General features: G+C 38.9%; 9 protein-coding genes and 3 long non-coding RNA genes across 46 annotated transcripts; 4 read left to right on the top strand and 8 right to left on the bottom strand.

Annotated features, from left to right (window-relative positions):
- The first annotated feature begins 1,623 nt into the window (after positions 1–1,623).
- Positions 1,624–23,839, top strand: Lsd-1 (lipid storage droplet-1). 9 transcript variants are annotated; one of them, XM_022057729.2, is made up of 10 exons: positions 1,624–1,642; positions 12,780–12,902; positions 15,683–15,832; positions 16,956–17,141; positions 17,732–17,921; positions 18,107–18,285; positions 19,605–19,862; positions 20,199–20,309; positions 21,192–21,438; positions 22,002–23,839. In XM_022057729.2, exons 3-9 carry the CDS (start codon positions 15,683–15,685, stop codon positions 21,405–21,407), a joined length of 1,290 nt encoding a protein of 429 aa, XP_021913421.1. In that variant the 5' UTR covers positions 1,624–1,642; positions 12,780–12,902; the 3' UTR covers positions 21,408–21,438; positions 22,002–23,839. The 9 variants fall into 9 exon arrangements, 8 of the variants coding, with proteins under 8 accessions (XP_021913421.1, XP_021913412.1, XP_021913430.1 ...); XM_022057720.2 differs by lacking the exon at positions 1,624–1,642 and adding an exon at positions 11,892–12,008; XM_022057738.2 differs by lacking the exon at positions 1,624–1,642 and adding an exon at positions 11,892–12,008 and having other exon boundaries at positions 12,780–12,906.
- A 1,931-nt stretch (positions 23,840–25,770) lies between these two features.
- LOC110827024 (lipid storage droplets surface-binding protein 2) lies at positions 25,771–31,335 on the top strand. 4 transcript variants are annotated; one of them, XM_087347786.1, is made up of 4 exons: positions 25,771–25,793; positions 28,277–28,583; positions 29,232–29,481; positions 30,639–31,335. In XM_087347786.1, the coding sequence occupies exons 2-4, from the start codon at positions 28,281–28,283 to the stop codon at positions 30,962–30,964; spliced, it is 879 nt and encodes a 292-aa protein (XP_087203912.1). In that variant the 5' UTR covers positions 25,771–25,793; positions 28,277–28,280; the 3' UTR covers positions 30,965–31,335. The 4 variants fall into 4 exon arrangements, with proteins under 4 accessions (XP_087203912.1, XP_021913949.2, XP_021913959.2 ...); XM_022058257.2 differs by lacking the exon at positions 25,771–25,793 and adding an exon at positions 27,902–28,060; XM_022058267.2 differs by lacking the exon at positions 25,771–25,793 and adding an exon at positions 27,948–28,043.
- Positions 31,336–114,069: 82,734 nt separating this feature from the next.
- Positions 114,070–116,395, top strand: LOC147873953 (uncharacterized). The gene is made up of 2 exons (XR_015534910.1): positions 114,070–114,366; positions 116,209–116,395. It is a non-coding gene; the product is annotated as an uncharacterized LOC147873953 (long non-coding RNA).
- On the bottom strand, positions 114,407–410,605 carry Cad87A (cadherin 87A). 2 transcript variants are annotated; one of them, XM_022069888.2, is made up of 37 exons: positions 410,474–410,605; positions 410,188–410,313; positions 244,252–244,319; positions 155,102–155,310; positions 142,062–142,193; positions 140,713–140,838; positions 140,215–140,349; positions 139,309–139,501; positions 138,408–138,520; positions 137,909–138,106; positions 137,310–137,465; positions 136,481–136,719; positions 135,489–135,600; positions 134,683–134,838; positions 134,178–134,342; positions 133,464–133,587; positions 132,764–132,955; positions 132,015–132,112; positions 131,430–131,585; positions 131,142–131,274; positions 130,806–131,021; positions 130,439–130,596; positions 129,611–129,883; positions 128,193–128,379; positions 127,581–127,801; positions 126,709–126,906; positions 126,023–126,194; positions 125,654–125,856; positions 124,728–124,836; positions 124,084–124,373; positions 123,228–123,403; positions 122,662–122,797; positions 121,092–121,216; positions 119,837–119,938; positions 119,265–119,391; positions 118,725–118,889; positions 114,407–117,659 (listed from the first exon to the last, which is right to left on the bottom strand). In XM_022069888.2, exons 2-37 carry the CDS (start codon positions 410,208–410,210, stop codon positions 117,492–117,494), a joined length of 5,754 nt encoding a protein of 1,917 aa, XP_021925580.1. In that variant the 5' UTR covers positions 410,211–410,313; positions 410,474–410,605; the 3' UTR covers positions 114,407–117,491. The 2 variants fall into 2 exon arrangements, with proteins under 2 accessions (XP_021925580.1, XP_021925582.1); XM_022069890.2 differs by lacking the exons at positions 142,062–142,193; positions 155,102–155,310; positions 244,252–244,319; positions 410,188–410,313; positions 410,474–410,605 and adding an exon at positions 141,500–141,595.
- Positions 194,771–205,671, bottom strand: LOC110832671 (uncharacterized). Its single transcript, XR_002544006.2, has 3 exons — positions 205,490–205,671; positions 195,378–195,606; positions 194,771–194,808 (listed from the first exon to the last, which is right to left on the bottom strand). It is a non-coding gene; the product is annotated as an uncharacterized LOC110832671 (long non-coding RNA).
- A 2,208-nt stretch (positions 410,606–412,813) lies between the features above and the next one.
- His2Av (Histone H2A variant) lies at positions 412,814–416,465 on the bottom strand. Its single transcript, XM_087348149.1, has 5 exons — positions 416,334–416,465; positions 415,429–415,506; positions 415,112–415,225; positions 414,660–414,789; positions 412,814–413,587 (listed from the first exon to the last, which is right to left on the bottom strand). The coding sequence occupies exons 1-5, from the start codon at positions 416,463–416,465 to the stop codon at positions 413,526–413,528; spliced, it is 516 nt and encodes a 171-aa protein (XP_087204275.1). The 3' UTR covers positions 412,814–413,525.
- A 1,608-nt stretch (positions 416,466–418,073) lies between these two features.
- Positions 418,074–435,592, bottom strand: SPARC (secreted protein, acidic, cysteine-rich). 2 transcript variants are annotated; one of them, XM_022069842.2, is made up of 8 exons: positions 435,430–435,592; positions 427,523–427,609; positions 426,340–426,577; positions 425,489–425,604; positions 423,666–423,812; positions 421,078–421,280; positions 420,473–420,620; positions 418,074–419,743 (listed from the first exon to the last, which is right to left on the bottom strand). In XM_022069842.2, the coding sequence occupies exons 2-8, from the start codon at positions 427,592–427,594 to the stop codon at positions 419,702–419,704; spliced, it is 966 nt and encodes a 321-aa protein (XP_021925534.1). In that variant the 5' UTR covers positions 427,595–427,609; positions 435,430–435,592; the 3' UTR covers positions 418,074–419,701. The 2 variants fall into 2 exon arrangements, with proteins under 2 accessions (XP_021925534.1, XP_021925535.1); XM_022069843.2 differs by lacking the exon at positions 435,430–435,592 and adding an exon at positions 429,150–429,169.
- Positions 435,593–439,889: 4,297 nt separating this feature from the next.
- Positions 439,890–454,203, bottom strand: rin (ras GTPase-activating protein-binding protein 2). 4 transcript variants are annotated; one of them, XM_022069836.2, is made up of 11 exons: positions 454,040–454,203; positions 453,281–453,489; positions 448,389–448,572; positions 448,190–448,306; positions 447,499–447,603; positions 445,788–446,391; positions 444,783–444,907; positions 443,798–443,978; positions 443,511–443,632; positions 442,891–443,037; positions 439,890–441,754 (listed from the first exon to the last, which is right to left on the bottom strand). In XM_022069836.2, the coding sequence occupies exons 2-11, from the start codon at positions 453,376–453,378 to the stop codon at positions 441,482–441,484; spliced, it is 1,956 nt and encodes a 651-aa protein (XP_021925528.1). In that variant the 5' UTR covers positions 453,379–453,489; positions 454,040–454,203; the 3' UTR covers positions 439,890–441,481. The 4 variants fall into 4 exon arrangements, with proteins under 4 accessions (XP_021925528.1, XP_021925531.1, XP_021925529.1 ...); XM_022069839.2 differs by having other exon boundaries at positions 443,511–443,617; XM_022069837.2 differs by lacking the exon at positions 454,040–454,203 and adding an exon at positions 453,835–454,000.
- A 1,285-nt stretch (positions 454,204–455,488) lies between these two features.
- sqd (RNA-binding protein squid) lies at positions 455,489–469,769 on the bottom strand. Of its 18 annotated transcripts, none has more exons than XM_087347776.1 (11): positions 469,477–469,769; positions 467,521–467,561; positions 466,661–466,788; positions 465,852–465,998; positions 464,902–465,033; positions 462,919–463,033; positions 462,451–462,525; positions 461,618–461,713; positions 458,601–458,669; positions 457,499–457,612; positions 455,489–457,211 (listed from the first exon to the last, which is right to left on the bottom strand). In XM_087347776.1, exons 1-10 carry the CDS (start codon positions 469,653–469,655, stop codon positions 457,539–457,541), a joined length of 1,056 nt encoding a protein of 351 aa, XP_087203902.1. In that variant the 5' UTR covers positions 469,656–469,769; the 3' UTR covers positions 455,489–457,211; positions 457,499–457,538. The 18 variants fall into 18 exon arrangements, with proteins under 18 accessions (XP_087203902.1, XP_021925567.2, XP_087203903.1 ...); XM_022069875.2 differs by having other exon boundaries at positions 455,489–457,208; XM_087347777.1 differs by having other exon boundaries at positions 462,940–463,033; positions 469,477–469,767.
- A 1,587-nt stretch (positions 469,770–471,356) lies between these two features.
- On the bottom strand, positions 471,357–477,180 carry LOC110832667 (uncharacterized). Its single transcript, XR_002544004.2, has 3 exons — positions 474,454–477,180; positions 473,783–473,931; positions 471,357–472,957 (listed from the first exon to the last, which is right to left on the bottom strand). It is a non-coding gene; the product is annotated as an uncharacterized LOC110832667 (long non-coding RNA).
- A 4,562-nt stretch (positions 477,181–481,742) lies between these two features.
- Positions 481,743–505,607, top strand: ChT (choline transporter). Of its 2 annotated transcripts, none has more exons than XR_015534909.1 (13): positions 481,743–482,432; positions 488,053–488,992; positions 489,650–489,828; positions 493,175–493,282; positions 493,653–493,808; positions 494,440–494,588; positions 495,206–495,355; positions 496,130–496,259; positions 496,366–496,583; positions 497,883–497,986; positions 498,325–498,591; positions 499,356–499,795; positions 500,941–505,607. XR_015534909.1 is itself a non-coding variant. In XM_087347775.1 (13 exons), exons 3-13 carry the CDS (start codon positions 489,663–489,665, stop codon positions 501,004–501,006), a joined length of 1,746 nt encoding a protein of 581 aa, XP_087203901.1. In that variant the 5' UTR covers positions 481,748–482,432; positions 488,053–488,992; positions 489,650–489,662; the 3' UTR covers positions 501,007–505,607. The 2 variants fall into 2 exon arrangements, 1 of the variants encoding a protein (XP_087203901.1); XM_087347775.1 differs by having other exon boundaries at positions 481,748–482,432; positions 499,356–499,587.
- LOC110832665 (uncharacterized) lies at positions 505,353–515,722 on the bottom strand. The gene is made up of 3 exons (XM_022069872.2): positions 515,481–515,722; positions 511,923–511,995; positions 505,353–508,694 (listed from the first exon to the last, which is right to left on the bottom strand). Exons 1-3 carry the CDS (start codon positions 515,499–515,501, stop codon positions 507,205–507,207), a joined length of 1,584 nt encoding a protein of 527 aa, XP_021925564.2. The 5' UTR covers positions 515,502–515,722; the 3' UTR covers positions 505,353–507,204.
- Positions 515,723–524,341: the final 8,619 nt, after the last annotated feature.

The raw sequence follows: 524,341 nt of genomic DNA, 5'->3' as shown, positions 1-524,341 counted from the left end.
TTCAGTGAAATCCGTTCATATACCGGTACGCACGTGAAGAAACGTTTAAACTGCGTAAGGTAGTTGCAACTGCAGAAATCATTCACATTTCACAGAAATTTTGGGCATTTCAAAACATGGGAGAGACTGATGAAAGACCCTCGTGTTACAAGCCGCGCCAGGTGGCTGAATGGTGAGTAAATCATATCTCCTGCCAATGTTCCGAGAGCAGAGATTGCTCTTGAAACGTCGTGATATCTGTCTCTGAGCTGTGTTACAAATACGCATGTTGGTGGCTAGCCAGCCTTGGTATGGGGTGAGGGGAAGCGGTAGCGCGTGAGGCATCTTAACCCCTGCTCCCCTTTCTATCTTCCCTTTCCCTTTTACTGTAACGCTGCACAGGCTCAAAGTTTTTTTTTGTGTCTAGTGTACTGTAACAAAAGGAAATATTCACTTCCTTGCAATTATAATTATCATAATTAATTCCTCATTTTACACTGTATAACTTATGCAGTTAAGAATTCATAATTAAACCAAGAATATTAATATGATTATGCTTTTCCATATAATTTAGGGATGTTTGGATTCTTGAGGATGATAATATGATTTGTAATAAATGTTTTTCTCTTATCATTACGAAACGGGTCATTTGTATAGGTCTTGTTGCTTCTAGACTTTTGTTATTCATGGCTGTACGTGGTTAAGTATTCCATGCCTACTTACATACACAATTTGCCCTTCACATGCAATCTGTAAGGTCGCCGAGTTACACGGTAAGCCAATTTAATATTTGTAGGACAGACTCGTTGTTTGTATTGATATTTTAATAGCACATAAACAAGTGGTTTGATATAATTTGATAATTGTCCTATGTGGTCAAATGTAGCATGGAGCCTGCCTAGAATACAGTGGTTCATCAATTACTGAGATCAAACCAAATAAATTATGCAGTTTACTTATTATTTTACACAACTAGTTTATTCACAGCAAAATATCGCCGCTGAAAATTGAAATCGAACACATGTCTGTGGTGTTCTGGGTTTCAGTATCAACAAAACCTATTCATGAATTTATTCTTGTTCAGCATAATATTTCCTGGTGAGATTTCAGGTTCTCATGGCGACGTGTTTGAAGATGACTTGTCTTTTGGGATGTTGAAACCATGTAGTCAGGTAGAAGGTAACAGACGTTTCAGAGGTGCCCTGTTGATGGAAATAGCGAGCACCACTGAAACGTCGATACACGTCTACCACACTATATGACGCAACAACCGATAATGCTGACATCTTGATTCATTTCTGTTTGTAAGCCCACCACGTTTAATAAAAACCTGTTATTTAGTTATATATTGTATCCAGTTATTTATAATCATATAGGCTACAGACGCACATCATTAAGCCGTCGTAAACCATTCTTTCGGAACGAAAAAGTAAAATTGAATTATTAGCATAGTAAAATTACGTTAATATCGAGTTATGGTAATATCTTTGTTATCACTTGTGCATTCTTTCGTATAAATGCATAACTCCCTCTCTGCAAGCGGTTAATTGTGCAACCACTTAACTAAGTTGGAGCGCCTCTAAACCCACGATTATAGCGTCAAAGTTGGTACCACTGCTAATAAGAGTGGCAAGAATTTGTGATGGAGTGAAGTCGACTTTAGGTTAGTTTCTAGAAATAACCTTTCTTTTCTCATCCGTCTTTCGTTGTTTCTATCTTCCAAATATGACGTCTCGAGGTCAGTATAAAATTATAGATAATATCAAATCAATAATATATGGAGGCTTGAAGTGCTTATAAGCATTCTCTGAGATTAAATAGACCCATTGTTTACCCAGTACAGCTGACAACATTTCGCAACAAGTGTGTTTTGAATGTGTATTTATAATAATAATTGAGAGTTATTGTTTAAAGTAAATTATTCTACTGTGTATAAATAAGATAAGAGATACTCGTTTAGTGCTGGCTTAAATACTTTTATGTCATGATTTAAACTATTTATGGTGCGAGGATGATTATTGAAAATTTAATTCGGGTGAAGTAACTCCTTTTGATGAGGTTAGCGTTTGGCACATGAATGCATGGAAATTCTATCAGACACAGTCAAAGCTTTCGGATTCTGAGGATGGTGTATCACACTGTTTTCATTATTCTGTAATACTTTGTTTGTCGAAGTAGTTTCAAACCACATCATGTCTAGAATTAGTTTTACATCTGCCTCCAGGCGGCTGGTGGGAGAACAATGGCCTACTCCCTTCTCGATTCCTCCCTGCTTTCGCCTAGAAATGGAAGCAGTACCAACTTTAGAAACGTAATTTAAAACGTGATTAAGTAATTCCAGCAGAATCATTATTACACAAGTTACCTGACACGTTTCCACGTCAGATAACTTATTCAAACCAAGTGACATGTTTTTAATTGCCACAATGTTTTGAGAATATCATTTTATACTTCCTTGTTTTATGTGTACAGTAAAACCTCTCTAAGTTGGACACTTGGTGTTCCACGAAAATGTATCCAACTTACAGAGGTGTCCAAGATAGAGGGAAAGAGAAAAATCATATTGTGGTCTAATGACAATATAATCTATTTACTTACATACACTAACTACTGTAGGCTTACTTGAATTAAGAATTAATGACAATAGTATTAATAATAATCTTTTGAAGCCCACTCCCATGCATTGCACATTACTCCCCAGCCTCAATAACATTTTCTAAAGTTAATTACACCAATTTTCGCTTCCCCATCGCAAAAAGAAAAATTTCATTTCTGTTAACACAGTCTGAACTCAAATGCAAGCACAGTACTGACGGAGTTAAAACTGTGTCTTCTGCAATACTGTAGTCCAGTTAAGGATTCAGCAAAAGAATAGTTAACCTTTAAAGACGGGGATTTAAATGGCAATGTGGTAGCAGCCCTTCGGAGTTTTTGTTTTGCAGATTTTTAAACTTTAATATTATCTAAAGTAAACATGATAAATTGACGAAATAAAAGCCATATTTATTCGAATAGAACAGAGAATACATAGAGTTTTTAAAAATTGCAGTTAATATCTTAATTGCCTATATAGGCCTTAGTAACATTACTTTCTTCTTTGGAAGCTCATTCGACTTGGTAGAAGCCATGGTTGTGAACTAATGACCACACAGAAGAATTTGTCTCCCCTACTTCAGTGGATACACATTCTTTTCACAGATCATGCCCAGGAATGTGAGAAGCTTTGAATAGGGGGTCTGAAAACGTAGCCGAAACCCACTTGACAATAACAATGTTTATTGCTGTTTATGGTTGTAGTTCCCGGGTTGACAGCTCATGTTGAACATGTCAGAACCCTAGAGAAAGTGATTAAATATTTGCAGCCCCTAAAAGAGGTCAAAAGACGTAGCCAAGTCAACTTACAATGTTGCAAGTTTTGAGTTCCGCACCGGGAACGTTCGTAGGGCTGAGTACACAACTTACGTTCCAGACAGGGAACGCTAGTAAGATAAAGGTTAAACACTTGCAATGCATTCCAATGATGGGTTCAATGTCCATAAGATAATCCTCCAGAGAGGAGGCATTCATCAGTCAGAAATTCAAAATAACAAAATATGTAACTGAAAAAGTTTCCCTGAAAAGCATCGAAGTTAAGTGCATGAACCTGTCCAACTTACAACAAAAGGGGTGTCCAAGATATAGGGTATTGTGGACATGTAAAATTATAGGATATTCGCCGGTTCCAATTAAAAGTGTCCAATATAAAGGGGTGTCCAGGATATAGGGATGTCCAACTTGAGGGGTTTTACTGTATCTGTAAATATTGCCAGTAACGTAACCTTTTGTGGAGAAAAGGATACTGCCAGGGATTTACACAGGTGTCATTTAACCAGAGTTACCGTTACGAACGATGGTTCCTTTCTGCCGCCATCATCAGGGCGATAATCATGGCCACCCTTGACCTGTAAAACGTTGTGAAACTTCTACCAGACTACACGGCGTTACATCCCAGAATCTTCGTAATTTATAACAGGCCGGTATCACTTTATAATGGACAGACATAGCCGTAACGCTCCAGATGTGGACGTACCAGTTTCGAATATCCATGGGATTACCTGATAATTTGACTGTCCATGTCCTAGAAATGTGCTACATATGGTCATTTTCAAAATCTTGCTCATCATTCGTGATTAAATGTATTTTCATATTATCCAGTGCTATATAATCTCTGCAGCTGAAACGAAGTCCTTAAATATGTAAAGTATTCATCGATTACAACGGTAAATACTATTTTAACGATAATAAAATTTTGCGATTATCTTGGCATTTATTCGGTCGCCATTGACCTTGAAGCTTATAACAAAATGTAGCGCTGACGTTAGAGTTTGAAACAAGAGACGATTGCTGAAAGGACATTTTGACCTCTGTCGGATGTTGTCACGAAGAAAGTCGGTTTATTGACACAATCTTCAGTTAAAAATTACAAGATTTCGAAAGCATTGCTGTTAGTTCACTCAGACTGAAGCTCTGTTACGAACAAAAGTCATCTACATTTCTTGCTACTTCTATCATGCCACGTAAACAGAAAACAGACCACCAGTGGACACTGTTATATGCAGACTAAAGAACTTTTACGTTCTGATGTTGTTTGCGTCGTCCATAGTAAGTTATTTCGTCTGTTTTTCAGACAGCTTCACATTATGCCATGTCATGCCCTGTCTCTGAAGTCTGAAAAACAAATGAAACAAATAAAATACGAATTGAGTTGTATTTGACGGTGACGTGTGTGTTAATCATAGCGTTGTGTAATTATTAATTTATAATTCCTACTATTCTGTTACATGGATAGGGAATTTTGAAACAAGTAGCGTTATGAATTCTTCATGCAGATACCATTTTTGATTCAGGGTTCCGACAAAATTGTTCCTCGGATGTAAAAATCTAGCAAAAATTTAAGTCTCTTGTGGTGGTGTGATCTTCTTTCGAAGGATCATGTCCCCTCTATCTGCAGTGTAAACAATTGAGACTGTACTTTCCTTCAAAATGTTGTTCACCTCCAGTACATGATTACACGGCATCGGGAGTGTTACGTAGGAAGTTCGCTCGAACGTAGTAGGACCGGATGACCCAGTCCCTTTTCACGCTAATAGCACGTGACTATTGCATGACACATCAGACGTTCATATTCACCGCCATAGTTACATCAGTATGACCCAGGGTGACCATACACGATACGACTCATCGGAAGGTAAGCCTCAACGTCTGAGAGTAGAATTCTTCGCCGTTTTATGCTCAATTTTTATTCTTCCGCTGACGCTTTGACATGTTCGGGAAAGAGGGTGTGATTTTAGTTGGTATTACTGTTAATTTAATGCCGAAAAAAGGCGTTCTAAGTGGGTAAAAAGTCCGTTGTGTAAACAGAAAACGTTCTTATGCTAACCTGATGAATGACATGTTTGAATGGACGCATTGTCATAGCAACTTGCAAATACGGTGCGAATACACACTTTTTCGATTGTTTGTGCACTGCTTGGTCCTTGCGTCGTACAAACAAGGCCTTTGCAATTCGGAGATGAATCCATGAGGTCAGGATCTCATGTGGGCCATCACGCTGGTAATCTAATAAGTAAACCGACTAAACAAACAGCGATTTGCTCAAGGACTGAGATGATTAAATGCTGCAAGCCTCGTCTCTACCCTTACCGGTGTTCATACACTACTATTATTTATTATTATTTAGTTTTCTGTCTGACGACAGGTCCATATGAACAGGATCCTTCCATCCTTTTCTCGGACTGGGACCTATTCATATACGTTCTTGGCAGATGATCCAGAAGTGGTTTGCCATTGCCTTCTTCTGTGTGTGTGTGAATGGAGTAATTGTTGGGATGCCACGGAGAAACCGGGGAAGCCCCCGGAGGAAAACTCCGTGTTGCCTAGACCACGGCCTTGCATGACTTGTTAATTTCAGTGTAAACCTAGAGGCAATACATCAAGTGATTGCAGATTTATCGAAGGCTCGATTTATGACCGAATTCGTCACACACTCTCCAGTTTGTCGGAAAGTTTGCCTTCGCAGACGTTTTAGCCTTCTGGTAGCTCGAAACGGGTATGGTTACCCTGACTGGTTAATCGACTGGTTCATGCTAATTGTTTATGGTTTCATTTAATCTGTTGTTTGAATGACAGTTATGGTTCTACGCTGTTATTTTTAAAATTATTAGCTCTTTATCTTGTATAGGCCTACATTTCTAGATCTCATTTTATAAACCGATATACAGGCTGTACCAAAAGTCACGTGATCAAAAGTTAAATGACATGTTTATTACAAACATTAGATCTGATTACATTTTAAGGTTATAATTAAAATATTACGATATGTTTTTGAAAGTACAGTAAAACCTCTCTAACTTGGACACTTGCGGTTCCACGAAAATGTGTCCAACTTACAGAGGTGTCCAGGATAGAGGGAAAGGGGAAAATCATCCTTTCAAATTGTTGTGTAATGACGATGTGGTAATTATAAAGTATTATGAAGCCCTTCCCAAAAAGGAAATTACTGATAAGAAAAATCAAAAGGTAAATTAAATTTTTACAAATTTTGTTTTCAGTAAATTAAACTTGCATGGATAAACTCAAAGAGAAGGGCGCCAATACCTTACGTTTTCCGACAATGTAATCTATTTACTTACATAATCTAACTACTGTAGGCTTGCTCAAATTAAGAATTAATGACAATAATAATAATCTTTTGAAACCCACTCTCATGGTTGCATTACACCCCAGCCTCAATGAAATTTTAATGTTCACAATGTATTTTATGTATTATTGTACTTACGGCATTAGATCAACATATGATGTCACTTAATTCTTGTAAAAAAGTTCGTCACAAGACACAGCTTTTTTGCTTTTTTCTTTGAATTTGCCCATCCTCTTTCTAATTTTCGCCGCAATCCGAATAAAGTTTCAACCATTGCTGGTTGATTATGAGCGTTCTAATTCTTCCATGCATTGCAAAGACCTCTGATGTGTAGGTGGTTCTTCGTACATAGATAACTCTTCTTCCTCTGAAGATTCTTTGCACACATCGTCACTTGAAGTCATCACTTTGTCTAGCACATTATCGATTGTTCCAGCAACATCGTCTTGAACCGCTAGAATGTTGTCGAACGTTGAAAGAGCTTGGACTCAGGAATTTGGTTGAGATACTCCTCAGGAAGACAGTTTATTTCTTCATGAAAACTGTCTTCTTCCATCCCTTCCCCTTCATCCTCAATGGAATCTGCCATAAATCCTGCATGTCGGAAACACTTTGCAATGGTTTGAGGAGAAACTTCTGCCCAGGCACCGTGAATCCACCGAATGGCATCTAAGACTATAACGCTTCGTGAAAATTCGGTCACGTCTTTGCACTTATCTGCAGCATTGATTAGTGAATGCATTAGTTACTTCCTGTAGAGCAGTTTCACAGATTGAATAATGCCCTTATCTAGTGGCTGCACTTCGCTGGTCAGATTTGGCGGCAGAAATTGTATACTGACATTTGAAAGATTGTAGCGTTGTCGACAAACAATAATATCTTCCGATTAGCCCGCTTCATTTTAAGGTTGATTTCGTTCAACCACTCAGAACATTTTTTAGATGTCATCCAAGCCTTCTTGTTGTAACACCAAATTACGGAAAGGTCGTCCAATTTCACATTGTTCGTTTTGAAAGCTCTAGGACGTGCAGCGTTTCCAATAACTAATGGCTTTAATTTCTCTCCTAGCGAATTGTACCAAATAGCAAAACAGTAATCCGTTTCTTAGATTTCTTCCCTCCTTTACATGTCTCTCTCATTTCTATTAAGGATCGCGTTGGAAGTTGACGGTAGAATAATCCACTTTCATCCGCGTTGAAAATGTCCTCTTCTGCGTATCCCAACAAAAGGCTTGGAAGTTTGCGTTTTCAATCTTCAGCAGCTTGAAGATCAGCAGAAGCTGATTCGCCAGAAAGGACGTGCAGACTTATGTTATTTCGTTTACGGAAACGATCCAACCAGCCATTTCTCGCCGAGAAATCTTCGATGTGGAGTCTAGTTGCAATTTCTCTAGCCTTCTCCTGTAAAAGTGCTGCCACTAATGGGAATGTTCTTTGCACGACAACAACTTTGTCATTTGTTCATCATGAGGTGTTTTTCGTAGTCTTTTTCTGTCTGCATTACAATTCTTTTCCCACGCATCGGTAATTGCGGCTCTGTTGCTGTTGATGTTGGAAACAGTAGATTTTGAGATGCCGTATTTCTCTGCCAGCTTCCTGCAACTTTCTCCTATCTTCAGAAGATCCAAAACTTCTTTCTTCTTTTCCAGAGTTAATTCCACCAATTTTCGTTTCCCCATCGCAAAAAGAAAAATCCAATTTCTGTTAACTCAGCTGCAAGCACAGTACTGACAAAGTTAAAACTGTGTCTTCTACAATACCGTAGTCCAGTGAAGGGTTCAACAAAAGAATAAATTCAGTATATATTTATTAATTCAGTCAATACACAAACTTAATTTTTAAAATGTTGTTGTTAAAATTAAAATTAAAAATTTAGCGCTTTTCATCGTTATTACGATGTTACATTTCAGCGCTTATTTACGACATGTTTCGATGCTATTGCATCATCCTCAGGTTTTTATTGTTATTTTCATCTTTAAAACTAATATATATTTATTAATGCAACCATTTATTGATTTATTTGTTTTGTAGATTTCTTTTTGTAGGTATTCCTTTTGATCTTCGTAGTGTTTTGCATATTTTTGGTCAGTTGTTCATTATTCTGTGAAACAATTAATTAACATTCGAATTATTAATTATTAATATGAAAATGAGTTTGGAGATTGTCGTAGAAAATATATTTGTAAAATTTATAGGAATATAAGAAACATACCAACTACAAAAAAAAAAAAGAATAAATATACACTTTCACTGCATTCCAATGATGGGTTCAAAGTCTCACACCCTCAACCATAAGCTAATCCTCAGGTAGAAGGCATTCATCAGTCAGAAATTCAAAATAACAAAATACTAACTGTAAATGTTTCCCATAAAAGCATTGATGCTAAGTGCATGAACCTGTTCAACTTACAACAAAAGGGGTGTTCAAGTTCCAGGATATAGGGGTGTCCACTAGAGGGGTTTTACAGTATCTTCCACACTGCTGCTATCGTTCGTGGACCCAGTTTTGCGAAAACTTTAACTTATCTGGTACAACAGCATCAGTAAACTTAACCTGATATGCTTTTTTAACTTCTCCATACGACTGGGTTCGGAAATGATGTCCAGCAATAAACACACATTGCCCTGTTGAAAATGTCATGATGCTCGTTACACAAAAAACTGTCTGTAGAACAACGAATGCTAATAATATGCGACAAACCACAGACTTGTCGGGGTTGTGGAAATCCATAATTGCGACTGGGCACGTTGAATTTAAATTTCCCTATAACACTAACAAAACATTTACCTTTTCTGGTTGCATTACTTTTGGGACACCCCATATACGTATACCTTTTTTGTGTGTGTGGTAATTTCTTTTACAGCTGTCATGAGCTATTTCCCCTTTCAGCCCGTATCCCAAATAATTATTCTCAAAATTCTATACGGGTTGCCCATCTTGTCCTTGGCTTGTCACGTTTCTTCTATCTGTTGTTGAAACGTGGGACTTCGGTGATGGTGTGAAGTTGACCACCCAGTACAGTCTAATGCAAAAGTTTAGTTTGCGTGAAGTAATACCTTTTATCTGCTTTCACGTAATGTTAGCAAAACCACGTAGACAACTTCATGCAACGGAATATAAATGGTGTTGGAATGTTTTAACTTTAAAATAGTGTGAAGGAATGAAAATTAAAGTATGAACGAAGAAGTAATAGGAGAAAAAAAACGAAGTGGGGATAAATGAATGGATACATAGAAAGAGCTGAGATGAGCAGAGACAGAGGTCTGGATATGACCGTTTTTCGTCTGTTACATCCGCCACGTACATGTCTACTGCCTTATCGGCTGGACTTTCATCTTTTCGTTCCGATGGAATGGAGTCCCGCTCGTACATGACCTTGCAAGTCACAAGGAACACCGTGACCCTGGACCTTTGCAGGATCAAAGTGTCGAGACGCTCGGTGCAAGCAAGCGTATGATCTTTCAAGACGCCTGCTGTCAAGAGCTCACAATAGCCTTTTCTCTTCAATCCTTCTACTTACGTTAATGGAAACTGTTATTATTGTATTTTCATACCGCGTTCCAATGTATCTTCATGAGCTAGGCACAAACCTGGTCCTTGTGGCTTATCAGAGTAGTAATTTCTGGAAAATGCATTTCCAATTGGTGAAAAACTACGTTAAACTGTTCCTCTAGACGTGAACTGTTCACAGAATAGCCATCTTCACATTCTACGATATTTACCAAGTGTCAGATGAGTACTTTTGAAATTAACGTGATAAGCTTACAGTTGCCACTATAATTTTATTCGTCATTTTTGTCTTTACATTCGACTTGCGTCATATTTCTGTTAAAAGGTCTTTGTTTTTTTTTGCTTAATTAGTACGTTTCTGTAAGTTGATAACAGAAATATCAGTTAATATACGTGTTAATTTTCTATGTCGAAATTCGGTAGGGTTGTTGCGTCGTATGGTTCTACCTGTTGTTATCTGTTGCTGTTGTAACTACTTGTCTCAGCTGGCTTTGGTATATGTTCGTACATTTTTCCACTTGCTTGCAGACATGTGTATATTCTGTTGTATTCTGTTCCATAGCTGGACCTCGACATCTCGCTACTAAGTGTTGATGGTACATTTTGCAGTTTTCATGATCTCCGTAGGGTAATATTTGGTATTCATTGCCTGACCTCACATAATAATGACCTCACTTAACCACCTGACTGCAATCAGCTTTTAAACGAAGGTTTTGTTTCCATTGAGTTAGTCGCCATGTTAAGTGGGTGCCTTGTCACTACGACATGGCCCCCAGAAATAGAGGGTATCTGTCATTATTTGAATATTTAGGAGTATTGAGGGCAAATGAAATTCGGGGAATGATTGATATTCGTTTCCGAATTTGTTTTTCTCCTTCTGTGATCTGTAAAACACATGAACCTATAATTTCACCGGTTGTTCTGGATTTTCTGAAGGGAACGTGGACGTAAAATGAGAACAAAGTTCTAAGGAAGGTTTTTGGACCTTGGAAAGATGATAATAAAAGAGTGGGGAAAATTATATGACGAGGAAGTTCATAATTTGTACTCTTCACCCAATATTTGTAGCCAAATTAAATTAAGGGTTTACGAGATGGAGGGAGTTGTAACGCGCATGGGGGGTATTAAGAAACGCGTACTAAATATTTGATAAAAACCTCAACGGAAGATTCTGCTTGGTATAAATGGGAAGATGATGAATTGTGTCTTGGAAAAATACAATGTGTGAAGATGTGGACTGTTTCATACAAGGAAAGGATTTTTTTCAGTAGCTGGGGGACTGCCAGCTTCTCAAACAAGGTCTATGTTCAGTAGAGATAGAATGAGGTTCGAACATTTTTCATTCTAACTATCACCCAGATCATCGATAAACTTAAAGGTTTCTGTGGATAGTCACATGATATCTTTAATTAACGATCGGCCTAATTTTTTTCAAAGTTCACGTGTCCTCTTAACCCAGGAAGAATAACTTTGAGTACCAACCAGTACAATAAGTGGAATACAGCATATACATTAGTGCTACTAATTTTTATTCTTGTACCATTGACACGTACTTTGGACGTCTAACACCAAATACTTTGACATGAATACGTAACACTTTTTTCCATTCGGACTGTGGAATTTGAGCCTGATCAATTTCCCTATGGAAATAATAATATTTCTCATTTAGTAATTTGGATATATATTTTCAAGCACATTAATGACATTAATAACTAATCAACTAGAAATTATGATCTGTAAAAATTAATTGCTGAATTGAAACAATCTGTAGACATTTTCGAGTGTATGCTGCATTTCGTGTTTCGCCGGAGACCAGCCAGGGTGAGACCGGTTTAACGTTGTAAGTAGAGCTTCAAGCGTCTCTGAATTAACAATGGAGAACAATCTTTTGGAACCACTCAGCAGCCTAATCAAAGCGGCATAATCAATTCAGTTACTATGGCTGGTACAGCCTTCCAAAAATTTTGTTAACTTCAAATTTTCGTTGTTTATAGAACAGAATCCTACAGGAATTTAATCAAAATACATTTAACAACAAAGACACTATCTAAATTATGAAAGGTGACTTTACTCTGACAGAATGAAATTATAATCTTGAAACACGTTATTAACTCTATGAAACATATTTCTTCTGAATAAGCTCCAAGTCTCTCAGCTGTTCAAATTCCCCGCACTTTATACAATTTTAGTGTTTATTACTGTGTCCATAACAGCCCGACATAAGACAGTGTCCTGAACCGGATTAGTGATGTCACAAATCCCAACATGTTTCCTTAAGATCCGTGTGGTTTGCAAAGTTTATATACAGTTTCGATATTATTCTTCCATCTACGCCTTGATCTTTCGACTGGTCTCTTGCCATCAGCTTCGGAACCAAAATTCTGTATCTACAGTTCATTTTTCTGTTGGAAGAACATGGTAGGGACTGGTGGTTTCAACATATTAGGTCGACGGCCAACACTGTGGAATGAACTGAGCTGAATAGTTGATATTCCGTCATTAAACACTCCACCTATCAGTTCATAGAAAATGTTTAGAAATGAAGGGTCCCTTCCGCTCGAACTGTTATGACGTAACGTCCCGTTTGCTGTGGTCGACTATTTTATTTCAGTCGGTGTGGGCGCAGGGCGGTAGACTCTCGTGTCTTGTGCGGAATCTGCATTCACAACACAGCGCCAGACGATCCACGTATAATTTTATTCAGCATTCAGCACCAGGTGGACCGTAATATTGAGTACGTGAGTAAAATAACTTGATCATTTTTTTTCGATGTTTCTTATTTCGTCCCCCGCCTTCTGACAAAATACCACCCCTCCCTTCCAATTAAATGTTATCTTGTGTTCTTTCGGAGTTTTATCCAAGTCAAGGTTCCAGCTCTAGCCAAAGGTGAACCTCAGATTCAGTTATATAAATGCAGTAATATACATAAGGAGTCCGTAAAATGGGACGAATTTTTGACTAGCTGAGGGAATATCAGCTTCTCAAGAAGGTCTGTGCACCATGGAGTCAGTTATGTTTCAAATTTTGCGCATTTTATTCGAGATGTAAAGCTGTCATGGCATTGAAGATGTCGATGTTGGTTTTCTGGCTTGTAACGCCATGTGAATTTAGGTAGATAACAGCCCTCAGCCCTGAAGATGGAATCGACAAAGCTTCACGACCCAGAAGACCAACATTGACACCATTTTTATTTGGTTATACGAGTTAATCGTCCAATGTCTGAGGCTTTGCTACCATCGCCGCCACCATCCCTCCTTCTACCATTTATACTGGTAATGTAGTGCGCATGAGCACATATGTAACTTAACCGGTTACCAAGAAAACGTGCATCAACGTTATAACATTTACGTAGTGTTGTATTCAGTGTCACAGTCAAATGATCGGACATCCTGTGGTTGTGTAAGGTTTGTAGCCATAGTTGTTTCCTTCCAATTCTGTTGTCCCTTGGCTGAAGTGTACGAGGTGCTAGTAGTAGATATACACTGTTTCGTAAGCTGTTTCTTCTGCCGTCTTCATGTACGTAATTAGTTATTATACTGACAGATTTGCTATTTCTTTTACTTTAAGATTTGTCGCAGCTGTTGAGATGGAACCTCGAAATGTTGTAATTCTGTACTCATCTGATGCAGTTGTTATTTGAATGGTCCCAAGTTTGATCCCAATCGCCGCCACTGACCATAAAATAAGTAATAAAAGAAACTGTTGGTGTAATGACATCCAGCGAACTGTAGATGAGTGTAGAACCAACTTCTGAAATGTCATATATCAAATACACATCTACTATTTTTACTATAAAAATTTGTGATTAGTCGTTGTCATCAAAAAATTACGTCATCAACAATGCCACCTTATATTTGTTTACTCGGCATTGTTGTGGAACACAACAATGCCGTGTAAACAAATAAGGCTTCACAACAAAGAAATTAAAAAATATCAAGCCAGTCGTATTATCACTGCTCTAGAAGGAGCACTTAGCATTCTTGAATATTGACTGACAGTTGGCCTAAAACATCAGAAAAGTGAAAGAAGACGTTATCAAGTATTTGAAGTACCAACTCCAACAAGGTAAACTGATACTCATTCGATATATTACGATTACGAAAACTATTATGAAAACTGACTTTATGATCGATTTTAAGACGAAGATTTGCAGGGGTGGGGCTGGACGTAAAAAGTTGACTGACCAAGAACATTTGGCCTCTGAACAGCGACGTAAAGAACTAATCCATCAGACCTATTTAACAAATAAAGAAAAACGAAGGGAGAGTTACATTGATAAACATAGAAAAACGTATACAACAAGAACAGAAGAGAGAGAAAAAGAAAAAGAAAAAACAGACGAAGATTAGCAATGGTGTTGCTGGACGTAGAAAGTTGACTGATCAAGAACAGATGGCCTCTGAACAGCGACGTAAAGAACTAAAACATCAGACCTATTTAACAAATAAAGAAAAACGAAGGGAGAGTTACATTGATAAACATAGAAAAACGTATACAACAAGAACAGAAGAGAGAGAAAAAGAAAAAGAAAAAACAGACGAAGATTAGCAATGGTGTTGCTGGACGTAGAAAGTTGACTGATCAAGAACAGATGGCCTCTGAACAGCGACGTAAAGAACTAAAACATCAGACCTATTTAACAAATAAAGAAAAACGAAGGGAGAGTTACATTGATAAACATAGAAAAACGTATACAACAAGAACAGAAGAGAGAGAAAAAGAAAAAGAAAAAGAAAAAACAGACGAAGATTAGCAATGGTGTTGCTGGACGTAGAAAGTTGACTGATCAAGAACAGATGGCCTCTGAACAGCGACGTAAAGAACTAATCCATCAGACCTATTTAACAAATAAAGAAAAACGAAGGGAGAGTTACATTGATAAACATAGAAAAACGTATACAACAAGAACAGAAGAGAGAGAAAAAGAAAAAGAAAAAACAGACGAAGATTAGCAATGGTGTTGCTGGACGTAGAAAGTTGACTGATCAAGAACAGATGGCCACTGAACCGCGACGTAAAGAACTAAAACATCAGAACTATTCAACAAAAAACAGAATAGAAAAAAAGAAGACTTGCAAGGGTGGGTTTGGACGTAGAAAGTTGACTAACCAAGAACTGTTGGCCTCTGATCAGCGACGTAAAGAAGTAAAATATCAGATTACAATAAGCGCTCCGAAAGGATTAGCCATCGTTGTCAAAAAATGACGTCATCAACAATATCACCTTATATTTGTTTATACACGGGGGTTAGTTTAGTGTCTTACTCAAGATTTTAAAACGCAACCAACCCCCTTCGGTGTTTTGGTCAAGTGTTTAAACCCCCCATTCCGGGGGGGGGGGGTTAGTTTAGTTTCTTACTCAAGGGTAAAAACACTTGAATGAGACACTAAACTAACTCCCCTTCGGGACTAACCAAGGTTGGTTGCGTTTTACAAACTTGACCAACCCCCCCTAGGAGCTCCGAAAGGAGCGCCCCGCTCTAGTTAGAAAATAATAGCTGACTTGTCTCGATAGATGTTTCGGAGTGCCCGAAGGAAAAGAGGAGAAGCTGACATGGCAGACCGACAGCAATTTCCCCATCTGGTATCTGTGACTCGAATTGTGAAGTTACCGATAGTTGAGACCAGCTGGCACCTGGCTACTGACGTCTATGCCAGGATCAAGGCAAGGCATCTTGTGTAAAATTTACTTCTAATAATCATGCACGTGGAATTAAGATTCTTGTTAACTCTGTAAATAATGAGATTTCAGGTTCTCGCAGCAGTAAGTCTGTATTCTCATAGAAAGTGACCAGCATTTCTGCCTCCTGAATATCGAGGCAGTAAGCACTTGAATAATATCGATAATTTTCAGTGAGACTATGTGATGCAACATTCTGGAACACAGTCATTTTCAGCGAAGAACCTTAGAATTTATGCTCCTTGAAATTATATAAGTTCAAATCAAAAATTTACAAGTTCTGGGAGTAACTCATAATTCTTCCTTTCCTTCCCATGTACAGTCAGGATAGCGTAAATTATAAAGATTCTGCCTTCTAGGATGTTGCATCATTCCGTTCTTTTAGATACTCATATCTTGATATGGGAGTTTGTTTAAATTGATTTTTTGTATTTAGCTTTGTTTTGTTTAATATATGTGTCAGGTATTTGTCTGTCATAGGCCCTATGCTTTTGGCAAATATTATAATAAAGGAAATCAATTAAATTGAATTATCATCAGTTTTTCTATAACTGAAAGCATTTGAAGTAGGAAAGAAATATTTCTAAGTTCTGGGTTTATTTATTTTATATAAAGATAGTCCATTATACCAAGTTCACTATTGAACTTTGCCACTTGTGTGTCAACCAAAGATGAGAGTTCACCCAATTCCTGAAAGATCGTGGGTATCAGATATACTTAAGCCAATGCTTAGGGCAATGTAAACTAGTGGCATGATCATATTTTAAATTTTTTTTATAAATCCTGTCATATTAATTATATAGTTTCTCCTTTAACAAATTAATAAAATTAGTCATTTAGTTCCTAATGGTATGGCCAACATATTTATTTACACAACAAGCCGGAATTCATTGCTTTCATTTAAAAACTATGGTTATGTAGCAAACAGCAGCTGAAATACACTGACATTAATTTTACATGAGAAAGATCGCACTTAGTAATGGTCATAATAGCGGTAGTCTATAATGAAACAACCATTGACACAAACATTCAGAGAAGCGGTGCAGTCTTAATTATGCTACCTTAATCAGTCACTTGTCATCTGAAACGTGTGTCCGATGATATGCAGAAGTCCAACTCGCTGGTGAGCTGGGGCCTCAATACGGCCGAGTCCTCTGTGCAGGTGGCTCTTGAAACCACCCTACCCGCAATGATTGTGCTGGAGCGGCCTTTCGCGCTTATCGACTCTCTGCTCTGCAAGAGTCTCGATATAGTTGAAGAACGTGTGCCATTGGTCACTCTGCCACCTATTCAGGTTTGTGTCAATTCAGAATTGGCCTGTGTGTCAGTTACACATTTTAAACTGCATCCTTCTGTATTTCCTCAAGTAATAAATCAGACTTTTTCTTAGCTGCAAATTGAAATCCTTGACTTTCTTTTAGAAATCCAAAATTGTACCTTTTATTTGACCACATTTCAAAACTTCCATTGTACATTTTTCCGCAGATTCAGAAATTAATATTTTCTTCCTTACAAGTCCAAATCTCTGGCAGTCTCTTAGTCACAAATTAAAGAATTTGTCTTGGTCACAGAAGAAAATATCTATGTTTTAGTAACAAATCCAAACTTTTATCTGTATCTTCATCACAATTTGAAATCTCAGCCTTTCTCTTAGTCAGAATTTAAAATGGCCATATTTACCTTATCTATAATTTTGATTCTTCATTTTTATTTTAATCAAAGATACAAATCCCCACTTTTCTTTTAGCAACAAACCCAAATCACTGTCTTTATAATAATCTCATGTCCAAACCTCCATCTTTATGTTAGACACAAATCCAAATCTTTCTCACTCATATAGTCACAAATTCAAACATACAGTGAACTTGATCTTGATCCTTGCAGATCTATGAAACCACGAAGAGATATGTGAGCAAAGCTGTTGTGCTCCCTGTCCTGCACAGGGCAGACTCGGTGAAGCAGTTTGGGCTGAGCCAGGCTAACTCAGCTGTGCTCAGGCTTGATGGTGTTATCAACGTGGCCGACAAGTACGTGGACGAGTATCTTCCAGGCGCAACATCTGAAGAAAACCATGGTGAGGCACTACTTAACATTGTGTCCTGTTGGAAGTAGTAGCATCAGTATAATGTAAAGCTGAAATTATGCTGTGATTTAGTTTTAGTTTAAAACTTCATTAAACTTTATCATTTTTTAGAAAATGTTTTGGTATGTCTCGAGATTAGAAGTAAAGCATTAAAGCACTTTCCCTTATCATTGCAGAGGCAAACAACTTTGTTAGCTCCAGCAGAAATAACAAGGCTCTGCAGACGTTTCATCGGGTGGATCGCCTTTCACGAAAGCTGCAACGTCGTCTCACCCAGCGCACAGTGGCCGAGGTCAAGGCTTTCAGACAATACAGTGAGGATGCTCTGCGCTTTTTACTCTTCACTGCAGAACTGGTAAGTAGCACCTCAAAGTACAGGTGAGAATTTGTGATGGGGATGGACACCGTGTCATTTCAATATATTTTCGAGACAGTGCCAGATATCACGCAGTCATGTCATTGTATTTACAATGCAACATAAAAATGGTTTCCAAGATATATATTTGCACAAATATAGGCTCCAGTTATTCCAGAAGCTCGTACCATACCATAATTCATCTGGTATGGTTATTCACCATTTATCATAGTCAACAAGTAGAAAGTTTTGTGTGTTGTTGCTGTGAAGTTACATTTATTTTTAGACAGAACTAACTTTATTCAATCAGTGTAAGATTTGAGATTTTCACAGCAGTGAGTATGAAGAGTTCTGTCTTCTGGGTTGTTGTGCTTTGTAGTCTGGTCGATGTTAACCAACGTTTCAGAGGTCATACTGCCTCCGTCATCAGGGCGATGAATATGAAGATTTCTGTCTTCTGGGTTGTTGCGCTGTGTAGTCTGGTCGATGTTAACCAACGTTTCAGAGGTCATACTGCCTCCGTCATCAGGGTGATGAGTATGAAGATTTCTGTCTTCTGGGTTGTTGCGCTGTGTAGTCTGGTCGATGTTTACCAACGTTTCAAAGGTCATACTGCCTCCGTCATCAGGGCGATGAGTATGAAGATTTCTGTCTTCTGGGTTGTTGCGCTGTGTAGTCTGGTCGATGTTAACCAACGTTTCAGAGGTCATACTGCCTCTGTCATCAGAGTATGAAGATTTCTGTCTTCTGGGTTGTTGCGCTGTGTAGTCTGGTCGATGTTTACCAACGTTTCAGAGGTCATACTGCCTCCGTCATCAGGGCGATGAGTATGAAAATTTCTGTCTTCTGGGTTGTTGCGCTGTGTAGTCTGGTCGATGTTAACCAACGTTGCAGAGGTCATACTGCCTCCGTCATCAGAGTATGAAGATTTCTGTCTTCTGGGTTGTTGCGCTGTGTAGTCTGGTCGATGTTTACCAACGTTTCAGCGGTCATACTGCCTCCGTCATCAGGGCGATGAGTATGAAGATTTCTGTCTTCTGGGTCGTTGCACTGTGTAGTCTGGTCGATGTTAACCAACGTTTCAGAGGTCATACTGCCTCCTTCATCAGGGCAATGAATTTCTTTGATATCTGCATCAAATTCCTTTAATGATTCTGTCACCTCAGTATGAAACAGCTCAGAGGAGAGTATTAAATCCTTTGTGCCAATCCACATTTAAAATTCGTGTCCTTTTCGGATATGAAGTAAAGTTTTAACTTATACTTTGAGCAAAATCATCTTGATATATTTTATCCATGTCTGATTGTCCCTTAATGCAGCTGGTCAAGGACCCCAAAGCACTGAAGGAGAAGGTGGTAGCCCTCTGGGCAGAGCTGAGCAAGGATGAGCCGGAGAACCAGCAGCGGCCAGCAAACCTGGAGCAGCTGACAGTGATGGTGACACGGGAATTAGCCAGACGCGTCGTGCACCTCATTAACTACTCGCAGGAAGGCATTTCCACATTACCGCAGACCATCTCACAGTCACTGCACATCGCTGCTGACTACTGCACCCAGCTCACTGATATTGTTGTCAAGGTAACAACACAGTTTATACCATGCTAAATTCAGTGGCCATTTCTCACCCAAGTCTCTCCTGATTCACTACTAGATGGCTCTGGCAGTCAAATCAGGATTGAGTAGAAATTGTGCAGAGTCTGGGCTGGTCACTCACTACTCACAGATGCACACTTCAAAGACTAAGAAACCTCCGAAAGGAGGCGGCAAAAACCCTCATTGGATTGTAGAGCCAAGGAACAATAACAACAACTTGGCTCTCCTGAGGTTTTTTTATGGATTTTCTCAGTCGTTCCAGGAAATTTTTTATAACTTTGAAATAAGCAAACGGATGACCATTTCTGTTCCTGCTTGCAGGTTGCCCATCTTGGTGAAATGAAAGAGGTTGCTTTTGCGAGAGCCAGAATCCAGATTAACAAGATCCAGGCTCTCCTGAAGGAGATCAATGAATATGCGTCACAGCTGCTGGTAAGCGCATCTCTGCTTCTTTCTGATCTCAGGAGCAGTCAGTGATTCTGGCGTAGGATGTTCTCATTCGGTCTCACATGTGGGCGTAATGTGCACGCTAAAAATCGAGAATGAGAAGGCAAATTATTCTGTAGCGCAGATATGTTCCAAATGCATTTATTGTTTTGCATAGCTCATTAGGTTTTATATTGATTCGTTACAGATGTAAAATTAGTCACACAACAGTTATCAAACTTTATAAAATTTATTTTTCCTTATAATTAACAAATTATAAATAGCAGAGTCCTTTGTTCTTTGGAAGCTGACAGTTGCTCAGATAATGAGAAGGCTCCCATGGTTGTATCGAACCCAAAGGTTCATTACTATGTTTACATCAACTTATCTGATGGCCTGTATGCTGAGCCAGTTGAGTCCAGTCCATATCCCCACATTCTCTTTCCATAAGATTCATTTTAACACAATCCTTTCTCCTAAATAAGGTACGCGAACTGACAGGCAGACATACCTCTGCATTATGCATTCATTTTATGCACCTTGTCTGAATAACGCATATACTCTTTAATTTTTCTCGCTTATGAATTTCAGAAGTGGATTTCTTTAACATCGTCTTAATAACTGCATGAAAAAACTCGGAGATAAATTCTCTAGAAACGAAGGATTAAATTTTTGCTGTCTAAAAGTGAATGAATCAATTTTATAGGGAGAATAAGTCAGAAAATATATTTGTTTATAGTAATTGAAAGAATGTTTTTATTTCAAAAAGATAAGTTTTCCGGGAAATATGAAATCACACTAAATGCAGTGCGTATTGTACATTGAGCATATGTCGATTTACACCGCTTCGGTCTGCGTGTTTCGCATATACGCTGTTTTCGTTCTTAGGAGCATCCCTTATTTACACGCCACGTCCAGCGCCTCCCTCTGACTCATTTCAGAAAGAGAGACGAGATGCTGCTAAATTTCAAGAAGACAGTTCAACTCCTACAACCTCAGATATTTCAGTTGTTGACCAAGAATCAGAGGAAGGCTCTGTCGATGATCCAACTCCCTCCACATCCTCCAATTAACTTCCGGAAATCTTCAGTCTACTTAATTTAAGTCCATTAAGAGATCTTCAGAGGCATTTTTGGTGAGTTTCAATTATGTAGTGAATAAATATATTAATGCAACTGATTGTTTAACTACATTTTTGAATATTTGTATTTTTCTTTACTACCCTATTACAGTGTTATTTTGATGTAAATAACCAGAGGATGAAGATACAAATCCTCGGTCTAAACTGAACATTTTTCACTCAGGAATGTATCGCTCAATTTTAACATTGAATTTATTAAAAATTTGAGTTCTGCATCCTCCCATTTTCCTGGAATGCTGCTGCTGTCTAAAACTGGACTTACCTGTGCTTGTGTCGTAGAAAATATTACCTGAAAGAACACGTTTTTTCATAAAATTTTTTAGCATCATCATTAAATTACTGACTTTAAAACATCCACTAATTTAGACAACGAGAGTATAAATTTCTGAACCAATTTTTCATTACGGTCACCAGTAATCATAATTTTTTGCAGGGGGGGGGGGGGGGGTAAAACCAAAACAGCTGTTCTTGTTGGCGTACGAAAGTAATCAAAATACGATATATGACCGAATAACCCATTATTATTAACTCTTTTATAATATATTTTTTTATTGCAGGAGAGTGTTGCACACCAAATTGCAGGCAAGTGCAGTATGCCGAAACCAGTTTCGTCAGACACCCACAACAACGGCCATCCATCCGGACCAAACAATCTAAATGCTGTCGATTAGATATATCTGTCACAACTTTCATTTTAAATGTAAATTAAACAATCTATATCAGTGGTCCCTACCCATTGAGCTATTTTCCAAATAATATTCATCTAGTCACGATGTCGTAGCGTGTCACCTATCAAAATTGCCGGTTTCTTGAAGTTGAATTGTGATGGATAAATGGTAATGAATATGGTGCGTTTATCATATTTTGTGAATGTGGTTATTTTGAGAAGGGAGTCACATAGCAAAGCCATTGTTAATGTCGCCATCGCCACCAAAATTACAATTATTGCAATTACCACCAAATGTTGCGACTCCATGCAGGGCTGGATTAAGGTCTTGCAGGCGGATCGGCAATCAAAATTGTCTTGGATATACATATATCTTTTCGTATATCAAATTATATATTTGTTCAAGAAAAGAAATTTGTTGCAAGTTTTATCATAAAAAATGGTAATAAAATTTTTTATAGGCACTTTAATTTTCGTAGGCCCTAGGCTATTGGATAATATGGTCCTGACTCCGTGTAGTATGTAGTGGTTAGCAAGTTTTGCAGTAATATGGTGTCACCATATTTTTCCCTGAGATTGCTGCGCGGAAGGTAAAGCTTGGATGATACGTCTTTTATCGCGAAGTTTTGAATTTTTGTCCGAAACTCCGGTAACCACTTACATGAGTAAAATGGCGTAACCCAGCAAGTCACAATTTAAATGTTCATGTTATATAACCTAAAATTAGATTATCATAAGCGACATACCGACGAACTGCGAGTGGGGATTATTGCTATATTTTGTTTAATAATTAATTACAAATACAAATATATATACTTCGGCTTCTGTATGTAGCTGGGGAACATGTGTTCAGCCCTGGATTCTAATTTAATTACAAATTACATTTTATATATTATATGCACTATATATATATATATATACATATGATTTATTATTCGTGGGTTTGTTTCTGATGCCTGTTGACTTATCAGTAAAGTTCTATAGGCATTTTATTCAGAACATTTTAATAGTTAAGTAAATTTATTCTAAATTTTTCAGAATAAATTGTATCGAACACGATGCATTTTATTTCGGTGGGATAATGTTCTACATATTCTGTTTTTGATATAATAGCTTGTTTCAGTTTATCATTATTTATAACTGGAGTAAATTTTTCAGATAAAAACGATATGCATATTTTTCTATTAACTTACATTTAACAGTTGTACCACGTTAATAAAATTACGTACAATTTACATCGAGAAACAAAAAATATAATGGACACAGTCAACATAAAATATCATATTTAATTGTGAAATGTAATTAGCATTTCGACTTTAACGTTAAATATCTGTGGGTCCTGGTTTTTTTAATTTTTTGTGGTCGCTATGTTTAATGTCCATCTTAAAGTTCAGCAAAAAGTAAATTTTAGTGTTTCATTTGTTTATCAGAATTTCTAACCGTTGGTAACAGCCGGGTTTCTGAAGAATAAATAAATCTCTTAGCGTTACAAACTGAATTTGATATTTTACTAGTTGCGTACTTAATTAATTTCTAATTAAATATATGAAATTTATTTACAGTAAAATATGCCCGTGATAAACCACGTTGCATAAGAAAATTAATGGAAGAAAATATATTTTCTTACATGTCAGTGTGTCGTATATGATTACATTTTAATAGTCACATATCAAAATGTAGTCATGTATATTTCGTAATGTTGTTAAATAAATATTTCATTTAATTTTATGTATTCCTTCTTTTATAAAAATGAGACGTAAATGCATTTTTCCCATGTCAGATGTTTTTAGCCTGTCGTGGTGGCGAGTAGAACATTTGGAGTGTCTGCAGTATCGTAACGTTGTAAAAGCCACGCAAGTCGATGCCTCGTTATCATAAGTAATGACTGAATACGCGTGTCCTTTTCGTACGAATAACATAAAATTAACAGAAAATATGTACACTACAAGTTACTCAAGAGGAAATTCTTGCATTAAATAAAATTTTGAAAATTCCACAACGGCTAACATTAATCGACATCACCGTCAGATATTCATCTTCTGAATCAAGTACCTCGGCGTGAACCAGTATTTAAATTCAGTAAATTATATTTACTGTGATTGAATATTGATTAATATTTGTACTTAAAATTATTCATTGTCGGAAATTTTCCATCGTCTGTTCTTTAAAATCACGACGTTTTGGAGGCTGGTTCTGTCTCCGTCTTCAGGTGAGAAGTACGTACCTAAGTGTAAACTACCATCGTCAAAACCCTTTAGAATTAAATTAATATTTGTGGTGAGGATGGGTGGCTTGAAAAAAATGTGTAAATTCGTGTCATTGGGATTTAAGTTTACTCGGCGCCACAATAAGTTGTTCGTTCCCAAAAGAGCTTTGCATTTGTTTCGTCCTTTCCATTAACCATCCACGACTTGTGATATTATGTTACGAAGTCTGTGACTTGATTTTCGTGTCGCCTAGTATTGTTGGGTATGAAGAATGAATGAGGTTATGGATGGGACACAAGAAATACATATGGAAATATTGAGCGTTATCTTCCTGGGAAATGGCCACTTGGAATACGAAGAAAGACGGGGAAGATAGCAATAAGATAGATTTTATTAAAGTAGGATTTGAGTACGTGAGGTGGATGGCACTACCTCGGGATTTTATCTAACTGTTCTGTTACCACAGTTTTTGTTAGTTAAATAGTTCCGTGATATTCCAACTGCTATCTTTAAGATTGGATTTAGAATGTAAAAATAATGTACTGATAGAAAATGTCGCTTGAAATTCAGGGATTTCTGTTGTACGCTAGATATACGTCAGACAGATATGTAATATCCAGTGAATGTTCCATGTCTGTGTCTGTAGATTAGTGAATTGTGACCCTTGGACAATAGATTCAAACTTGCTTGACATGTTATTCAAGCAAGAATGGAGTCCAGGAATTTGTTATTGAGTTTGTCATTTATTATCATTAGACGTACTGACTGGTGAGCGAGGTAGTTAACCTTGATACATTTCTGTGCCACATGTTCACAGATAAGGTTTGTTTTCCAGGGGAGAGAGTGAGGGCAGATAATCGATTAAGTATGAGAACAAGGTTCAGCTGAATTTTGTGAAAATACTTTTCTGATAACAGGACTGGCAAAGTGCACAACGAACACAAACTAACTAACCAGTTAACTAATCTACTATAAATCTGTCGCAAAGTTTCCATTGCTTGCATTGGTAGGGCCTACATAGCGATTATTATTTGTAGAGGACCGTTTCATCTGCTAAAGTTATACGTCTGTGACTTTATCTTCGTCTTTAAGAGTTTATTTCTCATTATACTTTATAGTTTTATGTGTGTTATTTTTATTTTTGTACAAGCGTCAGAGATTTGAGTTAATTTGAATTTTGGAATTCTAAGCCTTTAACTTTGACCCACGAAGTCACATCCGGTTGAGATTCCTAAAAAGATGGTGACCCCAGTTTATGAGCAATTTGCTCTGTGACATTGACAGAAAATGCCGAAAGTGAATTGTATTCGCATTTGGTTACGCCTTACAAACACCAAACGAAATCAGCCTGTAGATGTTACAAACCGGGTTAATATTTCTATTTCTGGACAGGTAGAAACTGTTTACTGCCTAGGTGTGCTGAACCCATGGATGACAGGAAGGTGAAATAACGTACAGCCGAACTGACTTTAGACGTAAGTAAATATAGAGAGATTCAAAAGTCACGTTATGTTTATAGAGAGATATCTTAACATTATTTATGATCAGAGTAATTTATTTCAAGTGAGCTCACGTAAGTCTGCACAATTAGTTTGTGGTTAAGGTTTCTGTTTAATTTTCTTCGCCTGTTTTCATTTTTTAAATGATTACACCAAGAATGTAGCCCTTGTCATAATTGCTTATTTGTAATTAAGTAACATATTTTTATAACATCCATCTATACAGTGTGTTGAACAATTCCAGATATTATCACGAGTTTAGCAAGTTGTTATTTGTTCGTGGTTTAATGCGCTGTTAGTAGCTCAGAATATTTACCGTCAGACGATGAAATGATAAAGCAGTGATTCTATTTTTTTTTTTCGAATCGCATTTCTATTCGTAAATCTACACGCCTCGTGTCTCCCGAATGTCTGCAAGGCCTACGATCGAAAGGGATTTTGTTACAAAATTACCAATAATTAATATGAATATTTGGTTCAAAATACTACGTTCCCCCGGACTCTTCCCGTCCATCATGCCACAGAAAATATAACCAAAAAGGCAGGGATTCAAACCGGGGACCTTCGAACACGAAGCAGGCACTGTGACCCCACACAGCAATGTTCGGTTCCAACAGCTTTCTCTGCCGGCTAATGTAATCGTATTCGAGAGGTCCCGGGATCAAATCTCGGCTCGGAGACTGATTATACTGACTTTCGTAGTTTTCATCAGTTGCCTTAAATTAGGCCACGACTGCTTCCTTCCACATCTTTTCCAATTCATTAATCATGCTGTCATTCGTGCTACTGACAGTGTCGTCAGATGTGTTCAAAGTGCAACTGAGGTTTGGACTATGAACTGTGTGCAAAGAAAGTCATGATTACACTGCAAATTTTCAATGTAAATTTAAGATCCTTTAATGTACTGCAACCAGACGTAGTATGGTGCAATGTTATTAGAATTCAATGTGTCTCTGTAGCAGACGTGTGATATTGAATTCTAATAATTCTGCCTTATTGTATTTCTGGTTTCATTAAAGAAAAGGATCTTCATTTTACTTTGTAACATTATAAAATTATGACCAACTTCCTACCCAATTCCTTGTCCCATACTTCAGGTGTACTTTGAACACATGAATAACAAACACGTGAAGGCTCGCTCGCCAGACCTCTCAAGAGGCTATGCGACGTAGCTAGTTACCACTTCCGGTTAACTACAGGGGGGGGGGGCTGTCCAATGCAGTTATGCAACCATAAAGTACATATTATGCTTACTACTTAAGTCTAATAACGCTTTGTCAAGTACAGAGGTTCTAATAAGGTTGTTCTAGAAATACTTTGATTTCCTTTGTATTTATTACGAAACAATATTTGGCCAAAATACTGAGACATATTTGATGTCTTAAGTAGTTCTCAGGGAATAATATTTTTCAAGCAGGAACACTGATTGCAAGGGAGAGAATATCCAGGAATAATTAATATGTTCAAAGCTTTGGATGTTTTAATTAAAGTTCTTTTCTGTATTTGTTTACCATCAAAGACGATGGAAAGTTTAAAATGGGGGAGGAAGAGAATATGGACGGAGTTTATTTATATATTTATAACTTTCGATTCAATTATGTTGTGTGAAGCAGTTAGTTTACAACTATCGCTTGTGGTAATCAATGTGGAAAAATAAAACCAGAGAAATTAAGAATAAGAATGCAGTTTTTCTATATCCTAGTTCTGTTTACAAACAGAATGCAAATCACAAGGCAGGCGTTTCTGGGTTAGGCAATTCTAATTTTAATTATGCGTTGGTTATCTTTGTTTTAAAAATATAACTTTGGACACACTGAACGTTGCCTCTGAATTGTTTACATGGTTATGATATCGGCTGCTTTCTTTTTGTGGTTTTTCTAAGACTCTCCAGTAAAATGGCGGCATAGTAAATTCATTAGGCAAAACGACTTCCATATCCTTTTAAATTCAATGTTAATTAATTGTCGGTTTGAATTTAGTATTTGTTTAAAAAAAAAATTGGATTTAGAATGTTTGGCCACCCCTGAAAATTTACAAACATTTCCTCAATTGCTATCAGTGTGAGGTATGACGTTGCGTGGTCTGATTGGGTGCTAGTTCAGTCAGTGCGAGTTTCCAACTCCAAGTAGGAACGAAAGTAAAGGCGGAACTATATAGGCAGTGTAGTCTGGCTGCAGCAGTTGAAGTAGTAGTGTGCTGGTGTTGTGTACCTTTACAAATTCTCTAGTACGTAATATTTGTAGGTAAGACCTTCAAGATTAAAAATACTAGAAATCTGATAAGTGTGTCTGTTAGTTATGTTTGTCCTTTCAACACTTTACACTCGTCAGGAAAAGTTAAAGTTTTAAATATTCTGGTGCCCACTTACTGTATTTAATTAAGAGTCAATATAATTATTTTCTATTTATTATAATTGAGAGTGAATGTCGCATTTAAAGTTGTGTTATGTAAATGTACAGGAAAATGGCGGAACCTCAAACAACAGCCGTGCCGCGTTTGGAATGTGTGGACAAAGTGTGTAATATTCCTGTGGTTGAGATGGCATATAACCAGACCGCAGACTTGTACAAGAAAGTGAAGGAAGCCAATGGAGTACTCACGTGGACGCTGTCGGCAGCAGAAGCAACTATTTTGAAGGCTGCAGAACACGTTGCTCCTGTTGCTAGGAAATTAGAACGCCCCATTCATGCAGTAGACCAAACCTTGTGCAAAGCCATTGAAATTGTTGAAGAAAAATTTCCACTTGTGAAGGAGCCTCCATCAAATGTAAGTTTATTACAATAAACATTACAGTTCAGCGTTTTTGCGGATATGCTTAAGTCAAATGGAACAAGTTGTAAAAGTGTACGTGAATTGCCCCGATGGAATTATTTAATAATAATGAAGCATTTATTTTTAATGCCATTTTAAAAGTTGTTCCTCTTCCAAACTAATTATAACGGGCTATAATTTTATTCCCCTGAAACATTGGTAACCATCTAAAGCATCTTGTAGTGGTTATCAACCCTACCAAAGATTGAGGCAAGGTTTTCCTCCAAAGCATTTGTAGCCTGAGCAACAGATCAGTGTCAGTCTGTTCTAAAGGGCTGTGTTGATGGTGTATTGCAGTGTGGATTACCGAGTAGTTTGGGAGCCATGATTGAAGGGGTACAAAGGAGAACTGAAATCTATCCGTAAATAAACTAAAAACATACAAATTTAGTAATTCTACATAGGACGGCAGAATATGCTTGCACCTGGGCGTCTGCTGACGTGCGTGAAACTATACTCCGCTTTTCCATTCATCTTAATGGTGTGACGCATGTGGCTGAAAAAAACTGTAGATGATGATTTAATTGTTTTTGATGCATTTTTAATTGTGTGGGCCACCAGGAGTTGTGAATTTTTACCAGAACGTATATTTTTTTTGTTTAGGTACGTTCCACTGCCATGTTCTTTGTTCAAGAAATTTTTTCCCCAATGGAAAGATTTACTGCCATGAAGGATTATGGAACGAGGAAAGCACACTCGTTTTCAGAAATGAGTGTGACAAAGGCGAACGAAATGTTGGCTACTCGTTATGGCGCAATAGCACTGAGTGGGTTTGAGACGACCGCTGCACTTGCAGAAAAGTATCTGGACTACTACTTCCCTGCTACAGAACAGGAGTTGCAAGAAGAAAATGGTAATTATATATACCATATGAATTATGTAGTGTATGTGGCCTGAACAAATTTCTGAGCCAAATATTTTGAGAAATGGAAATAACATTTATGTAAATTTATTGCCTATATGATGGAATCAGAACTACGTGAGATGAATTTGAAAAATGTTAATATCCAAGAATATTATGCAGAACATTTTATGCGACATGGCAACTTCGCAACCTCAGGATTTGTACAGGCCTGTTTGTCACGATATTCGTAAGCATGAAGCAACTTTTCGTCCCGCCATTTTAGTGTAAATCCAACATTTACATGGTTGTATGTAAATTATCCGTTTATCCGTAAAAGGGAAATGGTCTTGACAGTAATAATCCAACTCGGTGGCCCTGACGAAGCTGATAGTATACTCAGTAAAGAAAGTTCCTGCCTTTAATGTGATCTGAAGGTTCATTACCGTGTTCACAAAATCCTGCTACCACTCCCTATCCTATGCCAGGTGAATCCATTACATGCCCTTCAACTCCCTTTTCCTAAGATCAATTTTGGAAACCTCCCATCTGCACCAAGATCTTGTGGTTTCCCTTGATAATTTCCAAAAAAAAAATTTTTTTTTGTTTGCTTTTTCTGTCTACCCATGCATGCTACGTTTTCTGTCCATCTCGTCCTTGAATCGTTTATCTTAATAATATTTTGTGAATAATACAAATTATGGAGCTCTAAGTTCTGTAGTTTTCCAACCCTTCTGCCATTTCAGCCCTTTTGGGTTCAAATATTCTCTAAGCACCCTCAAACACCAACAGCCTTTGTTCTTCCTTAAGGCGAGAGACCGTGTCTGAAGGTGTTTGTTTATGAAATCGAAGAGACTCCATAATTAGCTGAAATTTTTAACTTGCAACATTGTCGGCAATTTCTGGTTGGTCTGCAGTTGAGGCACAAAAATGTAATTGACTCGGTTAGTAAGAAATTTAATATTCAGCCGCTAAAAGAAAACAGAAAAGTGTAAAAAGTTACTATTCGTAAAGTAGTAATTTCTAAGGCTGTGGTGAAATATGACACTAGCGAGTGATAGAGCTATCTATATAAGGCGCTGATCCTCGGGTGGGAATTGGGTGACTTAATGGGGTAATCTGGTACTGAGGAAAATGGTATCTCACCTTGCCATGGATTGAATTTTCAGAACCACCTGCAGCTGAAGGTGATGATGATGATGATGATGATGATGATAATGATAAGGTTATGAATACATTTCATACGATGGGGCGGCTGTCTAACAAGTTTGCTCGCAGAGTGTACAACATCCTCTCATCCCACGTTAAGCAACTTGATTATGATGAAATGCAACAGTACATTAAGTCTGTGTCTACCATCATGCATCTTACAAATTATCTGCAAAGTCTAAATGAACATCTCAGGGCTGTGACCTCCAGCAATAAAACCGAAAGTGCTGAAGGATCGAGCGGTAGCGCGCAGAAAACTGAAGAAAAGAAATCGACTATCGCATGATGTATGGCTTAATTACCCGAATGTTTCATTTTGTATGAAGTTTTATAATGTTATATTTGTTCTAAATTTAATACACGGGTTTCAAATGTGCATGTATATTATTTATTTGAAGTAAAATGTGTACAAAAAATATGTGATGTAGTTGTTTCTATCAATTGTCTGCACACATGAAGTAAGTTTCTTGGCCGTAAAGATTGTTCAGGATAGTTATTATCATTTGTGACAACTATTTATGAAATACTTTTAAACAATTTAGAGTACGTTTACATAAAATCACAAATGTGGGAACTTTTGATAAACATTTACTGTTGAATTTAGATATGCATATGAGATTTAAGATGGGCTTCCAAATAAAGCTGTACCACAAAGTGCAGGGTCTAGAATGCTTAATATCTTATCTTTCCATAGTTCCGTGACTTCCATAACACTCCCAGTCTTTCTTTTAAATTGCTTGGTGATGTCAACGCGCCAGCAATCTCTCCTCGGTGTCAGGGGCCGACTATACTCGCAACGTCATGTTATATACTGCAGGATGACTACTTTTAGCATACGTTCAATTTGTTACCTATAGAGAAGTTTTTAAAATGTTTTATGGCCCTTTATATAATTGGAAGTGGGACTGTGCGACCAATGCTGGGTCCAATGTGCACAAATATTTAAGGTACGACTCTTATGGCTAAAAGGAATGAGAATTCTTGGTGACAGTTTATAAATGCCCAGAATGGTTAACAGGGATGCAAACTAAATCTGAGCTTGGGCTGTCTTGTCTCTTAACGGAAGGGAAGATTGCATATATATATATATATATATATATATATATATATATATATATAGTGTTTTTTGAACACTTTTTTTCCCTTTGCCTGCACTACTGCAGTCTTCATGTAAAAATTTTGCATTTAATATAAAAGGGAGGATTGAGTTATTTTTGTGCTGTCACTTGTCTTACCTTCCCCTCCCACCCACGTCTGTATTTGTAATGGTTGTCTAAGCTTGGAGACGTTTTGCATCCACTGTACTTTGTACTTCCATCTGATGAATTTGTCATGTTTTGAAATGCACTTGTACAGTTGGTATACAATGTTAATTTCATACATGTTGTCAGTACCAATATTACTAAATGGCAAAGTACATACAGATGGATTTTGATGAGTCTAGTACAGGATTTGGGTGGTTACCGGCTATGACGCCAGACCGTTAAATCAAGCCCAGACCATTTTAATGTGCAGCGGCCAGATAGGGGACTTGATCTTTTGTCACTAATAGCTAGCAAGGGGCCTTGAATTTGTATGTTAAATTGCCAGATAGGGTCTCAAATCTTGTCCATTATAATGGCTAGACAGTGGCTTCAAATTATAATTGCTAGTCGCTGGTCTCGATGCTAGATAGTTATAATAGCTAAATAATGGTCTTGATCCTAGACAATTTTAATGGCTAATTAGGACCTGGATTTTTCACCATTGTAATGGATAGATGGGGGCCCTCAATCCTAGTCCAATATAATGGCTGGCTACCTTTATACTGGACAGTTCAGGTCCTCAATCATAAAACAGTATATTGGCCAGATGTGGCCATCTATTCCAGATCATTACAGTCAATAGATAGGGACCCTGATCCCACACTACTCTAACACATAGAGGCCTCAACCTTTATCCATTATAATGGTCTGGGGGTCCTAGAACTCAATTAATGGATTGATAGGAGCTTTATACACCATTATAACTGTCTGATAGACTAATACAGTGGGCATTCAGGGGCCTTGATCCTAGACCATTTTAATGCATGCAAATGGGCCTCAAACACATGTTACTGTAAAGGTCAATTAGAGGTCTTGTCAGCTTACCTTTGTAATGCCCAGATAATGGCTAGATAGGAGCTCTCTTCTTAAACCATTATAATGGCTACAAAGTGGCTTCCATCATAGACCATCACAGTGGGTAGATTAGGGTCTCTGTCAGACAACTAAAAGGCCGTTGTAACCGTTCCCCTTTTACCTTTAAATATTTTTTTTTTTGTTATTTGGTTGGGCGCCAGTGGACCTCTTGTCCACGACGGATGGTTGTCCAGGGTAGCTCCAGCCAGCAGAACACGCTGTCTGTACACTCAGGTTAGTGTAACGGCCGGACTAACAATGACACAGCGGACGCTTGATTGATGTCACAATTGTATGTAAAAGGGTCCAGTTTATTGACGTAACATGAATTTACAACAGTCACACATATTTATTCCTTTTAATAATAACTAAATTTTCTTTCTTTACTTTTCTGGTGCATACGGCTTGTTCTAAATTCTGTGGTGGTATAATTTAGTAAAATTTCCAATATCAAAACCAAATTGTGGCGGAGCAGTTGCCACCGATTTCCTTGGTGAGAACGAGTGCCTCTTGAAGTCGGCCCACACCAAAAACCCCCGGCTCCCAAAAACCCCGGGTACCCGCGGCACCTCGTTGTTAAGCCAAAAGGTTTACACAAAGAGACTTTCGTAGCTTAAACCGTAATACACCCAAACAAGTGAACAAAAGAGACCTTCATAAAACAGTTTCACAAAATACAGTTTGGTTGGACCGAAGGGTCGGTCGACTACACCGTAGAGCAGTCTCCATCGGAAGTGCATATACCAGAGCTTTGTTCTTTGTCCATTGCAATGGTGAATTACAAACCATGGTGCCAGACAACTACATTGCCAGATAGGGTCTTGATCAAAGAGGTTTACAGTGCCTAATTCTGAGCCTCCATTCAAGACCATTGTATTGGCTACATAGGTCTCTTCGTAGACCATTATAATGGCTAGACAGTAGGCCCAGTCACAGGCTATTATAATGGGTAGATAGGCTCCTACTGATCAAGTCAAGGAGGAGGAGATGGGTAGGGCATGTAGCCTGCATGGGATAGAGGAGGAATGCATAAATGTTTTTGGTAGGCAAGCCAGAAGGGAAGAGCCCTATAGATAGACATAGATGGGAGGATTATATTGAAATGGATGTTGAAAAAATAGGGTAGGCTAGTATGGACTCAGTCATCTGGCTCGGGATAGGGACCAGTGGCGGGCAGGTGTGAATAAGGAAATAAACTTTCAGATTCCATCAAATGTTGGGAATAACAACTAGACTTCATGGAGCATGTAAGAAAGATAAGGTCATGCTCTAGACTAATGGCCATTCAATGGCCTCGATCATGTAAAAATGTAATAATACATAGCCTGGATCGCAGGCAGTTGTAAAGGCCAATAACAGCCCATGATGGCTAACATTTATAGTGCCTAGATAACGCCTTATTCCTAGACTGTTGCAACAGTTATACATGGACATCCATCCAAATACACTTGGATGAAATGTAAAGTCTTTGGTCCAAGACACTATGAACAAAAGGAGATTTAGGAGCTTAGATCGGACACAGTCATAATGGCAATATAGCGGCGTGAATCCTACACCATTATAACCGCAATACAGCAGCGTCCACCACCATGTCTCTACAGCCACCATCACGTGTCTACGACCACGCCTTCACCAACACCACAACGTTACCAGTCTCCACAACCTCGCCTTTACTACCACTTCTCTACTACCACCCTCCATAAACACCATGTCTCAACCACATTCACATCTCCGACAAAACGCCCCAACCTCCAAAAGAACCACAACTCCACAAACTGCCCACCACTACCACCAGGTATTCACCACCACCATTATGTCTTCACTCCCAACCGTCCACTACTACCACCACGGCTCTACCATCACCACAAACACAACGCCACCACGCCTCTACCACCACCATCACCACCACCACCTCACCTCCACACCACGGTCCCCAATACCACGTAATCATCACCACCACATCGCATCCACCATGTCTCTACCACTACGCTCCCAACCACCACAACTACGTCTCTAACAACGCACCTCCACGTCACCACAACCACCACCAACACGCCTAATTCACCATCATCAGGTCCCCAACACCACTATCACCAAGTCTCCACCAGCACCACAACGACGACGATTCCAACACCACCAGCACCACAACGACGACGATTCCAACACCACCAGCACCACAACGACGACGATTCCAACACCACCAACCGTCCACCACTACCACCCCAGTTCAAACCCACCACGCCTGCACCACCACCAGAAACAGCACCACGTCTCTACCACAACCTCGTATCTTCCACCATGCCTTCACCAACACCTCGCATCCACCACCACCACGTCTCAACCACATCACTACAACCATCGCCTTCGCCACCACCACCACATCCACAAGCACGCATCTACCACCACGTCTTCACCACAGCATCACCACGCCACCATCACCCCAACCTCCACCATCACGCCTCTACCACATCACCTCCACTCCTGCATTATCATCGCCACCTACACTACGTCTGCATCAACACCACCACAACCAATACTCCACGTCCAAGCTTCCACTAGCACAAGCACGTCATCACCAGCAGCTCCACTTTCGCACCATTATGCATGCACCATCACTACCACTGCCACCAGGTCTTCATCACCACATCGACCACCACGCCACCAGTACCACGACGTATCCAATAACATATCCACCACCGCGTCTCTACCACTACGCCTCTACCGCCACAACGACGACTCCACGCCCACGCCTCCACAACCGCGTCACCACAACCACCACCAACAGGCTTTCTTCATCACCACAACCTCGTCTCCACGAACACAACTACCGCCACCACGTCCCCACCAGCACCAAAACCACCACAGACAATTTCCAGCATTTTTTGATTTTTCAAATTTTTTTGAAAAATGTCAACATTTCTTTCCAAACACTCCCCAAGAGATGCCTGCCAAACTCGGTGAATGACTAACCCTGTCTCTGCCAGACTCGGCCATTATCTGGCCCGGTTGCTACATGCCTCGGTGTCTGCACCAACCCGCCTCTCCAGGACTCGGTCTCTGCCGTACGTGTTGTCTGCCCCAACAGTCTTAAGAGGAGGCACATCAGAGCCTGTCATGCAGAGACTGGTCCGTGCAGAGACCGAGTCAGGCACACACCGCATTCGTCAGAGACACTGTACATGAGAAACTGTCCGACAGAGACCGGTCCTGCAAGGCATCAGGTGGTGGAAATTTTTGAAAATTTCAAAAAATCAAAAAACGCTGGAAATTGTCCAAAAAGCGCACAAAACCAAAAAAAATTGAAAAATTTCACATTCAAATTTTTTTTCAAAATTTTCAAAAATTATCAGTTTTGTGCGCTTTTCAGACAATTTCCAGCATTTTTTAATTTTTCAAAAAATTTTGAAAAATTTCAACATTTCTTTCCAAACACTCCCGAAGACATGCCTGCCAAACTCGGTGAATGACTAACCCTGTCTCTGCCGGACTCGAGCACTATCGCGCCCGGTTGCTACATGCCTCGGTGCCTGCACCAACCGGCCTCTGCAGGACTCGGTCTCTGCCTTACGTGTGTTGTCTGCATCAACAGTCTTAAGTGGGGGCACGTCACAGCCTGTCATACAGAGACCGGTCCGTGCAGAGACCGAGTCAGGCACACACCGCATTCGTCAGAGACACTGTACATGAGAAACTGTCAGACAGAGACCTTTCCTGCAAGGCATCAGGTGGTGGAAATTTTTGAAAATTTCAAGATTTTCAAAAAATCAAAAAACGCTGGAAATTGTCCAAAAAGCGCACAAAACCAAATAAATTTGAAAAATTTCACATTCAAAATTTTCAAAAAAATTTTCAAAAATTTTCGGTTTTGTGCGCCTTTCAGACAATTTCCAGCATTTTTGATTTTTCAAAAAAATTTGAAAAATGTCAACATTTCTTTCAAAACACTCCCCAAGAGATGCTTGCCAAACTCGGTGAATGACTAACCCTGTCTCTGCCGGACTCGGCCACTATCGCGCCCGGTTGCTACATGCCTCGATGCCTGCATCAACCGGCCTCTGCAGGACTCGGTCTCTGCCTGACGTGTTGTCTGCCTCAACAGTCTTAAGTGGAGGCACGTCACAGCCTGTCATACAGAGACCGGTCCGTGCAGAGACCGAGTCAGGCACACACCGCATTCGTCAGAGACACTGTACATGAGAAACTGTCAGACAGAGACCTTTCCTGCAAGGCATCAGGTGGTGGAAATTTTTGAAAATTTCAAGATTTTCAAAAAATCAAAAAACGCTGGAAATTGTCCAAAAAGCGCACAAAACCAAATAAATTTGAAAAATTTCACATTCAAAATTTTCAAAAAAATTTTCAAAAATTTTCGGTTTTGTGCGCCTTTCAGACAATTTCCAGCATTTTTGATTTTTCAAAAAAATTTGAAAAATGTCAACATTTCTTTCAAAACACTCCCCAAGAGATGCTTGCCAAACTCGGTGAATGACTAACCCTGTCTCTGCCGGACTCGGCCACTATCGCGCCCGGTTGCTACATGCCTCGATGCCTGCATCAACCGGCCTCTGCAGGACTCGGTCTCTGCCTGACGTGTTGTCTGCCTCAACAGTCTTAAGTGGAGGCACGTCACAGCCTGTCATACAGAGACCGGTCCGTGCAGAGACCGAGTCAGGCACACACCGCATTCGTCAGAGACACTGTACATGAGAAACTGTCAGACAGAGACCTTTCCTGCAAGGCATCAGGTGGTGGAAATTTTTGAAAATTTCAAAATTTTCAAATAATCAAAAAACGCTGGAAATTGTCCAAAAAGCGCACAAAACCAAATAAATTTGAAAAATTTCACATTCAAAATTTTTTCAAAATTTTCAAAAATTTTCGGTTTTGTGCGCCTTTCAGACAATTTACAGCATTTTTTGGTTTTTCAAAAATTTTTGAAAAATGTCAACATTTCTTTCCAAACACTCCCCAAGAGATGCCTGCCAAACTCTGTGAATGACTAACCCTGTCTCTCCCGGACTCGGCCACTATCGCGCCCGGTTGCTACATGCCTCGGTGCCTGCACCAACCGGCCTCTGCAGGACTCGGTCTCTGCCTTACGTGTTGTCTGCATCAACAGTCTTAAGTGGGGGCACGTCACAGCCTGTCATACAGAGACCGGTCCGTGCAGAGACCGAGTCAGGCACACACCGCATTCGTCAGAGACACTGTACATGAGAAACTGTCAGACAGAGACCTTTCCTGCAAGGCATCAGGTGGTGGAAATTTTTGAAAATTTCAAGATTTTCAAAAAATCAAAAAACGCTGGAAATTGTCCAAAAAGCGCACAAAACCAAATAAATTTGAAAAATTTCACATTCAAAATTTTCAAAAAAATTTTCAAAAATTCTCGGTTTTGTGAGCCTTTCAGACAATTTCCAGCATTTTTTGATTTTTCAAAAAATTTTGAAAAATTTCAACATTTCTTTCCAAACACTCCCGAAGACATGCCTGCCAAACTCGGTGAATGACTAACCCTGTCTCTGCCGGACTCGAGCACTATCGCGCCCGGTTGCTACATGCCTCGGTGCCTGCACCAACCGGCCTCTGCAGGACTCGGTCTCTGCCTTACGTGTGTTGTCTGCATCAACAGTCTTAAGTGGGGGCACGTCACAGCCTGTCATACAGAGACCGGTCCGTGCAGAGACCGAGTCAGGCACACACCGCATTCGTCAGAGACACTGTACATGAGAAACTGTCAGACAGAGACCTTTCCTGCAAGGCATCAGGTGGTGGAAATTTTTGAAAATTTCAAGATTTTCAAAAAATCAAAAAACGCTGGAAATTGTCCAAAAAGCGCACAAAACCAAATAAATTTGAAAAATTTCACATTCAAAATTTTCAAAAAAATTTTCAAAAATTTTCGGTTTTGTGCGCCTTTCAGACAATTTCCAGCATTTTTGATTTTTCAAAAAAATTTGAAAAATGTCAACATTTCTTTCAAAACACTCCCCAAGAGATGCTTGCCAAACTCGGTGAATGACTAACCCTGTCTCTGCCGGACTCGGCCACTATCGCGCCCGGTTGCTACATGCCTCGATGCCTGCATCAACCGGCCTCTGCAGGACTCGGTCTCTGCCTGACGTGTTGTCTGCCTCAACAGTCTTAAGTGGAGGCACGTCACAGCCTGTCATACAGAGACCGGTCCGTGCAGAGACCGAGTCAGGCACACACCGCATTCGTCAGAGACACTGTACATGAGAAACTGTCAGACAGAGACCTTTCCTGCAAGGCATCAGGTGGTGGAAATTTTTGAAAATTTCAAAATTTTCAAATAATCAAAAAACGCTGGAAATTGTCCAAAAAGCGCACAAAACCAAATAAATTTGAAAAATTTCACATTCAAAATTTTTTCAAAATTTTCAAAAATTTTCGGTTTTGTGCGCCTTTCAGACAATTTACAGCATTTTTTGGTTTTTCAAAATTTTTTGAAAAATGTCAACATTTCTTTCCAAACACTCCCCAAGAGATGCCTGCCAAACTCTGTGAATGACTAACCCTGTCTCTCCCGGACTCGGCCACTATCGCGCCCGGTTGCTACATGCCTCGGTGCCTGCACCAACCGGCCTCTGCAGGACTCGGTCTCTGCCTTACGTGTGTTGTCTGCATCAACAGTCTTAAGTGGGGGCACGTCACAGCCTGTCATACAGAGACCGGTCCGTGCAGAGACCGAGTCAGGCACACACCGCATTCGTCAGAGACACTGTACATGAGAAACTGTCAGACAGAGACCTTTCCTGCAAGGCATCAGGTGGTGGAAATTTTTGAAAATTTCAAGATTTTCAAAAAATCAAAAAACGCTGGAAATTGTCCAAAAAGCGCACAAAACCAAATAAATTTGAAAAATTTCACATTCAAAATTTTCAAAAAAATTTTCAAAAATTTTCGGTTTTGTGCGCCTTTCAGACAATTTCCAGCATTTTTTGATTTTTCAAAAAATTTTGAAAAATTTCAACATTTCTTTCCAAACACTCCCGAAGACATGCCTGCCAAACTCGGTGAATGACTAACCCTGTCTCTGCCGGACTCGAGCACTATCGCGCCCGGTTGCTACATGCCTCGGTGCCTGCACCAACCGGCCTCTGCAGGACTCGGTCTCTGCCTTACGTGTTGTCTGCATCAACAGTCTTAAGTGGGGGCACGTCACAGCCTGTCATACAGAGACCGGTCCGTGCAGAGACCGAGTCAGGCACACACCGCATTCGTCAGAGACACTGTACATGAGAAACTGTCAGACAGAGACCTTTCCTGCAAGGCATCAGGTGGTGGAAATTTTTGAAAATTTCAAGATTTTCAAAAAATCAAAAAACGCTGGAAATTGTCCAAAAAGCGCACAAAACCAAATAAATTTGAAAAATTTCACATTCAAAATTTTCAAAAAAATTTTCAAAATTTTCGGTTTTGTGCGCTTTTCAGACAATTTCCAGCATTTTTTGATTTTTCAAAAAAATTTGAAAAATGTCAACATTTCTTTCAAAACACCCCAAGAGATGCCTGCCAAACTCGGTGAATGACTAACCCTGTCTCTGCCGGACTCGGCCACTATCGCGCCCGGTTGCTACATGCCTCGGTGCCTGCATCAACCGGCCTCTGCAGGACTCGGTCTCTGCTTTACGTGTTGTGTGCCTCAACAGTCTTAAGTGGAGGCACGTCACAGCCTGTCATACAGAGACCGGTCCGTGCAGAGACCGAGTCAGGCACACACCGCATTCGTCAGAGACACTGTACATGAGAAACTGTCAGACAGAGACCTTTCCTGCAAGGCATCAGGTGGTGGAAATTTTTGAAAATTTCAAAATTTTCAAATAATCAAAAAACGCTGGAAATTGTCCAAAAAGCGCACAAAACCAAATAAATTTGAAAAATTTCACATTCAAAATTTTTTCAAAATTTTCAAAAATTTTCGGTTTTGTGCGCCTTTCAGACAATTTACAGCATTTTTTGGTTTTTCAAAAATTTTTGAAAAATGTCAACATTTCTTTCCAAACACTCCCCAAGAGATGCCTGCCAAACTCGGTGAATGACTAACCCTGTCTCTGCCGGACTCGGCCACTATCGCGCCCGGTTGCTACATGCCTCGGTGCCTGCACCAACCGGCCTCTGCAGGACTCGGTCTCTGCCTGACGTGTTGTCTGCCTCAACAGTCTTAAGTGGAGGCACGTCACAGCCTGTCATACAGAGACCGGTCCGTGCAGAGACCGAGTCAGGCACACACCGCATTCGTCAGAGACACTGTACATGAGAAACTGTCAGACAGAGACCTTTCCTGCAAGGCATCAGGTGGTGGAAATTTTTGAAAATTTCAAAATTTTCAAATAATCAAAAAACGCTGGAAATTGTCCAAAAAGCGCACAAAACCAAATAAATTTGAAAAATTTCACATTCAAAATTTTTTCAAAATTTTCAAAAATTTTCGGTTTTGTGCGCCTTTCAGACAATTTACAGCATTTTTTGGTTTTTCAAAAATTTTTGAAAAATGTCAACATTTCTTTCCAAACACTCCCCAAGAGATGCCTGCCAAACTCGGTGAATGACTAACCCTGTCTCTGCCAGACTCGGCCATTATCTGGCCCGGTTGCTACATGCCTCGGTGTCTGCACCAACCCGCCTCTCCAGGACTCGGTCTCTGCCGTACGTGTTGTCTGCCCCAACAGTCTTAAGAGGAGGCACATCAGAGCCTGTCATGCAGAGACTGGTCCGTGCAGAGACCGAGTCAGGCACACACCGCATTCGTCAGAGACACTGTACATGAGAAACTGTCCGACAGAGACCGGTCCTGCAAGGCATCAGGTGGTGGAAATTTTTGAAAATTTCAAAAAATCAAAAAACGCTGGAAATTGTCCAAAAAGCGCACAAAACCAAAAAAAATTGAAAAATTTCACATTCAAATTTTTTTTCAAAATTTTCAAAAATTATCAGTTTTGTGCGCTTTTCAGACAATTTCCAGCATTTTTTAATTTTTCAAAAAATTTTGAAAAATTTCAACATTTCTTTCCAAACACTCCCGAAGACATGCCTGCCAAACTCGGTGAATGACTAACCCTGTCTCTGCCGGACTCGAGCACTATCGCGCCCGGTTGCTACATGCCTCGGTGCCTGCACCAACCGGCCTCTGCAGGACTCGGTCTCTGCCTTACGTGTGTTGTCTGCATCAACAGTCTTAAGTGGGGGCACGTCACAGCCTGTCATACAGAGACCGGTCCGTGCAGAGACCGAGTCAGGCACACACCGCATTCGTCAGAGACACTGTACATGAGAAACTGTCAGACAGAGACCTTTCCTGCAAGGCATCAGGTGGTGGAAATTTTTGAAAATTTCAAGATTTTCAAAAAATCAAAAAACGCTGGAAATTGTCCAAAAAGCGCACAAAACCAAATAAATTTGAAAAATTTCACATTCAAAATTTTCAAAAAATTTTCAAAAATTTTCGGTTTTGTGCGCCTTTCAGACAATTTCCAGCATTTTTGATTTTTCAAAAAAATTTGAAAAATGTCAACATTTCTTTCAAAACACTCCCCAAGAGATGCTTGCCAAACTCGGTGAATGACTAACCCTGTCTCTGCCGGACTCGGCCACTATCGCGCCCGGTTGCTACATGCCTCGATGCCTGCATCAACCGGCCTCTGCAGGACTCGGTCTCTGCCTGACGTGTTGTCTGCCTCAACAGTCTTAAGTGGAGGCACGTCACAGCCTGTCATACAGAGACCGGTCCGTGCAGAGACCGAGTCAGGCACACACCGCATTCGTCAGAGACACTGTACATGAGAAACTGTCAGACAGAGACCTTTCCTGCAAGGCATCAGGTGGTGGAAATTTTTGAAAATTTCAAAATTTTCAAATAATCAAAAAACGCTGGAAATTGTCCAAAAAGCGCACAAAACCAAATAAATTTGAAAAATTTCACATTCAAAATTTTTTCAAAATTTTCAAAAATTTTCGGTTTTGTGCGCCTTTCAGACAATTTACAGCATTTTTTGGTTTTTCAAAAATTTTTGAAAAATGTCAACATTTCTTTCCAAACACTCCCCAAGAGATGCCTGCCAAACTCTGTGAATGACTAACCCTGTCTCTCCCGGACTCGGCCACTATCGCGCCCGGTTGCTACATGCCTCGGTGCCTGCACCAACCGGCCTCTGCAGGACTCGGTCTCTGCCTTACGTGTTGTCTGCATCAACAGTCTTAAGTGGGGGCACGTCACAGCCTGTCATACAGAGACCGGTCCGTGCAGAGACCGAGTCAGGCACACACCGCATTCGTCAGAGACACTGTACATGAGAAACTGTCAGACAGAGACCTTTCCTGCAAGGCATCAGGTGGTGGAAATTTTTGAAAATTTCAAGATTTTCAAAAAATCAAAAAACGCTGGAAATTGTCCAAAAAGCGCACAAAACCAAATAAATTTGAAAAATTTCACATTCAAAATTTTCAAAAAAATTTTCAAAAATTTTCGGTTTTGTGCGCCTTTCAGACAATTTCCAGCATTTTTGATTTTTCAAAAAAATTTGAAAAATGTCAACATTTCTTTCAAAACACTCCCCAAGAGATGCTTGCCAAACTCGGTGAATGACTAACCCTGTCTCTGCCGGACTCGGCCACTATCGCGCCCGGTTGCTACATGCCTCGATGCCTGCATCAACCGGCCTCTGCAGGACTCGGTCTCTGCCTGACGTGTTGTCTGCCTCAACAGTCTTAAGTGGAGGCACGTCACAGCCTGTCATACAGAGACCGGTCCGTGCAGAGACCGAGTCAGGCACACACCGCATTCGTCAGAGACACTGTACATGAGAAACTGTCAGACAGAGACCTTTCCTGCAAGGCATCAGGTGGTGGAAATTTTTGAAAATTTCAAAATTTTCAAATAATCAAAAAACGCTGGAAATTGTCCAAAAAGCGCACAAAACCAAATAAATTTGAAAAATTTCACATTCAAAATTTTTTCAAAATTTTCAAAAATTTTCGGTTTTGTGCGCCTTTCAGACAATTTACAGCATTTTTTGGTTTTTCAAAATTTTTTGAAAAATGTCAACATTTCTTTCCAAACACTCCCCAAGAGATGCCTGCCAAACTCTGTGAATGACTAACCCTGTCTCTCCCGGACTCGGCCACTATCGCGCCCGGTTGCTACATGCCTCGGTGCCTGCACCAACCGGCCTCTGCAGGACTCGGTCTCTGCCTTACGTGTGTTGTCTGCATCAACAGTCTTAAGTGGGGGCACGTCACAGCCTGTCATACAGAGACCGGTCCGTGCAGAGACCGAGTCAGGCACACACCGCATTCGTCAGAGACACTGTACATGAGAAACTGTCAGACAGAGACCTTTCCTGCAAGGCATCAGGTGGTGGAAATTTTTGAAAATTTCAAGATTTTCAAAAAATCAAAAAACGCTGGAAATTGTCCAAAAAGCGCACAAAACCAAATAAATTTGAAAAATTTCACATTCAAAATTTTCAAAAAAATTTTCAAAAATTTTCGGTTTTGTGCGCCTTTCAGACAATTTCCAGCATTTTTTGATTTTTCAAAAAATTTTGAAAAATTTCAACATTTCTTTCCAAACACTCCCGAAGACATGCCTGCCAAACTCGGTGAATGACTAACCCTGTCTCTGCCGGACTCGAGCACTATCGCGCCCGGTTGCTACATGCCTCGGTGCCTGCACCAACCGGCCTCTGCAGGACTCGGTCTCTGCCTTACGTGTTGTCTGCATCAACAGTCTTAAGTGGGGGCACGTCACAGCCTGTCATACAGAGACCGGTCCGTGCAGAGACCGAGTCAGGCACACACCGCATTCGTCAGAGACACTGTACATGAGAAACTGTCAGACAGAGACCTTTCCTGCAAGGCATCAGGTGGTGGAAATTTTTGAAAATTTCAAGATTTTCAAAAAATCAAAAAACGCTGGAAATTGTCCAAAAAGCGCACAAAACCAAATAAATTTGAAAAATTTCACATTCAAAATTTTCAAAAATTTTTTCAAAATTTTCGGTTTTGTGCGCTTTTCAGACAATTTCCAGCATTTTTTGATTTTTCAAAAAAATTTGAAAAATGTCAACATTTCTTTCAAAACACCCCGAGATGCCTGCCAAACTCGGTGAATGACTAACCCTGTCTCTGCCGGACTCGGCCACTATCGCGCCCGGTTGCTACATGCCTCGGTGCCTGCATCAACCGGCCTCTGCAGGACTCGGTCTCTGCTTTACGTGTTGTGTGCCTCAACAGTCTTAAGTGGAGGCACGTCACAGCCTGTCATACAGAGACCGGTCCGTGCAGAGACCGAGTCAGGCACACACCGCATTCGTCAGAGACACTGTACATGAGAAACTGTCAGACAGAGACCTTTCCTGCAAGGCATCAGGTGGTGGAAATTTTTGAAAATTTCAAAATTTTCAAATAATCAAAAAACGCTGGAAATTGTCCAAAAAGCGCACAAAACCAAATAAATTTGAAAAATTTCACATTCAAAATTTTTTCAAAATTTTCAAAAATTTTCGGTTTTGTGCGCCTTTCAGACAATTTACAGCATTTTTTGGTTTTTCAAAAATTTTTGAAAAATGTCAACATTTCTTTCCAAACACTCCCCAAGAGATGCCTGCCAAACTCGGTGAATGACTAACCCTGTCTCTGCCGGACTCGGCCACTATCGCGCCCGGTTGCTACATGCCTCGGTGCCTGCACCAACCGGCCTCTGCAGGACTCGGTCTCTGCCTGACGTGTTGTCTGCCTCAACAGTCTTAAGTGGAGGCACGTCACAGCCTGTCATACAGAGACCGGTCCGTGCAGAGACCGAGTCAGGCACACACCGCATTCGTCAGAGACACTGTACATGAGAAACTGTCAGACAGAGACTTTCCTGCAAGGCATCAGGTGGTGGAAATTTTTGAAAATTTCAAAATTTTCAAATAATCAAAAAACTCTGGAAATTGTCCAAAAAGCGCACAAAACCAAATAAATTTGAAAAATTTCACATTCAAAATTTTTTCAAAATTTTCAAAAATTTTCGGTTTTGTGCGCCTTTCAGACAATTTCCAGCATTTTTTGATTTTTCAAAAAAATTTGAAAAATGTCAACATTTCTTTCAAAACACTCCCCAAGAGATGCTTGCCAAACTCGGTGAATGACTAATCCTGTCTCTGCCGGACTCGGCCACTATCGCGCCCGGTTGCTACATGCCTCGATGCCTGCACCAACCGGCCTCTGCAGGACTCGGTCTCTGCCTTACGTGTTGTCTGCCTCAACAGTCTTAAGTGGAGGCACGTCACAGCCTGTCATATAGAGACCGGTCCGTGCAGAGACCGAGTCAGGCACACACCGCATTCGTCAGGGACACTTTACATGAGAAACTGTCAGACAGAGACCTTTCCTTCAAGGCATCAGGTGGTGGAAATTTTTGAAAATTTCAAAATTTTCAAAAAATCAAAAAACGCTGGAAATTGTTCAAAAAGCGAACAAAACCAAAAAAATTTGAAAAATTTCACATTCAAAATTTTTTCAAAATTTTCGGTTTTGTGCGCTTTTCAGACAATTTCCAGCATCTTTTGATTTTTCAAAAAAATTTGAAAAATGTCAACATTTCTTTCAAAACACTCCCCAAGAGATGCCTGCCAAACTCGGTGAATGACTAACCCTGTCTCTGCCGGACTCGGCCACTATCGCGCCAGGTTGCTACATGCCTCGGTGCCTGCACCAACCGGCCTCTGCAGGACTCGGTCTCTGCCTTACGTGTTGTGTGCCTCAACAGTCTTAAGTGGAGGCACGTCACAGCCTGTCATACAGAGACAGGTCCGTGCAGAGACCGAGTCAGGCACACACTGCATTCGTCAGGGACACTGTACATGAGAAAGTGTCAGACAGAGACCTTTCCTGCAAGGCATCAGGTGGTGGAAATTTTTGAAAATTTCAAAAAAAAAAAATCAAAAAACGCTGGAAATTGTCCAAAAAGCGCACAAAACCAAAAAAATTGAAAAATTTCACATTCAAAATTTTTTCAAAATTTTCAAAAATTTTCGGTTTTCTGCGCTTTTCAGACAATTTCTAGCATTTTTTGATTTTTCAAAAATTTTTGAAAAATGTCAACATTTCTTTCCAAACACTCCCCAAGAGATGCCTGCCAAACTCGGTGAATGATTAACCCTGTCTCTGCCGGACTCGGCCACTATCGCGCCCGGTTGCTACATGCCTCGTTGCCTGCACCAACCGGCCTCTGCAGGACTCGGTCTCTGCCTTACGTGTTGTCTGCCTCAACAATCTTAAGTGGAGGCACGTCACAGCCTGTCATACAGAGACCGAGTCAGGCACACACCGCATTCGTCAGAGACACTGTACATGAGAAACTGTCAGACAGAGACCTTTCCTGCAAGGCATCAGGTGGTGGAAATTTTTGAGAATTTCAAAATTTTCAAAAAATCAAAAGACGCTGGAAATTGTCCAAAAAGCGCACAAAACCAAAAAAATTTGAAAATTTCACATTCAAAATTTTTTCAAAATTTTCAAAAATTTTCTTTTTTGTGCGCCTTTCAGACAATTTCCAGCATTTTTTGATTTTTCAAAAAAATTTAAAAATGTCAACATTTCTTTAAAACACTCCCCAAGAGATGCCTGCCAAACTCGGTGAATGACTAACCCTGTCTCTGCCGGACTCGGCCACTATCGCGCCCGGTTGCTACATGCCTCGGTGCCTGCACCAACCGGCCTCTGCAGGACTCGGTCTCTGCCTGACGTGTTGTCTGCCTCAACAGTCTTAAGTGGAGGCACGTCACAGCCTGTCATACAGAGACCGGTCCGTGCAGAGACCGAGTCAGGCACACACCGCATTCGTCAGAGACACTGTACATGAGAAACTGTCAGAGACCTTTCCTGCAAGGCATCAGGTGGTGGAAATTTTTGAAAATTTCAAAATTTTCAAATAATCAAAAAACTCTGGAAATTGTCCAAAAAGCGCACAAAACCAAATAAATTTGAAAAATTTCACATTCAAAATTTTTTCAAAATTTTCAAAAATTTTCGGTTTTGTGCGCCTTTCAGACAATTTCCAGCATTTTTTGATTTTTCAAAAAAATTTGAAAAATGTCAACATTTCTTTCAAAACACTCCCCAAGAGATGCTTGCCAAACTCGGTGAATGACTAATCCTGTCTCTGCCGGACTCGGCCACTATCGCGCCCGGTTGCTACATGCCTCGATGTCTGCACCAACCGGCCTCTGCAGGACTCGTCTCTGCCTTACGTGTTGTCTGCCTCAACAGTCTTAAGTGGAGGCACGTCACAGCCTGTCATATAGAGACCGGTCCGTGCAGAGACCGAGTCAGGCACACACCGCATTCGTCAGGGACACTGTACATGAGAAACTGTCAGACAGAGACCTTTCCTGCAAGGCATCAGGTGATGGAAATTTTTGAAAATTTCAAAATTTTCAAAAAATCAAAAAACGCTGGAAATTGTCCAAAAAGCGCACAAAACCAAATAAATTTGAAAAATTTCACATTCAAAATTTTTTCAAAATTTTCAAAAATTTTCGGTTTTGTGCGCCTTTCAGACAATTTACAGCATTTTTTGGTTTTTCAAAAATTTTTGAAAAATGTCAACATTTCTTTCCAAACACTCCCCAAGAGATGCCTGCCAAACTCGGTGAATGACTAACCCTGTCTCTGCCGGACTCGGCCACTATCGCGCCCGGTTGCTACATGCCTCGGTGCCTGCACCAACCGGCCTCTGCAGGACTCGGTCTCTGCCTGACGTGTTGTCTGCCTCAACAGTCTTAAGTGGAGGCACGTCACAGCCTGTCATACAGAGACCGGTCCGTGCAGAGACCGAGTCAGGCACACACCGCATTCGTCAGAGACACTGTACATGAGAAACTGTCAGACAGAGACCTTTCCTGCAAGGCATCAGGTGGTGGAAATTTTTGAAAATTTCAAAATTTTCAAATAATCAAAAAACGCTGGAAATTGTCCAAAAAGCGCACAAAACCAAATAAATTTGAAAAATTTCACATTCAAAATTTTTTCAAAATTTTCAAAAATTTTCGGTTTTGTGCGCCTTTCAGACAATTTACAGCATTTTTTGGTTTTTCAAAAATTTTTGAAAAATGTCAACATTTCTTTCCAAACACTCCCCAAGAGATGCCTGCCAAACTCGGTGAATGACTAACCCTGTCTCTGCCAGACTCGGCCATTATCTGGCCCGGTTGCTACATGCCTCGGTGTCTGCACCAACCCGCCTCTCCAGGACTCGGTCTCTGCCGTACGTGTTGTCTGCCCCAACAGTCTTAAGAGGAGGCACATCAGAGCCTGTCATGCAGAGACTGGTCCGTGCAGAGACCGAGTCAGGCACACACCGCATTCGTCAGAGACACTGTACATGAGAAACTGTCCGACAGAGACCGGTCCTGCAAGGCATCAGGTGGTGGAAATTTTTGAAAATTTCAAAAAATCAAAAAACGCTGGAAATTGTCCAAAAAGCGCACAAAACCAAAAAAAATTGAAAAATTTCACATTCAAATTTTTTTTCAAAATTTTCAAAAATTATCAGTTTTGTGCGCTTTTCAGACAATTTCCAGCATTTTTTAATTTTTCAAAAAATTTTGAAAAATTTCAACATTTCTTTCCAAACACTCCCGAAGACATGCCTGCCAAACTCGGTGAATGACTAACCCTGTCTCTGCCGGACTCGAGCACTATCGCGCCCGGTTGCTACATGCCTCGGTGCCTGCACCAACCGGCCTCTGCAGGACTCGGTCTCTGCCTTACGTGTGTTGTCTGCATCAACAGTCTTAAGTGGGGGCACGTCACAGCCTGTCATACAGAGACCGGTCCGTGCAGAGACCGAGTCAGGCACACACCGCATTCGTCAGAGACACTGTACATGAGAAACTGTCAGACAGAGACCTTTCCTGCAAGGCATCAGGTGGTGGAAATTTTTGAAAATTTCAAGATTTTCAAAAAATCAAAAAACGCTGGAAATTGTCCAAAAAGCGCACAAAACCAAATAAATTTGAAAAATTTCACATTCAAAATTTTCAAAAAATTTTCAAAAATTTTCGGTTTTGTGCGCCTTTCAGACAATTTCCAGCATTTTTGATTTTTCAAAAAAATTTGAAAAATGTCAACATTTCTTTCAAAACACTCCCCAAGAGATGCTTGCCAAACTCGGTGAATGACTAACCCTGTCTCTGCCGGACTCGGCCACTATCGCGCCCGGTTGCTACATGCCTCGATGCCTGCATCAACCGGCCTCTGCAGGACTCGGTCTCTGCCTGACGTGTTGTCTGCCTCAACAGTCTTAAGTGGAGGCACGTCACAGCCTGTCATACAGAGACCGGTCCGTGCAGAGACCGAGTCAGGCACACACCGCATTCGTCAGAGACACTGTACATGAGAAACTGTCAGACAGAGACCTTTCCTGCAAGGCATCAGGTGGTGGAAATTTTTGAAAATTTCAAAATTTTCAAATAATCAAAAAACGCTGGAAATTGTCCAAAAAGCGCACAAAACCAAATAAATTTGAAAAATTTCACATTCAAAATTTTTTCAAAATTTTCAAAAATTTTCGGTTTTGTGCGCCTTTCAGACAATTTACAGCATTTTTTGGTTTTTCAAAAATTTTTGAAAAATGTCAACATTTCTTTCCAAACACTCCCCAAGAGATGCCTGCCAAACTCTGTGAATGACTAACCCTGTCTCTCCCGGACTCGGCCACTATCGCGCCCGGTTGCTACATGCCTCGGTGCCTGCACCAACCGGCCTCTGCAGGACTCGGTCTCTGCCTTACGTGTTGTCTGCATCAACAGTCTTAAGTGGGGGCACGTCACAGCCTGTCATACAGAGACCGGTCCGTGCAGAGACCGAGTCAGGCACACACCGCATTCGTCAGAGACACTGTACATGAGAAACTGTCAGACAGAGACCTTTCCTGCAAGGCATCAGGTGGTGGAAATTTTTGAAAATTTCAAGATTTTCAAAAAATCAAAAAACGCTGGAAATTGTCCAAAAAGCGCACAAAACCAAATAAATTTGAAAAATTTCACATTCAAAATTTTCAAAAAAATTTTCAAAAATTTTCGGTTTTGTGCGCCTTTCAGACAATTTCCAGCATTTTTGATTTTTCAAAAAAATTTGAAAAATGTCAACATTTCTTTCAAAACACTCCCCAAGAGATGCTTGCCAAACTCGGTGAATGACTAACCCTGTCTCTGCCGGACTCGGCCACTATCGCGCCCGGTTGCTACATGCCTCGATGCCTGCATCAACCGGCCTCTGCAGGACTCGGTCTCTGCCTGACGTGTTGTCTGCCTCAACAGTCTTAAGTGGAGGCACGTCACAGCCTGTCATACAGAGACCGGTCCGTGCAGAGACCGAGTCAGGCACACACCGCATTCGTCAGAGACACTGTACATGAGAAACTGTCAGACAGAGACCTTTCCTGCAAGGCATCAGGTGGTGGAAATTTTTGAAAATTTCAAAATTTTCAAATAATCAAAAAACGCTGGAAATTGTCCAAAAAGCGCACAAAACCAAATAAATTTGAAAAATTTCACATTCAAAATTTTTTCAAAATTTTCAAAAATTTTCGGTTTTGTGCGCCTTTCAGACAATTTACAGCATTTTTTGGTTTTTCAAAATTTTTTGAAAAATGTCAACATTTCTTTCCAAACACTCCCCAAGAGATGCCTGCCAAACTCTGTGAATGACTAACCCTGTCTCTCCCGGACTCGGCCACTATCGCGCCCGGTTGCTACATGCCTCGGTGCCTGCACCAACCGGCCTCTGCAGGACTCGGTCTCTGCCTTACGTGTGTTGTCTGCATCAACAGTCTTAAGTGGGGGCACGTCACAGCCTGTCATACAGAGACCGGTCCGTGCAGAGACCGAGTCAGGCACACACCGCATTCGTCAGAGACACTGTACATGAGAAACTGTCAGACAGAGACCTTTCCTGCAAGGCATCAGGTGGTGGAAATTTTTGAAAATTTCAAGATTTTCAAAAAATCAAAAAACGCTGGAAATTGTCCAAAAAGCGCACAAAACCAAATAAATTTGAAAAATTTCACATTCAAAATTTTCAAAAAAATTTTCAAAAATTTTCGGTTTTGTGCGCCTTTCAGACAATTTCCAGCATTTTTTGATTTTTCAAAAAATTTTGAAAAATTTCAACATTTCTTTCCAAACACTCCCGAAGACATGCCTGCCAAACTCGGTGAATGACTAACCCTGTCTCTGCCGGACTCGAGCACTATCGCGCCCGGTTGCTACATGCCTCGGTGCCTGCACCAACCGGCCTCTGCAGGACTCGGTCTCTGCCTTACGTGTTGTCTGCATCAACAGTCTTAAGTGGGGGCACGTCACAGCCTGTCATACAGAGACCGGTCCGTGCAGAGACCGAGTCAGGCACACACCGCATTCGTCAGAGACACTGTACATGAGAAACTGTCAGACAGAGACCTTTCCTGCAAGGCATCAGGTGGTGGAAATTTTTGAAAATTTCAAGATTTTCAAAAAATCAAAAAACGCTGGAAATTGTCCAAAAAGCGCACAAAACCAAATAAATTTGAAAAATTTCACATTCAAAATTTTCAAAAATTTTTTCAAAATTTTCGGTTTTGTGCGCTTTTCAGACAATTTCCAGCATTTTTTGATTTTTCAAAAAAATTTGAAAAATGTCAACATTTCTTTCAAAACACCCCAAGAGATGCCTGCCAAACTCGGTGAATGACTAACCCTGTCTCTGCCGGACTCGGCCACTATCGCGCCCGGTTGCTACATGCCTCGGTGCCTGCATCAACCGGCCTCTGCAGGACTCGGTCTCTGCTTTACGTGTTGTGTGCCTCAACAGTCTTAAGTGGAGGCACGTCACAGCCTGTCATACAGAGACCGGTCCGTGCAGAGACCGAGTCAGGCACACACCGCATTCGTCAGAGACACTGTACATGAGAAACTGTCAGACAGAGACCTTTCCTGCAAGGCATCAGGTGGTGGAAATTTTTGAAAATTTCAAAATTTTCAAATAATCAAAAAACGCTGGAAATTGTCCAAAAAGCGCACAAAACCAAATAAATTTGAAAAATTTCACATTCAAAATTTTTTCAAAATTTTCAAAAATTTTCGGTTTTGTGCGCCTTTCAGACAATTTACAGCATTTTTTGGTTTTTCAAAAATTTTTGAAAAATGTCAACATTTCTTTCCAAACACTCCCCAAGAGATGCCTGCCAAACTCGGTGAATGACTAACCCTGTCTCTGCCGGACTCGGCCACTATCGCGCCCGGTTGCTACATGCCTCGGTGCCTGCACCAACCGGCCTCTGCAGGACTCGGTCTCTGCCTGACGTGTTGTCTGCCTCAACAGTCTTAAGTGGAGGCACGTCACAGCCTGTCATACAGAGACCGGTCCGTGCAGAGACCGAGTCAGGCACACACCGCATTCGTCAGAGACACTGTACATGAGAAACTGTCAGACAGAGACTTTCCTGCAAGGCATCAGGTGGTGGAAATTTTTGAAAATTTCAAAATTTTCAAATAATCAAAAAACTCTGGAAATTGTCCAAAAAGCGCACAAAACCAAATAAATTTGAAAAATTTCACATTCAAAATTTTTTCAAAATTTTCAAAAATTTTCGGTTTTGTGCGCCTTTCAGACAATTTCCAGCATTTTTTGATTTTTCAAAAAAATTTGAAAAATGTCAACATTTCTTTCAAAACACTCCCCAAGAGATGCTTGCCAAACTCGGTGAATGACTAATCCTGTCTCTGCCGGACTCGGCCACTATCGCGCCCGGTTGCTACATGCCTCGATGCCTGCACCAACCGGCCTCTGCAGGACTCGGTCTCTGCCTTACGTGTTGTCTGCCTCAACAGTCTTAAGTGGAGGCACGTCACAGCCTGTCATATAGAGACCGGTCCGTGCAGAGACCGAGTCAGGCACACACCGCATTCGTCAGGGACACTTTACATGAGAAACTGTCAGACAGAGACCTTTCCTTCAAGGCATCAGGTGGTGGAAATTTTTGAAAATTTCAAAATTTTCAAAAAATCAAAAAACGCTGGAAATTGTTCAAAAAGCGAACAAAACCAAAAAAATTTGAAAAATTTCACATTCAAAATTTTTTCAAAATTTTCGGTTTTGTGCGCTTTTCAGACAATTTCCAGCATCTTTTGATTTTTCAAAAAAATTTGAAAAATGTCAACATTTCTTTCAAAACACTCCCCAAGAGATGCCTGCCAAACTCGGTGAATGACTAACCCTGTCTCTGCCGGACTCGGCCACTATCGCGCCAGGTTGCTACATGCCTCGGTGCCTGCACCAACCGGCCTCTGCAGGACTCGGTCTCTGCCTTACGTGTTGTGTGCCTCAACAGTCTTAAGTGGAGGCACGTCACAGCCTGTCATACAGAGACAGGTCCGTGCAGAGACCGAGTCAGGCACACACTGCATTCGTCAGGGACACTGTACATGAGAAAGTGTCAGACAGAGACCTTTCCTGCAAGGCATCAGGTGGTGGAAATTTTTGAAAATTTCAAAAAAAAAAAATCAAAAAACGCTGGAAATTGTCCAAAAAGCGCACAAAACCAAAAAAATTGAAAAATTTCACATTCAAAATTTTTTCAAAATTTTCAAAAATTTTCGGTTTTCTGCGCTTTTCAGACAATTTCTAGCATTTTTTGATTTTTCAAAAATTTTTGAAAAATGTCAACATTTCTTTCCAAACACTCCCCAAGAGATGCCTGCCAAACTCGGTGAATGATTAACCCTGTCTCTGCCGGACTCGGCCACTATCGCGCCCGGTTGCTACATGCCTCGTTGCCTGCACCAACCGGCCTCTGCAGGACTCGGTCTCTGCCTTACGTGTTGTCTGCCTCAACAATCTTAAGTGGAGGCACGTCACAGCCTGTCATACAGAGACCGAGTCAGGCACACACCGCATTCGTCAGAGACACTGTACATGAGAAACTGTCAGACAGAGACCTTTCCTGCAAGGCATCAGGTGGTGGAAATTTTTGAGAATTTCAAAATTTTCAAAAAATCAAAAGACGCTGGAAATTGTCCAAAAAGCGCACAAAACCAAAAAAATTTGAAAATTTCACATTCAAAATTTTTTCAAAATTTTCAAAAATTTTCTTTTTTGTGCGCCTTTCAGACAATTTCCAGCATTTTTTGATTTTTCAAAAAAATTTAAAAATGTCAACATTTCTTTAAAACACTCCCCAAGAGATGCCTGCCAAACTCGGTGAATGACTAACCCTGTCTCTGCCGGACTCGGCCACTATCGCGCCCGGTTGCTACATGCCTCGGTGCCTGCACCAACCGGCCTCTGCAGGACTCGGTCTCTGCCTGACGTGTTGTCTGCCTCAACAGTCTTAAGTGGAGGCACGTCACAGCCTGTCATACAGAGACCGGTCCGTGCAGAGACCGAGTCAGGCACACACCGCATTCGTCAGAGACACTGTACATGAGAAACTGTCAGAGACCTTTCCTGCAAGGCATCAGGTGGTGGAAATTTTTGAAAATTTCAAAATTTTCAAATAATCAAAAAACTCTGGAAATTGTCCAAAAAGCGCACAAAACCAAATAAATTTGAAAAATTTCACATTCAAAATTTTTTCAAAATTTTCAAAAATTTTCGGTTTTGTGCGCCTTTCAGACAATTTCCAGCATTTTTTGATTTTTCAAAAAAATTTGAAAAATGTCAACATTTCTTTCAAAACACTCCCCAAGAGATGCTTGCCAAACTCGGTGAATGACTAATCCTGTCTCTGCCGGACTCGGCCACTATCGCGCCCGGTTGCTACATGCCTCGATGTCTGCACCAACCGGCCTCTGCAGGACTCGTCTCTGCCTTACGTGTTGTCTGCCTCAACAGTCTTAAGTGGAGGCACGTCACAGCCTGTCATATAGAGACCGGTCCGTGCAGAGACCGAGTCAGGCACACACCGCATTCGTCAGGGACACTGTACATGAGAAACTGTCAGACAGAGACCTTTCCTGCAAGGCATCAGGTGATGGAAATTTTTGAAAATTTCAAAATTTTCAAAAAATCAAAAAACGCTGGAAATTGTCCAAAAAGCGCACAAAACCAAAAAAATTTGAAAAATTTCACATTCAAAATTTTTTCAAAATTTTCAAAAATTTTCTTTTTTGTGCGCCTTTCAGACAATTTCCAGCATTTTTTGATTTTTCAAAAAAATTTAAAAAATGTCAACATTTCTTTAAAACACTCCCCAAGAGATGCTTGCCAAACTCGGTGAATGACTATCCCTGTCTCTGCCGGACTCGGCCACTATCGCGCCCGGTTGCTACATGCCTCGATGCCTGCACCAACCGGCCTCTGCAGGACTCGGTCTCTGCCTCAACAGTCTTAAATGGAGGCACGTCACAGCCTGTCATATAGACACCGGTCCGTGCAGAGACCGAGTCAGGCACACACCGCATTCGTCAGGGAGACTTTACATGAGAAACTGTCAGACAGAGACCTTTCCTGCAAGGCATCAGGTGGTGGAAATTTTTGAAAATTTCAAAATTTTCAAAAAATCAAAAAACGCTGGAAATTGTTCAAAAAGCGAACAAAACCAAAAAAAATTTAAAAATTTCACATTCAAAATTTTTTCAAAATTTTCGGTTTTGTGCGCTTTTCAGACAATTTCCAGCATTTTTTGATTTTTCAAAAAAATTTGAAAAATGTCAACATTTCTTTCAAAACACTCCCCAAGAGATGCCTGCCAAACTCGGTGAATGACTAACCCTGTCTCTGCCGGACTCGGCCACTATCGCGCCCGGTTGCTACATGCCTCGGTGCCTGCACCAACCGGCCTCTGCAGGACTCGGTCTCTGCCTTACGTGTTGTGTGCCTCAACAGTCTTAAGTGGAGGCACGTCACAGCCTGTCATACAGAGACCGAGTCAGGCACACACCGCATTCGTCAGAGACACTGTACATGAGAAACTGTCAGACAGAGACCTTTCCTGCAAGGCATCAGGTGGTGGAAATTTTTGAAAATTTCAAAATTTTCAAAAAATCAAAAGACGCTGGAAATTGTCCAAAAAGCGCACAAAACCAAATAAATTTGAAAAATTTCACATTCAAAATTTTTTCAAAATTTTCAAAAATTTTCGGTTTTGTGCGCTTTTCAGACAATTTCTAGCATTTTTTGATTTTTCAAAAAAATTTGAAAAATGTCAACATTTCTTTCAAAACACTCCCTAAGAGATGCCTGCCAAACTCGGTGAATGACTAACCCTGTCTCTGCCGGACTCGGCCACTATCGCGCCCGGTTGCTACATGCCTCGGTGCCTGCACCAACCGGCCTCTGCAGGACTCGGTCTCTGCCTTACGTGTTGTCTGCCTCAACAGTCTTAAGTGGAGGCACGTCACAGCCTGTCATATAGAGACCGGTCCGTGCAGAGACCGAGTCAGGCACACACCGCATTCGTCAGGGACACTGTACATGAGAAACTGTCAGAGACCTTTCCTGCAAGGCATCAGGTGGTGGAAATTTTTGAAAATTTAAAAATTTTCGAAAAATCAAAAAACGCTGGAAATTGTCCAAAAAATCACACAAAACCAAAAAAATTTGAAAAATTTCACATTCAAAATTTTTTCAAAATTTTCAAAAATTTTCGGTTTTGTGCGCCTTTCAGACAATTTCCAGCATTTTTTGATTTTTCAAAAAAATTTGAAAAATGTCAACATTTCTTTCAAAACACTCCCCAAGAGATGCCTGCCAAACTCGGTGAATGACTAACCCTGTCTCTGCCGGACTCGGCCACTATCGCTCCCGGTTGCTACATGCCTCGGTGCCTGCACCAACCGGCCTCTGCAGGACTCGGTCTCTGCCTTACGTGTTGTGTGCCTCAACAGTCTTAAGTGAGGCACGTCACAGCCTGTCATACAGAGACCGAGTCAGGGACACACCGCATTCGTCAGAGACACTGTACATGAGAAATGTCAGACAGAGACCTTTCCTGCAAGGCATCAGGTGGTGGAAATTTTTGAAAATTTCAAAAATTTTCAAAACATCAAAAAACGCTGGAAATTGTCCAAAAAGCGCACAAAACCAAAAAAATTTGAAAAATTTCACATTCAAAATTTTTTTCAAAATTTTCAAAAATTTTCGGTTTTGTGCGCCTTTCATACAATTTCCAGCATTTTTTGATTATTCAAAAAATTTTGAAAAATGTCAACATTTCTTTCCAAACACTCCCCAAGAGATGCCTGCCAAACTCGGTGAATGATTAACCCTGTCTCTGCCGGACTCGGCCACTATCGCGCCCGGTTGCTACATGCCTCGGTGCCTGCACCAACCGGCCTCTGCAGGACTCGGTCTCTGCCTTACGTGTTGTCTGCCTCAACAATCTTAAGTGGAGGCACGTCACAGCCTGTCATATAGAGACCGTTCCGTGCAGAGACCGAGTCAGGCACTCACCGCATTAGTCAGAGACACTGTACATGAGAAACTGTCAGACAGAGACCTTTCCTTCAAGGCATCAGGTGGTGGAAATTTTTGAAAATTTCAAAATTTTCAAAAAATCAAAAAACGCTGGAAATTGTCCAAAAAGCGCACAAAACCAAATAAATTTGAAAAATTTCACATTCAAAATTTTTTCAAAATTTTCAAAAATTTTCGGTTTTGTGTGCCTTTCAGACAATTTCCAGCATTTTTTGATTTTTCAAAATTTTTTAAAAAATGTCAACATTTCTTTAAAACACTCCCCAAGAGATGCTTGCCACACTCGGTGAATGACTAACCCTGTCTCTGCCGGACTCGGCCACTATCGCGCCCGGTTGCTACATGCCTCGATGCCTGCACCAACCGGCCTCTGCAGGACTCGGTCTCTGCCTTACGTGTTGTCTACCTCAACAGTCTTAAGTGGAGGCACGTCACAGCCTGTCATATAGAGACCGGTCCGTGCAGAGACCGAGTCAGGCACACACCGCATTCGTCAGGGACACTGTACATGAGAAACTGTCAGACAGAGACCTTTCCTGCAAGGCATCAGGTGGTGGAAATTTTAGAAAATTTCAAAATTTTCAAAAAATCAAAAAACGCTGGAAATTGTCCAAAAAGCGCACAAAACCAAAAAAATTTGAAAAATTCCACATTCAAATTTTTTTTCATAATTTTCAAAAATTTTCGGTTTTGTGCGGCTTTCAGACAATTTCTAGCATTTTTTGATTTTTCAAAAAAATTTGAAAAATGTCAACATTTCTTTCAAAACACTCTCCAAGAGATGCCTGCCAAACTCGGTGAATGACTAACCCTGTCTCTGCCGGACTCGGCCACTATCGCTCCCGGTTGCTACATGCCTCGGTGCCTGCACCAACCGGCCTCTGCAGGACTCGGTCTCTGCCTTACGTGTTGTCTGCCTCAACAGTCTTAAGTGGAGGCACGTCACAGCCTGTCATACAGAGACCGGTCCGTGCAGAGACCGAGTCAGGCACACACCGCATTCGTCAGAGACACTGTACATGAGAAACTGTCAGACAGAGACCTTTCCTTCAAGGCATCAGGTGGTGGAAATTTTTGAAAATTTCAAAATTTTCAAAAAATCAAAAAACGCTGGAAATTGTCCAAAAAGCGCACAAAACCAAAAAAAATTGAAAAATTTCACATTCAAAATTTTTTCAAAATTTTCAAAAAATTTCGGTTTTGTGCGCCTTTCAGACAATTTCCAGCATTTTTTGATTTTTCAAAAAAATTTGAAAAATGTCAACATTTCTTTGAAACACTCCCCAAGAGATGCTTGCCAAACTCGGTGAATGACTAATCCTGTCTCTGCCGGACTCGGCCACTATCGCGCCCGGTTGCTACATGCCTCGATGCCTGCACCAACCGGCCTCTGCAGGACTCGGTCTCTGCCTTACATGTTGTCTGCCTCAACAGTCTTAAGTGGAGGCACGTCACAGCCTGTCATATAGAGACCGGTCCGTGCAGAGACCGAGTCAGGCACACACCGCATTCGTCAGGGACACTTTACATGAGAAACTGTCAGACAGAGACCTTTCCTTCAAGGCATCAGGTGGTGGAAATTTTTGAAAATTTCAAAATTTTCAAAAAATCAAAAAACGCTGGAAATTGTTCAAAAAGCGAACAAAACCAAAAAAATTTGAAAAATTTCACATTCAAAATTTTTTCAAAATTTTCGGTTTTGTGCGCTTTTCAGACAATTTCCAGCATCTTTTGATTTTTCAAAAAAAATTGAAAAATGTCAACATTTCTTTCAAAACACTCCCCAAGAGATGAATGCCAAACTCGGTGAATGACTAACCCTGTCTCTGCCGGACTCGGCCACTATCGCGCCAGGTTGCTACATGCCTCGGTGCCTGCACCAACCGGCCTCTGCAGGACTCGGTCTCTGCCTTACGTGTTGTGTGCCTCAACAGTCTTAAGTGGAGGCACGTCACAGCCTGTCATACAGAGACAGGTCCGTGCAGAGACCGAGTCAGGCACACACTGCATTCGTCAGGGACACTGTACATGAGAAACTGTCAGACAGAGACCTTTCCTGCAAGGCATCAGGTGGTGGAAATTTTTGAAAATTTCAAAATTTTCAAAAAATCAAAAAACGCTGGAAATTGTCCAAAAAGCGCACAAAACCAAAAAAAATTGAAAAATTTCACATTCAAAATTTTTTTCAAAATTTTCAAAAATTTTCGGTTTTCTGCGCTTTTCAGACAATTTCTAGCATTTTTTGATTTTTCAAAAATTTTTGAAAAATGTCAACATTTCTTTCCAAACACTCCCCAAGAGATGCCTGCCAAACTCGGTGAATGATTAACCCTGTCTCTGCCGGACTCGGCCACTATCGCGCCCGGTTGCTACATGCCTCGTTGCCTGCACCAACCGGCCTCTGCAGGACTCGGTCTCTGCCTTACGTGTTGTCTGCCTCAACAATCTTAAGTGGAGGCACGTCACAGCCTGTCATACAGAGACCGTTCCGTGCAGAGACCGAGTCAGGCACTCACCGCATTAGTCGGAGACACTGTACATGAGAAACTGTCAGACAGAGACCTTTCCTTCAAGGCATCAGGTGGTGGCAATTTTTGAAAATTTAAAAATTTTCAAAAAATCAAAAAACGCTGGAAATTGTCCAAAAAGCGCACAAAACCAAAAAAAATTGAAAAATTTCACATTCAAAATTTTTTCAAAATTTTCGGTTTTGTGCGCTTTTCAGACAATTTCCAGCATTTTTTGATTTTTCAAAAAAATTTGAAAAATGTCAACATTTCTTTCAAAACACTCCCCAAGAGATGCCTGCCAAACTCGGTGAATGACTAACCCTGTCTCTGCCGGACTCGGCCACTATCGCGCCCGGTTGCTACATGCCTCGGTGACTGCACCAACCGGCCTCTGCAGGACTCGGTCTCTGCCTTACGTGTTGTGTGCCTCAACAGTCTTAAGTGGAGGCACGTCACAGCCTGTCATACAGAGACCGAGTCAGGCACACACCGCATTCGTCAGAGACACTGTACATGAGAAACTGTCAGACAGAGACCTTTCCTGCAAGGCATCAGGTGGTGGAAATTTTTGAGAATTTCAAAATTTTCAAAAAATCAAAAGACGCTGGAAATTGTCCAAAAAGCGCACAAAACCAAAAAAATTTGAAAAATTTCACATTCAAAATTTTTTCAAAATTTTCAAAAATTTTCTTTTTTGTGCGCCTTTCAGACAATTTCCAGCATTTTTTGATTTTTCAAAAAAATTTAAAAAATGTCAACATTTCTTTAAAACACTCCCCAAGAGATGCCTGCCAAACTCGGTGAATGACTAACCCTGTCTCTGCCGGACTCGGCCACTATCGCGCCCGGTTGCTACATGCCTCGGTGCCTGCACCAACCGGCCTCTGCAGGACTCGGTCTCTGCCTTACGTGTTGTCTGCCTCAACAGTCTTAAGTGGAGGCACGTCACAGCCTGTCATACAGAGACCGGTCCGTGCAGAGACCGAGTCAGGCACACACCGCATTCGTCAGAGACACTGTACATGAGAAACTGTCAGACAGAGACCTTTCCTTCAAGGCATCAGGTGGTGGAAATTTTTGAAAATTTCAAAATTTTCAAAAAATCAAAAAACGCTGGAAATTGTCCAAAAAGCGCACAAAACCAAAAAAAATTGAAAAATTTCACATTCAAAATTTTTTCAAAATTTTCAAAAAATTTCGGTTTTGTGCGCCTTTCAGACAATTTCCAGCATTTTTTGATTTTTCAAAAAAATTTAAAAAATGTCAACATTTCTTTGAAACACTCCCCAAGAGATGCTTGCCAAACTCGGTGAATGACTAACCCTGTCTCTGCCGGACTCGGCCACTATCGCTCCCGGTTGCTACATGCCTCGGTGCCTGCACCAACCGGCCTCTGCAGGACTCGGTCTCTGCCTTACGTGTTGTGTGCCTCAACAGTCTTAAGTGAGGCACGTCACAGCCTGTCATACAGAGACCGAGTCAGGGACACACCGCATTCGTCAGAGACACTGTACATGAGAAATGTCAGACAGAGACCTTTCCTGCAAGGCATCAGGTGGTGGAAATTTTTGAAAATTTCAAAAATTTTCAAAACATCAAAAAACGCTGGAAATTGTCCAAAAAGCGCACAAAACCAAAAAAATTTGAAAAATTTCACATTCAAAATTTTTTTCAAAATTTTCAAAAATTTTCGGTTTTGTGCGCCTTTCATACAATTTCCAGCATTTTTTGATTATTCAAAAAATTTTGAAAAATGTCAACATTTCTTTCCAAACACTCCCCAAGAGATGCCTGCCAAACTCGGTGAATGATTAACCCTGTCTCTGCCGGACTCGGCCACTATCGCGCCCGGTTGCTACATGCCTCGGTGCCTGCACCAACCGGCCTCTGCAGGACTCGGTCTCTGCCTTACGTGTTGTCTGCCTCAACAATCTTAAGTGGAGGCACGTCACAGCCTGTCATATAGAGACCGTTCCGTGCAGAGACCGAGTCAGGCACTCACCGCATTAGTCAGAGACACTGTACATGAGAAACTGTCAGACAGAGACCTTTCCTTCAAGGCATCAGGTGGTGGAAATTTTTGAAAATTTCAAAATTTTCAAAAAATCAAAAAACGCTGGAAATTGTCCAAAAAGCGCACAAAACCAAATAAATTTGAAAAATTTCACATTCAAAATTTTTTCAAAATTTTCAAAAATTTTCGGTTTTGTGTGCCTTTCAGACAATTTCCAGCATTTTTTGATTTTTCAAAATTTTTTAAAAAATGTCAACATTTCTTTAAAACACTCCCCAAGAGATGCTTGCCACACTCGGTGAATGACTAACCCTGTCTCTGCCGGACTCGGCCACTATCGCGCCCGGTTGCTACATGCCTCGATGCCTGCACCAACCGGCCTCTGCAGGACTCGGTCTCTGCCTTACGTGTTGTCTACCTCAACAGTCTTAAGTGGAGGCACGTCACAGCCTGTCATATAGAGACCGGTCCGTGCAGAGACCGAGTCAGGCACACACCGCATTCGTCAGGGACACTGTACATGAGAAACTGTCAGACAGAGACCTTTCCTGCAAGGCATCAGGTGGTGGAAATTTTAGAAAATTTCAAAATTTTCAAAAAATCAAAAAACGCTGGAAATTGTCCAAAAAGCGCACAAAACCAAAAAAATTTGAAAAATTCCACATTCAAATTTTTTTTCATAATTTTCAAAAATTTTCGGTTTTGTGCGGCTTTCAGACAATTTCTAGCATTTTTTGATTTTTCAAAAAAATTTGAAAAATGTCAACATTTCTTTCAAAACACTCCCCAAGAGATGCCTGCCAAACTCGGTGAATGACTAACCCTGTCTCTGCCGGACTCGGCCACTATCGCTCCCGGTTGCTACATGCCTCGGTGCCTGCACCAACCGGCCTCTGCAGGACTCGGTCTCTGCCTTACGTGTTGTCTGCCTCAACAGTCTTAAGTGGAGGCACGTCACAGCCTGTCATACAGAGACCGGTCCGTGCAGAGACCGAGTCAGGCACACACCGCATTCGTCAGAGACACTGTACATGAGAAACTGTCAGACAGAGACCTTTCCTTCAAGGCATCAGGTGGTGGAAATTTTTGAAAATTTCAAAATTTTCAAAAAATCAAAAAACGCTGGAAATTGTCCAAAAAGCGCACAAAACCAAAAAAAATTGAAAAATTTCACATTCAAAATTTTTTCAAAATTTTCAAAAAATTTCGGTTTTGTGCGCCTTTCAGACAATTTCCAGCATTTTTTGATTTTTCAAAAAAATTTGAAAAATGTCAACATTTCTTTGAAACACTCCCCAAGAGATGCTTGCCAAACTCGGTGAATGACTAATCCTGTCTCTGCCGGACTCGGCCACTATCGCGCCCGGTTGCTACATGCCTCGATGCCTGCACCAACCGGCCTCTGCAGGACTCGGTCTCTGCCTTACATGTTGTCTGCCTCAACAGTCTTAAGTGGAGGCACGTCACAGCCTGTCATATAGAGACCGGTCCGTGCAGAGACCGAGTCAGGCACACACCGCATTCGTCAGGGACACTTTACATGAGAAACTGTCAGACAGAGACCTTTCCTTCAAGGCATCAGGTGGTGGAAATTTTTGAAAATTTCAAAATTTTCAAAAAATCAAAAAACGCTGGAAATTGTTCAAAAAGCGAACAAAACCAAAAAAATTTGAAAAATTTCACATTCAAAATTTTTTCAAAATTTTCGGTTTTGTGCGCTTTTCAGACAATTTCCAGCATCTTTTGATTTTTCAAAAAAAATTGAAAAATGTCAACATTTCTTTCAAAACACTCCCCAAGAGATGCCTGCCAAACTCGGTGAATGACTAACCCTGTCTCTGCCGGACTCGGCCACTATCGCGCCAGGTTGCTACATGCCTCGGTGCCTGCACCAACCGGCCTCTGCAGGACTCGGTCTCTGCCTTACGTGTTGTGTGCCTCAACAGTCTTAAGTGGAGGCACGTCACAGCCTGTCATACAGAGACAGGTCCGTGCAGAGACCGAGTCAGGCACACACTGCATTCGTCAGGGACACTGTACATGAGAAACTGTCAGACAGAGACCTTTCCTGCAAGGCATCAGGTGGTGGAAATTTTTGAAAATTTCAAAATTTTCAAAAAATCAAAAAACGCTGGAAATTGTCCAAAAAGCGCACAAAACCAAAAAAAATTGAAAAATTTCACATTCAAAATTTTTTTCAAAATTTTCAAAAATTTTCGGTTTTCTGCGCTTTTCAGACAATTTCTAGCATTTTTTGATTTTTCAAAAATTTTTGAAAAATGTCAACATTTCTTTCCAAACACTCCCCAAGAGATGCCTGCCAAACTCGGTGAATGATTAACCCTGTCTCTGCCGGACTCGGCCACTATCGCGCCCGGTTGCTACATGCCTCGTTGCCTGCACCAACCGGCCTCTGCAGGACTCGGTCTCTGCCTTACGTGTTGTCTGCCTCAACAATCTTAAGTGGAGGCACGTCACAGCCTGTCATACAGAGACCGTTCCGTGCAGAGACCGAGTCAGGCACTCACCGCATTAGTCGGAGACACTGTACATGAGAAACTGTCAGACAGAGACCTTTCCTTCAAGGCATCAGGTGGTGGCAATTTTTGAAAATTTAAAAATTTTCAAAAAATCAAAAAACGCTGGAAATTGTCCAAAAAGCGCACAAAACCAAAAAAAATTGAAAAATTTCACATTCAAAATTTTTTCAAAATTTTCGGTTTTGTGCGCTTTTCAGACAATTTCCAGCATTTTTTGATTTTTCAAAAAAATTTGAAAAATGTCAACATTTCTTTCAAAACACTCCCCAAGAGATGCCTGCCAAACTCGGTGAATGACTAACCCTGTCTCTGCCGGACTCGGCCACTATCGCGCCCGGTTGCTACATGCCTCGGTGCCTGCACCAACCGGCCTCTGCAGGACTCGGTCTCTGCCTTACGTGTTGTGTGCCTCAACAGTCTTAAGTGGAGGCACGTCACAGCCTGTCATACAGAGACCGAGTCAGGCACACACCGCATTCGTCAGAGACACTGTACATGAGAAACTGTCAGACAGAGACCTTTCCTGCAAGGCATCAGGTGGTGGAAATTTTTGAGAATTTCAAAATTTTCAAAAAATCAAAAGACGCTGGAAATTGTCCAAAAAGCGCACAAAACCAAAAAAATTTGAAAAATTTCACATTCAAAATTTTTTCAAAATTTTCAAAAATTTTCTTTTTTGTGCGCCTTTCAGACAATTTCCAGCATTTTTTGATTTTTCAAAAAAATTTAAAAAATGTCAACATTTCTTTAAAACACTCCCCAAGAGATGCCTGCCAAACTCGGTGAATGACTAACCCTGTCTCTGCCGGACTCGGCCACTATCGCGCCCGGTTGCTACATGCCTCGGTGCCTGCACCAACCGGCCTCTGCAGGACTCGGTCTCTGCCTTACGTGTTGTCTGCCTCAACAGTCTTAAGTGGAGGCACGTCACAGCCTGTCATACAGAGACCGGTCCGTGCAGAGACCGAGTCAGGCACACACCGCATTCGTCAGAGACACTGTACATGAGAAACTGTCAGACAGAGACCTTTCCTTCAAGGCATCAGGTGGTGGAAATTTTTGAAAATTTCAAAATTTTCAAAAAATCAAAAAACGCTGGAAATTGTCCAAAAAGCGCACAAAACCAAAAAAAATTGAAAAATTTCACATTCAAAATTTTTTCAAAATTTTCAAAAAATTTCGGTTTTGTGCGCCTTTCAGACAAATTCCAGCATTTTTTGATTTTTCAAAAAAATTTAAAAAATGTCAACATTTCTTTGAAACACTCCCCAAGAGATGCTTGCCAAACTCGGTGAATGACTAACCCTGTCTCTGCCGGACTCGGCCACTATCGCGCCCGGTTGCTACATGCCTCGATGCCTGCACCAACCGGCCTCTGCAGGACTCGGTCTCTGCCTTACGTGTTGTCTGCCTCAACAGTCTTAAGTGGAGGCACGTCACAGCCTGTCATACAGAGACCGGTCCGTGCAGAGACCGAGTCAGGCACACACCGCATTCGTCAGAGACACTGTACATGAGAAACTGTCAGACAGAGACCTTTCCTGCAAGGCATCAGGTGGTGGAAATTTTTGAAAATTTCAAGATTTTCAAAAAATCAAAAAACGCTGGAAATTGTCCAAAAAGCGCACAAAACCAAATAAATTTGAAAAATTTCACATTCAAAATTTTTTCAAAATTTTCAAAAATTTTCGGTTTTGTGCGCCTTTCAGACAATTTCCAGCATTTTTTGATTATTCAAAAAATTTTGAAAAATGTCAACATTTCTTTCCAAACACTCCCCAAGAGATGCCTGCCAAACTCGGTGAATGATTAACCCTGTCTCTGCCGGACTCGGCCACTATCGCGCCCGGTTGCTACATGCCTCGGTGCCTGCACCAACCGGCCTCTGCAGGACTCGGTCTCTGCCTTACGTGTTGTGTGCCTCAACAGTCTTAAGTGAGGCACGTCACAGCCTGTCATACAGAGACCGAGTCAGGGACACACCGCATTCGTCAGAGACACTGTACATGAGAAATGTCAGACAGAGACCTTTCCTGCAAGGCATCAGGTGGTGGAAATTTTTGAAAATTTCAAAAATTTTCAAAACATCAAAAAACGCTGGAAATTGTCCAAAAAGCGCACAAAACAAAAAAAATTTGAAAAATTTCACATTCAAAATTTTTTTCAAAATTTTCAAAAATTTTCGGTTTTGTGCGCTTTTCAGATAATTTCTAGCATATTTTGATTTTTCAAAATTTTTTGAAAAATGTCAACATTTCTTTCCAAACACTCCCCAAGAGATGCCTGCCAAACTCGGTGAATGATTAACCCTGTCCCTGCCGGACTCGGCCACTGTCGCGCCCGGTTGCTACACGCCTCGGTGCCTGCACCAACCGGCCTCTGCAGGACTCGGTCTCTGCCTTACGTGTTGTCTGCCTCAACAATCTTAAGTGGAGGCACGTCACAGCCTGTCATACAGAGACCGTTCCGTGCAGAGACCGAGTCAGGCACTCACCGCATTAGTCAGAGACACTGTACATGAGAAACTGTCAGACAGAGACCTTTCCTTCAAGGCATCAGGTGGTGGAAATTTTTGAAAATTTCAAAATTTTCAAAAAATCAAAAAGCGCTGGAAATTGTCCAAAAAGCGCACAAAACCAAATAAATTTGAAAAATTTCACATTCAAAATTTTTTCAAAATTTTCAAAAATTTTCGGTTTTGTGCGCCTTTCAGACAATTTCCAGCATTTTTTGATTTTTCAAAAATTTTTAAAAAATGTCAACATTTCTTTAAAACACTCCCCAAGAGATGCTTGCCAAACTCGGTGAATGACTAACCCTGTCTCTGCCGGACTCGGCCACTATCGCGCCCGGTTGCTACATGCCTCGGTGCCTGCACCAACCGGCCTCTGCAGGACTCGGTCTCTGCCTTACGTGTTGTCTGCCTCAACAGTCTTAAGTGGAGGCACGTCACAGCCTGTCATATAGAGACCGGTCTGTGCAGAGACCGAGTCAGGCACACACCGCATTCGTCAGGGACACTGTACATGAGAAACTGTCAGACAGAGACCTTTCCTGCAAGGCATCAGGTGGTGGAAATTTTTGAAAATTTCAAAATTTTCAAAAAATCAAAAAACGCTGGAAATTGTCCAAAAAGCGCACAAAACCAAAAAAATTTGAAAAATTCCACATTCAAATTTCTTTTCAAAATTTTCAAAAAATTTCGGTTTTGTGCGCCTTTCAGACAATTTCCAGCATTTTTTGATTTTTCAAAAAAATTTAAAAAATGTCAACATTTCTTTGAAACACTCCCCAAGAGATGCTTGCCAAACTCGGTGAATGACTAACCCTGTCTCTGCCGGACTCGGCCACTATCGCGCCCGGTTGCTACATGCCTCGATGCCTGCACCAACCGGCCTCTGCAGGACTCGGTCTCTGCCTTACGTGTTGTCTGCCTCAACAGTCTTAAGTGGAGGCACGTCACAGCCTGTCCTATAGAGACCGGTCCGTGCAGAGACCGAGTCAGGCACACACCGCATTCGTCAGGGACACTGTACATGAGAAACTGTCAGACAGAGACCTTTCCTGCAAGGCATCAGGTGGTGGAAATTTTTGAAAATTTCAAGATTTTCAAAAAATCAAAAAACGCTGGAAATTGTCCAAAAAGCGCACAAAACCAAATAAATTTGAAAAATTTCACATTCAAAATTTTTTCAAAATTTTCAAAAATTTTCGGTTTTGTGCGCCTTTCATACAATTTCCAGCATTTTTTGATTATTCAAAAAATTTTGAAAAATGTCAACATTTCTTTCCAAACACTCCCCAAGAGGTGCCTGCCAAACTCGGTGAATGATTAACCCTGTCTCTGCCGGACTCGGCCACTATCGCGCCCGGTTGCTACATGCCTCGGTGCCTGCACCAACCGGCCTCTGCAGTACTCGGTCTCTGCCTTACGTGTTGTCTGCCTCAACAATCTTAAGTGGAGGCACGTCACAGCCTGTCATATAGAGACCGTTCCGTGCAGAGACCGAGTCAGGCACTCACCGCATTAGTCAGAGACACTGTACATGAGAAACTGTCAGACAGAGACCTTTCCTTCAAGGCATCAGGTGGTGGAAATTTTTGAAAATTTCAAAATTTTCAAAAAATCAAAAAACGCTGGAAATTGTCCAAAAAGCGCACAAAACCAAATAAATTTGAAAAATTTCACATTCAAAATTTTTTCAAAATTTTCAAAAATTTTCGGTTTTGTGTGCCTTTCAGACAATTTCCAGCATTTTTTGATTTTTCAAAATTTTTTAAAAAATGTCAACATTTCTTTAAAACACTCCCCAAGAGATGCTTGCCACACTCGGTGAATGACTAACCCTGTCTCTGCCGGACTCGGCCACTATCGCGCCCGGTTGCTACATGCCTCGATGCCTGCACCAACCGGCCTCTGCAGGACTCGGTCTCTGCCTTACGTGTTGTCTGCCACAACAGTCTTAAGTGGAGGCACGTCACAGCCTGTCATATAGAGACCGGTCCGTGCAGAGACCGAGTCAGGCACACACCGCATTCGTCAGGGACACTGTACATGAGAAACTGTCAGACAGAGACCTTTCCTGCAAGGCATCAGGTGGTGGAAATTTTTGAAAATTTCAAAATTTTCAAAAAATCAAAAAACGCTGGAAATTGTTCAAAAAGCGAACAAAACCAAAAAAATTTGAAAAATTTCACATTCAAAATTTTTTCAAAATTTTCGGTTTTGTGCGCTTTTCAGACAATTTCCAGCATCTTTTGATTTTTCAAAAAAATTTGAAAAATGTCAACATTTCTTTCAAAACACTCCCCAAGAGATGCCTGCCAAACTCGGTGAATGACTAACCCTGTCTCTGCCGGACTCGGCCACTATCGCGCCAGGTTGCTACATGCCTCGGTGCCTGCACCAACCGGCCTTTGCAGGACTCGGTCTCTGCCTTACGTGTTGTGTGCCTCAACAGTCTTAAGTGGAGGCACGTCACAGCCTGTCATACAGAGACAGGTCCGTGCAGAGACCGAGTCAGGCACACACTGCATTCGTCAGGGACACTGTACATGAGAAACTGTCAGACAGAGACCTTTCCTGCAAGGCATCAGGTGGTGGAAATTTTTGAAAATTTCAAAATTTTCAAAAAATCAAAAAACGCTGGAAATTGTCCAAAAAGCGCACAAAACCAAAAAAAATTGAAAAATTTCACATTCAAATTTTTTTTCAAAATTTTCAAAAATTTTCGGTTTTGTGCGCTTTTCAGACAATTTCTAGCATTTTTTGATTTTTCAAAGAAATTTGAAAAATGTCAACATTTCTTTCAAAACACTCCCCAAGAGATGCCTGCCAAACTCGGTGAATGACTAACCCTGTCTCTGCCGGACTCGGCCACTATCGCGCCCGGTTGCTACATGCCTCGGTGCCTGCACCAACCGGCCTCTGCAGGACTCGGTCTCTGCCTTACGTGTTGTCTGCCTCAACAATCTTAAGTGGAGGCACGTCACAGCCTGTCATACAGAGACCGTTCCGTGCAGAGACCGAGTCAGGCACTCACCGCATTAGTCGGAGACACTGTACATGAGAAACTGTCAGACAGAGACCTTTCCTTCAAGGCATCAGGTGGTGGAAATTTTTGAAAATTTAAAAATTTTCAAAAAATCAAAAAACGCTGGAAATTGTCCAAAAAGCGCACAAAACCAAAAAAATTTGAAAAATTTCACATTCAAAATTTTTTCAAAATTTTCAAAAATTTTCTTTTTTGTGCGCCTTTCAGACAATTTCCAGCATTTTTTGATTTTTCAAAAAAATTTAAAAAATGTCAACATTTCTTTAAAACACTCCCCAAGAGATGCTTGCCAAACTCGGTGAATGACTATCCCTGTCTCTGCCGGACTCGGCCACTATCGCGCCCGGTTGCTACATGCCTCGATGCCTGTACCAACCGGCCTCTGCAGGACTCGGTCTCTGCCTTACGTGTTGTCTGCCTCAACAGTCTTAAATGGAGGCACGTCACAGCCTGTCATATAGACACCGGTCCGTGCAGAGACCGAGTCAGGCACACACCGCATTCGTCAGGGAGACTTTACATGAGAAACTGTCAGACAGAGACCTTTCCTGCAAGGCATCAGGTGGTGGAAATTTTTGAAAATTTCAAAATTTTCAAAAAATCAAAAAACGCTGGAAATTGTTCAAAAAGCAAACAAAACCAAAAAAAATTGAAAAATTTCACATTCAAAATTTTTTCAAAATTTTCGGTTTTGTGCGCTTTTCAGACAATTTCCAGCATTTTTTGATTTTTCAAAAAAATTTGAAAAATGTCAACATTTCTTTCAAAACACTCCCCAAGAGATGCCTGCCAAACTCGGTGAATGACTAACCCTGTCTCTGCCGGACTCGGCCACTATCGCGCCCGGTTGCTACATGCCTCGGTGCCTGCACCAACCGGCCTCTGCAGGACTCGGTCTCTGCCTTACGTGTTGTGTGCCTCAACAGTCTTAAGTGGAGGCACGTCACAGCCTGTCATACAGAGACCGAGTCAGGCACACACCGCATTCGTCAGAGACACTGTACATGAGAAACTGTCAGACAGAGACCTTTCCTGCAAGGCATCAGGTGGTGGAAATTTTTGAAAATTTCAAAATTTTCAAAAAATCAAAAGACGCTGGAAATTGTCCAAAAAGCGCACAAAACCAAATAAATTTGAAAAATTTCACATTCAAAATTTTTTCAAAATTTTCAAAAATTTTCGGTTTTGTGCGCTTTTCAGACAATTTCTAGCATTTTTTGATTTTTCAAAAAAATTTGAAAAATGTCAACATTTCTTTCAAAACACTCCCCAAGAGATGCCTGCCAAACTCGGTGAATGACTAACCCTGTCTCTGCCGGTCTCGGCCACTATCGCGCCCGGTTGCTACATGCCTCGGTGCCTGCACCAACCGGCCTCTGCAGGACTCGGTCTCTGCTTTACGTGTTGTGTGCCTCAACAGTCTTAAGTGGAGGCACGTCACAGCCTGTCATACAGAGACCGGTCCGTGCAGAGACCGAGTCAGGCACACACCGCATTTGTCAGGGACACTGTACATGAGAAACTGTCAGAGACCTTTCCTGCAAGGCATCAGGTGGTGGAAATTTTTGAAAATTTCAAAATTTTCAAAAAATCAAAAAACGCTGGAAATTGTTCAAAAAGCGAACAAAACCAAAAAAATTTGAAAAATTTCACATTCAAAATTTTTTCAAAATTTTCAAAAAATTTCGGTTTTGTGCGCCTTTCAGACAATTTCCAGCATTTTTTGATTTTTCAAAAAAATTTAAAAAATGTCAACATTTCTTTGAAACACTCTTCAAGAGATGCTTGCCAAACTCGGTGAATGACTAACCCTGTCTCTGCCGGACTCGGCCACTATCGCGCCCGGTTGCTACATGCCTCGATGCCTGCACCAACCGGCCTCTGCAGGACTCGGTCTCTGCCTTACGTGTTGTCTGCCTCAACAGTCTTAAGTGGAGGCACGTCACAGCCTGTCATATAGAGACCGGTCCGTGCAGAGACCGAGTCAGGCACACACCGCATTCGTCAGGGACACTGTACATGAGAAACTGTCAGACAGAGACATTTCCTGCAAGGCATCAGGTGGTGGAAATTTTTGAAAATTTCAAGATTTTCAAAAAATCAAAAAACGCTGGAAATTGTCCAAAAAGCGCACAAAACCAAATAAATTTGAAAAATTTCACATTCAAAATTTTTTCAAAATTTTCAAAAATTTTCGGTTTTGTGCGCCTTTCAGACAATTTCCAGCATTTTTTGATTATTCAAAAAATTTTGAAAAATGTCAACATTTCTTTCCAAACACTCCCCAAGAGATGCCTGCCAAACTCGGTGAATGATTAACCCTGTCTCTGCCGGACTCGGCCACTATCGCGCCCGGTTGCTACATGCCTCGGTGCCTGCACCAACCGGCCTCTGCAGGACTCGGTCTCTGCCTTACGTGTTGTGTGCCTCAACAGTCTTAAGTGAGGCACGTCACAGCCTGTCATACAGAGACCGAGTCAGGGACACACCGCATTCGTCAGAGACACTGTACATGAGAAATGTCAGACAGAGACCTTTCCTGCAAGGCATCAGGTGGTGGAAATTTTTGAAAATTTCAAAAATTTTCAAAACATCAAAAAACGCTGGAAATTGTCCAAAGAGCGCACAAAACCAAAAAAATTTGAAAAATTTCACATTCAAAATTTTTTCAAAATTTTCAAAAATTTTCTTTTTTGTGCGCCTTTCAGACAATTTCCAGCATTTTTTGATTTTTCAAAAAAATTTAAAAAATGTCAACATTTCTTTAAAACACTCCCCAAGAGATGCTTGCCAAACTCGGTGAATGACTATCCCTGTCTCTGCCGGACTCGGCCACTATCGCGCCCGGTTGCTACATGCCTCGATGCCTGCACCAACCGGCCTCTGCAGGACTCGGTCTCTGCCTTACGTGTTGTCTGCCTCAACAGTCTTAAATGGAGGCACGTCACAGCCTGTCATATAGACACCGGTCCGTGCAGAGACCGAGTCAGGCACACACCGCATTCGTCAGGGAGACTTTACATGAGAAACTGTCAGACAGAGACCTTTCCTGCAAGGCATCAGGTGGTGGAAATTTTTGAAAATTTCAAAATTTTCAAAAAATCAAAAAACGCTGGAAATTGTTCAAAAAGCGAACAAAACCAAAAAAAATTGAAAAATTTCACATTCAAAATTTTTTCAAAATTTTCGGTTTTGTGCGCTTTTCAGACAATTTCCAGCATTTTTTGATTTTTCAAAAAAATTTGAAAAATGTCAACATTTCTTTCAAAACACTCCCCAAGAGATGCCTGCCAAACTCGGTGAATGACTAACCCTGTCTCTGCCGGACTCGGCCACTATCGCGCCCGGTTGCTACATGCCTCGGTGCCTGCACCAACCGGCCTCTGCAGGACTCGGTCTCTGCCTTACGTGTTGTGTGCCTCAACAGTCTTAAGTGGAGGCACGTCACAGCCTGTCATACAGAGACAGAGTCAGGCACACACCGCATTCGTCAGAGACACTGTACATGAGAAACTGTCAGACAGAGACCTTTCCTGCAAGGCATCAGGTGGTGGAAATTTTTGAAAATTTCAAAATTTTCAAAAAATCAAAAGACGCTGGAAATTGTCCAAAAAGCGCACAAAACCAAATAAATTTGAAAAATTTCACATTCAAAATTTTTTCAAAATTTTCAAAAATTTTCGGTTTTGTGCGCTTTTCAGACAATTTCTAGCATTTTTTGATTTTTCAAAAAAATTTGAAAAATATCAACATTTCTTTCAAAACACTCCCCAAGAGATGCCTGCCAAACTCGGTGAATGACTAACCCTGTCTCTGCCGGACTCGACCACTATCGCGCCCGCTTGCTACATGCCTCGGTGCCTGCACCAACCGGCCTCTGCAGGACTCGGTCTCTGCTTTACGTGTTGTGTGCCTCAACAGTCTTAAGTGGAGGCACGTCACAGCCTGTCATACAGAGACCGGTCCGTGCAGAGACCGAGTCAGGCACACACCGCATTTGTCAGGGACACTGTACATGAGAAACTGTCAGAGACCTTTCCTGCAAGGCATCAGGTGGTGGAAATTTTTGAAAATTTAAAAATTTTCGAAAAATCAAAAAACGCTGGAAATTGTCCAAAAAATCACACAAAACCAAAAAAATTTGAAAAATTTCACATTCAAAATTTTTTCAAAATTTTCAAAAATTTTCGGTTCTGTGCGCCTTTCAGACAATTTCCAGCATTTTTTGATTTTTCAAAAAAATTTGAAAAATGTCAACATTTCTTTCAAAACACTCCCCAAGAGATGCCTGCCAAACTCGGTGAATGACTAACCCTGTCTCTGCCGGACTCGGCCACTATCGCTCCCGGTTGCTACATGCCTCGGTGCCTGCACCAACCGGCCTCTGCAGGAATCGGTCTCTGCCTTACGTGTTGTCTGCCTCAACAGTCTTAAGTGGAGGCACGTCACAGCCTGTCATACAGAGACCGGTCCGTGCAGAGACCGAGTCAGGCACACACCGCATTCGTCAGGGACACTGTACATGAGAAACTGTCAGACAGAGACATTTCCTGCAAGGCATCAGGTGGTGGAAATTTTTGAAAATTTCAAGATTTTCAAAAAATCAAAAAACGCTGGAAATTGTCCAAAAAGCGCACAAAACCAAATAAATTTGAAAAATTTCACATTCAAAATTTTTTCAAAATTTTCAAAAATTTTCGGTTTTGTGCGCCTTTCAGACAATTTCCAGCATTTTTTGATTATTCAAAAAATTTTGAAAAATGTCAACATTTCTTTCCAAACACTCCCCAAGAGATGCCTGCCAAACTCGGTGAATGATTAACCCTGTCTCTGCCGGACTCGGCCACTATCGCGCCCGGTTGCTACATGCCTCGGTGCCTGCACCAACCGGCCTCTGCAGGACTCGGTCTCTGCCTTACGTGTTGTGTGCCTCAACAGTCTTAAGTGAGGCACGTCACAGCCTGTCATACAGAGACCGAGTCAGGGACACACCGCATTCGTCAGAGACACTGTACATGAGAAATGTCAGACAGAGACCTTTCCTGCAAGGCATCAGGTGGTGGAAATTTTTGAAAATTTCAAAAATTTTCAAAACATCAAAAAACGCTGGAAATTGTCCAAAAAGCGCACAAAACCAAAAAAATTTGAAAAATTTCACATTCAAAATTTTTTTCAAAATTTTCAAAAATTTTCGGTTTTGTGCGCCTTTCAGATAATTTCTAGCATATTTTGATTTTTCAAAAATTTTTGAAAAATGTCAACATTTCTTTCCAAACACTCCCCAAGAGATGCCTGCCAAACTCGGTGAATGATTAACCCTGTCTCTGCCGGACTCGGCCACTGTCGCGCCCGGTTGCTACACGCCTCGGTGCCTGCACCAACCGGCCTCTGCAGGACTCGGTCTCTGCCTTACGTGTTGTCTGCCTCAACAATCTTAGGTGGAGGCACGTCACAGCCTGTCATACAGAGACCGTTCCGTGCAGAGACCGAGTCAGGCACTCACCGCATTAGTCAGAGACACTGTACATGAGAAACTGTCAGACAGAGACCTTTCCTTCAAGGCATCAGGTGGTGGAAATTTTTGAAAATTTCCAAATTTTCAAAAAATCAAAAAACGCTGGAAATTGTCCAAAAAGCGCACAAAACCAAATAAATTTGAAAAATTTCACATTCAAATTTTTTTCAAAATTTTCAAAAATTTTCGGTTTTGTGCGCCTTTCAGACAATTTCCAGCATTTTTTGATTTTTCAAAATTTTTTAAAAAATGTCAACATTTCTTTAAAACACTCCCCAAGAGATGCTTGCCAAACTCGGTGAATGACTAACCCTGTCTCTGCCGGACTCGGCCACTATCGCGCCCGGTTGCTACATGCCTCGGTGCCTGCACCAACCGGCCTCTGCAGGACTCGGTCTCTGCCTTACGTGTTGTCTGCCTCAACAGTCTTAAGTGGAGGCACGTCACAGCCTGTCATATAGAGACCGGTCCGTGCAGAGACCGAGTCAGGCACACACCGCATTCGTCAGGGACACTGTACATGAGAAACTGTCAGACAGAGACCTTTCCTGCAAGGCATCAGGTGGTGGAAATTTTTGAAAATTTCAAAATTTTCAAAAAATCAAAAAACGCTGGAAATTGTCCAAAAAGCGCACAAAACCAAATAAATTTGAAAAATTTCACATTCAAAATTTTCAAAAAAATTTTCAAAAATTTTCGGTTTTGTGTGCCTTTCAGACAATTTCCAGCATTTTTTGATTTTTCAAAATTTTTTAAAAAATGTCAACATTTCTTTAAAACACTCCCCAAGCGATGCTTGCCACACTCGGTGAATGACTAACCCTGTCTCTGCCGGACTCGGCCACTATCGCGCCCGGTTGCTACATGCCTCGATGCCTGCACCAACCGGCCTCTGCAGGACTCGGTCTCTGCCTTACGTGTTGTCTGCCTCAACAGTCTTAAGTGGAGGCACGTCACAGCCTGTCATATAGAGACCGGTCCGTGCAGAGACCGAGTCAGGCACACACCGCATTCGTCAGGGACACTGTACATGAGAAACTGTCAGACAGAGACCTTTCCTGCAAGGCATCAGGTGGTGGAAATTTTAGAAAATTTCAAAATTTTCAAAAAATCAAAAAACGCTGGAAATTGTAAAAAAGCGCACAAAACCAAAAAAATTTGAAAAATTCCACATTCAAATTTTTTTTCATAATTTTCAAAAATTTTCGGTTTTGTGCGGCTTTCAGACAATTTCTAGCATTTTTTATTTTTCAAAAAAATTTGAAAAATGTCAACATTTCTTTCAAAACACTCCCCAAGAGATGCCTGCCAAACTCGGCGAATGACTAACCCTGTCTCTGCCGGACTCGGCCACTATCGCTCCCGGTTGCTACATGCCTCGGTGCCTGCACCAACCGGCCTCTGCAGGACTCGGTCTCTGCCTTACGTGTTGTCTGCCTCAACAATCTTAAGTGGAGGCACGTCACAGCCTGTCATACAGAGACCGTTCCGTGCAGAGACCGAGTCAGGCACTCACCGCATTAGTCAGAGACACTGTACATGAGAAACTGTCAGACAGAGACCTTTCCTTCAAGGCATCAGGTGGTGGAAATTTTTGAAAATTTCAAAATTTTCAAAAAATGAAAAAACGCTGGAAATTGTCCAAAAAGCGTACAAAACCAAATAAATTTGAAAAATTTCACATTCAAAATTTTTTCAAAATTTTCAAAAATTTTCGGTTTTGTGCGCCTTTCAGACAATTTCCAGCATTTTTTGATTTTTCAAAATTTTTTAAAAAATGTCAACATTTCTTTAAAACACTCCCCAAGAGATGCTTGCCAAACTCGGTGAATGACTAACCCTGTCTCTGCCGGACTCGGCCACTATCGCGCCCGGTTGCTACATGCCTCGATGCCTGCACCAACCGGCCTCTGCAGGACTCGGTCTCTGCCTTACGTGTTGTCTGCCTCAACAGTCTTAAGTGGAGGCACGTCACAGCCTGTCATATAGAGACCGGTCCGTGCAGAGACCGAGTCAGGCACACACCGCATTCGTCAGGGACACTGTACATGAGAAACTGTCAGACAGAGACCTTTCCTGCAAGGCATCAGGTGGTGGAAATTTTTGAAAATTTCAAAATTTTCAAAAAATCAAAAAACGCTGGAAATTGTCCAAAAAGCGCACAAAACCAAAAAAATTTGAAAAATTCCACATTCAAATTTTTTTTCATAATTTTCAAAAATTTTCTGTTTTGTGCGCCTTTCAGACAATTTCTAGCATTTTTTGATTTTTCAAAAAAATTTGAAAAATGTCAACATTTCTTTCAAAACACTCCCCAAGAGATGCCTGCCAAACTCGGTGAATGACTAACCCTGTCTCTGCCGGACTCTGTCACTATCGCTCCCGGTTGCTACATGCCTCGGTGCCTGCACCAACCGGCCTCTGCAGGACTCGGTCTCTGCCTTACGTGTTGTCTGCCTCAACAGTCTTAAGTGGAGGCACGTCACAGCCTGTCATACAGAGACCGGTCCGTGCAGAGACCGAGTCAGGCACACACCGCATTCGTCAGAGACACTGTACATGAGAAACTGTCAGACAGAGACCTTTCCTTCAAGGCATCAGTTGGTGGAAATTTTTGAAAATTTCAAAATTTTCAAAAAATCAAAAAACGCTGGAAATTGTCCAAAAAGCGCACAAAACCAAAAAAAATTGAAAAATTTCATATTCAAAATTTTTTCAAAATTTTCAAAAAATTTCGGTTTTGTGCGCTTTTCAGACAATTTCCAGCATTTTTTGATTTTTCAAAAAAATTTAAAAAATGTCAACATTTCTTTGAAACACTCCCCAAGAGATGCCTGCCAAACTCGGTGAATGACTAACCCTGTCTCTGCCGGACTCGGCCACTATCGCGCCCGGTTGCTACATGCCTCGATGCCTGCACCAACCGGCCTCTGCAGGACTCGGTCTCTGCCTTACGTGTTGTCTGCCTCAACAGTCTTAAGTGGAGGCACGTCACAGCCTGTCATATAGAGACCGGTCCGTGCAGAGACCGAGTCAGGCACACACCGCATTTGTCAGGGACACTGTACATGAGAAACTGTCAGAGACCTTTCCTGCAAGGCATCAGGTGGTGGAAATTTTTGAAAATTTAAAAATTTTCGAAAAATCAAAAAACGCTGGAAATTGTCCAAAAAATCACACAAAACCAAAAAAATTTGAAAAATTTCACATTCAAAATTTTTTCAAAATTTTCAAAAATTTTCGGTTTTGTGCGCCTTTCAGACAATTTCCAGCATTTTTTGATTTTTCAAAAAAATTTGAAAAATGTCAACATTTCTTTCAAAACACTCCCCAAGAGATGCTTGCCAAACTCGGTGAATGACTAACCCTGTCTCTGCAGGACTCGGCCACTATCGCGCCCGCTTGCTACATGCCTCGGTGCCTGCACCAACCGGCCTCTGCAGGACTCGGTCTCTGCCTTACGTGTTGTGCGCCCCAACAGTCTTAAGTGGAGGCACGTCACAGCCTGTCATACAGAGACCGAGTCAGGCACACACCGCATTCGTCAGAGACACTGTACATGAGAAATGTCAGACAGAGACCTTTCCTGCAAGGCATCAGGTGATGGAAATTTTTGAAAATTTAAAAATTTTCAAAAAATCAAAAAACGCTGGAAATTGTCCAAAAAGCGCACAAAACCAAAAAAAAATTGAAGAATTTCACATTCAAAATTTTTTCAACATTTTCAAAAATTTTCGGTTTTGTGCGCTTTTCAGACAATTTCTAGCATTTTTTGATTTTTCAAAAAATTTTGAAAAATGTCAACATTTCTTTCCAAACACTCCCCAAGAGATGCCTGCCAAACTCGGTGAATGATTAACCCTGTCTCTGCCGGACTCGGCCACTATCGCGCCCGGTTGCTACATGCCTCGTTGCCTGCACTAACCGGCCTCTGCAGGACTCGGTCTCTGCCTTACGTGTTGTGTGCCTCAACAGTCTTAAGTGAGGCACGTCACAGCCTGTCATACAGAGACCGAGTCAGGGACACACCGCATTCGTCAGAGACACTGTACATGAGAAATGTCAGACAGAGACCTTTCCTGCAAGGCATCATTTGGTGGAAATTTTTGAAAATTTCAAAAATTTTCAAAACATCAAAAAACGCTGGAAATTGTCCAAAAAGCGCACAAAACCAAAAAAATTTGAAAAATTCAACATTCAAATTTCTTTTCAAAATTTTCAAAAAATTTCGGTTTTGTGCGCCTTTCAGACAATTTCCAGCATTTTTTGATTTTTCAAAAAAATTTAAAAAATGTCAACATTTCTTTGAAACACTCCCCAAGAGATGCTTGCCAAACTCGGTGAATGACTAACCCTGTCTCTGCCGGACTCGGCCACTATCGCGCCCGGTTGCTACATGCCTCGATGCCTGCACCAACCGGCCTCTGCAGGACTCGGTCTCTGCCTTACGTGTTGTCTGCCTCAACAGTCTTAAGTGGAGGCACGTCACAGCCTGTCATATAGAGACCGGTCCGTGCAGAGACCGAGTCAGGCACACACCGCATTCGTCAGGGACACTGTACATGAGAAACTGTCAGACAGAGACCTTTCCTGCAAGGCATCAGGTGGTGGAAATTTTTGAAAATTTCAAGATTTTCAAAAAATCAAAAAACGCTGGAAATTGTCCAAAAAGCGCACAAAACCAAATAAATTTGAAAAATTTCACATTGAAAATTTTTTCAAAATTTTCAAAAATTTTCGGTTTTGTGCGCCTTTCAGACAATTTCCAGCATTTTTTGATTATTCAAAAAATTTTGAAAAATGTCAACATTTCTTTCCAAACACTCCCCAAGAGATGCCTGCCAAACTCGGTGAATGATTAACCCTGTCTCTGCCGGACTCGGCCACTATCGCGCCCGGTTGCTACATGCCTCGGTGCCTGCACCAACCGGCCTCTGCAGGACTCGGTCTCTGCCTTACGTGTTGTCTGCCTCAACAATCTTAAGTGGAGGCACGTCACAGCCTGTCATATAGAGACCGTTCCGTGCAGAGACCGAGTCAGGCACTCACCGCATTAGTCAGAGACACTGTACATGAGAAACTGTCAGACAGAGACCTTTCCTTCAAGGCATCAGGTGGTGGAAATTTTTGAAAATTTCAAAATTTTCAAAAAATCAAAAAACGCTGGAAATTGTCCAAAAAGCGCACAAAACCAAAAAAATTTGAAAAATTTCACATTCAAAATTTTTTCAAAATTTTCGGTTTTGTGCGCCTTTCAGACAATTTCCAGCATTTTTTGATTTTTCAAAAAAATTTGAAAAATGTCAACATTTCTTTCAAAACACTCCCCAAGAGATGCCTGCCAAACTCGGTGAATGACTAACCCTGTCTCTGCCGGACTCGGCCACTATCGCGCCCGGTTGCTACATGCCTCGGTGCCTGCACCAACCGGCCTCTGCAGGACTCGGTCTCTGCCTTACGTGTTGTGTGCCTAAACAGTCTTAAGTGGAGGCACGTCACAGCCTGTCATACAGAGACCGGTCCGTGCAGAGACCGAGTCAGGCACACACCGCATTCGTCAGAGACACTGTACATGAGAAACTGTCAGACAGAGACCTTTCCTGCAAGGCATCAGGTGGTGGAAATTTTTGAAAATTTCAAAATTTTCAAAAAATCAAAAAACGCTGGAAATTGTCCAAAAAGCGCACAAAACCAAAAAAATTTGAAAAATTCCACATTCAAATTTTTTTTCATAATTTTCAAAAATTTTCGGTTTTGTGCGCCTTTCAGACAATTTCTAGCATTTTTTGATTTTTCAAAAAAATTTGAAAAATGTCAACATTTCTTTCAAAACACTCCCCAAGAGATGCCTGCCAAACTCGATGAATGACTAACCCTGTCTCTGCCGGACTCGGCCACTATCGCTCCCGGTTGCTACATGCCTCGGTGCCTGCACCAACCGGCCTCTGCAGGACTCGGTCTCTGCCTTACGTGTTGTCTGCCTCAACAGTCTTAAGTGGAGGCACGTCACAGCCTGTCATACAGAGACCGGTCCGTGCAGGGACCGAGTCAGGCACACACCGCATTCGTCAGAGACACTGTACATGAGAAACTGTCAGACAGAGACCTTTCCTTCAAGGCATCAGGTGGTGGAAATTTTTGAAAATTTCAAAATTTTCAAAAAATCAAAAAACGCTGGAAATTGTCCAAAAAGCGCACAAAACCAAAAAAATTGAAAAATTTCACATTCAAAATTTTTTCAAAATTTTCAAAAAATTTCGGTTTTGTGCGCCTTTCAGACAATTTCCAGCATTTTTTGATTTTTCAAAAAAATTTAAAAAATGTCAACATTTCTTTGAAACACTCCCCAAGAGATGCTTGCCAAACTCGGTGAATGACTAACCCTGTCTCTGCCGGACTCGGCCACTATCGCGCCCGGTTGCTACATGCCTCGATGCCTGCACCAACCGGCCTCTGCAGGACTCGGTCTCTGCCTTACGTGTTGTCTGCCTCAACAGTCTTAAGTGGAGGCACGTCACAGCCTGTCATATAGAGACCGGTCCGTGCAGAGACCGAGTCAGGCACACACCGCATTCGTCAGGGACACTGTACATGAGAAACTGTCAGACAGAGACCTTTCCTGCAAGGCATCAGGTGGTGGAAATTTTTGAAAATTTCAAGATTTTCAAAAAATCAAAAAACGCTGGAAATTGTCCAAAAAGCGCACAAAACCAAATAAATTTGAAAAATTTCACATTCAAAATTTTTTCAAAATTTTAAAAAATTTTCGGTTTTGTGCGCCTTTCAGACAATTTCCAGCATTTTTTGATTATTCAAAAAATTTTGAAAAATGTCAACATTTCTTTCCAAACACTCCCCAAGAGATGCCTGCCAAACTCGGTGAATGATTAACCCTGTCTCTGCCGGACTCGGCCACTGTCGCGCCCGGTTGCTACACGCCTCGGTGCCTGCACCAACCGGCCTCTGCAGGACTCGGTCTCTGCCTTACGTGTTGTCTGCCTCAACAATCTTAAGTGGAGGCACGTCACAGCCTGTCATACAGAGACCGTTCCGTGCAGAGACCGAGTCAGGCACTCACCGCATTAGTCAGAGACACTGTACATGAGAAAATTTTGAAAATTTCCAAATTTTCAAAAAATCAAAAAACGTTGGAAATTGTCCAAAAAGCGCACAAAACCAAAAAAATTTGAAAAATTTCACATTAAAATTTTTTTCAAAATTTTCAAAAATTTTCGGTTTTGTGCGCCTTTCAGACATTTTCCAGCATTTTTTGATTTTTCAAAAAAATTTGAAAAATGTCAACATTTCTTTAAAACACTCCCCAAGAGATGCTTGCCAAACTCGGTGAATGACTAACCCTGTCTCTGCCGGACTCGGCCACTATCGCGCCCGGTTGCTACATGCCTCGGTGCCTGCACCAACCGGCCTCTGCAGGACTCGGTCTCTGCCTTACGTGTTGTGTGCCTCAACAGTCTTAAGTGAGGCACGTCACAGCCTGTCATACAGAGACCGAGTCAGGGACACACCGCATTCGTCAGAGACACTGTACATGAGAAATGTCAGACAGAGACCTTTCCTGCAAGGCATCAGGTGGTGGAAATTTTTGAAAATTTCAAAAATTTTCAAAACATCAAAAAAGGCTGGAAATTGTCCAAAAAGCGCACAAAACCAAAAAAATTTGAAAAATTTCACATTCAAAATTTTTTTCAAAATTTTCAAAAATTTTCGGTTTTGTGCGCTTTTCAGATAATTTCTAGCATTTTTTGATTTTTCAAAAATTTTTGAAAAATGTCAACATTTCTTTCCAAACACTCCCCAAGAGATGCCTGCCAAACTCGGTGAATGATTAACCCTGTCTCTGCCGGACTCGGCCACTGTCGCGCCCGGTTGCTACACGCCTCGGTGCCTGCACCAACCGGCCTCTGCAGGACTCGGTCTCTGCCTTACGTGTTGTCTGCCTCAACAATCTTAAGTGGAGGCACGTCACAGCCTGTCATACAGAGACCGTTCCGTGCAGAGACCGAGTCAGGCACTCACCGCATTAGTCAGAGACACTGTACATGAGAAAATTTTGAAAATTTCCAAATTTTCAAAAAATCAAAAAACGTTGGAAATTGTCCAAAAAGCGCACAAAACCAAAAAAATTTGAAAAATTTCACATTAAAATTTTTTTCAAAATTTTCAAAAATTTTCGGTTTTGTGCGCCTTTCAGACATTTTCCAGCATTTTTTGATTTTTCAAAAAAATTTGAAAAATGTCAACATTTCTTTAAAACACTCCCCAAGAGATGCTTGCCAAACTCGGTGAATGACTAACCCTGTCTCTGCCGGACTCGGCCACTATCGCGCCCGGTTGCTACATGCCTCTTTGCCTGCACCAACCGGTCTCTGCCTTACGTGTTGTGTGCCTCAACAGTCTTAAGTGGAGGCACGTCACAGCCTGTCATACAGAGACCGGTCCGTGCAGAGACCGAGTCAGGCACACACCGCATTCGTCAGAGACACTGTACATGAGAAACTGTCAGACAGAGACCTTTCCTGCAAGGCATCGGGTGGTTGAAATTTTTGAAAATTTAAAAATTTTCAAAAAATCAAAAAACGCTGGAAATTGTTCAAAAAGCGAACAAAACCAAAAAAATTTGAAAAATTTCACATTCAAAATTTTTTCAAAATTTTCAAAAATTTTCGGTTTTGTGCGCTTTTCAGACAATTTCCAGCATTTTTTGATTTTTCAAAAAAATTTAAAAAATGTCAACATTTCTTTGAAACACTCCCCAAGAGATGCTTGCCAAACTCGGTGAATGACTAACCCTGTCTCTGCCGGACTCGGCCACTATCGCGCCCGGTTGCTACATGCCTCGATGCCTGCACCAACCGGCCTCTGCAGGACTCGGTCTCTTCCTTACGTGTTGTCTGCCTCAACAGTCTTAAGTGGAGGCACGTCACAGCCTGTCATATAGAGACCGGTCCGTGCAGAGACCGAGTCAGGCGCACACCGCATTCGTCAGGGACACTGTACATGAGAAACTGTCAGACAGAGACCTTTCCTGCAAGGCATCAGGTGGTGGAAATTTTTGAAAATTTCAAGATTTTCAAAAAATCAAAAAACGCTGGAAATTGTCCAAAAAGCGCACAAAACCAAATAAATTTGAAAAATTTCACATTCAAAATTTTTTCAAAATTTTCAAAAATTTTCGGTTTTGTGCGCCTTTCAGACAATTTCCAGCATTTTTTGATTATTCAAAAAATTTTGAAAAATGTCAACATTTCTTTCGAAACACTCCCCAAGAGATGCCTGCCAAACTCGGTGAATGATTAACCCTGTCTCTGCCGGACTCGGCCACTATCGCGCCCGGTTGCTACATGCCTCGTTGCCTGCACTAACCGGCCTCTGCAGGACTCGGTCTCTGCCTTACGTGTTGTGTGCCTCAACAGTCTTAAGTGAGGCACGTCACAGCCTGTCATACAGAGACCGAGTCAGGGACACACCGCATTCGTCAGAGACACTGTACATGAGAAATGTCAGACAGAGACCTTTCCTGCAAGGCATCATTTGGTGGAAATTTTTGAAAATTTCAAAAATTTTCAAAACATCAAAAAACGCTGGAAATTGTCCAAAAAGCGCACAAAACCAAAAAAATTTGAAAAATTCAACATTCAAATTTCTTTTCAAAATTTTCAAAAAATTTCGGTTTTGTGCGCCTTTCAGACAATTTCCAGCATTTTTTGATTTTTCAAAAAAATTTAAAAAATGTCAACATTTCTTTGAAACACTCCCCAAGAGATGCTTGCCAAACTCGGTGAATGACTAACCCTGTCTCTGCCGGACTCGGCCACTATCGCGCCCGGTTGCTACATGCCTCGATGCCTGCACCAACCGGCCTCTGCAGGACTCGGTCTCTGCCTTACGTGTTGTCTGCCTCAACAGTCTTAAGTGGAGGCACGTCACAGCCTGTCATATAGAGACCGGTCCGTGCAGAGACCGAGTCAGGCACACACCGCATTCGTCAGGGACACTGTACATGAGAAACTGTCAGACAGAGACCTTTCCTGCAAGGCATCAGGTGGTGGAAATTTTTGAAAATTTCAAGATTTTCAAAAAATCAAAAAACGCTGGAAATTGTCCAAAAAGCGCACAAAACCAAATAAATTTGAAAAATTTCACATTGAAAATTTTTTCAAAATTTTCAAAAATTTTCGGTTTTGTGCGCCTTTCAGACAATTTCCAGCATTTTTTGATTATTCAAAAAATTTTGAAAAATGTCAACATTTCTTTCCAAACACTCCCCAAGAGATGCCTGCCAAACTCGGTGAATGATTAACCCTGTCTCTGCCGGACTCGGCCACTATCGCGCCCGGTTGCTACATGCCTCGGTGCCTGCACCAACCGGCCTCTGCAGGACTCGGTCTCTGCCTTACGTGTTGTCTGCCTCAACAATCTTAAGTGGAGGCACGTCACAGCCTGTCATATAGAGACCGTTCCGTGCAGAGACCGAGTCAGGCACTCACCGCATTAGTCAGAGACACTGTACATGAGAAACTGTCAGACAGAGACCTTTCCTTCAAGGCATCAGGTGGTGGAAATTTTTGAAAATTTCAAAATTTTCAAAAAATCAAAAAACGCTGGAAATTGTCCAAAAAGCGCACAAAACCAAAAAAATTTGAAAAATTTCACATTCAAAATTTTTTCAAAATTTTCGGTTTTGTGCGCCTTTCAGACAATTTCCAGCATTTTTTGATTTTTCAAAAAAATTTGAAAAATGTCAACATTTCTTTCAAAACACTCCCCAAGAGATGCCTGCCAAACTCGGTGAATGACTAACCCTGTCTCTGCCGGACTCGGCCACTATCGCGCCCGGTTGCTACATGCCTCGGTGCCTGCACCAACCGGCCTCTGCAGGACTCGGTCTCTGCCTTACGTGTTGTGTGCCTAAACAGTCTTAAGTGGAGGCACGTCACAGCCTGTCATACAGAGACCGGTCCGTGCAGAGACCGAGTCAGGCACACACCGCATTCGTCAGAGACACTGTACATGAGAAACTGTCAGACAGAGACCTTTCCTGCAAGGCATCAGGTGGTGGAAATTTTTGAAAATTTCAAAATTTTCAAAAAATCAAAAAACGCTGGAAATTGTCCAAAAAGCGCACAAAACCAAAAAAATTTGAAAAATTCCACATTCAAATTTTTTTTCATAATTTTCAAAAATTTTCGGTTTTGTGCGCCTTTCAGACAATTTCTAGCATTTTTTGATTTTTCAAAAAAATTTGAAAAATGTCAACATTTCTTTCAAAACACTCCCCAAGAGATGCCTGCCAAACTCGATGAATGACTAACCCTGTCTCTGCCGGACTCGGCCACTATCGCTCCCGGTTGCTACATGCCTCGGTGCCTGCACCAACCGGCCTCTGCAGGACTCGGTCTCTGCCTTACGTGTTGTCTGCCTCAACAGTCTTAAGTGGAGGCACGTCACAGCCTGTCATACAGAGACCGGTCCGTGCAGGGACCGAGTCAGGCACACACCGCATTCGTCAGAGACACTGTACATGAGAAACTGTCAGACAGAGACCTTTCCTTCAAGGCATCAGGTGGTGGAAATTTTTGAAAATTTCAAAATTTTCAAAAAATCAAAAAACGCTGGAAATTGTCCAAAAAGCGCACAAAACCAAAAAAATTGAAAAATTTCACATTCAAAATTTTTTCAAAATTTTCAAAAAATTTCGGTTTTGTGCGCCTTTCAGACAATTTCCAGCATTTTTTGATTTTTCAAAAAAATTTAAAAAATGTCAACATTTCTTTGAAACACTCCCCAAGAGATGCTTGCCAAACTCGGTGAATGACTAACCCTGTCTCTGCCGGACTCGGCCACTATCGCGCCCGGTTGCTACATGCCTCGATGCCTGCACCAACCGGCCTCTGCAGGACTCGGTCTCTGCCTTACGTGTTGTCTGCCTCAACAGTCTTAAGTGGAGGCACGTCACAGCCTGTCATATAGAGACCGGTCCGTGCAGAGACCGAGTCAGGCACACACCGCATTCGTCAGGGACACTGTACATGAGAAACTGTCAGACAGAGACCTTTCCTGCAAGGCATCAGGTGGTGGAAATTTTTGAAAATTTCAAGATTTTCAAAAAATCAAAAAACGCTGGAAATTGTCCAAAAAGCGCACAAAACAAAATAAATTTGAAAAATTTCACATTCAAAATTTTTTCAAAATTTTAAAAAATTTTCGGTTTTGTGCGCCTTTCAGACAATTTCCAGCATTTTTTGATTATTCAAAAAATTTTGAAAAATGTCAACATTTCTTTCCAAACACTCCCCAAGAGATGCCTGCCAAACTCGGTGAATGATTAACCCTGTCTCTGCCGGACTCGGCCACTGTCGCGCCCGGTTGCTACACGCCTCGGTGCCTGCACCAACCGGCCTCTGCAGGACTCGGTCTCTGCCTTACGTGTTGTCTGCCTCAACAATCTTAAGTGGAGGCACGTCACAGCCTGTCATACAGAGACCGTTCCGTGCAGAGACCGAGTCAGGCACTCACCGCATTAGTCAGAGACACTGTACATGAGAAAATTTTGAAAATTTCCAAATTTTCAAAAAATCAAAAAACGTTGGAAATTGTCCAAAAAGCGCACAAAACCAAAAAAATTTGAAAAATTTCACATTAAAATTTTTTTCAAAATTTTCAAAAATTTTCGGTTTTGTGCGCCTTTCAGACATTTTCCAGCATTTTTTGATTTTTCAAAAAAATTTGAAAAATGTCAACATTTCTTTAAAACACTCCCCAAGAGATGCTTGCCAAACTCGGTGAATGACTAACCCTGTCTCTGCCGGACTCGGCCACTATCGCGCCCGGTTGCTACATGCCTCGGTGCCTGCACCAACCGGCCTCTGCAGGACTCGGTCTCTGCCTTACGTGTTGTGTGCCTCAACAGTCTTAAGTGAGGCACGTCACAGCCTGTCATACAGAGACCGAGTCAGGGACACACCGCATTCGTCAGAGACACTGTACATGAGAAATGTCAGACAGAGACCTTTCCTGCAAGGCATCAGGTGGTGGAAATTTTTGAAAATTTCAAAAATTTTCAAAACATCAAAAAAGGCTGGAAATTGTCCAAAAAGCGCACAAAACCAAAAAAATTTGAAAAATTTCACATTCAAAATTTTTTTCAAAATTTTCAAAAATTTTCGGTTTTGTGCGCTTTTCAGATAATTTCTAGCATTTTTTGATTTTTCAAAAATTTTTGAAAAATGTCAACATTTCTTTCCAAACACTCCCCAAGAGATGCCTGCCAAACTCGGTGAATGATTAACCCTGTCTCTGCCGGACTCGGCCACTGTCGCGCCCGGTTGCTACACGCCTCGGTGCCTGCACCAACCGGCCTCTGCAGGACTCGGTCTCTGCCTTACGTGTTGTCTGCCTCAACAATCTTAAGTGGAGGCACGTCACAGCCTGTCATACAGAGACCGTTCCGTGCAGAGACCGAGTCAGGCACTCACCGCATTAGTCAGAGACACTGTACATGAGAAAATTTTGAAAATTTCCAAATTTTCAAAAAATCAAAAAACGTTGGAAATTGTCCAAAAAGCGCACAAAACCAAAAAAATTTGAAAAATTTCACATTAAAATTTTTTTCAAAATTTTCAAAAATTTTCGGTTTTGTGCGCCTTTCAGACATTTTCCAGCATTTTTTGATTTTTCAAAAAAATTTGAAAAATGTCAACATTTCTTTAAAACACTCCCCAAGAGATGCTTGCCAAACTCGGTGAATGACTAACCCTGTCTCTGCCGGACTCGGCCACTATCGCGCCCGGTTGCTACATGCCTCTTTGCCTGCACCAACCGGTCTCTGCCTTACGTGTTGTGTGCCTCAACAGTCTTAAGTGGAGGCACGTCACAGCCTGTCATACAGAGACCGGTCCGTGCAGAGACCGAGTCAGGCACACACCGCATTCGTCAGAGACACTGTACATGAGAAACTGTCAGACAGAGACCTTTCCTGCAAGGCATCGGGTGGTTGAAATTTTTGAAAATTTAAAAATTTTCAAAAAATCAAAAAACGCTGGAAATTGTTCAAAAAGCGAACAAAACCAAAAAAATTTGAAAAATTTCACATTCAAAATTTTTTCAAAATTTTCAAAAATTTTCGGTTTTGTGCGCTTTTCAGACAATTTCCAGCATTTTTTGATTTTTCAAAAAAATTTAAAAAATGTCAACATTTCTTTGAAACACTCCCCAAGAGATGCTTGCCAAACTCGGTGAATGACTAACCCTGTCTCTGCCGGACTCGGCCACTATCGCGCCCGGTTGCTACATGCCTCGATGCCTGCACCAACCGGCCTCTGCAGGACTCGGTCTCTTCCTTACGTGTTGTCTGCCTCAACAGTCTTAAGTGGAGGCACGTCACAGCCTGTCATATAGAGACCGGTCCGTGCAGAGACCGAGTCAGGCGCACACCGCATTCGTCAGGGACACTGTACATGAGAAACTGTCAGACAGAGACCTTTCCTGCAAGGCATCAGGTGGTGGAAATTTTTGAAAATTTCAAGATTTTCAAAAAATCAAAAAACGCTGGAAATTGTCCAAAAAGCGCACAAAACCAAATAAATTTGAAAAATTTCACATTCAAAATTTTTTCAAAATTTTCAAAAATTTTCGGTTTTGTGCGCCTTTCAGACAATTTCCAGCATTTTTTGATTATTCAAAAAATTTTGAAAAATGTCAACATTTCTTTCGAAACACTCCCCAAGAGATGCCTGCCAAACTCGGTGAATGATTAACCCTGTCTCTGCTGGACTCGGCCACTATCGCGCCCGGTTGCTACATGCCTCGGTGCCTGCACCAACCGGCCTCTGCAGGACTCGGTCTCTGCCTTACGTGTTGTCTGCCTCAACAATCTTAAGTGGAGGCACGTCACAGCCTGTCATATAGAGACCGTTCCGTGCAGAGACCGAGTCAGGCACTCACCGCATTAGTCAGAGACACTGTACATGAGAAACTGTCAGACAGAGACCTTTCCTTCAAGGCATCAGGTGGTGGAAATTTTTGAAAATTTCAAAATTTTCAAAAAATCAAAAAACGCTGGAAATTGTCCAAAAAGCGCACAAAACCAAAAAAATTTGAAAAATTTCACATTCAAAATTTTTTCAAAATTTTCGGTTTTGTGCGCCTTTCAGACAATTTCCAGCATTTTTTGATTTTTCAAAAAAATTTGAAAAATGTCAACATTTCTTTCAAAACACTCCCCAAGAGATGCTTGCCAAACTCGGTGAATGACTAACCCTGTCTCTGCAAGACTCGGCTACTATCGCGCCCGCTTGCTACATGCCTCGGTGCCTGCACCAACCGGCCTCTGCAGGACTCGGTCTCTGTCTTACGTGTTGTGCGCCTCAACAGTCTTAAGTGGAGGCACGTCACAGCCTGTCATACAGAGACCGGTCCGTGCAGAGACCGAGTCAGGCACACACCGCATTCGTCAGAGACACTGTACATGAGAAACTGTCAGACAGAGACCTTTCCTGCAAGGCATCAGGTGGTGGAAATTTTTGAAAATTTCAAAATTTTCAAAAAATCAAAAAACGCTGGAAATTGTCCAAAAAGCGCACAAAACCAAAAAAATTTGAAAAATTTCACATTCAATTTTTTTTTCAAAATTTTCAAAAATTTTCGATTTTGTGCGCCTTTCAGACAATTTCTAGCATTTTTGATTTTTCAAAAAAATTTGAAAAATGTCAACATTTCTTTCAAAACACTCCCCAAGAGATGCCTGCCAAACTCGGTGAATGACTAACCCTGTCTCTGCTGGACTCGGCCACTATCGCTCCCGGTTGCTACATGCCTCGGTGCCTGCACCAACCGGCCTCTGCAGGACTCGGTCTCTGCCTTACGTGTTGTCTGCCTCAACAATCTTAAGTGGAGGCACGTCACAGCCTGTCATATAGAGACCGTTCCGTGCAGAGACCGAGTCAGGCACTCACCGCATTAGTCAGAGACACTGTACATGAGAAACTGTCAGACAGAGACCTTTCCTTCAAGGCATCAGGTGGTGGAAATTTTTGAAAATTTCAAAATTTTCAAAAAATCAAAAAACGCTGGAAATTGTCCAAAAAGCGCACAAAACCAAAAAAATTTGAAAAATTTCACATTCAAAATTTTTTCAAAATTTTCGGTTTTGTGCGCCTTTCAGTCAATTTCCAGCATTTTTTGATTTTTCAAAAAAATTTGAAAAATGTCAACATTTCTTTCAAAACACTCCCCAAGAGATGCCTGCCAAACTCGGTGAATGACTAACCCTGTCTCTGCTGGACTCGGCCACTATCGCTCCCGGTTGCTACATGCCTCGGTGCCTGCACCATCCGGCCTCTGCAGGACTCGGTCTCTGCCTTACGTGTTGTCTGCCTCAACAGTCTTAAGTGGAGGCACGTCACAGCCTGTCATACAGAGACCGGTCCGTGCAGAGACCGAGTCAGGAAAACACCGCATTCGTCAGAGACACTGTACATGAGAAACTGTCAGACAGAGACCTTTCCTTCAAGGCATCAGGTGGTGGAAATTTTTGAAAATTTCAAAATTTTCAAAAAATGAAAAAACGCTGGAAATTGTCCAAAAAGCGCACAAAACCAAAAAAAAATTGAAAAATTTCACATTCAAAATTTTTTCAAAATTTTCAAAAAATTTCGGTTTTGTGCGCCTTTCAGACAATTTCCAGCATTTTTTGATTTTTCAAAAAAATTTAAAAAATGTCAACATTTCTTTAAAACACTCCCCAAGAGATGCTTGCCAAACTCGGTGAATGACTAACCCTGTCTCTGCCGGACTCGGCCACTATCGCGCGCGGTTGCTACATGCCTCGATGCCTGCACCAACCGGCCTCTGCAGGACTCGGTCTCTGCCTTACGTGTTGTCTGCCTCAACAATCTTAAGTGGAGGCACGTCACAGCCTGTCATACAGAGACCGTTCCGTGCAGAGACCGAGTCAGGCACTCACCGCATTAGTCAGAGACACTGTACATGAGAAACTGTCAGACAGAGACCTTTCCTTCAAGGCATCAGGTGGTGGAAATTTTTGAAAATTTAAAAATTTTCAAAAAATCAAAAAACGCTGGAAATTGTCCAAAAAGCGCACAAAACCAAAAGAATTTGAAAAAATTCACATTCAAAATTTTTTCAAAATTTTCAAAAAATTTCGGTTTTGTGCGCCTTTCAGACAATTTCCAGCATTTTTTGATTTTTCAAAAAAATTTAAAAAATGTTAACATTTCTTTAAAACACTCCCCAAGAGATGCTTGCCAAACTCGGTGAATGACTAACCCTGTCTCTGCCGGACTCGGCCACTATCGCGCGCGGTTGCTACATGCCTCGATGCCTGCATCAACCGGCCTCTGCAGGACTCGGTCTCTGCCTTACGTGTTGTCTGCCTCAACAATCTTAAGTGGAGGCACGTCACAGCCTGTCATACAGAGACCGTTCCGTGCAGAGACCGAGTCAGGCACTCACCGCATTAGTCAGAGACACTGTACATGAGAAACTGTCAGACAGAGACCTTTCCTTCAAGGCATCAGGTGGTGGAAATTTTTGAAAATTTAAAAATTTTCAAAAAATCAAAAAACGCTGGAAATTGTCCAAAAAGCGCACAAAACCAAAAAAATTTGAAAAATTTCACATTCAAATTTTTTTTCAAAATTTTCAAAAATTTTCGGTTTTGTGCGCCTTTCAGACAATTTCTAGCATTTTTGATTTTTCAAAAAAATTTGAAAAATGTCAACATTTCTTTCAAAACACTCCCCAAGAGATGCCTGCCAAACTCGGTGAATGACTAACCCTGTCTCTGCTGGACTCGGCCACTATCGCTCCCGGTTGCTACATGCCTCGGTGCCTGCACCATCCGGCCTCTGCAGGACTCGGTCTCTGCCTTACGTGTTGTCTGCCTCAACAGTCTTAAGTGGAGGCACGTCACAGCCTGTCATACAGAGACCGGTCCGTGCAGAGACCGAGTCAGGCACACACCGCATTCGTCAGAGACACTGTACATGAGAAACTGTCAGACAGAGACCTTTCCTTCAAGGCATCAGGTGGTGGAAATTTTTGAAAATTTCAAAATTTTCAAAAAATGAAAAAACGCTGGAAATTGTCCAAAAAGCGCACAAAACCAAAAAAAAAATTGAAAAATTTCACATTCAAAATTTTTTCAAAATTTTCAAAAAATTTCGGTTTTGTGCGCCTTTCAGACAATTTCCAGCATTTTTTGATTTTTCAAAAAAAATTAAAAAATGTCAACATTTCTTTAAAACACTCCCCAAGAGATGCTTGCCAAACTCGGTGAATGACTAACCCTGTCTCTGCCGGACTCGGCCACTATCGCGCGCGGTTGCTACATGCCTCGATGCCTGCACCAACCGGCCTCTGCAGGACTCGGTCTCTGCCTTACGTGTTGTCTGCCTCAACAATCTTAAGTGGAGGCACGTCACAGCCTGTCATACAGAGACCGTTCCGTGCAGAGACCGAGTCAGGCACTCACCGCATTAGTCAGAGACACTGTACATGAGAAACTGTCAGACAGAGACCTTTCCTTCAAGGCATCAGGTGGTGGAAATTTTTGAAAATTTAAAAATTTTCAAAAAATCAAAAAACGCTGGAAATTGTCCAAAAAGCGCACAAAACCAAAAGAATTTGAAAAAATTCACATTCAAAATTTTTTCAAAATTTTCAAAAATTTTCGGTTTTGTGCGCCTTTCAGACAATTTCCAGCATTTTTTGATTTTTCAAAAAAATTTGAAAAATGTCAACATTTCTTTCAAAACACTCCCCAAGAGATGCCTGCCAAACTCGGTGAATGACTAACCCTGTCTCTGCCGGACTCGGCCACTATCGCGCCCGGTTGCTACATGCCTCGGTGCCTGCACCAACCGGCCTCTGCAGGACTCGGTCTCTGCCTTACGTGTAACCAAGCAACCAACCAAAAAGCTAACTGAGGGCGGAGGCCTGCGCAAGCGCAAGCATCGTCCCTACCTAGGTGACACCATTCCTGCGCTCGAGGCGCATTGCTGGAAATGGTAAACGGTCTTAATATAAAAAACGGAAATTTTGCTGACGCTAACTGGGTTACGCCGTGGCTGGAGCCTCGACCATTCAAACTGGGATCTATTGTTGCTGATGGGAGGTTATCCCGTCAGGCAAGTTGTCCAAAGGAATTTGGTTGGTTGGATCTCTGGGGTTTGAACCCAGAGAGGGAGGGGCCGTTTCGGCTGAAGGCCTCTGCGGCATGGGGGGTAGATCACTTCAGCTGATGGCCTCCATGATCGGGGGGGGGGGTGGCGGGCCGTGCCCCTATTAAGTTATACCCTGGCATTCGCCTTACAACTGAGGAAAAGCACGTAAAACCTCAGTCAGGGTAGCCGAGTAGTCTAACCACTCGTTGTGCTGACTTGGCCGTCTTTTGGGGACGGCCTCGGCTGGCCTGTGAACATCGGTCGCCCTCGGTTGCCCTTGGGCGACCTCCGGCAGCCCTCGTTCGGCACGAGTGCCTCCCGAGTTGCCGGACTAAGGGGTTCCCCACACCAGCTAACCTCGAGTCAAATCTCTCGGTCAGTGCTCTGGTGTGGTCGGCAAAGAACGGGACCCCCAGATCCTCATGTATTTGCCTGTTACCAACGTACCAGGGCGCGTTAGTAACAATGCGAAGACACTTGGATTGCAGAACTTGCAGTTTCCGGACGTGGGTGCGGGCAGCTGACCTCCAGATCGGGCATGCGTAATCCATCATGGGACGGATGAGCTGCTTATAGAGCAGCACACCGTTCCTGATGGACAGGCCACTTCTCCTATTGATGAGTGGGCCTAGCACACCTAATCGTTGCGCCGCCTTCTTTCCCACCTGGTTGACGTGCGCCGACCAGGTAAGCCCGGCGTCAAGGGTGACCCCCAGATACCGAGCTGTTTTGACCCATTCGATCGGCTGTCCGAGAAACTGCACCGCTCTGGGCTGTTGGATGCGTCTTCTCGCCGATACGAAGAGAACCGCGGTGCTCTTCGAGACGTTGATAGCAATCCTCCAGGCCCTGAGCCAGAGCTCAAGTCTACTGAGGTAGGTCTCCAGATACCCGACGAGACGCGTTGGGCTACGGGACGTGGCTACTAGAACCGTGTCGTCCGCGTACTGTGCTAACTCGACGTGGCGGGACGGAGTGGGTATGTCGTTGACATACAGACTGAAGAGCACAGGGGAGAGAAGTCCGCCCTGCACAACTCCAGCCCGCATGGCTCGACGTGTGGACGTGGCCGACTGGAAGGATGTCTGGAATGTCCGGTCAGCGAGGTAGGAAGAGATGGTTTTCACCAAGTACGACGGGAAGTTGAGGACGGTCAGTTTGTATAGGAGGCCTTGGACCCAGACTGTGTCGAAGGCTTTGGCCACGTCCAGGAAAACCGCGCCGGTTAGCCGCTTCTCATCGAGGTTTCTGTTGACCCTTTCGACGAGGCGAGCCAGCTGCAACGACGTGCTGTGTCTGGGTCGAAACCCAAACTGCTCGTCGCGCAGCAGCCCGCGTTCGCCGACCTCGTGTAGGACCCTCGTTAGGAGGATCTTCTCGCAGAGCTTGCCGACCGTGTCGAGAAGACTGATGGGTCTATAGGAAGAAGGTAGCGTGGGGTCCTTCCCCGGTTTCAGTATGGACACCACGCGAGCGTGTTTCCATGCCGAGGGGAAGTGCTGCCTGCGGAGGACCGCGTTGAACACTTTCGTGAGAAAGGTTACCGCGCGTCGTGGGAGATGTCTCAGGACCCTGTTCGGTATACCGTTGGGGCCCGGAGCCTTGCCAACCTTGAGTCCCTTGATGGCCTGGGCGACCTCCAAGGGACTGGTTAATTTCGGTTCACTTGCGGGGGCATACTCGTATGCTCGCATCGCCTCGTTAACCATGTCAATTGCAGCCGGGTCCGACGGGTTGTCTACCGGCTGGAATTGGACCTCAAGGCTGTCGGCCAGGGCTTCTGCCTTCTCGGGGTTCGAGAGAGCCAGTCCTCCCGGCACTATTAAGGGGGGCGACGGAGTGGGGACTCGCATCACCCGCTTGGTCATCTTCCAAAGCGACTGGTCCTCGCAGTCCAAGGATTCGAGCGTGTCGCTCCACTGTTCGTTCCGCCACTCGTTGAGACGGTAGGTCACCGACCTCTGGAGTCGATTGACCTGGGTCTTAAGAGCGGGGTCCCTCGTGACCTGCCACCGCCTCCTCAGCCGGTTCTTCAGGCGTATTTCATCCCGAATACTAGCGGGCAGAAGCGGCCGCCTGTCAACGCGGGGTCGAAGCTTGGGAGCGGACGCTGCTGTGGCTTCCAGGATAGCACTGGTCAGCTCCTCGACGCACTTGTCGATTGCCTCCTCGTTGTTTACCACGGGGTTCCCCGGGAGTCTGCTTTCGAGGCAAGCCTGGAATGCAGCCCAGTCCATTCTCGCGAAGTCCGGGCGATCAGGCAGGTGTTGAAAGGACGATCGGCACGTGGTGTCGATGAGGACGGGCAGGTGATCTGAGCTGAGTGCGGGGCATACAGTCAGGTGCACCGGTAGGACGAAGTCCTTGATGAGGACAATATCAAGGACGTCGGGTGTGGCGTTGTGTGTGTAGGGAGCCGTGGTTGGGGAATCCGGCCCGTAGATCAAGCAGGAATATCTGTTGGCGTAATCACGCAGGAGCGAGCCCCTGGCAGAGATCAGCCTAGAGTTCCAGTCCGTGTGCTTCGCGTTGAGGTCACCAGCCAAGAGGACCGGGAAACCCCCGCTCAAGCACTCGGTCAAGTCCGACTCAATCCAGGGCCGGGTGGGTGCGAGGTATGCCGCCACGAGCTTGACTTTCCTGGTTGCCAGCACCAGGTGAATGGCGGTTGCTTCCAGTTGCTGCAGACCCGAGACCGGCACAGGGTAATGATCAATGCCCCTGCGGACAAGGATCGCTGTGCCGCCCCCCATCGTCGGGCGGTCCGTACGGTGGCAAACGTAGTTTGCGAACCTCAAGGCCCGACCCGACGTGAGGTGCGTCTCGTTCAGAAGGCAAACATCGACTCCGTAGTCACCGAGGAACTGCTCCAGCTCCAGCTTCCTGCCGCGAACACCGTCGGCGTTCCAGTAAGCCAGCCGCAAGGCTTTACCACCGTGTCCTCTAGGCCGTGCAGTCATTGTCGGCCATGAAGAGGAGAACGGTTTTGAGGAGGGCTCGCGGACGAGACCCCCCGGATGGGAGGGAATGGATCGCGGCGAGGAGACGGCGTGTCAACTCGACGCAGACCCGTGGTGAGAGGGTCTCCAGGATATCTGAGATGTCCTGGAGCGGCGACTGGCCCTTGGGTGGGGTGGGGTCAGTCTTCTTGGGGGCAGGTGCGGGCTTGTTGGGAACAGGTGCAGCGGGATTTGCCACCGGCACCACAGGACGAGCGGGCTTGGCACGGCCGGCCTTAGAGACAGCCTGCCGCTCAGTCCGTGCAATGGCGCCAGATGGCGTTGGGGCGGAGTTCCTCATGGCCGCAGCCTTGACGACGCGGCCACCACGGACCACGTGGTTCCACCCAGGGCCCAAGTTCTCCTGGTCCAGAGAAGGCTTAGCTGGCGCCGATTTGGGCGCTGGCAGGCGCGTGGAGACGCCGTCCTTTCTGCCGCGATCCCCTTTCGCACGCTGTGCAGCGGCCGCCTTGGCTTCCTTCCACTTGCTGCAACCTCTATAGTTCGCAGTGTGGTTGCCCCCGCAGCTGCAGCACTTAAGCTGCTGCTTGGGGGTGGCACACGACCCGGATGGGTGTGCGTCCCCGCAGGCCACGCACCTAGGTGCATAGCCGCAGTTCCGCTGCGTGTGCCCGAAGCGTTGGCACCGCTTGCACTGCATGGGCCCCTTCGGTGCGACGTACGTCTGCACCTTGACCCGCAGACCGCAGATCTCGGTAAGGGAACGCACTTTCGCCACGTCGGGGCCCCGTGCTACCGACACGATGAAGTGCGGCGTAAGGGGACGGTCACCGTCCTGGTCCATGGCCCGGCGCGTCGATCGGAGTTGCAGGACACCCTGCACAACAATGTGCATGGCGGCCAGCTCCTCGCGTATCTCGGCCTCGGGCATGCGCACGCCCAGGTTTTTAATCACCAGGCGCACGCACCGATCCTCGGGGAGGGAGAATGTGTGAAAACTCACACCCTCGCCCTCACCGAGGGAACGCAGGACCCTGACGGTGGCCCGGAACCCGTCGGCGGTCTCAGGCACAAGAGTCAGGTTTTCTCCCTTCATCTGCGCCACGATCCCGCAGGCCGACTCCGCGCGAATCCTATGCAGGAAACCGCGTACGTCCTTCACCCCAGAGACGTACACCGGGGTTTTGTTACGGCGCTCCCCCGGAGCCGTTTTGTCCACTTGAGCGTGGAAGGAAGAAGCGGCGTCAAGTGACATGCCAGTGAGCGGCCCGGACAGGTCCCCGGAAGCCCGGGGAGACCTGCGCCCAGGTGCCTCCTCCATCGAGGAAGCGGGTCCCGGCCGGGAGCCGGGACCCTTGGCTGCGGGCTTCACTGTCCCGCTTGGCGGTTTCAGCGCGGCGGGGTGAGCGGGGGGAGGTCCGCGGGACGACTTCACGTCCCTCACTCCTTTAACCTCTTGCGAGGCCCCGGCTTTAGTGGGGAGCGGTGCCGAGGAATCCACCCCAGCAGTCGCCCCTTTAACCGGTCGCCCGGCCACTACCCCGGTGTACGCCGCGCTGACCTCAGCATAACTGCCGAGTTGCCGGCCACACGAGGTGGCTTGTTCGCCCGTGGATACGTTGGTGGAGGTTGCTGTTGCTGCCGCCGCCGAGCCATCGGGCCGATGAACTTTTGCCGGTGCCGGCAGAGTGGACCCGGCTCCGGACAGTGGCCCGGGCGCCGGGCGCCTAGATGCGGGTTCCATCGAACCGCCCGAGTTGGACAAGTCCAACTCGTTGGCCTTCCTCTTGCCAGCGTTGGCTCGAGTAGGCCCTCCGACCACGGCTGTTGCTGCTGCTGCTGCTGCTGTCGCCCGTTGTCTCTGCTTTTCAGCATGGATGGCGTCCAGAAGCTGCTTCCGCACCTGCTGAAGCAGCTCAGGGAGGTAGGCCTTCAGAAAGGCCAGGTCACCTCCGTCCATACCTCGCCGAGCGCTGAGAGTGTTGAACCAGACAATTCTCTCGACCAGTGCCGAAAAGTGAGATCCAATCCTTCCTCTCTCCGCAATCCTATCTATCTCCATGCCTGCCTTACGTGTTGTGTGCCTAAACAGTCTTAAGTGGAGGCACGTCACAGCCTGTCATACAGAGACCGGTCCGTGCAGAGACCGAGTCAGGCACACACCGAATTCGTCAGAGACACTGTACATGAGAAACTGTCAGACAGAGACCTTTCCTGCAAGGCATCAGGTGGTGGAAATTTTTGAAAATTTCAAAATTTTCAAAAAATCAAAAAACGCTGGAAATTGTCCAAAAAGCGCAGAAAACCAAAAAAATTTGAAAAATTTCACATTCAAAATTTTTTCAAAATTTTCAAAAATTTTCGGTTTTGTGCGCCTTTCAGACAATTTCCAGCATTTTTTGATTTTTCAAAAAAATTTGAAAAATGTCAACATTTCTTTCAAAACACTCCCCAAGAGATGACTGCCAAACTCGGTGAATGACTAACCCTGTCTCTGCCGGACTCGGCCACTATCGCGCCCGGTTGCTACATGCCTCGGTGCCTGCACCAACCGGTCTCTGCCTTACGTGTTGTCTGCCTCAACAGTCTTAAGTGGAGGCACGTCACAGCCAGTCATACAGAGACCGGTCCGTGCAGAGACCGAGACAGGCACACACCGCATTAGTCAGAGACACTGTACATGAGAAACTGTCAGACAGAGACCTTTCCTGCAAGGCATCAGGTGGTGGAAATTTTTTAAAAATTCAAAATTTTCAAAAAATCAAAAAACGCTGGAAATTGTCCAAAGAGCGCACAAAACCAAAAAAATTTGAAAAATTTCACATTCAAAATTTTTTTCAAACTTTTCAAAAATTTTCGGTTTTGTGCGCTTTTCAGACAATTTCTAGCATTTTTTGATTTTTCAAAAAATTTTGAAAAAAGTCAACATTTCTTTCCAAACACTCCCCAAGAGATGCCTGCCAAACTCGGTGAATGATTAACCCTGTCTCTGCCGGACTCGGCCAATATCGCGCCCGGTTGCTACATGCCTCGGTGCCTGCACCAACCGGCCTCTGCAGGACTCGGTCTCTGCCTTACGTGTTGTCTGCCTCAACAATCTTAAGTGGAGGCACGTCACAGCCTGTCATACAGAGACCGTTCCGTGCAGAGACCGAGTCAGGCACTCACCGCATTAGTCAGAGACACTGTACATGAGAAACTGTCAGACAGAGACCTTTCCTTCAAGGCATCAGGTGGTGGAAATTTTTGAAAATTTCAAAATTTTCAAAAAATCAAAAAACGCTGGAAATTGTCCAAAAAGCGCACAAAACCAAAAAAATTTGAAAAATTTCACATTCAAAATTTTTTCAAAATTTTCAAAAATTTTCGGTTTTGTGCGCCTTTCAGACAATTTCCAGCATTTTTTGATTATTCAAAAAATTTTGAAAAATGTCAACATTTCTTTCCAAACACTCCCCAAGAGATGCCTGCCAAACTCGGTGAATGATTAACCCTGTCTCTGCCGGACTCGGCCACTATCGCGCCCGGTTGCTACATGCCTCGGTGCCTGCACCAACCGGCCTCTGCAGGACTCGGTCTCTGCCTTACGTGTTGTGTGCCTCAACAGTCTTAAGTGAGGCACGTCACAGCCTGTCATACAGAGACCGAGTCAGGGACACACCGCATTCGTCAGAGACACTGTACATGAGAAATGTCAGACAGAGACCTTTCCTGCAAGGCATCAGGTGGTGGAAATTTTTGAAAATTTCAAAAATTTTCAAAACATCAAAAAACGCTGGAAATTGTCCAAAAAGCGCACAAAACCAAAAAAATTTGAAAAATTTCACATTCAAAATTTTTTTCAAAATTTTCAAAAATTTTCGGTTTTGTGCGCCTTTCAGATAATTTCTAGCATTTTTTGATTTTTCAAAAATTTTTGAAAAATGTCAACATTTCTTTCCAAACACTCCCCAAGAGATGCCTGCCAAACTCGGTGAATGATTAACCCTGTCTCTGCCGGACTCGGCCACTGTCGCGCCCGGTTGCTACACGCCTCGGTGCCTGCACCAACCGGCCTCTGCAGGACTCGGTCTCTACCTTACGTGTTGTCTGCCTCAACAATCTTAGGTGGAGGCACGTCACAGCCTGTCATACAGAGACCGTTCCGTGCAGAGACCGAGTCAGGCACTCACCGCATTAGTCAGAGACACTGTACATGAGAAACTGTCAGACAGAGACCTTTCCTTCAAGGCATCAGGTGGTGGAAATTTTTGAAAATTTCCAAATTTTCAAAAAATCAAAAAACGCTGGAAATTGTCCAAAAAGCGCACAAAACCAAATAAATTTGAAAAATTTCACATTCAAAATTTTTTCAAAATTTTCAAAAATTTTCGGTTTTGTGCGCCTTTCAGACAATTTCCAGCATTTTTTGATTTTTCAAAAATTTTTAAAAAATGTCAACATTTCTTTAAAACACTCCCCAAGAGATGCTTGCCAAACTCGGTGAATGACTAACCCTGTCTCTGCCGGACTCGGCCACTATCGCGCCCGGTTGCTACATGCCTCGGTGCCTGCACCAACCGGCCTCTGCAGGACTCGGTCTCTGCCTTACGTGTTGTCTGCCTCAACAGTCTTAAGTGGAGGCACGTCACAGCCTGTCATATAGAGACCGGTCCGTGCAGAGACCGAGTCAGGCACACACCGCATTCGTCAGGGACACTGTACATGAGAAACTGTCAGACAGAGACCTTTCCAGCAAGGCATCAGGTGGTGGAAATTTTTGAAAATTTCAAAAAATCAAAAAACGCTGGAAATTGTCCAAAAAGCGCACAAAACCAAATAAATTTGAAAAATTTCACATTCAAAATTTTCAAAAAAATTTTCAAAAATTTTCGGTTTTGTGTGCCTTTCAGACAATTTCCAGCATTTTTTGATTTTTCAAAATTTTTTAAAAAATGTCAACATTTCTTTAAAACACTCCCCAAGCGATGCTTGCCACACTCGGTGAATGACTAACCCTGTCTCTGCCGGACTCGGCCACTATCGCGCCCGGTTGCTACATGCCTCGATGCCTGCACCAACCGGCCTCTGCAGGACTCGGTCTCTGCCTTACGTGTTGTCTGCCTCAACAGTCTTAAGTGGAGGCACGTCACAGCCTGTCATATAGAGACCGGTCCGTGCAGAGACCGAGTCAGGCACACACCGCATTCGTCAGGGACACTGTACATGAGAAACTGTCAGACAGAGACCTTTCCTGCAAGGCATCAGGTGGTGGAAATTTTAGAAAATTTCAAAATTTTCAAAAAATCAAAAAACGCTGGAAATTGTCCAAAAAGCGCACAAAATCAAAAAAATTTGAAAAATTCCACATTCAAATTTTTTTTCATAATTTTCAAAAATTTTCGGTTTTGTGCGGCTTTCAGACAATTTCTAGCATTTTTGATTTTTCAAAAAAATTTGAAAAATGTCAACATTTCTTTCAAAACACTCCCCAAGAGATGCCTGCCAAACTCGGCGAATGACTAACCCTGTCTCTGCCGGACTCGGCCACTATCGCTCCCGGTTGCTACATGCCTCGGTGCCTGCACCAACCGGCCTCTGCAGGCCTCGGTCTCTGCCTTACGTGTTGTCTGCCTCAACAATCTTAAGTGGAGGCACGTCACAGCCTGTCATACAGAGACCGTTCCGTGCAGAGACCGAGTCAGGCACTCACCGCATTAGTCAGAGACACTGTACATGAGAAACTGTCAGACAGAGACCTTTCCTTCAAGGCATCAGGTGGTGGAAATTTTTGAAAATTTCAAAATTTTCAAAAAATGAAAAAACGCTGGAAATTGTCCAAAAAGCGTACAAAACCAAATAAATTTGAAAAATTTCACATTAAAAATTTTTTCAAAATTTTCAAAAAATTTCGGTTTTGTGCGCCTTTCAGACAATTTCCAGCATTTTTTGATTTTTCAAAATTTTTTAAAAAATGTCAACATTTCTTTAAAACACTCCCCAAGAGATGCTTGCCAAACTCGGTGAATGACTAACCCTGTCTCTGCCGGACTCGGCCACTATCGCGCCCGGTTGCTACATGCCTCGATGCCTGCACCAACCGGCCTCTGCAGGACTCGGTCTCTGCCTTACGTGTTGTCTGCCTCAACAGTCTTAAGTGGAGGCACGTCACAGCCTGTCATATAGAGACCGGTCCGTGCAGAGACCGAGTCAGGCACACACCGCATTCGTCAGGGACACTGTACATGAGAAACTGTCAGACAGAGACCTTTCCTGCAAGGCATCAGGTGGTGGAAATTTTTGAAAATTTCAAAATTTTCAAAAAATCAAAAAACGCTGGAAATTGTCCAAAAAGCGCACAAAACCAAAAAAATTTGAAAAATTCCACATTCAAATTTTTTTTCATAATTTTCAAAAATTTTCGGTTTTGTGCGCCTTTCAGACAATTTCTAGCATTTTTTGATTTTTCAAAAAAATTTGAAAAATGTCAAAATTTCTTTCAAAACACTCCCCAAGAGATGCCTGCCAAACTCGGTGAATGACTAACCCTGTCTCTGCCGGACTCTGTCACTATCGCTCCCGGTTGCTACATGCCTCGGTGCCTGCACCAACCGGCCTCTGCAGGACTCGGTCTCTGCCTTACGTGTTGTCTGCCTCAACAGTCTTAAGTGGAGGCACGTCACAGCCTGTCATACAGAGACCGGTCTGTGCAGAGACCGAGTCAGGCACACACCGCATTCGTCAGAGACACTGTACATGAGAAACTGTCAGACAGAGACCTTTCCTTCAAGGCATCAGGTGGTGGAAATTTTTGAAAATTTCAAAATTTTCAAAAAATCAAAAAACGCTGGAAATTGTCCAAAAAGCGCACAAAACCAAAAAAAATTGAAAAATTTCACATTCAAAATTTTTTCAAAATTTTCAAAAAATTTCGGTTTTGTGCGCTTTTCAGACAATTTCCAGCATTTTTTGATTTTTCAAAAAAATTTAAAAAATGTCAACATTTCTTTGAAACACTCCCCAAGAGATGCCTGCCAAACTCGGTGAATGACTAACCCTGTCTCTGCCGGACTCGGCCACTATCGCGCCCGGTTGCTACATGCCTCGATGCCTGCACCAACCGGCCTCTGCAGGACTCGGTCTCTGCCTTACGTGTTGTCTGCCTCAACAGTCTTAAGTGGAGGCACGTCACAGCCTGTCATATAGAGACCGGTCCGTGCAGAGACCGAGTCAGGAACACACCGCATTTGTCAGGGACACTGTACATGAGAAACTGTCAGAGACCTTTCCTGCAAGGCATCAGGTGGTGGAAATTTTTGAAAATTTAAAAATTTTCGAAAAATCAAAAAACGCTGGAAATTGTCCAAAAAATCACACAAAACCAAAAAAATTTGAAAAATTTCACATTCAAAATTTTTTCAAAATTTTCAAAAATTTTCGGTTTTGTGCGCCTTTCAGACAATTTCCAGCATTTTTTGATTTTTCAAAAAAATTTGAAAAATGTCAACATTTCTTTCAAAACACTCCCCAAGAGATGCTTGCCAAACTCGGTGAATGACTAACCCTGTCTCTGCAGGACTCGGCCACTATCGCGCCCGCTTGCTACATGCCTCGGTGCCTGCACCAACCGGCCTCTGCAGGACTCGGTCTCTGCCTTACGTGTTGTGCGCCTCAACAGTCTTAAGTGGAGGCACGTCACAGCCTGTCATACAGAGACCGAGTCAGGCACACACCGCATTCGTCAGAGACACTGTACATGAGAAATGTCAGACAGAGACCTTTCCTGCAAGGCATCAGGTGATGGAAATTTTTGAAAATTTCAAAATTTTCAAAAAATCAAAAAACGCTGGAAATTGTCCAAAAAGCGCACAAAACCAAAAAAATTTGAAGAATTTCACATTCAAAATTTTTTCAACATTTTCAAAAATTTTCGGTTTTGTGCGCTTTTCAGACAATTTCTAGCATTTTTTGATTTTTCAAAAAATTTTGAAAAATGTCAACATTTCTTTCCAAACACTCCCCAAGAGATGCCTGCCAAACTCGGTGAATGATTAACCCTGTCTCTGCCGGACTCGGCCACTATCGCGCCCGGTTGCTACATGCCTCGGTGCCTGCACTAACAGGCCTCTGCAGGACTCGGTCTCTGCCTTACGTGTTGTGTGCCTCAACAGTCTTAAGTGAGGCACGTCACAGCCTGTCATACAGAGACCGAGTCAGGGACACACCGCATTCGTCAGAGACACTGTACATGAGAAATGTCAGACAGAGACCTTTCCTGCAAGGCATCATTTGGTGGAAATTTTTGAAAATTTCAAAAATTTTCAAAACATCAAAAAACGCTGGAAATTGTCCAAAAAGCGCACAAAACCAAAAAAATTTGAAAAATTCAACATTCAAATTTCTTTTCAAAATTTTCAAAAAATTTCGGTTTTGTGCGCCTTTCAGACAATTTCCAGCATTTTTTGATTTTTCAAAAAAATTTAAAAAATGTCAACATTTCTTTGAAACACTCCCCAAGAGATGCTTGCCAAACTCGGTGAATGACTAACCCTGTCTCTGCCGGACTCGGCCACTATCGCGCCCGGTTGCTACATGCCTCGATGCCTGCACCAACCGGCCTCTGCAGGACTCGGTCTCTGCCTTACGTGTTGTCTGCCTCAACAGTCTTAAGTGGAGGCACGTCACAGCCTGTCATATAGAGACCGGTCCGTGCAGAGACCGAGTCAGGCACACACCGCATTCGTCAGGGACACTGTACATGAGAAACTGTCAGACAGAGACCTTTCCTGCAAGGCATCAGGTGGTGGAAATTTTTGAAAATTTCAAGATTTTCAAAAAATCAAAAAACGCTGGAAATTGTCCAAAAAGCGCACAAAACCAAATAAATTTGAAAAATTTCACATTGAAAATTTTTTCAAAATTTTCAAAAATTTTCGGTTTTGTGCGCCTTTCAGACAATTTCCAGCATTTTTTGATTATTCAAAAAATTTTGAAAAATGTCAACATTTCTTTCCAAACACTCCCCAAGAGATGCCTGCCAAACTCGGTGAATGATTAACCCTGTCTCTGCCGGACTCGGCCACTATCGCGCCCGGTTGCTACATGCCTCGGTGCCTGCACCAACCGGCCTCTGCAGGACTCGGTCTCTGCCTTACGTGTTGTCTGCCTCAACAATCTTAAGTGGAGGCACGTCACAGCCTGTCATATAGAGACCGTTCCGTGCAGAGACCGAGTCAGGCACTCACCGCATTAGTCAGAGACACTGTACATGAGAAACTGTCAGACAGAGACCTTTCCTTCAAGGCATCAGGTGGTGGAAATTTTTGAAAATTTCAAAATTTTCAAAAAATCAAAAAACGCTGGAAATTGTCCAAAAAGCGCACAAAACCAAAAAAATTTGAAAAATTTCACATTCAAAATTTTTTCAAAATTTTCGGTTTTGTGCGCCTTTCAGACAATTTCCAGCATTTTTTGATTTTTCAAAAAAATTTGAAAAATGTCAACATTTCTTTCAAAACACTCCCCAAGAGATGCCTGCCAAACTCGGTGAATGACTAACCCTGTCTCTGCCGGACTCGGCCACTATCGCGCCCGGTTGCTACATGCCTCGGTGCCTGCACCAACCGGCCTCTGCAGGACTCGGTCTCTGCCTTACGTGTTGTGTGCCTAAACAGTCTTAAGTGGAGGCACGTCACAGCCTGTCATACAGAGACCGGTCCGTGCAGAGACCGAGTCAGGCACACACCGCATTCGTCAGAGACACTGTACATGAGAAACTGTCAGACAGAGACCTTTCCTGCAAGGCATCAGGTGGTGGAAATTTTTGAAAATTTCAAAATTTTCAAAAAATCAAAAAACGCTGGAAATTGTCCAAAAAGCGCACAAAACCAAAAAAATTTGAAAAATTCCACATTCAAATTTTTTTTCATAATTTTCAAAAATTTTCGGTTTTGTGCGCCTTTCAGACAATTTCCAGCATTTTTTGATTTTTCAAAAAAATTTGAAAAATGTCAACATTTCTTTCAAAACACTCCCCAAGAGATGCCTGCCAAACTCGGTGAATGACTAACCCTGTCTCTGCCGGACTCGGCCACTATCGCTCCCGGTTGCTACATGCCTCGGTGCCTGCACCAACCGGCCTCTGCAGGACTCGGTCTCTGCCTTACGTGTTGTCTGCCTCAACAGTCTTAAGTGGAGGCACGTCACAGCCTGTCATACAGAGACCGGTCCGTGCAGGGACCGAGTCAGGCACACACCGCATTCGTCAGAGACACTGTACATGAGAAACTGTCAGACAGAGACCTTTCATTCAAGGCATCAGGTGGTGGAAATTTTTGAAAATTTCAAAATTTTCAAAAAATCAAAAAACGCTGGAAATTGTCCAAAAAGCGCACAAAACCAAAAAAATTGAAAAATTTCACATTCAAAATTTTTTCAAAATTTTCAAAAAATTTCGGTTTTGTGCGCCTTTCAGACAATTTCCAGCATTTTTTGATTTTTCAAAAAAATTTAAAAAATGTCAACATTTCTTTGAAACACTCCCCAAGAGATGCTTGCCAAACTCGGTGAATGACTAACCCTGTCTCTGCCGGACTCGGCCACTATCGCGCCCGGTTGCTACATGCCTCGATGCCTGCACCAACCGGCCTCTGCAGGACTCGGTCTCTGCCTTACGTGTTGTCTGCCTCAACAGTCTTAAGTGGAGGCACGTCACAGCCTGTCATATAGAGACCGGTCCGTGCAGAGACCGAGTCAGGCACACACCGCATTCGTCAGGGACACTGTACATGAGAAACTGTCAGACAGAGACCTTTCCTGCAAGGCATCAGGTGGTGGAAATTTTTGAAAATTTCAAGATTTTCAAAAAATCAAAAAACGCTGGAAATTGTCCAAAAAGCGCACAAAACCAAATAAATTTGAAAAATTTCACATTCAAAATTTTTTCAAAATTTTCAAAAATTTTCGGTTTTGTGCGCCTTTCAGACAATTTCCAGCATTTTTTGATTATTCAAAAAATTTTGAAAAATGTCAACATTTCTTTCCAAACACTCCCCAAGAGATGCCTGCCAAACTCGGTGAATGATTAACCATGTCTCTGCCGGACTCGGCCACTATCGCTCCCGGTTGCTACATGCCTCGGTGCCTGCACCAACCGGCCTCTGCAGGACTCGGTCTCTGCCTTACGTGTTGTGTGCCTCAACAGTCTTAAGTGAGGCACGTCACAGCCTGTCATACAGAGACCGAGTCAGGGACACACCGCATTCGTCAGAGACACTGTACATGAGAAATGTCAGACAGAGACCTTTCCTGCAAGGCATCAGGTGGTGGAAATTTTTGAAAATTTCAAAAATTTTCAAAACATCAAAAAAGGCTGGAAATTGTCCAAAAAGCGCACAAAACCAAAAAAATTTGAAAAATTTCACATTCAAAATTTTTTTCAAAATTTTCAAAAATTTTCGGTTTTGTGCGCTTTTCAGATAATTTCTACCATTTTTTGATTTTTCAATAATTTTTGAAAAATGTCAACATTTCTTTCCAAACACTCCCCAAGAGATGCCTGCCAAACTCGGTGAATGATTAACCCTGTCTCTGCCGGACTCGGCCACTGTCGCGCCCGGTTGCTACACGCCTCGGTGCCTGCACCAACCGGCCTCTGCAGGACTCGGTCTCTGCCTTACGTGTTGTCTGCCTCAACAATCTTAAGTGGAGGCACGTCACAGCCTGTCATACAGAGACCGTTCCGTGCAGAGACCGAGTCAGGCACTCACCGCATTAATCAGAGACACTGTACATGAGAAAATTTTGAAAATTTCCAAATTTTCAAAAAATCAAAAAACGTTGGAAATTGTCCAAAAAGCGCACAAAACCAAAAAAATTTGAAAAATTTCACATTAAAATTTTTTTCAAAATTTTCAAAAATTTTCGGTTTTGTGCGCCTTTCAGACATTTTCCAGCATTTTTTGATTTTTCAAAAAAATTTGAAAAATGTCAACATTTCTTTAAAACACTCCCCAAGAGATGCTTGCCAAACTCGGTGAATGACTAACCCTGTCTCTGCCGGACTCGGCCACTATCGCGCCCGGTTGCTACATGCCTCGGTGCCTGCACCAACCGGTCTCTGCCTTACGTGTTGTGTGCCTCAACAGTCTTAAGTGGAGGCACGTCACAGCCTGTCATACAGAGACCGGTCCGTGCAGAGACCGAGTCAGGCACACACCGCATTCGTCAGAGACACTGTACATGAGAAACTGTCAGACAGAGACCTTTCCTGCAAGGCATCGGGTGGTTGAAATTTTTGAAAATTTAAAAATTTTCAAAAAATCAAAAAACGCTGGAAATTGTTCAAAAAGCGAACAAAACCAAAAAAATTTGAAAAATTTCACATTCAAAATTTTTTCAAAATTTTCAAAAATTTTCGGTTTTGTGCGCTTTTCAGACAATTTCCAGCATTTTTTGATTTTTCAAAAAAATTTAAAAAATGTCAACATTTCTTTGAAACACTCCCCAAGAGATGCTTGCCAAACTCGGTGAATGACTAACCCTGTCTCTGCCGGACTCGGCCACTATCGCGCCCGGTTGCTACATGCCTCGGTGCCTGCACCAACCGGCCTCTGCAGGACTCGGTCTCTGCCTTACGTGTTGTGTGCCTCAACAGTCTTAAGTGGAGGCACGTCACAGCCTGTCATATAGAGACCGGTCCGTGCAGAGACCGAGTCAGGCGCACACCGCATTCGTCAGGGACACTGTACATGAGAAACTGTCAGACAGAGACCTTTCCTGCAAGGCATCAGGTGGTGGAAATTTTTGAAAATTTCAAGATTTTCAAAAAATCAAAAAACGCTGGAAATTGTCCAAAAAGCGCACAAAACCAAATAAATTTGAAAAATTTCACATTGAAAATTTTTTCAAAATTTTCAAAAATTTTCGGTTTTGTGCGCCTTTCAGACAATTTCCAGCATTTTTTGATTATTCAAAAAATTTTGAAAAATGTCAACATTTCTTTCCAAACACTCCCCAAGAGATGCCTGCCAAACTCGGTGAATGATTAACCCTGTCTCTGCCGGACTCGGCCACTATCGCGCCCGGTTGCTACATGCCTCGGTGCCTGCACCAACCGGTCTCTGCCTTACGTGTTGTCTGCCTCAACAGTCTTAAGTGGAGGCACGTCACAGCCTGTCATACAGAGACCGGTCCGTGCAGAGACCGAGTCAGGCACACACCGCATTCGTCAGAGACACTGTACATGAGAAACTGTCAGACAGAGACCTTTCCTGCAAGGCATCGGGTGGTTGAAATTTTTGAAAATTTAAAAATTTTCAAAAAATCAAAAAACGCTGGAAATTGTTCAAAAAGCGAACAAAACCAAAAAAATTTGAAAAATTTCACATTCAAATTTTTTTCAAAAATTTTCGGTTTTGTGCGCTTTTCAGACAATTTCCAGCATTTTTTGATTTTTCAAAAAAATTTGAAAAATGTCAACATTTCTTTCAAACACTCCCCAAGAGATGCCTGCCAAACTCGGTGAATGACTAACCCTGTCTCTGCCGGACTCGGCCACTATCGCGCCCGGTTGCTACATGCCTCGGTGCCTGCACCAACCGGCCTCTGCAGGACTCGGTCTCTGCCTTACGTGTTGTCTGCCTCAACAGTCTTAAGTGGAGGCACGTCACAGCCTGTCATATAGAGACCGTTCCGTGCAGAGACCGAGTCAGGCACTCACCGCATTAGTCAGAGACACTGTACATGAGAAACTGTCAGACAGAGACCTTTCCTTCAAGGCATCAGGTGGTGGAAATTTTTGAAAATTTCAAAATTTTCAAAAAATCAAAAAACGCTGGAAATTGTCCAAAAAGCGCACAAAACCAAAAAAATTTGAAGAATTTCACATTCAAAATGTTTTCAAAAATTTCAAAAATTTTCGGTTTTGTGCGCTTTTCAGACAATTTCCAGCATTTTTTGATTTTTCAAAATTTCTTGAAAAATGTCAACATTTCTTTCCAAACACTCCCCAAGAGATGCCTGCCAAACTCTGTGAATGACTAACCTGGTCTCTGCCGAACTCGGCCACTATATCGACCGGTTGCTGCATTCCTCGGTGTCTGCACCAACCGGCCTCTGCAGGACTCGGTCTCTGCCTTACGTGTTGTCTGCACCAACATTTTTAAGAGGAGGCACGTCAGAGCCTGTCATACAGAGACCGGTCTGTGCAGAGACCGAGTCAGGCACACACCGCATTCGTCAGAGACACTGTACATCAGAAACAGTCCGAGACAGACTGGTTCTGCAAGGCATCAGGTGGTGGGATTTTGACAATTTTGAAAAAAAATTGAAAATTTTTCGAAAAATGATGAAAAAATTTTGAATGTGAAATTTTTCAATTGTGTTTTGGTTTTGTGCGCTTTTTGGACAATTTCTAGCATATTTCGATTTTTTGAAAATTTTTCAAAATTCCACCACTTGATGCCTTGCAGAAACGGTCTTTCTCGGACTGTTTCTGATGTACAGTGTCTCTGACAAATGAGGTCTGTGCCTGACTCGGGCACTGCACGGACCGGTCTCTGCATGACACAGCACTGAGAAGCCCAGGTGCAGCAGACTGCACTTGAGGCTGACATGGACTTGCAGAGGTCGGTTGGTGCAGACACCGATGCAGGCAGCACTTGGTGAGACTGATTCGGAGTCCGTCAGAGACAGTATGTGGCGTTCACCGAGACTGGCATGCATCTCTTGAGGAGACCTTTGAAAAAAAATTGAAAATTTTCGAAATACTTGAAAAACATTTTGAAGCTCTGATATTTCAAATTTTTTAGTTTTGTGCTGTTTTTAGACAATTTGCTGCATTTTTCGATCTTAGATAATTTTCAAAAATTTGAATATTTCTTCATATTTCACCCCAATCGTTTCCTGCCGCACCTGGTCTCAATCGTAGCCTGTCACAAAGGGACGCTGTCTCTGCCGCACTCAGTCTATACAAGATCCGGTTTGTGACGAGCCGTCGCTGTAAATTTCGGCTCCTGAAGAGACCGAGTGAGGCAGTGACAATGTGCGGCAGAAACGGTCTTGCAGAGACCGTGTGGCAGAGATTGAGTTAGGCAGAGATTGGTTGAAGCACAGACCATGTCAAACAGACACACATTGAAGCACTTACCGTGTGAAGCAGAGACTGTGTGCTGCAGATACCGAATCAGGCAGAGACCGGCAGAAGTAGAGGCCTTTTCAGGGTGAGACATGGAGAAGCACAGTGCGTTTAAAGCAGAGATAGTGTGAGGCACAGTCCGAGTACATGGTGTGTGCCGGATCTTAGTCTCAGCCTCGCCAAGGCCCAATCTCTGCCGGACCCAGTACCTGTTGAACTCGGTCTCTTCCTGACGTGGTCTGGGCCTCGCCAAGACACAGCTTCCCCGAGACACGGCCTCGCCGATACCTGGCCCCACGGAGACCCAGCCTCGCCGAGACCTGGTCCGTGACGGATCATAAAATAGGTTATTATATAAGCCACATATAAGACCATCATTCCTGTCATAATACAGTCTGCTATGTACGCCATATAGGATTCTCATTCTGCTCATTATATAGATGACTATATGAACACAATCTACATAAAACTTGATCTGAGTGCCACTGTAGTGATCAGAAACTGAAATGCACTGTGAACGATTCAGACACGAAAGATCGTTTTGATTACAGCAACACATGTGTGGATGGAGCAGCAGGGAACATGTTAAGAACAACCAACATCTTCACTAAAACGACGTTTTGAACAAAATATTCCACATGGCAACAAAAGGTACTTATAGGCAATCCATATTCATGAGACTGAAAGGGCATAAACAAAATTCTGTTTAATATAAATAAAGTATGTTACACTCAGTTGCATCTGAAACAGAACTCTGCCACATTTGTACACATTTTAATTACAACAAAGGAAATGTTAATCCTTAACACTGAACACATATGTACAGTCATATGAGTAAATTATTGAGCCACCTATTTTCATATTATGAAATAAAAAATATAGTTTCAGCTCAACATAATCAAAGCTTAATTATAGTCATGTATGTGCAGGTTGATGACCTAATAACATATTTTTTACCTAATTACCCACACCTTTATATTTTATATTACAATTACCAGTCACATTTTATCAACAACCTGAAAATCCTATGTTATAAATTAAGCTTTACTTATGTTTACTGATATTTGATTTATATAACCGCTAAAACCATCACTGTTCACCATTGTGAAAATGAGCGAGAAAATAATGGCCTACTATTTTCTTCACGATTATGTATAAAATACCACAAACACTTCTGTGCATTTGGCACTCGGATTTTACAGTGAGACTTTAGACTTTGCATTCTTTTTTTTACCTCTTCCCATACAAGAGCCATTCTTTACCAGAATTATTTTTCTACAAATACCAAAGTGTTCTTTTCATTAGAAACTTTCAACATTAATAAACTCCATGGTAAAAATATGTATAACTTCTAACAGTGTATACTAAGTTATTTTAAGAAACCTTATGGTGTCTGTATGGGGAAATGCCCAAGGTGAGATGAAAATGTAATTGGTCATTAAATTGTTAGTTTTGGAATGGGGATATTAGGAGGCATTTTGGTGATAGTAGAACCCCATCACATCTAAAGACAAGAGCATACATAATTTTAAATGCATTTCCCTGGATGTCCACTCAAGAAGCACACAATTACAAAAGTAAGAGGGATGAATCCACAATGTCCACTGTAACAGTCTTGTGCAAAAGTTCCTCAAAACCTCATTTGCAAATTCCTATTTCAATATATTCACAAATTATCATTTAACAAACTTCAACACACACTAGAACAATCCTTCTAGAGATCTCTTTCTATAGTATTGTCACCTTGATTTTTCTTAAATACCCGATTTATCCAAACACCACACACTGAAATGTCAGGATTCTGTATGGTCCTGACGACTGTGCGATATAATTGGGGTTATTGAGTTTTTGGACTTTGTCCATCGTCCAAGGTTAAAATGCGCACGATGTTTCGAAAACAGGATCTGTTTTTGTCTTCAGGTGCATGGGGCAGGGACACCTACTCTGTTGGGTCTGATAGAAACAGCTGATCTCAATCCAAAAACCCAATATCCCTGACTGAAATGTCATAATGAAATCAAATTTAGATGCTCATCAAATTGGATGATTTGACTTGTGTAGCACAAAATTCTATACATGAAATTGTATAAAATGCAGCAGTAAAAAAAGTAAAGCTGTCAAACTATACGCCATGTATTCGCTTGGGGGGAGAGGAGATATAGCTCCTACTCATTCTTGACCTCGGCACTAGATGGGGGTGAGTGGTCAGCATCACACCCCAACCATGCTTTACTTCCGGGAAAGGACCCCGGTACCCATTGGATAGGAGGCTGGGTGGGCCCCAGAGCCCGTCTGGACGCAGAGGCTAGAGGGAAAATCTTCTGCCCCCGTCAGGGATCGAACCCTGGTCGCCCAGTCCATAGCCAGTCACTATACTGACTGAGCTATGCCAGCTCCTAAAATGTAGCAGTAGGCAGTTGGTAATATTGTTTGCAGGATAACCAATACGTGAAATGAAAAGCATAAGCTACAAGACTTTACCTTTTCTTGCAGCAGGATCTAAGGAGAGGTGTGGAGGCGTATTGTCAATTCTTGCCAGTCACTTCAAGGAATTCCACGGTAATTATATCATCTTAGTGACATTTTACTACATCCACAATTGGCTTTCGGCACTGTTTGGGTCTATGGTAATCACAGCTGTTGGAAATTAATAAAGCATAGCAACCACAATCATTTACCATCTCTGAGAAACTAATGAGAATCAGAAAAAATAGATAAATGTGCCAAACAGTACACCTTTCCTATCTTCATACTTGCCACCATAAGAATATGAAATCCCACCTTTCTAATCTTGTTCTACGGAGCAGCACTCACTAGTAGCATTCTCAAGGGCAAAAAGCAAAGAAAAGCTTTCTTCATGTATAAATGAAAGGTAGGAGTTTGGTTATTTCTTCTTCTTTATTACACCGTCTCCTTTACAGGAGGTTGGTGACATATTATGAACAGGGTCCTTCCATCCTTTTCTCGGACTGGGACCTGTTCATATATGTTTTTAGGCAGGTGATACAGAAGTGGTTTGCCATTGCCTTCTTCTGTGTGTGAATGGAGTAATTGTTGGGATGTACAGAGAAAATGGGGAAACCCTGGAGGAAAACTCTGTGTTGCCTAGACCACTGCCTTGACCAACAAAGTTATAAATTCAGGCACCGCCGGGAATCGAACCTGGGACCCCAGGATTACAAGGCTAGCGTTCTAACTGCTAGACCAACGTGGCAGTACTTTGGTTATTTAGTGTCGAGTAAAATGCTCCAATTGAAGGCACAAAACCTGGAATACAAAACTAAAACAGCAACTGACTTCTGTGTATGACAGAGAACAAATGTTGCAAAAAAGGCTTCCCTGTCATCTGGGACAGTGATGATAAGTTTAATTTTGATTGTAGTGACAGAAGCAGTGAAGAAGCATTTGTATGTACGATACCCTAGCCATTATTAGGTATTCGTGTTATTGCAGTTTTATCAACCATAATGTTTGCTTGTGCAGATTTCCAAAGTGGGACTAGTCATATCAAAATAATTAATCACTTTCTGGTCTTCAGTATCAGATTCATTCATTAAAACGATAACTTTTTCTTAACGCTACAAACTGGGATGTCCATCTTATTTGGGGGTGTGTGGTATGTGGATAAACGTGGTATTTCAGTGCTATATCCAATATAACAGTTCATGTTTCAATATCACAATACTGACTTTGCTTCATAGATACATTATTGATATGAGTTACGTCATTAAAAATGGCAATTCTCTGACCAGAATGCATCCGTCCGCATATACATATTAGATAAGCTCTGCTACAAACTCAGGTTGCCCGTCCTTGTTAATGGTGAGGGCAGTCCGTGGTCTAAATGGGTCATTACTGCCACTCACCACATTATTACTTCCACCTAGTGGCTGATCTGGAACTTGAAATGTTGATCCTTGGAACCCTAATGACGCCTCATACATCTGTACATACAGAGATGCAATCAAGAGTCATTAATGATGTTGCTCGTTTGGATATTGGTGCAGTGCAGACTGGTCAGTGTTTCAGAAAAAACCATACTGTGTCCATCTTCGGGGATAAAGATGGAGACAGAGAGTTTCTCCAAAACTTTAGCACCTACAATCCAGTCCAGTGGTATTCAACCTTTTTGTTTGCGTACCGCCAGATATAATTTCTCTTCAACTCTGTACCCCCAAAGTTGTTGGTGTATAATTCAAGTTATACATAGTATATAATCCCCCAAATTGAATGTCCTTACGTCTGGTCCTCCTGTGGCTAACCCTAAATCTGGCCCTGATTATTCAGTGTTTATCATAAAATAATATATACATATTTTTCTTTTAAATTTCACGTACCCCCTAAGATGTCTTCGCATATCCCCGGGGGTATGTGTACCCCAGGTCGAATACCACTGATCCAGTCTACACAGAGCCACAACCCAGATCATCATCATACTTCTCTCTGCCATGAAAGCCTCAAATCTAAAAAAAAGTCATTAAATTTAAGTTTGTGATTTTATGATATATGAAAGTGTGACTATTTCCAAGCTGTAACTATACGAGCAATTATGTGGAGGTGAGAAAGTAGAAGTTGCTAGGTCTGTCAAGAAATTTCTGACATATCATGGAACCCAAATTCATTATGGTATTCAGAACAGTCTACCTATTTACATAATTAAATTCCATTTCTCATGATATAACATGACTCTTCACATATCCACATAAGCAAACTGAGTATAACTGAATAAATAAAAAATATTAAATATGTGTGAATATATAAAATGTTTTCCTGCATTCATATGCATATATTTTCAGCCTTATTTAAATATAAGATAATTTCACAGGTGTGAAACTAATACCAGATGTCCTTAAAATACTGGAAGACAATGCAATTTTTAAATTTGTCTAAATGTTCCAAATTTGAGTCCTGATGCTTGAAAATTTTAACTAATTTCTTCGAAAGATGCTTAGGTTTATAATAAAAGTTTCATATATGTTATGAAGAATTTCCAAATTAAAAGTACTTACATCTCTGGGAGTGCTTCGAACAGAACCATGAGCACTTTCATTATTGTGTAGAGTCATGCCTCCCGACAATGTTGCGTAGTCTCCCACGTCCTCTCGCAGTGACATCACTGCACTGAGAGACCCACGGCGTGTAGGATGCTGGATTGTAGCATAGGTATTGTCTACCTAAAACGGATGCAACATGAACTGGCGGTCAGAAAACAGTAGTGCCCTTTCTTAGTGTGTGAAAAACATAGTACATGTTGAAGATTCCCGTCTTCTGGGTTGTTGCGCTGCATAGTCTGGTCGATGTTTACCAACGTTTCAGAGGTAATACTGCCTCCATCATCAGGGCAATCATGTCTGATATGATCCAAAATTAAATATGCCTTTAATGCAGTAGAAATAAAATAATAAATTTAATATAAATTCAATTAGAATTCTTGAGGCTGAAACATGTGAATGGATTGATGATATTCCAATTATATGTTGATCTTACATAATTTGAATAAAGAACACGACAAAAAAGAAAAGATAATAAAGAACTTGAATGTGCATTACCTGAGAGAAGTCTTCACTCTCTGGCCTTTCCATCGGTGGCTGTGGTGATGTGGTTGCAATACCCAAGTTTTCTGGCTCACAGAACACCTGCATCGTCAGCTCCTGTTCCTCATACAGCTTCAGCTTTCTGCAACAGTAAACAGCACTCATACGTTATTTACTCTTAACTAAATACACCTAACATTTTCTAAAAATATAAATGTATTTAAGTGGTCATTCCATGAAACAGATTCCTTCATAAGAAGATAGCAGCGCACTAACCTAGTCAAGAAATTCAACACCATTTATGGAATCAAAAGATTTATTACCATGTTTACAAGAGCTATGTTAGGTCATTACAAAGAATAAAGGGTACATCCACCTGCAAAATGTCAATGGACCATCTATAAAACAGACTGTATGGATTGAATTGGCTTGGGGTCACAGAGATGAAATTTTGGGTTCTAACTAGTGCTGAACGCTCACATGAGAACTTGCACTGTAAATGAGTTAGTTCATTCATTTCATGGAGGTAATTAATGAAGCTCAAATACTAAGGTGCTGTATTTAGGTAACAAGTGTCCATAACTTACTGTTCAATCCATAATGGATTCTCTGTTGTATTTAAATCATCAATTATTTCCTTTTTTATTAATGCTTCTTTCTTCTTGAGATCTGATGGTGCTGTAATCACCCTGAAATTAACAACAGATATCTAATGCTTTATTTTGCAAACCTGCAGTAGTAATCAAAATGCTATTCAAGATATTGAATTCATCATCAACTTAGTTTTAATTCTTTACAATGTACAATTGTTTATTTAATGGTAACACGAATCAATAAAGTAGTATTCTGGTTGTAAACTAACATTTTGGAGGAATATGCTGCTTCTGTCTTCAGGGTTGTTTTAAAATTAGATGAAACCACATAACCCAGAAGACAGTCATCTTTGCACTCATCGCCGTGAGCACCTCAAAGCCTAACATCTGAAGAACTTTCTTTCTTTCTTTTCTTTTTTCTTTTAAAAAAAAGGATTTTTAATGAAGTATAGATCTGCTTAGACATGTGAACATGAGGCCAGCGGTCAAGCTAGTAGGCTTTGGCTCTCTGGAGCTGTTACGCCACGGATTTAATTTTAATTTTTAATATATGTGCTAACATAACTTAAGTATTTAGTAACAGCTTAATACTTAAACATGTAGTCAAATACTTAGCAGTGACAAACTATTTATAAACAGAGAAATTAAATCTGAAAACCATAAGGTGCTGGCTTGATTTTAATCCTTGAGTTAATGCTTCAGCCAGCTAAATCCTAAGCTGTGACACACAGCCAAAAAACATTACTTTATGCAGAAATGCACATACAGAGGTGGTTATTGTTTAAGATTTGAGGTTTTCTCAGTGGTGAGTATGAAGATTTCTGTCTTCTGGGTTGTTGCGCTGTGTAGTCTGGTCGATGCTAACCAACGTTTCAGAGGTCATACTGCCTCCGTCATCGCCCTGATGACAGAGGCAGTATGACCTCTGAAACGTTGGTTAACATCGACCAGACTAAACAGCGCAACAACCCAGAAGACAGAAATCTTCGTGGTTACTGTTGGTCCGATTTTAACCAAAATTAGAATGCACTAATAAATTTTAGTGAAATTCCCCAATATCACTATTCATGAATATCTATTCAGCCATATCACACTGTTTCAATCATATGGACAGAAAGATGGACACAGTTTTTTCAACAAGGGGTCCTCTGGGGGTATACACACACCTAAAATGTTTTGGTGCAAAATAAGAAGCATAGGAATTGTGAGACAGTGCTACATAATTCATTGACAAATCATGTTTTCTTACCAATGCCTGAGGCAGCAGCAGACAACTACGAATGTGATACAACCAACAAAGAGCACTATAAGTAGAGCAATTAAAGCAGCCAGAGCTGGATCAAACGGCTCTTCATGTACACCAACAAACGCAGGCTATAAGGAAGCAAAAAACAATTAAGTTATTCAATATTCACATAGAACTAAAGTTTTATTAAAATTACAATTAAGTAATTATTTATACAGTAGGGCCCCGCTTTTCGGCGATTCGCTAATATGGCGCTCAACAGCTGAGTCAGAGAAGTGCGTCCGGCACCATTTTCTCGTCGCTGATTCAATCTGTTTACAGCTTTTATGCGCTCCGCCTCTCTATGTATTTCTGGCAATTTTTCAGTTATGACAAACTGTATATTTATATAATATTTTTGTGTTAATACAGTGTAATTACAATGGCGTCAAAGGGTAGTAGCGATAAAAAGAGGAGTCGTAAGCCTCTTACTTTAAATACAAAGTTAGAGATGATTAAACTTCGTGAACAAGGCATGTCTGGCCGAGATAGGATGTAAGCTAGGCCTAGCTCGCCAAACTGTTATTGCCATCGTGAATGCTAAGGAGAAAGTGTTAAATGAAATTAAAAGTGCCACACCAATGAACTCTAAAGTCATAAGAAAAAGAGATAGCCTTATTGCTGACATGGAAAAACTTTTAGTTGTGTGGATTGAAGATCAAACGAGCCACAATGTGTGTACTACTGATATTCATTTTACTTTCATATTGTTTTCTTAGGCCTAGCGCTATTGTGCACTTACTATATGATAGTGTAAACATCTTAGTAGGCTTTGATATGTATTTGCAATTGAAAAAAGGCAAAGATCCACTTTACGGCGATTTTCGCTTTATGGCGGGGGTCTGGTCCCTAACCCGCCATATAAGCGGTGCCCTACTGTAATGCTCATCTCCTTTCAAAAAAGGTTGGAAATTTATAAATAACTTGTTGTTTATTCCCATGACATATAAAAGCCAACTGTCCATCTGTCTCTTGTCAGAGAGACAACCGAGGGAAAAATATTAACTTTCATGTATTCAACATAATGAAATTAATATGGGATTTTAATTTTTTCCCCCAAATGCTCATAATATGGTGGCCTAACCAATGAAACAGTTTTTTGAGGACCATACACCAAATATAACCGACTATAATACAATTTATTTGCATTTCACAGATCCTTCATAGGCTGTAGCCAAGGTTGTTGTGTCACGGCACAAATGCAATACTTGTTTATAATATAAATAAAAAATTAGATAGTTATGACAGTAATTTACAGTCAACTACATTTGTGACACAAAAATAATTACACAAGAAATCGTCACCATTGCTGCTTGTATGTATTTATAATAATAACTTCAGGATGTTTTGTTCGATGCCTATCAATGCTTTTCCCTGTTCCTTCAACGTGAGCGTGGCTGGTTTCCATGACTCATTAATGGACTGATGGAGAGTCCTCCTGCATTCCATATCCTAGAGGTGGAACTTGGTATTTATTGAATTTTGTCTCTATTACCACTAACATCTAATGTTTACTGAGCAGTGTGATACATACCAGAACATTTTCAATTGCAAATCCAGCGTAGTAATCCTTGAGGAAGTCATATTTTGCATCTATAACCTTCAGTACTTCAGGTATTGAAGCAATGGTCTGACTTGGCCCATCCACAACATGGAGGTACATGTCACACCTTGAAAATTAAAATTACAGATTCATGTAGTTATACAGCAGTAAACTAAGATGCATTCTTATAGAAGTATTTTTCTTTAACAGAATTATTTTTTTGATTTGACATTCTCACGACAGTAAAGATGTTTACCCTCGTCTCCTGGAATGTGATGCTGCGTAGTCTTGTTGAGTGGTTACCGGTGTCTTGGAGGAAGGTTGGTAACGACCTACAAGACTACACAGTGTCACAAACCTGAAGATGGAGGTAGTATGCTCCTCTAAAATGTTGGTAACCATTGTAAGACTACATTATGTCACAACCCAGAAGACCATAATTCAACGTCAGATTCAAACTATGCTTATATATGAAAAATTTAAAAAATTAAGAAGGTCTAAGAGCTGTTTGCAAGAAATGTAAGTTCTTTACAGAATGTATCAAGGTCATAACTTACCAATCATGATGTATGTGACCAGAAGAGTCCACATGATATCTGATGTCGTCTACAACCACAAGACTTCCGGTTACATTGGACAATTCTGCAATAATCTCATCTCTCTCATGGTGTACTTCCTTAGGCGGTCGTGAAAGTATTACACGGATAAGTTGGTTTGGTTCAAAGATCCATACCTATCACATAACAAATCAATTAAACCACCATAGTTTTTCGTGAATCAGAAAACTTAACACTGCTATTATTCAATTTAAAGAATTGTACAGCATGATACTGTAATAAAAATTAGAATGACTGGAAAGGTGTACTCTTCTGAGTACACTGATATTCCAAAGGTGTTCTTCATGCCACAATCATATGAAAGGCAACATTATTGCATAAAGCAACTGCATTAATGTAATCTGAAGTCATTGTTGTGCAGCAATGTGTTATGACAGGGCAACTTATAGTCCCACTGTTGTTGAAAAATGCAGATGAGCATTTCGGGTGTTTTTCTTCATGCTAGAGTGCGAAGAATACCCAACAATGGAACATAAAAGATAAAAACACATTACGTACTACACATCATTCACATTCATTTAACATATTGAAGCCCAAAGCCAAATGTTATACTAAACATTGCATCATCCCACTAAATAGAATGGTAAAAATACATTTTAATTGATGGCTATTTGCTGCACCAAGTTACAAACATCATGTGGGGATGCTTTTGTTGCCATACAGGCATAAATAACCTCATTACTCTTAAATACACTTGTAATATGTGGCCTATAAGAAAATATACGTAACTAAAGAAGAGGCACTGTTAAAATCAAAATAAGTTCTGGACAAGCACAATAGTAAGGCATTCTCTTACATGAACTTTGGTTGTGGCTTCTCGTTCTGGTAAAGCCTTTTCTTTGGCAACGATGTCCAGCACAAATCTGTCCTGATTGTATTCAGCCATATAATTAGCAGTCACAAGTTTACCATCCTCTGTCACATTGAATGGGGATGGGATAATGGATCCCCTTGAAAGGTTTGAGCCAAACTTGAACAAGTTGGATGCTTTGATGTAATAAGACAATGTTCCATTATCTCCTGCATCAGGATCCAATGCTGACAACTTTGCCACAAATTCGTTGATATTTGCCATTGCATTTACACCTAGAAACAAAGGATAAATTTTAAAAACTTCCTTAAATAAAACAAAATGTAAGTATCATATGCAATTTGAATGCACTGTAATAAGTAGTATAATCTTTGTGTGAGTTATTTACCAATTTTATTTCAATTATCTCCATCTGAATGTTGTATATGGAAAGATTATCCATCCCTGCACACTTCTATTATCACAACTCTTATAACACAAGACATTTTTATGAACCCTGTAAACTATTTCCAAAAGTTACAAATTAAAAAGTGTTAGCAAAAAGATACAGAACCACAACAAATTTAAAAATCTAAAATGACTCAACCAAAGAAAAAGTGGGTACCAACGAGTTTATACTGATTTCTTACCAGAATAATAATTGGAGTGCTCAAATTTGGGTGGATTATCATTCTCATCAAGTATTGTTATTCGTACATGGGCAATACTTGTGTCCCTCTCTGAATTATTTTTTTCTGCCTGAAATCACAACATACAAGGATTTACTATAAAGCAATGTTTCAACAAGAGCATGTGGACATAGTACACACTTCAGGAAATGTACACATAGCATAACAATTGTGGCACATTCGCCAAGATTTGGAGGCCGACGACTTATGGTTGCAAACACACTTAAAAATGTGGACCTACAGTTTCTACTTATATGTACATCCTTAAACATTAGTGGAATTGGAAATGAAGGAACAACACTGCCAGAGTCATGAATATGTTAAGGAGTGGCTCAATTAAGACATGAAGTGACATGTACAAAGGAGAATGCAGTAGGTTGGGGTTTGAAAAAGTGAGAAGTTAGACTTCATTAAAGTTCATATGTAAATGCTGACCCATGTAACATGAACACAATGGCTGAAAAAAGAAAACAAATGCAGAAGATAATTAAAACACCACTAGACTGAAAATAATATGATATAAACTAAAAATTAGAGTAAGGTAAAGGTAAAGTTATCCACCATGCCAGGTAGATGTATTGGGGAACAGAGGTACAGCTCAAGACACTGGCTGCTTTACCCCCGAGGAAATATCCCTGGTACCCATTAGATACGAAGGGGGATAGGCCCCCAGTGTCATTAACCGTCAAAACAACTGAAAACAAGCCTCTGAAATATAACTTACATCTATTATCCACTCATACAGAGTGTTGCAGTGTGTTTAATACTATCCTGATGCATAATCTACGGGCTAGGTATGTGGACCAAATAGGAAAAGAGGAATAACAGAAGATTTTTTAAAAAAGTTTATACATCTGGCCCATGGTGAGTGCCCTATCTCTTTTTACCTCAGATGCATAATACTGCGGATAATTGGTAGCTTTGATTAACAGGTTATATTCATCTGTCTCCTCACGATCAAATGAGGTATTAGTGTAGATGCTGCCAGTTGTCCTATCCAAGCTGAAGCTTCCATTCTCATTACCAGACATGATGTAATAATAGATCTTTGCATGTTTACCTACATCCCGATCTGCTGCTGTTACTTTCCCTGTAAAAAAGAAAGAAAGAAAAAAGAGGTCACTTCAAACTGCAGCACTCTCCACTTCTCAAATGCTATAGTTCAGCGTTTCTCAATCTATGGTATGCGTACCACTGGTGGATATACAATTATACAAAACTCCATTTCAATCCAAATGCTATATTTTTATACATACCTACAAGGACATTTATTTGTGAATTTTCTGTGACATGGAAGGAGTAAGGACTTGTACTTTCAGTTACTGGAAATTCTGGTCTGTTGTCATCTGTATCTACAAGTAGCACCGTGAGGAAACGAAGTGTCTCATGTGAGATAGGAGTACCATGATCCTTAGCAACTAGAACCAACTACAAAAAACACAAACAAATTAGGACAACATACAGAAAATGTAACAGTGGTTTTAATTTCCGAAAGAATGGAGCTTCTAGCAACAGGATCACCTTGTATTTTATTAATATCTTACAAACATTATACGCAATGTCCAGTACACAATATAATGGGACCTCATTTTTTTAAAGAATTATGGGGGGGAAAAAAGTTCTTTGCCAGGAACCTCAACAGTGACAGCTTCCAGTTAATTCAAAATAAGTTCTCTTAAATTACTCTTGACTCATACTGATATCATTATTCAGAAGTAAAACTATAAATGGTACTTTTTGATAAAAAATATTCAATCCGCCTGTGACAAAAATCAATTGAATTCAAAATACAGTAATATTTGAGTAAATCTTTGGAACACCTAACTCAGAAACATGTAATAGTACATGGCCCTGTAACACACTAACATACAGCAAATATAAATGTTAGAATACACTGAATTTAAATGACATTGTGGAAAAGAACCGACATCCTTTCACATACCTCATACTTTGCTCGCACTTCCCGGTCGAGAATGATCTTTGCTCTGAGTTCTCCTGTATCAGCATTGATGGCAAACTCCTCTGTTTCTTGTACATTCTCATTCCCAACTTTGAAGTGATAACTAATCTGTCCATTCTCCCCTTGGTCTTTATCAGTTGCTTTCACAGTAATTACCAAGAAATTTGGAAGCCCTGCATTCTGTAACAGAAATATTAGAATGCGTGAGACAATAACCAGAATATTTAGAGGAAGATTTTACACAGTTTTAAGATCTGAGGGCAAAAATGAGCTCCCCATAGTAAACCATTTCAAATACATGTTATACAAGTAATTACTGCACTGATCAATCATTTACTCTTTGTCCTACTTGAAAATTCACTATATATTAGTTTCATAACAATAAATTAATAAAATAAGTGTCTCTTGGAGTATCCATTCCCAAATGATGTATTATGGAAAATTTATTTTGTTTCTATTTCAATTAAAACAAACTATATCTTTACACGACCCAAAAGGAGAGTTTTGAATCTGGAAAAAATGCAATTTATCAGGAGACACAAAAACAGTTCTTTTACTATGAACCAAATTGTCATACATAACTGAACTTAGCCTTAACATTATATTCTCTAACCAGTCATATTACTGAGTGGCTGGGGCCACACGACTGTACAAAGTATGTCCGTTGTAACACACATCGCGACGTCCGTCATAGAATTATGAAGGTGCAAGACCACAGATCGCAACGGCTTCTTCCGGCTCCATTGGGGCAACTGACGCATCACACTGCGGTCGTGTGGCCAGGGTCAGTGTGGCTTGTAGGATTCAGTGATAAGATAATCTTTTAACAACTGTACAGAAGAAACAGCACGTACTTCAGGGACCTCTATAGTTGCATTGGGTAGTGAAGGCATGATGAAGACTGGTTTATTCTGGTTCACATCCCGAATTTCAATATCAATGATCGTTTTATCAGCGTGTGGACCATTCCCTTCCTCATCTCGCCCTTCCACCACCAGATGGAACTCGCGTGCTTTTCCTTCTAATGACTCAGCTGGATATAAAATTCCAGTTTCAGGGTCCATTTTAAAGACTCCTGCAATAGAGACAACATTTGGGCAATAAAGCTGTTGAAGATTAATCATTTGTTATTTAAAACAAGTGGCACACCACATCTTAACCATAAGTGTTACACAATAACCACTCATAAAAAGTGGGTTACCGTGGAAGAACAGACTTGGCAGTCAATCTGTAATTTCTTTAGTAACATAATAGCAATGGTTTACACCATCACCACATCTGAACTCTCCATCTCATGCACTAGTATTTACACTCAAGCATTCGCAGAAGTCTGATTTTGACTGAATACAGCTAAAAGAGAATTCTGATCAAAATACAAGAGAGTGTAAAAAGAGGAGAAATGGGGCAATTCCATCAAAAACTTAACAATTAAAAAAAAAAGTTTGTAATGTGACATGTACACTCACCACCTTCATTACCAGATGTAATGGTGTAACTTACTGCACCATTGTTTCCCTCATCAAGATCTTCAGCGTGAACTTGCAATATTGGTGCTGGAGGATCTAGACGCAGGTTCTCCATAACAGAAGCCTGATATCTTTTCTGGATAAATACTGGAGTGTTGTCGTTGGCATCTATCAGACGAATGTGTATCTGTACAGTGATAACATTTTGATCTTTGAAACTTTAAGAAGGAACATTAAATTAAACTAAAGTAAGGTAGATTTCTGTCTTCTGGGTTGTTGCACCATGTAGTCTGGTCGATGCTAACCAACGTTTCAGAGGTCATACTGCCTCTGTCATCAGGGCCTGAAATGTTGGTTAGCATCGACCAGACTACATGGTGCAACAACCCAGAAGACAGAAATCTTCATACTCACCGCTGTGAAAACCTAAAATCTTACTAAAGTAAGGTACACTAAGTCCTGCGCCGTAGCCGCGCGGTCTGAGGCAACATGCTTCAGACCGGTGATATGGAATGCACGCTGGTTCGAGTCTCGGGGACAGAAATTTCTCATGAGATTTTCGACCGGTGTATAGGACTGGTGCTAACCCAGCATCGTGAGGAAATTGGGGAGCTACAATGGGTAGCGTAATCCGGTCATGAAAACTAGCAATGGCTGGGGGTTCATTGTGCTGACCACACGTCACCCTATATTTGGTTGGATGATCGTTCACCTCTGCTTAGGCATGTGAACGTGAGGCCAGCAGCCAGCTAGTCGGCTTCGGCTCTCAGAGGGCTGTTACGCCACGGATTATTATTATTAAGGTACACTAAACTAAACTAAAGTATCTTACTCTGAGATGAGACAAATGTCAGGACAAAGAACAAGCCCTTAAATTAGGACTGAGGATATGATAAATGTGCTGCTTGATCTGGGCTATTGCACACATCATGTGGTGGTGCTAGATAAATATGGAGAGATGTTAAAATAATGATTAGCAGGGAAGAATGAAGAACTCAGAGAAAAACCTGTCCCAGTAGCACTAAGTCCATTAAGAATCTCATTTGAAGTCAGCCAAATTGATTTAAAACTTTAGGCAAATCTTATTGCACCTCTTTTATAGAATAACCTTTAAAAGATACAGTGACACCAAATTAAATATCTTCCTCTTTGCCGACAAGGTAATTTTAGCAAACAGTAAGGACAATACACAGACAATGAAGTGTCCAAAAAATGTCATGGCTACTTAAATCCGTATCTTTGCTCACTCATCATTCATGACTGTCTTTTTTTACCATTTGACAGTTGAAACAGCACTGTTAAATAACTTACAAACACTGTCTACCCACACATTGCATTAAATTAATTTTCTGAATCAATATCTGTATGATTAGCAGATAAGCAGGCATATAGTTATTGTGATGTGAATGTTAACTCACTGGAACAGCTACAGTTCTTCTCATTTCTGGTGGAGCGTCATCGCTAGCCATGACCTGGATTGTGATGTCAGGAGTGGTTTCCCTGTCAAGAACATCAGGGTTTGCAACTGTCACCTCTCCTGTCTTGTAGTTCACACTGAAATCAGAGCTGTGTTCCCCAACAAGGCTGTACGTCACAGATCCAAACACACCCTCATCTCCATCTTTTGCAGTCACTGTTATTACTGGCGTTTTCTGCAGAGCATTCTCCATTACAGTTGCTTCATACAATGGCTGAAACATATTAATTTTAATGATAAATTAGCTATTTATGAAAAATAAAGTCTTATCTTCCTTAATGAACTGTAATTTACAAATTTAAAAATCAAGTGTTTTTAATGTAATCTTTGAGTAACATAAATCCATAATGATACAACAGAATGAGTGTTAGATCTGTGGTAGTATACTGGACTAATGCACAGATGGTTGTGGGACTGAGTCCTGGTTAAAGCAATTTATTTTATTGTTTCACGTAGATACTGCATAGTTATTTTGTATTTTACATAAAATTACAGTGATGAAGTTGTGTATTTTTACCATACATCATTGTATGACTATATTTAATTTCAATAATGTCACTCCCACCTCACAAGTTCGTGCAACCACCATATTAATATTACCGACTGTAGGAAACTGTAAAGTACGTAGGGTATCACCCAATGGCATAATGTCCATAACAAATTTAATAAAAAATCCGTCCAGCAGTTCTCAAGTTAAATCTACAAACAGACAGACAGATGGTCAGCTCTATATGAATTCATTCCATGTCTATCAAAATAAGCAACATACCTCTGAAAAGACAGGGTCCATGTCATTGATGTTTATGACATTCACACTGACATATGCAGTGGCTGATTTCTGGGGTATTCCTGAATCATATGCAACAACTGTGAAGTTAATTATTTTCACAGTTTCATAGTCAATCCTCTTCCTTGTTCGAACCACGCCTGTAAAATGAATATAAAAATGGTGAGCCATATGATTTTACATGGCTAGGGACAGGGATCAGACACAGAACCTTTGGGTTAAAAAAAAGGATAACTTTCTTATTGGCCAAGTGCCTGTTATAATCTCGTGACCGATTTTTCTCCATGGAGTTACTCAATTAGTCAGAGATCACAGGCACTGTGCTTTCTACAGCAAAATAAATATTTACCTGTTGCATTGTTGATCTCAAAATATTCACTGACTGGATCTATGGCATAGGCTGCAATATTGGAATCAACATCTGAAGCAACAAATGTATCGACTATGGATCCAATTGGCTGCTCTTCGGGGATATTCAACATGTAATAAGGATTTTCTTTGGTCCACGGTCTTGAAAACGTTGGAGCGAAGTCATTCACATCAATAATTGTAATAACCAGAGTGCCTGTAATAAAGAATAATGCATAGTCTATAATACGATGATAAATCCAAACAGTAACTCATATAAAAAAAATTGTAAATCTGTGAGCCACATAAAAAAAAAAGGTAATGTAAACATAAATACCTTTTCCTTGCTGAGTTGTAGGAGCTGTCGTATCAGTGACGAGAACAGTGATGCGGACGACAGCTGCAATGTCTCTGTCCAAATCTCTCATTACAGTCACTTCACCTGAGGTCAGATCCACAGCAAAGAAACTCTGTGCAGGAAGAAATACAGTACAGTGAGACGCTATCCAGACATAATGTTCCTCTGAAAGTTAGTGAAAATATTGGCGTTTTCATATCGTCATGTTGGTTATTCTTCTTCCATCAACACCTAGTTCTTTCAAATGGATGTAAGTCACCAGTATACCTTAAATTCCTCAGTATCAGTAATCTGCTTGCCATTCTTGTCAACAGCTGTTATTGGCTCTGCAGCAGCAAAATTAAGACCTTCTGTACCATTCATATCAGGATCCCTAGCCATCAGAGTATAGAAGACAGTTCCAGGAGATGTATCTTCTTGCACCTAAAAATGGGGAACATCTTCAAATTAATATAATTAAAGTCACTTTTAAAAAATATAACTAAGTAACTAACTCACTTCATAAACTTGGCCATTTATGGAGTCTGATATACATTACCACGTTCACAAAATCCTGCCACTGGCTTGTACCTTGTGCCAGAAGAATCCAATACACATCCTCATATCCTATTTCATAACAGCCATTTTAAAATTATTTTTCCTACCTATTCTTTTTTCGTGGATTTGGAAACCAGAGTTATTATTATTTCAGGAAATTTTAACAAATATCGTGTAATGTATGCTTTCCATAATTTCTGTGCAACTTATGGTAAATGGACAATAGGATATATATAAAACTATAACTCTATGTTATCTAATGAGACTGAAATCTTGAGAACAATATGAGGTTTACTGTAATCAGTCAATGCTTACCTCTGCCCTCTGTGTTGAAGGGTCAAAGTATGGGTCCTTATCATTGCTGTTTAGAACCATGATGGTAAGGGTGGCCGTGCCAGTCAAAACAGGTGAACCTGCAAAAAGAACAAGTTCTTTTCAGTTTAAAAAAATTTAATTCACTTTTAACAAAATAATTGGAGAAGTATAAATTCTGAAATATTAGAAAAGAAATAAATTAGATCACTTTTATCGACATTCCCTCCACAAAACAAAAAGACAGTCGTACATTTCGCTACAGGATTTTGAAGTTCTCAAAAACAACATTTAACATTCATCAGAAGTGGATAATCACACCAAAAATGTGTATAAGATACAATATGCCTCACTGAATTGTACAATTTTTTCTAAAACATATTTTAATTTAAAGAATATTAAAAGACATATTCTTATAACTTACTTCTGCTCCTGACTAATATATGTAGTCTGAACACATCTTCTGTTTTCTCTTCCTGTCTGCTAGCGAGAGCAGTGTTCCTTCCTCATATTGGCTCCAGTTCTCAAGTTACATTTCTTACTTAAAATAATATAAAATAACTACATTTCTGTGAAATAATAAAGTCAAACCTGGAATTACAGTCTATCTGATTGGGTCAAGGTTGGGTAACTTCTATTTAAGAAATTGTCACGGATGTAAGAAAAATATTTTTATCTATATTATCTCATACCAACAAATAAATATGTGCTACTGAGAAATCATAATATAAATTAAGTCAGAAGTCCCATACCTCCATCAACAGCAATGATCTCTATGTTATATGTGCTTCTGTGGTCAAAGTCTAACTTGTTGGCTATTGCAACTACCCCAGTTTCCTCATCTATTTTGAAGTCTTCAAATCCTCCTTTCTGAATTCGATATTTGATTTCTGCATTCACACCAGAGTCTGCATCCGTTGCTGTTACTTGCTCTACGCTTGTGCCTGAAAAAACAATACCAACAAAACACAATCAAACAAGCATAAGAATAAATAACAGACAATAAGTTTTTCTCAGTTTGACATATAAATTACTCCAGGAATATTAGTATAACTGCCAAGAACTACGTAAGACATGTTCTGTTGTATACATGGAAATATTTAAAAAAAATTATGCCAAATTAGTAACAAAATCAATTTTACAGAATATATGTATGATTATTATAGCCTCTGTATGATGAACATACACACATTCACTATTATTATAACGAAATTTAATTAATGGGAATACTGTACAGAAATCGTATTTATTAGGCACATACGCATGATCACTTTAACAAACAAAACATTTTCATTATGACATCAGAAATTATACACACCATAAATACAAATCAATCTGTCAAAATTTACCTTCACTTTTCGTAACATTGCCCTTTATTACTTCACATACAATAGAATAGAGCAAGGTACAAAATAAGGACATGTTAATGACGTTAAAGCTAAGAATCCTTACCAACAGCAGCATCTTCTTGTACTGAAGCCACATAGCTTTCTCTTCCAAACACAGGATGGTTGTTATTCACATCGTGAACTGCGACGGTCACTGTTGCTACACTACTGAACATCCCATCACTTGCCTGCACATTACAATACAATGTCATAACAATCTCTTCGAAAGTTTACTTAAAGATCCTGTACTCTCCATCCTCTACCAACTCCCTTTAGTTAATTACAAAGCAAAATGACTATGTAGAAGAGGAGGTTTTTCGTTTGATTCAAACTAAGTCTAGAACTGAGGATTCGAATGCTTAGATGTTATGTGTTTTCTACATTTCTCTATGGATGCGAGAGCTGGACTCTTGATTCTCCCATGGAGAAAAGAATCAAAGCAACATCGAAGTTCTCAATCTCATGAATTAGCAAAAGGAACTACTGCTTGCCGTTAAGGAAAGAAAGGTCCGGTATTTGGGCCACATCATGAGAGGAGTACGCTATCCAAAATCCAAGGAAAAAGATCCATCGGTAGACCCCAAAACTCCTGGATGAAAGACCTAAGAAGATGGTTCGGATGCACCTCAATAGATATCTTTCGAGCGGCAGTCTCGAGGACAATGTTCGCCATGTGGATCGCCAACCTTCGTTCGGAGATGGCGCAATAAGAATAATAATAATTCAGGAGACCTAACTCTACATTTTTATCTACACTAAATATTTTCAAACAACTGACCTGGACAGTTAAGACTATGACATCATTAGAGACATTTGTCATGTCAAGACCACGATGATCCGACACTGTGATTTCTCCAGACAGTGGATTTATTGAAAATAAATTGTTGACATTTCCTTCGATAATTGAGTAGGTAACGTGTGAAGTTTTATCTGCATCGCGTGCCTGGAAGAAACACAGAACAATACCCAGGTTAATTTTTCCTACTTGCGAAAGGCATGTTCCTTCGGACATAAATTACAGCACCATATGGAACAAAATAATATGAACAGAAAACAATAAATATTCAGGTAGACCCTCTTCTGTTAAACGCTTGTTTCAGACATCATCTTCTTTCCATTTCAATTTCCATTAACATTTTCTTTTATTAGAGGTAATATTACATTAGATTTCAATCTGCATTTCTTGTGTCAGAAAGATTTACTTATTAAGACGAGTTTACAATTAATCCATGTTCCACTTTTGACAGGTTCCACTGTTTACACATTTTCCACAGCAATCATACCTGGACCTGAAGAGGAGGTTCAAATTTAGTGGCACCCTCGTCAATTGTAATTTGATAGTTCTGATTGGTGAACTGTGGGGTGTTATCATTGCTGTCTAATACAGATATCATGAGGGAAGCAACTGTGCTATGTCCGTTCCCATCATCATCTATCGCCTGCAAGCACAAAAAAAAAAAAAAAAAAAAAAAAAATCAGAAAGATGCACACAAGTTTGTAACATCAATACATATTTCATATCCCAAATTAGTAAAACACATTCACATACATTATCTAAAGGAAAGCTATCTGAGGAATTCAGTGAATTAACCAATGGGCCATCATAGCTTATGACTACTTTTATGTACATTACCTTACACAGATAGTTAGAAGGGAATCCAATCAGAGTGCCTTAGAGAAGACATTTCAATGTGTTGCTACAGAGCGCTGCATAAAGACTTTGAATTAAATATTGCTGATTTAGATAAATATGTGGTTATAGAAATAACGCAGCAGATGCGGGGGGGGGGGGGGGGGGGGCGCTTGAAAAAGATAAAATATAATACTCTTGAAATAAAAAAATTATAAACCTTTAGGAAGTAAAATGCAGTGAAACCAAAATTTAAGGTTAACCTATGGAACAAGCGTATTGTACATTAAACTGAGAAAAACCTACAATTGGGTTTATATCAAAATGAAACAGAAAATGGTTCCTTAGGTTACAGTAACACTTGAAAAATGTAGGCTCTGCATGGTATAACTGTATTACAACAAATTAAGTACTACAACATAGCTGGTAGTTCCTGCTCTATATAAGAATGACACTAACCTTGTACGTGAGGTAATAGTGTTGTTTGGTTTCAAAGTCAAGGCAGCTCCCAGAGCCTGGAGTTGAACACTCAGCAACAGTTATTACACCTGTCTTATTGTTCACAGAAAACCTGCAAATAATGTAACATTATTATTTTGGATCTTAGAGAAATGGGCTGTAACAGTTCAGAATAAGGTTCTTGGTTCCATACCAAGATTGTAAATGTGCACTCCTTGGAGCACAACATTTCAAATGTGTTCTTCATGCCACATTATATGTCACTGTTGACTAACATAATCCAAGGTACCTGCCATATCTCGGGCTTCCCAAGTCTGATACAGGGCATAAAGGGACCATTAGAACAATGAGTTCTAAAATTGATAAATGCAGCTGAGCAGATGAGAACAATTATGGTTCATCTGACTTGCATTCAGGATGTATCAAATCCCTGACTAGAGATGGGAATTATGACTCAGATTCCTCCAGGTCTTCAAGGTCTTTAACAATTGGTCCAGAGAGATACTGGGATAACACCAAACAAACAGGCAACAACCTCTTTCTCTCACATCATTTCAAAATTGAATTGTTCAAACCAACTGTAACTCAAAGATTTCCGTCTTCTGGGTTGTTGCGCTGTGTAGTCTGGTCGATGTTAACTAACGTTTCAGAGGTCATACTGCCTCCTTCATCAGGGCGATGAATATTCGCCCTGAATATTTGAATATATGAATGATATTCATCGCCCTGATGATGGAGGCAGTATGACCTCTGAAACGTTGGTAAACATCGACCAGACTACACAGTGCAACAACCCAGAAGACGGAAATCTTCATACTCACTGCTGTGTAAACCTCAAATCTTACAACTGTAACTCCTTTATGGCTATATAACTTCAACAGTTGATAGACGCATAAAATAACGAAATATACAATAGTAATAAATACCAAACTTCTAAACGTTATTTAAAACATAATGGAAACATTAATAAGAAAAACAGAAATGACACTAACTTATCTGCGTCAGTTCCAGAAAGTTGGTAGACAATGCCGTTCTCGCCAAACTGACCACTGTCCCTGTCTGTGGCCATAATTGTTGTCACCAGAGTTCCAGGTGATGCCATTTCTGAAACAGAAGCTGTGTACTGCTGTTGCTGAAATACGGGGACATTGTCGTTAGCATCTGCTATGCTAACAATTACCGTGGCTGTAGAAGACAGACGGGGATTCGTGTTCTTCTCCTCTGCAATGACCTGCACATGAATATCACAACACATTACATAATGACTTCAGTTCCCCTCATGCACTTGCTGAATAATACAAGTTACCAAGTGTTGAAAATCCCTTCTTCCATGAGAGACCACACTGTCCTCGGAAATAAAAAAATATGGCATTAAGCAAGCCCATATTTATGTGCTATTTGCATATAATGAAAATTATGAACGAACCAGGTGAACATCTGTCCATCTGTTCACATGTTTTACCTCCATAACTACTTAACACCATTAAGACATAAAAAGTTATTTGAATGAAGAAGAAGGGAATTCTTTTATGACCGTATGATAAGATGCAAAACAGTAGATATTTGTTTGTAATAAACTTTAATATAAGTAAGTGCCTTATTATTTCTAGTGGAAACACTTTAAATGCTGGGTAATGCCATGTCAAATCTAACAGATAAATTCACTAGTCATAACCTATATAATTTGAAATAAAGGATTTTGGATTTCTACTGCACCCCAAATATCTAAGCACAATCATTTTTTGGCTACTGTCAAACTTAAACAAATGTGAAGCACAGATTTAAGTGTCTTCACCATTTCCATTGCATAAGTGTACTCACAAGTATTATGAATTTCCTCTGATTTGGATTTTCATAATCCAGCGAACCATTGGCCACACGTATACTGACTGAGGTAGATCCTGTCGCACTGGTTGGCTCCACTTCAAACGCTCCTGTCACATCATCAAGCCGCAATGTGAATTCCGAGTTGGTTCCCTATGACAAATGTAGAACTTAACAAGAAATTCTTATATCTACGCACATCCTTTTAATTGTATGGTTAATCTGCATTTACCAATGTTTCAATATTCTAGTGTTTATGATACGACAAGTGAATAAATGATAAACTTGAAATATGTGGGCCATCTTATTTACTGGATCTGTTTCAATGATACACACGCAGTCACGTGCATGCACGCGCACACACACACACACAAATACATAAATATATACACATATCAATTCAGATTATTTGTATGAATGTACAAATAAATAATAGACAAGCTTCGGTGTAAATTAAATATGCAAATTACCCTTCTGATATAATGTGAAAGGAATGTGACTTTGTCTTACTTCAGCGTGGTCCTCTGACAGACAAACACAGATCCTCTAAATGTGGGCTGGTGGTATAAACGTAGAACTACGTATTCTCAACTTACAATGTCGGGATCACGAACCACCATATCGAGGTGAGGCAATGGTGTGCCATCTGGAACATTTTCAGGAATCACAATGCTATACTCGCGATTATTGAAGGTTGGCGCTTCATCATTGACGTCCTTGATCGTGACAGTTCCTTTCTTTGTTGTAACGGTAAGAGGGTCGTTGCCAGGTACTCCATCAACAACTTCATGTGCCTTCAACAAAAAGATTAACTAGTAAGTAAAGGTACGTAATTAAATAAAATATTTCATCTATAACTACGACTGATTCAGTATGCCCTTACAGGCCATAACACAAAGTCAGTACTGAAAAAAACATTCCTACGTTTATCCTAGAAAACAAATAAAAAAATTTGACACAGTATCAACTTCTGCCATCTTTTGACTGCATTTTATACTGTAAAGATTTTGATTTTCAGCAGAAAGCACCAAGTCAGATTAAAACTGATTTTGAAAGTGTTAACATAACAAACAGGACAGTACATATAATACTTACCCTAACAGTAATATTTATGACTCCTGTTGAATCATCTAAGGCTTCTTTATCGAGTGGTTTGGCTGTCCTGAGTTCTCCCGTTTTGGGATCAAGTAAAAAATAGTCCATATAATCTGTAAAAGAAAACAAAGTTTACATGTATTAACAAAATGAATGATAATGAAAGTGGCAATTTAGAATCCATCAATCTATTTACCATCTTACTAAGCAACGTTAAACTTGATTGGGTACTTGTGGGTTACCGGGACACAAAACGGGGGAGTCAAATACCTGGAGTTGAATTGGCACGGAAAACTGTGCAAGCATATCAGTATACCTGTATACTCAGTTGTTGTTATCTCTTAGTTCATTCAGTTATTTATTTCTGTTTGGTACATGTTAAAAATTTGGGATTTACCTAACACTGAGGAAGATTCTGTCTCTTAACTGCAAGATGAAGGAATACTACCGAAAGCGAGGTACTGGCAAATAATGCGTACAAATGATAACCGAGATATTTTTAAAACAATTCGAAAATCTATAAGCGAATTTTGGCCTCCGGAGACAGACAGTAACAACAATTAATATCGCATGCATATCAAAATAAAATATAATAATTTGTCATTTATTGAAATAAAATATAATAACTTTCAAGTATATATTATTTATTCACACACATTAACCTAACCTAACCTATTTTTAAAACTATGTGTCCCGATAACCCACAAGTACCCTTGATTTTATTAATACAAGTATTTAAAAATTGAAATTAGATAAAAAAATTGTATACAACCCCCTATCCCCAGCATCAATTCCCATCAAAATAGTTGGTATGAAATGTACGGATGAAGAACATAGATCAATGTCATTTAATGCACTGCGTGCAAAGAACAAAGTGTACACATAATTACAGATCACTCACTTTCAACAAGTTCATACACAATCTTCCTGGGATGTTCCTTGTCGCCATCATGAGCTTTAATGGTCATTACTGGAGTACCAATGTCAGCATCTTCCCTGACAACGCCCGTCAGCGAACCCTCAAACACCGGCGGGGAATTCTGAACATCCTGAACCTTGATCTGAACCCCAGTGCTACTGTTATGTTCGCCATCCTGCAACCATAACCGATGATGAAGGGATCGTAGATGGCAACCTCACTTTATCAACTGTTGAAGTTATTTAGATTTCAAAGACACAAAAGGATAATTACACTCAGGGAACTTGAGAAAAAACATGTAATATTCAGTCATGATAGCTGACAACCTGGCAAAGACTCAAACCAGGTACTTCATAATACAGTGTTAACCATTACACCAACCTGTCTAAAAAGTTAATATTAGCATCTATCTAAGAAAATAGGTTGTAAAGTTGTATTTTTATTTATTTATTTAATTATGCTGTCAGTAGTTCATACAGTGTGGCATCAAATTATTAATGAATTGGAAAGGATACAAAAAGAATAGCTGGTCACTGGGCCAAGATTTGAGACTAGGCCCTCCTGAACATGAAGCAAGAGTGCCAAATACTAGTCTGTAACATTCTGTATGAAGATGTGAACTAGACTAAACAGACTCTAGTAACGATAAAATTTTAGGTTCCGCAATAGAGTTTTTATTGATTCACTAAATTACTATCAATCCTTCGAGGATTGTTTTGTTGTTAATATTATGGGTGTCGCTGTTAACATCTGAAAAGAAAAATAAAGGGGGGTTGAACAAATATTTATTTGGTGAGTGGCTTGAGGTGTGGCTTTGTATATTCTTAATATCACTTAAGATAATACTAATAAAATATTTCTGCTATGCATATTAATATAAATACTAACAGTGGCACTGAGCAGCAGTTGGTAGAAAGGTTTGACTGAATAGTCCAGTGGCTGCTGCAGAATCAAGGCCCCCAAAAATTTATACTCATTGGAACTAAGTTTCTTGACCTTAAATTTACTGCAAGCATCTGGAAACTGAAACATAACAACACAGCACATAAACATTTTACTATCATGTCTGGTGGTATAGACTATGAAAGAAATGACAAGAGTATTTCATACAAATTTAATAAGACAAAACAGATCTCTGCCCCCAGATAATACATAGGAAAGGAGGTGCTGCCCATTGGATACTATCCTTCATCTCTGCGCCCAATCAAGTGAATCAACTCTCACGCAATTCCCACTGTCAGATCATTTATAAGGGCTTCCTTAACCTCCTCGCAGAGATTTGCCTTGAAGACGGCAACTGCAAAGTTTGCTAAAATGCTGTATGATCTTCAATAATCAATGCAGCTTATTCATAAAACCCAAGGTAATTAACACCCATTCTCTGACCTGTGGGCGATCTATACAGGTGACCTCCAAGATATCTCCTATGATGTCTGGGTCGACAACTTTGATTCCCTGAAAAACAGTGGTGCCAACATGTGTATCTTCAGGAACTTCAATCTCATATGGAACCTACAAAACAAAAATTAGCATAATTAAATTGTGACTTAAAACAAAATTGTAACAAATACACTTTCATGGATACCGCGGTGACTCATCCTGTATTTGGAGGGGACAAAAGGTAATACAGAAATACTCCTGCTATTCTTTGAGAAAAATCTTGGAATGAATAAACCATTGGCGGAAATGTTGTATGAATAACCAGGATTGGAACAAGTCAAAGTAAGGGCCGCCCCAGGCCATGAGAAAGTTAGCCTCCCCTGCCATTTTAGTGAAACGTGCGACACAGTCTAGGGAATCCAGCAGATACTTAGGGAGAAACGCCGAAAGAAACTGCACTTTCAATGATTCCTGTTCTTCGTGTATCTTACAGCATTAACTCCGCTGACTCCACGGTGGGAAAAGTGAGGTTAGTTCATAAGCAGCAGATATGACACAAGCATTATCACTTTCCACTGCAAGCACTAATCAACTCGAGAGCGTATAACCAGGTTTTAATTTTTTTGACAGTTTCCAGAAACAACTGTTGGACCATTTTAATTTTAGTTTAAATCAGAGAATTTTAACCACAACTTTTGAGCTTATCTCAAATACTTATGAAATAATTGAGCAAAAGTATATTCGCTTATTACACAAACATGAAAATTAAGGTGTAGAAATGGATTTAACTCACTGTCATCAACATTCACTTCAGTATTAATTAATTAATCGAATAAAATTGAAAATCATAACAAAAAATGGCGCCATGTGCAGCATAATTCAATTTTCGTCCACCAGTTAGTGAAAGCTTACTTTTTCCACCACGCGATGGCTCTGCCAGCTTTATTTTATAGAAAAGGGAATGCCAATTCTGCCGTTTCATTTACACCGTCGTATACCATGTTTACACGTCCGTGACTGCCAATTAATGGTAACGAGAGGCACAAAAGAGCGGCAGAAATTAATTTTAATTTAAAAAAACAATGAAACGGTGAAACATGCTGCCTCAGGCTACCGCTTGTGTCGACTGTGCTGTCGCAACGGTCATGCCAATAGTTTTAAGTTATTATGATTCTAAATTTCCAGTAGAGTCCACGACTGTAATCTTGAGACTTGCGGGGTGAGGAAGTGGGATGAAGGAGGAAAGGTAGCGTCTGCCTTTAACGCTACGGACTTACTGCATTCCTTGCAAGTCTCAATATTACAGTCGTGGACTGTACACTCAAATATTTTGAATTAAAGATAAAAATACTCACGTCTTTAAATACTGGAGCATTATCATTTTCATCCAGAATGATTGCAGTGACAGGAATTTGCACTAGGTTGTTTGAAAGGCCTTCGCCCACTTCATCTTCTAAGGTTACAACGAACTTCAGCGTGTCATTAACCTGGAAGTAACATAAGTAAATAATTACATTAATTAAAGACTGTAGCAGTAAACAATTAGAAAAGAGCTCGTTTGTACAGAAACTCTTTGGACAGGCAATAAATAATAGCAGGCCCCGCCAGCTGTTAAGAAATTCAATTCGAGAAGATCCTTTATTGTCTTCACAAGTGACAGTCAATTCAATTCACTTAATTTGAAATTAACCTTTCCTCTACACCGTGTTTTCTGACAATATGAAACTGTGGTAAATACATTTTAAAATGAGCTTCGTTGCTTATCTAGTAACGCCGTATTGACATAAAGAGACTGCAATGAACTTAACAGTTCTGGGCCTTCCTTGAAACATTTACGTGATGGAGTCTGCATTATAACAACAGGTTATTTTAACATACTGTGCGGTTTTTCATTTCCATACTTTAAAAACCCACTACTCTCTACCTGCAAAATTCTATATCTCCAAGATTAAGACAAAGAATGTTATGAAATAAACAAAAGATTTCAGTCTTGTCGAAAAGAAGTGACGAAAGATTCACATACTAACAGGAAAGAATAAAATGGAAGGTTCTGGGAACAGACTGGCCTCGGACACTCCTAGAACACAAGGAGAAAGGGTCTCGGACTAGTGTCATCTCCCAAGTCGGCGATAAAAACGAGATAACACGAACAGTGGCGGACGATGGAATTCACAATTTATTCTGCAAACAAACACGGGATTAAAATGCCTTAGCAAATAGAAGGATAAAAGTTAAACTTTTCGTCTTACAGAACATAACAGAGTATTCTATAATTGATACAAATGCTTTATTTTAAAAATGAATAATAACAAATTCTAATAACTTCAATTTCAAGTGAAAGAAGTTGGAAACTGTCCATTGATTCAATGAATAAAACATTATTAATGTTATTTCTCCTCCATTAAAAATGTGTTCCATTGTAGATGATAAACGCCACTTTAGAGGCGAAAATTTTTAAGATAATATTACAAATTATTTTAGGAAGACATGTTGTAATAGTATGAACTGGTAAGAATCGATTCTGTAGAGGACCCAATCGAGATATTTGTGGTCACGTAATGGGCCTTCTGATCCCATAACAATACTAGATTTATTGAAGAATTGAAGATACCGAGTAGGTTATTACAGGAAGCCCCTCCTATATCCCAACGAAGGCGAATGGTTAAATGGTGAGAAATTGAATTATTCATTTAACAGAATGTGTTGCTATGCGACTTTACCATTCCTTTCGTTAGCCATATACACCAGCAACCTCACAGGCTAACCAACCACTGGACTTTGTCGGAATATAATAGGGATACTGATCGATATGATATTTCATATCGATATCGGAGGTGGTTATATCAACATCGAATCGTCATATCAGATTAGAAAAATGTAATTGCCCAAGCACCTAGAATCTTAAATACCATATTTTGTCACTGTTTATATTAAAAATTGAAGGTCCACAAATTTACATTCCAGTGTAACGTTCCACTACTAATTAAAATGTTTTCTTCCGTTACTGGTGATACGATTAGGTGATATTTCACGACCGGGTTCAGGTTCAAATTTTTAGTGTAGCGAGTGATATATCGATACGCTAAATTAATATCGATATAAAATATCTTTGTGCGATATCATATTGATTTACAGATATTAAATGACGTCCCTACAATATACATACAATTTCTGATATCCCACTGATTGAAACATGATATGGCTTGCTGGCGAATTGCTGTAACCACCTTAACAAAAGCAATTTTCATATCGTCCAGAGTATAAAAATCTGCTGCTAATTATCAATACATTTCACACAAAATAAAACGAACTGTCCCCCCCTGCTACGAATATAATGATGGAAAACTGTCAGTTTCTTCTGTATTTATTTATGTTTTAGTCGACAAATCCAAGCGCTGGCTGCTGTTTATAAAGAACAACACGAACGCTTCCTTAGAAAACCAAGTATCAAGTTCTGGAATACTGAAGCATACCCTGGAGGGATGAAGGTAGAATGACCAGCATTGTAGTTCAGCTTCGCCATCACCTGCGACTAACTGCGACTCAAGAAAATGGCTGATTTAAAGCAGAAAATTGGCATACGACAAACAGGTTTATTGCTTTGACTGTGACATCCCGTTTTGAGATCGCGAGCACTTTTATGTGGGAAAATTCGGCAAGTGTAGTAGCAGTTCACAAAGCATCGTCAAATAAAATAAGAAACATGCAAGAATACAGTTTCTATCTATTGTGACACATAAGAAATCCCTTTCTTAAGGTTACATAGTACTAGTACAACTAGCTATGGTCTGGGCTGGCGGCAAGGGACCTGTATTGACAAGTGCTCCACGGTTCGCAGAGCAAATATTAGTCAACGTGACAGCAAGCGCAGGTCTGATTCTCACGAACATGCTGACACAGCTCTGGCTGCTGGCAAGTGTTTGATATGCCGAGTCCATACATCACTGTTACGAGCAAGGCAAACAGCGTGATATAAGGTCTTCTAAAACACACCGCCAGCACCAAAGATAACAAGATATTCTGGTAAGAACTCAAATTTTCTTCTCTTTAAATCTATCGTTCCAGAACTGTGGTTCGTGAACCTACTACGTTTGTACACAGCGAAAGAAACTGTCTCTTCCCTGTTCATTACGTCCCTCTGTCCGCTATGCCGTATAGGTCACTAGTTAGTCGTCGGCCCCTTTCAGATCCCTCCTTAGGAGGTGGCCCTTTTCAGAGCCTGCTATATAAATCCCCCTTCCAGTCGTCTTCCCTTTTGCTTTGCCCTTTACATCTTCTCCAATTTCCATTAGTCGTCCTCCACTAATATATATATATATATATATATATATATATATCTCCCCATCTTGACTCATCCTAAAGATGGACGCCATACGTCCTCCTGGAACACTGCACGGCGCCACAACGCAGAAGACAACAGACTTTTTCACCTACGTGAAAATCTCGTACCAACCCAGGAACTGCGAAGGTGAAGTGACGTAAGGTTTATGACAAAGAAACTGCTGGAATATGGAGATGGCACGACGAAAACACGTCAATTTCTTTAAGACTGGGGTGGGCAGAAGCGCCCGGACGTTTTCATACCTAATACCATGTCATCGAATATAAAACAAGGTTTGCGCAGATCTGATGGAGGAGGAATAGTCAGCCTTCCGAAACGTCCAGTATATTTATGCAGACAATAAACAATGCCTAAAATAAATCCGCCCATAAAATTGTACATTTGATAAATTAAAAACTGTTTTTTTTTCGGATTCAAAATATAAACATAATTTGGATTCCTTTGAGGAGAGACAACACAATACGCCTACTTGCACAGAACAGCACACCAACAAAAACGCAGATACTTGCCCTCAATGGGATATGAACCCACAGTCCTACTAACCGAGGGATCCCAGAAGCGTCTCAAAACGCAGTCACTAGGACTGGCATTAGGCCCATCACTGTAATATAGTTTCGCACTCTTCAGACAGCGATAAATCGCACAGAGTACTTACAAATGCAAGTGCCTACTTGATAGCACTTCGCTGATTTGAAGTCAGCCCTACATAGAATATGAACTATGCCTAGTTATAGGCCGTTCACCAATGAAGGTAGACTACCAATTTGTCACCTCGAAATAATAATAATAAGTGTATTACCATAATCTCTAAAAATATTAAAATTAAGATATTTCATTTACTTATATCCGGACGTCTGTGACAATTTCCCACAAAGCAAACACTGAAAAAAGTGTATAATCTTAAACAGCATATTCTCAAAAAGGTTGGTTTTGATCTCTTTACCTCCAAGTACGCATTTAATAATTTTTACTTTCACTCGTCACGAACCCAAACCGAAAAACAAAATTGAAAATAAATGACTTGAGAATTTCGGCTCGCAAAATCAACACGCGTGTGGCGAATGAATGAGCGATCGATTCAGCATTACTGAACCACCCATTAGTCTGTACACTGAACTGAGAGGAAGTTCAGATATCTGATGGTACCTACGCACGCTTTGTGTATCTTCGTGTGTTGCTGGGTCGTCCCTGAAGTTCCAAGAAACGCAACAATACCAATCAAGTAGAAAGCCGATGTTCACCGTACGGTCCAGTTCACAAGTGCCAGAGCGCCGCCAAGCTTCTCCTCTGTTCAACCCATGTCAAAATGCAAGAGTAACATTTTTGTACAGAACGGGTATAAACGTGTTCAACACATCTGCTGCGACATAAGACATAAAGAAGTTCTCAATGAGCTGACATTTGTAACAACGGACGAGTCATCTTATCAACGCCATGAAGAAAACCAACCTCCAATAGCATCTGCTGGGAATGGATCCCCACGCATTCTACATTACAGTGACCGACGGAAGGCGGGTGGTGTGCAGACAGACAGAGAGAGATAAATACAAATTTCGACATTGTCCTCCCTAACAATTCTTTGCACACTTTCAGTGTCCACATCGCACGTCTGTTTCACGTTTGAAGTAACAGAATACTTTATACACCAACTACCCGAGCGAGCGTAAAGAAAGTGACTGAAGCTGATTGGCTTATGAGGGCACGTGCGCAGAAGTGTTCAAAACTCAGCCGATCGGGTCGCTTTATTGACGGTGCCCATTAAATAGGAGGATAAAAGGGTCGTAGAACAGGTACGAGGAGAAAAAAGTCCTTCCGGAAAATCGAATACTGTTCTCACAACCATCTCTGCTAATACGAAGAAGGTACTGTTAAAAAAGGGAAGAAATAGACGTAATAATGTTGGCGACACTGTTATGCGCATTTAATAGTCTCGTAACGAGAAAGCATCAGGTTCCCTTAGTAATTTGTCCGTATCTCAAAAGACCATGCTATCTCTCAGGAGGTTGGTTAATCACCAACTGCTCACAGTCCATGTGGTTTCGTGGCGGTAAACGGTTCTCTTCCCTTGTCTGTATAGTTTCACCTTAGCTTAAAATTCACTCATACATCTGCGGGGTGGACAAAGAACTCGTTAGAAGCTCAGATCCACAGAGGCAGTCTCATCTCATCGAACAATAAAAATAACCCGTGCGTAAACACAAGGTTAGCGAATTATTGTTCGCTGTAGTGTTGTTGTGGTTTCAGTGTCCTGTAGATTGTTCTAATCATGGGGGAATTTCGCAAAACGTTTGCTACTCTTGGGCATTATGATGTGAACGACGTTTTTAGCCACGCAGTCTAATTAACTCTTTACCTTCTCCTGTCGTTTAGGCTATGACTCTTTCTTTACGTAGACAGGAATACGACGTTTTTACGCCACTGAATCGGATGCGAGAAACAGGAATCGCAAACCTTAATAAACACGAGGAAAACTATAAACGTCCTGACTTGTTATCTAGAAAAAAAAAAGAGAGTTGTCGGTAATTTTACGGCACGCCATAAAACACAGCGATCTTCTGAGTAAGATCAACAAAGGAGAAGCAATCCTGAAATGGCCTCCACCCTCTCCTGTGATCTATGCAGACTTTCTTGTGCGTAAAACGTATTTCTGAAAGATATAATCTTTGCTTAATGGCACATAGAAAACAGTTTAATAATGTTTATACGATCTGAATTGTGTGAGATCTGCCATAAAACTACTAGTTATAGAGAAACAATGGGATAACATGACAAATTATCATCCACGGCAAAGTTATTGTGTTTCAAAGCCGTGTTACGGAGAAAAAAGGACCTTGTATGTGAGGTCTGCGATACTGTTCACAGGCTGAGAGATAGCGAGGCTGTTTTACTCGAATGTCTGCCACTACCACACACACACACTACCTCCTTTATTTGCTAACATAAATACATGTCGTCAATACTTTAAAGCTCCATTAAAGGCTTACTTATTAATACCCTAATTTAGGTACTCACCCTTTCACTTTTAGCTCAATTTTCCTGAAAACCTTTTTCAAAAACTTGTTTGTAAAATACCTCAGGCCATTTAAAAATTTGTGGGGTTTGAGGTTTTCGCGGTGGTGAGTACCTACGTGTCTGTCTTCTGGGTTGTAGCGCCGTGTAGTCTGGTAGAAGTTTACCAACGTTTCAGAGGTCCTTGCTACTTCCATCATCAGGGCAATGACGATGGACGACTGCCCTGATCATGGTAGCAGCAAGGACCTCTGAAACGTCGGTAAACTTCTACCAGATTATACGGCGCTACAACCCAGAAGACAGACATCTTCATTTAAAACTTTGTTTCTACATTGCAACACATTTAACTTCTTGTAAGTTACTTTCGATAAATTTTCACTGTTTTCTGTGTAGAAGGAATTTTAAACCATAGATCTATAAAAAATGAAAATTATATTAGAAGAAGAAGGAGAACTTTTGGAACATATGACGTTGAATTTGTATACTTTTCCGACTAAAGTTCAAAAACTTGGTGTTTCTTTCTTTCGACCCATAAACTTTTATAGCTAATGCTATATTTCGCTGCTTACATTTTTACAAAAATGAAGGCTGTTATCGCAAATAATCACTTAATCTTTCACTTTTAATTTTTTTTCAGCATTCTTTATGACGAGAAGTTCTGACTGACGAAATATTTTACATTTATGAAAACGTCAAAGGCGTTATCATATCAGCTGACAATTTGGAGTTTGTCTTTGAAGTCTGACATCACGCTTGAAACAATGACAGCATATCAAAAAGAAGAGAATCGGCTGTCATGTTTCCTAACAGAAGTTTGTTTCGATCCACAACTTGTTTGAAAAGTAGATGTACACTAATATCCCAAAGGTGAATTCCAGTACTCTGTCCAGAAAGTGAAGTAAAGCCTTCCCTGTATTAATTAGGCAACAGACCACGAAAAGGTATGGCGAAGTAGTGGTAAGACATTCATAACATCGAAAGTAGTTGGAAGGGAGTGCTTAAATTCACAATGCGGCCGCTGTACATCGCGGTAGAAGATCCTTAGGCACCAACAGGATAGAAGACTGGGTGGACATAAGGGTCTGTCTGCACGCGGTGGCGAACATAAGAATCCCCACAGCAACACGGAGTTTCCCACATCAATTTCTAAGCTTTATTAAAATTTCTAAAGAAGTCTGGAAACACTTCACTTAAGAGGTACGTCAAAGATAAAAGTGTAACAATATATATTATTCTATCACAATAATCCTGTAATTGGAAGATTACAGCTTGGAATCCCGACGGTGTGAGGGTACATCCTGAGGTTTTATGTGTTTTTTTCCTCGGCCAAACCAGGCGAATGTCGAGATATAACACTTAAATAGAACACGATCTCATCCCTTCCTAGATTTAATGAATTCTTCTCGGGCTACCAGCCGTATCATGTGGTTGAATGGAGAAAACACCAACGTTCCGAGAACCATCTTCGTCCTCATCCTCAGGGTACTCAAGTAAAGAAAAGGTGTTTTATCCATTAAACCACCTTACACGGCTGGTAGCCCGAGAAGGATTCATTGTACTTAGTCGCCGTGAAACGTTCAGCAGTATCTAAATAACCAAACTAAGTATTTCTCAACCTCTTCACCTGATGACAAAAGCAGAGCCAGTTTCTGAAACGTTTATTTTAACTTTAAAAAATGGTAAGATACAAAACGTCTAAAACATGTTTGAATTTAATAATATATGAAATAAATATTGTATTTCACGCGCCATATTTTGCCTGGTCTTGGACCAAATCTTCGACGGATAATTAGGAGAATCTCAATGTCTCTCCACCAATATCCTCGTATTGTGGGCAGCTTAATGTCCAGTTTATTGCTGCGTGACATGGCAGGACCAGTGGTTGAGTCAAGACATTTATTACAGATTGTGGATTGGTTGATTAATAGTATATTTCACAAAAGAGACAGGGAAAATGTGTTAAAAATTACTGAAGGTTCAATCTCAAAACACAAATACTACAAAACCATTTTAATGTACGGTATTCTAAAGTTTGCTAACAGCGCTATTGAAGGTAGCGTTAAAATGCCCTCTGCAAGTACGAGCCCTTTGACAATAGTACATAAGTACACTTGTCCAACGGGATTCTGGGAAACTTTTTTTTTTTTTTTTTTTCCAACAACGACTAGTGTTCGATAATGAGCTAGAAAATTTTACACATGCGCGCGGAAGCCGCGAGTGGCCTCGAATCGGCTAAGTAGCAGCATGAAGAGTCTTTCCGTAAAGTCCACTTAAACTTTCACAACAAACTTCATCCTCTCCAGCATCATCCAGTATTCCTGAATTTTACCGCAGTTAATTAAATTTCCAGTGTATATCATTATTAGTGCAATGACCGTTGAAAAGTCAAGTCTCTTCATCGCTATATAAAACATCAGCCCTGAATACGGAGGTGCAGCGCGTTCACTGATAAAGTTAAACGCAACTTCACTTCCCGGTTCCCGGCTTGAACTGCGTGATTCAACGTCAAGCGCTGCAAAGTTTATTAGTAACTACTTTTTTGGGGTTGTTAAATCACATTTTGCGGAAGAGAATTTTTGTTATGGGCCCCCATTTTTATTCGCATCAAACCAGCTTTAGAATAAAAGAGTTTGGAATACACTGATATAGACATATAGAACATGCAAGTTACCTTCCTTGTCTGGCAGGGCCAAGAACACGCGAGCAGACTTTCTACTGACTGTTAAGAAAACATCAGTACAGTACACCGTTATTATTAACGATGTCCCTCTACTTTCTGACTGTGAATTACTTTGTTAAACCTACTTAAGCTGGTGTCAGCCATTGCTGACGTGTGTCACCTCACGCAGTACAAAGAGCAACTTGCCGACGGATCGGAGCGGAGTATAAATGTTTTTTACAAGACTCGTACCGAAACATTTTTCCGATCCACAACTCCTCCCCGATAGTCCCTTATTTGGCTACCAAGATAACCTGCCTGTGTAGTACATGGCCACTTTTATGCAGTCGTAACATTTACCCAAAATTTCGTATAAAGTTTTCGGACTGAAAGTAGTTTGCATTTTATATTCAGATGAAAGCAAAATGGAAAGCATTCTGTATTAATTTATACAACAGCTCTTTATTGCTTCTTTGTGCAGTGATGAGCAAATCTATTGCACGACGTTCAATTTAACTTGAGCTACAGTACAAACGAAATACACCGTTTGGCACTATTGAACTCATCTGCTCTGAATCGACGTGTAAGTGTTAGTAGGGAAATAAAAAACTAACTTTTCTGACTTATCGTCCTCGCGTGTTCAGTAAACTGAACACAGTTTATAATTAACAAGGATTTAATTAAAGTACGTCTATATTTAAACCTATATTAATGTAGCTTGAACTGACAAGGCAAACATTATACAGATACCTTCCTAGAAAATTTCACAATAAAATGTTTCTAGCTGTGTGCTCGATGATCGGTGTTCGATTTCTGCCTCGAGCATTTTGATTTTTTCAGCCACCAATTCAGCAAAAGTTGGCTACCTCCTGTGTGAATTACATTAATGTAGCTCAGGATAGGGGTGGGTGAGGCTTTTGTGAACACAGTAAACTTTCGGTTTAAAGAAATAAGCAGGTATATTTTTGACTAGCTGAGCATAATATTAACATTTTCCCCCATGGAGTTAACTAGTCAAATATTAGGTTCTGGGGGTTGGTTGCGTCTGGTATCTGAGTCATGTGACTGAATACTACCTGGGCGAGCAGGATCTGAGTCCTTCGGGGAGTAATCACATGCAGATGAGCCACGGGATCCGCCCAGCCTCCAATCATGTGGCTCCTTCCGGAGCGCTTGATCAAAAGACGGCGCTTGTACGTGGACTTTGATATCCACGCTATATATCCACTATTCTTGTGCAGAGTTTAGACACGGGGAAAAATTTAACTGTTCACCTTTGTACAAATTGTTTATAATTTCTACCAGACAGCTGGTAACGGTCAGAAAACTTACATTTTTTGACGACTCATTCTTAACAGCACAGCTACGTAAAGTAGGGTGTGGAGAAAGCTAATGGCATTAAGTGACAGTGAGATTTAAAGGATTAGAATGTAAGTAACCAGTCATAGCGTATTTTAATATAGTATCACAGAATTTGCTTAGAAGGGTGGACGAAAATCTAGAAGCATCAAAATACCTGTTACCCTTCTGTTACCTTACGTCCAGTAGATCCTGGTAGTGTTAAGAATCATTATATTAAATTATTGACCAATTATATATTACTAATATATCATATTATATTATTATTATTTACATTTTTAATTTCTTACTAGAATCAGATAGCAAATAACAGAAAAGGTAATACAGCTCCCCTCTTTAGCGACTGTCAAACGTGTAACGTCCTGAATATAATCTAGAGCTAAAACATGTGATTTTTCTGTAGTACAAAGTTGGTATTTTCATAATACAACTATTTTCTCTCTATGTTCTTAAACTTTCGGATTAGGCCATACGAACTGTTCAAATTCGGAATTAACTCTGAAATTAAGGACACGTTTGAACATTTGTAAGACTTGGATTTATGTCACAGATTTTATAAACGCATCCCTTAAGTTTAACCACCACCTTACATTATTTATTGATCTATAACATCACGACGACTATTTTCGGTAGTGTAGACACGTCTCCGAAACGTCGATATTTTTATTTCGCATCGATGCGACTAAACGGTCGACTTCATTGCGACTGATTTTTATGTGGTTTTTTGAAGAAGAAAAAATGTTCTCGCCCCTTCTCCGCACATCTTCGTACGCTGTCTTCCGATATTCTTCTGAGCTGACTTCTGCGACATCTCTTTCAGACAAAACCACGTTTGGAAGATTCATACTATCCAGAAACAAACTCAAGTTTTAATTGAGCTGTCATAAGAGAACACTTTTTGATTATATATTAAGAAGATAATTTCAAATTATTTGCCTCTCTGTCTCTCTTCTCCTTCAGACAACAAACAAATTAAATTCTACTTAATCCCACATTCAGACTTCCTTCGTCTTCTCATTGAAGTGTTATTGTTCAGCGTCGATCACAGCCGAGCGTGTGCCTTACAGTCACGTGTTTCTGATTATCAGCTCTTTCCGCCTGCTGATGGGAACATAATGACACGAGCCATAGAGCAAAGAACCACTTTTCACTTTTATATCACTCAAGAACTTTCAGGAAGGCGAACTCTAATTTCGGACAGACTTACCGAATGCAATTGAATAATTCGAAGACTGTCTTAGTCACTAGCGAGTAATGGCTGCCTCAGTCTGACACTGACTGAACTAGTAACTAGCTTACGAAGTGACTGACAAACTGATTACTCGAGGGTCGGTTTACGTGGGGCCTACACAAAAGGGAGCTCATGATAATTGTATCTATTAGGAAAATAAGTGGGATTTCACAAGTCATATCAGTTACAACGTTAGGCACTTCCTTATAGGGGACACAATGCGATAAGCAGATAAACAAAACCAAAGGAAAGAAGAAAACAGGGAGGCATAAAAAGGAAGCCAGAGAAGGAAAGAAAGCGAAAAATAAGAAAAGTGAGTGAGAGAGAGAGAGGAGAAACGAAGGAATAAATACTCAAGAAAAAAGAAAATAATCCTGCTTTAAGTTATTAAAATTCTGAACCACTCACAAAACAATTGTTTTATTAGAAAAAGAAGAAACATATTAGAGAGACATCTTGAAAAACGTTATCTCTTTTACAAACTTGAAATTAAACTAATTCCATCTGAGTACTCTATACCAGTGGTATTCAACCTGGGGTACGCGTATCCCCGGGGGTACGCGAATACATCTTAGAAGGTAAGTGAAATTTAAAAAAAAATATATTATTTTATGATAAACACTGAATAATCAGTAATGTAATTTATTTAATTTATTTTAGATGTAGATTATATACTATGTATAACTTGAATTATAAATCAACAACTTTGGGGGTACAAAGTTGAAGAGAAATTATATCTGGGGGTACGCGAACAAAATAGGTTGAATACCACTGCTCTAGACTGTCTCCCGCCCCTTGCTAACATCTGCCCTCTGAGGACACCCGGCACGCCGACAAACACTAAAGCAACCCCCAAGAAAGACAGAGAAGTAGAGGCTAACGGCCGTCAGTGGTTAAGAAAAAGAGTTGTCTCCAAAGGGCACAAGTGCATCCTCATTACGCAAAACATAATTTGCTGTTTGCTTGCGTTGACACGTGTTTGGGTTCACTCGAGATGGGACGCCTCAACCAGTTCAGGCTAGTCCTGAACGACAGCGGTTCGATTCCTGGCATGGCTACGTCGCTTCGCTCTGCTGCTCACGCAACTTCCTATAGAAATGGTACAGGAATCTTCCTTCGGGAGTAAAGCGACCGGAATGTGAAGCTAAAACCACTCACCTCCATCCACTCCCCACACGCTTTCATGCCATAGCGTTTTGTTAGCACCGGGGACAAATGTACTATCGCCTTTACTTCGGTTGCATCTATTATTTTTTTTATTATTATTATTATTAGTGTTCTGTCTGACGACAGGTCCATATGAACAGGATCCTTCCATCCTTTTCTCGGACTGGGACCTGTTCATATACGTTCTTGGCAGATGATCCAGAAGTGGTTTGCCATTGCCTTCTTCTGTGTGTGAATGGAGTAATTGTTGAGATGCCACGGAGGAAAACTCCGTGTTGCCTAGACCACGGCCTTGCCCAACACAAGTTATAAATTCGGGCACCGCCGGGAATCGAACCCGAGACCCCAGGATTACAAGGCCAGCGTTCTGACCGCTAGACCACCGTGGCGCGGTTGCATCTACAGAGTCCTAAATGTTCTTAGCAATGGCGCTAGTTCGCCGGTACCATAAGGCAGCTTTTAGAAGTATTTGTAAAAAGGAAACTGTTGAACAACGTAGTACGTAGCACAGCTATTTTCACTGCTGTTCTCAGATGAAAGGAATAAAGATAAAAGAAAATCATTCCCTGTTTCATTTTCACTAGTATCGGACAGTTAAGGCCCTGCTTTAATACAAAAGACTCACCTCTCTGTCTAAAGGGCTGATGACTCGAACTTCACCCGTGTCCTTATCCACACCGAGTCGGTCCGTACCCACAATGCCGTAGTGTACTGGAGATCCTTCCGGGTCAGTTGCGTGCACTGTGAACAAGACCTTCCCCACTGGAGTGCTCTCACTGATGGCCAAATTGTTGATGTCATCCAGTAGCTGTGGCGGACGGTTGGCATTCACTCCTGAAACGTAAACAAAAGCCGAGTTTCAACGTATAAACAATGTCTGTGGAGTGGACAAACACTGACAAAGCACAGGGTCTGACAATTTCAAAGCCTAGTTCACAATGAGATGACAGCAAAACGCCCAAAAAAATTATCAACGCCAATTATCACAATCACTAATAACTGTTCTTGTGTCACTAATGCACTTAAACAGCACCTATGTACGATTTGATTTCCTGAATGTCTACTGTTTATTCTATACGGGAAAACCATGACGTCACTCGGATGCTGACCCATAGGGAAACCACCATTTTGTTTCTATATGAAATATGAGTACGTTCTTGCCACAAACACATAATAAAATTTCTGTTAACAGTACTTGAAGGTATAAGACTTCATTAAAGTCTGCGTTACACGATGTCACCAGACTGCATACTTCATTATTACACCAAAACCGTTCAACGTTACAACCCGAACACACGAACCGAGGCGAGTGAAGACAGCTCAGAACACGCAGCGCAGTAAAGCAAGCAATGAAGTGTTGTCGACGATCGGCGGGGGGGGGGGGGGGGGCGGCGGCGGCAAATTCCCTCCCTGGACTTGAATCATGCAATTTCATGATGACTGCCGTAAACTTTAGTTTTGGCCTCGAAATGCGTCTTCTCTGACACGAACAGGCAAGCTTATTGCAGAATACAGGGGTAGGTCACTGCGTGTTTGGTCTTTTGTTTTCTTAAGAATGATTGTCACATATTTCTTTGTCAGCTATTAAGGGCGATAGCTTAATGAACAAGCTTAAGTCATCCAAGACAGATGCAGATCAGTATTAAGTAGTAGGATGCACAGCGGACTCACATTAATGCGACTTAATTAAAAACAGAGAAAAATGAATGTAAATTTCAAAGTCTTACGTTAAGCTAAAAGAAAGGAATTTAATACTACTTTTTGTTCTCCCCCCCCCCCCCCCCCAAACGAGACTGTAAGAGTCGTATTCTTCGTTGGGTACAAACAGAGTAAAAGAAAGTACACTAACGATTCTTACTGCAAAACCAGAAGAAAGGAGAAAATCAACAGAAGAAAAATGAGTTATAAAAAGTACTGAAGCAGAAAACAGAGGATAATCGAAAGGGGGAAAGAATAAAGATGGAAGAAGAACAATCGGAAAGAATCAGTTCAAATCAACGAACACGCAGAAATAAATTGAGGTTCATTAAAGTCATATTTTAAATATACTCTCAGTCCACGAAACATCATCCCGTCATTCCACCTAGCTATGTTATACGTGAAATCAGATGGCATTTATAGTAACTGCCGAAGTTTGCCTCAAGAGACTTGGCAATATCGGATGATTCATGACAACGCATATTTTGTGGAATCTTTAAAGCAGTATTCCAAATTTGACCTAGAGCAGTGGTTTCAACCTGGGGTACGCGTACCCCCGGGGATACGCGAAGACATCTTAGGGGGTACGTAAGATTTAAAAAAATATATATTATTTTATGATAAACACTGAATACTCAGTAATGTAATTTATTTTAGATGTAGATTATATACTATGTATAACTTGAATTATACACCAACAACTTTGGGGGTACAAAGTTGAAGAGAAATTATATCTGGGGGTACGCGAACAAAAAAGGTTGAATACCACTGACCTAGAGGACCCACGTAAACCGCGAAAATAAATATCAGCCAATGACACATGGTAGAAAAGTCGCCATGCCTACATATAATTCCAGCAATAATCTTGGGAGATAGAACATGAAAATTACCTCAGTCGAGACTCAAATGAAGTACAATCCGTTCTGATACAGACGTATGAGCTACTCTGATCATATGAGTTATGTTACGGACAGAAAGGGCAAATTACGTTAGAAGTGAAGCTGAAACCTAGACAGTGTGTGTATGTATATCGTTATGTTGTATATCGTAGTAAATAAAATAAACACTGCACTCTCAACAGCTTCCAAGAAACAAACTTCAACATAATTGTAAAATTAACTACATACTAAAGCACTTGTAAGGATGTCTACAAGCTGCCATTATATTAACCATAAAACACTATGTAATTAGTATTCCTTAAATCAAAAGCAGCTACATGTAATTAAACTAACGCTGTGGTAACCTATATTATGAGGGTCTGGATGACTGCAGTCGACTTTCTGCCACAGGCCATGGATAAGTAAGTTGTGGGCTTTCAGGACGACTACATCTGTCCACGTATCATATGCCAGTGGCATCATTAAATTCTTCATCTTCTTTAACGAAGCTTTCTCTCTTTATGGGTTCCTGTCCGTTTCCTACTTCTTCCTCAGACAGGCCTAGCTTCCTCGTTAATTACGTTACAGCCTCACCCCAGCACCCTAGTGGACCCCCAGCCCAACGCCTGACTTGTAGTCTGGGTTCGTCCATTAGACGAAAATGGTTATATCACATCATGCAATTCATGTTCTGATATGAAAGGATATGCCACGAAACATAATTTATACTATTTATCACCGTGCCTCTACACGGTAAAAAAGTCTTGTACATATTAACTAGATCGCTTTATGCATTAAATCTATATGGTCGAATAGTGACATAACAACAGGAGACAGACAGCTTTATGCAATATTATTATCTTAGTACGGCCTTTTAGGAACCACCAGGAAGATATGGAGACAGAAAGATTCTATAAAGTAGTGGAAAGTATTGATTATCATCAAAACCAAAGAAAAAAGTTGTAGGAAGAAAGCAATGAAATAGATTTGTTATTTATTTAGTGTTCTGTTTGACGACAGGTCCATATGAACAGGATCCTTCCATCCTTTTCTCGGACTGGGACCTGTTCATAAACGTTCTTGGCAGATGATCCAGAAGTGGTTTGCCATTGCCTTCTTCTGTGTGTGAATGGAGTAATTGTTGGCATGCCACGGAGAAACCGGGGAAGCCCCCGGAGGAAAACTCCGTGTTGCCTATACCACGGCCTTGCCCAACACAAGTTACAAATTCGGGCACCGCCGGGAATCGATCCCGAGACCATTAACAAATGCAATACAAGTCGTCGCAGAAAGGAACTGGAAGACGCATTCATTGACGACAGATGATGAAACTAGATTTGTGAGTCTAAAATCCTACTTCAAAAACAATAAGAATGACACAAGGATACAAAGTAGGATGATAAGCTTAATAAAAACAAATACATATTACCGAAAGTTACAAAACTGCCATCTACTGACAGAGACTGCATATATAATACAGCGCAAGTACAAGACAGACAAAGTATGTTCTCGAAACTACACACCAATAAAACGCGATCTACGGTACGTGTGTTTCACGGGTGTTAGGAAATTTCTGTTAACTTTGTTTTAAACTTTCTGTCCATAATAATGGAGGCACGATGTATAATCACTACAATGCAGATTACAAGTATGTATTGTATTTACAGTCTGCTTCCTTTCAGGGAACCAGACCAAAACACCTATTCCATTTAAATGGCTCTAAACAATGCGAGACTGTTGGAAATTATATTTCACAAACTGAAAATCCTCAGGCAACCGTACGCCGGGGTATTAACGGCTCATGACAATTGAAAATACCTTCTTTTTTTCGAAAAGTTTGCTACATTCGGTATCTTTCAGGGGTAGATTTATTGCGAAAATAATAGGCCTGAACAGAACTTCCTTGCACTTTATTTCTGCTTTTAAACACACATTTTTCCGAAGTCTGTATCACATTTTGTTCGAGAACAGAGTAGTTTAAAAATCCCTATGAACCTGTAAGACTACATATTTCTCGTGGAAAACTTATGGTCGTGGGACTGAGAGATGGTTTCTGTAATTTGAATGCCCACAATACATCACACTTATAGTAACTATGCATTAAAGTAATTATGTGATATCGCAACGCAGATAAAGCTTCATTGTAACTGGCAAAATCTATAGTGTTGGCAGAGCAACTCCGGCAATTACCATTAAAAGCCTTCCAGTCATAGCCATGAGAAACTCGTCTGAGGGTCCATAGATCAGATCACAAACTAAACAGATCTATTCAGTGAATTGTTTAATGGAGCAACCAACCCAAGGGGAAACAGATCATGATATAGTGGACCAACGAAGCCTGAATTAAAGAAAATATAAGTGTGATGATATTTGAAATGTTCAAGGCGGTGAGGATGATTTTCTGGCTTTTGGCGCCGTGTACTCTCATAGATAAAAGATCCTACTTGCCTACAGCCTTGAAAACGGTGACGGTATATTTATCCGAAACGTCGGAATCTACCTACAGGTCTACAAGGCGCCAACAACATCAACATATACGTAGTTAGTTTTAAGAAATTATAATAATAGTGACGGTGTTCAAGGAATTTCTACAAAACAGCAAGAGAGATTTATAATAATCTTATATCCTTCTATTTCGTATAGCTTCATACAATATTATCTTAATTCAAATTAAATAATCTAAATTTGAATTATAACTGCATGACATCTGAGGTTCTCAAGGCGATAAAATGTCGATATTAATATTTTGTGTTGTAGTGCTGTGTAAACTTATACGTAGATACCAACGTTTCGGAACATAATGCCTCTATCCTCAACCCTGAAACGTATAAAGTAAATGTGTCCCACTACAAGACATGGAGACGTTTTGGGGGCAGTAGACAGGGGTGAGTGGTCAGCGTCACGCCCCGGCCACGCGTTACCCAATGGGAAAAGACCCCCGGTACCCATTAGATAGAAGGCTGCGTGGGCCCCAGAACCGATCTGGACGCAGAAACCAGAAGAAAAATCGGTTGGCCCTGTTGGGGATCGAACCCAGTCGCTCAGAACGTAGTCAGACACTACAGTGAATTACCATCCCACACTCCCCTAAAATTTATATTTACTTTAAAATATAAATTTGTATGTTTTGTATTTATTATTTATAATTACACTTTCTGTAGTACGTATGATACATTGAAAAGACTGTAACAACATCGCTGTGGTGGGACAGAATAAATATCTTTTGGAGAACCATATTTTATCCACTCTTGAAATATACGAATCAGCAACAAAAGCTTTGTATTGCATTCGTGTCGTTTGCTTGTGGTCAGAATTACAGGAGAGCACTAGCTTCTGTTACAAGAAATCACCCAAAATGCGACCGCGTGAACAGACATTTTATCAGGAAATTTTATCTTATCTTCGCGGAACGATTCCATTCAATCGAATGAAACGGAGAAAGTACGTGACCAACTCAGGTCTACGAAGCAATCACGACGAAATAAATTATATTACAAATTCGACGACGTAATCAATGGATCACATAGAAAAGACCTAAAAGCCGAAATCATGCAGGCAAAGTTTCAAATGAGCATTGTTACGTTATTGTTCGGGCTGAATCCAACATGATTGTATTAACGTTGTTCTGAGTTCTGATGTCGTGTAGACTTGCAAATAGATACCAATGTTTCGGAGTAACATAATGCTTCCATCTTCAGCCCTCAAGTCCACACGGCGTCACAACGCAGAACAATAACACAGACATCTTCACAGCAGAGAGAGGACCTCAAATCTCACATGATTATACTCCATACCTAAATCATCTGTAGATTTAAAGCTTTCTTTACCTTCGGAGGGCAAAATACATTAAAAATGATATGGAAACAAGAAACATGGCGTCGGGGCAGTGTTGCCATCTTTTCATATCGAGTTTTACAAAAGAAATCGGTCATTTGTTGAGAAGATATTGCCTTTTTTTTCCCGCCCTTTACTTAAGTCAGTCTAGCACCCCCCTCTTGCTAACAGATGCAATTTTCTTGAGTCGCGACGTACATAAATCCCAACTATCCCGCCTCGAAACTGGCTAAGATACTTTTAGACTTGTTAATGCAATTCTGTTAAAAGCCTCCCTTCCTTATTAGTGCCCTGTTTCTCTTTTTATACATAGCAGAAGAACTAAAGAACTTGATGAAAATGAAAGGCGAACAGCCATATGACTTATATTACTTGGGGGAACAGATTTACAAAACCAGATTTTGTAAAGTTTCTGAGCCACGATTAACTACTTTTTAATTAATGAATGAGGATGGCGATGCGTTAATTAGCTCCAACTGTCATGGCGCTACAAAACGAATCCTTAATATTTAAACACCGCAACTTCATCGTCTCAGTGTTGAGAATTAAACATCCCAAACTCGGATGTTCAGAAGCAGTTAATGATACGATCAAATTCACAGACTCTGTATTATTCCTAACTTCATGTATTCGCTTCTCATTTATAAACCAGACTGATGAAGACGAGATTAACGCAAGTCAGGCAGATACGCACAATTAAAATGAAAACAGCTGCATTAAACATCACAGCATCTTGGACCGCCCATAACCTCCAATTCACACTTAACTTAAGAAATTATAACCTGACCTACTTTCAGACATTTGTCATGGTTCCTTGGGCAATATGATTGTCATATTGCGAGTTAACCCAGTGCAGTCCCCTAGAACACTAACGGGGTAGACACTTCGTATCTGGCACATACGTAAGTGTCCCGTATTAAACAGGCCTACGATAGGTCTCGACGTAATAGTTATTCAACAATGATAGTGATATACTTTCAATTTACTTTAATTAAACTTTATCCTCTATTACCCGCAGGTGTCGAGGTTTTTATTTATTCATTTGAACTATTTGGACATTGGTAGGACTCCTTTGGATGAGTGATCAGCCCATTTCAAGGCCTCTACCTGTACAAACACAGAAAGACGCGGACAAACATCCAAGCCTTGAGTGGGACTCGAACCCACGGTACCAGCGGTCAGTTGTAACAGCATGTTACAATTAAGCATAATAAATCCCGTAGGCGTAAATGAACTAACTAACAGTTGAAAAACACAAAGCTAGAGAACATAGAGACGTGCTCAATAGTCGAAAAAGGTCTATCAAAATTTTAGGTGCGTTTTAAACTAAACGTTGCACAAATTCGACTATTAGCTTCGCTGCCTATAACTCGAAAAAAATATCTGAATATATTTGTATAACATATGGAGCTAGGGAGTTTCAACAAAATTTGCTGACATATACCAATTTTAGTTGAGATCGGTCAAAAATAAAACACGCGCAACAGAATAATACCTTAAATTAGGTTAAGAGTGATTCCTATTACATTATTTCCAATCCATTACTGATTAACCATGAGCCGGGATAGCTCAGTCAGTATAGTGACTAGCTAGGCGCTGGACGACCAGGGTTCGATCCCCGACTGGGACAGAGGATTTTTCCTCTAGCCTCTGTGTCCAGACCGGCTCTGGGGCCCACCCAGCCTCCTCTACAATGGGTACCGGGGTCCTCTCCCGGGGGTAAAGCCGGCTGGGGCGTGATGCTGACCACTCACCCCCATCTAGTGCCGAGGTCAAGGAAGAGAGGAGCTATACCTCCACTCCCCCCAAACGCCTACATGGCGTATAGTTTGACAGCTTTACTTTTTTTACTGATTAACCCTGCAATCAATCGGAACAATATAGTACAAGCTACTGACATCGTCGTTGAATAAACAATAAATTTATAAATTAACACGTGTCACTGTTTTATGGGGCATCGTGTGAATGTCGGAACGAAGAGTCCCGCTATGGAAATGCGAAACTTTGTGGCCGAGCGCATCGTTAAATAGCTGCTTCGACTGGGCACACACAGTTCAAATATCTGCGGTTATGCATGTTTCCCGGTTATGGAGTGAGAATATAAATGCTTTATCACTAAAAATACAATCTGACCCCTTGCGATATTAACTACAATGAATGGACACTGCGGTTAGAACTCTGCATGCCGCTAAACCCCGTTAGACAGAATAATAATCTGGCAGTGCACAAATTTACGAAGAGGAAACGTATTACATCTCACTCGAATATGATATTAGACATTACAAAAAGTGTCTTAATGTTTTTTTTACAGAGACGAATCGGGGAAAATAAATAGTGAAATTTTAAACAAGAATGTATTCACTGTTTTAGGTATATCAACCCCATAATATTAAATGGCTTTATTTTCTGTAAGAACAATTAGCAACTCATACTGAAGAATACTGAAAACTTTTGTAATTTCTGTGTAAGCATTATATGAAATAATACTACTACTATTATTAATAATAATAATATAACCATTTATTTATTAATCTGTACTTTAAGTGAAAAAACAACTGATATTAACGTTGGCTAAACTATCGTTGCCGGCAAAAGGCTGAGTTCGTTGCTATGACAACTGTCGAGTGTCTGCAGTATGAAGTTACTAAGTATTATCTGCACAGAGGAAATCATTCGCAAAATAGTTCTGTAACTGAAACCATGACTCTCTGCCTCTAGCACGGATAACGATTTCCAGTTAGTTTTGAGGCTTTTGTAGTTATGAAACTGAGACTCAGAGGGCACTTCAGTCGCTTTGTTTAACTTTGCGGTAAACACGTGTAACAGACAGAAAAACTGAGGGGTAATGTTTCCGGGAGAATGCGAATAAATGACCTCAGTTTCTCAACTCGGATTCCAATTTCAGCACGTGCGCAACCCTGCTGAAAGCGTATTAAAACAGTTCCGTCGGTCTGTCCGTAGCATAAACAACTCAAGAATGGATTAACCTATTTTGACTAAATTTAGTGTTGGAGAATTTTATGCGAAAAAATCATACAGCCTTTTCAAGTTTCACTTAAATCAGACTGTTTTAAAGGCCACTTTACACAACAGCGCAAGATTTTCTTCTTGTTATGATATCACAATAACTAATTCTACACAAAAATAAATAACTCGATTGTTTCATCAGAAGATAACTACAAACTGGTTTCTTTTATTCTGCTAATTTACTGGTCTATTACAACACGAATTTGAAATAGTAATTAGACATGTTATTGTCAGGGTGATTAAGTCGAGAAGAATGAGATGGGCGGGGCATGTAGCGCGCATGGATGGGACAAGAGATGTGCACTGGGTATTGGTTGGGAAGCCTGAGGGGAAGAGACCGCTGGGGAGACCTAGACGTAGATGGTAGGATAATGTCAGGTGGGATATATGGGAGATAGGAGTTGAAGGAAACTGGATTTTGTTGGCCCAAGACATGGTCCGGTGGAGGGCTTTGGTTAATTCGGTGATGAACCTTCGGGTTCGGTAAGCCATCTAGTTAGTTAGTTATAAGGTCTATGTAATTAGTTTTGTCTTATTGTGTCTAAAAAGAGTGAAGCCTTAGTATAGACCACGCATTCGCGAACCCCTGGCATTTACAAACACATATCTAGGAATATTTCGTGATCAGAGGCTAGTACCAACACAGATTCCAATTTACTAGGTAATACTATCGACTAATGAACATGAAACTCGACGAGTTTTGTCATGTACATAGAATATAGAAACTGTAATTCTATGAATCAATTACTGTTGTTGTTAGATACAGCTCAATGGCTCTACACACAAATTCCGATCTTGACCTGAACTCTAACTTTCATGACAGAAGTTGGGGCAGTATTATGATATTCAGTGTACTCAGTTGATTTGTGCATACACAAATGGCGTCTCATACCGTAAACCACGGATGATTACGTCAGGATAATCAGCTACATCTTGTACAGGGTGATTCAAAACTCTAGTATACAATAATTCAGGGGGTTGAGGGGGAAATCCGACAACTGACGCAGTGATCGCACAGAGTGAAAAGACGGCACAGTGGCTAAACATCTTCACTATACTTTTCAATGGAGTGATATTTAGGTTTTGAGCAAACTTTACGTTTAAACCTTTCTAATAATATTAAAGAAGCCCAAGTGCATCGACTTATGTGCTGGAGTGTACTTACTTTTAGTGAAAACACGTATCCTACATGTAAGTAGTTGAGAACTAGGTATTTCTTTCGATTATCGATGAACAAATTGAGTCACAACAGGTGTTTGCGTTGTCTTTCTCTCCTTTCACAGCATTCCATCATTCGGCTGTCGATTTCCTCCAATTTTCTATTAACGAAATGGATTACTTTGCTAAGGCAATCCATCAATTTCTAACTGGCTACAGCAACCATTTTCGCTACACCAAGCACTGCTCTGAAACAACAATAATGGACCAAACAGCTGCTAAAGTAGATTACTAATCGGATTGCTACCAAATGGACTATCTCTAAGCCACACTGCTCACATTAAACCCCCACAACGGGGACACTTCTGCCCGTTTTAATAGTCATCAGTGTTCCAACGCAGCTGTACTGTACCTCTGAGTATTTATGACACGCAGATTTGTAACACGTCGAAATCAATTCTAAACCTAACAGGAGCATGAAAATACACGTGTTTAAAAGGTGCGTTTGATCTACGCGTGCCGGTTTTCTTCTGTCTACGTAGATTTTTGATTATGGATGATTTATATCTTCGAAATGGCAGGGTGGCTGACAAAGGATGGACGACATAGTTGATGACCCATGCGTAAGGATTAGTAGGTGCCGTTATTACATTAGCAGTACTCACGAAATTATTACAAGTATTGTGTAAGACACGTCATGTGTCAAGTTGATTCGTACTACTTGACATTTCTAGAAAAAAAATCAGTACCGAACTCCTTTTTAATATGAACGAAACGCTAAAAATAGACGCCGCCACGCCTCGGAACCAACACAAATACGAATGAATTTATTTATTTTATGGTTTATCTAACGACGCCATCAGTAACTCAGACAGCGTCGGATAATATCATGATTAATGAATAATAAACTGGAAATGATGCGGAAAAGGCGCTAGCATAATTTATAGCACTATACCCAGTATTTGCCTAGAGATAACGAAGAAAATCATGAACAACCTCAGTTAAGATAGCCTATCCCCGTGTCTGAGAGTAACCTTATCGCTGGGAATAAATGTTTCTATAACGAGCATCAGGCCTGTCTCCATTAAAGGCTTTTTTCGTCATATACCAACTGAACCGAATGGGAAGATGTAAATCAATGCTGTCCATTTGTATCTCGTGTTCCCAATCAGACGGAATAATATGTGGTAGCAACAGGACAGACCTGTTGCTGGAGAAACCATCCAGCGCGAAATGCAGAGTCCTTTATTGGTTTTTGATTATTAAAAAAACGCTTTCGATACTAAAAATACGTAGCGTGTTATTGGGAAAATCAATTCCAAAGATTCATCCAGCAAAATGAATGCAATTTCACTTTGTTTCTGCCTGTAATAATTTCATGCATATTGCAAATGACTTTTTAAATTTGTTACAAATAAGCTACAGGTGGTTAAGGATTCATCAACTCACGACATTACCACCCATTTGTAAAGTGAGAGGAATTTCAACATTCGTGTATTAAACTTCTATCAAAACAAACCGCAATTGTGGGGTGTTTCTGTAAGAGAATTGAAGTCGGTACCTTAGGTGGCAAAGTGCATGACGACTGAAGGATGTTTCCAAAGTCGAATAGACGCATGAGGACAAGCTTAACGGAGCGAAAGAATATTTAACTCGGCAATAATATGGAAGCCGTGACTCTAAATTTAAAACCACCAAGAAGAGTGTCGTTTGTAAGCTGTTTCTCACTAAGACACTCGACAAAAATCTTCAGAAGGAATGCAGCGATGCTGAGGAGATTTCTCTCGAGGTTGTCCCTGCAAATTACTACAAGTTAATAGAAACTTCCAGCTAATTTAATGAGTGACAGATTGATTTACTGACAATCTAACAAACACATTAACTGGCAAAGTATGCAAGAAACAAAAGTATTAACTAGCTAACCAAGTACAGGTAAATCGCTATAAGTTCGGATATGACCTTGAACTTCGCGCATGCAGCCGTAGCGTTAGATGTATGAGCACAACGCGATTTCAACTTCTGCGAACACAAGTTAATTTGTTTCCTGACGGCGACACATCTATTAACAAAAAAATTATACTGCAGAAGCCGCTTACTAAGTGGATAGATAACTGAATAGTCTATTGACCGACTAAATAACTAATGAAACTTGCTTACAAATTCACTAATTGACTGGCTGACTGATAGATTAAGTAGTGTACTCGTTGGTTAACGGGTATTTGTTTAAATTATTGGGCTCAAAAACTATTGTTCGCGTTATTTATGTAAGTTTCTTAAAGAATGAAACCAGAAGGTGAACAGGTTAACAAACGTTGCTCTGCTGATGCTCTACTCAGTGTTGCAGACAAAATTATATTTCTCGTTGAACGCAATGTATGGAAATTTTTCATTTCAAAAATTATTTTCGATAAATATGGTAATAGGGATCCATACTTAGAGTTGTAATATGAATTTAATGCCCAAACTCCGTGCCTTATTGTGAATTACTTTCGATTTTGTCAATATTCTTGATAGAAAAATTTTAGTTCATACATAAAAATTATACGTTTAAGGGGGGGGAGTCAACATTCGATACAGAAGCACAAAACATTGACATAGAGAGTCAAAATGTTTGCAAGCATCACAGCATTTAAATTCTTAGTGTGAATCACGCAAACAGGAAATTAAGCGAAATAAAGTAAAGCCCTGAAAGGGGACGGAAGTAAGAGTTTTGCCCGAAACCCACCCTCTTATTTCGCCTTCAATTCTTATCTTTCATGTTATGCCGTTCCACGCTCATTCTTTCAACGACAGAAACTTTATAGAATACACAGCAGAGACGAGAGACTGGAACAAGTTATATTCTTTATTATGTTAAAGGAACGGAGGCCTAGAAGTTTAGTTTTAACTTCTTTGATACAAAATATTCTTACATCTTTGATAAAGAATTACACAACTTCACGAGCTGTTCTCCTTTATTTCTTTTAGTACGCTTTGTATTAAATTTCAGTAGAAAGTGAGTTGGAAAAACAATTGTTTCTTACACAGTAAGGGCAGACATGTAAATAGAAATGCCTGTAACGAGTTGTTCAGAACATCCAGAGAATAGAACAATCTCCGTATATAACAAATTCAAAAACGCAACAACTTCTCCGTATTTTGTAACTCGCTTTTGTCTATCGTGATATACTTTCATTATTACTAACTTCATGGAGTAGAGACCCACTCTGAAAAACAGCTATTCGCTCAACAAGCCTTGAAATTTCCTGTCTTTTGTGGAACAGGAAAGTGTTCATTATCGTGTCCACAAAAGCCAGTCACTAGCACCTTTTAATTTAGTCGTCATTCTCACGGTATGTTTATTTAAGATCCATTTTAATAATATTATATTTGTGTAATTCTTCCTAATGGCCTCTTCAGAAATCCGTCAGAAATTTTGTATGCACACCAGTATTCATCTCTATGCGTGCTACATGACCCAGCTACCGAATCCTAGTATTATCATCTTTTATTTATAATATTTTATGTAACAGACGTGTTTGGTCTTAGTGGTAGAGCATTTTCCAAATGTAATCAGTTCTTAATGTTTTTAAAAATATAATTTTAATATGTTACTGTCTTCCTCACGTATGTAAACTTTGTGAAATTTTCGAAAAATATATTAACTGTCTTTATATTGGGCTTTCAATGAATCATAAAATAAGACGACAATCACGAATTTACATGTTCGTTACTTTTTATAGCGCGCATTATAAACATTGCAATACAAAAAATTGAAAACACTAAGATAGCACAGAATATAATCATCAGGAGTACGGATCTGGTGACTGAAGAAGATATCTAAACCATCTGAACACGCAGCAGTAAGAAGGCTGTGTTTGTACATGCGGGGGCTCAGTCAGTCAGGTATAATTCATGGCTACAGCGCAGCGACACCATAACAATAAAGTTGGCATAACTAAATCAGAGAGTCTACTCGTATACGTTCAGTCCTGTGGCAAACGTGTACACTGTGCGTCACACACTAGCTTTATTGTTACTGCAACTTTTCTCTCGTCACCCCTAAAAAAAAAACTACGACGAGGTGTTATAGGTATTATTATTATTTATTGTAACAGTCTTCTGGTATGTTGCGCCATGTAGGCTGGCAGAAGTTTACGAATGTTTGAGAGGACCTTGCTGTCTCCATCATGAGTGTACACTCAATGTCTTGATGATGGAAGAAGCAAAGACCTCCGAAACGTAGGTTAATACTACAACCAAGAAGAAGCCATCTTCGTAATCACCGCCGTGAGAACCTCAAATCCAAAATTGTATTTTTACTGTCCGAAAAAACCCTGTTCATTCCCGTCAACTTTAACGGGTCATACTACGCTAGAGAATAACATAATTAACAATAACAATAATAATGATGATGATTATAATAAAAAGAAATATGGCGTCGTAAGACTTGAGGTTCTCACAGCGGTGAGTATGAAGATATCCGTCTTCTGGGTTGTTGCGCTGTGTAGTCTGGTCGATGTTAACCAACGTTCCAGAGGTCATACTGCCTCCATCATCAGGACGATGAGTATGAAGATTTCTGTCTGCTGGGTTGTTGCGCTGTGTAGTCTGGTTGATGTTAACCAACGTTTCAGAGGTCATACTGCCTCCATCATCAGGGCGATGAGTATGAAGATTTCCGTCTTCTGGTTTGTTGCGCTGTGTAGTCTGGTTGATGTTAACCAACGTTTCAGAGGTCATACTGCCTCTGTCATCAGAGTATGAAGATATCCGTCTTCTGGGTTGTTGCGCTGTGTAGTCTGGTCGATGTTAACCAACGTTCCAGAGGTCATACTGCCTCCATCATCAGGACGATGAGTATGAAGATTTCTGTCTGCTGGGTTGTTGCGCTGTGTAGTCTGGTTGATGTTAACCAACGTTTCAGAGGTCATACTGCCTCCATCATCAGGGCGATGAGTATGAAGATTTCCGTCTTCTGGTTTGTTGCGCTGTGTAGTCTGGTTGATGTTAACCAACGTTTCAGAGGTCATACTGCCTCTGTCATCAGAGTATGAAGATATCTGTCTTCTGGGTTGTTGCGCTGTGCAGTCTGGTAGATGTTAACCAACGTTTCAGAGGTCATACTGCCTCCGTCATCAGGGCGGTGAGTATGAAGATTTCTGTCTTCTGGGTTGTTGCGCTGTGTAGTCTGGTTGATGTTAACCAACGTTCCAGAGGTCATACTGCCTCCATCATCAGGACGATGAGTATGAAGATTTCTGTCTTCTGGGTCGTTGCGCTGTGTAGTCTGGTAGATGTTAACCAACGTTTCAGAGGTCATACTGCCTCCGTCATCAGGGCGGTGAGTATGAAGATTTCTGTCTTCTGGGTTGTTGCGCTGTGTAGTCTGGTCGATGTTAACCAACGTTTCAGAGGTCATACTGCCTCCGTCATCAGGGCGGTGAGTATGAAGATTTCTGTCTTCTGGGTTGTTGCGCTGTGTAGTCTGGTCGATGTTAACCAACGTTTCAGAGGTCATACTGCCTCCGTCATCAGGGCGGTGAGTATGAAGATTTCTGTCTTCTGGGTTGTTGCGCTGTGTAGTCTGGTCGATGTTAACCAACGTTTCAGAGGTCATACTGCCTCCGTCATCAGGGCGATGAGTATAAAGATTTCTGTCTTCTGGGTTGTTGCGCTGTGTAGTCTGGTCGATGTTAACCAACGTTTCAGAGGTCATACTGCCTCCGTCATCAGGGCGACGTTCTTGTTTCTTAATAACTGTACTCACATTTTCCATTGCGATGTTCGCCATCTGTTTCTCTCACGCTGTACAAAGTCGAGTTTCACCCTCCGCAGTGTGTTAATAACTTCCCCCAAGACCTTGTACACTTCTGCTCCTGACACGTAACAATAATATGCACGAGCAACCCCGGAGAAAAGTTCCCCATCAGAAATGTCACCTCATCCCTTCTTCTTTGTCCAATTTTATGCGCAATAATACTCCGTGAATTTTAGTTTACAACACTACAACCCGACAGATTACAGCATTTATCACCATGCGTTTTACACTGAATGTTATGGGTTCAGACTCCGAACAAGAACACGAATTACTTCACCTACTATGTTCGTTAATGTAGTTTGGTAGTCAAGAGTTCAAACTACGATTCCTGAATAACCGCTTCAGTTGAGTGGACGTTAAAACAGACAACCAACTATCGAAAATTCACGGTGAAGCTAACAGTCGCTCAACCAGCCCAAAATTCTCCACCTTTTATGAAACCCGAATGTTCATTTCTGTGATCACAAGAGCCTGCCAATTATTTCTATCCTGAGCCAGATAAATCCACTCCTTGCCTTCAGACCATATTAATTTATGATCGATTTAATACTGTCCGTGCACCTATGTCCATGCCTCCCGAGTGGTGACGTAACCGTAGATAAATTTAAGTACAATAGCTAAGATAGTGTCTTAAGAAGGCCAAAACCGCTTCCTTCCTACTTAAATTTTCTTTTCGATCGTCCTGTTAATGCTATGAGACATGTCGCTGAGAAAGGTCCTTAGGTAAATTAAGGAATAAGATAAATCTAAAATGTCTACTTCTACCTAAAATCTAACTTAAAAAAGGAAAATTCCGTGTGATAGTATTCCATATAGTATTAATTGTTCACAGATCGGGAACATATGGAATTAAAAAGAAATGTTATATAGAGTCTGAAAAGTAATTTTCTTTCTTGAATCTCGTATTTTAAAGTGAAAGCAGAGACCATGTAAGTATAGTGATGCGAATAATGCCACTACCAGTGGTTCCAGCTGCTGGGCATTAAAATGCCCACTGAGAGGGCGAACTCTGCAAGAGAATTTGGGCACAGAAATACAGTGAGTCGGACGGGTCGGGGAAGGGGGTGTCTGGCTATATTCCCAAATCAGTGAGTATGACCACACGCCATTACAAAGGCACAAAAAACTACGCACATGGAGCGAATTAGTTCCGAGGTGACGCGTCCGACTGGCAGATGCCCAGATGCATGACTCAGTTATCTTCCATTTGTCGAAATTTTCATGGAATTTTTTTTAAATTATCAGCGAAGAAAAGATAAGAGAAAGTGTTCAGATCGATTATATAAATTTAACCTTTTTTTGTTTGATTTGGTTTGCCTCTCATAGGCGCTTTACTTTTGGAAAAACAGTAATGAATGAAATGAGTTGAATTGAACAGTACTGAATTATTATTATCATTATTATAATTTTATTTTTTTGTAATTAAAGTTTCATTTTGTATGTATTGTTTATATTTAACTGTTTTAATTTAATTATTATATACTTAGGCATATTATTCAGCTCATTTGCTTGTTGATTATTAGCAATAAATGAGTTGGATTATTTGTACATTTATATAATTAGTTTATTTGTTTGTTTGTTTTTTGTATTTTAATGTTTCACTTTTAGGCATATTATTTAGCTCATTTACTGTTAATTATTTTGTAACAAATTAATGAATTGATATATTATCATTATTATTTTGTACATTTATACATTTAATTTATTGTTTTTGTTTTTGTATTGTTATTTTTAGTACTTGGCTGTTATTGGCCTCTTTTGGCTGTTGCCAAGCACTCTAATAAATGAATTGAATTGAATTGAATTGAATTGAATTATTGACTTTATACTTTCTGAATAACTGAGTGGACAATTATATATTGTGAGACAGCCTATCACTGAAGCAGTTTCGAAACCGCTGTTGCAGGGCATCCAAAATGACACCGTTCACCTACAAAAGAGTCTGGATACCCCTGGAGGTAGAGGCACATATGTGAAGTTCTCACAGCGACGGGAAGGGTCCAACTGCAGAGAGCTGCTGACAGCACTTCCATAGAGCCATCAGGTCTTCTTACTGTAAGCTGATGTGAGACTTCCACGTCTTAGCGGGCCTTTGCTTTCTTCTCTTCTCCGAAGGTGTTATTCATACCATCATGAGCCCCGCGTCTAAAAACTTGGATCCTCTGTTCGTCACAGAAAGTTCCGTTAGCGTTTTGGCCAAAGTTAGAATTTGACCCTAGTGCATTATTTTGTATCTCGTACCTCAGGGTCAGAAGAACTGAGACCAACATTCTTTAGAAATCAGTTAATCTACCTCTAACATCATGATAACTACTCGTCTGCCTGAGCACTATAGATATGGTATTCAACCCCAGAACTTCTCGCCTGCATGATCTAAGAGTTCCAATAACATCAAAATCCACATGCACAAGTCTTATAAATTATAATCTTTAAACGAAAAGCAATCAATCTTGTCATGTTACTACTTTACATGTCAGACTCCGACGATCTTAGTAAACGTTTTAGAACATAATATTTAATACTTATTTTAGGTACATTGCATAAAATACTTCCAAATAACCCGCTAATTCCGTCACGTCCGTCCGGCTATCTGCAATAAACATCAGATAAACTGTTTGATTGATTTTGATCAGTACAGAAAGTAAAATTAGTAATAACAAAATTTTTGCGCGTGCCGTCCTATGATACACGTGTCACAGGTTGCTGATCCCTTCCTTAGTCGACTAAATTCCGCCTTGAGTCTCTTGAAAATCATATCTTATTTAGAAAGTTACTACAGAAACAAAAACACACTTGAGACATCAGACTACGCATTCATTTCGCAAGACTATTCTCTTTTGAAAACAAGAACTGTAAAGAACAGATTTATATGAATACACCAATATAATTCTATTTTGTCTTAACATAACTTTCAGTGAAAGTTAAGATTTTATGATAACGGAAAGGAATACCACGTAAAACAGACAGTAGCAAAAGAGATTCACGTGATATTCACGGTCAATTTGACCACTTGATTTCATAGCAAAATGCACTAGATATAAGCACGGATGAATTTCTTCTCGCATCTCAAACGAACATACGAAGACAGTAACTATTCAGAACACTTGCTAGCGAGTTCTCTTCGTGTATTATAATACGACGTAATTCATGGTCTGACTGAACCTGACAGCAAATGCAGTATCTGTACAATATACCTCACATGTCTATTATAGATGGTGGTTCTGTGTAGCCTAGTATTTTCTATATTCTGGTAAAAGGGAACTGCCATTTCAAGTAGAAAATTACAGACCGGAAAAGTTATTCAAACACGGAGAGTAATAGCTAAAAGCCTCATTACCACTGTTGAACAAGCTTCCTCTAGTACGAGTGTCTGCCGACGGCTCTCAAATAGTTGCAAAATGTAGCAGCCATCAGATACGGTCTTCTGGATCTCATTCTGCCACTATTCTATTTGTAAAAGAGGGATGACGGGGGATTTCCGCTCTTGTGCACTGAATCGATCTCAGTGATGTCACCGCGCGCTTCGAGTTAAGTCGGGGGAGTCCTAGGGTATTTACATGTTCTGTACTCACAATATAAACTAACAACATGGTAAGGCAGTATCTACTTTTTTTTTCCCTTTGAAATGCTGGTAACTACTCAGTTGATCAAGGAGCTACAGGTTTTAACCAGGTTTTCGATTACGTTCGAACAAAAATGCAGAAAAATTCTCACCTTCAGAAGTCTGAACCAAACTTGTTGTCATCATCTTACGAAGGCGATGAATTATATTACTACTCTTCTGTGGGGATTATTTCTAGGAAAGATATCAAATTTCTGATGTGGCAAGGAAAATGATTGGATAACAGCTGCAGGAAATGCATTACTGAGGACGCTCCAAAGCGAGGAACTTCGAAATTCATCAAATTAATATGAAACCGTCAAATGGGTGGGTCGTGTAGCACGCATTTTGGATAAGAAAATTCGTACAAAATTCTGATTGGAAACCCTAAGGGGAATACACTGCCCGACATATATAGACATAGGATAATATTAAAACAAATCTTGAATAAAAAGTGTCAGAGGTTTTAAACTGGATTAAGTTTTTAAGGCTTTTACGAAGTTAAAAATTCGGATTCTGCTGTTCTGGATTATGACACCGTGCCGGAGGAAATTAAAAACTCATCTTCAGGGTAGCGATACTAGCAATATTATGCCTAAGTGGATCTGAGGGAGAATTTCATGAGGAAGTGAGCTACTTTCAGTGGATAAGGAAAGTGTAAAATGTCAGACTTTGGTATTAGCGGCTTTGAACCTTCGGGCTCCTTGTATATAAAGTTTGTTAATTAGAGGCAATTAGTTTTGCTTCATGGCGATCAAAGAAGACGAGTACCACGATCTTAAGCTTAGGTCAAGGGATTATTTACTTTCTGTTCACCAGAGGGAAGTGGCCAGTTCATGGCTATTTAAGTACACAAAACAAACTTTCCAGATGGTAAGTCATGGAGAGTCGCTGGAGCGGGAAATTCAGAGTTGATTGAAGTCTACTAAATCCGGTCTCTCTTAAAATTATTAAATATTCGAGGGGACATATCAAACAAGAAAATATTTCAGATCTTATACTATCCTCTAGCCGCTACGTGCACCAACAGAAAAGAAGCAAGGCAATGGATGACATATATAATATCAGTGATTTGTGGTCTTTACCCACATCGACGCTGCTGATGAAAAAAGCAGGTCTCCGGTACATTGATTTCTAACTCAACTTTAAAACCGCTGGTGACCCAGAGGTTTTTAAAATTGCAGGGGACGTATCCAAAAGAATAGTTTCAGAGATGTCGATCCAAGTACCTGTTAGATTCAAGATCTCCCGCGCACTAAGATAATTGATTAGGCCAACAACCTATTCTCTCATAAATGGAGTTCTATAGGATAACCTCCTACTTTATTTCTGCCTTCCTTTATTGTCTTTGAAACTGTAACATAAAGGGGATCCTGATACTGTGGACATTGTTCGCCGCGCTCTATCGGCAACTTCTGCGACACTTCTGTCGTGCGAGTTATCGGAATGGAAGGCGCTACACGACCGTGACACTGTTCCAGCATCTTTCGTACGACAGAAATAAGCCAGATGATTCAACATTAATTGCCTTTTCAGCATTTTAACATTCAATCCAAGACCATACACTACTTAGAAAAGCGAAAAATACATCGAGAATATAATTATCATCCATTTGTTGCACTTAAACTGATAAATGTATGAATGTATTAATTTCTTCAAAGAAATATTTGTTTTAAATGGACTATTACATGAAAATAAAAATTTCGGCACAATTTTAAGGAGCGAAATCGACGAAAGGATTAGGAACCCGAAAAATGTAAAATCCAAAAATGGGAGAGAACACGGAGACACGGGTTTCCTGTCCGCTCTGTAATATATTTCCACACAAGTTAGAAACAACGGTTTTCTCCAAATCAATCATTGTAGAGTAGGCGATGAGAGGTATCAAGTTTCCAAATACGTACCCGATTGACGGCAGAAAACTGCCTCAGGGGTAACGGTTCTCGTTTCTCGTTTAACAGAAGAAAAAGATGATATAACAGTTTAAATTGGGTACAGCAAGGAAATCCACAAAACTTACTTTACAGTAGAACAGATACTTATGTAACATAACGTGTTTCAGACATGGGCGAATTGAGAACCAAAATATTTAATTAACGAACTACACCATATTTTACGGAAAGAACTGTTTGTAATTCCAATTGATAACCCGGTAAATGAATTTGAATTAACGTGCCTTTTCATGCAAATCCATCAATTACTATTCATAAATTTATATAACAATAACCTAATCGCATTAATTTAATATGTGCATATAAACATAAAATTCAATGGACGCATGAATTGCTTGTGACGATAAAGCATTTAATTAGTTTCAGAAGCCATCAATATGACTGCCATATCAAACACGCACGTTTGAATGAATCCCGTAAATCCGTAGTACTTTTCAGATTTTTAAGAAAAACATAATGTAATTGGCCGTGATACTATTGTAATAAATACGATTTAATTTCCTAATTTTATTTTAATATTAATTAAATTTATGTTTCGCTCGCTCAGACCGTGGGATCCCAAAGCGTGTTCAATTCTGTACACCCAAACACTGGGATCACATGTTCAAATTTCGCTAAAAACATCTACGACACGTCCCGAAACTTAAGTCTAAACTTTCTATGTCTCTTTTACTCAGTTATATAAGAATATCCAATCTGGGGGCATGACATATCTACCAGTTTATTTTATGATGCTGGTTCCCCCCTCCCCCCGAACATTTTTTTAATCCCGCTATTGGTAAAAAATATTTAATTTCTTTACCAACTAATTTCCTTCCCTTTTTATGCCACAAGACCCATCTTTCACATTCAAATATAAAGTACTTTCCCGAAATTTTATAAAATCTAAGTTGTATTTTTGGACATATTCTTTCTAAAAGTCTTATTATAATTTAATTTGTTGTGGCTGTTCCTAATTTTATCTATTATCCTTCTCCAATTCTCTCACATTGGGTACTAAATTACCAAGAATGTCTGCGCCTGTTCAATACTGTACGCTGTACTGTACTCAATAACCAAATAACATTCGGGGCGACAGTGTTCGCTCCAATGTTAAACACATACACCGCTCACACAGTGCGCTGAGCGAGTCACACTAACCTCTTTCCCTGACAACATCTTTTCTTTGAGATTTAAACATAAATAAAGCAAACAATAACACGAATAGTAACATTTCTCAGTTACACTACCACACCTCGTCTTTCATCTCCAAAACTAACAAGTGATGCAGAATCGTAAAATAATGGAATAAGCGCTTAGGATAAGCTCACATCAGCTACCTTTAGTCCTCTCTGGATACTCTCATGTGTCACCAACATCCTGATAAACGAAACAAGGAAACAACATCAAGCGAGTCTGAATAGAAGATGGGGTCATTTAGTATCAGGGTCATCATCAGCGGGCATTGATCGTGTCGGTTCCAGTTCTGTACAAAAGGACGGAATCCATAGCACACGTTATGGAGTACATGGCAAGAGATAAAGCGTCTATATTTATGACAGTGTAAGTAAAATGCCTCATTTTGTTTAAGGTTCGTCGTTATGGATTCAAGCGATGGGACAAACCAGCTCATGGTATGTGCTTCTGCCAGAGAATCAAGAGACGCTGTTCGTTTTGAAATACGTACATAGACGAGAAGTCTGAACTACAGGAAATATACCTAAGCACTACAAAACTCAGGAATATGGTATACGGTAATACGAAACTGTGCAAACTTTAAATGTCTTTATATAAAGACGCGATATGTCAGTGTTAAGGGGGATCACTTATCATCACTGCATGACACGTATCGTCCATAGATCGCGGATTTAAGAGACAAGATACGAAGTCTTCAGCTGGGAATATGTTGAACAAGAAGTGAGAATTCCATTCCCCCCCTGCTCTTGGAATAAATCCCCTTCCCCCTCTGTTAAAACACTTTGTCTTCCGCTTTCCGTCATTTTTCAGTTACACTGTTGTAAAAATTAACACGCCGAAAATTCGTTTTCATATTGAGGAAACAATCCAACCTGTGAGTCAGTACATTCTGATAGCTCAGTTTATCTTAGCACTAGTGGCACATCCTTACTGAAGAAGGGTGGGAGGAGGATTCCCCAAACTATGAAAACGAAAGCAGTGCCTTACCCGTACCGCCGATTTCAGATTCTGTGGTCCCACAGTAGTTTTCAATTCTCAATGCGGTGCGGGGTCATTTTGTGGATTTTTATTTCTTAAAATGTGTACCTCATCCTTCAAGAAACTATATCATTACGTACATTATGTCTTGCTTTCCCGTGGCAACCGAATGCGTTGGATCGGGCCGAGTTCTATTGAAAGTAGACATGGTCTGAATGTGTTCTGAGGATGGAATACTTGAACACTGGAATCATTGGCAAACCTTTGCCAACATTGAGGTTAGATTCCGTTCGTTTGACACACTTGGGTGTTGGAGAAAAGAGAGGCGAAGCGAGTAAGAATATAAATGGAGACAATAAGTATGAGAAGGAAAGAGATCACTTGGAGAGACAGCGAATGAAGCAATGAAAGAGAAACGAGCATAAACAGAGAGAGAGAGCATTCTGTAATTTAGTATATGTGGTGCCTGCACTATCTATCTGGCTTTGGATCACTGCCCAAGAGATCGCAGTTTCTGCCTGCTCGGCTACAAGCTTGGTCAGGTACGCCAGTAAAACACAGGATGAATCGAGGCAAGAGACAGAGAGAAACATAGAAAAGGATGAAGAGGGAAGAAGATAGGGTAACTATAATTCTTTTTTCAAAGTGATTTATTCCTTTTTGTTATAATACGAGGTCGCGGGCCCGTTTAATATAAAGGCTTGCAAATCGCCATTCCGTGTAATTTACCTGTCTCGCACACAATTAATATTATCAGAGATGAACACACTTACTATGCTTTTGGTGGACGTATGTGTATTAAAAGTTTAGTTACAACTATGCTAACTAAGTAACTCACAAGAGGGGAAATACTGAAGCATTAAACATAGTCAAGTCTGGCACAGAATGATATTTCTGCTGACAGAAATGATTTATGAATCTTGTCTGCATTATCATCTGCAACCACCGGATAATTCAATGATTCACAACTCATTTTATTTTTGTAGTCTTTTTATCTCAACTTTGAAAACTAACAAACCAGATATTTAAGTATGTGACTGTGGCCACGCCTAATCTCGACGTACATCCGATAACAAAACGCACTGTTGCGTCTTGAACCTGACACACGTTTCTCAGTTTTAACACAGCCAGACAAGTTTCACACAAGTTTTGGTAAAATATGAACATGAAGACAAAAGAAGGCGCTTCTAGAGACAATGCATACGAGTAAATGAAACAAAGTAATTTTCATGAAGATTTCCCCACTCAGACCACTACTGAGAACCATATATACATTTCAGAATGAATGGAATAAGAGTGGGAAGGAAGACGTAACCAGCATTTTTAAACATAAAATTCCCAACAACAGTTGGAAAAGTTTTATTGGATCCCGCAGTCATGACATAATAAAGAAACGTTTTGCAGCATTACACATTTATAAGTAAGCACAAATTAACGTTTGAAAATAACAATAATTAGAGAGACATAAAATTGGACTGAGAGACAGATTAATTGGCACATGGACAGAAGACAGATAAATACACTAAAAATACTTATATATCTATATATATAAACAGGTTAAATTGATGGATGGAAAAAAGTCAACTGTATGGATGTAGTCTGGTAGAAACTAACATAATTTCAGACGTGTCCACTGCCTCCATTATCGCCCTGATGCAGAAAAAACCCTCCAAAATTGACTTCAGGTCGGGTGATCGCAGAATATCAGGACTAGGCATAGTGCACGTGTATACACGCAGAGTACTTGGTTTCTGAAAGGATATTCGATAGATCGATCGATCTATCTGAATATGGCTGTCCTCTGTAATGTTGCGCCATGAACGTGTGGGCGGATGGGCGGACAGACAGACAGGTGGATAGAAGTGTGAATGCGGACACAGACAAATGAATGAATAGACACGTGGGTCGATGGACAGCTGGAGAGTTGGGCAGACAGATACATACATAGATGAGATTTCAGGTTCTCAAGGCGACAAGTATGAAGATTGCTGTCTTCTGAGATGTTGCGCCGTGTAGTTCGGTAGAAGTTTACTGACAACTTGTATAATTTGTTTAAATATTAAGTACATTTTCAATATAAATTGCGTAAAAATATAACTACACACATTCATTGACCATTAACAGCTGAAGACGCCAGGAAGTAGCTTAAAAACCCATGTCTCTTGAAGGATGAGAGTAACTTGTTCATTGGATTTAAAGGTGGAAGAGAAAATCGTCTTGAGAGTTAATTTCTTAGAACGCTCATTGGCTGTCGTTCAGTTGTACGTTTAGGACGCCGTGATTGCTTCTACCAATCGTTTTCTCTCAAAGCCCAATGCACTAACACGCCGTAGTACCGCAAGAGCGAAGTCTATTCACGTAAGGAACTTCTCCGTTTCAAGTGATTCACAGCGAGTACTTTTTACTTTAATTAATCAAATTATAAAATTTCTTTCAATGGAATTCTCATTCCCCACACCTTGGAAATGTCAGTTACTTACAGTTACTCAATCTGTTCAAGAAATATTTCGGTGTTATAAAAATCAGAGTTTCAACTCAGTCACTGGATTTGTCAGTGACTTCAATGAAGTTCATAACCTTTATACACATTTTCCGAAGACCAACCTTAATATAACTGCAGCAGAAATTCTCAACCGTTCCGACAATTTATTTATTACTTCTGACGGCAAAGTATATTTCAAAATGTAATAATCATGAAGACAATTAACAGACACTAGTATAGATAAATACATAATGTGGAAGTAACTTTTTTGAAAAACTTTGTATTGTTTTATCGCCGTAACATAACAGAAATACACAACGGGGCTAATTCACATAATCGTTATGACCTTCTTCGCCATTTCTAATAATGTATAAGAAAACTAACATTTTAATACAAACTTTAAGCTTAATGAACCACACCTTTCCACATATAAAACTAATTAAGGGCAAGTAGAAACACAGAATAATTTACATTTTAATGGTGTACTGATAATTATTAATACGCCTATTATTATTATTATTATTATTATTATTATATACAGGACTACGTATTATAAGTATGACGATAAAAGAACCACCCTTTTAATAGTATTTTTCAAAATGCCAGTGATATATAGAATATGTACCTTGTGTACAGGAGAATCGCATTTATTATTCAGGAGTCAGCTGATATCCTCATCCAACACGATATTTCCTGCCCTCTGGGACTGAAAACTGTCGACAGCGGAACGAGTTAACAACTGAAAAACGTATAATCAATCATTCATATGTCCGCATACACGGCTTGTTTCCAGATTAAATGACATCAATTCCAAATTTCAGTGCTTTGAAATCTTTATGGATCCCCCCCCCCCACCCCCGTTTCTTTTCAATAAGCTCACTTCCCGTTTGCTCGCCAAATTAGTTACTGGTATGGTTTGTGATAACCAGTATGGAATCATAATCGAATCTTGCTCGTTGAATTAATACAACGTAATCGATTATTTACATTTTTGCAAAGAGACGTAGACCAACTTAATTCAAATTTTGCTACATGCAGTAGCGACTACTTCAGCCCTGCATCCTAAACGAAAGGGAATAAATTAAAGTCTTCGAACAAATATCGGTTATCTGCCACGCGAAACCTCTTCATTAACCTGACCAATAATGCTGTCCCTGCATAAAGCATCCATTTCAAAACATGGCTTATTTTATATAGAAATTGACAATATAAAACCAATCGATAATAAATTTCCACCATATTTTACACAGCACTTTATCGTTTTCATATAACAATACTTGGATACCGGACACTGGGAACGACCCGTTCTTCAAGTGCCTGAGCACTGCGGGTCCCAACTTTTCGTTGGCTTGATCTGTAGACATTTTGTTAGGACTCCTTGGACGAGGGATCGGCCCGTCGCAAGGCCTCTACCTGTACACAGGACAGCACAACACAGAAAAACGCGGACAAACATCCATGGCTTGAGTGGGATTCGAACCCACGGTCCCAGCGACCAAACGCCACAAGGCCCACGCCTCAGACCGCGCGGCCACTGATATGGCTCCAATTAGGTAACTACGGACAATTCTTTTTTCTCAGCTATCGTTACATTGAATATCCATAATAAATAGAACAGAACTTATACTGCATTGGAAATCTTGTTTCATTTTATAATTACTCTACACTGTTTAAGTACAGAGAATATTATTGGTAAAGGCATTATATCTAATACCTACATAAAGTCAGGAAACACGTCATGTTTTGCCGCAATATATCCATAGACCTGCAGGCAACAAAAATTACAAACGCGTAGAATTATGGAAAGCGATGCATGCCAATAATTCCAGAACACACGACTTACATTTGCTTCCATTGTACGCGAAGCATCGATTTTTCCTTACCGTTTCAACGAGCGAGACAAAAACAATCAGCACTGATTACGTTCGTGAAACAAATTCTGCAAAACGTGTTATGAACTCACTGCAGAATTAGGTGATCCAATTTAAGGAACTGGGAATGGAATTTAACTAGGTAGGATAGTAGGTTATTTAATACTTTGTTATAAATTACTGTTGGGGGTTGAGAATGAAATAAATTACTACAAACCGAGGGTAAGAAGGGGCAGAAAAACAATTCAGAGACAGTAATATTAACAGCGGTTGTGTTACAGTGCAGTCTACTGCCTTGTGCTGATAACGTTTTTTTTATCGCTAGAGATAAAGTTCGTCAGATGCTGGTTAGTTGATCAGCATTTATTTGCTTTATTCTAGCCTATTCGATGAGGCCATTTACCTGAACCAGGCTAGAAACCATCCACAGCTTGATACCGTAATGTTTATATTACACGCCTAATTGTTATCAGACTAATGAAGCAGCCTATTAAATAAATACACAAATAATAAACGAATTAACTTAATATCCACTTAACATAAGAAACATTTAATCAAATATTTAACGAACTAATTAAAGTAACTATAAAATAGTTACCAACAACCAAACAGGTAAATAACTAACACTGCACCAACAGATCACGTAACTACCAAATTAACCTGGTTACAATTGCATAAATTTCTTCAGGAATTTAAACTTTCCCGGAAACCTCTGTTATAATTTTGCCTGTGTAGGTCAGGTCTGACCTACACAGGACAGCGCAACACAGAAACGAAAGCATCATCAATACCTCCAATGGGATACGAACTCAAGACAAACTGCACCCAGTTTACTAACCATTAAAGAACGTAATAAACCTAACCACATTAAGTAATTCCAAAAATTCCAGGCAAAAGTGTCTTAATGATCAGCTAACAATTATTCAGTTTATTGTCAGAATTATCCTATCTCATGAGGAGCTTAAACATTAAGACAGTTGACGATTTATCTGTGTTAGTCTTTCGGGTTGTAACGCCGTGTGGAATTGCAGGTTGATACCATCGTTTCTGAAGAATATATCATTCCTATCTTCGGTACTTCAGTCATGAACTTGAAGGCAGCATGTTCCTCTAAAACGCTGGTACCTGCCTACAAGTTCACATGGCCTCACAACCTAGAAGAACAATAACATATTCATCGCAGTGAGAAAATACGATCTTGTAAGCTTCAGATTTATATCACAATAACTGCTCTCATCAACATCCTTTTACTGAAGATTCGCTGGTAGCAGTTCACGCAAAAGACGAGGCAAAAGTATGGGTTATGTCCAATTATGTGTCTACTTTGCATTGCCGACAGATAGGGTTCGTGGAACAACTGATCGGGAGGAGAATCATCACGCACAGTCGGTGACCAACTATGTCGTCGCTACGTTTTAGGGGCAATAAATATTCGTTGATTACATTTGTATGTCCCTAGGGATCCAATAATTTCAACTTTCCTGCAACAGTTGTTTCAGACAAAAATTCAAACCATGAAACACTGATCAATAAATGTCTGCGTCCCAAGTTAATTAAGGGAGGAGGTTTAACTTGCATTTTCACACAACATATGTATTTGTATTTATTTATCGGACGCTGTTTAAAACAAGTTTGGAAGAGCATGTTGCACAATATTTCCGGTACGTTTGCCAGAATTTGACCATAAACTTTTGCAGATGGCAACAGTGACATATGGAGGCTATCCATAAGCGATATACTGGCGTCTGTTTGTCTGTCTGTCTACCCAACCACTTCCGCGGCGTTGACATGTGTCAGGAGATTCAGAGTCTACACTCGTGGCGGCGTTGACATGTACCACGTGACAGAGTCTACACTCGTCGCGGCGTTGACATGTATCACGTGACAGAGTCTACACTCGTCGCGGCGTTGACATGTAACACGTGACAGAGTCTACACTCGTCGCGGCGTTAACGTGTCAGGTGACTCAGAGTCTATATGTACACTCGTCACGATGCTGCAGTGGGCGTCACTAAACGATCAGCCTAGTTCTCAGGACAAATCTCGATAGCTCGCTTCGCGCAAAGTACCGCATAAATAATCGAAGCGGCTGATATCGGAAATCGACTAACTGCCCTCCGCGAGATGCAGTACTTCATGTGTTAGGGTAACGAATACTTGAGCCCTATCAGTCTCTGAAATCTATCATTCGGGTGACAGTAATTCCAACGAAGTGTGCCACTTCGGGGAATCTGTGGGCTGTCAACTCCGTACAGTAAAAGCTTTTCTTTTGGAACCCAGTTGAGTTTCTTTCAATCTCCGGTTTCCGAGTAAAATTATGAATTTCAGATAAATTCACAACAAATAGCTTCATTTTTTGAATTCTACACCAAATATTATTGTGATCATAAAATTAAGGAGGAGGAGATAGTCAGGCATGTAGCACACATGGTGGAGATAAGAAACGCGTACAAGATTTGGTTAGGTCAATATGAATAGGAGATATCAGTCGAAAGGCGTTGATGGGGGATAATATTATATGGAACTTAAATATATGCAGACGAAGGATGTGAAACGTGTTCGCATGCCTCAGGATGGAGATCAAAGACCAGAAATTTCTTGAATAGCTGAGAGAATACCATCTTCTAGAGAAGGGCTCTTCTCTATGGAATGGATCATTCACAGGTAAACCAATTATGATTCGTAAGTTCAATTTAGTATGAACGTAAATAAAATTCTTCTCTATACATGGGCATTGTAGCCGGGATAGCTCAGTCAGTATAGTGACTAGCTACGGGCTGGACGACCGGGGTTCGATCCCCGACGGGGGCAGAGGATTTTTCCTCTAGCTTCTGCGTCCAGACCGGCTCTGGGGCCCACCCAGCCTCCTCTACAATGGGTACCGGGGTCCTTTCCCGGGGGTAAAGCCGGCCGGGGCGTGATGTTGACCACTCACCCCCATCTAGTGCCGGGGTCAAGGAAGAGAGGAGCTATACCTCCACTCACCCCAAACGCCTACATGGCGTATAGTGGGACAAACTTTACTTTACATGGGCATTGTGTTCTTGCCCCTTTAAAAGACATACGCTTTCTGTGTTGCATTCTTCCGCCTCTTGAACTTTTTGTTCCGTAAATTTTTCTTTCTCCGCACAATTGTATGAGAAGGTGACTAAGCTCTCCGTCTATCCTCCATTCAAAAGTCGGAACCGTGTGTAAAAAAAAGCGTTCAACTATAAAATCCCACACAACGTACACAAAGCAAAAAAACACCACCATATACAAAGTGACACATTCTGACAAATATAAATTATATAAAATGCATTTTATCTCACGGCGAAGAAGAAGTATAAGTATGAAAATTTTCATGTTTCAAACCATTAAATGAACCAGTCCCATTGTAAGGTACGTCAACCCCAAGACCGGTAATTCCCACTGAACCCTTCCGTCGTTTTTCCTAAGTACCTCACGCAAACGCTTAGACAGCACCATAAATTACGCCACTACCGTTTCCTTCAATATCCTTTCCCGGTCACTATTCATTAGTCATTCTATCATTCAACACTATATATTCTGAACTATAGGCAGCGTCGTTAAAAGATACCACAAATAAATAAACCACTGCGAATTTCTAATGAATTTAATAAACTCAAATTTAAATTGAGAGAAAACTAATAACATTCTATATATACATTTATACGGAAAATGTATTCGTGTCCGTGTACTTTACAGACACACATAATAAATTATATATCAAAATCTGTAAACACCAACATAATTAAGACTTAATGATCTCACGACGGAACGAATTCTCTGCACAGAGATTTCTAGCCATCGTACAGTGTCGATGTATTAAAAATTTACTGCTTGCTTCTAGAGAGGCGACTGTAAAGAATACAACATATCTTCCTCAAGAACATCGGACATTTTTACAACACCGACACAGTACTATGATTAGAAAGGGGACAATAAACTTCAATTTCCTATCACTCTCAAATTTTAGATCTTTTTCCCTTTCCCGATCCCTTCAACTTAGATAAACAGTGAAACATGTGAGCCATGCGTGTTACTGCTGTTTGTGTTCAGGAGAAAGGCTTTAAACTTGATAGTGTATACCGAAGCGGAAATCCGAAGAATGTAAATCTGTCGCTAGAAATTTGTTTCTTTAAATGTATTTGTTAAAACGCTACATCATGCAGTCTCAAATCCTAATATTTTTGACATGGTCCATTCGCCCCCACCTCTCATACCCATAATGTTTTTCTTACTGCAAAGGTAGAAACTTTTATCCTGGGTGCATTACTTCAATATTTTCTTTACCCATGTTAACAGTACTTGTAAAAGTTGCCTTATGGTAGCAGCAGAAGTAATCGATCACCTAGACAAGAAGTTCGTCGCCTTTTCTACAACCAGAAGGTTTATTTCGGTGGTCACAAGAGCTAGCCAATGGTCCTCATTCTGAGCCAGATTAATCCAATCCGCATCGTCTATCCTATTAATTTAAGAACTATTTTAATATTCTCACATCTAACCTAGGTTTATCATACTGTCCCTTTCTTTCATATTTTCTTGTTAATATTATGTATGCATTTCTTATCGTTCCCAAGCGCACTACATACACCACCCATCTTATCCATTTTTGAGTTGATAACACCAAAATAACTGGTGAAAAGAACAAATTATGAAAATGATGATTGTTTCAGTATTTTAATGTTATATTCTTGATTCTTAAACAGAAACATAAGTAATTAAGATATTCGCAAAATCCATTAACATTGCACACATAACCAACACGTCACAGAGCTTTCCTTTGTCTACCTCGTCCGTATTAATCTTCTAAAGCTGAGGGTTTACACGTACAGGGCAAAGCGATCAGATATCAGAAATCCAGGGCCCGAGGTGTTCGTAGGGAATCAAGTTTTGTAATTCTAACGGCTGAAATCCTATTGGATTAGCGACCAGCAGTGGTCCTGTTGAACCGCAGAGACAGAAATGAAGCTATTACTCCGTACAGTCGTAGTGGCACCACAATCCTTCACCAGATGACGTCTGCGTGAACTATAAATTTAGTGGACAAGTCCAACTCATCCGTTGCAAGTGAACTCTCAATATTAACACAAGTCTTACCAAAGCCAAGCAAAGTAAACAAGGTGTATCGGAATTATGAATTTTAATATCCACTCGTAAATGATTTTTAAACATTCAGTCCCCACCTCAAAGAAAACACAAAGGTCAAGTGATGATTTTCTTTAACCCTTTGCCGCGGAACGTTTAAATACCCCGCATATACCGCTGTTGTGCTGTGATGGCGGTAGTTTCTTTTAAATGTCCATTTAAATTTTGCTGTAAAATACTTTTTTCCCATATCTTTTGAACTATATGAGATATAATTATGAATTTTTCACTGAAATCCTCTTAAAAGATGGTTTTGTAATCTTACCTTATAAGATGAGCACCCTGTGTGTGACCAATGGGAGCAAGTGGATCAGAATTTCAGTTTTGTGTGGTAGTCCTTGAAACAGCCATACATACACACCCCTGCCCCACACTCACTACACCAATAAGTCGAATCCCATCAAAATAAATAGAGCCAAAACCACGTAAATTTCGTCTACTGTGACATCTTGCCACTTCCTAATCCTAGAGCAAAATGAAAATTTACTGAATGTTAAAGCATCTGGTAACTTATGCTGTGCTTTAAGAGGGCAAAACGACGGGATATACTTTTTATGGTTTCGTCGGAACTATTTTCACGCGCATGAAGACAAATAGTAAACCAGAAGAGATTTCCTTTGAAACCAACGTGAACGTGTTCAGTGGCCGAATACAAATATGCGCCTGGGTATACCGGCAACACGCGTTGCTATTGATCAGTCGGGTGGTATTTGGTTTAACAATCGTTACATATTTATGTTTTATCCCACACATATTCATATATACATACATATTTATTTGTATATGTATAAACCAACATTCGACGTTGAATTCTTAGGCAAACAACAACGTAGCCAGGGGATACATTTGGAAAGTGTACCGTTGGAAGAATGAATAAATGGACAAATTTTATTTCAGGATACACAGAAAATAATTAAATTAGAATTGATATGTAGATATATAATGAAACAAGTGATGTGCTTTTACCGAAACTGTGGGCGCAAAAATATGCTTGTTGTAGAAAGCATCAATGAAATATTAGATAAATGGATGTTTAGCATTGAAATGCGATTGAGCTAGAAATTAACATTTACAGCGTTGGAATTATAGTAAGGAGTGTGGACTACAGATTCACGTGCATCGTGGATTTACTCTAGTGAACAGAGTATTGCAATGTTTCTTTGTAATGTACCATCGTCTTCATAACCAAAGCAAACAATTAGATCCCACAGCAAAAAAATCATCAAGGAAGGAAAGGGAAGAGAGAAAATGAAAGACGAAGAGATAAAAATAAAACAAGAAAATAAGTGCACAAAAATAAAGGGAAACAGGAAAGATAAATTATTGACTGGCAAAGATTTGATATATAGATTCATTTATATATAAACATACAGGCAGGCAGACAGACAAACAAATGAACATAAATTACAGAAGATTACAGAAAAGAAAGCCCACAAAGAAAAGTAAAACAGACATGTGATCCATAACTTATAAAGAAGGTTATATTTACCAGAAGTAGATACTAAGAGATTAATAAAGCACGTAATGCATGCAGGTTTAAATAATTTCAGAGCCGAACCTTTGTAAGTTCAGCGTATAAACAGTGAAACCAAAACCAGTTTCAAAACGCCCCAAACAAGCAACAAAATCGGCAGCCAAATGCGAAGGAACGATGTAAGGGCGGCAGCACAGTCGCGGTGGCCGATGTGGCGTCGAGTTGGCGACCCGACGCCCGTTACTGAGTATGTCGGTCACGCCAGTTCCCATTGAGGCTTGCAATAAATATGCACAGTGCAGCAACTACCTACAAAGTAGGAAGGGTCCTTCCTCACACGCCAACAGTAACATTTGGTGAAAATCACAAACAACAGAAGTCGTCATCACAGTATTCTGCGCCAATCACCCTCCCTTCCTCACTTAGAAACGTTTAATATATTAAAACTAAAAATAATTAATTAAAATCCGTCAAACAATCAAACTCTCGAAACATTTAATATATCATACACCTCATAAAATATACGACGCTTAGTATAACATTGGTAAAGGCTTAAAATTCGTCTGAAAAGACTGAGGAACACCACGATAAACCCGCCTTAAAGCGCTTTCAATTGTTAGTTCATACTTTCCGGCGGTAGGCGAATGAAATGAAAGCAAAACGGACATCAAGCTCTCGGCTTAAAAAAAAATTCGTTAAAAGCAGCGATCTGGTATTTATGTGAAAGGTTTGGCACGCTTTAGATATTGCATCGGATCATCCCTTCTCACGTACAGAGATTACAGAATAAAAGAGGGAAACGTGTGTGAGCTTTAAAAGGGGTGTGTGTGTGTGGGGGGGAGGTGATTGTTGATGAATTTGGTTGGGTTGGGAGTGGTAACGTGATTAATGACCAGGTTTAAATGTTTTACTTTTATTTCAGACTGGGCAGTGGTTGATACAGGAGCGTGACTGTCCGAAAATCCACTACGCTCTGCGATTAACGAATAAACCGCATCATGGTTTAACGATGGTTATACAACAATGTTGCAGATCTATCATTAGGTGGTGGGAGTCTACAATGCGTGCCATTTTGTTTTATATCGATTAAAAATGCATATTTTAATGATTATACAAAAATCCAATAGATATTCCTCTAGTTTCGTCATACAAACTCCTGGTATATGATATAAAATAAATAACTTAAAACCAATCATAGCATGACGGATGAATCGGTAAGGATAACTGTATTTACAGTAGCCTACGGTCGACTAAATATTACACATTCAGTTAATACCGGCCAAGTCTAAGTAAAAGAAAAGTACTTTAAAATTAGACAACCATCTCTGTTTCGCTTCTAAACAGAGATGATTTCCGCGTATCTTCCATTTAATACAGCAACAAAATCAAAATAAATTTTCGGGCCCTTACATTAGACTTTATACCACATAAAGTTACCTCAACGGCAACTGTTTAAAAGGAAAACTTTACACTTGTTAGATGTAAATTCGTAATTTACTTCTTAAGGATTCTATATCAGTTACTATGTAGTATGAGGGAAGGCTGGCTGGGAAGGGAACAGTCATTAAATAAAACGGGCCTGTTAAAATCATTTATTTGCCTAATAAAACTTGCAAGAAACATCAAAGTTCTCTGCCACATAATGATTGCTGTGTAATCGTATCTCTAAACTCCTCTCGAGAGGCGTCTCAGACGTCTGGTAACTGAGAAACATTTCTTTCTGTCACAAACATCGAAGCCTCTGGCTTCTGCTTTCGACAAAAGTATCTGCACTACTGGAAACCGTACACAGAATCGAATAGATGGTAAACCCGGTCTTCCTCGCTATCCATCGTCGCCAATGTCCGCTTGATGGCGAACTTCGTGCCGGCGTCCAGTACAAAGCTTTCATATTATTCTTCGAAAATTACGAAACACTGAAAGATCGTACAAAGAGTACAGTCTTTTATTTATAAATCCGCTATATTAAGAAGGAATTACACAAAACTACATATAAGTCACGTGTGAACCATCTTTAATAATTTAAAGACAAAAGGACCTCCACAGAAATTTGTTCTGTGGTTGTGAAGTTCAAGTATTAAATTTTCCACAAAACGGTTAAAGATTTTTAATGGGTTTCCTTACACAAAATTCTTAATTACGCAACAAAGCTCAATTTTTTCACTTGACAAGAGACGGTTCATCCTTGAGAAATAGATACAAAGAAATTGGGGTGAGATTTTAAAAATCAATTTACCCAACGAAAGCCAAAGTACAAAAAAATAATTTTCTATTCCCTTGCAAAAGAATTTATCAGAAAACATGGACTAGAAAATGACATAAAATGGAATGTTAAAAACAGTTTGTGAAGCTTTGCAGGAGTTTCTGCGAACATGTTCAGCTCTAACGACTGTTGTTCTGTGTCTTGTTGTCTGTGGTAATATGGCACGCCTTTAGGTGACACTACACAATAAAGTGCAAAATAATACCACGCACATCGTGTGTATTATTTCATGGCTACCATCCCACTCTCGAGAAATCGTAACTTCACACAGGCGTAACGACTTAAAAAAATCCAACAAGTATAATAAATAGTAAAATTGATCAGATAATCATTGTTTGAAATTAAGTTAATGAAGTAAGAATATTAACTGGCTAACAGGCTTCGCAAATACAAAACACCAACTAGGATTTCGAAAAGCTGTTCTTTATCGGAGAAAATAAAGAACTTAAACTTTATCTGTTACCTTCCTTGCAGTTATCCAAGTACCAGACTTCTATTAGAATTTAACGTCTTCTGCAAAATGTGTAAATAAATTACTGCCATTATCCACTTGAGGTATGACCTCTGCCTATCGTACCGTTACACCTTCTAGGTAAGTACTAATTTATTTGCTAAAGTGCAGAGGGCAGGCGGGATAAACCACCCCCCACTATGCTTATCTTACTGACTGCACCAAAACTCCTTCATCCCAGTATAAACTTTGCTACCAATCCTGCAACGTACAGTATGGGAACACCGTTATGACTATAATACCCCACAGACGACCTGGTGAACGCATATCATAGAGAAACTTTCCAGTATTTATCACTAAATTACATGCTTCAAGACCACGGAGGGACTTCACACCTCCCTTAACACGCGACTTCAACAATACATCGTTGCTACGCTGTGAGTTCTCAGCTGTAGTCACTCGCCTGGGCTCCACTGCGCATGATTCAGCTGTGACCTTGAAGAACGCAATTTCGCGACGGTTGCGAAAAAGGATGTCACACAAGACCACGAGATAGCGCAGAGTCAGCGCTACAGCGTGACGATATTGCTAGATTCTTACACTACAGCTGATCAACAACGCATAAAATACAGTGCGTACATAAAATACGAGTTTACAACACTGTCAACTAGTATAACGTTGTCCATTTAATGTTCCAGATACCTCAACACCTTAAAACGTAAGCTGCTAGCTTATGTGTGCAGGATCTAAGAATTGGTGTTTACGAACATAGTACATCCTTACTAATACGAAAGACTCCAAAATGTATAGAAGGAAGAGTAAATAAAGACAAAACGGAGACGAGGGATACTGAGAGAAGGACGTGGACAGACAAGGAAGAACAGCCTAGATTTCAGATTCACAAGCCGGTGAGTATGAAGACGACTGTATTCTCGGATGGTGCTCTGTGTTGGCTAGTAAAACTTTACCGAGGTGCTTTCTCCCGCCATGATCAGGGGCAACGAGTAAACTTCAACCAGACTATACGGCGCTACATCCCGTAAGACAGCCATCTTAAAGGGAACCGTTTTAAATATTAAATATGTGAAATACTTGCATATAGCAATGTCCGGCTTAACTCTCGCGTACTGTAGCTACACCACACCACGTGCTCTCATGGAAGACCGATAGGTCCATCTTACACTGGCAATGGTGAAAGTAAAAGCCTCTACAGAGCCCAGTATTGAAACTGGAACTTTATCGCAGCCTTACCGGGGCTTCAAAGCGACGGTGCAACGCTGTAGTAACAGCTTTCCCATGACCGTAGCAAGCTTTAGACGAGCCTGCTGAAAATTTTATAGAAACACAGGAAGCCAAGAACAGCAGACCCTGATTTATTGATTAGGACTTTGCTTTCAAGACGTTCTTTGGCATCCTGGAAGAGTTACTTAAGAAGTAAATACCGCAAAGACAATTTTTGTCCCTTGAAGCCGAAAAATAAATCTGCATTTGATACTTTTGGGATTCGTATTTCTCTTCCTATAAACAGGGATTATTTCCTTAAACTTCATCAGGAAACTGATCTTTGTAATGGTAAAGAGCTGTGAAGATTTCCGTCTTCTGGGTTGTTGCGCTGTGTAGTCTGGTCGATGTTTACCAACGTTTCAGAGGTCATACTGCCTCCGTCATCAGAGTATGAAGATTTCTGTCTTCTGGGTTGTTGCGCTGTGTAGTCTGGTCGATGTTAACCAACGTTTCAGACGTCATACTGCCTCTGTCATCAGGGCGATGAATATTCATATATGACCTCCGAAACGTCGGTAAACATCTACCAGACTACACAGCGCAACAACCCAGAAGACAGAAATCTTCATACTCTGATGACGGAGGCAGTATGACCTCTGAAACGTTGGACCAGACTACACAGCGCAACAACCCAGAAGACAGAAATCTTCATACTCTGATGACGGAGGCAGTATGACCTCTGAAACGTTGGTAAACATCGACCAGACTACACAGCGCAACAACCCAGAAGACAGAAATCTTCATACTCTGATGACGGAGGCAGTATGACCTCTGAAACGTTGGTAAACATCGACCAGACTACACAGCGCAACAACACAGAAGACAGAAATCTTCATACTCACCGCTGTGAAAACCTCAAATCTTACAACGTAAAGAGCTGTGTTTTCTTCGCGGTACGAACTGAATTCTTATATATCATTTAAATGAACTCCGGCTTCTAAGGGTTAATAAGCTGTTATGAACGAAAAATTAACCAGAATCGCAAAGAAAGCAGAGTGCGTCTCCATTAGAAAGGTCAATTGGTTAATTATGTGTAGGGGAATAACGTTGTATCCTAAGGATTACACGAAATCCATACAAAAATTTATACGCAAAATGTGAAGCTGCCGGTTGTTAAAGTGGGCGGTGCATATAATTAAGCAATGAGCTTTAAAGGGTTAGTCTGAAAGACACATTAAAATAGATACAACGAATAATTCGTATGAATTGCATCTTACAGGCTTACCACTACGAAGACTGCAGACGTGAACTTACCTGCAAAGAAAAGAAATAATAAAATATTATTTACATTTTTAAAATTAATTGTCGTTACTTAAGCGTATTTTAATACGTGATTTATGAAATGACAGAACGAATGTGGTTAAGACCCGTAGGCTAAGCTTAAGGAAAAACACGTTAAAAATATTAATATTTATTAACGCTGAAATATTTTAATATAGTTCAAGCTTCTCATTAAGGTTCCGCCATCAATAAAATAATCATGACTTAATAATATTTATTACCACGGTATAGATGAGATATTTTCTAAACATGTCGAAATGCCAGCTCGCATTCAGTTGTGCTCTCATAATTTGAACTGAACGTTACTGAGCACGTAAAAGTGTCCGCAAGCTATTACGGACAACACCAAGAGAGTTATAACACAAATACCAGGCGCTCCACATGACAGAAACCACAGTAAACATTATTATTAAAACAATTATTCTCGCTAGAAGTGTGGTGACAAGAGGACAGCTTTTGATGTCGGTTCCACAACCACATTCTCTCATTACAATCAAATTTGAATTCAAACATATTAGTTCTGTCACATGAAAAATACTGACTGGCTGTTAAATACAGTGTATTCTTTTTCGAGACGGCACTCAGGCGGACGAGCGGACGCCCCACTAGTCAAGACGGGCCGGGCCGACTCGTATGGTAGAAGTTTGGTTCTCGGTTGCGTTGGCTAGAAAACTCTCTGTTGCGCAGGACAGAAATGAGTGACGAGATCCTGTGTATCCTTCCACAAAAAGCGGGGAATTTTCTCAGCATGCTGAGTGATTAATGTCTCTGCTAAACGATAAAAAATATATCCAGTAAAGCAGGGGTTCTAAACCTTTTTCGGTGGCGTACCACTAATTTTAATTTAACACATTAAATGTACCAATAACGAAATGCGTTCAGGGAAAACTGTTATTTACGTTCATATTAACTCTTGATTTTCTTACTTATTTCGAATACCACTCAACATTGGCTCGCGTACCATAGGTTGAGAAACGCTGCTGTAAAACGTTTGGCTCTCAGTACCAGTAAAAAGTAAAAGCACGATAAACTGGAAAAAATTAATTAATGAGGAACTTCACAGTCTGTACAGAGTATTATGAGACGACCAGACATGTAACCTACACCAAGAAATACATTAACAATTTTGATTCTACAACCTGAAATGGAACGACTATTATAGTATTTAAGTACATTTTTGAGAGTCTTGGACTGAAAGCGTGAAATTAAATATTGTATAATGATGTACTTTTGTGGAAAGTTCGGAGCAGCTAGGGTATTTCTTGTTTTGATGAAGCAAGACTTAATTCATTCGTAGAATTACAGATATTACAGATATCAGGGTAGAAGTTGATGATGCCTGCGTCATTAACGGTTCTCTCTACAAGTGCAAGGCAGGAGGTACGATGCTACTGTCGCCATATTAAGATAAGGTCTGAACATTTGTTGTTCTTATTACGGCGGAACGAACAGGCAGACGCTGAGTGTTTCTGTGTCTAATCAAGGAACGGAAATGTAGGGGTCCGGAACATATGAAACCACAGTTTAAGCGGCAGCCAGCCAGCCACCCTGGGAACTAATAGAACGTACGTCATTGTCCACATCCGCCAGTAAATCTTTGAAAAAAGAACAGATGGAGCTGCCACAATTTCCATGTCCATTAAAGTCACAAGGTCGGAGGTTAATTTCAGAAAAGCTCCCTCGTGGCCAAACCTTGAGGGGAAAAAAACGACGTGTGATAAAACCGACATCCTACTCCCGTCGTTTGAGCCGTCTGAATTGTGACATGAGGAAAAATATCATCAGTATTATTCACTAGATCAAGACCTGTCTCTTTTCCTTAGTCTTTCTTTATATTTTTGTCATCACTCTACTTTTTCCTTTCTATTTTTTTTTCCTTTTTTCTTCCTCCTTTCCTCATCTTGTCTGTCTTCTTTCCTTATTCAGCTATTGTTTTATCTGGTTCCTGTCTTATCGAATAAAATAATTTCCCAGACGTTATAAAGGATTTGTCACTAGACGAAGAGGTTAAAATATGAAAATAATTATTATCCCTTGTTTCTCGAGACATAGTATCCAAAACAAAAGTGTAATAACGAATTTAAATCACTTATAAATAATTATTTTTTATCCTATACGTTAAACATTGCTTCTTTTTCTTTCAAGTGCCAGTTTCCACAAAAAAATTATTATTCTGAACACTCTTGTATATGTCAAAACATACGCAGAGATACATAAAAATGTATGTGGCAAATTTTTTTTTTCTTCTAAATACCTAAACCGATTTCATACCGCGGCGTGCCCCATAGCAAAAACAGAATCTGTTGATTCACTGATATTTCACGTCATTAATACTCAACTAGTTCTGACATCCAGCTGCAAACAAAACGCTGTGAAACGAGAAGTACAGGTAACGGTGATGTGCTGTAATTGGCAGAAACTGAAGCTCAGAATTAACTTCCAACAACCGCACGTCACGAATGAAGGTAACTTCAACTGTGCCAGCCACACTCACGATGAACAAATATTAATGAAGGTAGCAAATGACGAGGCATGAACAATGCATTGGACATTTGATTTCAATCCGTTATATAATAAGGCGAATGGAAACAGAGTGGAGAGAGTATGAAAATTATAGCACAAACAGATCAAGACTGAATTTAAGAATTAATAACGAGAAAGAAGAGTGTGCTTGATTGACGCTTCACAGCCAAAGCCTGTCTAAATAACATTAATTAATACGAGTAATTTAGTCCGTACCTCAAAGAAAACAAAGCTCTTGACCATTACAAAGATTAACTGGTTAATGCTGTTTACAGACAGAATAATACGAATCCTATCAATACAAAAGGGACTGATTGTTAAAGCAGGTGAGGATATATGGCTGCCATCGGGGTTTGAAGGGTCAACTAACATATTTCACATCTCATCATGTTACAAAATATAACAGGGTTATCAATGCGGGATTCTGTGAACACTCACGTGCCGTAAGAGGCAGTAAAGGTCTCGAGTAGATAAGACTATAAGCTTCCCAAGAAAGACAACTTAATTAAGTCATTTATCGCTAAATTCACGATACAATTAAAGCATCTGAAAGAAAGCTAAGATAATAATTTTATAAACAGACGCGTCTGCAGACTGTTCAACGTATGGTAAACATCCAATTAAAAATACATACTTCAAATCCGTCCTTTGCCACGACTTTATAAAAGCTTATACGTCATTATCAGACACACAGAACACTCACTGCGACCGTAGACTATTCATTAAGTTTATTATTCTGAAGGGACAGAAATGCGTTTGATGTTTTTCAAGCGAAGTCTATCAGTAATACAACTCACTTGTCGATGCAACGGGGTGGAGATCGAGAATATATTTAATTCCTGTGACTGAACAGAACCGCGGCCCACAGTAAATACCAGCAGCGTCTTATAAGTTGGAAGCATTCGAAGGAAAATGCCATTTATACTTCATACATAATAAAAATAGATTTCAAACGAAGTGAAAGGAGACAGAAAATCCATTCAGTGTCTAAATGCAGTCATTAAGAGAGAGGTAGAAGAAAAGGGAATATATAGCTAAATTACGAAACATTAATATTGTTTTAAATCTACACAACACATAATTATGAGCTGCATTATTATGTGGCTACACTTTTTGACATGTATGTGTCATCTTCATTGAACTCTTCGAAAGGTCTTATTATGCCAAATTTCTTCCAGTTACTTTGATTTATATGGTGAAGAAATCATGAAACACAAAGAACGTTAATGACTACACATTCTAATAGCCCATTCTGTACTATTGACTCTGAAAGAAGCGCTGGATATGGAGTAAATTCCGTGACCTTGAAGCACGCAATTTTATGACGGCTAAAAAGGTGAGACGTTATTCACACCAAGTTACAATAAATCTCGAAAAATTTTCAAAATGTATTGGGGGACAGACACACATACATAGTAATACCACAAGACTGCCTTTTCTAATAAGAAAAGTTCATAAAACTAACTCACATTCAGTTAATGTATTCGTATTAAGCGACTCTTAATACCTCGCAAAATATATGGGATATATGTTATCTGGCACGCATGACGTTCATTACCAGTTTAAATACCCATCATAACAATACGATGAAACACAGAATGATGAAGAAAAACGAGGGGGAACTGCAGGCAACTGAATTTACAAATATTATTTTAATATTATTTATTTAAATGGCACAGCTCTCCACTACTGAAATTTTGTCTAGATGTTAAACCGTGACATACCAAATGTGTCCACGAGAAAAAATATAAAAAAATTCCAGTTCCCTTAAGCACGATTACATTTTTTGGACCACCTATATAATAACCAGATGTGTACTATGTGGAACAATGTTCAGTCTGCTTCTGCATACATTTCCATATAAAGTAATCTATTTCGAAATTAAAATAATAATTTCAGGACAAATCTGGCAAAGAAGAGTTCTTTCATTTATATATGCATCGAAAACATGACAAATACACGCTAGTAAATTACAGAATTATAACCAAAATACATATTTAATACTACTAATATGCGTCTTGTTATTATTCATTTCAAAATCTATTTATCATCTCGTCACTCTTTAAATATATTTTAAAAGACAGGATTGTATCCAGGGTGTAAACAAATTCATCCCATTTATCTCCCTTTGTTTATTAGTTAAATAATGGATAAAAAATTATCGAAAAACGGAGGCTATATTAATAATTGTTATAAGAAAAAGTAGAGAAAATTTTTATTCGGTTGTCTGTCATTAGAAGTATATTACCTGGTTATAATACAAAAATTACCGAAACGTTGGAATTCTCCGATGCGGCTGATCGTCAGCGAAGATCTTACCACTAAACAGTCACTGTAAAATCCTCAAGTCATATAAAATTTCTAATGTTTGTCATATCAATTTGTAAGCTGAATCAGTAAAATCGGAGACAAGATAAATTCAATGTAGTCTATCAATAAAAGGCCTTTATATGCAATAAGAATGACATGCGCAAAAGGACATTTGTATTCTAAACGAAATTAAACCAACGATTCTGCATGCTAGTACTGCTTCACATTCGAAATATCCCAGGTTTATAACACGGACAAAATCGAGCGTCAACAACCTCCAGCACAATTATTTTAACATTTAAATTTAACAATTAACAAATTAACATTTCCGCCTATAATGCCATCATTAGTACAATATAATGTAGCCTGTTTTGCGTAAATAATTTCGTATCGAGAAAAATCCTCGATTACACCCACACAATCAAATCCATTAACATTCCATCGATTTCACAGTTCATAATCATATTATCGGTTGACTCAATACAATCTTTAAATAAAATAAGGAGTAAATATACAAATTACTGTGGTTCTTAAAATCATTTTAACTTATTAATGAGCGAAATTTCAGGTAATTACAGAATTAAGAATGTGGTTCATAATGTTACCAGATGGTCTGACACCCATGACGCTTGTGCCATTCATCTTTTCCCTCCCACCCCCTCCGCCAACCCACTACAACCCGTCAGTATGCTAATCCCGAGTCACTCGTCACAGATATCACGTTCTTGCCATTTGTCTTCAAAATGCAAAATTTTCCTTAAGAAATACATGGAGGAAAAGAAACATTTCGAACTCAGCTTTCTCCATCACTTCTAGAACGTTCTGCACCCAGTCTCTTCTTTATTTAACCAACGGACACGTTCGTTTACCACATTTAAATTCTAATAAGCCGATTATGATAACAGATGCGTGTGGCCCATATTTTAAACTTCATTTCCTTCCAATTTCCAGCCGAAATATTAAAAAACCTTTATCTGAATACGTTAATGACATGAATATAAAATGCAAGTAACTTGGTGAATGTAGCCTGTAGTCCATTTATTTCAGTGGTAGAAATGATATATTAGTAAAAAATACAAAGAAATTGTATATCCACGAAGAACACGTTTTCTTCATTTATTTTTTTCCCTGGTGTAATGCAAGGATAGATAAAGGAACCGGGGGGGGGGGGGGGGGGGAAGAAAAAGGGTCACTATTTGAGCTGCCATACTAAAAAATAAACCTCACTTATTTCGAAGAATATATGTAATAAATGTACATTACATCTGTTCTTTATGGCCACATGGTTCTGGCTGCAACCCATACATTATTACTTCCGCCTCACGTTCTAAATATATGCAACAATGTAACAAGTCGACCTTACGATTCACTGCCGCTATATTTCTCTTTCTTTGTACTGTCTGTCTGAGAGGTGAATTGACTCGACCTTGAGGCTGTGACGTGCTGAATGCTGTCCTAAAAACATTAGCCCTTACTAAAAATGTTCCCATTGGAACACACTGCATGCTATATGATACTATATACAGGTGTGTTACCAATGATCCGACTAATGTACTAAACTCAATTTTTTATTTATTTAGTGTTCTGTCTGACGAACAGGATCCTTCCATCCTTTTCTCGGACTGGGACCTGTTCATATACGTTCTTGGCAGATGATCCAGAAGTGGTTTGCTATTGCCTTCTTCTGTGTGTGAATGGAGTAATTGTTGGGATGCCACGGAGAAACCGTGGAAGCCCCCGGAGGAAAACTCCGTGTTGCCTAGACCACGGCCTTGCCCAACACAAGTTATAAATTCGGGCACCGTATACTGTATATTAGATCTGTAGTTTACCTTCTGGATTGGTATCTATTTGAATGTGGAGTAAATTCTCAGCTCAGACGGACATTACCTTCTTGCGTTAATGAGAATCTCAATCCGATATTTTTTAATCAGAAGATATTATTTTTTATGCCATGGAACCTCAAAAGAAACAGTCTCTAAGCTTAGTAGCTTGCTGTTGATGTAAAACTTCAGCTTTATTAATGCGTTGTTTGATTAAAATCAGTTCTGAACGCATTTAATACCTTACGACAATATCACAACGCTAATTAAAATCTGTAATATCGTGCTTTCAGATTCCCAGATTCTCCCCAAGTCGGATATACACAAAGCTTAATGAATATAAACCAGGGGTGGAGAAACTAAGGCCCAGAAAGTAATGGGATGCTACTGGAGACTTCATATGTATTTCTTACTTTATTTAATAATTCTTCTTAAGTAAACATGGTGCCTTTGCAGGTTATATAATTTAAAATGCAACCGAAAAACAGTAACGTACTACGGTACGAATATTAAATCAAAAGCAGGCTCAACGAAACTCATTGCCCTGATCATGAGGGCATCAAATACCACTGAAACGTAGGTAAAATTGTATCAGACTACACGGCGCTACAACCCAGAAGACAACGTCGTGAGAACCTCAAATCCGACACACGTCTCCATGTTTGCGATCATTAAAACACGAACAGCGGAAACAAAATTGTACATACCTATTTATGATACAATTGTACACAAAATAACACGCATTATTCCTTCCACGACATATAAATCTTTATAAAGTGAAATAGCAAAATAACAGTCAGTAGTTGGAATTTACATGAATAAAACAGAAAATAATAAAAAATACTAGAACGGAATGCAATTTTTTTTACAAAGGGTGATGGAAAAAATTTTCACCATTTACGTGAAAGGGCAGAGGAACTAACACGTTCTACGGCAAAGCATAATTTAGTTACATATGTGTAATCATCGAGGTTTTGCCTTTTATGAAAATCATCTAAAAGGGAAATTATACATTAAAAATTTCTCCCCAGTAGCAGCAGGCCATGTTTCTTAGCTGACGTTGACTTAGGATGCTGGAGGAAGTACACTGCAGAAGCTAGATCGGTAGGGTTTCCCGGTAGGTTGCCCCGAGGGGTAGTATCATTAAGGAGGAGTAATACACAAGTCTTCCACATCTGTTCCACGTACATTTTCTCTCTCATCTGCTAAATCTGCCCTATGTCAGTCTCAACCTCCGTGGACGGTCTGGATCATTAAGGGAACATTCAACTTATGATAACCTGCTGGCGGAAAATGTATACTTCAGCTTTAGGAAGCTTAGCCTTAAACCGAAAGTAATTGTATGTACTTTGAAGTATTAAGGGCTCTGACTTAAACAGCAGTTTACTCATATAGATCTTTTATAGACCAAGACACGTACAAGATTCTCTGTTACTCATTATAAAAAGGTAAAGTTAATTAAGTACCCCACTAATAAGATTTAGTTCTACACATTCTTAAACTCGGCATAAGAACAGAGGTTAATGGTTGGTTTAACGTTCCGACTGCTTCATCTCAAGTACAAACTTGACATAAAATTTTATTAACACCAGCAATTATTTGGATGTTGTGGCAAACAGAATATCACTCTTCCTGCCGGTAATCGAAACCTTATACACTTTTTCCAATGACCTGTTCACTTACGACATACAGACACATTACTGTGATGTAAAAATATATAATACATTTCAAACAAAAGGAAGTAATTAGCAAAAACATGTAAATACAATAGACAGAATTTGCATTATAGGGAGTGAAGCATACGGTTCCAACATCACAAAGCCTGTCAGATAATTAATTAGACCGATTTGTTGGTTGGTTAGTTACATGATCCCGATAGTAGAATAATCTGGCGGTTATAGCTGGCAAGTGCTAGCTGTAAGTTCCTGGCGACATTACCTGGACATACTAACTACAAACACTTCTTACAACTAAAAAAATAAACACACAATTATTTGTCTTTATATTTGGTGAAACTTGTCAATATTGCATCTCAGAATATGGAAAGTTACAATTTTGATACCCCAGAGAACAAAGAGAGATATATTTTAATAATTTCAACAACAAAAAAACAACATAAAAATGCTTCTCCGTCTTTCATACACAATGATTTCTATTTTAGTCTTTATCCACTTTTGCCCGCAGGTGTCGAGGTACACATTCATTCATTTAATCCTATTAGACTTTTGGTAGGACTCCTTAAACGAGTGATCAGCCAGTCGCAAGGCCTCTACCTACACAGGACAACACAACACAGAAAGACGCGGACAAACATCAATGCCCTGAGTGAGAATCGAACCTACGGTCCCAGTGCCCAAGCGCACGAGGTCCACACCTCAGACCGCGTGGCCACTGCGACCGGCCATTTAAAATACTTTAATCCACATCACAAATATATGATACGTACCAAGTGCGCAAATCCGCTAAAAACAGACATTTGACGCAGCGGATTATCGTGTCAGCACGTCCGGGCGAGTTCCTTAATTACTAAATCAGGTGCATCTCATAAATGCAAGCAGATGCTACGTCACTGGTATATAAGCCGTGGCAGGTAGATCCAGTCCGCTGGATGTTATGCATATGAAATGACGGATCGGAGGGCAGACAATACTACGTGACACGCAACGCAGTAATTACAACAGAGAACAAGGCTGATGGAGACTTATTTGAAATTCAAAGTACCGGTTGCAAATCTGTTTGTAGCGGCAAAGCAGTAGCGAGAGGAGTGTGTGGAAGACTTTATATTGCAAAGGTGATGAAGACCAGAGAACCTGCAGACACGTGCATAAGCGTGCCGGAAGGCATTCAATTTTGTAATCACAGATTTACGAAGGAAGTCTTCACTTTTAACTTCGTCGTTATTATAAATCATGTTACCAGTAAGAAATATTATAAGACGCCTGAAAAAGTTATTTATTTTGGTTCGGTTCTGTCTGCAAGCAACTGCTAGCTGGATCACTCCAAAGCATCTCTTTGAACATGTTTCTTATAGATAAGTTGCCAGAAATAACTCTATCTGAAACGTCGGTAAGCTTCTACCAGACTCATCGCTCTGATGATGGAGACAGCAAGAACCTCTGAAACGTCGGTAAACTTCTAACATACTACACTGCACAACAACCCAGAAGACAGCCATGTTCATATTGAAAGAAGTTTGTACACTCCTGTCTAATAAAACAATGTTGTTTAAACTCGACTTCACCCTCTTGCACCCTCTTTCCACAATCTTTTTTAACCCTCCTTCAGCGCCCCCGAAAGCGGAACGCGGCAAAATTAAGCTCTTTCAGCACCACACCCATTCACAGATAATGAACCAAAGGAATGTACAATCAACTGCACTGTGCGTGCGTGCGTGTGTATAATGTTGGCATACAAACCCGCGGAAATACAAGGACTCCAGGTAAATGAGATGATCTCAGTAGAATGGCTCACAGTAGTTTATCAACTCACACAGCCGGAACACCAAGTCCAATTAAATTTCATATTTAAGCTCCTTCACGATGAGAATAAGAATATTAAAATCAACAAATATTTTTCACCATTTAGTTAAGGATAATTTATTTTCTAATCTGCGCAGAATTTTAACAAAGAATTGTAGTTTACGTATAGCTTTGTTAAATACGTGGAGAAGGTTCTTTATTAAGAAGCTAATAGTAGCTCAACTCTCCTTTATGGAGCCCTGAAGTTTACGTGTGATTTGAATCTTCCGCGGCGACCAGCCATGTAAGATGGTTTAATGGATAAAACACCAGCAGTTCGAGAACCATCTTCGTCCTCGTCCTCAGGGTGCTGAAGTACTTTTGTACCCAAGAGAAAATCAACATTTGAACATTTTACACTTTGAGAGAGACACGGTTAAGGGTGACGCAGAAAATCTGTAGTGGACCCAATCGGTATCGAACAAAAGTCTTCCTGTATAAAAGGCGATTACCTTACCATTTTAAAAGTTTTGCCCTTACTATTATGGTTACTTGTCATGACGCCAACAGAAAACCACGTTGATCCCCACAGAGAGACAACTTGCACAGCCATTTCTACAGGAAACTGCTTTTAGTCAGAGTATATTTATGAAGTTTAAATTTTAATATACGACACACGTACAACTTCAATGAAACAACCTAATTATTTCGAACACAACAGGTAGCTAGGGAACGGTTAAGTAAAGTTTGAACTTTCCATAACAATGACTAAAGTTACCTAGCAACCAATAAGCATACATCTGACAAGACTGCTTTCTATGCATATGTATGTTTTGTACGGCAGATTCAACAAAGGAATGAGGAACCTCTTCCATAAGAGCAAATAGATTCGAACAGCAGAGAAAAAGATGAAGTTAGGAATAAAGGCGAACGTTAATGAGCAAAGGAAAGCAATTTTCTATCTCCAGTTTTGTCTTGTTTTATCTTTGTCTTCTTAATAAACACGTTGATGTGTTCACAGTTCTTCCTTAACTTTAATTTTCCAGAAGCATTCTTTAGGCAGACGTTCCTGGAATGCTGAAGTTCGCACTATCAGATATCCCTTTGATCATGTGAGAAGGTAAAATGACAATACATAATAGCCAAGTCAAACAGAGTTAATAGGGGTTTATAAACAAGACATCATCTTTCAGTGTAGGGCGTTGAATATAAAATACACTACAGATGCTGGATTTGTAAGGTTTCAGTTCTTGAAGATAGAGATTGTATGCTTCTCCAAAACGTTGGTATCGACCTAGGAGTCGACACGGCGTTAATACCCAGGAGAAAAACATCGATATCTTCACCGCCGTAACAATTTCAAACCTCATTCTCTCGGGCCCAAGATACTAATATCTCCACTTCGTTTTGAGCATTTTCTACGAGCTATCAAAATATGACAATAAAAACTGAGAAACTGTAGGAAAAAACCCCACGAAACTTGCATTATATGATTCAGAATTTTGATTTTTAAAATCAAACTAACAAAAATTATTATCATTACAAATGGATTTTTGGAGACCATAGGAAAAACACCAAAGACAGAAAATTCCATATCACGTAATTAGAAAAAAATTGGTTTACAAAATTCTAATCTTGACTGTACAAAAACGAAGCTTCCGAGGCGTCCAAAGAAATACAGACAACAGACGGCCCCCATACAAGTGTTGGAGTGGATGGCAATGGAGTCCCAGATGGATAAGAGGAGTCGAGGATGCGACGACAAAGAGACGAGTGGAAGGAGGACATTGACGTTAACAGACCGATATATAGGTCCCTCAATTTGTATTAGCACAGCGTCAGAGCACAGATATTGAAGAACGTAAAGGAAATGTTTGTCATATAACCCAACAGTGACATATGTTATATTATTATTACGATTATTATATTCAAACGTCTTTCTATCGTGATGCGAATGATGGGAGATTTACAAAAGGAGAAGAGGGTAGGAACGGAAGAAGGTTACAGTTCGGGTCGTGTATGAAACATTTGCTTGGCTCCGATATTTCGACCGCTTGCCCAAAGCACTGCGTGCTGTGACAAAAGTCAACGATGGCTGTCACCAGCATAAGTAGGTTTAACGAAGTAACTCACGGTTACAAATGAGAAGGAGATAATTGACAATAACCGTATAATCTGCCGATGTTTTCTGAACAGTCAGTAGAACGCCTGCTCGCGTGACCTTGACGCGACCGGATAGACCTAGTGGCGAGCAGGCAGGCATCTCTCAAGATAACTTGCGCGTATAGTAACTTCTACTTGGTCAAATGACTTCCAGTGGGGCGACCCATGTCCGAACTTGTCACTCCGGCCCCTAAAGTGCTGACCGTAGTGACAAAACTTTAGGTTCCCAGTCCACTTACAAACGCCCGATCTTCTTTTTTGCCCTCTCCTAGGTTTCAAATTGGTTTATAAGTCTGCGTACTGAAAGAGGACCTGCTGAAGCAAAGTTTTTCTTTCTCCAGAAAACTTCGCTCCTAAAAATTCACTTATATGTTCTCTTTTTATTATCCCACCTACTGTGTCCATATTGAATTTGTTTTAACTTTATCAAAGTCCTTGGAAAGCTAATAGTCGCTAAGCTAGTCCAGAAATGTCTTGTCATGTACGGTAGACGAAGGTTGATTATCCTGTTCAAAAACACCGGACATTCGTCCTTATGCAGATTTCAGTACTTATCTTAGATGTTTAATTTCTGCTATAAATAAGCGCCTTGTAATGTAACGAGGCAGGAAAAACATATCGAAATTGTTCCTCTGGTTTGTGACGGCGTGTGGTCTTGTGGGTAGACACCAGCGTTTTGTAGAAATATGCTGTCTCCATTTTCATGGTTCAAGTTAGGGTGTTATGAAAGGGGGGGGGAAGATCCCCCCCCCCCCCCCAAGAGCAGGGATTGAAGAGAAGTCTCCACTTATATATACCTCGCATATTTTCCGAGGGTTTGGATCCACTGGCCGAGCTGTATATGGTTCGTTCTACAAGAGATTTATAAAGGCAAATGGATGGATAATAATTCTACTGAGAGAAACTGTGAAGTGGATAGTTGATACGAAATATGTTCTTTTGTTCTGGTAACTAACTAGAGCAGATTTTTCATGCTTTTCTAAACACAGTATGGACTCGGAATGTCGCATACCGGAAGAGTATTGGTTCCTGTTTGTCAGCACCGAATAATCAATAAAACTAATACCAAACATTGTTTTAAATTGCTTCGGAATGTTTGATTTTAATTGGTTATAGGTACACGGATTTTGGAATCTGTATTATCATTCCAATGCCAATAACTCGGTTTCTCTGCAATGTACAGGAAATCAGAATGTTGGATTTTGACATAACCGTGCTTTTTAGTGTCGTACCGAACTACAATATCAATCATTCAACATCCGTGGTGTTGAATTATTTAATATTTACATCTATTTAACTACCGAACTGGAGAGCAATGGTTTCCGAAATGCCAATTTACGTGACATTCACAAACAGTCCGTTTGGCAAAACAATTAGTTTACTTTGTCGACGACAGAAATGAATAGACTGGAGTTTGTTGGTATGGCAATAGACATTACTGACAGGGACTTGGAGTGAGGTTTTACGTATGCGCAGAAAATACTCTCCTAAAGAAGACATGAGACCCTTCTTGTTTCCTTGTACGTACTCTTATATCCATTATTAGAGCTTCAATGTTCCTTGTAGTGTCGCGATTTAATGTTCTGTGGGTTGTTCCAGAACAATCGAAAGTTCGGCAGACAGGTGCTAACATTTACCTGTATGGCTTGAGGGACTTCTTCTCCCACAGGATCATTAATTATGTGTCCCTGCAATTCAGGACATGCCCATTTCTTCCCCCTGCACACAATAGTATCACAACCCCTTTGAACGTGAACAGGATCACGTCACTTAGATGACCGAAATATTACAAACTTTGAGCACCTTTTCCTTTTCTGTTGCGATGGGGCGAGACTCTTTCTGTGAATCTGCAGCCGCTAACGCGTCCATTGTCCATCCTGCAGACGGTGAATAAATTAATGAATATGGAGCAGCGGTGGAATGATAATGACAGGGGGAAACCGAAGAACTCACAAATCCAACATGGACTGACCTGGGTGCGAAAACAAGCCTCCGAGATGAAAATCCGACCTAAGCTATGGCATGACCTCCTTAGAGTACCTCAGTTTACGAGGTTAGAATCTCAGTTGTGGTTAAGATTATATAAAACATCTATTTCGTGGTTTTCTACAGTCCTGCCCGGACCTATAACGATCACTGATCAATTCTCTAACCATTCGAGAAGAATGATATGGGTGATGAAAGTAGCACGCAGTGGGGCAGATGAGAAATGCATCTGAAAGAAGATACAAACTGTCAGACCTAGGCGTGGATAATATTAAAATTGATCTCAAAGTGTATAAGAGGGAGTATACGGAATTGATGTGTCTCAGGAGGGAATTTGCAATCAGTTATCGGGTTTAATAAGAAGCGGCGAATTTCTTGGTTCGTTAAGTTACTAATAACTTCTTAAGAGAAACTGCTACATGTAATTCTGCAGCTCGAGAAGACTTTCTCTTACTCCTACAGGCGCATAACGGAGCATCACTTACTCCAGCATCTGAATAAGCGAGGTCGCTGTACAGATTACGAAGTTATCTCGTCTGCAAAGCAATTTCATCCGTCCTGCAAAACACAGTTAGCAGGAGAAAGAGCCTTATCATAAATATTGCAAAACAGACACCGACTTCAAAGAGTGTTATCTCCTTCAGTCATTAGGGCAATTTGAGCGTCTGCTTCGAACCATCTGTTCATGATAATCCACAGCTAATTCTTTGTTCTTCCACCAGAATGTTTTCACTGAAGCTTATTTGTCGCTAGAATCCAGTTCTAGAATTAATGGGCGTGTTTTTACCAAAGTTTCTCCTCTTATCTCAGTTTTCTTCCTTGATTTTTATTACAGAATACCCTACAGTGTGAACCAGCTTTAGCCACAAACAACTTTACATTCCAACTGGACAGGATGTTTGCTAGGGTTCGCTATTGTTATACTGAGCTGAAAAGGGCAAAGGGTTACAATAGAGGGATGTTTGACAAGGGAAGCGAAGAACTGAAGGGAAAAAGTGAGGAAGTTTTACTGTTGTTTTTTGAATGAAAAAAAAATCCCCTTTTTCGTTAAGTGCAATTTTCTGTAGTTCTGTATTATACATATAAAAAGAGATAATAGCAGGTCGCATTGAGTGGATACATACATACATACATATATAATGATTGATTTATGGGTTGTAAGCGTGCTTCAACGGAGGAATAGGGGAACCTTTTTAAACGATAATGTGACTGCCAATTTCTCGATATCGAATTTTCAAGTAGCCTTCTCTTGATCGGTTGCAAACAGCGGGAAAATTCAACCCCTCCTCCCATTCGTGAAGAAAAAAAAGAACGAAACGGTTGAGATTTTAATTTGAATACCAACAACAAATTCCCATGCAATGCTAGGACACGCGATCCTTTGTAGAACACTAACAAACCATAGGAGTTAAACGGTTATGCCTATTATTTGTGTGATAAAAAATTAATTTGGGCGTATTCGCAAAATATTTTTTTAAAAAGACGTCTGTTTGCTTCGCCGTGTGTCTCTCAGCATGTAACTAGAGAAGCATTGAACCGATTTTCACAAAATTTGATTATGTGAAGTTTAAAAAAAACTTCATCTGCATATTCCAATTTTGGTTAAAATCAGAAAAAAAGTGACTGTATAGGGAAACACCACACGGGGAATCACCGGTCAACTGCGCAGCCGCGTTGAAGAAATTCCCAGTAATCCTTCGTCATGACTGTCGTCAGCCAATCAGACACACCTCAAGACAACACTCGCGCAAGAAGTCATTTATTCACAACGTTCAAACGCCAAATTTCAGCCCAACCGTCAGAATTGTCACGCTCAAATTTTTATGTGATATGCCGAGTTCAGGGGACATTTCAAGTTCAATATAAATTACAGATTATGGGCTTACTTGTCTAATACAAATTAAAATTTTATTCGCCTGACAACAGAGGCACTCAATATCAAATATCATCAAAATTCGTTCCTTACTTCCAGAGATAAAACATCCAAATAAACATATATCCCCATTATGAGTTCACTTTATGGACTTCGTCCAAAGACGTATCATAAGCTATGATTTACACACTTTAGAGAAACAGAGTTTTGGTTTTGGCAGCGTTAATTAACAGTAGAGATACTACACTGAAACTTAAAATTCTACTTCAGTGCACAGAAGTGCTTAAATTTATTGTTGTTCTGGGTTCTAACGCCGTGTAGACTCGTATGTAGACTCCAACCCAGAGGAGCACCGTCGTTTGCTTGGAATGTTTTACGAATTCAAGATTTACGTATTATGATTGGGATTAGAACGTCTGTGTGATTCATTTGTCATGAATGAGTGAACTGGGCTGAAGTTAAAGCTGACTTGAACCTCAGACGGAATACACAGTGCGCCATAAATCATTCGGCAAGAGACAGGAAGAAGGGCGGAAAACAGTTCTTGTAAATCCCACTGCAAAGGTTTGTCTCTGGCTACAGAATTTTCTGCAGAACACCTCGAGGGAGGGGGTGGGAATTCCTCCTTCATCAATAACTATATTTTATTTTGTGAGCGATTCCTTTCAATTGAAGTATTAATAAAATTACAGAACTCCGGACTACATGCACAATACAAATATGGATTTTTATATCACCTTGAAGCTCCTATACGGAATGACATCAATAAAACCGGATTCCCCATAAGACATTGCAACTTTTTTCTGTAGCTAGAAGACAAAGTGGTATTAAGAAGCACAAAAACACACATTGACCATAAATTTCCTGTTATCATGCGGAAATGAACACAGTCCATGTAAGCAGAACTCTTAGAATGCATTCCTTCAAACCTGGATAAATTTAATCATCTCTTTGCAATAACATTTCTTGCATCTTGATGATGTTCTTCTAGACTTTGTCACCGTGTAGACTCTTCGAGTCTACACAATTGCAACAACAAGAAAATAATCATTATCCTCACCGTCGTGAAATCCTTAAATTTCCCCTTTTGGCATCTGCAAAGAAATGTAATATATTTCGTAACCTTGTCAGCCTATTCCCACCCGTGATTTGAGTAATGTGGAAGAAAACATTAAGACATTCTTAGTGATACACTTTCTTTACCACTTCTATGTCACCTTAAATATCCGCCCTGCGTTTACAACGAAAGAAAATAATTATGTTATAATGTCTTAATTGTAACCGGATTAAATGGATGAATACTACAATGTAGAATTTAGAATTTGGTAATCATAAGACAGCTAACTGTTTTTCCACACTTCTGTCCCACAAATTCGCGGGAGAAATTCGAACTCTAATAAACTCTATAACCATCCAACTAAAGAAACGCTTGAAAAAATATATTAATGTTTCCAGAAAGAAGTGTTCGGAGATTCATTTTAATTTGCTCACCTTATTGTGTTTCTCTCCAGGGCCATATTGTGTGTTTAACACTACCTCCACACAAAACAACATACGCCCTTACCTTGAACCTCCAAAGTTCGCGACTCAACTTTGCCACCCTACAAGCTCCCTTCATTTTCCTCCTCCCTCTTTATCCCTTGGTTTCTTTTACACCCATTCACACCTCCACCCTCCAACAGACCTAGTACACATCCGCGCAACATTGCTAGGCGCTGCGTGGACGGGTCCGATATTTCTCCGTTCTAGCATTTCTACAACGCACATAAAACTGGATAAACTTTTTCCTACTTTTATAATTTGCAAAGCGGGACAGAAAAAATAAGAGGCGTGATACTAAATTTCCTTTTTAAGCAGAAAAAAGTATAAAAATGCGGAGACAGTTTACGATTTCACATATCCAACTGGTTTAACAAGTTACTAACTACTTGAGAGTGATGTAAGAAACCTCGTAGCAAAATTCGAAATGGTTTCTTCTTCTTCTTATCCTTATATATCACGTGTCACTATTTAAAAAAATGCAGGTAAAATGTCTGAAGTGACGTCGAAAGCCTTCAACAGTATTATCTGCAATTATGATTTAGCCTTATCACCATTAAAACGAGACAGTATTCAAATGATGTACAATATGGTCTTCTGGGTTGTAACACAATACAACCATGCAGTTACCAATTCAACGGACGTTAGTGACAAATGATGGTAACCAGCTACAAGAATACAAGGCTCCATAACCCACAAAACCACAGTCAAAAGTCTTCACCGCTGCGAGAACCTTAAATCCCCTTAAATGATATGCAGGTCGCGTGCCTGAGTTTAGTTGAAAGACTTTGCTTAGGAGATACTTATGTAACTTCTGTGCGTAACTTCTCCTGGCAATGTGCTTAAGAAATTATATTTAAATCTGAACAAATTGTCACTTTAAACTCAATAAGAAGTCCGTCAAACTATTACATTTGCATATGTATTTTGTGTATCTGCGCACGTCTTTAAATACGTGGAATGAGAACACTGTAGGGTTCCGAAAATATTCATAAATTAATCTCTTAAAAGGCATGCGATGTTTGTCCAGCTAACTTATAACTTGTACAATATAATCTCAATTGAAGGTGGTGAATGATTAAAAAGATAGCAAAAACCAAAAACTGAAAAAGAAACACATTTTTAATGCACGTATTTTTATCACGAATCCTTTGTATCATACAATCTATCTACAAGGGGCTTATTAGTTTTGTTTCGTTCACCTAAAAGATTCACTTTGAGAAATAGCACAGTTAATTACAGCTCATTAAATTTTTAATACCAGTTTCAAGTTCATCAAAACTTTCTGCTGTATGACCTGAGCTTCAATCAGTGTGAATTCATCAACCCAGTATGTTCCTAATGAATGACCCCAAAGGTTATCCTTCCTCTCGTCAACTTAAAATCATATTCTGTGTCGTAACAGCTTATTAAAAGTACAACTTTAATAAAATCTTCTTGGGCGATCAGCCATGTCAAATGGTTAAACAATGAAACCGACGTTTTACGGACCGTCTTTATCCCTGAAACGTCGGTTTTATTATTTAACCATAAGACGCGGCTGATCGCCCGAGAAGATTTTATTGAATATAGATTTAGTAGGCCATTTTACGCTTTATTTAATTTTCATTAGTTTTGTCTCACAGATGTTTCTTTCTTGGTACTGCTAAAATTCTGACGATACAATTAAGTCTGAGAATTGATAAAATTATGAATATTTAGTTAACTCCGGTTATGAAATTGCTGTAATTTTGCTGATTTTCTTGGTTTACTAATTTAGAGCACCATCCATTAGTCAAACAATATATGACTTTCTTCATTTGATAAGAAATTTCGTATATCAATCCTTAATTCTCCTATCTCATTTTCTGTTATATTCCCTAACACATTTTCTGTGCAGTACCTACAAATTATGCTCAAACATCTTCTTCATATTAAGAGTACTTTAGAAAATATTATTTACATAGAGCGTGCATATATAATATGAAATTCTACTTTTTTAATGACTGACATTATTGTACTAGTTACGAAAGACTTCACAGACGCCACACAGAAACGTTAGTTGACTATTCACCGTGAGACTACTTAATTTCCTGTAATCCTACTTACACACACTATCTTCCTATTACTCAACACTCCAAGTACGAAGTCAACCAGGCTTGAAATATCTCTTGGGCCCTGAATATAATTCTGTCCAATTTCCAGTTACTGCTTCTTCTGTATACATTATTATTTTGTGTGAAGGACGTTAAATCAGCGTCCCATGCCTAAATTTTGAGGGGGGGGTGTCCCGTATTCAACATGTCGTGAACACGATAATGAACCTTAGGGTTTCATAAAAGGTTGGAAATTTCTTGTCCAGCTGTTGGCTTTATTAGCCTCCCAAGAAGAATTTATTTATCGAACTGTTTTCAAGGGTGTACAAAGTCTACTAACATGGTAAGTTGAATAGGAACGACTAGTACTTTAAAGGAAGATGTGATAATGGGCTACTTGTAGAATTATCTTAATATTCTAATGGACTGAGGAAAACCATGTAACGTGTTATGATGAGATTTTAGGTCCATATGGCGGTGAGCATGAAGCTGGCTGTCTTCTTGGAGGCAGTACCGTGTAGTCTGATAGAAAATGACACACGTTTCAGAGGTGCGTACTGCCCCCATCATCAGGACGATAATGGAGGTAGTACGAACGTCTGAAACTTCAGTCAATTTCTACAAGAAAGTACAACGGTCACATTTATGTGTTCGGAGAGCCGGAAATTCGGGGCAATATTGCAACAGGACACTTCTACAATATGGGAGCTTTACTGTTATGTCATGAGGCGATAATGCGTTGCTACCTGACATAAAAACAACCATCATGGAACGAAGCAGACCTACTTAAGCTACTTGTGTCGACAAAGGGAACGGAAAGTATATAGTAGCGATGCCAAACTCATACAAAAATCGGGAAATAATTTCTCAAAGAGGCGGAAAACTATTTCAGAATGCGTTCTCCGTGTATCGAAAATTTTTCCATTATTTCAAACTACTGTAGTTACGATCTGAAAATAATTTTCCGGCCCGTTTCAAAGTAATGAAACGTAAATCCAATGTATAAGGGGCGAAAAACCTACCACGCCCCAATAGTGTCTTACCGACAATATATATATATATATACATACATATATATATTACCAGTCCTTTGACTTTAATAGATTTTAATACTGACTTCACCCAGAATTTGTCTTCATTCAATCAGCTGATTAGGTACTTGGTTTGTTTCACTTGCATTAATCTAGAGTCGACATAGATAGGAAAGTGGTTATGAATGGTAAACACGTACAGATATAGGACGAAGATACCGTGGAGTATGTAAAATTACAATCGCGATAGAAAGTCACAGAAGTTTTAGTGCAGCCACTAAAGACTTCATTCGGTCAGAATTTCCGGTAACCGGATTAGAACCTTTAACTTAAGAATGCAATCCTAAACGCTTATCGTTAATCAAAACAGACTGTTTGCCAGCTACTGTACACTGTCCATTCTCAAAACAACCTCTTCCAGTCCGTATCTATTTTAATATTTTACTCGTTAAACGGTCTGCATTTATTAATTTACATTTGTCCTTGTGTATTTTGATTGGCAGTATACTATGAGTATTTGTAGATATTAATAAAATTATACCAAATCCTACTGTAGAAGGAACAAATTAGGAAACGTGCGCATGACGTACCTACTCTGGCTTCTCCATCAGAATGTGACCTTTGAATTTTGTAAATGGTTGGGGATTCCCCGCTGGTCATTCCACACGGGACCCACCCAGTCACTTCGAAGAAATTATTCTTATTTTTGTCTGATTTCAACCAAAACTGGAGAGTTTCAACGAATTTCTGATAAACTACGAACCTTAATATGTAACATTCATTCAACACTTCTAGATTTATTGTGAGCATTCAGACAGACAAACGGGCGTACATAACGAAGGTAAGAGACGAATTTTTGTAACTTGTGATGAGAACGCAGAGTAAAAAAGATGCAAAGTTGTACACGGAAATCTAAAAAATTATTCACCGCCCTAAAACATCTTGAAATAATGTTAAGAGCGTTAAAAATACACACTTTTTAACAGGTGTCTTTAATCAAGTCAATCAGTCGTACGATGCTCGCTAGACTGTAGCCTATTATAGATTCAGGCCCAGGCAGTCTAGAATCAGACTTGCATCCTGAAAGCAAAACTTGTCTGTCTGTACGTAGCATCCTCCCTTATCTTGAAGCCGCAGCTGTCAGGCACTGGCCGTACTTGAACCCACATTGAGACCAATGAAAGTGTACGTACGCTCTGATCCGCAGACCAGCTTTGGGGGCCACGGAGTTTGTACGAGGCTTAACAAGAACACAGTAAAACTGCGGATACAGTGTGCCAGAAAATAAGGCTCTGGCTTCCTGTATCATGTATTCAAAAAATACGTTGCGAACAAGCAGGTACTTTATAAATGTCTAAGTAACAAATATATCCTTCTAAATTCATTAATATGCGCACACCAGTTTTATCTATAAGCGTTTTAATAGCCCTCTTACGACATCAAACTACGAAACGCATAGAAACGGCATCGTAAGATAAAATATTCAGTTTAAAATACAGAGAGAGATTTTTGCTCTCGAAAAGTCCACATTTCCCGGTATCTAACAAATTACTTAAGTGAGTTGGTAACCTTTCTGGGTACACTTTCCACATCGATTAGTTACGGTCGTTTCGTGCGTGTGTGTGTGTATGTCCCGCAGCTAATGAGAGTGTGGAATAAATTTACTTTCATCCACATACACACAAAAACTAGACTAGCTCTTTAAACCCTGTAAGCATTTACGTGAAGCTACCTAGAGAACATACCTCGTGCCTCACACTAGGTCTCCCTCCTCTCATTTCACTTTCTCGGGGTTTTATTCTCTGTCTCTGTCTTTCTCTATCTCCCAGGGCAACATTATATATCACGTGTTATCTTCATACGTTGTCTCTTCCTTAATTCGCCTACTCTGTCTACTACCTTCCATTTTAGTCTGCCTTTACTATGCAAATAACGTAGCAGCAAACAATTGAGTAACTGAAGATCTAGCATTATTCCTCCCATGTGAAACTAAGAGTATGTTACAGAAATTCATCTGTGACAATCACAGTCCCTTTCTGACAACTTCTTCAAGGCGGTATCTGCTCATGATCCACGTCCTATTGGAAGTATTTCATATCAAAATCGAAGTCTTCTGAGACACTGCGACGTGCAGTCTGATAGATATCAACTGTTTCAAAGAAACTTCCTCCATCATGAAGGTGACTTTCGAATTCTATAAAGACATTTGATAGGTCTGTTCGAACGGGGATTGACCAATAGGAAGACCTCTCTGCCAACACAGGACAGTGCAACAACGTAGACGCCGGCACACATCGAGTGAAATTCCCGATGTTCGAGAGAGATTTATATCGCGCGGTGAATGTAATCGATCCAGCGTATGGAAATATGTCCGATCCGTGTGTTCAAACTGTGTATGACGCCCATGTCTTAGGTTGTTACAACACGAATTTAGGGTTCAAATCCAGCTACAGGCATGGAACATCTGTACGAAATTTTCTGTGTACTCGTTTGAATGTAGAGGTCTCACAATGGGAGGTTCCACTCCCTACCACTTTACACCCAGTATAGTGGCTTCTCTGAACTTCAATATCCGAAAAGCGAAGTCACGACGTTTCGGGAGCTGACTCTGCCTTAGTCTTGAGGTGAAAACGCATATTCTGGCGGGCCCGATGGAAGGGTCTAATCCAGGGATTGGGATAAGGAGTAAAAATCCGACGTTTCGAAGATTCTCGGCCTAACACTGTTCAGACCATATCCTAGTAAGGATAAGAGTTGCAGAGTCTAATTCAAGAATGAACGCCATCTATAAAGAAAATTATAATCTAAGGTTTCAAATATAGCGCATACGTGCCATTACAGCACCGACGTTTTCAACGAGTATACTTCAGGCCTACCATAGTTGCGCCTTAAAAAACAATTTCACTAACTGCTGAAACGCTAAAAATATATGAACACTTCATTTATTCTTTTCTTCGCCTGCCTTTAGTTTATCATTTCTAGCCCTGCCTTCCTCCCACCCCAATTTTTTGCCCATGCGAGAGAATCGATACATGTACCGGGTGAAGTGTACTTCAGCAGAACAGGGAAGTAGCCTCCAGCTTAAGCGAATCGCACGCCACAATCGATAGCTATCTTATGTTATAGTCGATACTATCGCAAGCTATAAAACTTCCTTCCACTTATTCCCTACAGGATTTCGAGTTTTTTTTTGTGTATTTGTGTAGAAATGTGCTCACGTGGAGGGCCGGGGACCAAAGGAAGATTATAAAGAGGGTGGATGCAATCGTACGTGGCAAAGACTTGCAAAATAGGTGCTTACTGAATATGGGTTTTCCTGAGCGTGGTCCCCACTATGCTCATGGTGAAGGACTGGTAGGAAATGAAGTCTTGCACGTCAGATACAGAAGAAATGAGTATTAAAATAAGAGCGGCATAAAGCGCACTGAGATATTTTGGTTCTAATTAATTAAAATGTTTAATGTAACCACTAATCAGATAACATCTTGCAAAGGTCTGTCTGAAATAAAACAAACGTCATCCTTAAACACGTTCATTTCCTCATTAATTTATTTACGAAATTACTCGTATATCCCCTCCATTTAGACGATGTAATATAATTAGTTGATAGAAAGCGTTATACTATCCACACGGTAACTTTTAAAAAGTATGTGAAAAATGAAGAAAGGAGAACGAACCTATCTTGCGTCCACATAAGCAAATGGCCGAACACACAAACATTTCTAAGGATTATATTTTATCCCAGTTCACATCTCAAAGTCATTGTCATTAATAAACTTTAATAACGCTAACGAAAGTGAAATATAGGAACAATGAAACATTTCTAATTTTACTCTTCAATTGTATAGAAGACCTAACGCGAATTTTTTTTTTACATCATACAGCATTCTTTGAATAAACAAACATGAGATATTTATTACTACCGCCATAAGTTAAACTATTCTACTGGATAGAAGTAAGGCAAAATCTGCAGCTAGAACTTACGTTCGTGAGAGGAATATCCCATACAGAGGCATCTGCAAATTCAGCCGTTTTCTCGCTTAAGTGGAGTGTCATCCATTTTAGGCGCAGTATAAAACCCACAAAATACAAAGAAGAGTGGACACCACAAATAGTATACTAAACTGCATCTAATGGAGAAAAAAAGAAGGCCTTATAATGGCACCCATATAAGTAAATTTCGTATAAACATTAAAGCAAATTGTTGGAAAAATATATAAAAGAGAGTTTCAAAATAAAATAAAATTTGTATGGCGTTTTATTCTGAACCCTAAGAAGTCAAGGAACATGTTAATATACTGTGTCCAACCGACATTTTCTTTCGATAGAAATAAGGTACATATACTTTTAACCAACGCAGAGGGAAATTGAGCGGGTTACCAGGTTCTATCCGCAATCTAGGCACGCTGCATATTGGATTAGCAGTGCAAGTCAGGGTCTACTATTACTGCGTGTGCTTCAGGTATTGGTACAGCTTCTCTAACTCAGAGAACTCCAGACTCCATTTGCTTCCTCCTCTGTGAAGCCAGAAACTGAAATTTAATTATTAACCATCAAAGACTTCGACATTTGCTGACGATATCACAGAGGAGTGTCAATGGCATTACATCAGAGCATAACGAAATTTCTTCGGGGTTCAACACAAATTTCACATACATACATATACACATATACATACGTACACTTGTTATATCTGGTGGTGAGAGAATGCTGTATCAACTAAATAACTCCATACAGCAGTCTTTTTGAGATGGAAATAGCCCAACATTTTATGAAAACCGATTGAATATTGTCATATTCTCTAGAACGCGACAATTAACCACATCCTGAGCCAGCTGCATCCAGAACACATCTACGCACATAACTGATTGTTACTGATGATACGTATCACCGTCCTAGCTAATTTCATGCCATATACCCTCATAGTTAAAAAGCATCATTAAAGAACCTAAGAATGAGAAAATCAATTAAATTCATTGCTAGTGTTAAAATGTAATATAAAACCTTCAAAATTCAATATTTGTCCGGATTTATGGATGTGACACAAATTTTTAAGAGTTACAAAATAGCAGGAAATGGGTGGGGGAGGTTAGAACACCACCACCACGTATGTGACCAGGACAGCAAGCACTTATACCATTTTTGTCTGCAGACAACTCGAGGCCTAAAGGTAACCCGTTGCGAGCCTGCGCAAGAAGTTCCTTTCACATGGTAATTTCTCTTGCTAATCGAGATCTACCTAAACCCACTTCAGCCACTACTTCACTCGTTAACACGTACAAGACACACCAGACAAGAAATCTGAACATTATACTTAATATTATTAATTTCAATCAGTACAGCTTGTGTCCGGGCCACTCGGTGTTTTGTGGTTGAATGTAATAAATTATGCAATGTTCTCAACTCCCCTGCTACAAACATCAGCTCATTGTGAACAAGGCTTTCCATCTGCAGCATTATACTCCTTGACCGTGTCCAAACCCACTCCACAGATACATTTAAAATATATGTTCAACCTTTCAATTTTTAACGAGTTTCATATTCTAATTCAATCTGTAGTCCATAAAACGACAGATATGAAGCAGAACTGAATAAATAATAACGTGCCACTCTACTAAAAGGGAATATATTATATATTCCCGAAGTTAAATCCCCTTTTCGCATGGTGAATTAAAAACCTGTAGAGTAATATTGTTCGATCCCTCGTTCAAATTTCTCTCTGCTTACATGCGAGAATTCGCTGGTGTGGAAAACAGGTTAGCACGCGCCATAATTTCCGTCCTTGTCTTTCTTATTCGTGTGTTCGCATACGTACCGTAACGTATATTAAAACCATGTTCTGAACCTAAAGCCTGTACTAACACAATCTTCAGCAGACATACACTTTTATACAAAATACCTTCACTCATGTAGACTAAGAGCGACTGAAGGAACCTGTGCTTTCATTACAAGCAAAAATACTTCACACGTGTAACAAAATGGCTATAGAAGACGACGAATCGAAAAACGAGGAACAAGTCTTATAAAATTTAAAGTGGCAACCACAATAAATTGTAAGGTAAAGAGTCCTTTCTGAAAAGCTTATAGTAATTTAGCTAATTAAGAAATTTCCTGTCATTTATCGAATCCACGAAAACCAAAAATTCATAACCGTGTTCACAAGATATCACTACCAAAGTCTATCATTAAACTAATTCGATCCTGTCTTACAGATTCAGGTTTAAATAATGCTATAGCTGTCAAATTTAAAATTAAGTACAGGTTAAAATTAACCGATAAGAACAAAAAGTAAATTAATCTTACAGCTTTACTGTGTGACTAATTTAGGATTTCTAAATTTTCATGGCATCAAACTGTTATTTTCTCTGTGAGGGTGATAAGAAGGTCCTAAGGCCTTTTTCGAGACCCACACAGGTAACACATAAAACACTGACATTCAGACACCAATTCTAATCGAAAACACAAACCAACACCGCCAAAAAGGATTTTACTTCTTGAAGTTTGAGGTTACAATGTCCTAGTCTCCGTGATGAAAAACATAATTACACAATTTCTTTGGTATTCCATAACTTCTTGTTACTAATTAACATTTCATTTCATTTAATATTCAAAACCAAAGATTTGTAAAAACTCCTCTTATTTAATCTAAAGTCATTACTTAAGGTTTATATATTACGAAAAAATTTTAACATAATTTCATCCGTTTTAATTTTTAAAACCTGTCTTAGTCCAAATATTACCTTCACAAACTTGCCTTTAAATTTATTTTCGTTTCTATCTCTTCAACTCAGAACCCAAGTCTCACACAACAAATGAAATATAATTTTATGTATCTTACCTTTTCAACCCTATAGAAAGAAGACAAACGATAGAGAGCTGAGAAGTGCATGATAAAATTCATTTGCTGACTTTATCTGCCCATATGCCACTCATGAAATACACACGATGTATTATACCACGCAGACAGATTAACATTCTTCTTTCCTACATAATTTATAACCTCGATGTTATTACGTACACGTTATGGAAACTTTTTGCTACTCTTATTTATGATTAATATGCATTGAAGAATAAAAACTATGCACACACAATAGCAGTAAGCCCACGCACGCTGGCACACGAGTATATGACAAGGAAAGCTGACAAGATGCATGTTTAAAACACGTATATTAAAGCAAACAACACTTAATATTTAGGAACACAAGCAAACTGTACTCTTTTAACAATTTTTCTTCACTGCGTTTTCGCTTGCATAATTTTGTTAAGCGTAATGAACGTAGACAGGTCTAGGTCACGATACATTAAAGCCTGGCATTACAACTAAAACGCGCAGAATTACACAGACTGGACAGAAAAAGTCAGGAAAAGTGAAAAAAAACCCTAATAAAACTGATTACGTTATTTCACTGTGTAATGCACACAAGGATTACAAACGTAAATGAATTTATGAAGAAGAAAGTAGTTTAAATTAGAAATTAAATTTCAGTTGCAGGTATCTGTCACAAATTTACTGCTTTCTTCTAGAACACCTTATCCACTCATGCCAACATAAGTAATCAGAAAAATCAGCAGCGACTATTTTTCAACTTCTCAGTACTTCTAAAGGCTGCCTATGGTAAAGCACTTATATAATAGAACATTCTGCCATCTGACGTCATTACCGAACATGATCACTCGTGCGTTACGCATAAATAGAGTCTCGGAAGTTGGCAATACTGTAATTTACAGGTGACTGGTTGTCACTATACTGTTATACTGACAGTTTAATCCATTATTTATTTTACGTTATATAGCGAACGCTGGGATCTACGTCAATAAACCCTATAAATACGTACAGGATAGCATAACTGAAGGACATATGGTCACCGTATATAAAAAATTTTATCACCGCCTCCGAAATGAAATGAACTCGGCCTCAAAGTTTTCGCATTTGATACAAACTGTCAAGTCGTTATACGCGTGCAAAAATAAATAAAGTTCTCTCTACTTTACACTACCGACAAATAAACCAGGCAGTCAGTCATCCAGTGACAGGCAGAGATATATACATTCAAATTGATTAAAAACGAAAAACTTTGTTACCGCGAAGTGTCAAAATGAATGCAACTTTTCACCAAAAAAAAGTTACAGAATAAGAAGAAAAGAAAAATAAAGCTGACAGGAAGAAGAGAAAAGATGACGATGGAAAGAAAGAAAGAAATATATAAAATATATTATTTGTCAAGAGCTTTCTTCCCTTGTTACCATTTGTTGCCGAATGCTTCGAGTAGCCGCCATCCAGGCAGCGGTGCGTATGTACGAGGTGCGATCGGAAAGTTTCAAGACTGCGCGTATAAAAACCCGTACACTTATCTCAGGTATTAAATTCATCCATCACCCTCGAAGTAGTTCCCCTGGGAGTGAACACAACGATGCCAGCGCCGCTGCCAAGCCTAGAAAGATTTCCAGGGATGCTTCCAGGCTTGGCAGCGGCGCTGGGATCGTTGTGTTCACTCCCAGGGGAACTACTTCGAGGGTGATGGATGAATTTAATACCTGAGATAAGTGTACGGGTTTTTATACGCGCAGTCTGGAAACCTTCCGATCGCACCTCGTATGTCTGTCTGTCAGAGCAGAGTGACAACGTGGGGATGAAGTTTTGCGCTGTGCCCACGCGTTCAGCCTCAATGCGATGGATTTCCGCCGACTTGAAAAATCTCTGCCACGTCTTCCTCCTTTTCACAATCTTGTTTGCCATCGTCCGTCCCCTTATATATTCAGATTTCGTCTTCGTCGGCTTCCTCGTTTTTGTGCCCTCATTCAGCTCTCGTCTTACGAAGCTGTACTCCTTTGTCCATAATTATAAGTGTTAATCCTTTAATGCTACGGTGAGAGATCTCATTAAAAAACAAGATTCACTTTTCCTATGAACTGTGGGTAACTGTTGGTATGGACGAAGGATTCTTATGTACCTCCGCCCACTTTCACCGCATCTTTTATCTTCAAACCTAACCTAACATTTCGTCAGTATTATAAAGCTCCTTAATATGCCTACGTAGTTTTATCCGGCCTCCTGCTACTTCATCCCTGTTTGGTCGAAATATTATCCTAGGAAACGTGTTCCCAAACATCCTTGAAACAACAGGCATAAAGTTACAGCTTTGTATATCCTAATCTTTAGGTTTTGCATTAGCAAACTGGAAGACAGAATATTCTGAACTGAATATTAGCAAGGATTCCCCGAATTTAATCTGCTATTAAATTATTCATAATTGCAATTTTGACTTCTTACTGTCATTTTCATCTCACAAACCTTGTCATATTTTAGAAGGATTTATTCGCTTGATACATAAAAGATCCAGTTAGTAAACCTCGTTATTTCAGAGTTAGGCCATGAATAGGTAAAGTCTAGGTAGCAAGTGAGACTTATTTGAAGGAGCAGCGGATTATCTAACGACGTTGGAAGACTTTTATCCATACGCAATCTGTGTTTCATGCAAAACAGAAAGGTAGAATGTAAGTAGAGTAAGTACCAATCTGCACACGGTAAAAGATGGAAGCTTCTTCATCAATAACGCCGTGAGGAGCATCAACACTGCCAAGTCCCTTTAAAATACAGTGTCCCACGTAACTCGGAACCCACTTACTAGCACGCGACAGCTGTCTTCTGCCTTGTGACTAACTCACTTCCCGGTAATTCGCTCGCTGCTGCCGCCGAGTATTTTCGTTATATACAATTTCGCCCCTTTTCCTAAAGTAAAATAATCGAAGTGCTGGTGTCTTACTATTAACCAAAGGATGCTTAAAATTTGTCCAGAAGAAAGGGATCCAAAATTCGTGTTTCTCACTACAATAGCTAAGAAATTACTAAGTCTAATCGAAAGAGTACCTGGATTTCACCATGATCTTCCTCGTCTTCATATCATACTCTCATTTTCTTTTGTTTTATGCTTCCCCAGTCCTCAGGCTATACCATAACAACAACAACACAGTTTCATATCAACGTTTATACAGACCCAATCAAAAACATTGATTGAAAACATTACTTGCATTATTGCAACGCAGCTACTGCACATGAAAGTCTTCGTTGTTAGAAGTTCGAGCTAAGGTGACATAGAATGGAAACACGGCAACTTCACATTCACATTGGAAATTGGATTCTGAAAAGGTTTGGGGTTGGGAAGTGGGGGGGGGGGGTGATTGGATGGAGTCGCGAAGAAGAATTTGCTCCTGGGCACGTTCTCTACATGATAGCTGTACTACTACTACTACCATTGCCAGTTGAATCCTGCCCCGTGATAGACATACGACTATATAACGTCAGTGAATCTTTCAAACTAAACGACTATAGTTTACTGCAATGTCGCCTACATTTTAAGTCGATGTCCGAAAGGAAATAATGAGGCCTGGGAAGAACTTGGGACTCTGCATTTCAGTGTAGACTGCAGTCTTCATGACACGGCTATCAGGAAATATAAATTAATGGAAACACATTTTACTTTTCGGTTTATCTGTAAACTATTTCATAATCTAAACATATTAAATGATTCGGACATAAATGTAAGGTTTCTACTGAGACACGTTTGTGATTTCTCAACATATAAAACAATGATTCATATTTCTTTTTAACTTTGTTCATACAAAGTTTTATACCCACGCATTCATTAGTCTAACAGTTATCGTCATTAATCGAAAATCTTTACATATAAACAGCGTAGACGTCATACTGATGTTTTATATATTTAACCCATGTTCTTCACAGAATTTCAGGTTCAGCTTCACACCGACACAAACTAACAAACAAAATAACATTTTCATAAAATATATCGTTCTTAAATATGAGAAGGGGAGACAAGAGTTTCTGAATTTCAAGGTGCAAGAATTCCCAAAATATAGTTTTCATTTATTTTTTATGAATGAAATTTTCATTTATTGCTTTCATTCCAAAATATTTAAATGTAATATTTTCTTGGGGTCCATAGTGGCTGCGCGGTCTGAGGCGTGGGCCTTGTGCCGCTTGGTCGATGGGACCGTGGGTTCGAATCCCACTCAAGTCATGGATGTTTGTCCGCGTTTTTCTGTGTTGTGCTGTCCTGTGTACAGGTAGAGGCCTTGCGACGGGCCGATCCCTCGTCCAAGGAGTCCTACCGAATGTCTAATAGATCAAAGCCAACGAAAAGCTGGGACCCGCAGTGCTCAGGCACTTGAAGAGCGGGTCGTCCAAGTATCCCAGTAATATTTTCTAAGGTTTCATTATGTACCTTAATACAATGATTTGTCCTTGCAGTCAGCTGTCGAGGCACAAATAGCTTCTGTTCGTTCATTTCCAACCCCATCTTCCTTAGGCTCGATGCACACGAGCGAGAAAATGTCGCGCGAGCTCGCAGCGAACTCGCAGCGAGGAAACCCGTGACAGTGCACACGTAGCGTCATCGCTGCGAGTTCGCCGAAAAACTCCCACCCGTACTAGATTGGATGGCAACCTAAATGGATGTGTACAGAAGAAAACGTGTAGTTTTGCCTATTTCGTTTATGAATACATCCTTAAAAAACGGAATAGGAAGTTTAAGGTTTACATGCGTCATGTTTGTGTTTTTGATTAAAATATATAATAAAATTCAGGTCAATACACAAAACTTTATTTGGATGTTAAAATTTAAATGTTAAAATTTAAAATTTTAAATTTTAAATTTGCGCCATTCATCACTATAAGGATGTTACATTAGAGCACTTTCATTCATTTCACAACATGTTTCGATGTAATACATCATCTTCAGGTGTTGTTTTTTAAAACTATTTTATATTATAATGCATGCCTTTCAATATACGAGGGTCGCTCATTAAGTAATGCCCCACATTTTTTTTTCTCAGCCAATAATGAAGATAGAAAAGTGTACTTTTACATGCTTGAGATTTGATGTTTCCCGCGTTCGTGTACGGAGTTTCAAATGATTCCAACCGATAGCGGAGCTGTAGTGAACTGTTAAAATGGCGTCTGTGAACGACTCTCGTTACAAGCAACGAGCTGTAATTGAATTCCTTGTTGCTGAAAAAGAAACGGTGGTGAACATTCATAAACGTTTGTGTGCTGTGTATGGAAGCTGTGCAGTCGATAGGAGCACCGTTGGTCGCTGGGCTAAGAGAGTTAAAGCTTCAGGAAGTGAAGAAACCGAGCTCCGTGATCTGCCGCGCTCTGGGCGTCCTGCCACAGCCACCACTCCAGACATGTTGAACCGCGCGGATGCCATTATTCGTGAGGATCGGCGCATCACAACTCGACAATTGGCCCAACAGCTTTCAGTCAGCAATGGAAGTGTGATTGCAATTATCCAGGCTCTCGCATATTCGAAGGTGTGCGCAAGATGGGTTCCACGAAGTCTCACAGCAGACCACAGGATTCAAAGGAAAACGATTTCTTCTGAATTGTTGGAGCGTTTTGATGCTGAGGGAGAGGTCTTTCTGTCCCGGATCATTACAGGTGACGAAACCTGGATACACCACTTTGAGCCAGAGACAAAAAGGCAGTCAATGGAGTGGCATCATCCTCAATCACCGAGAAAGAAGAAATTCAAGACAACTCCCTCCGCCGGAAAAGTCATGATGACTGTCTTTTGGGACAGTGATGGGGTCATTCTTGTGGATGTGATGCCAAGAGGTGCGACCATCAATTCAGACGCGTACATCAGGACCCTGAAAACCCTCAAGAAGCGTTTTCGACGAGTTCGGCCTCACAGGCATCCAGCAGAAATTTTGCTCCTGCACGACAATGCACGCCCTCACACAAGTCTGAGAACCCGGGAAGAAATCACCAAATTTGGTTGAACGGTGCTGCCCCATCCACCCTCCGACTCCATCTCTTTGGGCCACTTAAAGATGCTATCCGCGGAACAAGATTTGAAGATGACGAGAGCGTTATTCAAGCAGTGAGGACATGGCTACGTGCACAGGACAAGAGCTGGTACCGGCAAGGCATGCATGCACTTGTTCCACGCTGGCGTAAAACCGTACAAGTTGATGGGGACTATGTGGAAAAATAGTATGTGTAAAGGAAACATTGATTTATATTGTCACTAAATTTGAGCCATCTTGAATAAATATGTTCTGAGGGAAAAAATGTGGGGCATTACTTAATGAGCGACCCTCGTATATATTGAATTGAATATATTGAAAGGCATGCATTATAATATAAAATATTTTTAAAAAACAACACCTGAAGATGATGTATTACATCGAAACATGTTGTGAAATGAATGAAAGTGCTCTAATGTAACATCCTTATAGTGATGAATGGCGCAAATTTAAAATTTAAAATTTTAACATTTAAATTTTAACATCCAAATAAAGTTTTGTGTATTGACCTGAATTTTATTATATATTTTAAGGAATAGGAAGTATTGGACACACCCGTTGGTTAGTTCACGGCTGTTAAAAGGGGCGTTCGTGACAATGTTTATAGATTTAAGAGAAGATGAAAGTAAATTTCATAATTATTGTCGTATGAGTATAAAGTCAAAGCAGCAAAACTGGATGCATCCAACAAAAGTAAAGATTCTGCGATGAGGCTTGCAATACCTCTAGAAATGCTGGTTGTGACTCTGAGCAGTTGCGAGGGTTGCGAAGCACGTGTGCACTGCCCAATGCTTTCACACAGTCTGCTGCTTCGCGGCGATCGGCGAACTCGCTGCGAAGCAGCAGTGGTCGGCGAGCGCAAATTACTCGCCGCGTCCTCGCGGCGAACTCGCGGCGTCACTGCCATAGTGTGCATTGCTCCATTGCTTCACATGTACTGCTAAAACGCGCGAGAAAATGACGCGGCGAGCTCGCGAAAATAACTCGCTCGTGTGCATCGAGCCTTACTGACAAAAGAGTATTACATAGTAAAGAATAGTGTTTAACTCTTACTACTAAGGATTCATAAGAAGACATCACACACTTTCAGCTGCCTGAAATAAAATAAGAATCTGTCTAACGTTTCTATTAGGTTGCATGAAGACAAACTTGACCTTCTTCTATATTTAAACCTATCAAATAATTAGTAATGCCTAGGTGTGAATAAAATAATAAAACTAGTAAGATATACGTAGGAATATGAGAGAGAAGGAGATGTTTCTACTTACAAGAATAAAGTATGCGTAGCAAAGTAATAGCAAGATGGGGAAACGAATTATAATAGACTGTGGTCCGCCAAAACAAAGTGTTAGATGGACAGAGTCGTCTGTATAGAGGACTCAACTACAGAAGTAAATACCAGTATGTAGAAGCTACAAAAAACTGTAAAGATTCCGGCGAAACGTTCAGAGTGGACAGATCACGTTTCGAATGCAGAGCGGATACCGATGACAAACAACCGTGTGTTCTGCCCCCCACAATCTTCTTCCTGCTGTAAGTCAACATTTTGGAGGACATTTTTCATTACCAGGATAAACTACGGAGGAATACAGCGGAAACTACTCGTCTGGCACACGGTTGTGTAAGGTCATCTGGCGCAATAAATTCTTTTTATAAATTGTCTCCAGTTGTTCATAACAGTTTGCACTGTCCAGAGGAAGACGTCTTGGTTAAAGAGAGACGTTCTATATGACGAGAGCCACAGTTGAAGGAAAAGTTGTCTTATAAGCTTGTTAGAAAAAATACTTCCTTTTTTAAGTTTTAGCGGGAGAAAAATCGCTATCCTAAGATGTCTCCAAGTTTTCTGGACACGTTCCATGTCTGTCCTTTGTTCTTATTTATTCTGTCTGTGATAGCCCATTTCAAATAAACACTAACTTTCACCAACGAAATTTTAACGCACAGTTAAGAATACGAATGAACTTATCGGAAATACGGACTAATAAATACCATGCAGAGGAATATGGAATACATATTAAGCAGAATAAACTTTCGTGTAAAGTGTTAAAATATGAAATGCGTATAATATAAATATACAATGGAATTCTATCAATATTTCTATTTAATCCCACTGGATTGCCTAAACCGCCAATCTCAATGTCCTAATAACCATTTCAATGCCGAAATTCACGTCATTTTAAGAAATAAAGTAGATTTCGAAAGGGGATAAAGCTCCACGCATTCTAGATTTCGACACTATGCTTTAGCCACATTATTTCTGGGCATAAAGCAGCCTTATGCTATTGGACAGGATACCGGGTGAATGTCAAACTAGTAGTCCAAACATAGCCTGTCACTTTATTAAGACTTACTGTGGCTTGAAGGTAAAACCTTCATGAATTTCAGGTGTCACTAGTAGATAGACAGACGTCCTCTGCTTCAGGATCCGGTCGATTTACTCTTAGAGAAAATAACCCGAGAGGTAGAAAGGTGACGGGAAGGATTGTATTTGTATGTGATGACGAAGAGAAATTCTTTAGTAAAATTTCAGGTTCTTCTGGGATGTTGCGTCGTTTAGTCTAGTATATTATCGACGTTTCAGAGACGCTTACTGCCTCCATAATCAAGGGGATAACCTCTGATGATGAAAGCAGCAAATAACTCTGAAACGTCGGTAAGCTTCTACGGCGCAACATCCCACAAGACAGCGATTTTCATAAATGTTTCTTATCTACCGAGAATCGAATATAACTGAAATACAGTCACAGAGAAAATAGTTAAACAGGTATCGAAATCTTAGTTCCATAAACCAATTTTTCCAGCGTCAAAGTTATAATTATTTATGCTTCACGCTTTTAAAGGAGAAGTTAGTCAATCAACATACGTAAACAAGGAGTTGACTAACTGTTATTAAATACTGCAAACATATTTTCTGGCTTCGCCTTATAGAAAGACTTCGCATAAGACCGTAAAGGGTGACGTTGAGAGGGGGGTAATTCTGTGAAACATAAACACTAGCGTAATGGAAGTTTGTTTATGCCCTCAAAGAAGATTTATACCGCGCCACACACAAATAGATGGGGTAATAAAATATAGCTCCTACTTTCAATAACGGAGACAGATCTGTAAAACGGTATGATGCCTGGGGACAGAATACATCACAGAGAATATGACATTTGCGTATCAGCGACAGGGCTTGAGGTTCAGCCATTACTCTTCAAATCGCATCCACTGCTTTATCTGCACGATAAACCAGACATCTGAGGGATGTTAATTTTACATTCTTTATTATCTGCAAAGATTCAATGTTTAACTGTTGATAATGATTAGCGAAGTCTCTGGTATTCCAAAATACTTTTATTAATGTTCAGGTACCCCATAACATTAATCTGAGCGACGAACAGTTTCTCAAGGACTCCATTCCATGGAGTCAGTTAATTTAAGTTGGGGCTGTGCCGTGGGGGCACATAAGGGTCACATTCTAACCTCAGTATTAGACGGAAGCGATTACTCAGCTTGTAGCAGCGGGACATTTTAACTCTAGAAAAGAACCCACGTAATCCACTAGATGGAAAACTGTGTGGTCCCCGAGACAGTCTGGACGTGGTGACCAAAATTCTGTCTCTGTCGGAAATCGACCGCCCGACGTCGAACCAGATACTGAAATGGATATTCTTGATTACTTTACGAATTGAACTCAAATCATAAGAATCTTCTTTTTTATTCTACAATAACTTCATTGTTCCGAAAATACGTATATTTTTGGCTATGTGATAAGGAACGTATTGGGAAAATTTGTGTTTGAAAGAAATGCAGAAACAAGAAAGGAAATACTAAGAATAAGGGAATAAAAATGTATAAAAGAAACAAACAAAGAAAAACATTCTTCTTTTATTTTTTCTCTCTCGTTATAAAGACAGTAATACGTAAATAAAAAGAAAGCAAAATAAATAAACAAAAGAAGACAGGAAAATGAAAGATAGAGAAATAGAAAGAATGGCGAGGGAAAGAAATAAGAGAAATTCCTCTTCCCTCTCTTCTCCACCTTTCGTATTTCTGTTAACACAAAGGATTATAATCGCTTGTGAACCGTCATGTTCTAGAGAATTACGACGTGCAATGTCGCCTCTATTTGCACAACCTCACACATTTCTGACTGCTTCTTACGTTGTCTGGTCGCAAATCCCTTCCCATTCTGATCTGTCGTTTTCATTCAGAGAAACAACAGCCAACTGTCAGAGTGCAACCAGCCTAAAAACAAACTCAGACATCAAATACGTACCGTACTTACAAAATTTCACTCCCTATTCCTTGCTTTCAACTCTCAAAGATTCCGACAGTGGAAAAGCCGTGGATTCCACTTGGCCAAGCGTCTCTTTTTATTCCATGTGAAACTGCGAGAACCAAATGCTAGATGACGCGCAAGCAACAGGCAGTCACCCACGATGGAAATAAACGCACTTGACAAGTTATTAGAACGCTGGCCTTGTAATCCTGGGATCCCGAGGTTCGATTCCCGGCGGTGCCCGAATTTATAACTTGTGTTGGGCAAGGCCGTGGTCTAGGCAACACGGAGTTTTCCTCCGGGGGCTTCCCCGGTTTCTCCGTGGCATCCCAACAATTACTCCATTCACACACAGAAGAAGGCAATGGCAAACCACTTCTGGATCATCTGCCAAGAACGTATATGAACAGGTCCCAGTCCGAGAAAAGGATGGAAGGATCCTGTTCATACTATGTCGCCAACCTCCTATAAAGGAGACGGCGTAATAAAGAAGAAGAAATATAAGTTATTAGGATCCTTCAATGCTGGGTTTATTTACAAAAACAGTCTTCTCTTAGTGTATTTCTACAGACAATTATGATTTCCACTGTTGAACAGCCACGGGCAATTAATTTTTCAACTGTACTGGATTTTCACAAACACAAAACGAAGATATTCTATATGAAAAGTCAGTGATTCCAAGAAAGACTTTCGGACGTAGCGTGGAAGCTGTTAAAACTTGCTGATTACATAGACAGAAAATATCAATGACAGGATATCACTCCTGTTTTTATTAAGGAGAACTTGGATTCGATTATTTGGCCTTTCTGTTCTTCAAAAACCCATAGAGGCAATGCTAGGATACTGCATTAAAACAGGCCACAGACGTTTGTATATGTAAAGTTCCTTCTAAGGGCTGAAGAAGGCTATGACTTGTCTCCCTGGCTCAGAATCGAAATCAAGATTTTTAAATAAAATACAAGAATGACAATCACCTGCCATAAATGCTAAGATTACTTTATGTAAGCTACAGTGACCATCAGTTATTAGACGCTGTTAAACATTAATGTACATTATATAAAACCAAGTTTTGTATTTGATTACTTTATTTTCGTAGAAGCAAAGACGTTTTCAGTAACGTTAGACAGCGAAATGTTCTAATTTACATGTGCTGCTACATCAGGCAGCTTTTAGAAGTAGGTTTAATATTTTATTTTATTTATTTAGTGTTCTGTCTGACGACAGGTCCATATGAACAGGATCCTTCCATCCTTTTCTCGGACTGGGACCTGTTCATATACGTTCTTGGCAGATGATCCAGAAGTGATTTGCCATTGCCTTCTTCTGTGTGTGTGAATGGAGTAATTGTTGGGATGTCACGGAGAAACCGGGGAAGCCCCCGGAGGAAAACTCCGTGTTGCCTAGACCACGGCCTTGCCCAACACAAGTTATAAATTCGGGCACCGCCGGGAATCGAACTCGAGACCCCAGGATTACAAGACCAGCGTTCTAACCGCTAGACCACCGTGGCTTAGGTTTAATATAGACTGCGGAAATCTTGAAGTAACGTAGTGCGTCTGAAATTTATAATTGTTGTCCTAGGATGGTAGGAGATGAAATAGGACACGAGAGAAACAACGGAAGAAGACAAAAAGAAGGAAGAAAGGGGATAAGGGATGAAGTTACGAGAGAAATCGTTCCCCGTTTAATTTCAAAAGGCCTTTTCCACTAGTAACTTATGTAAAGACGAGTGTTTACCTTTAGAAATTTCATCTGAAGTGGAGGAGTCTCAACATATGCAAACAGGACGCGTAAGTAATTAGTAGGCGACAGCATTTTTTTACCATCCATCACGTGGGTTGGAATTCACCCTTCAGTTCACTGAGCGTGTTTTTGTAAACCATCTCGTTCATCAATCACTTGAGGACACAACCATGATAGGCCACGCTTCTTCCCCACTTTGCCACTTTGAAACAGATTATGTAATAGCCTTATCCGCAAAACCTCACGGTTTTCTTCACAAGTAAAAAAAGATAGGTTTCAAAACTAGATAACTCCATCATCGTGCAGAAATTAAAGTAACGCTTAGAACATTTCACACTTTCTGGCTAAATTCAACATTCGGCGGGGTATATTAGTACGTTATAAGAAAATAATATTCTTCAGATGTCTCTATTTGAAAAATTCTTTATTGGCTACAAGAAATCAAGAATACACAGGAATACCATTATTTTTATGTTGTTGATGAATTGAATTGAATTAATTGTTTACTTAACGACGCAGTCAAATAGCTCAGACTGTTTAGCGTCGAATAATAGGGTGGTTAACAAACAATGAGTTGGAAGTGTTATGGAGGGAAGTGGTCGTGGTAGTTTAAGGGAACTGCACGGACAATTCCTCGAAGGAACAAAGAAAAACCCCAGTGAGGAAAGTCGGACACCGAGCTTGGACTTAAATTCGGTATTTCCCGAATACGAAGCAGAATTACTAACCACTCAGTCACAATGTTGTTGTTATTACATCTATTCACCATTTCGCGTGGTATTTACTTCTATGTACCCGAGACAAACTTTACCCCTGAGGTACACAGTGCAGCAGCTATTTCCGAAATACATTTTGTTTTTAATACTTTTGCATGTATTATATAGTTTTATTGTGAGGGATGACTTTATATTTTACGACAGCGTCTTTCGAATAATGTATGATGATAATCCTAGAATGGCGGTTTTCTGAAGTTCCCTGATGTCGTGTTCACCCGAGATGTTGGCCAAATATTTCCTGAGTGTCTTGGAGACAGTTCCAGCTGCTCTTATAATTATTGGGATTACTTTTGCTTTCACTTTCCACATTCGCTGTATTTCAATGAGAAGATCCTTGTATTTCAAGATCTTCTCCGCGTTCTTCTTAATCACATTTCTGTCAGTTGGTATTGCTATGTCAATTAAGAGGCAAGTTCCGATTCTGTTTCGGATTATAATATCATGTTTGTTATTTGGAATGGTTCTATCTGTTTTGTCTTCTTGTTATTATTATTTGCTGTTGTTAAAGTAAAGTGGGATCTATTCAAATTAGGGTTTGAAAGACATTGCGAATATAAAATCATGCAACTGGAGTACTAGCGAGGGAACTACAGCTTCTGGTATTAACTGATAATGTAATTTGTGATGGCTTGAGTTGGGTTTGTGCGCAAAGTGTAAATAATATCCGGTGAGAAAACTCTTTGTCATCTATTGTTTAAACAGGAGTTTCATGAATACATTTATTAAAGCGTAATGGAAGTGTTATATTACGAAGATACTGAAAATGAGCTGTTTCTATGCAGTTCACGCCTCGAATGAATAGGAAATCCAATATTCTGACTACTTCACGGCTTATAATATGTACTATGTTATGTATTTGCAAATTATTGAAACAGATTTATCTCCATGTGGTCACTTTCTGGGTGGGTTTGAGGATTAATAGTCATAATGCCCGTGTATGTACATCATTTTCTCTCCATAATTATGCCTGTCGTGAATAGCCAGAATCCAGGAACTGACAGATGTTTAGAGGATCAGTACTTCCAAAAGAAGATGACTGGCTTATGGGTTGTTTCAACATGTAGTCTGGTAGAAGTTTTCCGACGTTTCAGAGGTTCATGCTGCCTCCATCATCAGAACGAGCTCTGATGATGGATGCAGGACGTACCTCTGAAATGTCGGTAAACTTCTACCACACTCTGTGGCATCTTCATACTGTCAGATGTGAGAACCAATTAACTTCCATATTTCAGTAATTTAAAGTTTTATCAAAACTACCGCGTTCATAGAAGTCAGACACTAGACCATATACAGCATTAACTAAGCAAAATCAATAGTTCGCACCCTATTCCTCTAAAATAAATTGCAGTATTAATCTTCCATATATGCTTAAATCCCATGTGGTCTCCTTCATTCGTGACTTACAGTCAAACATTTCCATGTATTTCTCATTTTTACCACGTCCGATACTATTTCAACATGTCTTATCCTTCTGTAGTTCATACGACTAATATTCATAAAAGAATAAGAAACGAAGCTCCTTTTTATGTAATTTTCTCCAGACACCTGTTACTTCTTACTCGTAAGTCCAGATATTCATCTGCAGAGCTTTTTCAAGTCAGTTCCTAGCCTCGATTTTTGTCTCATTACACAGGGCGGGGTGTGACGCCCAGAGATCAGCCTCCATTACAATCCTGTAGCCAATTTGCATAGTGATGAATATCTAATGTCGTACACAAACATCTAACACTGTTACAGCTTTTCTCTGAAAACACACCACGTGAACAATGGAATATTCAGCAGCGGGTCACGTCTTGGGACTTGCAGAGAACAGCATTCCAAGTAAACGTCACAAATGGAAAGGAAACACAGCGTTTATACGCCAAACATATAGTTCGGATTTCCTCGCATTGGTAACACGCTACCAATTAGTGTTTCGATAGGAGATTTGCTTTTCTTACACATAGACACTGAATATGACTGCAATGAAGGAACATTAGCGTAAAGCAACACCTGTGCCTCAGAATATTGTCACAAAAACCACTGCGGAGTGTAGATTAAACTGCATGTGGAAACGAGATTAAAGTAACTAATTAAAGAGACAGTTCTAGAAAACTGGTGAAAATTAAAATTCCCTCTTAGGAAACTTAATTTTTTTGTGCATTATTCAACAACGCTATCAGCAGGTGAAGTTTGAGGTTCTGACGGCGGTGATTATAAATGTAGCATCTCTTCTGGGTTGTTGCCTCATGTACTCTGGTAGTAGAAATTCGACGCTTCTGAGCTTCTTGCTACAGTAATAACCTCTGCAGCAAGCAAAAGCCTCTTAAACGTCGGTAAACTTCTACCAGACTACATGACGCTACAACGTAGAATAAACCTATCTGGACGCTGACAGTAAAGTAAAGTTTGTCCCACTATACGCCATGCAGGCGTTTGGGGTGAGTGGAGGTATAGCTCCTCTCTTCCTTGACCTCGGCACTAGATGGGGGTGAGTGGTCAGCATCACGCCCCGGCCGGCTTTACCCCCGGGAAAGGACCCCCGGTACCCATTGTAGAGGAGGCTGGGTGGGCCCCAGAGCCGGTCTGGACGCAGAGGCTAGAGGAAAAATCCTCTGCCCCCGTCGGGGATCGAACCCCGGTCGTCCAGCCCGTAGCTAGTCACTATACTGACTGAGCTATCCCGGCTCATGGACGCTGACAGTAGCTCACACTATATACAGTCGAATATTAAAATTATTAATACATTATATACTAGAAAGTACGTGGAAGGAAGTGTTAGTGGCCTGTAACGAAAGAAATTTCTTCAGAAAGAAGTTATTATATCTTACAGATATACAATATCATGCCTAAGAAATACTGTTAAAATGAGACAGTCGCTTAATGCAACTTTGCTCCTAATGTCACTACGGTTTTACGAAGATCTTAAGATAGAACTCTCTCGAAGATGGAATCGGAAATTGGAAAAAGCATCGATGGTGACAGAAAGGATCGATACTAGCCCTCACACCTCAAACACTTTTAGGAAATAAAGTTTCCAACTGGAGTCGGAGTAGAACGGTTGACCTAACATCGCGTAACTCCACGGACACAAAAGTTAGGTAAACTTCACATTACATCACCAACTTCTACATATTCGGCCTCAAAACTTTTATACATTTGCATTATATAGTACTCTTAGGTTGGTTATTCGTGTATTTTCTTCTTCAATACCAATACATTCAGAGTCCTCTGCATCTTTCAAGTGTGGTCGTCAGGTGTTGGAGAACCAAGAAAAAGGCAGTGCGCTCTACGACTGTCTTGCGGTCAGCCAACTGACTGACATTCCTCCTCTGACCTCTACACGGCATTCCACTTACAAAACCCGGCTTCGATTCAAAGCAGAAGTCGTGACAGGAAAAATGTGTACCAAGTCGAGACCAAAGTGACTAACCGTGTTATTGTACTGGAGTGTTCTGAATACTGCATTGCGCCCGGCTACTTCATTCCAGACGTCTAATATCGAAGCGTTAGTCTAAAACGCGGGACAGACTGCGGACTGTTTAAAAACTCAGTAGAGATGCTTATTCGATTACCCTACGAAGCTGCACTAATTGCTAAATTCTTGTCAAATGGCTATGTAATTCTTAAGTTATTTAAACGTCATTTAATATTCTAGCGGCAGCGAGTATAAAATTATGTTTTCTGGGTTGTTGAGCCGTGTCTAGCAGAAGTTCAGGGACGTTTCAGAGATGCTTGCTGCCTCCATCGTCTGGACAGCCTCTAGGTTGGATCGCCCCGTTTACTTTCAGCCAATTCAGACTTCTAGTGATTCCAACTGCGTCATACCAGCAATACGCAGTTGTTGGTAGCAGTCCATTACAAAGACGAATTAATTAGCACTTGTTAAATGATGCCGCGGCACAGACAAGGATTCCTTTTATTGTGAGAGTTCACAGCTACGGCAAATGCGACTCACAACTCAAAGCAAATGAACGCGCAAACGAGCAAACTAATAAGTTGAAGGGTTAATGATGTATCTTTCGTTGTTTATTTAACGATAATTCTGTGTGGCTTGTAGATTGAAACTATTATATTCTATTTCCCAACAGCTTTTCATAAACGAAATATGACTTCCACACAGAAGTGTGAAACAACCATCATATCAGTACAAATTAATACGAGTTAACATAACATCGTGAACATCCAACCATCGGAAGTAAACTTATTAGAGCAGATAAGTTAGGAGACGTACACATAACGTAACAATTCTAGAGCGTTCGTCATTATATAACTTTGGCGTATGAAAATGTTTATAATACGTCAGAAGCCTGGCAAATTTTCGTGAAAAACGCGCCTAAAAATAATTCCGTTACTTTAAACAGAGAAACTGTAACGATAGCACAGTAACGATTTCTGTAAGTCTTCGGGCACACACACACATCCAGAGTTTAACGTAAGATTCTAAAAGTGTTACCACTATATTTTACCCCAGTTAACCTGGAAATACTTAAATAAAAACACTGCTAATAAACGTGTTTGCACTATGTTCACTGTACGAGGTGCGATCGAAAGGTTTCCAGACTGCGCCTATAAAAACCCGTACACTTATCTCAGGTATTAAATTCATCCATCACCCTCGAAGTAGTTCCCCTGGGAGTGAACACAACGATCCCAGCGCCGCTGCCAAGCCTGGAAGCATCCCTCGAAATCTTTCTTTGTCAGCCTGTCAAGCACCATCTGCGATTCTGCCTGAATCTCTTCTATCGTCTCAAATCTCCTTCCCTTTAGCTGAATTTTCATCTTTGGGAAGAGGAAGAAGTCACACGGAGCTTAGAAAGGAAGTTGGGGTCGGTTCTTGCAAGATCTTTGAGCTCCTGACAAACGAGAAGTCGATTCTGCTTCTGGTCCTCAGACAGGATGCGTCGCATGTGGAGTTCTTCCTTTAGAATCAGCTGACAGGTCCCATAGCCTATCCCAACAATGTCGCACAAGTCGTTGATGGTACGACGTCGATCTTCGTGAATGGCCTGCCGAATCTTCGTAACATTTTCGGGCGTTGTGCTTGAAGATGGTCGTCCAGAACGCTCGTCATCATCGACAGAGGTTCGGCCATTTTTAAAACGTGAATGCCACACAAAAGTTTGTGCACGACCCATTGCGGACTCCCCAAATGCTTGCTTTAGCATTTCATAGGTTTCCGTAGCCGTTTTGGCGAGTCTTTGGCAAAATTTGATGCACACTCTTTGTTCATGAAAATCCGCCATTCCGAAATCGCAGGAGGGTCGGTGTAATGCACTACCAAAACGCCCGTAACTAAGAAACAAATGCTAATTCGATGATGCCGGCTGGCACACTGATTCACTATGAATGTAGGCCGCACCCCCTAGCGGCAGAAGCTCGTACTACATCCGGTTCGCCCTCTATTGACACAGTCTGGAAACTTTCCGATCGCACCTCGTATATGTTCTTCGATCCAAGTGACAGATTATCTGTTATAATCCACTGGACGGGCAATTTACAAATGATGTTTGTCAGAATAAACTATGGAGATGTGAAAGTAGACAGAAACAAAAGAATTAAGCTTATTCCTTTCACGTGACCCAAGATCCGCTTTAGAGGATCTGCGGTATGGATGTGGGATGTCACTAATTGAGGTATCGTAATGTCTGGTGGATCAGTTGAGACTTTGATCTGTTCTTACCCTAGCGTAATTTCTGCACACCCCGCAAATTGGGCTCATTACCTCAGACACGGAGAGGCGAAGAAAATTTCACCTCCAGTTCTCTCCACCCCTCCGCGGCTCGTTTCAGATGAAGACGTGAACCGCAGCAGGAAGACGACGTGAAGGATGGCACAGGCGCAGAAATGAGGACCAGAAACAGTGACGGGAGTCAGGGAGGAAAATCGCATTGCAGTCAACATTTCACGCTGCCATACCAATTCCTACGTATGGGCTGTTTGCAGTTTCTCACTGCATCAAGTGAGTGAAACATGTAGAACGCACAGGGAAAACTTTTAAAGCATATAAGTGAGAGGAAGGATAATATTAAAGTGAAACTTAAATAAAGACGCTGCGAAGTTAAGAAATGAATGTAATGTCCAAAATCTTGATGATGAGATGTCGTTTCAGTAACAGCGATTTCTTAAATCTCTTAAGCCGACGATCCTCTTAATAATATATAAAAATCCAATCCGTACCGCAAAGAAAACACAACCATTACGAAGATTAACTCGATGCTGTTTAGGGAAATAATCGCTGTTTACTCTAAAAATCATATGAAAACGATGATCCTCTTAATAATGTTTAAAAATCCAATCCGTACCGCAAAGAAAACAACCATTACGAAGATTAACTCGATGCTGTTTAAGGAAATAATCGATGTTTACTCTAAAAATCATATGAAGCCGCGGAATTATTGACTGTTAACATTCACTTCCCGCTTAGACATTAAACGGTCCTCACAAGTTTGGTAAACTATTCTGAATTTATCTACGAAAATTTGCACGATTATAATATAAAAATCAAAGCACGTACTCTGGCTGAAGTGTTATATTTTACTAAATTACATATAATGTAATTTATAAAGCGCGACCATGTTTAGGCTTTGGCCTTTTGACCCTGCTACTGAGGTACTGTGTATTCAACGCCTGAAAGGAGTAAACAACTAGCAAGCGGCAGGTGCAAATAGGTCATCTACAGTACATGCAAGAAAATTAAAGAGGATGATTCTTCTCAACTTGAAGAGATTATCACGAATAAAGGGAACAACATTACTGAATTAATTAATCTTCTAAATATTTATAAAACATCTGACTCACTACAAAACCTACATCACAAGAATACTGGCAGAAAATGGAAATTACATGGCTTTACCACTGGTAAAAGCTACATCAAACTGCAGACTTCTATCAACGAAGATGGGTCTAGATAGAAGCAGCAAATATAACCAGTTGATTTCCCCAGGGGAAATTCTCAACAAAAAAAAACTTGTCCATATGTTTAGTACAGTTACCATTTAGGTCTCCTGCAGATGGAATATCCTCTACTACAATCGAAACATCAATGACGTAGGGTGGATGAGAGAAGAAGGAAACTTTGGTGTTCTAGACAAAGCGTCGTCTAACTAATGAGACATGGTCACAGTCAGTTAAAGGGTCCCTTGTCGCATGTGTCAGACTGATGTTACACCGAGCAAAGATTCCTCTGTATTTCCAAAATCATCCGCATCCCCAAAACTGTGGTTTTAAGTCTGCTGAACAATCTTTGTACTGAAGGCTGTCTAATTCAGAACAGTGCAGACAGCCAGAAATAGCGATGTTCACATCAAGGGAGAAACGACCAAATAAATTAACCAAATCAGACTAACAAGTATCTGGAATCAATATATAAATTACAGCCTTTACCATGCTCGATTTTATCCAAGAAAAATTATATTGTTGTAAAGCCATAAATAGCTTTTTGAAAGATAACAAGAGTATCTGTCTTACTTTAGTGGTTCAGTGTGGTACCTGATACGTCAGAAAACAGCGAAGCCGTTCATTTAAAATTCATCGTTAACCAACAGTTTATAAAATAGGATAATTAACTTAAATACGTACGAATTTATTTATAATATTAATTTTTTAATATTTCGAAGTGGTTTAAACAGGCCGATACTAATTAATTAATTGTTTTTAATCAATTTCAGTCATCAATGAGATGTCTGCCACAGCATTTGATTGATTAATCTTTCAGAATTAAGTTTAATTTCCGTTGTTGCGATTCGCATTCATCATTCCTCCAAGCGTTCATCAGCTAAGACGCGGTGTACTTCCTGCTCTGACGTTCTTCATTAACCTGAAAGTTGCTCACAGCGGTAGTTACCGCGGGATCCTGACGACATTAACTAAGCGTGTGTTCTGATACCAGGCAACCATTTTACATCATACGGAATACCACATTATTGTAAAAATGCAAACGGGCCGATAATAAAACACGACGGCCACACACGGCCTGCCGGTTGCGGTTTGAGAAACCCTGGTACACGCTATTTAGTGCGATTAGCTTCACAACAGTAGGTTAGAACTTGGAATAATAGATTCGTAACGGCAGCAACCGAACATGAAATCTACTGAGGCATAAAAATACAAAACCACACATGAAAACATTTAATCCGCTGGACAAAAGCATTTCCGCTTCTGTTAATTCATCGTTTCGTAAAAAACAATTCTTAGTAAAACAATTAATTTATTTTAAATTATCAATTGCGATAAAAAACAAATATTTTAATATAATCCACACTTACGGAGACATACTTTAACACCTAAAAATTACTAAGTTACTGGAATTCTAAAACAAAAGACATCAGAGTCTCAGTGAAACCACATTTATTTATTTTTTCTCTTAGCAAAATGGTGTACAATCCTGTCTATAAATTAATGTATCAGACAATCTTGGATGGGGAATGGGTCCATCGCAAAACTCTGTATATTTCAAGAAAACACGGAAGACTGTCATGCATCCATATCAGAAGCAGGATTCGAATACGCGTCCCTCGGGGACGAGCATCGGCCTGTTCGGTTATCGCAATCAACAGAAAACTCTTCTCACATAAAATGAATATTAATACCTCACATGACCAAAGCTTATGATATATAACGACGGTTACACCAAGGGAGTTAGTTGGGTACATGTAACCTCTATTACGAAAATATCGACTATCTGTAAATGCCATCCAACTCTACTCTAGTAAAATATATGACTTTCAGTTATTTTAGCGGGGAAAGTACGATGGAGTCAACATACCAGATTTTCCACATGTTAAATGTACACACAACAAATGCTCACTAAACTTATTTAAAACATCGCGTGTACATTCAGTCAGTTTTTCGACAACGCGATCGTGCCACTGGAAAGATACATCTACTCGGCTTTCAGTTAGAAATAAACAATTTTTAGAAGTGAAATAAATGACAGTAACAACAATACGCGACAAAGACTTAGTTACGAGATAAGGGAGGAAATTAAATATAATTTTCTTCATATTCATAAAGTCTCGTGTTAAAATAAGTTCTTGTACTTACCGCCACAGATGATAACGAACGTCAGGAGTAGAATTTGTACAGGCCTCATTTTGACAAATGGCAGAGCCCTGAAACAAAAGTAAACGTCAGTTTTATAGCCAGGCAGATAAATTACAAAAACGTTACTAGATTCAGAAGTCTGCAAATAGCCTGAGGTGTGAGCACAGAGAGAGAGGGAGCATTTTAAACGTCATAATTTGTCCAAATATTCAAATGAGTTGCGTTTCAAGTTGCCTTAATCATTAACACAATATATCACGAACCTTCAATTCAATAAGGAATATTAACAGGTGATAATTGCACTGTATTTATTCAATTTTGCAATAGATGAGGTCCAAATAATCACAAAACTGCGTGTTTCAAGGCCAGGGAAGGACTTGACCCCTCCTACAGCGCGGCTCCAAGTCACCAGAACAGCGTTGTTAACTGCGGGATCTGAGCAGTCTTCACTCGCCCTGGATTCAATGTTCGTGTTACATCAATGTACGATTTTTCTTTAACCTCGAAGCATGGAATTCTGTGACGGCTACTGAGGAACCCGCCTACACGTCCACACGGCGTCACAACCCATAAAGCCATGTATAGACACAGCGACCTCCAGTAGTAGGATTTCTTCATGAATGAACATTCCAAAAGAATCAAGTAAACGTAGACTGCCCTTGATACAGTTTCATTTTATTACCAAGCCCTGGAGCGAAAGAGCCAATGTTAATGCAGAACTTCTACGCTGCATTAACTTACTTCGTTCCGCTTAATGTTGGCTGTTACTCTGAAAGGAAATATCTTAAAGTACGCGTCAAGATATTCATCTGTCTTTTTAGGTCTTCGTTTAGAGTCAAAGTCACAACCAAGAACGAACAAGATACCTAGCAAAACGGAACAAAATTGTTCTAGAAAATAGCAAAACTTTAATATAACCCTGTAACACAGAAGTTTACATTATATGAAACGTGGTCACTGATTCTTGACGTAGCCTATGCCATACTATAGTATCTAACTCTGATAGAACAATACAGATAAAGGACTCTGGAGAAAGAAGTTTTGAGGATCATATCTGCATTTAAGAGAGGGAAAGATTGTGTACAAGGATCTGGAGAAATTTAAATTGTTACTGTGGCGAAATTCTAGAAATGTGTACATTTCATATCAACCATTAACCCCCCCCCCCCCCCCCCAAAGCTTATAACAGGAGCATGACTGTCCTAGGTTCAAGTTCCCGTGAAGAGGTTGGGTTTAGGAATACTAATTTGTTACTACAATACTAACTGATATATATATCGAATGATCACGATTTATAACCTAAAAAAAGATTTTGATTCTCTTCTTATTTCGTGCTTTGTTACCGAGCTACACGCACCATCTTCATCGGGACTCCAGCCCAAATTGATTTTCGGTATTATTGTCCTTTGCCCTCTAAACAACTTTGTTCTTCGCCTCGTTCTTATATCTTACATAGTTTTCGAGTTACAAACACTGTCCTCACCGGGACTCAAACTCAGAACACTTTCTCTGAGTTTTAACTTTCCTGTGTTCTCTTTCTGGTCTCAAGGAATAAACACGCCAAGTTTGAAGCTACAAGTGAACATACATGCCTACAGTTTTATTTTTAGATATAAGATAACGCGGAGCTTTGTAATTTGTACTTTTAAAATAATGAAATAAAAAATAAAATAAATTGGACGGTACACGTAGCACTCACAGGGGCAATAAGAAATTCATGCAAAGAGTTAGTTATCAAACCTTAATTGAAGAGACCATTAGGGTGAAGTAGATATAGATAGAAGAATAATATTAAAAATATATTAAAGAAATACGATGCGAGGGTATGGGGTGGATTCCACTGGTACAGGATAGAATCTAACAGTTGCCTTCGTAAACAGAGTCACGTATATTAGAATTCCACACAACCAGAAAATTTCTTGACCAGGTATGCAACTACAAACTTTCAACGAAGGCCTTGAATACTGAGTACCAACTAGAGGGGTCTTAGATTACCTTCATCCAAGGGATAGAACATATTTTCACCTGATGACGTAAGCATAACCATCTTCCGAGACGTTGTGTTTCTGCAATAATTGTCGAAGGTAAATGTTCAAGAACATACATCAGTACTTGTTCAAGAATAGGCCTAACTGAAGTAAACGAACAATAGAAATAACTTCCTGCATGACCAGTCGCGTAAAGTCCGGAGTAGGAGAAGCGCCCGAAACGTCGTTTATATTAAATATACCTGACACAGAGTAGGGATTACGAAACATACATGCATTGTAATGAATCAGCCGTTATCAAAAATCTCTAGAGTCAGATGAATGGTGTAATGGAGGCCGTAATTGTACGAATAGGATACGCTGTACTGATCAATTGCCTTAAGAAACAGTTTAAGCCCGCCTATAAATCTTAGGACATTCATCTTCCTGCCTCGGTCCCTGACCAGGTGGGCCGATAGCGCTGACCACCGCGCACTGTATTTGTCAACGTCAGTCCTTACCAACCGCATGTGCCCGCTGTCAGTACCATCTGGACGCAAATCTCACACGCACCGGCTGTATCAGATCATTCGCCGATATTGGCATGAGCGGACAGATCCGGTGTCTTCCTGCCCGTGTATGGGGTTCACAATCTACAATCAGCACAAGTAGTCAAGAGAATAAAGAACTGCCCAAATAAAGCAACGCGATCAGTCACTGAATCGCAATGTTATCAACACGAACAGGCCTCGGACATTGCCACTACGAGTCACAGACTGGCATCTGCAGTATTTTTCCTCACTCTATCTTGGTGTGTTTCTTTACACCCTTCTACTTAATCTCTCTCTTTCTTCCTTCCTAATTTTTGTTTGTGTGTTATGTTTCCCCCCTTCCCCTTATTTTAGTGTATTAATTTAAGTAATGTGGAAGTCGATAGGAAATTTTATCTCCTTGTAATATCTCTTTCATACTTTACCTTCTTTCTTGCATTCTGTCTTAATTTTTTCCTCACTTCATTTCCTCGTTGTCTTTCTACGTTTCTTTCTTATTTTCTCTATGTACACATCTATTTCCTCTTTGTCTTTCTTCCAATTACCCAAGAACTAATCTCAGTTAATTCTATAAAGAATTCCCAAACACACGTAACGGAACACAGCTAAAATTCAATTGCCTTCCGTGATATTAAGTTTGCAGGCATCCCTTACCTTATGAACAATAATTACAGTTGCCTTCTGATCTTGTATTTTAGTTTAAAACAAGTGCTTCCTTTTTTGGACAGAGAAATAACCTTTAATTTCGAGCTTAGCGCTAAAATTCTTCACGTAATTCGGTTATTACAGGATTCAATACACGAATTCCATCATTAAAAGTTGCCAGAAAATTGTCTCAACTCGCACTTCATCAGTAAGAACGAAGACGAGAGAGAGACAGAAAATTTTCAGTCATTAAATTTTGATAAAGTTTAAATATTGCTACTGCTGACCTTAAAACTTTAAGATACTAAGAATCCTGTCATACTTATGCTTTAATAATTTCACATGGATTGTGTTGTTCTGATTTGTCTTGTACTACAAACCTTTGTCTATGGCGTGGGTAACGAAAAGAGACCTGGTTAATATCCCCACAGTGAGGTAGTCCTATATAATAATCGGAGTCGATTTCAATTCACCAATTTAGTTTCAGATTAAAAGAGAAGCATTTTCAAATAATAATAACCAAATTAACTAAACTCAGGATCCAAACTACATACAAAAATGTACATAATTCACACTTTCAATTTTTCATGAGCAACAGACAGTATGTCGTTTGGATGTTACGTAAAACTGAAATAGATACAGCCCACTGAATTTAAGTAATCTCTTCAGGTATGACTTTCCTTTGAACATTACATTCCTACTAATCAGTTACAGCTACTGATTTGTACGTCCCATCGGAGAGAAGCATTTGTATTTGCAGGAACTAGCAACGATATTTCACCTGCACAATGCCATGTTTGTGACCTCAAAAGCAGACAGTACCGTAGTTTAAATCTTCACTGCCAGGCTTGTCACCTGGAATAATTACCATTCACGGTTCATTACTCAACAGGCGTATGATGGAAACACGTATCACCCAGCGTTCTGTGCCAGGTTACAGCTTAGTTCACATAGCCACAAACGGTGAAGTGCTGTAAAGCAACGGTCCATTTTTCTGTTTTGAAGAATTAAATATTATAAGTTATAATATGATTAGAACTATCTGATAGACCTACTCTTTCGGTCTGTCCTTCCTCGACTAACTAACTAACCAACTAGATGGCTTAGGGAAACCGAAGGTTCATCACCGAATTAACCAAAGACTCCCTGTCCTGGGCCAACAAAATACCCCTCTACTGCCCTATATAAATCCCTCCACTTCTAACAACGCTACTTCAGCCATGAAGATGGAGACAGTATGTTTCTCCGAAATGTTGGCATTTATTGAAGAGTCTACACGGCGCCAAAACCCAGAAGAACGCAATTAACGCGTTACAAGACTTGATCTTTTAAGCTTCGATATTAAAGTAAATGAAATAAACTTAAAATGTCACATTAAATTTGGCTAGGTCACTTAAATGATCTCTGGCTATAAGGGATGACTTTATACATGACCACAATAACTACTATGTGAGACTATAACTGTTAAAACATTCATTTTATTATTACTGCTATTTGATGTCATGGTGCCACGATTTATATGGTCTCACTATATGAAAACAGCGTCACATAGGACTCTATGTTACCATCATTAATGTATAGAAATAAAATTACGTTTCAAATGATTGTAAGATATGTTATTACATGCAAGATAATTATAGCGCATGGTTAACTGTTAGTAAGACATTTCATCATAAGTCCATTGTAAACGTAAGGACGTACGGATAGCCTACCTTCGAGAGTATACGGTGTGCAAAATTCGGGCAAGTTTAATTCCGAGTTTGACATAATGAAGTAGTATAGCTAAAGCATCTACCTTTTTATAGTCACTGATTGCAGTCGTAAAAGACGTAAACCTTCATACCGTTTGGTTAATTTCACAACACCAACTGATTCTAAAGCCGGCTACACACGTACAGGTATACCTGTACGTGTGTAGCCGGCTTTAGACGCAGAGCCCTTAATAAGTTAGAATTCACAACAGCCCGCTACTGGTCTTTATCTTGGGTAAGATGAACTCAGTTAAATATCACATCCTATTTTTAAGATACATTTGAAAAATCCCCGAGTTTACATCTACACCTATTAATAAATGTAACATAAATCTGTCTTTAGAGATAACACAATTGTACAGACAGACATTTTGACATGACTCTATCATTATTCGTCCATTTCGTGCACTCGGTACAAACAAAGTCTAATAATCTACGATAAAAGCAACCGCATATGAAATAACGAATAGGATACACGGACCCCAGAGTACACAGCAAACATCGGGTACTGGCGTTTTAAATGATGACGGTATTACTACGCCCCTATCCACTACATTACGCACAGAAGGGGTTTAGATTGATCACCTGCAACTTCAGACAACATAACAATTGAACTTAATGAAGACAGAAAGCCCCTGTCAATGGCAGGAAAGCATCAGTCCCCCCCCCCCTCCCAACACCAGTTTTACAGGCTTCGACGACAAATAAAGCAATCACATATAATTTAAGCACACGTGAAAAGCTGCCAGATTATCCACTAATCCATCTACTCTTCTTGTATCCTTTATAACCTTTTTAAAAGGAACACGACAAGAACAAGCCGGAGACATCGTGTTCTGGCTTACTAACTACACCCCTCCATCGTCTTGATTGGAAGCAGCTTTTCAACACCAGTATGAAAGCACAGAGCAGAACGCAGACAGGGAAGATTTCTCTTCTGTCCTAAGATAAAACGGACACGGCACACATATGGAGTAAAAGGACTTAAAAGAAATTTTTTGAAGAAAAAAAATTGAGTTGCTGATTGGAAAGGAAAGTGGGGAGCCATGGTAAACCATCTCCGGTGTAGTGGTGGTAATGGTGGCATCCATCCATCGATCTATCGGGATTAAGAAGTGGAGAGGATATTCTTTATACCCATGTGCTTCTGCTGAATGGACGGTGAGTGCCGACGACGGAGGGCGGAGTAAATTACTGTGTGCTGCCAACTTCCACCCCCGCGCCCAATTTTCCTGACAAATTGACAAGTATATGGATGAACGAAACCGTCATAGACTCTCTCCAAACCTTGTTTCCACTCGAAGTAGTAATGCATGTAACTCAGCGATCGATTAATCGAACAAAACGCATACTCTTCCATTTCAAAAACTCGATATACGTTTGTCTCCGAGTTTATTTAATAAATAGTGACGAAATTCTTGGGGGAATAAAAACCTGAATATAATTTTAAAAACATAGTTAAGTGTAAAACAAATTCAAATACATTACATTCCACAGATGACCGGATTATAATCCAGAAGACAAGATTAATTACACAGAGCTCTATATTTAATAAATTAGTAATAGCATGTAAATCATAAAATCTAAAATTATCATCACAGAAAATCAAGTCAGTGACATTGAACAAAAAATCTAAAATAATAATAATTGATTATTGCATTTCGAAACAATTTAATAATTTTTAAGTGACAGAACTAAGATATGTATTTTAAGATTAAAGAAACAAGTTCACAGATTTCAAAATATTATCTATGGAGCATTATAAGAAGAAGTTTAATAGGATAACTAAGAAATACACGGAACAGAGCTCTCGAAAGCGTAACTACGTCACGCTAATCAAGAATTTCCAGACCTTTTATACCGAGGCCGTGAGTAATATTTCTGCTTGATATACAAATTCGTTGATGCATTCCACATCTGTCCGTCATCTCCACCATGCACTATACTCGTATATTACAAGTCAATTTCTAACTAGATAATAGGCGTACCGCTTCTGTATGAAGCATTGATATATGTAAATATCAAATTTCACCCGCAAAAAAAGCAAGAGACATTTGAATCACGACCTATCTATATTAATACATGGATAATACAGGATGACTTAACTGTCACCATTTTTCTTCGTATAACACTAATCCCTCATAAACTGGGAAAAAAACGTAATGTCGGCTACAAATTATACACAATACCAACGTTCACAAAAGTCTGTCATAGGGGCTTATCCTATGCCTCATGAATCCAGTCCCATTACTTCAAAATGCATCTTAATAGTATCCTCCCACCTATACCTACGTATTTCAAGTGGTTTCCAGACTAAAATTTTGTATGCATTTCTTATCTCTCCCATGCGTTCTTACATGTCTCGCGAATCTCATCTTGGTTCGATTATTATAATGTATATTAAATGCAGCTTGAAAAGAAGTGACTTCCGGAGGTCGTCATATAAATGGGAAAGATCATTAGCACTTATCTGTACTAATTCCAAATTAATTCGTAAAGTTTGGATATATTTTTCTTTCCCCTACTTTCCCAGAAGCGTGAATTTCACTGAAACACTTTTCAATATGACATCAGTACTCAAGCAGATATTGAGCTGGCGTAACTCAGTCAGTATAGTAATTGGCTACGGACTGAGAGACCGGGATTCGATCCCCTACGGGGTCAGAGGATTTTTTTTTTTTACCTCTAGGCTCTGCGTCCAGACCGGCTCTGGGGCCCACCCAGCCTAATGTCCAATGGGTACCGGGATCCTTTCCCGGGGGCAAAGCACGGCCGGGGCGTGATGCTGACCACTCACCCCCATCTAGTGCCGAGGTCAAGAAAGAGAGGAGCTATATAACCTCTCCCCCCATGCGTCTACATAGCGTATAGTGGGACAGCTTTACTTTTAACTTTTTACTCAAGCAGATATTTGACGTGCATCTGAAACTTGAAATTTATTAAAAAGTTAAATTTCGGGCTGTGTGTACAATTTTAGAACCGAGTCTTACCACATAAAACACCGAAAAGAGTCGGACACATCTCGCGGGCGGCGAGTTTAAAAAACTCGACCCTTTGCAACCGGAACAAGTGTTACAACTAAAGAACCCAACAACCAACCACACAGCCCAAACACAGAAGTCCATTAAGAAACACTGGCAAAATATAAAATCAGCAGAGTAACGCAACGCGTTCCATTTTCCATTCTGCTATTCGTATGGCTTCATTAGCCCTTTCAGTTTGCGATTACCATCACTAAAATGTTCACCCTCGGCCCATCCCCTTCCTCATTTTACAAAGGGTAAAGGCTGAAATGCGAATAATAAAAGCGTGCTCTGGTGTGCACTTCAGTTGGAAGAAGCTGCGAAAGAGATGAGAATGTTGGGTTGGAGAGGGGGGGGGGAGGTGATCAAATCGCGTCGAAAGCCCATCGTTACGACATGGGATCGTGAATGGTGACTACGTTCCAATAAAATACCACCCCCAGCACGATTACTTGATGAGAATATGGCAGGCATTTCTTCATCACCTCGTCTTCAGCTCTGCCAGTCGGAGGTTCTTCATTTGATGGTAGTTCATTTGTATCTCAAACATGGCGCGACGTGGTGTCATTATAGCATAAAAAGATGGCGACAGCCCTATATAATTTGAATAAAATCGATGTCCTCGTGTACAGTGGTGATATTTAGGGGCTTTGCTGGCGGCGCGGATCGACCTTTCCACTACGAGTAATCACTGCGTCGCTTGCCGTGATATTAGTCCTGACGGCACAACCGCCAAATATTTTCACTGTCTTTCATCGAGACAGACAATCTCACAACAGAATCAACAATTTCCATCACGAAAGTCCGCCATGGGAAACGTTATTGGACTAGCTACACTAATCTCTCGACCAATAAAGTTAACGTCCTATACAAGCACAGAAGTGACACGTCCGATTTCGTAAGCAGAAAATAACAATAAACAGCAAAACGTATTTCGAAAAGCTACAAAATTACGCCTTTTACACAGCTTGAAGTAGCTATCCACTCATGTGAGTACTCCATAACGCATTTCAAGGTCATAGGTCATTCCCCACCGTCTCGCTTCTTACGACCACATCCATTCCACTGCAACCTCCTTGCATTCTACTTTGGCCTGGAATTCGGGGAGTAGATTCTGGGGCAGTGCTGGAAGAACAAGCGAGTCATGGTGGTACGTCGCACAAGATGTTAGAAAAAGTAGATGAAACGAGCGTTATAAACTCTTATCCGTCTTAGAAACAGGATAAAACTGTTAGGCCAGAGAACCGTAGGTCAAACATTGCTCATTCAGACTAAATATTATGACGAAGGATTCTATTGCATGAAATGATAACAAAGAAACAGGAAGAGAGAAAAAGTAAGAAATAATATAATAAAGAAAGGAAGAAAACCAAAGAAGAAAAGTAAGAATAACAAAGAAGGAAGAAATTGAAGAACGCAAGAGGAAGAAGTGAAGAAGATAAAGGAGGAAAGACTAACAAAAAAAATTAATAACTGCTTTCTAGTGTTTGACGGAGATTCATTGCTTTTGTTGATTCTCCTTTCCAGTGCCGGTGGCTTGTGAAAGTCTGTTGCGTTTCTATCGTTTCGGAGGAAAATACTGCTTCCATCATTAGGTCTTAATTGAGGAGCGCTGTGTGGTAAATAGGCGAGGGCGTGAAGAATGCCATTTATGGCCGTCTAGCACGTAGGTTAGAAACAAACTGAACTTCACCTTCACTCCCTTTACCTCTTCATGACGTGGTGCTTGAACACAATAATGTTAATCAACCCCACTACTAATCCTCGTTTCAATTAACGACGATTTATAAACTTCTTAAGCTATGCGGCGCCAAATGGCAACGGTGATTTATAAAGTGTTCATTAGAAAATATGTGGAATACATTCTTTGAACAGCAAATCTAACAACTTTTCTCTGAAGATTTTATAAACACGAAGCGTGTGATAAACAGAAAAAATATCTTCACTCGAGACTGCCGGCCCCCGTGCCAAGCAGCGAACACGGGATCTCTAAATATTAAGCAGTGCCAATCATTCAACTACGCTGCTTGGCGTCCCACAATAACATTACAAAACAACTCACCCATCAGAGAAAACAGATACATTTCAACAAAAACAAATGAACTCATACACAACAGACAGCAAAAACGCACGGCACAAGCCTTTAAAGACCAATCGATAAACCCGGCTAATTCACACCGTTATACGGGTCGTTTAATCACATATGCGAGAATCGGACTTCTTTTATCACCAGACATATTTCCAGGTGCCCACCTCGCAAAGAGCCAATAGGACGGGTTGGAGAGAAGCAGGGCAGAAGTCCTCGTCACAAAGGGTGAGGAGGACAGCGCCCCGGGGGACACCATCGCCCTCGTACAGAAGAATTTGCCATTGTCTGCAGCGTCGCACTGTCAACAGTATATGGTCCGTCACAATGTCCCAGAACACAGAGCGAAGGTAATGTGAAAAAAAAAAAAGAATCTTGCCATTTCAACCGCATTTCAATGCTTGCTTGAAATGCGCGACACGAACGATGGTGGTTCAACTTTGGACGCTTCTAGGCATGTACTATCACGTGACCTCGTGAGCCAATCAGCTTCCGTCATCTGCTGTAAACTCGCGTCATTCGCGTTATATGTATTTATGGTATAACGTGTGGATTTATGTTTGGTATTAAGCATTAGATATAATTGGTATGTTAAAACATGAAAGGCAAACGACGAAGGCCCCACGTTATACTCAGGCTGGCCACAGAGTCGGTGTACAAAGTATACTGTTACTTCAGGCGTACTGAAAGTGTAATTTCTGCGTTATCTGCCTTCATTTCATAAACTGTATAAATGTCGAGGTCTAGTGAACAGAATTCATGTTTCTTATTCGGAAAGACCCGGGCGCAAATCCATGCCCGGTGTCCGGCGATCTTGAGTTTTCGTCACTTTCAGCAGCAAGAGAATTCACGTTAAGATTCAATCAACTATGATGTTTGTTACCCTTATTTTAATTTTGAAATCAATGTAGGTGAGCAAATATGTACCTTACAGTAGTCGGGGCGAATCTGTGTGTTTCACGTCCATTAGAAATAAAAGGCAGAGAGATCACAGGGGTGGGGGTGGGGGGGGGAGTAGCAGATAGGGAAGCATATACCGTCAATACCATAAAAATTATTTCCCAGCTGCAGTACTTTGTAGCTCGCTGACTTAGTTCCTACGTCGGCAAACTTTTTAGTTTGCGTTTAATATGCGTTTGTTTTCCTTGTGCCCACAACTAGTGACGTAGATGAAACGCATAGTTTTGGTCCCAGGTACTGTACGCCAGTAAAGAAATAATGATAAACAGTTGAAAGGAATATTTCGCGATAAAAATGGTACAACGTAATTAGTGTTGCATGAAAGAGAACACCCAACAAGTGTAAATAACAGGTTCAAATGGGGAAGAAGAATGGGCAAGTACGATCCGAGTATAACAGGGATTTGGTCTTACGCATTACGAGCTGAATAATTGAAGTGGTAGCGTTGGCTGGAAAATAATGGCGGTATGTCCGTTCACCCCCTTCCCCTCCGCTCCAGTTTGGGTGTCTGGGAACTGGGATTCATGGAAGGGGTCAACAGAAGATATTGCAAGAGGAAAGTGTCGGTTTACACAGAGAAAGATAAACATACCGCAAAGGAGAACTGAGAAGACAGAATACCTACAGACAGTTTCATAAAAAGCCACTGACGGCGAAATCAATTTATAAAAATTATTTTCGTAATTTACTGGATCGGTCCTTGCATCCGGAAGCACAATATGAAGATGTGGCACGAACATCAAACACGTCGCCGTCATAAAGTCACGGATGTTCTTCCACGGATGCACCGCCACTAGCAGAGTAGAGACGGTACATCGAAAACCGCTGTAGTTACATGGTCCGCGCGGAACCACAGTTCGAAACCAGACATAATCCATTCTAACTCGGACATTCTGTGGTTTCATCCCTTGTAGCATCGTTAATAAAACGAGGGTTTGTAATTTCTACACTGAACACCGCAATGTGTAACGGAATAACATACTATGGTGCCAGCGAAATCATAATCCCGTACAGGGCACGCCTAGCAGCAAATATCCGTCATCCACAGAGATCTAACCTGTTTCAGTACCTACACCTAGCAGATGACAAATATGAAAGTTTGTGACGGTGGTGTATTATCGCAATAACGAAGCTGTTGGGCATAATCCATCGTCATACTTTGGATTAAAAACGACGTTTCGGAGACTTAAATATTTCTCCGTAGTCCACATCGCATCTAGGGTGCACCCAATCTCCTGTCTAATGAATAACTGGATTAAAGTGGCAGAAGAGTCAAGTTTACTACTAAGTCTTATGTACAAGATTAATAATACGTGGATCTTTTCTATACACGGTCCATACGCGGTCAGTGGTTTGTGCTTGGCGTGCGTATGACTATAAGATTAACTTCTGACCAAAATAGCACGCATTTTTCCTTCCTGTAAGTTATACATCTATCCCGTTCCAAAGCCCTTAACTCTTTCGATACTATACGAGGATATATAATTTTAAATCGTCCATCTATCTGGCACGAAACTGGTTTTATATAAGATTGCGGAAATAAGTCTCTCTCTCTCGGGCACTTAAACATTTAAGTTACATACAGCAATTTATGAAAAGTTAACAATACAAATTACGTGATATCTTGGAAATATATTAAGATGGGAATCTTTTGAAGTAAACATGTAATAAATATTAATTTTGTCATATAAAAAGTGTGTATCAAAAGGCCTCTTTGTTCTGTGATAAAATTTCATATTTGTTTCGTAAGACACGACAGTCAACTAAATTTGATACCGACACTGTTCATATATTCCTATATATTGAGTCAGATGTTGTGCAAGACGAGTACAGATTACGAATCAAACTGAGGAGATAAAATCATAGAATAAGAAATACGAAACTTTCAAAATACAATATGTTTCAGGCAAGTAATTGAGAGATACTGGAACTTTTTACTGAGTATTGTTATGTATATTGTTAAAACACATCAGGGTTTTAAATTTCGTTCTTCCAAATTGGAATGAAATGGGGAAAAAATTGGTACAAAAATATGATCACACGCTGGCGTTTAAAAGTAATTACTATAATATACATTTCTATGAGTTTACAATTACATACCATACGCACACTTGCATGTATGTATGTATGTGTGTGTGTGTGTGTGTGTGAATGTAGTGTACTTGCAATGTACACACATTTGAGACAACTTTAAACCCCGCGACACCAAAATTAAAACCCCTTGAAAATATTTTTAGTCAATGACAATAAATTCCTTTATCTTTCACTTATATTTATCACTGATTGATTCATATTCTGTTATATGGTACTAACACAGAAGACGCATATAACAAATTTCCCCATTAGAACTTTTAGGTGTTACTTGACGCAAATACTTCAAATGGCATTTACCTTGTGTACGAGTTCGTAACCTATTTCGATGGTAACGAATTTGTAATAAGTAGAACAAAATAAAAAGTAAATATTTATAACTCCGAATAAAAATCCCTCTGGCACTTTTTGTAAAAAACTTTTACAACTTTTTGCCTACTTTTACCGTTCGTGTATTTCTTCGTTCACGAATATAGAGTACGTAAACAATCATGTAACTTAATGTAACAATATTTCCCTCAGGCAACATTCGGTGCACAAACTTACACATAGCTTTAATACAGACATGCCTGTCTAACGTATGTATCTCTTTAGTCACGAAGCGATGGGAAAAGTTTATCATGTAGTCTATTGGGGATATTGGCCGAATAAATTTGTGAGGGGAAGTCACAAAACATGATTAAAATCTACTCTGCCCGTGACGTCATGTTTATACCCCTAGAACAAGGGAAGTTCCAATAAAACAAAAACCAATTCCCTGAACCCCAGCTGATAGCACCGATAACCAGCAGTCGCATGACGAGAGCGACACTGAATCCTACACACAGTTTACCGTTTTGACATTTCATGTTTATTTCTAAACAATTTCCATAACGAGACCGATAGCATGCATAATGTGACATCTGTCTGATTACCCAAGAACATTCCTTTTTGAGTTCTTACGTATTTAACGGAGCCAGAAGTTTAATCATCATGTTCTCAAGAACACGCCACTAGAACTTATCCTGAAGTAGATAAATCCAAACGAGATTTGGGTTCTCATGACGATGAGTATGAAGCTGGCTGTCTTGTGGGATGCTGCACCGTGTTATCTGCTAACTTTCTGCCTTGTCAGGCTACATCTACTACGTGGAAGACAATGTTCTATACTGATAAGAAAATAACGTATTGTGGTTATTTCCATTCTTATCTGGCTTACGTTTCACACACAGACTAACTTACGCTATGAACGTTCTCAGACGGATGTGAAAAAGTTTTGGAACAGCAGTCAGACCCGAATGTGGGCTGAAGGTGCAGTAACATTGATGAGAGTGAAATATCTATCCTTTATTCCGGACACAGACCGACCGCCATCTTCGCAGGAAGGGGTTGGTTGGTTGGTTTTCGCGGTGAAGAGGGTAGCGGAAGGAGAGGGGGTCAGACGGAGATTGCCGCCGGTTGTTTATCGCGAAACACGTTAATTAACTCGACCTCCTCCGAAACGTTTCTGTCTGTCTGTTCGCCCAAAGGCCTTTCTTCTCTCTCAGCCAGAGTGAAAAATAACTTTTCCACGTGAACACATTATTTTCCGCACCCCACAGCCGCCAAGCCGGAAAGACCAGAATTGAGTTGAGGTGCTTTTGCCGGAATTTATGAGGATTCCTGTGGTTTATTTCCACTGCTCATTACAGTTCTATTGTACTCGTCTCCGTCATAGTAAAGTCGTCCTTGTCTATTACAACAGGCACGCAAGCTATTAAACGAAAGCTTTTTACCCCGTGACTTCGTAAAACAATTAATTTCATTACTGATTTAAACATATTATCGAAACAATTTCTCTTATTTGATTCTTCAGGTTCTGGCGACGATAAATATGAAGACGACTTGTCTTCTGGAATGATACGCCGTGTAACCTGGTGGATACCGATATTTCAGAGGAACTTAACGCCTACATCAATGTGTCTCATCGACCTGAAAACTGAGGCAGTACGTTCCTATGAAATGTCGATTAGTGTCTACCAGACTACACGGCGTGTCATCAGAGAGAGAGCAGATACCTCAAATTTTTCTTCTTCTCTTGCTGTCAACAATGTCGATCCTGACGGAATAGACTTCTAACTTCGGAAGTCTATTTAGCAATCTGCGTGTCCGTCAATCTTCCCATTGAATATTACAGGCACTAATTTAACTAATTTATTCTAAGTCCAAAACAAGATGAAAGATACATCAATATGAGATTGGCATGGCACCACTAAAGAAATTTATTAGACAATTTTCAACAAAACACCCAAAATTTATACGTGACTAATGAAAAATTCACTCATACCGGATTAGTATGTAGTGTGGTATTTCATGTTGTGACTCTGTGACATCTACCCTGAATACAAAGACGATGCTTTCCTCAGAAATGTTGGTAACCACCTACTATGCTAAACGCCGTCAAAGCAAAACACCACATTCCACATTTTAACAGCCGTTAAAATCTCATATGAAGTTAATACTTATCTCTCCAGATGGTTAAGGGAATGTATGGATGGTGCATGGCATACTCTCAACCTAACAAGTTCTGAATATAACACGTAGAATACAATATATTGTTAATATATGAGCTCCAATTTTATTAACACACCTCCAAGACTGGCAATCCTCAGGAGTTTAAGCGTCTTCCTCAGTCATTTCAACAGAATAATCCGATAATGCTTTTAAACAGGTGGCAAATACAGCTGCCCAGATGCCTGCCAATTTTTCATTTAAAATCAACCCACCGTTTCACTGAAGGCTACATATTATCACAAGTAGATTAGTGGTTCATTGGTGAGGACGACAGCGTTCGAACGGCAAAAGTTATAAGCGTCAAATGAAACGGAATGTGATCGGCTGTGATATACTTTAAGAAACTGTCCAAGCATTCTAATGGAGCAGTTAAGAAAAACTCAGTAAGATTGCCGAGACATCCGCCAAGGTTCGAACAGGATACTTTCTGAATGCAAGTTAAGCCGAGTTTGACTGTGCCAACACATTCGTTTCAGCAGCTGAAACAGCGCAGTTCGATATTTGACTAAAGAAATTACAAAATCTAGAGTCAATCACGCAAGCACACCAATCATAACACGGCCAACTTTCATCTTATTTTCGATTTCTTTATTTCTCATTTATCAGCTATTTTTCTCACATTAATTTCGTCGTTAACAAATGATTACACATCTGTTACACTCTCTCAAAATTTTCAATATGGTCCACATTCCCTTGCTCTCAAACTGAAAGTAATCCATTTAACTTACCGTCTTTTCCTTACTAATCCTCTTCGTATTTCACTCACAGTCTCTCCCGTTTTCACCACCACTACGAACCTAACCTCACTCGTAACTAAACAACTATATCTCACTCAATCGTTGTATTGGTTTCCGATCAGTGGTTCATTTCTGAATGGCGTAGCATCACACATTCTCCCAACAACGGAACTTGATTATATACTAATTCAATTTGTTACAATACTGGCAGTTTGAACGCTGGTCTTGTAATCCTGGGGTCTCGGGTTCGATTCCCGGTGGTGCCCGAATTTATAACTTGTGTTGGGCAAGGCCGTGGTCTAGGCAACACGGAGTTTTCCTCCGGGGGCTTCTTCCCCGGTTTCTCCGTGGCATCCCAACAATTACTCCATTCACACACAGAAGAAGGCACTGGCAAACCACTTCTGGATCATCTGCCAAGAACGTATATGAACAGGTCCCAGTCCGAGAAAAGGATGGAATGAACCTGTTCATATGGACCTGTCGTCAGACAGAACACTAAATAAATAAAATAATAAACTGGCAGTGAATCCTACCACAGACGCTTAATTCAGGTCACAGACATCTACGACTGCCTTCGAAACGGACCGGCATTGAAAGAAATCGAAATGCCAGTGGTCGAAATCATAAAATCGATTTCGTCACTCGTTGACTTCTTCGTACTCCAAGATTACGTAATTACTTGGCATGGCGATGACCGTTGTTATTAAAACGCACCTTTACTGGTCGGTATTTTAAAATAATGATAAGGCGATATTCGTATGGAACACGTGCTTCCTCGTATTACAATTCTAAATCATACGATAACCATACAATAATACGAATGAACAGGAGATGTAGGTTCACCGCTCTAATTGCCAATTTACTAATAATAGCAAAGCCAATCCACCACACAGTACACTGGTCCTATTGTATGCATCGTAACCATTATAATGAGGCACGGAATCTCAGCTGGCCACAGAATTTGATCTTCCCTGATTCATTGCAGTTGGTAACAAGACTCACAAAATATAATTGAAGTTATTTTTACCGTGCATTTAAAATATTCTCGAAAGTAAAGTTATTTCTCGGTCATGAGAACACGCGGATTAAAATTTTACCGACTAATGACTCACAACAGTAACAAATCAAGAAAAGTTTAACATCAGATAATTTTTACTATAAATCAGTTTAGAATTTTTAAACAAATACGGTGTGAGGAGTAGACTGGATTAATCTGGCTCTGGGTAGGGACCAGAAGCTGGTTGTTCTAAACACTATAATGAACCTTCGAAGTTTATAAAAGACGACGAATTTATCGACTAGATAAGCAACTATTATCTTCACAAGAATCATCGAATTTAAGTAAGTAGCGTGGGTATTCAGTAAAGTCTCAGGTAGTTTTGATTTTTTAAATATGGTACTTAACTTCTTCCAGAATACACGATGCAACGTCCAATAAGGTAGTCTATCACATTCAAACTCGTCGCCGCGAGAATCTCAATTCCCACCGTATTTGAACGTAACATCAGAAAATACATTCGTCTGTACCTCAATAATACGAGATAAAAAAAACTTCACAGCCAAGTTTTCGGAAAGCTGAAAAGTTTGTATACGCAAACATTCATTTCTAAAACTAAACTCTAATAGGCCTAAGTTTTCCTTGTATTATACGTAGCTAATTATATCCTATCTAAATGAAACAGAGTCCTTAAAAAGATTAAAGTTGCTAAGTTGATTAAGAAATTATTCCTCTTTTAAGATACCCGAAGCTTCAAGAGCTCGCCAGCCTGTCACTGGACTGTGCTCTATGGAGTGAGTTAATATTTTCAGCAGGGAATGACTTGGCATATAAGACGAGGCAAACGAAGACGCTTTCCTGTGCAAAATTTGATAAGGATACTTCTGCATTCGTCAGCTAAAACGTTACATTCTTGTAATTAAGAAAAAGGCTGTATAACCAAGAAGAATATCAACTACACCAGATCCATTTTCTTAAGCTTGCGTTTGCTCAAAAGATAAGCCACGATACTAGACAAGCAAACATTTGAACACGTTAACAAAGCAAACCAAACAACAAAATGACGAAGTCAAGTACAAGGCAAAACTTTTTCTTAGCAAAAATTAATTAAAAATTGCCCCTTTTCTCGTGTGAAGTACGAAGAATAAATAATTACCTCGTCAGCTTTACATTTTTTTATAAATTTTCTTTTGTATTTTCAAGTAACATTTTCTGTATCACAAAGAAGGCTACGGTTTTTCACAAAAATATGTTATTGCATTATAATATCATACGGTTGTGTCAAAATGTGAGTCCATATAAATTAATCAACCTTCACAGCCACCAAGCTAAATCTGAGTACCAATTTAAAAAAAATGGAGAAAAATGCAGTCTGGGAAATTCCCATTTCCACCCTTGAATAGGACAACAATAACAGATTTGTTACTGTTTTATATTTTAGCCATATCCGGAACGTGTCGATAAATTTTAGATAAACTCCTAAATATCAAATTTAAAAAAAAAATCCTTTAGCCTGTCCTCGAGTTGCTACACACTGACAGATACGAAGGGCGAAGTTATGGGCATATTTTTGAAATTTTTAGTTAAGACTGCATCTACAAATACTATATAAGTGTCACACATCAAAGATTAATAAAGCCTTATTTCATTGAAAGACTATAAGGTAATTAAGAAATTTGTGGAATAACATTTAGGACTCATATCAATTCACAAACATGTACGTATGACTGACTACGTGTTTCTGTTTTATTTAACGACTCTATTCCAACTCCATTTCATCGAATGTGATGAACTGGGAATGATTACTCTCTCATCACTTGTCTGGAGAAGTTAGGAAAAAACTATACGAAACCTAAGTTACTTAAGTCGGTCACGGCTTAAAAACATAAACCGGAACTTATCAAAAACGTAGAACTTGTGTGTCTGTGTTAGAGACGGTTCCTCGAAAACGTCGGTATTTGGAGATCGTATGCTCCTCCGAAACGCTGATATCATCCCCTAGTCCAAAAGGTCTTGCAACTCAGATGATCAACATGCGAACAGACAAGGGATCTGTATGGCGTTTAAACCGTCATATCCAAGTGCATCTTTGATCGTAAAAACAAGAAAATGTAACTTTTCACTTCCCACGCATCGTGAAAATAGGCACATTTCCTAAAATATCCCATTTTTCACATTCAAGTCACGAAAATTCCGAGCGAAACTTCCCGACAAAAACAGGCGAATGGGATTGAAAGTGAAAGGAATCTGCCTGTGGATTGTATTGGTACACACGGATTGAATGTGTCTAATCCACTTCGCCGAGCATTTTCTTGGTTGCATCACGTATACCAAGCGTCATTTTCTACCGACGAATATTGCCTCCAAAGTAACTCAATTCTTGCCTACCGTCTTTCAAACAGCATGTCATGGTTTATGCAGGCCCTCTCTCTACAAAATATCGAAAGGATTAAAGTGTCTCTTCAGCCTTCCGCCTCTTCCATCTCCTTCAAATTCTTCCCATCTTTCTTTTTACTTCAGATAATTTTCACTATATGAAAGTATTACATGCCTCCTACAGCTCAGAAAATATCATTATAAATAGTGATAATCTCTGTGCCTCACAGCAAGCCATGAAGGGTTACACGAGATACCTCAACCATTCTAGACCTCGTCATCAGACGAAAGTACGTAAGTGGTAAACTTCATGCTTCCAACAATTTACCTCCAGAACATTATGAACCACGGTTTACGCTGGGGAGGCGTATGGAGGAGCTCCAAAACGGAGGCAGAAATAAAGACGAATAGAAAAATACGTGCCCCTGATGATAAATGAACCACAATCATTCAGCTAATCAATGTATTGAACAACAATTTATTTAAATTACTTTAGTAAAATGTTTGTTAAAAACAACAAGCTATTACAGGCACACACTAATAAATAATACTGAAGATAATAAATCAAAGAACATAACATTACAGTTAAACATTTAAAGCCATCGTTTATGACATTTAAATAAATTGTATCAGAATCCTAATATGTATAAAATAACACAGAATAACCAAAAAATTTAGAATTCTAATTTTCATTACTACGACCGTCAGCGTAGAAAAAAAACAGCCTGTTTCCAATAGTTTATCAACATTCTCGGTGTTTTGTAATTGTCTACAAAAAGAAATTCTTATACCGAAAAAAAATCACAATTAAAATTACTTAAACGCAAAGAGTCGATAAAAATATTTGGGTCTAAATGAAATAAACCTTGTGAAAGGAGAAACTCAGGCAAGGTTCATAATTTGAGATATGTGGTTCTAAAGGAAACGAGTACCCTTCTGGGGCGATTATGATGGCTTAGATGGAGGCAGTAAATCCCTCTGAAACGTCGGTCAATCTCTACTAGACTACACGCCACAACACCCCAGAAGATAATCATTCTGAAGGATAATTTTGCAGGGTATTACTGTAGAGGTAATTAAACCAAGGAGATTAAGACGGAATGGATATGTTAACTATTCAAAAGGGAAAAGAGACCCTTATACAGAAATTCTACTAAGAAGTTTATTCTGCTATGAGACGTAATTACGGTGATAACATTAAAATTTATCTTAGGACTGGCACAGAACTATATTCAATGATGACCGTGGTGACCTGACGATTGCAGTGTCCGTTAATCGATCGACCAATTAATATGTCAGTCAATTAAATAGTCAATCAGTCATTTAGTCTATTAGTTAATCGATTAACGATTAAATTATTTGATTAGATAACTAGCCAGTCAGTAATTCGGTAGATTACGCAGGTCAGTCAGCCAGTTAAATAATTATGACTAATCACCGTGATGATCTGTTTTAATTAATATCCTCGAAAATTAAAATTGGATCGTATATTTGAGTTTCCTGCCTCAACTTTCGTACTGAACTGTTTTAAATAGAATGCTCTTACAATGTACGATATGAATCACAGGAGACTACAAAATTTCTTATTAAGTTTTCGCGGATTATGTCTTCCGACCTGTTTTGATGCAAAGTTAATTACGAACTAAAAATATTTAATAGAAATTTTGTAAAACCCCTTAGTCAGGGATAGGGCCCACTATACGGTCTCAGCGAATAGTAATTCTTTCATTAAATAAGATAACAAAAGAGACGCTTAAGTACATTTTAAGCCGATTACGTGCTTGAAATATAGAAAAAAATATAAGAAAGTAAAGTATGCTTCAGAAATGTAGTCCCACGCCAACGTTAGTATTTGTATAAACAAAATGAGAGAGATTTATTTAAGTGTTCTGCGTCATTTTCTGCTAGCTTTTAAATAGGAGTTCTTGTCTGAGTAGAGGAATTACTTTAAATCAATAAGAATTAGTTTCACAAAATAAAAAGAATCCACAAAACAGTCAAGAAGCATCCTGGGCCGAGTGTCTATCTGAAGACAGGTCTTCGGAACTATAATTTTTCCCTGTAGATGCTTGTCTTTTGGGTTATAACGCAGAACGGACTTGTAGGTAGACATATACGTTTTGAATGAACATACTGTCTCCATCTTCAGGGAAGAAGTAATTAACTTCAATCCTACAGATGGAGGCGGCATATAATTTTCATTAGAGCTATAAAACATGAGTAAATTTGTAATCTGTAGGAGAGTGGAGTTGGAGGTTGAATTTTGCTGGCCCAGGACAGGCTTTAGTTAGTTCGGTGATGAACTTTAGGGTTCCCTAAGCCAGCTAGCTAGTTAGCTAAGCGGCAGAGGGTGGAGTAATACATATCGTAGTTCCACTTCGTTCCTTCCCTGTGTTCTTGGTGCGTGTTCTTTGTTGCAGGCTGCGTTCTGAACCCTTTTTGATAATCTGCACGGAAAATCTGTAATGAAAAAACTGAGAACCCCCTGAAATACTGAAAAAAGTCAATGCTCATAGCTACTTGTGTACCGCTGGAAATGTATTTATATGCGCTTGTGGGAGTATAAGAGAAACAAAAATTGATTTGAAGCTTTAACTTGAAATTAGTAACAGCAGTTGGTTATGAATTATCGACCGATGTGATGGCCTCCAGAAGAGTCACTTTCATTAACGCGGTCTTCAGTAAACACTGGATCTGACATGCCTGAGGTAAAAAGTAGTACTCGTTTATTCAAATGGAATTTGATTTAGTGATTTTTTTTTGGGGGGGGGGATTATAAGAGTAATTGAAAACCTTTTTTTTCAAATAATATTCTGCTCTTACTGAGCGTCAGCGTAGCTCCAGGTAAACCCGTGATATGAAAACATTACGTGGCGAAGCGCATTATAAAGTGTAATATTTGTTGTTACACATAAATGGCTGCCTGTTTCATGACCCTGGTAAACATTTGCTTTGGGCTACGACTATACGCAATCCTGCAATTATGTGTACGAGTGTATCAATATGTGCTCTTCCGTCCGGACAAAGTGGTTTGGGCAATTGGACACACTTCACAGTGAATTTTATTGTACTTCCCTTGACAATGTTATTTGTTTCATACACGGTATTATACATATATTGTGGCGGCTACCACAGCCACTTGGTTCAACATTTAATTAAATTAATACATTACCGCAACTAATATACTAAAAAACATAAAAAATTAATTATGTGTCGTGTTACGTTATAAATGTTATTTTTCTCTAAGTGGCTTTACCTTTAATAGGTTAATAAAAAATCTGAGCTTGAAATAATTAAGTAGTACAGCCAAAATGTCCATTTTCTAGCTCTCATTGAGTTTTACGTCCACCATTTGCGGATATTTACATCGTCTGACCAAAGACTGATGGTGGCAAACTTCCTAAAATTTGCCGTCCTGAGTGGTGACGTAAGTCACACAGCCTCCCACTTGCTTTCTCTGCAGCCATCTAGAGTATTCCTACTAAGGAAACACTCACGAGAGCCCTGAGACGAAATCGGCAATCCTCGGTCGGACGGGATAAGCATCGTCCCTCCACGCCGTCAACTCTGGCCCCAGAGACACGAAAGAACGAAAGACTCCGTGACATGGTAATCGCTGATACTGCCTGCACCGGAAACACGACTGAACCCTCTACAGACGATACATTCCAACTCGGTAACACGCGGCCTGATACCAAAGTTCTTATTCGACTATTCAAATGTTTGATTTCGGGTGTTACGATTCTACACTGAACGCTGACATGCGAATTTAATGTTTGTTATTTTTGAATTGTAAAGCTAAAATTTGACCAAGAATTTTATTAAAAAATCTATTCAATAAACAAAACAGAAATCATCAAATTACAGGACAATTTGTAAAAGGGAGCGCCTCAATCAGGATAGCCAACTTTAGGTTCAAAATTTACACTATAACAGTTTCTTTTAACGCTTCAATAGTGTACAGAATTAAATAAGCAATAACCACTATAAAGAGTGACACTATTCTCATTTTTATGATTAAGTAGTCTGACACATGTGGGGAAAACACTGGGTAATTTTTACGGGAGTAGGGAACCGGTTAGAATTTTTTACATTAAAATTAGTGGTAATTCCATTTCAGATTCACGATTTTTCACATTACGAATACTTTTCAAAGAATCACGTTCGTAAATTTAAAGATATGTGTATAACATTTCTAGACAAACGTGATACACAGAAGCAATCAACATGCAGTATTTGTCCCTACTGCTGACAGATCGCATCCGCAAACCACTCAAGTTTCTGACACTGTAATAAGGAGCTGTTTCTTTTATAACTGAGCCGTGGGCGAGGTACTGTGTGCAGAGGGCCCGAACCAGAGGCGACCCGTTCCAATATTTTCCGATCAACTCCCACCTCCCCTAATCCTGCTTCCCCGCGGTGTTCCCAAGGGATACAAGAGGACTCTCGCCTTTATTTCATCCCTTATACCATTTCCTTCTTCTGTCTTCTTCCTTCGCAGACATCTTCTAAAGTCTTATTTGGTCACTTCAAAAGCCTCAGACTTCCCTCGTGTAGTATACACCATTCTCTCAACAGCGAGACTTAGAAGGGCCGAAAGAAAATAAAGTTCGGACTAGAAGAACGACATCGAGGGGTCAGACTAGGAAGAAGACATAACAAAGAAATCTGTAATCGCCTAAGAATCAATAGCACCACATTCCAAGAAAACGTTTCTCTTTCAGATGTTTGGTATTCTATCGTGAAATAGTAGCACACAGCAAAGACGTTCTGTGGGTTACAGAAGAAAATCCCGTCTAAACCTTGGTTTACTCCCAGCGTGGTCAAAGTGGCGGCCCGCGGGCCACATCCGACCCGATACCACTTGTAAACCGGGCCCTCAAAATTATTTGTTAATTTGTTAATACTTACTCCAAGCGAATTTATTTAATTTACCCCAAAGTATTTGAAAAAAATGTGATTCTTACTTTAAAATCCTACCATATAATATTAGTTCTCCGGTTGAAAATCTTGCTGATGCACGAACATGTTTTAATCTAATACGTAACTCTACAGACATTTTTAAACACTAAATAAAATTTATATTTGAGCATATACTGTGACAATTTGATATCTGTGAACAGATATTTTAAAAATAACGCAAAATTAGTATTAATTTTAAACTACGGTGCTAGGGGAGGTTTCTTGATCCTTTGGTACAAAGGAAAAAGATATTTTGGCCTCAGGGAAGTAGTAAGTTGGACCACCTTGCTCTAATAAATCAACTGCTACAAAACAGAAAATCACAAACTGGTATACAGACATTCATATTTACTTCGAGAAATACATAAAATGCATATTCGCTGTTGTGGTTTAACCCTTGTCGGCTGTTGAAAGGAAGTGTTCCGTTGTTTCGACAAACATTATTCTTCACTTCTTCACGTTGTGAACGTGAAGACGGCTACGGCAAGAGTTGGCGAAATCATAGTCCTATATTATTTGCTGTTATCCCAGATTCTTAAAATCAGACAGATTTGTAGCAGATCGTTTATTAAGATAATCATAAGAGATTATGGTAAATGGTTAATATTAATTGGTTAATACATACTTCTCGTATAAGCTGCCTTTTGTCTGATCTCCAAACCGACGAACAATACACAAGAGTCAATAAAATTTTCTGTCGTAGACTGAAGAACCGAATATGCAAACACACTGTTACATCCCGTGAACTTAGATGCCACGCATGGGTCTTGTGATACAAATTCCAAGTTCATTTCTGTAATTAACTTTGATTAAATTTGCTTTGATGTTTATGCGGCTTCTCCCACTTTGAAGTGACAAACTGTCGCTATGGAGAGAAAAGCCAAAGTTCCTACACAGTTTTCAGTCAACACGTTCCGCATTCAAACCACGTCCGAAACGTCCCATCTACTAAAGAAAGTTTTAAAAACTTAGTCACTTAGTACCCGCAGTACATATAATGCTGTTAACGTAACAAGAATTTCAGATTTTTATAACATTAATCATATTATTCAAGTCACGCTGCTCTGAAAGGAACACTTCCTAAACTTTCAAACAAAACGTCATCATCATTAACATCATAAACTATTAGGGTTTAGGCGTTATGGTCTGTTCCAATGAATCCAAAAACATATGTTCCTGGTCCATCCATCGACGCTTTGGACGTGGCAGGTCTCTACGTCCTCCTGGTTGGTAACGGAACGCCAATGAATCTCAAACATAATGTACAGTATAAAAAAGTAATTATATTTTATCGTAATGAAATACTTTCGACATTTCGTCCTCAAAGCTTACTTTTCCTTTGTATTTTAAGGCACCTTCTATAAAATTCCTAAAAAATCCAAATATGTCCGTTTCGAAAACATAATATTTTAAGGACAGTTGCCAGCAGTGACTGGGTAAAGCTCAAGAAGAGGACTTTTATAATTTAGACCGATTTCTTATGCGTAAACTAAGCAACCTTGGCGACAGAACAGGGATTTAGAAACAGTTTCTAAACTTACATGTTAAGATTTTCTAAAAAGAAAAATCAAGCAGAAAAATGCAACTTCACGTAAAACACGGACCTAATTAAGATACATATTTATTTCAAATATGTTCGATCTGGCGATTACTTAACAAAACAAAAAGTATTATTTGATAAGGTGTGGTCTCTGTACTGCGATTAGCCACGAAACAATAGTATGTATTTGTAATAAATTTCTATCAAGCGAAATAACACACTAAAATGGCAAATAAAATCATTATTAAATGGTCACACTATGGAAGAAGTGTCCCCATCTCTTCGGTAACAGGTGACTAGAAGAAACTAAAAATTTATAAGAGTCGTGGTATTAATAACAAAAATAAAGAATCAAATTAAAATAAATTTCAAACACACTTGTACCTTATTTTCTCACATTAACATTTTCAAAAATTTATTTTGGAATTCCATCTCACAAAAACTCCTGCCTCGGAAATAAATAATAGACTACGCCATTTTGTTGCAAAATTTACACATTATCTGCACCAGAATCGTTGCATCAATGTGACATCTAAACACTCAGAGCTCCCGGGTACTCGACAGTAATTAATTGGGTGGAAATCACCAACTGTTTCGTGATCAGTTGGTGATCAATAAACTGTAAATATTTTCAAATTCTCGCGTTCACCCACAACCATTCCGATAGCACCACGGTACCCGCGGGCACCTGGTTGGCAACCCCTGGTATAGAAGGTTAGACCTTGATATTTATGGGTTTAAGTAACGTGGGATAAAGTATGACATACGCAGGAAATGTAGCGAGAACAAGAGCGCTCATCCGCTCTATCTTGCACACACTGAAATAGTCCCTCAAGAGCTGTTGTCAAGTGAGCAGATTGCATTATAAAGATGCTTCCAGCTGCGTTAGCTGATATCATATATACCACATGTGGAGGCAGGCAATACGCCGCCAATAACTTCTGTTCCCTCCAGCAAGGTCGCACGGAACAGGTCAAAAAGAATGAACAACCGAGACTTTCCAAGACAATAAAGGACGACGACGACAAGAGTCCAGATGACGTCATACAAATAATGTGCATGAACTGGAAAAAGAAGTGGGTTGAGAAAATATAATTATACAGATGAAGCTATATAACCAGTGCGTTAGTGATATTACATCTCCGGTTGGTCGTTTAAAGGACAAAACTTAACCCTTTCGATGCCACAAACGAACAAATTCTCGTTCAGGAACACGATTGAACACTCGTGCCGACACAGTTAAGAAATCAGTACAGTGATTAAACTATGGGTTAGAAATCCTGAGTTGGATTCCCGACAGGGCATAATTTTTCTGTTCGCCAAAATACCACGACAGGCTGGCTCCTATCCGATGGGTACCGGGGTACATTCCTCCTGGATAAAGCAGTTGGGTCGTAAAATTATGCCGCCACCATCCATTTAAGTTAGTACTGTGGTTAAAACTGCTGTCTCAACGCCCCCCATACGTCAGCGTAGTGTTTATTTGCCTGCTACCCCTCCCATCACCTTAAGTTTTTCTTCTAATGGACGTGGAACGCACAGATTCGTCCTGAATACTGTAACTAGGGAGCCACAAATATAGTGTACAGTATTTTAAAATATTTTATTTTAAAGACCATAGCATGTTTCCGCTGACGATATCAACAGGTGGTTCCATATATGAAATGACACTAATGACCATATATTTTAAAAATAACCTCGTTTAAAAACATCCATTAAATTCTTTTCAGAAGTTTTTTTATGTCTGAAGGAGTGACAGAGGCAGTGATCCATCGATAATAGACTGAAAGTTTGGGCAGAACTGTTTGCACAGTAATATATACAACCAGATCAAAATGTTTTAAAAAGTGGCCGGCCACACCAGCGTTGTTAACGCAGACAGGTAAGGACGTCTTTTCGCATTCAGGAAGGTAAGTCACGAACCATTCTCATGCGTTGGTTCTTGGAAACTGTGGGGTAAATGCTCGGCACAACTGGACTACAGCTGAACCGTCTGACCTTCAGGTGCATGACCACGCCCCAGCAGCGTTACCAATCACACTACGAAAATATTCCTATATTAACCTCACTTTTTAATCACCAAATATATACGTATGGTTAGATGTATCCGTCTACTTCCCAGTTTCCTAGAATATTTATTGTATTCATCCACTAGACATCGTGCATTATCTGCTATTAAAACCAAAAACACACTTGTGTAGTCTCAATACAGGTTAGATTTTGCCCAGCTAACAAGAAATATAAATAACAAATTCTACGTCTCACTGCCTATAGAAAGACTATTATGTCATGTAGATTTGTACTTCTTACCTCGACTTTTAAAGAGATACAAATTACGATGCCAAGTTCCTTTAATGAAATGTAGAGAAATACATTCCTATCTTAAAGCCGGGTATTCAACCGTTTCAACCATGTCTATACATTTCCGAAAGTATTTTTAACACACGCAGTCAAAGTTTTAATTTATACTCAGACTGATTAAGCTATTGCACTAAACATTCGAACAAAAATTTATGGGCAGAACTCATAAACTTTACATTCCAACTGCAGACTTACATCTCAACAAATTGTGTTGTTAATATTACTTTTGTATTTCTGAGGAAGATTTATTACGTAAGTATGGAAGTCTACATTAAATTTATCTGGCAAGAGCATAAATTAAGCACAGACGGAAGCTGTAATTAAATAACAAATATTTATCAGAAATATAAAAGCAATAATAACACCAGCTAATAATTTATTTACAGTTGCAAGAGATAAAATATATTATGACTCGAGTGGGATTAGATTCTGTGACCATAAACAGATGCAACCATCAGGTTAAGCTACTAAGCCAAATTTCCTTATAATGTGGAATTATAAACTGCCATCACCAATACATAAAACATAACGTAAAACACATTCAGATAACCAAGTTTACAGGAAAAGTAACTTCTCCATAATAGAGTTTAAAAGCACTAAATTGAGCATTAGCAAGTACACATGTCGTCTAGCAAAGGTAAATACTCAGTGATATCAGGTCTGTGTATACAGCTCCCACACAAAAACTTCGTATGGAAGTTAAACCAAAAGTTGGCTGTATTTGTTTCTGAAGCCATAATCTAAAAACACAAGAAATACAGGCTGAAGAAATTAGTATAAATTATGACTTACTTCCAACGTCTTCACTGGATATATGTTTCAGTAAAATTATCACAAATCAGATTGCAAATGTTGAACACTGTTACTATAAAATCGTAATATAAACACCATAAAACATACTTTTGGCACACAAAGCTTGTAAACCGCACCGTATCAACACGCCATCTTTCTACGGAGTTCAGTACCAACATAACTAACCTTAAAGCGCAAAATGTTAAACCATTCGATGAACACACTTGTCATAAACACAGATTGATCATTTTATTCAGCTATGTCATTTTAAAAAAAAGTCTCCAATATAGGAATAAATATTAAATGATACTAGCGTCGTTTGCAATTCACATGTTCTTGTGTCAGACATATCGTTATTAATGATCATATGAACTTAGTAAAATATTGCAATGACCTCCAAGGTCCTGAAATCCAGAACACATTTCGTGAACAATGTGTCTATCAATCCAAAATTGTAAAGGGAGACACGCACGGAGACTATATGGAGATCACATAAGGTACAATTTTTTCCTTAAGAAAGTAAGAAGAACTTTCAAAGCTGTGACAGTTCAACACAATACAGTGGGCGAGAGTAACTAAGGACCCCCTGTAGACCAATTACCCTCCAACTACACAAGATATAAAGTTGATTTATTAATCTTTTTAGAATAATGTGTCTACACGTTAAAAAAGGAGTATAATTTCTAGGCTAAGACATGAACTCACAATATTGTCGCACGGTCTTTTGTATGGTGACTAGTTATTTCACACATGAATGGCCTCTTGTCATTTGTTTCATGTATCACAAAGCCTCTTTGTTATGATTTAATATCCGTCACAAGCGAAGAGGTGGTTTCGGAGGATAAAATTTTTTTCTTGGGTTTAGACCACCAAAGAAAAACTTAGGTTAATTCTGAAGAATAAAATTTATAAAACACAAAAGGGCGGGAAACGTCATATATTTTGCGGTCTATAACTTTAATAATTATTTTTTTAAAACTTTGCATACCGTGTAGTGTATTAGAATATAGAGTGAACAAACCAACAACTATTAACACTATAATGGACACTATTGCCATACGCGTTTCGACCTCAAGAGATCATCATCAGTGGCATCAGGGAAATTAATACATTTAGTCAAATGGTTCGAGCAAATTTCATAATTAAAATAAAAGGTAACTGACAAGATGACTGCACTAGATGCTGTTATTCACAGGAATAGTGTTAATAGTTGTTGGTTTGTTCACTCTATATTTTAATAATTATTGATTTTATTATTAAAGAAGTCTGCTACTATCAGACGTCTTTATATTGCGTGACCACACACGTACATACGTGACAGTTGTCAGAAGCAATTATTTTATCTGTTCAAAATATTGTGGGGAAAAAACAAAGATTGGGTTTTTTGAAAATAGGATTCTGAGGAGAATATTTGCACAACCGGTGAAGGAAGTAACACGAGGCTGGTGCAATGAAGTAGAATCTGAAGAGAGAAGAAATGCATACAGAATTTTAGAAGGAAAATCTGATCAGAAGAGACCACTAATAGACAACAAACATGAATGGAAGAAAACTTTTATATTGGATCTTAAAAAGAAGTGGTTGTGGTTGTGTTGATTGGATTAATCTGGCATAGGATAACGATAAGAAATTGTCTTCCCCCGAAATTTCGGTAAGCACCTACAAGACTAGTGTCACAACCCAGCAACAGAATCTGGAATGTCTTGTTGTAATATTATTTTGGTCTATAAACTATTTTCACTAATCATGTTAGATGTTCCAATTTGAAAAATAAATATTTAGTTCAATCTGAATTTGGCTCTGCATATTAGCAAAAGTCAAACAGGATTAGTAGCCAAATGTCTATAATCACAAAGATGCGACGGGAAACAAAGATTTGAAAGACATAAATAATAGAAACTGACTCGAATTGACAAGGAAAATGGTTTCACTGTGACAATCGATCACAGTATAGTAATCGACTGCAATTGATACTGATATTCTTCGATCCAGAACATTATATTGTTTCATCCTCATAGTTACTTTCCTTAATATTATCTTACGTCACATTATTTGTTTTAAGGGGTAGCCAAATGTGTGAGAAAGTCACATTTATTTTGCTCCTAGTTCTTTTATTTCCATTTCTTTCTTTTGTGTCATTTCATTTGTTCTCATTCCCTTCTTTTAACGTCTTTTGTATTCGGTCTACACGAAACGAAAGAAACAGTTTCTGCAGATGGCAGCAGATATACCAAAGCATATCAAAAGGTTTTCACGAACAAACTGTGGATAGAAAGAGAAAAGTCAACTTTTCCATTTGTCTCCACAAGAAACCTACAATACTGACTTCACAAAAACATTTTAACTTGCTAAATTTTATTTCTCATTACAGTAAAGAAACTACAGAAGAGTTTCATACAAGTATCAGTAATTATCATGAGGTATACGACCTTGACTGAAGTCTTGTTTCAGTTTAATGACTGTACTTTGTCACATTCTATCTTCATATGAAAAATAGTTTTCAAAAAGAAACATATTAATTTAAATAGATGACAGCTGTTGTCCTTATACATTATTCCTTACGAGAACAGTCTTGTTCTACGAACGAAATTAGTGTAAAAATTGTCAGTAATAAATGCATAACTTTACCTAAGATTGTCACCAAGATTCAATTATCAAAGACGAGTAGTGTAGCAAAGTCCATTCTAAACTCTTTTCTTTCCACAAATTTCACAGAATATTTTCAACGTTGAATTTACTCGAATTATTAAATTACTGTGAATAACTGTCAAAACGAATCTTATTTTTATTTCTTCCAGCATAATCAAATAATTTATTTTTAACAAGCGAATGATTAATTTTAAACAGGAGAGTGGGTTTACACTTCAAGCCAGGAAAAAAGAAGTTATTCTGATAATGATGTAAAAATATTTCAGATCATTTTTTTATTGAAATCAACCATTTTAAATACACAATTAATTGTTTTATAATCGAGTTTTCGCTATTATGACGCAGACATTTTCAACAACATTAATGTCAATTTCTTATTCCAGTTTATAAAATTATATACTTTAAAATGCACGGAAATAATACATAGACGCTGAGCCAGATTAATCCACTCCACAACACTACACAATTTAGTTTTCCGATTAAAACTTTACACGAATATTTAGTCTTTCGGACACGATTCAGGATATTAATCGAGAAACAATAAATTTCTATTAAACACGTAGGACCATCACCGCCACCCAAAAATCTCGTAATTGGATCATATCCTGAACTATTTACAGTCAATTCAGGGTACATTTTGACTGGTTAAAGATATTAGTGTCACATTAACACATAATACTCTGATTGACGTCATGAGTATCTGTTCACGAATGGTCATAATTTCGTACGGCAAAGGATACTTCAATAATAAAATATATACCATATGTTTATGTTGAATAGCATTGAAGTTATCGCGTTAATATATCAATAAGTTCCCCAGCTAAATATGCAGTAGACTCAATTAGGAAACGTAATCGGCAGAAGATAATGGACAGTGTGATGTTATGATGTAAAGGCGGTGTATTAACAAATGTCTGACTTAACATTGGTGCATGGGGGCGACAGTTTCAGGCTCATATTTCTGAAAATGATAATACCCTGTGTCTTCCTTCATCCTCACTAAGTCAGCACCGTAACTCCACTTGTCAGTGATTTACTGCTATCGCAAGCTGTGAAATTCAATAAGGTTTTTGGAAATGGACAGTTTGATCAAATTTATAGTTTTCTTCTCTCTCCTTCCAAGTTGTAGATAAATTCTAATCTCTTTTTCTCTTTTGTCACATCAATTTTCTATAAGTTTCTTCTATTCGTTGTTCGTATTTCATTCGACTTTTAATGTTTTTTTTCCTGCTAAGCTGGAATTATTACATTGAATATCTGCTTGTACATATTAAATAAAAAGTCGTTATAAGAAACTTCACAAATAAAAAAAAAATGAGTTACGTAATTTGCATTTTAATACAATGTGACAAACAACATCTATTTGCATAGCAGCCATGTTCAGAAGTTGAAACGAAAGAGAATAGAAATACAAAATATTTCAACTAAATTATCATAAAAATAATTTGTTCGAATGAGGTGTCATTTTGCTGTCCACAGAATTTGCTGAAGTTTTAATACGCAACTACAAATCGTTAGAAAAGAAACAAATTTGTTCTGCCCATACCCTAAGCAAGACCACTTTCAAGTTGAAATGTATTACGACATTACACCAAGAGGTCAGTAGATAAAAACACAGTCTAAGGTACCAACCCGCAATAATTCATAACAACATTCGAACGCGTGTTTGGACGTCTCTACCAGAATAAATGCTAAACAAATTTTAATATTTTCACTGAACTTGATATGAAGATTGTTATTAGAAAATACTTAGTCCTTAATTTGTTTCCCTCAGTAACAACACGCCAGTCACAGATTCTTCTGAGGCTTGCAATATTCTACTTAACACAGAAATGTCTGCATGACAATAAATCTTAGAAAATTAAATTATTTGTTAAGTTTCCTTTCAATCCAGAAAATGTGATCTCATATTATGTACCTACCTTTTAAAAAAGATTCCTGGAGAACTGTATTTTTGTTCATATCAGAATACCAGATCGTATTTTGTAACAGAATACAAAAATATCATAATAAAGGCATTATATTTATAGCCTGTGACATTTTACACACGCAACACTTCATTTAGTGCAGACCCATTAATTTATTAACTTGAAAGTTCTTTATTGGCATTATGTCGATTATGGCAAGTCAATAATGCAGCGAGTATGGCAGCGTGATTAATTACCGGACCATTATATCTACTGCAGATATTACATTACATGATGATGCCAGAGATTGGTAAACGAGTAGGGGAAAAACGCAGGCAAAAAAGTCATAAAATAATTAAAAGTATTATCCCGTATATGGTCTAGGGAGAAACTCACAATTTGAGTCGGTGAACCCTATATTCTGCGAAAATCAAACTCGAGACCATCAAAATACGTGTATTAAGCGTTATTACACAACAAAATTTTATCGAAATTATGGCGTGAACAGAAAGAACAAGGGGAAAAAATTCTTAAAGTACGGAAGTCCTAAGCAACAGCAACACCAAACAGTTGAATGTATTTTTCTTGGTGACGGATCATCGCTGTTGCTCGTCCTTTCGCAGGACTTGGACATTAAGTATTAAAAGTGAGTCTTGGATTTCTAAGCTCAGTACGCCCAGAAAATTCTGCCAGCTCTGTATCTCAACATTTCTACAGGCTACATGATATAACCGATTCCAATCTCGTTACATTACGGAGTATTCAGAGGAGTTCGTAGTTACATTCAGCCACTGTGGGCAAATGTATGGATAATATACGAACATCTTACTCGAAAATTATTATTCCTATTCATCAATCATGAAGATCTTGGAGAAAACTATGTATCTTCTGTAGTTGAAACAGCGATGTTAAATATATGCCAATTTCCAGTTAATAGTGATATGAAGAGATGGAAGAAGTAAGCAAGGTTGCTCATAGATAGCAAGAAACTCCCTAGCCTTTTATAGCAACTGGATTTTCACATGAACCTGCACTGTGCCCCTTCATAATAACAACTCAGTTTCATCGGCGATGTAACAACTGCAAACATAATTTTGGCCGAGATACCACAAAACAAGAGAAGATTACTTAGGACATCTTCCCGTAGATGAGATGATAATATTAAAAAGAATCACAGATACATAGCGTGATAGTGTGGACTGGATTCAACTGGCTTGAGTCATGCCGCTAGAATTTACAAAGACGGTAATGGATCCTGACTGAATTTGCAGTTTGACCATAGGCTTAAAGCTCCGGCCCTGTTACACTCATTATGAAATCTCACGGTCATATCCTCCAAACTTAGTTTCATGCTACACTCTGTCCTTTCACTTCAGTGGATTTCTGACACAGTTGCATTCCAAGGCTGTCTGTCTGTCTGTCTGTCTGACCAGTTCCATCTTTGCTTTAGTTCCTGCTTCCTTTTGACAGAGCGCACGAACCCCATTACTCAGCCGAAGTAAGACGTAAAGGACAAGATGTTAACTGGCTCCTGGCAAACTTATAAATGAGCCTGACTGGACCCTTAGCAGAAAACATGTGAGAATTCCACAAGAACTACGTTCCAGTGATTACATTTAACTCGATATAAAGAGAAAAAAAATATAAATAAATAATATTTGCACAATTTCGATTACTAAAATTTACACCAAATCACATGGTTTTTTATTTAAAGAAGAAAATATCACCTTGAACTTCTCTAAATTCACAGTTATTTCTTTTTACAGACCGGCTGAAAGCATTAAAACTTAATGTGTGTCTCTAACTCAACACAGTCCGCGAGTAGCTAACAGTCACTCAGCTGTTCAAAAAATTCCCCAACGTTCATGAAAATTTGAACGGCAATTACCGTGTCCACATCCTGCCATCATATCCTTAGAACGATTTGGAAAGAATATGGAAATAAAATATCGTGACATATTTTGAGGTAACATTCCAGTATTTGCCTGGAAGGACTGGACAAAATCACCGAATCCTCTTCAGGATATCCAGTCTACGGGTCGATATTTGTACCCAGAACATTTAAAATACATACCAGAAGTCCTAACAAGTCAGACGCGACCTTCCGTGTAATCAGAAGAGAGGTTTAACATCGCTGTTTTTAATCTCGTCCAGTACAGATTCGATTTTCTACATGAAATGCCCCGCTCGATCGAAGTCCCTGCAGAACACGGACAGGTTCAAAGCCCACATGCGATCGACAAAGCAAACAGAAGTAAAATTAACACGTCAGGCTCACGGGATAATGAAATAAAAAAACACGGAAACTCAGTCATTCCAGAAACATCATCAAAGTTACAGAATTGCAGTAACTACTAGAACGTTAAACGTAAAAAAATAATCGAGAGTTGTAATCAAATATTTACAATCGTATCTCGAATTACAGCTAGACGAGGGGGTATAGAAGGGCTACGTTGTAATGAAAAATAAATCAATGAATTGCTGTTTTAATCCTATAACACGATTCAACTTGTTTGATCGTAGTAATTTGGTAATCGTTCACGCCGGGTGGTTAGCTGGGGTGGGGGTGGGGAGGGGGGTTACAGTGCCAGTTGCGTTTTGCTTGTAACACCGCCAGCACTTAATCAGATTCCAGCATGTTTGTGTACATACAAACTGATGGTAACGAGTTTTGATAGCTGTCTCAGCGGAGCGGCTGAAGAAACAAGTCCATGGATGAGGCGTGTCGTAATGAACTGCAAACACAGTTATTTCAGACACATTTTATTTGTCTCCTTTTTGCAGTTTGGAAAATAAAATATTTTACGCGCATAAGACAAAAGCATAATACTAAAACAATTTCGATTAAACTTTCTATCAGAGTCAAATAACAAACAGTGAGCACAAAATTTAATTTAACACAGACTGATAACATACTAATCAACGTTAATAATCGATTATTTTATAACAGATCTCCTGAGTAGTATTTGAAGTTCTCACGGTAGTGAGTAAGAAGATGGTTGTCTTTTGGTTTTCAGCACTATGCAGTCTGATGACATTTTGTCTCTCTGAGGTCCAAATATTCTCAGCGATGAACGAGACGAACCCGAATCAAATTTCCACCATATCGTTTAATGTAAATCCCCTCAATAACACATTAATATAAATCGATTCTGTTATAATCGAGATATAACATGCAAAAAATACGGTGTGATAAGGATTAAGTGCCTTACAGGCATTCAATTACGTCGTGTGCATTATTTAAAGAAAGCAAGTTCAAAACTAATTATCTACAACAGTATCATTAAACCTATACTAATATGCACAGTAGAAACGAACGAAGATATTTCAACAACAAGGCACCTTCAAGAAATAATTGAAATGAACGCCAGTTGAGGAAGAAATAAGTAAAGAGAAGGGTAATACATCATGTAACAAGGTAAAATGGCATCCAGCGTGTACAAGAAATGAATGGAAAGCGACACCGAAGACTGGATTATTATAAAACCAACGAACAGTTTGCTCAACGTGAAGATGAATATGATACGGAACGAATGGCGATCTGAAAATAACAGCCTATTAGTCTAACAAGACGACAAGGAATAAATTAAAAATTCTCTTCTCTATATTATTTCATATCGTACACCGACAACAGACTTGTATTTTACCGCAAATCAGAGTTCGTTAAAATCAATTATAATAATATTATTCCCATCAATAAAATCTCTATCACAAAGTGGCTGTTTCAAAGAGTTTGTAATTTACAATTTTATCTTTTCAACTGATCTAATGCGGACATGAACAGTCCATCGCAAGAGACTTGCTTTAAGCACATTCTTCTCTACTCATTTCTCTTCTGGTAGCAAATTTTTAACACGTTGTTTTCAAACACAGGTTTGGCTGGCATTCGTCTCTATCTATGTATTAGTAGTACATTAATATAATTAATATAAGTAGTAATATAAATTGACTAAGCAAATTTACTGATTCCCGAGCGACGTACAAACTTATTTTACCTTATTACTTCCTATATTTATTAATTTTGTCTTGTTTCTTCCTTAATTTAGTCACTATTTTCTCTTTCTCTGTCTTTATTTCCTTTTTTCTCACTTCTCTGCATTCTTTTGTCGCCCGAGAACAATCCAATGACACGTACCAAGGATCCTTTTAATAAAGCATTCCCTGTCTACAAGAGTAGCAACCCTACAAAAAAAAAAACGGCAACCCGGAAAGCAGGTGCACCCAGGTGGAATGTAAGACGACCTGTCGGTGGTTTAATTTCACGGCACTTTGTTAACAACAAAGGGCTAACGTGTCGCCCAGAAACACTTGTTCCAACTGCTGGTACACTGCAGAGGCTGGATGGATGGTACACGCAGGTTTATAATTAAATTTGGTGATGCGAGGATAAAGTACATCAGGTAACGCGTAGGGTTTGTGGTGTCAGAGAAGTTCCATGCATGCGTACACGAATTCACATGGCACATATTACAATGGATATTAGACGCAGAGGACTGACATCTACAGGATTAACTGCAGACTACATTCCAGCACATCTAAATTCATAAGGGATTAAAAAAAATTAAATTAAGAGTGTAGTGTATTAACATATTTTATGTCACGCACAAATTGTGATTACATACCGCGTAATCAGCTACATCAATTCAGAGCTTAAGTCCAACGTTTCGTAGATCGTTCCTGCTTCCATCATCAAGGATGGTCTCCGAAATCTTGAACTTCTGCTCCTAATCGACGCAGCTGATGGCCCGAGAAGATTTACTCACTTTTAGTGGCTGCGAAAGCTGAAGTCATACATATACATATCACTCTACAGAGGATGATAAAATTATCCTTGGTATCTTGATGTAGACAATTTCCACAGATGATGAAAGCGAGCAAGTTTACATTCTTGTTAAACGACCCAAGTCCCCATTCCATTTACATTACTGTCATTACCTGACACGTGTTTGTGTGTGTGTGTGTAGGCGAATGTAGAGCGCTCTACTGGCGGAAATGTCAACATTCTGGTACGGTCATCAACAAAATGGAAGGCCCAAGGGAAGTAGTTAGCCAAATAAGGTTACGTATAAAAGACACATTATACATATCCACCAAAGGCAACGAGGGCAAAGCTACTCTAGTTTAAAATGGGCTGCTTAAAGCAAATGATGATGTGTGTGTCCAGCGGAGCAGTAAAACATCAGCTTCGTGATAAGAGGATACTACGTTTCAATCTCGGAAGAGGTCACATTGTTCTGATAGACACTTTCTTGTTTTTCCTCAGTGTATCAATGATAATTCAGGGGCAGTACCTTCGTCGTAAGCCGAGAAAGTTTGCTCACATATCCCTTACAGTTGACAATAATGCAAGAACATCTTTTGAAACTACGTAATCTCATTTCAGCTAATGCTGTAGAATCAAGGAACAGGCAATGGGAGAATATTTGATTAAAGCTAAATGTAATTAGTAAGAGATCGGTGGGATTAAGGAAGACGAGGGTAGATTTCTGTTTATAAAGTCATACAGCCATTAGAGATAGTTACATTAGAGCTGTGATCAGCAAAACCACGGTTTTAGTCAAAATCTTCTAACTGAATAAATTAACATAATGTCAACAGTTGATACAACTTTGTAAAATAATCGAATAACTAAATGGTCATAATAGCGACTTTTAAGCAGTAGTGTGTTTTTGCTCACTATCTTCTGAGGGTCCTGATTTTGTCTTACGCCCAGAATATAATTCACTGAAAAAGCTGTATCATCACCGACTTGAGAAACCTAACCTCACATAGTGAGTTTCTATGGGAATTGCGTAGGCAAGTTCACACGGCGCAACATTCCAGAAGACAGCCGTCTACAAAATATATCTGCTATCTGTTATTTCATGAATTTAAATTTAATTTGTACTGTAGTTCCTAAATATTTAACTCTACCATTCACATGTCTGTATGGCGTATCTGTCTTTGAAAACTCAATGTAAAACAGCTGATTGAAAAATTATTTAAGACACAATTCGAAGAAGTCAAAGACATAGTCCGTACCTCAAAGAAACCACAACACTTCACCATCGCAAACATCAATTTGTTAATGACGTTTAAGCAAATGATCACTGTTAAATAAAGACCGACATACAAAATTCACAGCTACTGGTGATTAAAGCTGGTGGATACATATAGTTCCCACTGGTCTTGAAAATATTAACTTATACAACGGAAACCATGTACAAATTTTCCTACTATGGAATTCTTAGTAAAGAAAGTGTAATAATATTCCTGGAGACACATTTCAGAACACATAAAATATGAGATATATTTATAAGTAACTGACAACTTGAATTACTTCCACAGCAGAACTCAGTCCGAAATATTGTAACGAAATGTGAAGATCACTTACAAGGCAAAATTACACATCGGAAACAGTTTTACGTCGAGAAATGTTGGAAGCAGCCCATGAGACAGACAGACATGCGGGAGAAGACGCAAGGAAGATAGGACGAAAGGAGGAATGGAGCAAAGGAGTAGAATGTGCGTTGCGGGACTGCAGGCCCTCAGGGTGAAGCAGTATCGGGAATGCAATAAGAGGATTCTCCTAAAGCGCTGCTGTCCTTTGACAAAAACACTAAGAGCTCTTGCAATCCGTGCAAAAATCCATGTTTCTTGTCACCAGATGGCACTGTATGAAGTACCTACAGTATCTCGTGCAAGAAATATAACGGGGCTGAGAGGACCTTACATCTAGAAATACAGTTTTAAGTTTTGTGAACGTACGAAGATTGCCCTTATTAAATTTTATCTTCTGAGTATATATTAACATGTCGAAATTATAATGACTGAAGACTTTTTGGAGAAAATTTGCCAGCTTTTTTCCAATTACGACGATGAGGAAGAAATCAGCAAGTTCCTCCGAAACGTCGGGAATGTGCTCGTAACACTTTATAAAGCAAATTCGAGCATTTAGTTGCTAAACGTGATGCTTAATATCAAAATTTCATCCGTGGTAATTTTCTAAGAATCATAATTAAATTAAATTAAATTAAATATTGTATCGTTACTGGAAATCTATTCTAATGAATTCACCAAAAATTCAACTGTATATAATTATTATTACAGTAATAGTAAAATTACCCAAATATTAAATGGTTTGTGTTTAACAACAGACGATAATAAATTCAGTTCTTTGTTGTTAGTGTGTTGCATCAACAACCAGAAGGCCAATTACAGATACAGCACAAGAGAAGAACATAAGAGACAATAATAAATATATAAAGGTACAACAAAGAGATTATCTAAAATTATATAACTGTTGAGGACATTTACACATAAAGGCAAATTGCTACTGAACACATATCTTTGTAATAACAGTTTAAATAAATTAATTAATTTTAGTTAAAAAGAATGAAGAAGTGGTGAAAAGACCTGGACGAAGGTGGAAGAATAATCTTAAAATGGCTCTTAGAAACATAGGAGACTGTTGATAGGTTTCATCTGGCGGAGGTCAGGGTCCGAAAGCCGACTTGTGAACACAGTAATGAATTGTGAGTTTCTATAAATGCGCTATCAATTTCTTGATACACAAATAAGCAAAAAGATTTTAAAAACCTTCCTTTTTTATAAAGTAATGAGTGTAGGTTAATGACACAGGTTATTGATATCCCACTACCACTAAACTTAAGAAAAATAAAATTGCAAACACACATAGAATTCGCAACGCGTTGTAGCGATGTTCTTCCTTTTGTGAGAACATCGTAGGAAAACAACGAACGAGGAGGAGAACATTTCATACTATCCAATCCTACGAGAAAACTAAAAAATATGTTACACAAAGACAAACGGCTTAATATTACCATTTTCCACGCACCCATAAAACTTTACTGATATGAACTTACTCTCATATTTCTCAGTCACAGTAATAAAGAAATTGAATTACACGAATGAAAAATATAGCTTCCTCGAGACTGACTTTTTATGAAATTCCAATACTTGTCGTATAATGCCAGATGCTACCACAAAATACAACCGATAGCTCACAGTCTCAAATAAAAATGACATAGAGATTTATTATGGTTTGTGTATCTTATCGAGAACACGTCCAAAGTCTTACATAATGCTCTCCATTACTACCGACGGGCTCTATCGTACAGTACAGCTAATTCAGTGAGACGTAAGCTATGACCTTGAATTTTTCTCCGCTCTCATGCAAACTGCAAAGCTCGGCAGAGTGGTTAGCAATCCGGGAGGTCCCGATTCGACTCTTGGCTCACGATGGCTTCATTCAGGTCTCACGTCGTTTTCCTCAGTCCCTCTAGGCAAAGTCCGTGATATCACACGAAGGTAAAAAAAAATAATTTAATTGTTTATTTACATCGGTTAAGTGAATTAGGTCAGTCAGTTACTTGGAAAAACAGGTATTTATTCTGATAAACAGACCGTCTTAATTAATTTCGCGGTTGTTATCAAAGCTTACCAGACGCTGCGATTACGCCCTCTAAAATATTCAATGGTTTACCCACTTTAAAATGACGCCTGTAGTAATCAAAGCCCAAAGAAGTGCAAAATAATCTTAATTACAACAGAAACAATGTATACCAATAGTATTCTCTAATATTAACTACAACGTTTGTCTCTCAAGCAGAATATTCCCCAGATTCGGAGCGAAAGATTAGTAAACAAATTGCCTTTTGAATAGGAGCTTAATAGCCACTTCACATTCTCCGCATAGAAGCGGTGAAACATCGCAAAACTACTTCAGTGAGAACGTACAATTTCACAGAGTGGTGCATAATTAACCGTCCCATTTGAAATAACTGGATCTTTTATTTATTATTTTTTAAATTTACATAAATATAGTAGAGGTTTAGAAAACTATTATGAATCGTTATACAGCCCAACGCCGTGCATCAGTTGTTTAATTATTTCACAAACAATTGGTCAATTTCATTGACGCAAAGATAATTTCGAAAAAATCGCAACACCCGAAAGCCTGCATCGAATCTTGACGCAGGGAGTACATCTTTTTGCATAAAAGTTTCAGCTGATAAAATAATTGCAGCCAAGATACAATGTAAAGCGCCTACTCCTACACTTCTGAGCTTTATTACAGGTTATTGATTATGCGCCATCTTGTATAACAACAAACTGATAACAGAAACAAGAAAAAAGTCGTACTCTCAATTTGCTTGTTAATTATTGTTAAAACAACAGGCATTAATACGGCATTAGAATTACAAATGAGATTTCCAACAAAACACTTAAGCAAGAGAAAGATATAATAACATACTTAAGAGAGATTTATTACATTGTTCCTCCGAACAAATTTCAGTATTTGGAAATTGCGTACTTTACAAAACAAAAGCTTAGTATTCAAAGTGTACGTCTACAGCAGGCGTAAAGAAACTAGTAATGTGTATAGAATTTTAGTCGAAAAATCTGAAAGGATATCACAACTATAGAGACCTAAACATAAACGAAGAATAATATTACATCTGAAAGAAAGACGGCTTGAGGGTGTAGACTGTATTTAATTGGCCCAGGATGTGGTAAAATTGTGGATTCTTGTAGACACGCTAATGAGCCTTCGGATTAAAAAGGGATTCTTGGTAAGTATAGCTACAATCAGCTATGCAAGACAGCCTCTACTCTATGGAATTATATGTTCATACTGAGTAGATAAGATCGTTGACATTTTTTGGAAGTGTGGTACTCCAACCGAAATGAGTTTAAGCAGGCAACAAAACATATGCCAAGTTTCATTTCACAGAATAAATCAGTACACGAATAAATACGCACGAAACCAATTTATAACATAAAACGATTATGGAAATTCTCAGTTATGATTTTTGATATTATGGTAATAAACGTTTGTAATCAAAATTTTGTGCATTAATAAAGTCAGATTTCAGTTAAACATGTCTATCACATAAACTACATCGACACATCTTAAAGATATGTTGGGACACCTAACTTGTTTAGATGAAAAATATATTCCTGACTTCCGAAATAATATTACTACTTATATCTTCCTGACAGTAGATTGAGTCTACTGTAAATGTCACACAAAAGCCTTGCATCAGCGTACACAGCCAATTTGAATATTACCGAGCCAAGCACAAACCGCAGGGACTCTCCCGTTTTATTCCTGGAACTTCTGGTGCTGAAATATTCATGTGTCACCCTTTCTATAACCACTCTGTCAATCAGGAAGCATAAAACAAACAAACAGAAATAAAACTAATTTGCGTCACCAGTCGGTCCAAAGAGTTCCAGCACAGGGAGCGTTTCCTACCAGAGAATCCGTAGATTGAATCGGACCAAGACTTTTATTTCATGGCTCATTCAACCTGTAACGCAGCGTATTAAATCATTCGAAATGGACAGACTAGAGTATTGGATTATTTTATCAATTATCAACTTCTCGGGTTATATATTTTGCAGAGTAAGATATAGGCGGTTGATTATAATAATTATTGACGCATAAGGGATAAAAATGAAATGGTAGTGCTGTTTTTTAACGCGATGTACCGGAATTTTATTAACACGGCTAAGCGAACGCAAGAAAAATTAAGGTCATATTATCCGGTACCTGCCCGTATTCAAACCGAGTACCACGAGAATAAGAGCTAGGTGTGTTCCCCTGACTAACTTCCTTCGTGAATTTAGTCATTCACAGTAGGAAAAATTAAGAGAAAACACTTCATATTATTTAATTCCATCTACTTACAGTTCGTTATTCTCCTCCCATGCCACTCTAAGCTATATAAACCTTATCAGTCAAAAGAACGTCATAAGATAACCAAAGAATTAATCAAATCGTCCTTTCTAATCCATCGAACATCATTCTCTCATATTATCAGAAACATCATTTTCAGTTGATGTCATTCTTAAATAACCTTGATACCAAATACCAACATCTTGACGATTAAGGGCGGAAATAAGGTTGACATGTTTTTAGTGTAGATTCAATCTATTTAAACGAAAACTTGATCACTATATTCGATGATAATACATCGGGAAAAACGACCTCTGCATTATGGGTTCATTTAATAAACTCCTCGCAAAAAAAGCACATAATAATTATTTACAGTCCGAAGACAGCTGTTTTCTTGGTTGTAGCACCGTGCATTCTGGTAGAACTTACCGACGTTTCAGAGGTCCTTACTGCGGCCATCATCAAGTCATCAGGGCGATCATTACCATGAAACGTCGATAAGTTCTACCAGAATGCACGGGTCTACAATACATAAAACAGCTATCTTCGGACTCACCGCCGTGAGATTTAGAAATTTACACACTTCACTAGCCGGAAGCTTTATTCCTTTAGCTCGGAGATTAAATTAATTTGCCACGTGGGTTTTTTAGCTCGGAGATTATAGATATCGAAACTCTAGTCGCTTCTTCTTATCTTCCTCTGATTCAATCCCATTAAAAAATTTCTCTACCTTTATGCTATACCTCCCTTTTCAGGTCCAAATATTCATCATTATGTTCTCTGGACTCACTCTTCACAGTTTTGAGTATATTTGAGGGTAACTACATAATATTAAATACGAAAGCGCTCACGTAAGCTGCTTGGAGAAGTATACTTTATTACATAATGCTAAAATCCGAAGCATTAAGCATTTAAAAAGTAAGCAGACTTACGTAACAAGGGGAATACTTGATACTGCAGCCCCAGTATAGGCCAACCACATTACACTTTACTGTACTTTCTTTGACTTGGATATTACAACGCCACAATTTAAAACTGCCCGTGTACACAGTTTTCCAATTAAAACTCCACGCCTCTTTAATATAACCCCCTTCTTCATAACGCACTCCCGCCTCAAGCGAGCATTACTCTTCGGTAACGTCATTACAGTTTATAACAGTAATTTCAAGCCCTGTTTTCAATCCTGTAACAATTTTGTTAAAATGTTTAAGAATATGACAAAGTATATGCCATTTAGAAGGGCATGTTGAAACTTTTATACCGTTCCAGGGGCCATTTTTAATGTCATTTACCAGAATCAGTAGTATCAAAACAAAAACAAATGTGGGATTAAAAATATAATTACGTTTTATATACTTAACCTGGATGTCAAAACGAATACGGAGTTATTATTCTGAATCTGAAAATTTCTGAGTGTTTAATTTAATTACAATAATAAACCGCGTACGAGAACACCAACGCCCAAGACTAATAATTTAATCTTTTGCATTAAAATTATTATCTTAAAAGTGTGAAAATGTTCTTACAAATTCTTACTTTGTCCTATACAGACCTTAATATTGATTAACTACTGAAATGAAAATTTATTAAAATATTTTAAAGGAAATACAAGATTTTGGGTTACTAATACCTCCAATATTTATAGTTCTTATTTATTAAACCTAAAAATGGATAAGATACAGTTTTGTGGAGCCCATTCTCGTCTAGGTTTCATAAGACTTTTGACACACTATGAAAGCCAATCACATTCTTGGACACCGTGCTCGAATTTATTATTATTATTATTATTATTATTTTAAGTCTTTTATTATATATAACACGTCCAGTTTATGTACGTAACGAACAGGCATTTAACAATTATTTAACTACACATTTCTTGTAAGACTTGAGGTTCTCACAGCGGTGAGTATGAAGATATCCGTCTTCTGGGTTATTGCGCTGTGTAGTCTGGTCGATGTTAACCAACGTTTCAGAGGTCATACTGCCTCCGTCATCAGGTCTTCATACACATTTCTTCTTGAGAGAATCTCGCACATACGGTAATTCTAAATTGGATTTACCCATTCCACATCCACGTAAATGTAATTAATTAATCAATTTATTCTGAATCGATTGAAGAGAATTTATTACGTCAATTGGCATTTAAAATTGACAGACACACTTTCAAGAAATGAGTTTTTACGTTGAATTTGTATTTGCCTCATATTTAAAATCCATGTACATGATTTCCATCACTTCATGGTGTAAATATTGAAGCCTATTCCGACCTCACATACTCATTTCAATTTCTTCCAAGGTCTGCTTCAAGAGCGTATTTGGGTTTCCTGCCATCTGTCCAAATGGTTTATACAGCTGTGTCTGTCTGCGTTACTCTATTTTATTATGTACCGATTCTATGGTCCAATATATTGCACCTTTAACAGTTTTTAAGACTCTCATATATACTAATCCTCTTGAGTTTATATCTCCTTTACTTGTGCAAGATTCATTTTAATAAGATGGTAAAGTTGCGTCATATTGTGATATAATAAGTATATATTAAATCTTGTCCGTCTAATCACAATAATTCTTATTAAATATTAAAATATTACAATAATTAACATTTAAAATATTTAAAATATTAAATGATGTTCTTTATCGAAATATTCGATTTACATTAGATCATCATTTTTCATGTTTCACGACATGTTTCAGTTCCTGAGGATGGTTCTTTTAGGAACTGAAACATGTCGTGAAACATAAAAATGATGATCTAATGTAAATCGAATATTTCGATAAAGAACATCATTTAATATTTTAAATATTTTAAATGTTAATTATTGTAATATTTTAATATTTAATAAGAATTATTGTGATTAGACGGACAAGATTTAATATATATTCATTTTAATACAACAAAGTTGGTAGTGCTGCCATTTTACAAAATTTTGGGTGTTTCTTTCAAGTGCCACATATTTTATCATATTTATCGAGCTAATATTTAATTCCTTAATTTTTTATTTATTGTCCGTAGAAACTTCAAGGGTATTTACCTGAATTTTTTCCAAAATTCTCACGTGCTGCAATTGAAGTCCACAGCTTGTCACCAATAGTAACTCAGGTCAGCCCTTACCTACAACAACAAATTTATCATCATTAATAAACGTAACAACCAGCATTTGTTTTCAAGAATGAAAATATCAGGTAATATGGTCTACGGACTGGACGCGTAGTTGGAAATTGGAAGAATAAAATGCTAGCATAATTCAAAAGTCTCTGTAAGATTACGGACTTTCGTACCTTTGTTCACACAGCACATTTACTGGTTACGCATACATAATTCGAAAGACGCTGTCATAAAATATGTAGTCATCTCTAAAACTAAAACTATATAATACATGTAACATGTATTAAAAACAAAATGTATTTCGGAAATAGCTGCTGCACTATGTATCTTAGAGACAAGGTATGTCTCAGGTACATAGAAATAAATACCCTATAAAGTGGTGAATAAATATAATAATAATGAAACAGAGAAGGAAATTAAGAAAAGAGAGAGATAAAGAGTGAGAATATTAGATGAGAAACAGAAAAGAAAACTTCTATATATAACAGCATTTCCGCTCTTAGCGAATGTCTGTTCAGCACGTTTTCGTACGTTTATAATCCGAAAGCAAATCTGCATTATCAGTCTGCAAAGTAATTGCTTTGTTTATGATTAAATATTAAAACAAACTTTACAACTAAGTAACTAAGTTCCTCGCCTTATTTCACCCAAGATTCTTCACTCAACCACTTAAAAATTGTTCAAGAGTAAGATTTAATAAGCACTGCGTCGTTAAGACAATCTCTATAACGAGGTCTAAGAAGGCAAATTGTAGTTCAGAACTATTTGTGGAATATAAACCAGGGGTGGTAAAGTATGTATAGTTGATAATTAAAATCTTGGCCCGAAAAAAAGACACCAAAACCAATATAATCTCGAAGCTATTTAAATATAATAATAATAATAATAATCAAGCATTCAGTTTGATATAAATTAATAATATTGAAACATATAAAGTTTAATTATTCGAAGTATTGTAATGAACCATGAATTACGAGTACACTTAAAATTTTAAGCTCTTCAGCACTAATTCCTCTACATTTAAAATTCTTTGTTCAGTAACGTTTTGAAGTATCACCCTGTGCCTGAAGTGGCATTGTGCTAAAAGGGTAAGGCATGGGGATATGCCAGCCGGCGCGAAAGGAAGGCAATTCGGTACATAAGAAAGAAGAAAAAAATATATATAAAATAGCAGAGAAGCTGGTAGGGAGCTGTGCTGGGAATGATCAGAATGGTGAATGATAGAGGCTCTGGAGCTGAAAGGGGGTGGTTTCGACTCAAGAGGGATGATGGAGGAGTTGAAAAGGAAGAAAAGCGCGGAATATACTTAAGGGGTGGGGAAAAACGGCACAAATATGACAAAACATTATTTACTTTTTAATATAAAACATGACAAAGCTAAAATCTCACTTAATACTACTAACTTTGATAAATTGTGGAATTATTAACAAACTGTTCTGTGAATTTAAGACAGAACTTCTGGTAGTTTTATGGGTGTAAATATTCATACTTTCAGCGAGGTATTTCAGTAGCATGCTGGGTGCTTTAACCATGTGTCAGAAGTACTTCAGAACTTCTATCGATGCGTGATATTGAGATATTATCTTAAAATTTCAAAATAATTCTATGCCCGCGTCACTCCAAATCATGACCAATACTTGATTTATAATTACTCTCGTCATATGACGTATATAACTTGTGCAGTTGGCAAAGCATTGTCAAGTAAGCAAATAATAAATCAGACATGTTATATGTGCATGTCTATGAACTACTCACTTCTATACGAAGTACGGTTTGTGCGTCCTTTATTCAATGACACAAGACCTTCTGACTTGATCCTTCACAACGTAAAATAGTTTTGTACTCAGCTTTGGAACTCTATAATTTGAACTCAAGATCTGTCATTACCTATTCCTCTTGCGGAAAGGACAAAGATTCTAGAACTATAGTAGGATTCAAATATGACGGAGGGTGAGTGACGGTTTGTCGCGCAGAGCTGCAAGTTTGGACGTCGGTTGGGTGGGTGGGAGGGGGGATGCGACATCATCCGTGTGACATGACACTACACGCTCAGCAGTGCGTTCCTGCTAATTTGCAACACAGTGCATAGGCTCCCTAACTATTCTACGCCTCTCGCCTCAAGTAATTAAACACATTATAACTAAGTCTCTACTTTATCTGTGTAAAACCTAACTTTGTCTTCCATTCCAAAAATTCGGTAAAACGTCACAGGCCTAACTACCTGAAAAACTTTTCCTTGTAAATATATTAAATTGTGAGGGGATCTAAAGAAAATAAATACAATTGATATCAGAAGCTAAATGGTTTAGTTCTCACCACGTGACAATCCTGCTTACCGAGCAATTATAATAATCGTACTGTAATGATGGTAAACGTTCAGAACTTCCCTGTTAGTAACCAAATATACTACTGCGCTATAATTCTCAGTACACAGATGTATTCTTAAGAAGCTAATAGTCAAGTACTTCAGCGTTATATGGAACCTAAAAATTCAATGCAGTGTTCTCTAGCGTCAATTACCGGTCCTCATCCAGAACCAGATAAATCCAGCACACAACCTCAAACCCTGTTTCAAAGTCCATGTTAACCCTATCTGAGTTTACATCTACCAAGTGGCGCCTTCCCTTCAGGCTTTCTAACTACAACTCTGTGTGTGTTCATGAACGTTCCCATGAGAGCTATATGTCGCAAGTATCCAATGCTCCTTGATCACCCAAATATTTGGTAACGAGTAAAAATTATTGTTATCTTACCAATACAATTTGACCCATTCTCCTGAAAAATCCATCGTCCGCAAACTGTAACATTCTCTAAGAGGTCCAGAGCAATAAAAAATTCCAAAGATCAATGTTTTCAGGACGGTCACAGTGGAGGCGCTGTGTAACACTCGGGTCTCGACCATTCGGACAGTAAGTTAGAGTTCGTATCCACTGAAGGCATTGACGTTTGTCTGCGTGTTTCTGTGTTGTGTTGTCCTGCATAGGCTTTGCATTGAGCTGATCTCCCATTCAAGGTTTCCTGTCCTGGACTTATAATTTCAGAAGTATTTCTCAATTAGAACATATCATAAGGCGTATTTCGTAAAAGCTTGAGAAGAAGAAATCTCTCAATACTTTTATAATTATTTTCTGATTTCAATGTTGAGCATATTTTAGTTAATTAAACAAAAGTTCAATTTTAGTGGACAAATGCCGTGAGTGTACCTTCAAACAGACAACGAGATTCGGTTTGCGGTTTATTTATCGAAGCCTTTAATAGGTCGGGCCATGCAGAGTCGAATAAAAAGATAATGAACTAAAAGGATATGGAAGGAAGCGTTAGTAGCCTAAGTTAACGAACTACCTCGGCAATTTCCTGGCGGGGTTGTGAAAAACTACGAAAGACCTCCGTTATAATACCCTGTATCCATGCCGAGATTTTAACAGGGGACCTCCCGATTACGAAGTAGGAGTGCTAAGCACTCTACTGCCATTATCCAAATCCCTACCCGCTTGTGATTAATGATTACACACCCAAACAAAGTGCTCTACTGTTATAAGAAGTGCAGTCTGTCAACAATATCGATTTTTCCTCGCTAGTTGTGAACCAACTGGCCACGTTGCTCACCCCTGGTGAACACAGGTACAATGGCGTTACGGCGACCAGCAAGGGGTGCACACTGAATAAACAGGAAGGAGAAATTTCCTAGGAGAAATTTAGTAAGAAGTGGGGCAGATATTCTTTCCTTTCGCCGACTGACTGCTTCCTCAAACATACATGCACATACATTTTTAAGCAAAGGCGATGTGTGGACTTCGCCACAGCTGTTCTGGTATGCCTCCGTCTTCATTCTAGCTTATTTATGAGTTTCAGCGGTTTCATGAACAATAATACGCGTGAAGATTCACCGCCCTGATGACGGAGGCAGTATGACCTCTGTAACGTTGGTAAATATCTACGAGACACATCGCAACAACCCAGAAGACAGAAATCTTCATACTCATCGCCCTGATAATGGAGGCAGTATGACCTCTGAAACGTTGGTTAACATCGACCAGACTACACAGCGCAACAACCCAGAAGACAGAAATCTTCATACTCATCGCCCTGATGATGGAGGCAGTATGACCTCTGAAACGTTGGTAAACATTGACCAGACTACTCAGCGCAAGAACCCAGTAGACAGAAATATTCATAATCATCGCCCTGATGACGGAGGCAGTCTGACCTCTGAAACGTTGGTAAACATCGACCAGACTACACAGCGCAAGAACCCAGTAGACAGAAATATTCATAATCATCGCCCTGATGACGGAGGCAGTATGACCTCTGAAACGTTGGTAAACATCTACCAGACTACACAGCGCAACAACCCAGAAGACAGAAATCTTTATACTCATCGCCCTGATGATGGAGGCAGTATGACCTCTGAAACGTTGGTAAACATTGACCAGACTACTCAGCGCAAGAACCCAGTAGACAGAAATATTCATACTCATCGCCCTGATGACGGAGGCAGTATGACCTCTGAAACGTTGGTAAACATCTACCAGACTACACAGCGCAACAACCCAGAAGACAGAAATCTTCATACTCATCGCCCTGATGATGGAGGCAGTATGACCTCTGAAACGTTGGTAAACATTGACCAGACTACTCAGCGCAAGAACCCAGTAGACAGAAATATTCATAATCATCGCCCTGATGACGGAGGCAGTCTGACCTCTGAAACGTTGGTAAACATCGACCAGACTACACAGCGCAAGAACCCAGAAGACAGAAATATTCATAATCATCGCCCTGATGACGGAGGCAGTATGACCTCTGAAACGTTGGTAAACATCGACCAGACTACACAGCGCAACAACCCAGAAGACAGAAATCTTCATACTCGCCGCTGTGAAAACCTCAAATCTTAAATATTTAAGATCGTCTTTTCCTTGAATCTAAAATCTCACAATCCTTTACCGTTAATAAATTTTATGCATTATTAGTACTATGTGCAGAATATAATTACGTAATTTAAAAATCATATATGCCCGTCGGCATATTTTAATTTCCTGTGCACCGGAGACGATGCTAGTCGTGGGGAGGAAATATTTCAGTTTTACTGGTAACGGTTTAATATAACTGCTACTTTACGGTGGAACTCAAACGAGTCGTCAGTTTTCATAAAAACATGTAATTGTACAAACGCTTTGTAAATAACAGAATATAAAGAGATTAAATGGCTGTACAATTCCTATTCAAACATTTTATTTTTTCGTGTCGTGAATATTTAACGAAACCCTGGGGAATTATTTTTAACCGCGTAATTTCAATAACGTTGTATGTGCAACGTAACAAATGGAATTTCTGACGTTTCTTTTAGTGAAAATATAAAACCACGTATCTAACCAACAAACTACCCTAACAATCGACTGCAGGGCAGTGTTTCTTTCACTTGTATTACAGTTCCGGAACACAAAATACCTTCCATGGAGTAAAGAAATCTTCGTGTATGACAACCGTAATCTAACACAAACAAAGTCTTCGGTAAGTGAAATAAGCCTTTGAAAATCCCGCTGAAATGAACTCTCTTTCGTTAACAAACTACGTCCTATCAGCAGAAACGCTTCAATTTCAGCTAATCCGAGAAAGGGCCGCGTGTGTTGTAGTTGTGCCTGGCTACTGATCTCAAATTGAATGACCAGTCTAAGACATAGACTCCAGTCAAGTCACAGCACGCACCCGGGCACAACATCCGATTAAAAAGAGACAGAGCTACAGCTTACTCCTTGTTGGAATTTTCTAAATTCTCTATCCATCCCAGTTCTTATTCTAATTATTTAGTACTACAGAAGTTTGAGATGGGTTACACGTGTAGCACATATGGGAAACTAAAGCAGCATTATGAAGTTTGTTCACGAAAATTTAAGTTTAAATTGCAATCTTCTGGTATTCAACGTCTTTCAAATATTTACCAGCGTTCTGTAGAATGCTACTGACCTCATCTTCATGGAAGAAAGAGACAGCAGGTTCCTACAAAACACCGAAAACTATTACATAAATACATGGAGTCGAATCCTATAACACTGTAATATATGGGGGGAAAAATCTAAAGGAATTTTATTAGGCAAACGTCTTGTAAAACCTACTTGAAAATTCCACACGTAGAAAAGAGTTTGTGGTGTTAAAGGTGTAGGTCTTAGTATTATGAATTGGAGTAAACAGCATACATGTCTCAGATAGTTAAAGATGCAATGCAGAACGTAAATATGGCAAAAGGATTAAAGTGCCTCAGGACAGATTAACAGGCTTTTGTAAGTATGACGATGAATATTAGGAAACTTTATTGGCACTTCTCACTACTTAACTGCCCATCAAATACCTTATACATGATGCTAGCGTGAGCAAGTCAACCTCTAAAATTAAAAACAACAGTTCCAGTGTACACAAAACATTTACGCGACTTAAACATTGGTTCATCCATGCTTTTCGTTGTCACACGGAAGTATAAAATATTCTTAACTGCATGGCAGAAAGCATTCCAGGAATTTAATCTGTTATAATTCCTTCGGGAATGCAATTTTAATTCGCTATCTTCGTCTTAGAATATTTAAACTTTGCCACAATTTCATCGTAATATGATTATCAAAATCTTTGTTCCTAGAGCCAGGAGTAATTGGTGAGGCGGACCCTTCATGAGAATTTGCTTGCCACAGCTTCCTGGAGAGTGAGTAAGTGGTTTTGTAGTCCTTGTGGCTAAGTGTGGGGGGGAAACTGGGTCGAGGGCCTACCTCTCAGCACACTCCTTAGCGGTAACGCCTGCAGCTTCGTGTTTAGACTACTCCGCACTCAATCATGCACGAGAAGTTGCCACATAGTTACGGCTTACGCAAAACCACAGAATCAAATGTTTCCCTATGAAAGCGCAAATTACACCACAGAAAATAGACGACCCCTGCACCCGAGGATTTAATGCGGGTGCAGTTTCAAGCCACAAACACTCCAAGATTTTGGGTTAGAATGATATTCTGGGAAGAAAATATTTACATCCATGCTGTAATGTTCTTGTTGATAGCCTAAGTTGGAAACATTCATTGTAGATTAAAAAAGAGTAACAAAGAATTCATAATCATAGATCATACACGATAATACACAGACATCTAAGGTAACATACACGAAAATAATGATTTAATATACCATTGCAGTGGTTTTACATATTCAAAACAGGGTTAATACTATTTTAATTAATAATACATTGATACATGTGGCGGGAAATGTACGTGTTGAAACTTATACTTAAATTTTCAATGAAATATGCAGATCAAAATAAGGATAATAGTAGTCCATTTCTAAATACAATAAGATATAACGATGTAAGAAGCGAGATTTGCTGAAAAAGGTTACGTAAAGTGTCCGCAGTAGAACGAGAATGAATATTGACAAAACAAGATGCAATCACAATTCGAATTGCACCCCTGAGAACATGACTGTTTAACACGAACTTCTACCTAGCCTGGTAATACAGGTGTCCCAAAAATATTTATACCTATATACGCTTTGAAGACAATTTGACAGTAAGTTGCTTACCACTGTCAAATGTGCCAACAAGTTAACGGTGGTCATTTTCAACACCTGCACTAAATTCGCTAACGTATGTACGAGGTGCGATCGGAAAGTTTCAAGACTGTGTCAATAGCGGGCGAACCGGATGTAGTACGAGCTTCTGCCTTTAGGGGGTGCGGCCTACATTCATAGTGAATCAGTGTGCCAGCCGGCTATGTGACTTCTTCCTCTTCCCAAAGATGAAAATTCAGCTAAAGGGAAGGAGATTTGAGACGATAGAAGAGATTCAGGCAGAATCGCAGATGGTGCTTGACAGGCTGACAAAGAAAGATTTCCAGGGATGCTTCCAGGCTTGGCAGCGGCGCTGGGATCGTTGTGTTCACTCCAAGGGGAACTACTTCGAGGGTGATGGATGAATTTAATTCCTGAGATAAGTGTACGGGTTTTTACAGGCGCAGTCTATAAACTTTCCGATCGCACCTCGTAGATGGTTTAGTTTAATAAAATGTTTTTATTTCAATCACTGAATATGTGTATAAGTCTTTTTGGGACGCCCTGTAGAATGTAGGAATAAGATCTCTCTACGTCATCGATAACAAGTTGAATGAATGACATCAGCATGGGCTGTGGAGTTGAAGGGGTACTTGGGATGTCACATTGTCATCAGTCACTCCCGACAGCGTGTGTGATAAACCAACAGCCGCAAAGCGATCCTCACACTGACATTTGGGAAAACTATCTTTGAATACGAGGCTCGCTACTCTGAAACGTCGGCTTCTACAAAAGTGCACGGCGCAACACCGCACAAGGCCACCATATTCATCATAACTATTTGACTTATTTGGTTAGTCTCTTCATGATTGATGATTACTTCATCATTGACTGTCAGTCATTTGATGATTAGTTAATAGACAGGTAGTCAATAACATACATTTTAACAGAATGATTAGTTGATGAATTTTTTATGGGTTTTGGCGGCGTGTAAATTCGTCCATACTGCCACTATCTTCAGTCTTGAAGATGGAGACAGTATATTTTTCCGAAATGCTGGCACACACAGATGAGTCTACACGGCGCCAAAACCGAAAATATCTACACTACCTCACCTCCGTGAAAACTTAAAATCTTACAGATTGATTGGCTAGTTAGTTACACAAAATCTTATTCAGGGCCGCATATCCAAAACCCTCCGGAATACAATGTAAGGAAGTTAATATAAGCAGAAGTTTGTAGACAGACTCAGGAAAAAAGGAAGTGCATTACTGATGGTTCCTCTGAACTCAAACCCGTTTCTTGTATGAGTATGGCTTAAAGGGGGTGGGGGGGCACACAACATCGTTGCCAAGTTATATTTTTTTTTATTCCCCCTTTTCTTATGTCTAGGACAGAGGAGTTCTTTCTTTTGTTATATAACACAGACCGGGACATCCAGAAGTAGACAAAGACGAATCGACAAAGAATAGCTTAGTTCTTGGGCCAGCCGCTGAGACTGCTGGTCAATCTAGCATTGGCTCTCACGCCGAAGAAGGAGTATATGGCTTCCAAGTGCCATCAAAATGTCACTCTCACTGCAAGAATGCTCCAAGTCCTAATGCCATTACGAAAAACTCCAAAAACAAATTTCCTCAAGTGCTTGAATACCTAAATATTATATTTGCTACTAAAAGCACGCAAATTTTTAGTCGGGGAACACGATGAGAAAAGCCACTTAGAAGTGCTACGAGTAAAATGGAGGATATTATTAAGATAGATCAAAAGAGACAGGGTAAAAGGCAACTGAAACAATATAAAAGTGTTGTGATTAGTGTAGATGGACGATTACAAAAAACAAACTCTAATACATGGAACTAAAATATTCCTCATTTAAACACAGTAGTGTCCATAGTGTTTTAAGCCCAGGAGGTAAAATTTTAAAAGCGCACATGCATTTGGTAACGACTGTGTCCTCAACTGATTATACGTCTCACAACAGATTTTGCTAATGTCGTCTGTGGTACCTCCACACTTCACAGAAGGAGACTCATGCATTATGGATAAGCACAACTTTCTTCAAAAGTCTATCTCCTTTGTGTTACGAAATGTTGCTTTGTATATGCGTTGTTTCAGGTCCCTTTCTCACTGATTTGAAGACAACTTTTAAAATTATATTTGTAAGCTTACCCACCCTGGTTTACTTTATTTTTACTTTTGTGCTAAGAGTACATTCAGAGACAAAAGCATAATTAAAGTAAAGTGCTAAATTCGACAGAAATAAAAACCTTTATTTCCTTATAAACCGAATAGTATACAATAGGTCAACAACTTAGAATATTTGAACGCAAAATATTACGAAAAATCTATGGCCCAATACAGAATAGCGATGGCTCCTGGAGAATTAGGATGAATCATGAACTAGATTGTATCATACAGGGAGCAGATATCGTGAGGCTAATCAAAAGCAAAAGGTTAGCCTGGCTTGGCCATGTTGCAAGAATGGAAGGAAACAGGGTAACTAGAAGAGTGATGGAATGGAGACCACGGAAACAATGGATAGACGACGTGGAGGACGATGGGAGTAAGGGGATGGAGAAGAATTGTGAATGATAGGACAGAATGGAAAAAATTCATCGAACAAGCTAAGACCCACACAGGGTTATAACGCTATAAGAAGAAGAAGAAGAGTATGCAATAGGTGAGATTTGAGGTTCTGAAGATGGTTGTCTTCTGTGATATAATACCTTGTAGTCTTATACATATTTACCGATGTGTCGGAGGAGCTTACCGCCTCCAATATTAGGGTGATTACTAATAATTCATCACTCTGATAATGGAGACAATAAACTCCTACGAAATATCTGTAAATATACTTATCCCGATGATGAAAGCAATAAATTCCTCTGAAACGTCGATAAATATCTATCAGACTACACAGAGCTACATCCAAGAAGACACCAATCTTCATATTACAACCGTTGTAACGACAGATGCTTCAGACGCGTTAGTGTTAAATCCCATTTCCAAGTCAGTTTCAGCCCAATGGATAAAGAGGGTGTAACCAGCATTTTTATCGTCTCTCGTGCTTTTATCGTGAAAGATTGGCAATCCTGGCAGAGGATAACAATAATCGCCTTTGTGATCGTTAAATCTCCGAGAGGCACCAACAGAGAATGGATCAAGGCGAGGGAGATCTGGCTTGTTGTGGTTCTTCAATATCTATGCTAAGTAACTGATCGGACTTGACTCTTACTTCTCCTACAGCCATACATCCCGCTAAGCAAAGTTGTCCCTCGCTACCAACTCAAGAACGATCTTAGTACAATGTTGAAGGATGGTAAGAGCCAATCTCATGTTGTTTAATGACTATGTTTTATATGTTTAGGTTCAAAAGACAGCTCCGATTTACGAAAAGTAAACAAGTTAAATATATATAAAATGTATCAATTCCGGCCTATTCGCTTTGATATTGCCTCTAGATCTTTAATTCGTGAAGATAAACTTCCATTATCTTTACACATTGCGTAAAACAGGCACAGAAAACAAACAAGATTTTGTAAAAATAATTCCAACATACTTCTCGAGTTAACGTAACGTAAACAGCAAGACTTGTGTTAAAATTTTATTACGTATACGAAGCGCGTTTCCGTTTTCGACACGACTTCTGTTCGATATATTTTTCGGTCCGATAAATATTTAGCGAGTTACGCTCGAGATAAGGGCAGAAACGCCTGTGTGATTTCTTTGTAAAGTTTCTAATACTTTTTTTTCTAATTCTAACCGAATTTGGAACGTGCTCTTACATTTTTGTCCTTAAATATAATGCTGGTTTTTTATTTTTGTTCCCAAAATATGTCAAACTAAAATTTTTTCCACTGAAGTATAACAACTACTTACTGGAAGCTTCCGGTAAAATAATTCAGACATTAAATTTTCCCACCTGTATATTTTAATAAAATTTTATACCCCGTGTTGTAACGGCTCTTAGAGAAACAGGATGTGACGACGTGGACTGGATTAATCTGGCTCAAGATATGGGAGGCTCTCGTAAAACACCGTAACAAAAGTACGGGTTCCATAAATGGCGGATAATATCCTGACTAGCTTAGCTAATATTAACTTTCCAAGAAGGCCTTTCCACAATTAAGTTCTTTGTTACAAATCTGAAAGTTTAGTTACCGTCATTTTAAACATATGCGCTCCCAAACTCGATACTAAGACAGTTCAATCCAATATATAACTCTATTCACTCACATCTTACCATATTTCCATCTATATCATGGTTTTACAAGTTGTCTACTACTCAAAATATTGTACCCGCTCTTTTCTCGCTGCCACCAACACAAACTAACATTTTGTACATTATAGAGCGTCCTAACGTGAGTCTGAGCATTGTACTTACGCCCTTCTAGCGCAGACCAAGAGGCCTGGCACAGTGACTGATTCCATCAATCGTACAAAGGCAAGATCGGACAGAAACACATCTGATTATACACAAGGCAGTCCCTTCCTTCTTTCACTTGTATTTCCAGTGTTTCTTTTGCCAAAAGTTCAAACTTCCCTGTATAGAATAAGAACAAGACGGTTCTTCCCTTCCGATGTCTTTAGTGAGCAAGAACTAAGAGTGATAAAAAATCATCAGATCTAGGTCTAAACTACACGAGGCGGTCTTGTCTGTCTTCCGAAAAGACTTTTTTGCCCTCTCGCCTCGCTTTTACTGTCGTTTATCAGCACTAAAGACTTTTCTATGGGAAATTCTCTTTTCCTTGTATAATGGTTAAAAAAAGGAAGAGTCGAAAGGGCAGAGTGAACGGCAAACACCGTTTTAAGACATACCACATAATAAAAGAAAAGATGTGAATCTCTTAAGTCCTTCAATGAACGGAGATTACATGTTTGAAACGCCAATTTCTACTTCCACAGCCACCATTATGGTATTTCAAAGGATTAGCTTTGATGGAAACTTTACAGTCTATGGAACCTAAATATAAAATTATATGAAACCATTTACTGCCACTCTGAGTCTCAAGACAAGTCAAGTCTTTGGCTACTATACACTCTTTTCATACGAACAAAATTAGCGGTGTGAAATATATCCCCGCATAATTTGGGGATTTGCGATGGGAAAACAGCATTAATTTAAGAGTAAGCCATATCGCATTACACAAGAAAGGAAAATCAAGATTTAAATTAATTCTCTCTACAGTGTAAACAGCAGATTTATTTAAAAATTAGGTACCTGTCATTAACACATGCCAGAGACACGTACATTAACAGGCACAAAAGTCTAACACACAGATATCGGTTTCCACTTAAGTTCACATGCCTGTATCCCTTTCTTTGTCTTAAGTTATTTTGGTCTGATAAATTTCCTCCTAAAATTAATAACTACTAATTAATTTTGTGCAAAGTTTCTGTTAATATAGACTTACAATGTATAAAAGTTCTCAGATTGAGCCTTCCACCTTAATAGAAAGCGTAAATTTCATCTGCTATAAATAAATACTTCGAACACAAATTGCAGATACGTTTACAACCAGCCATAGCACAAAATTACTCTTGTCTGAATACACCAGTTGCTCAGTTATCAACATCAGACTACAAAGCAAATAAACGAAAGTAAATAAGCAATACTGTATCAGTACGTAGCTTTACACTTAAGACCTGCATAAGAAATTATAAATCAATACGCTGAATTTCATGCTGTTCAAATTATACAACATTACAGCTACAAGTCAAATCAGAGAACAAATGAACATTCAGTCTTAGAAATAAAGGAAAATTAAATATATCTGACTATATAAATGTAAGAGCCACGGTGGTCTAGCGGTTAGAACGCTGGCCTTGTAATCCTGGGGTCTCGGGTTCGATTCCCGGCGGTGCCCGAATTTATAACTTGTGTTGGGCAAGGCCGTGGTCTAGGCAACACGGAGTTTTCCTCCGGGGGCTTCCCCGGTTTCTCCGTGGCATCCCAACAATTACTCCATTCACACACAGAAGAAGGCAATGGCAAACCACTTCTGGATCATCTGCCAAGAACGTATATGAACAGGTCCCAGTCCGAGAAAAGGATGGAAGGATCCTGTTCATATGGACCTGTTGTCAGACGGAACACTAAATAATATAATAATAAAAATATAAATATTTTAAAGTCCTATTATAACAGAGCATGGAATAAACAGAATAACAACTCTTCAGTGCAGTATGAACTCAGTATCAGTAGCTCGAGAATTATTTATAAAGATCTAATATTTCAAATTTTATGAAACTTTGTTCATCCGTACTTGAGTTGTTACAGACGGACAAGTAGATCGATTTAAATAGATACTCCACAGGGTTACAAATGCGCCTAAAGACCAAGGCAATTTTATTTAATTTATGGTTATTCCTATGTGACAGACCGCTTAATCCCGAGGTCTAATAATTTCTCGCTCTCAAGAAATTCCTGTATGCATTTTTCCACGACTGATGTTCAATTTAGAAATTTTCTTCAGCGCTGAATTTCCATTTGTCCCGAATAAGCTGATTGATCAGGAGTCTTTTGGATGAAGATTCTTCCCTAGTATTCGCATAGGCAATTTTAGGAAAACCACGAGAAATATATCAACACAGCCTGTAAGCCGATCAGTATTCCAATGGTGAGGATTTAGAATGGGACGTTTGTACTATATATAAAGGCATTAACCAGATATCTCTGGGACGGACCGAAAAAAACCATGGAAACCTGTCATGATAACCAGATACTTCCATATGCAAGTATGATGCGTTGTGGCTTCAGTGTTCTCGGTTTGTAAACATTATAGTTTAATGAAACAGAAACAGTTTCTCTGAAATGTTACTTATGTTTAATCGCGTTGTTAGCGGAAACATCAACAAATTTGAAAGCAAAGGTTGGCAAACGTCATAACTCAGAACGCTACAGTTCGCATCTTCGCCGTCGTCAGAACCTCAAACCTCGGTGCTTTATGCAGATCCAATAACGCGAGAAAGCTCTGTTACTTGTTCCAACAGCGCGCAGTTACCGCGTAACTTGTGAGCCAACGGAAATTTATGTTGGCAGTAAAATTACCTGCCAGCAATTTACTGTTCTCTATTGTCTTCATCCCTTAAATTTAAATTCTAATTAAGGTATTTAAACTTCAGATAGGGTGAGCTTTCACTTTATTCAATTAAAGTGATAAACAATCTTGTCGAAATCTCTGGCAGGATAAAACCTATTAAAGCTCTTTTAGTATTTACACTAAAGGCAGATATTTAATTAAGCCCTTCCCCGAGCAACAAGATATAAAATTATCAGTCATCCAGCTGCTACAAAATTATTTAAACTTGTAAGTTTTTAGCTAACTTTATGATCGTTTAAACATGAAAACTCAAACTTATAAGGCGTTGAGTTATGAACTGAGCTGTGTGGAACTACGGCCATCTTAAACTTTTCATCAGTCTTCAAACACTGCAAATTTCAAACAATCTTTCTTACAAAACGCGTCCTTGGAAACTTACACGTCTCTTATGATAGACATATTATTACGATGAACCTACTTAGGGTCGTATTAGACACTTCGCATGAAAATATTTCTGATGTTGATCCTGCTTTTTGGTACTGGCGCCATACAGAATTTGGCATGTTGCCACGTTTCAGAGGCCCATACTGCCTCTCATAAGCCCTGATGATAGAGGCAGTATGGTCCTCTGAAACATCGACAACAAGCCCTAACAATGGAAGCAGAAATCTCCTCCGAAACGTCGGCAAATTCAACCAGACTACAGGCGCAGCATACCAAAAGATATTCATCTTCCGGGTTGAATTAATTTATAGTGAAAGCCGTGTTCAATGCACTAATAAGAACAAGCTACTAAAAACGTCTTATAGATCCTATTACGTAAACACCTTAATGTTAATTCGTTTTGTGTGCAATCTCTTCAGGATTAACTCCATCTGATACGTTAGACTTTTGTTTGTGAGGATTTTCCAAACTTTAATGGCTTACACATTTCACCATCCTATCGACCAAAACTTTCTAATAAGCTGTGGTTTAATTCTGTCAGACCTAATTCTCTGAAACACACCAAAACATCTACGTGTATTGAAAAGCAATCCATGTACAGAGCGTCAAAGACGTTTTAAAAAAATATGTGGCACTCCGGTGGTAGCGTCAGAACATCTTCACATCGTGTGAAAACATGTTTCTCTACGTGTAGGACAGGGCTTCTGTTTCAGAGACACTGGATGCAAGTCGGGAACACGTCGGGACGTAAAAGGGGTGTAACGTAAAGTGTCTACGCGGACATAAATAAGAATAACGTTCCTAATGTTTCCTACAGTTAACCTCCAAGTCAAATTTATAGCCTGTACTCTTTCTCAAAACATACGATCACCCCCTTTCGTATGTTTAATGCACTGCACTGCTGCCAGAGTGCGCATGCGCTGTGAGGTCATGGCTGCGATCAACTGATTTTTTTTTTTTTTTTAGTGTTCTGTCTGACGACAGGTCCATATGAACAGGATCCTTCCATCCTTTTCTCGGACTGGGACCTGTTCATATACGTTCTTGGCAGATGATCCAGAAGTGGTTTGCCATTGCCTTCTTCTGTGTGTGTGAGTGGAGTAATTGTTGGGATGCCACGGAGAAACCGGGGAAGCCCCCGGAGGAAAACTCCGTGATGCCTCGACCACGGCCTTGCCCATCACAAGTTATAAATCTGAGCACCACCGGGAATTGAACCCGGGACCCCAGGCTTACAAGGCTAGTGTTCCGACCACTAGACCACCGTGGCGATATAGTTTATTATAAAATTAGTGGCAAAGGTTGGCTTTTCGAATATTAAGCCATTACGATGGTTGGCTCTTGTGAACACGGTAATAAACCTTCGAGTTTCCTAAATGGTGGGAAATTCTTTTGTTGGGCTTTTACTAACTTCTCAAAAACGACTCTGGCCCATGGAACTAGTTTGACATAGCGAATACTTATTATTTTAAAATATTTAGTTCTGTAGCAAGAGTTTTAGGGTCACTCTCTGACTGATATTGATACTCTTTCTTCTAATTTTTATTTCCGATACAGGAAGTGAGATATCTCATTACTGATTTTAATTAAATTCTATGTGAATTAAAATTGGGAAGATCATACCATCAATCTGTATATCAAATATCAGTAAGAAATTGTTTTTCTGATAATCTCCGACGTAAACTAAATTCATTTTCAGTATTTTCTAAAACAGTTGAAAGGCTAAAATTTTCTGTACTTATTTTTTTCGCTGTCCACGCCAACACCAGAAAAGAAGTCTACCTTCACATAGAACAGTGTTCTGCAAACGATGTGCAAACACAAGGTTTCAGATGCGCCGCAAATTTTTTATAAGAAACTGCATATTTTACTTTAGAGTTTAAAAAAAGCAATATTATATCTTTCTAAAATAGAATTCGTAGTACACACACACACTCTGGTTCATCGTCGGTAATTTTATTCAACACTTGTTATGTTCCATATGCCCGCATTCTTTAACCCGTTTTTCGTGAGGTGACATTTTGTGACGTGTCGTCACGTCTCTGGTAAATTAGGATGTGCCGTTAATGAAAAAATGTTGCGAAACACTGAAATAGGCCACGATTTCCATATTTGAAATCCTTACCTCCTCAGCATTCACGTTAATACCGCAAACCAACCCTCTCAATTTATGCAGTTGATACATTGTCATCAAATGATCAAAGTATCGAAGGACAGCGGAACCTTTCAGACAAAAATACCGTTAAGCAGGTGTTTAATGCGCAGTGTGTCACATAACGAAGTCGGTTGCAGCGCTCGATTGCATTTGTTTAAGAGGACAATGACAAAACACTATAAAAACAGAACGCTTATGTCTTTTTTATAATGAGACGGGATAAATAAGGGTGAGGCGCGTCAGACATGGCCCAGTGCTATTCGAGATATTGAGATAAAAAAGGAATACAAGAAAAGGTTTAAGGTAAAGGTGAGAAATATAAATATGGACTGGGAGTAAAATTACATTTTGTATCTCAGACTGGTTTTTTGTTTAATTCTTATCTCATATAATCTAATTAGCTTAATTTTAGTAAAACAATTACAATAGTCAATTTGGATTTCGATTAGCAACAAAACTAAGTCACACTCCAAAATAATTAAGACATAAAATAAACCAACAGAACTCAAGTATGACGAAACACAAAATACTTTGTGATATTTCAGGTTCTCAGGGCGGCGAGTATGAAGTTGGCCGTCTTCTGGATTACTGCGCCGTAATAGGCTTATATAAGTTTACTGACGTTTCGCATGTGACTGCTTCCTCCATCATCAGGACGATGACATACATCACGCCCCGCCCATCTCATCTTCCTTATTTTCATAGCCCTAATAATATTTAGTGAAGATAACAAAAATGGAGTTCCTCATTATGCAGTCTTCGTCATTATCCTGTTACTGCATCCCTCTTACGTTCAAATATTTTTCTAAAGACCTGTTCTCGAACATCTACTGTGTTATTTCTTTGATAATGTAGCAAAGATTGGAAAAGACGTAAACAAATCAAAATTGCATTCACGAAGAAATTGATTGCAGGCTAAGGGGAAAGAACCCTTGCTACCACGCAGACCGGAATATCTTATTTTCCCTTTGACCTAAAAACATAAAGATTAAAAATATTTAATGACCATTATAGAACATAAAATTAGCAAGATTCGTACATCGATTCAGATGGATGAACTGATTAGATGAAATAAGAAGAGTCACGTGACATTTATCTCGGATCATTTCACTAGACATAGATGTCTCATAATACTGGACAGAGGCGTCAACACGATCTTCTCAGTTTGCGAGGCGAATGTCAGATACATCTCAGCCTCTTTACGTCGCTTTCGGATGTTACGATTTCCTATGTTTCTATCAGAACGTAGGAGTAGAATGACGTTTTAGAAGAATAAAAACGTGATATTTCCCAGGGCAGTGAGATGTACTATGACTGTAGGACATATAGTTGGGTATGGGAGGATCGGTTGATGTCTTCAGACTAGAACACGCAGTACTTAATCCTCGTTTTTATCACGTCCTTAAATTCAAAGCACCACTAACCTAACCTACAAAAACTACACGGTGAAACAACGCATATGACCACAAACCTGATGGACAAATTACAAAATATGGTGGTTGTGGCGTTTATTTCAGCATTAAAACTGTCAAACTTTCAGAATTGTTTAAGGCCACGAAGAACAAATAAATATTAGTTGCCTAGTTTGTTTAACGAAACATTCTCAGCTGCAGAGAGAAAACAGGTTGGAAATTGGAGTATCGTAGGTAGTGAATTTGATAACAAGACGTGGAACGAAACGGCCATGGCCTATTTTAAAGCCTTCTGGAGAAACTGAATAAAATCACGAAAATCCTTAACGGGTCTGAAATTGGAACCGATGTTGGACGATAAAAATGGCGTCATAGAAGTACCTATTTCATATATCGTGTCTCACTTAACGCGTAATCCGCCATGACAGTATACCTTAGCATCAGCCAGGAAAATGAGTTGGTCACAACGCAGAACACAGCCGTTTGTAGTAGATGGGTATTGTGTTATATGGGACACACTGTATAATGGCGTATTTGTGTGTTCAAAATACGTCGTCGTATCGTTTCAGTATCGCGGAAAGCAATGCCGACAAGAACTGGACTTAAATTTAATTTAAAATGAAATGGAAAAATACGACAAAACTATATTTCCACTGAAAGCGCGGTCACGAACTAATAATTTCAAAGAGCATTTTGAAATTGGTTCACAAAACACTGTAATATATTCGAATGAAGTTATAATATTGATTTATATATTAGACATGTGAAATGAACAGAAAATGGTGGTAGTCAAGGGGATTATTATAAGCAGCTTTTTTATACAAACAAGAAGGATTTTATAGACAGACATAAGTGTCATTAAATGAGACACAAAAGGGGATAAACATACGTAGTGCTTCGGTTATATTAAACAATAGACTACTTATTTAGGCTCATGAATATGGCGCCGGACAGTACGTGATGTTCTTTCAAATATACATTTAAAATTGCAATTCTACAGAACAATTACATTATGTTTAACAGTGTCTTCTTCACAGCCGATGAGCATGACGCCTCAAAATAAGTACACTCTCGTATAGCCTTGAAAACAGACAGAGAAAGCAAAATTCCTTTTTAATCTGATTTTCCAGTTGGGGAAAAGTAATGGTACGAGACAAACTAACGTTTTTAGCTGCTACAAAGTCCAATGTAAACGTCTGCACATTTTATTAGGAAACACAAAGCCATTTTGAAAGTTTACAGTCACGTGCTATTGACCATATAAAGCAAGCGTATTCCTCTGTGTATGTGACTAACACACGAGTGGGGTGGAAATCTCTTGTACTTTACAGCGAGTAAGGGCGACTTCACTTTCCAACCGGGATTTACTAGTCACGAGAAATTCTAATCTTACTAGAAGCGAGAAAGAAACGCGTAAGATAGCAACAGAAAGGCAGGGGGATAGACAAGAGCACGTGGAAGGAACTGAATAAAGGAGGAAATAGAGATAAAGAAGAAGGAAAAAGTGAAATTGAAAAAAGCCGTGAAAAGAAGGACACGAAAGACAAATAAGTTAAGAAATAGTTTAAAAACACACACAAAAACGTAAAAGAAAGAAAATGAATATAAAGAGAGTGAGAAGGAATAAAGAATAAAAACTACAAAAAGTAAAAGTAGGAGAAGACAAGAAAGATTGTTATAAAAAGTGGGTTTGAGAACTAATGTCTTCTGGGTTGTAGCGGCGCGTAGTCTGGTAGAAGTTTACCAACTTTTCAGAGGACCTTGTTGCTTGCATCATCAAGGCGATGAGTGACTCATCGCTCTGATGATGGAGGTAGCAAGGACCTCAGAAATGTTGGTGAACGTCTACCAGACTACGCGGCACTGCAACCCAGAACATAGAAAACAAAACTATAAAAAGCAAAAGTAGATGAAGACAAGAACGATTAATATAAAAGAAACTGGTAAAAGAAAAAGAAACAAAAAATGGAGGAAGAAAGAATAATTACAGAAATGAAAACGAGCAGTAGATTTAGAAAGCAAGAAACGTGATAAACAGAGCAAGGCCGACAAAGTAAAATGTGTTTCTTCAACAGTGTCAATTTTCGATACTCAACATATATATTCAGCGTACTTCGCATTTGAAAGCCTTGAATAGAACGCGGAGTGAGAGAGACTGGCGGGTCTGCTGTTGTACGTTCAATGCCAGACCGAAAGCGAACACCTTTCACGCGCTGCTGACAACGACAAGTAGCCTCAGGGAGAAATCGTACAGCCGAGTTGAGTGCTGTCATCTGCTACGACATGTCACAGGAGAATGGACACCCAATCCCGTGCATTTCTTTCGGACGCATGCATTTGTACGCTCCTTCTGCACCAAGTACACTAAATGAACGCGTTGGCACATGTTTCATCTTCAAGTGTTAGCAACTTCAGTATATCCATTTTAACAATTGTTTGATCACAACTCTCTAACGTAAATTAACGAAATTTATAAATATATACATAAGTATAAATGTGAAATGTCTATTATTAATGTCCAATCATAAAAAATTTAATGTGAAGATAAATTTTAGCAAAATTTCCAAATATGAAATTTCGTGAAAAACCGTCAATACTCTTACTCCCGCGAGGGTCACCGGCTGAAAATTATAGGCCAGAAGAAAATAAGTGTAGTTTAGCAACAGGGGGGGATATTTCTCCCATGAGCAGGGGTGGAAGCAGAATCTCCACTCATAGTTCACATAGTTTCCGGGATTTTAAATTCGCTGTCCATTTCCCCCCACTTCGCCAACAGCTCTATTCGTATTCAATATTTCTCTTCTGCGCACTGAAGGTCAAGCACCTTCCTATTTTAAACCCACTATACCATTGTTAATCAACTCTTCATAACACTCGACAAACAATTTGAATCATAACTAATTAGGCCCAGTCGTTGGTGATTTTGTTTTGTGAACAAATATCATCAAGTGTGCAGCAGAAGCGGAAGTGGGGTGATGTAGGTTTCGCTCTTCTCGGTAACAAGTGGTTTACGTCAGCATGGAGCAATCTGGCCGTAAGCGAAGAGATTTGCCACTAACAGGACCGGAATTGAACTGAAACAGATCGACTCATTAATGGCACTGAGTGCCCATCGACCTGCCTGGACGTGATGAGTAGGTGGTCCCGGAAAGACGTCAATAATTTAGCAACATAGGTAGAAACACCCGTTGGAGGTTTGAGGGGGAAAAAGTGTTGAATTTTGAAGGAGACATATATGCGACAGTGCAGACTTCGATTGTCGAATTCAAAAGTGTTACAACCGACAGTAAATCGTGCTATAAATAAATCCTGAGGGACAAAACAACTCATCTGTTTCATATTTTCGATAAGATAAAAATACTTTAGCCGTGTCCCCCCCCCCCACGTAATTATGATGAAATGTACAAGTCAAACAAATGCAGTCTAGTACATTGTTTCTGATCAACATATGTTTTGGCGACATTTCAACTTCTCGCGACGGCTATTATGAAGACGAAGCTTATCGACGTTTCAGAGGCACTTGCTGCTTCTGTCACCAGGGAAATGCAAGAGGCAGTAAGCACCTCTGAAACGTCGGTAACGTTATACCAGACTACACAGCGCCACATCCCACTTTTTTCCTTTTACAAAAAATTCCATTCTTCTGTTAACCTTTTATTTTATTTTCTTCTCTCTGTGTCCCTTCGTTCCTTCTTTGCATTCTTCGTTGTTTTGTTTCATTTTTCTTCTCTGGTTTAGCTGACGGTTTATTACATTACCATGTGAATATTAAGTGCATGGTCGGGTTTAATTCTTTCCTATTTATGACACAGTGTATCTAGGATATAAATTATATAAAGCGCAGAAAGGAGCAAAAACAGCATAAACAGAGAACAATAAATAATCAAGCAAGCAAAAATTTTGTTTTTCCTTTCTGTTTGGACGCAAATAATTTCTTGTTTATTGCAGGTAACGTTACAGTGGTTTTAATTCTGTATATTTATGGGAAACGGAGGAAAGGCTGGATAAAGGCAAGTTCTCGCATAATTCATATTACCATTTTGACAAGTTTTATTTTATGAAATATGCAGAAGGAATATCTGTTTTAGGAGACATAAACAAGGAAATGCAGACTTCACTTCTTCCGGCCTGAAATATGTTGGCTCTCCATTTAAAGTGTTAGCAATTTAAAGGCTGCGCAGTTTTGTTTATTTTTTCATGATGACTGTGTGCTTTCGGGTTGCGACGCCATGTAGTCTCGTAGATGGTTACCAAAGGTCCTCCAAGACACTGATAACCAACTACAATATTTCACCATGAAGATGGGGACGACAGGTAACTCTAAAACGCTGGTAACCACTTACAAGTCCACGCCACTCAACAGCCCAGAACCTCATAATTGTCATCGTCAACGCCGTGAGAACTTCAATTGTCTGGAGGCAGCAAGGACCTCTGAAACGTCGGTACTCTACTACCAGACTACATGGCGCAATAACCCAGAAGACAGCCATCTTAGGACTCACCGCCGTGGAAACCTCAAATCCTACTGAAAATGTTGCATTGTTTATTCGAGTGCCCCCAAACTTAAGTCTCAATGGCAATCCTCTTCACTGGCCGCAGATGGCTAATTCGAAGAGACCTCGAGTCGCCGTGTCTCAAGAAGGAAATGTTATACTTTCAAATTATCTACTTCATCTATTCTTATATTGTTGTTCAACTCTGTTCGAATATCTAAACAGCGCTGTGAAATATGGGTAAAGACAATAGGTTTAGATACTAATTTCTGTGAAAAAACTATTCTACCATATTTTAAAATGATACGCCAGCGTTTGACTGGAGGTACTGAGGAAAACAAAAAATCAATTAGGTCAGTTAATACCTTTACAATATTCAAACTGGGTATCTGTGACTCAGTACTATGTTATTAATACACACAAACAATTAAATAATCTGAACTTTCATAACGGCTCTGTATAACCTTACTGGATATGATACAGGATGGACACATATCTGACTTGGCAAACATATTACAATACATGTACTATATATATATAAGACTACAATGAATTACAACAACGACGCACTGCAAAATTTAGGAGTTGCTTAAACTAATTGTTTCATGCAACACTATATGTTAACAGGTGTACTTGTAATGATAATAATGGGAAGGCTTTGTTATGTTTTCGAACGGCTAGGAAACATAATGTTTCAGCTCTTCCATTCTCAGGATCACGTAAACGAAATACATTATAAATTGCACCACTGCAGCGCTGAGGCGAACACTATAAAACATGTGATATCTCAACTAGCAATAGAGAGGCTGGGGGAAGCATATAGCTTTTACATAAAGCCAATACCCTCCTACGAAAAAGCGCCGATCAAAAACATTATCTCTTCTGCAACGAAACAATAGAAAAACGTTCCACGTGAATATGTGGCTTGTAACATTAACACAAATACTTATTCCGTCTCTTAGATGGTCCCATTTTAGAAGACCAGCTATGTTACTATAAACTCTAATCGCAAATTATTTGAAGACGACAGTCTTCTGGAACGTTGTGCCGAGTGGTTAATCGAAGTTTCGGAGGTGCTTACTGCCTCCATCATCAGAGTGGTAAACTTATACCAGACATTAAGGAGCAAAATCCCAGTTGGAAGAACCTCAATTGTTTTGTAACAATCCCTCGTTAGGCAATTTATCCTGGATTCACATATTCTCAAACTTTTATTTTTAAATACTTTCGATCTTTTTCTCTGGAATCAAAAACCAAGTTATTTTCAACACAAATTCTAAAAAAAAAAGATGAAGTTCTGTAAATTCAGTGTGAAGGCAGGCCCAAGAGAAGAATAACAGCAAGTTTATGACTGACGCACTACAGCAGCGTATCTCAAAGCAGCATGGCTGTTGCTAAACTCGGAACCATGCTTCATTAAATATTGAAGAATTTCTGTCCTATTTCCTTATGCGTACGTTTGCCCATTTTAATTTATTGATGATGCAGCATGGCTTTTGCTCCGGCCCTCAGCATGGAAATTACAGCAGATATCGACTGTGTACATCATCAGAGCTCACGGTTTCCTACGTAAGGGCACGTCAGTCCTAAACTTTCAGTAGCCAAAAAGAATATTCCTAAAATCCTCACAAATAAAGACCTTTACAGATTAGATTTCAGGTTCGCACCTCTACCAATATGAAGGCGTCTCCTCTGAGATGCTGCTGATTGCAGGCTGATAGACGTTTACCTAGGTTTCACATGTGGTTACTACTTCCATCATCAGAGTCATAATGACCCTGAAGATAAAGACAGTAAGTTCTTGCGCAACGTGAGTAAACTATCAGACTGCGTGGCGCAACATACCAGATGACAATCTTTTTTAGCGTTAATTTTAATTTATACGAATATCATATAATTTAAACATAAAATTGTTTAATTCTTCAGGGCTGGTTGTGTTACATTGCACATACTACAAGATGTAGACCCTAAGATAGCAATCATGTGTCGACTGTGATTTCTGGACTTGTGCCCCACTTACACTGACAAAAGAGAGCTGCAGGTCTTTCAGGCTGTTTTTAAACTCCCAAAGTAGGATAGTCTAAGTGCCACTCAGTGTCAAATGCACGCATAAAGCAAATGCAATGATACAGGCAATTAAACGTCCTTTCAGAGAATTACATAACGATGGGATTCATAACACGTACACTTCAGATAATATTATTAGTAATTTGGATGAAGAATGACGATGTGGAGTGACCAAAATATATATACAACATTATTGTTTTAATATTAATGAAAACATATTGAGATAGCGAATAAGCATAAGTTACGAAACAATTGTTCCTATACGCACAGGTCTGAGAAGGTACTGGACAGAAATGGTTCAAAATTGGTCTCAGAAGTTAGATTCTATGACGAATGTGACAGAGGGATGACCTAAAAATAAATTTTGGAATATCAACTGTGTATATGAATTTTAAAAAATAAAATTCCAGACCATGAATTTAAATAGGGATAATAGAGAAAAATTAGGAAAACTATACAATAAAAATCAACAAAAGTGTACCTGAAACATTTAAAAAAAATCCTATTAAGTGAATCCCAAATCTGCTGTTAGTCAAATCAGGAGGGCTGCGTGAGAAGCTTACAGTAGCAACATGCAACTTACAAACCACCTGAGCGTTTGCTTGAATACAGAGAAAAATCAAAGGAAAAGTCGAGACAGTTTCAAATTTTCATGCTGACTTTCACTGTGTTTAAATGGATGCTGATTTCTTGAAAAAATCTTTAACGTAGTACGAAGCACGGATTTTTATAATTCTTCTGTAATGGAATGGTATGGGTGGAATGAGATAAACAATAAGAGGAATAAATTAAAGAAATTGGAAAGGAGTGAGGATTAAGGAAGGGAAGGAGATAAAGAAAGAGCATGGAGGATGATAATATGAAATAAATCATTACCCTCTGAATTACAATGATTGTTTATAAGAGTAAATATTTTATGTTGTTCTCTATAAAATGACGAATATGAAAAATTGTCAGATGCCTTATAAATTATAAACTGATTTTTTCAGTTAAACATACAAGAATTTCCAAACAAAGAATCGTAATAATTAACTAGAGTTCGTATATAAGGGTTTAAAGAGATCAGTACAGTATATCACACATGTTCTAAAGGCAGAATAAACAAATATATACAAATGTGCACATAACGAACTCAAATTCGTATATATTAGCAATAATTTTCACGTATGCAGTTTCAGTAATGTACAGAGGATGGGATGTGTTTACAACAGCACATCAATTCTACAGACCGGTTGTAATATGGACCAATTTCAATACCTCACACTACAGTTAGTCTTTATGGATGTAATCACGAATTTTGTAAAATTCGATTTGGTTAGCGCCCAACTTCCAATTAAGTTTATAATTTAAACATAGAAGCGTGGTTACCAATAGCAACGTAAAGTGTGTGTACTCCAATTAAGTGTTAATGCAAACACTTTGACGTTATACATATAAAATAATGAATGTAAATTCTAGATATCGTGGCCAATCAAAAACAAACACAAACAGAAAACTAACCAAACATTATAGGGCTAGACTTTGACGTTAATTGCATACAGAGAGTCCACGATAAAACAATAACAAACAATACAAGATTTGAAGTGACTATGGCGATCAATCAGTCAATATGGAATTAATTTACAAAATTATGTAAATCGTCCCTGCCTCAAACACATAAATCTCTCATTATTGGGACCGAAACGTCGGAAACTCATTCTCTATCCAAGCAAACGTCCACGGCAAAATTATACCTGTAATTATTCTCTTTAGATTTATAAAAATTGTTAATTTATCATATAAACAATATATTTGACATTATTGTCTGAGGTAAATTTGATACACGAAGTTTCAGTGATCAATTGGTTATAACTACAACTATTTCTGGGCCAAACCGGTGGTCCAGTGACTGGCATGCTGGTACATAAGTCCAGAGACCTCGGGTTGGATCGTGATTGTTGTCACTAACAATGAAAAGTATCAGCACCACAACAACCAATCACCTTAAGAAACTAATCTTCCTGCCAAATAACAGATAAAACACAAAATAGCATTTTCACACTTAAATGTCGCTAAAATAAGCAGAGATAGTTATACACAACTCACATATTTCGGACATTCCGGCTTGTCATTGCATTTTACATTATGGAAATATTTGGACAGACAATCTTTCTGTCTGATCGACAATTCAATTAATACTGAATAGTCCCATCCACTTAACAGGAAATTACTACGCACGGAATACAGCTTAGCACCTCCCGGGTACCTCCGGGGTCAGATATCGGAAAACGATATCAATTTACAGGATTTCCCGCGTACAAATTGTGCATTTGATACTGCTACTCTGCCCCCAACCCCACACCGTGGCAGAAATTATGTATTAACTTCCCAAAGTTAGAACTCTTGAAAATGAGTTTTTTATTCCAATTTAAAATATTGAACTCTGTTTGGCATTGATTATATATACAATGCATATACACATATGGGGGAACTTTTAAACGTATATTAGTTAAGTAATATCGGAGTCTCGTAGATGATAAAATGATGACTTTGTCTTTAGTCAATTGATCATCATTTACTGGTATTCTGAAATATTCTCCTGGTAAACGCAATAAACAACTATCTATGGGATAATATTTCTTTTATCCTTTCAGTATGATCATAAGAGTGACGAGAAATTCATAAACAATTTCGATTGAAAAGTCTGACAGAATAGACTACATCGGAAGTCTAGGCGTAGATATGAAGATAATACTAAAAACAATCTAAGGAAACGTGTGTGACGATGTGAATGGTTTTATCTGTCTCAGAGTAGGAACAAGTGGCAAACTTTTGTGAAGACTGTAATGAATGTCTGTGTCTCATTCAAAACGAGAAATTTCACATATCACTGGAGGATAAGTATTGTTTCCAGTTGACACAAAATTTATTAATAACCAATCTACCCTCTTCCAATAGGTGATACAAATGGCAGGTATGAAGTGCTAATCTCATAAACCTCTCACGTGTAAGAAGAATACAGAAAATGCATACTCCAATGAATATTAACAAATCAAAAGTTCTGCAATCGAAAATGGTCTTACGACGTTCACTACGCTAGAATATAAATGTAGAAAAATTTACTTCGAACTGGCATGCTCCAGTTGAATGATATAATTTTAATTATGACCGTCAGTGAAATTCCGTCTAAAAGAAATGACATCCTTTATGTTCATCAGCGTAAGGGTTCTCAATGCACCCTATTGTTCGCTGTGCCATGGATGAAAACACTGTTATTGGATGCATAGGAAATGAGAACTAATTACAACTCTCCCAGGAGACGGAAATTAACGCCAAGGGCACACACAGAAAGACAAACACGCACGAGGAACGTATGTACACGTATGAATGCCTGCTCTATTATTTCATCGCTATTATTATCATCATCATCATCAACAACAACATTATGTTATAATTCTCAGCTGTTCATCTGATGCGTTGCTAAATATAACATATACGAAGTACCACCGATATTACAGTGGTATCAAAAGGAGATGCTTTGCGGGTAGGTACCGTGAATAAATCATAAGAAAATGAAATAAATATGTAAGAAAACTGTTGAATATTTCATATATTAACGGATAGAGGCTATAGGTATTCAAGTATAACTCTGATCCTACTAATAATTACTCATTAATTATTTAAGGGAGAGTGGTTCCCAAATGTACAACATGCTTCAGTATAGCAAACTCAGTTGGTTTAAGAGTATCGTTATGATTTTCAGAATAAACACCGATTATTTAATTGAACAACATTAATCAACTGATCCTTGTAATGGATACGTGTTGTGTTTTCTTTCAGGTAAGAAAAAAATCTTTAAATATTATACAGACGAGACTTAGTGCTTCAAAAGCACTTAAATCACGACAACGTTTATAATAAAGACAGATGCAATGCGAATTGCTTTTTCTCTCTTCTTTGTAACTCAGATACTGGAAGAATTCCAAAAAAAACCCTCTGCTTTATACACAAACCTTGACACTAAACCCTTTTATAGTCCTATAGAAGGTCTTCCATGTCATCGCTAAGTCTGCGGTCTGACTAAGCCTTCTCATGCGTATTTTGTACTTGAATTTTTCAAGAGAAACTCGGCGCCATATTCTCCACAGAAATCATTCGATGGTTCTAGCGTCAACTGAAGTAAGTGAATAGACGAACAACAATAAAAATCTCTTAAGGTAATTAGATATTTAAACGCTATCTATAGGGGGACATATAATTCATTTCCGGATATACCATATAGAAGTCTTCATTTTCTTAATAAATAAATTAAAAAATAAAAACGCGACGAGAATATGGCACTTGACAGATCTACGCGTAGATTAGAACGTAGCATTGAAATGGTTCTTAAGGAAACATGTGGAAATATGGACTGGACTCTATTGTGATAGAATCCAGAGGAAGGCTCTTATTAAGAGAGTAATAAATGTTCCGGTTCCAAAAAACTGCAGAGAATTTCTTAGCCAGCTGCAACTAGAAGAAGGTACTTGTAGAAAGATATTAATAAAAACTAGTATGTCATTTCTGTAAAGAAGGATCGCTCTATACATCTCGCCGTTCTATTGCGACCACTTCTCTGACATACGTGCGTTAAGTGCAGTCTAAACGATATTCTGCAGGCGTTGATAAAGTCAAAACTAATAAACTTACAAAGCATTGGACACGAAGCGCAACTTCCCAGAAGCAACAATATTCGCTTTGAACACTGCAAAGCCATCTCCTTACAACAAAAACCGAAGTTTCAACAGCACCAACACAAAAGCCGTCCACTAGATCGTACCCAGATCCTTTTCTAAATAGCAAGAATAAATTCTTAAAAATCCGTATTTTAGTTCTCGCTTCACGAAGCTTTGCGTTAAGAAATTTCTAAAATACGAACTCTTACGATGAAAAACACGCCATCCGTTTCAGGAATGAAGTGTTGGGATTTATATAGGGTCAGAAGAACATCTTGTTACATTTCATCATAACGATGACGTTATGGATTAAGTTATTTTAATATGTTATCGTCATCAAACTGCTAGGATTAAGTCACTTGTTACGTTTCCGATTTGATCGACAAAATTAATTTGTCTTTTCGTACTAGTGCATTACGTTCACTGTTAATGTTAAACCCAACTATCACTTCCTGGCTCCCGGCACGAACTGTTAATCAGATGTACTTAAATGATGAAAGTTAACCAACTTTAAAACATTGTTCAATAACACACTCCTATAACTTGCTTTCCAGTGACAATCGATGCTTCTACATTCAGTCGGAACATGGTTATCGAGTTGAACAGTTGTGAGCCTTACTCGACGAGAATAAACGAAGAAATGGCCACTTCCCAAAATATAACCGACATAAAAAGGCAATAACATATTGAGCTGATTCTGAGTTTTTAGACCACGCTGTATAAAGCCGTAAAACTCTCCGACACAAATCTGACGGGGAGCAAAGAGCCGGGGATTGGCCAACGCGCCCGGACTAAGAGTCATTAAAGGAATGAGCATTTAGTGTTGATTGTTCTTCCCATCCCCAAGTTCCTCTGCCACTTGCAGAATGCCATTACAGCACAGAAGTTATTATTACTGGGGCGTTATAAACGGAACGGTCTGACCGGATGATATCTGCCTAATCCTGTCCTTTAAGGCGTATGTTTAATCAACATAGAATTCAAGATGTTACCGATGCATTTATGTTCCATTAGCAAAGTTTATTACTTTTGCTATTTCTGTTAAATAACGTTTATTATTAAAATGCCAGCGGAATAAAGTTTAAAGAGCAGGAAGCAACCTTTTGAAGACACGGGCGTATATGTAAGGATAATATTAAAACGGATCTTAAAAATATGGACTGAATGTGACTGGATTCAAACGGTTTAAGATAGGGAAGGCTGGTTGACTATTTTTAATATGGTAATGAAATTTATGGTTTCATACAAGCCGAGTAAATTCTCGACCAGCTTATTGAAGGACTCTGTTTAAGTCAGTTAGAGGTCACATATATATATTTATTACTATCTTCAACATTAAAGACCAAAGCTAATAGCTACATGGCGAGAAACGGAACTCCTCATTCAACAGAATGGGTTACTATGCCACAAAACCGTTCACGTCATTAGCCCTACAGGGCAGATAACCACCGACCCTTAATGGAATTCACCTAACTTCCCTTTCCTAAGTAATCGTGTTTAGAAAACACTTTCCATGTAAAAGATAGCTATCTCCTGAGTTGGTGCGCCGTGCAGTCTGGTAGTAGTTTACAGACGTTTCAGAGGCACTTACTGCCGCTAACACGAAGGCGATGAGTAAGCCGCGCGCGAGGAATCTTCCTGAGACATGGGAACCAGTCGTACAAGGAGGTAGAAGGACCCGCAAGACAACCATCTTCATATAGTCTTGAGAACCTAAAATATCACTTTAAGTGTCGTCACAAATATTTGTGGGGGACGGGAAACGACGTGAATAACCCACTCATTTTCTATTCCTACGACTAACTATTCTGAGGAAAGTTTATAAAAATGTTCTCTTGCGGTACTCAGGGCAAAGACTGCACTTTTTTTCTGTTCTTTGGCAAAAGATAGTAACAACTTGCCACAGCACTTCGCCGATGTGAGTACCCTAAAACAGCTGAGGTGTAAGTCTAAGGCTGCAAGGCAGCTGGCAAAGTGCCTAACGATCATGTACTAACATGACCTCGAATGTCTGATCCCAGTGACAGAGAAATGTATGTCTCAATCGTGACTGGAAATCTAATGAAAGAAAAATAGAGTGACATAAAATCGGTTTGTCGGTCCTGTAAGCGTAACAGGACCAAAGGAAGTGTTTGACTTCTCAATAAAGAAGTGTAACTCTAAAAGCCAGTCGGAAAAAGAGAATAAATTTTGTAGAAATATCATTTGTTTCGATTAATATCGTTCAATTGATAACTGCTAGTTCATAACACCAGCATTATGTTGACATTGTTAGGAAACAACCGAAAACATAAATATACCCGACTTTCGAAACGTCGTATGAGAAATGTACCCAAGACAATGGATGCCTTAATACTAGAATAAAGACAAGTCCCGAAACGTCGTGTACAACAAATATACATCAGAGTTAAAGTTTCCTCATATAGATATGGCGGACTCCTTAATACGGGACTACAGGTAACCTCCGAAAAGTCGTGTATCGGTTTATAAAATGTGCCAAAGACAACGAATATAAAATAAATAATCATGACAAACAACAGATTAAAGATGGGAGTAGTGTTGTTTCCCGAAACGTCGCGAATACAAATATATATCAGAAATTTGGAAACTTTTATTAAAATACTGGTCGACCTGCAACATAAACATCGGAACTACATTCGTTATAAAGTTCATGTGAGCGAAATTTCGTACAGGGAATCTTCGTAAAGGGAGGAATAGCTATTCTTGTCCCAGGTATCCACGTTTAGCGATCTTGGTGGTCTATCTGTTGTGGTGGGGGGGGGGGGGGGGGGAGCAACAACAGTAACAATACAGGGCGTGAGATGGGTGCATTCTCGTCCATGCAAGCACTGTTAAAGGACAATGCAATTCAGAGTCAGAAACAAGTGAGAATCACATATGCGGAGAGATATTTTATGCAGTCCCCCTGAAACCTACTCCAGAAGCATAAAATTCATGGGACTATACAGAATGTTTATAAATGATAACAAGAATAAGGTTGTCTAAGTCTAACGCACCAGATAAGCCGCCAATAAGTGAACTATTTGACGAGATCGTAAAACTTTAACTGTTTCTCTACTTAAACCAAGTTACTGAATTGATATTAACTGCACTGGTGCATTAAATGTGGAAAACTGTAAACGTATTATTTAATTTTAAACACACTGTATATTAATAATTTTTTTCTCCAGCAACTTACCTTTCAATATGAAATCTAACGAGCAGAGCCAGCTCACTACACGCTGCATGTGGTTACCAAATATAGATCAAGTTATGGAGGTCAATGTCGACATAATATTTGAATAAAGTATATTCGTGTATTGGATCATTCGCTCTCACAAACACTCAAATCTTGTTCAATATACATCTTAGGAGACGCTTCGCTACACAGTAGCTATACATCTTGAGAGACCACTCTGCTTGCTTCAAGTACATCCTTCTACGTATAATCTACTTTGCCTCGTCTTTATCATCGATATATTTAGACTCCTGCCTGCTTGAAAAATAATCGGACTATTATTTTCTATAAGACGACGTTCCTCAACGTCGGTAAACTTCTACCAGAATACATGGCGCAATAACCCAGAAGACAACCATCTTTAAACTCTCTAACATCAAGTTTCATGAAAAACCGTCTGACCGGACGGAGCTGATTTACTAAGCGTTCCAAAGGGAACGATTCCTTAAAACAGAAAAATAAAAAAGTATGAGGAGGCGGACAGCATATATCTTCTCCAGAACGAGGCCCTATGTCGGGCTCTTCTGAGCATGATAATGAATTTTCGGGTCCCAAAACAATGTCGAATCTCTACCTTTTTGCCCTTGCGGGACCCTTGAAATAATATTCATGTCTCAGGGAACAACTACATAAAAATTATTATATATCATTATTGATATCTTTCTTTCTTTTTTATAAATTTAAAGTTCATAAAGAAAACTTAATATATTTTTTCTGATAGCTGGTTTACTTACGTTTTTCTCAAGTTTATTGACAATACAAAAAAACTGAAATCAAACTGCCTGTTCAAGAGACCTCATACGGAGGTTTTCATTCACACAAAAAATAAACATAAATAACCAATATCGTATATAACACATATAAACAGAACGAAAACGGATAATAACTACAATAACTAAATCGTTTATGTTAAAAATGCATAAGATAAATCAAAGTAAAATGTCATATGAACAAATATATGTGTCATGGAAATGTTATTTTTGAAGCTAATTTAAATAATAAAATTTACTTTTCTAATGTGAAACCTGTGCTTGTCTTTTGGTACACAAATACTTAATTCGGGGTCGAACTTTAGATAAACACACACGGATTTCATCTTCAACTGACAGGATACGATTTCTGTCTTTGGTCTTGATACTTGTTAAATAAGAAAAAGCTTGCTCACACATGTAAGAGGTTGAAAACTGCAGCAATATATTTATTGCTTTCCTATGAATGGCAGGATACTCTTCTTTCACAGAAATCCAGAACTTGTCCAGGGATAGGTCAGTAAATCTCATCTTGAGTACAGCTCCTGTACACTGACCACTAAAGGCGGTTTCACGCTGGCGCCGTATAGACGTCGCTAAATATATTTCTTATGATTATTATATTTCTAAATGACATAACAGGTTGAAGACTTTATTATAATACCCAAGAATTTTCCGAGAATATGTCGTACGTGTATAGTAAAATTACGAATATGAAATTAAACATAAAAATGACTCAAAAATACATTTATATATGATTAGCCTATTCATCACTATTTCTCGCGGAATCCTAAGGTTCCGGGGAACCCCGGTTGAGAAACGCTGCTCTAGACTATTTATTAATTTATAAATGACGATTCTACTTTACATAATTACATATGCATGAATACGTAAATCAAATTTCAGAATACGTGTTTCAGAGTCACAACAAATTTCGGGAATATTTATAATTTATTATATACAAAGCCATTTCGAGTTCGCAAAGAATTTTCATGAGTCTCGTAGAACATGAATGCTAATGATTACGACTACACAAGCATGGAAGATGGACAAACAAAACCAATCAGCATTCAGCCGCAGAATCTTGCAGTTCGCCTTCATTGCTTACTTCTATATTCGAGTGTTCAATAGTCAGTTATGGAAGCCATTGTTATCAGAGGCGAGCGAAATACAAACGATGATCTATGGTCATTCCTGGAAAATTATCCCAGTCACACGAGGGGACAGCTTTATCGTCTGTCTGGGTATAACAGTAGAGTAGTTCTGAAGCCTTGAATATGTTTGATATGGACATGACGTCCCATTCCATTATATTATATGGCGACCGTAATCATTGTCAAAGAGCGAAACAAAAGAATGAGGAAAATAAATAAAACCCTGTTAAATGAACGGTTCTGTCATTGAACACCAGGCAGGACAACGACTCTGAATCTATGAGATTGCACGTGACTGACCCGATTACGTCCGTCGTACAGCTGATAATGGGACCAAAAACATGGGTAAAGTGACAAAAGATTATTCCTACGTCGCCTACATTAGACTTGTAAAATATCTGAAAGTGTAAACAAATGGATATTAAACTAAAGGAGAAACATAGATTGGGGATGTGAGATTTGACATTTTAACTGCGGAAGCTGTATCTAGGTTTTTGCTCCGTGTAGTCTGATACAACGTTACCGACGTTTCAAAGGTACTTACTACCTCCATCATCAGGGCGCCCTGATGTATGATTATTGAAAAAAAGGCAATGCGAAGAATATTTGGGCTTTCGAAGAGTTAAATTACTACAGAAAACTGCATTATGGAGAGGCCCATAATATTTAGTCTGCACGAAACATAATTACGGTGTTCAAATCAACGAGAATGAGATGGGCGGGGCGTGTAGTACGGATTACAAAAACGGCTGTAAGCGAAGTTATATAATCACATAGTATTACTGTATAAAATTCTATCTGTGTCGCTTCTCTATAAACAAAGCCTGTAAATTAATGGAGGAGTCTACATAATACGTTGCAAATAATACTCCACTAATGACAGTATTTTACTACTGATTTGAAAAGAAACGTTTTCAATTCCGCATTGTAATAGCTGAATAGTGAGGACCTAATAAAGGTTTTCGTTTATAATCATCCGCTGTCTTGGCCTCACCCCCACAACCGCCTGCCAACAAAACACTTCAGTTCCAAGATGTCGGTGTGTGCAGGGGCGTATTCTGTGTATAACTCAGTGCCTGCATCCAGTGAAGTCTCCTTGTGGAAAGGGCTGAAGAACCATGTTAACAACACCGGATAGACGGTCTGATTCACAAAGCGCATGAACTTAAAAAGAACTGGATGGCATAAACCAAGCTCCAGATGCAGCGAGGAAATTTGATTTTGAAAGGGAATACAAGGGTTGAACAGAGATCGAATGGAAGTAAAAATGTATAATAAAAAATATGGTCCTGTACGAAGCTGTGTTCTTCAAACCTAATTTCCTTCACTACGTCGAATTGCGTGCATCTGGATTTGTACCACGTGGCTAAACAAAAATAAAGGCGAATTTATTCCTGCACGTACATTTAGGGCTTTGGGTTGTTTCACTGCGGTGAATACGCCGATGGCTGTCTTCTGGGACGTGGTAAACTTCTACCAGACTACACTGTGCCACAACCCACAGGACAGCCATCTGCGTTATCCCTGTGTATCCACTGTTCGGGCGAGATTATGTCGCTGTGGAATTAGGTCGCTAATGGAAACATTGAATATGGGGGCAGCGGAGGAATGATATTGACAGGGGAAAGCCGAAGGACTCGGAGAAGAGCCTGTCCCAAGAACACAAATCCCACCAGGATTGACCTGACCTCAGGCCTCAGCGTTAAGAAGCCAGCAACTAACCGCCTGAACTGTAACACGTTCCCCATACATATCTGCGTCACCAACTCAATATGGAAACGTATGGGACGATGGAGGTATAACTCCACTGAATCTTTACTGCGTGAAAGTGAGTGATTAACTTCACGGTCAAGCTGCATTACTCCCGAGAAATATATTTGGAAACCACCGGAATAAACAAAAGGTGGGACTAGATCCAGTGTGGATGAATAACGATTATCATAGTGATAATGGTGACAATAATTACAGTGATAATGGTGATGACGGTAGTGATAACGAGTTATAGTAATTATAGGCTAATAATGATAATTAAGATAATGGCAATGATGATGTATAACATGATGATGATGAAACCAAGGCTAAGTTCAAAATGAACAAATTATTGCATTTGACAAATAAGTAATCGGAAGGAAGTATGTAATAGTACCGAAATATTAAAAAGTTAGGAAATATATATGTACACGATTACAAGTCTGACGCGTTCGATGTTAATACCTCAGGGTATTGAATTCGCAATGCTGACCTTTGACGCTCTCTTATAAACACAGTTGACAAGCCTCCAATATAAAATCTAATCAAAATCAGTTAAAATTTTCCCAAGTTATGGGCTGACAGCACAAAAATTCCTTTTGATTACCTCTAAAAACTTAAGACATGCGGAAATGTACATCGAGCATAAAAGTGTTTTATTTCTCTCTACATTTTCGCTTCGATAAATATATGGCCGAGTTAGAGGCGAGATGGACGCAACAAAGCATAAAAGGTCTTGAAACAAAACGTCCGATTTTAACGAAAAATAAAATATGTAATCACAGTCTGTGACAACTCAGTATCAAACTTTATAAAAAAAAAACGTTCAACGTTTCTCGAGTTGTTACATGCGGGCGGGCGGGCATGGCTGAGCTAACTACCATATTTCTGCAAATTTCACTAGGGAATGTTCATGAATGCCTCTCTACAAACGTTATAGGGCCAATACATTCAAAGCAGCCATGTTTGAAGCCCTGAGGCCACAGCAAATTACAGCAATGTACTTATAACGACGATGTTGGTCTTCAACGACTTTTAGTTGTTATAACAAGAGGAGCTAATGAGTCATACTTTATCAAAAGTAGTTCCTTTCCACAAACGAAAGCCTGAGTTTCCTTAAATTATATCCAACTTCTAAAACACGGTCTTTAACCAGCGTGCTACTACAGACAGGTAAGAATTATGAACAGGAATTTCCACAGTTACTTTATATTATACTACACACAGTGGTGTATTTGGAGGCAGCAAACATCTCCGAAACGTCTGTATCACATTTCTTGGTCTTCAAGTCTTCGCCCTGTCGAGTTATAATTTCACAAAGAATTTCCATTTGTTCACAGGTCAGCAAATACTACTCTCATAAACTCCAATGCGAACCTTAACTTCCTCATGTAATTCACAACCTTCTTTTATTTAACAACATGAAACTCAACTTACAAGCCTCAAAACACCTCAACATCATTACCACAGCAATGGTCATTACAACACCCAAAATAGATATATTCTCTCCAGTATCGATACAACACATTCTGAAACAACCGATTACAACAAAATCTGTTCTGGAGGAAAACATTCGGTGGTGCATGAGGGCGGCTGATGGAAAACACGGCGGCAGGACAAGACACCGAAGTCAAGCTGTGACAGCGTTTTCACAAGTGCTCTCGGGTGAACGGGTAATATTCGTGACATTTTACACGAGTTAAGAAGACGAGGAAGGGGGCGGAATAACCCCTCGTGAATGCTCTCTCTTGCTTCCTCGTGTCCCTCTTCGATCTACGGACGAATCAAGGAGGAGGTCAGACCAAAGTCAGTCCGATAAGAAAGCCTTGGCAGACGATGTCTTGAAAATCACGCTTGTCACCGGACGAGAGAAGGAACGGTCCGACATGATATGTAACACACCCTACTCCTGGGTATATTAAATCCATCAGTACCGTTTTATGCCATATCCCATGTCCACTGAAACACTGAACACAGATAACTAACTAGATGACTTACCGAACCCGAAAGTTCATCACCGAATTAACCAAAGCCCTCCACCGGTCCCTGTCCTGGGCCAACAAAATCCATTCTCCTTCAACTCTTATCTCCCATAGATCCCGCCTGACATTATCCTCCTATCTACGTCTAGGTCTCCCCAGCGGTCTCTTCCCCTCAGACTTCCCAAATAGTGGACCCAACCAACCAGATGGGTTACGGAACCCGAAGGTTCATCACCGAATTAACCAAAGCCCTCCACCGGTCCCTGTCCTGGGCCAACAAAATCCATTCTCCTTCAACTCGTATCTCCCATAGATCCCGCCTGACATTATCCTCCTATCTACGTCTAGGTCTCCCCAGCGGTCTCTTCCCCTCAGGCTTCCCAAATAGTGGACCCAACCAACCAGATGGCTTACGAAACCCGAAGGTTCATCACCGAATTAACCAAAGCCCTCCACCGGTCCCTGTCCTGGGCCAACAAAATCCAGTCTCCTTCGACTCCTATCTCCCATAGATCCCGCCTGACATTATCCTCCCATCTACGTCTAGGTCTCCCCAGCGGTCTCTTTCCCTCAGGTTTCCCAACCAGTACCCGGCGCACACCTCTTGTCCCATCCATGCGCTACATGCCCAGCCCATCTCATTCTTCTCGACTTAATCACCCTGACAAGGTGTTCTAGCCGCTTCGGCGTAAGCAAAAATGGATTCTTCCATATGTCACTTTTTATATGACGTTGTTATGATGACTTTGGATACCACGTTTTCTCTTCATATTCATTTGTGTTCCCTGCTGACGTCACCGCCTGTTGATGTGAAGTAAAGAACGCATTTGGAATGTAAGTGTACTCCTAAAGTAAACCTTTACAAAGTCGCTGCGGAAGGCACGAAGGTGCGGGTCGCAATACAATCCTAAATTCTAAAAATTAAATTAAAATCTGCTCGAGTATTCAATTCAGCTTTGGTCAATAAATAGATAAAACCATCGCACGTACGATCTTACACGAAAGGTTAATATTCAGAAATGTCAATTCCGTGTTTCGGCGACAAGAACGAAAGCCGAACGGATCCAGCTTTGTAAATGAATCATATCCAGAAACATCCGAGATATCCCCGTAGATGAACACAACATGACCACATTACCTCGAGACTGGAATCAGCGCTACACGCGGCGGGGAGCGGACCCGGGTCTTTCAAAATGTTAGTAACACCTACAAGACAACAGCATCAAAACACAGAATACCACAACAGACGACGTCACCACTGTAAGAACCTCAGGTCTGAAGCATGCACAAGATACTTCATGTACCAAACCTGAACTGGAAAAGATAGTTGATTCATCATCCGGTTGCTTCTTCTATTAAAACGTAACATAATAATAGTAAATGTTATTAACGAGAATTCATATGGATTTAGACTCATATCAGGGACCACGCCGGCAGGCATATGACATTTATGATGGTAAATTAGATCTGAGACAAAAGTAGATTAAGTTAAGATGCTCTTTAAAACAGAAACCAAGCCGTGTGAATGCTAGAAGGAAGAATCACGTGTTTACAGGGAGCCATGTACAAAAAAGGCGACGGTAAATGGGGTACTCTAAAGGAGAGAGTTATTGCTGGAATACAGTCGATTGAATAAGACAGAAAACTAATAGGCAACTTGGGGGCGAAATGAATAGGGCCGGGTTTATGAGTGCACGAATGAATAAATGGTCGTAATGAATGAGTACACAATGAGGGTTCATGTATGCGTAACTGAAAGGCCAGACCATTCCCGTACCCACAATATACAAATAAAATAGTTCCTACAAAACGTTCATCCTACGCTAAAACCTGCTAATAACGGAGTACCTTTCATCCCTGTACATTCTACGTTGCAGGTAAAATTATATCCAACAATAGAGCTCGTTTATATAAAAACAACGAATAGTAAGTACGCTATTTATTTACGATCGAATGCAAACTTAGTACTAAACAGAGCAGATGTTTCATTTTAATTTCCTCCACGTTTTTATCTTTCTACTTCTTCCTACATTTTGTTTCCAATAGTCTTCCTTCTTTTAATTTTTTGAGTTCGTTAAACTATCTTAAACATATTTTGACAACGATCAAGATGAATTCTGCCAATACTGTGGAATTAGCCTTCGTTCTGAGAAAAAGACAGAAATAACATTGCTGAAAAGTTGCATAAACACACAATCAAAGCGACTAATTTTTTTAAAGTCTTAATTTTCTTCTCTTTTCTGTTTTTTATATTAGAATCCTTCAGTTTATTAGAGGTAAATTTATGCTGCTTTTCACTAGGCCTATATTCACAGGGATCGGTGAAATGTTTCATGTTCGATAAAGGTAATTATCTGTCTAATTCAGAATCCGCTCAACGCTCGTATTACTCTTCAAACTCCGTCACCTGCAAGAGGCAGTAGGTTGTCCGGTGCAAATCAAACTGAACGGCTTTTATCAGTAACTAATCACGGCCTACAAGTCAGGTTGTGTGGACAGCTAATATTAACATATCTCCCAAACAATGTGAACACAGTGCCAAGGTACTTCAATTATATTATTACATATTACTAGCCTATTTGACGGAAATGAAGCTTTCATGTGTTGAATTGTAAAACAGCAGCATTTATTTAAATCTCATTAAAAACACAAAATTTACAAATTGTTCTTACAAAGTAAATTAATTTAAGAAAAATTTGAAAGGAAATATTGTAATTTGGACTAGTCCTGTACGTATGTTACAAATGCAATCGTAAGAATTTTTCTGTAACATACTGGAATTGGTTCGTTGCAGATATAAATCTATTGTAAAAACACTTACATTTGATATGTCGTATTAACAGTGTTTTTACACTATGGAATAATAAGTTTATGCAAAACACGACTCTCTTCCTATGCAAAGAATAGAAATTTAGTGATGTTTGAGAAAAGGGTACTGAGATAACACGTGGAGTCGAGACAGCAAAGTATCAAGGGTCGAAGAAAATTGCATAATGAAGAGGTTGACAAATTCCGTTATTAGTGTGGTCAAATTAATCGCGGTTAGATATGCTGGCAATGCAGCACTCGAGAAGGAGACAACTAAAAAAAATCGTCTGAAAAACCTATTTGTGAGACCAAGGCGTTGAAGGGAAAAAACGATAAAATTCATTCTAAGAAACAGGAAATATATGAAACGTGTTCAAGTACGTATGTGTTGAGAATAAAGTTCAGTAGTGACTTCTTTTAAAATTGATAATAAACTTTCTTGTTTCATAAATATCGGGAATTCTTTGCCTAGCTGAAAGTCGAAGAAAGAATCTAAAAATTCGCTTTAAACTTCATGTAAATTAAGAGTTATAATAAACCAGAAAAAACAAACCCACCATACAATCATTGGCTTAGATCCTCAGTAACAAACTCTATCGAAATACGTACAGAAACTCCTGATACATGAAGACGGACAAACATTAATATGCATTAATTGTAAGTATATTTTGCAATAGCCCTTAAAAGTTAAGTTCATATCACAAAAAGAAACTTACAAATAATTTTACATCACGAAAGACGTCTTCGAGCGAAATTCGCGCAAGGTACCGCATTGATTCTGATATAGAATAGAAACCTCTTGCTTCACTTTCCAGCGGGGCTACTTAGCTGGGTACCATGGCGACGAATCTATCTTAGCAACAATTTATCGACCAATAAAAGCAAGCGACAGAGAACTACAGCGCAACGTAAGATGCAGTTTCAAACTCTGTGTGGTGGCCCGTATAAGAACAGGGTCAGGTCAGGTCAAAGTATTTTGAAATAAAAGTTGCCTGGTGACCTCATGACGCCCAAATACCTACTGCATTAGTAGCACACGGCGCTGCCTAGCGACAGAAGCTCAACTATAAACAGTAGAGTAATCACGCAATGGTAACTTTACCAGAACTGTTTCTTTGACGGGTGTCCCACGTCACATTTCTCGATTATGACCAAGATGATGATGTGAGAATCGAGGTTTCGCGGCTCCCTGAAGACATACGAGTCTACGGTGCCAAAGCCTAGAAAAACATCGTCATCAGGATAAAGTAAGTATCTGTAAGACACAATTTATGGCACACAAATGACCAAATGGCAATAACAACACCTTCGAAAGAATTCAACCGTACCCACCACTATATAAGACATTTAAGTTAAGACTGAGATCAAGCAGCTACAATTAAGATGTGTGCAACAGGGTAATTCCAAAAAAAAGTACTTAGTAGTATAAAATATATGTAACCCAATTTAATATTTGTCATGCGTAAGTCACTTGAACCACAGTACGATAACTTTTAATTAATTTATTACAAGATGATATGTACGTCTTAATTTACAATTTACCAAATGTAAAATGCATTTTTAAAATAAAATTTATTATTATTATTAATAAAATATATGTATATATCCTACATTATTTATAGTAAAATAACAAGATTTTGACGCCTAATATTACTTACATACACACACATTACACTACATCTTAAAAAACATCATGATACCGGCGATATTAGGCCATACACGTTAAACAAAAAAATACACTAAAGAATCCAGTTTGCTATTTGAGTACAAGAAAATGGGACCTTGTGTCGTTTTTCCGCAATAGCAGAGACAATTCAGAAGGCGGCAAGAGGAAATGGAACGCCATGAAGAAGGGAAAAGTCGATTGGGGGGGGGGGGGGGGGGGGCAAATGAAGTGACGTGAAGTAACAGGCGGGTTATCTAGGCGGCAGATACCTTCATATATACCACCCTGCGGTGCTGACAGCCACTGACAATTACACGACGTCCTATATTCACCCATCACTGACAATGAACGTTTGACGCCAAGGCTAGTGTCAGTCTCAAACACAGAGACTTTAGGATGACAAAATTGTAATATGACGTCGCAACCTTACAATTAACATTCTTGCCATATTTAGAAGGCATGGTTTCGAATTCAGGACGAAAAAACCAGATAAGGTTACAAGGTTTTCGTCTGTACGTAAGACAAACAAGACCTCTGCGAATTTGCAACCCTGTTAATGTTTATTTATTTCAAATACAAATGTATTAATTCCTTTCTTTTGTCTTATCCACCTTGATATCTCCTCTAGAGGCTTGGCTGGACGCCATGTTGAAATACGTCATTGGGCAGTCATTGAGAAGCTAACAGTCAGTCAGTCGGTCAATAAATACCCAACCCTTTATGAAACCCTAAAGTTAATTGTCGTGTTGACAAAATCCCATGACTGGACTGTCTTCATCCGATGAATTGAACACATGCCTTCACAAACAATTTATTCTACAAATTTGATATTTCACCTTTTTTCTATTCTCTAAAAAAATCAATATATAAAAGAATAGGGTTCAGCCAAAAGTTAGTGGTTTTTTTGTCATGTATAGACACATTTTACGATAAGCCGTTCTAAAACCATGAAATAGGGTAATAATTAGAGATTCTTATAAAACAGAATTTATATATATTGCTCTGCTCTATGGACTTTGTTAGTTTTACATAAATTCAATCAATTATAAACGCTTTTAAGCAGTCATGTTTTCACTTTGATCGTTTGCGTATTGTATAATCTGAGTGTCCAGAAACTGCCCGCTTGCCCCTTCGTTGTCCTCCTTTGTGTCCACTGCAAATGCGAGGCATGTTTGTGCTGTAAACTTACGATAAATTAATCGACATAAATGCCCCTTGAACTGTAAGTGGCGCTGAGTCAAATTAAGGTTGATTCAATAGGAACTGCTATTATGCTCACTAGACTGCGATACAGTATAATTACATGGGAATATTTGACCTCAAGGGCCCGCTTGTACACATCCGTAATATTAACTGTTACTGTATTCTACAGTGCGTTCACTGATAAAGTTGAACGCAAGTGTTACTTCCCGGCTGGAACTGTATGACTCACCGCCAAGCACTGCAAGGCTTCCCTGATACGAGTCAAATATGGCTCCATAAAACAGTGAAATCAACTTTCCTTTTCTTTAGCAGTTCCTGGCGGAAGTTGGAAAATGGAATTTGCGTTCAACTTTATCAATGAACGCAAGTACAGTTTTTCCCAACCTGTTCCACGTGGTTTCAAAATAAAATATAAATTAGTGAAAGATGTAGCGCACATGGGACAAATAACAAATCCAATTTATAAACCGGAAGGAAAAAGCTACTTCGTAGACCTAGGCACAGATGGTAAGATATTAAATTACATCCAAAAATAGAATGTAAAGATGCAGACTGATTCATTGGGTTTTCGACAGAGATAATTTGGGGTATTTTGAGGTTAATAAACCTTCCATAAAAGTCGGATAATACGACCAGCTAAGCGACGACTGGCTTTTCAAGAAAACATATTCTCAGAGCAGTGAGTCAGTTTTGACTAACTGTTATGAAAATGGATGTCAGATTCGCTCTTTCGGAGCAACGTTTATGCAACTCTGCTGACGCAAAAATATCATCAACCCCCCCCCCCCCCCCCCCCCCCCCCCCCCGAAGAGCAAACATACATTCCACAATTATTCATTTCGTCACGTTGTTACCGTTCATTATTACACGTGCCACAATTTGCAGATCCTTCAAAACCTCACCCTGTTCACGCTCTCCACCAAAACCTGGCATGTAACAATTAAAACCCGAACCCCCCTTTTACAACTGTGCTGATGTTTCGGAAAAATTCCACCTCCGGCCCGTCAGCTTTATTAACGAGTTAATCAAACAAACACGCCAACACTCCGATGACTTGACATAGGCACAAACGGCCTCCAAATCAACAGCCTTATCAACGACCAATAATCGTCTCAACAGTGATGTAACACGTCACCTGGCGTCCGACAAAAACTTCTGTAACAGAAAAAAATTGTGCCCGTATAAGACTGTGAATAACTTTAACGCAAACAATTAAGCAAGATGATACATTTACAGAAGTATGTAATTAACAATCAAACTAGTTTCTCAGTATCCTGCACATAATTATCAAGGAAGCTAAGAAACCTTACCAGATTGGGCAAAAAATAATAACATCACGACACGCAAAACCAAAACAGAACGTTCAGACAAGTAAAATTCTTTAAGATCTATTTAAAAATCTTGAAATTGCTTACTTTTCCACAAACTGAACAAATCCTAATAACTGATCCAACTATTCACAAGTACAAACCTCAACAGCAACTGGTCACCTCGTCCCACATCAGAAAATAATCTACAGAAAGATCAGAAAACAGCACATTCATCATTCCGCTGTGAAACCTGACAAATTTGTACGGTAAAATGGTAATATACAAACACGGTCGACACTCTCTAAAAACCATTTATCAACGCCAGATACACTTATCGGACGCCTTGCTGCCCCGCCTATTGTATATGGAATTTTTAAATAACTACAGCAGGTTTAAAATTTGAATTCAGGTTTCTGCAGCTGATTGGAAAAATGTTTCTGGCCATGTTCCCGTCTTCTTGGGTGTGGGTGGACGCTGGTGTACCTACCTTCAAACAAAACCACTTGATTAGGTGCCTCAAAAACATCAGCATTAATCATTTCAACTTAAATGTTGCCTTCATCCTATCTTAATAGTGTTTAAACTTTGTATCTTTTAACATTGCTTTCTTTAATTATCTCTACATCCTATATACACAAAAGAATGGTGCAACTGTGACTGGCGACTCATTTTTGGACATGTTGGAAAGCTGGTTGTTACCCCAACTGAATACCAATTATGACGATTACATTCTATAACTTGACAGAGCTCCCCCCCCCCCCCCCATTTTCACAGGAATGTACGAGTGCTTCTCAATCGTGTTTTTCCACAGCGCTGGATGGGATAAGTTTGATTACCGTGTGGATGGGTGCGAAACATGGTCTCTCACTCAGAGGGAGGAACACAGATTGCAGGTGTTTGAGAATCGGGTGTTGAGGAGGATATTTGGGCCTAAGAGGGAACACGATGGGGAGTGGAGAAAACTGCACAATGACGAGCTTAAAAATCTGTACTCCTCCCCCAGTATTGTGAGGGTGATTAAGTCGAGAAGAATTAGATGGGCGGGACATGTAGCGCGCATGGATGGGACAAGAGGTGTGCACCGGGTACTGGTTGGGAAACCTGAAGGGAAGAGACCGCTGGGGAGACCTAGACGTAGATGGGAGGATAATCTCAGGCGGGATCTATGGGAGATAGGAGTTGAAGGAAACTGGATTTTGTCGACCCAGGACACTGTCCGGTGGAGGGCTTTGGTTAATTCAGTGATGAACCTTCGGGTTCGGTAAGCCATCTAGTTAGTTAGTTAGTGGATGTGTGTCGTGTGACCCAGGGTGCAAACATTGAAGAATTGTAATTAACGCATGAGAAACTTGGAGAGTTGCCGCTGCTGATGGTGTATGTTGTGCCCGTGCGAGGTGAGAAATAATTTTTTTATTAACTTCTGAAACCGCACCATTCTTTTGTGTACATCCTGTATGTATATATATATATATATATATATATATATATATATATATATATATATATATATAAGGCGTCAAGGAGACTCTAATGGCACAGATTAAAAAGTTACGTACACACGTTTTACTAAACACAATACAATCTCTATTTTCCGGTAATGAGAAATGTCGAATTTAATTTCATGTTCCACGAATTCTGAGCCACTAAAGCATCGTTGCATAAAGTACAAAACATTTCATGCTGAATATCTATTCTGTGCGCGCACTACGCGGAGGTGGACATGCACTTTGACCAAGGGTGGAGGCAAATTCTTCAAACTGCGTGTGCAGTTTTTCTGTATTATTAAATTCCGCAATAGTAATGGGTTAGAAGTTTTGGAACACTTTGTATTTATGGCAGTATGAACAACAAGTGCCTAATATACATTGAGCAGTAAAATTTCACCCTGAAACTTTTCTCAAAAAAAACATCTTTGTTTGAGGATTTACTACAGACGTGGAAGATTCAATGACGAAATTTATAAGGAACATAAATATTCTTTATTTTTCAAAGCTAAAGTGCTTAAAGCATTGTTCTTCAAATGTTTAATCTCCATCCGTCATGAAAGCATAGCAAAACGTTTTCAATTGTAAAGTGTGGGAGATTGTTTGTGTGAGAGGTCGATAAACAAAGATAACAGGAAAACGAATTTAACACAAGTCTGTTTATCAAGAAGCCATTCAGCTGAATTTAAAAAGAGATAAATGCATTTGTTATCAGAAAACAAATTATTCATGCCTTTATTCACTGAAAGAAAATATCCCCCAGCCAATTCATCTTCGTAAATCAATATCATCTTCAAATTGTAAATCAACATTTCTTTGTCTTTACCGACTCGTGAAAACACAATAACAAAACTGAGATGGATTATAATTCAATAATTCAGGGTACTGGCAGAAGACTTTTGTACCAATCAGATATATAAAATACTTGTGACAAACGATGAATTAACTGAAACTGTATTTCAAAATTAATTAACGAAAGTCATAATCGATACTCATATTTTTGTTGTCAACTGCTGGCTCTGGTCCCAACTTTTATTCTGATATTTCAGAATGACATTTTGCGATAGGCCTTAGTCTGAGGCGGTTAAAACCAAAATTCTCTCTCACACTGAAGGCTGCATTATATTAGCGCACGGCGAGGAAGACAATGACGTGACAGACGACGCTGTGGACAGAAACCTCTCAAACAATCGTCTTTATATAATCTTCAGGCAAGACTTGCTGTGGCAAAAACGTCGGATAACATTAACGTAAGTTTACTTAATCAATCAGCAAGCAATGTGCTTAAAAAATGTGATCGTCGTTTTAATATTATAAGGCATGTTTCAATAAGATGTGAAATGAGACACAAGAGAACAAATGTATAATTTTAAATTGTATATGTGATATGTGAAACATCCAAACGATTTGAAATATTTTCTTCCGTATCAACGTGTTGGAATTTTGACTGTCATTTTTAAAGTAAAGCAACACGAGATTCAACTTACAATTCGTAAAGCAGGAAAAACTTTGTCCCCCACATTCTGACGTAAAAATATTCTTAACATTTTGGTAATTTAAATGTTTCAGAACACACGTCTTTTCACGATATCACCGTTAAAATATTTCCGTCATCAGAAATGCTGCCGAGTCCATCGATACAATAAAACTGCCTACTACAAAAGTATTTTAACTTAATTTTAAATAACAAAGTATCGGATGTCCTTCAAAACTATCCAGCGCAATGGGAAGGACATGGAAATAGGATTTCAGATTACAACTACTGCATATTTTTAAACGTGAATAAATTTCAAATTTATAGGCTACATCTGACAAATTACTTGTTAGGTGTTTTTAAATTAAATACTTTTGCGTTTTATCATATATTAATATGAATTTATTAACTGAAAGAAACGTCACATGAATGAAAATTTTTGTTGTTCACTCAAAATACATGCACGTAATATTTCATGTTGGCTGTCACCCAAGTAAGTCAATACACAGAAAATACATTTTGTAAGCCATGGTACACAAGCATTCACATGAATACAGTATGGTCATTAACGTCATTCTGAAAAAAAAGTCATGGCTTTCTCAAAGGAATCATAAATACGAGATCGTATCATGAAATCGCAGGCCAGAGAAACGTATACAGAAAGAAAAAGTGCAATCTGCATGATACAGACTCTTTAGTCGTTAAACATTTCTCATTGGAGAGACATCCTCTGCACAACTACAACAAAGAGGAACTTTCAAGAGTCGCCAAGTACGAGAATGTTGTTCTTCGTGTTTCTGTCGATATCCTGTTGGATGCTGTACACTGCAGTTGCCAACATGACAGACGTACAGCACCTAGTGGCATGTCTCATAGCAATCAGCTACAAACACTTCACACCTGGCAGCAACATCGCCCTCTCCTTACCAAAACGTGTCCAAGACAACAATAACCCACATGCCACATTAGCCCTCAACAGTACGATAAACAATCCGGAGGACAGCTTACCTCTGGAGTTACAGCGCATGGCTGTCTGGCCTATCACTGTCTTTCGGCACTGTGATGAATCACCAGCGGATTCATTTGACGGAAAACGACAAGAATCACACAAAAGTTATATTATCGTAGTCTACAGCGAGGAAGAGGATGACGTCACAGAAGACGTTGCTGAACAACTGCAATTTCTAAGCTACAGTGCGTCGTGGAATCCCCGTGCCCGATTCGTAGTGACTGCAGTCATAAAAGCACAACTATATGATTCTCAAGAAACAGCAAAGAATCTGCTTCAAGAAATCTCATTGTGGAAGATATTCGATGTCGTCGTAATAGTAAAAGCTTCAGCTACACATAACACGGAAAAGATAAAAAACGATATTCAAAACTTTCAGATAAATACTTGGTTCCCTTATCAAGCCCCAGACCGATGTTCGAATGTTCATGAGGTAACTCTACTCGAAAGTTGGCTCATGGAAGGCAAGGGACGACTCAGCAAAAACACAAACTTGTTTCCAAACAAAATTAAATACGATTTAAACGGATGCACAATCACCGCAGCTACATTTCCAGTCGATATCGCAGTGGGGCCATACAGATACGTAGACAAAAATGATTCCACAGCGACACCCTCTGTGACCTATGAAAGCGGAACTGAGGTGCGTTTAATAAAGTCAGTGGCCGAGAAATTGAACCTGACGTTACGATTTCTCCCGCCGCCTTCCAAAAATGAAAAGTGGGGAGATCTCGCCGAGGACGGCACGTTCACCGGTCTCCTCGGCGATGTGGTATACGGCAGAGCTGACGTAGGTTTCGCTGTCTGGCCACTGCACCCTAAGCTTCTCGTTATAATGGACGCCACTAAGTCATATCTCGGAGATGACTGGGTTTGGTGGGTCCCATGTGCTAAGAAAGTCCCTCGGTGGAAAAGCATCTCCATGGTGTTTCTCCCGTCAACGTGGAGTGCTCTTCTTGTGTCAGTAATCTTCGCCGTTGTGATCATACCGTGCATGGTGACACGTGAACCATCGGAGCTTAAAATATACCGAAATTGTGGCAATTCTGTTTCCACTGTGTGGGCAACCTTTCTTGGAGTGTCCATACCGCGTATGCCCAAAACTGTTCCGGTCCGAACGTTCTTGATCTCGTGGATATGGTACTGCCTAGCCATCAATACGATTTTTCAGACATTTCTAATTTCTTTTCTCATCGAACCTGGTCTTCAGCACCAGATGAACAGCTTACAGGAGATTTTGGCCTCAGAAAAAAAGTACGGGTACAATGAATGGTTTGATATGGTTGTCCGAGACACAGAAGATGAATTTTCGGAGACAATATTACGGAACAGGGTGGCATGCAATGAGGGCAACGAGCCCCCGTGTCTGGACTGGGTCGCCCACCATGACAACTTCTCGCTGCTTTGCAGCAGAGCACTGCTTCAATATATTCTTACACGAGAATACCTTGATAAAAATGGCAAACCACTGATATGCCAGGCAGGAGGACTTTTCTTTCCTGTGAATTATGTCACTTATATGGCGAAATGGAACCCACTTTTGAATCGCTTCAACGACATAATAACTCGACTCTTAGAATCAGGCATATCTGATAAGTGGATTGAATCCGGTCTTTATTTGCAACGTGTTCATGCTAGAACCTCTAGCAGGAGAGTGGGCGTTGGAGAATATTATGACATATCCTTGGAACATTCACAAGGAATTTTCGCCATTCTTCTGCCAGGTACAATTCTCAGCGTAATGGTCTTCTTCTTAGAAGTGTTCTACCACATGTTTTCGCTTAAGTAACTTTTGCTAAGCCTATTGTAAGTAGAAACATGAAATAATTTCCTCGTTATAAGTTTACTTAAATATGTCAGTGGGATCACCAGCACCGAGAAGCGCACGTGTGATATTGTCCAATAAAATAACCAAGTACAAAACACCAGTTTTGTGTCTACTTTTATGTCCTACTGATCGTTTAGATGATAAAATCCTCTCACACATATTTCGAAGCACCACTCATCTTTCGTTGGAAACTGAAAAATTTAATTTCCCTGGAACACACTGATGAAAACAAATATCTACGTACGTTGCTGTTTTTTTCTCTCTGGGTTATCGCAAAGATAGTGCATTAAGTATTCCAATATTAAAAATATTTCATCCGGATTCTACATCATTACGCTTTTCTTAAATGTTCAATTTTTATGAGCATAAACTGACGGGCCTGTATGTGTCTAATGGTTATAAGAGCTTGATTCCATTTGCAAGTTTTTATATGGCATGGCAGGTAACTTGTAAAAAGAAAAATTCCAGCCTCAGACCAGATTTAATCACGGTGTTCCACACACAGTAGCCAATTCAACTTATTCTGTTTCAGAGTTAGAATTAATGAGACAAAGAGTCTATGTTTCCTCACAAAAGAATTTATGCTCCATTCATGAACTCACACGTGTAAAAATTTACAAAGTTACTAAAAACTCGTAGTTAGATATCAACGTTTCGGAGAAATATGCTGACTCCATCTTCAAGGCTGGAATGTCGATGGTGGGAAGTGGAGGGGATTATATATGAATAAATAAACGTAATGCTGAAGGAGTGGACCAAACAGAAACGAGGAATGTTTGCACACTCTAAGTGTTTAAATCCTTCTAATATGTGGCATGACAGCGTGCCCCCAAAGTACCCACATCTTCGCAGTACCAAATAATATTATCGTGACAGTTTCCGGGCTGTTAATATGTGAGTCAGAAAAAAATACAACTGCCAGTCGCCAAGAAAGTTCAAGGTAATTGGCAATATCGTGAGATGGAAACAAAATATTAACTTTTAAATGTTCATTCCCAAAGGAAATCATCTCGATGGTCCAGAGAGATAGCCATAAAGCAACAGAAAAGGGTGGAACATACAACTCAAAACAGAAAGTTGTCGTTATGTTGCAAAAATTTGTAGGAAAAAGGAAGTGAATTTAGAAAAAAAGTTTATAAAATCCACGTGGATAAAAATCGAAAGAAAAATATTTCAGACGGACTTCATTTTTTACGCTATAAAACTCAGCAGAGAACAAAATAAAATATTCATGAAATAAGTAAGCTACAAGTATAAAATATAAATAACAATTTCAGAACACGCAAAGAAATCTTTCGTTTCCAAATGTATGACTGTAAAAATATCCTGCAGTTTGAGGTCAGATACAGACTGCACTGACAGCTAAACTGAACACAAAATGTTCGTGATTCTGTCACCATATTAACGCGGGTAATTCCAAACTAAAATAGATTGTTTAAATTAGAATGTAGGTTCACTGTAAAGTCCGCATTTCCACTGGAATAAAATGGGTATGTGGCCTCCAGGCTCTGAAACCAATGGTCCGACATCAAACCCACTACAAACGGCCACCACTTAACACAAACGTTATGGTAAACAGGTGATAGTAACACAATGATACACGAACAAATTACATAAAAGCAATGCAATTGATTTGAGCGAATAAAAATGTAGATTAAGTAACCCCATTAAGTAGATTAGTCCTTGGAAAAGACTACGCCTGCCCTTGTTAAGGAAATCCCCACCAATCATGGAATCCGAAGGTTCACAACCTTTTGACACTTGTACGAAACATAAGCCAGATAAATACAGTCCACATCCTCACGTTTTCACATATTATTTCCTTGATACAACTTTTTTATTTATGTATAACGGATTGATAGAAATACCATTATTATCTTCATCTCTCTCACTTACGGAAATAAATATGTTTTTATTAAAATTACTTACATGTCCTCTTGTTGATTTTATAAATGTTTTCGCTTTTAACAGTCGTTTACAAAAAAAATTGATGATTAATTTACCATACGCGTGTTAAGTTTCAATAACAACGGCGAATTATTCCAGGAATTTCATCAATCCAGAATGAAACGAAAATCTCTCTAGTCTACATTTACAGATAAGATGTTTTGTTTATGACCACTGCTATGTTCCAAATACGTATCTTGCCACTATATCTCCTCTGCATCCCGCGGCGTTTGAGCGCAAATACCAACACTCCGACAGCAAATATCGTCAATAATATGGGCAATCGAAAGATACAAATCTGACAGCATTTACGATGGATGACGCCGAGACTGTAGTTTATTTTATACAAAGTAACAAACAAGCAAAATAAATAATTCCTTTATTATCTTACATATCCCATAAGACTGAAACAGTTTCTCGTGTGTGTTTGTGTGTGCGCTCGCTCATACCTCGAGAGTGGATTCTCCAATTTAACGGAAAATTGCCAAGCTTATGCCTCGAAGCCGGGAAAATATTTTGCAAAAATCAAAACTCGAAAAGTATATACCCAGTACGAGGCACATACTACATTTATCGTGTATGGGTCTTCTAGTAACCAAAGAGATATAAGACCATAGGAAACAGACACGAATTTTACATTATAGACGATATAGTTTATTCTATGTTATTCATTGGTTCACCAATTCATTCCCTAATAACAAGTTCCAAATCGTCGGATTTATTCAACATTGATGAAGCTCAATGTACAAGGCTTGACTATAAACATAAATTCCAGTTCTGACAACTCAATCAGGAAAATTATACCTACTTATAACAAGTTATGTACAAACAACTGAGGCATCTACAGATACACAGTTATGAATGTCACTCACTGGACTAATTCCACAAATCAAAACCAAAGGTCAGGTTTAATTAAATCACTTCCTCATATCTACACTATGTAGACCCTGTTACATTGCACGACCATCAAAAGATTCAAAAAAAAAAAGCTTCATCAAAAGTTAACATAGAGAAATGTAAATGGAACTCATATGTTGTGTAATTTTTAACGGGAGTGTAACAGCTTGATTTGATGTAGGAAGTAGTGAATTATTTTCATGGTACCCATTTCAAAGTACGGAAAATTCATCACAAAATGAGAGCACAGGGTTTTTCACGTACAGCCCACGTGACCTCACATCATAGCAGCTCTGATGTTCACGCCACAAGCAGTACGCATGCGTCACAAACTGTCATTTTACAGATCTAAACAGAATTAATCAAGGGTTTCTGTGATATCATTAATTATTTGCCTTTCCACGTAAATTTTTCAAATATAATTAATAATTAATTTTACAAATTTGGCTTGTAAAGAGAAACTCTAAAAATTTAAATTAAAAATGTCCTGGTTAATGACATATTAAGGAGCAAACGTGATTTTGAGTCCACCATTTGATCTCCTGTTGGCTAAACCACATCAGAACCAAACACAATAAATAGAGAAGTTCAATCTATTTTCCAAGATCAAAGAATCCGGTAAGAAAGAAAAACACTATCAAAGATTGTATACTTTATTTTAATTCTCAGTTTATCAAAAGCACAAGAAGTCTAATTTAAACATTTAAACCCAATAGTAAATATATGTACCATCTGCTATAACAATCATAAACTGTGCGATTAGTATTAATGAGTCTTGTATAATTCTCAGTTTAAACAGCGGTTATTTCCTTAACCATCATTCACCAATTGATCCTACTAATGGTAAAGTGTCGTGTTTTCTTTGAGGTACGGACTGAAGTCTTAAAATAATATTTAGACTTGCTGAGGCTTCAAAGGGTGGAAACACGATAATTTCAATATATGAGCCGTTAATGGTCATCCAGTTTTATGGCTGGCTACGGTCTTGACAACGGGGTTCGATTCCCGGTAGAATCACATAGGGACAAATTTACAACATGTAACAGTCCCTGTAGCAGGTGTGATACCAACATCACTTACCTCAGAAACCGCTTAAATATTCAAATGAAAAGTAAACAAATAAAATGCTACTGGATCGACTGTGTCAAGCTGATTTAATTAAATATTCACTAGCAACAAATTAAACTAGTTCATGCATCTGTCCACCCAACCCCCCCCCCCCCCAAAATTACAGATCTCTATTACGAATGACAGCCTATTTTTAAACGCTGTGAATTAGAATCTGTGAAACAAAAAATGTCTTATGCACAAACATCGTTTGCTGTCCCATTTTAATTGCGTCTTGTGTTCAACCATTCACCTTCAACCCTTTTCTGAATGAATTTAATGGAATTAACGCACTGTGGAGGTGACGTGTCTGTGATTCTGTCACAATATTTAAAATTCCTAAATTACACAATAAATTTTTATTAATTACTTCTAGACTAGAAGTTGTCACGTGAATGTCATTTTAGTGCATATTAATACAATATGATCATCACTTTATGTGAGTTAGTATAGTTTTCACTTAAAAAATACCTAACCGTCATATTCTAATCGCTAAAGTGTGAAGAAAGGTTGGTTAGGATATACACACAGGCCCACAACATTTATACAATATCACCGACTATAGCCATGATTTTACTTCAGGAAACGAGGCCATTACTCAATAACTTTCTGATATGGCTGTAACAACAGCATCCGAATGGCGCATCACCTGAACTACAAACATTTATTATGACTCGGCTGTTGGAAGTGTCGTGTTTTGGGCCACACAAAGTTCCACAGGACATTAAAAAGTTCTGATCACATGTAGACGTTATATACTATCAAAAAATCCACTCAACTCATACCCTCCCTTAAAAATGTCTCTCTAAACCACAGATAACAACAGATGGTTCATTAAAACTTTTATGGAGAATTTTTTGGACTTAAAATTTCAATACAATTACATCACATCCTTTTCCATGGGAATATACTGACTGGACACTGGAGTCATTTGGCACGAGAAGGATTTATTATACAAATTAGTTGACTGTAACATGTGATATATTTGATATAGATAAGATATGGCCACACAGTTTTAGTTACAAAACCTGACGGAGAAAGTTAACTTGAGAGACGCTAACACCGGTTCAGCTATTTAAGAAATTTCGAGTATTTTATGGTAGCTTGTTTCTGAGAGTTTTGTGTTCTGGGTGATAAAAATGCGTAGACCTGGAGAAACCTGCTGTCTCCATCTGTATACCTGCATGTTTACTCAACGTTACTACCCTGATGACCAACATCAATAGTCCCAGTGAACACTGCGCAGAAACGTAATAAGAAGTTTTATCTACGCGGATGTGAAGTGACTCGGCTAATGCAGAATTCGTAAGATATTTCCAGAACCTTTATTTTAATTGTACAAACAACAAACATGTTATTTGTACTGTAAAACAGAAAAATGTTCACTCACATCGCTTGCTGTTGTCCTTTGGAGAGGTGGATAAGCAGAGTTACCGGTTCATTGAGCTTCCAGGTTCAAAAGTCGGCCATCTGACTGCCAACTAGCTGCACTGTAAGTTCTCTGTTTCCCCTCAGAAACTCTTGCCAAATGCTGTGAAATTACCTACAGAGGAGTGCCACGACCCGACCCATCTGTTTTCTTTTCCCTTCCAATGAAAGAAGCGTAAAATTGAAAAATAAAGAAACGGGTGATAGAAAACAGATGAACAACAAAGAAACAGACAGAAAAGAAGCTGTTGTGTACTCAGAAAGCCAGAAGTTGTTGCTAAAAACGGAAAGCATTTTGATCAACTGGAATGTAGCATTTACTTCGAAATAATTTCTCGTACATGGAGTTAAAACAAGGGCGTAAGAATCGCGTATTTTTCAAACAAACTAATCAAGACGTTAATTGACTAATTTAACAAATTCACTGCAATGTTGTGACAGGCCAGAAATGAAGTTTTAAAATTAATTTTGTATCTTTATTTCTATCTTTCACTTTAATTTCCTTCTTTCTCCTTGTCCTTTACCTTCCCTTCTGGCTTCCACACCTTCTCCAATGCCCTTTTCATTCTTCTATCATGTTCCTTCTCATTCTATCTTTCTTCTTCATTCCTATCTTTTTAGTCGCCTTTCTATAGCTCCTGTTCCCTTGGAAACCAAAAATCGTTAAGTCACTATTTAAAATTGCGACTATGCTTTTAGCACAGTTAATACATTAATGTGCTGCCATGGTTACGAAACATGCATATTGCAATCTCGTGACGTAGCTCTCCGCAAATCCGCAATTCGGACGGGAGTATTAATATTGCACGACCTGATCCAGGGTGTGTTTTAAAAAGCAAGTGTGTTTTGCATGAAAAGGATGAAGTGGAAAGGGGAACAGAAAACATATAAGCTGCATTTGAGGGTTAGAGCCTGGTGATTGGGGGGGTGGGGGGGTGTTGTCGATTCTGTGCCAGTTTTCAATGAAACTGTCATCACATATTGATGCATCGACTGAAAGGGCAGAGCTGTGTCTACTTTTTTATCCATCAAAACTGCAGATAATTTAAGGTCAATTTAGAAACGTTGCAAATGTATGGAAGGGCATCACTAATAAAAGGTTGGGGCTTTTTTTTTTTTTTGCTGCATTAGATCTAAAATAATCCAGCTTTCTGCGGATGACGGAACTCAGGCGGGGCATTGCTGATTTAAGGATACAGTGTCAACTAAACTTCATTAGTTACTCGGGGCTGTAAACGCAGCAAGAGAGTTTTCAAACCTGAGCATGAAACTTACTTTTATAAAGACGTTACATAAATTCACTTTAATAAAACTATAATATTGACAAACATTACATTGCATTTCGAGGTGATCGTGTCATAAGGGCTGATTTATATTCTTATTCGGTTTAACAAATGTACACCCTCAGTGTTAATACATCCAAATGTAATTGTTTGCACATCTTTGTAAGGAAGCAATGGCATTATGCCATTCTGGAATGACAAACATTCTCATTATTCTATGTTATTAGATTAAATATATCCAATTATTTACGTATCATGACAAGGTCTTCTGGCATGAAGCCTGGTACCATTAACAATTAATTCGTCTTATGCTTGCTAAGATACAATTCAGAATACTTTCTGTCTACAGTCTAAAAACAACCTATGAATTTATGTATTGTATTGTACGAGTTTCTCGCATTTAGGAAACAGCATCACAGATTCAGAGTATGTGATAGAAGAGAGATGATGAGAATAAATGGACTAAATGACTGAGATGAAATAAAATTGCATAATGAGTAACTATCTGTAAATTTGCTGAAACTGGATATCGATCCAAGTGACCAAACTGAGTCTAAACCAATTTAAAAAGTAAATCCTAGGAAAGCAAGTAAAATAAACTGACTTTGCAACAACCCTTCCTTAAGGGAAACACGAAAAGTTTTCTCAACTTTAGAACAGGTTTTCCATACAAAGTTATTTTTATGTTCGAATCAAGAAAAGTTTCTAAAACTTTAGTCAATGTAGACAACAGAGAACCTTACGGGTACAAATCCATAGCTCACAAAATAACAAGACGATACGAATTGCTAAGTCAGTCGACTATAAACCATTTTTTCAAAGCCCAGTGTCCTGTTCGCCGTCCACTAGCAGAGTTTAAGTTATTTTTTAATTATTACTATTTTTATTTTGTTTTGTTTTATTGCAAATATCGAAGTAACGTGCTGTTGTACACAAGTCTCTGTCCGCATAATACTTTTAATCACTCATTAACGTCTAATAGTGTAAAGCGATTTTCCGATACTTTTAAATGACGTAAGCTAGTATAACGTATCATTTTCTTATAGGGTACAGCTTCACTTGCTCAGTCATTTATTATATATAAACATTTTCCTACGCACATTTCAACAGTTGGAGTTTAACATCTTCCTCTCCAAGGTTTTGGGGACAGCAGAGCACGATGACAAGAGACTGGAGAAACTTGATATATGACCAAGAGACGTGTCTATATCTCTCGAGGGAGCGGGTGAAATGGATAAAAAATAGTTGGATAAGGGTAGTATTTATCTGCACCACAAACATAAACTGATAATTTATATCAAGTTGTTTTTTCTTTGTAAATACAATATCTCTGAGCAAATTACTACATTTTTCATTAAACTTCCACTGTATTAGTTATTAAGATCTATTTTAATAATATCCACCCATGTACGTCAGAGTTTCTTACGTGATCTCTTCCCTTTAATTTCTCAGACAAAAATTTCGTAAGCTAAATCTTCCCCATGCACATTTACCGTCTCCATCATCGGGACGATGACTTCCCTGTTGGTAGAAGCAGGAGGTAACACTGAAACGTCAGTAAACTTTTATCAGATTACATGGCGCAACAACCCAGAAGACAGTCATCTTCGTACTCACAGCCGTGAGAACTCGAACCAACACTTCGGATTGCGCCTACAATACACAGTAAAACAAATACACACTCCAGTTCAAGCGCTATAGAGGATTTAGTAATCATGTGTAATGCAATCAAGTGACGGCTGAACAGGCAGATCCATCTTGCCAGCAGGCAATAACAGCAGAAATTTTCACAGATTCCAGATAATTCAACTGTGAACATGTGTGGGAAAATGGACGTTTGTGACTCCATACATAACGTACACGCTAGGGAAAAAATCGACGATTGTATGTACCCAATACACTGATTGATGTATCTACTTATCGACTGATTCTTATGTTATTAATATGCTGTATCAACTGTAGAGGTTACACAGCCCCAAATAAGGTCAGCTGTATACAGGTAAGGATTCAGAAAAAGAGTGAGTGGATTATTTGAAATATAACGAGATTTTCTCTTGGAAAAACTAAGGAAAACCATGAAGAATCTCGGAATATCCCGACCAACATAACTACCATGTATTTCTACATATTTTCGATTTTATTAGAGTCAGTCAACGTGAAAATAAAAGCTCACAAAACAAAACCTTTTCCTAATGACTTGAAAACAAGTTATTAACGTCGCAATGCATCACGGTACACATTTATTTCACGAAGAATTAAATCATAATTTCTCACAATTCCAAGGTTCTGATAACTTAGATCTTTTAACTGTTTTACTTTCTTTGTGGGCAAATTACACGTATAAGTATCCCTAATTTTATACAACGTGAAGTAAGTAGTAATCTTCCCAAACTTCACGCACTAATTCGGTTTTAAAACTGCAATTGAAACGTCATTTAGAAATAGGAAACGAGAAATATTTCACTACGGATCATTGGGTGTGATACAGATCAGTTAGCCTGAGATCGCTTATTACTTCCGGCTGGTTGAATTTTAAAACCACAGGGGTATAAGCTCTTACAAAAGACTGAATAGGCAGAAGGGAGAGTTAAGAGTTGAAAGTTAGGGTTAATGAGCCGTGGAACCCTCTTACCCCGTATGCTTAAACCACCCCACATCACAAGAAACACTGAAATTCTGAAGTCACGAACAATTCAGAAAGACTTTACGTAAAATTTGCGACTTGTTCATTCGTGCACAAAATACAGTGGCTATAAATGGCATCAAAAGAACAAAATAAGTTCTTGAGTGTCCTTTACTCACACTAGAGCGAAGAACACTTTATGGGATCGCCAAGAAAACATGTAGGAGAAAAGACATTTGGAAGACCAAGGAGTAGACGGAAAATTTTACTTTAACAAAAGAAGGAAATTAGTTTTTGAGTTACAAATAAAACGCTTAAATTTTTATTATCCAACCTGTTATTAGCTTCCAAAGAAATATTCTCTACCCCAGAGCAAATTAAATTTTGACAAGAGCTCTGATTTCACAATAGTTTCAGCAGCATTAATTCTGGTCATATTAGGATTTACCTCTGCCCTTCCGTCATAAAGGCAGACATGAAAGCTTGGTTGCAATTGACAGCCAGATATCAGCCCTTGCATGAATTATGAATGGCGACGAGTTAATCGCATGCCGCTGCAACACACACTACAACATTACTGATGCGAAGGTTTCATAAACAGGCATGAAAAAGTGTGATAACATTAATTAATTGCACACTAGACGGCATTCCAAGCAGACAGAAAACTATAGTCCCCTTTGGAATTAAATAATGATCCTTAGGATGAGAATCAGCAAGCGCTCAACATAGAATACTGATGCTTCAACCACTCTGTTTAATGAAGCCCAAGTTCGTCTAAATTGCATTTAAAAATTCAGTTCTCACCTCAAAGAAAACACAACGCGTTTACATTACAAAGAATAGTTTGTCGGTGCTAGGGTAAATGGGTGTAAAGAAACGTGAAAACATTTTCGACAAGTTTTCACAAATGTTTACTCGTTTTCCAAATATTTTAAAAATTAATTACGCAACAGATACATAAAGATAAGACTGAAATGAGAATTTTGCTAAATTACAGGTTCTATTAACCATGGGCAGTAAAATATCATTTACACTTCGGTCGTAATTTTTAGACTCATAACACAGGAGCCTATCTAGATCACACCCATTCTAAGAACCTTCCCCGGCGAAGATTCGAATCAGGGACCCCCCCAAAACAAGCCACAGATTAAATGCTACACCACTCAGCTCCACTCAGCGAGATAGGAAGATGATCATGAATGGCGAGTAGTCATTTGAATAAAAATTTTCTTGGATATTATCCATCGTCTAGTATAATATAAAACGTAAAACGACGTTTCGGATATGGGGCTCTATCTCCGTCTTCAGATTCCTACTCAGTTGGGCCCACTAGATAGAGCCAATCCCTAACTGAGTAGGAACCTGAAGACGGAGATGGAGCCCCATCTCCGAAATGTCGTTTTACGTTTTATATTTTATTAGACGTTGGATAATATCCAAGAAAAGTTTTATTCAAATGACTCTTCACCATCGTCAAGAAGTTTTAGATTTAAATGGCGAGTAGGTTAGAAACTTGGATAAGACTATTGTGAAATACTTAACGATACTATTCTGACATTAGATTGAAAATAAATGGGAAAAATCTCGAAAAGTATCCAGTCACAATAACCGGTCTAATATTCGTCAACCTTGAAGATGACGCTGAGAAGACACGAGCTTTATGCCACTTTTCCGTACTGAGACCAGTCGATTACTGTGTTTCATTAGAGATGGTCTCTCCCAGTTAACATCCATTAACCCATCTTCGCCTTCCCTGACCTTTTCAATTCACTCTGCTTCTAACAAGCAAGGGGAGAAGATTTCGCAACCACACAAGACAGTAAAGCAAAGCCCACTGGAAGGGAAGATGGCGTTTAAAACACTGCCGCTTGAAGTGTTCGAGACTTTTCCTTTTTGTTCCACCAACGCCATTTGTCATTGACTTTCGGACGCGAATGGTCACAGATCTCAATGCACCATCTATAATCTTCGGAAGAAGGGAAGGGGGGGGGGGGGGGGGAAGACAAACACAGCGTGACAAATGAAACTTTGCGACAGTTCCCGTGGCAACGAAATTATGATTTCGAACATTTATAAAGGAATCTAATTGAGATAAAATAAAAACATTTACGCTCCCACATAAATAAAGTGGTGGTTAAAACTGCGCAATCAAAATTCAAATTCAAATACGACAGTTCTTTTATTGCAAAATACTACAATATTAAATCTAATCAAAATAAGGGCATCCTTTCTCGAGTTGATTATTACGAACTGTGGAAGATGATCACGCGTTACGTCACAAAACCGGAGCATGAACACACCTTACTTTTTTCCTACGTGAAGACGTAACATAATTCTCTCGGGCGGAAACTTGAAAAAGAAGTTATTTGGGAGAACTGAACGTATATAATAATAAAATTATATATATATATATAAGTATATAATGATAAAATTAAAATGGACGTATAATTCGAAGGAGTGTTAGTCATATCTACACGTCGGTCTTTAAATTAACAACGAGTATCACTTTAATTAATTTCGCTAAGTAATCCAGCTTTATGATGTTTTCCACGTGCTTTTCATCGCACCAAGCACAAAGGGAAAACTACTACAAATATCAAAACACATCTTAACTGCTTGTACCTACCGGATAAGAAGAGTGGTAACTATTAAATAACTCCGCGGAGCACAGAGCCCTTCTTACAAATATAATAGCCGCTCAGATGGTCAATTCCCCGCCATTTATGAAATTCCTAGGTTTGTTGCCGTGTTTGCAAGAGTCCTCGTGGTAACTAGACACACGCATCCTTTGTGCCAGCGGATTGTTCCCTGCCTTTACTCTATCTACCTCAGACTTTCATTTCACAAAACCTTTGAAGAGCGCTCCAACCAATCCTTCCCCACTCCACGTGCTAAATGTAGCGAGAAACTGAATAAACATGAAGACTAGGAAATGGCTGCACCGCGCAGCGTTACAAAAACCCCACAGATGCGGCGATAAACGTTCTAATTTGTCATAATTGTTTCTTTTTTGTTATTTTGTACTGTGATATCCAGCTTCATTTTATGTGTGTAGTAGATTGCTGAAGTTCTATGTTATGAAAAGTTTTCTGGTTACAAGAGTCTTGAAATGAAGTGCGAAGAAATGAATTTTAACCCAGAAAGGATGCAAATGAGAACTGAAATATTATTATAGCCTGTAGGCTTTACACAGACATAATGCTTTGTGCACCAACATTTTTTTAACTTATAGCCAGGAAAGGAGATTAAAAACAGTAAGTCATTAACTAGAAATTATTTTGTAGTATACACTTAACATAAATGCGTTAATTTTCATAACTACCCAACATAAATAAAACAACTCCAATCCATGGTAACCGTTTAGATATGTCTCCCGCATTTCGTGAAATTCAATTCGATCGAGGAACTTCTAAGAATTAAGTTATACGTCATTCGTCATTACTGTCGCTTAACAGCGGGGTTTTTTTTGTTCCTTCCTTCCCTCTGACACTGCTTTGTTTGTTAGCCTCGTTAGTGTCCCTATCTTTAAAAATAGTCTTTATGAAATGTGTAACATCATTAAGTTCGCCTATAATGAACATTTTCGTGTCGAACAGAAATATAGTTAAAAAAGGCTGTCTTCTGGGTTGCAGTGCTGTGTAGTCTGGTAGAAGTTTACTGACGTTTCAGAGGTCCTTGTTGCCTCCATCAATAGGACGATGAGCCAGCAAATTCATCGCCGAGAAATCCTGATTAATAATAAAATATATTTAAATCTAAAACTTCTTGACGATGGTGAAGAGTCAATTGAATAAAAATTTACTTGGATATTATCCATCGTCTAGTAATAAAACGTAAAAAACGTAAAACGACGTTTCGGAGATGGGGCTCTATCTCCGTCTTCAGGTTCCTACTCAGTTTGGCCCACTAGATAGAGCTAATCCCTATCTCCGGACCTGCTCTATCTAGTGGGCCCAACTGAGTAGGAACCTGAAGACGGAGATAGAGCCCCATCTCCGAAACGTCGTTTTATGTTTTTTACGTTTTATTACTAGACGATGGATAATATCCAAGTAAATTTTTATTCAATAAAATATATTGCGGCATAATCTTGTTAAATCGCATTAAAAATACAGAATTTCTTTACAAAGTAAGTTAAATGTGGAAACGTCTTCATGGTGATTCCTACCAAAAGCACCAACACAGAACCGATCGCCTGTCTACAGACTTCAGACTACCGCCAAACGCAAACCCCGCCTGACTCCACCGTGGGTGCCATTACAGCCTCGTTTTCATATCTTGCTACCAGAGTAGCCACCATCGGAACTAAATTTAAATTATTTTCGCATCCCATAAAAATCAACTCGTACAGTTAAACGTGACGGACATTGGCTATTATATTAGGAGTAGACAGATGTCGGAGACTGTCGATTATTCCAGTATTTCCGTACTTTTCCAATAGGAGATTTCTGTGCTTACTAGACATCCATTTCTGACTTCTTCTTGGGATAGCTTACCTGAAAAATAAAAGAAACAATGAGTTATAATTTTTACTGAGATCTCAACTTTTAAAGACAGTGAAAATGAAGATTGTGGCCTTCTGGGTTGTAACGCCGCATAATGTAGAGAAGAACAACATTAACACTGAAATTAAATAAATATTTTGAATATGTGGATTCAATTAACCTGTCTTAGAAACATGAAATGGCTATAACTTTAAACACGAAATCGAACCTACAGGTTCCATAAAAGACGTCGACTTTCTTGACTAGCTCAGCGACTATTATCTTCTCAAGAAACATTCCACTCCTCGTAAAAGTCATTATACCTTACACGCACAAACGCACTGCATTATTTACGCATGATCTTACAAATGCGCAAAACAAATCCACCCTGCCGCCTTACAAGTTATCAGTTCTCACAAACCGACATTAGCCGAAAGCACAGAACATTAAGCGAGATATTTCTGTGTACTATTCTCTTAACACACCTTCAAAGAAACTTATCTAATTTCGCTGAAGTTATCTTCACAACTCCTGCGTGCATCGCCTCCCCTCTCTCTTCACTCCCGCTACAAAGGGAACTAATCCGATTATTATGTATTAAATACCTCAACGACACTGTGAAGCCTGGGCCTGAATACGGCGCTATTGCGCCGTCGTCTCACTCTGTAACGTATTTAGATCTTAAGAGCTCGCCTGGAGGTGTCGCCTTGCATGCATACATGTATGAGAGAAACTTGGGCGAAAGCTTTCTTGCAGAACTGCGTTCATCAGACAATTTGTCTCCGTAGTGAGAGACAGAATATTCGATTGAAGGGGCCTTTACCATCAGTACTTTAGCCCTCGTGCATTAACACATCTCTTAATGTATAAATTCTGAAGAAGAAAAATTGTTCCTAATTTATATTAAAATATATCTGCGTATTTAAGTTTTGGTTGAAACTGAGTAACTTAGATTCGGTATTCAGTTTTAACCATTTCTCAACTAGCCCAACCTCTGGGATCTTAACGCTATTTACTCGAAGAAACTGGGTTTTTATGGAGGAGTTAACAATTGCTCAGTTTGTCGAGAATGTTTCCGCCTTTTAGCGAACCGGAAATTTCGTTGTAGTGAGTTTTGAGATTCTCAGGGCGTCGAGTATGAAAATGGCTGTCTTCTGGTCGCAACAACCCAGAAGACAGCCAACTTGCATCTTCGCATCGTAAATTACTTTTCTTTCTTTCTTTCTTTTTAAAAAAAGTCACCTGATGTAATTTAAATGTGATGTGATCGAAGTATGTAAACGGGCCCATACGCCTACATTACACCCACAACTTATTGACATGCATGCCATCTACAGCCATTCAACACAACTACTTTGTCCTGGTAGTTGTGTCAAAACTTATACTTCCTTATATTTAAAAAGCATAGTTGATAAGATTTATTAAACTTACGAAGTGCATAACGACCCCGAAAATTTATAAAGCGTTCCGTTATGAAACAAATGTTCGTGTGTATGCAAAAAAAATTGACAGTTCTCGCTGTTTCAAGTTTTAACTAACCCTTCAGTCATATTATTCAGTCCATCAAACACAGATCCAACATCATATAGAAAACAAAATGATTTTTATGCAAGGAATGAAATGCGTTCAGTGTGGCGATAATCACTAGCCAGTTCCATGATGTTACATCGTAATAACAGTTACTTATTGGGAACTGTAAAGAAAATGTCAGGCATCCTTTCAGTTCATCTCTTAGCTTTGCGCGTTAATAAATCTCCATGACAACGTAAAGAAAAATACAAATATTTTTCAACCAAGTTTTAACCCTTCTTCATTTATGTCTATACGAAACATCTCATAGCCTAGACGAAGGGGATATTTTCACGGACCATTTGAGTTCTTATCCCCCCCCCCCAAAAAAAAAAATTCATGCCATCTTCCTTTTCCTTCTACCGTCACTACAAAGTCTCCCACCACGAAAAAAGAAACATACCTCTTTGAGAATAAGGAGTAGGGATAATGTTTGGAGGTGAAAAGGGCTAAAGAAAAGGGTTTTAGATTGCGTTTTGTTCCAAGCACAGCTCAATGTTGTTCCAAGCAGAACGTTAAGTGCACGAAGATTATGCTTAGAAGGATATCTCGAGAGATCTCGTGAGATCTCGCTGTATACTAAAGAAAAGTTTGTATAAGGGCCTTTGCGTGACCGCTCCTTAAAATGGCAGACTAAAACTTTTTCTTTGGTGATCCGATGGAGCGTTTGCAGGGTGGCGTTGAAGAAGGGAAGGGAATAAAGAAATGGAGTAAAAGAAATATTATCGCACGTCAGGAAATGGATTTTCCACAGGAGATAGACAAATAGAGGTTCATTTAGAAGCGGTACTTCACCCGCACACTTTTATGTTAACCCAGATGACGCGGTCATGAAGAAAACCAACAACGTTAGAGAAAAAAGATGTACAGTAAATTAATCAGCAAAGACAGCGAACGCGGTTTATCTCTCTTGTTAGAATAAGAGTATATTATATTGATTTCCGCATTCATTGGACGCTAACACTTCTTCTTCTTCTATACGGTTAAGAACTGGAACGCTGATTTACACAAATGTAGCCCAAAACTTCGCAAACGTATAACATTCTCCTCGCCCTTATCTTGATCAAATGACAAGCGATAACTCTCGACGAATAACAAAACTTATCTCCAAAACTACTCTGCTGTTTACAAGCTACGGTATCGGCTCATTTTACATCACTTTTTTTTCCCCGCGGCAACTAGAAAGACTGCTTCTATAACAAAGTAACTTTTAAATCATGTGTCAGTTCCATTATGTATTGGTTCTACACAGACGTCCGTAATAAAAAGTCTTAGATATTTCGTGACATCAAATCATGTTACCGCTCAATAACATTCTGTACCTAATGTCATTATGCTAAAACGTTTAGGCATCGTGACGGAGAGATCTCTGTATTCACCATCGCGTCCAGGAATGAGCCGATTACGCTCTGGTGACCATCAGCTAGGTCTTGAGGACCACGAAGCCTCAACGGCTTATCTATAACATTTTTTCTGATGACTTACACGGACCAAAGACAATTCTATCCCTTGATTAACAAACAAACTCAAACTTTGCCTAAACTGTAGAATTGAACAGATGCTAGTTCATGAACATTCTCCTTAAAAAACACGACGTTTCGGTTACTAGTTCCTATTACGTGATCTGGTAAAACCATACAACACAGTTAGTTGAGGACAGGATATTAAAATTATCTCCTTCCAAAGGACCTAACCGACTACGTTGTATGATTATGGAAAACACAAGGTATGGATTTCCTCATTAAGTAATCGTCTAGCATCCTTTGTCACTCTATTTCTCCTAGTTCTAAATTATCTGCCTTAGAACTCCGTTCTCAAAAATCTTCTATTAATCTTTGTATCAGACAGATCAAGTCTCAATACCCACATAAAGAACAGGTAGACCTGAACTATGGGTTTACGTAGTTCAGTATTTGGGATTTATATATGAATAAGATACACTGTACTACAGTGATTTAATCTAATCAAAGATACCGAATATTACACGGGTTTTAATTGAAATTTTGATCAATGTGTTTCACTAGCAGCTAAGAAGCTTATGTATAGTCAAACTTTTGAGCATCTCACTAAAACTGGGGACGAAATTAATTTTTATGTTAGTTTTTAAAACAAAATTATCCCTTATAACACGAAGCTTTCTGTACCACTATCAATGACCTTTGAAATACACGGCCATCTTTGATAACATTTTGTACCAGACTCGTCCGTAAGCAACATAGCAAAGCATAAAATACCAACTATATCATGCTGTAAATGTAAAGACTGCATCCTGTTGTGTATATAAGCTCACAAGAGGTGTATAAAAAACCATCCACACAACTTTCATTTCGCTTTCTATTACGCGTTTCGGCCTAATTAAGTCATCTTCAGACGTAGAGACTTAAATGTCAGCGATCTGTTACATAGTTGTGAATAGAGACGTATTTTTAAATGCGCTGACCGACACTACATTAGAGCGTGGGCTTTACAGTTTTCAAAAAGAATAAATTGCAGTAGATGTAACACAGGCATACGCCTACCTTGTTTACAGAGTCTCTTGATATTAGTTTACATCCTGTCTTTTTAATGCTGAACCTTTCTTTCTATAGAGATTCTATGGGAATGCAATGCAGAATGGATGAGTCGCTGGTGCTGCCAGTAATTAAACCCTGGGCAGACTGTCACTTTGCTGAGATATCCCGCAAAAGTTAAAATTGTCCCTACAACTTAACATGATGCCCTTCAAAGTATGGGAGTGGAGGTTTATAAACCCCGGCACTAAATGTAAGCGAATGTTTAGATTCACGTCCCAGCCGCTTTGCCCCCGAGGAAAGCATCATGCGCTGATGTCTCGACGGGCATTCGAGCTGGTCTGGGAGAAAAATCCCGTCACATCATTTATACAAACGCAGATAATGTAACAAAACTATTTTTTTTTTACAAAGTTATCAGGTCATTTTAAAAGTAATCAATCCCAGAAGGCACTGCTTATACAGTTTGCGTGTTTCGATGCAAGCTATTATAGATTATGGTATCTAGACTCGGAACTTCTTGGGAACAACACAGAAAAAAAAATTTGTACTCCAAGTACGTAGAAGCTAAGGCAACTCTGCGCTATAAAAAGCCTCGCCCACAACTAAAGCTTGCTGAAGAGTGAGTTTGCGGCATTGTTTCAAACAGGGCAAAACTGCAAAAAGCGACCACTCAGTTTTTGTTATCCTAATCAAACTCACGGGAGGGTAATTAATTTTAAATTAGTATACACCACTTAATGACGCTGATAAGGGTAAAAAACTGAAGGGATGAAGTGCTTTGATACATGGAAACTTCATGCGAAAAATGTGAATTCTACAGACGTGTCGTAATTGCGGTTCAAAGTTTCCATTCTATTGACTCATTTTCCGATAAAACCAGGACACAAAACCCACAAACAAACAAGCAGCAAAGGGCAGTACACGTAGACACACACAATTTACACAATTTTATTATATTGTAAAATAACACAAAAACGGAACCATGGTGATCTTGACGTACCAACTAATAAAACTAAAATATCATCCACCTCACGTGGAGCAAGAAATTTCCCGATTTTCATGGAAAACGACAGTTCCTTACCGTGTTCACAAGAATCCGCCACTGATCTGTAATAATTCAACATATCTGGGATATGTTTAGAATATGCATAGAGTATAAATAAAAATTATGTACATGATTCTAATACACATTTATAACATATGTGTATGCACGGTAGGAAGAGACTTCAAATTCAAATCCCATTTCCTAGAAATGCTCTTAAAGCTTCCATTATTATTTGAAGAAAGAAAAACCGAGGTATTTTCCTTGCATCTGACTAAACACAAATCAACTGCACTTTCTAGAAACAATATTTGACTGTGTCTGAAAGCGACAGTTGTTTTGACGATGAACAGAAAAGTAGTATCAACAGATAACATTTTTTATAATTTGTAAGATGACAAAATCATATTTTCATAAGTAAAAGGGCACGTACTTGAAAATTTAACGACCTTTTAGAAATTGAAATCACATACAGAAGGGCTCTTCTAGGAATAATTAATACTTCCCTGTGACCAAACAAAACGCCCTGAATGTGTAGAGTGGAATACATACACACACACACACACACTACACTTCTACACGGATTGCGTGTTACCTTCCATTAGCGCTCAGGATAGTCCACCTCAAAACAACATCGACGATCACGTGATAACCAGGCGCGTTTCCAGTTACGTGTTCTCTGACTACTTATAATTCCGTTAGATTTCCTTAATTAAGCTTAGGTTTGGTTATGTTGTATTGAACTGATGTCTAGTTTTGTTGGTTCGTATTCGCGGCCAGTTTCAACCACTTTCAATCAAATTCAATCACTTTCAATCAAATTCAATCTCATATAATCACTTCAAATCCCACTCAAACACTTCCAACTACTTTCAATAGCCTTCAATCTCCTTAACTTCCATATAATCCCATTTATCAAATTTCACGGTGTCTCTTGTACGACATTAAATTCTTATAACGTGTTCAGATATTGTAAAATGCAAGGAAAGCGTTCAGAATTTTGGTGGGGAAACCTCTTGGAAAACGTGAACTTTTATACAACAGTAGAAAACAATTAAAGGAGTTCGGAATATAACTTCAAGATGGATCTTAAAGGGATACGCTATGAGAATATGAAGCATAAGAAACAAGTTCAGACGTGCTTAAACGCTGGTTTACGTTTAATCGCACTGAACCTACGGATTCTGCGACAATGAGGTTACTCTCCCTGATGATGCATCCCGAAACACAAAATCAAGGCACAAAACTGGTCATGGACATGAGAGGCACTGAAATGAACTGATCACAACAAATTTGGACTCAAATACATTGGACGACCCTGCTTTAGAAGCTACAGACTCCTCGGCTCTGTCTTTGTTAACGGTGTGGACAAATTACCATTCTGCTTAACTCGTCTGACCACTGCACCTCTTCGGTACGGCGAGTCAAGTCCCAACTGTCATAAACACATATGGCCGTTCTGCGGTAACTGCGTGGCCGAAGTGTGAGAGTTAAGGGCGGTTACATATTCACAATTATGGCCGATGAGGGATCGCGGTTTGAGGTACATGTCACATCTCTTCCAAAAACATTCACTACCCGCGGAAACTATCCAATTAAATCCATGATCAGAGACTTTGTTGAAAATTGCTCAGCTGAGCAAGAATTTACCGGCCTTCTAAGGAACACGTACGTTCATTACCATGTTCACAACAGTCAACCAACAGACTCTATCGCCTGAGCCAGATAAATCCAGTTCACAAACCATTTTAACGTCCACTGTAAATAAAATTCTTCATTACACGCTCCGTTATCCTATTAGTTAATTGTCTTTAGGTTTGGAAAAATTGTGATGCATTTTTCGTCTCTAACACTAGAATTCAAAGAATTTGAATTACATTTTGAGGGTCGGCACTAAATGTTACAGGTTAAACATGATTCAACAATCCATTTTAATACCAGATTTACTTAAAGGGCAAACCCAGTTTATTAAAAGCAGCGTATAACTAAGAAAATTATACACGACTAACTATAATATCATAAAGGACTTACATTTTTATTAAACAATATTTATCAATAAGCTACATGTTTAATAAATTACAGATATTCATAAACAATTGATTAGAAATAAATAATGACAAGACGTCTTCAACCAAAGAGCTTTGGGAGCAAAAGAGACCAGGAAAATATTTCAGCGCAAATTAAAAGAAAGAAATAAAAATGAATCGATTTATGATAAAGAAGAGAAATAGAGTGGTAAAAAGGGCCTCCTGGAAGGGAACCCTCAAATGAATAGAAGCAGAGAAGACCAAGAAGACCTTGGAAGAGGCCAGCTGAGGACGAAGCTCTAAAACATGGTACAATATGGAATGAAGACAAAAAGATTGTCAGATCAGATCAGGATGCGTTGGCGGAACCTGTACACGCCCAACGTTCCTTCTATGAAGAAAGAAATTATGACAATTGCAGTTCCATATTTCTGCACTTTATAAGTTCTGACAACTACTATTCTATGCTACACTTTCCTACGTTTCTAATTTATCTTCGAAATAAATAAGCAACAAGATCACGGGGGGGGGGGGGGGGGGCGTGCAAAATTGCAAACTTATTTAAAAAATAAAGAATATAGAGTCCATATTTCGGTAGAAGTAAACCTTAAATTTTAAGAAATACGATTCACTTTATAGTAACGCCCTCAGGCAAATACAGATCTAGAAATTTTTAAAATATATCGGGTAATTTAAAAACGCTTTGAAACATAGCTGGGAGTGTTGATGTTAAACAGTATAATTTACACATGCAATTAATTTTTTAACTAATGAATTTCCCTAGGACATAAAATTAAATGAGGTCGCAGCACGCAGGATTCACACGTGCTAGAAATAAAACACTGTCGAAACATATTGTGTAACACTATTAGGAGTGCACTAATTGTTTGTATGTGAACTGAAAACAAAACACATTTGCGGTGCGGATAAAGCTACTGGAAAATAATCAACAGTGCCAGTATCAGTTGTTACAACAGACGCCAGCAAAATACGTACGTCATTATTACAAAATAACAGAGGTATTAATATGATTAATTTTCTGGGAATATTTATTAAGTGTGTAACGGATTCTGAGTACGAGGAATATTTTCGAGTACCCAACATGCAGTGCAGCTCACCCACTGATACCCCAATGGTAGAACCACCAGCTATAACCTCTGCAGAGATAGGAATTTTATATAGTTACAAGTGACCCATGTAACTAACTCATAAAATATGGTCCTCCTTGACAACCGGTCGACTGGCAAATGAATTCTCCTTCTTTTCTAAGAAACTGCCAATGATCTCCATCCTAAGACACGTCGTGAGATGTTATCAGTAACATATAGAGACAAAAAACATTATCAGCCGATATTAGAAGAACACTCTTTTTAACGCTTGAAAATTTCATGGCGACTGAACACAACGAAGTCTTCCAGAACCATCAGCCGAGTCAGTATAGAATGATTTTCCAGTTAGATGAACAATAAATGCTTAACTGTTCGGACTTTTGTTAGTTCATGTGTATGCTTCACTGTGACGTACGTCTTCAGTGAAATCACACGTAGCGTGCAACTATCACAACAATTCTGTGTCCGAACTGCTTTAGAAATGTAAAGACAAGCGTCTGACCTCCGTCTTCCTGGCAAACATTAATGAAACATTTATGAGGATCGTCTTGAACAGAGCGTCAACATTCCTGAGGCGCAGGACAGCTCAGAATGAACAGTTCTGTTTGCATTCCGTCGCTCAGTGACCCATCTTTATAGACTCAAAGCAGAGTAACGCCAGCTCTTCAGAACAAAGACACGACGAAGGACGACGTAATATGGTCTCGTTTTCCTCCGCAGGACCAGGAAGACACACATCCGCGGACCCAATGTCCCCAAGAAGTTCTTGGAAAAACTTCATCAGGGCGAAGATGATGATGGAGGCAGCAAAGATCTCTGAAACGTCGCTAAGAGCCGGAAATGGTCAACAGAGCCTGTGATCTCATCCACGACGCATCCCGAGATAAACAAGCTACGTTCCAGCAGATTCGATTAATGTATCGTCGTGAAAGATTAAAATCAATTAATATGGTATCATCACATTACGTACACCTTTACTCGTTTAGAAAGGACATAATTTATCAAACCCAAAAATAGACTTCGTAACGATGTAAGAAACGTTTTTGGTGTTACAGCATCCAAAGAGTGATTTTTATGTTCCCTGGTTGTCCCTTGGGAAAATATTCACTTCCCACGTGTGTCGTGCATGCTGCAAGCAATATCTGTTACAAATAGATTTACTTTTATCCAGTGCGTTGGAGGAAAGTTCTCTTGGCAAAAACTTTCACGCTTTCTCATACAGTAACAATGATGTCTTCCTTCCAGAACAGATTTCGTTCCGTTAATCACTCTAACGAAACAAAACACAAACGTTTGCGACATATTTCATAAACAGCTAACCAGGTCATATACATGACCACTTCCCTGAAAGCCATAGTGATTAACTTTATAAACCACCTGAGTTAATATCCACTATGCGTGCTTTTCCTTCGTGCAATGAATATATTTGTTCTGCTTTATTCTGAAAATAGATTTTTATCTTCACCACACGTCCGGGCCGGCTCTGGGGCCCACCCCCAGTCACCCATCCAATGGATATCGGGAGTAAAGCACAGCCTTGGCGTGAAGCTGCCCCCCCCCCATCTAGTGCCGAGGTTGAGAATTATTATGAGCCATAACTCCACTCCCCCCCAACGCCTACATGACATGGTGCTTAATTTTGCACCAGCGACAATTTTAACTTTATTTTGCCAAGTATTATGAAGCTCATCATTAAACATTTTATAACCTCCTGTTACCACCTCAGTCTTTGTCCCAATTATTCAACCCTGCGCATATTTTGAAATATTATGAAGTTTTGTCGTTCCAGACAATGGCATGAAGACCGCCGTCTTCTTGGTATACCTAGCAGAGTTCAATGGCCAGACACGGGCTACCGACAACGGTACTTCTATTGGCCAGCATACAACACACCTTTCCTTCCCAGCACGCTTAGAAGATAACTGCATTAACATCCTGGTTTGAGGTGCGTATATAGTGAAAGAATGTGACATTACATTTATGGATGACAAAGCACATGACGAAAATGAGTTAACAACAGCGTCACACACTCCTTAAGATAGAAATTCGTAGAATTTAGTCCAAAGACACGAAAGAAAAAGGATCTTTGGCAGTCTTAAGCTCAGGTCTAGGTGAGAGGATAATAATAAATGGATCTTATATACATATCATATAAAGAAGTGGACTGGATTGATCTGATTGAGAATTCGGTTCAGTGGTAAACGTAGTATTAAACATTCGGCTTATAAAAAAGGCAAGGAATTTGTTGAAGAGCTGAGCGACTGTTAACTTCGCAAGAAATACTCTGTTCCATTGAGTTAAGTAATTTGTGTGGTAAGAGATTTTATATCAGACTGAAGGCAATTAATGAAGTCCATGGATTAAAGTCTTCATTTTATAGCATTTTTCGTCTCCATGCTAACTACATAACCTGCCCACCTCAGTTTCCTTCATTTGATCGTCCTGATTGAATTCGGTGTAAATTATAAATTAGGTATTTATTCATAATGCAGTTTTATCCATCACCCTGTCACTAATTGTGTTCTTCCCTTAACACCGCTTTCGAAATAATGGTAAAATCTTTCTAACAATCCAGACAGATGTAAGATTTGAGGTTTTCACAGCGGTGAGTATGAAGATTTCTGTCTTCTGGGTTGTTGCGCTGTGTAGTCTGGTCGATGTTTACCAACGTTTCAGAGGTCATACTGCCTCCGTCATCAGGGCGATGAGTATGAAGATTTCTATCTTCTGGGTTGTTGCGCTGTGTAGTCTGGTCGATGTTTACCAACGTTTCAGAGGTCATACTGCCTCCGTCATCAGAGTATGAAGATTTCTGTCTTCTGGGTTGTTGCGCTATGTAGTCTGGTCGATGTTTACCAACGTTTCAGAGGTCATACTGCCTCCGTCATCAGGGCGATGAGTATGAAGATTTCTATCTTCTGGGTTGTTGCGCTGTGTAGTCTGGTCGATGTTAACCAACGTTTCAGAGGTCATACTGCCTCCGTCATCAGGGCGATGAGTATGAAGATTTCTATCTTCTGGGTTGTTGCGCTGTGTAGTCTGGTCGATGTTTACCAACGTTTCAGAGGTCATACTGCCTCCGTCATCAGAGTATGAAGATTTCTGTCTTCTGGGTTGTTGCGCTGTGTAGTCTGGTCGATGTTTACCAACGTTTCAGAGGTCATACTGCCTCCATCATCAGGGTGATGAGTATGAAGATTTCTATCTTCTGGGTTGTTGCGCTGTGTAGTCTGGTCGATGTTTACCAACGTTTCAGAGGTCATACTGCCTCCGTCATCAGAGTATGAAGATTTCTGTCTTCTGGGTTGTTGCGCTATGTAGTCTGGTCGATGTTTACCAACGTTTCAGAGGTCATACTGCCTCCGTCATCAGGGCGATGAGTATGAAGATTTCTATCTTCTGGGTTGTTGCGCTGTGTAGTCTGGTCGATGTTAACCAACGTTTCAGAGGTCATACTGCCTCCGTCATCAGGGCGATGAGTATGAAGATTTCTATCTTCTGGGTTGTTGCGCTGTGTAGTCTGGTCGATGTTTACCAACGTTTCAGAGGTCATACTGCCTCCGTCATCAGAGTATGAAGATTTCTGTCTTCTGGGTTGTTGCGCTGTGTAGTCTGGTCGATGTTTACCAACGTTTCAGAGGTCATACTGCCTCCATCATCAGGGTGATGAGTATGAAGATTTCTATCTTCTGGGTTGTTGCGCTGTGTAGTCTGGTCGATGTTTACCAACGTTTCAGAGGTCATACTGCCTCCGTCATCAGAGTATGAAGATTTCTGTCTTCTGGGTTGTTGCGCTGTGTAGTCTGGTCGATGTTTACCAACGTTTCAGAGGTCATACTGCCTCTGTCATCAGAGTATGAAGATTTCTGTCTTCTGGGTTGTTGCGCTGTGTAGTCTGGTCGATGTTTACCAACGTTTCAGAGGTCATACTGCCTCCGTCATCAGGGCGATGAGTATGAAGATTTCTATCTTCTGGGTTGTTGCGCTGTGTAGTCTGGTCGATGTTTACCAACGTTTCAGAGGTCATACTGCCTCCGTCATCAGAGTATGAAGATTTCTGTCTTCTGGGTTGTTGCGCTATGTAGTCTGGTCGATGTTTACCAACGTTTCAGAGGTCATACTGCCTCCGTCATCAGGGCGATGAGTATGAAGATTTCTATCTTCTGGGTTGTTGCGCTGTGTAGTCTGGTCGATGTTAACCAACGTTTCAGAGGTCATACTGCCTCCGTCATCAGGGCGATGAGTATGAAGATTTCTATCTTCTGGGTTGTTGCGCTGTGTAGTCTGGTCGATGTTTACCAACGTTTCAGAGGTCATACTGCCTCCGTCATCAGAGTATGAAGATTTCTGTCTTCTGGGTTGTTGCGCTGTGTAGTCTGGTCGATGTTTACCAACGTTTCAGAGGTCATACTGCCTCCATCATCAGGGTGATGAGTATGAAGATTTCTATCTTCTGGGTTGTTGCGCTGTGTAGTCTGGTCGATGTTTACCAACGTTTCAGAGGTCATACTGCCTCCGTCATCAGAGTATGAAGATTTCTGTCTTCTGGGTTGTTGCGCTGTGTAGTCTGGTCGATGTTTACCAACGTTTCAGAGGTCATACTGCCTCTGTCATCAGAGTATGAAGATTTCTGTCTTCTGGGTTGTTGCGCTGTGTAGTCTGGTCGATGTTTACCAACGTTTCAGAGGTCATACTGCCTCTGTCATCAGAGTATGAAGATTTCTGTCTTCTGGGTTGTTGCGCTGTGTAGTCTGGTCGATGTTTACCAACGTTTCAGAGGTCATACTGCCTCCATCATCAGGGCGATGAATATTCGCCCTGAATATTTGAATATATGAATGATATTCATCGCCCTGATGATGGAGGCAGTATGACCTCTGAAACGTTGGTAAACATCGACCAGACTACACAGCGCAACAACCCAGAAGACAGAAATCTTCATACTCTGATGACAGAGGCAGTATGACCTCTGAAACTTTGGTAAACATCGACCAGACTACACAGCGCAACAACCCAGAAGACAGAAATCTTCATACTCTGATGACAGAGGCAGTATGACCTCTGAAACTTTGGTAAACATCGACCAGACTACACAGCGCAACAACCCAGAAGACAGAAATCTTCATACTCTGATGACGGAGGCAGTATGACCTCTGAAACGTTGGTAAACATCGACCAGACTACACAGCGCAACAACCCAGAAGACAGAAATCTTCATACTCTGATGACGGAGGCAGTATGACCTCTGAAACGTTGGTAAACATCGACCAGACTACACAGCGCAACAACCCAGAAGACAGAAATCTTCAATCCAGACAGAGCCCATGATCTAGTTCGTGCGTGTTTGTTTCAATCGCTTATAACATGAGTCAATTCACGAGTGATTACGAAATAATTTGCTAAGAAATAGAAAACCACACAATGGGACTATTGAAACCCAGAAACTGATGGAAGAACAGGTAAACACGAGAGAAAAGAACACACACACACACGCAATACAAATGTTTTCAAATTCTATCAAGACGAGAAACCTGTGTTATCCAATGTACCTGTTTGATATGACGAAAGAAGAGAAAGTAAGATGCATCACATAAGTGGAAAAAGGAAGGGGAAAAAAAGAGTTTAACTTTGTCTTCCTTTGTAGATAAAAAAACAATTTCATTCTAACAATGACACTTCAATATTCTTTTAAGTGCAATCCACGTCTAAGAAAACTTTTTCTTCTCGCAAAAAGACGCAATTCCCAGGCAGCAAAACGAGATAAAGGAAATTAAACTTTTATTGCAATCTGGATGACTATATATCCGCTCTTATAACCTCTTTAATTCGCACGTTGACTCAGACGTGTAGATGATGAAATTCAGTGAACTGTAAGTTATTTAAACGCACAGTCATCTCGAAACGCAGATAAGACTTATTATTGTATTCTCAAGCGATGCAGTTACTTAATAACAATGCCAGTACCAGATGTAGGCCTCAAAATTTCGATTCAGAAAATATCTATTTCAACTAACAATTAATTGGATGAGATAAAGTTATCATCGGTTGTCTAATACCACGCTATGAAGTCGTACGAGGGGTAAATCTGCCGGGGATAGAAGCTGAGAGCACTCATCTACATCTGATTAATAGCAAAGTAAGAATGCGTGGAGCTACGAGGTGCGATCGGAAAGTTTCAAGACTGCGCTTATAAAAACCCGTACACTTATCTCAGGTATTAAATTCATCCATCACCCTCGAAGTAGTTCCCCTGGGAGTGAACACAACGATCCCAGCGCCGCTGCCAAGGCTGGAAGCATCCCTGGAAATCATTCTTTGTCAGCCTGTCAAGCACCATCTGCGATTCTGCCTGCGATGGTGCTTGACAGGCTGACAAAGAAATATTTCCAGGGATGCTTTCAGGCTTGGCAGCGGCGCTGGGATCGTTGTGTTCACTCCCAGGGGAACTACTTCGAGGGTGATGGATGAATTTAATACCTGAGATAAGTGTACGGGTTTTTATACGCGCAGTCTGTAAACTTTCCGATCGCACCTCGTATACCCCCCCCCCCTCCCGAAGAATAAAACCCCGGTAACACTGGTTAAGATGGGGAGTGATTTCCGGAGCCCATCTTGACGCTGTGGAAAAGAGACAAATTTTGCCCCCGCCGGGAATTAAAAGCCATGGCAGACCAACCCGTAGCCTGGTCACTTGCATTCTACATGTCCTACTCATACTTCACTATTCCTTTCGTTTCTTCGTCCCCTGCTGGCTAATAGTAGGAGCACTTGTAAAATAGTCAATTTAGTCATCTAGCATCATTACTGAGAACTTTTACTCCTCATGGAAGCAAGTCTACCGCAAAAACATCAAATTGGCTTTCATATATTAAAGTTCTTCATATAAACTTTATTGCTTTTGTATTCAATTTTCTGCTAGTACTTCTGAAATTTTGTCTACAAACGCAACTGCTCTGGCTGCCAATCTTTAAATAAGTTCGTTCACTGCATTTATCTAAAATAACAGACAATATTCCGACGTTTGTGTTATGACCGTGAGCCCAATACAATGTTTACAGCCCCTCAAGGGCATTACACATGTAAATCGCTTTCATAAAATAATAAGTCATGAGTTTTAATTAAGCACCAGTTTTTGTACGATTAGTTTAACAAACACTATTTGCTTTCTACCCAATGATAATAAAATGACTAAGCTTGCGGTTGCTGGATCATTAAATATCAACTCGCAGATGTTTCATTGTAATTAATGTGTTTATTGGGTGAACACAGTTGAAGCCAGCAGAGGTTTGTTCGGAAAACGTACCCAATCCTACGTACGTGCTAACATCCTATTCTGAGGAATATGATTGAATGTGGACGGTGCGTTAAAACCCAGATGTTCCTAGTCAATATGACGTCATGTTTCGAATACGTAATACTTCTTTCACATTCAACAATAATTAATAAAATGTGGTAACAGAAGTCAGATCTTGTATGGTCCAGTTTTTTCATTCTTTCTTGTTGTCATCACATATTAGTCAACCTGTCATTTGAGCTATTGACAGCTTAGGTAAATAAGCTATAAATAAATAAAATATTTCATTATTATTTTTAGAACTGCGTGTTGTAATCTTAATATTGTGTATTTCTGTCATTCGCGTTATATTTTATTACTCGTTCCCAGAAAAGTTTTAATATGTCACATATTTCCGTGTAACACATATTGCGAAATATTATATAAATTAATATTATAACGAAGCATAAATACAAATACATATTAGGCCTTCTATATGCATGGAATGCATACATGCATATCATAAACTTTACATCTATGTAGAATGTATCAGTAATAAGCAATCTGGTGTGCCATTAATATTAAATTATTGCTTGTGACCAATACGTGGAACAAGATTGTAATTCTTGGTAAAACTATATTATCTGGTATAGAGTAATGTGTGTTTTAATAACAAATTTCGATTAATTACGACCTGTATTAGTACCGCAACAAAAATATCTAACAAATATAAATAACTATTCGTTCATAAATAATTAGGATGTCTTAAGAAAGTAATATTTCCCATGGGTCATCTTTCTTTGTTCTTTGTTTCATAATGGATTCAGTGACATAATAGCACAAAAAGTCCGTAATTAATGAACATTTAACTTTGTCTCATGGCGAATATATAATTATAACATCCTTATTAAAATTGATATGCAAAATGTATGGAGTTAAAAAAAATAAATATTTATCAAATAGTCTAGCGTCCGATGAAATAAAATCTTTAATAGTACACTCCTTTAAAAAAAAAATAATAATAATAATAATCGTAGGAAAATAAAACGCGAACAAAAATTGTGGAAGCACACGTAACCTAGGAAACCGAAATGATATACACGCCCAAGTGGAATTAACGGGGGGTGGGGGGTTACATAATCGCTGTGCAAACTTTGCCCGACTGTGAATATAATGACAATTCTGAAAATAAATAATATCTTCAACAACGTAAGCTGCAGTTTTCACTTGGTTTACTCCTTCGCCCATTACATTTATTCAGCATGTCTGTGCATATTTTACACTCATTTCTAACGCTCCTTACTTACTTTTCTGCTCTCAGAACAATTCGTTTTGTAATCATCTAACATTGGACCACGTGACATCCAAGTAAACTGACTCGTTACAGGCTGGCTGACCGGGATTCGAATCCCAGTAACTTATATTTCTCTTCATCAACATGAATTGCATGAATTGCGTATGCTTCGTATCGAGTAGGTACTTCTACAGGTGATAAGCTGACAGTTCGAGAAACTTCATCTACTACCAAGTTCTAGAATGAGTGGAGCAAGGCCTTATGACACAGACTGTGAATATGCACTCAATCGCTTCTACTAACTAGACCCCCAGTTATCCGGGTTGGTTGCGAAACATATCTTCCCGGAAATTCGAAACTGGAATAATCCGAAAAAATTAAAGAAACCCACGCAAAAGTAGCAAATAACTAATAAACTAACTAGATGGCTTACCGAACCCGAAGGTTCATCACCGAATTAACCAAAGCCCTCCACCGGTCCCTGTCCTGGGCCGACAAAATCCAGTTTCCTTCAACTCCTATCTCCCATAGATCCCGCCTGAGATTATCCTCCCATCTACGTCTAGGTCTCCCCAGCGGTCTCTTCCCCTCAGGCTTCCCAACCAGTACCCGGTGTGCACTTCTTGTCCCATCCAAAAATTAAAGAAACCCACGCAAAAGTAGCAAATACTTAAGTTTATTTATAAATTAATTTACCCAATTTTTTTTTTTAAAATTTACTAATAATACGAAGGATTTTAAATTAATTTTAATACAGTACACACCAACTATTTTGAAAAAAGTATTCCAACAGACAATAATAACGTTCTATTGCCGTAAACTTCAGATTCAAGGAACAAATGATTTATGTAAATACATGAAGTAAAATGTTAATGTACTTATTTTTAAACGTTCTAACTTTTAAAATAGATTTTCTAAATTAATTTTTAATTTCCGTTTAAACCAAATACACCCCGGATAATCTGGAGTCTAATGTAATTTCTTTTATAATATTAAAGTCAACACAAACGCGGCACCAACAAACAGCTTGTTTAAATCTGGAGATGATAAAATTTAGGACGATTACCTTTCTCCACTCAACTACTCAACTGCATCATTATCTTGCCAAATTTGTGAAGAGCGCAGTTATAAAGCTACATTACTGCGTAATTTTCTGTGTGTCTTTGCTACGGTAGCTCCTTCAGGTCTAAGGACATGGCTGCAGAGTGTTGAGATGCATAATTTTAAACGTACGTAAAACATGTCAGAGGTGTATAGATCAACTATTAAGAGTAATTTTCAGACAATTAAATTAGTGAATTTTGTTGTTAGTTTGCTTTGCCTGCACTGTTTCCATTGCACGAAACATCTGCTCCGCAAAAAATTAGGAAAAATTTAGTCTCACCTGCAACAAAAAAAATAATAATTTAAACCGTTAGAAAATGGTCTCATTAAGAGAAGTCATTATGCCTGCCAACATATCAGTGGAAATAGTACATGTTAAGACTACAAGATACGTTCAATGATACACACACATTCAAAAGAGGCAGTTTTTCTACATCCAATGTTAGAAACAGCTTCGGTTGAATAAAACAATGGCGAACGAACAGCGCATCAATAGTGTGTTTTGACATATTCTGATTTAAATGCATGCAAACATTAGGGAACGAATCTCTCGCTCAAGCAAACATTAGCTGTTGACTGCAAAGTGTTTGTACGATGTATCCCACATCTGCTACCTTTCAATCAAATCCCCTGTCTCGTCACACTGGTCCATTGCCTTGAAATTGCGCGAAGTGTCCTGGAGATCAATTATTTGTAAGCCTGCCCACTTTCGCCCATCTGCGCCGAAATTTAGTTCATCATTCATCCACATTCAAACGTCAGAAGTGTCTAAATTGCAAAATACACCAGGCACAATTAATTAGTCCCACCGATAGACACATTCAGCAGTCATAAATCCGGCTTCATATCCTGGGGATACCAGGTTCGAATATCGGTTCGCATACTGGTCATTTTGAATGAGTAATCTACAGTCGTTTTCGTTGTTTCCCTCAGTTCCTCCAAACAGACAGAGATAGTACCTGAAATAAACCATGACAGCTTCCTTCCATATCCCTTCTAATTTAATCAGGAGTCATTGGCCTTACATCAGATCAGACAATAAAGTAACAATATCCAACTAATATAATATTTTTAACAAAGAAATTATGAAGATATTTCTTAGAGAACAAGAAACAGGCTGCCACATCCAACGGAAAGTTTTGAAATTCCTACTGCATTACATTCAATTTACAGAAAATAAAAAAAAAAATGTCCTCCATCTAACGTCATCGCTAAATAACGCTTGAGTGCGTGACGTTAAATTTCTCATAACATATTCTTCCTTTTTGTCGTTCGTGTATTATTTCAGACCTGTAATAAAGAATAGCATTCATCATAAAAACTGAGATGTCTCTCCTCAGGGCTGCAGAGCCATATAGTCCGGTAGAAGTTTACCTACGTTACAGAGGTCTTTACTGCCTCCATCATCAGGGCGAACACGTTGCCCTGATGATGGAAGAAGCAAGTAACTTTGAAATGATAGCAAAGTTCTATCACACCACACGGCGTAACAACCCGATAGACAGCCATATTTGAACACAAGAATATTTTAACGGGACTCACAATAGTGCTGCAAGACCCACTTCTGGGTGCCTTCACGCGGAACGTGGAGTGGCGTAATGTTTCTAGTGACTTTCGATGGTAACAAAGGACACCTGACAGCATGCTACTAAGGACGACTATTGGGATATTCCTGCTTTTCAAATATCCGTTTCTACTACAGTCATAACCATTAGGTGGACAACTGTGTGGGTGGTTGATCAGAGGCTTCAAGGAAACTAGGATCTCGAGTATTATAACTCCACGCTGAGGAAATTATAGAAGTTTGTAATATGAAGCACAGTACAACTGTAACAAAGGGCTCACATAACGTTCAGTCAAGATACCCGGTTTACGGGCAGAAATTCAAACCTGGAATCCCTGTTAATATAAACACTGGGGAAGAGATTACAGCAGGTTCCTTGAAATATTCAATAAGGCACCTCCTCAAACACAAGAGTGACGATCGGTCGCGAGAGACCTCAATTCAGCAAATGGCTGAGGAGAAGAACTTCACTTCGCATTCATAGCACGAGGCCAGTGGTCAGACCGTAACCGCAAGCAGTTCAGTCAATGCCAGTGGGCTTTCTCGTCGAACTCAGGTGAGGAACAAGACACTCGTCAGCTGTAATTACGGTCTGAATTAGACCCGCCATTGCGGGCGGCAGAGCAGCGCAGCGTCCCGAGTCTTAAATTATCCAACGACGAAGACCAATAGATTGTATCACGTCGGACGGTGCGGGATGATACACCTGAATAGTCGTGATACTATCCCGGCGTTCACCTGGACAGACTCTAACTAACTAACTGATTAGATGGCTTACCGAACCCAAAGGTTCATCACCGAATTAACCAAAACCCTCCACCAGACCCTGTCCTGGGCCAACAAAATCCAGTCTTCTTCGACTCCTATCTCCCATAGATCCCGCCTGACATTATCCTCCCATCTACGTCTAGGTCTCCCCAGCGGTCTCTTCCCCTCAGGATTCCCAATCAGTACCCGGACAGACTCAAAAAAATAAAAAGCAAACCCGGACACCTCCGAGTACAACCCCCGAGCTGAAATTTGATGATACCCTCGAATCACCAGGTGCGTTTTCAGTTGTATTTATTTGCGAGTAGTTAAACGACTCCTTCTGCTGGTTATGTCCTGTGACCACTGCATGGCTACGACCGCACGCTCCCACATACAGTTCAAACGTAGAGCTAAAAACAGCGCAACATTCTTCCGCCCACACTGGGGCTTGCTACATCAAGACAAATATTTACAATAATCAGACCACATCAACTACTTATTTTTTAAGGCAGCATGTTTCGGTGTTTGTATCTCCATCTTCAGGCTATTTTAAAACTATTTTAAATGCAGTTTTCACAGCTTCTACTATTAAAACCTTACGATGAGATAATAACGTTAAGATGGATCTCAGGGAGATAACTTGTGAGTTTGGGATATAAATGGAATTGGTTCGGAATCGTTCAACGGTGGGTCTAGTACCAGAGACAATTTTACTTATTGTTGGCTCTACAGTCCTTAAAGAGTCTCTTTGTTCACACATGGGAGGTTGCTTAAGATGTTTCGACAGTTGGTAAGACTCCTTGGACGAGTGATCAGCCCGTCGCAAGGCCTCAGCCTACGCAGGACAGAGCAACACAAAAAGACGCCGACGAACAAGTATGCCTTGAGTGGGATTCAAACCCACGATCGCAGTGTCCCGGCGATCAGGGCCCCTCGCCCACAGACAATTTTAACTTCGCATATTCTGTTGTTAATTTAATGTCACGAGTGTTTGACATTTTGCCACAACCTGTACCCAAAGTCTCTTTCTCTCCCCCCCCCCCCCCCCGAGTTTATTTATTCAAAAACCACTGAGGTATATTGTGAATCTGTTCAGTTAACCAGAAAGAAATGGCGGAATTTCAATATCGATCGTGGATACACCCCGGGGGTGATATCAGTAAAATACTCGTGAGTGTCATTCTCCACAGTTCTCATTAGGATGTAAATTTATTAAGCTTCTTTATATATACAATTTTTGTTAATTATTTTAAACCGTCGTGGCAACAGACATACGAACACAGCAGCTAATTGTCAGATATTATTTCATTCAACAAATCATTATACGTACCTCCATTTCATTTTTATATCTTTCAGTAATAATCTCTTTCAGAACTCTGTATTCTCCTCAACTATTACACTAATTTGAGGTAGCAGGATCCTCCTTCAGAAACTGATAGTCGCTCACCTTTTTCTCCATATATACAACGTAAGTCCATTACAGTATTCATAACAGCTAGTATTAAGACACTTGAATCAAATTCACGCTTTTCTTTGAAACGTATTTTAATATTATCCTTTAATTTATACTCAATTTTTCCAGGTGGTGTATTTTATTCCCTTCTACATGCCCTACCCACCTCACCCTGCTTACTCTAATAATATTTTAAGGAATGCACAAATATACTTACCACAAGAAATTTTGTTACATTACAATTACATATTATTTTAAAAAAATTACATGTAGTGCTTAGCTGTTACAAACACATTATGATTTTGATTGCATTACGCCCTCGTCAGAATCTTTCAGAATCGGCATTATGATTTGCTGTTGTGAGCTTAAGATGAATATTTGCACATACAGAATGGTGCAGAAGTCTAGACGTATCCCTTGAAGCATTCTCGTTTTATTACATAAAGTAACAAAGCATTTGTGTATGTACTTGAAAAGATATTGGTAAAGGCAGATACGAAAAGTGATTAAATTAAATGTGAAATCGTAAGGGAAAAGAAAACATATTTGAGTCTCCTGACTTTTTCACTCTCTATATTAATATTAACTCCTTTCCTTGCAAGAACCTTACTTCGTTTCCACAAAAAAAAAAAAAGTCCGTGGTGCTTAGAACGGAAACCCCGACCAGAATCGAAATTGGAACCTAACGATCACAATTTCAGTTACCGCTACAAAATCGAAACCCACAAACACAAAACGCAGAGTTATTGATTATTTCCCACTAGGCTTTAAACGGTTGATTTGAAAACGTAGAGAAAAAATAGTGTATTAAATTTAAAAAAATCAGCATCTATTAAAATATGAAATGAATCTCCCCAATATTATGTGTCACTGGTAAAATAATGTTAAATTTCTCTAGTTCTGATCACGTATTTTAATACACAGCTGCTGTTTTCACAGATCGAAAACTGTAACAATGAAATTTTCTTTGCATTTTCATGCGGCTGATTCACAAACAGTGTCACACATTTAACAGCATTTTCACGCGAACAAATATGACGATGTATGTGCGCGTATATCAATATACATTACGTGTCAGAACATAGGACGCAAACATAAAAATGCATTAATCAAACACGTGATACAAAAATGTACGTAAACTTATTACAGCTAAAATATGGATATGAAGTTTAGGAGAGAAAAAATGCAGTAACACTAGTCATATATGGGAGCATCAATAACATGATTTAAAATAAGTTCCACAGTTGAAATAACTTTTCCCACATCGATAACCCCACAATTAATTAAAAACCACCAGCGTGTAGAAATAGTCTGTAAAAAAAAAATTAAAAATTCCTTCGCCCAATACTTCTGATAACGGTATGGTATCCACTGTGTAAACACACGAACCAACATCCATTTCATCATATTAATATTTAAATTGGATCTGACAGTACTGTATAATCTATTTCCCTAGCGCAGGATTTCCAGTTTCTATCACCGTGACTGCCAGGGTTGACCCAGCGAAGCTGACTGCTAGGTTATGAACACAGAGATAAGCTCATACGTGGTTCGCCGGCAAGCGCAGAGACAAAAGCCCAGCGTACTTCACCCCCCTCCCCTTCTATCTTCACAACAAAACACAGATATTACGTGTTAATGAAGACTAGCAGATTGCTCTCAGTGTTAATGCCGGTGGAATTTAACAAATGCTTAAATTTTTTTGTCATTTGTGGCCTGAACAATCGATATGTATCGTTCAAAACCACTGCAAAGAATTATCCCTTCACCGGGACTCAAACCCAAGTTATTTTTCTGATTTGTTACCTTATTTCATGTACTATCCGACGAAACAAGTTTTTCATAAGATAGTGTAGTTGCGTCATATTGTGACTTATTAAATTAAAATTAAATTATTTGGTTATTCCGTCAAATCACAATGTATTTAAAATAAGATAATTAAAATAATTAAAACTACTAACACAAGCACCATAATTCATGCCTCATCTTGCCACCCCTTAGAACATAAACGAATGTCCATTAACTACTTATTAAACAGAAAAAACCTATATCCAATATCCACAATAAACAAACAAATAGAATTAAACATCATACAACAAATCCTCAGAGAAAACGGATATAATAACTACGATTTAAATAAAAAACCTAAAAAAAACCTAACGAAAATGAAAATATACAAAATAAATGGGCAACCTTTACATATATAGGTAAAGAAACTAAATTCATAACAAAACTATTTAAAGAAAACAAAATAAAAATAGCTTACAAAACAAAAAACACAATAAAAAACATCCTCAAACAAAAACCACCAATAGACATAAATAATCAATACAACTTACCAGGTATATACAAATTAAAATGTAAAGATTGCCCATTAACATATATAGGTCAAACTGGCCGCACTTTCACACACAGATATAAAGAACATATCGCAGCTATAAAACACAACAAAGATAATTCTGCATACGCAAAACAAATTCTGAATACAGGACACGCATACAACACAATAACAGAAACAATGGACATTCTAAAAATAGTACAAAATAAAAGACATAGAGATACAATAGAAAAATATCACATACAACAAACTTATAAACAAAACATCTGCCTAAACGACAATAACATTTACCTTAATAACCCCATTTTTAATGCCCTTCAGTTCCTTGACCCCAACCCCGACAACCACCTTTCACCTACTCCCCACCAGCAACCGCATTCAGTAATAAACCTTGATCGGATACGGTAATACTTCTGGATCACCTCCAGACACAACTGTGTTGTCTACTATTTCATCTCTGGTATGTTTATTTTACTTTCCTTATAATATTATTTATTTATTTATTTAATTGTTTTCTATATTCATCCATATTCATTAATGTTTCTTTAAATCATTTACTTCACAGACCGATGTAAACATCAAAAGCATCACTTCAAACAATAAAGTTGATCCATTATATGAAAATATCTGGACACGACCTCCAAAAAACTACACTACGAAAAATTGTAAAAAAAAAAAATTGTAATTGAGTTTTAAATTTAATATAATTTTACACCTGATGATGGTTTAATAAAACCGAAACATGTTGTAACTGTTCCAATTATAAATCGATTATTCGATATGGAACACAGAATGATATTTTAATTATTTTAATTATCTTATTTTAAATACATTGTGATTTGACGGAATAACCAAATAATTTAATTTTAATGAAACAAGTTTTGTCTAAGTTTTTTTATCGTACTTAGTTTCCGAGCTGCATAAACCGCCTTCACCGAGAATCGATATCAGGACACTTTTCCGGAGTTTTGACCACCCTATATTCTCTTTACGGTTTGAAGGATTAACCATGCCAAGTTTAGTGCATATCGGTTGAAACATTTTCAAGCTATAAACGAACATATACAAAACCATCAAACATTTTTACACACGTACCCATAATTTCAACTTTTTTATATGATTCTGCTCAGAAAGTAATGAAAAAATCACGCAATGGAACGTATTTTGTTACGAAATAGATTAATACATCTGACCGAAATCTCTTTACTTCTTTCATCTAATTCAAAAAGGAAACATCATTGGATGAAATATATTTCACGGAGCAGAGTTTGTGTTGATAATCGCTCATCCAGTCTGAAAAAGTAACAATTTTTAATGAAACCCAAAAGTTCATTATCATACTCTGTTAACGGAATGATATAATTTTAAAAACCGTTACCACGGTAATGCTGTTAAGGGAGAAATACTATACCCCATACTCGATAAGATTGGGATTACGATGCCTTTAATTGTACTACATTCTTTAAGATAAATAATTATATTATTTTTCTGTTACACAACATTTCTTAATTTCAATTTTTATATGCTGCTCTGTGAAAACAATTCACTGAAACAAAAGACTGTTTATTCATCCATGGCCTACTATATACATCTATCTCTGTACAAGGCAATAAAACAGATGTTTACGTGTTAATGCTTAGCAACTTTCGTAATTAAGTAAAGATAAGTAATAATTAAAATGTTTATGTGCTGTTTCTGTTACACTTTTAAATAAAAATACTATTTAAATTTTTCAGTCGTTCTTGAATGACAATTCTCTCGTATAATAATCTCCGATTTCAAATACAACGACAGTTCTATGTTGTACAGCTAACAAATTTTTGATTTTGTGGCAACAAATAAAAATGCCTGCCTCTCAAATGCGACGCGTCGGCCTCACATCTCTCTCATCTGCCCCAAATAATGATTACATATGCTGACAATAGATGGCAGTATTAGGTTACAATCATGTAAATCCCATACACAGACCGGCAGCCTGGAGCAAATAATATTAATGGCAGCGCAAGGCTTCCAACACATGTAATGTTAATGGAATAGGAGATAATAGTTTCCATGTCAGATTCGTTTTATTATCATCATGCCAAAACAATTACACGCCCATCACAGTCATGTCGCATTAGCGGAGTTGGCTGTCTCCAGTAAACTGGCAATGAAACCTGTTTCAACTGACCACTATTACGTACCTGCTTCATTGCATGGACTTCTGCTAGTAAGGTGACGTTCCGTATTAATTACATCTCGAAAGTCACAATTATTCAATTCAATTCATTTATTTAAGTGTTTGCCAACAGCACGAAGCCAATAAGAGGCAAACACTGATAATACATACAATAATAATGAAATAATAATGAAAAATATTTCACAAACAAATTAACTAAAAATATATACAGTACTAAATATAACAGCGAAATATAGGCAAACCCAAAATATAAACAATATTATACACAAAGAAAATAAATAAATAAATATAAATAAAAGCAAATAATCCACCTAGGGAAACACTAATACAAATGTAAAACGCTAACGAAGTACAAGGAAATAATAACCAAGCATAATTAACTTCCTTTCTCGAAAAGCTGACAGTCGCTCAGCTGGTAAATAAATTCAGGAGAATCAGAAAGTATGGAAGTAGAGTGATATCTAATGGCGTAAAATTCATACCAAACTTCGTAAAGTCAGTCAGTAAGGTACAAATGTGTAATGAGATACACACACACACGACATTGAGATATAATAAGCCTACTTACGGAAACCAGACTAAAATGGATATGTAAAGACACAGATAAAGAAATAATGAAAGACAAACATAGAGAAAGACATTTTCTGGCTACTCTTGTATGCTTGAGGAAGTAGTAATGTGAGGACGGTCCATTTCTTTGTCCGGTTTGTGGCAATGCCAACCGTTATAGACGCAATTTACCTGGATTCTCTGGACTCAGAAAGTTTCACATTTGTTGTCGTCACACTTGAGTCACCTCTAGATTAACAGGTTTACAGCAGGCCAACCAGCGGAGAGAACAAAAGTGACACAAACAACATTGAAACTAAGTTAAAACATCAGTACGATCGAATATTTTTTACAGAGAATTAACAGAACGGACGTAAGAGTTGTCAGAAGATAACTGGATATAAACAATACCAAAAATGTCATCAGCAATCCAAAGTAACTCATTGGCTGTTTAATGACGCTGCATGGATAAGACATCGACAATGATTTAACTAGATGAGATTTCAGATTCTCACGACGAAAAAAATGATAACTTCTTGGATATTGTACCGTGCAGTATGGTAGAAATTTACCGACGTTTCAGAGGTGTTTGTTGCCTCCATCATCAAGACGATGTGATAATGGAAGCAGCAAGTTTCTCATAAGCACAAACACCATGAAGAAGTTTTTCTTGTACCTGAGAAGTAACTCAGTCAATGAATTAGCACTTCTTATGAAAGTCTCATGATTCCAGTCTACATCCTCAAAACACTTATTTAAGACATTTTAATATTATCTTCCTATTTGCTTATTGGTCTTTCAAGTGTCCTCTGGATTTTTCGAGTAAAGTCTGGCATGTACTCGAAGTCCTCATAACTGTAGCGCCTATTTTATCCTCCATGATTTGATTTATGATATTTGCTAAACACTGCACTTCATGAAGGTCTTCTTTATACAATTTTCTCCTCCTTCTGTTACATCCTCTCTCAGCGCCAACATCTTTAAACAAAAACGCTGCAACACCAAGCCCTACGCAACACAAGCAAATTCCTCAAACAACTGGAAAGTCCTTTCGCTGTTTAGTATAAAACGAAAAGTCTGGTGAAATTCGAAATTACGTCATCCATAAGTTTTCAAGAATCCCAAGAAATGTTTAGTCCCTAAAAACTAGTTCATCACGTGAAAAGATAAGTACACATCTTAAATAATAATTTCATTAAGCTTTATATATTTTGTATAATATTATTCGAATTGGTTAATTAACTATCTGGAGGAAGTTACACTTCAATCGTTATAATTTGTAGCAGGACCAGAATCGAAGTAAGTACTTCCTAAACACTTCGCGGTTGCAACAAAGTGCTCAGCTGTTTGTGTATTCAAGCGGCACTTCAAATGTATATGACAACGTGTATAAAAACGTTCTTTGCATTAAAATTTGATTAGAAAACAATTATTTTTGTGATGAATAAAACAGTGATATAGATAAATCGTCATAAGTTTGGGCATTGTCTTCAATTTCTGTGTACATACGGACATACCTCTATACGAACCTGTGCCTTGTAATTTGGTTTCTGACTGTCCAAATTTCCCCGAAATGTAACAGCTAACTGCCCTGTAAGGTCGTCATTCTCTTCACAAACCGGCTTACAAATCCAGGTTATTTGCCTTAGGATAATCCAGCCTGTGTGTGACAGACTCTAGTCGGAATAACAGGCCTTCAATGTCCATCAATCAACAACAAGATAAGACAGACGATTGTGACATACCTAGAATAGGCAGGCCCCAGCCCCGACAGGGAAGGCACAAATCGAAATCATACATAAAACGCGTACTTAGAATCGCTAAATGGAAGAAACTTGTTCATATTATCCGATTCGACGAAATGTGTGTCACAGTGTAAATGTCTTTCAACCACGGCACAATACAGATCCTTCACAAGAAACCACAGGAAGACGGGTACACAGGTCGACAGAAAGTGCAGTCAGTTCTCTGTTCCCCTGTAACGTCTTGCCAAATGCGTCGAAATTTTTTGAAATCAACGAATGTGCTTCATCCTAAGAAAAACTCGTATATTTAATGTTACAGACACAGAAAATCCCATAGAATTAAATCTCTGGTATTATAACTCAAATAACTGACACAGCAAACACAAAATTCAGTCATTACATGTAAGTGTGAAGTATTGCCCATAAAATTTGTATAAAAATCAGAAAAAGCACGATGTTTTTCGGTCTGCTAGTAATGCAACACGTGACTTCCCAGGCCACTTATGTCACAAGTATTTAAGCTAACTCTCGCCTTACAGTAGTGGGTATAATTAAGTAAAGTAAATGATATCAGGGATTTGAACTGAAATATTTTGCTTGGATATACTGAAGGAAATTACAAAGGTCATTACGTTAACCTGTGTCTGTGCGCTCAGAATGCATGACAAATGAAAAACTCGACTCTAAAAACTTTCTAGACGTTTATGAACGCGCCGTATACAACACTCTTATTGAGAAACTCCAATATATCTCGTTTAAGAATTTCTTTAGGAATATAACGAAATAAATTAAATTCTTTGAGGAACAGAATGAAATGGGCATGATACGAAGCAGTATGTCACGTTTGTAATATCGTGAACTAATTTATAGCCAACGTTTTATTGTCGATAAAACGCAATATCATCTGAACGAAACCATGACTCCAAAACTCATTACAAAAACCACAGAGGCAAGCGGATCCAGAGAAAGAATGTAATATAAACATAATATTTATATAAGACCTTCTACGAACATTCACTCTCGAATTGCAACGTCAGAATGTTCTACTGTAACCAGCATATATGTTTGCAATTTAACAACATTTCTGATACCAAATTATTACATATTTATTTGTATAATTATGTAAAACAGGCTTTTCAAAATTTCAGGAGCTGCTCTAATTTTTGTTGAAAATTCTCTCGGTAGACAATCTCAATGATTAAAAACGCAGCCGATAACAAAGATTCAGCTACTTAGACTACTTATAAAAATGTGGAGGCAGCAAGGACCTCCGAAACGTCGGTAAACTTCTACCAGAATACACGGCGCTACAACCAAGAAGACAGCCATCTTCAGTTTACTCATTGTCCACCAGATGTAGTAGTGGGTTGCCTATGGTAATAATTTCGCTTGTTTATGGGTTATGTGTACAAAGAATCTTAATAATTTATTGTCTTCATTAAGGTGATCAAATCGAAGGGACTGAGGTGGGTGGATCATGTAGCACGCTAAAAATAAATGAGAATTTCAAAATGCAAATGATAGAATATTTCTCATGGTATATATTTATTCGCAACAGTGTCAAAAACATTTGTGTTATTCAGTACAATGAATTTTAATAAAAGGTTTTACAATGAATGGTGGCTTTCTTCACCTGTTTATATTTCATTATAAAAATCATTTTAAAAATGATCAATTTCGTGTGCCGTGATATGCTACCTATTCTGTAGCCTCACAGAAATATTTTAAAAACACCGAAACAAATTTGTTCACACCTTTACATATAAATGTCTGTGTGAACATAGAACAGAAATACGTTTCACTATTGCATGGGGAAATTGCCACATGTCCTTTCTAATTGAGTGTGGCTATTATGATTCCCATTCGGAATCAAATCAACATACAAATGGACCGTATGTAGTTTACAGCTCTGGCAGTTTTCGCCAGTACTTCACATCGACTAGATTAACTCAGCGGTAACGCATCCGGCTTCCACGGAGGAAATACTCGGTTCCAGGCGGGAAATGTCGACTTATTACCTACAAATTAGTCGCTGTCACTTCTACGTGTGTGCCTCATATGATATTGACTTTAGAAAGAGGTTAAATTACGAGAGACTGTGCTAACAATGGTCCAGCAAACCAGACTTCAGGATCACTGATCTCACGGAATGTCAAGGTTCAGTGGTTATAATTCCTGCTTCGTAATACTGATGTTCTCGGTTTATATTTTGGCCCAGACAGCAGCTATCCTGACTGAGGTTTTTCTCAGTCCTTCCAGGCAAATTCCGGGAAAAGTAACCTTACTTTAGGCCAGGACCATTTCCTACCATATCCTTCCCAATTCATTATTTGCCATATCCGATGATACATAGTCTGAATCAGCCAACTAGTCATTCAGTCCATTTGTCCAACTACAAACAGTGATCGCCATTCAATTCTAATACGCAGAGACACGACAACGTGAAATTAGTTCATGATTAATCGTGCAGTGACGATACCTACCAATTTTCGTGAATATAGAAAGTAAATTAACGCTTTAAATAATGGCGACACGAAAGAAAATCTGTGTTATAACAATACTGATGCAAACACTTGCTTCTAATAACTGAAAGAATGAGCCTACAATGTTTAGCAGTTAAAAAAACTGCCATACGAATTACAAAGAAAAAATAAGAGCTCCCTATCGCTTTTCTTTGTCGACTGTATAATTTCACATCATCTCATTTCAGTGCTCAAAAATAACAGGTGAATTTGTACACGTTGGGTAAATTAAACGCATATAGGTTCCATATACGTAGATGATGAGGGCAAAAAGAGCGGGCTGCGTGGTGTGAGGCGAGTTCAACCCCCCCCCACACACACACACACAAAAAAACGGCTTGAACTTAGTGCAACAACCTTACAAGTCTCTAACAGTGATCCATCCAATTCACGGTAGTTCTTCCTGTTTCCCACCAAACGTTTCGGGCTAGAGGTTGGCAGTCCTGATTCATAGTCGAGAGGTACCGGGTTTATATCTCGGCCAGGAAATAATTTATCATGAAAGTGAAGGTGTATAGTGAGAGAAGGGGTAAAATAAACGCATTCTCAAAATTGGCACAATTTTGAGTTTATCTTTGCTGAGGAAGACCACGCGGTTAATTCGCTAGTCTCCGGGTCCAAAACAGAACTCGGGACCTCTTAAATGTGAAACAGGTTTGCTATCCAAGCACCGCTAAGTAAAGAAAAAGAGTTAAACAAGATATTTCGCTACGCGCCATGTAAGCGCTTAGGAGGAGTGCAGGTATAGCTCCTATTCATTCTCAGCCTCGGCACTAGATGGTGGTGGGTAATCAGCGTCACGCCCCGGCCGCGCTTTATCCCCATGGCCATTGGACAGGACGCAGAGGCTAGAAAAACAATCTGTCTTTGCCGAGGATCGAACTCCGATCGTCCAGACAACAGCCTGTCACCGGCGATTTTTGGGGAACGACATTATTTCAGGGACACGCAATACTCAACTTCTCATAGCGCCTTCAGAGTGCAGTCTTTTCAGAAGCCTGACTGCATGCACCAGTCCCGTTCAAATGAAGCAATTTCCTCCAGCTACGAACGTAGGCCACTCATGTTAGCAGAGGCTCACACGTACCTCCGTCTCTTCCCGGTAATATAACTCAATCGCAAATGCACGGCGTCACGCGTCGTGAAAAGGGGGTATGGGGATCGGAAGGTCAGAGCGAATAGTTACAACTACTGGGTGGTTCACAGGTAGTGTCAAAGAGTACTACTTTGAGACTACACGGCTTTAAACTACACGCCAGGTATTAATGTCATTGCTACCCGACAGTCGCTAATCGTACGACACAGAATTCTTAATCCTTAGCCTAAAGGAAAATTGGAAAACGCAAAACCTACTCTTTTTTCCCCATAGACGAATTATAATTTACATATTTTAACCATAAAAAGTGTTCGAACATGGGCTTTTAGGTATCTAGCACCCTCTAGCGAGAGTCAGGCCCGTCTGTCACGTTTTTCAACAATACGTTCGGAGGTAATTGTTCTTTTCACTGTAGTAATTTTATTGTTAATCCTATTATTTGTAATGTTACTATACCCTACAGAGTACACATTTCCGATCTTGTTTTATCCCATAAGCAGAATTAAAACCCGAGTATTCTTAAAAAAAACGGAATTATAACCCGAGTCCTTTAAACCAGTGGTATTCAAACTGGGGTACCCGTACCCCCAGGGGTACGCGAAGCTATCTTAGGGGTTACGTAAAATTTAAGAAATATATATATTATTTTATGATAAACATTGAATAATCAGTAATGCAGTTTATTTAATTTATTTTAGATGTAGATTATATACTATGTATAACTTGAATTATACACCAACAACTTTGGGGGTACAAAGTTGAAGAGAAATTATATCTGGGGGTACGCGAACAAAAAAGTTTGAATACCACTGCTCTAAACCACAGACGAAATTACAACTCAAAGTTTTAAACCATTGTTGGTATTGCCAACTCGCGAGGAATTAAAGTGACTGTAACAGGGCCTACATGAAATCCAAAATTTAAAACAATCCAGGATTAAATAATATATTTTTACAATAGTTACGGCAATTCAATCGTGAAGTCCTTGACTTGGTTTCGAGTTCCTGGTTGGACTATGTTCGTGTTCATCATCGACAATCATCATAAACAAGAATACCACGATTTGGGAAATTCTGACATTGGTTAGCCTACAACATGCTTATAAAATATTTACATGTCATAGAAAAGGACATGGAATTAGTGAGTGGCCTGTGGCCCTTACTTTGAAGTGATGAATACGCAACATTCCATGGGCCGGTCACGTATTGTGCCAAAATGGGAGTCATCAATTAGACTAGCTGCAATTAAGCATGTCTAGTGTACAAAACGCCTAACCTAGAAGAGGGTTCTGGTATGAAAGACGCTGAGATATGTCAGCAGGGTCTAATAGAATGCCCATGCCCGGCCACTGCCAGCTTTTAGACCCTCAAAGCTTCACAAATTCAATCTCCCAAGAAGTGCAGTTACGGGGCTCAAAATATGGCCTCTGTTATAACTATAGAATATAACCGAGCACTTCGGAGATCAAGGAACATGACGTATCTAAAACTTTGCTTTGTATCGTTGTATGAACTGGCGACAAAAAACCGCTTTCTAAAAGCATAATTGACAAAAAAAGGTACTGGAACCTAAACTGTAAGAGCATCCACTGTGAAAATTAAATTTTGTTATCATCGAAGTGAAAACCACACATAAACAGGACTTCATGTACAAAAGACGACCTATGGGCAATCTCAGATAGCCGAAACCTTATCAATTCAAATTTGGATAAGACATCTTGGAAAAAAGAAATTGAGTCAAGTATTTGATGCAAATGCGACTGTATTATTTCAGTCTGGAAGCTTTGTGACGAGCGGCCTCAAACCCCATTCCATTATACAAGAGTGTCACGCGTCATTGAACTCGAGTAAAACATTAGTCAATTGATTCTCGCGTACTTTACCTTGCGACATCAATCTTTCCTAGATTCTTTCTCGGTCTGTTTAACAACGATCGTTGAATTGTTGATTTCCGTACAGTTTTAAAACCAAAGTTTACCGCCTCCAATCCAGACTAGCATTTATAAAATAACGGACGCCACTGAAAATAATTGGAGGGCAAGAAAATGTCACGTGATGTCTAGCATTTTAAACGGTTCCTCAACTATGGTATTAAATTAATTTTCATTGATTTCGAGAATAATATTTCGGATTTACTTCAAAGTATGTTTTATTTTATTTATTATTTATTTAGTGTTCTGTCTGACGACAGGTCCATATGAACAGGATCCTTCCATATTTTTCTTGGCAGATGATCCAGAAGTGGTTTGCCATTGCCTTCTTCTGTGTGTGAATGGAGTAATTGTTGGGATGCCACGGAGAAACCGGGGAAGCCCCCGGAGGAAAACTCCGTGTTGCCTAGACCACGGCCTTGCCCAACACAAGTTATAAATTCGGGCACCGCCGGGAATCGAACCAGAGACCCCAGGATTACAAGGCCAGCGTTCTAACCGCTAGACCACCGTGGCTCTACAAAGTATGTAGAAAAATATAATTTTCTGTTTCAAGTGTCTCAGATATGAGGAACATACTCTAATCCGAAATTGGAGGGCGGACATTAAGACAAAAAAAAACCTACGTACTGTATTAATTAATCGAGTTTACGAGTTTCCAACTTACAATAATCTGTAATTTAATGAGAAGATTACAAATACCGCTGTAATTAACCTTAACTACAATCAGTAACACTGCATTTTGTATTTATGGATTTCGTACGATTCTCCTTGTAAACAGCGATTATTTCTTTACAATGAAGACGTGTTGTGTTTTCTTTGAGGTAGGGACTGAATGTTTCATTATTACTCTGGCGAGATTCGGCTTCAAAGTGTTAACATAATACATGATTTTGGAATGATTTAATGACATATCGACTTTAACAGTTCAATACAGCCACAGGGATTTAAACAAAACTAGATCAATTCCGGTCCATTGTTGTCATACGTACTCACCATTAGAGAGCAGCACTTGACGACTCAGCGCATTGTCGCTGTCGGTACAAATGAAGCGGATTTCAGCTGTACGTCATGTTACCTAAAGGTTTCTCACTGTTGAATCTATTACTACTCTTTGCTTAAAACTCCATCAGTGGAATTTAGCTCCGTCAAACAATATGTTCAAAAAATGCATCATTTGTGGTTAGTATTAAATTGAAGAAGAAATTACCTAGAACGTTTTATTTTTAGAAATGTGACAGAAAGAGCTCTGTTGATAAATGGTGTAGTATTCAACAGATGGCACTGTTCTTTGTCCTTTCTTTACTGAAAGGCATCATAATGCCTGTACAGACGTCAAAATCCTCATTGCGTTGAAAGATAACTAAATACTTAACAGGACTATAAAATAACGGTAATATTACGACCCAAGGAAGACGAAGTGACAGGAGACTGTAGAAAACTGCACAAGTTCCATTAATTTGTACTCCATCAAATATTATAATTATAAAATCACAGAAAATAATATGGGCGGGGTAGGCAGAGCGTATGGGACATACAAGAAATGCACAGAACTCCAAGTGTACAAGGGAGGATAATATTAAAATGAATCTTGGATAAATAAATTTGAAGCGTGTGGACTGGATTAAACTGGCTCAGGATATGGACAGATGGTTGAACATAGTATAAAACCTCGGGTCCCATAAAATCAGGGATCGTATTCTATTATTGGCTTCTCGAGAAGTACTCTGCTGTACGGAGTTCGTTTAGTTTGGTCCAATGCGAAATACAACATATCGCTATCTCCGGACTGGAGTACAGGAAATTGTAAAATTATCAGGAATAACAGATGACACAAGAGTCCGGCCTTCATAACGTGCAGATGATGAAGTTAAATATTTACGAGTTTTTTTTCCCCTGTAGTCATTAGATTGGATAAAGACCTCAAAATACGGAACAAATGACGCGAACACCCAGTGACTGACCTACGTCCATTCAACAACACTCCTTCAAGCTGCGTCATTAATGACGCTCAGAATTAATTACGTTTCATTTCCCATTATAAGCGTTTGTCCCTGGAGGCACTGCGACATTGCAACTCCTCTTTACGATATTTCTACGTCATTTCCGCAGAGTCACATATTAAAAACGTTCTGTAAATGCTCGGAATTCTTCACTCCACAATCACTCGCTCTGGCACAGACAAAGGGAAGTAACAAAATTCAGTAAAACAGGAGCCTGAAAGCCCCGACCAATTTCAAACGAGATCCAATTACAAAAGCATATCCACCGATAAAATTATTACGTATTTTTAGAATATATACCACATCCATGTAAAGACAGAATTCAGTCATCACAGGGCAGATAATTCATACGATTTTCTCGTAACAGATAAAATAAAATTTGTCGATGTTTTATGAAGCGCCCTATGCAACATTGATTTCGATATTAAACTAAGATATGAGATTAGCTTCACGCCCCGGCTGCTTCAGCTCAAAAAAAAAAGTTTCCGTCGGATTGCATATATTTTGTATTACTCGTCTACTAAATGCATTATTACACAATAAAGGCACTTAGAGAAGAAATACCTAAATATAATTTGTAATCCATGTGGATTATAGCTATGAGCTACAAAATGTTCTAGTCTTTGAGACTGTGGTTATATTTTGAAGCAACAACCCCCCCCCCCCACAACAAGTAATTATTAACACTAGCACACAGAGGGGGCTACTGGGATTCACACCACGAGTCCTCAATGTCGCGTGACCAATGGCGAATTCGCAGTGGTGGGTGAGACAATTAATGCAGTAATCAGCCTCAGCGAGATTTAAGACTGAACTTGTGTGTAAACAGGACGGACACTCTGCTTCTATCATACTACAATCGTTCCCAACACGAATCAGGAATGCCCACAAACAACAGAACGCAGAATCGACTCGATATTAGTGTTTTCCTAGCGACGTTTGTATTTTGTCGAAGAAACGTCATTTCCGTATGGTTCCACGTCGGAAATGTTAAGATCTTGAATATTTCTGTAGCACCTGGGTATATTTCAAACGTCGTTAAATAATACACGAGGGGCTAATGACTTTATTGAGAAACTAAACTAATCAACCCCACAGAGCAGAGTCCCTCTTCAGTAATTAACACTACGTTCAGCTATTAATTAAATTTCCCGCCTTTTATGGAACGCGATGGATCATTGCCGTGTTAACAAGAGCCTAGCACAGGTCTGAACCAGCAAAATTTAATCGACATCCTTCAACCTCATTTATCTAACATCCATGTTCCATCTACGTCTACGAGTGGCTGGCCTCCTTCAAACTTACCAAACAAAATTTTTGGTACATTTCCAATCTTCCTATTCGTGCTACATGCCCTTCTATCTTGTCCTCTATAATTTTAGCATCCTAAATGTACCTGAAGATGAGTACAAATTATGAAGCTCCTTATTATGCAGCTGTCTCCAGTCACTTTTAAATGAATCCCTCTTAGGTCAAACTTCGGTAATAAAGAATTCAAATCTTTGGCCCGAACACAGGTTATCCAAATTGTTTTTGGTTTTCTTCAGTCCCTTGTAACAAATGCCGAGATAGTACCTTAAATTAGGCAACGTAACACCGCTTCCTGTCCATACTTTTCAATTCATGATTCATTTATCATACAATCATTCGACACTACAAAGCTGAGCTACTGACAGCGTCGTTAAATATCTCATACATAAATAAAATATATGAAATTACAAAACGCTGATTCAATGAAACCCGTCCGTCCATATCAAAATATTTCACATTCACCTGGTCGTATTGAAATTGTCACTCACATTTTGACATCGATACTGCAATAAAACTGAACGGAGTGGTAGAAATCTACAGCTGTGCATGAGGGACACGCAAACAAAATTTGTCTATGGCTGTCAGCCATGACAAAAGCACAAGAGAATCCTATTACGTACAGTTCAATGGAAAACAGACTAAAGATCGCGCAGACTTTTGCATTGTTATCGGCCATAAACAATGCAATCAACTGTGGGTAATTCAATGAATCTCCAATAATGAAACTAGTACAGCAAAATTATGTTGGTGGCGATGATAACAGAATTCTAATATCCTAATACCTCCCTTTCTTCTCCATTATTTACGTTGTCTTGATCGTTATCATATTTTTCCTTATTCACCATTCTTCTATTATTATTACAATTATGTTGACAGTAAACTGTTGTCTTCTAAATCAAATCTTTGTTTACAGAATAATATTTATCCGAACAATTCCTATAAATGTGTGTAAAATATTTTTAAATTTTAATGTATTAATAAGATAAATTTATAAGTATAAATATTAATTGTGATTGATAGAACACGCTTACAGATTCAAACATAATTACTCGTCTGTTACAGAACGCTCTGTTCCAAATAGAATGAGATGCCCCATGAGAAACGCCATGATGGAATTTGGCGACAATACGTCTGCCTCAGTTTATTTGGCATCTGCTCTTTACAGTAGTGATTTTAGATCGGATCGTTATCGCTGCGTAAGTAATGGGAGCTTACGAACTGTAGCAAAAAGATTCCTTAAACCTGGCCCTAAAATGAAAGAATTTTGTTTCGGGTGAGTGAGGAATAAAGTGGGAGCTGATAGGGCCAAATTTGAAACTTTCCAAAACAAAATGTATCTGCCACCTGAACAAAAAATTACTCTAAATGGATAACATATACCTCGCAGTCGACATGAAAAAAGGTTTTAACATCTGAAAATCCAACATGGAATAACCACTGATGTCACCACAAATAGCTGCTACTATTTAAAGAGCGCGAAACCATACTCGTGCATAATAAAAGCTCCCACAAGTCCATCTGTCACAAATTAAAACTGAGTGTTTTATGTGATTGGTAGCGCATAACCGGATCTAATTTCAGATTTTACGGTGACAATGATTAATTTTCGGGGTTGCACTTAACGTGATTTCGTTTGAACTTCTAACTAGCTACCTAGCCAGTCAGTGAAACAGTCACCAAGTCAATCAGCCAATGAGGGAGTCAGTCATTTAATCAGTGACTGATGCAGTCAGCCAGCAATTCAAACAGCTAGCATCCGGTGAGTTTGCCACTGAGCCATCGAGTCAGCCAACCATCTAACATAGCAGTCATTAGCCAGCAGCAAGCATCAAGCCATAAGAGTAACAGAAGCAAAATTTCTCGTCTACGTTTAATTCCATCCGTCCATTTCCAATATTTCCCACATGCACTAAAATGTGTGTATGGGAACCCACAAAACAAACAGTCGATGACAATACCAGTTGCTGTATTGGAGAGAGCTTGAGTGGCGAACCAATTCTCCGTATCTGCACTGTCAAGTGGTCCCATCATCTGCCCCTCTTCTGTCTGGATTTGCTTCCTCGCTCTATACCAGGTATTTGGACCTCTCCCCCCCTTTCCATACCATCCTCTCATCCTGTGCCCATCAATTACATCAGTTTGTGGCAAAGGTAACATGTTTACTGCGGTCATATGATGGATCATCAATTACAGAAAATTACCCTGTTGGTTCCTGTTTCAAAATGAAGCCCCGCCAGTGGCGTGTTACTAGAATGACAGACGTAGTAAACACCGCCTATCACTCACTGACTAGGCTAACACATTCAGATGTGATCGACTAACTTTATACGACGTAATTTTGACCATCCCTGTAGGCAACTAAATTATTCACTTCAGTGCTATAATTACCTCTGTGATAATTTTCAGGAGCACCGAACAAGCTATCAGACTCCTTACGGTGGAGGCAGAAATCACTTCTGAAAAGACACTCATTTTCTACGAGACTACACAACACAACATCTCAGAAGACACTCGCTGCCTTAAGAACCTAAAACCTCACTTGGACGCATAAATGTCAGATTTCGTCTTAATCTCAATAATTTGGACACAAGTTATAATATCACAGCATAAATGTTCATTATTATTTACAGATGCAACTGCAAATTTGGATTCACATAGCACGACCTCCATCTTTAAGTCCACACAACGTTACAACTCTGAAGACCAACATCGACGTCCTTGAAACATGTAAAAATATAACATATATATCTAAAAACATAGCAATAGGCTTGCTTAAAATGTAATATTTACCGATTTGCGTAAATAAAAATAGATGGAATGGTGATTACGAATAGTTAAATAGACAGAGATTTTGAAGTAAAGGATTTCACCTTGAAATACTGGGGTAAACCACGAAAGTAACTCCGCCGAGATTCGAGCCGGGTACCTATCGGGCCGTAACGTTGCATAAACCGTTTGGCTACATCATCTTTGAACAGCCTATAATCACACCCACTGCAGTCGATGCAGCATCGCTATATAAGTAACATAAGAATCCTTAGTTATACGTATTAAAATAAGCAAATATATTTCATCTTTATTCCCAGAGTTCAGGAATGCAGATTCAATGATGTGGAATCAGAAGCGAATTTAAACAGAAATGAGAAACTTACTACCTCGAAATCCTCCATTTTGACAATAAGCCCTCCACCTCGGTCTGCCTCATACAACTTCAACTCCTACGACAAATCCAATATGAAAATCAGGACCTTACTTTCAATTACGCTCGTGTTCAATAGCTCCCGACCGAATCTCCGCGTTGGGGCGCAGAAGGAAAATGTGTATTCGGAGAATATTACTTTGAGTAGCGAACGCTGAGAAATAAATGAAGTGAAGCAACAATCCTGTACACAAAGGGACAAAGGAATCCATGTAGTCTGCATCACCACACGGGTAAACAGGATTCTAAACAATCCCGAGCTATCACAGTGGCACTGAGATTTTGCAACCAATCGTTCCACATTTTGTGTTTACGTTATAACTTACAAATAGATTTAGCCTATACGCTGAACTTGAAATGAATATTAATAAAATTAACTTCATTTAATAATTATTACAAGATTTAGTAAGTCATAATGTCCTTATACGTATTTTTTTCCTGTAACAAAGACAATTATTCTGCTTTTTTAAAAGATGGCGTCACGTCTATTTCACCGCGCACTGAATACTTTCAGTTAATTCATTACGATACTGTTATTATTATTTAGTGTTCTGTCTGACGACAGGTCCATATGAACAGGATCCTTCGATCCTTTTCTCGGACTGGGACCTGTTCATATACGTTCTTGGCAGATGATCCAGAAGTGGTTTGCCATTGCCTTCTTCTGTGTGTGAATGGAGTAATTGTTGGGATGCCACGGAGAAACCGGGGAAGCCCCCGGAGGAAACCTCCGTGTTGCCTAGACCACGGCCTTGCCCAACACCAGTTATAAATTCGGGCACCGCCGGTAATCGAACCCGAGACCCCAGGATTACAAGGCCAGCATTCTAACCGCTAGACCACCGTGGCGGTTAAGAATTATTAATAAATTAGTCCCAAAGGACTACCATAGTACCTTAAATATCCAATAAAAGTTTAGTCACAAATAATATCAGAAAAGATAGTATGATATGCTCGTTTCAGGTCGACATATCTCGACCGCAGCATAAAAGGGTTAATGTGGTTATGACATTTAAACCAACAGAACGCTCAGATTTCAAAATTAAAGCCGGTCCATAAAGTATACATACACACACATACAAGCACTGTCCACTGGATATTTTAGAGCAACAAAATCATGGAGAATGAGATGAACGGGCATGTAAGCTACAAGCTTAACAAGTGTAATCGGAGTGGAACACTCGGATCAGTATAATTTGATAGATATCGATTAATCAGATATCAGAAACACCACACTTAACCCGTACTTGAAATCGGCACAGCTTTCAGGTATCTGACTCGGAAAAAACCTATAATTTGATAATGGAGCACTCCGCATTTAGACTACACTGCAAACGTTCGTTCAATTAGAATGTTGCTTCCTGATAACATATTAACTTGCGGACTTCGGCAAATAAAGCATGCCACAGAGTGATATGTCCTAAATGACCGAACACCTAAAATAACCATAATCCTGCAGGTTATCTAAGAAGTAGTGCCTCTAATATCGTTAGAAGATATTATATTTTAATCCCCGCTCGGGCACTACCTTTTCCTGAGTTATTTCGTCGACTTTACATTTGATCTAAAACATCTGATCTGAGAAGGCACTTTAATAACCGAACAAGAACTCTCTCAAAACGTCCATTTAGGTGTTGATCACAATCTCAGACACAATTAAAAAGGCGTACTCCAGGCTTCAATTTGGAGTAAGCATAGTTTCCATATTCCTCCTAAATCTATGTTACAATGTGTAGCCGAATGCTTTGACCAAACACACCTGAAAGCTGTGTGTTGTTCTCGGAGTCGGCCGTTGTTTAATTCAGCACCAAAACACGCCAATTCTGTCACAGAACGGCTGAAGACATCTGACCTAGTCGGTAAGCCCACAGGCAGTACCGTACTGTTCAGTTGGCGACAACTAGATAAGTCTCCACAACCCATATTTCTGCAATGTGGAAAACCTAACTAAAAAACGTTACTAGGTGCTGCATGAAGTCCAATTTTATCGGTGAACTTGCTACACGATACTAAGACCAGTGAAGAGGGCGAGGGATGAATCTGGCTGAAATCGAAAAAGTCGAGTTGGAACCGCAAACACGTCAGGCAAAGTGTGGGCACTGCCACAGACGAAGAGCAATTAGACACGAAACGAGATGGGACAGCCGTTTAAACAGTAGTAATTATTTAAGCTGCCAATCACAGTGGTCGCGCGGTGTTAAGGCGTGGGTTTTGATCGCTTGAATACCGAGATCGTGGTTTTGAATCCCGTTCAAGGCATGAATGTCTTTCATTGTCTATGTTGCCTGTGCGGCGTAGGCGGAGAGGCCACAGAGGCCTTGCGACGGGCCGACCCCTCGTCCAAGAAGTTCTGCCAACTATTGGCGAAACTATTCCGAAACCTCAAGGAAGAGGCGGCCAAGGCTCTCAGAAAAATGCAGTCACAGGGAAATAAAGAAGAAAAATTTATATTTACTGTACACCTTTCACTTTCCAGATTTCTTTATAAAAGCAATGTTTGTCTTTTAACTTCTAAGGCAGTGTAGACTTGTAGTTAGATGTCAACGTATCGGAAGAACACACTGCCTCCGTCTCCAGGGCAAAATACAAACAAGTCCACGCGACGTTACAACCCAGAAGACCAACATCGACATCTTCAAGACTTTGAGAAGTTAAAACTTCAAATTATGAAGAAGCAAGCAACAAGCGAACCCATGAATTCCGAGCGTCAGATGTCGAACATACTCTGACCGGTCGCCTGAATCCTGCAGACAGTTCAGTACCATTCCGGCCAGTCAGAGCTGCGGCTAGCCACTAGGACATGGTCCCTTGAGTGCGTCAGGATTTGTGGCGACGCAGGTCTACAAGGTCTCTTAATTCTGTTCTTCGTATCAAGCCATCTCCCTCCGGTTAGTTAATGCCTCGCACTTATTAGGGTCCGTGTTGCTACTCAAACAAATACAAGTAACAGAAAGAACTTAAAAAAAACAGGCTCTTTATAATATCATTAGCAAGGTGTTTATGGAAGCACTGAACTACGGGATTTCTAGAATATTCAAGTAATGACCTGCTTCTCAAGAAAGACCACACGAAGTGCCCTAACCAATAACTGGAAAAATGGAACCATCATCAGGTTTTAGTGTTGGCTTCAAGGCGTTGTTAATGCTGGAGAAATGTGAGTAAAGAAATTCTTCATAATTTAGAATTTCCATCGCGCGTCATCGGAGAGGATGACATCGGTGGGAAATATGAGAGAAGTTTACAGAATATTAGTCCGAAAATTGAAGAGAATTTCCATTGTGATGAAAAGTAGATGCACGAATACGGTAACACCTTTTGAGGTTATGTCCACCGTAGCACCATAGGACGTAACCAAATGTTTGCCGAAACCTTACAAGACCTTCAGCATTTGACGCGAACGCTACCCACCTAATCCCTACCAATTCATCAAACCCAACTCTCTCATATCATTCTGAAGCAGATAACAGCAGCGGCTGATACATCGTTGTTAAACAGCCAACAATTCACGTATCTGAAGATGCCTGTCTTTTGTGTTGTTGGTGCCGTGTAGTCTGGTATAATTTTACAGATGATTCAGAAGTGTTTCCTGCCTCCATTATCAGGGCGATGAATAAACGTCGGTAAACATCAACCAGATCACACGGCACAGCCACCCAGAAGACATCACCTCCGAACTCGCCTCTGGGAGAACCTGAAATCTCATCAATTCATGTATCTGATATGAATTCATTTCTGAACATAAAGACACGTTTCCATGAAGACTGTTCTGGTACTGACAGCAGTAAAATGAATTAAAGGAATCCTTTGAATGTAAGGTGTGAATGGAATTTGATTAAAATTACTATTCTAGTATGTGTTGTGCATCGGATCCTATTTGATGTAGAAATAGCAGGCAGATTATTAATGCTGTGCTCTGGACATGCTCCATACGACGTGATCTGTTGAAGTGAATGAATGCAGTACGATTAATCAGTCCCCTGGCAAGCCGGAGAACACGTGCGTAGTATGTGGAAAACATGCTATAGATGTTGAAAATTACATCGATTTCACCGATATTAAAAAAAATACGTAAATATGATTATAAAATTTAAATTTGAACGTCAGGCTGACAATTTTGGTAAATTACAGACACATTCCAACTGTATTTCCCCAAGATTCGTTTTAATATTATCTTCCTATCTATCCGTACCGATTGCAAGCTATCTCTTTCTCCTATGCTTTACAAGCATAATTTTATAAGCATTTCTCATCTAAACCATACGTGGCATATGCCCTGCCCACCTAATCCACCTCGATTTGATCATCCTAATGACACGCGGTGAAGAGTACAAATTATGAAACTCCTCATTAAGCAATTCTCTGTAATCTCCTGTCACTTCATAACACCCTCAACAGTTCTTCCCTTAATATGAGAGACAGTCTCTCCCGCCCACAGAAACAACGTAACAACAGCAAAGCAATCTCAGCGTATCAAAATATATCTTAAAGAAACAGGGTACCCCTCTATTACGATTTGCATGGGAATTATCTCGCTTACAGTATGACGCAACAGTAAGGGTCTTGTGAGCACAAAAATGGATAAAAGTTTGGGAATTTCTTGAGTAACTAGACGACTATCAGCTTCTCAAGAAGTTAATTTATTTCTTAATCCCCTTTAGTTTATTTCTGTAAGCGTCACATTCTTAGCATTTAAGAGTTCAAATAACACGCTCTGCCTGTATAACTACATACAGACAGCGCTAATTCTGAAGTAGATTTTAATCTCTCACGAAAAAGCGCACTTTAATCCATGTATCAAGCGAAATAACGAGACGCACGGAAGCGTTCATCAGACAGATTCCGGAAGACAATCCTTCTTATGTTAGCATAACAATAAACCATTTAGGTTCGTGAAAATAGACCCTTCATGTCTAAAGACAGACCATTTACGTGAGCGTAGGTACATTTCTTGCTGAGTGAAGTTTGCCATTCTTGAAATAGATCGCAATGTTACGGTTTTTTACACTTCAGTTCCACGAAATGTACGACATGAAAGCCCAAAGGGAAAACCTACTTCTGTGTATGCACACGAAGTCTGTCTCCCGAATCACGCGTTTCAATTAAATTTAGTAGGAAAAATGAACGGGAAAATGTAATTTATAGTCAGTCTTATTGGTCAAAAATATCAGCTACCATCAAACAATATTTTAAATTCAATCGCTTTTTAGTGTTTGCCAACAGCAAAGAGCCTATGACAGGAAAACATTAATAATTATATTTCTACATGAAAAGAAAAACAAATTAAAACTAAATTAAATAAAAAAAATCGATCCAAGCATTCGTAGTGAGAAAGTGTCCTCAAAGGAGGCTTTATTTCTGCTCAAAATATTAAAAAAATCCGCTTATGTCATTTGCAGCAATTATGCACCTAGCTGAAGGGCTTTGACGTAATGAACTGTTCACCCTATTTAATAATTTATACATTAATATGAAACCTGCTTCTCTCCTGCGTTCAGTCCAGCTGAATAGTCTACCCAGTCTCCTCGAGGAAAAAGCTACCAGAGCATGAGGATAATGAACATGTGGAACTCTACCTCCATGAACTCTTTTCGCCATCATCGTGTGTTGCTTAGACACAGGGAATCAATATCTTATTTTGATACAATGTCTTCCCTGAAAAAAAAATACCATTCAATCGTTTCATGGAATCCAAATTTTCATTACTATGTTCACAAAAACCTGCGATAAGCGTCCATCTTGAGAAAGTATAATCCATACCACAACTTCACATTTTGTATTAAGCGCCTTCTTAAGTCTGTTTTAATATTATCATCATTCATGTCTTCTAAGTGGTCCCATCCCAATTGGTTTACCGACCACTATTGCATTTATGTTTTCTCACGTGCGTGATCTATTAAAACTGTATCGATTCACTGACACATTCCCTATTTAGCTATTAATAAGCGCATTCTAAACTACAGCACAGAAATCTGAATGTAACATACCTACGGAGCGATACTGAAAACACAGTTTCATGTAGAAGCCGAACATGTCGGAAAAATAAATTACATACCCCAGTTCCTTGCAGAAACGAGTACGTCTCGCTTCTTGGAATTCCCTCCTTGTTTGTTGTTCTTGTCGTCACACGACAAAAACAGATGATGATCACACCGCAACATAAATCACGTAAGCCAAGCATAGTTACTCTATTTTCTTCAACTTTTTTTAACCTTTTTACGTGGAAGAAACGTTATATGCGAAGACTTTGACTCACTGGAGAGGGGAGAAGTCAACTGGGCCAAAGACGAATCAATCATATCTTGGAGTCAGTTTCTTTGAAGAGTAAATTAGGGCACACCGAGTAGCCATAATTCAGTGAATATAAACTCAATAAGCGTGTGGGAGAAAATAACTGATTCAACAAGGAATGATAAACATCTGTTCCACCTCACAAGATACAGTACCATCTTCTTCTTGGTCTTTCTATGTCTCCCTTTCCCGAACTCATTGTTATGCGGAAAAATAATACCGATACCTACTGTATCACATTTTGAGCCACCTAAATTCAGCCCTGAAGATGAAGACAGTATGTTTCTCCGAAACGTTAGATATAATGATGAGTCTACACGGTCAATAAAAACAGATAAAAAATCACTATCCTCGCTGCCGTGAAACCTCAAATCTCGCACAGCTTAATCTGAGATCAATTTTAGTGCCATACAAAGAATTTCTTTGAACACTGTTAGTTGTCTGAATAACAAAAGACCTTTCACTGACCGGCCCTGTTTACATCTCAGATCCTAACGTTGGACAACAAACGTAGACAACACTTCCAGAACAACAAAAAACTATAACAACCCTTCAAGGCACATCCACGTACCACAAAGAGAGAAAGTATGTGTAACAGGAGAACGGAAAACTATTGCATAATAAGACGCTTTTGTATTCTTCGCCAGTCCATTGTGTGACCACATCAAAAAATAATATATCACGCACAGAGGCACGAGAAATTTATAGTCAACGCCCGAAGATAAGAGACCACGTGGAAGGCCTCGGCATAGATGGGAGGATAATATTAAAATGGACTTCATAAACATAAAATATGAGGGCATGGGACTGATTCGTCTGTCTCAGGATACAAGCCGGTGGGTGGATTCTTGTGAACGCGGTAAGAAAATTTCTGGTTTCATAAAAAGGCAGGATGGTCTCTGGACCTTAGAATGTAGGTATCAGTGGCAAATAGGAAAGTTTCTCTTGGTGGTAAATAGGATACCGTGAGTAGACTTCAGTGAATTGAAACCCGGTCAGTGCGTAACTGTTGGCAACTCGCCGATCTTTCGTGTAGCAGCTTCCTAGGGTTTTCCTCTGTCAATAACACGTGCTTATAAAAAGACGTAAATCTGCCCCGCTACACCATGGTGGCGCTTGAGGGGAGAGCGATACAGCCCCTACTCATTCTTGACCTCGGCACTGGATGGGGGGGGGGGGTGAGTGGTCAGCATCACGCCCCGGCTGCGCTTTACTCCCGGGGAAAAGACCCCCTGTATCCACTGGATAGGAGGCTGGGTGTGCCACATATCTGATGTGAATGAATGTAAAGGATAGAAGAAAAATGCTTTGCCCCTGGCGGGGATCGAACCCTGGTAGACCAACAGGATAATAAACTGTGAAAATTTTGTAGCATTACAAAAGTTCGGAAATTAGAAATGGGGAGGGTAGAATGCAATTTTGATGCGTAATGTTTTGCGACGCTTTATCAGCTTCAGACGTATGACAACTCCAAAATGGAATAATTACAACTAGTTAACTGAATAAATGTTGCAGGAGGAAATCGCCTTCGATTCAAATACACCTACTCTCTGCTTCGAAGGAACCAAATAAACCCACGAAGAAGTTCAGTGATGGTAAATGCCACTACAACCGAGATTATATGGGTTATTTCCGGGTTAACCGCTGATCTCACCTGCTCAATACATTGACTTAGAGTATTTGTCGAAAAGCCTTCACGTTTGTGACGTCCTTTTGCCTTCACGGGGCCCTTCTGTCTACACTCTTACAAGCTACAAGACGTTTACATCCCTCTTCTTGAATATTATAATAGCATTAAAGTGTTTTCTATTGCCGTGTATCGACTTCTGTTAACATCCAATAGAGAAAGGGAGCGTAAATCCGATTATCTGCTGCGAAATGGTAATGGTTCTTTGATGAGGAGGCAAAGAGGCAGAAACTTTACATAACAAACCACAAGCCATCTTCAACTACTGGTCCGTGCATGAATCAGTGAACCAATAGAAACAGTGCAGGTTAACTCAAGCGGTAACTTCTCTTAATTGCACTCAGAAACATTCGGTTCGAATCTCGCCCGAGTCAACGACTGTCTCCAAGTTTTAAATCATTACGGCCCTGCAAGGCTGCAGACAGATGACTTATCATTCACCAAATTTTCAGATAACTAACACGAAGATGGTATCCTGATAACATATGGTAGTCATTCTTATGCCTTGCCTTTGCACTCGACATAAAACAAACTACACACGACGCACTTACAAAGAATTGTGGGCATAATTCGGCCAAAATCTCTTGTAGAATAATTTAACGTTCGTCACCAACCCACTCTTAGAGACAACCACCCTCACAAACACCCCTCCGACCGTTAACAGAACAGCGTTATTAGAATGCTAATCATATGGCACACTGTTTAAAATTCGCTGCATGTTACAGGGCACCTAGAAAAGGTCAATGTCCTGCCTTCTTCTGCCTCCTATGTATTCCGGAAGTAAAAACATCTGAAGAAAGAATAAGCCACAGACCATAGCAGGCATTCTACATCACACGTTTCCTGTTTGGACGGTATTAAAAAAACATACAACGGTTTTGAATCCACAAGAATATAACGAAGCACCCGACCTTCACAGACAAGTACATCCGGTTCTCTGCTTGTTACAGTTCAATACAAACGTTAGTTTCTGCAAAGTGTCCTACTTTCCATCTTCACTTCTTTCACGCTAATAAGTAACGGAGATTAAACACGGTGTCGCGTTTACTTAAAGTATTCCGCGTGAAAAAATAAAATAAATAAAACCCACTTGTGTATGTTTGAACTTGGTAGACAGTCGATAAAGAAACTTACACACTTTCCATTTCATTGTCTTGACACACATGAATGGATTGACCAATATTCCGTAAAGCCACGGAGGGCGTAATGCTGTGAAAAAAAAACTTCTTAACCATTACGCAGACCAGTCACCTGACGGCGCTGTTCAACACAAAGTAAGAAAATTACCAGCGAGTAAAACCACCACTCACAAAGCTGCCTTCATGAACGTCCTAGACCACAAGTACCACAGATTCTCAAGGTATGAGAAACTCCAAGAAATTCCAGAAATTTAGTTGTGCCCTATATCAGTGGTATTCAACCTTTTTTTGTTCGCTGGTCTAGCGGTTAGAACGCTGGCCTTGTAATCCTGGGGTCTCGGGTTCGATTCCCGGCGGTGCCCGAATTTATAACTTGTGTTGGGCAAGGCCGTGGAGTTTTCCTCCGGGGACTTCCCCGGTTTCTCCGTGGCATCCCAACAATTACTCCATTCACACACACAGAAGAAGGCAATGGCAAACCACTTCTGGATCATCTGCCAAGAACGTATATGAACAGGTCCGAGAAAAGGATGGAAGGATCCTGTTCATATGGACCTGTCCTCAGACAGAACACTAAATAATAATAAACTCCCAGATATAATTTCTCTTCCAACTTTGTACCCCCAAAGTTGTTGGTGTATAATTCAAGTTATACATATTATATAATCTACATCTAAAATAAATTAAATAAATTATATTACTGATTATTCAGTGTTTATCATAAAATAATATATTTTTTTTAATTTCACGTACCCCCTAAGATGTCTTCGCGTACCCCCGGTTGAATACCACTGCCCTATATAACATTTACTGTTAGTCCACTAATTAAAATATAAATATAAGCTCGGAAAGTGTGTTCTGTAGTAAACACGCGTTCTTAGAAACGCATTTAGACGTATTCTATCTGCCTTCTTCAATAGTTCCCACTTTGGCCACCAGATCGAAGCACCTCAATGTATACTTCACGACTTTTTCCTCTTACGTCATTTAGTTAACACAGCTCATAAGACATTTTAAAGCAGAAGCATTCAACTCGCGGGAAGAGACAAGTTCATATTCTGGTGTCGCCGGTCGCTCTAGAGCGGTGAGCCGGAGGATATAGACCACGATGATGAATGAATCCAACACACAGAATCTTTCCGTCTGGACCAAAGTTTTTCTGCTGTTCTTGAGAAAAAGAACATTATGTATACATTTGTACTTGACCTCAAGAACGTCATTGTTACTGCAGACTTCCGCACTGTTTTACATTGTTTTTATGAGCATATCAAGCGATGAACTCTAACAAGAAAAAGGTACAGTTATCTCTGTCATTGCAAGCGCAATGCCATTCAGACACCTGCTCCTGTCGGAATCCTAACTCTGGTCGTCCAGCCCGTCGAGTAATTTCTCTGACTAAGACATCCCGACTTGTAATCCAACTATAGTGAGGCAAACCCATCAATTCCATTACTTCCACCAGGCCATGCGTTGCATTAACCCCACGACTAAACCTCCAAAGTGATCACTAAAATGTATTTTTCATGTTCCCATGTGTGCTACAAGTCTCGTCCACCTCCTAAAAGGAATGAAGTCTATCATTATAAATCCCTGAAAACTGAATATCTTTATTTTCCTCCCAGAATCTTTGCATTCAGCATTGAATCTGATGTTGGAACTGCAGAAATTATTAGGAAGCATACAGAATTGACTCGTGAGTAATCAAATTCTTTTCCAAGTAGTATTTCGTGAACGAAACGCATAAAATAATGTTATAAATTAAATAAATTTATCAAAACCGAATCTATTTTTTGTACGATGAGTCATTTCTTTGAACAAGTATTTTTCTATTACAGACTCTTTTGATGTGTGGCCTGAATGCAGTGGCGGACTTGCGAAAAGCTAAGCTATAGCTTAGGGCCTCGTAATATGAGGGGCCTCAGAAAATACGTTATAAATATTAATGTGAAGCTTTGTAAATGAATGATATCACAACGTTTTCATTCACATTAGTTTCGTGATTATCAATTAACATTCCCTTCAGTCAGAATAATAGACGTATATTTTAATTTTAGAATTTCTGGAGCCTCTTAAACTTGACATAGTTTAGGGACAGAAAAGGTCGAATTCCGGCCCTAGCTGAATGAATTACAATATTCCATTGAAAAATTGTGTTCAAGTTAAACACTCAAGTGGGACAAAATATCCAAATTTTTCGACTGTGTGGATTTTCTCTGACAGTGAATAAGCAGTGTTCTACAAACCGACTACACCAACCTAGTCAGGATTTACATTCTACTACCAGCCACAACACAAAACCATATTAAGGTAAACAAGACAAATGATAACCACATTATAAAGATATCCCTTTCAAGTACAAAAATATTCTTGTTCCTGCGTTCTTTATGGCAGTCTTGACAATTCTTAAATCAACTGCAGCACATGTTTTAGCTCAGACTGTACAATGTTTCGTTTTCAATAGGTGAACGCCTGCCCAGACTGGTTTTGAAGGAACCGCTATGCAGCTCATCCAGAAAGAGAATGCAGTCACGTGACTTATTATTCACGCTACAAAAAACATTACACTGCTAAACACAGCCTGTCAACCCAATTATATCTAATATTACTGCATCTAATAATTTCTAGATTGAAAGTCCATACTGTAGAATTATTGATCATTTGACCTCAAAATAATAATTAGTCTTATCTATTTCTCTCACTCGCTGCCTTCATACAGCAAGGATTACAAGAAGTCAAAAGCACTTCGCAATGTTCAATTTCTGAGTGACCTTGACTGCATAGTTGAAACGATACACATGTTAATATCTGACAGATACTACATAAACCTTAATCTATAACCCAGAGTGTCGGCTTGTGTTGGAAGAACGCCTCAAAACTTTGTTTAAACGCCCGTTTACAGCAAATGCTCTTAAAGAATTTCAAACGGCGAATATATTTGGGATAGGTAATAGTCAGACCGAACCGCTAAGCACGCCGCCTGAGGGTGAAAATTCCTTGAGTCTACTACGTACATGCTTCATGGTGAACCAACCGCGCCTTTCTATGATCTCAGATCCGTGAAAGAGTCAACACGTCAAATATTGTACTGTATTATCTGAACAAATGCAAGAGAAATTATAAGTGAAAGCTATAGCTCAATTAGCATTCATCTACATGCGGTACCATAACGTCACGTGGAATACGTTAATACATACAACATGCATTATAAAACAAAACCAAAAGAAAGATGGCGATAAAAATAATGCAAAATGTACTGACAGGTAACGGAAAAACACTATACCTGTTATTGTGATCGCCAATCATTGTAAGAAGCCGATGATCAGCTATGACAGATGACCTTTCGTGTCAGACAACTCAGGTCTCGGCAGTTACAGTCTTCCAGAAAGCATCGTTAAATGAACATTCACTAATGAATCAAAAGAATATATCAAATACACTAAAACGATGGCAAAAACATCGAAACAGGTGTTTTTAACCGGCTGCATTAGACACACCACGAAAACAAGTACAACAACACAACATCAAATTTAATCACACCAAAAGATACTCATAAAACATATAAATACCAAACACACTACAGAACCAACACAAAAAACAATCGTGAAATAAACGGCTAAGTCGTCTGCGCAAGTTTATTACAAGAACTTCAACTGCTCAACCTTACGACTTCGACTTTCGAGGCGGAATACTTAGTTCCATTTCACCGCTGACACTCCGACTGCTTCCTACACATGCGCTCCCAGGGTCGAACTACAAGAGGTGAGAGACTGCAAAATAGACCAAGAGATGACGCTACTGACGATGACGCCATTTTAAGTCTAATAAAATTAATAGACAATAACACTCCTGTGGTGTATGGCACGATACAAAGACTAAGGGAATGCTGATGGTGTGTGGTATGTGGCGTGCGGTATGGGCCACTTATATGTCTTATATTGGACAAACTACGAGAAATTTGCTCAATTGATCCCGTGTTCCCTGCTATAGTTCTTTCAGAAAAGTGTCTGTACGTTGTCTTATACAGAGGAAGTGCGTAATGTTCGAGGTTACGAAATTTCAACGAGTAAAAAAACCACGTAAACGGAAAAGAGGGCATTTATTTTTTATTTCGTCTGAAAGAAAATACTATTGCCTACCCTTTTTTGAAGTATGATGATTTGAAATTAAACATTTCGGACGACGGAAATAGGCCTCTCCCCTCCACCCGCAAATTAACAGACGTAAAGAATGTGTGATGAGAAATTATAACAAATTGGTTGGGCAGAAAGTAATTGTATACAACAAAAGAATGTTAAACAAAAGTATTGGACCATATTTTTTTAAAGTAATGCAGTTCCTACATTATACAGAAATGCTAATAACCAAATTTGATTAAGATTCAGCTACCTTAAATGCAAGTCATTTCAAGGCTCTAAAAATATTACAGTGGTGGTCTCCAAGGTTCAACACCAAGTTCCTAACCTCAAAATACACTTGCCTACAATTCAATCCAGTATCTAACTCAGCAAGGGGCTGTGTACCCAAAGTTAGTTACATACTTTTAGAAATGATTTCCCATTCCCCTTACCTCCTGTGTTCCCAAATTTTCTAACCTTATTTTAATCCACAGTTGTAATTGTAATTAATATTCTATCCAAGAACAGACACCCACATCAGCTATTATGAAAAGTAAATAGAGAGAAATGGTAAATTTCTGTTGCATGTCACACAACACTATGATTCAGTAGTTTCTTATTAAGAGACCCACTCTCTTTCTGTACGCCAAAATGACCAAACACCAGGAAAGGGGCTTGAAACCATGTCAATTTTGATCTGGATTGTAAACACCCTGCGAGGTTATACATTCCAACAGTTCAAATAAACATACTACCTCAATGTTAAGGGCAAAGACAGGTGCAGTAGGTTTACCTACCTGCTATTCCACATGGTATTTCAGTGCCAGGAACATTTTCAAGGATCCCTGACAGAAAGGTTGAATCCAGAACAAAGATGACCTTCATCCATTCCTTCGGGATAAGAATGAGAGACTAAGATAACCTGCTCAGAGCTCATCCTCTGAACATTCAGATGGAGCTCTGTTTCTGTTGCTTCCCTGGCGATCCTATCCATCTTGATTTATTTGGCAAAATATCAATGTCATTTATATGCTTACATTTTCAAAAGTATGTAAAGAAAAGCTACATTTTCAAATTAGATTTCACACATTTACTTCTCCTTTAGTAAGTCTCCTTACCTTCAAAGTACTGAAACACGAATTAATCTTTTCTTATGCAAGCACAGAAATATTCTGATTTGTTTCATTTAAGTGGCTTTAGTTTCACTATGTATAATGCAAGCACTTTTAGTAGTGTTACCAAATTTTTGTTATATACATTAAAACCAAAGTGAAACACAAATTTGAGGGAAATGGTTGGCATTCATCTTGTTCAGTGCAACAAGTTTTAATAAAACTGTTAGATCTGAAAGAAACAGTAATGTTCCACGACGCAGGCAGTCAACACAGGCCGGTCCTCTGAAGGGGGGCTTGGACAAATGGCCGACAACTGCTCAATTTAAAATACTAGCATGTCACACAGGGCCTTAGCTAATGAATCCTTTCAAAACATGGCATAGTTCAAGTATTTAGGGACATCAACAGGTCACCAAGGAATTAAAGAGAATTAAATTTGTGAAATGCTTGCAGCTTGTTTTGCTGTGATATTTGAAAGACATAGAGATTGAAATAGAACCATAATTTTGCCACTCTCACATCATGGGGACAACACATCCAGCACACTTGGGAATGGGGTGCTGAGAACAATATTTGAACCTTAAAGAGATGATGTAACAGTAGGTTGAAAAAAAAACTGCTCCTCTGTACTACCACATGTTTCACTACACAAACATATAATCCAATAACAATGACATGACTGTGAAATGAATATATTTCCTACAGATGTAGTACTTGACAATTTTAACAACAATGTCAACTCATGTAATGAATGAAACTACAATCTAATGAATAAATGAGAAAAATTTGTTAAGTGTATTAATTAGGGGGAACAATATGTGTGAATATCACACTAAAATATGACATTCTCTTTTCATTAGGTAACACTATTCAATTTTAAAAACTCTCTGGGGTCTCACAATTTCAGAAACTTCACTCTGGATTTCATAAGTGATGCTGTCAAAACCAAACAAATAACTAGTAAAAAATTATTGTAGTTTCATGAGTCACCTTTCAAGCAAACAGCAACATAATATTTCATGTTTGACATGAAGTCTTGCTGATTCAATGGTTGGTCATTTCCATTTTATACTAGCTACTTGTTTGGTTTTGACAGCATCACTTATGAAATCCAGAGTGAAGTTTGTAAAACTGTGAGACTCAAAGGTGAAATTGTGAGACTCAAGGTGACTCAAAATGTGCCGCCAATAGCATACCTGGCAATCCATACTTCACTCTGATCCCCGACACATTGCATACAAAAAGAGATAGAAAAAACCTGCCTCACAAGAAAAACACATTGCAGAGTTATAACACACTCTTTTAGTCTTCCTTGGGCTAAGAGACAGCCACTAATCATGGTCTTTGTCTTCACAAAAATAGAACTGCACTTATTTATGGAACCACAATTATGCTGGTTTCTGTGAACCTTTCTTCCCAATCAGTGACTTATGGATATGTGGAATGACACCTGCAATAAGAACAAAGATTATTTTATAACCATATACCTTAAATATGCTTGTCACTTCTATTATACAAGCAAACTGAAAGTTTGTAACAGGCTGTTTTTTTTTGTTTTCACCACAAAGCATCAAAGGTCCAGGCAATAAACTTAACACTGTGTCTGTTAGATCAGATACTTAACAAGGCACTACCAGGCTTCTATCAACAAGAATTCATAGCAAAGTATATTTATAAATTACAAAACATAACCCTAACCTAACCAGGCAATCACAGTTCTAAGTCACCGGACATTCCGCATCTTTTATTCAGCTGAACTTTATCCATTGTCTTAAGTGTTTTAAATGAAACAAGATTTTGGAAGTTGGTTCTACTTTCATCTCCAGGTAAGTGGTGGAAGGATGAAACCTTTCGCTACTGTGCCCTTGGTCAAGTTTGTCTCAACCTCAGAGAGCAACAACATTAAAACACCAAGTATAAAAACCTGGTGATGTCATATAGAGCTCACAAATTAGCCAAGAGTCCTATTACCCCAAGCTGCTGCAGACAGCTGGTTACATTAGCTGTCATTACAGTAGGTTTTATGAGTGTCAAGATATTAAGCAGTCCTTCCCCAAAAGGTGTTTAGCTGTCAAAAGTAGATCTGCATGGACATCTTTATCCATGCACGATCATGCAACTGGAGGAATCACAGCCAAAGCTTTACTGATTAAGCCCATATCACAACAGGTACAATGAACAAATTTCTCTACCCTAGCTATTAATAGCATCACACATCACAGAATGTCACATCCCCCACATGACCTGCGTGTAGTGTATCCACCATATTTATAGCACACATAGCAGTTACACAACCAACCACCTTGTCAAAGTCACAGCTAAGAACAGTAAAGCATCAGATATGGTTGGACAAGTGACACAAATGTTCAGTATTAATGCTCAGATCTGAAGTGTGTTATTGAAGCCTGCGAACTAACTGACACTGAACATAATGACTGAATGTGATGCACTCATCTTTCATATTGTCCATTCCTAATTACAAAACATGCACTGCATATTAAAGAAAGAAATTCTTAACATACCTCCTCCAGCAATAGTTGCCTTTATCAGACTGTCCAATTCTTCATCACCTCTGATGGCCAACTGGAGATGGCGGGGAGTAATACGCTTCACTTTTAAATCCTTTGACGCATTACCAGCTAACTCAAGAACCTATAAATCCATAATTAGGATAAATTTAAAATAATTTCATATATCTGTCAAGCTGTTTATTCTGACAATACCACCGTTGGAAAAAAAAATCCCGCCAAAATTAAACTACAAAGGGCCCAACATGATTTTCACATGCCAATTAATGTACATCTAATGTCATGTCACATGTAAGGCATGCTTTGCTTAAACCTATATTGTTAACTTTAATACTAACATCACTCATGTCGAATACCAAACGTAACTTCCAATCGTACACAAAGTATTTGTTTTGTTCAAGTTAAACACATAAACAGCAGTAGCCATCTTGATTGCACCAACTTACCTCAGCTGTTAAATATTCCAGAATTGCCGCACTGTACACGGCTGCCGTTGCTCCCACACGTCCATGGCTTGTTGTTCTATTCTTTAAATGTCTATGTATTCGTCCAACAGGAAACTGGAAAAACAAATGCAAACGTGAGTGAATGACTTCTCAAGTGCCTCAAAACATGACACTGCCACTACTCACTATTTCACTATAAACACACTGTTAACAAACATAATAAATGAATTATATATGTTCCCGTACAAAAGAGCGGTACACAACTTAAAAGGAAATTAGAATACACTTCATTCACTTCTGTTACAATCATATCTTACCTGTAACCCGGCTCTCGCCGAGCGCGACACAGCTTTAGCCTTTGCCTTCCCCGAGTCCTTTCCTGCTTTTCCACCAGCCTAAAAAAGCCAAAATATGTGGTTAATTTTCCAGCTAGCGACTCAAAACTTCGCTAGAGTATAGTTCAGAACATGCAGAAAACGGGTGTGCTAAAATCTTGAACCGATGCCTAATATTTACCATATAAACTTCTCGATACTCACCATTCTGTAACGTCTTTCTGTGGCAACTTCCAAGACACGCTATGCTGTACCCGCCAAACAAGACTTGTGGCGTACGTATGAAAGGAGTCACGTGGTTCTCCCAAACCAATAGGAAAATTAAGAATTTAAATACACGGCGCGGAAGCACGCCATCTATCGATCAAAAGTAGGGTTACGTGTTACCTCTCTCCTTGCTTCTCACCCTTTACCAGGGATGGAAGTAAAGATGGCGGGAGGGAAACTAAGCTATGAAATGGGAAACGCCGTACATGAAACATATTACGTCATACATTAGTATCCTAAAAAAAAATTATAGTGGCATGCCCAATTTTGAATATGGATAACTTTCATGTAGTAACAAATATGCAGAAAGCTTCTAAAATATATACATATTTTGTGGTAATGCATACAGAAACTACAAAGCATCAGGCTTATATCCACATACATTGATTATGATGCTTAATTAGAGAGAACTGCACTGTACTGTCCTTAAATGGTTTAATCTAAATTATCACTTTCTGGAAGTATGTAGCTCTTTTGTTCAATGCTGTACAATTTAAATAAAAAGTTGACAGTGGAACCACGGTTCTGGAGAATCTGACGTAAATACATCTCTGTAATGAAATGTAATGTAATAATTCTTATATAAGAAAAGTACTTGTGATATTCTAAAACGTTTTTACCAGCACAAAATTATCTAGTCTACGACACACTTCTTCTACAAGTGATTCACAGCTCAGCTCTTTCCGCAATAAAGAAAGCGGATTGTTGATGGCAGTAATATAACACAACAATGCCGAGTAAACAGATGACATATCTGTTCAACATCAAACATAGTTCTGTCTCATATGAGTAAGTGGTTTGCTGCTAACAAGCTGGCCCTAAATCTAGATAAAACAAATATAATAAAATTTATAACAAATAACTCTCCACAATGTGCTTTAAGTATTGGTTACAATGGGAAGTATATACAAGAGTCAATAAACACAAAATTCTTGGGTTTGCAAATTGATAATCACCTAAATTGGACTAATCATATTGATAAACTGATACCTAAGTTAAGTGGCGCATGTTACACAGTTAGATCTCTGTTGCATGTCAGCAACACTGACACACTCAGATCAGTATATTTTGCCTATTTTCACTCTTTAATGAAATATGGAATACTTTTTTGGGGAAATTCATCAAACATCAAAAACATATTCACTTTACAAAAGAAAATTGTTAGATTATTGGCTGGTGTAAAACCTAGGAATTCATGTAGAAGTCTGTTTAAGAGATTAGAAATCTTAGCTCTTCCATGTGAATACATATTCTCACTAATGAACTTTATTGTAAATAACCAAGAACATTTTCAAACTAATTCTGCTATAGACAGTGTCAAGACAAGGAACAAAAATAAGCTTCATAGACCAACTGCCAACCTCTCGTTTTCAGAAGAGTGCATATTATGCAGGGATCAAAATTTTCAACAGTCTACCATCAAATCTCACAAGTCTTGTAAATAAAAAGGCACAATTTAAACCAGCATTGAAAAGATACCTAATTACATACTCCTTTTACTCTGTTGATGAATTTCTAATGTATCTCTACTTTATGTGAACACTTTGTATTTGTGACAATTATATAATAGTATGACTTGTATTTGTATAACATGTATTGTATTATTATGACTTATTCTACATCCTATTGTCATCTGACTAACTTATGGATCCATGGAATGTAATAAAGATGTATGTATGTATGTATGTACGTAACAATTAGTTTCTTAGGTAACATGACAATGCACGCAGTTCATATAAAAGCTGACCGTTGTTGTTGACGGCAGTAATGTAACACAACAATGTCGAGTAAACAGATGACGTAACAATTAGTTTCTAGGTAACATAACCATTGTTGTCAGTCCATATTCACATTACACATCTTCATTACGATTTTTTGCCGAATGACCCTTACGTATTTATGTCAAAAGTAATCTGTAAAATGCCATCTCCCTTTATACATACCTGTTGATTAGTGCATGAAGCACTAAACACAAACACACCTAGGCATAACCTACCAGATCTCATATGCAGGCAGAGCTGCATCAATAAACATAGTTCTAAACAAATTTTAAATATTTTGAATCCACTAAAAGAAAAATCAGAACAATGGTGCATGTTTCAGTACATTTTATTAAATAATAGGCATGAGATTGATAAGTGATAATCCTGCTGCTCTATAACATGTATTTGACTACTTCATAGCAGGTCATATTTCAGAAAATGGGAGCTGTGTTCAAACTTCTAGAAGACAGGATAATAATGCTTCAGGAAGTAGGATTCATGTCATCTTATTTATGAAAATTGGAACCATGTTTTGTACTTGGAGCAATAGGAGTGACATGACATATTTTAAGAAAATTAGGGTAATAAGCTTATTAATTACAGAACAATGTTTAAAACTTTATTTAAAAATACAAGTCCAAAATTGTTCAGGAATTAAAAAACACAAATTAAATCAGATATTAATATGGCAGTGTTGAAATCTTAGTTGTGATACAATTACAATGTATAAGATATAATAAACTTATGTAAACACCAAGCAAAGTGGAAAACACAAAAAATTATAAAAAAAAACACAAATGAAAGGGGGAAGAAGTTATATCTTCCATATCACTTCATTCCTAGATAAGAAGATTAACAGTGTCAAAAGTTGTTACAACAAGGATAATGAAGTTGCAGTATATTTTTTATTGACAACCAAAATGTTTATAAAACTTGTTAAGCAAGCATTATAAAATGTTACACCCATAAAATCTAGAAAAGAAAATTATATTCTAATTTCAGCTGAGGAAACCTTTGTTTTTTGTCAGAAATAGGTTAAGAAAGAAAGCATATTTCTCTGCTTGATCAATAAGGTGTTTGTGACAGAATATTCATGTTTTCCAAGATCCATTTTTCATTTCATCGCTAGACAGAGATGTCGCATCACCAGTTTCACCAATAAATGCTAAACACATTTTAATAATTAAAGTGAGAATACATCTTCCTACATTCAGGAACCCAAGCTTATTGTTCTTGCAACGATTACATTTTAATTATTTTTGGCACCTTAAACCATTCTTTAATTTCTTTACTCTGAACTTCTAACAAAACTTAACTTTCCTAATAATTAAATATATTATTTGACAAATATGACATTTTAACTAAAATAAAATGTAAAAGTTATATAATTCTAAATTAAGTAGTTTCCTTCCTTCTGTACAAAGCTATATCAACTGTAGGATATGTATATACCTTGTATAACGAAACACTTAGACATAGGGAATATTAAGAAAGTGAAAAGAAAATCAAGTTCATGTAAATTAAAAATTATATATTGTAAATGTAAGTAAATAATAAATCTAGTTAGTTCTTAGACATCTAACATGTGTACAGAAATACAAAAAGTCATTCAATTAAAATTATCAGGCAGCCCATTATATAAAAAATTAAACATAATGTTCAATTCAATAAAATCTTTTAACATTGCAAGTGTTGTTTTTGTAGTTTGGTAAGTAAAGAGACACACATTCCTGTCTTCTTCCCTATGCATAAGAGTTTTTGTGAACACACTGTAAAAAAAAACTAGACAGTAAATCCTTGATATGGTGTTCCTCTATCTTACAATATGCAGTAAAGCGCGGTGTTACATAACTCTGCATGTAAAGATCAATACAAACCTACAATTACAAGGGTTACAAAGTTGTGCAAGAAATTACATATCAAAGAATTGCCAATATTCAGTGTCTATTTCAACAATTAAAGAAATGTTTTATTTCCTCCATAATATTATTTGCCAGGACATGATTTCCCTCTTTTCTCTTTCACAGGGATACACCACACCAAGGTTTCACATTGTAGTATTAGCACCACATTACTGATTTCACATTAGTACTAAACAGTACTGATACATTTTGCAGAAACCCCCCCATCTGCAAACTTAGAAATCTCCATTGTTTTCGGGGAGTTTTGTTGGAAACTGCAGGACTCCTTGCAGAAACTAGTAAGTTATGAAAACGATTTTTGAATTAATCGTTCCTTAGTTCATCACATTTCTCCTCTAGGTCATCCTACAGAAAGCAAGAAAATTGTACAAGTCATAATCAATACGCAAACTTATGACAAAACTATCAATCTACTTGTACATAATGAGATCTCAATCTCCAACCAAGTGGCCTGTCTGATTTGAAACAATTATCTTACACAATCAGTGGCCGACTGATTAATCAGCTTCCTGGTATATTTTCTTCTCTATGCCTTCCTCATGGGGTAAAGCAGCCATTGCAAAGGTTAACCATTCACCTCTATCCACTGTCAAGGTTAAGAATGTGTTGAGCTAAACCTCCAAGCCCTCATATATCTACACACTGCAGCGCAATGCACCAGGGACAACCTTTATCTAAGCAGTATATTGATATTCAGCTGTTCTAAATATGTCCCATTGTTTCAGAACTTGCAAGTTCATTTTTGACCTGCTATTAGATGCTAACCTAAAATAGACCTGGAAACCACAATTTTAAAAATCAACTTATCACGGGTGCTAACGAGATCAGACTCCACTTTAGGAATTGATTCTGGATTCTAAGCTTCCTATGACCTGTACAGGCCAGAAAAGGTCTCGCAGACAATCTCTGGAGGCATCACAGAGCAACTAATCATGACTCCAATTATACATTAACTATACAGACCAATAAAGCCGAATCCATTCTTAAGGTAGCAACCATACTTGAAGTAGCGTAACCAATTGGTGGGCTTTCTTACTGATTACAATTAAAATGAAACTACAAAAGAAACCATACCTCTTCAATTTCCAGACATTTTCCCCACTCCTTGAGGGTAATACGATGATCATCATCTACATCACAAGAATCAAGAAACGGTGCAATGCAATGTTCTAGTGCCATCAGTGGTGCTCTGATTGGGAAAAGTTCATGACGTGACACTGAACTAGAGGATAAACATAATACAATGTTATAAGTCTGGAGAAAAATATATTTTATGTTCCTGTAACACTGTGTAACTCTGTATAATCAAAAATACTTAACCGATATCCTGCTTTGTTAACGTCAGTTACTATCTTATGAACATTTTACTCATTTTACCTTATTTAGGAGCATCAAATTAAGAACTGGAAGACACTTTATTGACAATCACATGGCAGAAATCATGCAAATCACAACAAACAAACAAACACTGATCAAGGAGAAGTAACAAATATCTCACTAATAATTAGTTTTGGTAAAGAAAAGTACTGAGTAACAAGAAAACCTGTTTTCAATAGTAGGACTAACATAAGATCAGCCAGTACACACTATTAAATAAACCAAGAGTCATGCAAATAAAACAGAAAGAAGAGTTAAGAAATGCTAAGTTATACTCCAGATTTACTGATCTAGTATTTTACTTGTCATGAGGATGTCCATCCAAATCACACCACTTCCAGACAGCAGCATTGCTCCAGCGCCTCGTCAAGTTGGTCTCAGCTTCGCGTTCCATCTTCAGGTAGTAAGGTGTCAGTTCCTGGCGATCAGCAAGGTCGCGCATGATGTTGAACAACCAGTCTCGCATTCTGCGTGGGAAATCTGCCATTTGCTCCGTGGAACACTCCTATTAAAACCCACAACATTTCCAGTTAACGGACACACTGCTGAAGAAATGTGGACTTGGCTAGCTTTGTCAGTATAAGATAGACTGCTTCAGTCTTAACTAAAAGAAGAAGCGGTGAAATCTTGTTAAGTTCAGTCACGAAAACTGGACAGGAAACAATTAAGAACCAAAGGAAGTGTTCCTTTACACCAGCACCTACCATAGCTGACATAGTGACAAGTGAAAATCATGAAAAACACAGTCACAAAAAATTGTATAAATTCTAATTCACTGATTACTAGTGAACTTTTTGACTATCTAACCAACCAACAAACAACAAGTGTAAGTTTGCTTCTGAACAGTTGATAGTCACTCAGCTAGTCAACAAATTCCCTAACCACTAGACTACAGTGAAACCTCTATCCATCGTTCCCGGAACTATCGTTTTCCCGGATGCATCGTCCGTTTTGTTCGGTCCCGAATACATCCCATATAAAATAATGTTACATTTTCCCGCTTCTATCGTTCCTCGAACTATCGTTTTATCGCATCGATCGTTCAAAAATCTTAGTCCCGGCCAACAATTTTCCCGCAATGATCGTTTCTGAGAAATTAAAATGCTGGGTTTTGAGATAAATTAATACCGAAAGACGCACAATGTTTTTGGAATACGCAGTAGCGGTAACCTGTTTTATCGCCCAACCAGCACATTCTTTTGGAATGAGGGGTCAGCGGTGCAGGGGTGATAGTTGGAGTGAATGGCGGTGCTCATTGTCAGAAATGTTACTATATTGATTAGGGTGCACTCATATTTCGATCCAGCGATGCCAGATGGCATGTGCAGTGTGAATTTCTTCACAAATGGTTTTATTATAAGTACAAAGGAAAGGCTGGCGGCACTTTTCATTCTTCTGGTTCATCTTGTTTCCAGCGGTTCAGGGTCTTCTACAGTTTCGTTGAGTTCGGCAGTAATAGTATTTCCATTCTTCCTGTTATTGTCCGCAAAGGGGGTTGGAGTGGTGAGGAAGAGGAAGACAACGAATGCGAGCCCGAAGCTTTGCCGAGTTTTGCCGAAGCACACGCTGCATTGGCGAAAGTGAAGTCGTTCTTTTATGCGCTTAATATTAGTGAACGTGACGAGGAAAATATTTTGAACGTGGAAAGTGCTCTGTTTGGTCTAAAACGTAAAGTTTCGACAAACCAGTTGTCCATTAAAGACTTTTTTGGTAAAAAGAAGTAACTTTGAAAGAGAAACATTGTTTTTTTTAAAATTTTTAATGTTTTCCCGCATCTATCGTTTTCCCGCATTCATCGTTTTTATTTCCCACCCCCGCCGAAAACGATGCATCGAGGTTTCACTGTATATCTAAAGTCAGTTTAACCCTTTAAAGCACTGTGGTAACAATATGTACCACCTGTTTCAACATTCAATACTTCTGTGTTTCACTGACAGCATGTGTTTGTAGGTTTAGTAAGATTCTCATGATAAACAATTATTTCCTTAAACAACATTAACTAACCGACCTTTGTAATTGAGAAATGATGCATTTTATTTGAGGTTAGGGCTCAATATTTAAATATCATACAGATATGTGCTTCATTTTCAAATTACACCTTCATATTCTGCATCTCCAACAACAAATTCAATATTATCTCCCCTTTGATGCCCAGCTCTATCAAGTGGTCTCTTCCCTTAAGGTTATAATTTTGTATGCATTTATCATATTCTCATGCATGCTACATTCCCCATGCATCTCATCCTCACTGACTTAATCGTCATAATAACATTTGGTGAAAAGTTTAATTACGAAGCTTATGATTTTGACGTAAATACGTCTATACGGAAGGGCCATTCAGCAAAAAAGCGTAACGAAGATGTGTAAGATCAATATCAACAGTGTCTAAATATGGACCGACAACAATGGTTATGTTACCTAATAAATTAATTGTTACGTCATCTGTTTACTCGGCATTTTTGTGTTACATTACTGCCGTCAACAATCCACTTTCCTTATTACGGAAAGAGCTGATCTCTGAATCGCTTGTAGAAGAAGTGCGTCGTAAATTAGATCATTTTGTGCTGGTAAAAACGTTTTAGAATATCACAAGTACTTATCTTATATAAGAATTATTACATTACATTTCATTACAGAGACGTATTTACGTCAGATTCTCTGGAACCGTGGTTCCACTGTCAACTTTTTATTCAATAAAAATTATGAAAAATTATTTCACACTGAAAAATATAAACTTTTTTCAAATATAGATACATTAGTCTAGTTCACTTTTCGTTACTCATTCAAATTCAAGCGCAACCTAAATCATGTCACAGTTCTTTCAAATTAATATTTTCAGGAACTCCATCACTGATACTTTTTGCATCCGACGTCAAATGTTCGTACTTACGGGCATATCACGGCAGACTCCATAGTACTCAATGTGGACATGTTTGTATTTTTCTCCTCTGCATCCATCTAACTCTCTGTCACACCAGCATCGCATCTGGTACACTTCGCAATCTGAACCCCATGTCTCGTTGTGATTTGAGCATACCTGCATATGCATTTTAAAACATAGATTCAAAACACAGGCAAACGCTTGATTCTGATGGTAGGTACCATTTTTAGGGGTAAAGTTGGTACCTACATACACATGCCATCACATTCCAGGAAAAAACTATGATAATATCTGGTTTGGGAACATTAAAATCAGTGAAATGAAAAAGTAAAATTACTAAATCATCTTAAACAAAAGTGAAATTAATCATGGTGAAGTACAAGGATATCGAATAAAATCTTCTATGGGAATGATTCCCCTGATTATAAGTGCAGAGATGGTCTCTGAAAAATTCGACTTTTTACCATAACGGACACAGTTTTGTTGTCTGAGAACATTTTATCAATTTCAGTCACTGTGAAAGCTTCGAGTCTTGTACCAGGAAATTGCTTATTGCACAACAAAAACCAGTGTTTATATAATCAGACAAAATTAATTGCAGTTGAAAACTCATTCATTTCAATTTGGCTGTCAGACACTGGAACTGGCACTGTGACCTTGCAATACCAATGAACCTAGACAGACAGTCTAAAAATGAGAAGCAGGAAAATGCAAAGTTTCAGTCATTTATCTGTTAGGTCTATTAAAAGTTGAGAAATTGAGACCAGTGAACAGAGATGGTGTGGATAAAACTCTGATGCAAATGAATGAACCATAAATTAAAATAACAAAAATAGGAAGACTGATGGAAGAAAGTTATTTTTCAAACTCTGAAACATGGATAAGATTAATTACATAGGTTTTATGGTCAATACCATTAGCTGATGATGGTTTATCATGGGTAGCAAAAGCTTAAGGAATTATTCATCAAGTTGAAAATTCAGGCAAGATTTACTATTTTTAAGGTGGTTAAATCAAGGATATTAATAAGGGTTTAACACAAAACACAAAGATAAATATAAATGTTTTCAAAACTGTAGTCAGAAACCAAATGGACAAAAAACATTTACAAGATCAGAGCTTAGATATCAAATTCATCTTAAATAAATAGGTTTTGTGTAAGTGAAGTGGGTTTAATAGAATTGAAACAGTCTATTGATGGGCTAATGAAACTTTCAGTTCCACTAACAAAACCATTTTGTGTACAGTACATAATTCTGTGCCAAGAAATTAGTTATTGTTTGTCCTTAATGAGTTTAAGAAAGACAAATGGGTAATATTTATCCTATAGAAATAGAGGATTTACATTCCTGTACTATAAGGCTGATGGCTCGACTTTAACTTTGGCAAACCGTTCATCGAGGCGCTGCTGTGGTGCACAACCAACAAGGGTTAAGTAACTTAAGGATCAATAAATTAGTGTATTATTTCTTGTTAAAAGTATGTCATGACAACAGATTCACCTTAGCCCTTTCAATGTTACTTCAATGTTAGAATCGTACCAAACAGCTGTCTGCACTTACCAAGGCAGAAATAATCTGACCAGTTGCTAATATTTCTGTTCACAACAACAAAGGTAGGAAAAAAAGCACGGGAGAGGTAGCATGCAAGGATCAGTTATTCCTCCCTATAATGATTTATAATATATAACATATACACAGAAATTATCCATATAATAACATTAAAAGCAAGACGAATGCAGTGAGAGACTGTACTAACACGGTTAAATATTGACAGTGAACAAACTGAGAGTATGGTATATTTGCAGTATGCTTATTTCAAGTGTTATGTACCTTTCTTCTAGGGTCAGCCTCTTCAGGACATGTCGGGATACAGACACAATCTGCCTCCCCCTCTTCTGTTAGCTCACAGACTCTTCCAGCCCCACAGTGTTTCTTAGCACATGGATCTGGAAGACGTCAAACAAGCCATCAGATTAAGTTTACAAAAACACTGCCACATACTCAACACTGGTTTAAATGTGTTTGCCATATGGCTATGGCTACAGACTGACTATAATTGGAGAAAGAAATGCTGTTACTGAAGTAGGAAAAATATTCATCTCTGTATTTAAAACAATGTGTTCTAGAGCATTTACATAAGTATAACCTATTAGTAGAATATTATGGAAAGAATGATGCCTACACGCAAATATAACGTAATGAATGGCAATATTTCGTACCAAAGCTTAAATTACTTTAATTTCCATATTTCCTCAATTCAGAAAGACCTCTTTTGTTTCAAGACAAAAAGCCTAGAATGAAATAATGGCCATTCTAACATAACCTTAAAAGACAGTTACAAAATTACCAAAATATTACAAATAATATCTAGTGAGACAGATAAAGTTGCTATCAAAGTCAGATAAGCCAGTGTGAACAGCATTACATACTGCCAGAAAAATTCCTGTGCACATGAAATGAAATGGGGGATTTTACAAGGACACAATTCAGTTCGGATAATGAGGGGATGACATGTGTTTCGATAGATACTGCTACTGGAACATACTGCAAATGGAGAAATCCCTTACTCCCAAACCAGAGCAATTCTAACCCAAAATATGAAGCTATACACATCTTCGAGCACAGCAAAAATAACTGAAATGATCTTAGCAAGCACAACTCAATGTATGCAGAAGACATACCATGTATAGGAACATCATTGTCCCTAATGATTTCTCTGGAAGCTTCATCTCTGGCCTCTTGTTCTTCTTCTCCTATTGGTTTTTGTTTCTTCTCCTCTTCTGCTACCTCATCATTTTCTAACATTGAAAACAAGTCTTTCTCACCATCTCCGCCTTCAGTTAAATCATCAGACACAGGATCTGATTCTGTTGTCGTGGTCGTCGTGGTTCGATGACGACGGAACTTCTTCAGTTTCCTCTGTTGTAGACAATAAAGTTAAATTTATAGACTTTTTAAGTACATGCATGAATAAAACACACAATTCTATACATAATCTGTTCTTTTCACAGAATCAGCCCAGTTATTTGCTTGTCTGATATACGTTTCTGAAAGCTTCATATAAGAGTTTATCAAACATATTTGATAGCAATTAGGCTGGTGATATCCATCTGCTCATCTGCATTCTATAATTCTATTCTGGGTGAAAGAATTTTAATGAAATTTGGTAGTTTGAGTTGTCACTATAAATTTATGAATTATGGTCCAAAATTCATAAAATGTAATTTGAATTCATATGAAAGTCTAAATTCATTTAAATGCATTTCAGAAATTACTGAATCAATTAGAAATTGTTTCAGATAAAATGTTATCTTTTAATTACTTTGTTTATTCATTCTGCTTGTTTCTGAAATTATGAAACTGATCCTTCCAAGTCATAATATTCTCCTCAAATTTAGATAAGTGGTAAAGGAAACCAGTAACTCCCCCTAATCCAAAATAATTCCCAAACACCATCAATTTCTACTTGACTACATGTTGCAACAACCCAGAAAACAGTCATCTTTGCCATTATGTTCATGAGAAACCACTACTGGGTCAATTCATCCACACATCGTATATTTCTTCACAAAGTCCATTTTAATATCATTCTCCCATTTATACTTAGATCTACCAAATGGTCTCTTCCCTTCAAGTTTTCTGATTGACATTTTATATCAATGTCTCATCTCTTTGATTCACGCTATATGTCCCACCAAACTCACCATATTGTTTTTGACCACAAAATAAACAATGCATAAAAAATATATGAAACATGGTGATTCAAATGGTTAATTAGGGCCTTAAAAAGCACAAACATTTTCACTGTTATTCAAAACAATCATAGATTTCAAACCTGTTTTCAGTGGAGAAAATTAGACTCACCACTTTATCTCCATAAACATCAGTCATAAGAATGAAAAGGATAAATACCAACAGCAGCCACTGTAGCTTCATAGTGATTTTGGGTACCTGAAAGGACACATACGAATAATATGTTGCACATTTTCTTTTTATCTAATATTACATTTAAACAGTCATGGTTCAATTACCTCAGAACAGAGGGGGGGTTTAAAATCATTTCAAATAAAATATAATGAATAGGATGGATTCATAAACTGTTGTACATTATGTGCATTTTGTTACTTAACCACAAAATCTTTGTGCAATCAAATTTTGGATACTGGATACATAATTGGATATTAAGAATGAGCTGCAACGAAAACTGTTCAGTTGGTCGGCAAATTCCAGTCAACCTTCCATTCAACATAGTCTATGCAGTTCAGAAAGCGTCGTCAAATCTACAAAGAAAAAGAATGGGGCTAAGAAAATGAATATATTAGCTATTTCAAACAGAAAAGGTGGTTCTCTTCTACACAGCCAGTCTTGGGTATATATTACAAGCTGGAAATCACAAAATGGACAAGCAAATTTGTCCTTTGAACTTAAAGGGGGAAAGAAAATGACACGCAAGTCTTCAGCCAACATATGATGAACTCATGAGCCTGAACAACGAAGTCAGGATATGACCTATACAGATTGCGTCATCTAACCATAGCAGAACATCGTGAGAAGTAATAAACATGATGTCATACGAACTGTTGATCATCTTGCGTCCCACTACCACATCAAGAAAGTCCTCGCCAGCAGAATCAACAACTCTGTTTAACCTCGGTTACTCGAGCAATGTAGGCGTCCATATTACTTTACAGTCGAAGAAAATACAGTCATGAGGCAGTTCGCTATTGAACTGTTGATAAATATTAACCAATATACGGAGTATTACAGGCAATAAAGAATTGTATTGCCAAGCCCATATCTACACATTTCACATCTGACATATTCAGTTATCAGCAGACTAACCCGCACACCTCATGTTTGTGAGAACTGATTAACCAACGAATCCGCGCAGTCCATGTCAGCGGCCACCATAAAACATCAGACCTGTACACAATCGATACAACCCTTAATGTCACGGTTCCTATAGCTGGATTCAGCAGTCACAGAAATGTTTTGCATAAAATTCTCGTTATGAATTCGAACCTAAAAAACAAGTTTCCATTAAAATTAAAAAAAATTGCATGCTAATTATTTCCTCCAGACATTCTTTAAGCCGAAGTTCTAATACAAGAGTGAGGAAATGTTCGTCATTTTTAAACGTGTACGTTCTACGCTCCTAGATCCACTAACTCAGAGACGAAATTAAAACACCAGCAACGATTAAAAATTACAATCTGATTATGATTACAGCCGATTCAGCTGCAACGAGCATTCCTTCGTTCTTTTCCTGAGAAATGTGTTTGAAAATTATCCAGAATCGAATGGCGGCCACATGTACGTCATCCACAACATATATCGATGCACCGATTGACAGGACTTTACGAGAATCCAGTTTTACACACTTCTCACAATATTCTGAGAACCTGCGATAAGAAATATGAAGTAATTCGTATGAATAGTTCAAAATACAATATGGTATATCAAAGAAACTAAAAGAAATAAATTTACTCACGCAATGCTATTCTCAGTTACACAGCGTTTTTCCAAATATTTGTTAACGAATGTGACAGAGGAGTAGAACATGGATTCTAAATACCCTGGGCTCTACTTTATGGTGTTTTGAAACAAAGTTTCGTGTGGTACCCGAACAACGTACGGTGCTTCGGGCTGTTAACCAGACAGTGAATACAGCAGATCTTTGTACGGGAAATCTGGGACTTCTTCCTGGTCAGTGACTCTGTTTATAACATATCACTGCGCTGCAAGATGGCTACAAACAGAAATCCGCAGAACAGAACCACGGGTCAGCCAACAAATCCCCTGACTTTTATGGAACGCAAAAGTTCATTACCTGCAAAGGAGAACCCTGCTTTCTCCGCATGGCACATTCTAGAGTCAGGAACAATAATTAGTCACCGTAAAAGATTAGCGTTGTTACTGTATATATAACCCCGGACAGCTAAACAAAACAATGTTAAAATGGAGTAAATGAGTCAATACTGACTTCCATGTTGTTACATCATGTGTTCTCATAGGTAGATACCAACGTTTAGTAGGAACATACTGCCTCCATCTTCAGGTCTTGAAGATGGAGACAACAGAATATCATCTATATCTTCACCGTCTTGAGAACCTCAGATCTCATGAAGTATATGAGTCGTTTACAATGAAACAGCTGTTTTTACGTCGTATAAATTCCTGCACTTAATGCATCAGTGAAACATGTTCTTCACAACTGACGCAACACGCAGAGAGCAGTGTTGTAAACTACAATAAAAATTAAATTTTAACAACCTGTTCCGGAATTAATGCAATGCGGTACGGTTGGTATCCATGCCATATGGCCAAGCATATGTGAACTCCTTTGGCCTTTGTAGCTGGTGTCACGACGACGCCATTACAATTAGGGCTGTACAAAATTGTACTTTCATTTTCACGGAGGCAGTCTTAATCTATCAGATATTTTAAACGGATTCAGCAGATCTGTTGTCGTCACTCGGATTCAAGCCATCCAAGGAAGCTGACAGAAGGTAGTTTATCTTGGCCGTAAGTGAGACAGAAACACGAGCATTTTGTTTCACAGCTGCGGAGTTGGGCGAGTGATCTTTTAACACGAAGGCAACAGTTACTTCAGGGAGGCCAACATTACACACAAGACTCCCCATCCAACGCCCGATTTCGTAACTACAAAGAGTTTTCAATCTATTGGACATATGCGACCCTCCGAAGTGAAAAAATCTGTATTATGAATTTAATATCTGTTTTGAAGTGAATTAAAAACAAATCAAAATTTGTCGTTTGTAACAGAACGGCTCGTGATGGACCGAGTGGTTTCTTACCAACAGATTTTCCAACCAAAATTGTGTACGTATTTCTTATGCCCTCTTGCGCCCAGCCCATCTCACCCTCCTTGATCGGTTCTTTTTAATAATATTGAGTAAGTACAACAAATTGTGGGGCTCATCAGTGCGTATGTTTTCCCACCCTCCTGTCACTTAATCATTCTCACTTAAAAATTGTGTTCTCAAACACATTCGGAATCTCTTCCCTTAACGTGAGAGACCAAGTTTCAGACAAAACATAAAATTTTAGCTTTCAGAGAAACTATAAATCCAAATTATATGCCATAACTTCAGGTTAGGTCCAATCTAAATTAAAGGCTTCTCCCATTCATTCTCGTTAGTGCGATGACCGGAAGAGATAAGGGTGTGTGATGCGTCTAGGGGTGACACACTCCATATCACTTCAACTTCCTTTCGACAGCCTCGGGTTATCACATCGGAAGTCAAGGAGAAAGGGGGCCATTAGTTCACAAAATACAGTGTAGTGTAAAAGTCAGTGCATCAAAATGCCAAAGAATGTCGACATTAAAAGGGGGGAAATGTTTCTAGCTTCACTGTACATGCCCAGACTCTCCCCTGCCCTTTCCTTCGGCTCTTACTGTGACGTAGCTCAAGCTCCAATTTATTTTGCGCGTACTGTACGTGAAAACCTCAAATCTCATAATTCTGGGACAAAATGTTCTTGTTGGCAGCAACTTCTGAGTTTCTAAGTTACAACACGAACTTTATAAATATTTTAATGTAGTCTTAACGTAATTTGAGTTATAAATCATGTTAGCTGCTTCTTCTGACATCAAACTGTACATCTGTACATATTTCGAAAGACAAGCAATTTCAGACACTTTATTAATGATTTGTAGTTTAAACATTTTCGAAAAGGTCTACTCAGTTCAGCTAAATATTACAATGAACTGAATAAATGAAAATAACATTATATAATTGTAATTTCAAAAATGCCAGATACAAACTTTCGTATTTTTTCACTGTTGTATATTGTCTGTCGAACAGTATGACTGTGGTAGGGACCCAAAGCTGGAAGATACGTAAGATGGACGCTGATTTTTCTGCATTCATACTCCTGCAACATTGCAGGACGTCGCTTGCAAGTTTTAACTGTTGCTGCTGGAATGTGTAATATTCATTTGTCGATGAGCTAATTCAGTTGTTATCACTACCACGAGTACACAGAGCGAAGGAGAGGGGGGAGGATGCTGCACATGCAAGAAACTAGTGTTGAAATTAGTTCAACTCCTCTTCGTCTGAACTCCCACGCGCACTTCCGGGAATTCATTACGCAAGCTAAAAACATGTGACCGAAGAATCCTTATATGGAGAGTTACGATATGGAACAACACGTAATATTTGATGCTGGCTCAGAAATGGATGAAACGTATTAATTCTCTCAAATGAAGCAACTTTGAGGCATAAAACACTTGAGACAAGGAAAGAAACGTGTCTTTACCAACTTCTAAAACGCGTAGCTTCGAGATGTAATGTTTCAGAAAATCACCACAGCCCAAATGCATAAAGAAAAGCTTCAGTAAGAGTAACATGTTTCATTTTTAATATTATCCTCCTATTTAAGAGTAGATATGGTAAAGTATCCTAAATAATTAAATTCCGATAATTGTTCTTTCGTTTTATTTACAAGTTTTATTCTTTGGATGTAAAAACTGCAAATTCTACTTCTAATGTCAGCCCATAGATTTTCATTTAATATTTACTTGCAATGATGTGTAATTGGTGGGCCATAATTTTTATTAATCGTCTAAGAAAACTAGTAGGACTGATCCGTCTGAGCATAATAAATGTGTGCAGTGTTCTAAACGTAATTTTACTTCGCTCATGTGAGCAATAGCTTATTTAGTTTAATGGAATCTACATGCTAAAGCCGGTAATGCTAGGAATTTCACAAGAAAGTGCGGAAATACGCCATTAATTCGCACGTATGCTCTTTGAAATTCGCTGTAGCATCGTTGTGAAGGCAGATTCATAACTTGTTTACAAAAGCAAGATAACTTAAGTTCAGCCCACAGCTTTGGTAAAAACCGAAGGTGTTCGGCCTTGGTTTTGCATGTCTCCTGATATGTACAGACCCCAAATAGCGTTGGAGTAATGGCGGAAGACAACTCAAGTCACTTAATTCTTTGAAGCTGAAACTCGCCTCAATAGCACCTAGGAATTTAGTCTCTACCTCAAACAAATCACAAGACTTCTACATTACAAATATCGATTGGTCAGTGTGCAGTTTAATTAAAGAAACTGTTTTCAGTAAGAATCGTACGAAACCCCTAAAACTCGACGCAGAGCTATTTGTCGTCAGAGTAGGTGGTACATATAGTTACCATTGATGGTAAAGCCACCACAATCATCCATGAGCGGTTGGTGGTTACGGTTAGAAAAATCACGGACTTTTGTTCGTGTTCCTCAGTAAGTGTGGACGGTTTCGGGAGCCCAAACCAGAGCCATGTGCCCCACGGGTTCGCTGCAGTGTCGGTAGTGTAGCTGCCTGCACAAACGGCAAGTCATTCAGAGTCTCTGCAGCACGGGCAATCAGTCTAGACTCACTGAGAGAGACATTCATGACGCAGCACATTGTCTGCAGAATTCGTTAAAGTTTGCAAAAGAGCTGCTATAATCTGACTTTAAGTTCGCTAAGTTCTATGGCAATAAAAAACGACTGACTGGTTTGTTAACTCTGCACGGTCTATGCCTAATAGGAAATTCCTGTATGTTTCCAGACAGTCTTCTGCGTAAACGAGGGTCGACAAACTTTCCATTACCGCGGGCCGCATTTGTCGAGGGCCCACAGGAAAAAAAATTATGTCGTGGACAGTGAAATTCGGTTACAAGCCGGCATAGAAATTACAATTCGATATTTGGTGCATTTACGTTTCCAGAATTATCTGTTAAGGCCGATTCACAAATTCTGTGTATCACCTGTTACAACTGATGGAGACATCAAAGGCTTTTTCTTACTGGCGAATCACCCGAAGACGTCACAACTTACGTGACACTGGCCGTGTCACAGCACGTCATGTGTTAAATTAAGTGCCACGAAATTACGACACATGGCGGATCGCAAGTATCGCCCCACTATTTCTTAAACTGGCCAATGGATAAAGATTTTATAGCGACTCTTAACTTTCCCGGCTCCCAATACGGTATATACATTAAAATAGCATCTGGTGTCGAGATCATATAAAGAACAGAAGTCCAGATGACGTCATGGGTTTTAGCGCCTTCTAGACTCGCAACGTGCCCCCGTCTTCGGCCATGAAGATGGAGGCAGTATATTTCTCCGAAACGCTGGAATGTGCAGACGAGTCTACACAGCGCCAAAACCCAGAACATCATCCTTACCGCTGTGACAAAATGTAGTCTGGTTACATCGGATAAATTTAAGTATAGTTTGTAAGCTTATATATTTCCCTTTCGGCTGTCAGTTCGGTAGACAGCTTTGAAAAAAATAACGAAAAACATGAAACATTCCACATGTGTTTATACACCAGACAGCATAAAGAAATCGCTGGCCTCCTTTCATTCTTTATATCAGGATAAAGGTGACTGACCTTTGCGATGGATCAGCAAGTCAGAACAGTAAAACCTGCTTTCAAGATTTAAAAAAAAAAACATCTTTCCGTTTTAGGCAACTTTCCGTTGGATACAGGCACTCTATTACACAATACACAAACACAACTGTGAACACAAATTAGCTCATAAGGCTTACTTGGACCAATCACAGCTGCCTCGACGTTTGACACTCACCATACAGCAGAACGCCATCGCAAACAAGGAAGAAAATGGCTCTGATATACGAAGAATCGATCCCGTTAGGAGCATAAATGTATGTCCCAGTGTCGGAATTAGGTATAAACCAAGTACCTATATAAGCTTTACCTCAGATAATCCAACCGAATGTTTCATGCATGACTCCAAGAAGCAGATTTCTTAAGCTGACAGTCGTTCAGCTGGCCAACATATTCCCCTCTTTTTACTTAATCTCTACGGTTATTTCATTGCGTGTTTACAACATCCCGATCAGACCCAAATCTGTGTCATATGAATCCAGTCCACACCCTCAGATCCTATTCTCCCCTCTATCCCTAGGTCTACCAAGTGTTCCCTACCCGTTTTCCGTAAAAATACTGAAGCCATTTCTTCTTTTGTAAATTACTACATCCTACGTTACTTGATTCCACTTTGGTCCAAATATTCTAATCAAATCGCTTATTCTCAATCGACCTGTCTATTACTTGTCTGACTGTACCGGGTGGCACAGGACATGACGTTAAAAAACAGATTCCAGTCTGAATATAAATTTGTGGATGTAAATATTTATTCATTTCGTACTTACTTCAAATTTGCTGAGCCGTTCAATTTGACTGTTACACAGGGTTCCAGCCCCGAAGTTGTAGTTCACCCGCACGACAAAGTACAACAATCGACAATCGTGCATGTTTTCGATCAATATCTCGATAAAGGCAGGTCATCGTTCGATCCTGCTGCCGTTATACTGTATAAAGGTACAGGTCTGCCGGTAAATTTAGTCACGACTGTTGTCTGATGCAGCTCACAATTTGATATTTTCTTTGGCCCTTTAATCTAGTTATTTTCACGGAAATGCATTAATTTTTATGTATCAAGATAAAAATTTATTTTCATTGTATCGGAATGCCAAGCATCCACAATTCTAACGTCATTAACACTCTATACGAAAATTATAATTAATTTTTAAATAATCTTTCTTGTCATTCTCTAAACTTTGGATGAAGTGCATTAATGCAATTGTTAGCTTCTGAAGGACTCCATGGTGTCAGCTCCTCAACCCTTTGCGAACAGAATGAGTACAGTGGCCTGAAAAAGGTCTCAACATCCGTTCCTTTTCCAGAACTTACAACTACGTTCATTAAAGTAATTAAGGATTATTACAGTTACATTTGGACTCACCCCGTTTCAGGAGTTAACTGGTGCAGACCCTCGAGCCCCAGAGCTGTAAATGCTATGGAGATCACACAGGCCTTCCTTCCACAGACACCACTCCCAAACCAACAACCTCACTCGGCGGGACAGACAGCAAGCAACTTGTATCTACAGCGTACTCCCTCGTCCTCCCTCCTACCAACTTCGTCTTATTCAACCGCCGCCAAGACTCAGTTTACACCAGCAATTCAGCAGCGCCGCGAGATAAATCACTCAGTTCAGAAACTGAGCTTCGTAACTCCATGTAGGAGAGTCCCTGAGCAGTTTATTTCGTAGCTCAGCTTCTTAGAGAGAAAAAAACTTAACCCGCGTGTTCATGTGTTACCATTCATGCATGGAGACATAAGAAATGCTAACCAGGTATTAATCAAAAGTCCTGAAGGAAGGGAAGAGACCAGTAGAAAGACGTAGGAGTCGCGGAGAGGACATATTAAAATGTATCTCAAAGAAACAGTGTGAATTCGGTTTATTTAACTCACTACAGGAACTTGTGGTGGGTTCTGTACTTAGGGTTCCATAAAAGCCGAGGCATTTCTTTACAACCTGAGTGAATATTAAATTTTCAAGGACTTCCATTGAGTTAGCGATAAACAATCGATTCTCCAGAGCTACTTTAAACTCCAACTCACCGCATTTCCTGTGTGAAGCGGCCTGTCAAGTGAGTAGTTAAAAAAGACTAGAAGAATGCCGGAAAGCGAAGGCGGACTGGGCTGGCTGGAGTGCTTGCTTATTCCTCCAGAGAGTTAGAGGGGCGAGGATACTTCTGTTACATAAACATGGATTCTCAGCTATTTGAAATGCGTGGCTTATACATGATAACAATTGTGCTCGTATTTGGTAACGTTCTCTACTGCCCCAAAACATGTAACTTCTTGGAGCAGAGTCCTTGAGAAGCTGATAGTCGCTCAGGTAGTCAAGAAACCCGAAATTTCATCACTCTTGCAAGAGCACGGCGATCACTATCCTGAGCCAGATTATTCCAATCCATAGCCTCCAACCCTAAAAATCATTGGATATTATTTTCCCATCTGTGACGAGGTCTTTCGAGTGGTCTTATCTTCTGGCTTTCCAACCATAATCTTGTTAACATTTCTCACCTCCTCTATTCGTGCTGCATGCCCCGCTCATCGCATACTCTTTGATTTGATCATTCTATAACAACATCTGGTGACGAATAAGCTCTTCATAATGTAGTTTTCGCCAGTCTCATATAACTTCATCCTTGGGCCCAAATATTCTCTTAAGCACCCCGGTTATCGAATTTTAACAACCCAAAATGTTAAAAAGTGATTTCAAGAATATTGACTGATTCTTAGGTTATTCAACAACGCGTTTTCAGCTCCAATGAAAGAAGGCGTATTGGGGGCTTCAAGTTAAAGCTCAGCCTTAGTACCTGATAGGGGCAAACGCTTTGGCCACGGAGGCTCTGAACGCGGCTTTCACGGTGTCTACTGAACGCAAATCCGAGTTAAACACAAAGCCGTTCAGACATAAATATCTGGTGGGGTTGTCAAGTGTTTGCATATATGACAGTGCCTAGTGCTTGCGTGTTGATTGTGCTGAGTGAAGTATATCACGTATGACGTGCACTTTGGAATAAACATCATGCTGTGAGAAGCAAGGATTACGCTTGAAACAAAAGCCTGCTTATTTCAATATCAGCGATTTTTCATTATATGATACTCTCACTTCTACAGTTTCTGGACTTTGATATGGTCTTCTGGGCGTTTCTAAGAGAATGGTTTAGTAGCTGAAGGCAAATTTCTGCTTCTATTAACAAACTCCATGGTGCAGAATCATTGAGAAAATGACGCACCCGTATGATTGAAAATATTTAATCATATGGGTGCGTTATTTGATTGAAAATATTCATTTACAGAATCGAAAGTTCATTAGTGTTCGCAGGAGCCACAGATTGCCTATGGAATATTTTATATCATGCTAGCTTTTCACTACACAGTTCTTAGCCCTACCATGGTGAGAAAAGGTGTTGACAAATGTTGGATAAAAAATTGAACTGTCATGTGTATCTGAATAAGCTAAAAATGAATATATTATACGTATTACATTTATGCTCTTATGTAAAGTTGTCATAGAAACTGTGATATAAACAAAAATTGTAAATTTTTCGTATCTCGTATATTAATCCATTCTCAAGTTGATTCATGTGTATGTGATTACTCCACGCACATAACCTCACCTTACTTTTCCCACCACATAGCCTTCCACTTAACCAACCCTTGTCAGCTGCATGTAACTACCTCTTCAATATATTTGCACTTACCATCCAAATCCAGAGGCCATGTCCATCTGCAACCCAAGAATGCCATACAAAGATGATGAGGGACCTTTTAACATGAAATTTATGTTAACAAGGACAACATAGCTTCTATGTCCATCCGTTACACGTAAACTAAAGATCGGAACATTCTTTGAATAACACGGGTCAAATGAAAAACTGAACTTTGTTATATCTGTACAATACTCAGAAATGAATGGTCTTGCACAAGGCACAGGTAAATTCTATGCGAATAAAATTAATTTGAATATGGGTCTGGAAAAGCTTCCCAAGTTACACCACTTTCAACCATTTTGAAATTTCTAATGCTCAGAGCAATAATTTCATATCGATTGTTCAAAACGATGTTGGGCATTGATAACACATTACAATTAATAAAAAGTTATCTTAAGGTTGATTTAATCACAGAGCAGTTGTTTAATTTAACTAACCTTCTTGGACTTTGGAATCAAAGTTCCATACACTCTCATGCTCTGCTATTACACTTCCTACAATTAACATAACAATTATGAACTTTTACCAAAGAATTTATGTCTGATGCTTCTAAATTTGGTTGAAAATAGAACATAGCATCTTCCTGATGATGTTAAAAGATGACAAAGCTTTCCTGAAGTCTTCGTCCAAGATTATGAATGCTGACATCTACTTAACTCTATCGAAGTACATATATACATTACCTTCCTATAAAAACAAAACCATGTTAACAAAATCTGCACATGTTGGAATTTACTTTCATATCAGTACAGACATCAAGAAACAGGTTTATAATTGAATTTAAAATTTTGGGCACCATCATTTACTTTTTTCTGTGTGAAACATGAGTAAGTCTTAAACACATAAAACAAAAACTTTGAATACAGCAGAACATTTATCATCCAAACATTGGTTAGGCAGTGAAGATATCACAGAATTTCATCCATCTGAAGGTTAACAAAGAAGTTAGTTTGTAATCGCTTCCAATACAATTCACTAAATGCTTTTTGAGAGGACACATTTTATTAAAGGCTGGTTTACGGTACAATGTGTTAAATGCATCCTGCCACGATACACTCGTTTATAGATTAAAATGCTTTCCAATTACCTTGGATAATCAACGCTCTACTATGTATTCCCGTAAACACATAACATAGTTTAGCTTTCCAAGTAAAACCCTGACTACCTACATGAGATTCAGTTTCCAATTACCAATTTCCTGTATGCATCATGTCATTTCAAATTACACTCTTACTTACCCAAACAGCATACAGACATTTCTTTTCTTCTGATCAGCAGTTAAAGTGCACAAAGAAATTCATAAAAAATATCACATCATCACTTCTCCCCAGATGAATACATTTGAAAAATGTACTCTTGAAATTAATGTAGTATATATTACGAAACTTAATATGATCAAGGGGCAGTTTCGACATTAAGCTTCGACCCCACTTCAAAGTAATCTCAAGGTAATGATAAGGAACACGGGAATTTTGTTACTTGCACCCAGCACACTTCCTTCTAACCTCACAAATTCAGGTATTTAATATGATGGGCAACTAAGTTCTAGGCCACACCCAGTTACGAAATTTCTAGATTTAGTATTAATGTATGAAATTCCAATATCATATAGACAAAATCAGTCAGTAGTTACTGGAAAGCCTCGCATCTTACGACATGAATTTCTTTGGCATCGTTTATCATGTTTACTGAAATCTCCTATATTAGTATAGGATTTAAAGGAAGACTGGGAGAAGATTTCTGTCTTCTGGGTTGTTGCGTTGTGTAGTATGGTAGATGTTTACCAACGTTTCAGAGGTCCATGCTGTCTCCGTCATCCTGATGACGGAGGCAGTATGACCTCTGAAACGTTGGTTTACATCGACCATACTACACAGCGCAACAACCCAGAAGACAGAACTCTTCATACTCATTGCTGTGAAAACCTCAAATCATACAAGACTGGGAGAATATGTCATGATTCTAAGCTGGTGCATTATTAATGATAAATGGTAAAAAGCAACGTCAGGAATATGTATTTGGATTGTACAAGAAGCATGGAGTATCAATGCTCCTTGTACGACTCCAGCCAAGTTTAGGGAATGTGCAAGGAATACTAGGAATTTGAAAAGGTTTCATAATTCACACAACATAATAATCATCTCATGGCTTGTTTGTTATGCAACCACTTTCTTTCCCATTATAATGTGTAATTAAATTTCCCTTGCAATGAAACAATATTTCTTAATACTGTACGAATGTCGAGTTATTTTTATGTATTGACTAGTGGAAAATTGTACAACAGTTCTTTCTGTCAGCTTCATCTCTTAAAGGAATGACGTTCTGGCACTTAAAGAGCAATTCCAGAAAAAATGGATACATATTCAAATAGTAACATTCAACTTCTAAAAAAAATGAACATACATCAAGTTAACTTAAAAAAGGAAGCATTTTATTATTATAATTATTATTATTTTAAGTTATCACAGGGAATACTACTGATTGCATGATGGCCAGAGGGGGATGTTATGTAGATGATTTAAAAAGAATAACACACAAAAAACAACCAATTCTCAAGTTGGAGGAAAACAACAGTAACAAAAATGTACACTACAAGACTCACCAAGTTAACAACTGCAGCACTGAACTGGTTTCGGTTCGCAAGAAAAAAAACTCCACTCTGAATTGCTTATACCGTCCAAATACTCCTTGCACAAAACACATTTTTTTCTTTTATCTTTAAAAAGTCATTTTAGTTCCAACTTCACACAAATTCTTGTCCACGAATCATGACACGTCACTCACAAAAAATCTCTCCACAACTCCAACAACAAAGAAAACAAAAAGCCACCTAAAACCCTGCAGATAAAGTAATAATAAGTTAAGATATCTGAACATCAAGTGATGCTACTTTTAAAGATTTGGTTAGGCGTTGAGAGAGATTTCTGTTACCCCCGTCACATGTAAATGTTCACTGCTTGAAATCCAGTTTAAGAAGTCAATCATTACACTTGTTAATCATGAGACACAGGAAAAACTAAACATCTCCTCCCCCACATTCTTTTCATGCCTATATAATAATAATAATAATGAAAAGAAAGGAAGAAAAAATATTGACAGCACCAACATTCAAACATTCTCATGCACTGTGTGATTTGAAATCTGCTGTCCAGCTAGCAAGCTAGCATTATTTCCCTCTCCACGTCAACCACCTCCTACAATCACGGACAAGGCTTTCCTCCCAGTTTGTGATTATTCTGTTCCCCTTTAAATTTAAGACTAATTCCAAATCTCCCATGACTGGAACCACATTTAGAATGGTGGAAAGGGATTTCAAACACTCAAGCAACGGAACAGTGTTCAAACAGATAACAGTAGTGAAAACCTCATTCCCACAATTTCTTGGCATCCCAAACTTAATTTTAAAGGGGAAGAGATTATAGATGTATAAAGGAAACCCGTTTCTCTTCAAGTCTTGTGTTGCATTATACTGGATTATGAAGATTGTGATAATGGCAAATGCGCGCAATTTCATTTTCAAACATCTTTTTACTTGCAAATAATCATTATTCAATTAATGAATGATTTTAATAAGAATGTTCATAAGACAACTCCCTGCATTGGTAATAATGAACATGTATATTATTTCGTGTTTAAACTGAGGAATTGCGCGCTTCATTTTTGTAAACACACACATTTCTCAGTAGGGACTAAAGTTATCAAAACAATGCGGGGTCTGGGGGTTTGTTAACGCCGTGCATAGGCACCCCGGTTCATTCCTCCTCCACGCCCTTCTCGGGTAAAACTTCCACGGCCTCCTCCACGGTGGTGGCCCATACCTGTCCCTCCCCTCATCATTCCTGGAACTGCACGAGGCCCACCCAGGCCACTGGGAGAAGGACGCCCCATCACAGCATCGCCCCCGGAACCCATACGGCCACCATCCATTGACTGACGGCCGCGGGCCTTCTTCTCCTCCACATTCAGCTTCTGCCCATTTTCTTGTGGAAAGTAGAATGGCTGAAATATACCAACAATTTGTTATTAATTTGCTAAGAATGAGTTACTACATCGGTATCTTAAACATGCATATCGTGTCACACAACACACATCTTCCTGTGGCTCTACAACCCAGTGTGGGTCTTGGCCGCCTCCTTTCGGAGGTTTCTTAGTCTTTGAAGTGCGCATTTGTGAGTAGTGTGTGACCAGCCCACGGCCTCTGCACAATTTCTACTCAATCCTGATTTTGTCTGCTAGAGCCATCAAGTAGAGAATCAGAAGAGACATGGGTGAGAAATGGCAGCTGAATTTTGCTTACGAAACATCTCATTCATGCTCATAACGTTCTTTTACTTGCCGTAAATCTACATGGGACCGCCAGCTTTACTTCCCCTCTGAAGGAAGTCGTGCTACAGATTTTTATCACCCTCAAAAATCCATCAACCTTGGCCGGGTTTGAAACCGCAAACCTTGGGTCCAGTGGCGAGCACGCTAACCACTAGTCCACCGAAGACGACACGCAACAAACATACTTCTTGTAATTTAGAGTACAGGAAAATCGGCTTTTCTTTATTTTGCACAACTGTTACTCCCCACGCCATGACTGGCACCCACTGTGTTCACCTACAGAAGTTTCAACTTCTTACAAATTTATTCACAGCACAACAAAATACTCTCTTCACCAGTACTTTCTTATATAACATTTATATGCAACACAAAGTGTAATTAAATTTTAAAAAATCTTACAATAGCAGAATGTTTAATCTATTCTTAAGCAACGTACTACAAAGATCTGTTACACTACATTTCTCCTCTTGCAGCTTATAATCCCATATGCCAAATGCAGCAGAACACAGTAAAATTAAACACTCATGCAATGCTTCTGATACTGAATCATACCAATAACGTATAAAGAGAATTTAAATTACCAGCCTGGTATATCAAAATTCAGAAAGTTCAAGTAACATGACAACAGATTATGTGGGACACTTCGTAACCTTAGATGAGTGCTGAATGGCTAAAACTGCATAAAAAAGTTTCAGTCTGCCTTCTGGACAACATTATGGCCTTTCACTGCACCCACACGTCTGGATCATTTGTGTACGGGGACTTAATTTTGTTGCCAATCTAACAGAATTTACCATATAATAACTTACCCTGCTATTAAGAACCTGTTGAACAGTGTTTGCATCTTCAAATGTAATGAAACCATAGTTTGGAACTCTGTTTCCAGGTACACCTTTATTATTCGATTTGCTGTGAATACGGAGATCAATGATGTGACCAAACTTGCCAAACAAGTCCTACAACACAAAAATACCTGTTTCTCAGAATCCACAATTCAATGAACGTGTTTTTTTAGTAATATTAACAAAGAATACACGATCAACTGAAGAAAAAATAATCGACAATTAAAAATGAGTATCTCATAACACTTTCACATATGAGGAAGTGGCATGAATCATATCCAATTAGAGTTATGCGAACAAAATAAGGCAGGCACGAATAACCCACTTGGTGTAGAGAACAAGTTACTATGGACCACAGTTTAATATGTTCTATTAACACATTTGGAGTGAAACATACTGGATGACGTGTATGTTTGTACTTATACTATGTAAAGTCTGTACAGGTTTGGACAGAAACTCAACTGCGTATGTCATTTATTCATTCAGTAACGTGCTTCGTTAAGGCCACAATTAATGTGTTTTATGTGTACCGAGAAATCCTGGCAATAGAAAGAAGTCACCTTGCTCAGGTATGAGCAAAAATTTACCTTCAAATCATCTTCGGTAGCATGAAGTGGGAGGTTTCCCATGAACAACTGCTGGCTGTCTGGGTACTGTTGCATCATGTTGGGTCCCATGCGTCGTCGGTCGCCATCTCCACCAATACTTCCTGTTGAGAACGGAATCCATTCTTTCACAAGACAAAGCAACCCTCCCGTCAATTTATATTCATAAAATGGGAAATGTGTAACTAAAATTTACAATGAGATTTAAAGAACAGACCAGTCAGTTACAGTTATAGCAGTTTAAAACCATAATCTGAAGATAAACTCACCATTATCATCATTGAAACTTCCCCTTCCAGATCCACCACGCTCATTCCTGACCATACCTCGGATGCTAGGTCCTCTAGTTCCGCCCCTGGAGCCTCGTTGGCCTGATCCCATAGACCCTGGCCCTCCAGATACATGCATAGAGTCCCTTGCATCGATGCTGGTACGGGGCCCAAGTGGAGGCTGAAAGATGCATCATACTTCCAAAATTTCTTAAAAATAAAGGCAAAGTTTCTTTTGTAAAGTAAAGTAAAGTAAAGTTTGTTCCACTATGTGCCGTAAAGGCGCTTGGTGTGAGTGGAGGTATAGCTCTTCGCTTTCTTGACCTAGGCACTAGATGGGGGGAGTGGTCGGCATCATGCCCCGGCCGGCTTTACCCCCGGGAGAGGACCCCGGTACCCATTGTAGAGGCTGGGTGGGCCCCAGAGCCGGTCTGGACGCAGAGGCTGGAGGAAAAGTCCTCTACCCCCGTCGGAGATCGAACCCCAGCCGTCCAGCCCATAGCTAGTCACTATACTGACTGAGCTATCCCGGCTCATAAAGTTTCTTTTGTATCAAATCACAATATCATAGATGTGTATAGGGGATGTGAGAGTAAGGATCCACAAATATTTTATCATTGGTACCAACACAAACAATGGCGGCCTACTTTTGGGCACTTCTGCACATCTAGTTACATGCCCTCATGAGCCAAATGGCTTCAAAGAATTGATATGTAAAGAATTCATTTACTACATGCATGAATCAGATGCTATTTGCACATAAATGTCGCTCTCTCTGCACCACTTGTCTTCGTTGAGCTTCACATTCCCCTGTAATGTAATTTGTATGTGGCAATCACTCCACGATACATTAAATGAATCAGATTGGTCAAATATTTTGCTAATGTCTTATTTCAGGTAATTTTCACTTGGATGCACAGCAACAACACAGAAGCTACTAACATTAAAATAACTTCAGACATTAATAAGGTACATAATGACTCACCGGTGACGTTGTAGGTTTTGCAGGAGCATTTGGGCTTGTTGACAATGTAGAGCTTAGTGATCCTATCCCCACTCCAGTTCCACCAGACTTCACCAACGTTGCGTAAGTTTTGGGCTCGTTCAAAACTAAAATGCGTGTGAAGTTTTGTGTGAAAACATTACAGGCTGCAACATCTATGTTACAGGGAAGACTATCACCATATCAATATCATAACAGAAAAGCTTATATAGCACTAATAATGAGGGCAACTAATTAGTAACATAAAAGAAAATTAAGTAGATGACCACGCCCTATTTCAATAAACTATTTTTGTGGCTACTTTGACACAGGAAAAGATTATGGGACATTTTATCATGATGGGAAAGTGTATACCTCAAATTCAATTAATACAACACCAATGAAATTGTTACAGAAAATAAATTATGTAATAAAACACAATTTAAATAAGAATGGAAGAGACTTTTACAGGATAACCAACTATGGTGGAAGTGCCAGTAGCCTGTGTTTATTTCTCTGTCTATATCAGGGGTCGTCAACCTGGTCCCTACTGCCCACTAGCTTTCATGGTGGGCGGTGGGGTTTTTTGTCCGTTACAAATTTTGTTCTTCCTCCATATATCGAATACATTGCTAACAACTTCGCAAGTTTAAATTTTTAAAATATGCTTTTGCAATTTACTTTTGAATTCCATCTCTAAACTTTGAATATAGATAATAATTCACCGGACACTTCTCGAAGTATACTCGTGGACGAGGAAGCAACGAATGAGCTCCGTAGCCAAAGGCACGAGTTTAGTGTGCATAAAGAGGGTGGGTCTTACCACCGGCCATCACTCAGTCTTCGAGCTGTACCTCTTTCATGGTGGTGGGCAGTATGTGCAGCACCAGTGGGCGGTAAGGAAATATTACCATCAACAAAGATACAAAAGTGGGCGGTAGGTATAAAAAGATTGATGACCCCTGGTCTATATACTTAAGTGCATTCTATTAGCACGTAATATCTCACCTGATTCACTATGATGATGGGTATCCTCAATTTCTTGTTGGGCTGTTTTCTCCTCTTCTTCACCTGCAACATCATGATCATCATTTCCCTCTTGTTCCTCTTCATTGTCATCCTCAGCAACATTATCCTGCTCCACTTCCTCTTCTTCAGACTTGATCACAGCGGGAAGTCCTGGCGAAGTGACAATACCCGGTGCAGTCGCTTGCTGCATCGGTATCTGTGCCTGAGGAATAGGCTGCAGGTTGGGTATAGGAGTCTGCGTTGGAATAATCGCTACCTGCTGTGGAATGCTGGGAGCAACAGTCACAGGCGATGGCATCACAGCAATAGGAATTGGAGCCGAAATTACTTCTTCAGGATGAACTGTACCATTGACAATGGCAGTTGCCACAAGTGGAGCAGGTACCACTGAAGGTGGTGGTGCCATCTGCTGATGTTGGGTTAGAGCAGCAGCAGTCAGCTGAGGTGGTTGCTGTTGTTGTTGAGGCTGTGGTTGTGAGGGTTGTTGAGTCACCATGCCACTTGCTACCGCAGCAGTGTTGTTAATGGGCGTGTTGGCATTATTGTAGTACGCCATTGTTTGCTGCGGGGCCAGCTGTTGGCTCTTGAACAAGTCATTTATAATTACAACACTGTTGATTTCAGTGTGTTTAGACAATAACATAATTGGACTCGTAATGCATACTAAACATTACAACAATCATAAAAAACAAAATATACTTGAAGAGCCAGCAAAGTTTATAAAATACAGACTACATCTGGAGGGTGAACAAGAAAACAGAAAAGCCAGGGTAGCTCAGTCAGTATAGCATCAGACTACAAACTGGACTACTGGGATTCAATAATCAGCAGGGGAAAATGATCGTTCTTCTAGCCTCTGCATCTAAACCAGCTACGAGGTCAACCCAGCCTCCTATCCAACTGGTACCAAGGGTCCAACCCCTGGGGGTAAAGTTCAGCCGAAGTATGATGCTGACCACTCATCCCCATCTAGTACCAAGGCCAAGAATGAGTAGGAGTTACACTCTCTCCTCCCAAGTGCTTCCATGGTGTGTAGCCAGACAGCTTTACCTTACAAGAGATCAGTAAAGCCAAATAATATGATTGCGTAACAAATGTATAGACAAAAGAACAGAATCAGGAAAAGTCAAAATATTAAAATCCTCAGCTGCACGTAGTTACAATGCATCAGGACAGTTGAAGAAGAATTACAAACCTTGTTGAAAAGGAAGTAAGAGGATAACAATGGATACATTGGAAAAGCGATTATGAGAATAGTATAGACTGTACAATACCCAATCCATGACAACAGTAAGATTATTTTATGGCGGTGCTTCTTAAACTATGCCCTGTGAAACATCAAAAGCCCACTCACACATGGGATGTAAACTCAGTGGAGTCATGCGGCAATTTCGCTACTCAAGTAAAACATGGCAACTGAAAAGACTATAACTATATTCCGGTGTGGTTTAGAGGTATAAACACCAGTCTGCAAAATGCCACATTATTTGCACAGTTTACCTCTTGCTCAGTAAAGAAATCATACGGCAATACTAAATTCTGATAAACTGTCAGCAGATGTGATAACACAAAATTTCAAAGACCATCTCTGCTAGATATGTATACGTACACTAAACTCAGAAACGGTAGCTGCAGTATACCAATTACAAAATTAATTGTATGCTAAGAGAAATCCATATTTCAAACTTACAGGAGGAATGGCATCAGCAGTTGGGGAATGCTCTGGTTCTGCATCTTCTTCGGCTTCAGAGCGTCCAGAATCTTGTTCAACTTCTTCATCACTGAAAATCATGTCCTGAACAAAAGAGTGCAACATGCAGTCAGCAAACAATAGGCACACCATCAAGAATGTAGGACTGACAACAAAACTACCAAGATCAAGAACAAAATCACATTTAAAATACTGGGATACTGGGAACGACCCGTTCTTCAAGTGCCTGAGCACTGCGGGTCCCAACTTTTCATTGGTTCGATCTACAGACAATCGGTAAGACTCCTTGGACGAGGGATCGGCCCGTCGCAAGGCCTCTACCTGTATACAGGGCAGCACAACACAGAAAAACGCGGACAGACATCAATGGCTTGAGTGGGATTCGAACCCACGGTCCCAGTGACGAAGCGGCACAAGGCCCACGCCTCAGACCGCGTGGCCACTGCAGACCCCCACAGTTAAAATACCATTCAACAAATAGTGACATCATCTTTGAATTACAATGCATTAAGCACTTATTTATCATGTCAAATAACACAACTGTGAAATACAATTATAATGCCATAGGTGTAGGAATATGAGCCGGCGCACCTCAGTCAGTATAGTGACTGGCTACGGACTGGACGACTGGGGTCAAATATAAAATATGACAAAGTATATGAAACTGTACCTGGTAACGAAAGATGTCATTATGAACGTAGTATTTCTTCGGAGACTGAGCAGCCAGTACAAATGTTTGGGTAAACCGACGCATGGGTTGTCCACTATTTGATAATTCTCCTGTAACCTAATATAAACAAATGCATTAGAACAAAATTAACATTAATCACCTTCCTCCAAATTACACGCGCAAATCGTACGAACTTTACCTGCACTACAACCCCATCACCCAAGGTGGCCTGTGAATCAACTTGGCTGATCTTGGCGTGGCAATCTCGAAAATTCAGCTGTTGAATCTTCTGATGAATTTGTTTCTGACCGACGACAGGCTTCGTCTCACGGTTTGGGGCGTCCAGACCACCATGAACAAATGATGAATTATTGTTGTAAAATCTGAAACATGGACAACATATTTGCCATCAACAAACAAAAACAAATATAAAGTTAGTATCTGCAAAAAATTCTTAACACCAATGTTGTTATTACAGACTATTTCACTGAAGTCAATGTTTACTAATCTTGAAAACATGAAGATACCATTTTTGAACAGAGGACCTCAAGAGACCAACAAACCATAATTTTGACATTTAAATCAAGTTAATTCTGTACATCTTAACAGTAGTGAAATGTACTGCACACTGTTTTTTATTAGTATATGCTTTCCTAATACAAGTACCCACTCAATAATATAGAATCTTGCCAGCAGATGGCAGGAGCTTGTTCTTTCACCAGGATTAATTTTCCAGCAGGGGCAGACACTTTCCTCTTTGCAACCATGTTAAGACAACCAATTTTTACTAAACACCAGTAATTTTATAGCACACTTCTCTGTAACGGTGTTCTTCCAACTATCTCAGACACTCCAACAAAAATCCATAGGGGATATCAATTTTTATACTATGGGCCTGCTGGTTGGACTTAATTCTTGGGATTCATGGTTTAGCAGTCTGCTACTGTGACAAACAGCCAACTAAACCACACATAAGATGTAAACATGGGAACAGTTTAAATGCCACGGTAATTATGGAAATTTGTCCCTTTCATCATCATGTGTAGAAGATGTAACTACAAAAGATGTGTCTGATTTCTCTGGGCAAAATGATCTATGATCTGTGTGGCTGTGAATGAAATGAAAGACAGAATATTTCACTTTTTCCTCAATGATTCAGCAGACAAACATCACATTCTACATAAATGCCAATATTCAGGGGCCAAGAAATACTCGCTCAGTGCACCAGTCACAAATGATTTGTACTTGCCAGACACTTCTCGACAACAGAAACAGACCCCCCCCTCACAATGTTGTAATTGCTTAACACCAGTATAAGGTTATTCATTTATTTATTTCTGTGTCCGGCAACGCCCAATGGATGTTCCGTGCTAGTGAGAGTAAAAGTAAAGTTTGTCCCACTATACGCCATGTAGGCGCTTGGGGGGAGTGGAGGTATAGCTCCTCTCTTCCTTGACCTCGGCACTAGATGGGGGTGAGTGGTCAGCATCACGCCCCGGCCGGCTTTACCCCCGGGAAAGGACCCCGGTACCCATTGTAGAGGAGGCTGGGTGGGCCCCAGAGCCGGTCTGGACGCAGAGGCTAGAGGAAAAATCCTCTGCCCCCGTCGGGGATCGAACCCCGGTCGTCCAGCCCGTAGCTAGTCACTATACTGACTGAGCTATCCCGGCTCAGTGAGAGTAGTAACTCTACACAATTTATACTCAAACCTGATTCAGCTGCCATCTAGCAATGAATCAGGAGACTTGGGTGAGAAATGGTCAATGAAATTATGCTGATGAAAACATCTCGTTCATGCTTGTACGGTTCTTTTACATGCCGTAAATCTATGACATGGGACCACCAGCTTTACTTCCCTCCGAAGGAAATTGTGCTACGGATTTTTGTCACCCTTAAAAATCCATCAACCTCAGCTGGGTTTGAACCCAAGAACCTTGGGTCCAGGGCAAGCATGCTAACCACTAGTCCACTGAGGGCGATGCCAGCATAAGGCACAATGACACTCAAGACATAACATCCCTTACATGTCGACATACAATTTAATACAACTTATTTGCACAGTGGTGAGGTGGTTCACCATTATAAGCAGACCTTGGCATCTGACACATGTGAAAACAAAGTTAATGTGATGGATCATTAGCAGTGTCAAATAAATACAATCAGCAAACTGCATTTCACTCTTATCTTCTTCCTGCACACCAGCATTCATAAATTCATGTCACATCAACAAAAGCACTTATACTCATGCCAGTTACTAATTTACAGCTCAACATCTGTAGAGGAATAAAAAGTACAGTGGGAGGTAATTAATCGACAAATCAAAGATTTTTCGTTCAACTGTGATTATCGCTTATCACAGAACAAAAGATGTGTGGATTTAATATGAATAATACAGTCACAAAAACACAAAACATGGTTTAGTTTAAGGCATTATTCCAACATATACACGGTGAAAATGAGAAAAACCATCAGAATCACTCTTAGTTGCCTTGAAGAATAGCTACGGACATCACAGTGAAACAAAACAACATACTGACCCGCATAGTGCAATTACAGCCACAGCAAGCATCTTAAACAGTATTTAACAATGTCTCAGCCAACTTTGCTATTTCTGTAGACATTCTTAATCAATTTATTCTCTTCCTTCTTCTTAAGGGTGCTTACAGCTCCTAGGTGACATCTGCGCAAGAATTTCTAGATTCCCAAAACCTTCGTTAGAATAGCAGAACTCTGTATGTTTCTGATTATGTTAGGTTATGTTAAATTGTTCTGACTTTGTCCATCAACCAAGTTTAAGACTAGTACAACCAAAGAGCCCAACAGATACGTTTTTCTGCCCTTCCTTTCACCTGATGACCAAAGTAATATCCAACTTCCAAAATATTGTAATTTTATATAAAGATGATAGATTAAGTCCAAAAAAAAATTTTAACATTTCTATTAGATGTTTATTATAACTCCTTGACTTGGGGAAGGGGTCTCATTCATTTAAAAGGCCTTTTGAGAACGGCACATAAATCTATGCCTTGAGTGAGATTCAAATCCACAAACTGAGTGCTTGTGAAATCATGACCCATGCCTTATACCAGGGATTCTCTATGAGTGGCCCACATAAATTTTTTTGTACACTGCCATTTTGTATGATAAAAACTGTTGCCAGATATCTGGAAACATATATTGTTAATGACAATATTTGGCAGTGACTATCGCTGTTAGTAACTGTAGAACTTAATGAATAACTATGTCACATTTTACTAATGAAAACTTGAAGGTATATATGTGAACTGAAATAGCAAAAATGAAACTTGATGCCGGAAAATACGACTGATAAGCTTAAGAGAATTCTGGAGTAATATATAAACTGAGAACGGCACATTCCTTTTCTGAAATTAAATCATAAAACGACACTCCAAATTACTAGATGATGCCCATCTTGTTTGCTTGTTTAGTTTATAAACTGTCAGAATATAGATGACACACTGGAGTCTGACTGAAGAATGGTGAATCTTTACCCTTTAGTACTAAACCCAAACAAACCTTTCTTATGTTTTTATATTCTCTGTGCCAAACACACATTTATTTTTAAGTTAAGCTACCCTCATCAAACACACATAGTTTTGTTGGGAATTCTTTGTCAGTATTTATGCAAAGAAGTATATGCTTCCAACAAATGAAATCAAATGGTGTAAGTGAAACATGAACTATAAGACTGCTCTCTAAATATGGTGACTACTGTGAACTACAGCATTTTCAAGGAAGAACATTTTCAAACTAAAATGTAAATAATTAAGTTCTTAAGATGAATTCTGCATGACTATATACTTATAATACTAAAATAAAAGTAAAGTTTGTCCCGCTATGCGCCATGTAGGCGTTTGGGGTGAGTGGAGGTATAGCTCCTCTCTTCCTTCACCTCGGCACTAGATGGGGGTGAGTGGTCAGCATCACGCCCCGGGCGGCTTTATCCCCGGGAAAGGACCCTGGTACCCATTGTAGAGGAGGCTGGGCGGGCCCCAGAGCCGATCTGGACGCAGAGGCTAGAGGAAAATCCTCTGCCCCCGTCGGGGATCGAACCCCGGTCGTCCAGCCCATAGCTAGTCACTATACTGACTGAGCTACGCCGGCTCTGCCCTGTGGATCTTGCAATTATGCAGCAATCTTTTTCCATGAAAGGCAGGGTATTTATTAACAAGAAGTAGAAGCATTTGGTTATATTAAATATAATCTTCCTGCAAGATACAGCTTAGTCTTTCAAGTAGTATCAAGCTGTACCATGTTGTTAAGTAAGAGCCATGGCTTCTTTCAGATGTAGACAGACTGCAGATGACACTCGTAAAACTCTTATTTGCAGAATCTGAATGCGCAATGAAAGAGTTAAAAAAATACAAATAACATATGTTAAAGAACATACAAACTCCATTTCTACAACAAAACCCACTAATAAACATTAATATCAACATATACAACATACTGATATAAGCTGTTCCACCCAAACAAATAACCACTACAAGATGAATGCTGAACCAGCTAACATGTACATGACAAAATAAAATATAGGACACAACCAGGACATTAAGTTCTGTAATCTGAATGTACATCTGTACGGATATACTCAAACAATTTCTACTTTATCAGGTCATGAAATCAAACACTTGGTAATGTAACGCCAATCCTTTTTGCTCGTAAATGAAGCATAGGCCCTCATATATTATTGGCCACAAGAATTAAAAAATTCAAACAATGTCATTACAAATTACTGTTGTAAATTGCAGGTCACCAGCTGGCAACAATATGCCTAAGGCAAATCCCAATGTGTGTGTGTGTGTGTGTGTGTGTGTGTATATATATATATATAAAACTTCTAAATTGTAATTTATTTAGTAAGTGTATGGAACTGCATACACAATAAAAATCATTCTGAAAATATAGAGTAAAATACATGTTACGTTTTACTTATATCCCAACCAAAAATAACTTCAGCTATATTATAGCTTTACCACAATGAACTTCCTGATTTCTTTCCAAGTTGTCCAAAACAACTGATTAGTTACAATCTAATACATGGAATTATATGAAACATATTTTTCATACCTGTGAAGATGTGCTGGTGCTTGATTCAGTAAAGTGTAGTACTGTCTCACAAACTCCCGACCTACACATTGGGGACTTGGGGGGGCTTCCATGACCATTTCCTAATTACTTACTTGTGCTTCCGACAATGAAAGAGATAAAAAAAGTTAAAAGAAGGCTGTTTAAAGAATATAAGACTGATTGATGGTGTATACGCTGCAAATTAACACCTGAAATAGAAACACAGTATAAATTAAGGCCATATTAGGAAAATATGCATATCACTTGGTTTAGTCTACAGTTATCTGTACAATTATCAGCAACTTACACTCCCTGCTTACAAAAGACAATTTATTGGAGGTTAACCCACAGATATACATAGAATTAGACAGACATTAGGCTGGCCATCAATACGAGTTATGTTCTGGTTGTAAAGACATTTACTATTCCCGTCTAGGCTGGACTAACCCTATTACTAGAACTGTTTAATTCAACTAAATATGAACAATGGAACACATGATTAGACTACAAAAGCATGGACGGCAGTTGGCGGGCAAATATTGTGTAGAACTTACCTGACTTCTTGCGGATATAATATAATACAGGATCTCAATACCCGAAAGAATTCAAATACTCGAATAATGTGTCTAAAGCGCTACTCTAACACTATCTTAACACATAAAATTATATTTTCTCACAACATAGCAACAAACCCACCCCACAAGAACTTCACTCACGGGTGTAGCACTATATTTTTAAACCCTTTCTTATCATACTTACCAACGAAACTTGTTGCGTTTTCTGGAAGGAAACAAAAGTCTTAAATACAACGAAAAATATTCAGTTTTATATAAATAATTAAATCACAAATATATTAATAATAATATACAAGATTTTATTGAGAACTACACGCACTCTGGTGTCAAAACAAACTTGCGCACAATAGATGCGCAAGAACAAGTCTCGTATCGTAAAATACGAGATCCCGGTTTGAGATTAAAAAGACCCTGACATAAGTTATGTGACCCCCGGATGTCCAGAAAGCCAATTTCTTAAACAGTTGAACATCATTAGCCGCAGAAAAATATTCTCGTAACTAATGAAAGTTACGGACATTAAATTTTATAGATCATGCTATGAATCGGGCGGCTTAGTCGCTGGTTGCCCACCACGAAGACTGGGTTCAAACTCGGATATCTTAAAATCACATTTATGGTGGATCGCGTTTTCCGCAACTAATCATTATTCCACCATTGGTCCATACGTAACCTATCTCTGTCGCACAAGATGCGCAATAGCCTTGGTCAAGCAGTACATTACTTACCAAATATAACCATCACCTTAAGTAAGGAGCTTCATATATGAGCCAGCAATTAAATACTCGTGGACTGTAATTTACAATGAACCCTCAGAAATATTCCTTGCGTTCCTGATAGCACAGCTACAGCTATGTTAAAAAGGAACTGTTCAATTCAGACATGCTATTGGTGCCAATGTTTGATTCCTATGAAGAGGCCGGTTTTATTTCATTATGCTATGTACCTACTAGATAACTGGTATAGTGCTTCACTTTTCGTGAAGCGGAACGTTGAAAATCAAAACGTTTTGCCCTTGGAAAAAAGCTGAAAACTGGTGTAATTTGTAAACAGACAGTGAAGTTGCACAAATCAAGACTTCCACACTGCATCCCCTTTTTGCACTCTCCGGCACTTTAATGTGGTCACAATTCACTGCCAGTGAATATTTTTTTCTGGTCCCCACCCATTATTCAGATTTGATAAACAGAACAGTCTACTCAAAACTCAGAATTAAAAGCAGGGTGCAGCAAATAAAATGTATAAACCCTAACACTGGGGAATGTTGAGTGGTTTGAACAAATGCATCCTGCAAACACCAATCAACAGAATAGCATAATCAGACTGAACTACCAGAATAGCCTTAAATTACACACTAATGGTTTTAAGGCTTCCAACAGAGGCACGAGTATGGCAACAAATCAAAATACATGTTTTATGCAAAATAAACTGGCCAACTTCAAAACCTCCCTCTCATCAATAGAAAAGTTATCAGATCAGGGGTAACATAAGTAAAATGAAATACTTCTCACACTTTCTCCTCTGAAATAAAGCCAACATTTTTGCAACAGAAACACTTGCAAATAGGTGAACAGTGTTCAGTATCCAGCATCACTCAATATTTCTGTAGAACAAACTCATTTAAAAGACAAAGAAACTTCAACCATTTATCTTTATTGCTTTTTACTTTATTTTCGTATCTTGAAACATGTAAGAAATCAAACATTTCAATAATTTATGCAAGATACAAATTGCAGAAACTGTGACTTTAACACAGCACAAATATTTTTAACACTTTGCATTCTTCTTTCATTTATAAAGTAGTTCCCTTCATTGCTCATGTCCTATAGCAGAAGTTCATTAGAAGCTTTCACCCCCAGTGATGGCAAATTATGCCATACCAAAATGTTTGAAGAATGTAGACCTTGCCACATAAAAAATGCATGAATTACAACCTGAACTTCAAGGTAGCATTTCCAAGGAATAGGGTTGGTGGGTCTGGCTCAGGACAGGCTTTTGTAAACATGGAAACAGACTTCAAGGTTCCATGAAAGGCAGTGAAAAATGTACACTTCTCACCAAATGTTCCATACCATTAGCTGGTATTTTCCCCTGCAAATTGATCAAGAAATTTGCAGCATCTTTAGTGACCAAGATTAACTAATATTCTCAAAGCAAAAATGCTAGCAGTGGATATTAAACAATATGCCACTACTTCAGTTTCATGTGATGTTGGTACAACTTGGCACATCCAACTATATAGCACATGATGAGTTGGATGGGAAGTTTATAAGCTTGTGGCATATTGAAGTTATTACATGAGGTCAGACTGCCTATGCATCAGACTTGCATACTACTAATCCATTAACACGAAAGTTTCTAACTGCCAGCCCAATAATACAAGTGTTAGATGTTGCAGTACTTCCATGTTCAAGGTCACAACTTCTACAAAATTCTATAGAACAGATCTGCTGAATATTTGCCAATACTTTGAAAGAGATATTTCTCTATGGACCTAACACTACATTATTCTGTATCAGATTGTGGACTGTCAACAGCAGTGTTCACTAAAACAGTTTCTACCTGCAGACTTGACTCACCTGTTCAATTATTTAGAAATTTATACAAAATTTTACTTTTATCTTTCTGTATTTCACATCAAAGATTATGAAATTAATACTATGTACTTGTATTTAAGAGTGTAGGAAGATTGCATTTTCTTCTGATTGTATAAACTATTAAAAGTCTAATCTGACCTGTTCATATACCACCTACATATTATTAACATTATACAGAAGCAGTTACATTCCCAGATGATGTGGGAAAAACAAAAATTTACACAAAACTATTTATTGAAAATCATCAGCACAATGTTGAAATTGTATTGTCAAATCACAATTTAACATGGCATTCATAACAAAATGACTCACAATTTGTTAAAACTGCAATGTTTATTTTTCAAATAGATACGAATTGTGGCAATACAAGTGCAAGCGTTACTGATGTTACACCCAAAACAAAGTTGATCTTGAAACCACGTAACTTCACTGCATGGGAACTGCCAAAATGAAGACGAGCGAGCAACAGTCATTTGAACCTTGTGAACTTCAAGGTCTTCCTCAATTATCCTGTGAACTGTAGCAACTTAAACACATGTAACACAACTTTCAGTATATATGTGTATATATAAAAAAAAGACCGGTCTTGTCAAACTTCACACTGACTCCATACTTCATTAATACAGCCACAGAACACTACTGACAGTTTATTTTGCAACTGTAGGACTTGGTGATAACTTCTATGTGAATAAATGGAATGATGCAATGTACGATGACATGGTTGATGATTAGAAAGACACCATGTGGACTAATCTGCTGCTGAAAACAAAGAAACAAGAACTATAAACAACACATCCCACCGATCTCATGCTACTCCCACTTGGAATAAACAATCTAGCAAATCCATGAACTATGTTGAAATGAACTACCCGAACACACACCAATCTGTCAAATAATACACACAGGACAAAAACACAAGAGTAACTTAGTATAAATTCAAAATACTGGGAAGGGGTTGCAAAAAATAAAAAAAATAAAAACACATTTAAATTTTGAAACTGCATTAAAAAGTAAGACATGCACAATGTTTCAGCTTTCTTACTTACCAAGACAAAACACAAGAGTGACACAGACACAGAATTTGAGTTAATATGGCTGGTGTCTCTGTGTCTGGCGGCTCCCACCCCTCTGCTTACCACTGTAACCTCCACCTGTACTGCCTGCAACATTCAAACCCCAACTGTTAGCTTGACCCACCCTTGTGACCTTTGTGATAAAACTAAGTACACAATTCAGAAAATGCCAAACTAAACTTCTACAATGTGCAGACAAATTCAGCAGGCTGCAACTAAAGAAAACTACAACACTATTTTGGCAAAGTTACTCGAACAGCATATAAAAGAGTACGATTTAACACTTCGAAAAGAAATGGACCAAAACATACAAACTGAACAGGTGCTAAGTGGGGTAAGTTAAAAACTGTCATGACATCAAATTAAAGATCAAAACTGACCAGAAAAAAGAATTTCTGAAGTTAATATTGACCAAACACAAAGATATTTTGAATACTGTGTGTATAGTTGAATGGTAACAATTTGGAAACTAAGAGCGGTAGCCAACAGTGTGTTTGACAGAGCAAGGCGCACTATTTCCCTATCTGAAAACTCCACTAATAGGAAAGCTCAATTTTAAAGCACTATCTGAACCCACTATCAAAGTAATATGATAAAAATGAAACTATCATTAAAGTAAAAGTGTAGTGTCACTCATCAACCCTCTAGATTGTGTTAGGTCTCAAGACTCCAACCACCTGGAAAATAGTTTGCATACCCCTGTTCCTGGTTTTAGGAATTTATACTAAGCTTCATTTGTTATGGGAAGTAAGCCACAGACATCACAAAAACCGTTATTTCCACAGAACTACAGCGGAGCTCATGCTGGATTCCCAGAGAAAAGCTACATCTCAACTTGAGATGCTGCTAATAAACCAAACAGATCTACATATCAACTAACAAAAGACGATTTTGGTAAATTATGTAGAATTGCTTATCAAGCAGGAGTTAGTATATATTATCTCAAAACTGAAGTTGGAAAGGATACATGAGAAATAAAGCAAGACCATTCAACTGTAAGCAACAGGTAGGTCTACAGCAAAGTAGCACAAAATATTAACAAGTGTGAACAAAATACAAGTCATCATGTTTGTACCTTTCCCACGGCCACCACCTCTTCCACCACTGTATCCGCCTTCATAATTATTGCCGTAGCCTCCGTAGTCTGGAGGGGGGAAACAAACAGTAACAGCACAAATCAGTGGTCTGTAAAACCCAGCATTATATGCAATGTGTTCAGCTTACCCATGACACCATAAAACCACCATACCTTCCTGATAAGACAAGGTAGATTTACTTTATCTTCACTTCATTAAGTTGACCAATCACAAACCGCAAGTTTCTGAAAAAATTTGCTAAAATTTCTGATATACTTCAAATCCACTATTAACTGAATTTCAAAGACGAACTGAAAAATAATTGTAATCATGCACAATTCTAGTTGTACTAGCCTCTATCTGGAGCAGTTGTTACATAGTTGCCAACAACCAACTCCTTGCCTATAAATTTGTTCCATAAAGAGGAATTATGATGAGCAGAACTACAAGATGAGAAATATTTTCATATTCACAGCTGATCCTGGGTTCAATCTGCAGCAGGCTGACCCAAGATAGACATTAAATATATTAAAAATTTAAAAGTCTCGGAGACAGAAACCTGCTGCTCACTAGTTAACAATTTTGAAGTCCCTGGTGATGGATCTGAATTAGAAGATAGATCATTGATGGTTTGGATGGTTATTCTATGGCTACACCAGTATAGACAAATGTCAACTTCATGTGTAAGATATGAGGTTTTCACAGCGGTGAGTATGAAGATTTCAGTCTTCTGGGTTGTTGCGCTGTGTAGTCTGGTCGATGTTAACCAACGTTTCAGAGGTCATATATGAATATTCATCGCCCTGATGATGGAGGCAGTATGACCTCTGAAACGTTGGTTAACATCGACCAGACTACACAGCGCAACAACCCAGAAGATGTAAAACTTTGTCAACTTCATGTATTTGTAGCAATCATGTGTACTGGGTATGGTACACATTAGTAGGGCCAATATAAAACATGTGCCTTCGAAGTGTTCACTGTAACTGTATGTTACCCAAGGTTGCAACAAACCATGAAAACGTGTGGTAACACGGACTTGCAGTATGGCGATGGATTAAACTATTTTAACATGACTGTTACCAGCTGTATCTCATATCCTTGTGTGGCATCAAGAAAATAAAGAATTTTTCAAAGGCCAGTAACTATGTAGGACAAATAACACGCAAGACCTATCAGAAACAAAGGGCCTAAAGTGGGAAACCAAGAATATGAGAAATTAAAATATGTGAAAGACAAGTGCATGCAAGAATTTCATCAAATGAAACTTCCAAATGTACAAGTATGGTATTTTCATTCAATTAATATTAAGGACACAGCAACACAGACAACTGATTAAAATGAAAGGCCTGTGTTTTTCAAAATGCAACATTTAAATTAGCCATTATTCCACAATCAAGTCACTTTTCATTACAACTTTACCGAGAGAACTGCGTGTTCATACATTCACTAAAGCTGAAAAGGGAGGACAACCTAATGCAAAAAAGTACGTGCCAATGACTACAGGACAACTGGCATTAATCTGCTACTTAATGTACATTCACATGAGCAGGTAAAAGCATGTCAAAGGTCAGACATTAAAAAAGCACAAGTGGCAACACTGATGTAGTTTGTCCAAATGACAAGGCTCTCAATTTTCTGACCAACTACAAAAGCATTTTTGCATTCTTCCAAACTGCAAACTTCACAAATCACCATACTAATGCAGAAAACCTGCAAGATGAAACCCACAACAAGTTTGCTGTCACACAAATGAGATTTATGTAAGGCCCAAGGCTTGTATGTGTCAAAAATTCCTTATTGCCTAATGCCAAATCTCTGTAAGGAACTTTGTCACAAATGTGTTGAAACAGAAACCAAGTGAAGCACAGAAAATAATGTATATTAGGCAGATTCAAGATGAGAATGTATAACATGCAGAGAAAAGCAACCCATTTCATAATGGGATGATGAGACCAATGCACACCATTTATTAAATACAGGGAAGTTTATATGCTATGATCCAGCTCTTATGGTCTGTGAATGAACCGACTACAGTTACATACAACCACCTACAAAATACTAACAAATGAAATAAAATCCATTCTATGAGTACCCAGTCACCAATTCAAATTGAAAAAAACACCTCAACAAATGTAAGACATTAACCATCAAGCAGTACTTAAGACATCCATTTTCAAGCTGTTCATACAGTATGTAACTTGCAATTTGAAAAAATTCCTATGAACAAAATATGTTAGAAATTTGTAATACAGACAGTTCACTATGAACACATAATTTTACCTAAGATGATTACACAAATGCAAACATTTATGGATCCATGAACTGACAGAAAAAATTCAAACTGTAAACACAAATGTAGAAAATTATATACTATGCAGTAATTACAACATAATGAACAGCCTGAGAATGTCAATGCCAAACCAAGCAGCCAATACTTTTCATGTCACCAGTCCTTTAATAGAGATTACACATGACCAAGTCTCAGTGCACTGGTGGGTACAGATTACTTGCGAGTTCTGAAATACACACCTTTACACGTTTTCTACCTTTTTCAAAAACACAACCTTCTAGATGGCTCTGCCCTCTGGACTGTTGTCATTGGATTACCAACATTTCAGAGGCACTTAGAGTCTCCATATCAGGGCACTTATCACCCTGCCAATAGGCAAACAGAATAGGTTTTTCAAACAGCTATCACGCTACTCGGCTCGTTCAAGCACCAACCAGGCAGTGCTAAGTGCACACCTCTACAGCACTTGGGATAACAGCCAAGTAATCAGGCCCAAGCAGGAAAAACTGTCTACCCACAGCTAATACAGACACCTCCACAAGTCTACCCCCAAGAAAATTTGTACATTACAAATATACAAACGAACCTCCCAAACTACAGATCAGATTCTCTAATTTACTTCACAATATTAACTTAATGTCAAATGTTTCCTCCACTTTTAGCAACAAAAGTGTACACGATAAACAGGAGCCAACTATTCTAAAATTCAATAAGTATATTTACCATAGTTTCCATATCCACCATATCCAGTGTAATCATATCCACCATAACCGCCATAATTTCCATACCCACTGCCGTAGTAATCGTAACCTCCATAACCTAGAGACCAATACATATTATCAATAGAAAAAGGAAAATAGCTGGTGACTACAGAACAAAAAAAAAAAAACCTTAAAAGAACTTTTCACATAATGAGCATAGCCTATTACATTGCACGAAGGGTCAATTTAGTTCACCTCCATAAGCATACACCAAATACTGTGCTTCCCGTTAATTCGTGTATTTCAACAAATTCTAGAACTGAAAACTCTAGGTTACTTTCAAGCAAAGAGAGGCCAACTTTTACATAAAATGCAATTCTATGTCAAATATAAATAGGTATAACATTTTTGATAGTAACCAGTATGATCAAATCTAATCTGAAGTGCACTATATACTTCAATCTCCAATTTTCAAGTTCTTTGCAGTCAAAACGTTCATACTTTTGAACTATACTAAATTTTAATCCTTTCCAATACAGAAAACCTAAATATATATAAAAGTAATTTAAACACGCCAATATCATTACAAGACTGTCCCAGAATCCAATTCTAATGCACAAATACAGCCCTTTGTAAATCCCCAGCTCCATACAGTATACCTTAATACACAACATGCAATCAAATTTTTTGTCCAAGATTTCTTTCGAGATACATTTCCAGTAAAAAATAATTTTACACACTTGACTGGTCAGAATATCAAAGCACTGCAGAAGAAGAAAACTCCAGGAGATGCACCATATTTATGTAACTTTAAAGCCTAACACACTAGCAACAACAACCGCAGACATTGCGTACCTCCTCCATAGCCTCCCTGGTCATAGCCGTAACCACCATATCCGCCCTGGTTACCCCACCCTTGGCCTCCGTAACCTAGTAAATGGGCGGGAAAAGAAACTCCATTACAACCCCAAATAAAAAATATGTATTGAATAACAAAACCATATAAAATGGACACAAATCATATAAAAAGGATGTGGTAATGAGGGAACAACAAATGCACTAGTTTTATTACTGATGGACTTAAAAAAGAAAATGTAGTCTGAACATGCATACCAAACAATTAGTACAGTTATCGCTCAGATGCTTTAGATATATCACATCACTCAATGGTGTCCTAAGCAGTCATCATTGCGATTACATAAAAAGGATTTTATTACATTTCAATACTCACAAAGAAGTATGTACAAATTTAAATACACCAGAACTTGTGCACAATCAAGTAACATTTTGTTTTCCAAAGTACACCAGCTTGTTCCCCCTTACCTTTCACCCGTGTGTCCCTACCTCCTCTCCCTCTGCCGCGACCACCTCTCCCACCGCGGCCTCCTCTCATTCCACCAATCCCATCAGGTTTTGGGGTAGCTTTCTTAACATCGACCTGATAGGACGAAAATAAGAAAATAAGGACGAAATCCCACATTAAACATGAAGCTGAAAATATATAGCGTTCCAACTGACAAACATTTTAATGAGATTCCAGGTTTCTGAAATGAAACAATTCAAACAATACAGCTGTAACAGAAAATAATTGCCACACAGAAATTAAAACTCAGGAAAAATTATTAATTTCTTACCTCCATTACAATTGTTTCACATGATAAAAAACGTATACTGCAATTTGAAGCACATTTGCAAAATGTGTCACTTCAAACTTTTCACACATTCTTTGGAAAATGTATTACACATACATATCTATTATAGCAAGCAAGAGGATCACCCTAAAAAACTACAGAAGGAATTAACCTTTCCATTATATTAAATATTCACACAAAACCTGAAGCAAGCCAAGATGTTTATATATATCATCTGCGATGTACCAATTCTTATGCACATTTAGCCATTTAAAAGTGATCCGAGCTTCATATAGGTCACTCATACCAAACAAAACCAATTCTATCACAAAAGTCAATTTCCTGAAGAGGGTTCAACTTAAATTACATTTTCCATTTATTCTTCAAAGCAGGCTAATAACCCACCATCAGCTTGTCCAGATAGCCACAACAAGAATCTTATCATACCAACTCACCTAGTATGGATGTGCCAATCACCATGCTTTGCTGTGACAACTCTCCCCTACTTGATAATGCAAATATTGCGACCTTTTTCAGTACAGGGTAAAGCCAAGAGACAATACAAACAACAAAATTAGAGACAATCTTGCAAGGCAAACAAAGGGACGGTATGGCCATATTTTAAAAATAAGGGAGGCGGCCAGAGTAGGAAATGTCATACATGGAAGACTGTACAAATAAATTCTGATTCTGTGAGAAGGTGGAGATAGGGTTGGCCACTAAACGTAGAAAACGCCTTGGGAGCACGATGTAGAACACTCAAAACTCAAATTCTTTCTCACACCTGAAGAATCATAACAGGCATGAGCCATTCACATCTCCCGACACAAAGCAAATGTGGGGGTAAATTAACTACATAATTATGGACTCCGAAGTGATAGCCAACTGTACAATCATTCAACAGTTTCTGCTGTAAGTGTGAAGTCCCTTTTAGGTCTACAAGACAATTTTGTGTCTTAATCCATCAAGAACAGACTTCAGTGGGGTCCCAATTAAATTCAAATAGCAAACTGGCTGACATCACAAATAAAGAATGATCAATGAACCAAATCTCTTCATTAATTTCATTTCTGCGAATTCATTTAAATCAGGGTACTTGTGGGTCATCGGGCCACATTGCTTTAAAAATAAGTTAGGTTAATGTGTGTGGATAAATGACATACTTGAAAGTTATTATATTTTATTTCAATTAATGACACATTATTATATTTTATTTGGATATGAATGAGATGTTAACTGTTGTTACTACCAGTCTCCAGAGGCCGAAATTCGCTTATAGATTTAAAAATATCGTTGTCATCATTTGTACACGGCCACATGAACTCAGCTAAATATGAATCCAGATGATGTCGGGCCTCGTCTCTGTTGAGTGTCCCGATAACCCACAAGTACCTAAATCAGTAATAACTTAACACGCAACGCCAATGCTAAGGATGAATTACGACAGTTGTGTTCTTGGTTATAGCAGTGTAGGCTGGTAGAATTTTACAGATGATTCAGATGTCTTTACTACCTGTCACTCATCACCCTGATGATGGAGTCAGCAAGGACCTCTACATTGGTAAACTTCTACCCAACTACATGGTGCTACAGCCCAGACAATAGTTATCTTCATACAAACTGCTGTGAAAACTTAGAATACTAAGAGACATTATCCAATAAAAACGAACGTTACCTCCTTGCCATTGATTGACTGTTTTGGCGATTTGAGCAACTCCTGAACAACTTGTTCAGATTCAAATGTAATGAAGCAGAAACCTTTCCTCTGGTTCTTTGTCTTGTCAAATGGCATTTCAACCTCGACAATCTGTAAAGGAAAGAAGATTCCAGATACATGGTACATAATCTTACCAGTTCTACCACGTTCCAGTGTATGGAGTTACAATAAAAGTATGATAGAAGATCCCAACTTCTGTTGAGGTTGCTAGTCACAATCATCTAGGCTGTACAATAGCAATACAAAGTTTGCATTACGAGGCCAACTATCGTGAAACATGTTAAAAGCAAATGAGGATATAGTTTATATCAAGTCACATCTGACATTTCATGTAACCAGTAATACACTATATATATATATATATATATATATATATATATATAAAACTCTTGGAAAGTAACTCTTTATAATATACCAATGAATATGAAGCCATACGCTAAACTCATTTTTGTCTAATTCTATAATATACTGCCATGGCATTTCAGCACAGCCCAAGCATAAATAAAGATGTGCCCCGAGGCCTGGGTAGTCCACAACCTCTGCCCCTCAACAACTTCCAATTATCAAAATCATTATGTAAACTATCATCTGTGGCTCTACAGCCCTTGGAGTCAAGGACGAGAGATATGCCTAAAAGACGACTTAAGTGGGATTCAAACTCATGGTCTGGGTGTCCAAGCAAACAAGGCCAACACCCCAGATCGTGAAACCACAGCGGTCATCATTATGTGAACATTACTATGACACGGCGTAGAAAGTTCTTTGAGAAATTAAGACTCCCAACTACAGGCCAAAATTCAACTTAAACAATGTAAACACGTCAGAACAATGTCCACTAAATAAGAACCCACTTTAAAACTACCAAGTTAACTACAGCTGCACATTAACACATTCTACTCAAAGCATACCGTGCCATATTGCGCAAAGAAACTCTTGATGTCATCATCTGATAGCTCAGGTACCAACCCGCCAACAAATATCTTGCCATGCCGTGCCTTCGCTTTCTTTGGATCCACCTTTTTGTTATTAATGATGTGATCTCCAGCAGATAAAACCTACAAAATGAAAACAAACACAAATAACACTCAGGCAGAAAATGTACCTACAAATGGCAATCCCAGATTCAACCATCAAATACCGTAAACTCATAGTTCAATCTTCATACCACTTCTGAACTATAGCGAAACTTATGTGGACGTTAACGATGTATATGGTATAATTTTTAATATCACCTAACAGCAATTTAGAATGCACAGGCACAAACAACACATGAAAACTGTATTCTGGAACAGAATACAACTTCCCAATCTTGTTATGCATTCTTTGCAAAGATGTCCACATGATTCAACTTGACAACTGCTGAACAGATTTGGGTGAAATGTGGCATGGATATTATGCCATTTCAGACTACCCTAACTTTTTACACAGAGGAAGAACATACTTATTAAGTTAAATTGATATTACAGCCACTTGCAATGAGAAAAGGCATGCCATTTACTTAAATTACTTGACTTGTACAGCAGAAAACTGAAGTCATCACAGATATATAACAATATTTTATTATTAATTCAGAATTTGAAAAGGGCATGCACATATTTCAGAAAAGGCACATCTTTCCAGTCTTGCCATCAATGTCAGAATAATCATATTTCAAAGATTATCCCACTACACTGTTTAGCACATCCAACTGTTAGTCAAGTTCAAGAAATGGAAATACCTTATCGATAGAATCTGCTTGTGAGAAGACAATGAATGCAAATCCCCTGGATCTGCCTGTGTTGGGATCAGTCTTCACATTTATACTCTCAATCTCGCCATATGTGTGGAAATGTTCTCGGAGTTCCTCTGAAGAAAAAAATTGTTTTCAGCTATTTGTTGAAGCACACCAAATTTAACTTTAGTACAAAAACAGAATTTTCAGAGTCTACTGTCATCAAATTATTCAGAAGCAGAACTGACATAGTTATCATCACAGGTGTGTGTGTGTGTGGGGGGGGAATCAGAAAGATCAAGAGCATGGCCCCTCTGTAACATTCCTTAAAATGACTCAACCAACAATGGGTGTAACTGGTTATATGGCAGTCCCAACAGCAAACGCAATAAATATGTCAATGAGCAGAACGTAATAACTGCCATTTTGCACAACTTAGATCTATTACAATATTATTATTTAACATTGCTTTCCTGCGGACAGTAAGTTTCTAACATGTACTGAGGGCTGATAACACCATGTTCTCACTCTCTCATCATTATGAAAGTAGCATGAAGCAATCAAATTTTACAATGAGAAAAGATTCAGGCAATGTTTACACACATGAAATGCCAACTACAATTAATGTTACCGCACAAGTGATTTATAGGATTCAAGACTTCCATTGCTTGTTATTTGAATCTGGGGTATATGAGGTTCAACAATTAATTCAGTTGGCTGTACCAACTATTTTAAAAATAAAAAACTAATCGAAATAGCAAAATCAACAGGTTCACAACCTACTCTACATATGAAAGTGGTGAAATGTACTGGATCACATTAATTTATGAATAAATAAGAAAAATTGAAATAAAAATTCAACTTACTATCTGTTGTTTCCCAACTTAGGCCACCAACAAACAATTTCCTGTAAAGAGACAACAAATACGTCAAAGTTTAGAGTTCTACAAGAAATTCCAAGCATTGATGTTAATACTTTGCACAGAAAGTGAGAATGCTTGACATTAAGTTGTATCGTACTTTAGTCTGTACACCCTTTCAACTGCAGCAAACTGAACTGAACTGTCACTAAGTTCAAATGGCATCTGGAAAAATCTTGAGCAAGAGAAAAATCTGTAAGTTTAAAATGAAGGCTTGGGTGACAAAATATGGTATTAAAGCAGGTTAACAATGAACAACTTTTAACAAAAATGACTCAAATAAGTAAACATAGAAATGATTATGGTCAAGTACTTTAGTGGCCCATCAAACAAAAGCAAATGGCCCTAAATCTGACCAGTAACCAAATGCTTGATCAGTTTACTTTGTGACCACAAGAAAGTAACCCAGGAATAAATACCATGGGTCAGCGGGCCGGTGTCAGCGACCTTGCATCTTGCCTTATGAGGGTGAGGCACCTGAAGGAGAGGAAGGCAGGTTAGTTTACAGCAACTCATCAACAATCACCCCCAAGAAAACAATACAGTACTTAAATCTAAGTGAAAATTGCCCACATTTACAAATATAAACCAATTACTCCTCTGCTGGGAAGTCAAATTACACAAGTTCAGGAATCTGGTTAATCACTGCTATGAATGAAGCTCTGTAGGCAGAATATGAAGTATTCAAAATTTACAATTTAAGCAAAGGCAAAACCTTTGAAGACTTACTGAACACAATATATATAATCTGAAACAAAATAGGGTTTGCAAATACTTTAAAAACTTCAGAATTTAACAAGTGATGTCATTAGCAATGAGTACAGACAACTGGATAACAGATGAAACATCAATGAAACTACAACAGCTACAAGGAACCAGGGCTATGAATAAGATAAAACAGGCATGTTTACAAGCCAAATTTAAAATTAATTGCAATACCCTTTTTCCAGTACCATCTGGATTGTCCCTTACCGTAACTATTTTGATAGTACAGGCCTGATATTTACAAGCATGACATTATAACTTATCCATAGTCCACACAGTTCATTTGAAAAATTGCAATTTTGCAGACAAATTCCTAAGCCTTGTAAATGAAAATCTGACAAAACCAATTTTCTTCACACAATGCCTAAAATTGGCCACAAAGCAACCACTCCCAAACAAAGTTCCATTATATTAAAGGATAAGCTGAAAAAGAAGTATTTGAACTGGGTTACAAAGCAAGCCAAAGTTATTTACATGAACACTTGTACACATAACAAATAATTTCGCAGTAACTTTCCACGGAAAATTGGACTGGCAAGCCTGTGTATCTGAAAATAAAAACCAAGATCCAGGAGCAACTAGGCTCATTATATTTTATCACTTCAGTGTGCAGTATGAAGTCTCTAAATGAGGGGGAAGTGGTTGCAATTTTCAAAAATGCTTTAGTTGTCAGCATTAATGGTACATCTAGTTTTCTCACTTCAAATCTGACTCACAGAATGACATCTGTAGTAATCGAACCCTTTCAACAACTTATTTGCCGCCTTGCGAAGCTTTTGCAAGCCGCCATTTTTATTGAACAAGTAGGACAATAGATCAAGAACCCAGCATCAGAAACAAGGCTTGTAATTAAATTACAACACTCATGCTTAACATCTCAATACATAATAAACTTAGTACAATAATAATTACAGCATAAGTAATAACTAGACGTAAAGTGCAATACATCAATGGATGAATAGAGATACATATATGACTACGAGGTGCTTCACAATCGCCATATTGAAAATAATAACCTTGTAACACGAATGTATAAAGACATATCTTACAAAACAATTGAAATCAGTACTGAAACACATGAATGTAACAAATATGTACCTTCAGTATGAATATTACACACAATTTTATGAATGTTACCTGTCATCATCTCGACCCGGTGCTTCTGCACTACCGCTATCAGCAGGAGCATCACCTCCGCCAGATTCTTCATTTCCTCCTTCACCATTCATTTGATCGTCCTGTTGTTCATACTGCTGTTCACCACTATCCTGCTGAAATTCACCATTTCCCATTTCATATTCCTGATTATCCGCCATTATTACACTTCACGAAGAAAATACGTCTACCCTGAACGACCTCTGACGATGAAGAGGCAAGCGAGACCGCAAGCGTTCGTGGCCTACAGAAACATTAGACTCGCTCTCTGTATCCCGTGCACCAAACGATAACTGGGTAGCTGGCCAACCAACCTATTACGCCTGCCACAAAACGATTATTGAAAGTATCACTGCGCCAAAGTCTGACGTCATGAAGAAATAGTTCTGAAAACACTATTTTTTACGCGCATAGCTTTCCAGTTATGCTGGAGCTTAAAATAAAGCACGAAGCAAAAGTAAATGTTCATTGAAGCAATATTTATTTTGTATTAGTACAAATCACCATTGTAAAATAAGATTAATTTACATTGCAGAGTAATCTCCGATAGTCAAACTTGTATCGAGGGTTACTGTCCCGTAAAGTCTCGCAGTGATATCGACCGAAGTTTCAGGGGTGTCAACTGCCTCCATCATCAGGGTGATCCTCACCCAACGTGCAATATCACAAAAGGCAATTATATTTATACTAGCCGCAGTTTTCACCTGAAATCTTACATTACACTTCTCGAAACGTTTTAAACGTAATTATTGGATGATATTCTTATTTCTTTGAAAAGTTCAGAGAGATATCGCATTTTTAAGCCAAGGCACTAGAGGTTAGTAGTCAAGCTTCACGACCCGGCCACATTTCCACCTTGGTACCCACTGGGTAAGTTCCAGTTGCCCTTGCGACCAAGGAAGGACGTGTATTAATTCGTTACTCTGCCAGTTTACAAATTTCTTTTAAAAAAAATTACATTTGTCACGGCAGGAAGTATGAAGATGACCGTCTTATGCGTTGTTTGCGCCGTCTCATAGACTGATTGTGTGCTGCTGACGCCTCCATATTTAGGGCAGGGTTGTGGTACATATTCATCACCCTCATCACGGAGGCAGTAAGTACTGCTAAACGTCGTTCAATATTTACCAGAGTGCATGGTGCTGTGTCCCGGAAGACAGTCATGTTTATTCTTGTCTCTGTAAAAACATCAAAATCGTAAGGTTTTTGGCTTTCAGCGATAGGCCGCGTTGAATGTTGAGAATTATTCGACGTTTCGACAAACATTAGATTTGTCATCGCAGAGAAACAATAACATGTCAACTGCAATATCTGTGGAAACTGTACAATTCTCAATACGCCACGGGGCTCAGCCCCACAGAAAACGAAAGTTCCAGTACATTGAATTGCAAGGACAACAATCAGATCTTTGGCTTTGACCAGTACTCATATAACCTGCAGATGATGACAACAGACGCCAGCCAGAATCAAACAAAAGGCTTAACCCAGACGGATCAGGCTTTAAAGACTTGGGTCATGTAAGGCTTCTGTCTTTCTAGGGTATTTTCATGTTGAGTCTGGAAGACTATTCTATTGTGAAACAATGGAAACGTATTGACCTTTTTGCCGAAAGGACTCGGTTCAAGATGACCATATTCTGGAATGTAGGACATTGCAGTCTGGTATTATTAACGTTTCAGAGGAGATTAGGGTCACTTTCTTCGAGTACGTACATGCAAATTTCACGATTGCTTAAGGTACAATTTGGCTGCACGCGACAGACATGCGACAGAATTGCGAGACCGAGACTGGTCGCTTCCTGTCTGCTCTCTGTACAATCGTATGAAGTACAATTACGAGCGCGAGACAAAGACAGGAGACAGAGACAAAGCACAGGTGACAGCTCTCGGACCAGTAGTGTCTCGCGACGGGCTCAGTCAGCACGTGTGTTGTTGAGTAAAATAATGGCAGAAATTAAATTTACTGGTGACCAAGATGAGCAATTGGTAGAATTAGTAGCAGAAAACCGACCACTGACCACCGACAGAAAGATCCTTCTTCGCGTCTGGTTTTGAATATTGAACTCATGGGTATTCTTTGTTTCTTTCGCAACAAATAACACAGCAACACATCATCATCTTCGAGTAACCTTTTTAGAAGCATTTTATACTCATTTTTCACAGAATATGTGCACGTATTTCTCAACAAAACAAAGAAAACAAACACTTTGCCGCATGTCTCGGTCGTCACCTCAAAAGTGTGTGGCGACAAGCTGCGATGTGTCCGTCTCCCGTCTCTGTCGCCTGCCTCGGTCGCTTGTCTCTGTCGCGTGCAGCCAAATTGTACCTTTAGGATAAAATAGCCGCTTCCAAAACTTCTAACATTTGCCACAGAATACAAAAAAAAAATCTGCGAAATAATTTTGTCTTGTCGAATACTACAAAACGAAAAGTAGTAAGGACGGAACGCATGTCCTGCGTACCACATAACGGACAAGCTGCGATGTGTCTGTTTACCCGTGAATGGAACCCAGGAATCTCGCATTCCGTGTAGGCCCGCACCCCACTGAGGAAAACCGGGACAAAGAATATCAGTCAGGATAGCCAGACTTTGGGCCGATGTTTGAACCCACGACCTCTGGAGTGTGAAGCACAAATTATATAACCACTCGACGGCGTCTTTAGTATTTTTGCATTCTGATACTGTGTGATATAACCACAGTCAGAACTCTATGGGCCACGATGACCTCAAATTTTGAAAATGATCGAAAGTCCTCTGTGGTGTATCAACTCAGAAGACAGCCATCTCAGAACCTGTTTACCTGGCAGGATTGTAAGGACAAAGGGTGTTTGGGAAAATCCGTTTTTAGAAAATACAGTTATTTTGGTAGAAATAAATAAAATTATGCAGCGTTGTCAGTTTGCGTGATATAATTTCCTAATTCTTAATGTCATGTTACAAAAATTATAACTTAGCGAGGCAGAGATGTTTATATTGTAGTTAACGAAATGGTCAAGAAATTCAATGATTTTGCTTCCGAAAGTTCATTAACATGTCAATAAAATCTCTCAATCGAACATCATTCTGAGCTACTTGAATCAAACCTCCACCGTAACTATTTCTCTAAAAGACCAATTAAGTTTCGCCCTCTGAGGTTTCTACTATCTTCATGTTCTGTCATCTGGCTCTTGGCTATGGTGCCATAAAAGTCGATGAATTTCTTGAGTAGGTGAGTACCTTCTGAAGATGCAGTCTTGCCCTGTGTCGTGGTCAGTCAGGCAACAACGCAAGGCTTCGGTTTCTTTCTTGTGAGTCAAAGGTTGATCTGGCCTTTCTAAACAAAAGATCTTTGCTTTATGATTGTTGGCGGGGATTTCCAAGTGTCCCTGTACCTGCTCTGTACCACCCTTGGTTGAAGGTACCTGGCTCTCTGGTTCTGATGAACAGCGCTGGTATTTGACATGGTGGTCTCAGGGCACAATTTCTATAATGTTTAATGAGATGGAAAAATATTAATGAATTGTGACTATGTAATTCGGCTACGTGACATATTTTCGTATAAAAACACCTCTGAAACGTCGGTAAACTTTGACCAGTGTTCAAACTAATCACCGTGAGAACAATAAATATAACGTCGTGATCTGTTTTAAGGCATCTCTGGTCATTTAATAATAATTAAGAGAAAAACTATGGAACGGTTCAGAAAAAGCATTTCTGCCTGTTGAATTGTACAGTAACAAAGTTTTTAAAGAGGTTAGGAATCGTAAGGGTCATTAACCTATTGGTTTGAGCGTCGGGTAAAGTCTGCAGGTAGAGGGTATTTCTGGAATATGAAAGCCACTCCCCAAGTCTATTGTTTTTTTTTGAATGTGTAACCGCCAACTGACCGAAACTTTTACCTGTTACTGTGGAACAGGCAACCCCCCCCCCCCCCTGCTTTCCAGGAATACATTCCCGAAATAATTTTGAGTCAGGTCATTGCCTCTGATAACAAATGTTCACTGACATTTTAATGGATTTGGTAATTAACTAACTGAAGAGAACTGTCTTCTGAAATGTTGATCAAGGCAGGGCAGAATAAGTTTTTTGACATTTCGGAGGTGCTTACTGCTTCCATTTTCAGAGCGATCGTTGCAGCGAGAAATTAAAATTTGACTAACTAATCAACTCCATAGAGTGAAGCAGAGTCCTATTTTAGAAGCTAACAGAACGTTCAGCTGCTGAAGATATCCTCTGACTCTTATGGAACCAGAAGGTTCATTACTGTGTTTACAAAATAAGTACACGAAATAATTGAATATTTTTTTACATATTATGTTGGCTTAAATTGCTAAACGGTAACCAAGGAGCAGTTAACAAGGATCCTGGAAGTGGATGGTCTTATCTCCATGGTCTGCAGTCGGGAATTCGACGTCCCAAAAAAATGTTTCAACGAGGTTCAAGAGACGAGGTAGACTACTGTAACGAAAACGGCAATTGTAAAATACGAACAATATTTATCAAATCTAAAACTTCTTGACGATGGTGAAGAGTCAATTGAATAAAAATTTTCTTGGATATTATCCATCGTCTAGTAAATATAAAACGTAAAACGAGATAGGGATTAAATCTATCTAGTGGGCCCAACTGTGTAGGAACCTGAAGACGGAGATAGAGTCCCATCTCCGAAACGTCGTTTTACGTTTTATATTTACTAGACGATGGATAATATCCAAGAAAATTTTTATTCAATTGACGAACAATATTAAAAAAAATACAAGAAAACAATATATGACTATGGGAATATGCTGTGTGTGTGTTCTAGAACACGGCGTTGATGAGAATATTTGGATGTAAGAGAGAGGAAGTAACACGATGTTGCAGAAAACTACATGACAAAGACCTTTTTAATTGGTATTCATCACCAAAATATTACTTTTGGCCCAGTTCTTGGATAAAGTTAGATGACTGACCGGTTCTACACAAAACGTCAACATTTACCTTCATGAATATTGAATTAAATAGATGTGGCATTTATTTCGTTATGCGTGCCTCCATTATCGATCGAGTCGGAAAGGTTTGTTCAACGGCCTGTAAGTACAACTTTCACTAACTAGATGGCTCTCGCTGTACTCTTGTGTTTCTGACGCTGCAGTTAGCATCTATGGACACAGCTACCACCAAGCTGTACGCCCCCGCAACTATCGGGGAATCGATCGCTTTACCTGTCCGGGAACAGATTCTATTTCGAGCATGTGAACCGCCATCTTGTTTCGCCAATACATGTCATTATGTCTTCAGCAGGAGGCTCCTTGTAATTAACCATCATGTTATGAGCTTAAATCTAGAAAAGGCAACATTACATTATTGGAAAATGTATATTAACTACAGAGGTTTACAAGTGTTTAAGATGTCCTTGTTGCCTCCATCATCAGGACAATGAGTAGTCTGTAAACTTCTATCAGACTACGTGGCGCTGCACTCCACAAGGCAGCCATGGGCGTAAACAGGATTTTCATAAATTGGAGATGACATGAAAATATAGACTAGAGCTATTACTTTCACGAGTATTTTTTCTTATTTTATGACAAAGTGTCAACCGCTCCTTAATTCATTTGGAGCCTATACATAAATCCTTGCCCTATAAGTGTACAGGCTTATCAAAACAAAACGTAACACATGTTAAATCCACCCTTTGACAATAAATTAGCATGTGTGTTACGAAGTATAAATACGAAACACAAGATATTACATTTTTCTAACAATAACGCTCAACTATAGAGTTTCTTATAAAAATCAACGGCACTGCTTTGAACAAATCCCCTCTTCTCAAAGTGCGGGTGTTACAAAACCAGATGTTGACATTTATCATATTGTGACGTGTTGCGGTGAGAGCAGCATAACAATGTCAATAAACAGTTTAGTTGTCTGTTTATTGACATTGTCGCGTCTGGCATTGTTGTCTGTTTATTAACATTATTGTATTTGGCATTGTCGTATTCGGCATTGTTGTGTCTATTTATAGACATTGTTGCTTTTGGAATTGTATTCGTTTGTAATTGTTGTGTCTGTTTATTGACATTGTCGCGTCTGGCATTGTTGTCGGTTTATTAACATTATTGTATTTGGCATTGTCGTATTCGGCATTGTTGTGTCTATTTATAGACATTGTTGCTTTTGGAATTGTATTCGTTTGTAATTGTTGTGTCTGTTTATTGACATTGTCGCGTCTGGCATTGTTGTCTATTTATTAACATTATTGTATTTGGCATTGTCGTATTCGGCATTGTTGTGTCTATTTATATACATTGTTGCTTTTGGAATTGTTGTATTCGTTTATAATTGTTGTGTCTGTTTAATGACATTGTTGTATTCATTAAGATATTTGATGAATTTATACGTGGATTTACACAGTTATAGAGTAATTCAGGATAGTAAGTCTCACGTATAATAAAAACTTTATAATTTGTACCCTTTAATAAAAATTAATGGAATAATCAAATCAAATTGGATGAGGCTGTCGTTGCGCGGGAGAGATCAAAAATGTGTACACAATTTCAATAGGGAAATCTGAAGGGACGATACGTCTTGGGAAACTCAGACGTAGATGGGATCAAAATATTAAAACAGAACTTAAATAAATAAGATGTTTGTGGACTGTATTTCTCTCGGGACAGATACGAGTTGTGAAATACGTAAGAATAAAAACATGAGAAGCTCACACACATGTTTTTTCGCCCTGTTACTTGCCACGTGTTATCCGACAGATTCACCGCAAATCACAAGGTTCTAAAGGATCTTCAACAATTGCCCAACAAAAGAAATGCGGAATCCACAATAGAAGATCTTGTCCGTGGATCAAGAGGATGAGTGGGAAAGAAACCGAGATAAAGAACAAGAAAGGAGAGAGACAGAGAAAGAGAGAAAAGAAGAATGGAACGGTTTGGTAACAAATTGACGGATTTGTGTGGCGATGGAGGGAGATAAATTCGGGAGAGGGGAGTTGAAATGTCGGCGACAAAGTGTACCATGGTGCTGACGTCTTCCCTGACTGGGGCTTTTCCTTTGTCAAATTGCGACTTCCCATCGGTCACGGTTCGTCACCTTAAAGCCTTACTTCTTCCTACGAATACCGCCCAATTCACACACACACACACACACACACACACACACGTCGCAAGCCCGAACAACTAAAAGGACAGTGACCAAAAACAGACGACGTGAACGAGGTACTTACTAAGTTAGTCTGCTGGTCATTCGATCAATCTGTCAGTCAATGAATCGACGAGTTTTTCAACGTATTAGTGTCTCACTGACCAGTGATGCTGATCTGTTAATTAATTAATCTGTCTCCTAATCAATCAGATTATAATTCATATAATCGATCAATCAGTCAATAGATCTGATAATCATTCGATTCATGAAAGTAGACCAGACCGTAGCCTGAAGAAGACTGTCTTCTGGGTTGTTGCGCCGTGTAATGTGGTAGAAGTTTACCGACGTTTCAGAGGTATTTCCATCTTGCTTGCTGCTTTCATCATCATTTTTTTGTTTCAATTCACTCGTGAATCACTGAAAGCAGCTTAAGATCAGTTTACATTCTGCATTCTCCAATCCTGAGAAGTGTATCAGTAGACAGGCTTCCGTTTTAGGTAGGTTTCGCTTTTCAAACTATTTGCGTGTCCCTGTGGAGTCTTCAAACCTTGTTCAGGTCGGAATTTTATGTATACAGCAGACCGTCCAGGTTTCTTTATTCTCAATGGCTGTTGCGCAGGCGCAAACTGTAATACGTAACAGCCCACATCTGCCCGTACCACGTGCCACACCTGGTATACTTCGACTGTAATTTTAGCATTTTTATAACTGAGTGTCGTCCTTTGTTCTACCACCCTGACAACGTTCAACCAGGAACGCCTACGCAAACAAATTTTTCGTGTCTTTTAACCAGTAATTATAATTGTCAAATGTCATGTTAAATGTGTTTTTGGTTCCCCTAACCTCATTCTTCATGTAAGTTCTGAACTTCGCTTTTCACCGCGGTTTCTCGGTACGCGGAAATTTCCAAGATCGTATATCCCGAGAACGACCTGTGATTTCTATTTCAGTGCCGTAAGTTTTAACCTCCTCCCTCTCGCTTCGTATCCACAATGAGCCATCCTCACTTATACATTGTCTGAATTATTCCTGTCACGTGGTCGCACCAAAATCAACAGCTCATTCTATAAATTAAGCAATACTAATCACCCCTGCAACTCTTTTTTCGCAGGGTGACGTACTGAAGTCCGTGCATGTAGCATGGGGGTTGGTCACTTGACCCCCTGACATTGCCAGTCTCTGGTCAATAAAACGGTGGGGTCTCGGGTCACGTGGGAGTGAAATATATATATTCAATGACGTCATGCAGTCTGTACACCTGTCAGATGTGTGTACTGTACTCAGCTGCAATACCACCTTAATAAATTTCGAAACCTGAAGACAGCGTAAAAAGTAACTGGAGTACAGTTTGTCTGTAGGCAAACAGATTATAAGGACAGAAATGCAGTCAAGTATTTAAAACACTTTATAGAAAATAGAGCAACGCCTGTTTCTTAGTAATCTGTGTTGTGTGGAGTACAGTCGTGAACAAGCGTGCAGGAAACTTACGGCTAAATGCGAGTCACAACCGACAGCACATCATGCAACACAACGTGATCATAATAAGGGTGAGTTCTTAGGTCCGTGCCTGCACGAGTAGCCACAGAATGCGATATTTTGGATCTTCCAACAAAAACACCACAGCATTCATCCTTCATATTCGAGAGGCCCTCTTCTCGAAAGTTGGATATTTTCACTGAAGTCTTCACGATTCAACTCAAGTCCACGTTCCTCAAGGCAAATGCTAAGGTAGATTCTTTCTTCGTTCATTAACGTCAGTTATTCATCATCCGAATAGGTCACATAACATTAACACGAGATTAAATTGAATAATAAACTTGGAGTGATTTGCAAGAACTGATACTACTACAATGTATTTTTATTCCAGGGGTCCTTCACCAGGAAGACGATGTTTATGTCGATGTTTGTCTTCTGGACTGCAACGCCACGTGGTCTTGTAGGTAGATACCATCATTATCATAATCATTATCATCATCAACTAAGATGATTGTCTCCTGGGTTGTAGAGCCATAAAAGTTTACCAACGCTTCAGAGATACTTGCTGCTTGCATCATCAGGGCTATGATCACCTTGATGATGGAGGCAGTAAGATACCAATAATTGTCTCAAGAGGAATAAGTGATTTTGTATTCATGTCGTATTATAACAAAACAATGGCAGGATCTTGCGAATACGTCAATGATCCTTTGGGTCCCGTTAGAAGTTGGGAATTTCATCACTAACTGAACTGCTGTTAAGTTCCTCAAGAAGGACTCTTTTCCATAAAGTTACTTACTTGTATGAAAACAATCTTTAAGCGCATTTATTATTTACGTCATACACATGAAATAGAGACATTCAAAATATAAGGCAAAGTTTTATTTACAAAAAAGACTTGTTCATGCTCTGTTCCGTAACAGTACTTAGTACGTCTGACGAAGAGTGCCGCTTCAATCTTTTGATCTCCAAACCATGAAAATCTTTGCCCATGTCTCAATTCGTAGCAGAAAAATGAGATGAAGACAGAAATAAGGAATTCAAGAAATACATTTGCATGCAAATTGAATATGCAAATATAACTAATTCTTTCCTGAAGCATCCTTTGCAGGAAGAGACATTTCTTTAGCTAATGGAAATTTCAATAACGTGTTCCTTCCATACTGAAAAACAACCTTTGAAAAGCTGTTGCATTTTTCTGTGACAGATTCCTTAATATTCTGAACATAGAAAAAGTCGCCAAGAGTTTGTATCCCGTGTAACCTACGTAAATGTCGGTCGATGATGATTCGGATACGTTTGAAAAGAGCGTCCAAAAAGTTTCTATACGTTATACAACAAACATTTTCTTAAATTGACATTTATTTACAAAATATATTGACCACTACTCCATTTTGCTTTTATAGCACACAACTGCCATGAATCCGTACATCCACTCTAGACAAAAAATAATCTTGTTTCCAGTCTCTGAAAGTTTGAGATTTGCAATTATGTATCTACCGAACAGAGAGTTTTTGGACATTCTGTATCTCCTCTCAGTCCTTACAGGGGTTACACAAGTTTCCAAATAACTATTAAGCTTTCCCTCACATTTCTTTCGTCACTAGGCCTTAATCATCTCTGAAGTTGCTACAGCTTCTTTAAATAGCAAATGGCGTACAATATTTGGAGTGCTCAAAAACTTTGACTATAGTCGCTAGTTTTCATTACCTTCATTGTCTTTGTTAATTGCAAAAATAAGAAGTAAACTGAGCGGTCCAATTCCGGAGTTTTGAAACCTGCCATGTGATTCCACTATCAGGACTTTGTAATTCAATTTCAGGAAAAAGAAAACTCTTAAACGCCAATACCAAGTTCATACGTAGGTAGATAAATAGTTTCAGATCGTACACAGGATGTTGTCAGTAATAAAGACATTCATTATACATGATCTATCGACCTGACATGAATTTTCATTCCATTAATGTTATACTAGGGGTTATTACCCTGCTAGCTTCCCTCGCCAATACCGCTTGGGGGTTCCCAGAATTTTCTAGTTTTCCTACATTTCCTTGCTACTTTTCCGTAATTCTCTTGCTGTAAATTTCCTCTACTTCATCTTAGGAATTTAACATATAATATATTTGGGAAGAGAACATGAGATAAATTAAAACATACTTAATACGTTGAGACTATTGACATATTATATCGACTTTGGTCATCAGAAGATATTCGACCAAATTTGAGCGGTACGACTTCAAAACCGTTGTTTGTAAATCTTCCTATAATTTATAAGATTTGAGGTTCTCACAACGGTGAGTACGAAGATAACTGTCTTGTGGGTCCTACCAGACTAAGCGACGCTACGCACCAGAAGACAGCCATCTTCCTGTAATTTTGCTTATATTTCTGTGCACAGGGTTTCTTAAAATTTCGTGTACAATTATTGTCAACACAGACCTCGAACTGATTCACTTGTACTGTGGAAGATGATCACATTCTACGTCAAGTCAGGTGCCCAATACAATTGTTTTACTCTTCCTACCAAGCTCTATGTTACGGACATTATCCTACATGAAGATTTCCGTCTTCTGGGTTGTTGCGCTGTGTAGTCTGGTCGATGTTAACCAACGTTTCAGAGGTCATACTGCCTCCGTCATCAGAGTATGAAAATTTCTGTCTTCTGGGTTGTTGCGCTGTGTAGTCTGGTCGATGTTAACCAACGTTTCAGAGGTCATACTGCCTCCGTCATCAGGGCGATGAGTATGAAGATTTCTGTCTTCTGGGTTGTTGCGCTGTGTAGTCTGGTCGATGTTAACCAACGTTTCAGAGGTCATACTGCCTCCGTCATCAGAGTATGAAGATTTCTGTCTTCTGGGTTGTTGCGCTGTGTAGTCTGGTCGATGTTAACCAACGTTTCAGAGGTCATACTGCCTCCATCATCAGGGCGATGAGTATGAAGATTTCTGTCTTCTGGGTCGTTGCGCTGTGTAGTCTGGTCGATGTTAACCAACGTTTCAGAGGTCATACTGCCTCCGTCATCAGGGCGATGAGTATGAAGATTTCCGTCTTCTGGGTTGTTGCGCTGTGTAGTCTGATTACGGAGGCAGTATGACCTCTGAAACGTTGGTTAACATCGACCAGACTACACAGCGCAACAACCCAGAAGACGGAAATCTTCATACTCACCGCTGTGAGAACCTCAAGTCTTACATATTATCCTACATAACTACGGTGTAACAAGATAATACTTCGTGTTGTTAACACGAAGTTAATATCTCGTTATGTTGGGAGGTTCTAAGAAAGACAATATTAATGTTATGGCCAGAGTGGGGTTAACTGAAGATTATGGAATATTCACATGAAGTGTGTGGGGAGCACAGATTCGAGTAATCCCCTCTTCAGTCTGACCAAAATGCTTTAAGTAGGCAGTGGATGAACGTCAGTGAAAATGACAGCTGTGGAACTAAACACGTAATATCCTAATTTTCATAGATGATCTAAAGTCATAGATGACTTCTTTCCCACTGTGCATATATAAATTTTATTATTATTATTATTTATTTACTGCAATTGGGTTTGCACCCGGTGGCAGTGGTCCTTATACTAAACAATTACAACAAAATACATATAATATAAACAAGTACACTAATATAAACAAATACATTTTGACGTAGTCATATCACTGCATAAGACCAATCACTGTCTTATTTGATGAAAAATGGCATTCGGGATTGCATCTCTCCCACGCAAAATTCCTTATAATTTGCCAGTGGCAAGCACTCTATGCAGAATATTATAAACGGATAAATTAGAATGAAATAGGAGTAATACTAGAATCCCCCCCACCATATCCCCCAAATTTCCCCTTGAACAATTTGGACCAATCCCCGAAAAGGGGCCCATGGGATATAGTCCGTTCTTCCAGCAAAAATCCTTTGGGTACAGTAAACTACAACATTCATTAAAGAGAATATGTTGTAAGGAGGGGGAAATATTACCCCTTCAACCCCTCGAAAATGGTAGCCACCCTGAAATATCCCTTCCACCAGATATGTTTGCAATAGACCAATGGAGGCGTCGGGACGCTATATGACGTCAAAGACGCCCTCTACGTCAGTAGACATGGATCAATAATTTCAGTTGGGAGGTTTTTGGTCGGAAAAGGGGAAATGTTACAGAGACTAACGTGAAGAGAGTTGCTTTTACGCGTTTATTTAAACGTTACCATTTACAAGAAAGTGATAATAAGGGCTCTGAATGAAATCCTGAGACCGGTGGACAGTTTCTGGTGGAGCAGAGCGACGGAGGAGGTGACTGTGCCCCAGTGCAGTGGAACACTTGACTTCGAACGCTGGCAGCTGGATAAGGTAAGCGCAACGTACTACTTTCTGCAGCGAACTTGTCGCTTCTTATTTAACGACACTGTGAAAAAATTCTAACATACGACGTGCAATTACATGTAAATAATTAATCCGGAAAAATAGGTCAGAAAATATTCTGGAGGATTAAGAAAAATCTCAATAATGATAGACGTTTCTCTGATTAAGTTTTAAAACAAGTGCTTTTAGAATATAAATTACGAAAAATATGTCTGTACCTGTACTACTAATGTACCTGATAAAATAATGAGTGACCTATAAATAAAACTCTGTATTGTAGTATTTACCTCCATATATCCACTGACAATTTATAAAAAATACAGTTAGTTGTCAGATCAGCTCCCCCACTCCGAAAACTCACAGAGACTAATTTTTTTAGGCGTGCTGAAATTAATTTTATATTATTTAATAAAAGTCTAATAAGGTATATTTTATCTAGAATAAACGCATGTCTCGTGAACAGATTGTAGGACAAAATAATTATATAAAGGCGCTAACAAACGCCTTGAAAATGTGAAAACAGTTTAATATTTTAGAACGACGTAAGATGTAAAATTTTATTTTCGATACAGATTAAATTCGGGAAATTATAACTACCATTTAGTTCAGAATTATTTTTTAGTTCCGTCAGCTAAAAAAAAACATAGTTTTGTATGAATGTGAAAATGTTGTCTCTCACGTTAATGGAAGAACATAGACCGAGGGTGTCTTAAAACAGGGTGTTAAGGAGAATTTGACTGTAAGGAGGATGAAGTGACAGCAGATCGGACAAAATAGCATAACGAGTAGGGCTATAATTTCTACTCGTAAAATATTATTACGATCATAAATATCAAGAAATAAAAGATGGATGGGCATGTAGAACGCATGTGTGCAATAAGAAACAAAAACAACAAGAAATAACAAAATTTTGGTAGGAAAAACTGAAGGGAAGAGACCTCTCGAAAGATCTAGGCTTATATTGTAGGATAATATTAAAATAAAACAAAATATGGTGAGAAAGTTTAGATTGGTTCAGGATAGGGACTGGTGGCGGGCTCTTGTGAACGAGGTAATAAGGATTCGGGCTTCATAAAATACAGGAGATTTATTGAATAGTTTAGATGCTATTAGCTTGTGAAGGACTCTGCTTAAAAGAGTTTGTTACTTGTAATACAGTATACATTTTTACAAGTCTTTTCAGTTTCTACCATAGATTCTGCTATGGTACATTACAATCCATATTTATTTTATTGTTTTTCATCTTAAAATAGCAGACGAGTAGAAAAAAGAATCAATAAATAAATACATATTATATCCCCTGGCCAACATTAATATAATCTTTGTGCAGGGGCTGGATTTTTAAATATTATTTGGCAAGCTTCATGCTTCATACGTCTCCAAAGTACTGCAGTACATTGTTAAAATTTTATTCCAAATTATTTTACTAAATATAGACCTCATAATCAAGACGTTAAGGAATTACACAAATATCTGTAATCGGTTCTACTAATTTGCAATACAAATTTTCAGAACCACTGTGAACAGAAACAGTGCAACACTTCTCAATAAGTATTTCACAATCAGTTGTATTTTTATTTTATTATAAATTTATTAAAGCAAATTAAACATATTACCATTTGCGGTTGCTTGCTCGTTTGTTACCTACTTCTAGATAATTCTCACTATAAAACTGTAGAAACAAATGTTTAAATTTTTTGCATTTAATAAAAACGTTATTTTCCAAATATATGTCTGCGATGTATGTCCGGTGGAAAAAGTAAAAGTTAGACTGTAGTGTTAAAAAATTTGCCAGAAAAGTCGCCATGTACCATGTTAACTATACAGAGTGATTCTAAAAGGACTTTACAATTTTAAAAGTCTATAGAAATTTAATCAGAAAGCTTACAGAATCGGTTGAGGTGTCATTTTGTAGAAAAACAAATCAAGTTTTACCTCAAACAGTCATTTTTGTTCGATGTGATTGCCATTGGTGATACTGCAGACATCCCACCTGAAATAAATTTCTTGCCAAACACGATCCAGCATATCCGGTGTCACTTCTGCAACTGCGGCGGTGATTCGAGCTTTCAGCTCAGTGAGATTGGCAGGTAAGGGTGGAACAAACACACGATTTTTAATGAAACCCCATAAGAAAAAATCGAGAAGTGTCAAATCTGGAGAACGAGGTGGCCATGCTATCGACCCTGTTCGACCAATCCACCGACCTGGGAAACGATTATTGAGTTTGACAATAGCCTTAATTTGAATATTAGGCAGGAGTAATTATGTACGACACAATTACCAAACAGCAAGACTAATAACGGCTAATTAATTAGGTAACTAACTGATTAAATAATTAACTGACAGACCAACTAATTAATACACTAGTTAATCAATTAACAAATGTACTGACTGAATAAGTATTTAAATAACGCCAACTAAATACTCAGAGCAAAGTCTTTTATGAAAAGCTAATTGTCGCCCAGTTAGTCAAGAGTTTCTTCGTCTTTTATGGAAACTAAAGGTTCCTTTCCTTGTCCGCCAGATTTCGCCACCGGCCCCTCTCCTAAGCCATATAAATCCAATCCTACAGACTCCCTTGCTGCCTCATTAATGTCACCTTCTGACTGAGTGACAAGCTTTCTCATTATTATATCTTAATTGCATCATGCTTGTGTTCCTCAATACAATACTTTTATTTTCCGTCGTTACACAAGCTTATTGTTAAAATCATATAAAATTTCACATAAAATTGTTACATTTTAAAATTGACGACATGTTTCGATATACAATTCTATCATCGTCAGGTCTATCAAAATTAAAATTAAAATCTGGTGTATCTGTTGCTCTGCTTATATTGCTTTTGTTTTTATCCGTTTTTATTACATCTCCAGGCTTCTTTCATTTAATTTTGGAGACGCGCCTGGGTGCCTATATCGGGTTGTGTGTGAGGTGCGTGTCCGTTGTTATTGAATGGCAGACAGCAACTCATTATCTCTCTAATTAAACGACTAACTTATCTAATGAGTAACTGATTGACTTTACAGTCTCACTAGATAACCAATTATGTTACTCACTGACAAGTCAACTGGCACGATGGTACCGTCTTCTTTGAGCGGCAAGTGGTTCTTGAACCTAAAAGAAAATTCCTGAAATTTTCGTCACACTCATAAAGAACCTGCCATTACATGTCAACATAAAAATCAGTTCAACCTGTTACTCTAAGCCACTTTAAAACTCAAAATTTACGATTTCCAAGAGATGTTTCCCATGAGCTCTCCGGTCAAAATTTTTGAACGTATCTCTTGATTAAACCCTGCGTGCAACGCACCCCGCCTATTTGAATCCTATGGATTTAATCAATGTGAAAATTTGTGCTTGAAGAATTAAAGCTTCCACACGAGGTGTGGATGAATGCGATAAACTGTGCTATGCAGGCACAGACCTCGCTAATTTTTATGTGATTCACTGGTTCACAATTCATTCTGAGGAACAAATAATAAAATTACTCGGAATGCATTTTCTCAGTTCCTTCATCTATTTCCTTATCAAGACATAGGAAATCTATGTGAAGCAAATACTGTCAAATCTACCAGTTTTAACCTTGCTAATAAAGACAGCTTCTATCCTTGCACACCCTTACATGATTACCCTCAGGCTACCATTTGACGGTAACATCTCACAACGAATAATGAATGAATTCAGCGAGGGGGGAGAGGGGACTGGAGGGAAAACTGTATAATGAGGAACTTCATAATTAATACCCTTCAGAAAATATTATTACGACAATAAAATGAATCAGGATGAGCTGGACGGGGTCACAGGGGTCACACGAAGGGAACTTGAGATACCTATGGTCAGATGTCAGGATAATACACAATAGAGCTTAGAACAAAATATGAGGATTTGGACTGAATTCTTTGTCTCAGTATAGGAACCAGTGGAGGATTCTTACAAACAAGATAATGAACCTTCGGATTTCATAAAAGCCGATTATTTTCTGACTAACTGAGCCACCATCACGCGTAGCTTATGAAGAAGGATTTGTCTTCTTTGGTCTAGTAATATACTGCATTAATCAACATTAGGAGTTGTTAAGAGGCACACAGTCGGAGGTTGTTAACGAATTTAATAGAAAACAGATATGTTACACCGTACAAAGATATGGGATACTTCCCTTGTATTTCATTAGCTACACTTCAAATTAAAACGTCGACACATAAATGTGTTAATTAGGTGTTGGCCTGTATTGTATAATTTACCATTTTCTTCATACGATGAACAATCTCTTAGATCTTAATGAAATAATGAAGACTGATGCAAGTTTCATATGACGCTGAGGTTCATAACGAAGAGACGCCAACGAAAATAAAATTAGAGCAGACACCACATAAAAAATTCAACCTAAACATATCTCATGGTTTGCAGGTATAATACGATAAAAAATAGACACGGTCTACTTGTTAAGCGTTGATTTTATACAATTTGTAGGAAAAATTCATAAGAACATTGAATTCATTATCATCTCGTATCATAGTTCCTTCCAGAACATAAGCTTATTCACACACTGCTTAATCTGAGATCTTTTAATCTTGTGCTGCTGTAACATTTACTGAACCAAGAACGAAAGAACAGGATTCCCCATTTTGAATATATTAAACATCTGAATGTATTACAACCCGGGAAGTTTTTGCCCGAATTGCAATTCTTGGAATGAAATCTCTCATCTGTTTAACGACTGAGGTAGGCTACCATAAACCATCGATTACAGGCAGAAATACTGGAACGACGAGTCTAATATTTGTGGGGTGTTGAGGAATTCAGTACGATACACAATGAAAGATTATTTATAACTTAGTTTGTAGGATCTGAAGTGCTAGTTCTGTATTCCGTCTTCGATTTCTGTTTGGGAAAGAAATCTAGGAGGTTGTGATGAGCTGGGTATGTGACTATTATAGAGGAGACAAGAAGTGGATGCTGAATTTTGGTCGGGAATCTAATATTCGCTCAGCTGACCATTACTCATTATTGTATAAGATTTGAGGTTCTCATGGCTTTCAAACTGTCAATGTTGATCTTCTGGGTTGAAACGACGTATGGACTTATAGGCAGATACCAAAGTTTTTGAGGAACATATTGCCTCCATCTTCAAAACTATTGTTTACATGGGGTTACTACCCAGGAGACTAATATTAACGGTGATAACCGTATTCATAAGAGTTCATCGCTGGTCCAAATTTGTGACAGACGAATCTAGGACACAGCCCTACGAAAATTTTTAATATTATCATCCATCTACGCCTAGGTCTCCCAAGTGATCTCTTCCCTTTCCGGTTTATCTACTAAAATCTGGTGCTTTAAATAAGGATGTTCAAGCGTCTGAAGCCTAGTGGTAACTATATGTCCCACCTTCTTCATAAACCAATAAATCTGCATTTTGTATCGATTTTATAGAATTGCCAGTGAAAACGACAATTATTTCCTTAAACGTTAGCCAGCTGGTCTTTGTAATGGTGAAGAGTTGTGTTTCCTTTGCGGTACGGACTAAATTGAATATTATTTAGACAAACTCCTGCTTCAAGGGGTTGAAGAAGTGAAACTGATCGTGTTCCTCTTTGCCGAACAGGTCTGCAGTCTGAACCAGTAGCAAGACACAACCACCAACCGCGCTGTGTGAACCGTCCTGAAGTGTGTGCACCGGTTGGATGAGGCGACTGATCGTCCATGTGTGGCCTAGCGTTTAGAACACGAAATAGCCCCTCGCAAAAAACTTCCCTCCGCTGGGGCGACTGCTGTAACAACTACCCTTCCTCCCATTATTATACCCTTCACCTCCTAACTACAGGGTACCCTACAACTGACTACATCCGCGATGTGTAGCAACACAGCACACCTACTGCCCCACTGGTTCCTTTACGCTTTATTTCCAAAGATATAATTAATCGTATTACCTAAAACAAGCAACATAAATGTGTTATCCTTAATATTGTCTTAAAAGAGCACTTACGTAAAGCAAATATAGAATTCACTGCCTGCCTGATTACAAGGAAACATACTGGAAGAAAACTGTTACTGGTGACTGTATACATAAATATATTCTGTTAGAGGATTCGGTAAGGATATCTAAAAGACATTCAGGAGCACGAAACTGGTATCTATAGTAAGACACATCATCATTTGAACTCGACATGAATATCCTCGTAGTGAAATAGTTGGTAGGACAGAGAAGTGTGACGATTTATCATAATCCACATCATCAACGAATTCCAAATAGAAATAGACCCAGTGACTGCAGTGTATAAAATACTCATTACAGAAAGTAGAAAATATACATATTTTTGTGATAGTAGATATAAATGTATTTTTGTCCCAGTTAGTTTACAATTTGTGGTTAATTTGGAACATGTGAAATTTAGGAACAGATGGAAGTTATTTTTAGTTTCAACAATCCTCGAAGTAAATACCTAACAGTATTTAATTAATTGCCAAAGTAAGAGCAACGCATTCTACGAAACCTCCAGCCACGTGGACCTGCTCTTCAGATATTTGTCTCCGTACGTAAAAAGGTATGTAAGTGGCTTGATGTTATGTTAACATAGAAACTAAAATGTTTAATTTTTATTTTGTTTCTTGGTTCATTTAACATTTCCTCGTCTGTACGTTTTATAAGTTGTTGACTTGAGCTGATTAATTTATAATTTAATAACTCCATTCTAATTGCAACGACCTTTCTTAAAAAAGAAATATACTTAGAGATATAATGTAATGTTACAGTCATTGAATACATAGTCTTAGAAATCTGTCAGACAAAAAGCCTTAGTCTTTAACGATATTGATGGGTTATGAGTGGCTGCATAGGACGAGATCCTTGTGCCACGACCACAGTAAGTTTTTCGCTCAAGTTAACTTGAGAGTGACGAAAACATCGGTAGATTATAGCCTACCTACATTAATTATATACGTTTTTATTTATGTTCTAACACTTTGTTAAAAATATTTGCGCTGGTGTCAGCCATTGCTGACACGTGTCAACACGCAGAACAATTTTTCGAAGGATCGGAGCGGAGCAAATGTTTTCTACCTTCTTCCGATCCGACACGCCACCCCACTAGTTAGTCATTCGGCTGCCAAGACAACCTACCTGTACAGTACGTATGTGGTATAATTTGAGAATCAATGAATGTGCAAATAATATTACAATTTTATATGATCTGATTTTCCAGCAAGGCTAGCAGGATGATTAACATCGCGGGCATTATTTCAATTGTACTCTTCTACGTCTTGATCTTGGGTGTGGGTCTCTGGGCGGCTCGCAAGAAGCAGTCTGGCGATGACTCCGAGGAGGAGGTCATGCTTGCCGGGAGGAGCATTGGGCTCTTCGTCGGAATTTTCACTATGACGGGTGAGTGTTGCTAGGGTCAGACGGGCTACGTATACCGACTAAAGCGTTCTGCCGTTCACGCCAGTAAACTGAGTAGAGAACAAACAACATGGAATGGAGTAGCAATGGTCATATCGCATATATTCGTATCGTATGAATATGGCTGTCATCTGGTTAGTTGCGCAGTGTAGTCAGATGTCCTTACTGCCTCCATCACCAGGACGACTGCTCCATGGAGCATAGTCTTTATTGAAAAGCAAATAATAAACCTATATCTTGTGGAATCCGAAGGGTCATTGCCGTGTTGACAAAGCCCCACCAGGTGTCGCTGTCATCAACCAGATGAATCAATCTGAATGTGAGTGATGTATATATATGAATGCCTACATGTTTGTTCTTCTGTTTTGTTTTCTTCCATTCTTCTCCTCTCTCACCATCTCTGTTGCGTAATCTGATGGAATACCGACGACATACCACGGCCTGCAAAGTCCTCGATAAATGACTGGGCAAATATTGGCACTGTTCTCTCCTCAAGAGAGTAGATGCTTTGTAGCTTCCCCAGGACGAGCTGTCAGACGTTGTAATCCCATCAGTTCTACATTTCCCTCCCTATCCATTATCAGCCTTTTTTGTTTGTGCTTTGATGCGAAATAAGCGAAGTATCAACATTTGACAATGTCAGATAAACGAATGAAATATTTGTTTTCCTACGACTTTCCTTAACATTGCAAGCGATAAAGGCATCTACATCTGCTGAAGATGACTTGTCTTCTGGGATTTTGAGCAGTGTAGTATCGTAGAAATTGACCAATGTTTCAGAAGTACCCACTGTTTCCACCATCAGAACTATGATCAACCAGAAGTGCGCATATATAAGAAATAATATTATTAGTGTTTCATGTCACGAAATTGCACTTTCACTCTAGACGTCGATTCTCAACAAAGTTTATTTTTCTTCGACTTTCACGGTATAAGCCTTCTTAACTTTTTAGACAACGGATAAGATAAATTCTGAGACTGAATACCTTGAGCAGGATTCGAAACCATAATCCAACATAGCGACCTAACATACTAAAGTATTATTCCTTCCTTGTTAATTCACTAATAATTAATACCATCATTACCATAATTAAAAACAAAATAATAACGGTTTGGGTTCTCTTAACTGTTCCAGCTTTAGCTTTTATGTCTGAAATATCGGTCTTCTCTGAGTTCTCATCAGATATCATTTCGAAGATGGCTGTCTTCTGGATTGTTGTTCAGTGTATTCTGGTAGAAGTTCAACAACGACGAGTAACTATCACCCTGATAATGGAGGCAGCAAAGACCTGTTAAACGTCGGTAAACTTCTACCAGACTACACGGTGCAACAACCCAGAAGACAGCCATCTTCAGACTCACTGTCATGAGAACCTCAAATCCTACAAATCTCATTTCCCTTTACGTGGAGTGAAGTTGTCCCACTAACTTATTAAACACCAGTCCATCAAGGCCGGCATTAGTGGCACTAAGGCTTCATTTATTATTGACTTTGGCACTTTTCTAAGACCCATCGTTCCATGTTTTATGTGTACCATAAATATGAGTCGAAGCCAATGTCTCATGGGCAGTCCACTGAGTTCGGAGGCGAATTTACGAAACCCCACCGTCATGCGAACTCTAGAAGAAACATGATTCCATGCCCTGGGTCTCCCAACAAAGCGGGGGCTTGAAAAAGGGAGAGTGTGGTCAGTAAACTGAGAAGACACACATCGTGGATATTGATTATTGGCTTAATCAATTATGCAACACACACGAGGAAAGAACACGGCTGTGTGATAATTTTCAGGGAACAGATAGAGTTATTAGCTTCATATGGGCTGTTACGTAGCTTAATAAGTTTAAGAGTGTACGGTGTATTGTTGAAAATGCAACTGTTTCTATTGTGCAGAATTGTGGAAAATGTTACATGGCTAGTATGAGAGAAAAACATTCATAGGGAGCCCTAAGCATAGGTGGGAGGATAATATTAAAATTAATCTGAAATAAATCTGTTGGGAGGATGTAAACTGGATTCATCTGGCTTAGGATACCAGTGGTGGGCTCTCGTGTACACAATACAAACTTTAGGTGATTTGGATGTCTTTGAATTTCTTGAAAGGATGACCGACTATTAGCTTCTTAAAGACTCTATTCTGTGGAATTTGTGTATGCGTAACCTATAGTCCAGTGGTTGCAGACTTTCGATTCTAGTCTATTCGGTCGGCGGTCTAGGTTGTAAATAAAAAAGAATATTTGCAGACTGAGGCGAAGTGTATGCGTGTATCACCGTTCAATATCGTTTCGAAGAATTTCCATTTTCATGAACGTCAGTACGAGAGCCACTGCAAAGAAGTAATTTTTTAGTAACTCACCATATGTAATATGGCTGCCATACGAATGTGTAACGAGAACAAAACCGACGTTTCAGAGGGGATTACTAACTAACGCCTCGTGAAACGTCGGTCAATATCTACCAGAGTACACGATGTAACATCCCAGGAGACGGCCATCTTTAGACTAGTCGCCGTGAGAAAGTAAAATTTTACGGCTATTAAATTTTATTTTCCACAATATCAAAGAATTTTTACGCTGCTGAGTAACAATAAACTTTTGAAGAATTTCCCTAATCATCGACGATTTATTCCGGACTTGTTAAAATGGTAGGCCCAGTGATCTATTTCCGTGTATCTCATAAACTTTTCATGAAAGCTTCTTATGAATACGGTGTACGAAGTGTTCCATTATGTCGAGCGCGTCTGAGGCACCCACATCGCAGCTCTTAATACCGGGGGATGAGGTGTTAATCCTGTTGAAATACGAGAGTTCTCATAGAACGTCCCTGAGTGCTTACTCGGTGTCCTTGTCCAACAGCTGAGCCCACATTCCACAGTCTGGCTCAGTGACTAAGGCAGAAACCAGAACTAGTTCTTAATTCGGACAAGCAAATATATTAGACGACCTGAAGATGGCCGTCTTCTGGGTTGTAGTAACGTGTAGTCTGGTAGAAATTCACGTCGTCAATTTCAAGCCTATAACTCCTTTAAATTGGGGACCTAAGTGTAACTCAGTCTGATCTTTAAACTTGTCAACCAATCCATAAATAATTAATCAACCGACTGATTTGGGATGGATATAAGTGACTCACGACATAATCCAATAATGCCCATTGTTTCGCACGATGGAAATTCTGAGTTCTGTGAATAAATAAAGCTGTCCCACTACACGCCATGTAGACGCTAGGGGGGAGAGCAGGTATAGTTCCTATGTGAATATTATGTTAAGTAAGTCAAATGTATTTCTGTACGTTGCTATGTGACTGGTTGCTATAGACAAGGTTCTGTTACAGCTACATGGGTTGGAGGAGGTTACATCAACGGTACAGCCGAAATGATCTACACGTCGGGTTTGATTTGGTGCCAGGCGCCCTTTGGATACGCTCTCAGCCTAGTATTAGGTAAGGAAGCCTGATTTGTGACTAAATTACCAACCAATTAACTAATGAACAAAATAAACAACTAGACAAGTAAACAATCAATCATCCAACCAACAAAGTAACGGACCAACGATTAAACTAAGCCCATAGTGTGCAAAATACAGACCTAAGAGATAAAAATGCTTGTATATTAGTAAAATTTAGGGTTTTCAAAAATTGAAACTGGGTGTTAAAAATGTGTTTCGTGAGATTTTGTTACCACGATGCGTGTTTCACAAACGAAAGTAGAAGCAGAACAGGCGAAAAAATTCTTTATTACCACTGAACTGAAAAAAAGTCTGGGCTAAATGTATCCAGCGGGTAGACCTAACTCGCAAGTTGGTGTGTTCAGGCGGCATTTTCTTCGCGAACAAGATGCGTCAGCAAGGCTATATCACCATGCTGGACCCCCTGCAAGACTCCTTCGGAGAGAGAATGGGAGGATTGCTTTTCCTGCCTGCCCTCTGTGGCGAGGTCTTCTGGGCTGCCGGCATTTTGGCTGCTCTGGGTGAGTACCGACGCTATCGAGAATTGATATGTAGGTTATCAATGTCTGTGTAATTGTACAGACATGCAAGAACTATATACAATTAGATTGTACGCATAGACACACACGCACAATTTAAAATAGATTTTAAAATATCACTCTGAGAGCCATGAATACTAAGACGGAAAGAGGACAAAAATAGTGTAACTTTGTGTTTAGATAATTATCCTATAATATCTGAAAGACTCGACTAGATAAACTTACACGGAGAATACCGATTAATGGATAGACAGAGACGTCTCTTTTATTCGATTAAATATCTTTGTTGCTTGTGAGGGTTTGTTTTTGTATTTATTTATTCTTTGGTTATTCTGTATCGTGATGAACAGATATTCAAGATATATAAGGAGTGTTTATTTTAAAAGGGCCCTAACTGTTGCCCACGGCCTCCACGCTAGACATTTTTTGTATAATGTTTCATTGTAAACTAAAGCCTCAATTTATAAAATTGGGATTTATTTTTCCTTCGGCTTATATGATCTGATACCTATCATAATTTCGGATTATCAATAACATGATCATGCCTTTTGCTGCATAATAACAGCAAATGTTTTCGAATCCTTGCTTGAGAGTCATACGAGGTTTTCCACAGGCGCCACACTCAGCGTCATCATCGATATGGACCATCGAACGAGTGTCATCCTCAGCTCCTGTATCGCTATTATCTACACACTCTTTGGCGGACTTTACAGCGTCGCTTACACAGATGTAATACAGCTGTTCTGCATCTTTATTGGACTCGTGAGTAATCTTAAGATACTAAAGAGCATCTGTGTATCGATATAATACTATGAAGACATAAATCGTCATACTCACCACTGTGAAAACCTCAAATCTTACACGATATAATATTATTTCGCTTGGACAGATGGCGAGATAAGATGATAGTACAAATGGTGTCATGTAGTAGTAAGAATAATGACTTATGGAAGAGACAGAAAGTTCAGTAATTTGTGTAGCTTTGAGGAAGAAAGGGTTTTAATTAGGAACTATTATCTTTGCACATATTTTAGTAACATTTGCTAACCATTTTAAGTGTCTGTAATTTTCCACGTCATGAAATTGATACATCAGTTGGGATAAAAGATAAGAACAAAAGAAGTAATAAAAAAGAACGACTCGAAAATCTGAGAAAAGGATTTTGTTTATCAATATTTAAATTCAGGCATATTAAATATTTTTAAAACAGACTGCGTTTGTGGGTATAGTACATTTTCCAGAATATGTAGTGACTATTTTATTAAACAGCTATAACAAGCAGATCTTTGTATCGGAGAAGATCAGTGCTAATTTTGTGAGAAAATGTTTTTAGATGATATTGCTGCATTAATTTGATCAAGTATGACTATTTATTGCAGTGGATGTGCATCCCGTTTGCGATGTACAACGAGCATGTTGGATCTCTCTCTTCGGATGCTGTTGATTGGATCGGTACAGTGGAACCTTCTCAATACTTTTATTACATCGACAATGGACTACTTCTTATCTTTGGAGGAATACCATGGCAAGTGAGTCAAAGACAAAGAATAGAGTAAGACGAAAATCAACTAAAGTAATGATGATGATGATGATGATGATCTTCTAGATTTTGGGTCATTGCTACAACCCTGAAGATGGAGGCAGTATGTTTTTCCCGAAACGTTTAATCTACCGACGAATCTACACGGCGCCAAAACCCAGAAGCTCATCATCCCTACCGCCGTGAAAACCTCAAATCTCATAAATGAATAAATCATTGTAATTCATATAGTCTTTCTCTATGAAGGAAAATAAAAATTAGAAGACTTTGAAAATAATTTGCAAGTAACATTTTAAAAACTAGTAAACAATAATTAATTAATGAAAAATGTACACGATATGTTGATTGGAAATCCTGATGGGAAGAGACCAATAAGGAAACTTAGGAGTGGGTGGAGGATAATATGTAAAAGGGTCTTAGGGAAATCGCATCTGGGGGTGTAGATTGGATTCATGTGGTTAAGGTTAAGGACCGATGGTGGGGTTCTGTAAGGACGACAACGAACCTTCGGATTCCGTAACATACAAGGAATTTCTTAACAAGCTGAATGTACTGTTAACTTCTCAATAAATACCCTATTCCATGGAGATAGTTATTTAATATTTACTAAATACATGCGACGCCCCTGATGATGGAGGCAACAAACGTCTCTGAAACGATGGTAAACTTCTACCAGACTACACGGCGCTACATTCCAGAAGACCGCCATCTTCCGACTCACCACCGTGAAAACCTCAAATCCTACGCATACGTCTTGTTTCAGGTGTACTTTCAGAGGGTGTTGTCCAGCAAAACAGCAGCCAGGGCCCAGATATTGTCATATGTCGCTGCGTTCGGCTGTATCATCATGGCGATTCCGCCAGTGCTGATCGGCGCCATTGCAAGATCCACCTGTAAGTTTTTATCGTACGCCTATAAATCCGCTAATAAAGGCAGGTCTCATTCTGACGAAGATTATTCTAAACCCCATCGCAAACCTCGTGTCTCCTCATGTTTCAGCGTGGAATGAGACGGGTTATAAGGGAGTCTATCCACTGTCTTCTGAGGAGACCAGCATGATCCTCCCGATGGTCTTACAGTACCTGACGCCGAGCTTCGTGTCCTTCTTCGGTCTGGGCGCTGTCTCTGCCGCGGTTATGTCTTCAGCGGATTCCAGTGTTCTGTCAGCTAGTTCCATGTTCGCACGTAACGTCTACAGACTCATCTTTCGACAGAGGGTTAGTGCTTACGAGTCACACGAAATGCATCTACACTGCTCTTGTCCTTGATTTTTCACAGGCTTTCGTTCATAGGTGGCGTCAGATGTTTTCGGGTAAACTTTGCAGTTGCCATCTTAAGGCTTAATGGAAACTGAAATGCTTGTCCAAACTTTGGATGACTATGAACATTTGACCCCGAGAGCGGAAGTTAAGCATGCCTAAAAGGTGTTCATGAAACGAGCACTTTCCCTTGCATAGCAGCAAATGTACAAGTCTGGCTCGAAAGAAGTTGCATTTGACGTCCTAGGGGGAAAAAAAGTGCCCATTAGCTTAACCACAACCGTTTGTCTGCATGTCTGCCTAAAAATTTGGGGACGGTTAAACGGGCTGTCACGAAATTTGATACTGAGGAGTTAAATTAAAATCTCTAAAAACACTCAAATTTTTATTAAGACCAAACAGGTCCTTTATGCGTATCTGCGCATGGAAACGGCTAGGTGGGGAATCCCCACGTTACCCTGGATACAATAACCCCTTTCGTCTCCTATGCTACCTCGGTTAATATTATTTCCACCTGCTTGCGGAATCCCCATATAACTGCGCAACCACGTTAAGGAATTACCTGTAATGATGTCATCATCCAGCCAGACAGGCTCCAGATACTCCAGAAACTTTGATGCCACGTACGCCATACAGAGAGATCAAAGATTAAATTCTCCTAAATAAGCTACAATTGTTATGCTATTTTTATATTTACTAAATTGTTCAATTCATTAAAAGTATTTCTATACGGGGCTCCATTTATCGAATTTTTTTAAGGCCCGTAAGAATGAAGGGAAATGAAGAATAGCTACAATAGAGTGATGACATTATCCAGCGCATTATGCACGCGACGAGACTGTCATCTGGAATTTGTAAAAGACTGTCATAAAAATAAGTTCTTGGTTTGAGTCTCGATGTTATTATTCTGAGCTGTGACGTCTTGTGGACTTGTGGAGGAACGTATCGTCTCAGTTTTAGGACTGCTTTCTTCAGTCCTAAAGACAGAGAGTATGTTTCTCCGAAACGCTGGTATTCACCAACAAGTGAAGTTGGCGTTATTATCCAGAAGACAGACATTGACCACAGTGAGAACCTCAAATATCTTCCACAGACTTAAGTCAAAGAAATGTCCAGCTCAGATAATTACAAAATGCTTGCCTTGGTATACAGCAGAACAATTTCTGTTGAATCTCACAGGTAGGTGCAATACAAAACAAGAAATTGTATCCAATTTATTACGAGTACTAGAGTGTGTTACCCAGTTCCTCTTTGCAGGCTTCTGAGATGGAGATTATTTGGGTAATGAGGGTTTCGATCTTGGTCGTTGGAGCGCTGGCAACAGTAATGGCACTTACTATCCCTTCCATCTATGGCCTTTGGTAAGTTCCACAATCTGTACCGTTTAACAAATACAGAGTAAGTCACAGTTGGGTCCCGATTTAAATAAACACTGAGTATTTATTAAAATGAAAATTGCAAAACAGAGTTTTCCCCAACACGATTTTCAATGTAACATATACGCGGCTTTGTTCAATTTAGTGTTATAATTCTTTTAATCGGTACTTAATTATGATTTACTTTTTATTATTAGGTGATGAACAAAAGGTGGTCTGAAGGCATGTAACACTAACTGCTGCTATATATTTTTTATTGTATAATTTTTCTTGTAGGTTATCGTGCCTAAATGCAGTCTTACGTCCATGTCTCTTGTCCTCAGGTCCATGTGTTCAGACCTCGTGTATGTGATCCTATTCCCACAACTGCTGATGGTGGTACACTTTAAGCATCACTGCAATACGTACGGTAGTTTAACCGCTTACATCGTCGCCTTCTTCGTCAGAATGACAGGAGGAGAGCCGTTACTTGGGTTGCCCGCCATGATACACTACCCGGGTTGGGATGGCGAAAATCAGCTGTTCCCGTTCCGAACCATGGCCATGCTCATGTCTCTTGTTACTCTCATCTTAGTTTCTTGGGGCACCAAGTAAGTAACCGCGCGTCTGAACATATACAGGGCGTTCGTTTTAAGAGGAAAGCTACTTTACTCGACATCGCCGTGTTGACATCGATAGCTTTTGGCAGTTCTTTTCAAACCCTGGTCGTGGTTTTGTCTCGTATAATTTATTTACTAACACTTTAATCTCTTGATACACATAATACGCAGTCAGTTTTTACAGAATACCTGTAAATTATATTGCGTTTATTTCGAAACTGCTTCTCCCTATTTGTAATAACTGTTATTAATAACAACACTTAATTACCACCTACTGCACAAGTCTTGACTTATTATTTTCGGACCTTTTCAGAATTCTGAGCATTTCTGTACCAATGTCTCTAAGACACAAATTAAGCAATTCGAAATTCTAGGGTTTTTTTCATACAAATATACAGATATTTTATTCCAATAAAGGGTGTTTGAGTCGGAACTGTTTGGCATCAGTTTATTTTTGTAGGAATATCGACAATAAAGTTCAATGGCGATGACCGTCTTCCAGGATGGTGCACCGTGCAGTCTGGTAGAAGTATACTGACGTTTCAGAAGTGCTTGTTGTTTCCATAATCAGAGCGATTCTCATTGATGAAGGCAGCAAACACCTGGCCAACATCGGTTACTTATACCAGACTGCAGCAGGGAGTAACAACCCAGAAGACATTCATCTTCGTACTTGCTGGTCTAAGAACCAGAAATATTACAAACTTAGTTCCTTTGATAACGCGTGGATGTCATCTTCACGCCAATGCCCACAGGTGGATCTTCGAGACCGGGAGACTTGCACCAGGTTACGACATCTTCCGATGCGTGGTCAACATTCCCGAGGACGTGGAGCGAGTCGACGAGCCTGCCGAGGGCGGGGAGCAGATGGCCGTCATGACGAGTGCCATGCGGCAGTACGGAGCGGCGACCATGGTCGGAAAGGACGAAATGAACGGGCGAATCAACCCGGCGCTAGAGCCGGACGACGACATGGACATGGCTGAGGTAGAGAAGACACGAGGGGTTCGGCCGAGGGTCGTCAGTGGCACGACGGCCGGGGGAGGGGGGAGTAGGGGAAATCCATCGACGGGAATCCCCGTGAATGAAAACGGTAGCAGCCCCAAACAAGGACAAACATCGCTCTAAGGCTAAGCGACTTGCTTTAAGGCTGTATTCAAAGAATTTCCGTTACAAGTACCTTCTTAATTTCTCGGTGAGTGCGCTGCAGTATTACCAAATATGAAAAAAATTAATAACTGAGACAAGAAAAAGGATAAAAAAGGTGGTTTATCAATTAGCAAAATAACTGGTCATTAAGACATAAAAGTCAATGTAATTGTGATTATGTTAATAATCTATATGTCATATTAAGAACGTAGCCAGAATTTGGTCATTATGGTTTCAAATCAAGCGTTATATAAAGCCGACGGACAATTATCGATACTAAAATAATTCTAGTATTGAAAATTTATAACAGTATTTAATTTAAATTTTAGGTATCTATTATAATGTGAGTACAACAGATACGTATGCCATTCGAAGTTAAATTTTTACCTCAGAACTTTTAAAATAAATGGCGTAGCGTCCAAAGTCTTAAACTGGCGTTAGAAGACAGAAAATAAGGTCACCAATACGAGGATCAAATGTTTAATGCTGTTAGGTAAATAATCACACAGTGAGAATGACACAAAGCCTATAATTAGACTCCGTGTTCAATATGCGGAATTATTAGATGTTAAAGCATGTGATACATATAGTTACCACAGTGATTTATCGGGATAATCGTGGCAGCTGTATTAAATTCGCATATTATGTCGTGAAACAAAATATTATAACTTTTTCCGTCCGACCAGTCAGAAAATATGAGACTGTATTTCAGTACTGCAGAAAGTTAACATTTCGATAAAAAAAGTCACACTTCATAAACAGATATTTCACAGATTACATTAATGCATATGCAGATTTATTAATGTAGCATTTAAATTGAAAATGTCGAAAACAGAGATTTAAAGTTACTTACAGAGATTTTAATTTTTAAATAATGAAAGAAAATATTACAGAAATTAATTTCTCATAGTGTGGTATTATTCCCTCTAGTACCCTGTCTCCTCGCCCAGCCTTTACCTAGAGACCACAAATAACTATGTGTGGTACATATCATAAATGAAGTATCGTAGTATAATTTAACTATTATTTGTGCTGTGTTTTAAGAACAGGGGTGTAACATACTGACCTTCAGAAACAATTTTAATCGCTTGTTAGAGTACTTGGTAATCGTGGGCTTTAATCTTAAACTGTTTGTAAGTTCTGTGTAGGGGTACAAATCAGTAATATTATTCTTGGTTAAATGTTTGGCAGGCTATAGATGTGCCAATATCCCGTGGCGAATCCATGCAAATGAAAACATTTGCCATGGTTTACTGATGATGATTCAAGGACTAAAGCTCAACTCTTCAATGGAGGAGTTTGGGCATCATGAGGTACAACTTCGGAAGCCGCGTTGGGCTTCAAGTGACTGTCAGTTTTATTTATATGGATAATGGAAGTCTCTATAATAAACACAAATGATCTTAGCGTTTAGTATGTTTGTATTATACAGAAAGTATCACTAAATAAAAACAGATAAGTCCCATTGTTCTAACCACAACATTGTTAGATGGAAATTAATAAGATATGCTCACTGACGTTCTGTTATTTGGAATTGTAATTATAGATGTATATAAATATCGATGTAAATTCACGTGTCACAAATGTGATATTCTAACATATCAACATGATTTTTATCAGTGTATTGTTTTGAAAAATCAGTAGACGATCTAGGGGAGGGAATGCCCGCTTTGTTCACAAACATCAATGAATATATATGGGATTTTCACAAACTTCTATATGTCGCGATAATGTGAAATGGATTGTTACAGTGGTCACAAACATTTTTGTGTAATATTAATCCCGTGGGACATAAGTTTTAATTGAGATTTGCTTGAAATCGTATAGGAAAAAAATTATATAATATATATTTACGTACTGATAGGCATTTTTATTTATAGTGTAGACAGTAAACTTTACTATATAATTGTTAAAGATATTTAAATTTCATTTATTTTCAATGTGTAATAGTAATATGCATTTAAACGTTACATAATAAAAGACTGTCACGAAAATGTCGAAACAAAGCGGATGAAAGAAATGTTTATCATAGAGTATCAATGATTATTAATGCTTTGATGAGGAGGGGAGCATTTAATGACCAATAGCAGCTCCGGTATTAGAGTAAAGGAAAATATCATTATAAAACGCGATCTATTTTATGTTACATAATATAATGTAAACGTTGATATTATTGACACATAATGCCACTGTTGTTGTTGTAAACGTAGCGCCTAGAGTATAGACAATTAGTAATGTCACGCGGCGAGACCGAATGAGAATTGTCCATAAACTGGAGAACTATGTTTTCGATTTCAAAACATTATTTCGTGTCTTCCATATTGTTAATTTCAGACATGAATCCCCCTTATACATCCACTGATAATAAAACTAATAAACACGTTTTAATTTAATGCATTGCATTGCTCTTAATTTCGTGAATGCTAACTGATTTATCACTATAATATAAATACAGCAGATTAAAAATATTTTGCTTAATGCAAATACGACCGTTTTCACATGTACGAGTTATCTGAAATCAACATTATAAATTATGTCCTAAAATGTACATAATATGTCACAATTTGGTCGTTGTTCAGAAAAATTATAACTCTGATATGAACAAAGCTGCGGATATGATATAAGTATTGGTGCAAACGTCATATTTGTTCTTACAATTTAAATTGTTTTCACACGCTTAATACCCACAACCCCGTTCATTCCAGTGTCATAATTTCTTTAAATCGGGACTTAATTGTGGTTCAACCTGCGTTTTGTTGATCTCATACCTTCTCTGATATGCATAGTTCACAGTTTAAGAATCGCGAAGGTCTAGATAAATAATTCCAATATTTAACCATAGAAATTAACAGGCATTTGTTTAGATATATGTACTAAAATGGACTTCGAAATCACATCTCAAAAATTATAGACAAGAAACAAAATAATTAATTATACCTCCTGTATTGATTACTTAAGTGTGACATTACTGTAATGAAATATTTGTTCCTTTAGTATCATCTGAAAGACATGTTTATAAAAAAAAACTTGTATAGGTGGCACACACAAAATGTTACAAGAGCAAAGTCATTATGAGCTTCTACTAGTGTCCTAGCAATGTTATAACATGGCGTATAACAGTAAATGTTGGTATTTTATGACAGACGAACACACGTATAACCCTATAATTAAAGATGCGAATATTAAGATTAAAGCTACCTGCGCACCGATACCTTTCTCTCTTGAATGATAAGTGATCCCAAAGCAATAGTCACGTGATGTCCCCCCTGCGAAAATATCGTAAATGTAGCCTTTCGTATTGTTATATTTGTGGAGTAGTTTAATAGCTTGTTGGGCTGTTGACGGAAGTTTTTAACACGTGTGTATTTTCTGTGCTCAGCAAAGCGTTGCTTGAAGAAGAATTACCAAATGTTATTAAAATATTTAAGTAATGTTAATATTTCATTCATATAGTTTATGAAGTATTTTGTGTCCATAAAACAATTAACATTTTATGGGTTGATTCATTGATGTTATAATTACGTAATTCATTTATAAGGTTGCTGTAAGAGATTAAAACATTATTTTGTAAAAGTGCTCCTGACGCACACCTCTGGTTCGCCATTCTGTTTATTTCTTCGCATGGTGGGAAGAAAACACTTCCATGTCTATATTTTTCATTTCAGGCATTGGTATTATGTGCGTACATACAGGTTGTGCCAGAAAGATGTATATACACATTATAATATGAAATGCTAATCTTATGCGTTTATTTATTTTTGTGGTCATTTTGCATATACATTTACAAAACACTAATTAATTTGAAAATTAGTGTTTGGACTTCCTGTTTAGCATAATATATTAAAGCGACTGGTTACAATCTGGGTGACAGGAATACCAATATTAAAAGGAGCAGGAATATTTCTCTTCACCAAGGTGACCACTCATCTTCATCTAATGCCTAGATGAGGAGTGCGTGGAGCTATACCTCCACTCCCCCATACGTCTTTATTTTTCACTTTTAAAATTAAAACCGCTTTCAGTGACGGTTAGGCAGTGTATGTAAGCTGCTTCTACATTTGTGGAGGGATAAATTATTTGTAACAACTTTTTACATTACGATCTATATTCCACGGATGTGTGTTCATTTGTGCAAGGAGTTTTGACGTGTTCGCGTGCTTGATTGCACATTGTTCCTTACGTATCCGCTGGTCTGTAAGTTGACTGACACCAAGAGCCGTAGTACCTATTTCACAGAATTCATACATTACGTCGTAAAATTTTTCAGTCATATTTAATAGAGGATTCTCAAAATGTGTGTCATATGTTACCCGCCAATGTGGTATACAAGGCCCATGTAAATTATTGTAACTCTGTATGATAACAAATAGTTGCCTCATGTCAGAAAACCACTTTGTTAATATCGCCAATACTTGGCCGTGATCAACGTCAAATCCAGAATTAGGACGAGTCTAAGACGGACACGAAACCTGATAATGAAAGACTGGTCTCGCTAGATCAGAGTCAAGTAACTCATCCACTAAGGACTAATATTGCTAAAGGAAATTATGAAAAAAATATGTGAACCTACTCTAATATGATATTTGTATCAAAATTCGAAAAATGTTTTGATAGAAATACATTGATGTAATTTTTATACGAAAAGAGGCTTCAACAATTTGGGAAATACTGTTTCGTTCCAACATGGTAGAGATCGTGTTAAAATATTTCACACTCTTCCACTAGACGGTAATGGTAAATGAACATCTTGTTTCATAAATTGTACAACACATCTTGTGCGTGATAAGAAAGTTTGAAACTCAAATTTCCAAGATTACAATATTGTCATTAAATCTATATTTTGTTGGCCACTATCCCATTGTTTTAATACAGTATATTTTATACAGACTTCATTTCGGAGATTTATTCTGCTTCTGTTTTTAGGTTATTGGTCGTCATTTTATTATTTTTTTTAAAATGAGAAGACAGGAAAAGCAAAGCTAACTCAGGAAGTCAGTGTAGTCCTATAAAAATATATCGTAGATAATCGACATGTAAATATAATATTGATGCAATCAATCTATTAGTCACAAACCTTCTAAGAAAAAGCACGCATTGTAAAAAGTATGAATACTACATTCTTTAAACGGGCTACACTTTAACATAATGGCGGACCAGGCAAAATAAATTTTCATACACATAACTTGACATTTCAGTAATTTAACAATTAATTATAATGTAATGTACGGTTTGTATTTTAATTGAGCTGTGTTTCTCGTACGCTTAATAAATTGATGTATACTGAAACTTCGATGCATATCACATTCAACATATCATACTAATATTTAAAGTGTTACTTAAAGAAACGCAATCTCGGTGTGATTGGTTGAGTTGACAAGTCTATTGATCATGTTCACAAAATGTTCTGTTTGCATGTTATCCAAGTTTTCTCTGATATATGGACTTGAGGAATATAAGATTATTATAGATTTTCATGCAGTATAAGAAAACGCAAACACACGTCATATAGGGGCCTAATACTATTGAACAAAAATCTAAAAGAGGAGAGTAGAGGTAAGTGATAAAACTAAAGACGGAGAGGAAAATGTGGGTGTAGAATGCAATAAATAATTAAACTTCTATTTTATTTCGATGTAAAAAAGTTATAGAAAACCCTGCTAATTGTTTCCTTACAATGTGAAGACAAATAATTAGACGTTTATCACTAAATGATTAATGTAGAGAACCAACAAATGTAATGATGTGAAAATAGACTGTGTATTACATTATTATAATAATGACAACTGTAAAACATGTGTTTTAGTAGTGAACTGTTTACCACAAACAGACAAAATATAGAAATGATACTGAAATATAAAGTTCATTGCGTTTAATTTATTACCAGTCATGCCCGGGGCACCTCGTCTCAAATAATCCTGCAAAATGCGGATGTGAGGACCGAAGGAGAGACGAGAGTTTAATAAATCAACTATGCTCACATTTATAGACACCAGCTCATCCTAAATATATACAGGCTTTTAAAGTAGCCACTTGCAGATGTCTTAAGGATTACAGCCTGAAGAAGGAAACAATATATTTCTCCGAAACCCTTTTTAATTTTTTTCAAGACCAAGGCTTTACTTTTTATTCTATTTTTCAGCACAGTTTCGGTTGGCTGAGGACTAACACATGGGAAGAAACTAAGATGGAGTAAAAATATAACGTATTTATGTGCTTGACAATGGCAATGATTTCACCACCATTTATCAGACATTCGGCAGATAAACTGACATTAAAGTCTACAGAGGTAGTTCGATAAGAATCAGGTCTACAATTGTCCCTTGCGAAATAAGCTTTTGTGTTATATAACAAGGGAATATGCTATTACAAATATATAAAACTCTTTATTGAATTCAAAATGCGTAAAAAATATTATACAGTTAATAGATTATATATACAGGCAAGCTGATATTTTCAAGAAAATACAGAAAACTGTACACCAATTTGTCATGTGAAAATTTAGATTCAGAAATGCCATTGATATTCTTGTAAAGCTATTATGATGACAAGAATACACAAAAAAGTAAAAATTGCACTGTAAAATAGTCATCAAGTTACGATTCCATTATCCAAGTCTGGAAAACCACACACTTTGTATTAATGCCCAGCTCAAGATTTCTCATACCTAAAACATTGAACTAATGTACTATATATACACGATTAAGCGAAATTAACAAAATTCGAAGTTTAGGGTAGAAGAGAAAACATGCAGACAATGTAATGATGCAATATATTATACAACTTAAGACTCACACATGAATACTTGCAAAAACCATGACAGAACATATGAGGCAAACTGTGAAATCTCACTTCACTGAGGTAGGATATTTAATGCAGGAAATGGTTACAATTTTTGGTCAAATAAAAAATTTCACAAACAGCTGCTTCAATTATAAAGTTGTTCTGAAAAACAAAGATCCCTTATGCGACAGATGAGATACAATTTAACATTAAAACTTGACGAAACGTTGGGTCTTTCTTTACTGTGTTTCAGGTGGATAACTGTAGCTTCCAAAAAAATACGAAGTATTTCAGATTAAGAACTGCTAGGGTAATCATTAATTAAAGATAAAATAAAATAATCGAAACAGTAATAGGAATCTCCATCAATAATTTTAAAATTTTTATCTTCAAAATCTCCAAAAATGAGTGGAGTTTAGTGAAACGCTATGACCTTTTTAAAATATATATATATAAAAATTTGAATACAAAATGGCATTTATGATAACTAAGAACTTTCAGACGTCTCACGTGACTCGTGTTAATAACTTACGTAACTAAAATCTTTATTATAACGCAAATTTTAAAAAACTTATCGAGCGTAATAGTATATTTCATTCCAACATACTATCACGGAAGTTAAAGAAAATATAAATCTGAATACTTCAATTTGACCGGATAATGAAACCTACGTAATTAATACACATAACCCCCATTGCTTGCATAGTTTTGCCCTATAGTTGCTGGAACCCCGTAACTCCTTGACGGTGCGCCTCCTTGAGACGATTTACTCGACGAGCTGAAATATCCTGAAGCCCTTGATGGCCCAGATGCTGGTGCCCCATAATTCTGGGATGGCGGGGCAGGGGGAGCACCGTAATTTCCAGAAGGTCTGGATGGAGCGCCATAATTTTGAGATGGACTTCCAAAGAAACCCGACGAAGCACTTGGAGCTCCGTAATTTGATGTAGGTGTTGAGGGAGCGCTGTAGGTGGTAGCTGGTCCTAAAGGAGCACTATAGCTTTGAGATGTCGAAATACTAGGAGCGCCATAACTACCGGAAGGAACTGCGCTCGGAGCACTGTAATAGCTTGGCTGTCTGGATGGTACTCCGTAACTCTGTGATGGAGCACCACCTCCAAAAGATCCAGAGCTGCCAGGGGCGCTGTAGGTTTGTGAAGGGTTTCCTCCACCAAACGAACCGAATGCTTGGGCTGCGTAATTACTTGGTGGCGCTGAAGGGATGGAAGGAGTTCCATAACCTTGAGATGGCGCTCCACCGCCAAACGATCCAGAGGGGGCTCTGGGAGCTCCGTAGTCTGAAGAGGGACCAGCGGGCACTCCGTAGCTGGTAGATGGCGGGGCAGGGGGATGTGGAGCACCATAGGTTCCGGATGGCGTGTATGGTCTACCTGACGGCGCTGCTGGTGCACCATAGCTGGAAGATGGTGCTCCAAAGCTTCCAGTTCTGGAACTACTGTATGATCCGGATGATACTGACGGGGTTCCATACGACGAAGATGGTTGTGATGGTGCGCCATAGCTCGGTGAAGGACCACCACCAATGCTTCCACGCCCAACAGCGGAAGCTACGTAAGTAGATGATGGAGAAGCGGGAGCACCATAACCCGAAGAAGGGGAACCTCCAGTGAATCCAACACTCGGAGCTCCATAATTTGACGATGGAGCGACACCACCTCCAAATCCACCGCTAGGAGCTACATAACCGGATGAAGGTGAAGACAGGCTGGCATAATTGGAAGAATGGTCGTCATTTCCGCCTCCGAATCCACCATTTGGAGCTCCATAACTCGACGAAGGAGTACCACCACCTCCAAATCCTCCACTTGGAGCTCCGTAACTGGACGAAGGAGTGCCACCACCTCCAAATCCTCCACTTGGAGCTCCATAACTCGACGAAGGAGTGCCACCACCTCCAAATCCACCACTTGGAGCTCCATAACTCGACGAAGGAGTGCCACCACCTCCAAATCCTCCACTACCAGATGCGTAACTCGACGCAGAAACACCACCTCCTCCTAATATGCCACTAGGGGCTCCATTAGAAAAAGATGGAGTACGACTTAATGCAAATGCTGCACTAGGAGCCCCATAGCCAGATGAAGGGATGCCACCTCCGCCTCCACCAGAATATCCTCCAGCGCCGAAACTGGAACTTCCTCCGACTGTCAGAATCAGTGATGTAGATTACAAATTAATATGACCACAATAAGGTTATTTGTAACATTATTTATGCTCTGTTCACGATGTGTGTGGAGTAGGCATCAAAAAATACTGACTAGAGAGCGATATTAAGTTCGTAGAATGAGTTGATGTCATGACGGCGAATTAATTGTTTACTAAATACTGAGTGACGTAGACCTGCACTATTATTATTGATGTACAAAATGCACAAAAATTAAATGTTACGAAGACGTTACTGGGCTAAACCTAGAGAAGAGACAATTCGAGTCATAGTTAGGTCGATATTTAATTTGTAGTAAGAAAGAATTATTAGCACATATTCCGTAATGTCATGGTTTTCAGCATTTACGGTTCATTGCAGATGACGTATTTACGTAATGTCATCAGGAAGTAAAGCTACTGAGTGGATCATATGTTAATCACACAGATAGCATTCAAGTAACTCAAGAACTTTTTCAAGTGATATTACGAGCCAGCTACTACCGCTTTCATATTCACTTTGCAGAAGAGTGAGAAAATATTTAGGCGATCAGAGCTAAGGTGTTTTGTCAACAAAGGCACAGAAAGAGTGTTTCAGGTTTACGTCTTCAATTAATTCACTTTAATTAACTAAAATAAGCTCGTACTACAGTCAATAAAATTTCCTACCAACCACAAAAGGTCACCTCACATATTTCAATTGATATTTTCGAGAAACATCATTTTATAAAAAAATAAAAGAATTTGACATAAGTCACTTTAACTTTGAGTAGTTCATAAGTATCATGTTCATAACATTTTAAAACATTTTAATACCTGTAATCTGTTTTGTTATCGGAATGAGATATGTTAGGTGTTAATTACTACTAGTTTTCTTCTCATTAATATTTTATCATCATTATCATCGCTGTAATAATCTGTTACGTATTTCACAAATTCACGGTTCGTTCCGCTATGATGGGAACCAAGAAAGCGTAGCGATAAAAAATTTAAAAAAATACATGGTAATAAACTACACATGAACATCTGCCCTTTATCTTAAGGCCAAAGATTGTTATGTCTGTACCTTCAATATAACCAGGACCCTCACATTTGTAACACAGAACATCGCAGAGATATCCGCTAAGGTTAGAGTGACACTTTAAAATTTAGGCAGCGACCACGTGCACCGAAGGCTTCTGAGATGGCCTTCCAAGTCAGAACGGAATAAAACTTCGACGTTTCGGAGATTGTACCATTACCAATACAATAAAATATTAAGATAAAAGCATACACATACTGGATCTGATATAGAAATAAATAAATTAGTAGCTAATTCCAAGGAGCAGAGTCCTTCTTGAGAAGTTGGTACTACACCCAGCTATACAGGAAATTCCAGCATTTATAAAACCCGAAGTTTCATAATGGTTTTCGAAAGATTCATCAAAGTCTCTGGCCCTGCATAACATTCCGTGATATTCTACGCTATGCAATGTACAGCTGTTAGTTCCCAGCGTAAACCTCAAGTTTCAGGCCCACCCCTCGTCGGCTGTCTGTGACTGCTTAATCAATACATTCGCAGGTACCCTCTATATCTATAGGCATTCTTCTCCTTCTACAAAAGAAAGACTAAAAATGGCGGTTATGTAAGGCATTCAAAGACAAAACAAATTGGTGACAAATTATGTAACCCTTCTTCAGATACACTCATAACGCCACGTTAAAATCAACCCAAAGATGCAACCGACCGATCTTGTTTCGTATTTGAAATTTTCCGGAATCAAATCTCGGCTTGGAAACAGGTTGTCCTGACCGTGGTTCTTTGTGGTTTTATTCAGTCCCTCCAGGCATGTGCCAAGATAGTACTTTAAACTAGGCAAGAACAGCTTCCTTCTTTATTTAAAACTCAATATTCTTCTTACATTGAATTAAATTTGCATTCACTTACGTTCTTCTTATCAAGTACCACATAAATATGACATGAATAATTAAGTTCTTACTCAGGTAAAAAGAAATAACAAATACATACAAAACAAACATTGAATCTGCTTCTAAGATGTTAAGACAATTAGTCTAATGGCTCGATTATCAAAAATCTTTAATCAATTTTTTACGAAGGAAGGGGCATGTAGCGCGCATGGATGGGACAAGAGGTGTGCACCGGGTACTGGTTGGGAAGCCTGAGGGGAAGAGACCGCTGGGGAGACCTAGACGTAGATGGGAGGATGATCTCAGGCGGGATATATGAGAGATAGGAGTTGAAGGAGACTGGATTTTGTTGACCCAGGACAGGGTCCGGTGGAGGGCTTTGGTTAATTCGGTGATGAACCTTCGGGTTTCGTAAGCCATCTGGTTGGTTGGGTCCACTATTTGGGAAGCCTGAGGGGAAGAGACCTCTGGGGAGACCTAGACGTAGATGGGAGGATGATCTCAGGCGGGATATATGAGAGATAGGAGTTGAAGGAGACTGGATTTTGTTGACCCAGGACAGGGTCCGGTGGAGGGCTTTGGTTAATTCGGTGATGAACCTTCTGGTTCCCTAAGCCATCTAGTTGGTTGGGTCCACTATTTGGGAAGCCTGAGGGGAAGAGACCTCTGGGGAGACCTAGACGTAGATGGGAGGATGATCTCAGGCGGGATATATGAGAGATAGGAGTTGAAGGAGACTGGATTTTGTTGGCCCAGGACAGGGACCGGTGGAGGGCTTTGGTTAATTCGGTGATGAACCTTCTGGTTCCCTAAGCCATCTAGTTGGTTGGGTCCACTATTTGGGAAGCCTGAGGGGAAGAGACCTCTGGGGAGACCTAGACGTAGATGGGAGGATGATCTCAGGCGGGATATATGAGAGATAGGAGTTGAAGGAGACTGGATTTTGTTGGCCCAGGACAGGGTCCGGTGGAGGGCTTTGGTTAATTCGGTGATGAACCTTCTGGTTCGGTAAGCCATCTAGTTGGTTGGGTCCACTATTTGGGAAGCCTGAAGGGAAGAGACCGCTGGGGAGACCTAGACGTAGATGGGAGGATAATCTCAGGCGGGATCTATGGGAGATAGGAGTTGAAGGAAACTGGATTTTGTTGGCCCAGGACAGGGTCCGGTGGAGGGCTTTGGTTAATTCGGTGATGAACCTTCTGGTTCCCTAAGCCATCTAGTTATATCCTTATTTAATTTAAGTAAACACTTCTAGAACTACAAATTTTTCTATACTAAGAAAATAAATTTGTAATTGTAAGCAATATAAAGTACAGACTTACTCTCTCGCTTGACTAGAGCAGTTGTTTTATAAGCCAAAGCAGTTCCCAAGATGCACCAAGCTATCAAAGCACCCTGAAACAACGAAACACATCCTCATTAATTAACTGCATGAGTCTCTTTACATGAGTTTTCGGTAATAGTGTTTTTGTATATCTACGTCTTTATTCAATATTATGAGGAGCATCAATATCCCATCCGCGGCCACAAGTAGAAGCTACACTGACACATGTCACCTTTTCAACTCCGTGTTCGACACATTAAGAAAAGTTATGATGTTCACTAAGAAACTGAACGGGAATTTATACGTTTCACGTTTTACACGTTTTCGATTTTCACGGCGATTCGCAGGTAAGCAACCCCCGCGTATAACGAGAGTCGCCTGTGTTGTCAATGGTGAACAATGTCTTCCACTTCTCTCACACTGTTACAAGAACAGACATCTTCATCGTGAAGGTGTCTAACAACTGCTGAGATAATTTGAAGAACGGTAAGCGTGGAAAAACGTTTTATGTACACGCGTGACAGGAAAAAACACGTGAATGAGAGGATAATTAAGATAATTAAACAATTACATTTGAGGAAGTATTCTATCAGGATATGGACTGATTTGAAATTTTATATCCGAAGTAGCATAATTTTGTTTCAAAGTCAGTATATTTCAGTTTATTTCGCCCATGACTGAAATAATAGTTGACACAGCTTCAATATTCAAACCTCAAGAATTAGATCACATTCTAATGTTAATACAAAAGCTAATTTAAATTCTAAAACACCAAAGATGTCATTCACATCACGGGCAATGAATTTAGCTCGGTAAATGCATCATGTATTACGACAATGGTATCCAAAGTCACTGTTGCAACAATATGATAAAAAGTGTTTATAGACGTTACACACAGACAGTCAAATATGGGAGGGACACATAAAGTGTTCTTCGCTAACGCTAAAAAGTGAAGAACATCTAAAAGAGTTACCGCTAGGCTAACCTCCTGTACCTCATTAACACAGCGGGCAAACTTTCGTGACATTCTCTTGTTCTGTTATATTACAATGCCTTTTTTGTTGTTGTTAACTTTCTCGAAACAGAAACTGCTTTACAACTGTGACCACAGCTTTTATGAATACATGCAAATGAGCCTGAAAGCGCATTGTTTGGATACATTTCCTTACTATGTGTTACTCTCAGGCGTGTCTTGTTGATACACTGCAACGGGGTGAGGGGAGGGCGAGGAGAAAAGCTGAGGGCTTTGAATATCGAATTTTATGCCTACAATCTTTCACGTGTACATATTTCTCTACGGAACTGTTTGTGGAGTGTAGGAGAATTGAATGCGTCATATTCAGTTGTCATTGTCTATGATTGAAAACCAACATTTGTAGCAGATTCCTTCTTCAGAGGAATGGTCGATCTGATGATCAAGACATCCCTTGAATTCTATGGAACCAGAAAGCTAACCGCGTTCACAAAATCTGACACGTTGGCTTCCATGAAGGTTACCGGTGAGTCCCATGAGAATAAATTTTATTACCGCGAGAGACACCGCTGGGTCACAGTCAAGGATTACCTAGATTTTATTCGTGGCTCACTTTTCGTAGAATGTAATAATGTATTTCTAACACGACAGATGGGACAGGAAAGATTCACGAGATTTGCGAGGGTCACAGTAAGACTTCTGAATTCTTTTTTGTCGGCGAAGGGTGAGAAACACCGGTGGGTCACGAGGCAAGATTTACGCCTTGTAAAATCGCTTTGGAGCCGATGTGCTAAGTAAAAGTACGCTGAGTGTACACTTAACACGAACTAGAATGGTACTTGTGATTCACTTCCGCTGTGTCAGTGACGTAAGACAAGTATCTACTTGATGTTTTCTCTCAAAAGAACGACTAAGCTCAGAACAGACTCTTTTTCAAACACCCACATTCACGCGGAGCCTCGCGCTATTAAATTTCTGTAGGTGTAAGACTATGTAAGAATCAAATCTATAAAACTTTGATTCTTGGAATTTTATTTAAGTATTTTAAATCGTAGCTCCACATTTATTCATTATCCTCCAATAAAAACGACGAGAAATTTAAATTATTTAACGTAACTTTTGTTATAACGGCTGTAAACGATCGACACTGGTTACTACATCGATTAGATTCATATCTATCCACTCTTCATGTCAACACACGTTACCATGGTGACGTTTAGAGACCAATATTTAAGTTCTCAGATAATGTAATGCATTGTACACGCAAGCAAAAGGGAAAGTGTAATTATCCTGTGGCTGAACATTACAACATTAAGACGCACTCCAGTGTAACAAAGTTAAATTCGTTTTTCTTACTGAGGAAAATCTAAACTTGTATGCTTCAACATATATTATTTCCAGTTCAATTGTTATAAAGAATATTTTAAGTCGAGAGACATTTAAATTGAGAAAATTTATCCATTCTGCTGATACCTATTCTAGACTTTAAGGAAGATAACGAGTATCTGTAAGCTGCGTATTAACAATAATTATTACTTGGTGAGAGTTAAACCAATCAGCGTCAATCAGTCTTCGATATTCTTACCATTAACTTTCTCCCTCGACTTTCACAGTTTAAAGCAATTGTTTTACGAGTTAGCTTTTCAGACATTTGTTTTTAAGGGCATTTTAACATGTTTTTTAAGTGACGTATATTTACGAGACAAACCTTACACAGTCAAGCAAGGGACTTAATTGTAGATGTTAAATTATTTCAAAAGAAAGGCTAAGAGTTTTACCTTGTGCTATTACTAGCATTACTATGCATGACTAGCTGAAGTATGGCGACCCGAAACGTCGTAACTGTCTTTCTTTCGGCACGACAAACCAACATTAAACTTGCCTTCATATTCGAATTCTAGTGTAGTATTTATAGACTGCAATAGCAAAGCTAACCACGAAAAAGTTTAATCAGAATAGCCAATCTCTGGGCTAAGACTTAAACTCGGGACCTCCCGAATACGAAGCACGAGTGAAGTCTATCATATATGAAACTAAGGGAACCGAATTGGTTGTCGGCATTTGTATTCGAATTGAAAAAATAGTAGAAACACGCACTTTGGGAGCGTCAGTACACGCCACCTTTTCTCAAATCAAACACAAAAATATTTCTCGAAAACAGCCCATAATAACTACTCACTTTTTTTTTTTGAAATGTATGCTCATTAAGAAAAGTTTGTACATTAATATGTCAAGCAGCGAATTCTACCAAATCTCATGAAAGGATCTTCGATATGAATCAGTATCCAGCAGAGAATCGAAATTTTAATCGACGTCACAGACAGGGCGTTATAATTATTTCAGCTTTCCATAAAAATTCGTACAAATGGTAATTAGAAATTCGTAAAAGCTGCTACAATTTTTTGATTTGCATTTATCAGGGCGTTGAAGTTGTTACTGGTTTTCTAGAACACTGTACTGATGGAGGCAGTATATTCCTGCGAAACGTTAGTACCCAATTACAAGTCTACACGGTGTTACCACCCAGAATATCAATACCGACATATTACAAATTTTAATTCTCTACTGTATCTCACAACTCACCATTGTCCAACACGACACCATCTTGAAAGATGGCTCAGAAAACAATCTGAAAACACAAACAACTGACTTAGACGAATGTTGTTATGTGATACTTGAAGAATGAATACTAATTTTCCCTCGAGATGGAAAGAACAGTTGACACTGATCACAGCAGAACCTCGGCAGACCTTGTCTGATATATATCCAGGGATGTTGTGGTTCTCGGTGAATCTACCACCTCTCACTTTATATATATACCAGCAGACATCTTGAAATGAGAATGTACCCATAAAACGTTACGTTATAGTACGAGCGGCAGATTGGTTTACGTTAAGGAGAAAGTTCTACCACTGCCATTGATAGTGACGTCATATCGTCTCATTGCAGTGGAGGTGGCGATAGATCTTCAGTAAGCTCTGTACGTACTGTGCTTGCTAACAGCTCGTGCTAAGAGCCTCAGGTCAGATTTAACCATCCATATTTCACCGCACCGCACCTACTTTGGGAACTATTGCCTCACACACGAGCAGAATTATATTTGTATTAGTGGGTATCATTATCTGTCAAAAAATACCCAGGGGAATATTAAGATTTAAGATAAACGCATCAAGCTACAAGACAAAATTATATAATAAGTTTCGTAATTTTTTCTCGCCAAGTAAGAATGATATTTAAGAATTTAGTCGTTAAAAGACATCATTATATCATCTAGTTAACAGCAATTTTATTTACTGAGTTGTCACATACTCTATGAACTGAATACAACATTTATTATTTAATTAAGAAAAAACGTGTCAATGTATCGATAAATCAGTCTACGACATTTCATTAACCCGTTACCCCATTCTTCTACCACTTTTGTACCTTTATCTTCTTCTCTGCTTTTCCCCCTATTCCTTCCTAGTCCCTTTCAACGTAGAACAGTAATGAAAAACATAGGCCTTGCTTTTACCGATTAATCAACCATATTAAAAATACTTCAGAAACTGCCTAATGGTATTAGAAATTACAAAATATTATCTTTAACCTCTTAGCGTTAATACAGAAAGTTTTTTGCCTTTGTGAGTGCAACCAAACATTCATCAAAGGCAGCAAACTTCTGATTTTTCTTACGGCAAAAGTATTGAATCAACACGTGCTGGGTCAGTAACCTATTCAGCCAAAAAAAACTCAATTGGGTACGGGATATGCCATTAATATACTCGACATATTAAATTCACATTTTTTTGACAGTTACAATGAACAGTCTATAATTTATTCAGATCTTGTTGGAATATACCTCCTGGCTTTCCTCTAATTTAAATATTATGGCTAGAAGTGTCTTTCATAATCATGATGGTACGCTTAAAAATATGCAAGAATAAAATTTATTAACTACGATTTCAAACTCCACTAGAAAATGTTTTTCTTCATCTTCGTAAGTTCCTTGGTCTGCAGTTACGTAAGTCTTAACCTGTCCGTCAACACTGTTAACATTTCGCTGATAAGGTCAGCATTATATTTCTTGGACATAAATTTACTTTATTAATGTAATGTATAAAATCAATTACAGGCAGACTTTCTCCATACACTTCCTTAATTAGTAAGAAAGTACTTGTAAGTTTATCTGCAATAGCAACAAAGTTACTGACTTCATATGCAAATCTAAATACCTTTTGTTATAACAAGTTTCTAAACTCTTTCGTGGTTTTAGAGTAAGGACTAACTTTCTCTGGAATTAAATAAATGCCTGACGAATATATCATTATTATTTTCAGTCTCACGTTTAATTAAACAAGCTATTTTATTGTGTTATAGTCTAACAGATGAAATTCGATTTCTTTATTTAACAACGCCTTTCCAAACACATATTTCGACAGTGACGAACAACAAAATACAAGTGATTTTAAGCTTACGCGGTGATCTATTGTTTGTATTGATCCCGCTGTTGGATGCTAGCACAGCATGGAAGAGAGCTGTGTCACCGACGTTTCGGAATCAAACTCTGCCATTATTAGGACCTAACTAATGACTAGTATGGAAGCTAGAGTTAAGAGTGGGCCCAACATATATACTTTCTTTATTTTTTCTTAAATTTTTACCCGACGACTAAAGTAGAGTTCAGTAGTGTTACAAATTTATAATTTAAACTTCGTACAAAGTAAAAAAAAAGAAGAAGAAATTACCTCATCATCGCCACAACCCTCTCGACTTCGACCAAATATAATCACCTAGCAACAACCAGACTGACAGGACGACAGAAAAATAACAGATAAAAAGACTTATTTATACCTTATAGGAAATTAAAAACTTTTTCGAAGAAAAAATATTTGGTTCTTTAGACTTCCTTTAGACACTGCGTATTATTCTCAATAGCAAGCGGGTATCAGATGCTTGTAAATTTATTTCCACTGGTCTCATATGCTTCGTCTCCTGTGTTTATATCCACTCAAAAATCATCAATAAACAAGAGACGAACAAATAAGGCAGAGTTATCATAGCGCCATCACACTACGCTGATAAAAACTCCTTATTTCATATGTTAAAACTGATCATTTCATAATATAAAGGCGTGTAGATGGTATGTAAATATTAATATTTATAACCTCCGTATCAGATAAAAGTGACTGATCAACTTCACTATCGGTTTCCTTGGGAGAAACCATAGCACGCATCAGACACGACGACCCGGCGACCCGCTCCGAAAATTTTAGCAAAATAAAACAAAAAAAACAAGCTTATCTGCCATTCATTACATTTAACATCTGCTTTCCACATGACCAACTCCATGGAAAAGAGTCACTCTTGAGATGCTAATAGTCACTCAGATGACAATAAAATTCACCGCCTATTTTTGGATTCATTACCGTGTTTACTAGCAATTGCTTTCACTTGTTCGTGTAGTGTGTCAGTGAAATGCAGTAGACATCTTTACATCATACGTCTTTAAGGTCCATTTTAACATGATTCCTTATTTAGAACTAGGTCTCGAAAGCATAATCTCTCCTTCATATTTGGTACTAAACTGCACGTGTTTTTGGAATGCTCTATGCATGTTATATTTCCCTCACATTTTAGGCTACTCTACTGTATTTGAACACCTTAATAATATTTGGCGAAGGGAAGACTACAAACAAACAAGTTTTTTCTGACTTGTCACTTCCTCTTTCTTCGGTCGAAATATTCTCCTCAGATCTTTGTTCTAAAACATCCTCCATCTGTGAGGTTCAGTTAAGGAGAAGAACCAAGTTTAATATTTGCCTTTTAGTCCTCTTTCTACCCACTTTCAAAATCATTTTGTTTAATTACATAAGAGAAGTTCTCAAGTTGTAGAAAGTGTTCACTAGTCAAGAGTTTCTATGGAAACCATTTTAACGGATGAAAGACTAAAACATAAAATAATCACAATCAGTTCGAGTGCCAGGCCCAAGGCACTGAAGCTGCAACTCTCGTCTGAGAATTCTGTTACTGACTCGAATTTTACAGAGCAGGAATTTTCAGGCTAGAATAAAAGGCATTCTACGACGACGACTACACGTTTAAGTACCCTTAAGATTTAAACAAATACGGGTACATGGGCCATCAAGAATTACTTTAGTTAATGGAAGACAACTATAGTAACCATGGTAATAAGGAAACCATAGAAACCAAGGTAACAACAGTAACAAAGCCTAAGGATTACCCATCGGTAACTTTCGTGGGATAAACACAAGTAGGTATTTTTTTATACGTTTGTCCTTTCCGAAGCAGTCACGGAGGAGAGGCTTGCGGGCACTGGAGACCCTAAGGACTATGCCGGCAGCAGACAGGTCGATGGTAGGTGTACGACGAAGAGAAACACCCTGACCGTTGAGGTTGTGGCTTGGATCGCTGGGCCAGAACCCAACATCCGTATAAGATTTTAAATTAAGATTTCTGTCTTCTGGGTTGTTGCGCTGTATAGTCTGGTCGACAGTATGACCTCTGAAACGTTGGTTAACATCTACCGGACTACACAGCGCAACAACCCAGAAGACAGAAATCTTCATACTCACCGCTGTGAAAACCTCAATTCTTACAAGATTTTAAATGCTACAAATCCCAAAGAAGAAAAACAGAGACAGAACAGCTAAGATAAGTTACCAAGAAATATGTCTACAACGTCATTCTTAAAAGTATATTCTTGTAAGGGTTTGATGATCCCTTATTTCTTATCGAACTCAAAATAGCTTAAATGTGTCAACAAATTTTAGCACAGACTCCGCCACATCAAGTTAAACGAAAATCCAGCTGTTCCACAGTTGTTACAGACGGACAGACTGAGCAGATTTAATGGACGTTTTTTTTTAAAAATTTTCAGTTGCGAACGCGCCTAAAAGTGGAGTATTATATTGCACTAACAAAACAAAACTGAATCTGTTTAATTAATAGCAGCCTACAAGATAATTCCAACGAAGGCCTTGAAATATTACACACTTTCAAGAAAGCTGACGTTTAGACCTACAAGTCCTCTCTCTCTCTCTCTCTCACTCAAAGTCTGTCATGGCCGCCATAACGTAATCGTTGAAGGCATGGATTAACATAATAAGAAATTCGTACTAAATGGGTCACTTGTCAACACAGTATGACGCGTTATCAAGTTATGGATGGAGACGGCTTTCAGATATGTGGAGTATCTGCGATTACAGCCAATAAGCAGCCGCGGTCAGTCGACAATGGGTGGTTCTCCAGACTGGGGGCTAATCGAATTGCTAATAACTCCTAATCGTAAAACTAGTGTGTTAGGAAATGGTACAGAGGGCCTCAGACTTGAACGGATTTATCAGAGCTATCTCGTGAACAAAGCATGGAAGTTTCTTGTCTGTTTGAGCGTGATATCAGCTTATCGGGATCTGGCGTCGTGTAATTATACAGTTGGGTAACTGAGTGACTGAAAACGGTATAACTTTCATATCGAGATCCTCAGGAGTATACAAATTGGCTATTAGGACACACACAGACACAGACGTCATGTATTAAAGGCTATTGTTTCATAACAGACAGGAAATATTCATAATTACCGAGGAGCAGATGTGTCGTGACGTAGAACAATTCACCTCCTTCGGTTATAGTACTAATAATTCGCGTAACACAGAATACACACATGATTTTGTATGCATGCTTGCGGCTATCTGCGTATCAGTTTTACCGAAAATACATCCCATCGATTATTATTCCAGGGGTGGTGAACGCAAGCCCGGGGCTATACGTATTTACATGCCACTAATTTTCTGTTAAAAATTTGGTAACTCTGCTTTCAGGCGTGTATGTAATTTCATATAAAACATATTGCAACGTTTAACCGATGGGGTTATACATGGTTTCGAATGTTTGCTAATAATAATGTAATTACTGTTAAAGTTTCAGTTAAAGTATAATTAACTTCTTAAACACTGCAGTCCGAAACTGTACTGCCATAATTAAATCAATGGAACAGAAACAGTCTCGAACTCTCAAACAGCATCTTATGAAACTCCAAACGTTCATCTCCGTGTCCACAAGTCAGCCACCGGTCCCTATCCTGAGTCACATAAATCAAATCCATAGCTTCTGACATAAATTAAGAACTATTTTAATATTATCATTCAGTCTACGCTTCGGTCTAGTAGTATTTTAATCCTTTCTCAGCTCCCCCGCAGTTCTCATTATAAAAAAATAAATTCAATTCTTTATTATTTGTGTGCTGTATCAACAGCCTGATGGCCAATTACAGATACAGCACAGAGATAAACTCACAAACACAATAAAACATAAAAGGTAAAACAAGCAATATATAAAATACATTGATACGGAAAAAAATAAATACACAAAAAATTACTACTAACTACATTAGGATATTTGTAAAAATAACATGAATCAATTAAGTAAATTATACTATTATAAAATGTGAAGAAGTGTGACAATTTTTGTCTCGAATATGTCCAAATCCCTGCAGATGACATTAGCAGCTGATGCGCCATTTTAATAATATCTGAGGAATGGTAAAGTTATTATGCTTCTCATTATGCAATATTATCAATTAGTTTTTACTTTTACTCTCTTAAGACATAAATATTCTCTTAGGTGCTCTGTTCTATAACGTCCTCTATGTGTTATTATTTTAAGATGAAGTACCACATTGCACACACACCAAAAGAAAAGGTTACTTTATTGTCTCGTATAGTTTAATTTTTAATTTTTAGATTCGAAGCGGTAACATCAAAGACTCTGATCTGAATGGTAGTAATTATGGCGTTGTGTCATAAGGAAGCACAAACGACACAGTGGAATTCAAGTGTGAAAGAAGACAGAAGTTTTATTGTTGATAGAAGTAGCTTCTCAAGTGTCTCAGTTCACACGTCTCACATCCACTCACTTAAAGACGCCACAGACTTAGAACTTAAGTCATGGACGTAACATGTTTGCATTTACTATCGCACAGAATGGAAGTGTGACTTCTTTCAAAAGTACACATCTTGAAAACAGTTTGAGATTCGCGCCCGACTTTCCAGCTTTTACCTAGGCTGAACAATTCGCTTCGACAAGTGTGGACCTGTAAGATTAGAAGACAATTCTCAAACTTCGTGTATGAGCCGACGACACTCCATCAATTGTAGAAGGATCTCACGTGGCCTGACATCACGGTTGAGAGATTGTCCACTCTTGCTTCGGAATTCGGAAGTCAAAAGACCGGTTTCTTTGACCGAGTTTTATCGTGCATATCCATTACCTCCACGAAACTTCTGGATAGAATATTTCAATTACGCCATGACCGCATCCTTTCAAATACTCCCCAATTCATTATCCACTAACCAAAATCATCATTCAATGATTCTTAGTCTGACATTCAGTAGCGTCATTAAATAAAAACAATTAAAATAAACAAACAAAATATTTTGATGTAAAGTTAATGAAAATCATAGTAAACGTAAACACCACGGAATATAAATAAAATTTATTTTTATATTATTAAATCTGCTCCTAGTCAAAATTGATTCTGAAACTACGAATCTTTAAGATATTTCATATGACTCCTTGGACGGAGGTCGGCCCATCGTAAAGCCTGTACCTACGCAGGACAGAAGATCACATACAAAAACAAACAGAGTGGGATTTGAAACTACGACTACAGTGTTCAAGCGATAATATTCAACTCGACCAATGTAATTTTTCAAATTAAATTTACACTGGTTTTCGATGAAATTTTCTGAGTCGTAACGCCTTGTGGACTTATAGACAGATACCCACGTTTCGGAGGAACATACTGCTGTCATCTTCAGGGCTTCAGTTCTGAAGACGGAAACAATATGTTTTTCCGAAACGTTGTTATCTACCTATAAATCTACACAGCGTTAAAACCTAGAAGACCAAATTCAATCACTCCAACGCTGACAGAATCTAAACAGATCATACAAAGCAGACCATTCCGAGGAATGCATACTACCATCCTTTGTGATTGTGGTCCATAAAGGGATTTATTGATTCCATAGATCACACGGTAAGTAAGATCGAAACACCGTCTCTACTCCTTTCTATTGTCAACGCCACAAACAAAGTGGTTACTGCAGTGCACCACCCCACCATTGGTCTTATAATTCGTTGCGTCAGACTGAGGACCAAAGCGTCGTTTATAATGGAGACTGCTTTGTCATCACTTCTGGGCAAATCACAAGACATGCTGACAGTAACACTGCGCATTGACATAGATCATCACATGGTCGTAGGAGTGTAATAACACGACAGCGACTGAAATAGACTTATTAGTGTTTCCTGACGCTTACACTTGACTTCAGCGAGTGCAGTCACTTCTAGTCTCTTAATACGTCATTTGCAGAAGTTAACTAAACAGAACTCGGCGGTTTACCCTCTCAGAGATTTGCATTTATCATTGTAGGAATTACGTAATGTTAACCGGGTTTAATAAATTACCATAGCAACAAGAAACAAAACACTAACGTTAAGATCCGAGGCTGTCAAGGCGACGGGTATTAAGATGGCTGCTTATGTACTTACTATCTCTATCATCAGGGTAATCACCCTGATATCCCAGAAGATAACCATCTTCAATACACTAACAATTTTTAGTTTTCTTTAAATAAGTAATGGGTTTATTCTTAATTAATTTAATGATGCCGTTTCAGGTGCAGATGTTACGTAACATCAAATAAGATGGGAAAGTGATTATGAATTATAAGCAGGCAAATGATTTCAAACGAATCGATGATTATCCAGACGTCTGTCTCAGGATGCTGAGTAAAACAACGAAAAAGTTAAGACAGGATGAAGAACAACCCGGTCGATATTTTATATTGTTATCAGCAGAATGCATCTGCAGTAATCTGTTCCATTTTTTGCTTTGACTGAGGGCTAAGGTCCAAACTGATAATCATCTCTTGTTGTCTACCAGAAATAATCTAGAATGTTATAAATGAAATGCGTCTTCTCTGCGTTAGGCCTACGTCTATACATATTACACAGGCATCACCTTTAAATTACTAACCACAATTTCTGTTTATTTATTTATTTATTTAATGACGCTTTCTGTAACTTACAATAAATAGTGTCAAATGGTAGGATGATTAATAAACAGAAAATGGGGAAGTAAATGGGTCGGGGCCTAATTTAAGGAACTATCTTGGAATTTTCCCGGACGAAGTAAGTAAAACATAGAAAAGCTTCAATCAGAAAAGCCGTTCTCTTGACCGGGAACTGAATCCGGGCCCTCCTGAATACGTCGTTAGCGACGTTACATTAAAATAACATTGACATTTAATAATAATGATTACAATTTATACTTTGATGTGAAATTAATGGGAACTACGTGACGGAGGCAGATACACAGCTTGTGACTTTGCGTGGTCACTACTTCTTACTTTTAAAATTTTTTAAGATGTCAAGGTTCATAA

Source organism: Zootermopsis nevadensis, unplaced genomic scaffold (genome assembly GCF_977971745.1).
Source record: "Zootermopsis nevadensis isolate Lab colony 2312 unplaced genomic scaffold, Znev_1.0 Znev_ptg000012l, whole genome shotgun sequence".
Lineage (NCBI taxonomy): Eukaryota > Metazoa > Arthropoda > Insecta > Blattodea > Termopsidae > Zootermopsis > Zootermopsis nevadensis.
This window is presented reverse-complemented; position numbering and strand designations above follow the sequence as displayed.

What these genes read in the sequence shown, in the direction of transcription:
- Lsd-1 (XM_022057729.2), top strand. Translation starts at nt 15,683, where the DNA reads ATGTTTCGGAGTGCCCGAAGGAAAAGAGGAGAAGCTGACATGGCAGAC. An exon ending in ACGTCTATGCCAGGATCAAG is followed by an intron (nt 15,833 to 16,955) that starts GCAAGGCATCTT and finishes GATGATATGCAG; the next exon opens with AAGTCCAACTCGCTGGTGAG. An exon ending in TCACTCTGCCACCTATTCAG is followed by an intron (nt 17,142 to 17,731) that starts GTTTGTGTCAAT and finishes TGATCCTTGCAG; the next exon opens with ATCTATGAAACCACGAAGAG.
- LOC110827024 (XM_022058247.2), top strand. Translation starts at nt 28,269, where the DNA reads ATGTACAGGAAAATGGCGGAACCTCAAACAACAGCCGTGCCGCGTTTG. An exon ending in TGAAGGAGCCTCCATCAAAT is followed by an intron (nt 28,584 to 29,231) that starts GTAAGTTTATTA and finishes TTTTTTGTTTAG; the next exon opens with GTACGTTCCACTGCCATGTT. An exon ending in GGAGTTGCAAGAAGAAAATG is followed by an intron (nt 29,482 to 30,638) that starts GTAATTATATAT and finishes TTGAATTTTCAG; the next exon opens with AACCACCTGCAGCTGAAGGT.
- Cad87A (XM_022069888.2), bottom strand. Translation starts at nt 410,210, where the DNA reads ATGATTGGCGATCACAATAACAG. An exon ending in AACTGCTGCTCAGTGCCACT is followed by an intron (nt 139,502 to 140,214) that starts GTTAGTATTTAT and finishes TTATGGTTGCAG; the next exon opens with GATGGCGAACATAACAGTAG. An exon ending in TCTGGAACTGACGCAGATAA is followed by an intron (nt 135,601 to 136,480) that starts GTTAGTGTCATT and finishes CATTATTTGCAG; the next exon opens with GTTTTCTGTGAACAATAAGA.
- His2Av (XM_087348149.1), bottom strand. Translation starts at nt 416,465, where the DNA reads ATGTCATCTGTTTACTCGGCATTGTTGTGTTATATTACTGCCATCAAC. An exon ending in GACTAGATAATTTTGTGCTG is followed by an intron (nt 415,507 to 416,333) that starts GTAAAAACGTTT and finishes TGGCTTTTTTAG; the next exon opens with GCTGGTGGAAAAGCAGGAAA. An exon ending in TGGAATATTTAACAGCTGAG is followed by an intron (nt 414,790 to 415,111) that starts GTAAGTTGGTGC and finishes ATGGATTTATAG; the next exon opens with GTTCTTGAGTTAGCTGGTAA.
- SPARC (XM_022069842.2), bottom strand. Translation starts at nt 427,594, where the DNA reads ATGAAGCTACAGTGGCTGCTGTTGGTATTTATCCTTTTCATTCTTATG. An exon ending in AGGCTGACCCTAGAAGAAAG is followed by an intron (nt 423,813 to 425,488) that starts GTACATAACACT and finishes ATGCATATGCAG; the next exon opens with GTATGCTCAAATCACAACGA. An exon ending in GAGTCTGCCGTGATATGCCC is followed by an intron (nt 421,281 to 423,665) that starts GTAAGTACGAAC and finishes GGGTTTTAATAG; the next exon opens with GAGTGTTCCACGGAGCAAAT.
- rin (XM_022069836.2), bottom strand. Translation starts at nt 453,378, where the DNA reads ATGGTCATGGAAGCCCCCCCAAGTCCCCAATGTGTAGGTCGGGAGTTT. An exon ending in GCACCAGCACATCTTCACAG is followed by an intron (nt 448,573 to 453,280) that starts GTATGAAAAATA and finishes TCCATGTTTCAG; the next exon opens with ATTTTACAACAATAATTCAT. An exon ending in ATGACATCTTTCGTTACCAG is followed by an intron (nt 447,604 to 448,189) that starts GTACAGTTTCAT and finishes TCTTTTGTTCAG; the next exon opens with GACATGATTTTCAGTGATGA.
- sqd (XM_087347776.1), bottom strand. Translation starts at nt 469,655, where the DNA reads ATGGCGGATAATCAGGAATATGAAATGGGAAATGGTGAATTTCAGCAG. An exon ending in AAGTTGGGAAACAACAGATA is followed by an intron (nt 466,789 to 467,520) that starts GTAAGTTGAATT and finishes TTTTTTCTTCAG; the next exon opens with AGGAACTCCGAGAACATTTC. An exon ending in TAGGGACACACGGGTGAAAG is followed by an intron (nt 462,526 to 462,918) that starts GTAAGGGGGAAC and finishes CCCATTTACTAG; the next exon opens with GTTACGGAGGCCAAGGGTGG.
- ChT (XM_087347775.1), top strand. Translation starts at nt 489,663, where the DNA reads ATGATTAACATCGCGGGCATTATTTCAATTGTACTCTTCTACGTCTTG. An exon ending in CGGAATTTTCACTATGACGG is followed by an intron (nt 489,829 to 493,174) that starts GTGAGTGTTGCT and finishes GTTCTGTTACAG; the next exon opens with CTACATGGGTTGGAGGAGGT. An exon ending in GACTCATCTTTCGACAGAGG is followed by an intron (nt 496,584 to 497,882) that starts GTTAGTGCTTAC and finishes TCCTCTTTGCAG; the next exon opens with GCTTCTGAGATGGAGATTAT.
- LOC110832665 (XM_022069872.2), bottom strand. Translation starts at nt 515,501, where the DNA reads ATGGTGTCGTGTTGGACAATG. An exon ending in TGGTGTCGTGTTGGACAATG is followed by an intron (nt 511,996 to 515,480) that starts GTGAGTTGTGAG and finishes TCGTTGTTTCAG; the next exon opens with GGTGCTTTGATAGCTTGGTG. An exon ending in TGCTCTAGTCAAGCGAGAGA is followed by an intron (nt 508,695 to 511,922) that starts GTAAGTCTGTAC and finishes TGATTCTGACAG; the next exon opens with TCGGAGGAAGTTCCAGTTTC.